Source organism: Homo sapiens, chromosome 11 (genome assembly GCF_000001405.40).
Source record: "Homo sapiens chromosome 11, GRCh38.p14 Primary Assembly".
In the NCBI taxonomy this organism is placed as follows: Eukaryota; Metazoa; Chordata; class Mammalia; order Primates; family Hominidae; genus Homo; species Homo sapiens.
In genome coordinates, this window is record NC_000011.10 from 7,183,350 (window position 1) to 7,760,065 (window position 576,716).

Consider the following 576,716-nt stretch of genomic DNA (forward strand, 5'->3'; position numbering starts at 1 on the left):
CCAAATCTGGAGAAAGATGTCAATATTCAATTATAAGAAGATCATGGAACAGCAAGCAGATTTCTCCCAAAGAAGACTACCTCAAGGCATTTAATCATTAAACTCCAAAAGGTCAAAGATAAAGAAAGGATCCTAAAAGCAACAAGAGAAAAGAAACAGGTAACATACAATGGAGCTCCTATATGTCTGGCAGCAGACTTTTCAGTGGAAACCACACAGACCAGGAGAGAGTGGCATGACATATTTAAAGTCATGCCTAGAATAGTATATCCAGTGAAAATATCCTGCAAACATGAAGGAAAATAAAGACTTTCCCAGACAAACAAAAGATGAGGGATTCCATCAGTACCAGACCTGTCCTACAAGAAATACTACAGGGGGTATTTCAGTCAGAAAGAAAAGGACATTAATGAGCAATAAAAGAATGACCTGAAGGTACAAAACTCACTGGTAATAGTAAGTACGCAGAAAAACAAAGAATATTATAACACTGTAACTGCAGTGTATAAACTACTCTTATCCTAAGTAGAAAGACTTAACTATGAAGCAATCAAAAATGATAACTACAACAACATTTCAAGACATAGTTAGTACAATAGGATATAAATAGAAACAATAAAAAGTTAAAATGCCAGGGGATGGAGTTAAGGCATAGAGTTTGTATTAGTTTTCTTTTTGTTTGTTTGTTTATGCAAATAGTGTTTTTATCAGGTTGAAATAAGTCATTATAAGATAGTATTTGCAAGCCTCATGGGAACCTCAAGCCAAAAAACACAATGGATACACAAAAAATAAAAAGCAAGACGCTAATTCATATTACCGGAGACTGTCACCTTTACCAGAGGAGGATAGGAAGGAAAGAAAGAAGGAAGACAAGACCATAAAACAACCAGAAAACAAACCATTACATGAAAGACACAGAAAGGCAGACATTACATGTTCTCACTTATTTGTGGGATCTAAAAATCAAAACAATTGAACTCATAGACATAGAGAGTAGAAAGATGGTTACCAGAGGCTGAGAAGTATAGTGGGGGACTGTGGGGGAGGTGGGGATGGTTAATGGCTACAAAGAAAAAAAAAGAAGAGAGAGAATGAGTAAGACCTACTACTTGATAGAACAACAGGGTGACTATAGTCCATAATAACTTAATTGTACATTTTTAAAGAACTTAGAGATTGTAATTGGATTGTTTGTAACACAATGGGTAAGTGTTTGAGGGGATGGATAAAATAATAATAATTAGAAATAAAGGGTCTGAACAGGAAAGGTCCTCCCTCAATATAACAAACACACAAGGCATTGGGATAAAATAACCCACAGTTTCATGAAAATAATAAAACCTGATAAATATAAATAAAAGTTTTGAGCAGATATAGCAAAGTACATTAATAGATGGGAGAATGACCATCTGCTAATTTTGACTGGAGTTCTAGGATCTAGAGCTGGAAAGAGGAAACAGGAAAGGCTAGCAAACAGTTCAATATAATAGAATCAGAGTAATAGGGAAAAAATAACACCTAACAGAGAACACAAGCTGGCAACCAGGGAAATTATCAAAAGAATGTGACCAATAATAATAATAAAGCAGTAAAGAAAAGAGAACAAAGTTCAAAGCCAAAGTTCTACTTTGAAGAGAATTCAAGCAAGCAAGGGAAGGGAGAGGAGGAGGGCAGGCGTGCATGGTGGGGTGGGTAGAACCTGGAGTTTCCTATGAATGCTGATTCAAATCCTCTTTTATATGCAGTTGGCAGTTACATCCACAGGTGTTACAGATGCCAAACTATTCAATAATAATTTTCCAATAGCTAATTTAGAAGTCACATACAATGCTGATTAACACTCCAACAAGATTTTAATCTTAGAAAGCAGCAAAATGCTTCGCAATTTCATATGAATAATGAAGATGTCACATAATCACAGAACTTACAAAGCAGCTGTGCAGGGGTCTGTCCTACCAGTGTTATAACATGGGCAGTGCTAAAATGCTGGGCTACTGAGTCTACTATAGAATAAAGAGATCACTGGAACAGAATAGAACTCTAAATGCTATATTATAAAGTAATCAGTATCACAAAAGAATTCTAAAGGCAAAACCATTCATTAAATAGCAACTTGATACCTGGATGATAATTCAAAAAAAAACAGTAATTTAAATCCAACACATGCTAAATTTAGATGTCATAAAAATGAATTTCAAAAGAATAAGTGAGTAAAAATTTAATGAAATAAAATAATAGACTACCCAGATGAAAATCATTCAGGTATTAGCATGTACAGTATCCTTTTCAAAATTTAAGTCATAAAATACAACAAGCTCAAGATACCACTTCTTATGTGGACCTTTCTGTGACTGCTCTGCCTCTGATTCTGCTCTTCCCCCTTTATGTGGTTCTTAACTGCATGCTTACTTCTCTGGACTTCTTAAAGAATTCATATAAAACACCAAATATATGTAACAATAAATATAAATATTTAAAATCAGCTGTATAGTGTTTCTATTTGTGAGGAAAACTATAAATGTGTGTGTGTGTGTGTACACCTGCCTTTATATGCATGGGAGAAAAAGGATCATACCTGAGAAATTACAATTATGTTCTTCTCTGGAGAGTGGTGTTACTCTAGAACAGTGATCCTCAATTTGTTTTTAACTCCTTTAGACCCTTAAAAATTATTGAGGACCCCAAGGAGCTTTGTTTATGTGAGTTATATCTATAGAGGTTTACTATATCAGATTTTAAAACTGAGTAACAGTACCTAACAGTCTTTAAAAAAGACTTATCTATGGTGTTTTAAAATTATTGTTATTCATTGACACAATAATAATAATATGTACATTTTTATATGGTACAGTGTGATATTTTGATATATGTATACCATGTGTAATGATCAGATAAGGGTAATTCACATATCCAGAACCTCAGATATTTCACATTTTTCTGTGGTGAGAACATTGAAAATCTGCTCTTCTAGCTATTTAAAAATACACAGTAAATTTTTTTTAGTATAGTCACCCTATAATGCTGTAGAACACTAGAACTTATTCCTCCTATCAAGCTATATTTTGGATTTGTTAACAACCCTCTGGCTATTATCCCATTCCCAGCATCTAGTAACCGCTATTCTACCCTCTACTTTTATGAGATCATCTTTTTTTAGCTTTCACATATGAGTGAAAACATGCCGTATTTATCTTTCTGTGCCTAGCTTATTTCACTTAACATAATGTCCTTTAAGCTTACTTATGTTGCCACAAATGACACAATTTCATTCTTTTCGTGGCTAATTAGTATTTCATTATGTATATATTCCACATTTCTTTTGTCCATTCATCTGTTGATGGACACTTAGGTTGATTCCATATCGTGGCTATTGTGAACTGTGCTGTGATAAACCTGAGAGTGTAGATATCTCTTCAATACACTGATTTCCTTTCCTTTGAATATATACCCAGTAGTGGGACTGTTGGATCCTATGGTAGTTCTGTTTTTAGTTTTTTGATGAACTGCCATACTGTTTTCCAAAATGCCTGTACTAATTATAGTCCCACCAACAGTGTATAAGTGTACAATTTCATTTAAAATTGCAGCAATAAATCCATTACATGTTAACATAAATAACATCTTTATGTAGTAAAATAACCATATTTTTCAAAAAAAAATTGTGAGAGGAGTTTTACATTCTCTTTAATGTGTGGATAACTAAAAATAACTGGATTTTTATATCTGCTTCTAAATACAATCTCTTGTACTCCACTTTACGCTACTAAGGGAATTAGAGTAAAAGTGGAAACTAAAGTTTTGGTGTTATTATGAAAATCGTTTTGACCCAGGCTCCTTGGACAACACTTTGAGAACTGCTGCTCTAGAAAGTAAGAGGGGGATTTTTGTTTTCACCACAGATGGTTTGTGTTTTAGAGTTCTCTAAGCCTTCTCTGTTAAATAGGGAAAATAATTTTGCTTTATAGAATCTTTGTGAGGAATGTGTATAATGTGCTTAGAAGAGAAATAATCACATTTAGGCAAGTGATAAATGATAGATGCTATTATAACACTCATTTATTATGATGGTTAAATTCAAAGACTGGATGAAAACACCTCTGAAAGTAAATGTAGTGTCCTTTTCACTGAGGCCGCAGTGTAGCTTAGAGGCTATAGACAAGGGTGCAATGGCCTAATATGCCCTTGTGGAAAACTATGGGTTTTGAGGGCAGGCAAAGTTCTGTTTGCCAGAGTGGGCGGCTAGAGTTGCAGAGAGAAATACCGAAGCCAGCCTTGGCCACTGACAGGCCTTGGGCACTGGTATTTTCAACAAAATGAAAGAAAATGGCTGCTCAGACCTTGAAGGAGAAGGGAGACCAGGGAAAATGTGAGTAGTGAAATGTAGTCAGTGCAACCAAATAATTGACTCAGGGCCTGGCCTATGATGAGCCCACAAGGGTTACACTCTGGGAAGAGCACAAAATGGGTGTTGAAGCCGGTAGCCTGAGATGTAAAGTTCGATATGATGATTTTGAAAAAGTGGAACAGGCAGGTCAGTGTACAGGTATATATTGGCCTTAGTCTTAATTAGCCATGGCAGGTGCAATGGTGTTCTCCCAAAATTTTATTTGTTTCCCTACAATCTCAATCCTCTTATGATTAAGTGGAGCCAACGTGAATGGTTTTGAACAATGGTTATAAAAAAGGATTAAAAATTTTACTTATTTTTAAATGTTAATTTAATTTTTTTTTTTTTTTTTTTTTTTTTTGAGACGGAGTCTCGCTCTGTCGCCCAGGCTGGAGTGCAGTGGCGCGATCTCGGCTCACTGCAAGCTCCGCCTCCCGGGTTCACGCCATTCTCCTGCCTCAGCCTCCCGAGTAGCTGGGACTACAGGCGCCCGCCACCACGCCCGGCTAATTTTTTGTATTTTTAGTAGAGACGGGGTTTCACCGTGTTAGCCAGGATGGTCTCGATCTCCTGACCTCGTGATCCGCCCGCCTCGGCCTCCCAAAGTGCTGGGATTACAGGCGTGAGCCACCGCGCCCGGCCGTTAATTTAATTTTTAAATTAATTTTTTCAACTTTTATTTTAGCTTGAAGAGGTACATGTGCAGTGCAGGTTTGTTACATGGGTACATTGCATGATGCTGAGGTTTGGCGTATGGATGATTCCATCACCTAGGTACTGAGCAGAATACCCAATAGTTTTTCAACTCCTGTCCATCTCTAGTAGTCCCTCGTATCTATTGTTACCATCTCCATCTTTATGCCCATAAGTACCCAATGTTTAGCTACCACTATTGAGAACTTGTGGTATTTGATTTTCTGTTCCTGCATTAATTCACTTATGATAATGGCCTCCAGCTGCAACCATATTGCTGCAAAGTACATGATTTCATTCTTTCTTATGGCTATGTAGTATTCCACGGTGTATATATGTATCACATTTGAATAAAGAACTTTAATATATACCTTGTGAAATGATGGCTAAAAGCCCTGAGGGATAGTTATTTGGTAAGAGTAAAAAAGCAATCGAATGGATAGGCCAGGCACGGTGGCTCACGCCTGTAATCCCAGCACTTTGGGAGGCTGAGGCAGGTGGATTACCTGAGATCAGGAGTTCAAGACCAGCCTGGCCAACATGGTAAAACCCCATACTAAAAATACAAAAAAATATTAGCTGGGCATGGTGGCAGGTGCCTGTAATCCCAGCGACTCGGGAGGCTGAGGCAGGAGAATCACTTGAACCTGAGAAGTGGAGGTTGCAGTGAGCTGCGATGGCGCCATTGCCCTCCAGCCTGTGTAACAAGAGTAAAACTCTGTCTCAAAACCAAACCAAACAAAACAAACAAACAAACAAAAACAATCTAATGGATAGAGTGAAAGATCATAAATATGTGAAGAGATAAAAGTAACGTTTTCAGAATCAAATAAATATACAGGTCCTCAGACTGAAAGTGCACTCCTAGAACCAAACAGAGTACTGATAATCCTCTACATCTAGACATTTCAGAGTAAATCTGCAGAACATCAAGGATGAAGATAAAAATCTTTAATATTGTTAAAGAGATAGCCAAAAATACAGACTACATATGAAGAAACAACAATTTTCTTGAAGCAGACTTCTCAGTAACAACAGATGTCAGAAGATAAAGGAATAATATTGAATAATAAACTACTGATTAAGACTAATGGCAAAATAGGAATGGTTTCATCTTTTCTTTAGTAGAACAAAAGGTTAGAGGGAAAGAATAAGAAACAAATAATTTTAAGTGCATTGTCAGAGTCTGCACTCCTGGATCCTAAAGGCATAAAATGCCAGGACACCAGGAGCATAGCTAAGCTACCAAGGGTTCTATAACCAAATCTTCCATATCCCCAGTATCACAGTGAGGCAGTAAACTAATAATTATAGGACCAGGAATAGACCAGGGGATTAGGGGCATGCATTTGCAAAACCACTAAATATGAAGAGGTAAGCATGTAGGAAAAAAAGAAAATAAAAACAAGAAAAACATCCTTATCAATCAAATAGAGCTTGTAAACCAAAATTCAAAAAACATGAAGAGACTTAATGTTAAGAAAACAGCCCACAAAAACAAGTAAATTAATTCATTACACATGATATGTTTCTACAGTAGACGGTTATAAAATCAGTGTATTTAATGTATTCAGAGGTAAATGAAGACAAATTTTCATTATAAAAATAAATTATATAGCAAATAAACAGTGATGAAAACAGGCAAAGATTTTATAAGAACAATTAAAGTATCATGGGAATGCAGAGTATGCTGACTAAGAAGCTACTACAACAATAACATAAACTCCACACTGACCACAGATGATGAAAGAATTGAATTATTTGGAAGAAATAAATTTGATGCTCACCCAAAACTCAGCTCAGAAAGATAGAGAGATTTAAAAGTATATTTATATAGGCCAGGCATGGTGGCTCATGCCTGTAATCCCAGCACTTTGGGAGGCTGAGGCGGGCAGATCACCTGAGGTCAGAAGTTCGAGACCAGCCTGGACAACATGGTGAAACTCCATCTCTACTAAAAATACAGAAATTAGCAGGGCGTGGTAGTGCATGCCTGTAGTCCCAGCTACTCGGGAGGCTGATGCAGGAAAATTGCTTAAATCTGGGAGGTAGAGGTTGCAGTGAGCAGTTGAAGATTGTGCCATTGCTCTCCAGCCTGAGCGATAGAGTTAGACCATCTCAAAAAAAAAAAAAAAAAAAAAAAAAAAGAAAGAAAAAAAATTTAACCATTTCTAATCAACCTTGTGCTCAAGGATCTAGCCAGAGCAATTTGGCAAGAAAAAGAAGTAAAAGCCATGCAGATTGAAAAGGAAATAAAACTATCTCTATTCACAGATGGTATGATCTGGTATATAAAAATTCCTGAAGAACTCACACACATAGAAAACTATTAGCGCTAATAAACAAGTTGAGCAAGGTTGTAAGATACAATATACAAAAATTTATATTTCTATAAACTAGTAATAAACAATCTGATTTCATTTATAATAGCATCAAAAAAGAAAAAATACTTAGGAATAAAATATAACAAACCAAGTGTAAGACTTTTACACTGAAAACTATGTAACATAAGATTGTGTGCCACTGGTGTACAATAAAAATGTAAATTAATAGAATAGAATTGAAAGTACAGATATAAAACCATATATCTATAGTCAATTTATTTTCAAGAAGGGTATCAAAACCATTCAATGGGGAAAAATAGTATTTTCAACAAAGGCGCTTAGACAACTGGATAGACACTGCAACAGGATGAATCTGGATCCCTGCCTCATACCATATACAAAAAAAAAAAAAAAAGAGAGAGAAAAAATCCTCAAAATCAATTAAAGACCTACATGTAAGCACTAAATTGGTAAAACACTTAGAAGAAAACAGCAGTAAATTTTTGGTACCTTGAATTAGACAGTGTTTTCTTAGGACACCAAATGCACAAGCAATCAAAACCAAAATAGACAAATTGAAATTAAAAACTTTTTATGTTTCAAAGGACAATATGAAAAAGTGAAATGACAGCCCACAAAGTGGGAGACAATAATTGCAAATCATATGTATGATAAGAGCCTATTATCTGGGTAATATACAAATGAATGAGAATAAAACTTATATTGGATTTTTCATCAGCATCATTGAATATAAGACAGAAGCATTTAATTTGATATAAGAACAAAAGAAATTGTGTATGTTTTCATAAAGAGAAAAATTCACTCTAAATTAATCAGTGAATTGAATGCAATTTCATTAAAAATAACTGAAGAGTACTTTTACACAACTTACTAAGCTAATTCTAAAATCCTTATGGAGAAATTAAGGGCCCCAAATAGACAAACCATGTTGCAAAAAATGACTAGGGCAAATATGTGACTTATTATCACAGTGAGATTACTTTTTGTCCAAAAAACTTTTATGCAGAAAGAAGAATAAACACTATTATTTATAACTAGTTTATTTTCCAATTTATTAATCATATGAATCTAGAATTTATTTAAATATTAATAACATTTCATTGAATACTTACAGAGCATGTACACAAACTAATAAATTTATGCACTAAACGGATTAAATTTCTTAAAACATTTAAATGTTGATTGCAAACTTAATCAAACACTTCTTAACCTTTAATTGGGATCTTTTGAATAAATCGGGGCTTCTTAAATCTCCTAAAATTTCAAAAATTCATCAAAATACACATGCAGTATAATTATTAGAAAGCTAATCAGATACCCACCAGAAAAGCTAAGTGTAAAGTGTTTGTGCTAGGATTTTAAAATTATTTCTTTTTGATTGTATATATTTAAAGTGTCCAATGTGATGTTTCCATATACCTATATGTAGTGAAATGATTACTCCAGTCAATCAAACTGAACATATCCATGGTCTCATTTAGTTACCTTTTTTAGTATGGTAAGGACACTTAAAATCTACTCTCTAGCAAATTTTCAGTGTACTAATAACAAATTATTAACTATAGTCCTCATGCTGTACATTAGATCTCTAGATTTAATCATTCTATGCAACTGTAACTTTGTACCTTTTGACCTACATCTCCTGTTCCCTGCCCCCATCCCCACACCCTGGCAACTCCTCCTCTATTCTGTTGCTATGTATACAATTTTTTTTAAGATTCCACATTTTGTTTCTGTGTCTGGCTTATTGTACTTACCATAATGTCCTCCAGGTTCATCCATGTTGTTGCAAATGGAGGATTTCCTTCTTTTTAAAGGCTGAATAATATTCCATTGTACTCTACATTTTTTTTTTTAATTGAGAAGCAGTCTCCCTCTGTTGCCCAGGCTGGAGTGCAGTGGTGCGATCTCGGCTCACCACAACCTCTGTCGCCTGGGTTCAAGAGAATCTCCTGCCTCACTCTCCCGAGTAGCTGGGACTACAGGTGCACACCACCACGCCCGGTTAATTTTTGTATTTTTTTTTTCAGTTGAAATGAGGTTTCATCATGTTGTCCAGGCTGGTCTCAAACTCCTGACCTCCAGTGATCTGCCCACCTCGGCCTCCCAAAGTGCTGGGATTACAAGCGTGAGCCACTGTGCCCGGCCTAGTCTACATTTTCTTTATCCTTTCCTCTGTTGTGGATATTTAGGTTGCTTCCATGTCCTGGCTATTGTAAATAATGCTGCAATGAACATGGGAGTGCAGATATCGCTATAATGTGCTGATTTCATTTTGGGGGAGTTTATGGCCAGAGGAGGGATTGCTGGGTCATATGGTAGGTCTATCTTTAAGTTTTGGAGGAATGCACATACTGTTTTCTATTATGGCTGCACCAGTCTACTTTTCTACCAATAGTACAAGAGTTCCCATTTCTCCACATCCTCACTAACACTTGTTATTTCATATCTTTTTGATAATAGCCATTGCAGCAGGTGTAGGATGATATCTCATTGTGATTTTGACTTGCATTTCTTACTATTATTTTACACTTTAAAATTATTTTGTTTTTATGTTGACTTTTTACGGCAGTTGCCTTCAAGATGAGGTTCAGTAATATTATTACTTTCCTACATTCCTTTTTTTTTTCAATTTTTCAGACCCCAAAGAAAAGAGGTACCATATGAGAATATCTGAGATTACTGGACTTGGATATGGGCTAACAACAGATGCTGATGAGGCTGTGGAAAAATAGGAACACGTTTACAGTGTTGATGGGAGTGTAAATTTGTTCAACCATTGTGGGGGACAGTGTGGCGATTCCTCAAGGATCTAGAACTAGAAATACCATTTGACCCAGCAATCCCATTACTGGGTATATACCCAAAGGATTATAGATCATTCTACTATAAAGACACATGTACACATATGTTTATTGCAGCACTATTTACAATAGCAAAGACTTGGAACCAACCCAAATGCTCATCAATGACAGAATGGATAAAGAAAATGTGGCACATATACATCATGGAATACTGTGCAGCCATAAAATAGAATAAGTGCATGCCATTTGCAGGGACATGGGTGAAGCTGGAAGCCATCATTCTCAGCAAACTAACACAGGAACAGAAAACTCAACACTGCATGTTCTCACTCATAAGTGGGAGTTGAACACATGGACACAGGGAGGGGAACATCACACACTGGGGCCTGTCAGGGGGTCGAGGGCAAGGGGAGGGAGAGCATTAGGACAAATAACTAACGCATGTGAGGCTTAAAACCTAGGTGACAAGTTGATAGGTGCAGCCATCCACCATGGCACATGTATACCCATGTAACAAACCTGTACATTCTGCACATGTATCCCAGAACTTAAAGTAAAAAAAAATTACATACTCAGCAGCAGTCTAAATGGACCATGTTGTTTATTGCCAAAGAATATTTGATATTTATTTATTAAGAAATTCCCTAGCTCTTTTGAGAACCCTTACATATAATTTTTATGTATGTGTATTTTTGTATGGTTAGAAATATTGATTTGAATTTTAGAAGTTGATTACTAAATCAATATACTTATTTGCTTTGGTTTCCTAAAAAAAATTCCAATTCTATACACTGTAAAACTGTGAACTCTCATTAAATGTAAAGCTTTCCTCATTCCCAAGTTGAGCTTTGTTTCAGATGTGGAAGTCTGCGTTGCTGTAGGGGCATGTTTGGTTCCTCTCTTCCTTCTCTCCTTCTCCTCTGGATTATGAAATAATATTTGTGGCCTTTCCAGAGAGTATTGAGGAGAAAGAGAGGAGTGGGAACAGATAAAGCTTAAAACTCTTAACTTGACCAGCAAAGTTACAGTTGATGTGAGTGCTTAGAGATGTAGCAGGTGTCTGAAGCTGAGACTTGCTCTCATGGGACTTTTCAGACACCACTCCTCCCACCCTTGGGAAAAAGTCTGACTGGGGTTTTCTTATTGCAGTCCCTGCTGGGCTACCTGCTTTTGTCTTCTGCTGTCAGCAACTAGGCCTTTCGCAGTCACGTTTATTTATTTTTTATAAATTAGAACTGCATGAAATAAAATTTATTGAGTTATTATATTTGTAAGGCACAAACCTGTGGCAGAATCACAAATAATGAATACAGCTATGTAAGAAGTTGTCTTTTTAACTTCCCAATCTATCAGATTTCATCTTAGTGAATCTGATGGATCTTGTCATCTGGTAGAATCAAGTAATATGACACACAATTGCAACCATCATGTGAAATGGCCTAAAGAAACATGTGTTCGCATGATTAAACTCCTACAAGTATTCCTCAATGAGTCAATGTCATCAGGATAAAAAATAATCTTTTTATACAACTAAGTAGCTCAACACAGCACAAAACTAATTTAAAAATAATTTAAATTGACTTTGTGTGTGTCTTAATTTCAGAATGATTAGGTATAATTTTTTTTAGAATAGTTGATCATTCAAAAACTCAATTATAAATGGGAAGGAAGTATCCTAGGAGGAGCCAAACAATGTAATTTGACAGAAAGAAAGCAGGCAGAAACTTCATAATTTCAGAACCGTAAACTATAATTAATAAAAAATAAATTTGAAAACCATACTAAAGGAAAGACTGTGCTATCTCCTCTATCAAAAATGATAGTAAAAAAGTCATTATCATCTGAAGAAACAATCAAAAAGCATTCAGGAAAAACGTGTAAAAAATAATTAAAGATGGATGTCAGGCTGATAATAAAAAGATTGCAAAAAAATAAATACCATATGTTTTCACTTATAAGTGGGAGCTAAGAATTGAGCACATATGGACATAAATATGGGAACAACAGACACTGTGAACTACTGGAGGAGGGGGAGAGAGGTGGGTTAAAAAACTACCTATCAGGCACTATACTTACCACCAGGGTGGTGGGATCTGTATTCCAAACCTCAGCATCACACAATACTCCCAAGTAACAAATATTCACATGTAGCCCTGTATCTAAAATAAAAGTTCAAGTTTTTAAAAAAAGATTGTATTATTCTTTTGAGAATCGTAATATTTGTGGATATTGTCAGCTTTGTAAACTTTGTAATATGTGATTTATTTTCTCATTCTAAATAAATACTGATTTTAATAAAAACTTTTGAATTTTAACTTTGTATCATTTTTCTTAAAGAGGGGCTCATATGTTGACTAGATTAAGAGCTCAAAAATCTAGGACCCACTACTCTTTTGCACAAAGTTCAAAGACACAATCTGGGAGAAAATATTACCACATAGGCAACCGACAAAAGTAATATAGAGAGCATATAAATATATCTTTATATCTTCCAAGATATAAAAGTCTAGAAAATCTGTATTATCAGGGCCATGAGAGGGTTATAATAATTAAGGCTTTTTTCTTGTATGATATATAAGTAATTAAAACAGAAAAATATCATATTTCAGGGTATTTTCATGGATGCTAAATTACTTGTACACACCATCAAAAAGTTAGCTGAATGTGTTTTTAGATAATGCAGTCTACATGAAAATAGTGACAGATTTATTCTTGGCCTTTTAGTTCTATATGAGAACCCAGAAAAACAAACATATTGCACCATTAGGCATCAAAGTGAAAAAATAGTGGTGAATGATTGATAATCCATAGTATAGTTTACCAAGTGAAAAGTACTGACATGTTAGTGCAAAAACTCTTCTTAAAAATAAAACTAGGTTAGAATCACCAAAAATGAAATCATTGCAATGTCTAAATCTTTAAAATTCCAAGCAGAAAAATGGGTGTTGACTCAGATGTGTAATAACATCAGCAGGTTTTCTCCATCATGTCCTGTGTCAAGGCAGATGTGCCCTCCAGCAAGTGCTAAGCCACAGACCTATAGCTATCCCCTGAGGGCTAATGGTAATGCTTCCAACTTGCTACTAAAAGCCTGAAATAAGCATCATCTAGTGAATACTGCTAAACTCAGTTTATTTGTTGCTAAAAAAAATCTGAGAGGTGACAGATAATATGTTTGTCATTTGCCTTTTGATTCTCTTTTTCAAATCCAGACAAAACGCCAACACCTAATTGTCAGCATTCAAGAGAACCTGAAAGTTATCAAGTGCAATATCCCATTAGTGTTTAAATCCTCCCTATGAAATGCCCACCAGGTGTTCATCAAGCTGATTGTACACCAGCATGGCAGAGATCCAGGCCTATGGTGCAGAGCAGAAGTAGTACAATAAATCAGTAGGGAGAAGATTACTTTTTATGGGAGAAGATTATTTTTATATACATCATCCATTTATTGCTATAGCTGACTTCCATGTGATAAAGGAGGAAGAGTCTTACCTTATACAAAAGATTCAAAAATAAATTACATATGGATTAAAAACAATATAAAAAATTACTCTTGGAAGAAAATCTAGAAGAATAGCTTTATGATCATGGAATAAGAAAAGATTCTTAAAGTTTATACCATTTTTTAAACGAAGAGTTATGGAGTACTTTCTATATGCCTGGCACTATTCGATTTGTTTTATAAATACTAGCTCAGTAAATCTTCATTAAAAGAACAATATAATACTATTCCTCATTAATAGGCTCTTCACTAAAAGAAGAATAGAGTACTGAAATTTGAGTATTCTTATTAACTTTATTTTAAAGATGAGTGGTGGAGCTAGAATACAAACTCAGGTAATCTAACTTTAAAGTGTATTCTCTTAACTGCACTCTGCTACCTCAAAAAGCATAACCCTTAAAAGAAAATATTGATAAACTTGACTACATAAATGTAAAATTGATGTCAAAAAAAAAAAAAAAAAAGAGACAAGCTTTGAACTGGAAAGAAGATATCTGAGACACACATCTGAGAAAGGATGTATAGCAATACAGGAAGCACAACTGTGAGCTCCCAGAGAGCAGAACTCCCATGGGCTGGAGAAGGAGAGTCTAGGCCTGAGGGGAGTCTAGGCAGTGCACCACAGTGTCTACTCCAGTGGCCTTCCAGCTGCTTCTCCAACAGAGATCATTCTACTTGAAGGTGTTTCTAGCTGCTACTCATGTGCCTGTCACACCCTTCCTCCAGGGCTTTTGCATGGTAGGCTTCTTTGTATCATTCTTGTTTCTGTCTAAACATCCTTTTCTTGAAAATATCTTCCCTGGCCAAACCCTCTAAAATAGTACTCCATACCTCTCCAACCTTTCGCATATGACCGGTTTTCCCATTAAATTTTTACAATTAAGATTTATTTCAAATCTTAATTTTAAAGGTAATGGTATAACAAAAATTTAACTAATGCTATCAGTTTGCCATATTTATGCCTGATCATACTCTTTGAATAAAGTAAAACATTACAGATGCCTCTAAAGCATCCTGAGTACAACTACCGCCAGTGCCACCTCCTTCCCTCCTTCCCTCCCCAGGGGAACTGCCATCCTGGAATTGCCATGTATCTACGCGACAGGCTGCTACTTCCAAAGCCATCTCTACTTCTTCCTTGTAAACAGAAGGCAGTTTCATTGGGGATAGTGATGTGCCCAACCATATGACATTTCCCCGACTTCCTTGCAGATAGAATTAACTATGTAATTCTGTTCTAGTCAGTGAAATGTAAGTAGACTTTGCTGAGTGAAACTCCTAAGAAAACTAAAGGTTGCCAGTTTCCATTAGAACACAACTTTTTGTCCTTTACCCTTGTCCTTCTTCCTGTCTGGGATGTCCAGATCTGGAGCAATCGTCTTGTCCCATGAGTTACTGTGGCTGAGTAAATAGATAGAAAGAGCACAAGAGTTGGGACCTTGATGTCCTTGAGGAGACACTCAACCAACCTGGGACTTCCTATGGCAAGAGAAAAGTAAACTCTGAATAAGTTTAAGCCACATTTTTTTGGTGTGTTTTAGATCCTTCATGAGTATAGGATCCTTCCTTTTCCATATATGTTTGTATCCATCAGACATATCATATTTTTTGAACATTTTAACATTGTATACTAATGAGATCTACTTATTTAGCAACTTGCTTTATTTTTATTCGATTTGATTATTTGAAAATTAAACTGAATTAATACATGCAGATCTAGATTATTCATTGAAAGCCCATTGTTTGAAAATGTTAGTTTGGTTGTTGATTTCATACATTCTCCTGTTAATAGACATTTAGATTACTTATTATGTTTTGTTTTACAGTTCTGCAATAAATATCTGACATATGTTTTCTTGTGCACATGTGCTAGAGTTTCTCCAGGATAAATACCTTAAAATGGTAGAGGGTAAACTTCTTCAACTTAGTGATATGGAACCAAGTGACACTCCAAAGTGGCCATGACAATTTATACTCCCACGAGGAGGACACAAGTTTTTTGTTCTGTCTACATTAAAGCTTGGTATTATCAATTATAAGTTTTGACAATCAGATGGGTGTGAAATTTAAATTTTTTATTTGCATTTCCCTGATTATTCTGAGGTTGAGCATCTTTAAAATGTGTATTAACCATTCAACTTTCTTCTACAAATTATTTTTACCCATTAAATATAAATTATTTAAGTATTTATGGATTGCTAATATCTCCTCCAAATATGTGGTCTTTTACCTTTGTTAATGGTTTCTTTTGTCTCAAATATGTTTTTTATTTTAATGTGTCATTTTTAATTACCTTTGAGTTTTTAATTTTGTATCATGTTCAATAAAGCTTTTCTCTCCCTGATATTAAGATATTAATTATTAAGTAATTAATTATTAGTTTCATATAAGTGGAAAGATACGTCCTTGTTTGAACATATGGAAATCTACATACATCCAAATTTAAACCAAATGTCAATGTTAATAACAACACTAGAACATTCTCATTAAAATTAGGAGTAAGACATGCATGTCAGTTGTGACTCTTGTTATTTTCTATTGTACATTAACATGATACAATTGCTAGTGTTATTGTACAAGATAGTGAAATAAGATATATGTAAATATATACCTAGAAAATCCAAGAAAACCAACAAAACTTAATAAAACTAATAAATAATGAAAAAAGAGTGAGATGACTGGTTATAAAATTAATGTACTCAAATCAATATATCTTACATGTACCAATAAGAACCAATTGGAAAATATAATAGAAATGGCATAGTTTACTATAACAACTGGAAAATATCCAGTTATTTGTAACATGAATAATGAACTTTATAAAATTATAAAACATTACCAAACATTGTAAATAAATAGGCCTGTATTGTTTTAGGATAGAAAGACTTCAAACCATAAATATATCAATATTCTATGTGTGTTTATATATTCAATGCAGTTCCATTGAATATATGGAATTTCTTTTCAACTTTACAAAACAATTCTAAAAACATACAAGTGAAAATATCAAAAATGCTGAGAAAAAAGGCAGGAGATTGGCTTGCCCTAGCAGATAGTAAAATGCCTTATGAAGTGAAATCAGTTTTTTTATATATATATAAAATGGGTGTAAATAAAGAACAATAGAAAGAATACAACTCTGGACTTAGAACTAAATGTATATAGGGGGTTTGTGTCTCATAAATATAGTGTTTTAAGTTGGTACGAAAAACAAAGATTAGTAAATGAAATTAAGACAATTAGCTAGCCATTTGAAAAAAAGTAGATCCAGATTTCTCCCTCACTTACTATACTGAAATAAATTATTGCTGAAACCATAAAATACTAACACATTAATGAATATTTTTATAGTCTTCGGTTGGGGAAGACCTTTCTAAGTTTGTCTCAGGCATCAAAAATTTAATAGGAAAGACTGGTAAAATCGACCACTTAAAAAAATGAAACTTCTGTGTAAAAATAAACACAATAAAAGGTTGAAAGGTAGAAGGCTAATTGGAAAATTATTTGCAGTAAAATGAGACAAAGAATTAATATCCTAGATAAATAGTGAGCTCTTAAAAATCAATAGGGAAAATATTTAATGTTTTAATTGAAAAATGGGCAAAATACTCTGAGGCAATCCACCAAAGAAACACAAAAACATCTGAAAAATGTGCAGCGTCAGGAATAATCAAAGAAATGCTAGTAAAATATGAATAGTCTTTTTCCCCCTATCAAGATGGCAAAGATGAAAATTATTGACATACTTTGTGAGGGGCAGCAAGTCTTCCCATGCAGTATCGTTGAAAGAATAAAACAGTCATATCACCTTAGGAAAGTAGCACAGCAGTATCTATTACACTGTAAAATACTTAATTATGCAACACACTTCTGGGAATTTACCCTAAGGAGATGTATACACATTACTGCCTATTTACAGTATTGAAAACATGAAACAACCTTTGTGTCCATCAATAATAGACTAGTAAATTATGATGTAGGAATTTCATACAGCTCTTAAAAATGGACACTATATTTATTTACTGGAAAGATCTTGTTGAATAAAAAATGAAGGTTTCAGAATATAGGCTTTGTAAAATTGTAATAATAGGTTTTATGTCTATTTATAAATACAGAGATGCTTGAAAGGCTATCCACTCTCTCCCTCACCCCAAGAAAAGTAATTTTAAAAATGTGCATTTCATGTTTAAGAAAATCAGATGATACAGAAATATCAAAAGTAAAAGGTGAAAATCTAAGTGCTCCTCTCACTGACTTCCAACACCTGTCTCCAGAGATAAGCATTGTTAATTTGATTTCCAATTTTTTTTTTTTTTTGAGACAGAGTCTCACTGTGTTGCCCAGGCTGGAATGCAGTGATGCAATCTCTGCTCACTGCAGCCTCCACCTCCCGGGTTCAAGCAATTCTCCTGTCTCAGCCTCCGGAGTAACTGGGACTACAGGCATGCAGCAGCATGCCTGGCTAATTTTTGCCTTTTTGGTAGAAACAGGGTTTCATGATATTGGTCAGGCTGGTCTCGAACTCCTAACCTCAGGTGATCCACCTGCCTCAGCCTCCTAAAGTGCTGGGATTACAGGCGTGAGCCACCGCACCCAGACTGATTTCTAATCTTAAGCCCTTCAGATTCTTGTCTACCCTTTCACTAACGTGGATGGATATAGAGATATATTACTATTTAGAAATATATATTATTCTTCTACTTTAAAAATATTTTATGAAAGCATTGCTCACATCTATAAAAATGCACATACTACAATAGTACATCTCAATGAGTTTTCACAAAATGAACACACTTGGGTACCCAGTTCCAAGATGAAAACAACCACCACAACAAAAATAACCCAGGACACTACCAGCACCCCAGAAAATCTCCCTGTACCGCTTTGCAGTCACTGCTTTGACTGCAGATTTCTAGAGGGAGTGATTAGTTTGGCTAGTTTTATGTTTTAAATGAATGTAATAATCACAACTTCAGCAATAATAAAGTATTCTGCTTTTGTGTCTGGCTTCTTTTACTCAATGTCATGTATCTGAGATGCATCTGTGTGTTGCTACCTGTAGTTGTAAATTGTTTATTCTCATTGATGTCTGGTATTCCATTGTGTGACTACACCTCAATGTATTTCTCCAGTGCACTTTAGAAGGCTTTGAAGTAGTTTTCAGTTTGGAGTTCTCATGTATAGTGCTGATGTGAACATTCTTGTGCATATCTTTTGGGAATCATGCATGTGCATTTCTGTTGACTATAAGACAAAGGATGAGATTACTCAGTCGTGGACTTTTATAATATTCAGCTTTGGTCTACATTTCAAAGACATTTTCCAAACACCATTTATACTCCTTGTAATGGTTAATTTTATGTGTCAACTTTGCTATGGCAGGGTACCTAGATATTTCATCAAATATTACTCTCGGTGTTTCTGTGAAGTTATATTTTAGATGAGATTGACATTTAAATCAGGACTTTGAGTAAAGTAGATTATTCTTCACAATGTGGGTGGGCCTCATATAATCAGTTGAAGGCCCTACCTGCCTGGAGGAAGTGAGAATTCTGTCAGCAGACAGACTTCATACTCTTCTCTGAGTCCCCAGCCTGCCAGCTTACTCTGCAGAATTTGGACTTGCCAGCCTCCACAACTGTACGAGCGAAATTTCTTAAACCTCTTCTTACACATACACATTCTATTGATCCTTTTTCTCTGGAGAACCCTGACTAATACACCCCTACCAGCCAGTGTTTGAGAGGTACTTTTCGTCCTCCACATTCTGCATAAACTTGATATTTTCTGTCTCTCATTTTAGCAGTCTGCTGGGTGTAGTGTCACTTGTTTTAGCAGCGTACTATAGACAACATAAGACATTTGGCTTTCATTTGACTTTAAGAGCTGTAGATTTTCTATTTTATGTGTATAGAAACTTTTATGTAATTGTCTTCTAATAATGGACATTTAGATTATATCTAGTTTTTCATTATTATAAATAATGCTGCACTGAAAATATTGCACATAAATATTTTAAAATCTTGTGTTTCTCTATGCTACATTTCTAACACTGAAAATTTGGGCCATAAATATACCTATGTAAAATGATGGTCAATATTTCCAAAGTGTTCTCTGCATATATACCAGTGGCAAATAATAATGCCTAACTCTCCACACCATTACCAAGTAATATGTATTTTAAAAACCCACCTATTTTTTATTTTAATTTCATTTGCATTTCTTCAGTTACTTGCCAGTTTGACTTCTTCAAATGAGTAGTGGTCATGAATATTTCTTTTATTAATTTTCTGTTTATATCTTTTACCTACTGGTTCTATCGAGTTAGTTTGTCCCTTTCCAAATCATGGCAAGAATTCTGTATGCATTATAGATATTACTGAATAAATCTTTTATGATGCAAATATTATTCTAGTTTTTTGTATGTTAAGGAGGCAATGCAGTGTACAGGTTAAGTATATAGGTTTTGGAATCAACGTTTGATTATAAGACTTAGCTTTGTCACTTACTAGCTGGGTAACATTGGTGAAGTTATTTAACCCCCTCAAAACCTCAGTTTTCACAAGTGTAAAGTACAGATAATAGTAGTTTCCCCCATAACGGAGTAATTGTAAGAATTGTGTTGCACGTAAAGCACCTAGCCATTATCTATCTTAGAAAACTGCTTATTATTATAACTATTTCTCTTGTAACTTTGTATGATTTCTTAGGCAGCTGAGAAAATTTTAGTTTTTATATAAATTAGTCAATCTTCCTCATGACTTCTCATTCTTATGCCATCCCCTAAGATAATAAAATATCGCTCTTTGGTTTCTTCTAGTATTTACACAACTTTAAGTTCTTCCTTTAGATTATCAAGCCATATGAAATTTATTTTTATATGCTATAGAGATTTACATTCATCTTCCACCAGATAGAGAGCCAAATACTCAAAAGTCATTTTTCTAATAATCAGTCATTCCCTCACAGACTTTAAATGTCACCACTTTAATTCTAAAATAATATTTGTACTTTGATCTGTTTCTGGACTCTTTCTTTTGTTCCCATTGATATAATTCCTCATTTTTACACTGGCACCTTACTTTTGTAAGTTTTAAAAATGGCAATTTTTAAACATCTGCTAGGCAACTCTTTTATTATTCTTTACAGTAGATTCTCAATTATTATTCCAAATGTACACTTTCAAGTAAAATAATCAGCTGGCAGTCAATCTTCTTATTGATTTTTAGTTCATTTTGATCTTTTAATCTCTTCAATGATGTTTTGATTTGAAGACTATATGTCCTCTAATTTATCTGGAATGCAGAGGTTTTGATTTCAAGATTTTCTTTTTTGTAGTTTCTATGAATATGTTTCATATTCTCTCCTTTCTGGTTCTCATTAATCTATAATAGGGGAGCAGGGCTGCTACCTGTAGCTGCACAGGTTATGTACTGTACAACTCTGTGGAGCATCGTTTATGGAGATGCAGCACAAATCTTGCAAAACTGTTAGGCAGCAGGCTAAGGATCTGTTGTATGGGATCTTTTATTTACTGAAGAGTTGGCATGGAGTAATTCTCCTTGATTTTCACCTATGGATACCTGGACACTATTTCAATTGCGGCATAATAAACTGAACTAGAGAATCATTTGTCTTAGCTTATAATCTTTGTATAGTCCTTCAGTTATTGTCAAGAGACGGGATACAAGGATTGTAGCAACCAGTACACTGGGCAACCTTAATTCGGAGACATTGTTTCACAGTGCTGTGGCAGAAATTTCAAACTGTTCTCCAAACGGATTTCCTCTCTTGTCTGAGCACACACTTACGCTATGCTGCCCAGCCCCCATTGCAGTTATGTGTGGACACACAACAAGTTCTCACCAGGGGAATGTGAGCTGAATCATGTGTCATTTCCAGGATGAAGTGGTTAGCAGGCAGACAAGCCTTTTCCACTGTGCTATGATGAAAAAATACATTTGGTCTTTGTCCTGGGTTCCTGGCACACCAGCTTTTAAAACCTTTGGCGTCTTGTAAGTGATAAATGTCTTTTGTATGCTAATGAGATAACTGGGAGAGTGGGGACCATACATAGTTTCTGGATGGGATTTGGTTGCCAGAAAGGCCAAGCCATGATTAAAAGATTAGAACTTTCAACCCCACTCCCTGATCTCTGGGGAGGAGAGAGGGAGATTGAGTCAATCACCAATGCCCAGTGATTTAACCAACCATGTTTATGTAATGAAACCTCCATAAAAAATTCTAAATGATGGGGTTCAGAGACCTTCTGGGTTGGTGAACACATTGAGGTACTGGAGGGTGGTGTGCACAGGAGGTCATGGAGGCTCCACATACCTCCTCCCATACCTGGCCCTACGCGTCTCTTGCATTTGGCTGTTCCTGGGCTGTATCCTTTATAATAAATGGGGAATAGTAAGCAAAGCACTTCCGTGAGTTCTGTGAGTCATTCTAGTAAATTTAGTAAATTATTAAACTTGAGGAGTGGGTTTTGGGAACCCCTGATTTATAGCCAGTCAGGCAGAAGTACAGGAGGCAACCTGAAACTTATTATTGAGTCTGAAGTGGGGCAGTCTTGTGAGACTGAGCCCTTAACCTATGGGATCTGTCATAGCTCTGGATAGTTAGTGTCAGAATTGAATTGTATTGCTGGACACCCAGTTAGTTTTGGAGAATTGGAGAGGTGGTGTCAAAGGACACCACATCTACCCTTTAGCTTTCTATCTTCTGGGTAAATACAGAGGACTCCGAGGCCCCAGAGGAAGGTGAAACCACAAGACAGCCGGAACCTGTGGCCCTAAATAAGGTAGATAATAAACACCTACCAAGAATATTTGCATTAGACTGTTATGTGAGGAAGAAATTGTTTTTTGTTGTGTTAAACCACACAGATTGGGTGTTTGTTATGGGACATGCTGCCAAGTAAAATGTAGAATCAACTAGTCAAATCAACATGTGCCATGATCTCTCCCACTTTTCCTTACTGGGTTTTAGTGTCTTTTTTGTCTGTTACTCTCTTTATTGATGTTTTGAGTCACATATTACATGCCCTCTTTAACTTTCCTGAAAATGTAAAGAAGTTTTTATTTCAACTTAGGATAAAACCATAGGATATTATTAGCAATATCCTAATTAATATTAACAGTTGCCACCAAATATAACAAGTTTTAACCGGTGTCATAATTCTCCTCATTTTTTACCCTCCTTTAAGCCAAGTAGATAATTAATGGTTCAGTATGAAGCTCTTGGCTCACAATTAGTCCCATTAACTCATAAATCTTTTTTTAGTGAGGTAGCTTTAATTTTTTTGTTCATTTGTTTTCATATCTGCTCAGTTAATTTTAGTCAATTGATGCCAAACTAATCTGATGGCTAAGCTAACCTTCTTCTAGGAATTGAATGTTTGTATTTCATCCTTATTTTCCTTATCTCCTGCTACTTTCCCCAGTGTAGTCCTCCAAATATATCCTGCATGATTTCTTGTCCTTACCTTTGCTCCTGCTATGACTTAGTCTGGAACAATTTCCTTTGCCTTTACCATCCCTGAAAAGCTTAACTAATCCTTGCATAGTCAGCTGAAACCCCACTTTCTCCAAGAGAATGTTATTAAACTTTTCCTTTCTCACATTTCTTCATGGCTTCTATCATATTACTTTCTTAATATTGCATTATAGCTATTTACATGTTTATCTCCACCTCTAAATTATCTCCTGGAGAGTAGGAAATATGTCTTACTTGTTGTATTTTCTTCATGCCTGCCGTGGAGCCTAGAACAGAGCACACATTATGAGATAGGCATTGATTCAATAGTCCTGCCAATTAATGTGTTCAATAAATATCATTTGGCCATTTACTATCCACCAGACATCTAATAGAAAGGATTGTATTTCAAAGTTACTTTTATGAGTGAAGAGCAGCCCTAGTGCCTGACCCACAGTATATTCTCAATAGGTATTTCATTATTGAATGTGGTGATTAGAGGGGGGATTTGCAAACAGCCTGACTTGATAAATCAACCATAAATTCTCCTACTCGGCCACTTCCCAACACAGAAAATGTAGAAAATGTGAAATTTTCTTTGCTACGACCACTCTGATCAAAACATATCCCAAATACATAGGCTCAGTAACTCATCAAAAATTAGTGAGATTGCTGACATGGATGCCAGACGTGGGGTCAGGCAAGGAGAGTGTTTATGTAGAGAAGCAGCATGGAATGGGGCGTCAGTTCCACAGCAGGGTGTAAAGTGTGTTGACATGGAAGGGCAGCCTGGTATGAAATGTCAGAGACCAAGTGGCAGGAGGGCGATCCACACAGAGGGACTCCCTGGCATGGGATTCTGGAACCAACCAAGGAGAGCATGCATATAGGGAGAAGGGTAGAAAGAGGGATGGGAGATGTATTACACCACGGAGCTGATAAAATAAGAAAATATAGTAAGGATAATAGAAAAAAGGCTTCTCACTCTCACAGAAAAGAGTTCAAAATATGGAAAGGGAGAAAACCAGGATGAACCCATGGTGTTAGACTGGATTTTTGACATATTGGTGTGAAATTATGGACTTCTACAAATGTAGATGGATTTTGAAAATGTAGATGTGTGTGGATACATGTATATAACTCTGTTGACTGAGGGGTTTGGAGGCCTCACTTCAATAGCAGTGAGAACATGTAGTACCTGTATCTTGGCTTCTTAATACCAGAAAGGAAAGAAGTGCCCCCCAAATGATGAGATGTTAAAGGGATGCAGAAACTACCTTGAAGGCCATCAGATTTAAGCATCAAAATAAATCATGAGAGTAATGTATTATAATCCACTGAATAACGTAGGAAACCATAGATCATTCTGATATAAAAAGAAAGTTTGATGAGCAATGAGGTATTTACGTAGTTTCAAAGAACCGTTTCACAAAAGTTACTGATTTCAAAGGAAAAAAATGTAACCTCCTATTAAAGAAGTGTAGCATAAAATATCTTAAATAAATGATTTAAGTAAATATTAGTAGTAATGAGACAAATTAAAATCTTGGGTCACCTGATAGGATGCAATGACAAGGACACGACATTATTCTGTAATACATCTGTCAAATTGCATAACCTGAGCCTGGCCATGAGGAAATATCAGATATACCAACATGGAGAGACCTAATGCAAAACGACAACCTGCAATCTTTTTTGTTTTTTTCTTTCAGACAGGGTTTCACTCTCACTCAGGCTGGAGTGCAGTAGCACGATCATGGCTCACTGCAGCCTTGTCTTCCCTAGCTCAGGTGATCCTCCCCAGAAGCTGGGATTACAGACATGTGCCACCACACCCAGCTAATTTTCATATTTTTTCGTAGAGACGGGGTTTCACCATGTTGCCCAGGCTGGTGTCGAACTCCTGGGTACAAGCGATCCACCCACCTTGGCCTCCCAAAGTGTTAGGATTACAGGCGTGAGCCACCATGGCTGGCCACAACCTATCATCTTTAAAAGTCACGAACGTCAAGGACTTGGCACTGTTCCAGGTTAAAGGAGACTAAGGAGACATGATACCTAAAAAGGTAACACATAATTCTAAGCTGAATCCTTCTGCTAGAAAGGGCATTTAGGAAAACTTAAATGGGATCTGAGGCCTAGATGATACTGATGTACCACATTAGTTTCCTGATTTTGTTATTTGTATTATGGTTATTAAGAAAATATCCTCACTTGTTGGAAACACACACCAAAGTATTCAGGGGCTGATGGGTGTCAAGTCAGTAATTTACTCTCGAAGGTTTCTGTGCTGTAGTCACTAGTTTTCTGTACACTTGAGATTGTTTGAAAATAGAAAATGTATGCCAAAAAAAAAAGAATAAAACAGTCTGTGGAATTTTCTATCATCTTAAATTATCAACTTCCATATTCAGTCCCAAGTATGCTTTTTCCACAGGGCTTGCTTACCTCCACCACCTTGAGTGAATTCTTTTATGGCACTTGGTCACACTGGGCACTCTGGTCTCCTCTTCATTACCGTTCACTAGACTGGTTTTACTTAGATGTGCTTATTTTTACAACCTGCATTTTAACCACCAGAATAGAGGCATAAATGCCATAGGCACATTTCAGCACATCCATTGTTCATGCTGACAGAAATGTGAGGTCAGGTTATCGGAACCCTTAGTAGATGTGATAGTATAATTTGTTTTGTTTGTCCCATTGCATTATGTTGATTATTATAAAAGCTTCTATTTGTTATACAAACCAAGTGATAATACATTAGCATATATTTTCTCATAGCCTACACTCTAAAGTCTACACACATAAAATATATTTTATCTTATTTTGAAAATTAAAACATTTCAAAATTATCAATCATTTCTTTAAATATTGCAAATATATTTAGCCGTGAGAAGTGAAAGACAAATATTGTGATGTATTCGTATAAACACAGTATACTCTATGTAGGAAACCAAATTATCTGTTAGGGAAAACACAGTATGTTTATTGCCATCTGCCTAGATAAGTAAAAAATATATAAATCAAGTAACTGAAGGAGAAATGAAAACCAAAGATATTCTTTATATGTATTAGGGAAAGAAATATTATTGCTCAACTATTTGGGTGCTTCCTTTGGAATGGAAGAACTTTTAATATAAGTATGCACCTTATAACTCAGCTTGAACTACTATTATTATTAACTAATAATGCAATATTATTGGCACTTCTTTGGTCATTTACTATAGGAGCTAGAGGCATACATTACTGGAACATAAAATGGGAAATTTGTTTGGCTAGCTTATCTGACAGTTGCCTACATGCCTGAAGCCCATAAACGCTATGACTGTCCAGGATGTATCAGCCTGCTCACACCATGACAACCCAGGTGACATTAAAGCAGCACATGTTTGTCTACAGGTACCATAATGGACCGTATCAATCCAATGTGTGTTAGTGTGTATGTGCCATGCCAGTCCATTATGCTGTGACAGCCACATGTATCAATCTCCATGCACAACTAATTAAATACATGACAGCACAGCACATGTCAGCCTTGTTGCACTTTGACAGCCATTTTACACTGTGGGGGACCAGTGTGTGTCAGGTGTCAATCTCACACACCATGACAGACTCCTATATGTAGTAATATATTATATATTATATATACATAATATAATATATATAATATATATATATATATATATATATATATATATATATATATATATTCTGCATGTGCTTTGAAAGTTCAGTATATACCATGAGAGCCTTGCATGAACCATAGTAGCCATTTTACAGGAGCAGGGGGTTGAGTGGGGGAGCATTCTGTGACATTCTACATGCACCACGACAGTCCAGTGGATGTTAAACATCTTAGCAGACCAGAATGCAATGTGACAGCTCAGCATGTGGCATCCTGCTTGTATTCTAACAGTCTATGTACACTGTGGTAGCCCAGAGTTTATCAGCCTGCATGCTCCATCACAGCCACCACATACTATAACAGCCCCCCAGGAGCCATTCAGCATGTGCAATGACAAGTATAGACTGTAATCACCCAGTTGGTGGAAGTCTGCATGTACCAGGACCATCAATACATATTGTTAGAGTTTATAATATATCAAGCCCTTCATTCTAGCAATGCAATGGTGTGGTATCTTTTTGTGTGTGCATATATGTGTATGCTTAACTTACCTCGATTGATTTTAGCTGCATTTCTTTCCATTGCCTATGTTTTAAGTTCCTTGCTTTCTGTTCCCATTTGCTTTAAGTGTTTATGTCTTCTTTCCTATAATCTATCTCAGCATTTGCCGTTCTCATTCCCAGAGGCTGCAACAGCCTATTGACCAGCTATCTCTTAAATTCTTTTTTTGAACTAAGGTGCAGAATGTATAAGTAAATAAACAAGGTCATTTTGGAGGCTGACAGATTTTATAGTCTAGCCTCCCATCCTCTTTTTTAAATACCTACAATTATAATCACACACACTCACACACACACACAATGGCACACATATCACATGTTTTAAGACCCTTAAGGTTTCCCATTGCTATAGAAACAGCTTAACATCACTGCCATTGTCTTCCAAGTTTTTCCCAATTTTTCTCTGTAACTCATTTTGTATTATACTTTTTCCCATTCCATGAACAAAGCCCTGAACTTTCCTACCCCTGGACCTTGGTTTGCCCTCTGCCCTTTGGGTAAAATGTACATCTCTATTCTCTTTCAAAGTTTGATATATCTCTAACTGTTACTGTTAATTTTCCTTTTCCATTGCCTCAAATATCTGGATATCTGACAGTCAGAGGAGTCGTATTTCACTAGGGGGATAGAGCTCATATTAAGTATTTGGTCCTACATGTGCCCTCACATGTGCCCTCACATTTTAGAGGTATATTAGTCCAGGACAATATCTTCTAACAAGTGACACCTCCTTTTAACCTTCAGTTTCAAAAGAGAAGATTTCTCTACCCAAATATACCTGTTAACCAGCAACACTGCAAAAGACATGTATAATTTACTAAGATTATTTTATTAATTTGTAATATGAGGAAACTGAGTGGTCTCATCTACTTCAAATCACTGGAATAAGTTTTTTACCACCTCCCTATTCCTTGGAAGAAATCATTACTATTCACAAGTTTTGTATTGTATAACCAATATTTTCTTAAGGTTATGAGAAAAATTTCTGTCTATTACAATCAAAGGCTCATATTTTAATGAAGTTCAGACTCTATTAGTCATTTTTAGTGTTTTATTCAGCCTACTAATACATTTGAATTTGAGCCCCACCACTTAGTATCTCTTTGAATGTGGGGCAGGTCTGAGCCTCAGTTTCTTAATTTGAAACATAGGGAAGTTGATAAAACCTACCTCATAGCGTTGTGAGAGTTAAATTATATTATTCATGCTCTCAACAAATATTTATTGAGTACCTGCTACAAGCCAGTAAGTATTAAGTGCATCGGACATACTTATGGACAAAATAAGAAAAAGAATTTCCTGTCCTCCAGAAACTTGTAATTCTAGTAGATAGTAATCATTACAGTGTAACGTAAGCGTTATGGTGGCATAGAGCAAGTTAAGAGGGTCTGTGAGTTCTGGGATGAGGGTGGGGAGGCTGCCACTGAGAAAGTGGCATTTCAACAATCTCGAAAAAGGTACTGACTAAACAGACAAACACCTGGGAGAAAAAGAGTGCTGTAGGCATGGGGAACAGCTAGCAGAAAAACCTAAATTTTCAAGAAACTTTAACCTTGTTCATGGAATGACAAGGAGTCCAATGTGGCTGGAGTAGAGTAACTACGAGGAAAGGTAAAAGATAAAATCAGAGGGTGGCAGAGACCCAGATCACGTGAGGTGTTATTGGTCATTGCAATAACCATGGTGTTACTCTCAGTGAGATAAAATACCACTGGAGAGTTTTGAGCAAGGGGAGGACATGATCTCATGTAAATTCAAAGGATTTGCATTGACCACTGTGGCTGTGTTGAGATTGAATAGCAGAGAGACAAGGGTGAAAGCCTAAAGGCCAGTTAGAAAGCTAATCCAAGTGGGAGATGATCATCAAAGTGAATGTGGAGAAAAGTAGTCAGATTCTAGATATATGCTGAACACAGATATTAAAGGATTGATTTACTGATGGATCAATGTGAGCTATGAGAGAGGGCAGTCAATGACGACTGCAAGGCTTGAGCATGAGCGATGGGAAAGATGCCCTTAGCTGGATGGTCTAGAGCACAGGTGGAGCAGAGAGGGCTGGGCAGGAGAGGAGGCTCAGTTTTGGGCATGATAAATTTGAGGTGCCTATTTGACATTCAAGAAAAGAGGTTGAAAATGTAGTTGGATATGTGAGTCAGGAGTTCAGGGGAGATGTCTAAACTGGAGAGATAAATTTAGGAGTTTTTCTTTTATAGGTGATATTTAAAGCCATGAGAGACAAGTCCCCAAGGGATAGAGAATAAGCAAAGCAAAGTCCATGGCCTGAGCCCTGAGGTGCTACAGCATTAAGAAATCAGGAGAGGAGGAAGTGCCAACACAGGATGCTGAGGAATGGTAAGGAGGATGGAGGGAATCCAAGAGAGGGAAGCCAAGTGTCCAATCCTACGGACTAGATGTGAAATTAAATACTGGTTCAAAAGGAATTAAATATGGAATTAAACATTGAGTTATTAGATTTAGCAATCATGAGGTCATTACTGATCTTAAAAAGTGTTTTTGGGGACTGATGAAAGCAGTCTGACTGAATTTGAGAGAAAATCAAAGAGAATTATATACGGCAAGTATACACAACTATTTCAAAAAGTTTTGCTGAAAGCTGAGCAGAAAAAATGGCACAGTAACTGGAGACAGAAAGTAGGTTTGATTTTTTTTGTTTTTTTGTTTTTTTTTCAATAGGAGAAATGATACTATGTTCATAGGCTGATAAGGGAGCTCCAGTAGAGAGGGAAATTATTATTTCAGGAGCAAGAGGGAAGAATTGCTAAAACAATGTTCTTGGGTGACAAAAAAGGGGTGGGATCTAGCACATCTACTGGTGTTCTTGAGCCCCACTCACACAGGCTCCCAAGAGTGGGTCATTAGCATCTCTTACCAACTCCATGTTCAGTGACATCATGTTGTCAGCTTGTAAGAGGCCGAGGTTGGACTATTTACACCACATACATTGGCAAATACTGCAAATATGGACTTTTTTATCCTAAAAGAGTAGGGTGTTAAACATTTATGAGGATACCACTGAGTCCATCAGTGAGAGCCCTGGCCTTAGATAGACACAGGAGATATCCATCCATAGGAGAGAAAGAAGAGAAAGAATAAAGATGCAGGTTCTGATAGATGGAGAGATAGATGATAACATGTTGCTTGTCCCAGTGGCTGGCACACAGTCAGTGATTAATTATTATGTTTACCATCTCATTCAATCATACCACATTACCTCTAGCTGCAGCAAGGCTTCCAGGCACAGGACTAAGACTTTAGATGCAATGACTCATTAATTTATTAATTCAATAAACATTTATTGAGTATTTCTCTTGGATGCTTAAAATTATATTGTAGATTCAAGCAAATAAATTCAATAAATATTTGGTAAGAAATGGCAATAAACAAAGTATTTTAGTGGGTGTCACAAAGGATCAAAGATGAATCTCAAAAAAAAGATTAAATTTATATATCATTTCTAAAATAAATAAGTATATATTATGTGGTATAAACCAAAATAACAGTCAAAATGATTATAGCAGAACTAAATCTATTATATATGATTTTGTGAAATTTAGGCTTATGACAAACATCACATATAAGTATGCATTTTTTCCCCAGTAATTCACTAAGAATCAAATTTTATCCAGTTTGAAAATGAGAACTATGGAAGAAATCTAGGAGTCAGAAGAAAATTTGATACCAATTGTTCTCTAATCCTCATCTCACTGGAATTGTCTTTAAGATTAGGAAACATTGTTATTCCATTTTTGAAGTTCATTGAGTTCATTTCTCTAATCACATCATATTTTCGTTCTTCTATATCATTGACCTCTACTTTGAAGAAATAGAGAATCTTCTCCCTCTGCCCATGTTATTTCAGGTTTCCCAAGACTCTGGTCTTTTTTGACCTCTTCTTTCTGCACAATATTCCTGGGTAATCACATCTATGCAATTGCAGTTTCGAGTATCACTTATATGCAGACAAATAATAGCGATGTCTTCCACTTTATAAATCTCCTGTGTGCTAGAGCTGTACATCCCAACCAGCCATTCAATCTCTCCCTCATGATGTCTCATAGGTATCTTCAATTTAACAGGTTCACCTCCTAGAAACCAAGGAATTATCCGAGTTCTTCCTTTCTCTCCCGACTACATCTGCTCTGACATCCATTATATCAGTTCTTCCTTCAATAGTCATTGACACAAACAGTTTCTGAGTGCAGCAATTACAGTTTTTACCTGGGTTATTGCTAATAGTCTCCTGTTTGGTCTTTCTGTTTCCAATTCTTTTTCCCTGTCATTGAAACTGTATTTCTAATATACAGATCTGATTAAGTTACATTTCTTCTTAAAATTCTTCAAGTGTACCTATCCTGAGGATATACTGAAATACTTAATGGAAACATTAATGCACATACAAAGATGTTAATCATAGTATAATATTAGTGAAAAATGGAAATGACATAAATTTTCAACAGTAAGGGAATAGTTATGTTCACAATAATGTATCCATTCACTGGAATATCCTGCAGCCAACAGTAATAATTTTCCAGGAAACTAAAGTGGGCTTATTCTAAGGGATGCATATTGGAGCTAGCACAAATTTATGTTCTCATTTCTATAACCCACACAGACCTTCTCTAACTTAACACACCAAGAAAATTGCTTCATGTTTATGGTGATCATATGTAATTTCAATAGGCCTCAGAAACTCTGTCTATCTTATCCCAATTTAAATATAAGTAGTCACATATGGCAATCACCAACCTTTTAGTGCCTGTTGCTCTTGCTTTCATCATCCCAGATTTTTGTCTCCTGCATCCATACCCCAAATTTAGGACAGCGACTCTAGCTCTCTGCAGAGTTCCCACCTGCGCCTTGTGTATGCCTTTGGTTTTGGTACCCTCTGCCTCCTACATTTTTGAGCAAAGATTTCTTTGCTCCAGTTCCTAGTCCTATGTACAATGCATCTTCAATGCATCTTCAGAACTTACACCTAGAATTCTGAATTTCCAGGCTTCCCACACTCACTTGAGGCAATGGATGAGAAATGGCCACTGTCCTATTACTGCAGTGGGGAATGCAGCACAATCAAATGAGAATGTGAAGTTACATGATCTGGAAACTGTTGTCACTACACAACTGATAACTATGGAGTTTGAATCTATGACATTCACAAGGATTACCAAGAAAGATATTCCCTTACCCAGTCTCCTTCCTAAGATTGATTTCAGGTGAATGGGCTGAAGAGAGGGGGAGAAGTCTTCCTAAGAAATGCCCAGGCTTTCTCCTGCATAGGTGACTTGCAGTTTGCAGGAGCCCGGAAAGACTTCTCTTTCTGTCTGCTTATCTAAGGAGAGTGGGTGATCGACAGCCCTAGTAAAATAAAGGAGTCCCTTTTACTGAGATGCACGGGATTTGGAGACGCAAGTAATATATTCGACAGTCCTATATGCCAGGACATAGTGAATACTGATAAAAATAATAAATAAATGTTTCTTTCTGAGAGGGTAAAAAAAAGAAGTTGGAGGCTTCTTATATTCTGGCATTCATCTTGTTAATTTAATATTTGGAAGGAAACTTCTCTCTGTTGTAGGTTGAGGAAAATACTTCATTTTCCCATAACTATAGACCTTAATACCCAGTGAGGGCAGAGAAGGTGTGTTCTACCCACCATAGCCCAGAGTCTAGCACAGCCTCTGGCACATAGGTGACAGTAGATATTTGTGGAATGAACTAAATAATGACTGCCTATTTGCCTCATGGCCTAATCCTGTCCGTAGAATGCCATTTCATGTGTGAGGGTTTATTCCTCAGCAGAGACAGATACACTCTTCCCTGACTGTAGCATTTGTCAGGCAGGATGATTCATTTTGGCCATCTGACTCTCCATGTGGCCAGGGCATCAGTCACCTCTTTAGTCTGCAATGATCAGGCTTGCTCTAAGTTGCCAATGGTCTCTTCATGGCCAAATCTAACTATATTATCATACCTTTCAGGCACACATCACACTAATCCTCTTTCTTGAAATCCTCCCATGCTTTCATTTAAAAAATTATATGTCCCTAGCCTAGATCTCCCTCAGATTGAGTTCCATATATCCACTCAATTGTCTAAGAAGTATCTCAAATTCGTGGTGTCCAAATTGAGTTTATATTCATTCCCAAAAAAGCTCCTTGTACTGTATTTGTCATCTCAGTTAATTAGCTGGATTAATCAAGTTGTCTTTGTTCCCTTCTCTTCAATTGAATTCAAATTTCTATAAACTTTCTAGTTTTCTACCAGTTTACTTGATTTAAATGGACATTTGGAACCTATATTGTTTTCTAGCAGTGTTAAGGATTAGATAGTGTTTGTTTCTGTCCCTTCAATGACATAATAAAAGTAATAGCAAGAAACAGAGCAAGAAAACAAAGAGATAGATATTATCATTCTATGATAATAGATGGTGTTTGTTAAGTACTTACTATATGCTAAGCATTCTAAACTATATATGTATAATATATATTATATACATATATAAATTTATTTATTCTTCAAAACATCTCTATGAAGCAGATGCTATTATCATTCTCATTATACTAAGAAGGAAACTAAGGCACAAGAGGTTACTTAATTTGTCTTTGATTATAACAGCTAGAAAGTGATAGAAATATCAGTTAACCTTGAGAACCTGCATTCTTACATTGCTATTCACATTTTAACTCAATGTTAACTCTTACATTGTTATTCACATTTTTCTTACATTGTGTCCCTTCTATTTAAACAATTCTTTCTTAATAATTCCTACATATATTTCAGGACCATAGTACCCACTGTTACTTAAATTAAATTACCACTAGTCGCATCGATTGCTACTGTTTCTTGTATGTTAAAATTTTGCCATCTTGAGATCTTTATGCTAATGCAACCTTCATTTGGCTAGAGTACTTTGATGAGTTTCTTTTTCTTATCAGAAAGGAAGCATGCATGTGATACTTTCTGAGAGCTTGCATATCTAAAAATACAAATTTCTTGCTCTCATGAATGAACAAAATTTGATTGGGTATGGTAATGCATGATCACCATCTCTTTTCCTAAAAAATCCACAGATATTGCTTCATTGTTACTGTATTTCCAATATCATAAATGAAAATATTGGTACCAATCTGAGTCTCCTCCTTTTTAGGTAATTGCTCTTTTCTATATGGAAGCTTTTATGACTTTATTTTTTGATTCCAGAATGTCACCACGATGTGTATAAATGTATGTAGATATTTTTCAATGATCTTGCCAAGTATTTAGGTTTTCAGCTCAGATAAATTCTCCTCCAGTTCAATTTTCATTGTTATTTCTTATCCATGAGCTACTTCTTTCCTTTTAACTTACCATTGTTTAGAAATTAGAACACTTGGGTTTGTCTACATGAGTTTTCTCATAATTTCTATCTCTTTGTTTTCTTGTTCTGTACTCATGGAGAGTTATTTGTTTCAATTATTAAATTGCTTAATTCAGTTTTTGGTAGCATACATTCTTGTTTATCACCTCTATTGATTCTTTTTTATTTTGGCAAATATAATTTTTTATTGAAACACACTTTCTTATTGTCAATTTTTTCTTTATTATGGCAGCTGGCTATGTCTTATCAATGCAATATCCCATTAACAGATGACAGAATTTAGAATTCTTTAAAGATTTTTACTATTCGCTGTATCAATTCTTTTTTAAAAAAAATGGCCCATTTGCCCTGATTTCTCAGTGTAATACTCTATTTTGAAGTGCCAATTTTAAAAATTTGCTCCATGATATTTTTTTTTACCCTTGAAGAGCTACATATATATTTTTTCATTGGGATGGGCTCCTTCAAATCTTATATAACTTTGGCATCTGTAGACCTAGAAAAATAGCAGTTGGATTTGTTTTCTGAAAAGATCATAGATGACAGGTGGCAAACCCTCTCATGCATGGCAGATAGGCACATACATGTTCACCCAAAGTGGGTCTCTTCTAAAAGATAAATGACTACAAGATCCCTCTTATATGATAAAAGTGGCTATGGGAGTCTCATCTAATCATCATATTAATTCCTTGAAAGACTATAAGGGAGGGAGGGCCAGAAATATGACTACCAAGCAGGCCCTTTGACTTGGGCAACCACCTATGGATAGTCTTGGCTCATACCTTTGTCTATTTCTAGGAAACAGGGCGGCACAGACTTGCTTAAGCCAAGAGAGCTGCCACTTGACTATCTTCTACCTGCATTTAGCAACTAATGGCAAACAATGGGCATGTGCTTGTCCTTTAATCCATCCTCCTTTTAACATCTTTTTATGAACCCAGAGTTGCAGTTATGTTCGTTTGGTCCCTCTCTAACAAGGGACTTTTCCAATGATGATAATTTAGCTGTAATTTTCCTTCAGTATTTACTGGATTGCCTCAGTAGCAAATTCAACTTAGGTTTCTATCCTTTCAGAATTCTAAGTATCTTATATGTTTTATTTTCTATTATTTCCATTTTGAAATAATGAAAGTACATTTCTTCATCCCTAAGAATTAACCATTGTCTACATTCATCTTCCCCTCTATGGGCCACAGGTTATTCATGTAAAGCTTACCAACTGGCCATCACCCCTATAGATTGTTTCCTTGGACAATACAGTCAGATGAGAAATGCTATGAAAACATAACTCAGTTCTGAAAAACAGCTTCTCTATGAGGGAAAGGATGTTCCAAATAGATCAGCAGGAGCAAGACTTGGTGGTATGAGAAAGATGATAGATTCTGGAATGTACAAAATATCTGGTATGTCTGCAATGAAGCATGGCAAAAGATAAAGCTAGAGACCTGGGCAAGGGCCAGATCATGAGATCTTTAATACCATGGCAAGGAGTTTGAATGTTATCCAGAAAGCAATCAGAAGTTGAAGGCTTTTAAGGAAAGAGCAATAAGATTAGATGTGTGTTGTAAGCAAATCATTCTGGTAGCAGTGTGGGAAATGAATTGGAGGAGGGGAGAATGCAGTGAAGAAACCCATTAGGAAGCTATTAAACAGGTTTAGGTGAGAATTTATGAGACTTCTACTAGAATCAGTAGCAATGTAGAGAATAGTGAAGAGATTTGAAATTACTTAGTAAGTAGAGCAAACAGATTTGCTGTTAGATTACACAAGGGAATAGAAGAAGCAGCCAGAGCCTAGAATGGCTTGTTAATGGGTGTGCCTGGTGGTGCCATTACCTGAATCAGGGAAATGGGAGAGGAATTGAGTGAAGGAAAAAGAGACCATACTGTGCCTACCTTATCTAAGACATTTCAGGGCAAATGTCCAAAGATGTCCAATATCTACAACCATAGATCACACATATATAGCAAAATTATTCAGTAAAGACATATAAGCCAGATCTATACATATGAATATTAATAGCATATTGTTGATATGTAAAAAAGGATAATAAAACTAAATACGATTTTTGTGTTATTAGTGTGGTCTAGATATTATACTGATGTCTTAAGGAATAGACAGAAGAGAAGAGCCTAGAATCTAAGGGACAAGAGTCAGAGAGGTAAACAGAATATGAGGAGACTGTGAGGTCCAAAAACAGTGGGAAAAGGAGAGGAGGGAGCGTAGAAGTGTAGAATAAAGATGTCCAATATTCTAGAGATGTCCTGTTCTAGAGATGTCCGATAAGTTGAAGACTAAAAAATGTCCTTTGACTTTGACAATTAGGAAGTTACTAAAATTCTCATTAAAGAAAAGGACAGACAAAGGGAATGTAAGAGTTCCAATCTCTTTCCTGAGAATTGCATTTGACTTCAGTTAGTCACCCCTTGAACAAGTTTTAGAGGAAGTATCTGAAATTAGACCAAAGTCTCAGAAAAAAAAAGTGTGGTTGGTTATTGTTGGAAGTGAATAGAGCTATATTCTGGAAAGAATAGGGGAAAGGATAAACAAATCCTGTCCCTACAGAGCAGGTTGAGGCAAATGAGGAAATGAGGAGGCCACCACACTTATGCATAAGAAAAGATGGTCGAGGCTGAGGTACCAGGATGTGCTTGAGTAAGATGACTTAGAGGGAGGAAGAATGAATGTACTGGATGCCGGGATGTGTCATCTGGATCCCCCTTCCAGGAACGAGGCACTCATTCTTCCAGCTGCCAGGAAGGTTGGATACTGGTTGCTAAAGGCTGAGTCCCTCCCAGAAATTGTCCCTGTCAAGGGTTTTTCTCCCTACCCATTGGCAACCTGTATTTAATGACTGGTTGATGCAAAGGTATCAGGACCCAGTCTCCTTGCCTCTGTTCAAGACATCTCCAAAGGGCCATTTCAGCTTCAGAATTCCCATGAGACTGGCTGAAACTTCAGTGCCACTGCATCTCACTTTAAGCATTCTCTCAGCAAAATCCAGTTTCCTTCTTACTCCTTTGTATGGATTATTCCCAAGAACAGTCTTCAACAAAACTCCTGCATCAAATCTTGATTGCAAAGTCTGTTTCTGGGGAACTTAACCTGAGGGAGTATGCATATTATAATCACCTTTATGCCTCTCATATTTGGATCTAGCTACAGGAACAGTCTTGATTTCATCATTTAGAGGACTTATCAAAAGACTCCAAATGAGAAGTTAATATGACATAATTTTAAGGCAGTAGTTCTCAACTAGAAGCAGGAGTTGGAGATAAGGAAAGTATATTCTATAGCTGTACCTACTTGTATCCACCTTTGATACTTTTCTTCCCCAAATTCTGACACCTCACGTAACCCCACCACCTCCTTGAGAAACACTATTCTAAATACTATTGAACTCTCTGCCTATTGGCGTGGACCTGTTTTGAGGGGTCACTGTAGATAGAATGGCATATTACTGACACTAGGTAGTTGCTAGAGGTGAGAGGAAAGGCACTGAAGAGCTAAGCTTTATGGGTTTTTTTTTGAGGAAACACTTCAGTATATTTATATTCTGAATGGAAAATATCAGTGGAGAGAAAGAGGAGTTATGAATTCTAGAGAAAGAAGAAATAGTTAATAGAAGAAATAAGATAATAATAAAATAAGAATAATTAATAATTAATTTACAGGGCTTGGTTGGTATAGGGTCTTGTCATATTCCAACTAAGCCCTATAAATTAGTCTCCAATAGACTTACCTCCACAATCATTGAGCTGGACTCATATTAAGCATCTTTAGAATTAGAGTTCCCATACCTAAACCCTCTAACCTCTAAGACCAAAGTTTGATGATATTTGACAGAGGTTTCCAATGCTCTTCTGACGCACTTCTAAATGTCTTGGTTGCCCTGGATCTTAACTGCTGTGGATGATCAGGAGGGCAAGTTTCAACCTATTTGGGGAATCCTTATAGCTCTGTATACCTCTTGCCTATAGCTTTCCTGATGGTTTGGGTAGTTTTATAGTTGCTATCATTCTTTTTAAATAGAAATCCAAAGATTAATATGTGCTTTCATATCTAACAGATAAATATGAGCTATAATTATGATGAAACAAAACTGGAAGTCAAGATAAATGTTCTCATCAGTGAAGGAAGAAAATGCTCAGGAATGGTCATGCAGTAAAGTTTCACTGCAATTAGAAATCACTCCTGGATGTTGACACTTACTTCTGATTTCCAATGGGAGAATAAATTGACTAAAAGGAAGGGACAGAATATGAAAGAGGAGGGGAAAAAGAAAAACAGGGGTGTTACAGGCTGCAGTTTGAAGGTTAATTTTTTTTTTTTTTTTGATAATGCTTTGAGGGAGGAAAGCAAATGGCCCTGTTAAGAAATGATTGCTTTACTGCTTGGGGGCTATTAACAAGATATGATCTGAGATGCAATGCTCCTCGTGGGTCATAAAGATGACTATATACAAGAGCTGATCATTAGAAAAATGATTAAGGCTATTATTAACGCATTACTCAATTACTTATTAATTACTTTAAAATGTGGCTAGAAATGAGGCAATTAGGAGTTCACAGTCCTAATTGGTATTTGACATCACAGAGTGTGAATTGATGAGCACCAGCTGCTCTGACATTTTGCCTGGTGATCAGCTACTGAGGAAGCAGGCTGTAAAGCGATACTCTATCATCTCTCTTTTCACAGCATGGCCAAGCTCAGGGAGGACAGATGTTTCCCGTGGACGAATAAAAAAGCACTCACACTTCCATCTGACTAGAGAGCTGTGAAGTCAGTAGAAAGTAAGAGGGAAGCTGTATGTTGGTCTTTCCCATGGTGGACACTGGAACTAAAGCTGCAACCAAAAACATGGGGTGATTTCAGGTATGGCTGCATTCAAAATTAAACTTTTTAAATTTTAGGTAGTGGGTTATTAGCCAACCAGGCACAGAACAAATACTGATACTACAGCCTTCCAGTTCCTCTTGCCTGTAGAGCAAGGCACTCAAGACACCCTCCATTCAGGTCTGCAGACGGCATTTTGGGGTCTTTTGATTGTGTGTCTGTCAGCTTTGTTAAAAAGTAAAGATGTTCAAGGAAGTGACCTCTTCCCATGCATTTCTCCGGGCTTTTCACTTCCAAATAGATACCTTTATATTTGTGTGAATATATTCTAACCTATTAGATGTCTTCTCACATTGCTATGTATGTCTTTTTATCTTTCCTCCTTGGTGCCTTCAATCATAGCCTTTGAAACAGGAGGAACAACTCTCATCACATTACAGACATAGAGAGTCTTCTCATGTTCAGTAGTCGGCAAAAATAATGACTATCTTTCCCAGAACATCTAGAGTTGGCTGTTTTATCAAAAATGACTTTGGATCTTACAGGAAAATAGAGAAGATGAAAAGAAGTGTGTCTAAAAGGAGAGGAAGTAAGCATGGGAGGTAGAGGGGAATGAAAAAAGGAATCGAGAAAAGAGGCAAACGAAGCAGAGGGGAGTGCAGGGAGAGCAAAGCAGTATAAAGCTTATGAGGTGTGTGAGCTGTAAATTTTAGGCATGTAAGAAAAAGCAGGGCTGTCTCCTTGTCCCCATCCCAAGGCATTTTCCTCTCTAAACATTTGAGGGAAGGAGAAATTTGCCTTGTATCCACTTCTGGGCCAGTTCATGCTGAAGCCTTCTCTGTTATCATCTAATTTCTCATACCTACTTTCACGTATGCCTTAAGATGTCTTTGCTCTGAGACGATCACCTGGAGCTTTGGAGCTGCCATCTCCATCACTTTGGCGTTGCTGCCACCATGCTGACCTCCATGGAAGAATGATTCAGAGAATGAATGCCCTTTTCCTTCGAAGTTCCACCTTAATTCACCAGAGAATCACTAATGGGAGGAAGTTCAAGTAACTGAAGTTTAGGAATAACTAGAGGGAATTTTTTGTGGATGTGTAGTACCAGTTAGTTTTGTTGCCCAGCATCTCTTCCTCTTGTCTGGTAATGGCATCTCTCTTCCACTTGGGAAAATGCCCCGCCCCCATTCCACTTGGTCTGGTAGAATATCATCACAGCGCCTTCTCCTCCTGGCAACACACCCCATGTGTTTCAAGTAGACACGTGACCCAAACAAGGAACTCAGAATCCTTTCTTGAGATTGATATATGGGAAAAAGCATCTATCCTTTTCCTGAAGTTACTAAGCTCAGATAGTATAAACGTGGAGCTTCTGGCAACCATTTTCCCTAACTGCCTAAAAAAAGTCCATCTACACTTGGATAAAATGAGACCAAGTAGCAGACTAAAAAGTTGGGAGGAGGAGGAAGAAGAGGAAGATAAGAAGGGAGTGGGGGAGAAAGGGGGAAAGAGAGGGAGAGAGAGAATCTAATAAAGAAAGAGAGGCAGAGACAGAGACAGAGAGAGGGAATCTAATAAAAAGAGAAAGAGAGAAAGAATCTAGTAAAGAGAGAGGAGGACAGAGACAAGGAGACAGACAGAGAGAGAGAGAGAGAGAGAAAGAGAGAGAGAGAGAGAGAGAATCTAATAAAATTACTTAAGCCCCAAGGGTCCAGCCCGGGGAAGCCCCAGGAAGCCAGTAACCCATGGACTTTCCTTTGTTTTTGTGTTTTCTTTTCCCCAAGACAAAAGTTCTAATATGATCAGAGTCTGAAGGGTACAAGCAGGTCACATTAACTCACAAGAAATAGGTGCAGGAATTTTCAAAGACAAACTTGGGGCTTTACAAACAAACAGGATGACTTCAGTGCATATGATGGCATTAAAAACAGGGGACAAGTTGAAATGGACATTTTGTCCCTAATGATTTTCTTTTTTCCTCTAGATTTCTATTTGTAAGCTTCACATACTCTTCCCTTCTCAGACTATTCTACCTAAAGTATGACTACCTACTACAGATGCAACTGTAGTGATATGAATGTCAGTTGGCTGACTTAACTGTACAAGAAATATGTTCATTTTTTGATAACTCAATCTAATTTCTGAGCCTTCATTCCTTCAGTGTAGCAGAAATTTATCTCTGTCATTTTGGAGAATTCCCCCACCCTTCCCAGTGTTGCACCTAATTTCTGGAGGATGTTCCCAGCAACAAGAGATGGGGCACAGGAGTATAGGGTTTGAGTCTGGTCTCTGGTCATCATTTTTCCATGCATGTCTAGGGCATCCAGTGTGACGGCCAACACTGGGAACACACAAGAAAACCCCACCCCTCTAGATCCCCCGGGGCCCACCCTCTCAATATCCATCTCCTGGATGCACCTCAAAAATCATTTCTCTTCCTGGCTATTCTTGCTCTTTCTCTTTGTTCTAAGAATCCACAGACCTGTCCAAAATTTGAGTAATCTCTCCTTCCCATCTGACACTTGAATGGGTGAGGGAGAAGGGGAGGTAACCCACGTTTTATTCACTGTAAAGTATTTCATTACACAACTATAAACATCAAGTTTTATTTACCTATTCTCTTTGTAGTAGACATTTCTGTTGCTGTCAGCTTTATATTATCTTATTTATATTAAACAATATATTTAATTATTGTTTATTATATTTTAATAATTATATTATTTATATTAAACAATAGGTTAATTACTTTCATTAACCATGTTTTGTGGTACATACACGTGAGAATTTTTTTAGTTTGCACATCTAGAAGTGGACTGTTAGCTCATAAAGTTTGCATAGTCATAATTTTGCTAACAACTATCAATTTATCTCTGAAATTGTTATGATAATTTATGCTCCTACCAGTAATGTGTGAGAATTCTGTTTTCCCCAAATCCTTGCAAATAATTGATATCATTAGAAGTCTCAATATTTGTCTACTTGATGAGAGGAAAAATGGCATTGTGTTGTTGCTTTAGTTTGCGTTTCACAAAATCCAAATGAGATTGAACATCTTTTTGCAGTTTGTTGCTCCTTTGAATTTCTTTTTCTATGAACCTTATAACCTGTAGCTATTTTTTAAATGTTTATTCTTAGTGACTTATGGGAGTTCTTTACATACTCTGTGTGTGAATCCTTTGGCAAGGTTGTGGTTGTAGCATTTAGACTTTGACTCAATCTGCCTATGTTTATTTTTATTTTAAAAAATTATTTTTAATTGACATAATAATTGTACATATTTATAGGAGAGAGTATGATATTTTGATACATATATACAATGTGTAATGATCAAATCGGTATAATTAGCATATCCATTACCTCAAACATTTATCATTTCTTTGTGTTGGAAATATTCAAAATTCTCTCTTCTAGGTATTTGAAAATATACAATAAATTATTGTTTATTATGGTCATCCTGAAGTGCTATAGAACACTAGAAATTATTCTGGTTTATTAGTAAATAGCATGTTTCTAACCTTTTCCTATAAAAAGGATTTAGATAAGTGCGTGGTAACTTCTTTGTTTGAGACGGAGTCTCGCTCTGTCGCCCAGGCTGGAGTTCAGTGGCGCGATCTCGGCTCACTGCAAGCTCCGCCTCCCGGGTTCACGCCATTCTCCTGCCTCAGCCTCCTGAGTAGCTGGGACTACAGGCGCCCGCCACCACGCCCGGCTAATTTTTTCTATTTTTTAGTAGAGATGGGGTTTCACCGTGTTAGCCAGGATGGTCTCGATCTCCTGACCTCGTGATCCGCCCACTTCGGCCTCCCAAAGTGCTGGGATGGCAGGCGTGAGTCACCGTGTCCGGCCGGTAACTTCTTAGAATGTAGGGAGAGTAGAGGGAAATACAATGAGAAAAACATAAAGAACTCACATTCTTCCCAACTCTTTCACAGAAGCAGAAACAAGACAACCATCATTAGGTCAACAAATTACCCTGGTATACACTTTATGGTGTTCTTGCAGGGTTCCTTAACTTTTCACATGCTCCTTCTTGTCCGTTCTCATTTTGCGTGCCATTCAAACTTCTACACATCTTTGCAAATTTAGCACAAAAAACATATTTTAAAAGAATTTATTAAGTAAACTCTCCTTTGCCTCCTAAAGCTTCTGAAACATGGTCCTTAGCTCACAGTATTGTAATATTCTCTGCATCTCTGCTCAACCCTCTAAGGGCATTGAGGGTAAAGACTATGCCTCATTCATCTCAATATTCCCAGTGGCTAGGATCATTAGAAGGGATTCTCACTACATGTTGAATGACTGGCTGACAGAAGCTGTTTCGACTGCAGGAAAAATAATGTTTTAAAATTCTTGCCCAGAGAATCAGTAATTAAAAGGGCAATGGGGAAGGTTAATTTTGGAATCATTTGGTAAACATATCTTTCATAAATTGTAAAGTTTCATTTGGGAAATCTAGTACACATATATAATATGTATATAGCACCTGTGCACTAATGCATCACACGCAGACACACACTATATTGTAGAAATAACAACAAAATCTTGGAGTGGGGGGAAGTAGCTTACTATAGCTCTTCCTAGAATCCATCTTAGAGCTTATTTAAAAGAAACAATTCCGGAGCCTGCAGTAAGCCGAGATCGCGCCACTGCACTCCAGCCTGGGCGACAGCGAGACTCCGTCTAAAAAAAAAAAAAAGAAAAAGAAAAAAAGAAACAATTCATTCTTTTCCAGGCCTCAGCACAGATTTCTGCTAACTTGAGCTCCTGGGCTGCTAACACATCAGAGAGAAAGGAAGGTGTCATTTAGTAATGTGGCTGCTACTGATGACACAATCATCTTTCATGAAAAAAGTTAGCTCCAGGGGAGGGCTGCCTATTATAGCAAAAAGATGGGAAGTTAAGAGAATTGGTTGCTAGGTTTTCTTTGTGGGGAAGCAAGCTAAATTTTTTTGCTGAGTATGACAAAAATGCAAGCTATTTATTCTGATTGAGATAATATTAGAAAAGAAGAGGTTGAAAACCAGAAATACAAATCTTGAGAGGTACAAGGACTGTAAAGTCACAAGGGAAAGGCACCTGATTGTTTTGCTGACCCTTTATATACTGGGGACCTAACACAACGCCTGGTACTGGTAGATGCTTGTTATATTTGTTGGATGACTACATAAACAAATATCTCCTGTATTCTACTAGTATCCCCTTAGCTTTCTTCAACAATTCTGTAATTATTATAAAAATACAATATTATTTTCAATTTATTATTTTCAAATTATTTCAATAGTATTTTCAAAATTGCAAAAAAGAGAATAAATGAAAAGCCATCCATAATTCATTCATTAAGATAAAATTAGGTTTTAAGTATTTTCCTCTAGTTATTTTTCTGTATACACATGCATTGGTATTTGTAGGTGTGTGTGCATAGATACACAGAAATATGATTATGTAACATAAATAATTTTTCATTTACATTTTGAATATTTTTGAGGTTATTAAATAATTTATTTGAGAATATGATTTATAATTGTGGTAAAAATACAATATTATTTATCTGCATTTAATCTATCAACATTTAACTTTATTATTATTAATCTATCAACATTTAACTATTCTTCCCTATTGTTAGACAATGAAACTTTTCAAATAGCTGCTATTTTATTTGATTTTTTAATTCTAGAGACAAAGTCTTGCTCTGTCGCCCAGGCTGGAGTGCAGTGGCACGTCTGTAGCTCACTGCAGACTTGAATGCCTGGCATCAAGTGATCCTCCTGCCTCAGCCTCCTGAGTAGCTGGGACTACAGGCGCAAGCCACAATAGCTGCTATTTTAAGAACATAAGAATTATTTAAGTCAAAGGATATTAATATATAACTACTTCCTTTGGCATATATTTCCAAAATTATTTTCCAGACAAGATTGTATCTAGTACTAGTATAATCCTCACTGAGTATTATAGCTTTTCTTTTTTTTATATTTAAATTCAGGAAACATTTTAATTGTTATTCTAACCCACATGTTTCATGACTAAAAAGGTCAAACTTTTTTTTCTGTATTTTTTGGAAAAGCTTCTTATGCTTCCTCTTTGGTGAATTATCCATCCATGTCCTTTATTCACTATTTTCTACTGAGATAGTACTGTGTCTCTTTATAATTTGAAAGCAATTTTTAAAAATATTTAAAGAAGATTAGCCCTTTGTCTACAAATAATTCCCCAGTTTGTCAAATATTTAGAATTTATTTTCATAATAACTCTTGAGAAACAGGTTTTAGATTTTTAAGAAGTTAAAGCTACTGGTTTTGTTTTGTTTATTATTTTTGCTTTGTGATTTCTTCCATATATTCATCCTTAGAAACAATTTCTCCTTCCTGGAGCCTAAAAAATGCCCATTTATAGTTTATTCTAGTTTCATTACTAGAATAGTGTACTTTGATTTAGTTTGATTTTGTCTTAATTTTAAGCATAGCACTGAGTCATTTTGATTTCTCTTTGTTTTTCCCCAAGTACATAATCAATTGTTCCAGCATTATTTATTGAATACTCTTCTTTTTACATACTGATTTATGATGGAAATTTAACTGTATATTAAATTCTTGCATGTATGAAAGTCAGTTTCTAAATGTTTATATTGATCAATTCTTGCCCAAGATACATACCATCTTGATAGCTGAAAGTTTATTGTATGTTTTGCTATCTTGTAAGACAAATCTCTCTTTACTGCCCTTTCCAACTTACTTTATATTATCTTTTTGAAACTTTTTCACTATTCAAAACTATATATTTTTTAAAATGAGCTATGTTTTCACTTTGTCAAGTAAGAATAATCTTAATAAAATCTTTGAGTCACATTAAACCTTTAAATTATTTCAGAGGAATTAAATAATTTCTTTTATAATATTTAGCATTCCCATTCATAAACATGGTATATCTCTACATTTATGATGCTATTATATCTCCCCATATGTTTTCTAATTATTTTCATATAGATGACACACAGTTCTCTAAGTTGTTTTTCACAGAGTTATTTATAAATTTGCCTAATTATTTATGATGGCATTAATAAAATAATTTCACCATCATAATTTTGACTGAATTATTGATTTCACCAACAACTATTAATATTTTATATTTGTTCTTGCATCTGAACATTTTCCTATCTTCTTTTATTAGCTCTAATAATTTTTTAAAAAAATATCTTGGGACTTCTAGATCAGTAAATTAATGATTTGTAAAATATTTTTCTGCTTACTTTAATAGCTTTAGCTCTTTTATTGCATTGCACATTTACAAGGTAATGTTGAATAATGAAGACATTAAGGATAATTTTTTTGTCTCTGAATTTTAAGTGAAGTTTTTCTGATATTTCAATTTTCAGAATGTTGCCTCTACATTTTGATATTCATCCTAATGTTAAGGAAATTTCCTTTCTTGCTTATTTTTTCAGACTTTTCCCAGGAATGGATATTAAATTTTATGAGATGATTTTAGAGCATCTGCCGGATGATTATGTTGTTTTTTTCTTTGACCTATTACTGATGGACAATATTAATAAATGTGCTACTAATAAGTGAATATTATATTCCAAGAATAAAATCTGCACAATATAGTCTAAACATTATCTTGTAATATACTACTGTATGATTTTCATTGGTTTAGTAAAGACTTTTATATCTATCTCTAAAATGTCATTCTGGGAATTATAACTTGGACATCAAGTTCCTTACACTCTGGTTGCCCTTTATTGGTTATCCTTCTTTTTTCTTTTTAATGGGCCAATCAAGCACACTATGTAACTAAGATGAAAGCTCTTTAAGAGCACAGGTCTTTGTTTTATTTGCTGATTTATTTACTAAGATCCTAGAAGTATGCCTGATACATTATTCGTATTCAATAAATACTTTTTGATTGGTTAATGAATTCTCTCTTATATTGATATTTATGTTCTTTAATAATTTTATACTCTGAATTATATATTTTTTATTCTTTGTGTCTTTATCTGGTTAGCTGAAATAAGACATAGGAGTGCATATACAAAAATTTTCTTCCATCTGAATATGAGGGTGGTATACCGGCTGAACCATTGAATATCTGAGAATTTATTTCCGTTGCCATCAGGTGTGGAAAAACAGCTGAAGACAAAATTCTTCCCATAAGCTTTTCCCATCAAAACTGTGATATATTGTTCCATTATTTTCTAGTACTTGGCATTGCTGAAGAGTATTTTGAAGCTGGCCTTTGTTTCTTTGTTCATGATCTTTCTTTTTCTTTAATGCCAGGATGCTTTATTCTTAAATTTTGACGACAATGACAAAAAATAATACATTTTATTGTTTAAAATATACAGATATGTGTACTATATAAAGCAGAAATCTGTCTCACTACATAGTTCTTCTATGACCCCGCCTATAGGGCTTCTTCTAAATAAACTCACTTCTCAGATGGAATTACTCTAACAGTTGGTTGTGTCTCGCTTCTAAGTTTGTTTCCTTATATTTCTATAAATAGTGGAGTTTCTTCTTTCTAAATAAGATCATACTCTTATAACTGAGTGCCTGAAAAAAGAGAGCCTTAAAAATGTTTAGAAAGAGAAGCTTCCAAATGTGCCTTTGTCTAGATGGACAAAGAAATTCACATTGAAGCACATTCTCTTAACCAACACTTGAATGGTCCTACTTGATTATGTAAATATTAGGTGAGTAGGCACCCATCACTCTGAAGAAAAGGCATGGCAGGGACTGTGTGTCTTTGCCAAGGTTGCCTTTTCTCATTGTCCCTAAGTATGTAGGCATATCTGGTCTTTGAGTAGAAAGTGGAAAAGGTTTACACTGAAGCCATGCTCAGAAAACAGACGGATGGTCCCAGGCAGTGAGAAATTTCTAATTGTGGGGAAGGACAAGTACATTTCAAGGAATAGTGATATCTTCTATTAAATTTGAGGGTGTTTCCTTTATTGACTATAATTACTTCCTATCATCTCCAAGCCTTCGGGGGAAATCTGTTAACTAAAATGACCTAGTGTTATTTGTGAAAGTCCCACAAAGGAAGAGGAAAAGAGTCCACAGCAAGAGGTAACATAGAACCAGAAGCAAAGAAAACCTATCAGGAGCAGGTTACAGGGGTGAAGCAGGATTCAGGAGAAACTCATAGGAACGTAAGCCCTCCCTGGAAATCTAAAGTACTACACCAGTGGTAGAGGTAGGTGTGCTCCACACAGTGTGCGGTGTGGCTGCTTGAACCATCTTATTTGCATATTATGCAAAGGATAAGACTTGAAAGAGGGGGAGTTTGGGGAGTACTAGATTATAAATGCTTGAATATCAATAATCCCCACAGTTGGGATGACTGTTCTAACTGGATGTGGTGGGCAGCCTCTAAGATGGCACCCAAAGAGCCCCACTTCCAGATATCCATGCCTTCGTGTAAACACTTCCCCTTGGTTATGGGCTAGATTTAATGATTCAATTTTAGCAAATAGAATACAGCAGAGGTGATGGGATGTCACTTCCAAGATTAGATTACAAAAATACTATGGATGCCATCTCTCTTGACATCTGGGGCATTCTCTTACTTGCTCGGACATAGGAAAGCCAGGTGCCATGTTGCGAGCTTCCCAGTGTAGAGGCCCACTTGACTTGGAACTGGAAAAGGTCTCCAATGGCCTGCTAGAGAAGGTCTCCATCCAATAGCCTGCTAGAGAAGCTCTCCAGCCAATGGCCCAATTCAACAGCCTGTGAGGAATGGAAACATCCAAGCAATCACATAAATGAGCTTGGAAGGGAAATTCTCCCCTAGACAAGCCTTCAGATGAGACCACAGCCCTGGCTTATAGCTCATCTACAACTTCCTAAGAAACTTTGAACCAAAAGTACCCAGCTAAGCCACACTTGGATTCCTGATCTACAGACACTGTGAGAAAATAAATATTTGTTATTTTAAGTTGATAAGTTTTGGGATAATTTCTTATGCAACAGTAGATAATTGATTCAATGGGAAAAATAATCAAGTATATGTTGCAGATAATTGACAACTTTGGGCAAAGACTATGTTTGGGATTCTAAATGGAATAAAACATTTAATAGAGTCAGAGTGTAAGAAATACAATGATATATGTTCAAGGATGCATCACAGTATAAAGCAACATGCCACAGGATACTATAGCAAAACATTCATTTTCATGATTTCACTTATTTCTTAAGGTACATATGCAATATGTCTTAGAAGAGACAACACAGAAGCTCAGCAGAGCCTCACTAGAAAACTCTGACTTGCCTTCCCTCACTTCCCAATGACCTAACATGAAAACGCAAAAAGTTACATAGGAATATTGGTTAAAAAGTCTGGTAGATTTCTTTTTTTTTTTTTTTTTTTTTTAACTCATTTTTATCAAAATTTGTGCAGTTGTAAAAATTTTTTTTTTTTTATTATACTCTAAGTTTTAGGGTACATGTGCACATTGTGCAGGTTAGTTACATATGTATACATGTGCCATGCTGGTGCGCTGCACCCACTAACGTGTCATCTAACATTAGGTATATCTCCCAATGCTATCCCTCCCCCGACCCCACCACAGTCCCCAGAGTGTGATATTCCCCTTCCTGTGTCCATGTGATCTCATTGTTCAATTCCCACCTATGCGTGAGAATATGCGGTGTTTGGTTTTTTGTTCTTGCGATAGTTTACTGAGAGTGATGGTTTCCAATTTCATCCATGTCCCTACAAAGGACATGAACTCATCATTTTTTATGGCTGCATAGTATTCCATGGTGTATATGTGCCACATTTTCTTAATCCAGTCTATCATTGTTGGACATTTGGGTTGGTTCCAAGTCTTTGCTATTGTGAATAGTGCCGCAATAAACATACGTGTGCATGTGTCTTTATAGCAGCATGATTTATAGTCCTTTGGGTATATACCCAGTAATGGGATGGCTGGGTCAAATGGTATTTCTAGTTCTAGATCCCTGAGGAATCGCCACACTGACTTCCACAATGGTTGAACTAGTTTACAGTCCCACCAACAGTGTAAAAGTGTTCCTATTTCTCCACATCCTCTCCAGCACCTGTTGTTTCCTGACTTTTTAATGATTGCCATTCTAACTGGTGTGAGATGATATCTCATAGTGGTTTTGATTTGCATTTCTCTGATGGCCAGTGATGATGAGCATTTCTTCATGTGTTTTTTGGCTGCATAAATGTCTTCTTTGTCACCACCAGGCCTGCCCTAAAAGAGCTCCTGAAGGTAGATTTCAAGTAAAATCACTAACAAAGGATGCTACGCGGTCCAGGGCTTTCACCTACCAGAGGATACAGAGGAGTCACTCTCCCCTCCAACCACACAAAACAGACTACAGAGGTCTTTTTATGTATGCTTTTAAGGAATTCCATTCCTGGGATTCAACATAGCTGAGGCATATATGGACAGATGGTGGAGCATTGTATCCAGAGATATCAAGATGAGAGGATAAAAGAAGAGAAATCGTTGAAGTTTCCTTGCTCTTATTAGTACATTTAAAAAAATCATAGTCCATGGGCTGTTACAACAAGTTCTCAATGTTTTCCATTTTTATATTTGCCTTGTTATAATCCTTAAAATTAATTAATCTTAAAATACATAATTGCCAAAGTTTTGTTCTATTTAAAACTGTGATTTTATTTAATATTGACATTACAAGTCCATTTCTGGAATCTGCCTGCCACAGAGGTTTGGTCCATCAGATAGTGTGGTTTCACAGTTAATAGAGTCTCTAGGCAGACTGCCTGGGTTTGAAACCTGGCTCTCCTAATTATTGGCTGTTTCACCTTGGGTAAGTGCTTCCATGCTTCAGTTTCCTTACTGGTAAGATGGATGTAGTAATAGCACCTACCTTATAGAATTATTTTGAGGAATCAATGAGTTATTATTTGTAAAGTGCTTAGAACAGCAACAGCTCCACAAATGGTCTCCTTCCCACTAATTCTGTAATAAAACAGCAAGTGCTGGGGGAAGGTGGGGGTGATGGGGGGCAAGAAAAGGAACCTGAAGCTTCTCCAGTGCATAGAAGTTTCTTTTGCCTCAGGAGTCATCCTGACCCAGAAACGGTGTTAGTGGTGTAACATTGGGCTACTTTGTGTTCGCTGGAAATCCCAGACTAATATTAATATTCATGGGATAGTCTCTGGAAGCCTAGACTTGGACCCACTTATACCTTAGTGCTTAAATTGTACAGACACTCAGACAGGTATGAATTAAACTTGGGTGGGGGGCAGCTTATTCGGCCATCAATTTTTATTTTATAGTTCTATGTGTGTGTGTGTTTTGAAAAACAAATGGTTCATTTTCTTGCTCCTGTGGGAGCAAAGCAAGTCATAAACTTAAAGCAAGTGTCTGCAAAAAACTTTCCAGGCACCAGTCTTTCTGACAGACAGAACATCATCTATTCAGTAGAAAAAGTCAAACTTGCTTGCTATCTTTTAATACTCAAAAACAAAAACAAAAACAAAACCCAACAACACTGAGACTGGTAGCTTTTCCATGGTTATCTCCATCTAAACCTTCATGAATAGATTCCTTCCTCCAGGAATAAGGAATGAAGACCTAGGACTGACAAGCAAGAAACATGAGCTCCATCCATGTTTGTTCTCTGGCGTAAACTCTGTAACTTGGAGGAAGGCTTTTGGTTTCTGAGGTTGGGCTGGGAATTCTGCAGGGCATAGACAACTTGCTCTCAATGGAGAAAACACACAAGCACACACTCAGAGAGACTCAGACAACTTGCATGCATACACACACAAAATTCTCACATGTAGACACACCTTCAAGATACACATTTACATTAATGTTCACAGGTCTAAGGTGTTAAGACTCAGGGAGGATCATGGAGGGGTGAGGGGCTTAGATCAGTTCAGAAGAGGAAACTTTTCAGATAGATTTCTGTCAAAGTAAAATTGAGGTGCAGAGCCCTCTTCGAGCCCTTCATCAAGATTCACAAAAATAAGGCATTAGGCTAGAAATAGCTCTCTGCAGGCATTTATATATACCTTTAAACTCCATTGTTTGAAGCCTATCAATTTGGAGTGCTGAATTCTACTAGATTCTAAGATATTAGAGTAAGATAGAAAGATGAATTTTAGTCAACCAATCAATGTGCACTCAATGGATGCCTACTACAGTCACAGGCAGTGCCCTCTGGGCCCTGGGATAGAGAGATGATTGAGATATTATCCCTACCCGATGATAGTCTAGTAGGGAAGATGAGACTAATACATATGAAACCAGCTAATCTAACTTCAACGTTAGACTATTAGAGCCCAAAAAGTGTCCTGCCTTGTCAAACATGCTATTTTGCCATTGAAATACTGCTATCCAGACATAGTAAGTAAATTTCTTATGGCCACATGATCAAATAATAGACCAGTTCTTCTAGAGAGAATTACTCTCTCCATCCCTTTGCATTGTTTTATAATTTTATAAAAAACTTTTACATGGCTCTGTGCTTTAACTAGGCATCTGCCTGTCTGTCCTTCCTTCAGGGATGTGATGCCCCACAGGTAAGAACCTGACCTTATACATTTAAGGAGCGCACAGTGACTGATAAGGCCATATTTAGCCAGGAGGTGCTCAACTCATCAGCCTTAAGTGATCGGAAAGGATCAAAGACAACAGTCCAGGGAATTCCTCTTGGCCAAGGTCGCCATTCATTACACCAGATAGCACAGGTAGTAAAGACCTAAATCTTGGATACAAATTCGAGGTAAGATATTTTAAACTTGGCGTAAAATTATAGACCTGTTTCTAAGCCCTTCTGTCTTCTTCTCCATTTTAAACTCAGTTGCTTTATAATTTTACATAAAAGGGTAATGCATTTTCATTTCAGCCAGCAGGAAAAGGTTAGGCTCCTCAGGTGCTTTTGAATCTTCATGTTTGCAGACAAAATCATTGAAAGGTTTTGATATATTTCTCCTAAGGGTTTTTCTTGAAATTACACCAGGTCACTCAATCATCAGACAAGCATTTTTAAAAACAAAACAAAACAAAACTGCTCTTTGTCAAATACTGGGCAAGTTGTTGTCTACAAACTTGCTTGGCTGAATTACTGAGCAACTACTTTATGCCCAGAGAAAAGAAAAGAGCAGCATGGTTCTTACATGTTTGCTAAGCTCTTGACCCATGCTCTCATGAGTACCCTATCCCATCTGGATCTGAGTGTTGCCCTTCACTATCCACCTTCTTTCATTTAACAGTTATTCACTGGACACCTCCTATGTGTCAGGCACTGTCTTAGATGCTGGATTCTTGGTGATGAACATGGCAGACAAGGTCCCTAGCCTCAGGGAGTGAACATACTAGTTGTCAGAGGGAATGGGGGATGGGAGTAAGCAAAAACAAAAACAAAAACAAATAAACAAAAAAAACCAATAAGCAAACAGATACTCAGAACCCTGAACTGTTTCTGACATATAGCAGGTGTTCAATAAATATTTGTGATTTAATGGAATGAGCAAGATAGTTTCTGATAGTGATAAGGGATATGAAGGATATTGATGTGAAATAGAGCATTTAGACAGGGTCAACATGGAAGGCTCTGTGAAAAGGTGATGTATAGGCCAATATGCAAAGGAAAGGAAGGAGCCTGCAGAAAAGGTGTCCCTAAAGTTGAGGAAGAAGCAAGTGAAACATCAGGGAGTTAGTAACAAACTGATTGCATTTGAGGACAGAGAGAGAACAATGTGACTGAGACAAACTGAGCAAGAGGGAGAGTAGCACAAACTGATGTCAGAAAGGTAGAGGGAGCTCAGCTATGCTGGCACTATGGATCAAACAAAGGAGTTTGGGCTTAATTTCCAGTGTTATTGGAAGCATTTGGGGTTGAAGCAGTAAGTCAATGTGATTAAACTCATGAATTGAAAGATCGCCATGGCTGCTCTGAGGGGAAAGAATTGGTAGGAGGCAATATTGGAAGAAGGAAGTGCGTCAGTTAGGATGTTTTAGCACATCAACAGGTTATAGGTGTGAAAGATATTGTTCCCCTCTGCCCTTGGTGTAACCAGGAGAGAATGAGTTTGGCCAAAGCTGTGGGGCGGTTCTGGCCATAGGAGGATTCATCCTTTAACCAGAGAATGCTGAAAAATTAGCACCATCTTCCGTGTCTGTCACAATGTAAAAAATATTGGAAAGCCCTGCTTCAATACATATTTTTCATGCTTTCTGGCCATCGGGCTTCTTTAATACACTCTTTCTATGTTTGGAGAAATTTCCCACTTGAAAACCAGCCTCCAAGATAACTGCTAGTGATCCCCACGTCCTAGCATTTGCTCCCTTGAGTGGTTCCCTCCCACACAGCACCAGGGTTAGTGTGTGTAACCAATAGAACACAGCAGAAGTGATGGCATATCACTTCTAAGATTAGGTTATAAAAGACAGTGGCTTATGTCTTGAGCTTCCTCTCTTGCTTTTTTCTTTTTTTCTCTCTCTCATCACTCACTCTGGAATAGTCAGCTATTTCTTAAGAATACCCCAGTATCCTTGTGGAGAGGGCTGCATGATGAGAAACTGAGACTTCCAGCCAGTAGCCAAGCAGTAGGCATTATTGAAAGCAGCCCCAGTCAAGACTTCAGATGATGCAGCTCTGGCCAGCAAGTTGACTAGAATCTCATGGCAGACCCTGAACCAGAACCACCCACCTAAACTGCTTCTGGATTTCTGACACTTAGATATTGTGAAATGATAAATGTGTGCTGTTTTAAGTTGTTCATTGTGGGGGTAATTTGTTACATAATAATAGATGATGAGTGCATCCCCTTTGTGAACCCTGCTACCACACTCAGCCTCTCTTGCAGTCCTGAGCTTTGTCAACATGATCCTCCTGCCTGAGACTTCAATTTGGGAAAGAATGATATGAAGAAGCCAGTAATGCAGAGAACAAATGCTGGCGAAGGTGGTGGAGGGAGATTTAGCTTTCAAAGGAGGCAGAGGTAAAGTTGCTAGTGGGGAATCTTGTGCCCATCTCTGTCCCTGTGGATGGCTGTGCCTGCACCCAGAAGTGGTGGGAGTGGTAGAGTCAGCATTGGAGCTGTCTGCTGACAGAACATGGATATTGTTTCTGGCTACCTGACACCCAAGCCTGATTTACTCCAGGATATTCTTTCATACATTTTGTTTAAACTATCTAGTGAGCTCTCTTATTGGCAACTAGGAACCCAGACTGACATAAAAACCTTTGAAGGCAAGTAACAGAAAACACTGCCTCAAAGTAGCTTAAATAATATGGAATGAAGTAGCTCCCCTAACAGGAAGTGCAGAAGAAGGGGACTGCAGGGGTGAACCGCCAAGATTCTGGCTCCACTGTTCTAGAGCACTCAAGCCTGGGTCTTTCCCTGGGTGTTTCATCATCCTTTCTGGCTGGTGGCAGTTTGACTACAGCAGTCTTTTTGTAACAGTGAGGCACCTTATTCAGTAGCCCTCTATAGACTTTCCTTCATGTCTCATTAGCCCTAATTATGTCAGATGCTCCATCCCAAACCTAACACTGGAAAGAAGAATGGTTTTACCACAACTGCCTTGGACTAATTAGTTTTGACCTCCAGGATCCGGGAAAAAAGTCATACTCCCTCAAAGCACCTGGAAGAAGGTGGCTACATTAAAAAATATAGGGCTTTTCTGTAGACTAATAGATACTGAGTAAGCAACCAATACAGTCTGCTTTAGACAGTTATTACAGGGTCCAGGCAGAGGGTGATGGTGGTTCGTATTAGGGTAATGGAGTAGGGGCGGAGAGAAGGACACACCTAAAAGCAACAAGATTTGCTGGTGGATTGGATTAGGAGGGAGAAGGGAAAAAACAAGACAGAAGGAATGATGCATTAGTTTAGACCTGAGCAATTAAATCAATAATTTACTTAGATAAGAAATGTTGGGTAGAAACAGGTTGAGATGAAGGTGAAGTTACACATTTGAATAGTTGCACATAGACAGATTAATACATGAATTTGAAGCTAAGAGGGAGATCATGGCTGATTATATGAACTGGAGAGTCATCAGCATATAGAAGGAATTTAAAACCACGGAACTGAGTGAAATCCTTACGGACAAGGGTAGCAAGGGAGGAATGCAGGTCTGAGAACAAAGCTCTGTGGCATGCCGACAGTTAGAGGTCAGGTAGAAGAGGGGAAGCCAGTGAAAGACAAAGAAAGAGAGTAGTCCGTGAGAAAAGAAGAAAACCAAGGCACATCTCAGAGGTCCAAGTGGTGAGCTGTTGTCCAGCCTCCCGAGTCCCAATTCCTCCCTACCCTCATCTCACCCCATTCCATTCCTGGCTGTCTATATTTGAAGGTAATGACCAGATTCCACATTTTAACTTGCGTCTGTGTTTGAAGTTTCATATAGCAGATTAAGTGAGTTTCACTGTCAATTGAGCCTAACCACCGCTAGATACTGAAGAAAAATAGGGACAGAATTGAAACAAAAACAAAAACAAAAAACTCCAATCCTTTATAAAACCTGTCTACTGTTTTTTTCTTGAATAATATATGCAAGACATTTTCCTCATAAATGTCATAGTAAATGGCTGAAAACCAGCCTCCACAAACAAGCTTTGAATACGTCTTCTAGCATTCCTAAAATTTTAAAACATGAAGTGAATACCGTCTCTTACTATTTGATTCAAGTAGTATCCTTAAAGAAATTCACAAATAACATTATATTGCTTTAAACGAACTACTACTTCAAATAGGACAAATGATATATAATGAGCTTTTTTATATCTTAAAAATTAAGATGTACTTTTGTTTTAATCAATGGAGGTTAAAGTTATAGTTTAAAAGGTATACCTCTTCTAATTAAGATATACCTCTTCTTCTAATTAAACCCTCCAAGTCAGGCAGCCATCTACAGTGCATTAAAGTTCAGATTTTGCATAAAAACTCATTATCTAAACTTGATGGGTTTTCCTTCCTTTCAATACACCACACCCTCAGAAGGGGTCTAAACCAACAAGACCCTTTAAGAAATGCAAAATAAGACCTCACCTTGGCTCACTGCTGTTCACTGACAAACCTGAGGAATTCTAATTCTACTTGGAAAGAAATAGTCTTCTATGGGGAATAAAACATTTTAAAAGAAAAAAACTATATTTTTTGTTATATCCACATGCATCTTGAGACACTGTTTTATATTGCAACAGATAGAGTCCATTACTTCCTCTACTGGCCAAGCCTAGAAAAAGAGTTACTCTATTCCCAACAAGAAGGAAGAGGTGTTATTTAAAACACACACACACACACACACACACACACACGCACACACTCACCCCCCCCACACACAGCACATATCTTAGAGATCTATATGAAAAGGAGTGAAAAATGATAACAGAGAAACTTACTGAGGTACTACCCAGATGGAAGGAGAGAAAAAATATTTGTGTGGTAATAAACAGCAATTATTTTGCAGTTATTGAATAGAAAGAAAATGTATGTTCAGTTATTAGAAAATTTCCATGCAAAATATGAACTTTGGTGAGTTGCAGATAGAGAAATTGAAGTCTCTGTGTTGAAGGAAGGTAACTCTAATGCACATGGATATGAGAAGCTGAAGTGCAGAAGAGAAGTAGCTAAGGACCAGGAAAAAGCCAGTTGGAAGGATTCAGACCACAGTGGAATTGCCGATTGATTAATTAGGATCATGGATTGATTGATTAGTCAAGTGGGACTGGATTAGAAGAATAACAACAGCACAGAGTGTTTTGCTTATAGTCTGTAGTAAATCACCTGGGCTTTAATCAATTCTTTAGTAAGCTGTGTATAATTCATTTCGATGTGTGGATTTGGTTTTCCTGCATTTGTCCAGGGGGATCGTAAGAGTCTGAAAGACTGTATATCAAATTTGAAAAATCCTGCCAGATAATTCTAATAGGAGACTGATGAGGAGACATATTGTATGGTGGTTACATTTCAGTCTCTGGAGTCTCCCAAACATGGGTTCCCATTTCTATTCCATTGGCTACTAGCTATGTGACTTTGGGCAGGTGAATTAGACTTCAGAGTTTCAATGTTTCCTTCTATAAAGTCCAGATGCTAATTACAATAACTATTTCAAATGCTTATGGAAATGATTAAATTAAAAACACATAAAGCACAGCACACAGTATGTGATGCAGAGCAACTGCTTAATAAATGTCTGCTGTAAATGGATGCATAGGCCAGTCTGGAAAGACCACATGGGGCTCTAATGTGCGTTGGTCAGACCCTGCCCATCCTCAGAAGTAGAAAACAAAATGAAGGCATAGATCTGACTGCAGAGTTGGTGAAGGCATAAGGCCAGTGCTGCCCTTATTGGCTATTTGGGACTATTCAGCTTCATGATGTGAGCTCTGTGCTTTTCCCTGGACCCATCTGGGGTGGTTAAGAGCAGGGCTCAGGAGTCATACTGCCCATCTCTCCAGCTGATCAGCTGTGTGAATTTGGGCAGGATACCTAGTTTCTGTGCTTACATTTCTTCAGTAGAAAAGTGGTGATAATTAAGAACACCACCCTCTGCATAGGGTTGTTATAGAGATTATATGAGCTAATATATTTAGGGCATTTTTGTTGTGTCTGGCACATAGCATGAGTTCAAAAAACAGTAAAAATAATTTTAATATAACACTGATAATTTTAACTTTGAAATAGACCTCTAGGATTCTAAATTCCACTTTGTTTCCCAATAAGAGCTTTGCAGAATGAATTTATGGAGAGAATGAGAAAGAATAAAGTTAGGAGTAGGTAGATTAGAGGTGGGAAAAAAAGGTCAAGAAAATTTGTAATGGAGATAATTGAAAGTATAACCAGGCTGGGTGAGGTGGCTTACACCTGTAATCCCAGCACTTTGGAGGCTAAGGCGTGAGAATCACCTGAGGTCAGGAGTTCAAGAGCACCCTGACCAACATGGTGAAACCCTGTCTCTGCTAATAATACAAAAATTAGCTAGGCATGATGGTGGGTGCCTGTAATCCCAGCTCCTCGGCAGGCTGAGGCGGGAGAATTGCTTGAACCCGGGAGGCGGAGGTTGCAGTGAGCTGAGATTGTACCATTGCACTCCAACCTGGGTGATGAGAGTGAAATTCTGTCTCAATAAATAAATAAATAAATAAATATAAAGTATTACCAATATGAACAGGATAACATTTCTGAAAGAACATTTCTGAAAAGTAGAGAACATAAAATATATATAGAGAAAAAATATTTGTGTGACAAGACAGCAATAATTTTGCAGTTACAATTAATGAATGAATGATATAAGCAGAGAAGGAAAGCTTAAATATGGAAATTAAGAACCAACATGAAAGTTGTATCAAATATCTTTGCATTTATTGTTCACTAAATAAACTTTTAATTAATTGATTGGTTTTTGATTAATGTGATTAAGCACTAAACTCGGCAGATAACCTGAAGCCTGGTTCTTTGCACAGAGTAGGGCTGAGACAAACGTATGGTTTTTCTATGGTCTCTGAATAAGGCCAGAGGCAATATAGTGGATCTCTCCCTCTTTCTCCCCCTTCTGCCTCCTCCTCCCCTTCTTACTTCCTTCCTCTCTTTCTGTGTACACAGAGATTTTTGTCAAAGCTTTGTTACTAAGTAAAGGATCAAGAAAGGGATTACTAAAACTCTTCTTTAAGTGCTCACTACCCATATTCTCACCCATAAAAGTGCACATTTACTTCCTTTTTTCCTAAGCAGGCAGCTGAGTGTCAGTCGACCTGCTCCAGATTCATTTTCATCACTGGGGATGGGGGAGGTTTGCTGTGGGCAATGAGGAAAGGGGTTGGTTCATTGGAATTCTTTTTTCTGGCATCTTTTTGGCTAGTTGGATAGTCTACAACCACTTGTGACACTCTCTAACCAATTTTGGATTTCATCATCCTCTTCTCTCTTTGGAGCATCCAGAGTGACTGCAGCAGTTGCCCAGACCTGCCCAGGATGAGAGTCGTCAGCCACTTTGAAAGACAGCTCTAGGGATGCAGAAAGCATTTTTTTTTTTTTAAATTCATCTGTTGGTGGAGGGTACTGAGGTCCAGGTTTTTCTCAGTCTCAGTTAAGCAGAAATCTGACCTCTGCTCTCCCTTCTGGCCTTGTTCTGAAACGATGAACAAATGTAAAACCACGAGAATCTACTAAGAGACGGCAGAGGAGTGCCAGGCCCTCCGACCTGGAACATGGCCCTCTGTTCCTTTCAGTATATTTCGTATATGGTGTATCTTTTTAAATTCTAAAGCCAACAAATCTCTATTTTCTTTAAAGTGAAAGAAATGGACTTACAACTTTATAATTGTCCATCATAAAACTGGAAAGAAATCCACACAGTCCAGGAGAGAGGAATACAGATTTTGAACATACCAGAACAACTGCTACTGGAATAATGGTGCAACGATAACACACACATGGGCAAAATAGAGCTGCTCAATTCCAAATTTGCTTTTATTTCATCTCTCAAGAAAATTCACTCGAAACAGGAAAGAATAAAGCTCACAGATTAAAGGCTATTGATGCCCAAGATGACAGTGATAGTCACAGAACATGAACTCTAAGTCAGTGCTAGTCTCTTGGTCCAGATAAATTATGTATACTTCAGGGTCTAAAGCAAATGTTAGAATGAATACCTTTTTTGGATAATTAGGAAGTTTTTGAGCATTTGATGGGAGTGCTAATCACTAGGAGGTAGCATGGGTTCACTGAGAACCAGTCATGCTAATCAAATCTTATTTTCTTTTGTTAAAGGCAACTATCTGGCAAGTAACTGAATAAAACAAAATGACAATTAATAGAAAGTTTTGCTGTTAAGAATCCCACACCATTTCCCAAAGTACGGAATCTAGCTCACAGGAACAGGGGTAAGGATGTGGTCTAAGAGCAGCATGAAAGATTTATGGGATTTCATCCATGGCATGTTGAGATGCTGTAACCCAAGCAGCAACTCAGAAGCCTGAGGCACAGAGAGAGCAGGAAGTTGATGCTAAAGGGTGAAGGAGTGCTGGGCTCAGCTCAGGAACTCTATTTCAGAAAGGATTTTGACCAATTGCAGCACACGTAGAAGACAGATAAGATGATGAGAGAACCTGAGCAATGTCACACAAAAAGTGGATAAAGATACCGGATATTTGTGTTCTGGACGTGACTTGGAGCAGCAGTGTGGCATGGAAAACACAGGCTCTGGAGCCAGACAAATTTGAATTTGAATGCTGGCTGTCTCCAATAAGCTGGAGAAGTTCCATGGAGAAGTTACTAAACTTCTCTGTTCTTGTTTCCTCATCTGTAAATGTAAAATGGAAACATAATGTGTGCCTTGCTGGGTGGCCAGGATTAAATGCAACAACATATATCAAGTGCATGATGGTATATAACAAATGCTTAATAATGATTAGTTATAATCATTAATGTATATCATTCAGGGACATTGTAGGTGACTTCAAAGATCTTTTTCCAAAGGCCTTTTTCTTTTCTTTTCTCTCTTTTTTTTTTGTTTTTGTTTTTGTTTTTTGAGTCAGGGTTCTATTCCGTCACCCACCAAAGGCTTTTTTCGTCAGCATATAAACTGGAGGTTCTCAAATTTCATTGTTCAGAAGCATTACCCAGTGTCTTATTCTGTTTGTACTGCTGTAACAGGATACCTGAGATTAGGTAATTTAAAAAGAAAAAACATTTATTGTCTTATAATTCTGGAGTCTGGGAAGTCTAAGATCAAGGCACTGGCATCTGGCAAGGGCCTTCTTACTGTATCATCACATCGTAGATGGTGGAAGGGCAAAGAGACAAAAGGGGGCCAAACTCACCCTTTTATAACAGCATAATTCTACCCATGCAAGTGGAGCCCTCATGGCCTAATCATCTCATCAACATTCTACCTTTTAATACTGTTAAAATGGCAATTAAATTTCAACATGTATTTTTGTCCAACCATAGCATCTGGGATGCTCTTTACGAAATAATTGTGTAGGTCTGAGTGAATCCGAGGAACCAGCATTTTCATAAGAAATCCAGGCAATTTCAGAAAAGAAGGCAAGTGAACCTTACTTTGGGAAACATTGATAAAAACATTCTGAAGTCGCTCCTATCTTCAAACAGCTTTTCTTCTATGCACTTTTTTTTTTCAGTTACCATCTTCTCTTTGTCCTTCTCTCAAAAGATTTACTTTTACTTCTACTTGGTAGGTCTAAACAGCAAAACTTCCTAACCAGGGCACCAGGGAAGCTTGATGTGCCACAGAATGGGTAATACCTGGGCTGAGACTTTGATTCCTTCTGCCACAGTCCCTGCTGGCCACCAGTGGCCTAGTCCCTTACCCCCATGTGCTGTAAAAAGTTCACTTTCTATCTATGCCACGACAAGTACAAGACTGAGAAGCACTGCCTTAGAGAGCAAGGATCATTGTTTATTTCTCTATATATTACCCAGGACCTGGAAGGCTTCCTGAGTCACAGGGGACTTCCTCTGTCATGCTTTCTGAATCATAGAAGAATACATATTTGTTCAATGAATGAAAGAACAAATAGTTGGGGAAAGGTAACATATTTCAGCTAACTCTACTTCTTCAATTTCCATGTACTTTTTAATCCTGTGTTCAGCTGGTTCCACCCTCACCACTCTACTATAATTGCAGAAGAACAGAGGCTTTGGAGCCACAAAGATGTGGATTCCAGTCCTGTTTCTATCATTTACCAGTTTTTTGCCTATTTCAGATGTCTACTGCTGCATTAAAAGGTTGCTCCCAAACTCTATGACTTAAAACAACCACCATTTTATTGCTCATGATTTTGTGGGTGAGAAATTTGGTAAATGGGGATGGTTCACCTCTGCTTCACTTATTGTCTGCTGTGCTCATTTGTGGGCTGGAAGGTCCAAGTTCGAGAGGTCCATGGCCTCACTCACATGTGTGAGGTCTTGGGCTGGCTGTTGACTGAGGCATCTATTTTAGTCTTCCAGGGCTACTGTAACAAAATAGCATATACTGGGTGGCTTAAACAATAGAAATTTATTTTCTCACAGTCAGAAGTCTGGGAAGTCCAAGCTCAAGGTTGCAGCCAATTCCATTTCTAGTGAGGGCTTTCTTCCTGGCTTGCAGAGAGCTGCCTTCTCACTGTGTCCTCACATGGCAGAGAGAAAGCAAACTCTTTGATGACTCTTTTTAAAAATTATTTTTTATTTCTATAGGTTATTGGGGAACAGGTGGTGTTTGGTTACATGATTAAATTCTTTAGAGATGATTTGTGAGATATTGGTGCATCCATCACCCAAGCACTATACGCTGCACCCTATTTGAAGTCTTTTATCTCCTGCCCCCTTCCCACCCTTTCCCCTGAGTCCCCAAAGTCCATTGTGTCATTCTTATGTCTTTGCATCCTCACAGCTTAGCTCTGCTTGTGAGTGAGAACATAAGATGTTTGGTTTTCCATTCCTGAGTTACTCCACTTAGAATAATAGCCTCCAGTCTCATCCAGGTCACTATGAATGCCGTTAATTCATTCCTTTTTATGGCTGAGTAGTATTCCATCATATATATATACATATATATATACACACACATATATATACACATATATACATATATACACACATATATACATATATATACACGTATACATGTATATACACATATATACACATATACATATATATGTGTATATATACGTATATATACATATATACGTGTATATATACGTGTATATATACGTGATATATATATATACATATGTATATATACGTATATATGTGTGTATATATATATATATATCACAGTTTCTTTATCCACTCATTGATTGATGGACATTTGGGTCGGTTCTGTGTTTTTGCAATTGTGAATTGTGCTGCTATATACATACATGTGCAAGTATCTTTTTCGTATAATGACCTCTTTTGCTCTGGGTAGATACCCAGTAGTGGGACAGCTGCATCAAATGGTAGTTCTACTTTTAGTTCTTTAAGGCATCTCCACACTGTTTTCCATAGTGGTTGTACCAGTTTACATTCCCATCAGCAATGTAGAATTGTTCCTTGTTCACTGCATCCACACCAACATCTACTGTTTTTTGATTTTTTGATTATGGTCATTCTTGCAGGAGTAAGGTGGTATCGCATTGTGCTTTTGATTTCAATTTCCCTGTTCATTAGTATGTTGACCATTTTTTCATGTTTGTTGGCCATTTGTATATCTTCTTTTGAGAATTGTCTATCCATGTCCTTATCCCACTTTTTGATGGGATTGTTTGTTTTTTTCGTGTTGATTTGTTTGAGTTCGTTGTAGATTCTGGATATTAGTCCTTTGTCAGATGTATAGATTGTGAAGATTTTTCTCCCACTCTGTGAGTTGTCTGTTTACTCTGCTGTTTTTTTTTTCCTGTGCAAAAGCTCTTTAGTTTAATTAAGTCCCAGAAATGTATCTATCTTTGTTTTTATTGCATTTGTTTTTGGGTTCTTGGTCACGAAATCCTTGCCTAAGCCAATGTCTAGAAGAGTTTTTACAATGTTATCTTCCAGAATTTTTATAGTTTCAGCTCTTAGATTTAAGTCCTTAATCCATCTTGAGTTGATTTTTGTATAAGGTGAGAGATGAGGATCCAGTTTCATTCTCCTACATGTGGCTAGCCAATTATTGCAGCACCATTTGTTGAAAAGGGTGTCCTTTCCAAATAAAATACTTAGGAATATACCTAAACAAGGAGGTGAAAGACCTCTACAAGGAAGACTGCAAAACACTGCTGAAAGAGATCAGAGATGACACAAACAAATGGAAACATGTCCCATGCTCACAGATGGATAGAATTAATATTGTGAAAATGACTATACTGCCAAAAGCAATCTACAAATTCAACACAATTCCCATCAAAATACCACCATCATTCTTCATAAAATTACAAAAAACAATTCTAAAATTCATATGGAACCAAAAAAGAGCCCACATAGCCAAAGCAAGACTAAGCAAAAAGAGCAAATCTGGAGGCATCACATTACCTGATTTCAAACTATACTATAAGACCATAGTCACCAAAACAGCATGGTAGTTGTATAAAAATAGGTATACAGACCAATGGAACAGAATAGAGAACCCAGAAATAAACCCAAATACTTACAGCCAGCTGGTTTGATGATTCTTATAAGGAAACTAATCCTATTGGATCAGGGCTCTACCTTTATGACCTCATTTACTCTTAATTAAGTCCTATCTCCAAATACAGTGACATCGGGAATTAGGGCTTCAACATAAGAATTTACAGTTCACTCTATAGCAGTATCTCACTTCCCTTCTGTATGATATTCTTTCTCCACATTGTTTCTCATTCTTCTGGACCCCTCTCCAGCAAGATATCCTGTAAAAGTTGCAAGATCTTTTCAAGTCTAGACTCAGCTCAGAATTTCACTTCTACACATTCTGTTGAATAAAGTGAGTCACAAGGCAGGCCCAAATTCAAGCAGAGGGGAACAGACTTGACTTCTTGATGGGAAGAGTGGTAAAATCACACTCCAAAAGGACACATGGAATTGGAGGGATAGCTATGGCTGTCTTTGGAAACAGTCTACCAATTTGTCCTTGAACAAATTGTTTAACCACCTGATTTTACTTTCTTTGCCTGTAAAATAGGAAATATAGCATCAACCACTTTGGGATGTTGTAAGTAATAGATTAAGAAAGTGTGTTTAGCACCTCGTACATTGTAGTAGAAACATAACAGAAACAGCAAAAACACATATTGGTTGAGCCCATACTATGTGGCAGCACTATTACAAGCACTTAAATATATTGCTTTATGTAATCTTTGTAACAGCCCAAAGATACACGTTATCTTTGAGATAAGATGAGAAACCCTAGGCACAAAAATGTTAACTTGCACAAGGTTGGTTGCATAGTAACTAGTCTGTCTAAATCTTGAATGTCTTACTGTCTACTTTATCCAAAGGACACTTTTTAGTTTTTTCTCTTTAAACTATATTTGAAAGTTTACAGTTGATGTTGCTCGCTCCTCTACCAAACACTCCTCCTCCCGTGATCCCTATGACTCCCCTCTGTACAATCTTTCCTCCTGTTCTCATTGCTACCTTCCAATCTCCTCTTTCATTTCTTCAACTCTTCTTTCTTGAAGGAACCATCCCATGTGGCAACTCAGTTTCTACCTTTCCAATGATGATTGCCAGTCTTCACTCTCTCCTAAACTCTAGGCTTGCATTTCTAAGTGTTATTAGGGTGTGAGCACATATGACCCAGGTAACGTTTTGAAACGTTTGTGCCTTTCACTTCTTTCTTATTCCATTGGTTGCAATCTTGTCACTTAATACTTGAAATGTTTTTCAAATTTGGATGTTTCTAGCAATCAGCTAATGCCTTTGGCCTGGTTTAGGCCTTCATCATCTCTTGCCTGGTTTATCAAAGTCATTTTTTAACTGAACTTGTTGCTTTCAGTTCCTCTCTGACATGATGGCATTAGGGTAATATTTCCATGTGCTTCAACACACATACCTTCTCACCATTACTATATGTCCCCCCCGCCACCCCCCCCCAGCATCACACTATCTCTGGTGTCACCTTCTCTGTTCATGGCCTTTTTCTTCTTCTCTAGGGGTTCCCCCCTTTGAAGAAACAGCATCTGCTCAACCTCCCCTACAGGCTCCCTTAAAGCTGGTTTCTCCTCCCTCTGTTTGTCTCTTTGCAACTCTCTGGAGGCATCTTTACCTTTACAACTTTGCATTTTCTCTGCTATTCCCATGTAAGTTCCCTGAAACCCTAGTACCATTCACAGCAGGATTTCAAAGGTTGCCTGTTGCGTGAGCATTCTATAGGATCCCAAATTATCTTTCTGTGCAAATATGAATTGTTGTGATATGTCCGTAGAGACGGCACAACCTCATGGCTAAGAATGATAGTTACCAGTTCTAGAGATCCTACTCTAATTGCTCTAGAGTGGGGGCCTGAACACCAGTATTACAAAAAAGACAAAAGAAAAAGAAGGAAAAAAGAAAAAAGAAAGAGAGAAAATCAAAGCTACCTTCATCATGTATGAATTTGAGCAAGTAACACCTTTGTGAGTCCCCAGGCCCCAGTTTCTCATTGGTAAAATGAGGATAACAATTACACAGACCTTGTTGGGCTATGTACAGAATTAAATGAGATTATGTACCTAAAAGGCTTGTGGCACAGTGACACACACACACACACACACACACACACACACACCCAGAGTACTTCGTGGTTATTTCTAGGCTTTACTGCTTGAAAGGCTGAAAAGATGGGTGGATGAGAGGTGCCCTGAGGTTCCTTCCAACTCTCCAAGATTCTGTGATACTCCTCCTTGGGTGCTGAAGACACTTTGGCAATGTTTGGATTTCCAAACGGTTGCTTAGAAAACTAAGGGACCCACGAAGCCCAGGTAAGCCTCAGGGTCTTTCCCAGGAATCGTTTATTTATTTGATCTTAGTTCTGACCTAGAGCCTCCACCTTCTCCATCCAAATCACCACAGTGGTCGAAAAGGGCCTGTGCTTGGGAAATCCTTCCTTTGTTGGCGAATCTTGGACCCAAACCCTGCATTTGGGCATCTGACACCCATAGGCCCATGGTTCAAACCCAGGCGGCTCTTTCCAAGTTCGAAGCAGGGACTCGGTTCTGCGCATCTGGCGGGTGTGCCCAGATTGTAACCTTCGCACTAGGCATCCAAGAACGTGCTTTGGACACACTCGGCGGTGGGAGCGGGTGCTTGGTTTGCATCAGGGATGAGGGGTGGAGTAGCGAAAGCGCCCGGAGCGCGCACTCACTCACACTCCCCAAGCCAGGGCGCGGCCGCTCTGGGCGCGAGGTCCCAAGCCAAGTCTCGCGCTCGGCCAGGAGCCGGGGAGTACCCCAGGTCCCCGGTCTGGGGCCGCCGCTATCCTACCCTGCGGCGCGCACTCCTGACCTGGCCCCGCCCCCCGGCGGCCGCGAGTAGCGGGCGGAGCGCAAGCAGAGAGGCGCTCTGGGCTGTGCGGCACCGCCTCTCCTCGGTGTCTGGGGAGGGACGGAGGGACCGGGCGGGAGAGAGAGAAAGCCTGACCGACCGGCTGGCGAAGAGCTGCATGCAACCGGTGGGAGGCCGGGCCGGCTGGGTCTGGGGCTCGGGCTCAGGCTCGCACCGTTTCTCGGCAGGTCCCTGGCGGTGAGCGCGGACGGCCCGGAGGCGGCGGCTCTGAGCTGGCAGGCGGAGGGCTGTCTCCTGCGCCCGCCTGCCCGGCGCGGTCCGAGGATGCGGGGGGGCGATGCCCGGGGCCAGGGACGCGCTCTGTCACCAGGCGCTGCAGCTGCTGGCCGAGCTCTGTGCCCGTGGGGCCCTGGAGCACGACAGCTGCCAGGATTTCATTTACCACCTGCGGGACCGTGCCAGACCCCGGCTCCGCGACCCAGGTGAGTGCCGCCACCGCCGCCTGGAGGGACCTAAGGGCCCTGGGCTGGGACTTGGGGCCGCACCGGGGCCTGAGGCAGAACAGCGACGCGGACTGGGAGAGGGCGGGGGGCGGCCACCGAGCCAGGAGAGTGATCAAGAACCAGCGCACTGTGGCCTGATGCTGTAACCAGGCGGGGACCCGGGCGGTGGCTACTGCACGGAGGCCGACTCCGGGTCGGCTAGGGCAGGGTTGGAGGGACCACGCCCGCCACCTGCGCTCCCATCGCCAAGGCTCCTGGGGGCGGCTCCCTAGCTCCGAGCTACGCTCTCCACTTCCCGGGCTATCTGCACTCAGAGCGAGGGGAGGCCGCGGCGGCCTCGGAGCCGTGGGAAGGGGGACGAGGCCGAAGGAAACTCTGGGAAGTTGGGAGTTGGGGACGGCCCCGGGTTGGGGCCGAATCCCACCGGGTGCTGCTCATCCTTTCTCCCAAGCGTCTAGTTCCTTTCCTTGGTATGGGGTGAGAAGGGCGGGACGCGATCCGGCGTTGGGCCGGGGACAGGGTGCTTCTGGCCTTGGGCAGACGGGCCTGAACCCGTTCCCGGCGGGTCGCACGGCATGGAGGTGGCCTGGGCCTGGGCGCTAGGCTCGACCAGCGACTACCGCCGGCCACGATGGGGTTCGTAGACTCGTCGGTCCTGGCTTGTGCACCTGTAGTTACTCCTAGTGAAAGTTGCAAAGCTCTTAACTTTGGAAAGTTCATTTATTTTGGCATTTGACCAATTAAGGTTGGAGGAGGGAGTTTTAGTGGAGCCATTTGCTTTTCCTGAGGTCCCTGGGTCTCCCAGGTCGTCTCATCCGTTACTGGCTACTGGAAAATGCATTCCTTCCAATGTTTGCTTGAGATGTTTCTCACCTGGAGAAATAGTTTTCTCGAATATTCTCCCAACCTAAGTACTTACCAAAACAGCATATTGTGGTTGGATTGTTAAAAATGGGATGAGAAAATGGCCTTTCTCTTGATATTGCTATGTATAAATATTGGAAATGAGCTATTGCCTTGCAAATTATGATGTACGAATTGAAAACAATTTATTATATAAAAATCCATTTATCCAAAAGATAAATTAAAGAATTATTTGATTTATAAAGAGTGTCACACTGAGCCAGACTTAAATAGCATATCCTTGATATATTCAAGATGGTCGTGTGGGGTGAAGTCATCTGCTAAAATTTTAAAGTTTATATCAGATTTTCCCTACCAGAGGCTTTTTTTTCCTATTGAAAAAGAAAAAAATATTGTTTTCCATTGCCGGTGGTTATATTAACTAAGTTTATTGAATGATCATTGATATATTACTTCAAAGTGGATAATTGGGTAGAGAAATACTGATCCCAGTGGTTTCCAGGGAGGTTTAATGTCCAGCCTATGTGCATCTCATTGCTGGATGTGATGTGCTGAATAAACCACAGTCCCTTATCTCACAAGCTGGAGTCCCAGGAAGATGTCTTAAGTCGGGGAAGTTCGTCCTTAAGCAGCAGAAGCAAGACAATTATTTTGCATGCTTTGCCCAAAGCAAGTATTAGTATTGAAACATCTCACTTCCTTGCCTGTGACCAGACCACGAGTTCTCCTTGTTATCCCACATAAGCAGTTGTCTTTGGCTTTACAAGAGAAGATGGATGAGGCCTATCTCTGAATCACATCTTTTTGGCCAGTTTTCTGCTTCTACTCCTTTTAATCCGGGAGCTGGATCCTGTGTTCTCAGATTCTCTTCAGCCCCTACACCAGGCAACCCCTGAGAAAGAGTCACTAAGTAGGCTTCTTACAAGAGGAAATCTGATTCCTTGGCGGAGGAATAGCTAGAGATAGGAGTCGACCTTGCTGCTCTGAGTTCCTGATAGCAGTGCTCTGCTTTCTTAAACTAGGACACAAGGGTTTTGAAGTAGCCCCATGCCCCTGTGGCTCTTTGGTTTTTGTTGGAAAGTAGCCAGCTCATGAGGACAGGGGTGGGGGTTTTCGAGTGCAAGGTGAGAGGAAATGAGGCCAAAGATTACATCCAAAGTGCACCCTCTCCTTCAGGACACTTCTCCCTTCATTTCCAAATCTCCCTTCATTTCCCTCCTTCCTTGCCTTGCCGACATTAATTCTTACATCAGATGCATTTGTCTTCATCCCTCTGAAGCAAGAGTGTCTTTAATCTCGGAACCCTAAAAGCTGAGTAGTAGAAAAGCTGCACCACACAACGCCGTGTGAATAATGTCCCTGCTGTTGATAGTGTGAACCAGAACAACCATGCACAGCAGCCCTGAGACATGGGTTCCTAGAGAGAGTCATCTCGGTAAATGGATGACTTCTTTTTCTGGAAAGGAATCCACCTGAATGCCATGTCCCAGCTTTCTCTGTTATTGTCCATTCACGGCCACCCTGTGATAGCTAGGTTTTCTCAAGCTGAACTAAGGACTTTGGTTATAAAAGGAGAAAAAAGATATAATTTCCTGTGGACAGCAAAGTGACCCTGCATCTAGGAAATTTACTCATTTTTTCAGAGGTGTGGAAAGACTAGGGCACAGACCAGCGGGCCTGAGCCATCAGAAAGGTTCTTTTTTGTCCAGGTAGTTATAGTGCCCTGTTGGGGGAGTACCGCACCCAGATTTCCCTGACTTGGTGTTCACAGAGGACTTGATGCAATTGTGGTTTAAAAAAATAAGCCTAAGTCACAGTTGGAACTGAAGTGCCTCACCCAGTCTGTCATCTGTACCAACTTGTGGAAAGGAAAGTGCTGAGTGTGAGCACTTTTGTCCATAGAAAGCAATTAGAATGCTCTGTTGGTTGCCTTTATGGTGTTTTATATGTTAATGATGTGGGACATAAACTTGCAGGCCTCAGAGACTAGCCTTTAAGGCAGAGGGAACAGCAAGCGCAAAGGCCCTGAAGTGGTAGCATTATTGATATGATTCTAGAAATGGTGACTTCAGAGGTGGCTGGAGAGGTGTGAAACAGATGGAGAGTGATAAGACGTGTATGGTCAAGAGTTAGAGAGGGTGGATCATGCAGAGTCTTGTAAACCATTATAAAGACTTTGGTTTTTACTCTGAATGAGATAGGAAGCCATTAGAAGGTGCTGAGCAGAGAAGTGACAACACTTTGACTGCTATGTTGAAGAGCAAAGGTGAAGTCAGAGAAACCACTTAGGAAGCTATTTCAGAAATCCAGACAGAGGTGATAGTGACTTCAACAGGGATAGTGGTAATGGAGGTGATGAGAAGTAATTGGATTATGAATGCAATTTGCAGGTACAGCCGCAAGTATTTATTGAAGGAAGAGATGTGAAAGGTGAGAGAAGGGCAATTAAGGATGCTTCAAAGGCTTTTTGACCTAAAAAATTCCATGTACAAGTAGAAGTCTTCAGGAAGAAGGTAGGGGTGAGGAGGGAAATCATGAGGTTTATTTTTTATTTTATTTTAACTTTTTGTAACACATTAAGTGTGTGATGCCTCTTTAGATAGCCAAGCTGTTTTACAGTTGAACAGTGACCTGAGGTATGACTATCCTCTTTAATGTCAATTGCTCTATGCTCGTATTTTTTAACTGGAGACTTCGCTGTCAAGAAGATTAATTGGTTATAGAACAGTATGTATTGTTAGAAGGTTTTCCTTGTAGGGAATTAAAAGGTCTCTTAAATTTCTACCCATGGATCTTGATTATACTTTTTTTGGTCAAAAAGCATTAGTCTTATCTCTCTTCTCCATCATACACCTTTGGCTATTAGGAGGTAAACTAGCCTAACTTATCTAGATCCACTCTTTCCAAGGAACAGAAAGGAGGATTGGATCATGTAATGACTAGGTCTTAAACATGTTTTTATCATTTTCTTTTTAAGTCTTTTCTTCTGTAGGGTGCCAACCATGTCTGTGCCAAGCACTTTATGTAGGTCATTTCACTAGTCCTCACAAGTCTTTTAAGCACTTATCTGTGTTCCAGCAGCAGCAGCAGCTGCTGGGAGCTTGTTAGAATTGGAGATCTCAGTTATGTCCCAGACCCACTGAATATGAATCTGTATATTAACAGGATCCTCAGGTGAGAGTTGTAGGCACATTAAAGTTCAAGAACCATGGCTAAAAGTGATTGATATATATGAGTAAACTGAAGTCCAGAGAAGTAAACTAGCCCAGGGCCATGGAGTCCATTTAAAAGAAGAATTGGGTCTAAGTGAAAGTAGCTTCTTAGGTAGTCACATCACATGTACTGAAAACTGAGGAGTTATTGTCAATGAAAATTTTCTAGGTGTTTTTCATAAGAGCCACCCTTAGACCTACTTTCTCTCTTCTGTACTTGTATGATGGATTTAATCCCTAAGTGTAGGTCACATTCTATGTAGTTGTAAAGATTCAGCTTAGTATTTTTGATTATGAATTCTGTTATCCAGGATACTGGTTTTCCATTCATGTTCCAACTCCATATTCTGGAGATTTTTCTGCATGTTCTCTGTGTCTGTACCCAATGTTTAGAAAAGGTTCAGCAGGTCAGAGTATGAAGCAGAGCCTTAAGACTCATGATTAGTGATTCTTCTCTCCATGTAAATATTACTCTATTCAAGAAAAGCTTTTTCTAGGTCATGGTTTTCAACTTTGGCTGCACATTAGGAATACTTAGGGAGCTGGAACAAACAAACAAAGAAAAAACAAACAACAGCAACAACAAAAACTACCAATGACTGGGCTGCACCCTAGACCAGTTTTAAATCACAGTCTCTGGGAAATGGGCCTGGTATCAGTATTTTTAAAGTTCATCTATTGATTCTAATGTGCAGCCAAGTAGAGAACAACCTTTGAGACCATTGGGCAAAGAATGCATCCGCCTAACCCTTCTCAGCTCAGCTCACATTTGTTTCTTGCAAAATTAGGAAAGATAGTATCAAAAACTAGGAACCTTGACTGTTACCCTGTACAGCTAGTGCCCATATCAACTGATTCTTAACTTTCTTTTCCCAACGTTATCCTACATTTTTCTTTTAAGGGCTCATTGAACATATCATAAGGCTCTATTATGTCCACCAATCTGAGAGGGGAAAAAACAAACAAATCAAGAAAAATCTTGTCTAAATAGTGTGTCATTAAAAGGTCAGAATATAGAACCTTCACAAATGTCACCCTATGTTAAATTATAATGAAGTCACTTATTAGAAAATGTACATGTAAAATAATAATTAAATATAGTTTCTATGAAAAAAATCTCCAAAATAATCATCAAGATTAAATATTAGCCTTGATTCAAATTTTTCTAAGGTAGTCAAAAGAGAATCAGTCTTGAAACACTGGATGTTTATGAATAGACCTTGGTGTGATTATGCACAATGGGATTAATTTTTTTAAATTAATGTTAATTGCAATCAGGAAAAAGAGTCTTCTAAGGAATGAGTGGCATATTGGATGCACAATATGTGAAGATCTAATTTGCATTTACTTCGGTGACATTTCAGGGCTCCTTCATAAATATTTTATTTAAACAAGTGTGTTTTCATCTCTGCGGGACTCCTCTACATGGACCAGTGAGTGGTTTAGTCATGAGGTAATTATCAAGAGGGGAAAACAAAAGCAAATTGTAGTAAAGGCATCACAGGCAGCCCTATGGCCAGCTGCCTCTTTCAAAATAAACAATCAAAAGCACAAACTTTTTGATGTGGGATAAACTCTCAAGGAAAAATTAAACTGACACCTAAAGGAAATCATCCTCAAATTTTCTATTATGTATAGAGCATAGATGTTGCTTTCACTGAAGTAGCATTGAGGCACTTTTATGTTTGTGCTGCAAGTGCAATTTCCCATATGGTTGGCTTAAAAACATTCATAATCTCTTCCTAACAGGTTGACTTGAGGGAACTAACAAGTTCACACTCCAAAGTGTATAGAGAAAGTGGAGGAGCTTAGTGAGAGGCATAAATGGGGGAGCAATCTCACTTTTAAAAGGACAAGTATGGAGTATGTATTTCTATTTTCTGAATGAAGTTTGAATAAAATCACCATTTGTGGAGAAGTTTTCAGTTTTCACTGCAATCTTGGAGCAATAAATGTGCATCACGACTTCCTTTTCTTTCAAATGTTTATTTGGTGGGCTCTAGGAAGGGCTTTAGACCACATCAAATCCTGAGGACCAGGCTTTGCAGATCTCTTTGAAATCTTCATATGGCCTTGCACATGTATTTTATCACACAAAAACTTTAAATCAACATTGATAGAACTGCACTTGAAAGAAAAAAAAATCTTCTAGGACATCAAGATGACAAAGTGGAATAAGCAAGGACTTTGGAGTTAGAATCTGACTGCACTTACTACCTTAGTGACCTTGAGTAAAATATTTAACTCTTCATTTTATTCATCTATAAAATGGGAGTGGAAGATTGCTGTAACATTGTGCCCAGAGTAAATGCTCAAATAAATGATCAATAAATTGATGTTGTTGGTAGTATCACCTGCCCATGTTTCCTTTCAGCCGTGGTCCACAAACATGTATATGTTTTACCATTTGTAATTATTTGTAGGCTAAATTTACTTTCTACTTTTTTGTAAACTTAGCATTTTATTACCTCTTATTAGCTGTGTGTTCCTGGACAAGTTATTTAACCTCTGTGTCCTCATTTTCTCATCAGTAAAATGTATTACTAGTATCTGGGTTACTAGTTACCCAGATAAAATACAGGCTGCCAGTTCAATTTGAATTTCAGATAAACGACAGGGAATATTGCATGGCACATAATTATACAAAACAATCATCTGTTGTTTATCTGAAATTGAAGTAGAACTGGGCATCCTATATTTTTATTTGTGATGCTGACAACCCTATACTAGTACCTATCTCGCAATGCATGCGAAATACCATAGTACCTGGTATATGCTCATAGTAATTACACGTAGTAAATGCTCAATAAATACTAGCCATTATTTCTATTATTATAATTTTCCCATTGTTAACACTTATTAGTACGTAATTATTATTGTTGTGATGACTATGTATATTCCAAGAATGGGTATACCTTTTTTATTTAACCATTCTTTTGAGGCTATTCTAGCTTGTAATTTTTTTTTAGTGTGAATAATGTCTTGTATTTATAGTCCCCTGTTTCCTTTTGGGAAAATTTTTTCATGATAAATTATAAACAGTGAGCCCTAATTGCTTTCTGGTAGATCTATGTTAGTTAGTCCTGCTACATGTCAACAGTAAATCCGCTAGCATTAGGTGTATAATGTGAACAAAAGGTTGCTAATTTAACATGGTTTAAACAGCTGCTTAGTTGTTTCAATTTGTGTTTTTTTTGTTGGTAAGACTGAATATTTTTTGTTTTGAACCTTCTTATATTTACTCTTAAGTGAATTTTTTGTGTTCTCTACCACATTCTCTATCATGTACCAGTTTATTTTTTGAGAATCTTAATGTTTTTTTCTACCAATTTCCATTAATTAGAATGTAAATATTCTGTCAAATTAGCTCACAGAAGGAATATTGTATAGTGAATGAGCTCAGGTTGTCTGACTATAATCAACCCATTATATTAAAGTGTCTTTTGAAATTTCAGGGGTGGTTCAATAAATAGGGATTCGTTGTAACACTCTTTTCCAATGCAAAATGCTGCATTTATTTATATGAAATATGAAAAAGTTGTTATAATTTGAATCTCTTTTTCTTTATGTTTTCTTTCCCACTCCAACCTACCCCACCCTACCCTTGTGCAGCTGTTACTTAACCACGTTGAATTGATCAATCTTTTCTAGTTATAATTAAGTTAAATTCCAAAAACATTTATTGAGGGCCCCTTAAGTGCTATGTACAAGGTTGGGCATCTGTCATTCAAAGATACATTAGACATGCTTACTGCCTCTATGGAATTGACATAAAACAATAATGGCAATTAATAAAATCAAGAAGGGAGATATCTACTGGATACAGTACAGAAAAAAGAGGAGAGAAGTAATTAGCTGACTTGAGTGGATCTGCAGAGGCTTCCTACAGAAGTCTATTCTTGGGCAGAAGAGTTTGTCTGGAACTAGTTGGTGGGAAGAGCATTCTAGGAATTTACAAAGGTCCTAACACAGAAGAGGATGGATCCTGGGTAACAGTAAGTTGAGTGTGTGTTGGCAATGTTGAGAGATGGATCTGCTCTAGTAAACAATGGTCAAATCAGATCACGAAAGCCCCTGTATGCCATTGCCAAAAACCCACTGAGGACTAACTGGAGCACTCTGACACAGAAATCTTGAAAGAAGTACAATTTATATCATAAGCCCAAAGCAAAGCACACCAGGAGATTTCAGTTCCATGAATGCAGCTTCTGAAGTCTTCCTGGTTCCTTATGGAAAATATACTCAGGTTACTGGCAAATATGTTCTTTCTGTCCAAGGTAAGGTCCTAACAGATTGGAATCAATGAATGGAAGTTTACCCATTTTAGATCCCCAACATATCACCCTGAAACCCAACTGTAATTACCTTGAATAGTTGTAAATACTGCCTTTAGCAAGTTTAGTCATCTGGTTCAAACATCTGGATTCCAGATATAATTCCTGACTATGCCAACAGTGACATCTTGCTTCCTTGCCTGGTTATTTAGTAATGAAAAAGCAGTGTGTTCAGCTGCATTGTAACTATCCAGTCTGTGGATGTGCACAGTCTGTTTTCTCTGAAGTTATAGGGCCCAAGAGGGAATACGCATGGCAGGCCTGCCTAGTGCCCACCAAGCCACGCTGTAGAGATAGTTCTTTATTGTGTGTACAGGGTCTGCCAATTAACAGGCATAATTTTAAAAAATAATTGAATTGAATGCCCTTAAGTGGGTCACAGGCTGTCCATTTCTAATATCTGCCTCCTCGTCCCCACCACATACATGTACACTTTGCTTATCACATTTTTGGGACATGCCTGCCTATTGAAGACATCTTAGTTTGTATCAGCTGTAGCACTGCAGAACCATTAAAAGAGTTTACGCTGAAAATTCAGGTGAGTTTTATCCCTTAATTAGGTATTCTGGAGACAGGATAAACATTGATTGGAGAGGTTATAGTAGGGGATGCCAGTTATTTGCTCACCATATATTTATTGAGCATCTACTAAGTACCAGGCTCTATCCTAGGTATGTACAAATGTAGATACCTAGACACAGTATTGTACATACAGTAGGGAATGAAACAGAAAATTAAAAGTTTGCCCTCATGAAACTTACATTTTGGGAAAATGATAATAGGTACATAAATTATATTGTATGTTAGATAGTAGTAAGTGCTAAGGGAAAAAACAAGGCATGGAAAGAGATCAAGACATAAAGACTAAACTGGCACCACTGAGAAGTTGACAAATGAGTAAAGGTCAGAAGGAAATGTGGGAGCAAGATACACACGTAGCAGGGGGAAGAGCGTTCCAGGCAGGAGAGCGGCGGGTACAAAGGTCTCAAGGCAGGAGCATGCTTGACGTGTTCAGATATTAGCCAAGGGTTAGTATGACTGTAGTGAGGTTGGCAAAAAGAGAGTAGTAGTAGATGAGGTCAGAGAGGTGATGGCAGACTGATTGTAGGCCTCTATAAGCCATTTTAAAAAAGTGACTTTTACTTGCAGTAAGATAGGAAGCCATTAGCAAGTTTTAACAGAAGAGAGATAACATCTGACTTAGGAAGAGAAAGGATCACTCTGACCAGCACATAGAAAACAGACTATAGGAGGGGAAGGTTGAAGTTAGGGAGAGGAGTTATAAAGCTGTTGTAATCATGTAGGTGAAAGATGGTGGTGGCTTGGACCAGAGTGATAGCAGTGGAGATAGTAGGAGGTGGTCAGATTCTGGGTAGCTGGAAGGTGGAGATGACAACATTTACTAATAGATGGATATTGAGTGTGAAAGACAGAGAGGAGTCAAGACTAAGACTGTGGCCTGAGCAGCTAGGAGAATAGAGTTGTAGGAGAAGTAATTTTGAGGGGAATGACCAGCAGCTCAGTTCTTGATGTGGGATATTGGAAATGCTTATTAGTGAGCCCAGTGGGGATACAGACTAGCCGTCTGGATATATGAGCCTGGAGTTTGGGAAAGATGGCTAGGCTGAAGGTATAAACATGGGAGTCATCAGCATGTATGTGATATGGGTCTGGCTGAAATTATCTAGGAAGGCACAGTGAATGGGAGAGTGAAGGGGACCCGCACTAAGTTCTGGAACTGTCCAACGGTAAGAGGCTAGAGAGAACTTGAGGAACTACAAAGGAAGATTAATGAAGAGAGACTAGAAATGAAAGAGAAAATCCAAGCAAGAGTGTTGACCTGGAACCCAGGATGAAGAAGAAGGTGATCAAATAAGAAGGAATAAGCAGCTGTGTCAAGTGCTACTGTTAGGTCAAGCAGAATGAAGACTGGGCACTCACCATTGCAGGTAGTGATGCAGGGGTCATTGGAAGTAATGTTGACAAGCATTTTTGATAGAGAGGTGGGAACAAGAGCCTGATTGGCATGGCTGTAAAAGAGATTGAAGGGAGAGGAATTGGGGCAGTAAAGACAGAATAGTCTTTTAAGTTTTTCTGCTGACAAGAGCAAATAAATGGCATAGTAGTTGCTAGTGAGGGAAGTGAGATCAAGGGTTGTATTTATTTATTTATTCGTAAGTTAGGAGACTTAACAGCACCAAGGTGAAGGGAATGACTAGTACAGAACAAAAAATCATGATATAGGATAAAGAGGGGAGGATTGCTAGAATGATATCCTTGGTTGAGAAGTTGGGTACATTTCCCGAAAGTTCAGTGTAGGCATTTAGGCACCAAAGGCACATAGATGATATTTAAAACCAAAAAATCTAGATGAGCTTACTGTCTTAGTCCATTTGCACTGCCCTAGCAAAACTACCATAAGCTGGGTAGCTTATGAACAACAGACATTTATTTCTCACAGTTCTGGAGGCTAGAAAGTCCAAGAGCAAGGAGCTGGCAGATGCTGTGTCAGGTGAGGGCGTGTTCCTCATAGACAGCACCTTCTCTCTGTGTCCTCACATGGTGGAAGGGGTTTCTTTCATAAGGGCATTAATCCCATTCATGGGGGCTCTGCTCTCATAGTCTAGTCACTTCCCCAAAGGCCCCAACTCTTAGCATTATCATACTAGGGATTAGGTTTCAACATACAAATTTGGGGAGGACACAAACATTCAGATCTTCACACTTACCAAGGGGTGAATAAAAATAGAAAAGAAGTCAAACAACTGGTTAGAAGTCAGAGAAATGTGCAGGAACCAATAAGGAGACTGAGAGGGACCAGAAAGTAACGTGGAGAAAAATCAAGAACATGATGGCTTGGAAATTAAGAAAGTATTCCTAGGTGGAAGGAAGGATCCCCTGAGTTAAATGCCCCTGATAGGTCAAGTAAGATGACAACCAAGAACTGACCATTGCATTTAATAACATGAAGGCTAATTGGTGACCTTGAACTGAATGATTTTGGGAGTGGTGCCTCAGTGGAACTGGTGAAAGTCTAACTAGAGTCTTTCTAAAAGAGAATGAGAGGAGAGAAATTGAGAGAAAAGAGTATAAGCCATTTTTTGGAATTATTTTGTGAAGGGAGAGGAGAGGAGAAACTGATTCAAAGGATGGCTTTTAAAGGAAAGACAAAATAACTGTATGTTTGTATGCTGGAGAGAGGGAAAAATGATGTAGAGGATTAAACTGCTGGAGTGATGTGCTGAGTAGGTTGAGTAGGTGGGTTTTTCAACAACAGTTTGTTTATTGTCATGAAGTCAGGGCAGAATATATGGGCACAGGTGGGCAGATGTGGTTTGGGAATCTTGCAGAAGTTTGCCTTCTGATTGCTCTTGTATTCTTGGTGAAATAGGAAGCAGCAAGGTTATAAGCTGAGAGTGAGGATGGTTAGGAAGTAATGGCAATTTGAAAATAAGAGAGTTATAAATGTTTAGGAGAGTGGAAGAGCAAATGGATTAGGGAAGGAAGTGTAATTGCCAGGCAATACTAAGCACCTGCTTGAAGTTGGCGATCATGAATTTAAAGTAATTTCCATCAGCATAGGTGTGTGTGTTTCTTCCATGTTCAGCTCTTTTTTTTGCAGGCATGGAAGAGAGGGAAGTTTGTGTTTAAGCCGGGGTTGTGTGTATGAGAACAAGGAAAGAGTAGCAAAAGAGTTGAGGGTATGTAGAATAGATTGGAATGATTGATTCTGAAATTTCATTGGAGTAAGGAGAGAAAAGCGGATATGTAAAAGGATTAGGGATAGTGAAGACGTGGTAGGATTAATGGATTGTAGGTCCTGGAGGGGTGGAATGCTTGTTGAGAATGCAGTGAGGAGAAGGGGGCCAGAGAATGAGATGTTTGAAATCAAGATTCTGGAGGAGCTGCAACTGTTGACATGACCACGTCCAGGACATGATCATGAGAGGCATGATGGGGAGAGGGGGACAAATGATTGAAGACAGGAGCTCAAAGAACTACAGGCCCAGGGTTTTGGAAGTGTTATCGACATGGATATTGGCTTTGCTGAGAATTATGACAAAAGTAGTTTTGGAGAGAGTGACAGTAAGCGAGCAACTGGGCTCTCCCAGGAATGTGGGGGAAGCGACCTGAGGAATGATAGATGTCTGCAACAAGGATGGGCAGTTGTGGTGTAGTGGTGTGTTCAGACAATATGAGATTTAAAGCTGGGTGTTTTTTAAAGAAAACAGCAGCAGGCAGTAAACTATTAATTTTTACTTAAGCAGAAGTGTTGAAGGAATATTTTAAGTCAGTAGAGATGCCTTAAGAGATATTTAAGAGATAAAATAATTAGTACAATGATATGAAATAGAGAGAGATCCTGATTCCCAATTTTTTTTGCATATGTGCCTGGAAAGATGTGCTTATAACTTATTAGGTTTACCACAGGAAGTCAAGCACATTTTGTGGGAAAATAATGAGATTGATTTTAAACACATTAAGTTTGGGATGTGTATGACATCTCATGCAGATGTCCAGGGCAGTTGACTGGTGGAAAACTGGGAAGAAGTTACTGGAAATAAGGAGGGTGAAAAGCGATTGAATGTCAAGGCCCCTTGCAACTCAAAGATTTTTGTAAAGTGGTTCCCAGTTCCAGGTATGCATCAAAATCAGTTAAGGAACTTTTGAAGACACAACTGCCCTGTCCCAAGATTGACTAAGTCAGCCTTCAGGGGTGACACCTAAAATACCTCTACACAGCTAGGGTTGCAAATGACATGCACTTACGGCCTTCGTGGTTTACAATTACTTTTTACAGCCCCTTGGTCAAAATAAATGCTCAAACTGTCTATGTAAAACTTTTATAAAATATTAGGCAAGGAAACCCAAACTCGAAAATGTGTTTACTATCTATCATGGATTCTTTTTTTTTTTTTTTGTAGCCACAGTGAATTATCTCAAATTATTTGTAAGTACAGCTACTATTGGCACAATTACTAATAAATTCTGTAGAAAATTTAGCTGTAGGATGTAACTGTAGTGTCCTAGCCCTAAGTAAAATCATGGTCTTCTTTATCGCTAGGCAAGTAATATGATTATCATTTGTTCTTATTTTAGGATAACCATACGGTACATAAACCCTGTGAAAACTCTAACTAGGCCATGAGGTTAGAGAATAACATGGTTGCTTGATTCCTGTAGGCTATAAATCATCCTAGCCAATATGCTCACTTCTTGTCAGAAAAACCTGTGAAACAGAGAAAGAAGCTGGACAAGAATGAGGAGGCCACATTAGAATCACTTTTAACTTGGGATTCAGAGGATCCCAAGTTAAACATATTTCCATTCTTATTTTTTTAGATAATATGGATGTCAATTGTTGGCATAGCTGAGCTAGCTCTGAAGGCTTCCCAAATTATTTCAGAGGGAATGAGAAAACAGTGCTGCTTGCTCTTCTTTAATCTGTTCCACCGTGACTGCTACTTTAGATTTAATATAACTGTAATATCCCGAATTTATAGGTCATCCTTCTTCTGGGGCTTTTAAAGTACTTTGTGTGTATTACTTTAATTTTGAGGGAACTCAGATTCATCATCTTATGGAATCTATTTCAGAGGGAATCTACAAAGAGAACTAGAAAGTCCCCCAAAGTGTTTCTTTTTTTTCTTCCAGATGCCTTTGGTAGGAACATTCATTGATTCTAACTCCACACTGCTTTAGAGGCCATTTATGTGTGGATTACTGTAGGCTGCTCTGGGGGAAAATCTAATCCCCACAGGTTCAGTTAGAGAGGATCCACTCTGCACGCTGATAAAGATTAAAACTGCAGCTCTTTTCGATTGCATTGTCTTCTTTTTTTATCTTTTAATTTTTGTATTATCTTATGCTTCAGTAATTCAATCACATCTGCCTTCCCAGTGCCTCAGTATGTGGAAACTGGGAAGTTAAATTGGGCAGAGTAACAAAACAGGAGCTCTACTTCATATGCCTTTGTTGTAAAATGTGATGTCTTAGGGTTTGCAGTGGTGTCCCATAGTGCTACAGACAATCATCAGATTTGACCCAGGGAAACTCCTGGAGAAAAGTGAGTAGTAAATAGTGGCCTTAATGATGCAATCAGAACATGGGGGATTGTCAGAAGAGGATCAGAGTTAGCTTTGTAGTACTTGATTCCTTAAATGTTTAGGAAGTAGTTTCATTAAATATAGTAAAACATTTGTCTACTGATTTATATAGTTTTTAATCTTCTCTTTTTCCAAAACCTCATGCTAATTAAATTAACATTCCTATAAAAAACATACTGAATACAATATATATCATTAAGTGAGACTTATTTTAGGTTCATAAATAGTACAATAAACTGTAAAGACTTAGAAGTCATAAACTTTTACTTTTCATTAATGAAGCAATATGTGAATATATAAAACCAAGTTTGTTATAACTTTATAAATTAGAAAAATTAGAATTATGTTGGAGACTACAATACTTCACTGATAGAATACATCAACTAGACTAAATACATAGAGGATAGAAGTTATAGAGTTAAAATAATAAAGAAAAATCATGTTCACGAAACATTTAAAAAATTAATCAGCACATGATTAATTTTTTAGACATGACAATAAAAAGGAAAAGTTAAATCCAACAGGTAAAAATCGCATGGGCCACATTTACTGACCATAAAATAATCAGTGAGAGATTAAGAAGTAACAATAACAATGCCAAAACTCTAAACACTTAAAAATTGAACTCTTTCAGAGATCTCTTGAGTTAAAAAAAATCAGAAATGGACACTGAAATTATAGACATTGAGAATACAATGGAGTATAACCAAAGCTATATCTAGATGACAATTTCTAATTCTCAGTTGTTAATAGCAAATAAATACAGCAATAGAAAAAAAAATGCATTGAAGTTAAGAGCCTAAAAATAGAAAGGTAAAGCAAATCAAAAGAGAAAAAAAAATAAGAGCAAAGCATCAATAAAACCAAAAGAAGAAATTACTGAATTAGAAAGTGAAAAATCCCAAAGAAGCAGTGTTAATAAATAAAACCCAGGTGTGTCTTTCTGAAATAAAAAATAAATAAATATTGTGCTATTCTGATCAAGGAAAAAATGAGAAAACACAAATATAAAGCAAAAAGAATAAGAAAGAGGATTTAATAACAGATACAGAAGACAATAGAAAGCACAAGAAAATGGCATACATGCCAATGATGTAGAAATACAAATTGAGTGGAAGTCATAAACATCTCAGAGTGAGTATAAAAATATTTAGAAGAAATTGAAAGGTAGTCAAAGAACTTTCTGTGTAAAAAGGTATAGGCCTAAATATTTTTATAGGTTAAGTTTAACAAAATATTAAGTACTACATCAGCCCTCTTATTTGTCGGAACCACAAATAGTCATTACAAATTTGTTTTAAGTTGTCATTGCAACAAAAGTTTTCAGTGAGCACAAGAATTAAAGGTCATCAGCACTTCCATTAACAATTACTGTTAATACTTTTACCAGAAGTGGAATTGCTAGGCTTATGCACGTTAAATATTTTGATATAAAATTATCAAATTGTCCTCTAGAAAGGTTTAACAATTCATATACTGTAAAAACTATACTGTGGCATAGAAAAAATATGGAAGGCATCCTAATTTACTTTGTGAGGCTAGTATCACACTAATATCAAATCTGACAAAGACAATAGTAAAAAAATCTTGATACCAATCTCAGTTAAGCATATAAATATATTGTAAATAATAGAAAACAAATACAGCTTTGTATTAAAAATACTGATGTACTGTAACCTGGTAGGGGTTTAAGACTACAGGAATGGTAAAGCACTAGGAAGCCTAGTATTACAGTAATAGGTTTTTTGGTTGTTGTTTTATATATATAATTATTTTAACTTTTGACGATGTATGCAACATAAGTCACAAACTTGACACATTTTTCTCTATCTCCAGTCATTCTCTGGTTTTAAAAATATAACTTTATCGAGACGTGTTTTACATATTGTAGAGTTCACTCTGAAAGTGTACAATGGAATTATTTTTTAGTAAATGTATGAAGTTGTGCAAGCATCACTATAAATCAGTTTTAGAACCTTTTCAACATTCCAGGAAGTTTCCTCATATCCATTCTCTGTTAATCCCTGCCTCAGGAGACTACTAATCTACTTTCTGTCTCTATTAATGTGTCTGTTCTAGACATTTCATATAAATGGAATCATACAATATGTGATGTCTTCTGTGACTGGGTTCCTTCACTTAGCATAATGTTTTTGAGGCCTGGCTATATCATAGCACGTGTCATTAGTTCTTTCCTTTTTATTACTGATTAGTATTCCATTAGATGGATGTATTTCATTTTATTTATTCATTTACCAGCTGATGGACATTTGGCTTTTTTCCAATTTTGTGCTATTGTGACATGGCAATATAGTATCTGGTAAAGACAGCATTTCAAATCAGTTGGGGGGGTGGGAAATGGGCTATTCAGCAAATGGGGTTGAGATAATTGAGTAACTATTTGGGAAAAAACATTATATGCCTGCTCCTGAAATTTTTCATGTGGTTTAAATTTTACAAATATAACTGCTAAAATTCCAAAGGAAATTATGTGATAATCATTTTATCATCAGAATACTGTATAGATGACAGCAAAACAATAACAGCAGGTTAGACACAGAGGTAAATTTTTAAAATTCTTTCATGTAAAGAGACCTAGGAGTAGTCTGCCCAGGTCTGAGAGTCTCTAGGTAGTCTTAAGATTCAGGTTCTTTCTGTCTTTCTATGTTTGCCTTCTTTAGTGCATTACTTCAAATTCAAAGTCACATCATGGGCTAATATGGCTGCTGGAATTCCAGCACTTACATTTACATCCCTGAGAGAGACAAAAACCTCACTTTCGACCTGAGTCTACTCTTCTAGAGTAACCTTTCTCGAAGTCCCACTCTATACTTGTGCTTTCATCTCATTGATCAGAATTTAGTCATATTGCCATCCCTAGCTACAAGAAGGTTGAGAAATGTAGTCTTTTAGCTTGATAAATTGTCACTTCAAATGCAATTTAAGTTGTTATTTTGGAAAAGGGGAAAAACAGATATGGGGTGGCAACTACCAGTGTCTGTGATCTTTGTAGTAGGTGAAGCCTTCCTTAGCGTGACCCTAAAGCCAAAAACCATAAAAGACAAGGTTGACAGATTCTGAGAAGCACAACAGCAGGAACATTTTTATTTTGCAAAGTTCATTATCAGCAAGACAAACCAAAAATGGGACAAAATAATAACAATGAATGATAGAGAATTAACATTCTTAAAGTGTACTGCTGAAATACATTAATTAGTAAGACATTTGACTGTCTGTGCCTTTTGGAGAGAGTGTATCAATTCTTTGGTAACTCCTTAAATGTACAATAATACCATATTGACAATGTTTATTCTTATTATATAAATATATATTTTAAACCATGTTGACCTTTTAGCAAGAAGGTACATTTTTTTGTATGGGGCATTATTATTTTAATTCTCTCCCCTCAAGGGCACATTTTAGGCTCATCTGTTAAATGCAGCTCATAAACGCTGTTATAGGCTGTTTGATTTAGGACAGATTCAGCTAGATTACCTGAATACTCAATTAACTGCCACAGTGAGAATCGTTTGCTTTCAGATCGATAAGAAGATCAAATCAGTAGCCATTCTCAGTTCAGTGCTTCATCAGGAAGTGAATTAAAGCAAACCCATTAGTGGTCATTTTTCTAAATGCTAATCAGTGAATTTCAAATTCTAGAAAAAAAATTGCATGTTTTTAGTGGTTATTATAGATGAGTATCTTGAACTGAGTTCAGGACTTCAGGACATTGAAAGGGGGCCTGGTTTCTAGCCATATTACTTAGACAACAATAATTCTTCACAGCTTTCTGTTAATATCTTCTGATTTAACAGGCAAGTTGGAGCCAAGTGGCCTTTGGCTATTTGGTATCCTTGGTAACCACTGTTAGATGATGAATTGAATTAGTTAAAATTAATTTCTTGTGAAAAGCTGCTTCCATGAGAGGATACTGACTTTGATGTTTAGATGCACAAGACACAGACACACACACACACACACACACACACACACACACACACACATAATGTGGAGAGAGTGTCATCAGGTGTGGAGAGTTTTTGCAGGTAACTGCAAAGCCTAATAAATGTAAAAGTGAGAAAGACGAAGGAAGACTGCAAAGGGCTCTGCCTCTAAGAACTGTGCTTCTGCTTGGAGAGGGAAGACTTATATAAATAAAGGAATCTGAAGCATAATAGTCACTATTATTTGGCTGGTGAAGTAGCCTTTCTTTTCTCACATCTGCGAATGTTAACTGTCATGACAAAGCTATTTTATTGTTATAGAAGTTTGGGAAAAGATGGAGAACACATTTTTTCAATATAAAATAATATAATATATATTTTGGCTCCAAGCCCACTTTTGATGTCAATTTAGGTAGCATTTTTCTTTCATCCTGATAGGTGCCTAACCTGAGGACCATATCTGCTACAAACTCTGCACTCCCAGAAGTTAACATTTTTAGGGTTATTGCTAGAACATGCACAGCCCAGTGCTGGACTGTGTACAATGGATTGCTATTTGCTTCAAAAGCAACACTCCTATATCCTGTTGGGTCTGTAGCAAGAGCAATCCATTGTACCAAGATGTGTCCCAGGTCCCTGGCCCAGGCCCGCCAGTCATGCATTTCCCTGGAGGGGCAAGGGAGAAATGGATGCCCCTGATTTCAGTCCTACATAGAATTTTAACTACTGCTGACTTCAGAATATTCTGCTTGTTTTTTTGTTTTGTTTTGTTTTGTTTTTTGAGATGGAGTCTTGCTCTGTCACCCAGGTTGGAGTGCAGTGGCACTATCTCCGCTCACTGCAAGCTCCACCTCCTGGGTTCATGCCATTCTCCTGCCTCAGCCTCCCAAGTAGCTGGGACTACAGGCACGTGCCACCATACCTGACTAATTTTTTGTATTTTTAGTAGAGGTGGGGTTTCGCCGTGTTAGCCAGGAGGGTCTCAATCTCCTGACCTCATGATCTGCCCGCCTCGGCCTCCCAAAGTGCTGGGATTATAGGCATGAGCCACCGCACCTGGCCTGTGCTTGGTCTTGGATGAACTATAAGGTATAGATATTTAGAGAAAAAATGCAGAAGCTGAGCTGTAAGAAGGTAAATCAGAGCTTCATGTATAAATTGGACTCTTAGAGTCTTTTACCATTGAATCTGCTTTTGTTCTACATTTAAATACTTCCTAAATAAACAAGAGCAGCACATATCCTGGGCAGTCCATGTAAACTGAATTCAAAGACTGCCTCACCACTTAATAGTTGTATAATCTGGGGAGAATTACCTAACTTCTTGGTGTCTTAATTTTCTTATCTGCAAAATGAGGATAATAATGCTTATAGGGGAACTGAGGGCGTGAGTAAGGTCATGACTTTGGGACACAGCATGCCGTTTAGAGATCAATTAGTGTTAGTTCTATTATTAATCCCCTCAGTGGAAGCCTTTTTAATGTTTCACAAAAATCGGCATAACTGACTTCTGTCCCATTCTTTATTTTTGCTTTCTTTTACTTCCTCCATTAATCTCTTTTCTTTTCCTCCACCCACCTTCTAGTGCCCTTATCCATTATTGTTTTCTCTCCTCTTTTTTCATCTTATCCCCTCTTACTTCATTTTATCCTCCAGACTTTTTATTGGTGTTTTTTTTTCCTTCTGCATACCTTAAGTGACAATGTAATGCAATCTAGCTATTCACTCATCACGTTTAACAGGAACTTACCATGGACTGGTCACTGTCCTTGGTGCTGGGGTTGTGAAAAAGAAAGACATGATCCTTGTCCTCAAGGAGATTACCTTTTCGTGGAGGATACAGACAAGTAAACAGGCAATTGAAACTCAGTGCAATAAGGGAAAGTGTGGTTTGATCTGGGAGCACATAGGAGGGGCACCTATCCCAAACTTGGAGGAAGTGGTGTCAAGAAAGGCTTCTCCAGAGAAGAAATAAATAAGCTCTGAAGTGTCATGGGAATGAGTGTTCCAGTAAAGCATTTGGAGGAAGAGTTTCTAGTAAACAACATGTGCAAAGGTTTAAATGCTTGAAGTGGCATGTGACCTTAGGGACCCTCAATGAGTTAGGATTGGTGGAGTTGAATTTGGAAGTTAGAGTGGGGGGTTGTTGATGTAATGACAGTTAAAGTCAGAGAGGTAAATAAGGGTCTTGTGGGTCATGTTAAGAATTTACATTTTATCCTAATCTTAATAGTTATCTATCTTATGATAGAATCTATAGAACATGAAATGCAGTAGGAGAGTGGTATAAAGGAAATCTAAGGTTTCTGATTTAGGCAGCTGGGTCATATAAAATGCAGAAGTAAGAGCAGGTAGAGGGAATGAGAAAGAGAGACTGAATTGGGTTTTAGAAATGTGTATTTAAGGTATGTAGTACCTGTAGTTGTAAATATGGGCCTGAAATGAAAAAAAGAGTTTCAAATCTTATTTTGAAATTTGATAGTGATTGCATTCATTATTCTATACTGAGGTTTTTTTCTTTTGTTAGTGTTTTTGTTTTTTGTTTGTTTGTTTTTTGACTGGTTCTTCTGAATGTCCTTACATTTTGATGGGCATAGTTAAGGAATTATGGCCCAACTATATGTAGCCAAGAGAGCAAAGTTTAAGAAGAACATAGTTAAAGTGCGAGAGAGAACCCAGTATTTATTTCTTCTGAAGGCAATTAGGAAAAAATCAGGAGTGTTTACCCTCTGATATCACAAGAGTTGCTTAAAAGAACTTGAAGATTGCTGCTAAGTGAGTCCCATGGCCAGGACATGGCCTAATGGTAGTCTGAGGGAAGTGTATGAATGAGGTTTTGGGGTGAGTGATAAGTAAGAGCTTGTCCTACATAAACTCAATCTCCAGTATTAGAGAGGTCTCCAAAGCACCTAATTTCATTGAATAAAATAAAATTATTACTGGATTTATTTTAAAATCTTTGGAGTTTACAGCAAACTAACACAGGAACAGAAAACCAAACACTGCATGTTCTCACTCATAAGTGGGAGTTGAACAATGAGAACACATGGACACAGGGAGGGGAGCATCACACACCAGGGCCTGTCAGGGGGTGGGGGACAAGGGGAGGGAGAGCATTAGGACAAATACCTAATGTATGTAGGGCTTAAAACCTAGATGACAGGTTGATAGGTGCAGCAAACCACCATGGCACATGTATACCTATGTAACAAATCTGCACGTTCTGCACATGTATCCCAGAACTTAAAGTAAAACAAACAAAAAATGTTTAGAGTTTATATTTATTTCTGGCTTGTATGCTGTTTGAGATAAAGTCTTGTGACAAGTTTATTACCTGCTGTGCTATGTAGAACTGCCTTTGATTAGTCAGAGCCTGACTTTTCTTTTCCTTCCAGTGGAGCCCCCTCATTAAGGCATTTCAAGCTTAGTTGACTAAATTCATGTTTCTGTAATACACATCAGTCATGATTCTACACTCTTTCCTTATATCTGTGTGAAGTTCATCTTTTTTTTTTTTTTTTTTTTGACAGAGTCTTACTCTGTTGCCTAGGCTGCAGTGCAGTGGCACGATCTTGGCTCACTGCAACCTCTGCCTCCGGGTTCAAGCGATTCTCCTGCCTCAGCCTCCCGAGTAGCTGGGATTACAGGTGTGCACCACCATGCCCAGCTAATTTTTTGTATTTTCAGTAGAGATGGGGTTTCGCCATGTTGGCCAGGCTGGTCTCAAACTCCTGACCTCACGTGATCCACCCACCTCAGCCTCAGGAAGTGTTGGGATTATAGGCATGAGCCACTGTGCCTGGCCAAGTTCATGTTTTAATGATGTTAGTTTATTTAGTTAGTTTCTTCCTATACAGCTGGGCCCTTCTCTTCATCACTATGCAGGTCTTCCTTTTCTTCACTTCTCACCCAACCTGATGCATAGAAATGGACCTCAGCTTGAACTTTTGGAACTGATGCTGTATAGTATAGATGGAAGAATGAGGAGTTTTCCCTTACAGGATGCAGCAGCCACACATAAGGCCATCTGCTCAGAAAACCTAGCAGTGGGTCCCCAACCTCTTCCTCATGGCCACGTTCCTCAGTCAACAAGCATTATTTGAAGTTTTGGTTACAATGTTTTCCATCACACCTGATTCTTCACACAGATTTTGGGAGAGCTTCCTGGAAGCCACAACCCACTGGAGTGAGGAATGCTAGGTGATCTAGTATCTCCATCCTGGCCTTGTAAAGTTTGGGTTGTTGGTTGGAATTAGTTCTTGCACACCAAGACTGCACAGAGCCAGCTAGCAGAGTGTGCAGGGCCTCTGAGCCAGTTCTGGGTGTGCTCCTTGTCCACCAGCCCTGCTCCAGCAGATTCTCCCTGACTAGCCAGCTATGAACTTTGCCAGTGTAGTTATTCTCTCTACTACCTCTCCCCTCTCCAAATGGTGTCTTCCTCTTCACAGCCACACTGCTCATAAAATAGATTTCCTCCCCCACCTTCTCCAAACCACCTTAGTCCAATTCCCACACCCACCACTTCTCTGAGGCTGCTGTAACTACAGCCATCAATGACCTGCTAATTGCTAATCCCAGTGGACACATTTCAGTGGTTGGAATCCTGCTGTGTTTGAAACAGTGATTACTGCTTCCTGTTCTCTTGAATTTGCAACACCAAATCCCATTCTATTTTCTTTCATGGGTTTCTTTTCTTCTACTTGCCCCTTAAATGTTGGCATTTTTTATATTACTGTGACCCATTTCTTCTGTCACTTATGCATTTTTCCCAAGTTGTCCTCTCCAATCCTAGAACATACCAGCCTTCAATATACTGATAATTCAAGATTCATATTCCAGCCCAGACTGCTGAAGTTCAGACCTGTATATCTAGCCACCTCCTGGACATCTCCATTTGCATAGATGAAGGAGCCTCTAAATCAATGTGTCCACAACCCAAGTTCATTCTGGCCTTTCCACTTGCTGCTGTTCCTCCACCTGAAATGTTTTTCTCACAGGCCCCGCGTGGCTCACTGCTCACTTCATTTATCCTCTCTGTTCAGTCAGCACCTTCCCCAAAAGTCCCCATATGTGCCTTTTCCTTCCCTGGCTTTATTTCTCTTCAGATCATATGTGTCTGAATCTATATAATATTTGTTACTTGTTTATTGTTTGCGCCTCACCCCCAACTAGAATGTAAGCTCTATTTATCTGTCTTGTTCACTATTATGTTTGAGCCAATTTCTGGTGTCCAAATATTAAGTGAGTGAATACACCATCCCCCACCCCCAGACTGATTTCTGTATGTTTTATCTTCATGGGTGACACCAGTCCCACCCTCAGTCACTCAGGTTGGAAATTTGGAGTTATACTAGAAACTTCTTTTACCATCACCACATCCTCACTTTCCCATATCCAACAGTCACCAGTTCCCGCCAGTTTTATCTCGTAATAATTTCTCAGATCTGTCTTCTATCTCTGTCCCTATGATCACCTTATTTCCAGCCATCAGACCTCTCTTCTGTCTTATTGCACCTCTTAATGTGCTTCCTGCCTCAGTTTTTAACCACCCAAATCCAGCCTCAATGGAAGCCAGAGTGGTCTTTCTAAAAAGCAGATGTGACCCTGCTGTTTTCCTATGTGAAACTCTTCAGTGGGCCCATTCAACTATGGGATCAAGTCTAAGCTCTTTAGCATGACACGTGAGAATATGGTGGAATAAGGTGGAATGAATCTGGTGGAATAAGGTGCACCCCTTGCGTTAGACTAACTGCAGGGTGTGCCCCACAGTTTCCTGCCTCCATTCTTAAGCTGTCCCCTCAGCCTAAAATGATTGTCTTTCCCCTCTGCCTTCCCCCTCCTGGTGGATTCTCCCTCATCATTCTTTTAAGCATCAGTTTTGGGGTCACCTAAACTCCCTGTGCTCTTTTGCATTTTCCTTAGCACTGTACCTATACTTAAAACATTATCTGCCAGCCAGGCACAGTGGCACATGCCTATAATCCCAGCAATTTGGGAAGCCAAGGCGGGTGGATCACGAGGTCAGGTGTTCGAGACCAGCCTGGCCAACATAGCGAAACCTCATCTCTACTAAAAATACGAAAAAAAAAAAAATAGCTGGGTGTGGTGGCAGGCGCCTGTAATCCCAGCTACTCGGGAGGCTGAGGAAGGAGAATTGCTTGAACCTGGGAAGTGGAGGTTGCAGTGAGCCGAGATCGCGCCACTGCACTCCAGCCCAGGTGACAGTACGAGACTCTATCTCAAAAAACAAAAAACAAACAAACAAACAAACAAACATTATCTGCCATGTGTCTGCCTCCTTCATTAGATCAGATTGGAACTCACTGAGGGAAAGGACTGTGTATTATTTATCTTTTTATTCTCTTCATCTAACTCCATGACTGAAACATAGTGAGGATTTGATAAACGTTTGAATAAATGAAAGAATAATGAATGACCCATCGAGATAGATTTCTGGCTGAATTCTGGTCATTGTCATCAAGTTATGGCATAAAATTACATTTCCAAAATCTGAAAAATATTAGTGTAATCTGCAAAATGTGAATTCATTATGTGCTGTGTGTTACTGAACATTGCATTGTTGCTTTTCAGCAAGTGCTCATGTCTTACTTTCCCTGTTGTCCTATTAAGTTCAAAAGTCGACTTAACAAAATCTAAACAGAAAAAAGAGAATGGGGGAATAGGAACAAGAGAAGATTACATCCATTTTTTTTTGTCTTATGAATTTGAAGCATTTTCTCAAATGTGAAGAAAAGGGCACTTTTTCAGCAGTAAAGTAATTGTGTTTTTATTATAAAGTGTATTATGTTAGGCATGTGGGCAATATGACTCAATGAATAGTTCTTCAGGATTAGTGTATGCCTAGTTGAAACTTAATGCTCTTTCCCTCAGCATGCATGTAGGATCTGAATTTTCACTGTGAAAGCAAATGCTCCTGTTGGAGACCTTTATCATCAACTTGTTGGAATTCATGCCTAGAATATTTTAAGTTGAACAATTCTATCACAGTGGCATGCATAGATTGCTGAGAAAGGCACAGTGCTAATGATGCTGTAGACATCTTAAAAGCTAGGAATGCTCCATGTAATGTAGATGGCAGAGAAAATGAAGTGTGCCAGTCTGTTTTCTGTTGCTTATAACAAAATATCTGAAACTGAGTAATTTCTAAAGAAAAGGAATTTATTTTTTACAGTTATAGAGGCTGGAAAGTCCAAGGTTGAGAGGTCACATATGATGAGAATCTTCTTGCCAGTGGGAACTTTCTGAAGAGTCCCAAGGTGGTGTAAGGACCCAGAAATTTCTGATCTTCTTCTACATCTAATTGCCCTGGGTCGAGGCAGGGTATCACAGGGCAAGGGGGCTGAGCATGCTAATGTGTTAGCTCAGGCCTCTCTTCTTCTTATAAAGCAATCACTTCCCCTCCCATGATAACCTATTAATCCATTAGCCCATTAATCCATAAATAACAAATTCATTCATGAAGACAGAGCCCATATCATCCAATCACCTCTTTTAAAGGCCCCCACCTCTCAATACTACCAGATTGGTGATTAAGTTTCAACATGAGTTTTGGAGGAGACATTCAAACCATAGCAACCAATCCCAAACTGAGGTAAGTGAAGCTGCACAGTGGTTTTAAAACTGTTTTACTGAGCCCTAAGATTCTGCAACATTGTCTTGGGGCCACCTACAGGTGGACTTAAGAAGTGAAACTGAAGCTGCCCCTCATTCCCACTGCAAAGAGCAGTAACTCTGGTACCTGGTTTAAAGAGGGTGGTTCTTTATTACATTTTACTTGATATTTGACTTGATTTAGTTGAATATAACTGTTGTTGTGTTCTATAATACGGAGAAAATTTTGAATGAATAAAACTAGGTATAGTTTTAAGTAGCAAGATTCCGAGTAGCTTAAGAGGATTAAAAAACAAGGAAGATATTTTAGATTCTCACATTCTAATTCTTACAAGTGGAGAAGAAGGGGAGACTGCGTTAACTTGGAAACTAATACTGATGAGCACAAATGTAAAGGGTTATGAGCACACAAATGAAGGGTCCATGCACTACACCTAGGAACTTTAAGGAGGCATATTCTGTGAAGATATTTTCAGGAGTGCTGATACCCAGAAAGAATTGGTGTTTTGGAAACATCTAGAGAATAGTCAAAAATGTATGTTAATTTATGTTTGAATCAGGAAGGAAGATATCTCTCTGCCTAGGGAGAGGGAGTAATGATAACAGATGCCAGAAAACATCCAACAGAGGCAGGAGCAATGCCAGCAGATAAAGTTGGGGAGCTGGCCCAGTTCTCAACAGTGGAGGGTATGTGGACCCTAGAAACTCAAGGCTTGTGAGCTTGGTGTCCATCTCTGGCAAAGTCCTAAGCCAATTTAGCAGATGGTTTGAGAGCACTAAGGAAAGATGCTGGAGAGTTAGCTTAGTAAAACAAAGTCTTGGTAAACTTCCATGCTTCTCTTATTGATAGAGTCTGTCTTGACTTCAGCAATATTTTTATTGGGCAGTTTATGATAACCAATATGTCTTTTTTTCCGTTGAGAACAAAAAAACTGACTCAAGGAAAGAATAGGAGGGGTGAAGCTCATGCCAGAGAAGCAGGAAGATACTTCCTTATGGGCAGCTTGATGGAGCCACATAGAATCTGCTTAAGGCAGCGGGAAGCTTAGATAATCTACCAGCTCTAGGTGCAGAGTGTCCCCTAATACTGCATTTCCCCAACTGAGAACCATGACCACCTCCCGCCTTCAGAGATACTTTGGGGTATTTATTTAAAATGCCCCATCCAGAATCATGATCTCTGGAGGCATAGCCCAGGAATCTATACTTTTAACAAGCTTCCCAAATACTTACCAAGCACATATAAATTTTAGAACCGTTGCTTCAAAGATAAGATTATTTGCTGTGAGGAAAGCTACCCAGTTAGAGAAACAGAGAAAGTCTTTAGTTGTTTCATAAGCAGGTTCATTTTTTATATATGATTGTGACCCAGAAATTTCTGATCTTCCTCTACATCTAATTGCCCTGGGTCAAGCCCAACCCAAATGCCATCTGGTGACAGCCACTTATGCTGCAAAAGCAGAGCTGATGAGGCAAATCTTTTGAGCAGTAAAATGGGATTTTGCATCAGGTAAAGACCTTAGGTGAAGAGCAATGAGGCATACTGAAAGAAACTTAGTTCTACACAATTCCTTGAGAAACTCAGTCTCCATGCTGCCTGGATTGGGGGCAGGGATGTATCAGTACATCTGTAAACAACTAATTCTCCAGAATAGAAAAGGTATGCATAAATATACACGCATACGTTTATTTTAAGTGTTACTCATATAAATGCTGTGCGGTGCACAATTCATAATAAAATACACATTGCATTTTATTGATTACATTACAATTGATTCTCACAGAATGCTTTTCTTGATTTTTGTCAAACTCCTGTATCCATAGCAACCTTAGGTTGCAGCTGACAAATGAGTGTAGGCCCAACAAGCCTGTTGGTTGATAGCTTCATTTATATGAACAAGTAAGAGGAAAGTAAAACAATGACACATGTCAGAACTTCACTTATTCATCAATAATCTGAGCAACTTCTTGAATCAGATAATAGTTTTTTAATATTGGAAGAATATGTCCTCAATATTTTGTGCTGTTTACAAAGTAATGTCTACAGACAAGACACACTTTTCATCTGTTATTTACATTTTCTCCAGCACTATCGTAAGACTTTCATAAAACGTCACTTTCAGAAGACCTTAACAAAATAATAAATAAAACCTTGGTTTGTGGTGTTTGCAAGTTTTGTGGTATAAGTGCTCCCAGCCTGGCTGTTTTCAAGCTACCAATAAGATATTGCTGACCGTGGAGCTGGGAAGAGATGTGCAGTAGTGCATCAATATCTGGTATTTCCAGGTGGAGAAGAAGGGATACTATAGATGTAAGTACTATAGATGTAAGTAAGATACTATAGACGTAAGTGGAGAAGAAGAAGATACTAGAGATGTAAGTAACACTGAGAGCATAGACAATAAATTGTAGTTAAATGAGTAGGAAATGATAACTTTTGAGAATCATCTTTGAATATCACCTTTGACTTTTGAATATTACCTTTGTTTTCAGCATAGTTTATTGAATTTTACATTTATATAATTTAGTTTTTCATGGTGGCTGTGTTTAATAATCAGCTCTCAAAATTCCTGAAAATTTAAGTTGATTCTTATGAGCTTCTGTGAGCTGAGTCTAATTCACTACTGAATGGGCAGATTTTCTGAACTCACAGATATGTGACGGGGTTATATCCCTGCTTTTATGCAGGAGCATATGTATGATACTCAGGCACATTTCTATATTTGCATACAAATGCAGCTCCTCTAAACCAGAGCATAACAGTATCATGTCTGACAAATGTGTCCTGCCCCTGGGCATCACAATGAGAGGAATTCCTAAACAGATGAGATCAGATCCAATAGAACAGGTTTCCTCTGTCATGTCTGGGAAACTATTTATGACTCATACTCTTTGCCAGCTCTGTGTTTTGCATCAGTAGATATTCTGACATGTAAAGGTACCCCTCTCATGTTGCATCCTACTGATTTCAGCAAAACTGTTTTTGATACCTTGACACTTTCTACAAGCCCTTCAGAATACAGTGATGTTATGATATTACTGCTTTTTACATTTCCACTTCCTTTCTTCTACACCTGTTCTGTAAAAGGGTATTCAGTTTGCAATTAAAATTCGATGGCAGCCTAGCTGTGGCCATGAGAGTAGATTTTTGGAGCCATTTACACAAAGCCAGATATAGAATTTATTTGATGTGTAAAAATTTTTGGAGCTGAAAGTTTGAGACTATCTGCCACATAGAAAGATATGAGGATTTGAGCCACCACTTTTGTGTAAATTCTTATTAAAAACAGACAGTGCTGTGCAAGGTTGTTTCTTGGATAGAATTTTTGGATGGTAATAGAATAAGCTATATACTTCTAGTGCACAATTATTTTCTCTCTTCCTGTTTTCTCGCTGTTATGCTTGTAAGCAAATTGTTAAATAAGTTCATTCTGCTCCCCAAGAGCATTTCCAGAAGTGTCTTGGAACTTCCCACTGTAGGTACCTGGGCTCTATCAGTATTTTCTGTACTGACCTTTGTAATTATGACACAGGGGATACTTAAACAGGACTTTGCTTGCCAAACAAATATAAACACAAAATTGCTTTAAGTTGCTAACTGTTCTTCCTGCTGTGGACATTGGCCATGACCCAGCAACTTGGCTGCTATTTCAGCCATAAGAGATTTTCTGTAGGTCCTCAAATACTATCTCAAGTAAAAATTCTTATGGAGTCCACTCATTCCAGGTTAGGGTAAGAAAACTTTTCTCCTAATAATGTAATAAAATTTTACTTTATAAAATGAAAATAAGCAACATTCTTTCATATTATAAAGAACATAACATAAAACCAAATAATCTTTTGGCTGAGAGGAAATGCCAAACCCATTTCAGAACATTTATGTTATTTTTCCATGCTCTCTTCAAGCCAAGTTGATTGCATACAAATCTCCTAAGGGGATGTGCAACTGATTCCATGGTCCTGGCTCAGGGCAAAAAAAATGGAACCATGACTGAGGGGTTTTATAAAATATCCTTTGCCCAGGTAAATATGGAGGTGTGAGTTCACAGAGACAGTCAGGTAGACAGATGTCAGGTTAGGAACTCCAGGCTCCAAGGTGCTGATGACCAGCAGTACCTAATTACAGCTCCTCTAGTGTGCACCTCTCTGAGTACTGTGTGCACGCTTGCCAGCCTAGAGGTGTCTTCAGTGGCCATCGGGGTCCTCCAACCTGGAGTAGCCTGTAGGCAGCATGGTGGGAAGTCCCTGAGAGGAGAAACATTCTTAGGTGCTGTCCTGTGCTTTCTGGCAGTTGTTTCCCTTGAGACACAGCCCCTTTTGATCCCTTTATGGATCCCTGTGAGTCAGAATTTGGAATGTTTCAGCCTCCTAATTTAAAGCATGTTTTCTTTAAATTACATTTAACTTCTCTACATTTTATAATTTTTAATAATAATTATCCAAGTAATATATGCACCGTGTTAAAACACACACACACACACGCACACACACACACACACATTACCAAAGGAGAGAGAGAAACAGAGATTGAGAGAGAGAGAGAGAAAGCTTTAATTTAGAATGGACCTGTGGGTCCACTCCCAGAGGCAACCATTTTTATTTACCCTTTTCTAGTTTTAGGTTTCTGATAATTCCCACTATTCTGTAAATAATGTACTTTAATTTTTGGTTTACCAACTTTAGATTATATATGTATGTGTGTGTATATATATATATATATACACACACACACACACACAGCCTAACATATATATTTATATATATGTTATATATGTTAAGCTGAATACTTACTAAGAAGCAGCTATTTTTGCTCCCAAACTGAATCAAATGCTTTGTAAGACTCAGTGAAGTTATTTTTAAAAATGCTGGTAAATTAGGATGGAGAAAAACTGTGAAAGATTGAAGACAGTGGTAAAAACCTAGAAGGATTTTCTTCTCAGATTGCTCCACAAATATTTTTAATTTCTTATTCTACTTTAAGGAAATGCAAGTTGAACACACAGACAAAACTGCATTATGGGTATTTTTTTATGTAAAAAGCCAACACAAAAATATAATCAGAGGACCCATATTCAAAGAAAAGAACATTACCCTTTGTCAAAAGCTCAGTTAATGTTTTCAGTAAAAATAAAATATTTACATTAAAATAAAATAAGGTTTAAGCGGAGGCAGTTTTTGGTTTAACTGACTTTTTCAATTAACTGATCCCAATCGCATTAGCCAAGAAGACTTTTTAATATTAGAGTACAGTGGTTAAGAGTAGCCTTCAGCAAATTATTTCACCTTTCTGTGCCTAGATTCTTTATCTGTTAATTTGTAGTAATCATGGGTTTTCATGATAATCAATGAATTGCCTTATCACATCATTGACACTTGTTAGGAACTCGAATGTGGAGCTATTGTTATTGCTATTACAATATTGTAATTTTGTAAAAAAATTAGTAACTACCCAGCCTTGAAGTGTGATTGGACCCTCCAAAAAGGCAACACAGTTTTATGCTAATCTCTTGCCACTTGAAGATTTCTGTTCCTTGCATCTAAAGTCTTCACTTATCTCCATCAATTATTCAAAATCTTGTCATGTTCTAATTGACTTGGTATTTGGCTATTAACTTTCCTTTATGGTATTATGTGTTTCTTAGGCTATTTTATAAGATTTTGTATCATAAAATACTTAGGATATTTCATAAACAAGGAAAGCATCTTTTAAATAAAAGCGTATTTCTTCACTATATTGTTAAGTATATCCAGCCTCTTGATCATACATTTTGCATTGAGAAGCCAACTTTCTTATTTTTGACAGTATTCTTCTAGAAAGATACTCTTTAAACCTGCACAGAGCTGAGCCTCAAGTTACTGCCACTTGAAGGTTAGGTACATTAGTTTCCCTACTTTCTCTTTCTTGAATTCCTTTTTCCTTAATTAGTTGGAGTACATTCTCAAGTAAATTTTTCAAAAGAGAAACATGGTATGTAAATGTTGAGCCCTTTACATTTCTAAAAATGCTCTTATTTTGTCCTGATATTAAATAGTGATTTGGCTAAGCATACATTCTACAATGAAAATCATGTTCTCTTAGTATATTAAAGGGATTGTTTCATAGGCTTCTAGCATTCTAGATTCCTTAAGAGAAGTCTGAAGGCAGTCTGCTTCTAGATCTCTTTATAGTCTTCTCTCTCACCTTGAAGTTCTGATATTTCATAGCAGTGTGTCTGGGTGTGCTCTCTTTTTCATTCATCTTTCTCAGCATTTCCTAGGACAGTTAATAAAAACAAGATGTCTTTCATTCTGGGAAATGTTATTTTTTTTGCCAATTTCTTCCCCTCCATTGTCTGTTTTCTCTTCAGGGAGCCTTCTAGGTTAGTCTTCTATGTTTACTTGCTCCTTTATTGCTTTATCTCTCTTTGCTTCATATTCTTAGTGTCTTCAAAGACAAAAGTTTACCTCAGAGTACTTTAGTATGGGTGAACCTTTTGCTCCCTCCCCTACTTCTCCATAATTTTTTCTCTTTACAAGACACATTCACCATTATTTTTCACCCACTCTATCACCTAACTATGGAGTTTGGGCATTGAGAAACAAACAAACAAAAACTCAGCATGAGTTTACCTGGACCATTGGGCTTTATTTCCACCTCCCTAAGACACCGAGCTATCCCTAGTACCTATTTCATAGGAATTTGGGAGCTAAAGATGAGGCAGGATTCTTTCTCCTTTCCATGACTGTATTAGTCTGTTCTCATGCTGCTGTGAAGAAATACCCAAGACTGGGTTATTTATAAGGGGAAGAAGTTTAATTGACTCACAGTTCCACAGGGCTGGGGAGGCCTCAGGAAACTTACAATCATGGCAGAAAGGGAAGCAAACGTGTCCTTCTTCACATGGAAGCAGCAAGAAGAAGTGCAGAGTAAAGCAAGAGAAAAGTCCTTTATAAAACCATCAGATCTTCTGAGAACCCACTATCATGAGAACAGCATGGAGGTAACTGCCCCATAATTCAATTACCTCCCACCAGTCCCTCCCATGACACATGGGGATTATGGGAACTATGATTCAAGATGAGATTTGGGTGGGGACACAGAGCCAAACCATATCATTCCAACCCTGGCCCCTCCCAAATCTCATGGCCTCATATTTCAAAACACAATCATGCCCTTCCAACAGTTCCCTAAAATCTTAACTCATTCCAGCATTAACCCAAAAGTCCAAGTCCAAATCTCATCTGAGACAAAGCAAGTCCCTTCTGCCTTTGAGCCTGTAAAATCTAAAGCAAGTTAGTGACTTGCTAGATACAATGGGGTCCAGGCATTGGGAAAATACACCCATTTCAAATGGGAGAAATTGGCCAAAACAAAGGGGCTACAGGCCCTATGCAAGTCTGAAATCCAACAGGGCTGTCATTAAACCTTAAAGTTCCAAAATGATCTTATTTAACTCCATATTTCACAGGTCATGCTGATGCAAGAGGTGGATTCCCACAGCCTTGGGAGCTCCACCCCTGTGGCTTTGCAGGGGACAGCCCCCTTCCTAGCTGCTTTCACGGGCAGGTGTTTAGTGCCTGTGGCTTTTCCAGGCACATGGTGCAAGCCATCAGAGGAGCTATCCTTCTGGGGTCTGGAGGATGGTGGCCCTCTTCTCACAGATCCACTAGGCAGTGTCCCAGTGGGGACTCTGTGTGAGGGCTTTAACCCCACATTTCCCTTCTGTACTTCCCTAGCAGAGGTTCTCCATGAGGGCTCCACCCCTGAAGCAAACTTCTGCCTGGACATGCAGACATTTCCATATATCCTCTGAAATCCCATGTCTTCTGCACACCCATAGGACCAACACCACATGGAAGCTGCCAAGGCTTGGGGCTGGCACCCTCTGAAGCAATGTCCTGAGCTATACCTTGGCCTCTTTTAGCCATGGCTGGAGCAGCTGAGATGCAGGGCACCAAGTCCTGAGGCTGCACACAGCAGGGGGGGCCCAGGACCTGGCCCAGGAAACCATTTTTCCCTCCCAGGCCTCAAGGCCTGTGATGGAAGGGACTGCCATAAAGGTCTCTGACATGCCTTGGAGACATTTTCCTCATTGTGTTCATGATTAACATTTGGCTTCTTGTTACTTACGCAAATTTCTGCAGCCAGCTTGAATTTCTCCCCAGAAAATGGCTTTTTCTTTTCTATCATATTGTCAGGCTGCAAATTTTCCAAACTTTTATGCTCTGCTTCCTCTTGAACACTTCGCCACTTAGATGTTTATTCCACCAGATACCCTAAATTATCTCTTTCTAGTTCAAAGTTCCAGAGCTTTCTGGGGCAGGGGCAAAATGCTGCCAGTCTCTTTGCATAGCAAGAGTGATCTTTACTCCAGTTTCCAACAAGTTCCCCGTCTCTATCTAAGACCACCTCAGCCTGGACTTCATTGTCCACATCACTATCAGCATTTTGGTCAAAACCATTCAACAAGTCTCCAGGAAGTTCCAAACTTTCCCACATCTTCCTGTCTTCTTCTGAGCCCTCCAAACTCTTCCAACTGCTGCCTGTTACCCAGTTCCAAAGTCGCTTTTATATTTTCACATATCTTTATAGCAGCACCTCACTCTCTGCGGTACCAATTTACCGTGATAGTCCATTCTCATGCTGCCATGAAGAAATACCCAAGACTGGGTAATTTATAAAGGAAAGAGGTTTAATTGACCCACAGTTCTGCAGGGCTGGGGAGGCCTCAGCAAACTTACAATCATGGCAGAAGGGGAAGCAACCACGCCTTTCTTCACATGGCAGCAGCAAGAAGTGCAGAGTGAAGGGGGGAAAAGCCCCTTATAAAACCATCGGATCTCTTGAGAACTCACTCTCTATCACAAGAACAGCATGGAGGTAACCACCCCCATGATTCAATTACTTCCCACTGGGTCACTCCCATGATATGTGGGGATTATGGGAACTACAATTCAACATAAGATTTGGGTGGGGACACAGAGCCAAACCATATCAATGCCCATATTAAATTAGTGGCTATTTTTATAAGTCCTTGAGTGAAAAGTTCAGAACCCTGACCAACATCAGTCTCAGCAATGTCTACTTCTTCTCAAGACAACATTAAGTAATAATTGGATATTATCACCCACACTGGTTTCTCAGCTCACTAGTGGTTGTGGTCTCTATCCTTAGTTATTCAAAGGCCACAGTAAAAATTGAGTTACTCACTATCTTAGAAGGCGAGAAGGCATTCTCTCATGCTGAAGTTTCTTACTCATAACCTGGCTATTGCGTCTTCCTCTTGAGATAATCTTCATCCCTTTTTTATGACATGATAAATAATGATGACTTTTAACTGCAACTTTTTCTTTCTTATTTTGGGACAATGAGATAATGGCTCTCTTCTAGCTTGTAACAAATTATGCAGCAGCAAACATCTAGGAATTCCCAAGACAATATGGAATTTATGAAAAGACAACCAAACACCTTATGTTTTTATTGTTTCCTTATTATATATTTATAAGTTTGCTGAAGGAAGTGGCATTATTTAAGCCCTGTGCACCATGTTTTCCAAGTGATAAATAGCAAGCTATGTGTTCCCAGTAGAGAGAAGCATCATAACGTCATGGCAGATGGCAGAGATGCTCCCTACACTTAGCTTTATAGGATTATCCAAGGGTCTTCTGACACAGACTCCTAGAGGCACAATAGTGGGAAATAAGTATGTAACTGTCAGGGGCCTGGGAAACCCTGGGAGGGACCCCAGACTCTTGAGGTGGAGGGGCAGTACTCCATAGAAGTACTTTGACAGAAGGGTTTGAAAGGGACTATGTACCTGGCTATTGTTGGTATTTGGTAAAACTATGGCATTATATGTATTTGTAAAAAAAAAAAAACTCTTCATCTACCTTCCCCTTCCTTAGTTGATTTTCTTCTCTTATATTTTTATGATAATGTCTCATCCTTTCTAATACCTCTTATTTCTGTTCCATTTATTATTATCTAACCCAAATATCTTTCAGAACATCACCCAAATGTCTTCCAGAACTTCATGCCCTTTTGGGCCTGATACATTAGCACTGGATATCTAGGCCTACTGGATCATTACCCCTTATCTGTCCACAGATAGGAAGGACCTCTGTCCTACTACTTCTTTTGTTTTCCTGTGAGTCCCCCATTGGGGATATGGTGGAGAATAACATCTTACATAAAATGAGCCATTTTTTTTGGCTTTGCTGTCTTTCATCTGAGCCTACTGCATTTGTCCTCCTTCTCATTTATACTTGTTCTTACTATTTCTGTCTCCTGATGCTGCTCCTGTTTTCTTTGCCTTGTTGTCTGCTAACCTCTGTTCTGTCCATAGACCACTGTCTGATCTCCCACTAGTGATGCAGCCTCAATTTCTTCCACTCTTTCAGGTGTGAGAACCCTGCTCTCTCTATGGCTGCTCTTTGGAGTCTTCATTATTCCTGTCTCCAGTGCTCACATTTCTGGTATTTAGGGAGGCACTTCTATCTCAAGCCCAGCTTTTTATAGAGAGTGTCTCATGGCAATGCTGCTTGGACCCCTGGTGATACAGGATGCTGATGGATGCCCAGAAAAGTGTGAAAAGTTCTGTGCATCCTCAGGAGAGCAAATTTCCATCTAGGGCCAGAGGATCTGGAAAATGTTAGTAAAACACCTATTTGTAGCCCTCTTTCCTGCCTCAGTCTCCAGAGCATCATTTGAGATGTGCTGCAGACTCCCCTCTTTCCTCAGTATTTGTTCAGGAGCTGCCTGAGCGCTCTGGCTCCTGTTCTTCCATATGTACCTTTGCAAGGCAAAGATCCTATCTAGGGACCAGATTTCAGTAAAATGAGACAACTTGGTTTATCATAGAAACAGAAAATAGACCAGTGGTTACCAGGGTCTGGAGGAGGGAGTTAGTATTTAATAGGTACAGAGTTTCAGCATGGGATGGTGAAAATGTTCTGGAGATGGATAGTGGATCACCACTACCACAGCACAACAGGATAAATGTAGTTAATTACCACTGAACTATACTTTAAAATGGTTAAAATGGTAAATTTGATGTTATGTATATTTTGCTACAATTTTTAAAAACATGAATAAAAAACTCTACTTGGTTTAAAGAGAAGTGAAGATTACAGAAATGTCTTAGGAAAAACAACACTGCCTGCTCATAGCTATAGCTCGGTCCACTGCCTGTTATGCAGAATTTCTGTAACTCAGAGAGGGCAGGCCTGAGGAGAACATTTTTGAAAAGAATTGGTATTCTTTGTATCTTCTAGTTTGATTTAAGAGTAAACTGTGTTGTAATCTTAAGTATTATTTTTCTTTATTGATCAATGATTTTTAGAACAATTACTACATTTCTTGGTCATATGGCATTGTTAATAATCACTCTAATGAGTAAATGCCAATTGCTATGCATGACTACTGATAAAAATTAACAATTTAGAAGAAGCCATCTTATTTTAGTAGCATGAATTATTTGCTAAAAGGAAATTGACTTCAAATCATATTATTTGTAGAAAGCTGACAGTTGAATACAAAGACACAATAGCTTATGCTTTTAACCAAATACTAATAGTCGAAACCTGACCATGCTTTCAGCACAGACAGATCCGTGATCTGGGGTGTAGAGGTGGGTTTCAGGTATAACAGTACAAGTAGTAAGGAGTTTTACATTGGAACAAAGTCTGTGCTTTTAACCACAGACAAGGGTTCAAGACAGACAAATGAGGAAAAAAATAGGGAAAATTTTGAACCAGGAGTCCACTCTCTATTCTGACACTAGGCAACCTTGTAGCTTGGAAGTATTTCTCAGGAGAGACTCTTTTAAAGTTAATATTGACCATAGAAGCAAGACTATTTGGAACTATCATCAGGCACTAAGAACTTCTGAAGATTCATTTCCCTGAAACAGTCTGGATGGGCCACTCCAGCCCCAGTTATATAATACCTCGATGAGCAGCAGCTCAATACAACATGTTGTGAGGTTAATTTAATACATGATGCTTGTCCCAGAACCAATGCTCCTTCTACTATACTGCTCTGCCTGCGTGGAGTCTTAAATGTTTAGAGAAGCATGAAACACTGTATCATTTTCAATCATGATGAAAATGTAATCTTAATGCCTATTGTATATGTATATATACTTAAACACACAGCTTCTTTGCCAATTCTTTTTCCTAAATCACATTTTTAGTGGAGTAAGGAATAGTTATAAAATAGAAATGTTATGTAGCTTAGAATTTTGTAACTCATTAAATTTGAGTTCCTCTGGTGTGGCAGGTATCTTGCTAAGTTGTAGGAGACACTTTAGAGATAGATTTTCTCACACAATTTGAGAATATGAGATCTGGAAGCCCCTTAATATATAAAAGCTCATCTCATTTTGTATGTTAGGAAACAACTCAGTCTACAGTGAATCATTCTGAGTCCCAGTGGAAACGGGTGATAGTCAAACTAGGTAATTTGAGGAGAGTTTAGTACAGGAACATATAACAAAGATATGGTCAGGATTCAAGGAAAGGATCAAAGGATAGTGCAATACTCCAGGGCTAGTAATAGTAGGGAGCCATTGCTATCCACAGGCCTGAAAGAACCCAAAAAAAAGAGCTGTGGCTTTTAGTAGAGGGACACATGCAATGGGGTGACTTAGCGGGAAGAAAGTTGGAGGAATAAATGCTATAACTTCACTCATCTGCCACCCTCCAATATCCCTCTAGGGCCTCCTTTTGGTTGAACTCAACAGAATCCAAATGCAAAGGAATCCCTTATTATAGTCCATGTAGGTCAGCCTCACAGAGCCCAAAGCTGGGAAGAGAGTGGAGGAGAGTAGATTTGCAATGGTAAATGGAACTTCCATAGTTCCCTACTGAAAGACTTAAAATGCAAATGTTAGGACATGGTTTCAGTATTCATCAGATGTTGGAAGAGAGTCTTTGACTCTAAAGGGCAGCACATATAAATGCTGTGTTATTTGAGTACAGGATATTTTAAGTTTCTAATTTGAAAGAGAAAATATTGTTTTACAATCATAGAATTATAAACTGAAATGCCGAGAACCTGAGCAGCCTGCAGATACTCACACACAAAATACATTGGCCCATTGCTCCCAACAGCTCACCAGGACTCACCAGGGGCTCTGCTCCTTCTTTCAAGAACTATGAGAAGGCTCTAGGGAGTGTCTCACATGTGTTTAAAAACAAGTCTGCACCCAATCTCCAAGTCATTTTCTCATATATCCTGTGTCTTGCTCAACTGCTGTGCTCTGGGGAAAAAAAAAAAAATCTCCTCGTGTAACTCTCTTCATGCCAACAGAAGCCTGGAAGTCTTCTGCCCATACCAACATAAGTACAGCTAGCAGACAGCATGTATGCAGTTCTGCTCTCTAAACACATGCATGGCCATGTGTTTAAGGATCAAGGCCTTGTCCTGAAGGTGTCCAGCTATACCTGAGGAAGGCCAGGAAGGGAAGTGTGCCTAATCCTGGGGTTTGGAGCAAGGACAAACATCCCAATATTGCACCATGCCTTGTGTAGGAAGGTGAAGGTCAAATAGAAGGGAGAGGCAAGACTGAGTGTGGCTTTCCAATCAATCAAAAAACTCACTTCTTGGAATGGAGAAGTGAGGGGTGAGAGAAGTGAGCAGGAGCATTTAGGGAAAAGTCACTTCTCATGGAAGGCAAAAATGGGAAGAAACTTTCCCACATTATATATTGCTTTATGAGATTTTTCTAAATGCTCATTCACAAAGGTGATTATAAGCAGCCTTTTGGTCTTGTTCCACAGGGTAGATGAGAGGTTAAAACATGAATTTGATCAAAGCAAGACAAGATCTGGCCAAGGAAATGACATCCACTGAAGAAGTGTGGAAAAGGGTCCTGTGGGAAGTGTAAAGATTTGAGCCAATACAGTAGTGCCAAGCTTAAAAAGAATTTCAGCCAACACTATGAAAGCACTGTGACAGGTTTTATACAGATGCAAGTGCATAGCCAGGCTAGGAGGAATCTCTTCCCCCATTGTAAAGGTGAGAAATGGCCCAGGAGAGGGTGCAGGCGGCCCAAAGTCTCACAGCAGGCCACAAAGCTGGTCTCCATTTCCTGAATCCCATTCCCCTCCAACTCCACACAGCCCTACAGGGCAGGTTGGGATCCCACTTCCTGTGGACACACCAGAGGGTTGTTGACCTCTTTGGCCTGTCCCCAGTCCCTACATGTTTTTGAGTTTCGTTTCACAGTTCTTTTCAGCAAAAAGTCTCAATGGTCTAAAACTCTGCACATCAGATTTTCTGTAATTTCACAAGAATCCTAGCACATCTGAGTGTTTCCATTTACACTGCACAGGCCAGAATCCAATGGTGTAGAAAACATTGTAGATTTTGCAAGCACTTCCAATTATGTGGGTGTAAAATATTTTTAAGTAGATTTTCCCCCAATTAAATAATTTCTGGAGCAATCGAGTAAAAAGAAAGCAGAAACCCAGTAGCAAACCTAATAATGATTCCTGAACCTTCCTGTTAGGCAGCAAGTGGGGACTCAGGTGCAACAGGGTTATGGACACAAGAACTTAAATCTGGCTCTTAGGGTATATGGCTCCAGGCTGTCAGTGTCTAGCTTCAGCACCCCTGCCCCATCCGGGCAATGCAGGGGTGGTGATGCCAGTGTGAAGAGGAACTGGTCACGCTGATGAGACAGCACTTTGCAAATAGAAGGTATAACAGAAAGTGTTCTCTCAATGCTAATTTTAGGCCAGCTCCTTAGTTAACATAGGCAGAATCATCTGGGCAGCCTTCTGAGGAAGGAATCAGAGAGCCAGAAACAGTCATATTTCAGATGTTCTTCCCTCTGTGTCAGTCACAAAAAAAAATTGCATTTAATGCCATTTGCCAATTTCCATGTTCCAATTCATTTTACTAGCCCTCAAACTTCTTATATTTAAGGCAGCAGAGTGCTCTGTTTACCTGGCTCAGTGTCTTAAAAATGGTATGGCCCTGCAGACCCAAGTTAATGCTCCTTAATCCTTGCAATTTTCACCATGAATCAGAGCTAAGAGAGCCACATACATGTCTGCTGCAAGAATGAAAAGCAGGAATGGCCCTAAGTTTTAGCCTTCAGTTAATTAGTACTCACTGACTTATGGTCACTAATGAGAAGTATTATAGTGGTTTTCGTCTTAGATACAGACATTGTTGTGTACTGCAAGTCATATGGCAGTTTCAGAAGAACCACATAATATGAGAGCTATGCCCAAACCTGTTGTGATAGAGGAAGATCACTGAGGGGCAGTGACCCAAGGTCACAAAATATAAATGATGGCAAAGCTGGTCTTAGGTCACTTGGAATATACAAGCTGTTTCCCAGGGACACCATGTAAAGCTCAGCAAGTTGTGCCCTGTGCAACTTGCATGGCCATAGAAAGAAGCCCTCACTTTCTCTTTCTCCTGCTGAAGTCTTTTGGCCCCATGACAGATGACCTGGGTTTTATATTTGTATAAGAGAAGTAGTAATAAGTAGGATTTGGCTCACTCCTCATCTATGGTGTCTAAGTCTATTTGGGCTACTATAACAGAATGCAATGGACTAGATGGCTTATAAACAGTAGAAAATTATTTCTCACAGTTCTGGAGACTGGAAAATTCAAAACCAAGGCACCAGCATATTTTCTGTGTCCTCATATGGTGGAAGGAGTGAGGGAACTCTCTTAAGTCTCTTTTATAAGGATGCTTATCCCATTCATGAGGGCTTCACCTTCATTACTTAATCATCTCCCAAAGGCTCCACCTCCTAATACCATTATATTGGATGTTGGGATCTCAACATATGAATTTGGGGGGGACACAAGCATTAAATCTATATCATTCCACTGCTAGCCACCCAAAATCTATGTCCTTCTTAACTGCAAACTACATTCATTACATCCCTAAAGCCCCAAAAGTTTTACCTCATTCCAGCATTAACTCTAAAGTCTAAAATCCAGTCTCATCTAAATATTATCTAAATTAAATATGGATGAGACTTAAAATATGATTTATCCTGAGGCAAATTGCTCTTCCAGCTGTGAACCTGTGAAACCAAACAAGTTATGTGCTTCCAAATACAATGGTGAAAAGGCATAGGATGGACATTTCCATTCCAAAATGGAGAAACAGAAAAGAAGAAAGAGGTAACAGGTCCTGGGTAAGTCCAAAGTATAAGGCAAACTCCATGAGGTCCTAAGGCTCAAAAATAATCCTCTTTGGCTTAATATTCTGCCCCCCAGGCTCACTGGGACTGAGGGCCTGCCTGGGGCTGTGGCTCTGCCCCAGCTGCTTTGCCACATGGCCCACACACCCACACATCTGGGCAGCCCTTTCCCCATGGTTCTCAGTTCAGTGGGGCCATTTGGCCTATTGAAAGGAAGACAATTGCCATCCCTTTTGAAACCAAGGAGGCAGCCCTGATGATCTGTGAGTCTTCTTCAGGATTCTTGATAAATAGTGAATGTTCTCAGCTGAATAGCATTGTGGTCCCATCCTGTAAAATCCAAATCTGACAGCCTTCCTTCGTTCCTTCTCTTTTCCTTCCCCTTTGGTTCAAATTGGCAGTTTCTCTGCTGGGGTGGATGATTAAGTTTGTGGTTCATACCTATACTAATCTCTTAAATAGTCAGTTGGCCACACTGTTAGTGTTCTCTTCCAAACGTGGGTTCTCATTTTTTGCAATGTGGATAGACTGAGAATTTTCTAAATCTACAAGTTCTCATTCTGTTTTGCTTAACAATTCTGTCTTTAAGTCATTCTGTCTTTCATTTTACTATAAGCAGCTAGGAGGAGCCAAGCTGCACCTTCAAAACTTTGGTTAGAAATAGCTTCAGCTAAATATCCCGTTTCATTGCTCCCAACTAAATATCCTGTTTCATTGCTCCCAAGTTCTACCTTACACAAAACAGCAGAACATAAACACAATTCAGCAAAGTTATTTGCCTTTTTATAACAAGGATCACCTTTCTTCCAGTTTCTAATAATATGTTCTTCATTCCTCTCTGAGACTTTATCAGAATGGTCTTTACTGTTCATATACTACCAACATTCTGGTCATGGGCACATAAGTATTCTGCAAGAAGCTTGAGGCTTTCTCTACAGCTCTCCTCTTTTCTTTCTGAGCCTGCACCAGAATTGCTCTTAATGGTCCATTCATGGCAGTGTAAGCTTTTTCAAGCATGCACCTCAAAATTCTTCCAGTTTCTACCCATTACATAATTTCAAAACTGCTTTCATATTTTAGGTATTTATTTGTTTCAACAGCACCCCCATTTCTTGGTATCAATTTCTGTGTCTTATGAAAAGGCCTCTCTGAACTCCATGTATTGGTTTATGTATGCCTGACTTCTAGGCTATAGTAGTACTCTATAAATTGCAACTAGCACTCTTGAAATTTTCTTGATTAGTAGTTCCTTGAGGGCAAGGATTCGTTTTATTTATTTTATATCCCTAATTCAATACTTAGCAAATATCAGGTACTCAATAGGAGCTCCTTCTCTTGTCCTCAGTAATTCAGTTCAATAAGCACCTTTTGAGCACCTGACATTGGTTTGATGCCAGGCCATTTTTTAAAGCTGCAGGAAGCCTCAGTATTTAGTAACCAAGGTGATTATTTATTTGCAATAAGTCTGATATGGAGCAGCCAAATCCTGAGATACCTCATGAAAAAAACAGAAACAATAACTTACATTCAGTGAGCACTTCTACCTTCCTAAATATTCACTAAACCCCTAAGAGATAGGTACTATTATTATCCCAATGTTACTTTGACAAGACAAGATACAGAAAATTTATCTATGGTTACACAATGTTAAAATGCATATCTTGACTGTATAATTCTATAACCTGTGTTTACAGCTACTGTGCTATGGTGCCTGAAGTATAATTAAATAACAATGTTTTGGCAATATTGCATTTCCCAGACAACTTAAGTTCAATCATTTAAACAAAAAGTATCTGATTTAAACTAGAATCTATTACATGCTTCTTATTCAAGATGTTGCAGGATCACCACTCAGGATGCCCTCTGGCCTGTTGAGGTGTGTATGGATCTAAGTTCTCCTTCACTGGATAATTCCAGAATGTTATGATGCTTGAACTCAACAATTTCTCCTCCTTCCTCTCCTCTTCTTCCTCCTTCTTCTTCCTGTGTCTCTTTCTTTTTATTTAAATATACTTTAATTTTTAGAGAAGTTTTAGTTTCACAGGAATATTATCTTTTTAAATTGCAAAAGAGAGACACATTCATTTTATAAAGTTTAAAAATACAGAAAATAAGATATTAAATAAAGGCTTTGTATTTACGTGAAAGGGATATTGATGAGGTAATTGTGGCATGAATTGTTCTGGATTATCAGTAAGATTTCATTGTGTTCATTCTTAATACAATGTTTCCTCATTGGTTCAGCAAAATCTGAAACACTTAACATCAGAGCTGTCTGGTCCCACCTGTTTCCACTCTCTAATTACATTACCACCTTCCCTACAAAGCACCATTGATATCCTCAAGTTCTCCATGGGCTGATTTTCTAACTAAATTTCCCAGTATTATATTTATTAGCCCTCCCCCTGACACACACACAATCATCTGAGGATCAGGAAAATGTCTTGTATTCTGAACCACGGTGTGTGTGTGTGTGTGTGTGTGTGTGAGAGAGAGAGAGAGACAGAGAGAGAGAGAGAGAGAGAGAGATCAGATTTATTCAGAGTTGAGATGCTTGCTAAAAATGGAGACTCTGGACCTCACCCAAGACATATTAAATAAGAATATCTAAGATTGAAGTCAGAGATTCTGCCTACCAAAATATGTTTTATTTTTACTTTCCATCAGGAAATTGACAAGCATATTTAAAAGTAGAGAGGTTAATATAATAAACTCCATGTACTCAAAACTCAGTTTCAACAATTATCAATTCATAGTCAATGTTATTTTACCTATAATGTGAAGCAAATTGTGACATATCATTTGACTATTTCTGTATGTATTTAGAACACATAACCACAATACAATTATCATACCTAAAATAATTAACAATAATCTCTAATATTATTACATTTTTAGTTCAAAACATTTCTTGTTTTGTCAATGTGTCTTAGTTGTATGGTGTTTTAAACCCAATCACGTAGCTGGTCCAGGCCGGACTGGCCCCTCTCTAGGCCTGTTGCTCAGCTCGCATGCTGGGACTTCCTTCCACCAGTCTTCCAACTTCAGTACAGTTTCTCATGTACACTGTGTTTTCTGCCTCATTTTAATCTCCTACATTCATCCTCAAGTAACTTGCTATGATAAATACATTGAAAATAATTTTTCTGACTTGTTTTGAAAGATGACTTTTTCAGCCCTCATGCTTTATTGATATCATGTTTGGGTATAGAATTCTAGTTTGAATGTAATTTTTTCTCAGAAGTTTGCAGGCATTATTCAATTATCTATGGTTTCTGGTGAAAATTCTGATGCCACTATGGTTCTAATTTCTTTGTTATTTTTTCAAATTCATTTTGTCTCTTAAGTTTTGTGACTTTCTCTAATCTTCATGTTTTGAAATTTCACAATAATGCAATTAAGGTAGTGATATTTTATTATAGATGCTCAGCGGACCCCTATCAAGTTGTCCTTCGGTTCTAGGGGACTTTGTTTTTTTCTTTGATGACTCTCACCTTCATTCTCTCATTCTCTCTGTCCTCACTTCTGGAAAATTTAAATATTAGACCTCCTGGATAAATACTCTACATATCATATCTTTCATTTAAATTTCCCAAGTCTCTGTTTTGTTTGGTTTTGTTTTTCTCGGTCTACGTTCAGGTACCTGTTCCTTGACTTTGCTTTCTATTTAATTTTTCTTTTATTTCACCAATCACATTATTTTACTTCTAGATCAGATTGGATCTCAAGGGTGTCTTTTTCTGGTTACTGCTGCAGTCACAATTCTCACCCTTGGTTGCTGTTTTATAAATCTCGGTACATGAATTAATTTGCCTCTTGCATTACTGTAATTCCTTTCATGTCAGGGGCCATTTATTCTGATGGCTCAGCTTGGTTACCTCTTTTGAGGTGTTGATTTGCCCATTTCTTCCATGGTTTTTCTTTTTTTGTCTGTTTATGTGTTCTTCCTGGCCCTTCACAGTTTAGGAAGACAACCAATTTTTCTCATCCATGTGAGTATGTGGGCTTAAATTTTTTACTTGTTGGCCAGTAATCACCGTCACTCTAATACAGGTCCACTTTTTTTTTAATGCTTGCAGGAATCCTCTAGTATTACAGGTGTCCAGCTGGAATGTCTGCTGGGTCTAAGGTGTCATGGGTGTCTTCTATCTGGTGTGCTAGGGATGTTGCTACAATGCATCACGTCTTATGGCTAGAGCTAATAGCCAGTAGAAGAGGTTTCTGACAAACAGGCGTGATTACAGGGCATCTATGCCACATCTTCCCTGGGAAGAATACACTCCATGCAGCTCTGGGTATAGTTTTATGCACGGTCACCCCCAAAACAGCAATACTTCTAGGGATTTGGATCAGAACTGGTTTGCCATTTGCCTCTTTTCTTCCTTGAGGGACTATCTGGCTATTACCTCAACTCTTGGATAAAAGCACTAATTATGCTATTCCTGTTCTTTAGAAAAATTATGTCACGACTATTTTTAATGTCATATATTTTTCAATTTTTAAAATGAGATATACCATAAATGACAATAATATATCTCATGAACACATGTAAAAATTAATAATAAAACAAATGGTCATGTTTCTACCACCTAACTTAAGAAATAACATCTTGTGATTCTAAGCTGATGCTCCCTCTCCATTTTTGGAGGTCATGGGTCTGAGGTGGGAAGTATGGCCTTAGTGATTCCAAAGTAGCTTTCTAGCACCTCTTTCTGAAAAAAACAAGAGAAAGGTAGAAATGTACTATCTAGAAGGCATACTCAGCTATTTCTAAACAGAAGTCTAGACAATTATGCTTGGTGTCTGGTGTGGCTGTGTAGGTCACTATTGGTGTTTCCTATAGGCATTTCTCTCTGGACCACTGCTAACTCACACAGCACCTTTGTGTAAATCAGAAAAAAAGCCACTCCTGCCATTTGCTACAATTTAAAAAATAACAATATGCACAACAATCTGTAATGACTATGACTGTAACTGGTGCCCCCTAGAGTTTACAGGCCACAACCCGCACAACCATAATTCAAGGTAGACGTAGCAGATAGTACAGGCCTCCTCAGATGGGCTTCATCACTTACTGAATGCCTATTGTGTGCCAGGAACTCTTTTAGATTCTTGGCAGTCAGTGTTGAGATGGACAAGATCTCTGCTCTTCTGGATCCCCCACGACTGGACTTCTGAGCAGGCTGTTTTGTGAGTGCATGAGCTGTAGTCAACTAACAGGCTGGAGTTGTTCTTAAACTGGGTCAGGGGTCCTATGGTTACTAGTTAAAGTGAGGCAGAACTTCAATTTACTTAGCATGCTATCTATGCCAAGTGAATCCTGAGAGGTCACGTTGTACTAAGCTGATGAGTTCAGAGGTCACATGGGGTTCTTAAGTTTATGATGACCCTACATCCTAATTTTCCCTGGACAATCCTAGGTTAAGTATCTTATCCCCATGTAATTATTAATATAACCCCTTTTCTCTCCTAAAAGTGTCCTAGCTTTGGACAGTAAATTATATGATCACACAAATTACCTTTTTTTTTTTTTCTGTGCCAACATCCCTTCAAAATCCTAGTGACTTAATACACTAAATATTTAGTTTTTGCTAATGGATCTGTGGATCAGCTGTAGCTTTGCCCCAGGTTGTCAGTCAAGTTTAAGTTTACTCCTTATTTTGGACTTTGGGCTAATGCCACAAGTCTTCTCATTATGGCAGTCAGGCTGGAAGATCAGCTCTTATCTGAGAGCTCTTTTCTCATGCAGAATGTGGGAGCACAAGGGACCTTTGCTTCAAGGTGGCATGGGCCATATTCACTCGTATTTCATTGGCCAGAGCAAGTCATATGCCCAAGACCAACACTGGGGATTGGGATTTATGCTTCTCCCTTGGAGAGGAGCCCTGTGATAGGGCAGAGTGACTAATAACACAGTTATCTCATCACATTCCTAAATCCTACGGCCTCCCAGTGTGCCCCTTCTCCAGCCTTTGCTGGTGGTGGTCTCCTAGCAGTGTCTGTGTCAGGACAGAGCTGAAGTGATTAACAGAATGTAGAGAAGAAGTTTTGTCTCCATTTAGACTACAGAATGTATTAAGAGATTTCACTGCTATGTGGAGCCTATTTTGTGTTGGAGAGGGCGGGGATTGATGTTTGCAGCCTGATTACCTGGGACAGGGTTTCCTCCTTCGTGGTCCCCCAGCACTATCACCCATCACAGAAGTCTGCACCAGCATATTGTCTACTCTCCTGTGTGAGCGGTCAGAACCAGGTGGACTCCGGGGTCAATCCATGCCCTCCCCACCTCATGTTGGGCTCTTTGAGGTATAGTTCCTAGCCCCTTTTACTTTGACCCCACTGACTCCACTCCCTATCCCCCATCCCTGCCTGTTGCTCTGCACCTGGGATTTTTAATTTTTATTTTCTCTCAGTCTCCCTTCATTTGCCTGTGTTAAATGTTCAACAGTAATTGGCTTTTCTTTTAAAACAATTCCAGATATTCCTCAAAGTTCCTGGTTAACTGATGAATTGATGATGCCCTTTCTTATTTTCCATTGCTTATCCCATTTCTGCGGGATTTGAGGAGACAAAAGTGAAAAAGATTTGCAGAGTTACCCATATTGAAACTTCAACCCCAGTATTTTCAAACAGAGATATAATATTGTTTCAGTAGAAGGTGAAGATTGATTGGGCGGCAAAGAGGAAGTATGTTAAATCCATCAACAGTCCTGGCAGCTGGCTTTCTTTTAAGAGCAATTTTTGATAAACAGTTTTATCAATTCACAAGAATGACCAAGTACCTTCAGAGTCATATTAAAAAGCAGGTGGGTGGTAGTTGTTCAGCTTGACTCAGTAGGTAAGTGACTTGCAGGAGGGGTTCCCATGCATGCTTCAGCAGAAATACAGCTTTGTCACAGATCATAGTATGTTGGCAGTGCTGTGCATAGTTGAAATTGTGAGTACTATTTAGAACTCACAATTAGTCATTTACTAATTTCTAATTTTCTCCTTCGTTAGAATATGAATCTGTGAAGACATGGCGTGCGCCTATCATGTTCCTCATTATATCTCTAGAGCTTAGCGTAGCACTTGGCATGTAGTAGGCATTCAGAAAACTTTGGTTGAAGCAATGCAAATATTAATGATGGGCAGTAGAGGCAAACCCTGGGGAGAATCCTTGGGGCTCCAGAGTGTAATGAAGCACTGTAATGACAGGCAGGGTTGTCCTTTAAAATAAGGATTTTACAGCCACCATAATGCCAGAAATGCATTCAGATTGATGCTCAGCCTCCTTGGTTCTACTGTAGCCTGGGGCAGAAGCCTGGAGGGGGTGAAATGTTTTGAACCTTAGGGGCATAGTCACTGGATACTGAACTGCCAAGACTTGCTGATGCCATGGGGCTGTGGTCCATGATCCATGTAGCAGATGCTGTCATTACCTGCCATGTCCCCTTACCACTTCATTGTGTGCCTGTTGACCTCCAGTGCAGCCTCTGCATTGATTTCAGTGTGGGATTTTCCTGGCCACTGAAGCTTACTTTGTTCATCTGGGCTGCAGGTTTCAAATGATGGGAATTTAATGCCCTTTGAGAAATGCCCTCTAATTAATAACTAAAGAGAGCTAATGTGTAATACCTTGGATCCCTTGCCACTTAGGTGGGGTATATCTGAGGTGTATTAAGCCTCCATAGCAGGTTTAACCTTTACTCCCTCACTGTAGGAACTGGCTTGATAATGTACCTTTTATTGGCTTCCTTTTCTGGATCACTTCTCCTGTGTTTCCTTCTCCTTCTAAATAATGCTTTTCCCTTTAATACTTGTTTTAGGGTATGCTACTGGGGAAACCCAAACTACAATATTCTATCCTGCGTCCTGAGGACTTATCACTGAGTGGGGGTTGTTCTTGAAGCTGCAAAATTCACAGAAGATTTGAGCTTCATTTTGCTTAGAACCTTAAAAGTTAATAGGAAAAATAGAACCAAAAAAGCACTCTAGTTTCTCGTATTTTAAAAAGTTATGACTTACACAATTCCCCAATTATATTATACAGCTCTCTGAGATGACAGAATAATTGTTAAGGACATTTGAAACTGCCCTGCTCAAAAAACATTAATGATTGGTGCTGCCTGTAGGATAGAGTCTCATTTAACTTGAAGGGCATTCTAGTCCCCATGAATATATCCATTTTCTTGCCATAGCAGGCTGTTTATTGTTTCTAAACATGGCTTGCATGCTATGGTACCTCCTCTGTGTTTCTGCTCACTGGTCCTCTGGTTTGTGTATGAATTCTCATTGTCACCGTCCCAGAATTAAGTAACCCAGCCATGCGCCCCAGCATGGCCTTCCGCAGTCGGCTCCCAAGGGATGAGTGGATGAGAGGGTCATTCTGCCCACGCTGTGCAATGGGTGGGCTTGAGGGGAATGACCACACTGACCTTTGATCTTTGCTTCTTTGCAGATATCTCAGTGAGCCTGCTGACCCTTGTGGTCACTGCCTGTGGTCTCGCTCTCTTTGGCGTGTCTCTCTTCGTATCTTGGAAACTCTGCTGGGTTCCGTGGCGAGAACGAGGCCTGCCCTCTGGTAGCAAAGACAACAACCAGGAGCCCCTTAACTACATGGACACAGAGACCAATGAGCAGGAGAACAGTGAGGACTTCCTAGATCCTCCCACGCCCTGCCCTGACTCCTCCATGAAGATCAGCCACACCTCCCCTGACATTCCCCTCTCCACCCAGACGGGGATCCAGGAGAACTGTGCCCATGGCGTCCGCGTGCAGCGCCAAGTCACAGAGCCAACCTCGTCGGCCCGGTCAGTAATGCCTTCTCCTTTCTGAATGCAAGGAAGGACCACCCCATTCCCCTCTCTGGCAACAATAGCACTGATAGGTCAAGGAGCCTGTAACCTTTTAGATTTCTGTTCTGTATCAGAGACATGAATATGGGAAAACTCCATGCTTCCTACGCCCTCCTTGGTCTCTACTTAGTTCATAAAAATAATAGTTAACATCATTAAGACAGCATGTGTGAAGTACTCTATAAGAACTTTATATTCATATTTTATTATAGCTCACAACTTAGCATGAAATGTATACTATTATCATTCTTATTTTACAGCAGAAGAAACTTAAGTCAAGGCGATTAAATTTTTTAAAAAGCTGTATATGTAAATACCCAGGTCAGGATTTGAACCCTGGCTCAACCAACACAAGAATCTGAGCTCTTAACCACCCTTCCCTGCTGCCCTCCTACTGCTTTAGAATTTATTCCCTGTGCATCTGACCTATCCTAACAGTCACACACAGGCTCTCTTCAGACTCCGCCGTGTGGCTGGAGGTCTTTGTCCGTCTCCAGCCTTTGGAAGGCTTACAGAGTACCGATACCTAGGTCACTCTCTTTTCATTGTCTGGATGCTTTATGCTCTTCAGCAGTAGAGAAATAATATAATGCAGTGAAAAAAGATGCGGTCTCTCAAGTCAAATGAATTGGCTTTACTTACATGTGTGACATTGAACAAATTACTTAAACTCCGTATCTGTCCATTTCCTCTTCTTCAAAAGAGGAGTAGATAGTACTGATTTGTAGGTGGTTTTAAGAATGAAATGATGACATGTGCTTGCACAGGTCTGGCACCTGGTAAATGTTCCAAAATGTGAGCTGCCATTTTGCTGTTAGTATTGCTATTATGGCCTCTCCCAAGGCTCAGATGTTGCACAAAAGTGTGTTTGAGGCTAAGCAGCCAGTTCTAAATCACTGGATATAAAAACTCATTTTTGATAAGATATTTCAGGAAAAGAGACTCAGGAAGCAGCTTTCTTTAGAATGAAAATATTGGCCTGAGTGATGGCCAGAGAAATAGCATGTGCTGTTATTTGGAAGGTATAAACACAATTTGGAGGTATTTTTTAAAAATATTTGCTGTTTGTTCTCCAGAAACAGAAATAAGACTTTACCCTTTTTATGTTAATCGAGTTTATCCTAGAGGCTCCACTCATTCTCATTAAGTGGGATGGAATATGCCAGTTTCTAATTTGATTGTTTCAGAAACTTATTTTAGCATCATTTTCAATTCTGAATCAAAGAGCCAAATCTAAAATATGCCTCTGTGAGGAGATGGGTAGTTGTCTGCCGTTTGATTTAGAAGAAATCCTCAGATTTTATCACTAGGATTTATCTTCAGATTTAAAACTTAAATATAACTAGAGCTCTATTTGATGCTGTCATAGAGTTCATGCAATGTGCAGACTTATAATAAAATCCTTTCAGTATTTCAATAGCTAAAGCCTTTTAGATAGAGTCTCCATTGAAATTTCCATTGAAATTGCCCCCTATTTGGTTCTACTCTGCATGTAACTTTTCTGGTCTGAGTTCCTCCAATATATGGTGGTAGTACTGTGATCTTGCTAGATTTGATCTGGGGACTCTGCCATAATTCTAACAAACTGATAGCAATGATGCCACTATAATTATCACAATATTTATACTGGGAAAGTATATAAATATACTGCATAGCAATAAGGATTTGCTTAAAAAATAACTGTTATCACTACTGATTTGTAGAAATTGGGTAGAAGGAAAAAAATTAAAAGGGAGAGTGAAGGAATTATCCCTGTAAAATGCACTTTGTGTTCAGATTTATTTTAGTTTTGAAGGCATGCAATTACATTATCTTTTCTGATGGCAAAAATCAAGTTTAGCAATATCTGAACTACTATAAGAAAACTACTCTTTTCTAGCTGCATTTGACCTAATACTGACAATTTGCATTTTTATGCATTTAAAACATTCATACCTAAGTTACTACTGACCTAGTTTTATGGGGTCTGTCTGGAAATATATATCCTTGTCTCAGGATCTCACCACAATAAGAGCAGTACATGGTCTTCTAATTCTTTGAGGATTGTGTTGCATCATGAGAAAATGCACACACACATACACACTTTTTGCTAACAAAAAGGAAAAAGAGAATGAAATTTCCTTTATGCCTCAAAGCATTTTTAACATTCTTCTTTAACATTTTCGATACCCATATTTGGGGAGGGGAAAGGTAAGCTTTGCTGAGAAAGCTCTAAACAGTCTGCTTTTCCAGTTACTGTTTCTTCTCTTTTCTTTCTCATTATGTTCTTTACTTTCTCCCTGCCGACACCGTCTTACTGCTTCCATCCTGCAGCCATTATCACCGTCTCAGGACAGCCATGATCACAGTCTCAGGGTTCCCAGTGCACGAAAGACACAGCCTCCATTTAAAGGTGTCTTCAGGATCCTTGTGATTGGCACAGTTTCTGTCACACCATTGACATCAAAAATCTCAACCTCACCTGGCCTCTTCGGCTTGGATGTGTTCTTGGATATGTTTGGCTGACACAGTGCCTTTTTGAAATGTCCTAAAGATGGGCTTTGTTTTATCTTCTAAGAATGTTTCTGGTCAGAATGACTTTCTGTTGTTCTTTCAAGATCAAGCATGTTCGGTGTCTAGTTTCTTCAGTGACTATTAGTACCATCCAAAATTCCTGTCAATTCTTTTTGATTTGAATGAAGTCCCTTTTGTACAGTGACTCAATATGCTGGAAATGTGGATGTTTCAATTTTCTCAGAATTTTTTAATTCCAGAGCTTTATAAAGTTCTCTACTCCAAATGTATGAAAATCCCTGGATCCCCAAAATAGAAGGAACCTTGAAAGGCCATCTAATCCATTTCCTGATTCATGTCCTAAGATGAAAGTTCATCCTATTTTTCTCAAGCCTTCTCAAATGTCTTATGTAACACTTCAGTTTTTCAAAAATTTCAATTACCACACCACAAACCCCTTATCAGGTCTATTAAGGCCCTGCATTTTAATACTGCCACAGTCTGCTTCCAACAGCCTCACCTTATGGCCAAGGCCACCATGTTGCAGAACCCTAGGGGACTATTTTAACATGAACTCAATAGGAGACTGCCTGGAAGAAGCTTGTTGTACTGCAGCTGCACTAGCCTCTCTCTTAGTTCCTTCAGCATCCCAAGCCCCTTCCTGCCTTGAGGTCTTCACACGTTGTTCCCTCAGCCAGGAATGCTTTTCCTTTTTTTGTCCTTCTTGGGACCTTTACTTCCCTTACACCCTAGCTGAAACATCACCTTCTCAGAAAGTTCTCCCCGGCCACTCCATCTGAAGTCTGTGTTCTGTCCCCCACTCCTTCCCACTTTAATTCTCCCTCGCATTGCCTTGTTTTCATGCCTTCACAGGATTAAATTATTTTAAGTGATTCTTTATTGCTTGTACTCCCCTCTAGACTGAGTTCTGTGAGCTCAGAGACCACATCTGTTTTGTTTCTTCCTGTCTATCCAGCCCCTAGCACCACCTGGCACATGGAGGACTTTTTTCCATGAATGACTGACAGAATACATTGGTCAATATCAGGCCACTTTTCTCATGCTCTTCTGACAAGAATGACAAAGGGCCAGAAGTATAAACTGAGCAGAGCCTGTAATAATGGTGTGAGGCTGGCGGAAGGCCATTTGTCCCAGGTCTCACATTCATTAAGAGCCCCACATTAGGTTTTTGACCTTACCTCTGAATTAAGCAATCCGTAGAGTTACAGAAATATGCTGACAGAATTGAAAGAGGAAGATAACCATCACACTCTAAATTTAGGTCCCATGACTGGCCACAACTCAAGTAAATAGTACACAAAAATTGAATGTAATTATACTATGAGTAGCACATTTCTATTAAGTTATATTTTTGTGTGGTGAGAACATTGGTTCAATGTAAACATCTAAAACATAATTTTTGAATTATAGTTATTTCTTCAGATTTAAATTAACTGCTTCAAAAGTGGAAGTTGCCTAGACCTATCTCAACTTCCACGAGACCCCGAAATGATATGTAAATGAGTGTTTTCTCTACTGGGATTAAATTATCAGAAACTATTATATCCATAGCATTTCTATATTTACTCTAGACACAGATATCAAGCATTTGCTATGGCAAAATTCAATATTAGGTGGTGGCAATAAAGAGAGAAAAAATATATAACCATGCCCACAAAAGACCCACAGCAAGAGCACCAATTATACACACTGAAGTGCTCAATTTGTTCTTTAGAAGATTAATCTGGAAAGAATGCATAAGATGCATGGGACAGTGGTGAAGATTGGATGTATACAGGGGCCTGTCTGAGGGCCTGAACTCAGCTAGGATCAATGGGAATGAAAAGAGACATAAGACGTGAGCTACTGTAGAGAAAGTTTTGGTGAACAAAGGCTCATCTTAGTTATGGAGGATAAAGTATTCAAGGTTTCAAATCCGTTTAACTTTGGAGGGAGTGGGAGGAAGCAGGTCTTGCCTCAGTGTATCCACCTACCCTTGACAACACACCTCCACTGGCCCCAAGGCCTGATGCCTGTCTCGTCATTATCTCACTTATGCTGGAAACCCTTGAATCTTCAGCCCAAGAAAGCCTCAGATTTTCACTTCCTCCTGCCCTTGTAGTCTACTAACTGTGTCTGTCCCTATCCAGGATTTCCCCTTCTTCTGTGTCTGCCTGTGGTTCAGGAAAACCTAACTCTCTCTTCTTCATCACCAGGGGAGTTTTGAAGAAAAACATCCTGTCTCCACCATTTCCATAATTCCCTGCCTTGACTTGAACATAGGAAAGAAACCAGTAACATTTCTGAAACCACAATTTGCTTCTCTCTTTTTTCTCCTTGGATCCTGAAGCCTTGTAGACACTGGTGCCCGAGAACCAGGGAAAGGACAGGTCAGGTTTCACCTCTGAGGTGGGCCACTGCAGTGAAGGAACATATATTAGGGTGCACTTGTTCATGGCTTCACATGAAAGCCCGCGATGGAAGGGGTGTTGGGGATATGAGTGCTGGCTTGTACAGAGCCTGGACTCAGAGATGCAGTGGGTGTATATGAGGGACTCTAGAAAAAGCTGCTGGGGCAGAAGAGCTGAAAGTCCCATTCTGCTAGAGAGGTAGGACCAAGATGCAAATGGATTTAATGTCCTTATTGACGTCTACAGCATCCGCTTGAGGTGGCTAAGAATGAGGCCAAGTTAAGTAGGCAAGCCCAGCTCAAGTATCATCTCCTTCATAAAAGTTTCCTCAGCCAGAGGCCTTTCTCCCTCTCATCTTCTGGTGGGGGAACCATCTCATCACCCGCCTGGACAGCCATTTTCTTCAAGATGGTGACTACATTTTGCCTCTCTGCACCTTCCACCCCATTTGACACTGCTTTGCAAATTCGAATTTGTTGAATTGCCATTACGTCCTGTCTCTTAAGATCTGATCGACATAGTTGGCTTTTCGGGTGATAGTTTAGGGACTAACCTAGAGCTGGGACTAGTTAATTCACATCTGAGGAAAGGAAAGGAGGAGAAAACCTTGTACCTCTGGGATTCTGGCCTTTCCTGAACTATGGCTGCAACTCAGCACAAGACTCAGGTTTCTCCAGGCGTGAAAGTATGTTTTTGAGTTTGTTTTGGGAAATCTACTTTGCACATTTTGTTAATTATCTTTGAACTCAAGCTTTCCACAGGTTCAACTGCTATTCTTCCCACTTAGGTCTGGGGTAGCCAAGTCTAATCTTTATTTTCTCTTTGTTGTTTCTTCCATGAGAGGAAAACAGCTTTTGCCCACCCAGAGAGAGAATGGGAGGTGGATGAAGCTGAGAGTTCCAACCCCAGCAGCCAGCTTCTCTACGACAGCATTAGGGTGTGGCTTATTAGTAGAGGAGATCATCTCTCAACTTTCCTTCTGACCCACTGTCGTTGGGGTCCACTTTTTTTCATTCACTGTGCACATTAAGTCCTGAGAACACCAAAATACGGGACTCCCCAGACCTACTCAGAGGACTGTCTGCTTCAGTCACAGATCTCTCTTTGCCAAATTCCTACACTCCCTCAATGTCATTGTCCTTGTCAGTCAGTGGCTTTGAAATTCTAGACCCTTGCCCTGGGAGCCTCGCATTTACTGCACTCAAAACCACCTCCATTAACCATTTAGAGCCACCTCACCTGGGGTGGGGGAGGCTCAGGTAATGGCTCTATATTCCGTATCTTTCCTACCTCTTGCTTTGGGCTTGCGTTTTCTTCCCACCTCTGTTTGAGTAGCCTATGAGAACTATAGAATATTGATTTTCCATTTCCTCCACCCCCTCTTCTCCTTTACGCCCCTGGGGCAGTCTCCCTGCTCCACTTCCTTATTTTCAGCCCCCAGACCTCCAGAGGTTATACAGGGAGGTTATGAGTTACCCTGGTTCTCTGGCTCTTCTAAGCTTCTCTCTTCTTCCGTGCCTCTCCCCGAACTCCAGTAAACTCTAACTCTCTTCTGAATGGAAATTGAAAGAGATTGAAAGGGAGCCCCAGGAGTGAGAACCTGTCATGCCCAGTTACAGTCTTCGCTGTCTGCTTTAAGCCACTACCTTACAGTTAGATTCAACTGATTTCCCAAGAGTAAGTGTGATTCTGAATGGAGGGGAAAGTGTTGGGAATGAAATTATCATGTAAAATGTTTCAGTAGATAATAGTATTCATATCTGTGACTGGTTTTTTGTTTGCTTGTTTGGTTTTTGGTTTTTGAGTTTTTTTGAGATGGAGTCTTTCTCTGTTGCCCAGACTGGAGTGTAGTGGCGTGATCTCCACTCACTGCAACCTCTGCCACCTGGGTTTAAGCGATTCTCCTGCCTCAGCCTCCCAAGTAGCTGGGACTACAGGTGTGTGCCACTATGCCTGGCTAATTTTTGTATCTCTAGTAGAGACAGGGTTTTACTATGTTGGCCAGGCTGGTCTCGAACTCCTGACCTCAAGTGATCCACCCACCTTGGCCTCCCAAAATGCTGAGATTACAGGTGTGAGCCATTGTGCCTAGCCCATAACTGTGATTTTTTTTTTTTTTTTTTTTGAGACGGAGTCTCACCCTGTCGCCCAGGCTGGAGTACAGTGGCACAATCTCTACTCACTGCAAGCTCCGGCTCCCAGGTTCACGCTGTTCTCCTGCCTCAGCCTCCCAAGTAGCTGGGACTACAGGTGCCTGCCACCACGCCTGGCTACTTTTTTGTATTTTTAGCAGAGATGGGGTTTCACTGTGTTAGCCAGGATGGTGTCGATCTCCTGACCTCGTGATCCGCCCACCTTGGCTTCCCAAAGTGCTGGGATTACAGGCATGAGCCACTGCACCCGGCTTGTGATTGGTTTTTAAGAGGTCAGCTGTATTGGGAATTTTTGGAGGGATTCCTGTGCAATTGGGTTCTCAGGGAATGGGATCTTTCTTCAGTCTTTGAACTACATCAACAACCCCCGCCTCCCTGCTGGCAATCCACTTTGGTTAGGAAGAGCTGAGCATGTGGGACAATTTATCTTCAGATTTCATGTCTAAGAAAATGTACATGTAGAACAGAATATGTCACACTACTAAGTAGCCAAATCCATGTATTTTAAATTAAAATTAAAACTATGGTGGCCAGGCACAGTGGCTAACGCCTGTAATCCCAGCACTTTGGGAGGCTAAGTTGGGTGGATCACCTGAGGTTGGGAGTTCGAGACCAGCCTGACCAACATGGAGAAACCCTGTCTCTACTAAAAATACAAAATTAGCCAGGTGTGGTGGCGCATGCCTGTAATCCCAGCTATTTGGGAGGCTGAGGTAGGAGAATTGCTTCAACCCGGGAGGTGGAGGTTGCAGGGAGCCGAGATCGCGCCATTGCACTTCAGCCCCAGTTGACAACAGTGACACTTCATCTAAAAAACTAAAAAACAAACAAACAAAAAGCAAAACCACTATGGTAGATTTAGTCCTACAGACAAGGGTGAAGACAAAATGTTGCTGTGATGAATCGAATGCCAGTACTAAGAAAATTCAAAGGGAAATTGTAATGCACAGTCTGCCCAGCAACCATCTGCGGAGCAGCAGAGTGACAGGGCCTAGGGCTGACATGAGATTATTGTCTGGGACTGGATTGTGTAGACACAGAATTGTTGGTCCACCACAGACTCATCTGGAGGAGGAGCATCCAGTGGATATTGAGGATGCACTTTTATCATGTAAACAGCACCACTTACTAGACAGTACCCAGAAGGGTGGGAACTGATGCAGGACCCAATTATGGACATTTTTTGAAGAAAAAATGTTTCTTTTGTAAAGAAAACTCAATAGCAGAGGGAAATAGGGCTGGCACCAGCCTATTCTGACCTCTGCATATGGCAGGTTACTTTCTGCTGCCTCCCAGTCCTTTCTGCCCACAGAGTCCAGTAAAGTGAGACTCAAGCTCTATTCTAGCACTACATTGGTTCCACTTCTGGACAAGGGAGTGATCTGGCTGCACTAGCTCAGAAAGCCAGTTTTAGATGCTTAACAGCAACTCCTGCCTTCCCTCCCCCGCCCACCCACATCATAAAATACAGAGAAACCTTAAGAGTGTGGATTTCTCTAAAAGAGATTAAAATCTCCCTTCAGCAACTCTCAGATCACAAAGTTTTTGTGCATGTGGGAATGTATGTGACTGGGCTATGTCTGCTTGCTATGGACTGTGTTAGATGTGACAGGTACCAGTGACAGCTCTGTGACGGTACTCTTGTCATACCAGGTGGGTGATTAGTGATTAGGAGGCTATTTTAGGATAAAGAGGAATGCTCAGCATAACAATATCTGTGGTGACAAGGGAGAATACTTTCAAATGTGTCTGGGGGTCCCTTAATTCCATTTTTACGTCTTTATTTCATTGTCTGAAGAAAGGAAGAGAAGGGCAAATTCAAATGTTTACTCTGCCTCTCCAACTGTTTACCAATCCCTAAGAGACATCCCAGCTGTTCTCTTTCACCTTCTAGTAAAGAGGCTATTTTAATTAAGGTTGTTGAGCGAATGCATACAATACAATATAATGACTCTAAACTCTGAGCTAAAAACAACAAAAGTAACCTTAAAAACAACCTTGTATGTGATAACTACTTCTCTCAACTTGGGAAGACACACACAGATCAGACAGGCTTTAAAGAGAATTTTAGGGAAACTTCTAACCCAAACCAATACACTTACAGGGTGAAGAAGACTATACTACAGTTGCAAATATTTAGTTTGGAGTATCAGTATCCAGCCATCTCCAGTTGAATCCCTACATGCATTTATAGTAGCTCATCTTTAATTTTTGAGCCATTAGTGTTTATTTCAGAAATAAAACCTGTCCTCTTGATCACTAATCACCCATGTGTACAGCAAAAGCACAATCCCAATTATGTCACTTCTACCTGTCAGAGCCACCACAATCCACTGCATGCAGACACATCCCAGTCATATACATTTTTGCATGAGCAAAAGCTGTGTTCTTGTGATGAAATGATTTGATTTGAACCAGTAAGAATTTATATCCTTATAAAGCTATAAGCCAGTGGCAAGAAATTCTGTGTAATTTAGAGAAAGATTCATTCTTCTTAAGGCAACACTTGGCTATTTCAATTTCAGAATTATATTATATATAAAGTTGAATAATTTTATTTTTAAAGCAGTTTGTACAAATCTTTACATTCCACCAGAGGAATAAGCTTCTTTAATGGCATATTAGACAGTTTAGGAACTATATTAAACCTTTAAAGCTCTGAGGTCACATGTTACTAGGTTCATTTCCTGATACCAAGCCTCAGTTGTGAGCTTCAAGCCTTACGGAGCAGCTTACTCACACTGATGAGCATTTTGAATTTAGGCCACACACACACAAAAAAGGCCCACAGATCTAAGCTCCTGACAAAATATAACAGTCTACCTACATCCCAGGCAAAAGTTTCTGAGAGACCCATAGCTAATAAGGTTATAACTTTGTTCTGTGTTGCTCTTCATTCAAGGCATAATTCAATCCGAAGACAACTCAACTTGTCAAACCCGGACTTCAATATCCAGCAGCTTCAAAAACAGGAACAGTTGACTGGAATTGGTAGAATTAAACCAGAGTTATATAAGCAGAGGTCATTGGATAATGATGACGGGAGACGGAGTAACAGCAAGGCTTGTGGGAAACTGAACTTCATTTTAAAATATGACTGTGACTTAGAGCAGCTCATAGTGAAGATTCACAAAGCTGTCAATTTGCCCGCCAAGGACTTTTCTGGGACTTCAGATCCTTATGTCAAGATCTATTTGCTTCCTGATCGGAAAACAAAACACCAGACTAAAGTTCACAGAAAGACCCTGAACCCTGTGTTTGATGAAGTGTTTTTATTTCCGGTTCCCTACAATGACCTTGAAGCACGGAAGCTTCACTTCTCTGTGTACGACTTTGACAGGTTCTCTCGTCATGACTTAATCGGCCAAGTGGTGGTGGATCACTTCCTAGACTTGGCTGATTTCCCCAGGGAGTGCATCCTTTGGAAGGATATCGAATATGTCACCAATGTGAGTCCAGCATTTCTTCATTTTTGTGGTGGGGGGCATCTTGGTTAGCAAGGAAACAGATTACTTACACATTATCTTGAGGACAAAGTGTAAAATTCCTGTCAATGTACATGTAGCAGTTATTTCAGAACCTCCTTGTACCTTTTCAGAAACAGGGTTTTAACAATATTGATTTTGAAGTTTCCAAGCATTATTCCATGAAAACAATATTAAAGAATAACATTCTCTCTTTTCTACTTTCAGATTCTTAGCTAGCCCCTAAGAGACAGCAGGTGTTATCTGTCCTCCGTACCACATTTTCTTTAGAGCTTTTTCAGGTTGTTTGTGCTGAATGGAACCTGGCATTCTATTAACTGTAGTCTGCAGCTAAGAGACCATTACCTGACTCTGACAGCAGTAGGTACTTACCTGTCTTCTGAGGTTGGCTCAAGAGCATTTCCCATGATTGGATCCTCAGCTTCAACCCTACCAGTGGGAGTGGTTGAGAAGAGTTGGCAACACATTTTTAAATGTAAAACTCACAAAATCCAAGTTACAAGGAGGGAAGTCTGAAAAGAAACTATAGATAATGGCAAAACTAATCTATCGACAGTCACATCCAATTTAGGGCTCAGGAGAGAAGTCAAAGGTGCTATGTAGTGGTACCATACGTCTATGTCTACATTTTAAACACAAGATTTCAGAGGTGATATTTCTACTCCATTTATATCCTTTTCATTATCCTGCAGAGGTGTGTTGGCATTCCAGAAATAGAAAGGAAAATTGAACATTCTTAGGTAACTCTGATATTTTAAAGCCACTTGTTTCTTTCACCTGTCCAAATTCCCTGAGATAACTTTGTTAGCTCCTCTTCCTGGATATGAGCTATTCTGAGGCCAGCGTAGCTCTCTTTCTCTGCCATGGCATCCAAATGGACCAAGCACCACCGTCTTTATTCAGCTCAGACACTGATTCAGCTTGAGTCTGGAGCCTATTTAGTGAAAGACTAATCTCTGCCTAATGACCAAATACCTGCACCAGTACCCTCTTATCCTCAGCCACTTTTATGAACTAGGGACTCACCCATGCTCTGATTGCCCTGTGGGACACCTTCTCTCCACATGCCACAGGGTTCCAGTGCCAACTTTGTGCTGCTATCCAAATAAACAAAATGTAGCATGGGAGTCTGCTGGCCTTTATCATAATCATGAGGAAAGAAAGAAAGGAGTTGGAGCTGGATAAGGTGCAGAGAATAGCAGTTGATGAAACCAAGGTGATTTGGGATACTGGGGAAGGAATAGGTCTCTTTATCTTAAAAGATAATAATACACATAAACCCAACAATGGATGCTGGGGAAAGCAAGGCTTGTCTCCCAAATCCCAACTGACAAAATCAGGAAGCAACATGAGAAGGTTTAAAGAAACAAAATGGGAAGGCTGCTTATACAAAGATACGAATGGCTCAGGCATCACCCCCCACTGGGGTATTTACTAAGTCTCCCTGGTTATGGGAGCTGAGACACTGCCAGCTGCAGTGAGGTGCCTTGAACTTAAGTCTCATCTCAGGTATGGTAGGGAGGTGTTGGTCACACCATCTAATGAGACATCAATTTATACTTTTTGACAAATGGATTCCATAAAATAGCTGGAGAGGTTATTAGAAAGTTCAACGAGGATCTTGCTGAGAGTTGCCTTTAGAGACTTTGTGGTGAGAGCAACGTTGACTGCGCAGTGGCTGATACAAATCTGGATAAGGCTGATGATCCCTGGTGGGAACGACTCCTAGGACAGGTTCCTGTGGAACAAGAATATGGAGTGGCAGGTGATGGAGACCTTCTGGCCCTGAGATCACTGCCATTTCAGCATTCTCTTGGGAGTAAGAGTTTCTTTTCCATTGTTGGAAAATCCTGGATTTCCATAGGGTTAAGGAGAATGTGAAATTATTTATCAGGGAGGAAAACCAATAAAGCTACAGGCTTCAGATTTCTCAGTTGTTTCCTCAGGCAAACAATAAATCTTCTGAGCATTGATCTAAGCCTTTGGATGGCCACGGGAGAGGGTAGGTCCTGTCAATGGAATTACAGGCTATTTCATAGTCTGCCATATTATTACATTCCATTTTAAAAAATGTTATTTGGGGTTGTGGGGTTTTTTTTTGTATAGAGACTGAACATAAAGAGCTGAGATTTGCCATGATTCTCTTTTTATAATATAGAATGTATATAATATAGTAAATATAATAAATGGATTAATGAAGGAAAAATTAAATGAACAGGCCTGAACCCACCATTTAGTTGAAGAATAGAACATTACTTCTATTGACCCTTGAATTGTCCTCTATTGCATTCCCTCTCAGTCCAGTCCTGCCAAGAGAAAACCACTATCTTTAATTTTACTTATATCATCATATAAAAAATATATATGCATATACATATGACAATATGGGTTTGGGTTTTGTCTATTTTGGCATTTTATTGCTCTTCTTTGACTAGCTTTTTTTCTTTGGTCAACATTGATTATGGCATTTAGTAATAGAAATAAGCAGAGCAGCTGTGGCTTATGTATCTTCATTGCTATATAATATTCCATTGTATTAATATTAATATATGACAAATTTGCATTCTTGTACTGATGACATTCAGGATGTTAGTTTTTCTGTGATTCTGAATAATATCGCAGAGATTTTGTACACATCTTTTGGTTCACATATGCAATCATTTCTCTAGAGTTTATCCCTGATAGAGGTAAGGTATACATGTGTTCAGCTTTTCTAGATAATGACAGTCTTTTTCAGTCATTTGCACGTATCACAAATTGATCCTTCCACTGTTGAAATGTGATGATCCCTAGTGTTCCACTTTCTCTCCAACTCTTGCAGTTGCCACACTGATCAATGTATGTGTGTGCATGTATGCAAAATGATATATTATTGGCATTTCTTCAGTTGTCCGGTTTGACCATCTCTTGATATGTTTATTGGTCATTCATGTTTTCTTTCTTGTGAAAATTCTTGTTCAGCACTTATTCTTTTGTTTTCCTTTCCTTGTTGATTCACATAGGCTTTTTAAGCAGTTGGGATGCAAATCCCTTGTTGGTTATGTGTTTTACAAACATCATCTCTCAGTTTATGGCTGTCTTTGTATTCACTTTATGGTGTCTTTGATAAATAGAGGTTATGTTTGGTGTAATAAAATGTATCAGGATTTTCTGTTGTAAATTAGCGCATTTGTGTCCTACTTAAGAAGTACTTCCTTACCCTATGTCAGGAAAGATATTTCTCCTATGCTTTCTATTAGAAGTGTTAAGGTTTTGTCTTCCTCAATTATGATTTTAATCCATCTAGAATGGAAATGTTTACATAGTGTTATATAGGCATCATATATCAGTCAACTTGGGCTGCCATAACAAAATACCATAAACTGGGCAACTTAAACAATAGATATTTATTTCTTAGAGTTCTGGAGCCTGGGATATCCAAGACCAAGTTTCAGCAGACTCCATTCCTGGTGAGGCTCTCTTCCTGGCTCACCTTCTCACTGTGCCCTCATGTGACAGAGAGAGGGAGAGAGCTCTGGTTCTAGTCTCTCTTCCTCTTCTTATAAGGACACTAATCCTACAATGGGGGCCCCACCCTCATGACCTCATGTAAACCTGATTACCTCCCAAAAGCTTCATTTCCAAATACTGTCACAATCACACTGGGGATTAGGGTTTCAATATATAAATTGGGAGGGACAAAAACATTCAGTCCATAACATATCCATATTTATTTTTCTATATGGGCAAAAAATTTTCTGGCATATTTTCCCAATAATATGCACTGTATGCTCTGTCCTATGTAGATTTCTGTATATGCACAACCTGTTTCTGGATTCTCTTTTCTATCCACTGGGATGTTTAACTATCTCTATGAATAGCACAATTTGCAAATTACTATTGTTCTATGATAAGCCTTAACATCTGGAAGGGCAAATCATCCAGCCTACCTCTATCTTAGTTCAACCTTGGCTGGTACTTGACTTTTCTCACACATTTTAGAATCACATTGCCAAGTTAAACACCCTCTCTGGTATTTGGATTTGTATGAAGTCTATTGATTAATTCATGAAAATTTTATATCTTTTGTGATATTGAGTCTTTCTACACGTGACCATAGTATATCTCTCCATTTACTTATTCTTTTACTTATTTCTTCTTTAAAGTTTTTTATTCAAAGCCTATAATTTTCTACGTTAAGATCTTGCATGTCTCTTGTTAGATTTATTGCTAGGTACATTACTTTTTGTTCTTTTAAATGTTATCTTCTCTAAAATTTCATTTTCTAACTATTGCTAGTGTATAGTTAAAATTCTTTATGTTAATATATCTTCTATTTGGCAGTCTTGTAGAACTCATTAATGCCTTTTTTTTTTTATGGCATTTTGCTCTTGTCACCCAGGCTGGAGTGCAATGGCGCAATCAAGGCTCACTGCAACCTCTGCCTTCAGGGTTCAAGTGATTCTCCTGCCTCGGCCTCCTGAGTAGCTGGAATTACGGGCGCCCACTACCACGTCTGGCTAATTTTTGTATTTTTAGTGGAGACGGGGTTTCACCATGTTGGCCAGGCTGGTCTCAAACTCCTAACCTCAGTGGATCTGCCGGCCTTGGCTTCCCAAAGTGCTGGGATTTCAGTCATGAGCCACCGCGCCCAGCCTTAGCTATGTATATTTTGTGGATATATTCATATTAAGAATGTTTTACTCTATTCAGAGTTGAGTAAGCCTTTTTATCACACGTAATTGTTTTATCGTATGCTATAATCCAGTGAGGTTTTTTTTACTCCTTTAATCTGCTATTTTGGTCAATTACATTGATTGATTTTCTAATTTTGAGCCAATCTTATATTCCTAGAATGATCCACACTGATCTTGATATAGTACATTTTCTTTACACTGCTGAGTTCAGTTTGATAATATTTCATTTAGCATTTTATTTCTTCTGTGCTCATGAGTGATGCATGTAATATGCTGTCTTGTACTGTCCTTGTCTGGCTTGGAATCGAGGTAATTCTTGCTTTATAAAGTTAGTTTGGGGCATTATTTTGGATGCCTGCTATTTGTTCCTGCTCAGTGTCCCTGAAGGCTTTGGGGTTTTTGTGTATCTTTCTTCAAACTGGAAGAATGCCCCTAGTTTCTGACTTCTCCTTAGGTTCAGACAATGAGAAAGGGAGGAGAGTGGGGTCAGGATATTCATTCCCCTATTTCTTCTTTTTTTTTTTCTTTTCTTCTTTTTCTTTTTTTTTTTTTTTTTTTTTTGAGACTGAGTCTTGCTTTGTCGCCCAGGGCTATTTCTTGAGGTATCTGTAGGCTGGCAATAACTTTCAACTGAAAGCCACAACTCTGGAATATGCCTTTATTTTGCTTTTATTCTTAAAAGATTGTCTGGGAATAACAATTTGGGAGCACAAAACTGAGTTACTTTGATTTTGCCATTATAAAACTATCATTTCATTGTCTTCTGACCTCCAATTGTTTTTGAGAAGTTGACATTTGGTCTAATATATATTCCTTTGTATAGGAATAAAACCGTAATTACCACAGACCCCATAACACTAGCTCAGTGGTAATTTGGGTATGAATGTTTTAAATGCATAACAATGCGAATTGTCAGTATTAAGTCAAATGCAGCTAGAAACAGTAGTTTTCTTATGGTAGTGCAAGTTTGTATTAATGGTTAGAAACTGGCTGAGGGGACTTTTGTTTCTTTTTTACACAAAGCAAGTCTAAGACAGGCATGATGTTGGGGATAATATCTGTTTAATAAGCAGGGGAGAAGTTCTGTGTTGTTTATCCTTTAACGATGTGACTCTCAGGCTCTGCAGTCCTCTGAATGCCAGAAGCTAAGCCACCAGAGACTCACATTTACCTCCATTCAAGCTCCAGCTGCAGAGTTTACTTACCTCTGTGGATTAATGCTTTCTTGTTGTTTCTGTCCACTGAAAAATTCTCTTTCTGGTCCGTCAGCTCTGCTACACATTAAGAAGAATTTTTTAATCTAGTATTTTTACCTGAAGGAGTTTCTGTGAGTATTCAAACCTATTGCAAGAAACACTGCTATATGGCTCAAAGCTTATTTTTAAAAAGCCATTTTGCTTATACTAACTGAGTAGTAATCTGTGTATTATATATTTGTCTTTCAATTGAGTAGAACTTTAGAGGTCCTTCAATCTAGCAGATAAAGCTGAGATGAATGGCCATTAGGACATTCAGCTGAGGTTACATAGCTGAATAATAGCCAAATCAAAATTAAGACCAAGTTTTTTAAATAATCATTTCAGTCTGTGCAGGAAAAGGTGGCTCAAAATGATCATATACACTGGTTTACTTCTCCTTCCCCTCTTTACCTGGCTAACTCCCACTAAGCTCTTAAATCCCAGCTTATGTGCCATTTCCTCAGAGAACTCTTTTTCTGAGCCCTGGACTAGTGTAGGTTTTTCTGGCATTTGTTTCCATGACACTCTGTATTTCTATCATTACTCATGCTTCTTTTGTGTATTTGTTCAATTTTCTTTCTATAAGTGCAAAACCCACATTTGGTTTGCTTCCTGCTGGGTGCTCAACCTCTAGAATGGTGTCTGAAAGTTAGATATTTAATAAGCACTTGCTGCATAAAGTGAAACTCCTTATGAGGGACTAATTTGTTGAGTCTCTAGGGACTGCTTGAGTTGGAGGCTGTTATGCAGAACTGAACTCATAAACTAATCTTTTTTAAAAAATTCTTTGTTTCTCCAAGGAGAGTGTGAGTTTTATAAATGTTGGCACTCAAATAAAAATTAATCCTCATGCTTTCCTATGAAAGAACAAAACGGCAATTATTGAGTGTAAAAATGATGGTGTAATTAAACCTCTCAACTACTGAAGCCAGATCAATAATAGTACAATACATCTTTGTGAGGATTTTATCAGTCAGCAAGAGAGAAGACAGCATCAAGGGGGAAGGTCAAAATTTCGGAGACTATGAGTCCAGTGTTCTGGGTTAATGTTGTCTGTCAGGACGATCCTCTTGGCATTTTTAGTATACCCCACTTACTAGTGGCTTTCTGAAAAAGTAGGCATTAAGCACTTCAGGAATCTCTTTCTTGGTGGTTGGCTTAGAAACTGGTTCGGAGACTGTCTCTGGGAGCTATGATCACCTCAGTTAGACTCTGATTTGGAGAAGATGCCACAGTTCTCATGTAATGACAGTAGAAGTAATGAATTTCCCTCTATGCCAATACAGATTCCAGTTCAGAAGAGGCAAGGACACAGTTTACAACAGCATAGACTTTCTTTTAATGTTAAGAACTTAAAACTCTTATTTCAGCAAGGTTTGTTATTTTGTAGTGACTGATTTGGAGACTTTCCTGTTCTGTCTCCCAAAGGCCTGAGGCCACTCGCAGACCTGATGGAGGTGGACACCTGGAACCACCCAGGCAGGGGGAATATAAGTATTCAGGGAAGTCCAGAGTGCTTGCTCTTCATAGTCGAATACAAATGGGGCAGGCAGGCTCTGTGATTGAAGATATTTATTAATTTGAATCCCTTTTCATTTCATTGTACCATAAGTCATATGTGATTATTATATTGATGCAACACAAGTGAGCCCCAAAACTGGGGCTTAGCCCAGGAGAGTTCTTGGCTTCACCCAGGAAATAATTCAAGGGCAACTCAGTAATGTTTGACAGCAGTCTTTTATTGAACAGTACTGCTCCATGCAGAGCAGGGGTAACTCATAGGCAGTGTGCCCAGAGTCAGCAATGTATGAGCTGTTGGCAACTGAATATATACCCAGTTATACCCACTTCCAATTACATACAAATTAAAGGGCGGGTTAATGCAAATAGAGGGGTGGGTTATTTAGGACTTTCTAGGAAAGGGTCAGTAACTTCTGAGTCATTGCCATGGAAAGGTGGTAACTTCTGGGTTGTTGCCATGGCATTTGTAAACTGTCATGGTGCTGGTAGGAGTGTATGATGTAAATGAGCAATGAGGGCAACTAGGGATCACTTTCCTTGCTATCTGCTGGCTCTTGCTGGTTCCTTCACTTCATCCCAGTGGGAAATAAGTCCTGCTTGTGTCCTACCTCCGTATGATTTTAAGGTTGTGTTACATTCGGTGGTGTCCTGGTAGATGCTTAACAACTCGTTGTGGGGCAGGGATGGGGGAAGGAAGGGGACCTGATTTTAGCATTTGGTGATTCCTGGGTTGTAAATACTCCCAGCAGGGCTGATTTCAAGTTGCCAATGTGACATCACTGAAAGCAGAGTTGGCAAGAGATGCTCACCCACAATTGACTCCCCAGGCTGCTGCCAGCTTATAGGAGCCAGCTCCAGGACACCACTACACGTAGTGCTGAAAATGCAAAAAGGACCGGCTGCTTAACTGATCCTAAGGGACAAGCAACTCGAAAAACACCACAGAAAGCCATGGTTTCCAGCTGCCAAGAGGGAAGCCAGGTTCCTTCTATAATGTGGGTGAAGTCTGGATACCACTAGGGTCTACTGAGCTGTATCTTTATGAGAGTCCACTGAATCTCACCCTATCATTTTTCCCACTTGTGATCCCTCAGACATGTTATCCCCTTGATGTCTAGATTATTCAGAGGGAGTGAAAAGTGGCAGCACTGTAGAACAGCACAACTGAAGGAAGGGATTGATGAAGCTACAGGTCTCTGACGAAGAGACTTTAATAGCTTTTATTCTAGTGAGGGTGCCAGGACAAAGTGTTTGGTTTTTTTAATAAAATATATACCATCAAGATATGAACCACCAATATATTAGCCAATATGTAAACATCAGTCAGTCCAGAATTTAGCTGAAGAAAGAGAACATTATCAGTCTCTTTGAAGCTTCCTATGTGCCGCTCCTCCAAATCCCCCTAAGAGATTATCTGTATACTGAATTTTATATGTATAATTCCCTGTTTTTAAAAATCATTTTACCACTTAAGAATAGGCTATTCAGTTTTGCCTATTGTTGAAATTTATGTGAAAGATACTATATTGTGTTTGTTCTTCTGCAAACTGTTATGTTCAATATTATGTGTATTAAAATAATTTATGTTCATGTACATAACTAGTTCTTTTTTGTTGTTTTGCAGCATGATTTTAGCATTCCATATTATATGGTCTACAACAATTTATCTTTCTTCTGTCAATGGTTATTTGAATTAATTTTAAGTTTTTTTCTATTTCAGAAAATGCTGCTATTAATCTTTCTTGTATGTGTCTCCTGGTAAATACATGCAGGAATTTCTGTAAAGTATATACCTAGGAATGGAGTTGCTAGGTTGAAGTAAATTGTATCTCTAAGAAGTTTGACCACTTACAATCCCACTAGCAGTATTTGAGACCATCTTAGACTATGTTCTCTCTAACACTTGGACTTGCTATACACTATAATTCTAATAATTTGACCACAGATTCTTTTGAGTTTTGTACATTCACAATAATACTATGCATGAATAAGGACAATTTTGTTTCTTCTTTCTTTTTTAATTATTTTGCTTGCTCTCCCTACCTCATCTTTTTTGCTTGTTTTATTACATTTATTACAATCACCAATACAAATGCCAGTGGAGTAAACCTTGGTTTGTTTCTGTTCTTGAAAAAAATGCTTTGATTATTCATCACTAAGTAGGACATTGGCTATAGACTTTTTGAAAACCTGAATGGATATTGAATTTTATCAGTTGATTTTCTGTATCTATTGAGAGAATCATGTGTTTTGTTCCTTTTATCTTTTAAAGTAATAAATTATATTGCTATATTTTATACTTTTTATGAAAACTTGTATTTCTGAGATAAATCCAACTTGTTCACAATGTGTTGCTTTTTTATATACATGGATATACATGAATGTGTGTGTGTATGCGTGTGTGTGTTCAGCTATTTGGTTTGCTAATATTTTAAAAATTTTGTGACTAAACTTGTGAGTGAGATCAAACTGTGATTTTTTTTTCTCTCTTAATCTGCATTTTATTATTAAAGGTGTACAAGCCTTAAAAATGAGTTATGGCACATTATCTCTTTTCCTAGTCTCTTAAAGATTTTGTGTCATTTTGTGTATGATTGAAATAATCTTTTCTGTCAATGTTTAGTAGAACTTTCTAGTATAACTTTCTGGGTCAGATATTTACTTTAGGGGAAATTAATTCAATTTATTTGATGATTATAATACCAAATTATTTTTTATTTCATTGAGAATTGATTTTGGTGATTTAGATTTTTCTAGAAATTTGCTTATTTCATCTATGTTTTGAATGTATTGTCTTAAAGTTCTTCATAATTTTTTCTTCTTATTTCTGCCTTATTTCTGGTTATGTCCTTATTCTCATTTCTAATATAGATTATTTATCCCTGTTCACTTTCTCATTGATCAGTGTCACTGGAGTTTATCAGTCTTATTGGCCTTTTCAAATAACCAACTTTTAATTCTATTAATTCTATTTAATTTTTGTTTTCCATTATTTTTCCTGTATGATTTTCTTTCTTTTTTCTTTAGTCTATTCAGTTGATATTTTTAATAATTACTTATATCTTTAGGTTAGTAATTTGCAGTCTTTTAAAAACTTTTTTAAAATATGCATTTAAGACTATAAATTTCCCTTGAAGTAGTGCTTTAGCTTTATGTTTGCAAATTTTGATATTTAGTGTTTTCATTTTTATTTTTATCTAAGCATCTTCTAGCATCAAATATGAGTTTTTCTTTGGTCTATATATTGTTTAAAGGTGTGTTTTTAAAATTTCATATTGCATAGTTTTTTTAAGCATTATTTCTGTAACTTAATTAAAAATGTGATTGGATAATATGGAGTGTATTTTATAGATTATTTGATATCTGTTCAAATTTGCTTTATGTTCTCTTACACATCAGTTTTTATAAATGTGCTAGGTGCTCTTGAAAAGATTATGTCTCACTCATATCTACATCTTGAATAATATTTTTCCTCAGTCTAATATATCAGTTATTGATAAAATGTGTTTTTCATCTCCTACTATGATGGTGGATTTTCAATTTCATCTTTAGTTCTATCAAAATTTCTGCTTAATGTATATATGTAAAAATATGATATTAGTACTTTTTATATATGTCTGGTCTTTTCAACATTTTGTTATTATTTAGTGTCTCTATATAGAGAAATGCTTTTTAGGCCTTCAAGTGTTCTTTGGCATTTATAAAGTTTAAAAATTTTTCTTCCAATTCTGTGAAGAAAGTCATTGGTAGCTTGATGGGGATGGCATTGAATCTGTAAATTACCTTGGGCAGTATGGCCATTTTCACGATATTGATTCTTCCTACCCATGAGCATGGAATGTTCTTCCATTTGTTTGTATCCTCTTTTATTTCCTTGAGCAGTGGTTTGTAGTTCTCCTTGAAGAGGTCCTTCACATCCCTTGTAAGTTGGATTCCTAGGTATTTTATTCTCTTTGAAGCAATTGTGAATGGGAGTTCACTCATGATTTGGCTCTCTGTTTGTCTGTTGTTGGTGTATAGGAATGCTTGTGATTTTTGTATATTGATTTTGTATCCTGAGACTTTGCTGAAGTTGCTTATCAGCTTAAGGAGATTTTGGGCTGAGACGATGGGGTTTTCTAGATATACAATCATGTCGTCTGCAAACAGGGACAATTTGACTTCCTCTTTTCCTAATTGAATACCCTTTATTTCCTTCTCCTGCCTGATTGCCCTGGCCAGAACTTCCAACACTATGTTGAATAGGAGCGGTGAGAGAGGGCATCTCTGTCTTGTGCCAGTTTTCAAAGGGAATGCTTCCAGTTTTTGCCCATTCAGTATGATATTGGCTGTGGGTTTGTCATAGATAGCTCTTATTATTTTGAAATACGTCCCATCAATACCTAATTTATTGAGAGTTTTTAGCATGAAGGGTTGTTGAATTTTGTCAAAGGCTTTTTCTGCATCTATTGAGATAATCATGTGGTTTTTGTCCTTGGCTCTGTTTATATGCTGGATTACATTTATTGATTTGTGTATATTGAACCAGCCTTGCATCCCAGGGATGAAGCCCACTTGATCATGGTGGATAAGCTTTTTGATGTGCTGCTGGATTCATTTTGCCAGTATTTTATTGAGGATTTTTGCATCAATGTTCATCAAGGATATTGGTCTAAAATTCTCTTTTTTGGTTGTGTCTCTGCCCGGCTTTGGTATCAGAATGATGCTGGCCTCATAAAATGAGTTAGGGAGGATTCCCTCTTTTTCTATTGATTGGAATAGTTTCAGAAGGAATGGTACCAGTTCCTCCTTGTACCTTTGATAGAATTCGGCTGTGAATCCATCTGGTCCTGGACTCTTTTTGGTTGGTAAACTATTGATTATTGCCACAATTTCAGCTCCTGTTATTGGTCTATTCAGAGATTCAACTTCTTCCTGGTTTAGTCTTGGGAGAGTGTATGTGTTGAGGAATGTATCCATTTTTTCTAGATTTTCTAGTTTATTTGCGTAGAGGTGTTTGTAGTATTCTCTGATGGTAGTTTGTATTTCTGTGGGATCGGTGGTGATATCCCCTTTATCATTTTTTATTGTGCCTATTTGATTCTTCTCTCTTTTTTTCTTTATTAGTCTTGCTAGCGGTCTATCAATTTTGTTGATCCTTTGAATTGGAAAAAACTACTTTAAAGTTCATATGGAACCAAAAAAGAGCCCGCATCGCCAAGTCAATCCTAAGCCAAAAGAACAAAGCTGGAGGCATCACACTACCTGACTTCAAACTATACTACAAGGCTACAGTAACCAAAACAGCATGGTACTGGTACCAAAACAGAGATATAGATCAATGGAACAGAACAGAGCCCTCAGAAATAACGCCACATACCTACAACTATCTGATCTTTGACAAACCTGACAAAAACAAGCAATGGGGAAAGGATTCCCTATTTAATAAATGGTGCTGGGAAAACTGGCTAGCCATATGTAGAAAGCTGAAACTGGATCCCTTCCTTACACCTTATACAAAAATCAATTCAAGATGGATTAAAGATTTAAACGTTAGACCTAAAACCATAAAAACCCTAGAAGAAAACCTAGGCATTACCATTCAGGACATAGGCGTGGGCAAGGACTTCATGTCCAAAACACCAAAAGCAATGGCAACCAAAGCCAAAATTGACAAATGGGATCTAATTAAACTAAAGAGCTTCTGCACAGCAAAAGAAACTACCATCAGAGTGAACAGGCAACCTACAACATGGGAGAAAATTTTCGCAACCTACTCATCTGACAAAGGGCTAATATCCAGAATCTACAATGAACTCAAACAAATTTACAAGAAAAAAACAAACAACCCCATCCAAAAGTGGGTGAAGGACATGAACAGACACTTCTCAAAAGAAGACATTTATGCAGCCAAAAAACACATGAAAAAATGCTCATCATCACTGGCCATCAGAGAAATGCAAATCAAAACCACTATGAGATATCATCTCACACCAGTTAGAATGGCAATCATTAAAAAGTCAGGAAACAACAGGTGCTGGAGAGGATGTGGAGAAATAGGAACACTTTTACACTGTTGGTGGGACTGTAAACTAGTTCAACCATTGTGGAAGTCAGTGTGGCGATTCCTCAGGGATCTAGAACTAGAAATACCATTTGACCCAGCCATCCCATTACTGGGTATATACCCAAAGGACTATAAATCATGCTGCTATAAAGACACATGCACACGTATGTTTATTGCGGCATTATTCACAATAGCAAAGACTTGGAACCAACCCAAATGTCCAACAATGATAGACTGGATTAAGAAAATGTGGCACATATACACCATGGAATACTATGCAGCCATAAAAAATGATGAGTTCATGTCCTTTGTAGGGACATGGATGAAATTGGAAACCATCATTCTCAGTAAACTATCGCAAGAACAAAAAACCAAACACCGCATATTCTCACTCATAGGTGGGAATTGAACAATGAGATCACATGGACACAGGAAGGGGAATATCACACTCTGGGGACTGTGGTGGGGAGGGGGGAGGGGGGAGGGATAGCATTGGGAGATATACCTAATGCTAGATGACGAGTTAGTGGGTGCAGCGCACCAGCATGGCACATGTATACATATGTAACTAACCTGCACAATGTGCACATGTACCCTAAAACTTAAAGTATAATTAAAAATAATAATAATAATAATAATAATTTTAAAAAAAATTTTTCTTTTAGTTTTGTCTTGTATATTTCTATTTTTTTAACTTACAAATTTCCTACATCCTTATATTTTAAGTGTAAATGTTGTAAGCAAAGTATAGCTGGATTTTTTTTAAATCCATTCTGAAAATCATTGACTTCTAACAAGTGAGATTAGTATATTTATGTCATTGTGATTATAAATACATGTGGATTTATTTCTACCATTTTACATCATTTAAATTCTAATTTTTAAATATTTTTCTTCTTTTAAATTGTTTTGACCCCATTTTACTTTCTCCCTTCTACCAACTTATAAGATACAACCTCTGTTTTTACTTGTTTAGTACTTTCCTAGAAATTACAATATGCGTTGTTAATTTAATAAAGTAAAAAGTTAATCAGTGTATTAAACCTCCGTCAAAACTATATTTTTACTTTGGGACCTTTGACTCCAGTTACCTCCATTCCAGATGACATAACTATTATTTTCTGATATTTTACTCCTATCTTGCCGTGGTTTTCTACACTCAGCAATTTGACATTATAATTAATGTTTTATAAAGCCAATGATTGTTTAAATTTACCACATATTTACCACTTCTCTTGGTTTACTATTTCTTCAGACTTTCCTTCTAGATTATTTTTTATGTTTAGTACATTTTTGAGAAATTCCTTCAGTTAAAGATCTGTTGATGTTAGCCCTCTCAGTTTTTACTTGTTTGGAAATGTTACCATTTCACATTAATAACTGAAAAAAACATAGGTATGCAAATCTTGTGTGGATAATTTTTTTTCTCAGTATCTATTCTTTTAGAATCTTGCCTCCAAACTCCTGGTTTTGAGAAATCAACCGCTCTCTATGTGTAACACTCTTTTCTCTGTGCCATACTTCGAGACTTCTCTGAAATTTGATTATAGTATGAATGGTGTTGAATTTTTAAAAATTATTGTTTATCTTTCTTAGGATTCATAGGGTGTCAGGAATCTGATGTGTCTCATCAATTCTGAAAATTCACAGCCATGATCTCTTTGCATATTGTCTCTCCCTGATGCTTTCTATCTTTTCCTCCTGGAAATCTCTTTAGATATTTTAGACCTATTCACTCTATCTTCCATGTTTGTTTGTTTATTCTTTTTCCTATTGATAGTGCAGCTGGGTAATTTCTTTACATCTGTTTTTGAGTACGCTAATTCTTTCTTTAGCAGTTTCCAATTAGTACTTAATAATTTCTTGAATTTCTCATTTAAATTGATGTAATTTTCATTCCTAGAAGCTTTGACTCTTAAAACTTTGTTCATTTGTATAATTATTTGATCCATTTTCATACTTTTGACATCTTTTTAGTTCTTTAAACTTCTCTGCTCATATAGTATTTTCAGTCAGATAATTATAAAATATATGACTCGACGTCACTTCTGCATTTGAGACAAAAGGAAAGTGGCAAGGAAAGAAGGCAGTGATAAGTACCTCTAGGGACTCTTTTTCATCTGGAAAAAGAAAGCAGTCCTAAAAGTCATCCCAATGTCTCCGCTTATTTCTTATTGGACAAAGCTCTGTCACAAAACCATCCTCACACTCAAGAAAAGTAATGAAAGCATATTTTTAGCTTTTTCAGCCTGTATGCTGGAAAGTGGCCAGATGAAGGGGTTAGAAATGTAATTTAAGTTAGCTGTGGCATTTGCCCCAGTAGCACAGAAGGAGATGCTCAGGAACCTTTTATTGAATCTGAGTCTGAAATGCACCATCTCATTTAGTCACACTGGGTCCACAAAAGGGAGGACAGGGAAGAAAGCTGAGAAAGCATGCCAGCTCTGTTGGGATTCCTGTGAACATGTGTGGAGGTGATTCCACAGCTCAAAGAAGATAACAGGGGATAGCGATATTTTTCTCTATAAAAATCTATCCTTGTTTTCCTTATTTTGGGTGGAATTTGAAAAAGGGTAAATTTATAAGAGAAATTAAAACATGCTTATTTAAAAAAAAACTCTCCATGAACCTATATGTGAATGTTCATAGCAGCTTTACTCATAATTGACAAAAACTGGAAACAACCTAAATGTCCTCCAATGGGTAAAACAATAAACTATTACATACATACAATGGAATGCTACTCAGCAATGAAAGGAATACTCAATGTGTGCATAATATACACACAATAGCATGGATGGATATCAGGGGTATAATGCTAAGTGAAAAAAAGCAAGACTCAAAAATCTACGTACTGCATATTTTCCTTATATGAAAGAGGCAAAATTATAGGGATGGAGAACAAATCAACATTTGCCAGGGCTTGGGGATGGGGAGATGCGTTGATGACAAAGGGGCAATATGAGGGAATTGAGGGGTTGGGAGGAGGTGAAACTGCAAATCAAAGATAAATAAAAATTTAAAAATCACTTTTTGAGGAGGAAAATAAAGAATTAAATGAGAAAAATCTAATGAAAAGAGTGACCGTCGAGTTTGAAGATACAGGAATATATAAAATATTTCTGTCTATCTAGGAAGATATAGAATAGATAAGAATAATCAATAGAGCAAGTTCTCTGAGAAGTTAGCCAACAGGATCTAAACTATAGGTGTAGAGGTTGACTTTAGATAAACAAGGGGACAATATTTTCTTTTGAGATGGAGTTTCCCTCTTGTTCCCCAGGCTGGAGGGCAGTGGTGTGATCTTGGCTCACTGCAACCTTTGCCTCCCGGGTTCAAGCGATTCTCCTGCCTCAGCCTCCTGAGTAGCTGGGAATACAGGTGCCCACCACTACACCTGGCTAATTTTTGTATTTTTAGTAGAGACAGGGTTTCACCATGTTGGCCAGGCTGGTCTTGAACTCCTGACCTCAAGCAATACAGGTGTCCACCACCATGCCCAGCTAATTTTTGTATTTTTAGTAGAGATGGGGTTTCATCATGTTGGCCAGGCTGGTCTCGAACTCCTGACTCAAGTGATCCACTCTCCTCAGCCTCCCAAAGTACTGGGATTACAGGCGTGAGCCACAGCACCCAGCTGGGGACAATATTTTCTTTGTTATAGGAATTAATAGGAAAAAGATGAGAGCAAATTCAGGTAAATTTGTAGATTTGGAGAAGTGTAAAGATAAAACATTAAAAAATGTGCAAAAGGGATAGCAGGGATTTTTTATATTGAGGACCAATACCAGTCAACTGGTGGTAGCTGACTAATGTATTGTGTTAGGAAGGATTTACAAGCAATATCAAGGATCAGGAAATGAGAAGACTAGGATCTAGTGGCAATGTCTGCCACAAGTTTTAGACAACCAATTACCTTCTATTATTTCAGCTAATTCTCTCTAATTGTATGTATTGTAAGAAATCACACACACATTCTCTACCTATAATAACCTTACTTTTCCACTTCTCTTTGTTTAACTAAAGGCTATTCACAAGCCGAGGAATTTGAGACTAGCCTGGGCAACATGGTGAAACCCCGTTTCTACCAAAAAAAAATATGTAATAGTACAAAAATTAGCCAGACATGGTGGCGGGTGCCTATAGTCCCACCTACTTGGAGGGCTGAGGTGGGAGCATCACCTAAGCCCAGGGAGGTCAAGGCTGCAATGAACCATGATTGTGCCACTGCGCTCCAGCCTGGGGGACAGAGTGACACCCTGTCTGAAATAAAAGCTATTTACATTAGGAGTCCTCATTAAGCAACCCCTCTATATATGCACCCGGAATAGATGAGATGCTTCTTGTGTGCTCTTCAAGCATCCTATATGTCCCTCTTCACCACAGTTACCACATTAGATTGTAAGTATCTATGTATCTCTGCCTACCACACTAGAATAGTTGATCCTTGAAGAGGAAGTCTGTAACTATATTCCTATTATTTAACCTAAGAGGTGGATAGTAAAATTATTTTTGAGTGCACAGGTGAATGAAGGAAACTAAAATAGCTCCAATATGGCGTGTGAATCTTAATTTGGAATTCCTGGAAGCAGAAGCTGAGAGGGATTCTCGTGCAAGTGACTTAGTGAAGGACTGCCCTCAAGTGAAACCCATAAAGAAGAAAGGGAGGCAGGTGGGTGAAGGGAGAGAGCGAGGCAAAGGTGTATCAGCTAAAGCCTTTCCTGAGCCTGATGCCACAAGGAGCTCTGGAGCGTGAAGAGCACCACTGAGGTATCCCACCCTGAGACGAGGGGGCCGCCGTTTTACCCTGTGCTAGTCTTTCATGGGCTGTAGGACTCCTCTGGGAAAGGGTATAACTTGCCTGTCATTTTCAAGATGGTTCCCATCAGCTGAGGAGAATTTTCCCAAGAAATATAGAGCCATGAACTGTTCGCAGCCAATGCTCATAGCCGCTAAGGAATGGATGCACTGGCTTTGTCAAAGGGGATGTAGGCAGGGAACAATAGGGTCTATTGCAGTGTGACAGGACAATGGGAAAGGGGTTATGGGAACATAGGTGGGACCCTGACTCCCATGACCTCTGAGATATAGGAAAAGGAAGGAGAAAGAGAAGAGGGATCCTCTTCCCCTCACCTCCCACCCCACATACTCCTTTCCTAGGTGAGAGTTGGCTTGCTGCCTTGGCGTTGTGGCTACCAAAGACAGGTGTCTGCACAGCAGGCTGGATGCTCCTGAGAGGCAGGTTGGCTTTGCAGAGAGCTGAGGTGGACTTTTGCTGCATCCCCTTCACACAGTTAAATTATTCCATGGCTGAACACATGGGGAGGGTTGAGCTAGATGAAAAAAACAAATCTTCTACAAACCTGGAACAGCTGTAAAAGAAATAGAGTTGTCAAGGTCAGCAATTTCATCTCTGAAGAAAGGTGAGACCAGTAAGGGAGAACATTCCCCTGGGACTACATTTAATGGTCTTCTACCTATGGAAGTATTACTATCCAAAATAGTGATCCAGTTTCCTGACAGAAAGCCTTGTCCCATGGATTGGCATTTGCTTGCTTGGAAAATGAGTTTTCAACCTTTCGAGAATCGAAACAGTTTGTGGTATTTACAATACAGCCTTACTGTCCAGTAGCTAAGTGTAGTCTAATTCTAACAGATGGCTCTCCAGGGAAATTTTCCTTCAGATTGGATTATGCTTCCAGGCTGAAATTCACTAATTAAGGGGAGTCTAAATAAACATAGTGGGGGAGTGAGAGGGAGGGGAAGGTAGGCTGTTTCTTAGGAAGCTGTTTTGGAAAGTGGCCATATTTGCAATCTTTATCTTTCCAGCTCCACACACTCAGCTATGTGGAGAATCTAGGCCACTGCTTTGCTAAAGACATGGTAGTGCTGGATCAAGGGTCAGTCTGCCTTCAGCAAGGAGCTATGACTTCGTTTTCTATAAGGCCCTGGCTCTCTAACCTGGTTTTCTCCTATGTTACCTGTCTTGAAATGTAGCTTCCAGAATAAATGTATCTTTAAGATGAGCATGACTGACTTTAAAAACTGAACAGATCTATGAATTTGGCTCTGGTAAACATTGCTAACCTTCTTTTATAAAAAGTCTAATACTTTGGTTTTGAAGTCTTTAATATGTAAAGATACTCCTCTATTACACATTTCTTAATGCTTACCAGTTTGAGACCTAAATAGCTATAGGACAAGTACATATGGCTATCAGATATGGAAGGATGAATTTTGCATGAGTGGGCTGAGAAAAATCCAATTTGCAAGTCAGGAAGTGAGTTCTGGGTCAGGAAGTTAGTTGCAGTTTTGTCTCCATCATCATTCAACAAATGTTTTTGAATACTCACTGTCTGCCAGGCAATGTATTGGACATCAAGCACATAATGGCCCTTACCCTCTTGGGGCTTTTGGTTTTGGGAGATGGAAATGTGGGAAGAAGGGACAGATAGTGAAACATAACATTGCACAGATAATTACTCACATGTGTTATTGGTGCTGCAGAGGAAACGTAGGCAAGCGCTTCCTGTGGCACCTAACCTGGCCTGGTATATTAAAGAAGGATGCTTGGAGGAAATAACATTGAAGCTGAGACAAAAGGATAGTTAGGCATTTGCCTGAAGAAGGGCAGAGTCCCACGCAAAAGGAACAGGAATGTGGAAAGGCCCCAAGACAGGAACAGTTTTGGCAAGTTCAGGGGACAAAAAGTGCAGGGTGGTTAAAGATAGGGAAATAAAATGGAAGAGAGACCAGAACTCAGGAAGGAGCAAGAATAATTAAGATTTTTAAGACAAGAATAAGTCTTTGAGTCTTTATGAGTAATTTTGGGCAGTGAATTGACACATAGAAATTTACTTTTTTAAAAAATCACTCTGGCTGCAGTGAGGAATGGACAGGAGGGGAGAGTGAGGGGATGGTCAATCTATTATAGAAGGCCACTCGCGTGTGGTTAATAGACATGGAGAAAAGTAGCAGATTCCAGAAATTATTTAAGCAGTTTCACTGAGGAATAATTGTATGTAATTAACTGCATATGTTTAAAGCACACAATTTGACAGTATTTGACATATATATACATTTGTGAAACCATTTACCATAGTCAATCAAAATAATGAACGTATCTGTCACCTCAAAACCTTGCCTGTACCCCTTTGTAACCTCTCCTGCCTCCACTCCCTGCCACCCATCCCCCCAATCCCCAGGCAGGTGTTGATCTGTTTTGTCACACTACATTAGTTTAGATTTTCTAGGATTTTATAGAAATAAGCATCATACAGAAGGTACTCCGCTTTTACTTCTTTCAATCAGAATAATTATTTTTGAGATTAATTCATGTTGTATGTATTAATAATTCAATCTTTTTATTGCTGAGTACTATTCCATTGCATAGATATGCCACTTTTTGTTTATCCCTTGCCTATTAATGAACATTTGGGTTATTTTCAGTTTGAGATATTACAAGTAAAGCTGCCATGAACATTCATGTGCTTTGTATGGACATATGCTTTTACTTCTCTCACATAATGACCTAGGAATAGACTGCTGGATTAGATGGTAGGTGTATGTCTACCTTTTGATGAAATTGCTAAACTGTTTACCAAAATGATTGTATCATTTTACATTTACACCAGCTATGAACTGTGAAAGTTCTAGTTGCTCTACATTCTCACCAGCACTTGGTAGAGTTGGTCTTTCATTTTAGACATTCTAAGAGGTATGAAATAGAATCTCATTGTGATTTTTACATTTCCCTAATAACAAATGAAATTGAGCATCATTTCATGTGCTTATCTACCATCTATTTATCTTTTTTGATAAACTGTACAAAATCTTTGGTCAATTTTTAATAGTGTTCTTTAACTTTCATTTTAGGTTTAGTGGTACATCTGTAGGTTTGCTATATAGGTAAACACATGTCATAGGAGTTCGTTGTACAGATTATTTCTTCACCTGGGTACTAGGCCTAGTACCCAATAATTATTTTTTCTGATCCTTTCCCTCCTCCCACCCTCCACCCCCAGAAGGTTCCAGTGTTTGCTGTTCCCCTCTTTGTGTCCATGTGTTCTCATCATTTAGCTCCTACTTGTAAGTGAGAACATGTGGTATTTGGTTTTCTGTTCCTGTGTTAGTTTGCAAAGGATAATGACCTTTAGCTCCATTCATGTTCCTCCAGAGAACATGATCTCATTCTTTTTTATGGATGCATAGTAGTCCATGGAATATTTTTTATGGCTGCATAGTATTCTGTGGTATATATGTACCACATTTTCTTTATCCAATCTGCCGTTGATGGGCATTTAGGTTGATTCCATGTCTTGCTATTGTGAATAGTGCTGCAACGAATATACACATGCATGTGTCTTTATGCTAGAACAATTTATATTCCTCTGGGTATACACCCAGTAATGAGATTGCTAGGTCAAATGGTAGTTCTGTTTTTAGCTCATTATCGCCACACTGCTTTCCACGATGGTTGAACTAATTTACACTCCCACCAACAGCATATAAGCATTCTCTTTTCTCCATAACCTTGCCAGCGTCTGTTATTTTTTGACTTTTTAGTAGTAGCCATTCTGACTGGCATGAGATGGTATCTCATTGGCGTTTTCATTTGCATTTCTCTAATGATCACTGATACTGAGCTCTTTTTCATATTTTTGTTGGTCACGTATCTGTCTTCAGAAAAATGTCTATTCATGTCCCTTGCCCACTTTTTAATAGGGTTGTTTGTTTTTCTCTTGAAAATTTGTTTACATTCCTTATAAATGCTGGATATTAGACCTTTGTTAGATGCATAGTTTGCAAGGATTTTCTCCTGTTCTGTAGTTTGTTTGTTTACTCTGTTGATAGTTTCTTTTGTTGTGCAGAAGCTCTTAAGTTTATTTAGATCCCATTTGTCAATTTTAGCTTTAGTTGCAGTTGCTTTTGGCATCTTCATCATTAAATATTTGCCATTTCTATGTCCAGAATGGTATTGCCTAGGTTGTATTCCAGGATTTTTATAGTTTTGGGGTTTACATTTAAATCTTTAATCCATCTTGAGTTAATTTTTGTATATGGTGTAAGGAAGGGGTCTAGTTTCGATCATCTTCATATGGCTAGCAAGTTATCCCAGCACCATTTATTGAATAGGCAGTCTTTTCCCCATTGCTTGTTTTTTCTCAGCTTTGTCAAAAATCAGATAGTTATAGGTATGTGGCCTTATTTCTGGGCTCTCTATTCTATTCCACAGGTCTATGCATCTGTTTTTGTACCAGTATCATGCTGTTTCAATTACTGTAGCCCTGTAGTAACAGGGTAACATGTTGAGGTTGGGGAATGTGATACCTCCAGCTTTGTTCTTTTTGCTTAGAATTGCCCTGGCTATTCGAGCTCTTTTTGGTTCCATATGAATTTTAAAATAGTTTCTGCTAGTTATGTAAAGAATGTCATTGGTAGTTTAATAGGAATAGCATTGGATCTTTAAATTGCTTTGGGCAGTGTGGCCATTGTAATATTGATTCTTCTGATCCATGAGCACGGAATGTTTTTCCATTTGTTTGTGTCATCTCTGATTTCTTTGAGCAGTATTTTGTAATTCTCACTGTAGACATCTTTACCTCCCTGGTTAGCTGTATCCCTAGGTATTTTATTCTTTTTGTGACAATTGTGAATGGGATTGCATTCCTGATTTGGCTCTCGGCTTGGCTGTTGCTGGTGTGTAGGAATGTTAGTGATTTTTATATGTTGATTTTTGTATCCTGAAAATTTGCTGAAGTTGTTTCTCAGCTTAAGGAGCTTTGGGGCCAAAAAGATGGATTTTTTTAGGTATAGGTTCATGTTGTCTGCAACCCGAGATAGTCTGACTTCCTCTCTTCCTATTTGGATGTGCTTTATTTCTTTCTCTGCCTGATTGCTCTTTCTCTGCTTGATTGCTCTGATCAGGACTACCAATGCTATGTTGAATAGAAGTGGTGAGAAAGGGTATTCATGTCTTGTGCCAGTTTTCAAGGGAATGCTTCCAGTTTTTATCCATTCAGTATTATGTTGCCTGTGGGTTTGTCATAGATGGATCTTATTATTTTGAAGTATGTTCCTTCAAGGCCTAGTTTATTAAGAATTTTTAACATAAAGAGGTATTGAATTTTATCAAAAGCCTTTTCTGCATCTATTGAGATAATCATGTGGCTTTTGTCTTTAATTCTGTTTATGTGATTAATCACATTTATTGATTTGTGTATGTTGAACCAACCTTGCATCCCAGGGATAAAGCCTACTTGATTGTGGTGGATTAACTTTTTGATGTGCTGCTGGATTTGGTTTGCTAGCATTTTGTTGAGGATTTTTGCATCAGTGTTCATCAAGGATATTGGCCTGAGGTTTTCTTATTTTGTGTGTCTGCCAGGCTTTGATATCAGGATGATGCTGGCATCACAGAATAAGCTGGGGAGGATTCCCTCCTCCACAGTTTTTTAGAATAGCTTCAGTAGGAATTGCACCAGCTCTTCTTTGTACATCTGGTAGAATTCGGCTATGAATCTCTCTGTCCCTGCACTTGTTTTGGTTGGTAGGTTATTTATTCTTGTTTCAATTTCAGAGCTTGTTACTGGCCTGTTAAGGGATTCTGTTTCTTCCTGGTTCAGTCTTGGGAGGATGTATGTGTCCAGGGACTTATCTATCTCTTCTAGGTTTTTAAATGTGTGTGCGTAGAGGTGTTTGTAGTAGTCTCTGATGGTTGTTTGTATTTCTGTGGCATCTGTGGTTACATCTCCTTTGTCATTTCTAATTGATATTGTCTCTTTTCTTCTTTATTAATCTAACTAGTGACCTATCTATTATTATTAGCTTTTTCAAAGAACAAGCTCCTGGATTCATTGATCTTTTGAATGATTTTTCATGTCTCAATATTCTTCAGTTCAGCTCTGATTTTCATTTCTTGTCTTCTGCTAGTTTAGAGTTGCTTCACTCTTGCTTCTATAGTTCTTTTAGTTGTGATGTTGGGTTGTTAATTTGATACCTTTCTAGCTTTTTGATGTGTGTGTTTAGTGCTGTGTATTTCCCTCTTAACACTACCTTAACTATGTACCAGAAATTCTGTTATGTTGTGTCTTTGTTCTCATTAGTATCAAAGAACTTCTTGATTTCTGCCTTAATTTCATTATTTACCCCAAAGTCATTCAGGAGCAGGTGGTTTAATTTCCATGTAATTGCATGGTTTTGGGTGATTTTTTGTCTCGATTTCTATTTTTATTGTGCTATGATCTGAGAGTGTGTTTAGTATGATTTTGGTTGTTTTGCATTTGCTAAGGATTGTTTTATGTCTGATCGTGTGCTCGATTTGAGTATGTGCCATGTAGTGATGAGAAGAATATATATTCTGTTTTTGAGTGGAGAGTTCTGTAGATGTATATCAGGTCCATTTGGTCCAATATTGAGTTCAGGTTCTGAATATCTTTGTTAATTTCCTGCCTCAGTGATCTGTTGAATAATGGCAGTGGGGTGTTTAAGTCTCCCACTATTATTGTGTGAGAGTATAAGTATTTTTGTAGGTCTCTTAAGAATTTGCTTTATGAATCTGGGTGCTCCTGTGTTGGATGCATATATATTTAGAATAATTAGGTCTTGTTAAATTGAACTCTTTACCAATATGTAATGACCTTCTTTGGGCTTTTTTTGTTTGTTTGATCTTTGTTGTTTTAAAGTCTGTTTTTATCTGAAGTTAGGATTGCAACTCCTGCTTTTTTCTGATTTCCATTTTCTAGGTAGATTTTCCTCCATCCCTTTATTTTGAGGCTATAGGTCTCATTGCATGTGGAATGGGTCTCTTGAAGACAGCATGTCCTTGGGTCATGCTTTTTTTATCCAGCGTGCCATTCTGTGCCTTTTAAATGGGGCACGTAATCCATTTACATTCAAGGTTAATATTGATATATGTGCATTTGATCCTGTCATTGTGTTGATAGCTGGTTGTTACGCCAGCTTGTTTGTGTGGTTGCATTTTAGTGTCCCTGGTCTGTGTACTTAAGTATGTTTTTGCACTGACTGCTAACAGCCTTTCCTTTCTATATTTAGTGTTCCTTTCAAGATCTTTTGTAAGGCAGGTCTGGTGATAACAGACTCCCTTAGCATTTGCTTGTCGGAAAAGGATCTTATTTCTCCTTTACTAGGGAAGCTTAGTTTGGTTGGATATGAAATTCCTGGTTGAAGATTTTTTTTTCCTTAAGAACTTTGAATATAGGCCCCCTAATCTCTTCTGGTTCGTAGAGTTTCTGCTGAGAAGTCTGTTGTTAGTCTGATGGTGTTCCCTTTGTAGGTGACCAGTCCTTTCTCTCTAGCTGCCTTTAGCATTCTTTCTTTCATTTCAACCTTGGAAAATCTGATGATTATGCATCTTGGAGATGATCTTCTTGCGTAGAATCTTGCAGGGATTTTCTGTGTTTTCTGAATTTGACTGTTGGCCTCTCTAAGAAGGTTGGGGAAGTTTTCATGGACAATATCCTGAAATATGTTTTCCAAGTTGTTTGCTTTCTCCTCATACCTTTCAGGAATGACAATGATTAATAGATTTGGCCTGTTTACATAATCCCATATTTCTCAGAGGTTTTGTTTGTTCCTTTTCATTGTTTTTTTCTTTATTTTTGTCTGACTGCCTTATTTCAAAAAGCCAGTCTAAAAGTTCTGAGATTCCTTCCTTAGCTTGGTCTGTTCTGCTGTTAATACTTGCAATTGTATTGTGAAATTCTTGTAATGTGTTTTGCAGCTCTATCAGGTCAGTTAGGTTCTCTTTTATATTGGCTATTTTTTCTATCAGCTCCTGAATAATTATATTGTGATTCTTAGTTTTCTTGAGATGAGTTTGCCATTCTCCTAAATTTTAACAATCCTTGTTCCTATCCATATTCTGAATTCTATTTCTGTCATTTCAGACAACTAAGCTTTGTAACAAACCCTTGTTAAAGAACTAGTGCAGACATTTGGAGGATATAAGACACTCTGACTATTGGAGTTGTTGGAGTTCTTGTGCTGGTTCTTTCTCATCTCTGCATGTGGGTATTCTTTTAACTGCTGGGCTGCTTCTGATTGAAGTGGTCAGGCAGGAGCAGGGTTATTGTGCTAGAGTCTGAGATCAGGCAGCCCTAACCAGTGAGGATAAGTGAGGACCAGGACCTGTATGGAGAACAATCCAGTCACTTTTCTGTGAGGTAGGTGTTCTGTACTGGAGGTCTGGACAAGCCCCTGGTGCCTGCAGACTCTCTAGAGCCTGGAGACAGCAAGGGTGATGGCTGCAAGACAGCAAAGATGGTAATCCACCCTTCCCACTGGGAGTTCTGTCCCAGGCAATTGCAGAGCTATTACTGGCTCAGTAGCCCCAGTGGGGAATAGTGGAGTCTTAGGCCAGGAGGCCACATCCAGTGAGGAGATACAGGATTAGGGAGCCACATAACAAACACTCTGGCTACTTTTTCACAGGGCTGCTGCAGTGTGCTGGGGGTCTGCTCCAGTTCCTACTCACCTTGGATTTTCTAGCACCTGAAAGTATCAACAGTGAAGGTTGTGAAACAGCAAAGATGATGGTCTGTCCCTACCTCTGGGAGCTCTGTCTCAGGGAAGTTTGAAGCTGTTACTAGCTGGAAAACACCAGCAGAGGTGCTTGTAGACCTTGGCTGGGAGATTCTACCCAGTGAAGAGAAATGGGATCCAGGACCTGCATGAAAATGCAGTCTTCCTGCTTCTTCAGAGAGCTGCTGTGCTGTACTGGAGGACTGCTCCAGTCTCTACACACCTCGGACTCCTTTGAGTTGGAAAACATTAATCTTGTGTTTAGGCACAGGATGTAAGGGCTACTGGAAGATGCTTCTGATATGCGTTGGCTGTGTCCCCACCTAAATCTCATCTTGAAATGTAGCTCCCACAATCCCCATGTGTTGTGGGAGGAACCTGGTGGGAGGTAATTGAATCATAAGGGTGGATTTTTCCCATGCTGTTCTCATGATAGTGAATAAGTCTCATGAGATCTAATGGTTTTATAAAGGGCAGTTCCCCTGCACACGTTCTCTTACCTGCTGCCATGTAAGACATGCTTTTGCTCCTCTTTCACCTTCTGCCATGATTGTGAGGCCTCCTCAGCCATATGGAACTGAATCCATTAAACCTCTTTTTCTTTATAAATTACCCAGTCTTAGATATTTCTTCATAGCAGTATGAAAATGGACTAAGACAGCGGCCATGAGACTGAGTTGGTTTTATGAAGCAGAGGAGTCAAGTTTAAATCACATATATGATTACATATGTGTAATCATACTGTGTGTAATCATACTGATATGACTCACATCTCAGTCATATTTGCAAGAAGCAGTCAGTCTTTGTATTATTTCATTTTCATGCTGCTGATAAAGACATACCCAAGACTGGGTAATTTATAAAGAAAATGGTTTAATGGACTCATAGTTCCACGTGGTTGGCAAGACCTCACAATCATGGTGGAAGGCAAAAGGCATGGCTTTATGGCAAGAGGGAATGAGAGCCAAGTGAAAGGGGAAACCCCTTATAAAAACATCAGATCTCATGCAACTTATTCACTGCCATGAGAACAGTATAAGGAAAACTGCCCCCATGATTCAATTATCTCCCACCAGGTCCCTCCCCCAGCATGTGGAAATTATGGGAGCGACAATTCAAGATGAGATTTGAGAGGGGACACAGAGCCAAATCATATCATTCCACCCCTGGGCCTCTCCCAAATCTCATGTCCTCACATTTCAAAACCAATCATGCCTTCCCCAAAGTCCCCCAAAGTCTTAAATCATTTTAGCATTAACTCAAAAGTTCATAGTCCAAAGACTCATCTGAGACAAGGCAAGTCCCTTCCACCTATGAGCCTGTAAAATCAAAAGCAAGTTAGTTACTTCCTAGATACAATGGAGGTACAGGCATTGGATAAATACACGCATTCCAAATGGGAGAAATTGGCCAAAACAAAGGGGCTAAAGACCCCATGGGAGTCTGAAATCCAGCAGAGCAGTCAAATCTTAAAGCTCCAATATGATATCCTGTCTCATATCCATGTCTCATATCCAGGTCACACTAATGCAAGAGGTAGGTTCCCATGGTCTTGGGCAGCTCTGCCCCTGTGGCTTTGCAGGGTACAGCCTCCCTCCCGGCTGCTTTCGTGGGCTGGCATTAAGTGTCTGCAGCCTTTCCAGGTGCACAGTGCAAGCTGTAGGTGGATCTACCATTCTGGGGTCTCGAGGACAGTGACCCTCTTCTCACAGCTCCAGTAGGCAGTGCCCCAGTGGGGACTCTGTGTGGGGGCTTCAACACCACATTTCCCTTCCACACTGCCCTAGCAGAGGTTCTCCATGAGGGCCCTGCCCCTGCAGCACAATCTGCCTGGACATCCAGGCATTTCCATACAACCTCTGAAATCTAGACAGAGGTTCCCAAATCTCAATTCTTTACTTCTGTGCACCCACAGGCTCAACACTATGTGGAAGTTGCCAAGGCTTGGGGATTGCACTCTTTAAAGCCACAGCCCAAGCTGTACCTTGACCCCTTTTAGCCATGGCTAGTGCATCTGGGATGTAGGGCACCAAGTCTTTAGGCTGCACATGGTAGGGGTACACTGGACCTAGCCCACAGACCCATTTTTTATCCTAGGCCTCTAGGCCTGTGATGGGAGGGGCTGCTGCAAGGGTCTCTGACATGTCCTGGAGACATTTTCCCCATTCTTTTGGTGATTAACATTTGGCTCCTTGTGACTTATGCAAATTTCTACAGCAGGCTTGAATTTCTCCTTAGAAAATGGGTTTTTCTTTTCTATTGCATGGTCAGGCTGCAAATTTTCCAAACTTTTATGCTGTGTTTCCCTTTTAAAACTGAATACTTTTAGCAGCACCCGAGTCACCTCTTGAATGCTTTGCTGCTTAGTAATTTTTTCTGCCAGATACCCTAAATCATCTCCCTTAAGTTCAAAGTTCCATAAATCTCTAAAATGGGGGAAAATGTTGCCAGTCTCTTTGCTAAAACATAGCAAAAGTCACTTTTACTTCAGTTCCCAACAAATTCCTCATCTTCATCTGAGACCACCTCAGCCTGGATTTAATGGTCCATTATCAGCATTTTGGTCAAAGCCATTCAACAAATCTCTAGGAAGTTCCAACTTTCCCACATTTTCCTGTCTTCTTTGAGCCCTCCAAACTGTTCCAACCTCTGCCCGTTACCCAGTTCCAAAGTCACTTCCACATTTTCATGTATTATTACAGCAGTGCCCCACTCCCAGTACCAATTTACTGTATTAGTTCGTTTTCACACTGTTGATAAAGACATATCCAAGACTGGGTAATTCATAAAGAAAAAGAGGTTTAATGGACTCACAGTTCCACATGGCTGGGGAGGCCTCACAATCATGGTGGAAGGTAAAAGGCATGTCTTACATGGTGGCAGGCAAGACAGAATGAGAGCCAAGCGAAAGGGGAAACCCATTATAAAAACGTCATATCTCATGAGACTTATTCACTACCACAAGAACAGTATGCTGGAAACTGCCCTCATGATTCAATTATCTCCCACCAGGTCCCTCTCACAACACATGGGAATTATGGGAGCTACAATTCAAGATGAGATTTGGGTGGGGCACAGCCAAACCACATCAGTCTTTATGGCAGAAGAGGGGAAGAGAAGCTTTCCATTGTGAACACTTCCACACTTGATTATTTCCTTCTTCTTTGGCACATTCCTCATTAATTTCCACCAGGAGGAGGCATGCAGCCCAGTTCCCCTAGTCTCTCTTCCTAAATCCCCCATCTTTTTTTTTCGTTTTTATTATTGAGTTGTGAGAGCTTTTAAAATATTCTGGATGCCAGTCCTTTATCAAATATATGGTATGTGAATATTTTCTCCCAAGCTATGGCTTTTTATTCTCTTAACACTTTCTTTTGAAAGAGAGACATTCTTAATTCTGCTCAAGTCCATTTACTCAATTTCATCTTTTATAGGGTATGTTTTCAGTGGCGTGTCAAAGAAGTCCTGGCCTAATCCAAATTTATACAGTATTTTTTTTTACTGTTTTACTCTAGAAGTTCTATCATTTTAGCTCTTGCATTTATAACTACAATCCATTTTGAGTTAATTTTTATGTATAGTATGATATGGTTTGAAGTTCTTTCTTGTGAATGCATATGTGTGTGTATACTATAAAGTTGTTCCAGCACCATTTGTTGAAAAGTCTATATTTTATCCACACAATTGTCTTTTGCACCTTTGAAGAAAATAATTGATCATATATATGAGTCTATTCTGGACTCTCTATTCTTTTCCATCGCTCTATTTGTCTAGCTTTACTCCAATATCACAGTGTCTTGATTGCAGATTTATAAATCTTGAAATCAAATAGTGTAAGTGCTGCAACTTTACCCTACTTTGTCAAAGTTGTTTTAGTTATCTAGGTCTTTTGCATTTCCATATGAATTTTATAATCAGCTCATTATTTTACACACACACACACACACACACACACACACACACTTGAATTTTTATTGGGGTTGCATTAAATATAGAATCACTTTCTATTATTTGGAAATAATAGGAATCTTAAAAATAGTGAGTCTTCCCATCACAAACAGTGTATCTCTCTCCATTTAGTACATCGTCTTTACCTTCCCTCAGCAATATTTTCTAAGACAGGTCTCTCGAGCTCTCTCATTGTTTATCGTTCTCTTCTCTGGTACTCTACCCTGCAAATTCTAGGGGGGATGGCCTCTCCAGACTCCCAAGTCCGTTTCCTCAACTGAGGGAGCCCACTAGGCTCTGCCTGGGTTTTCACCTGTCTGTACTGTGTCTCTGAAACTTTCTCCAGGTGGTGACATGGGCAGTTTTAGTTCTTGCCTCATTTGTTTCCTGTCACTCAAGGATCACATATCTTCATTACCTGATGTCCAATCATTGTTTCATATATTTTGTCCAGATTTTTAGTTGTTTAAAATGTGAGAGTAAATTCATTTCCTGCCTCTCTGTCATTGTCAGAAGTGATTGATTTTATGTGAGAATTGAAGAAAGAGAGTGGTCAAAGATGGATGATTTTCTGGTTTTCAGCATGAGCAAACTCCAGATGTTGGTATTTACTGAGATGGGAAATATTAGGTGAAGAATAGGCTGTATTCTGGTATAAGTAAGATCATGTGTTCCATTTTTAACATATTCAGTTTGTGCTACCTGTGAGACATTCAAGTATAAAAAAATCAAAAAACAGTTGTATAGACTAGGCTGGAGCTCAGAAGCAGGGCCTGAGTTGGAAATATGAATTAACAAATTGTCAACATATCCTGTTTATGGTATTTGAAAAATAGATGTTGACAAAGGTCTTTACTAGCAGAATGTAGAGTGATAAAAGAGGAGGACAGAGGTCCAGTTTTTGAAGAATACTAATGTTTAGACTTCAGATGGAAAAGAAGACCTTAATCTGAGCAGAGAGAGCCAAAGAGGTAAAAGGAAAACTGGTTGATTGTATCATGGAAGTCACTAGAAGAATGTTTCAAGGAACCAAGAGTGGTCAGAGTCACTCTGACTGAGAGAGTGACAAAGCTACATTGAAGTTGATGAAGAAAGGACTGAAAAGAACCCACTGGATTATGTGACGGCAAAGTCATTGGTGGCTTTAGTAAGGGAACTTTCCATAGAGCAGTAAGGACCAAAGCCAGAACAGAGTAGACTGGAAAGCAAATGACAGGAACAGGAGGCAGCATGTTTAAATAGCTCCGTGGCACATTTGGCTGCAAAAGGGAAGAGGAGGACTGAAATTGGGAAGGAATTTTTCAAAATGGGAGAAAACAGATTATTTAAATACTGACAGCTAAGAGCCAGTAGTGGGGAAGCCTGGAGATGCAAGAAAGAGAGGATGAGCAGCAGAGGGGGTTCCTGTGGCTGAGACCCCATCGGATGGCACGAATGGATGGGACCCAGAACAGAGTTGGCGGATTTGCTTTTGATAAAACTCTTCTTCCCATGTTGCAGTGGGAGGGAGAGGCCAATGCAAGTGCAAATACATTTATGAATCCAAAGGTAAGAAGTCAAGTGTAGCCCTTCTGATGTCTCTGTCTTCTCTGGGAGGGAAGAAACAGGGCTGTGTACTGAGCATATGGAAGAGCCTCTGCCTTCAGGGAGCTTGTGGTCTTTTGGCGTGTACTGCTCTGATGATTTCTTTTATAGTAACTACAAAATCAGTCTCACTTCAACTTGCGTCCCTTTTAAATTTTAAAATGTTTTACTTTTCAAAAATAATTTGCTGGATTTTCCTTGATTATGTAATCTGTCTGCTCAATACAGAAAACTTGAATGAAAACAGAAGAGTAGATAATTCTGATACAAAGTCACCTATAGTCCCTCTGCCCTAAAGTAACCACTGTTAAAGTTTGATATATCTTTCCTGTATAATCTCTGTCCATGGTTCTTCACTTGCAATTTTTATATGGTTGTGACACTATTTTGCCTGCTTCTTTGCTGTAATTTGTTTAAGTAAGGAAACTAAACACAAAGTTTTGTCTCAAAGGACCATTTCTGCAGGTGGGTGGGGCCCCTGTTCCTGAACAGGGCTTCATTCCCTTTGTCCATGTTTGCTGAGATCAGGGCTTCCCTGCTAGCCAGGCATCCCTGAACAAGCCAAAATGCAGAGCACAGCCTTCAAAGGAAGCTTGTCTGTCTTCTCTCTTTGGAGGCTGAGGGGTCACAGTCAGCGTACCCAGAAGAGAAGCTGGGACTTATCAATTAACCAATACTGCTTTCAAACCGTTTTCATCAAAATATTTTTTTTTTTTGAGATGAAGTCTCACGCTTGTCCCCCAGGCTGGAGTGCGATGGCACGATCTCAGCTCACTGCAACCTCTGCCTCCCAGGTTCAAGCGACTCTCTTGCCTCAGCCTCCCAAGTAGCTGGGATTATGGGCAACTGCCACTGTACCCGGCTAATTTTTTTTGTATTTTTAGTGGAGACGGGGTTCTACCATGTTGGCCAGGCTGGTCTCGAACTCCTGACCTCAGGCGATCCACCCACCTCAGCCTCCCAAAGTGCTGGGATTAGAGATGTGAGCCACTGCGCCCAGCCGAACTATTTCCATCAAAGCATGGGGAAGTTTCATATGCAGCTTCAGGGATCTTGGGGCTGGCAGCTGTCAAATAAGCATGCTGTGGGAACTGGGGAGTCAGGAAGATTGTGGATATGTGCTTCTACTTGTGCCTAGAGGAAAAGGTTTCCTCTTGTTTCACAACAGCCTTGGCCAGCAGCTTTTTGAGGGAGTGGGAAGCAGGACAAGGAATTTTGGTGTCTGCCAGATTGAGACAGGGATCAAGAACTGAGTGAGGACAGAGCGTGAAAGAGTGGTCTCAGGCCTCCTGAAGCATTTGTTCTTTCAACAGACAGGCTCCGTGCTAGCACTAGAATGCCCATGGAAACTGAAGGAGGAAACCACAGGCTGGCAGAAGGCTAAGTCTGTGGCATCAGAGCAGGAAGCAATTCCGTGAAACAGCGACTCTGCTCTAGCTACATTTATTTCCCTCTGTTCCTGGAGGAGTGAGGGGAAGGGGGAGACATCCTTTTCTAACAAGGGACTTTCCTGAATACTTGGATTTTATATTAATTCATGCTTTCAGAATTTAAAGGAACTCTTTCTGCACAGAGGGAGTCCCCCATCAGGTCATGCAATGTTTAACAATTATGGTTTGGCCACATTCTCCTAGAAAAACTACAGGACCTCCCCCTTCAAAGACATATACAACTCCAGGAAGCCACCTGAAAATCTTGTGTTGGTCCCTGTACCAACTCTACCCCCCTCCTCAGTCTCTATTAATCTGTTCCCAAAAAGAAATGTCACCAGATGGCCCTGCAAATGTCACCTGGCCATCAGCATGGCTTCACTCAAAACAGGGAGGCATTAGAGAATCTAATCCATCGTTCATTTCCATCATTTCGGGTCAGTTTGCATCCTTTACTGGGCATATAGTGCTTTCTTAACACACTGGGTTGGACAGTAAGATCTGTAATCCTGCTGATATTAAAGAATATTGCTTCACGTTTAATGGAGGAAGGTCCCAGTGACTCACAGATACTGAACATTCTGTAAGAACTCCTCTCTTGTTAGCATTTAATACCAGATTTTACTGCCCTCAGCTTCATGAACTGAGCACTCCCTCAGCATTCTCAATGCCTCAGGCTATCTTTAGCATTTAATCCCTTCCAGGTATCAGAGCCATCAGACCTCCTTTTTTTTTTTTTTTTTTTTTTTTTTTTTGTATTTTCAAAGTGCGGATGGGTGGATTTTAGGAATTGAGCTGATCCCTTTTTAAAATGGGTTTTTCTTTTACTGTCTCTTAGATTTCATATCCAGTCATGGGCATCAGACCCGTATCCTGTCTCTGCTCTGTGTATTTCTCCATTCTAGCAGTTACAGAAATAGCTGAGGGAGGTGTGACTGGTTCTGGAGAAAGAAAAGAAAGCTGAACTCCTCACGCTGAGGAGGTTGCAGGGCCACAGCTAGGCGGGCTGGGGGTGGGAAGATGGCTGTACTGCTGGGCTGTCAGGCAGAGGGGCCACACATCCAGATGTGCTTTTGAGCTCCCCGCAGCTTTTAGGGAGTGGCTTCCAAATGAGTCATAAAACTCAGAGGTAGGTTTGGAATAGGAGATTTCAAGTGGGCTCCTGCTCACTGTCAGAGCCACTTACTCTCTTTACTGGGGATTAAAGAACTCCACGAGCATTGCCGGGGACTGGGGGGAGGGGAAATTGTTTAATGGATACAGAGTGTCTAGTTGGGGTGATGCCAGCATTCTGGAATAGACAGTAGAGATGGTTGCACAACACTGTGAATGTACTTAATAGCCACTGAACTGTATACTTACACATGGTTAAAATGATAAATTTTATGATGTACATTTTACCACAATAAAAAATATACAAACACACACACACACACACACACACACCATGAAAACTCTCTACCAGAGTGCAAATAAGACTTGGAGACAACAGAGAAAGGCGCAGGCCCAAATGCACAGAGTTGCCCCTGCCTCCAGCCAGTTGAGGTGGGCTGCGGGCAGGGGTCATGTTCCTACAGGGGCCACCTACTCATCTTAGCAGAGACTCCATACAGCAAGGGCTGGGTTTCCCTCAGCTTCCCAGAGCCCAGGCCTATCACCCTACCAACGTCTGTCCCAACAAATCCATGCACATTGCCTATATGCCAGACCCCAGTTCTAGTGTGTTTTCCACTTAATTTTCACAGAAGTGAAATAGCTATTATGCCCATATGACAGAATAGGAAAATGAGGTATAGAAGGGTTCATTACTCGCCTAAGGCCACACAAGTGATAAAGGTGAGATAGCATTTAAATGTAAGTCTATTTGAAGCCTGTGTTCCAAAACTCAGTTTTCCCGATTATACTACACTTCAAAATATCCATCTTGGTAAAAAAATAGGTCCTGAACAATGCTTCCATCAACTCTAGAATAAAAATGAGTTTGTATCATGATTTGAATCCAGTACACTTCAGAGACACTGGCATTCTGCTGCTTTCATCACACTCCACCCTGTGAGTCACTCATGCCAGGGGGGGACCCACCGAGGATGCCTCATGGGTCAATATAGTTTTTGCTGAATAGATGATACATCAGAGGCTGAATAAGGATCAGGCTGGCCGGACAGATTTCCAGAGAACTAATCAATAAAGGGTACTAAAACATTGAGGTGGAGGAACCTATTAATCTGTATAACTTTCTAGAAGAACATTACATATGGTTGGAAATAATACCTGAAGAAGTGATGACATTCCCAAATAGCTCAAGTTGCAGTAGATGCTCACTAATATGTCTTCTGAAGGTGTAGGTCCAGGCAAATGCAGGCTTCAGGCTTGAGCTATTTGGGTGGTAAAGGAAAGACTAGCACTGTCTCCAACAACCCTCTTTGTCTACCCATCAGAGCAGCCAACTTCTCATAAACACTGAACAGATATTTAAATAACATCAGTTTGAAGAATGGCCAAAGTCACCTCCTACCTGAGCTGCCTACGTGCATTGATCTGTCCTGCAGGCCACAAGTTTTTATCCCCTCTTTCCTATGTCTCAGCCTACTTCTGCCTCATAGATACACACCTCAAAATGCAGCCCTGGGGCCTGGGCTCACTTTCCTTCATCTTCCATATCTCAAGGCTTATGTTAGAGCTCATTCTCTTTTCTTTCAGGTCCAATCTCTTCTCCTCTCAATGCCCACTGCCACAGCTCCTTCTTTGGTGACTGGCATTGCTATTGCCACCACCACCAACTTTCAACCTGAGAGCATGATTTTTCCAGAAGACGTGATGTAGAAAGAGAGAGAAAATAAATGCTACTTGCATTTTGACACTATCTAAAAGCAAACAGATAAATGTTTAGCTTTAAAAACATTTCTAAATGTGTAAAACAATTATTTATAGTGGATTCTTGACCCTGATCCCATTGCTCACTCTCAACCTATGTGTGAGGGATGGTCACTTATGGAGTGAGATTAGGCGTGAAGTAAGTATCAGGGTAACAAAACCAGTGATTTTTTAAATGATGTCATGATTTTGTCTTAAAAAAAGTCAAGATCAAAGCGGCCAGCTAATAAAGTCCTGGTCCTACATAAATAACTAGGGTTTTAAAAAATTATCTTTAATGATTTTTTTAACCTCCTTGAAAAAGATGAAGTGGTATATATTGCCTGTTTCTTAATGGTTAAGTATCATGAACTTTGGTGGGGAAAGAAACTGAAAGCCCAGTAATTCCCTCGGTCTTTATATAAGAAGAGTATTATCTGAATGTCGTTTGGGGCAGTGGTTATATTTTTAAGCATCTGTCATTCATGCTAATTGACCAGGGATGTGGCTAGCCAGGGTCAAGCTCCCACAGTCAGTGCAAGAGGGCCCTGAGGCTTTGGGCAGCCTGTCCGATGGCAGCCACCTAATGTAGGATGCAGTGGCAGTGCTGGCCCACTTTTGAGAGCAGCCGCTGAGTTACGGACTCCTTGTGTGGGAGCTGTATGTCGGACTGGAGCTCCAGACTGCTCATTCCCTGCCCAGAGCCTTACCCTGTCATCATTGATTTTATGGGGAAAGAAAGCATCTCCTTTTGTAAACACCACACCAGCATCTTCAATAAGATGATGCAATGGGATTAATGATGCACTTTCCAGCATCCTCATCGATTCTGAAGATGGAAGTAGAAACTTGAGATGAGACTAAGCCATGTTTTGTCAACATTTTGCTTCTCTAGCAAGCAAAATATCCTCAAATTGTGAGTTTACTTGAAAGATATGCTGGTATTTGAATCCCCAGGGCTGGGAAGATTCTATTTTACAGACATCACCAGGAGTGTGACACTCAGGCCTGAGAGTAAGGAGAAAGGAAGGAAAAATTAATGAGTAACCAACCACTCTATTTCAGAGTCTGTTGTATGGGTGAGCTGGTGGTGATTGGCTTGCAAATGTGTTTTCCAGGAAAAAAAACTCTACAGGAGTGGTGGGAACAGGATGGGAGTGGGAGGGCACAGAGGGACCAACAGACCTTCCTTTTCTTTGCAGGTCTAGGTCTGAGGATGGCCCAGATGGTGAGCAATTGTGTGGCTATTTAGTCAAATCCCAACTAGCTCAGCAGATAACTGAACATCCCTGAGGGGCTTGGGAAATATATGTGTTTGTGAAGTGCTGTGAGAATTTACCCAGTGTAGCTCAATCTGCCTCAGACTGACTTCTGACATAAATGAATTTTAAGAAAGTAGGCGTTTTCCTTCTTGAAGAAGCATAAACTCATATTAGGTTAGAATCTCAGGAGTTTGTATTCAGTTGATGTCTAGGCACATCAGAGATGGAGAGGAGATAAATGTCTCTCCAGCAAAGCCGCTGGGTTTGCACACCTGTCCCCAATATCTACACTGGGCTTGACAGAGGGTTTATGTAGACTAGTCAGAAAGTTGTGCAGCAGATATTCAATACTGAAATCAACGAATGCACTTTATTACTCACTTGCCTACTATCCCTGGATGACAATAAGACCTAGATCTACAGTTTAAAGTTCAGAAATATATGATGCTTCTCGATGGTTATGATCTGAATAACAGAAGTGAAGCGTTAAGGTAAATATTGATGTTATTTAAGAATACTCAGTGAACTAACAGGTCTCTGATGACTGTGTAATTTATGCCTAGCCCCGTGAAGAATAGTACAAAATAATATGACATGTGCTCCCCTGCACTTGTTATGGAAGATGAGACACACCTATGAAAAGCTGAAGTAGCAACACAGAGCAGGATGCATACAAACATGTGAAATACACAGAGATTACTGTGAGCTAGGAAGACGAGAAAGGCATCAAAGAGTAAGCCATTTGGTACTGGTCCCTGAAGGTCTTGACTGCGTGCAGTGATCTTAAAAGTGGGGTGTGAGATGACATACACTAGGGTGCAAGAATAAAATAGTAGGACTTCTATTTATATTTTCTCATCTTTGTTATTTCTCTTTTGTATGTTTATTACACACATAATGTTAGAATTCTATACACGTATAAAACTTGTAAGTAAGTAAATATACATATATGGGGTATGTGCCCCCCAATTTTTTGATGTGCATGTGCCAGTTACAAAGTTATTTTCTTTCAGCTTCAAATTCACCCTTCATTTTCTGCTCTGGAAAAGTCAAGTTGGGACCTTTAAATATATTTCCTTTTACCACCCAGAACAATGTTAAGCTCTGTCAGCAGAGGGCACAGGAGAGGCATTGCAAGAGGAACGGGGTTTTTTTCTTCCTAGCTCTGGTGTCCTCCCCTGAGGCTTCTGCAGGGAGGCACACTTCCTCCAGCCCCCAGGAACCACTTTCCTGCAATATGGGCAGCAGCTTCAGTGCAAGGCTCCACAACACCCATGGCCTCTCCGGCACTCAGCCCCTGCAGCATATAGCAATCAGCAGCACCCAGTGGGCAGCAGCTTCCCCAGGAACCCCCTTGGCGAGACACCTTCCCATGAACAGCTTTTCCTAGCACCTAGATGGCAGATTTCCGGTAAGTTCTACTGGTGCAGTACCACATTGACTTCTCTGCCATTCAGTGAGTGATGGCTGTGCCCTCTCCAACAAGGTCTGTGTTTCAGCCTTGAGGGCAGGGAGGATCTCTTCCTTGAGTGCTCTGCTCCTCATATCTGCTAATCCTATAGTTTTTAGAGTTCATTGTACTTCTTGCTAGCCAATCCTTCATTAGTTCGATCCTCTGTTATAGTATTTATTTATATTAAGCTTTCCCTGTTTGAATTACTGGATGGTTTCTCTCCTGAATGGGTCCGGACTGATTCACTGCACTTCTATTCATAAAAAATTTTGAGCATGCACTGACTGCCAGTATATGTATATTTTCTTGTTTATCAATTATATTCATGTATTATTTGACTAGTTTTCATGAACACATTAAAAACATACACAAAATTTTACTAAGATAAAGATGAAATATTGTATATTTGAAATATTGTCTTTGAACTATCTTGATTGTAATGGCTTTATACTACAATTAGCAAATATCTGAAGTAACAATATGAACCAAATATGGTGAATCATTAATAGTAATGATTGAAATTTAAATTACATTTCAAATAATGATTTGATTGGAATTAAAAGAGGGTACCTGTGTCCATCTTTATGTTCACTTTGAGTAGACTTTATTTTATTTTTAAAATAACAAACTTCAGAGCACCACATTGCACACCTCTGGGGCATATGAATCCTCTTTGGACACAACTGATCTAAGCTACCCCCTTGTCTCCTTTCTGGTCCATCACCTATACTCCAGCCATAGTGATCCACATAAAAATCACATCACTCACTTGCTTAGAGCACTTCATTGGCTCACCATCAGTCTTATGATAAAGTATGAAACTTATCTATAGACAATTCTGAGTGGGCTTAGGCCATGGTGAATGTGATGGTCCAAATCCTGGCAGAACCAACATCTGTTTTTTTCTCTAGTCTTGTCACCTACCCTCGCTTGCCTCACAAACAGGCCTGAGGTAGGGAACATACACTGAGGGATGCTGCACCAGGGCTTTTCCTGTTGAAACCCAGGCCCTGAGGCTTGGACTTCCTTCCTTTAATCTGACATGTGACCCCTCCTCAGTTCTGAAAAGCTCCTAAGTAGATTGAGTAATTCCAGGTTCTACTTTCCCATGCTGTCTGCTGATTGTGTGCTTCTCTGTTCTTTCTACAGCATAATGCACTGCTACTTCATTGCAAGAAGCTTCTTATGTACTGGGCCCAACTTGATGCTTTACAGTTTGTTCTTAGGCTGGAAGTGTCAGCTTTTGGAGTGCAGGGGCAGTTGAAATATATCTGTCATCTAACTTGGCACTATCACCTTCCCAAGCACAGTGATATTGCCTTTCACACAGTGATGGCATTGCCTCTCAGGAATACTCTCCCAGGCTACCCCTCCACAGATGCTATGGTACCATTTCTCCCTATGCCTCAGTTTCTCCTAAAGATATTAACACCTGAATTTACCTATGAAGTTGTTAAAAAAAATGAATTATGGCTTGGACTAGTACCTGTAATAGAGAAGGGATTTTCGATACACATTAATTATTATTTCTTCAAGGTCGACAACCAAGATAAAAGTACGTTTCCATAGGTTTTCTCCCTGCAACTCTTCTCACACACTTCTACACCTGACTCCACCAGAAATCTGAAAAAGGCAGAATGCTCTTTCCTGCTATCGGACTCCTAGATGGGAGTTTCCCAGCAGGCACAAGTGCCAGCTGCAGGACACAGGTGTGCCACTAATGACCTACAGGTATGCTGAGATACAAATTTCCCCTCAGCTTTGTGGGAGGCCAGGTGGGCTCTCTTTACCCCCTAGCCTTACCTTCTCACCTGGTGGGGTTACCCCAGTGTGCACCAGATGTGGCTTCCTGTGTTTACCACAACACAAAATATTAGGGAAATGCTGTTGGAATTACCTTAACACTCTTCTCCTAGTATCTCTTCTGTTGATCTTTCTGGCCTCAACTCAAATCTCACCTTCTCCTTAAATCCTTTCCTGCCTTCCTCAGCTAGAAGGAACAAAAGCATGTATGTGATGCAGGTTACCCCACCTTCTTCCATAAGCTTCTACTGCAGTTATTGTCTGATCCATTGAGTAGACAGTTAAACAAATACTCAGCTACTGTCCTTGAGACATCACTTATATGCTATTGCGAAGTGAAAGAGAAGGATTGGCAGTGGGATTGATGGAACTCACCTTAGAGATCATCTGGTCAAATGATATATAGACAGAAAGGAAGTCTTATCAAGGTTAAGTGGAACTTGTTCAATGTCACCTGGAGCTGGAATTGGAGGTCCACGATTCTAATAACTGATCCACAGTTGTACTGCTTGCATTTCTCATGCTGTGTCTTTGCTCCCAAATATACCAGGAGCTCATTGGTGGCCCAGTCCCTTCCTGATTGTCTTGTGTCTACCACAGTGAGCCTGGCCCAGGGCCTTGCACAAAGTTGGAGCTCATGAGATGTTTCCTATATGAATCTAATTGGTCACACTCAAGCATTTTCCTTTGCTTTCATTTGGGAATCAATCCTAAATCATTCCAAAGGGATGATAGTTTCTTTTCTGCTCATGATCTGTTTCAGGTCTAGGATGATACAACTGATAATGTATTTGAGCCTGTCCAGGAGCTGAGATTGGTCACTGTAGTTACAGTCAAAAAACGGTGATGATCCCATCAAAGGATGGAAGAAGCAGTTCCAAGAAGCTAATTGGAAAGACTGATGAGTCTACCATTTGTGCTTTCAAACTTGAGTCGTTTTACTAGTTCTCAAAATTTAATTTCAATACCTTCTTTGAAATGCGGACATTCAGCATCCACATTGTCCCTTGGGTGAAATGACTACTCCTGTATTTCAGTGTTCTAAATTATGAGCAATTAACATCAAGGCTGTAGCCTTAGCAACCTGTGCCTGGCTTGGGGGCTTTGCCCCTTCTGCTGGTTCTGTTTTCTTCCTCCCAACCTTCCTTTGACTCCCTGCAGTGCGAGCCCTCCAGGGAGGGAAGAAGGAGGAGAAGACACCCTGCTGCACATTACTTTTCTGTACTCCACTGATGCTCCTTTCCTTTTGTGATTTAATAACTTAAACATCTGACTTGAGAACATTGGAGATAGTAACAAAAGCCACTTTTTGAACCTTATGAGTCCTTTGGAGACAACTGTCACATTTTACAGTAGATGCAATTAAAAGTAATTTTGATCATCAGTAATAGAAGCTTCACTTACAGGTTCTATTATTTGGAATATAGTTATTTTTTATTTCACTTTTTTCTAGTCATATTGTAACATTAAACATGCAAATTTATGCATTCTACAATTCTACACTAAACTGTTACTGTGTGCCAGGCACTGCACTGCTATGTTCCAGGTTCCCTACCTTCATGGTGTTTCAGCTAGGAGAATGGTGGACCGTAAGCAAATGATTACACAGATTGTTATTTAATTAAAATAGTGAGAAGTAATGCAAGAAAAAATACAAGATACTCAAGGAACCTGAACCAAAGGGGTAAAATCTGGTATGAAGAGTCAGGGAAAGTTTTCCCAAAGAACTAGCATTTATGGTGAGGCTAAGGTGTGAATAGAAAGTACCAGAAGAAGAGGATCAAAGAGAAGTTGTTCAAAGAGAATTTCGTGATGAAAAATCAAGCCATGTTAAGTATTTGAGATTTTTTTCCCCTAAACCACCATGGAAACCTACCGAAGGATTTTTAGGAGGAAAGTGATATGATCCTATTTGCATCTAAAAAATAACCCTTTACCTATTATGTAAAAAAGACAGTGTCTTGGGAAATTGTCAAGGACTATGTTAATATCATCTTACCTTGATAGAATAGCAAAAGAGAGCCAATATCTGGTGTTTGGAAAAATATAATACAAATAAAGCATAAGACAAAAATAATATTAATTTTACACTGGTCTTCAAAACCAGTGTGGGTATTACTAAATGTCTCCTCAAAGATGGTAATGCAGATGAACCGATAGTAATTGGGCCCCAGCTTCTCTGAGAGAATCCTAAAGATAGCAAAGCAGTGTGAAGTAAGCTTCCATATATGCATTTGTTTTTCTCTGGGCATTCTTTTTTGTTCCATCAGTTTATATTCCATCAATTGCATCAATATAATACTAATTATATTAGTAATTGTTGAACCTGCTACCATGAATCACCTCTCACTCAACTCCCAGCACAAATTTCCTACTCAACTTTCCTCTCCTCCCTCTTACATGGATTGATTATTCTTAGCCCTTCATTATTCCCTTAGAATTTTAGAATCAGGTTATCCAGCTCTATGAAAACCAATGTAACCATTTTTATTTTAAAAACTGCATTGCATTTATATATTAATTCGACTAGAATTTACATCTTTATAATATTGACTTTATCTATAGACATAATTTATTTCTCCATTGATTTAAGTGCTCATTAAGTCATTCAAAAATATTTATTGAGCCATAATATGTGCCAGAAATTATTCTAGAAACTGTTAAGCAGCGGAGAATAAAAGCAGAAAAAACACTGGCTTTTAGGACTTTATACTCTAAAAAAGTATAAAAGTGGGAGAAACAAATAATTACAAAAAATATACATGTTAAGAGGTGATGAGTACTGCGAAGACGAAAATGGTATAGAAAGGGTTAAAGAACGACGAATACTGTTTTATAGAGGGGTCATAATAATGGTCTTCTTAAAATCATAAGTTTTTTTAGATTTATTTATCAGTACAATATAGTTTTAGATGCTAGCATAGACATTGTCTTCTTTTAAAGTTATGGTTTTTTTGGCTGGTGAATAAAAATGCTATTGGTTTTTGAAAATTGATTTTATATCCAGGAAATTTTTATATTTGGTTATTAAATTAGTTTGCAGATTCTCATAACGATTGTCATTTTCAACGTAACACAATTTTTCTTCCTTTTTAATCTTCCAGCTGATTATTATTTTTCTTAAGTAGGGCACTGTTAGGTCCTCCTGTACAATATTCTACAGAAATGGGGCAAGCAAGTATTCTTGTCTTGTTCTTAAAGGGATGGTTCTAGTGTTTCATCATTAAGAATGATGTCTTTGGTGAATGTTTGATGGACATATTTTATCAGATTAAAGATTCATAGCTTGCAAAATATATTTCTCATGAATGAGTGTTAAATTTTCATGTTTTTAGAAAACCTAATGAGAAGATAATATTGTTTTACATTTTCCATTTCCATCATGCTATGTGGTGGAATACATTATTAGATTGTCTAATGTTAAGTCATCCTTGAATGCTGGTAATAAACCCTACTTTGTCATGATTTATTATTTTTTTCCATATATTGCTTCATTTTCCCTGCTTCTAATTTCTTCAGATTTTTTTTTATTATACTTTGAGTTTTAGGGTACATGTGCACAATGTGCAGGTTAATTACATATGTATACATGTGCTATGCTGGTGCGCTGCACCCACTAACTTGTCATCTAGCATTAGGTATATCTCCCAATGCTATTCCTCCCCCCTCCCCTCACCCCACAACAGTCCCCAGAGTGTGATGTTCCCCTTCCTGTGTCCATATGTTCTCATTGTTCAATTCCCACCTATGAGTGAGAATATGCAGTGTTTGGTTTTTTGTTCTTGCGATAGTTTACTGAGAATGATGATTTCCAATTTCATCCATGTCCCTACAAAGGACATGAACTCATCATTTTTTATGGCTGCATAGTATTCCATGGTGTATATGTGCCACATTTTCTTAATCCAGTCTATCATTGTTGGACATTTGGGTTGGTTCCAAGTCTTTGCTATTGTGAATAGTGCCGCAATAAACATACGTGTGCATGTGTCTTTATAGCAGCATGATTTATAGTCATTTGGGTATATACCCAGTAATGGGATGGCTGGGTCAAATGGTATTTCTAGTTCTAGATCCCTGAGGAATCGCCACACTGACTTCCACAATGGTTGAACTAGTTTACAGTCCCACCAACAGTGTAAAAGTGTTCCTATTTCTCCACATCCTCTCCAGCACCTGTTGTTTCCTGACTTTTTAATGATTGCCATTCTAACTGGTGTGAGATGGTATCTCATAGTGGTTTTGATTTGCATTTCTCTGATGGCCAGTGATGGTGAGCATTTTTTCATGTGTTTTTTGGCTGCATAAATGTCTTCTTTTGAGAAGTGTCTGTTCACGTCCTTCACCCACTTTTGGATGGGGTTGTTTGTTTTTTTCTTGTAAATTTGTTTGAGTTCATTGTAGATTCTGGATATTAGCCCTTTGTCAGATGAGTAGGTTGCGAAAATTTTCTCCCATTTTGTAGGTTGCCTGTTCACTCTGATGGTAGTTTCTTTTGCTGTGCAGAAGCTCTTTAGTTTAATTAGATCTGATTTGTCAATTTTGGCTTTTGTTACCATTGCTTTTGGTGTTTTAGACATGAAGTCCTTGCCCATGCCTATGTCCTGAATGGTAATGCCTAGGTTTTCTTCTAGGGTTTTTATGGTTTTAGGTCTAACATGTAAGTCTTTAATCCATCTTGAATTGATTTTTGTATAAGGTGTAAGGAAGGGATCCAGTTTCAGCTTTTTACATATGGCTAGCCAGTTTTCCCAGCACCATTTATTAAATAGGGAATCCTTTCCCCATTGCTTGTTTTTGTCAGGTTTGTCAAAGATCAGATAGTTGTAGGTATGTGGCGTTATTTCTGAGGGCTCTGTTCTGCTCCATTGATCTATGTCTCTGTTTTGGTACCAGTACCATGCTGTTTTGGTTACTGTAGACTTGTAGTATAGTTTGAAGTCAGGTAGTGTGATGCCTCCAGCTTTGTTCTTTTGGCTTAGGATTGACTTGGCATTGCGGGCTCTTTTTTGGTTCCATAAGAACTTTAAAGTAGTTTTTTCCAATTCTGGGAAGAAAGTCATTGGTAGCTTGATGGGGATGGCATTGAATGTATAAATTACCTTGGGCAGTATGGCCATTTTCACGATATTGATTCTTCCTACTCATGAGCATGGAATGTTCTTCCATTTGTTTGTATCCTCTTTAATTTCATTGAGCAGTGGTTTGTAGTTCTCCTTGAAGAGGTCCTTCACGTCCCTTGTAAGGTGGATTCCTAGGTATTTTATTCTCTTTGAAGCAATTGTGAATGGGAGTTCACTCATGATTTGGCTCTCATTTCTTCAGATTTTTATAGCTTTATTCATAAAGGCAATTGGCCTATAATTTTCCTCTCTCCTACTGTTCATGTTGTTATGATATCAAAGTTACACTAGCTTCATAAAATGAATTGGAAAAATTCCTTTTTAAAATCTTTCCTCTGGAAAATTTGTATAAGATATTGTCTCCTTGAAGATTATCTTAGAGGGCTTTTTGAGGTGGGTTTTAAATAACTGATTTGATTGATCTAATAGTTATAATTTTTTCAAGTTATCTATTCTTGATTCTGACGTTGGTAACTGGTTTTTTTCTAGTCAATTTTCCATTTCATTAAGTTTTCAAATTTCTTGGCATAAAGTTGGTCATAGTATTCTCTAACATTTCTAAAAGTTCCTAAAATACACATAGTTATGGCTTTTCATTTCTAACATTTTTTATCTCTTTTTTCTTGATTCTTTTTATCAAGGAAATAACTAATTTTAAAATCAGCTTTTGGTATTATATTTTTTCTTTATTTTTTCTATTTCCTCCCTTACTTCTATTTTGTTTTGACTTTTGCTTTTTGTTGCAGTTTGTCTTTTTTCCAACTTTTTGATGTGGTCTTTCATTGCATCTTGTGGGTCATCAGTTCTGAGTAGCTTCTAATTCTCATAATAATCACTGTTTTAACTGTTATTTAAAAGTGTGTTTTTGAACTTCCAAATCTGTGGACTTGTTTGACATTTTGTCTTTGACTTATAGTGAATTTTGGTCGTAGAACATTGTCTGAAGAATACCAGTTATTTGGATTAACAGAGACTTACTTTGTAGCCTTGTATATAGTCAACTTTTATAACTATTCCATGATTCCTTAAAAAAATTATTCTCTCCTGTTGTTGAATTCATGGTTCCATATGTGTTCCCTAGATCAAACCCTTTTGTTAATTGTGTTGTTCAAATAATCGATATTATTATATATTTTGTCTGCTTGGGTTATCATTTACAGAAGTGTGTTTTACTTTCCCTCTATGATTGTGAATTTGTTGATTGCTCTTTCTGGCAAATATATGCTGGTTCAGGGTCATTATATCTTCCTGGCAAATTGTTCCTTATATTATTATGTTGGCTGGAAATGAGATCAGCTGCATGTTGTGGAAAATCAACTAGAGTGGCTTAGTAAAAGAATTACATTTTTCTCAAGAAATAAGAAATTTAGTAGTAGCTCAGGACTGGTCATGCTCTTCAAGTTAGTTTTCAAAGACTCATATCCTTCTAATTTCCTATTCCACCACTCTTGCAATTTCATTTTCAAATTTATGGTCACTGAAAAGCTCCTCTTCCTCCAGTATCAACTTGGCATTACACATAAGAAGGTGGTAGAAGGTTGAAGGGCAAAAGCCCTATGCTAGCTAAAACTATCAGGAAATAATTACATCAGGAAAATAATAGCTTTCCCCAAAGTACCATCCAGTAGTTTTCTTTTCTTCTCTTTTTTTCTTTTTCTTTCTTTCTTTCTTTTTTATTTTATTTTATTTTTTTTTTATTTTTTTTTGAGATGGAGTCTCCCTCTGTCACCCAGGCTGGAGTGCGGTGGTGTGATCTCGGCTTACTGCAACCTCCACCTCCTGGGTTCAAGTGATTCTCCTGCCTCAGCCTCCTGAGAAGCTGGGGCTACAGGCCTGCACCACCATGCCTGGCTAATTTTTGTATTTTTAGGTTTCACAATGTTGGCCAGACTGATCTCAAACTCCTGGCCTCAAGTGATCCTTCTGCATTGGCCTCCCAAAGGGCTGGGATTGCAGGCCTGAACCACCGTGACCAGCCCCAGTAGTTTTCCACCTATATATTTGTGTCCAGAAATGGTCACTGATCATCCTTGATGCAAAAGAGTCTAGAAAAATGAATATTTTTAACTGGGCCCATGGGTGCCCCAAACCCAATTGAAATTCCATTAGTCAGGAAGAAGGGAAATTGAAGAATGTTAGGCTGAAAAATTGGTAGGGTATGCCATAGTTGCTTTAACCTGAATAATGTTTTTCACCTTGAAGACCATGCTTTCCAACATTATATGAACTTTTGGTTAGTACTTATCGCATATATATATATTTCATTGCTTTCAACATTAATGTGTTATATCTTAGAAGTGTCTGTTGTAAATAACATAGAACTAGATTTTAAAATCCAATCAGTTTCATCTTTTAATTGAAGATGTAACCATTTACATATATCGCCATGACTGATATATATGGATTTATTTCTCCCATTTTATGATTTTTTGCTTTCTAGTTAATATGTTAAATTTTTGTCTCTTTTATCTTTCTTCTTGCCATTTATTGGCCTTTTTTTTTTTTTTTTTTTTTTTTTTTTGGCCATCGTGTCTTTCTTTCATCAGTTATGTCAGGAACTTGGGACAGCTCCATTATACCTTTCTTTTGCTCTTCTCAAACATTCCATGAGTCACCAGTGTCTGTAAATCTCATTTTGCACATTTACCTTGAATCTCCACTAGTACTATCTGGGCCCAAGATACTATCATTTCTCTGCTAATTTTTTTTTCATAACTTTCTTATTGGTGTCCTGGAATCTACTCTTGCTGCTACTACAGAATGACTTCACTGGACTAGCTAGAGAAGTTAGTGGGAAAACAACTAGCCTACATTTTCCTCAACTTACCCACATTGTCCAATTAAATTGAGTACTTTTAACACCAAGACCTCATGAAAGGAAAATGATGTGCTCAGCTTTCTGACATTAGCATCTAGGTAAATGGCAATACTAGTACCGAAATGTAGAATACCAGAAATGAAACATATTTAGAGTGGAACATCATGAATTCAGTTTTGTGCATAGTGAATGTAAGGTGTCTGTACACTATCCAAGGAGTGACGCTGGTATAGGCTGTTAGATAAATGGGCTTGAAACTTAAAGATAAATCTTTACATTGAACATATTGAAGGCTTGGGAAAGGATCCTTTTAGATGGGTGAAGAGAAAGCAGTGCCTGGTCCCAAGCCCTGAAAACTTCTTACATTTAAAGGTCCAATGAAGTAGAAGCTTCCGCAAAGGAAATTGAAAAGATAAAGTCAAAAAGGAGAGGCAAGAGAATCTAACATCATGGAATCCAGGAGTAATGAGTGTTTTCACAAGGAGGGAGTGATCATTTATAACAGATACCACTGAGAAGATGAGAATGGAGAGGTGTCTGTTCAGCAACATAGGGGCACATTGGTGACAGCAATTTAGGTAGAGCCCTTGGTGCCTGTCCCAGATAGAAGTGAGCTGAGGAACAAGTCAAAGATATGGAATTAGAGTTATTTCTTTTAAATAGGCTTTTAGAGAAATTTGGCCAGATAAGCTAAGAAAATGACAAGCAGTAGCTGGGAGAGGGCCATGCTTTCAAGGAAGAGGTTTATTTAAAAATATAGAGTATATGTTTAAATATTAATACAGAGAATTCAGTGGGAAAGAAAAGACTGAAGAATGAGGACAGCAAAGATAATCCACTGAGTTTCTGAGAAAGCTTAGTGGGGTGGGGTATTCATCCTACTTGATAGGATGAGAAGCAACATTGAAAGAGGCATAAAGATGCAAAAAAGAATCTCCCAACATTGGAAGAAGGATAAAGATGCAAACCTCTTTGTAGTGATGTTGGCAGCGAGTTAAGGCAGTTTCTGTCTAATGATTTTTGTTTTCTACATGAAGTCAGAAGCAAAGTCATTTTCTGATGATGAATAAAGGTCAGAGCTTTAAGAAGAAATAGTAGGCCTGGTCAATCAATACATAGCTACATTTTGTTAAATTTCTAGTGTTAGGGACATATTTCTAATGCCCACCAAAAAATCCAATAATGTGATTATTTTCATTCTATAGATAAAGAAACAAATGTTAAATAACTTACCCAAACTCATATGGCTGGGGTGTATGCCATGCAGATGGCAGAGCTGGGACTGAACCCCAGATTTGTTTGACTTTAAAACTGACACTAATTTGAAAAATTAAAAGAGTATGACAAAGACAAATTATCTCCTCCAGTTTTTCACTGGCTAGTTGGAAATTCTCTGCTGTCTCTTCATTGGCCTTATTACAGTTCATGTGGATATTTAAGATCGTTTTGTGACCCAGTTGAAAACTCTAACCTGCCTGAGCAGAATTAGTTGTCTTCAATGGTTGCATTTATTTCTGATAAATGCAAAGCATCACTAGGACTAAAATAGAATTTGGGGTCAGATTCCTTCATGGCTGGGGAGCTCTGCAGCTGTGACAGATGGATGAGGGAGCAAATGCTAGAGGGAAAAAGGAAAGAAAAAAGAATCTGTCCTAAACTGAACCTTTGTTCAGACAGTTAAGACTTGCCTCCCAGACAGGTTTTATGGATTGCTAGGGGTCTCAATTTGTGCCCTGATGTGTCTGAGTGAGTGTGATTTTCAGGCATCCAGACCCCTCCTCCCAGGCCCACCCCGCACATATTCTGCCTTCACTTCCTTGCACAGTGAAACGCTCCATTGACTGCAAGGCTTATGAAATGAAAGGCTCTGATAATGGAGTGTAAGCATTTTTGTCTTCATGATTGTGGAAAAAAAAAAGCGATGAAATTACTAAGAAATCCTCAAGATGGGGTGGGGAAATGGGAACAAATGATTCGTTGGGAAAATAAATGCTTCAGTCTAAAAAAATCCAAGATGGAATAAAAGATGTATTCCCCTCCCAATTTATAGAGGAGAGCAATTTTTTGGTATTTTCTCAGCCGAAAGGAAGAAAACCTTAAATTTCTTCTTTTCTGTCTTTATGAGTCTAAACTATTTTTAAGACTTTAGAGTACATCAGGTTCTGATATCGTGTGCATTTTGTTTCTTTAACTGTAGTTGGTATTTTATATGGACTTCTGAGCAAACTGAATTGGAATTCTGCAAGGTCAGGGGACTGTTTCGTTTGTCTTTGCTCACCACGAAGCCTAACACCTCCTGCCATGCCTGACATTGTATAGGTGACAATTTTTAAAAAAATAAATGAATGAATTAGCGAATTAAACTTTCTTCTCAGAGTATTTTCACCAACAGTTTTCACTGGCCTCTGGTTCTCATTACTTTCTCTTTACTGGCATTTTCAGGGGATTTCATACCTGTTTTAATTTTGCTTTTTCTAGTTGCTGTAGTTATTGTTTTAGTTACCAAAAATGACTTAAAATTGTGAAATATGTGAGCAGGATCGGGTCGTATTTACTGTTGAAATGTATCAGGCTTCTCCCTTCCAATCCTGCTCTAGCCACAATCTGTAAGGTCAGTACTATGCCACACTGGTGGCCCTTGGGCCTCTAATTTGGGACACTGATACTGATCTCTGACCCCTGTTCTGCTGATGTACCCTATAGCCTTGTAATTGCCCTTGAAGAAAGTCCTACTTGCTTTGGTTACTTACCCTTCAAGGTACTGAAATGTGACTGTGGCCCAGCTGTCCTCCAGGTGCTCCCATCTGACCACATGACTCTCCAATCCTGGCTCCCATGATTCGTTGCTGCTCAGTCATGAGGACATGTTGACACCTCATCTTGGTCTCTCTATGGCTAGCAATTTCTCTAAGCTCTGACATACCTGGGTTTTGGGCCTTCTTCTGCAAATGGATCACTCTCTCATACAGACTATTATTCTAACCTCCCGAATTCCCAGGTCCTGGCCCCTTTCTACCTATGCAGTCTTAATCTAACAATCTGCTAATATGTTGGTGTATGTACTTGAGGATTTTTTTCAATACTTAGACATAAACATAACTATGCACACTTATTTTCGATAAACCTGAGGTCACTCTATGCATACTTCTTTGTAATCTGATGTTTTTCTCTTAATAAAACTCTTAATAGAGTTAATTAATAGACATCCACACTAATTAATGGACATCCACATCTATTATAGACATCCATATTAATTAATAGACATCCACATTAATTAATAGACATCCACATCTTCATTTTAACTCATAATCCTCCTGGTTATTATTATTCCATTTCATGTTTATTACTATTACATATTTTAACCAATCCTCTGGTGATTAATAATTGAGTTGCTACAGTTTTTGGCTTTATGCTGTGATATAAATCCACATATATATATTTTTTACATTGTCCAATTATTTCCTCAAGTCCTAGAAATAGAAATTTGGGGCCAAATGTTATATATATTTTATAGCTTCTGATCATATATTGATACAACTGGTCTAGGTTTACTATTGTATAGTTCCACAAATTGTGTTCAAGTGCCAGATTCAATTCTCCCTCATAAACATTTATTATTATTATTGAATTAGCTTTAATATATTATAAATTTTTGTGAATAAATATACACATAGTAAACTTATGACTTATAGATATTATACCTGATTCTCGTGGATATTCCATGCTCTGGTGTATACGAAGGTATAAAGAAGACAGCAAATGCCCTCTTATCATTACCCTTCTTTCCAGGAGACCATCTTTTTTTTTTTTTTTTTTTTTTTTTTCGAGACGGAGCCTCGCTCTGTCACCCAGGCTGGAGTGCAGTGGCGCAATCTCGGCTCACTGCAAGCTCCGCCTCCCGGGTTCACGCCATTCTCCTGCCTCAGCCTCCCGAGTAGCTGGAACTACAGGCGCCCGCCACTACGCCCGGCTAATTTTTTTTTTTTTTTTTGGTATTTTTAGTAGAGACGGGGTTTCACCGTGGTCTCGATCTCCTGACCTCGTGATCCGCCCTCCTCGGCCTCCCAGAGTGCTGGGATTAGAGGCGTGAGCCACCGCGCCCGGCCTTCCAGGAGACCATCTTTATAGCTGCTTTCATTTTTGCTTTAGTTGTTATAGTTATCCTGTTATTTAGTGTAGACCTCCAAGGTTTTTTTCTGTTATCATAATTTCATTGCTTGCTAATGTAATAGACGAAATATGGCATGGTGATTTTGACATGATTTGTGTTTATTATAACATTAATGCAGTTAAACATCTTTTTGTAAGTTTATTTAAGCCATTTCCTTTTCTTCTTTTGTGACTTGCCTGCTTCTTTTTTACTCATTTTTGTATTGGGGTTTATGTTTTTTCTTAGTAATTTTTAAGATCTCTTTGAAATTAAAGGTGTCAGGTTTTGTTTGCTTTTTGATATTGCTGTGTTTATTCAGATACAAAATGTTTTTCCACTGGAATTTCTGCATTTGGATTTAGGCTTAGAATGCTCCTCCAACCCACACCCTCATTCCTGAGTTTATAAAAACTGCCTATATTAACAATAACAACAACATTAAGAACTAACATTTCCTAAGTTAACACTAACCATTTGCCAGGCCCTTCTAAGAGCCTTGTATATGATCTCCTTTATTCATCACAAAAACCCCATGAGGCACATACTGTTATAACTCATTTTACAAAAGAAGAAACTGAAACACAAATGTTTAAGTGACTTAGTCACATAGAGAGTGGCAGACCCTGCAATCTAACCTAGGTAGTCTGACTCCAGAGGCCACACTCTAAATTGTGATATCTGCTTTAAAACTTGAATCCATTTGGAATTAATTTGGTAAAAGTATAAGCTAATGATTTTAACTAATTTTTCCCAAATACTAAGTTATCTCAATCCATCTGAATAAAGTAACATTTCCTAAACTACCAATATTAGTGTATTACCCATACTCATATTTTTAGTTTTTTGTCAGTCTGCACATTTAAGCTTTATATATCACTAAACTGCTTTTTAATAGCCAGATCTGACATTTGGATAATGGGGTTTTGTTGTTGTTGTTGTTTTACTTTAAGTTCTGGGATACATGTGCAGAATGTGCAGGTCTGTTACTTAGGTATACATGTGCTGTGGTGGTTTGCTGCATCTGTCAACCCATCATCTAGGTTTTAAGCCCCACATGCATTAGGTATTTGTCCTAATGCTCTCCCTCCCCTTGCCCCCATCCCCTGACAGGCCCTGGTGTGTGATATTCCCCTCCCTGTGTCCATGTGTTCTCATTGTTCAACTCCCAATTATGAGTGAGAACATGCAGTGTTTGGTTTTCTGTTCCTGTGTTAGTTTTCTGAGAATGATGGCTTCCAGCTTCACCCATGTCCCTGCAAAGGACACGAACTCATCTTTTTTATGGCTGTGTAGTATTCCATGGTGTATATGTGCCACATTTTCTTTATTCAGTCTATCATTGATGGGCATTTGGGTTGGTTCCAAGTCTTTGCTATTGTGAATATTGCTGCAATGAACATACGTGTGCATGTGTCTATATATAAAGAAATGTGCCACATTTTTTTATCCAGTCTGTCATTGATGGGCATTTGGGTGGTTCTAAGTCTTTGCCATGGTGAATAGTGCTGCAACAAACATATGTGTGCATGTGTCTTTCTAGTAGAGTGATTTATAATCCTTTGGGTATATATCCAGTAATGGGATTGCAAGATCAAATGGTATTTGTGGTTCTAAAACCTTGAGGAATTGCCACCCTGTCTTCCACAATGGTTGAACTAATTTACACTCCCATCAACAGTGTAAAAGCATTCCTATTTCTCCACATCCTCTCCAGCATCTGTTGTTTCCTGACTTTTTAATAACCAACATTCTAACTGGCGTGAGATGGTATCTCACTGTGGTTTTAATTTGCATTTCTCTAATGATGATGAGCTTTTTTTCCACATTTATTGGCAGCATAAATGTCTTCTTTTGAGAAGTGTCTGTTCGTATTATTTGCCCACTTTTTGATGGTGTTGTTTGTTTTTTTTTTCTTGTAAATTTGTTTAAGTTCCTTGTAGATTCTAGATATTAGACCTTTGTCAGATAGGTAGATTGCAAAAAATTTCTCCCATTCTGTAGGTTGCCTATTCACTCTGATGATAGTTTCTTTGGCTGTGTAAAAGCTCTTTAGTTTAATTATATTCCATTTGTCAGTTTTGGCTTTTGTTACAATTGCTTTTGGTGTTTTAGTCATGAAGTCTTTGCCCATGCCTATGTCCCGAATGGTATTGTCTACGTTTTCTTCTGGGGTTTTTATGGTTTTGGGTTTTACATTTGTCTTTAATCCATCTAAGTTAATTTTTGTGTAAGGTGTAAGGAAGTGATCCAGTTTCTGTTTTCTGCATATGGCTAGCCAGTTCTCCGGATAATGGGTTTTTTTTTAAGGATATATAGGCTTGTTAACTTGTTAACTTTATTTCTACATACACACCACACACACACACACAAACACACACACACACACACACACACACACAAAGACATCACATAAATTCAACACATAAATTTTAAAAATTTGCAGTTCTTTTTTTCTCTTTTTATTCTCAAATTTTCTTTATTTTATTTTTCCATAAGTTTTTGGGGTACAGGTGATATCTGGTTACATGAGTAAGTTGTTTAACGGTGATTTGTGAGATTTTGGTGCACTCATCACACATGCAGTATACACGGCACCATATTTTTAGTCTTCTATCGCTCACCCCACTCCCACTCTTCCCCCCAAGTCCCCAAAGTCCGTTGTATCATTCTTATGCCTTTACGTCCTCATAGCTTAGCTCCCACATATCAGTGAGAACATCTGATGCTTGGCTTTCCATTCCTGAGTTACTTTACTTAGAATGATAGTCTCCAGTCTCATCCAGGTCTCTGCAAATGTTAAGTGATGCATCTGCTGATAAAGCTCTTGAAAAGTATTTCATAGTGGCATTGCTGAAACAAGTCACTTCTAGCAGTATTTTCGTCTTCATCTGATTTGTGTCATTTATAAGATTTTTTTAAAGACTGTTTCCTTTTGCCCCTATTTTGAAGCCAGATACAACAGAGTATGCAATGTATAGGGATTTAAAGTAGATTAGTGGTTAGGACTAGGGATGGGAATAGAGAGTGACTGTAAATGGGCATGAAGTTCCTTTCTAAGGTGATGGTAATGTTTCAAAATTAGACTGTGATGATGGTTGGAAAATTCGGTGAGCATACTAAAATTTATGATATTTTACACCTAAAATAGGTAGATTTTATGGGATATAAATTATGTCTCAACAAACCAATGTTTTATAAAAGCAACCCTATGCTCACTCAAAAGAAAACACATGCACAAGGAAGGTGGGATATTGAAAAGTGCTGATATTAACCATGAAGAATAAGCCTCAAAAATGTTGTCAAGTTGGGATAAATATGGAGATAATTAGAATTTGAGAGCTATTCACTGTTGTCCTCAAACAGACATTATCTTACAATAAGCATGTTGACTATGGGATCTATTGTGAATGAAAGGAAATGTTGGGAATGTATTGTTAAAAAATATGTTACTAAAGTCATATGTGATTGGGGTTTGAATAGAATTTTTAGTTGTTAGAGAATAGAAATCCCTTTGTAACATCTAAGTATGTTTCCAGTTTCTGTGCATTTGTATTCCATATTTTTGAGATACTTATGTACCAACATAGTAGATTTTACTGTATACTTTGATAGACTTTTGTACTTTGTGTTTTTCCATTGATCTTCACTTTTCTGATAGCAGTAGGCTGATATTATCATTAAAGCCGCTTAATAATACACTTTACTATCCAGTAAGATAAATTCCTCATCTTATTCTTATAAATGTTAAAGAGATTGGTTGTTTCATTCATTTGATCTTGCAAATAAACCTTTAAATCAATTAGAAAATATATTTAAAATAAATAGTGGTCTTGCTCTGGAATTTACTTATATATAATTTTGATATGAATGAACATCTTTACAACATGAAATGTTTCCTTCCAGGAGCATAGACTATCTCCACTTACTCTATTCTTTTAAAATAATCATCTAATAAAATTTTGTAAACTTTAAAAATCTAGATTCATAATTTTTAAGATTTTTTCTATGTACATTATATTTTTGCTGCCATTGAGAGTGGGATTTTTTTATTTCTTAAATCTCTTATATATAGAAAAAAAGCTGTCTTTATATTGAGGTATAGTTTACATTTAATAAAATGCATACATCTTAAGTGCTCAGTTTAATGAGTTTTGACATTTGCGTTCACACATATAACCACCATCTAAAACAAGGCCACCATCTAAAACAAGGTATAGAGCATTTTCATCACCCTAGAAAGTTTTCTCATGCCCTGTTCCAGTCAGTACCCCCAAAACAGCCACTTTCTGACTTCTATCACTGTGATTTCCTCTTCTTGCACTTCATATTTTAATGTGTGTGGAGGATTCTTTTGTTCAGCGTAATGCCTTTGATGTTCATCTATGCTGTGAGTGTATCAGTAGTTTGTTCCTTTTTCGTTGTTAAATAATATTACCCTGTATGAATATAGCAGAATTTGTTTATCCATTTCTTTGCTCTTTAACATTTGGGTTGTTTCAAATTTTTTGTTTGTTTTCTTGCTAATATGAATACAGCTGCTATGATGATTCTTGTATAAGTCTATGTGTGGACTTATGTTTCTATTTCTCTTGGGTAAATACCTAGGAGTAGAATTCCTTGATCATAGGATATATCTATGTTTGTAAGAAACACAAATATCTTTTCAAAGTGGTTGTTATTATATTACATTCCTACCAGCAGTGATGTGAGTTCCAGTTGCTTCACATCTCTGCCAACATTTGATGTTGTCATCTTTTTTATTTCAACCATTCTGATGATGGCATTTCGTTGTGGCTTTTCTGTATGACTAATGATGAGCACCATATTGTGTATCTTCTTTTATTAAATTTATGTGGGGTTTTTTTGCTCATTTCTTTTCTCTCTCTCGCTCTGTGTGTTTGTTTTTTGAGATTAGATCTCACATGTCACCCAGGCTGAAGTGCAGTGGCACAATCTCAGCTTGCTGTAACCTCCACATCCCAGGCTTAAGTGATCCTCCTATCTCAGCCTCCAGAGTAGCTGGAACTACAGTCATGCACCACAATCCTTAGCTAATTTTAAAATTTTTTATGAAGATGAGGTCTCATTACATTGCCCAGGCAGGTGATTTCTTAAAATTCTTTTGTAGAGGGGGGAATCTCTCTATGTTGCCCAGACTGGTCTTGAATTCTTGGCTTCAAGCACTCCTTTTTTCCCCATTTTTAGTTGTGTTGTTTATCTTTGGATTTGTGATTTGTAGGAATTCTTTATTTTTATATACTTATTCTTAGCCACTGGTCTCATTAGTTTCAATAGTTCTTCACTTGGTTATATTGGATTTCCAGCTAAGCAATTATATGCTCTTTGAAAAATTATATATTTGCTTCTCTTTTGCTGTAATTTTACCTTTTACGTGTTTTATTATTTTATGGCATAAGCTGGAACCTCCCAAACTGTTGAGTAATTGTGGTGACAGCCGATACTGATCCTGAATATAATGATAATGTTATTAGTGTTACAGTATTAGGTTTTATATTTATTTTTATTAGGAATGGATGCTAAATATTCCCCAATATTTTTCTATTGAGATGTTTGCATAATTTTTCTCCTTCAGTTCATTAATATGATTTATTATATTCCTAGTTTACTAATTTTGAAATATCCATGCCTCTGGGATAAATCCTACTTGGCCGACGTGTATTCTTAATACTGATAGATTTTATTCATTAATACATTATATAGTATTTTAAAATTATATTCACATAAGAATTGACCTATAGTTTTGTTTGCATCCTTTGTTGTTATTGTTTTGATGGATATGCTTCCTTGTTTTGTGCATCTTTGTCTGATACTGGTTTCAGGGTTATACTAAACTTAATAGAAGAGTTGGAGCATTGTTATTATTTTCTCCTCTGGAATGTATTTTTTAATACATCAGCTACACGTGTTATTTTATCATTCCCATTCCCCTATTTCACCCTTGAGAGATTTTTCCCTACCTCACCTCTCCTCTTCCTATATTGTTATACTGGCATATGTCGAGCTCTGGAGGTTCCTAAGGCTCCCTGTTTTACCTGCTCTGGAAACTGCTCTTGGTTCCCCTGCTGCCAAGCATAGGCTTTGTCTCTGTTCCAGAGGCCCTGAGTTGTTCAGATTTGTATTTTATTTTGGAATAAGCCCTCATGAACTAAGCTGCAGGGTGTACCTAGGGCAGCAATAAACACAGTTCTACTGGCCCTGAGCCATGTAATAGGTTGAACATATGAAACTCCCCATATCCCACCAGTTTCAACCTACAAAAATGGCAGTTTCACATAACTCAGAATAATGCCTGGACTCCCTCCTCCAGATGTTTGGAAGCACCTGGAGGGTGGGAAAGCCTTAAATTTTCTCTGTTAGAGACCTTGGAAGGAGATGCCTGCAATTGTTGTAATTGGGACACTTCGTTTGGGGGAAAGGCTTCCTGATGAACATGTCCAACATTCTTTTTACATTTTTCTAGATTGTCCTAGAGAGTTCTTTTATTATTATTATTATACTTTAAGTTTTGGGGTACATGTGCAGAACATGCAGGTTTGTTACATAGGTATACATTTGCCATGGTGGTTTCCTGCACCCATCAACCCATCATCTACATTAGGTATTTCTCCCAATGCTATCCCTCCCCTTGCTCCACACCCCCAACAGGCCCTGGTGTGTGATGTTCCCCTCCCTGTGCCCATATGTTCTCATTGTTCAACTCCCACTTATGAGTGAGAATATGCCGTGTTTGGTTTTCTGTTCCTTTGTTAGTTTGCTGAGAATGATGGTTTCCAGCTTCATCCCTGTCCCTGCAAAGGACATGAACTCATTCTTTTTTATGGATATGTGACATTCCATGGTGTATATGTGCCACATTTTCTTTATTCAGTCTATCATTATGGGCATTTGGTTGTTTCCAAGTCTTTGCTATTGTGGATAGTGCTGCAACAAACATACGTGTGCATGTGTCTTTCTAGTAGAATGATTTATAATCCACTGGGTATATACCCAGTAATGGGATTTAAAGATCAAATGGTATTTCTAGTTCTAGATCCTTGAGGAATTGCCACACTGTCTTCCACAATGGTTGAACTAATTTACATTCCCACCAACAGAGTAAAAGCGTTCCTATTTCTCCACATCCTCTCCACCATCTGTTGCTTCCTGACTTTTTAATGATTGCCATTCTAACTGGCACAAGATGGTATCTCATTGTGGTTTTGATTTTCTTTTCTCGAATGACCAATGATGATGCGCTTTTTGCCATATGTTTCTTGGCCACATAAATGTCTTCTTTTGAGAAGTGTCTGTTCATATCCTTCACCCACTTTTCGATGGGGTTGATTGTTTTTTTCTTGTAAATTTGTTTAAGTTCCTTGTAGATTCTGGATATTAGCCCTTTGTCAGATGGATAGATTGCAAAAATTTTCTCCCATTCTGTAGGTTGCCTGTTCACTCTGATGATAGTTTCTTTCCCTGTGCAGAATCTCTTTAGTTTAATTAGATTTGATTTGTCAAGTTTAGCTTTTGTTGCCATTGCTTTCGGTGTTTTAGTCATGAAGTCTTTGCCCATGCCTATGTCCTGAATTATTGCCTAGGTTTCCTTTTAGGGTTTTTATGGTTTTAGGTCTTACGTTTAAGTCTTTAATCCATCTTGAGTTAATTTTTGTATAAGGTGTAAGGAAGGGGTCCAGTCTCAGTTTTCTGCATATGGCTAGCCAGTTTTGCCAACACCATTTATTAAATAGGGAATCCTTTCCCCATTACTTGCTTTTGTCAGATTTGTCAAAGATCAGATGGTTGTAGATGTGTGGTGTTATTTCTGAGGCCTCTGTTCTGTTCTATTGGTCTATGTATCTTTTGGTACCAGTACCATGCTGTTTTGGTTACTATAGCCTTGTGATGTAGTTTGAAATCAGGTAGCGTGATGCCTCCAGCTTTGTTCTTTTTGTTTAGGATTGTCTTGGCTATATGGGCTCTTTTTTAGTGCCATATGAAATTTAAAGTAGTTTTTCTAATCCTGTGAAGAAAGTCAATAGTAGCTTGATGGGGATGGCATTGAATCTCTAAATTACTTTGGGCAGTATGGCCATTTTCATGATATTGATTCTTCATATCCATGAGCATAGAATGTTTTTCCATTTGTTTGTGTCCTCTCTTATTTCCTTGAGCAGTGGTTTGTAGTTCTCCCTGAAGAGGTCCTTCACATCCCTTGTAAGTTGGATTCCTAGGTATTTTGTTCTCTTTGTAGCAATTGTGAATGGGAGTTCACTCATGATTTGGCTCTGTTTGTCTATTATTGGTGTATATGAATGCTTGTGATTTTTGCACATTGATTTTGTATCCTGAGACTTTGCTGAAGTTTCTTATCAGCTTAAGGAGTTTTGGGGCTGAGATGATGGGGTTTCTCCACTCTAGCCACACTAGCCTCCATGCTGTTGCTCAGGGTTGTTTTCCCTGCCTGAACCACTTCCCCCTAGATATTCACATGGCCTGCTCCCTCACTTCCTTCAGGTCTCCTCTTAGATCTTCGAGGTCTTCCCTGACCATCCTGCTTAAAATTTTATTTCTTTCTGCTGGGTGCTGTCTCCCTTTTCTAAAAGTAACAGTTTTCACCATTTAATATACAATATAGTTTACTTATTTAATATGTTAACTGTCTGAGTTCTAGAATGGCAACTTGCATGACAACTCTACTATGTCACACATTCTTATTCACCTCTGCTTTGTATTCCCAGCACCTAGTATAATGCATGGTACATGGTAGATATTCAACAAATATATTTAATAAATGAATGAAAAATTTTAAAGTGAAAACCTACCTGTTTCTCTTTCTCTCTCTCTCCCTCTTCTCTTTCTCTCTTTTTCTCTTTATCTCTTCCTTTCTCTCTCTCTATCTCTCTTTCTCTCTCCCTCTTTCTTTCCTTCCTTCCTTCCTTCCTTCCTCCTCCCCTCCCCTCTCCTCTCCTCTCCTCTCCTTTCTTCAGCATGTCCAGATTCTCCCCAACCTCCTACAAAGCTGCCTTAGCTTGTATTCCCAGTAAATGAGAGCAATGCCTTTGTGGAAAGAAGAGCAGATTCCTACACACCATAGACTAAGTCATGGAATTTCCCAAGTCATCAGGGCTACTCTGGTGCCCTAGTTTGTCAGCCAAACCATCTCAGCACATGGAATGACCTTGGGCTGTTACCAAGAAGTGGATTCCCTGTAGCAGTTGGCTTACTCTTTCTAGAAAGGCCTGTTAGTCTCTAATATAGCATTGGGTAGAGCAAACTGCAGACCTCTGCTACATCCCGGGAATTGAAATGGGAGGCTTGTTCTAAAATTCTCATAGGAATTTTTAACACACTCTAAAAATGTCCACCTTTGAATGAAGATTTAGGGTCAGAGAGAGCATACAGGGATGGAAAGTATCTTCCAGACTGATTTTTGACACTGGTGAACTTTGTGACCATGGGCAAGCTGTTCAACCTCTCTGATGATATGTGATCATTCCCTGCAGCCCAAAGCCATTCCATTTAAAAAGGATATCTTATTTGTTTTCTTTCCAGTGTAATTATGTCCACAACATAGAAAATGCCTCTAGCATGTTTGTATCTCCTTTATCTAGTATGTAGATAACAACATAAGAGTATCTTTGAATGAGAGTTGAGTGGTGGAGAGAAGTCCCTGATGTCAACTGTCCCTGATCAACCTATTGTTCCCTTCCTGTAGAGACTACTGCTATTCATCCATTGATGTACTGAGTTCATGAATTATGGACCCACTCTATGCCAGGCACTGTTCTAGGAGGTGAGGGTACAACCCAGAGAATTAGTTAACATATGTATTTCAGACACTGTGCTAAACACTTTACATATATCAGTTTATTTAACTAGAAAGAGAGTGAGAGAGAATTATTATTGTCTCTATTTGAAGCACATCTGAGAAGTCTTGATTATTCCTAAGCTACCTTTTATTGGAACAAAGCCTTTTGTTTCCCTCAAGAGTTTTAGGAAATTGCACTGGACCCAGAGGGAAGTGTTCTTCAATGCCTGTGCTTGGAGGAAAGGCAGATCCTCTTTTACTAAAGCATCATTTGCCCTATTTCACAAGCAGGATTCAGTCAAGGTAGCTTCTCTTTCTTTATTTTTTTTTCTTTTTCCCACCAGCTTCAAACGCAAAAATAAGTTCCTGCTGATAAAAGGTGAGAGGCAAGGCCATCTCTTGGCCCTTCCACAAGGGTGGAAACATTGCATGGAAAAGGGAAGAATCTGGAGACACTTAATTCCCAGTCCAGCTCCTCCAGTTTCCCTCATATCTCCGCCACACAAGAGAAGAGAATATGGCCACTTCCCTCTTTACTAGCCACTAAGAGCTTCTTAGTCTATGCATGGGCTCCCCACTTGGGAATGGTATAGGCTCTGTAGTCAGACTGCCTGGTTGGGGCATGGCTTCAGCACTAACTAGCTATGTGAGCTTGGACAAGTTAATTAACCTCTGACTCTGGATTCTTCTCTATAAAAAGGCCATAGCCCAAGGTAAAAGTGCCAAAAGGAAGAAGATATAGCTCCTGCCTTCAGCATCTCAGAGTGGCAAATATATCAAATTCCATGTGGTAATAGGAACATAGGCAGAGAATTACCAAAGCAGAGAGCACAGGCTAGGAGAGGCCCTGAAGATTGCACAGAGAGGTCTGGGTCTTCAAAGATACAAAAAAAAAAAAAATTACCAGCAGAGAAGTGAGCAGGAGTTATTCAGGAAGAAACAGCACACAAAGAAATGAAAGAGAAGGTTTGCGATGAGTCAGAAGGTGGGTGTGGGGGTTAAGAATAGTTTAGCCTGATTGGAGAATTGAGTATGTTAGGAGAAAGAACTGCTGGAAAAGTCATTTTTTATATAATATGCTAAGGAATTTGGAATTTAACCTAAGAGCACCCAATATCCATGGAACGATTTAAGCTAGGAGTGAAATAATCAGATCTGTGTTTACACAGAGGATGCATTGGAAGAGGTAAATTGCTCCTGAGTAATCTTTCAGAGACTGAAGGAAAAGAGTTGTAATCAGCACACATTTTACAGTTAGAATGAACATGACTTGGTGACCCAAGTACTAAGCTCTAAGAGTTACATGGTAATTGTGATGGAGGAACAGTTGATGGAGATGGAAGAGGGATGAGGGAGGTGCATAGTGCTCCTCTCCAGGGAAACATTTAAAAAAAAAAAAGAAAAAAAATCCTATGTCCTATGAGTATCCATGGAGCAAGTCTCCACCCATGGTAGAATAAAATATTGCCTTTTTCTTTATGATTGTTCATACTACTGAGAATGTTGGCTTAATTCACTTGCTGCCATGCTTCTCTTTAGAAGGCATCTTTACTAGAGAATCTCATCATCCCGTCTCCCATAAACTGCAGGAATTCTTAGTTTTGATGGGAAATTTCAGGATGACGAAGATGCTGAGAATGCAAGGTCAATTCAAAATTATTTCCAGCTCATCTTAATGTGTTCTTTTCTTCAAAAGCCGATAAAACACACTGTGGCAGTCAGAGCTAGCAAACAACACTCAGTTCTAAGGATGCTTTGATATTCCCACAGCTTTTAAATAAAAAACAATTTTTCATCTCCAGTTACTTTTGGGTTTTTTCTTATTGAGTATTGGTAGATTTGTAAAAAAATGAAAATAAAAAAGTCTTTTCAGAATAGGTTCTTAACATCAAATTAAATGCTAAAGCCTTTCTGTAGCCCTTTAACTTTGAAAACTGCTGTCTTTGTTTTAGCCAAGGACTCTCCTTGACTAGACATGCTCCCTGGGGAAATAGGCAGAGTTTTAAAAATCATGTTTGAATTTCAAAGTATCTATTAAGAAAGCATGTTAGAAAAAATAAGAGGTTTCCAGTACCCCAAATTCCTGTGTCAGGTGCACCAAGGATTGAAAGGCTTCACCTCCTTTTTCCCATATCCCCTTTTAAAGTACATGTGTTCCTAGGATGCTGAATTAAGCATTATTATTCAACAGCCCTCATCATTTCTGGTCTCTCAGTCTCCGTATCTTCCCCTCAGATACAATGCATACTCCAAACAGATTGTGGTTTTAGACTGTGATAGAGAAGAATATTCTAAATCTTCTTGTGTCTTCTCCTTGTTGGTCTTCGTTCTAATCATTGGAATCATGAAGAAGTTTAGTTTCTCTTCTGTGTGACTGACACCCCTCCAAATTTGTGCTGACAGGAATCTTGTGTTTCTTTAATGTTTAATTTAAATCTTAATAGTTCCTCATTACTCCTTATGTAATCCTGACCCTCTCTCATGGTGGTTACTCAACTGTCTTTCATCTGCTTACATATCTCTAAAATTGAGATTACCATCCAAAAGGCAGGCAATAACAAATGCTGGCAAGGATGTGGAGAAAAGGGAATGCTTGTGCACTGTTGATGGGAATGTAAGTTAGTATAACCACTATGGAGAGCAGTTTGGAGGTTCTTCAAAAAGCTAAAAATTGAGCTACCATATGATCCAGCAGTCCCACTGCTGGGTATATACCCAAAAGAAAGTAACTCAAAATATTAAAGAGATATCTGCACTCTTATGTTTGTTGCAGCACTGTTTATAATAGCTAAGATTTGGAAACAACCTAAGTGTCTATCGAGAGATGAATGGATAAAGAAAATGTGGTACATATACACAATGGAGTACTACTCAGCCATAAAAAGGAATGAGATCCTGTCATTTGCAACAACACAGATGGAACTGGGGATCATTATGTTCAGTGAATTAAGCCAGGCACAGAAAGACAAACATCATATGTTCTTATTTGTGGGATCTAAAAATCAAAATACTTGAACTCATGGAGATAGAAAGTGGAAGGGTGGAAAGGTGGGAAGGGTAGTGAGGGGCTGGGGGAGTGTGGGGATGGGTAATGGGCACAAAAAAATTAGAATGAATAAGACCTACTATTCGATAGCACCATAGGGTGACTATAGTCAATAACTTAATGTACATTTTTAAATAACTTAAAAAGTATAATTGGATTATTTGTGACTCAAAGGATAAGGGGATGGATACCTTATTTGAGGGGATGGATACCTCATTTTCCATGATGTGCTTATTTCACATTGCATTCCTGTATCAAAACCTCTCAGGCACCCCATAAGAATATATACCTACTTTGCACCCACCAAAATTTACAAAAATAAAAAATATATAAGTAGCACAGCAAAAAATAAAAACAGAAAATAAAAAAATAAAATTAAGATATTCAGAAAAGAATTAATGTCTCTAGTGGGTTATGGCTGGTGCACATCCCTTTCTGTCCAGACTATACCTCTACTGATACAGCCTAAAGCAAAATGAGTTTCTGGTAGCCATATCGCATTTTGATTCAAAATAAGACTAAACCATAAAGCCTTTTATTTTCACATGCATTAGGTTGCATCTACTTCAGATGTTGTATCATTGACTTTTTAGGCCCTCAGATAATTTATCTTGATACATTTATATTGTTAGGCCTTATTGATCTTACCTATCTGTCAGAATCTTTATGGATCTTGATTCTGTACTCCAGTGTACTTATTATGCCTAGTGTGCCATACCGAAATTCTATTTCTCCTTCTAAACAATTGATAAAATTACAGAACTGGATAATACTTAGGTTGTTGAATCATTCGTGGCATGCTTTAGCTATGGTTGTCAAACTAGATTATAAATTCACCTCATTTTACTATCATCTGGTCTAAATCTATCCAGATCATCCATAAGGGTATCAGGAGAGAGCTTACCAGATGTTGTGTCAAGGTCCACATTTACTGTGCCTACAACAGCTCCCTAATATGTGAGTCCAATAGCCTAAGTTAAAAAAAAGGAGGTGATATTGGTCTGGTATCATCTGCTTTTAATGAATCTATTGGGACACAATGATTTTTAGGGGTTCAGAAACCATACTTTTTAATCAATCCCAGTAGCATGCATGAGATGAGCACTGAGCTTACTTTTCCAAGAAAAGGACTGAGCTCTTTACATTTACCTATATGGTTTCCCTCTCTGCCAGTTAGGGTCCTTGGCCACTGCCCTGTGGTGAAGCTCTGCCCTGTCATCCTAGACAGTGGGCCCCTATGGAGCAGAAAGAAGCCAGTTGCCTCTAGTACTGAGAAAAGCAGAGTACCTGGTAAGCCCTCAGTGAGATATTGTTGGCTAAGTTTGTCACAGAAGAGAGTGTCTGCCAAATGTACCACACCTTCCCTGACTGTTTGGGACGTGTTTTGAAATGTGAAAGACTCAAATCCCAGCAGTGCAAAGCTGGACATCATGTCATTCAAGACAAGCTAGAGCTGTCTCTTTTTTTACAGGAAGGCACAGAGGTTACTGAGATTGAGCAATTATTACACTTACTGTCATTAAATTCTTCTTTGTGTTATTGTTATTATCAATCCCATCTGCCACTGCAGCTCTAGGATACAAGCAGCTTCCTACGTGGTGGATATGAGATAGGAGCCTTCCAGCCACTGGTACTCCAGAAGCCTTTGGAGGAGGGGAATCCCAATCATGTGGGGAAGGAAGGAACTATAATGTCTCATCATCTCCACAAGCAGAACCAAGCCTTTTCTGAAGCCTTTTGTGGGCACTCACCTGTGTGTCAGTGCATCAGCCCAGACTGGGAAGCCCAGACTCAGAGTCATGTTGCAGTGTAGGCATGAGGATATGTAAACAAGCAACTGAGGCTCCCTTCTATGCTGTGCAACTCGTGTATGACATAGGATCCTATGATATTAGCTTGTCATAGCAGCCATCCTGCCCAATGGTCTCACTTCTCCTTTTGCCTTCATTGTTCTACAGTAGCGCATGTGAGAGAGATGGTGGTATCTTAAGATAGGGTAGCACTATGGAAAAGGAGAAAATTGGACAAATTCTAGATATTTTTGGAAGTATAAATGTCATGACTTGCAGATGTGGGAAGCTGAGAGAAGAGGGGCAATAGAGATATGATGACTACCAGATTTTTAGCTTTAGCCACTGAGAGGAATTTTTTTTTTCCAAACTGAGATTCATCTTGCCTTCAGGCAACTTAGGTAGGAAGGCTGTGAGCAAGGGAGGAAAAATTAGCTCCATTTTCAAAATATTAATAGTGAGTTGCTTATTTGATCACTAAATAAGAAAACACTTGTATATATGAGTCTATGGTGCATGGAAGAGATATAAATGTTGGAGTCATTCACATATAAATGGCATGTTAAACCAGGGAACTGGAGAAGATCAGATATGATGGCGATGTGAATGCTTTTCGTTGACCGTAAGGAGCTTTGCACATAATGTGATGTTGTTATCTTGTCCATTCCTAGCTGAACATATCATTGGCCAAAGAAAATTATTTTCAAATTGGGGCTAGTCCTAGGTAATTAGACCTGGAAGCATTTGAGGGAGTAATTCAGAAAGAGAAAAGGAGTGGGCTGATCCCAGACCCTTCCCATCCCATGGCCCTGTGAGGCTGCGGAGCTTGCCGGAGCCCCAGCACCAGCTCAGAAATTGTCATCCTCCAGGCACACTTCCAATTCAATTAATCATGTTAATATCTATAAGTAAAGTGCAGTCAACAGTTACTTTAACAGTGAATGCTAATTATTAGTAGGATCCATCGCTTAAGAAGGACTTTTTGCCAATCTTGTCATGTCTGGGGAAAATATCAGGAATAGAGTTGGCATTTCTGAGAAAATAGGATGATCAAACTATTAACGTCGTCCATGTTATAGGTGGACCCGGCTTGGACCATCAGTGTGATTATTACAGGTGAAGATTAAGGACACTTGAGAGAAATGTTACAATTAAGATTTCCTCTCCCCTTGCTAAATAAATGGTTTCTTGCTGTTGCCTCTCACAATGGTTTTTGCTTTAGAAAGAGGCTCTGTAAGTACAGGATTTCTCAGTTAGCCAGTAGTACTAGGAAATATGGTGGCTGGGAAGGAGGGAAGGGAAACCAGATGTCCCCAGAGAGCCCGGTGGCTCACTGGACATTTGATCCAAAGACCCCAGGAAGCTGGGCTACTGAGGGTGCAACACATATCCAAGGACCCTCGAAACTTTCCTTCATTTGCACATCAATTCATTAGTGAAAGAAACAGGGACTGGGCCACTCCTAAGTTGCAGTCACTGGGGAGAGGTGGGTAAGTGGGCCTTCCCCTTGAAAAGTACCCAGACTGGTGGAAGTGACAAATGTGTAATCAAGTGTAATAACAGCTACGTCATGTTCAGTATTTACTGCATAAAGACATTTTCTCATTTAGCCTTTTTATCAACCTTATGCTGTAGATATTAGTTTCCTTTTCCAAAGGAGGAGAATGCGAACAGAAAATTGAGAAACTGAGAAATTACATAGTTTATTTCACGTTGCAGAATGATTAAATGAGGGGTCAAGACTTGAATTCAGCTTCAGTCCCTTGCACTATATGTCTAGGCTGCACGAGTTTTTAAATACAAGTGAAGTCATCTTTTGGGTTAGACTTCTAACCTCAATTCCCTGTCTTCAGAAATACTTTCAGCTACTTTGTTTCTTTTTAAATATGCTTCCATATTTTATATAAAATGTTAGATTTGACTTGATTTTTAATTTTATATTTCTATTGAATTTTATTATGGAAGATGAAGATTTAGCTCTTAAATTCACTAGCCACACACACACACACACACACACACACACACCCTCACACCTTACTTCCCTCTCCCATTTTCTCAAAATCGTTATACACTTGTGGAGATAATTATTCATGTTTGTATCATTATTGTTATGTAAACATGATGTATAGCTGAACCATGTATGTCTCTGTGGTTACATTCTTTTTTCCTCCCAGGAGTTGGTAATTTGTATCTCTAACCTGAATCTTCCCCTGATTTCCATTCTCTTATATCTAATTGGCTACTCAGCATCTGCATTTGGATGTCTAATAGGCATCTCACAATTAATGTATGTGAAACTGAGTTCTTGATCTCTCCCATAGTCCAGTACTTCTCCCCCTCCACTTGGAAATGGGTGTTAATGGCAATTCCATCTCTCCACTTGCTCAGGCAAAAAATTCTGGAATTGTCCTTGACTCTTCTCTATCACTTCTTCCATTAGAAAATCCTATTGCTTTATCTTCAAAATGTGATGACCTCTCACCACCTGCACTGCTTTCTTTGGAACAAGCCATGTCACCTCTCACCAGGTTCACTGAAGTAACCTTCTAACTGATGGCCCTGATCTCCCCAGACTATTCTTAACACTGCTGTGGGCTATCCTGTAATAGTGCTACTTGAGCTGTGTTGTGCTACTTTTCTACTTCAATCTTTGTAATGAATTCCATTCCCACTCAGAGCACAAGCAAAAATCCTTTCATAGTTTACATGATCTGATCCACCACAGCCTCTCTGACCTCATCATTTTCAATCTCTTTGTTTCTCACTATACTCCAGCTACACCTGCCTTGCCCTTCCTCAAATGCAGAAGGCTACTCTCTCACCTCAGGGCATCTGTGCTTGCTCCTCTGTTTGGAATTTTCCCCAATTAACTGCATGGCTTGCTTCCTTACCTCATTTCTCCAGGTCCTTATTCAAAAGTCACTCTCTCATAATGCCTTTCCTGACCTCCCTATTTAATATATTATTTAACTCCCCACTACTTAACTCCCTTTCCTGCTTATTTCTTCCCATTGCATTACATATGTGTATTATATGTATACTTCTGTATATGTGTGTATATGTGTGCATGTGTGTATAATTTATTTTGCTCATTGTCTGTCTTCACACACAAGAAATATAAGCTCCATGAGAGTAAATAATTTTTGCCTGTTTGGTTCACTGACAGATTCCCAGAACCCAGAGTACCAGGTACTCTGGTACAAATAATTGCTTTCTGTAAATGTTTGTTGAATGAAGAATAGAGGAATGAACTATATTGTTTTTGTTTGCTCTGTGTGTGTGTGTGTGTGTGTGTGTGTGTGCGTGTGTGTCCATGCAGCTAATTCATCCCAAACTCTGTCAGACATTTAAGTCTCTTAGTGAATACATCAGGTTTCATTTCTTTCTATAGAGGACAACATTTTAGGACAAAGAGCATGCCTGGCAGTGGTGTAGGAAGGCAAATGAAAAGAATCAGATTGAAAAACTGCCTGCTGGGTACTATGCCTATTACCTGGGTGACAAGATAATCTGTATACCAAATCCCCATGATACACAATTTACCTATATAACAAACCTGCACATGTACCCCTGAACCTTAAAAAAAGTTTAAAAAAATCAATACATAAAGCAAATATCTATATGCATGAGTCAGTTTCTGGGCTCTCTGTGCAGCTCCACTGGTTTATTTACCCTGCACAAATGCTACACTAGTCCAGTCCATCCTGGACACTAGTTCAGTTGCATTCTCATAAGTTTTCCTATCCAGGAGAGCAAATGTTTCTACTTTGCTTTTTATCAAAAGAATTTTGGTTATTCTTGGCACTTTGCATGTCCAAGTAAAAATTAGAATCAGTCTGTCAAGTTGGAATCTGACCGTAATTATATTTAGCCTGTAGATAAGTCTGGGAAATATCTTCACAATATTGAGTCTTCCAACTCATAAACATGGAGTATTGCTCTATTTATTTAGACTTTCCTTAACTTTGCTCAATAATATTTTTATCTTTTTCTGCAGAAAACTATTGGACTTTTTGGTAAGTGTATTACAAGGTATTTCATATTTTTAAGGCAGGTGTGAGGTTTTTTCTATTTTTATTTGTTTAACCTGTTTTTTTTCTGGTATATAAAAAAGCAATTTAAACCCTGGAAGAAAACCTAGGCAATGCCATTCAGTACATAGGCATGGGCAGGGACTTCATGTCTAAAACACCAAAAGAAATGGCAACAAAAGCCAAAATTGACAAATAGGATCTAATTAAACTAAAGAGCTTCTGCACAGCAAAAGAAACTACCATCAGAGTGAACAGTCAACCTACAGAATGGGAGAAAATTTTTGCAATCTACTCATCTGACAAAGGGCTAATATCCAGAATCTACAATGAACTCGAACAAATTTACAAGAAAAAAAAAAACAACCCCATCAAAAAGTGGGTGAAGGATATGAACAGACACTTCTCAAAAGAAGACATTTATGCAGCCAAAAGACACATGAAAATATGCTCATCATCACTGGCCATCACAGAAATGCAAATCAAAACCACTATGAGATACCAGCTCACACCAGTTAGAATGGCGATCATTAAAATGTCAGGAAACAACAGGTGCTGGAGAGGATGTGGAGAAATAGGAACACTTTTACACTGTTGGTGGGACTGTAAACTAGTTCAACCATTGTGGAAGTCAGTGTGGCGATTCCTTAGGGATCTTGAACTAGAAATACCATTTGACCCAGCAATCCCATTACTGGGTATATACCCAAAGGATTATAAATCATGCTGCTGTAAAGACACATGTACACGTATGTTTATTGCGGCACTATTCACAATAGCAAAGACTTGGAACCAATCCACATGTCCAACAATGATAGACTGGATTAAGAAAATGTGGCACATATACACCATGGAATACTATGCAGCCATAAAAAATGATGAGTTCATGTCCTTTGTAGGGACATGGATGAAGCTGTAAACCATCATTCTCAGCAAACTATCGCAAGGACAAAAAACCAAACACTGCGTGTTCTCACTCATAGGTTGGAATTGAACAATGAGAACACATGGACACAAGAAGGGGAACATCACACACCAGGGCCTGTTGTGGGGTGTGGTGGGGGGATAGAAGCGGGGAGGGATAGCATTAGGAGATATACCTAATGTTAAATGACGAGTTAATGGGTGCAGCATACCAACATGGTACAAGTATGCATATGTAACTAACCTGCCCATTGTGCACATGTACCCTAAAACTTAAAGTATAATAAAAAAAAAGAACTATGAGGAATAACCCTAAACAAAAATAATAAAATAAAATGTGCTTCTTGAAAATAAAATAAAAAAGGCAATTTATTTTTGTTTCCTGAGCTTGTATCCACTCTATTAATCATCATCAGTAAACATGCTTATAAATTTTAATAATTTATCTGTAGTTGTCGGAATTTATTTTGCATATCATGTCGTCTAACGATAATGACAGAATGAATTCTTTGTGCCAAAACTTTGTACCTTTTCCTTCTTTTTCATTCCTTATTTCACTAAGACCTCAAATACAATGTTCAATAGAAGAGATGATGTACCTTATTCCTAACATTAATTAAAAAGCTTTCAACATTTCACTATTAAATACACCATTGCTGTAGTCTTGTTTTTAGATGCTCTCTTTAAGAAAATTCCCTTTCCATATCTGGTTTGGATGCCTGATTTCATCACATTTTCTACATTCATTTAGATCAACTATAAGTTATCTCTTTATTCTCTTATGGGCAGTTAAGTTGTTTAAATTTCATATGTTTAATCAACCATGTAAACGTGAAAACATGTATGTTTGTAATTCATTGTATTTTTCTGGATTCAGTTTTACATTTTGTCTAATTTATTAAAATCTCAAGTCATAACTGAGATTGAACTGTAATTTTGCCTTTCTTGTAATGGCCTTTTCAGCTTTTAGTACCCAAAATATTATGTCTAAAAACTATGAATTGGGGAATATTCCCTCCTTGTGTATTTTTGGAAATATTTGCACATATTGCGTTTACTTCTTCCCTAAATGTTTAATAGAATTCACCAGTGAACCCAACTGCACCTGAAATTTTCTTTATGGTAAGGTTTTTAATTACGGATTCAGTTTACTTAATGAGACATAGACATTCAGAGTCAGTATTTCTCATATCTAGTTTATGAGTTTTGTGTTTTAAAGAACTAGTCCATTTAATCCAAATTTTAAAATCTATGGGTATAAAGTTGTTTGTAAAATTCTTTTATCTTTCAATGCCTTTAGGATGTGAAGTGGTGTTGTATTTTCAACCATGACATGGTTATTCGTGCCTTTTTTTCTCTCCTGCCCCTTTCCTTTTTCTGTCTTGAAAGAGGGCTATTTTTATTTGCCTTTCAAAAGCTAACTTTTGGCTCGTTAATCTTCCCTAAATATACTTATTTTCTATTCATTATTTTCTGTTCTTGTATTTATTTCCTTCATTCTACTTAATTTGTTGTTATGTTCTAGTTCTTTAGATAAATGATTTGATCACTGATAATTGGCCTTATTTTGGGCTATTTTATGCATTTAAAGCTAAAATATTTCTCAATATAATTTTTTAGCATTTTAAATGTTTTGAAATTTATTATTTTTATTATCATAGAGTCCAATGTATATCTGTTTTTCATCCTGTTATTTATTTTGACCCATGTTTTATTTAGAAATATTTTCAAATGTATGGAAACATTCTAGTTATCTTTTCATTATAGATTTCGAGTTTAATTGCGTTATGATCATTCCTCATCTGATCTAACATCTTTGCCAGCCCTACTGTTAACTAACCTCCTTCCAGAATGTTTTTCATGACATCAGCTTTGGTCTCCGGGTGAAAATGTGTGGTGGTTGGGTTCACAAGCATATGGACCACAACCACATCTCCCCTTCCCAGTCCAGGAAAATATGTGTGAAAAGGAAATTGAAGTGAGGACATTGTGTGGTTGTTTAATAAAGGGTTAAGTCACTAGGCTTGGTGTGCTTGAACCTGCACATTCTAAAGAAAGTACCAGCTCTTTACTGGTTCCTGAGAGATAATTTCTAAACCCTTAGAATATTCTGCCTAAGAGTTCTTTATATGACAGAACTTGGGCCAATACAGAAAACTGTAACTCTGAATATAACAGCATTTCTGGGTCCTGTGAGTCCTTCTAGTGAATTATTGAACCTGAGGATGGTACTGGGGACCCCTGACACAATGGTACTAAAAAAATATTGAGGAGACTGGGGTATCAAAAGTGTATTAATTTCTTGCCCACCTTGTGTGACCTTCTGTAAAGCCAATATTTAATAAGTTTGCTGATATAAATATACAAGTAGTATTAAAGAATAATTCACGAGGACTTCCAGTTAAATCCATCAGGTGAAAAACATAAGATGCTACCCCCATTATCTCTTGAGAACTCCCCCATAAAATGAGAGTAGATGAACTACAAAAGGAATAAGCAATAGAAGACTTTTTGCTTTAACCATTCAGTTATAAATGCAATTAATTTATATTGTAGGACATTATGAATGTCCTACAATCTTAGGCAAACCAACATCACAAAAGACAAGGTACAAAATAAAAATATATATCAACTCATCACTGAATAAAAAGAGACTAAAGCGAGAAGAAAGTATTCTAATTAACATCTATCACTAAGGACCAAGCGAGATCAGTGAAAACAAGTTATCCAGATAACTTTTGGAGAAATTTCAGAAGGCATAAGTACAAAGTAAAAGTATGAAAAGACAATCTTAAAACCTGCTTGGGAGGAAAAAAAAACCTACATAAGAATGGCATCAAACATTTCAACTGAAACATGAAATACAAGAAGACTTTGTGATGTAAAATGATTCTGAAATACAATAATTTTAACCTAAACTCTATGCCCAGCCAACTTTCTGTTAAGAATTAGAGCACAATAAATACTAATTTTTATTATACTTTAAGTTCTAGGATACATGTGCACAACGTGCAGGTTTGTTACACAGGTATACGTGTGCCATGTGGGTTTGCCGCACCCATCAACTCGTCATTTACATTAGGTATTTCTCCTACTGCTATCCCTCCCCCAGCTCCCCACCTCCCAACAGGCCCCAGTGTGTGATGTTCCCCACCCTGTATCCATGTGTTCTCATTGTTCAACTCCCACTTATGAGTGAGAACATGCGGTGTTTGGTTTTCTGTCCTTGCAATAGTGGTGGTTTCCAGCTTCATCCATGTCCCTGAAAAGGACATGAACTCATCCTTTTTTACAGCTGCATAGTATTCCACTGTGTATAAATATTATTTTAACTACCTGTGAAACTCACTGGAATTTTTTAGAAGCCCTTAATGACATACTCAAGCAAAATGAGCCATGTGTCATGGTTTTCATTTTGGAAGGATAGATGATGGTTTTAAGAAACGGTAGCAGTTACAGAAATGAGAACATTTTAAACATGGTTTAAATGTTTATTAATAATTTGGCTGTGAAACATAATGGAATAGTAAGAAACCATATGTAAAATAAAGAAGCATAATAAATTCTAGAGGAAGATTTGGAAATAAAGTTAACAAGCTTCATTTAATTGACAAATAGAAATTTGTCCCCTATGAATAAAGCATACATTGTTTCCAAGTGCATTTGAGCACAAATAATAGAATAGAATGGAATTTAAAAGTGGTTGAAACCATCAGGGCATATTCTCTGAACTCAAGGCAATAAAGCTACAAGACAAAGATATAGTCCTTTGCAAAAATCCATCTTCTCAAAAATTTTTTAATTTCCGTTTTTAGTTTGGATATCGGGGGTACATGTGCAGGTTTGTTACGAGGGTGTGTTGTCTGATGCTGAGGTTTGGGCTTCTATTGGTCCTGTCATGGAGATAGTGCACATAGTGTCCAATAGGAAGCTTTTCGGCCCTTGCACCCCTCCCTTCCTCCCTCCGTTTGGAGTCCGTAGTATCTCTTGTCCCCATGTCTATGTCCATGTGCACCCAAAATTTAGCCACCACTTATAAGTGAGAATACATAATATTGGTTTTCTGTTTCTGCATTAATTCAGTTAGAATAATGACCTCCAACGGCATTTGTGTTTCTGTAAGGACATGATTTTGTTCTATTCCATGATGTATATGTACCATATTTTCTTTATCCTGTCCACCACTGATGGGCACCTAGGTTGATTCCATGTCTTTATTATTGTGAAGTGTTGCAGTGAACATACAAGTGCACCCCTCTTTTTGGTAGAATGATGTATTTTCCTTTGGGTATATACCCATAAGTGAGATTGCCAGGTCAGATGGTAGTTCTATTTTTAGTTCTTTGAGAAATCATCAAACTGCTTTCTACACTGGCTGAACTAATTTAGATTGCAACCAACAGTGTATAAGCATTCCCTTTTCTCTGCAGCCTTACCAACATCTGCTATTTTTTGACTTTTTAATAAAAGTAATTCTGATTAGTGTGAGAGAGTATCTCATTGTGGTTTTCATTTGCATTGTGGTTTTCATTGAGCATTTTTAATTATGTTTATTGAATGCTTATATGTCTTATTTTGAGAAGTATCTGTTCATAGGCCAGGCATGGTGGTGCATGCCTGTAATCCCAGCACTTTCGAAGGCCAAGGTAGTCAGGTGACTTGAGCCCAGGAGTTTGAGACCAGCATGGACAACATGGTAAAACCCCATCTCTAAAAAAAAAAAAAAAAAAAAAAAAAAAAAACCTAGCTAGGCGTGGTGGCATACGCCTGTAGTCCCAGCTACTCGGGAACCTGAGGTGGGAGGATCACTTGAGCCCAGGAGGTCGAGGCTGCAGTGAGCTATGATTATGCCATTGAACTCCAGCCTGGGTGACAGAGTGAGACTCTGTCTCAAAAAATAATAATGTCTGTTCATGTCCTTTGTCCACTTTCTAATGAGGTTTTTTTTTCTTGTTGATTTGCTTAATTTCCTTATAGATTCTGTATATTAGTCCTTAATTTAGATGCATAATTTCTGAATATTTTCTCTCATTCTGTATGTTATTTACTGATAGTTTCTTTTGCTGTACAGAAGCTGTTTATTTTAATTTGGTTCTACTTGTCAATTTTTGCTTTTCTTGCAATTGCTTTTGAGGACTTAGTCATACATTATTTGCTTAGGCTGATATCCACAATGGTATTTCCTAAGTTTTCTTCTAAGATTTTTATAGTTTGAGGCCTTACATTAAATCTTTAATATATTTTGAGTTAATTTTTGTATATTATGATAGATAGGGGTCCACTTTTTTTCTTCTGCATATGGTTGTCAAGTTATTCTGACAGCATTTATTCAATAAGGAATCTTTTTGCCATTGCTTATTTTTGTCAGTATTGTAGATCAGTTGGTTGTAGCTGTGTGGCTTTATTTACTGGTTCTCTAATCTGTTGCAATGGTCTGTATGTCTATTGTTCTACCAGTACCATATTCTTTTGGTTACTGTAGCTTTGTAGTATAGTTTAAAGTAAAGTGATGCCTCTGGCTTTGCTCTTTGCTTAGGATTGCTTTTGCTATTCAGGCTGTTTTTTTTATTTTTTGTTTCATATGAATTTTAGAATAGCTTTTTCTAATTCTGTGAAAAATGACATTGCTAGTTTGATAAGAAGAGCACTGAATCTATAGATTGCTTTGGGCCATATGGACATTTTAACAATAGTGATTCCTCCAATCCATGAGCATGGAATATTTTTTCATTTGTACTGCCTATGATTTCTTTCAGTAGTTTTTTGTAGTTCTTCTTGCAGAGATTTTTCATTTCCTTCATTAGATGTATCCCTAGGTATTTTTTGTGTGTGTGTGTATTACAAATGGGATTACATTATTGATTCCATGCTCAGCTTGAACATTATTGTTGTACAGAAATGCTACTAACTTAAATATGTTGATTTTTTATCCTGAAACTTTACTGAAGTTGTTTATCAGGTCTAGGAGACTTTGGTGGAGACTTAAGGGTTTTCTAGGTATAGAATCATACTGTCAGCAAAGAGAGATAATTTGACTTCCTCTTTTCCTATTTAGATGTCTTTTATTTATTTCTCTTGTCTGATCACTCTGGCTAGAACTTCCAGTATTATGCTGAATAGAAGTGGTGAGAGTAGGCATCCTTATCTTGTTCCAGTTCTTAAGGGGAATGCTACCAGCTTTTGTTCATTCAGTATTATGTTGGCTGTGGATTTGTCATAGATGGCTCTTTCTATTTTGAGGTATGTTCCTTCAATGCCTAGTTTGTTGAGGTTTTTTTTTTTTTTTATCATGAAGTAATGTTGAATTTTATCTAAAGCTTTCTCTGTGTATATTGAGATGATCTTTTTTTTTAATAATTCTGCTTATATGGCCAATCACATTTATTCATTTGCATATGTTGAGCCAACCTTATTCTGTGTAATAAAGCCTACTTGATCATAGTGAATTAACATTTTGATGTGCTGCTGAATTAAGTTTGCTGGTATTTTGTTGAGGATTTTTGTTCTATGTTCATTAGGGATATTGACCTGTAATTTTCTTTTTTGTTGTTTTGTCTTTGCCAGATTTTGGTGTCAGGATGATACTGGTTTTCTAGAATGAGCCTCCTTCTCAATTTTTGGAATAGTTTCTGAAGGACTGCCTCCAGCTCTTCTTTCTATGCCTGATATAATTCAGCTGTGAATCCATCTTGTCCAGAGCTTTTTCTCACTGATAGGTTTTTTTTTATTACTGATTCAATTTCTGAGCTCATTACTGATCTGTTCAGGTTTTCAATTTCTTCCTGATTCAGTCTTGGGAGGTTGTGTGTTTCCAGGAATTTATCCATTTCCTCTAGATTATCTAGTTTGTGTGCATAGAGTTGTTCATAATAATCTCTGATGATCTTTTGTATTCCTGTGGGATTGGTTGTAATGTCACCATTGTCATTTCTTTTTCTTTTTTTTTTTTTAATATACTTTAAGTTTTAGGGTACATGTGCACAACGTGCAGGCTTGTTACATATGTATAGATGTGCCATGTTTGTGTGCTGCACCCATTAACTCATCATTTAACATTAGGTATATCTCCTAATGCTATCCCTCCCCCCTTCCCCCACCCCACAACAGGCCCCAGTGTGTGATGTTCCCCTTCCTGTGTCCATGTGTTCTCATTGTTCAATTCCCACCTATGAGTGAGAACATGTGGTATTTGGTTTTTTGTCCTTGTGATAGTTTGCTGAGAATGATGGTTTCCAGCTTCATCCATGTCCCTACAAAGGACATGAACTCATCATTTTTTATAGGTGCATAGTATTCCATGGTGTATATGTGCCACATTTTCTTAATCTAGTCTATCATTGTTGGACATTTGGGTTGGTTCCAAGTCTTTGCTATTGTGAATAGTGCCGTGATAAACATACGTGTGCATGTGTCTTTATAGCAGCATGTTTTGTAATCCTTTGGGTATATACCCAGTAATGGGATGGCTGGGTCAAATGGTATTTCTAGTTCTAGATCCCTGAGGAATAGCCACACTGACTTGATTGTGCTTGTTTAGATCCCTCTTTTTCTTTGTTAATCTAGCTAGTAGTCGATTAATCTTGTTTATCCTTTCAGAGAACAAACTTTTCATTTCATTGATCATCTGTATGTTTTTTGGCAGTCTCAAGTTTTTTTTAGTTCTGCTATGATTTTAGCCATTTCTTTTCCTCTGCCAGCTCTGGGATTAGTTTGTTCTTGTTTTTCTAATTCCTTTAGGTACAAGTCAGATTATTAATTTGAGATTTTTCTATCTTCTTGATGTAGGTGTATATCCCTGTAAACTTTACTCTTAACACTGCTTTTGCTCTCAGAGATTTGGGTATGTTGTTTCTCCGTTTTCATTTGTTTCAAAGAATTTTCAAATTTCTGCCCTAATTTCAATGTTTACCCAAAAGACATTCAGGAGCAAGTTGTTTAATTTACATGTAAAATATGTGGTTTTGAGAGTTCTTCTGGGCATTTCTATTTTTTTTTTAATTTTTATTTCCATAGGTTTTGGGGGAACAGGTGGTATTTGGTTACATCAGTAGGTTCTTTAGTGGTGATTTGTGAGATTTTGGTGTACCCATCACCCGAGCGGTATATACTGAACCCAATTTGCAGTCTCTTATCCCTCACCCACCTCCCACTATTTTCCCCATTTTATTCCACTGTGGTCTGAAAAAATGCTTAGTATGATTCAGTTTTTTGGGATTTATTGAGACTTGCCTTATGGCCAAACATGTGGTCAATTTCAGATTATGTTCTGTGTGCAGATGAGAAGAATGTACATTCTATGATTGTTGAGGGGAGTATTCTTAAAATGTCTGTTAGGTCCAATCTGTCAAGTGTCTAATTTAAATCTATAATTTGTTTGTTAGTTTTCTACAAAGAGAGAATCTGTCTAATGCTTCTTGGTGGGATGTTGAAGTTTCCCACTATTATTGTGTGACTGTCTAAGTCTTTTCCTGGGTCTATAAGTACTTGTTTATGAATCCCAATGTGGGATACATTTAGATTCAGGATAGTTAAGTCTTCTTGTTGAATTGAACCCTTTATCATTATGTAATGACTTTCTTTGTCCGTTTTTATTATTGTTGGTTTAATGTATGTTTTACCTGATGGAAGAATAGCTACCCCTGTTCTTTTTTGCTTCCTGTTTGCGTAATAGATTTTTCTCCATCCATTTACTTTGAGCCTATAAGTGTCATTGCATGTAAGATGGGTCTCTTGAAGACAGCAAAAAGTGGCTTTTGTTTTTTTTATTCATCCTGTCACTCTATGTCATTTAAGTGTTTAGACCATTTACATTCATGGTTAATATTGATATGTGAGGTTTTGTTTCTGTTATGATGTTGTTAGCAGGTTTCTTTGTAGTCTGATTGCATAGTTGCTTTATAGAGTCTTTGGCTTATGTACTTATATGTGTTTTTGTGGTAACAGATTTTGTTCTTTCATTTCTATGTTTGGAACTTTCTTAAGCATCTCTTATAAGGCTAGTCTAGTGGTAACAAATTCCCTTAGTGATTGCTTGTCCTCAGAACTATTTTAGTCCCTTTATTAGTATTTAGTTTACATATAATAAAATTAACCAATTTTAAGCATATAAGTTTTGTCCCATACTTATAATCATGTAAACATTGTCATGATCACAACATAGACTATTTCTATCTTCAAAGATTATGCCCTCTGCAATCAATCTTTTCCTCCTACTCCTGGTCTCCTGCATCCGCCAATCACTTTATCTCGCTGTATTTTTGCTTTTCCTAGAATTTGATGTAAGTATCATATAGTGATACGAGTGATGTATGATGTGTATGATGTGAGTATCATATAGTACATTGTCTTTTGTGTCTGGCTTCTTTCATTCAACATAGTGCTTTTGAGATTTATACATGTTGTTTCTTGTATCAGTAGCTTGTTCCATTTGGTTGCTGGTTAATATGCCATTGTATGAATATACCACACTTTGTTTATTCATTCCCCAGTTGATAGACATCTAGGCTTCTTTTCAGTTTGGGTCAGAACAATGACGTACAAGTCTTTGCATGACTCCATGATGTTATTTCACTTGGGTAAATAACTAAGTGTGGGATTACTGGGTCATTTGACAAGAGAATGTGTAATTGTAAGGGAAACTGCCACATTTGCCTTTCAAACAGCAGCTTATGAGATGGTCAGTTCCTCCACATCCTACACAACAATTCATATTGTCACTCTTTCATTTTAGTTAGACTAAATAATTAGACTAGTGGTTGTGTAGCAATATCTCACTATGGTTCCATTTAATTTTGATAAAGTAAGTAGATTTAGATCTTTTGCCCATATTTTTGTCAGATTGTCTGAAATATATGACTTCTATATATTTATACATACAGTCTTTTATTGGCTTTATATTTTACAAATATCATTCAGCATGTGGCCTGCCCTTCCCCTTTTCCACAATATGTTTTGAAGAGCAAAAGTTTTTTACTTTAATGAAGTACAGTTTATCCATTTTTTTGTATTTGGCTTTGGGCTTTTTGTGTCCATCTAAGGATTTGTTGTCTAATCCAAATCGTGGACATTTTCTCCTATGTTTTCTTGTAGAAGATTCATAGTTTTACTTTTTACATTTAGATCTATTGTCCATTTCCATTAAAATCCTTCATACAAAGTGAACAAAACATCATGGTTCTTTTTTTGTTTCTTTGTTTGCAAATAGATATCCAATTATTCAGCACCATTTGTTAAAAAGAGTATCCTTTATTAAATTATGCAGCACCCTTCTAGAAAAATCATGAACATTTAATGAGGGTCTGTTGACCATATAAATGAGGGTTTAGGTATAGCCTCTTCATTTTGTTCCATTGAGTGCTATGTCTGTCCTTTTGCCAGTACCTCACTATTTTGATTAATGTAGTTTTATTCTAAATCTCATAATCCAGTAGTGTTAAGTCTTCCCATTTTTTGCTTTTTCAAAATAAGTTTGAATGTTCTAGGTTCTTTGCATTTTCATATTAATTTTAGAATCAGTATTTCAACATCTATGAAATATATATTGGGATTTTGATTGGAATGGCACTAAATTTATAGATCAATGGGAATGAATTGATATCTTAGCTATGTTGAGTATCCCAATCCATGAGCATGGAAACTCTTCATATATTTATATCTTATCTAATTTCTCTCATCAATGTTGGTAGTTTTCAGCATATAGGTCTTGCACATAATTTGTTAAATGCACCCCTAACTATACATGTAAATGCATTGTTAAATTTTACTCCTCAATTATTTCATTGCTAATATATAAAAATCATATTGCTTTTGTACTGGCTTTGTTGACTTTGCTAAACTTATTTGTTTTAGTAGCATTATTTATATTTCTAAGGATTTTCTGCATAAGTAAGCATTGCATTGGAAGTTAAGATGATTTTGCTTCTTTTTAATGTATATGTCTTTTATTTCTATCTTATTTCATTGACTGAAACTTCCAGTACAATATTGAACAGAAGAGATGAGAGCAGACATCCTCCCAATGCTCCTCTAGGGAGAAATTTTCAGTCTTTCTTCATGAGTATAATGTTAGCCGTAGCTTTTTACAGATCCCCATCCTAAGAGAAGGAAGTCTCCTTCTATTCCAAGTTTGCTGGAGCTTCTATCCTGAATAAATATTGACTTTTATCAAATGATCATTTTGCCTCTATTCATGTTTTTTTTAGTCTATGATTTGGTGATTTACCTTGATTATGATGTTCAAATGTTAAGCCAACCTTACATTCCCAGAATAAATCTTACTTTTTCAGAATACATGTCCTTTTTAACATTTATATGAGTTTAGTTTGCTAAAATGTTACTAAGGTTAATTATATCTGTGTCCATGAGGATACTGATCTACAGTTTTCTTTTCTTTTTTTTTTTTTTTGAGACAGAGTCTCACCCTGTCGCCCAGGCTGGAGTGCAGTGGCATGATCTCGGCTCACTGCAAACTCCACCTCCCAGGTTCACGCCATTCTCCTGCCTCAGCCTCCCCAGTAGCTGGGACTACAGGCACCTGCCACCACGCCCAGCTAATTTTTTTGTATTTTTAGTAGAGATGGGGTTTCACCATGTTAGCCAGGACAGTCTCGATTACAGTTTTCTTATAGTGTTTTGTCTAGTTTTAGCATCAGTATATTACTATTCTCGTGTACGGGTTAAGCATCCCTATTCCAAAACTATGAAATCTGCAAGGCTTCAAAATTGAAAACATGTTGAGTGCCAACAAATGGAAAATTCCACACCTGACCTCATGTGACAGCTTGTAGTCAAAACATACAGCACACAATTTTCAGCCTTCCCAAGGATAAAAGGACCCCCCAGCCCTGTTTAGCTGTGATGTGTCTTCTCCATGGACACTCATGCAATTATTTCCACAAAGGACAATACAGTATCATGTGTGCAGGCTAGACACACCAAACAGCAGGTTCTCCCATGATGCTCCATATAGGGCCAAGACATATGTTTTACTCATTGTGGTTTTTTGCTTATTCTCTGCAATGTGGTATAAAAATATTATGGAAAATGTCAAAAAGGCCTGCAGACACCCCTATGGTAACAGTGATAAGAATAAGAGGAAGCATTTATGTTTGTCTGTTGCACAGAAATTCAAGTTATTTGGAGAAACTGGATGATCATATAAGTATGAAATGCCTTACAGAAGAGTATGGTGTTGGAATGAACACCATATATGACCTGAAGAAACAGAAGGATAAACTGCTGAAGTTCTGTGCTGAAAATGATGAGCAGAAGTTAATTTAAAAAATTGAAAAACACTGAACCAAACTAAAAATGGAGATCTCAATCATGTATTGAAAGAGTGCATCCATCAGCATTACCGTGAACACATGCCACTTAATGGTATGCTGATTATTAAACAAGCAAAGATCTATCATGATTCAATGAAAATTGAGGGGAATTATGAATATTTATTAGGCTACTTGCAGAAACTTAAGAAAATACACAGCACTGAATTTTAAAAGATTTTTGGTAATAAAGCATATGCTGACCATGAGGCAGCAGAGAAATTTATTGACAAGTTTGCCAAAGTTTCCACTGATGAAAATCTGACACTGGAAGTCCATAAAGTTGTTGACACATCACTGTTTTGGTGTTATTGCCCCAGCAAGACACTGACTACAGCTGATGAGACATCCTCTATAGGAACAAAGGATGCCAAGTGCAGAATTGTTGCATTGGGATGTGCTAATGCATAAGACACACATAAATGTAAACTTGCCGTCACAGGCAAAAGCTTGCATCCTCACTGTTTTCAAGGAGTGATTTTCTTACCAGTCCATTATTATGCTAACAAAAAATGCATGGATCATCAGGGACATCTTTTTTCTGATTGATTTCACAAACATTTTATACCAGTAGCTTTTGCCCACGGCAGGGAAGCTGGACTGGATGATGACTGCAAGATTTTGTTATTTCTTGACAGCTGTTCTGCTCATCCTCCAGCTGAAATTTTCATCAAAAATAATGTTTATGCCACGTACTTACCCCAAATGTGACTTACTGAGTTCAGCCATGTGGTCAGGGTATGCTTAGATCAGTGAAGAGTAAATATAAAAACACTTTCTTGCACAGCATGCTAGCAGCAGTGAGCAGAGGCATGGATGTGGAGTGTTTTCAAAAGAAGTTTAGCATGAATGATGCCATATATGCTGTTGCCAGTGCTTGGAACACAGCAACTAAATACACAGTTATACAGGCCTGACACAACTTCTGTCCTGTAACTATGTCCACTCATCATGATGAAAAAAGTGATCACTTTGAAGTATTCCATATGTCAAGTGAGGGAAGAAAATGCCTGACCTTACATATGCAAAAAATATACCTTCAGAGTCTGTCAGTCAGCTGGAAGAAGTAGATATTAAGAAGTTTCTAAAATCAGTAATTAAACTCCAGTTGTTCCTTCATTAACCAAACAATGGTGAAATAGTCAAACAGTTCTGAAACAAGGTGATTGTAATAATAATGACATTGAAGATAATATTGGTAATACTTCAGAAAAAGTGCCCATAGATGACATCATGAAAATGTGTGATAGGTTTATTGAAGCACTCACTAGAGCAGCATGCATTTATAAGACAACTAGAAATTATGTCAGTTTATAAAATCAAAGAGAGACTTCTAAGACAAAAATCAGTGTCAAAGCAGATAACTCTGGAGAAGATATTTTTAAAAGCCATTCTAGCAGAATGCCTCCTCATCCCGAGAGAAGCCACCTCCTAGTCCCTCAACTGCTTCTGATGTTCCTTCTCACCTAAATAAAAAACAGTGTACAGTAACCTTTTAATCAAAACATGTGTATAATATGTAATATATATAATAATGTAGGTGGAGACTGAAAGCCTGCTGCTATCTGTTGTTTAACAGCTGATACAGGTATTCTGGTGATGCTAGTGTGCTATTTGGTTACCCTGAATACATTATTTTTTCACTGTATTAATGGCATGTCATTATTTTACTATTATTTATTTGTGAATAAATATGAGAAAGTGATTATCAGTAACGTAAATTTATAGTCAAGAATGATGGTGATGCCAAACCACCACAGATTTTCCACAGGAATATCTGAGGTAATGACATCTTTGCTTTCTCATGGTTCAATGTACACAAACTGTTTTACACACAAAATTACTAAACAACTTTTTTTTGTAAAATTACCTTCAGTCTATGCGTGTAAGATATATCTGAAATATAAATGAATTTCAGGCTTAGGCATTATCCTGTCCCCAAGACATTTCATTATATTTTGTATATATATAATACATATATATCATATATAATGCAAATATATATATGCAAATATTTCAAAATCCAAAAATACCTGAAATCTGAAGCACTTCTGGTTCCAAGCATTTTGGATAAGGAATATTCAACCTGTAATTAGTTGGGAAGTGTTCTCACCTCTTTTGTTTTCTGGAAAAGCTGTGTAGAACTGATATTTTTTCCTTAACGATCTGGAGTATTCTTTGTTGGAAGGTTTTTAGCAATGACTTTAATTTCTTTAGTAGATATAAGACTACTCAAGCTATCTATTTTTTCTTTAGTGTGGTGTGATTGTTTTTATCTTTTAAGTAATTTTTTTATTTTATATAAGGTGTCAAATTTCTTGTCATAAAATTATTCATAAAATTTCCTTATTATTTTAATGTCTATGGTATCTATACAGATTTACAGACTTCCATTTTTATGTTGATAATTAATATTTTCTCATTTTCTTTTCTGATCCAGTGTCACTAGGATGTTGTTTTTATTGATTTTTCTCTAGTTCTTTTATGTTTTATTGGTTTTGCCCTTTATTTATTATTTCTTTCCTTATATCTCCTTTTTGTTTCATTTTCTCTTGTTTTTCATGTTCCTTAAGTTGAAACTTAAATCATTATTTTGAAATGATACTTTTTTTTGAACATAAGCATTTACCGCTATAGATTTCCTCATAAGCACTACTTTGTTTGTGTCCTACAGATTTTGATATTTGTGTTTTTATTTCCAGTTCATTCTAAAATAATTTTAATATCCCTGTTATTTTTCTTTAATTTGTGGATAATTTGGAAAGATATTATTTAATTTCTAAATATCTGGAGATTTTCCAGATGTCTATGAGTAAATTTTAATTTCATTTCATTCTTGACAAAAAATATACTTCATTATAATGTTAGTCTTCTTGAGTTTAAGGGCCAAGAATATGGTTTATCTTGGTGGATGTTCAGTATACACTTGAAAAGAATGTGCATTTTGCTGTTGTAGGATGGAGTATTGATGGGTGGAGTGAATATCAGTTAGGTCATGTTGATTGATAACATTGTTCACGTCTTTTATATTCTTACTTCTTCTCTTTTCGTATGTTCAGTCAATTACTACTAATAGAGCAGTGTTTAAATCTCTAACTCTACTTGTGGATTTGACTGTTTCTACTCTTGATTATATCAGATTTGTTTAGTGTATTTTGAAAGTCTGTTATTAGATGCATACACATTTATAATTGTTATGTCTGTTTGATGATTTGAGGACCCTTTATCAATGAAATGTCTGTTTCCTCCATGGAAATGTTCCTTAGTCTGGAATCTTCTTTGAGATTAATACAGTCACTTCAGCTTTCTTTTGACTAGTATTTACATGGCCTAATTTGTTTTTTATCCTTTAAAAATCTTTTTTTGTGTTGATATTTTAAGTAGGTTTTTTGTAGACAGCATATAGTTGAGTCATGCTTTGTTATCCAATCTGACCATTTCTCTTCTTTCAACTGAAGTTATTAAGTATACACATTGAATGTAATTGTCAATGTTTAAATCTGCCTTTTCTAATTCTAATTGTTTCATCCATACTTTTGTTCTTATTTTTCTCTTGGATTGAGCACTTTTATTATTCCATTTTATCTGTAATAATGGCAGACTATATATACTGATTAGCTTTTTAGTGGCTATTTTAGTATTTGAAATTATACCTCTTTATCTTATCTAATCTTAATTATTTCCTTTCTTCTGCTTACTTTAATTTGTTCTTATTTTTCTGGATTTTTAGAACAGAAGCTGAGGTTATTGACATGAAATTTTTGTCCTTGTCAAATAGATATTTAGTGCTGTAAATTTCCCTGTAAATACTGCTTTGGCTGCATTCCACAAATTTTAATATGTGTGTTTTCATTTTAATTCAGGTCAAAATACTTTCTAGTTTTCCTTTGGATTTCTTCTTTGACCTATGGATTATTTAGAAATGTGTTGAGGCCAGGCACAGTGGCTCATGCCTGTAATCCCAGCACTTTGGGAGGCTGAGGTATTGAGCTCAGGAGTTCAAGACCAGCCTGGCCAATATAGCAAGACTCCATCTCTACAAAAAAATTTAAAAATATATCCAGGCATGGTGACATGTGCCTGTAGTCACAGCTACTCGTAAGGTTAAGGTGGGAGGATCTCTTGAGCCTAGGAGATTGAGGCTGCAGTGAGCTGTGATTGTGCTACTGCACTCCAGTCTGGGCAACAAAGCAAGACCTTGTCTCAAAATAAATAAACAGAGAGAGAGAGAGAGACACACACATGTATTAGTTTCCAAATACACTGATATTTTTTAGATTCCTTTTCATTATTTATTTCTAATTTATTTCCATTGTGGTAAGAAAATATACTTTGTATGATTGAAATTCTCAAATTTAAATGAAACCTGTTTTATAATTCAAATATAATCTGTCCTGTATAGTGTTCTTGGTGCACCTAAAAAAAAAAGAATGTATATTCTATTACTGTTTGGTAAACGGCTCTTTATAAAATGCCATTAGTTAGGCCAAGTGAGCTGATAGTGTTATTTAGGTATTCAAATCTCTGACTATAATTAGGGATGTGTCTGTATATTTATCCTCACAGTTCTTTTAGTTTTTGCTTCATGTATTTTGAGAGTGTGCTGTGAGGTGTGTAAACATTTAGAATTTTTATACATTTTTAATGAGTTGAGGCCTTTATCATAATGTAATAGCTCTATTTGTCCCTGGTAATATTTATTGCTTTGACATATAATTTGTCTGATATTAATTTAGCCACTCCAGATATATTTTTATTAGTATTAGTATGGCATTTATTTTTATTAGTGTTAATTATTTTTATTAGTTAATTCTTTTACTTTTTATCTATTTGTATCTGTACATTTAAGGTAGATTTCTTGAAGGCAGCATATAATTGAGTCTTGCCATTTATTGAATCAGGCAATTGTTGCCTTTATTTAGAGGTTCAGACCATTCACATTTAAGTAATTATTGGGATAGTTTAGTTTAAATTTACTACCTTACTATCTGATTTCTATTTCTATCAAAATTTGTCTCTTCTAATCTTTTTCTCTTTTCCTTTTCGCTGCCTTTTTTGGATTAACTGAATATTTTTAATCATTGATTTCGTCTCCTTTTTTGGTTTATTAGCTATAACTCCTTGTTTTATTTTAGCCAATTCTTTCAGGTTTAGAGTATATATCTTTAACTTATACTGGCTAACTTGAAGTGATATTATGCCATTTATACTATATATAGTATAAGAAACTTACAACAGTTTCAACAATTCTAGCTGGGGTTATTTGGGTTAATAAAATAAACATTTATGCATCTCAATATCGATTTTTCAACCCCAGAGAGGACTCTAAGTGGTCCTGTTTGGATTATGTGCATATCCCTAAACAAACAACAGTGGACAAGGGCATGAATGCTTTGGTCAACCTGAATTCCCGCAGAAATTTCTGAAGGAAATTCATAAAGGTGGGAAGGAGTTCACCAAACAACCTAAGAAAAGGAATGCAAAAGTGCACGGATTAGACAAAAACTACAGTGATCAAAGGCCACTACAACCATACAGATCACAGAAAGAGTTTATAGATCGACAGATAGAGAATTCACATCAGCTTGCTATAAATTCCCAATATATCTTTCTAACAATACCATATTTAGCCACACAAAGCAGGGGTAAATGAAGCTTTCTTTGTATGGTGTTTTTCTTCCCCTTGTGCTTTCCAGGGTACCCAGCTGTCAGTAACACTTCTTCACATCTGATACCTGTCAAGGTTAAAAAAAAAAAAAAAAAAGCCAAATACTCTGCCACCCTTTATATTTGACTTTTATTATCATTCCAGAAAACTTTTAGTAAGAATCTAAGCATTTCTGTGTAAATCAGAGTTCCTCAACCTTAGCACTATTGACCTTTTGGACTAGATAATTTTTTGTATTGAGTGGCTTCCCTCTGCATCATCCCTGAGCTCTACCCACTAGATATCAGTAACACACCCTCCTCCACAGTTGTGACGAGCAAAAATTCCTCCAGATAGTGTCAAATGTCTCGTTGGGGAGCAAAATTACTCCCGGTTGAGAACCACTGATTGAAGGGAATGTTTACAAACATCAAGAGCTACAGCTTCTTGACAACAAATCAGCATCAGCTCATGGGGAGAAAGCAGAATTAGCATCAGATGCCAATGAACTCTTGTTCCATATCCCAGCAAGCCCATATCTCCTCAAAACATAGTGTCTGTTGTTTACCACTGATGATTTAGCTCCCAGCATCTGGAAAAAACAATGCTCAAATACCACAACCACAACAAATGCTAAAAGAATAGGTGAATGGATGAATAAATTAATGGATGGATGAATGAGTGAAAATTTAAAAATCTGGATGATTATTCACACTGTTGCTCTTGGGAAATGAATGACATAGGCTAGTATATGTATGAGAAAATGGGATATTTTACTATTTTACTTGAAAATTTCTATATTGGAATTTTGTCATTTTAATTTTATAATTTAGAAAACTTTAAAGGATTTATTTTACAAGCACTTGAAAATAAAATCAAGCATTTTCTCCTTGAGAACTTTTTTAAAAATTTGCTTGTTTTCATTAGAAGAGTCAACTAATATTTATTGAGCATCTTTTATTGTTGAACTAGGGGCTGTTCTAGGCAGCTGGGATGCAACAAGACAGAGAAAGTTTCTGTTCTTATAGAGCTTACATTCCTTTTTTTGATACAAAATATTATAGATATATATGGGGTACATATGAATATTTATTACATGCATAGAATGTGTCTTCGTCAAGTCAGAGTTTTTGGAGGATCCATTATCTTGAGTATTTATCATTCCTATGTGTTGGTAACATTTCAAGTCCTCTCTTCTAGCTACTTTGTAATATAAAATATATTGTTGCTACTATAGTCACTCTACTCTGCTATCAAATATTGGAGCCTATTCTTCTATCAAACTGTATGTTTATATCTACTAACCAACTTCCCTATATCCCACCTGCCACCCACACACCCTTCCTACCCTCTGGTATCTACTATTCTAGTCTCTATCTCCATGAGATTAACTTGTTTAGCTCCCACATATGAGTGAGAACATGTATCTGTCTTTCTGTGCCTGACTTATTTCACTTAACGTAATGACCTCCATTTCCATTCCTGTTGCTGCAAATGACATGATTTCATTCTTTTTTATGGCTGAATAATGTTCAATTGCGCATATATATATATATATATATATATATATATATAGCACATTTTCTTTATTAATTTGTCCGTCGATGGACACTTAGATTGATTCCATGTCTTTGCTGTTAAGAATGCCCCTGAAGTAAACATGCAAGTGCAGGTATCCCTCTGATACACGGATTTCCTTTCCTTTGGTTAAATACCTGGTAGTGGCATTGCTGGATCATATGGTAGTTCTATTTTTAGTTTTTGGAGAAGACTCCATGTTGTTTTCCATAGTGGTTGTACTAATTTACATTCACACCAACAGTATATAAGAATTCCCTTTTCTCCACATTGTTGCTAGCATGTTATTTTTTGTCTTTTTAATAATAGCCATTCTAACTGGGATAAGATGATATCTCAATGTGGTTTTATTTTGCATTTCCCTAATTACTAGTGATGCTGAGCATTTTTTCATAAACTTCTTGGCCATTTGTATGTATGTCTTTTCTTGATAAATATCTATTCATGTCTTTTGCCCACTTTTAATGATATTATTTGGGTTTTTAAAAATTTTTTAGTTGTTTGAGTTCCTTTTATATCCTGCATACTAGTCCCTCATAGGATGAGTAGTTTGCAAGTATTTTCTCATTCAACACATTTTCTCCTCACTCTGTTGATTGTTTCCTTTGCTGTGCATGAGCTTTTAAATTTAATAAATTTAATATAATCCCATTTGTTTATTTTTTGTTTTATTGTCTGCTCTTCAGGCAGGCCTTAGCCATGAAATATTTGCCCAGAATGATGTCTTGAAATGTTTTCTCCATTTTTTTAGTAGTTTTACAGTCTCAGGTCTTATGTTTAAGTCTATAATTTTTTTTTTTTTTTTTTTTTTTTTTTTTTTGAGACGGAGTCTCGCTCTGTCGCCCAGGCCGGACTGCGGACTGCAGTGGCGCAATCTCGGCTCACTGCAAGCTCCGCTTCCCGGGTTCACGCCATTCTCCTGCCTCAGCCTCCCCAGTAGCTGGGACTACAGGCGCCCGCCACCGCGCCCGGCTAATTTTTTGTATTTTTAGTAGAGACGGGGTTTCACCTTGTTAGCCAGGATGGTCTCGATCTCCTGACCTCATGATCCACCCGCCTCGGCCTCCCAAAGTGCTGGGATTACAGGCGTGAGCCACCGCGCCCGGCCTTAAGTCTATAATTTATCTTCTGTTTATTTTTGTACATGAGAAGCCATAGGTATCCAGTTTCCTTTTTCTGTATGTGGATCTCCAATTTTCCCAGCACCATTTATTGAAGAATGTATTCTTTCTCCTTGGTGCCTTCATCAAAAATCAGTTGGCTGTAAATACATGGATTCATTTCTGTACTATCTATCCTGTTCCATTTGCCTATAAGGCTGTTTTTATACCAATACTATGTTGTTTTGGTTACTGTAGCCTTTTGGTACATTTTGAAGTCAGGTAGTGTGATGCCTCCAGCATTGTCGTTTTTGTTCAGAATTGCTTTGGCTATTCAGGCTCTCTTTTGGTATTATACACATTGTAGGATTGTTTTATTAATTCTGTGAAAAATTACATTGGTTTTTTGATAGAGATTGCATTAAGTCTATAGTTGCTTTAGGTAGTATGATTTTGTTTTTTTGTTTGTTTGTTTGAGATGGAGTCTCGCTCTGTTGCCCAGGCTGGAGTGCAATGGCATGATCTCTGCTTACCGCAACCTCCACCTCCCGGGTTCAAGCAATTCTCCTGCCTCAGCCTCCTGAGTAGCTGGGATTACAAGCATGTGCCACCATGCCCGGCTAATTTTGTATTTTTAGTAGAGATGGGGTTTCTCTATGTTGGTCAGGCTGGTTTCCAACTCCTGACCTCAGGTGATCCACTCGCCTCAGCCTCCCAAAGTGCTGGGATTACAGGCGTGAGCCACCATGCCCAGCCAGTAGTATGGTCATTTTAACATTATTAATTCTTCTGATCCATGAGCATGGGATGTCTTTCCATTTGTTTTGTCCTCTTCAATTTCTTCATTAGTGTTTTGTAGTTTTTCTTATAGAGATCTTTCAACGCCTTAGTTAAATTTGTTCTTAGGTATTTTTTGTAGCTATTGTAAATTGGATTACCTTCTTGATTTCTTTCTTGGCTAGTTCATTATCAGTATATAGAAATGCTACTGATTTTTGTATGTTGATTTGCATTCTGAAACTTTACTAAATTTATCAAATCTAAGAGTTTTTTGGTGGAGTCTAGGTTTTTCCATAAGATCATATCATCAGCAAAGAAATGGTTGACTTCCTCTTTTCCAATTTGGATGCCTTTTATTTTATTATTTCATTTTTTTTAATTTGTTTTCCTCAGAGATCCTTGTTCTGAATGATGCCTTTTATTTCTTTGTCTTGCATGATTGCTCTGGCTAAGATTTCCAGTACCATGTTGAATAAGAGTGGTGAAAGTGGGTATTTGTGTTGAGTTACAGATCTGAGAAGAAAGGCTTTCATCTTTTCAGTAGTAGTGTTCATACTAACATTCAGTATGATGTTATCTGTGGGTTTGTCATAGATGACCTTTATTATTTTGAGACATGTTCCTTCTGCACTTGGTTTATTGAGAGTTTTTATCATGAAGGGATGGTGTATTTTATCAAATGCTTTTTCTGCATCTATTGAGATGATCATATGATTTTTGTCCTTGATTTTGTTTATGTGATGTATCACATTTATTGATTTGCATATGTTGAGCCATCAGTGCATCCCTGGTATAAATCCCATTTGGTCATGGTATATTATCTTTTTGATGTGTGTTGGATTTGACTTGCTAGTAGTTTGTTGAGGATTTATGTAGTTTTCTTTTTTGTTGTGTCCTTGTCAGGTTTTGTCACTGGGATAATGTTGGTCTCATATAATGACTTGAGGAGAGGTCTTTCCACTTTCGTTTTCTGAAATGGTTTTAGGAGGATTTGTATTAGTTCTTCTTTATATGTTTGGTAAATTTCAGCTGTTCATCCATCCAGTAGTTGGGTTTTCTTTCTTGGGAGACTTTGTATTACTGATTCAATCTTGCTACTCGTTATTGGTCTGTTTAGGTTTTCTATTTTTTCCTTATTCAATCTTGGTAGCTTGTATATTTCCAGAAATTTATCCATTCTCCTAGGTTTTCTGGTTTGTTAGTGTACAGTTATTCATAATCGTGTGTGATGATCTTTTGTATTTCTGTGGTATCAGTTGTAATATCTCCCTTTTCATTTCTTGTTTTGTATTCTGTGTTCTTGGTTAGTCTAGCTAGTGGTTTATCAATTTTGTTTATCTTTTTTTTGAAGAATCAACTTTTCATTTCATTTATTCTGTGTATTTTTTAGTCTATCTCATTTAGTTCAGCTCTTTATTATTTCTTTTCTTCTAATTTTGACTTTGGTTTATTCTTGCTTTTGTGGTTCCTTGAGATGCATCATTGGGTTGTTTGTTTGAAATCTTTCTACTTTTTTGATGTAGGCATTTATTGCCTATGTCAAACTTCCTCTTAACACTGCTTTCACTCTATCCCATTGGTTTTGGCACATGTCTTATTTACATTTGTTTCAAGAAATTTTTTGCTTTTCATCTTAATTTCTTAATTGACCCAGTGGTCATTCAGAAGCATGTTTTTTAATTTCCATGTATCTGTAGGTACCAGAGTTCCTCCTAGTATTGATTTATTGTTTTATTCCATTGTGACCTGAAGATACTTGATATGATTTTGATTTTTAAAACTGTTGAGAATCGTTTTGTGACCTAACATATGCTGTATCCTGGAGAATGTTTCATCTGCTTAGAAGAATGTATATTTTACAGTTGTTGAATAAAATGTTCTGTAAGTGTGTGTTAGTTCCACTTGGTCTAAAGTGTAGTTTAAATCCAATTTTTTGTTGTTGTTGATTTTCTGTCTAGATGATTTGACTAATGCTGAAAGTGGGGTGTTGAATTTCCCCAATATTATTTTATGGGAGTCTGTCTCTCTCTTTAGCTCTAGTTATATTTGCTTTATGAATCTGGGCACTCCAGGGTTGGATGCATAAATATTCAGAATTGTTGTATCATACCTCTTGCTGGATTGATCCCTTTATCATTATATAATGACCATCTTTGTCTTTGTCATTTTTACTGTTTTTGACCTAAAGTCTGTTTGATCTGATCTAAGTATAGCTACTTCTGCTGACTTTGGGTTTCTGTTTGAGTGGAATTTTTTTGCATCCCTTTACTTTGGGTGTATATGTATCTTGACAGGTAAAGTGTATTTGTTGTAGGCAGCATATAGTTGGATAATGTTTTCTTATATATTCAACCAGTCTATATATTTTAAGCAGATTATTTAATCTATTTCCATTCAATATCTCTTTTTTTTTTCTTTTTGAGACAGAGTTTTGCTCTTGTCACCCAGGCTGGAGCGCAATGGCGCAGTCCCAGCTCACTGCAACCTCTGCCTCCCAGGTTCAAGTGATTCTCCTGCCTCAGCCTCCCAAGTAGTTTGGATTACAGGCACCTGGCACCACGCCTGGCTAATTTTTGTATTTTTAGGAAAGACGGGGTTTCACCATGTTGGCCAGGCTGGTCTCAAACTCCTGACCTCAGGTGATTCACCTGCCTCGGCATCCCAAAATGCTAGGATTGCAGGTGTGAGCCACCATGCCCGGCCTCAAGATTGCTTTTAATATGCAAGGCTTTGTTCCTGCCATGCTCTTAATTGTTTTCTGATCGTTTTGTATGTTCTTTATTCCTCTCTTTTTTTCTAATTGTCATTTTGGTTTGGTTGTTTTCTGTAGTTGTACCATTTGAATTCTTTCTCTTCCTCATTTGTGTGTTTGGTGTACCAGTGAGTTTTATACTTTGATGTGTTTTCATGATGGTAAATGTTATCTTTTTTATTCCGGGTTTAGGACTTCTTTGGATATTTCTTCTAGGGCCAGTCTAGTGGTGATAAATTCCCTCAGCATTTTCTTCTCTGGGAAGGACTTTTTTTGTGAAGGATAATTTTGCTACATAGTATATACTTAAGTGGCTTTTTTTCTTCACCACTTTGAATATGTCTCTCTTGCCCTGTATTGTTTCTGCTGAGAAATACTTTCTTAGCCTGATGGGGTTTCCTTTATAGGTGACTAGACACTTTTGTCTTGCTGTTGTTGGAATCCCCTCTTTATCTTTGACTTTAAGTAGTTTGACTATAATACGCTGCAGAGAAGACCTTCTTGCTCTGTATTTGTGTGGGGTTCTCTGAGCCCCCTATATGAGTCTTTTCTAGATTGGGGAAGTTTTCATCTATTATTTCATTAAATAGATTTTCTAATCCTTTCATTCTCTCTTTGCCCTTGGGGACACTGATAATTAGAATATTGAGTCACTATGTTGTCCCATAGGTCACAAAGCCTTTCTCATTCTTTTTTATTCTTTTTATTTATTTTTGTCTGACTGGATTATTTCAAAAGATTTCAAGTTCTGAGATTCTTTCTTCTGCTTAATCTAATCTATTGTTGGAGGTTTTGACTGTATTTTGTATTTTATTCAATGAATTCTTCAGTTCCGGAATTTATGTTTGGTTCTTTTAAAAAAAATGTGTATCTCTTTGATGAATTCTTTTCCAATTTTCTGTATTGTTTTTCAAAATTATCTTGTTTGCTGAGCTTCTTTAAAATCAGTAATTTGAATTATTTACCCATGATTTCATTGATTTTTTATTGGTATCTGTTGCTGTAGAATTATTGTGTTCCTTTGAAGGTGTCATATTTCCTTGCTTTTTCATGTTTCCTGTGTCCTTATGTTAATATCTGCACATCTGATGTAACAATCACTTATTCCATGTTTTTTAAATTTGCTTTTGTAGAGAGGACTCTTCTCTGAAGATTATCTATGATGTTGGTTGAGTAGGGCACTTTGGCTTTGATTTTGGATGCAAGCAATAGCGTAGTTTCTGTATGATCTCCTTGGCTATAAATAGTATCAGTGGTATCTGTGATTTATTTCCTTGATAGCTTAGGGTGTGGTTATTAGTGGAGGCTGTGGTAAAGTTTTCTGGGAACTAGGTTATTAGGTAGGCCAGTGGTACAGCAGTGGTCTGAAGATGCCTGTCTTTGAGCCCCAGAGTGATGTATGCTGGCTCTGGTATTAGTGGGTCCAAGTGGGCCAATTACTGGGCTTCCAGGTGGCTTGCTGAAATGCTAGTAGTGGCAGCAGTGGGCCTGGCATGTGGACTGGTTCTCTTGCCCTTGGTCAGCAGACTTGATGTGGGCAATGGCAATAGCAGTGATTGGGCCACTCACTGAAATCCAAGTTGGTCTGAGCTGTAATGGGTTGGATGGGCCAGTCTCATGGTGCTTGCAAGTGAGTGCCAATTGTGGTGGTTATCAGGGGGTTGAGTTGCCCGCACCTCAGACCCTGGGAAGAGTGCACATGTGCCAACAGTAGTGGACTAGGCTGGGTGATTTCCAAGCCCCTGGATGGCATGCTCAAGTACTGAGAAGACAGGACTAGGTTGGCAGAATTGAGACTTGTCCTCAGGTCCCCTGGTAATATGTTCAGGCATGGCTATGATAGGTAGGAACAAGGTGGTCCCCAGGCAGTCAGCAGAATGCTCAGGTGAGGGCACTGGTGGCTTCAGTTCAGGGCTGCCACTGGGGAGGGCACAGACACTCTCATTGGGAGCAGCATAGGTAGGTAGTTGTGCAGCATGTGATTTGCTCATGCCTCAGTCCCCCAGCAGCTTGCAGCTCTAGTGACAGCGGGATTTATCCTTAGGGTACACAAAAGTATCTGGCCTCATCTCCTCCCTGGCCTGGTGGTAGCATCAGTGGCATCAAAACCAGGGCAAGACATAGTCCTTTAGGGGCTCGGCTTTCAGAATGTCACTGTGCTGCTCAGGGCTTACAGGCCTGTGGGTCACAGCATGAGCTCCCTCTTTGAAGCAATACCACTGTGCAATTTCTAGGCAGCTCTCTGTGTTAGTCTCTAGGCCTGTGAGGATCGAGGGGCTCTCCTGTCAGTAAGATAGTATGTGGTGGGAATGTGGACCCTGGGAGGTCTCTCACTTACCCTTTCCCTGTGTTAGGGAGCTTCTCCCAGCTCCCAGCCAAACCCCCCGAGCAGGCTACATTGCTTCCATTTCCTCTGTTACCTTTGGTGCTTCCTGTCACTTTTTTGTGGAATTCCAGTGTTCTCTCTTAGATGATCTATTCCAAGTGTGAATATCTACTTGCTATTTTGGTTCTTTTCCATGGTAGAGGCACATAGCTGCCTGTTGTTTGTTTGTTCCTTTTTTTTTTTTCTTTTTAAGAGACAGCATCTTGCTAGATTGCCTAAGCTGTACTTGTACTCCTGGGCCCAAGTGATCCTCCTGCCTTAGCCTCCAGAGTAGCTAGGATTGTAGGCACGAGCCACTGCACCCAGCTAATTTGCTATTTTGTAAAGTACAAATATGGACTTTTGCCTGGTTTACATTCTGAATATACCATCAAGTCTGAGGTTTGATTTTTTTCTCTTTTAACTTATGAGCAAATAGCCATATTGTATAAATATTTTTGAATGGGCTTATGTCGGAGGAAAACAAACAAACCACCATACCTAGCATGGAAGTAATCTGACACATCACATTTAATTATGTGCCTCAGCCTTGAGGGCAGAGATTAGACGGCATGCATTTTCACATCCCGAACCTTACAAAGTGTGTGCACAGTGCGGGCCCTCAGGAAATGTATGTTGAAAGAATTGATTAGGAAGTTTCATAGGCATAGTTTTGGTTAATTCTGTATTTACTTTGCCAAACCAAGATTTTCTGAGAAGGATGAGGGGAGAGGAGAGAGCTAGGTGCCGTGAAAAGCCTTTTAAAGGAAGAACAGAAGTTGAAGAGCAAAGTGGGCCAGGGAGTCAGGAAACAAAAGGGTGATGTGTGGGGACAGCTGTGGTCTCTCTTTCCTTTCTGCCACCAGCAGGAGGCTGGGTCAATCCTTCCCTCTTCAGTAAGGGCAGACACTGCTCCTGCAATGGGGAACCCAGCACTGCAGAACAAGCCAGAGTCTGCTGTGTGTAAAACCTCCAGTCGTATAGAATTCTAGTCCCCAAGCCCCCATATCTCCCAAAAGGGGAATGCCCAGTCACATGGGTCCCTTGAGGTCATGGCTCCAGGAACCAGCAAAGCCTAGCTTGCAAGGAGAGGTCATTTATTTACACTGGGCAAGCAATGCATGATGCAAGAAGACACAGAGTCTGCCTTAGTGACCAAAGAGATCCCTTTGCCTCATTCTCCTGTGGAAGCAATCAAGAAAGGGAGGTTGGGCGAGGTGACCTTCCAGAGCCGAATCTGTGCTTCTAAAAATAGAAGCATCCTTGGAGAACTGAGAAGGGGAGGGAAAGCTTTGGACATTGAGGGCAAGAACCTGAATCCCCAGAGCATTGTCAGTAGGAAACTGTATTAATTAGACACAGGCACCTCAGCTCGATAACCTCAGGTATCTCTCAGAAATTGAAACGAAATGAAATGGCTTTTTTTCCCTCCTTTCTGGTTATACTGTCCCTGAGCTAAAAAGGAGAAAGAGAATTGTGTCTTCTGACCTATCTGAATGGCTGCACAGTGCCTGAGATATCTTCCCCAGTGGAGGGAAATGGGGAGTCTTTAGAGGCACGCCAGCAAAAGAAAAGAGCTGCTGCAAAGTGGAACTGTGAAAGGCAGGCAGCAGGGCCACCTGGGGGTCTGGGTCTCTGTTCTCTCCCTGCAAGGAGGCTGTGCGGGACTAGGCGAGTACTTGGCTGTGTCCAGGGCTCTGAATGTGTGGGCTCGCAGGGTGCCACTCTCAGGCTCATGCAGTGTCCTTGTTTGGAGCTATGCGATAGACTGTAAGTTTCCAGGGTCCAGTGGAGCCGTGTGCTGGTCTGCACAGATCGTATGCAGCCAGGGTGTGTGCTGAGCTCTGTGGCATGGGGATCGCGTGTGGGAGATTGGAGGTATGCAGGAGTACACAGGGAGGATATGGTCGCAAGTTTGAGGGGGCTGTGTACGGGAGTGTGTGGGGTGGTGTGGAAACCTGTTGAGAGGCTTCATGATGCTGCATAGGGCTGTGTGCAGAGCTACCCTGGGCCGTGGGTGGGGCACTACAGTACTGGAGGGCACCTGTTTGTGTAACTTTGACTTAGAGGCTCTGTGTGCATTGTAGTAGTGATATGAGTGGAGCCACATAGGGGAGTCTGTGGAGGATTTGTTAAGGCTGTGAGACTTATGCACTGGAGGATGTGTTCTGGGCTACCTGGACACATGAGTCTGTACAGGGCTGCCGGTGACTGGATACATGGTGGCAGAGGCCTGAACAGGGTTACAGCTTTGCCATCCAAAGATAGGCTGTGCCTCCTCAGGGTGAGGTGCTCCCAAAGTGCAGGGATTTATTATTCTCCCTGTGACTGACATGAACGGAAGAGATACCAGGGATTCTACAAGCTGAGCAAAAGGGGCAGTGTGTTCCCTTTCAGTGTGGCCTGAAGCTGAGCCTCTTGCACACCAGGCTGGAGACACTTTCTAATACTTTAGTTTGTGCTTTCTCAACAGGACAACGTGGATCTGGGAGAGCTGATGTTTTCCCTGTGCTATCTTCCAACGGCTGGCAGGCTGACCATTACCATTATAAAAGCAAGGAATTTAAAGGCAATGGACATAACAGGAGCATCAGGTGGGGCATTTTCAAATTCAGACTTCCTCATGCACTTCTACTGTAGTAAGTACCTTATAAAGTTTTAGTATGGTAATAAAGCACATTGACTCTGGAACCAGACTGCCTAGGCTTAGCCCTAGTCCTAACACCTGTGTGACCTTGGGCAAGTCATTTTACCTCTCTGAGCTTTGGATTCCCATCGGTAAGATGAGAGTAATTATAGCGTCTGGCTCACCGGGCTGTTGTAAAACTGAATTCATAAATATAAAGCCATGAGAACAGTGCTAGCATATATTAAGTGCTACATATTGTTAATTATTGTTATTATTACATTTAGCCTTCTATATCCACCAGTTCCACATCTGTAGATTCAACCAACGATGGATTAAAAATACTCAGGAAAAAAGTAATACAACAATAAAAATAATACAGTTTTTTAAACAATACAGTATAACAACTATTTACACAGCATTTATGCCTGATTAGGTATTGTAAGCAATCTAGAGATGATTTAAAGTATACGGGAGAATGTGCGTAGGTTATATGCAAATACGATGCCATTTTATATAAGGGACCTGAGCATCCTTGGATTTTCCTATCTGTGAAGGGTCCTGAAACCAATTCCTTGTGGATAACAAGGGACAATAGTACTCTCTTGGGTCTCCCTCACCATAATTGTGAATTGGACCTACCATTTACACACACTGATAAAGCTTATCTAATTGGGTCTTTCCTCAAATATCATCATCCCAGGCTCATTGAAGACTGAGAACAATCCTATGTCCTTATTAAAGGGAACTATGAATTTTAGATTTTTCCAGTAAACCAAGCATTAAATTCTGAACTCTAACAAGAAAAAAAAAATGCCTCTATATGCATTGCTAACTGTGCAAATTCACAAGCAACCTCTGCAGGTGTTTCCCAAATGTGGTCACAAAACACCCAGTACACCCTGGCTTACATCCTCTGAAATCAAAGAACATCAGATGCAATATATTCTGCATCCTATATCCCAGTGTTTTTGTTTTTTTAAGCAGAAAGAAAAAAAAGCTGTGGTCCCTCTGGTCATCTAAGTCCCTACTGGACTGCATATAGGAGTCAGAGCAATGCATGGTTATGCAGGTGAAAATAGAACAAGGACTTCCCAATAAACAGAAGAAGAGTGAGATAGCTGTTAGGACCAGAAGAGCCCTATCTGGAGCAGAGGCCAGCCTTGCCACCTGTTACCCCATCACAGTGTTGCACCCCAAGGAAGCCTGTGGCCTTTCTCTCCCTGATATGCTGAGCTGCTTCTCCTTTTGCAACCCAAGGGCAGGCCACTCTAGGGGCTCAAGGTCTCTATACTTAAGGAATTCCACTCCCAGATGTTCTCTGTCCTCTAGGAATTCAGAAATTCAGAGTCTAGGAATTCCCTTTCTTAAAGACCTGAAAAGATTCCCTGAGGTGGCTCAGAGCTGGGGGGCCTGTTTTCAGCCTTGGAAATGCTGGTGCATTTCTCTTGCTATCCTGGCCAGGCCAGTCTTGAGTTCTAGCTGGAATGTCTCCTAATTCCTTAACAGATGTTTTCAAACTATTTTTAAATTACACACATTTTCAGGAGACAGTATCCTGTGCTTTTTCTTGAATGAGTGACTTAATTATCCTAACTAGTTGCTCCCCAGATATCATATTAATGACAGTCCTCCAACTCCAGTCCACAGGCAGGTAAAGGAGTTCAGCATACCATAGTCCATGAAAACTCACAGTGATATAACTGCCCACCTAAATCTATACGTATCCTCACAGTACTCCTGCTTCTCATGGTCTGTCCAGATCCCTATGTGAAAGTCTCGCTGATGTGTGATGGCAGACGACTGAAGAAGAGGAAAACATCCACCAAGAGGAACACCTTGAATCCTGTTTACAACGAAGCCATAGTCTTTGATGTCCCTCCCGAGAACATTGACCAAATCCACTTGTCCATAGCAGTCATGGACTATGACCGGTGAGATACCTGGAACTCTTTTCCAGTGCAAGTTCACTGTGCCCAGGACTGGGAAGGCAGAGGGGGAGCAGCAGCCACAGATTCTTACCTGGTGTCCCAGGCTGCAGGAAATGAGTCAACTAGCAGTGCATGGGAAGCACATTGACAGGAGTCACCTCTAAACCATGCTGTAGAGTCAGACTACCAAAGTGTCTCTCAGCACTCCCATTCTTTTCTGCCCCGTTCTCATTTTTTTTCCTATTCCTACATCCTCCCCCAACCTCCACCTCTTCCCCTTTTCATCTTTGCACAACTCCTAGAATCTCAGCTTGGAGAGCTGTGGCCCCACAGGTTTTATCTTCTGTCAGGCAGTGCTAACTGCCCTTCATTGGAAGGATTCCACTCAAAATGGCAGAATGATTACTTTCGCCAGACCATCAACATTTCCAAATACATAACTTCAATCTTTTTCCTTCTCACAAGTATTTAATAAAGATTGTTTCCTTCTACTTAAGTCTGAAAACAAACACAGAAATGTTCTCCTGAAAGTGCTAGAATCAGTATGGATGACAAGGTACATTAAAATGTATAAGATGCTCAACTTTTTAATTAATACAGCACAGAAGAGATATTTATAGCCTGCATTGTAGCCAATTGTGTATTTAAAGGACAGATTTGAAAAACAGTCATTTTAATATGCAAAGGAAGTACCAACAGGGAATTATACATGTTAAACCAGTCATTAGACTAAAATGCAAAGTCTCTCTTTAATTGGAAACCTCCCACGTGGTCTGGACACAATTATTAAAAAAAATATTCTGACTTCTAATATTATTTGTGACTAAGAATTTTCCCACATACCTCTGAAATATCAGGAAGGCAGCTTCAGTGACCTGAACACTCTTTCCAGCAGATGCCTGCGTGAAGCATGACAGTCTTCCAACCCAAGGAGCACGTGGGTTGGCTCAGCTGCCCATGAGTGTGACAGCCCATGCTGAGCAGTAGACCTTGTCCCATCTCCTGTGGGCAAGAAACAACACCAACAGTGTCAGGCCCCAGTAGGGGACATTGCCCACCAACTGTGGAAGCCTAGGCCAGCAATTTTTAAGCTATTGCCAAGTTTCCTGCATGGACAAATCTGATTATGTGAGCTCTGCCTTAATTTAATTCTCAGTAAACTCATGAATCTGGCCTGGAAAAATTCATGGCAGAATTCATGGGGCTTCTGCATGCATTTGATTTTAATGGGCAGAGACTCAAATATCCTTCACGTGACCTCCCCACCCTCATCTCACCTTTATGCTCCATACACAAATAGGAGAAAAATCACTCATCTTTGCAGGAGGGAAAAAAAAAAGAGAAAGTATGTGAGTTTGGATCCCATAGAATTAAAGAATTGGCCATATCAGTCCAGTTATACCAGGGACTTTTTAAAAAACTGCTAGAGAAAACAAAAATGTCTCAAGGCGGGGACCTACCTAGGGAGAGTTTCAGAAATATTAGCCTTGGCCGGGCATGGTATCTCACACCTGTAATCCCAGCACTTTGGGAGGCTGAGGCAGGTGGATCACTTGAGGTTAGGAGTTCGAGACCAGCCTGGCCAACGTGGTGAAACCCCGCCTCAACTAAAAATACAAAAATTGGCCAGGCATGGTGGCATGCACCTGTAATCCCAGCTACTTGGAAGCTGAGACAGGAAAATTGCTTGAACCCGGGAGCTGGAGGTTGCAGTGAGCCGAGATCATGCCACTGCACTCCAGCGTGGGTGACAGAGTGAGACTCCATTTCAAAAAAAAAGAAATATTAGCCTCAAGGTCAAAGGAGCTATGTATCTTTCTATAGTTGGGAAACTAACTGGGCCAAAGAAGCTGAACTTAGAAGAAAGGAGGGACAAGTATAAGACAATAACAGTATTCTCTAAAGAGAGGAAGCAGGAAGATCCATAAGCCTCCTTCACTTACCTTAGTTTGTGGGCTGAAGACCCATGGCTGCCAGACACAAAACTGCTCCCTCACCCATGCTTGGTTGCCTCTTGTGGGAATTAGAGCAGCCATTATTGCAAGAAACTCATTTCAGATGACTCCCTCTTTATTACATGGAGGCCAGCCTAGATCCAGGACGAGAGGTGGCATCCTTAGCACAAATCGTGGGGTTCTTTGAACAAGGTTCTTGGAAACAAGTTGACCCATGTCAGTTTTAGGACAGCCAGGGTATACGTTAGATCCCAAGTCCTATTGGCCGTGAAGCTTAGCCTGTAGTTTTAAGTGAGGAAATGAAAAAACAAACAAACAAACAAACAAAAAACCACATCCCCAATTCCTTCATCAGTTTAATTGAGTAGCTATTGATCTTACATACCAAAATTTTAAGAAAAAACTATTGTGGGCCATTTTCACAGTGTAGGTCACAATGAGATCATCGGCGTGTGTCAAGTAGGCAACGAGGCTGAGAGGCTGGGCAGAGACCACTGGAGTGAAATGTTGTCATATCCTCGGAAGCCCATTGCACACTGGCATTCCCTGGTGGAGGTAAGACCCTAATCCACATGCTCCACTTTGCATAAGAGTAAATGCTTTACTGTTGAAATGCAGGAGCTGCCAAACATATGAGTGCACCAGGATCTATGGTCATAGACGGGTTTTCCTGGTTGCATTTCCTGGGGCTGTTGGGACTTGCATTCAATTTGAGGCTGAATCTGTGCTTCCCACCAGTCTGGTAGGTTTTGAGTATTGATCAGAGATCATCCCTCATTTTGATTGTATTTTTAAAAGATCAAGATTCTCTGCTTCTGTGTTAAGGCTTTGGGTTGGTACTTGGAGGGCATCTGCAAGGTGTGGGTGAGTGGGGACTTTCAGGCCTTCGTACAGTGACTTGAGACTGACTTTGGAAAAAACATAAGGCCTTGATTCTAAGACCAGCTCTGGCACCAACCTGTGATTCTGGGCAAGTGGGTTAGTATCAGGTTCAACTACATATAATAAAAACCAAAACAACCAATTATAAATTAAAAACAAATGAAATGAGAATTTATTTCTCTCTCTTATATACAAAAAGTCTAGAGGAAGGCAGTCTGGAGTATCTTAGCAGCTCCATGATCAACAAGAGACCTAGACTTCTGTCTTTCTGCCTCACAGTCCCAGTGTGGCTTTGTTCCTTGAAGTCCCCTCATTATACAATATGGCTGCTAAGCTCCAACCATTGCATATTTTCTAGGCCACAAAAATGTGCAAAAGGGCAAGAGCCAAAAGGGCACACATTCCCTTTTTGATTCTCTTTGAATTCTCATGCAAGACTGCTATTTACATTTAATTTAGTCACAAAACTTAGTCACGTGGACATGTCAAGTTGCAGGGGATAGTTGGAAATGTAACCTTTTTGTTGGGTGTCAATGTGTCCAACTAAAAACCAGGGTTCTGTTTGCAGAGAAGAGGAAAGTGAAAACCTGGAGTCAACCGGCCATCATTCTGCCACTCACATCCTCATTCATTCACTCCCTCCCCCTTTACTTCTCATTCATTCTTCCCCTACTTATCTTTGCTCATTGATTCACTCTCTTATTTATTCACTAACTTGTTCTCTCAAAAATAATTTGCACTCCCTAAGTAACATGTCTGAGGGTCCAATGCTATAATAGCTACAGAAAATACAGATATGAATAAGAAACAGTCCTTTCCCTTGTAGAACTTACAGACTGTAAAATAAACAAAAGATGACATGTAAACTAATCTTCGAGAGGCACAAATACAAGCATTTCCATCCATATAAAGTGCTACAAAAGCGCAAAGGAGAGAGATGTTTACTGTGCTTAGAGGAGATTGTGAAGCATCTCTCCTTCATGCTCTCAATAAGTAAAGAGAACTGAGCCCCCGGGAACTGGAAAGCCAGGAGGGCAGCAGCAGTTATTTACTGAGGATGCGTGGGTTCCAGGCAGAGAGCTTTCCTCTGTTCTCCTGGTGCAGGAAGCTCTCTTCCATGCAAAGCCATCTGAGAGGCCAAGACTAGAGCCTCACCCAGTGTGGGCACCCCTGCCATTGATAGTCAGGTGAGTCTGGTTGAAGTGAACACAGGGCGGCTGTGGAGAGGCAGAGAGGCAGAGAGGCCCCAAACCCAGACAGGGGAACCAAGGGACATCTTTGTTGGAAGTGGGGCAGGAAGGAGAAGGCAGGACAGGGTTTATGGATTCTAACCATCAGGGCACCCAGATGTATTCAAGAAGAGCCTAGGACCCCCTAATTTGCGGGTTCTTAAGGATAGTTCTGCCCGTGGGCCATAGGAGCAAAATTGATCCCTAAGGGAGACCCACAGGATCTATGAGCCACTTGAGAAGGAGCTGGAGACTGGTGCTCACTGAACTATACCTCACTTCTTCAGCTCCTGGTGGAATTCTCAAAGGAGTCCATCTGTGGGCTCATTAGATTTTGGGGGCCTGTCACTAGCAGTGGCATTTAGAAGAGTTGTAATAGACTTTTTGCACCCTTATGAGCCATTGCTGACTTTAATTCTTATTGGTAATTAGGAGTATCAGAGAGTGTTAAAGCTCTGTGCTTCTCAGGAAACAAGAAATGAGAAAGGAGTAAGGATGAGGTGTGTGGTGTAGGGCTGAGAGGTGAGCCCTGATTCATGCACAAGCAGTTTTTTTTCAGTGACCTGGGCAGGGGAGTAGTCCTGGGTGGAGTGTTGCACACGGGTCCCTGAGTGGCAGTATATGCACGTGTTACACAAAGGAGAGTGCAGGGAGCAGGCCTTGGAGGCCTTTTCCTTCACTGTGGAGAAAAAGTGTGATATAAATTCATTCACCTGAGAGATATTCCTCAAACCCCAAACACTCAGCTTTTTGGAAATCTGTGCTCCACAGTTATGTAACTGAAAAGTAAATGCCATTAGGGTTAAACCACTGAAACTTAGAAGTCATTTGTTACAGCGGCTAAAATTACTTTGGCCAATACAATGGTCATTTCTGAACTGTTACAGCAGAACTAAGGAAATGAAATGCCTGTGGGGCTTATATGAAGGGCAAGCCTTCATATAAGCAGGGGGAGGGCAAACCTTCCTATAAGCAGAGGCAGAGGGAGGCTGCCTCTTCCCCGTTGCTTCCTGTCTCTTTGAAGTACACGTCTGGGACTCCAGATCCATCCTGAGAGAGGAAGTGATGCTTTTTCTTTTAAAAATGAACATTGAGCTGGCAGAATTGGGGCAATGGTACCAGATGAGATGAAAAACAGTATTGGAGAGGTTGGCCATGCTTCGTTAGCAGCTGTAAGGATGGAGGAGGCAACAGGCAGACTGGCCAGAAACATTCACTTTGGAGTTGGAAGGACCTATATTCGAATTGCTGTCCTGCCACTCACTAGATGTTTGTTTTTCCCCTTCTGAACCTCAGTGTTCTCATCTGTAAAGTGGCCATAACAGTGCTTGTCTCACAAGAGGGATGGTGAGGATTAAACAATCTATTTATATGAAATGCAGCATTGTAGCTGATATATAATAAACACTCAGTAAAGTTTTCAGTTATAGTTGTTATTATGTATGCCCCACATTCTGAGGGGCTGCTGTGTGTCCTTATGGGCCTATGTCCTGTGAAGAAATATCATCCATGTGTGTCATGGAGAATAAGAGAAAGGCCGGGAATCCACCACTCCTGCACCCCAGTGAGCCATCATCTCAGAGTGGGGGGAAGGGGTCATCCAGTACTTGGCTAAACACAGATGCACATATTTAAGTTTTGTTTCTTTCCTCTTTTCCTTGGCCTTAAAGACAGGCTGCTGTTATGCTCTCTAAGAACCTTTTAAATGTCTTCTTTAAAACAAAAACCAGCAATTAAATCTCAGTGCTCATGATAACAGAGTATGTGAGTGTGCACTCATGAGCATGTGTGTATGGAAGACAGAGAGAGAGGGAGAGAGAACGAAGATGGGGGCCCTGGGATTTAGCATGGAGGGAGGCTGGCCTGGCAGAAGCTCTTCACTGCTGAGGAATTGGTTAGGTCTAAACTCTGAGCCCTGCAGAGATCTGGCAGCCTGCTCAGGGTTGCATCCAATACACCCTGACCTTGCCAGGGCAGGTGGCAGATGGAATCTTCAAAGCCAGTGAGTTCAAAAATCCGTTTCTCTCGCAGGAATTCTGGATGAATTCACTGCACACTCAAAGGTCAGCCAGTAGGGCTCCCTTTACTCCCCATGATGCCAAAGGTTTGGAAAGCTGTGAAAACTCCCCCAAGCAGACTGCCTAGGGCTTAGGAATCGGAGCACCCCCTCCATAGGGCCTCAGATGACAGAGCTCTAAGAGCTCCCTTAGCACGGCACCCTCCTCCACCAATTCAAGAGAAGATGGTTTCGGCCTGGCCATATCACAACACCTTTCCTGCCTCCTGTATGTCAAGATGACCAACATCATAAGCCTCATGGAGAATAATAGGAAATAGTTCCAAGTTTTCATCGCTTCCCTGTGTAGTGCCATGTAACATCTGTTGTATGAATAAGTACTAATCTTGGTTTGGTGGGAAGACGAGACACAGACACTATCTGGTTAAATGAAATTTCACTTTTCTAAAAGAAGAAAGAGAATCCGATCAGAATATATAGTCAAGATCAGCACTATTATCCTATAGGCATAGGTGTAGGATTCCAAACACCAAAGTTCTACTCAAGGCGTGCCCCATTTTGGATGTCTGCCTCACTCCAAGCTCAACCTTTGTGCATACACGTACATACAGCTACAAAAGTTCTGCATGTCTGACTGTCTGCTGGGACCAGCTCATTGAGCCTCCTGCCCCTCTTCAACTCAGAATTACATAATGCCAAGTATAACCAGAAGGCAGTTATGGTACAATATGCCCAGACATAAACAGAGCCCTCATTTATCACCCTCAGCCTCTAGAAGGGTATAAACTTAGAGTCAAAGGACTACAGCAACTGTCAGTTACCCAGACTTGTAGTTACACAAGCAGCCCGTGTAAACCATCTCTAGATATTATCTGTCAAGTGTCCAGCAGGGCCTATCTGGAGTCTTGGAGATCCACATATTCCCAGGAGAATGTATCTGATTGCCCAAGATTTGATTAGGTGTCCATCCCGGTGCAATTTGCTGTAGGTCTGGGGTCATGAAAATGTGACCTGGACCTACCTCAGCAGGAGTTTTGGGAGTAGACTTCTTGAGAAGAGTCCGCACAGGACAGGGAAATTGTCTAAAATGAACATGAATGACTGTTTCCCAAAGGAATTTAAAGTGAGGAGTGAGAGGCTTTAGCACTGTGGCCAAATTGTTATTCACAACAGATTTAGGAAAGGAGCAATTCACCAGGAAAGATGGGAGTGGGGAGAGCATGGGGTGACTGGGAAAAGCCACGTAGGAAATCAGGTTCCCATCAAGGGGATTTGGGTGTGTTGCAGGGCTTGGGTCTTGTTGAGAACCAGACTAGCAGGGAAGAACACTGAGACAAGACAAAAAGAAAAGCATGGACTGAAACGTACAATAGGGAAAGTCCTAGAAAGTGCTGCTACTCAGCAAGCATTAAGGCCCCCAAGACTGCAGGTCTTTGGAAACACCTGAATTCCAGACCCCTGTCAGTTGGTGGGGAACCAAGGCTGCCAATTCCATGCATTGCCCTCTGAAGGAGTGGCTTATGGGCTAGATAAATGAACATAGCAAAAGCCTAATACGTGTGTTAGGGGATGGCGAAAGAGAAGTGAGCAGTCAGGACGTGGAGGGCTACATGCTGCTGCAATATCTTGCCCATATGATGAGGTGCTCCCCCCCAATATAGTCCAGCATCGTGTCTCATGTCTCAGTGTCTCTGAGAACAAAATTTTTGTTATGAATGAAAACAGAAAAAACAAGAAACATTTAAATCACATTAAAATAGGGCAAGAAAACATAAATTTATTTATTATCTGAAAGGATACATACCATCTTGGTAAGAAACAGGAAGAGGTAAATGAACTTTATCTTGCTAATTAGTAGTTCTCGGTCTTTTCCAGGTTATGTCAGTCTCTTTGGGATAATTATTTTCTCCTCTTCCTAGGAGTCTCCTCTCTCCTTCCTTCCTCCCTCCCAGCTAGGTATAGGGAAGTACAAAGGCTACCTCGTGGCATTGGCTGGAACTGTGCATATTGTTCTGCTTGTCTTTGGGCATCAGACTTCATCATCACTACCTCTGCTGCTGAGGATCATGGCTGGTGTAACTGTGGGCTATAGTCTCAGCATAGAAACTTGGCCACCTTGAGGCTGATGAGACCCCACATCAGCTGTTGAAGTCCCTGTGGATCCCTGAGGGCAGGTAGCACCTCCCACTCAATGCTTGGCCTGGGAGCTTTTCTTTGCAGCCCTTAATACAGAGTCATTCCCCACTTGGTGGAATTCCCTGAAATTCTAACAACCAATACTCTCACATCCTTCAGGCATTTGGGCACACAAGGGAGCCACAGGAGACTCAGTGCCATCACAGGCATCTTCTTCATGCCTATAAAGTTACATGGTCATTTCTACATTGTTCCTCTAGCCTGTGTTGGCCCAGGGGTCATGTTTGCCTTAAGCTTCCCCCTCAATCCATCTAAACTTGGGGTTTCAAGCCTGAACGGTAAAGCCAGAACCTCTCCTCCTCTCTTCTCTGTATCTCTTCTGCCAAAGGGTCTCTGCTTCCTCTACCTGTCTGGTGGAAACAATATATATCTTAGCATGATTTCCCTCTACCTATGACTCACGCTCAGACCTCCAAGGTTTCCTCTCAGCATGTAAGGAAACATTTGGAATTTGGATCCCCTTTTTCTCAATAAGGCCTGGCTTTAAGATAAAGTTGCATGGTCATTTCTACATGTAACATGAAATAAGATACTTATTTCATAGGAGACTAGCTGATCATTTACCTTGAGTTATCAGCCCTCAGCTTCCAAGAATATATGGCGTTTATTCAATGCATGCATTTTCTGATTTACAGACAATAAGAACATTATCTCTGTTACGTAGGTATTGAGTTAGCATTTGGTGAACAAATGAAAAAAAAATGAATGAATGAGATATATATAGAATGAATTGAGTTCCCTTCGTTCTAAAGTTCCAGAATTCCCATGCAGTGGAGTACACAGTAGAAGTCAGTTCAGACAAGGTGTAAAAAGGTATTGAGAATGGATTTGTATTAGGCTGTTCAAATAGAGATGGCCCTTATTAAGCTCCAAGTTTTAATTACCTTTTCTCTATTTAGGAGAAGAACATGAAAAGGGACCAATTCCTCCCTTGGTTCCAATAAACTGCCACGTAATGACAATGGCTTTGCATTTTTGAATAATGAGAAATATTCAGAACTGAGGCCCCTTAGTGAATCATGAGGGTCCCCCTCTACTTGATGTAGGCAGCCAAGTCCTAGAGCGCTCAATATGTCCTTTCATAAGAGAGAAGAAACACACAGAGATCCCAATGGTGAATGGCAGACTGCTGTGCCCTAAGTGAAAACTGATCAGGAGGTGACAAGGACTTTAGCCCACAAGTTGACCTTTCTCACTAGGAATATATTTTAGCAGCAGTTTTACACAAGGTAATGCTTTGCCCCATCTACCTGTGAAGATAAAGAAGAGAAAAATAATAGGAATGGGGTATTTTTTGACAAAATGAAGAAATTATTCTTCAGATTTTGTTGTAAAAAATAAACTATTTTGAATGGTGAGATTTAGCATGCCAGCACGCATAAACACCTGCAGGGCCGCTGAAGCAAAACTGATTGCAGAGAACATAAAAATCTACTACAAGTTTAGGATCTGAAAAACATTAACAGACCTGTTAGAATTTGTGTCAATTGCTGTAAGTGGCCAGAATGCTGTTTGGACAAGCAGGCACTGTTAGTATTAGTGGGGCATTGTGTTTCCAGCTGGTAGAGGTTATGGTTAACAAACAAAGCTAGGGCCATTCAGACCTTCCCAAGCAAATCTTCTTTCTTGTATTGAATTATCTGTAGAAAAAAAGAGAGAGAGACGGTAGGCATTTTCTCATCTTTGTCAGGGATGGGTGACTTTTGTGACTTTTCTGAAGGTTTGTAGAGATAGTAATCATACAAAACATAGGAGTACTTAGGGTAAACACTAGAGGTATAAAAGATAATGACAATGTGGTAGAAAATAACATTTCTGCCTGAACAGAAAGTCAACTGCATCTTGACTCTCCTGTCATTACAGATGACCTTGCTCCAGTAGTCACTGCCTTGGAGCATCCCTGCTGCACACTTGAATAGCTATTAAATAGGAAGGTGGATGACAATGGGCTTGAGCCATCAGCTGTCTCCATCTCCAGGGATGGCATTCAGAGGTGATTGCTAACATGATAGGCCAGTTCTTTCCCCGCAGATGAAATGAACCAGAGTGGTTTATGCCACTCTCTGAAAGAAACACACTCCCTCCTGATAGTGTGGTGGGAGGAAGACTGTTCCCTCCTGGGGAATGGGGCCTGGGGCAAAGGCGGAGCACCCTGGCAGAGGACACTCAGGAAGCCCACTGCTCCTGGATATGAATCTTTCAGAAGACGCACTTGTCAAATGCTGTCTTCCAAACATCACCAGAACAACCTATTGATAAGACAAAGCTGAGTTTATTGCTTTCCCAGGTAATGGAAGGGGAAGGGCAGAGTCTCATTTGTTGAGACTTTGAAGTGTGGTTTAAGGTGGGTCTCTCCATGTGACGAGGGAGATGAAGTGGGGAGGTGGGGACCTTGGTTAGGTTTGGATCAGTGTCATGATATAATAGCTGAGGTGGAACAGCAAGTTGAGGATTTTGAGCCTGGGATTCAAAGAGTCTTGGGGTGTAAACTGTTGATGCTTTCTAAGGAATAGAAATTGGGAAGTCCCATGAGTGAATACTTAAGTTGTAGTAATGAAGACAATAGAATAGTACAGCCAAATTAATGGAGGGTCTGTGTTGGAATAGGTGGTTTTAGTACTCACACTCCAGCAACAAAAAGCAGAAGGGAACCTCACAAAAGATCCTGCCCAGTCCTGTGGGCACCCATACACCGACAGAGTGAATATTTATTAGTTGCCTCTCCAGCATCAAGCCCCTTTTCTGATGGCCCTGATTTCTGATTAATGATTCTAGGGAGCCTGGCTCCATCCTTGTCTCTGGTGATGGTACATATGACAGTTCCAGGCTAAACCTGTCAAGCTAACCATAAGGATTACCACTGCATACGCTGATTCAGTCCAAGAGTATTATAAAACATTTGGTGTGAATGTTTGGACAAAGATGCTCTCTCTTTCTTGTTGGATATAAACAAAGCACTATATACCCTGGGAGCAGCTGTGGCTTCTTTGGATCTCTATAGAAGATCCAGGTTTAGGGAGAAACCAAGCCCATAGATACAAAGAAACCAGATTCTCAGTCATGTGGTTGAGCTCCTAAATCAAACCTCTCCCAAACATAGTGTTACCTCTGGCCTTTATAAGTATGTAAACGTATATATTCCCTTGGTTGTGTAAGCAATATTAAGCAGAATTTATTTTATTTGAAATGAAAAACATCTTATTTAGGATACAGGTGAACACTCACACTGCCCCAGTTGGTGTTCTTTGGGAGTGAAGAGAACCATTCCCAAAGCTGTCGCGAGATCAGCTCTTCTGCCTGGCTCACTGCGGTATGTCCAATACCTAACAAAGTGTGTGGCCCACAGTAGACTCCCATTAAAGTTTTCCTAATGGAGCAAATTATTAATGTTCAGATAATTAACTTGTGTGTTAAAACAAGCATGGTGAAAAGAGGGACACTTGACTCTCAGTGACATACAAATATTATATAAGGTTAAGAAAAAAACTATTTTCCTTTTGCATTTATATGTTATTCAAATTCTACATGGAGTCTCAGGGCCTGTGGGAAGCTCTTCATTTTATGATCACTCCCTTGAGCTGATAAAGGCACAGTTCCTCAGGAGTGAAGATCAGTCACATAGCTGTCCTTTCCCTTCAATGTCTTATGTGATGTACTGCAATTCATTTATTTACAGCAAAAATGAAGATCTACACTCTTTTAACACAATAATTTTAGCAATTCTAGTATTATTTTTATTTCTACGTTATCTATTTTTATGTAAAACTCAAATGTATATTTAAAGTCTTCAGTCATTGGTGGTAGAATTACATATTTTTTTCGCACCTTAGATAAAATTCAGGATGTAAAATGTGATGATATTGATAATCAAAATGCTTGAAATAAAGAAAAGAGGGTTTCTATAAAGCAAGGGGAACTTTACCATTCATTGAGAAATTATATAATGCAATTGTAACTTTTAGGTATATGGTACACTATGATGAGTTATACTCAAATTGTCAGAAACAGAAGCAGTTATGAATAAGGCAGGAAAACAATAGGGTGATTTTTTCCTTCATAGCTTAGGATCTGAATGGTGTGTGCTTAGATGCTTTACATATTAATAGTAAGTGTTCATATTAGTAAAGTTTACTAAAGAGCGGTCATAAAACCAATTAATATGGTTTAAATATTTGTCCCTGCCCAAACCTCATGTTGAATTGTAATCCCCAATGTTGGAGGTGGGGCCTGATGGGAGGTGCTTGGGTCATATCCATCATGGCTTGGTGCGGTCCTCTTGATAGTGAGTTCTTGCAAGATCTGGTCATTTAAAAGTGTGTGGCACCTTCCACCCTGCCTTGCTTCTGCTCTGCCAAGTGAGATGCTGGCTCCTCCTTTGCCTTCTGCCATGAGTAAAAACTTCCTGAGGCCCCACCAGAAACCAAGCAGATGTCAGTACCATGCTTTTGGTACAGCCTGAAGAACTATAAGCCAATTAAACCTCCTTTCTTTATAAATTGCCCAGTCCCAGGTATTTCTTTATAGCAATGCAAGAAAAGCAGTACCAGAAGTGAAGTGGGGTATTGCAATAAAGATACTTGAAAATGTGGGAGCAGCTTTGGAATTGGGTAATGGACAAAGGTTGGAAGAGTTTGGAGGGCTTACAAGAAGACAGAAAGATGAGAGAAAGTTTGGAACTCTCTTAGGGACTGGTTAAATGGTTGTGACCAATATGCTGATAGTAATATGGACAGTGAAGTCCAGACTGATGAGACCTCAGATGGAAATGAGGCTCTTATTGGGAACAAGAGCAAAGGTCATCTTTGTTATGCTTTAGCAAAGAACTCGGTTGTATTGTGTCCATACCTTAGGGATTTGTGGGAGTTTGCACATGAGAGTGATGATCTAGAGTATCTGGCAGAAGAAATTTCTAAGCAGCAAAGCATTCCAGATGTGGCCTGGCTGCTTCTGACAGCCTAAGAAATGACTTAAAGTTGGAACTTATATTTAAACAAGAAGCAGAGTGTAAAAGTTTGGAAAATTTGCAGCCTACCGTGTGGCAGTAAAAGAAAAAGCTTTTCAAGACAGAAATTCAAGCAAGCTGTGGAGGAACCACTTGCTAGAGATATTGGCATAACTAAAAGGGAGCCAGGTGCTAACATCCAAGACAATGGGAAAAAGACCTCAAAGGCATTTCGGAGACCTTGGCAGCAGCCCCTCTCATTACAGGTTCAGAGGCCTAAGAGTGATGAATGGTTTTGTGGGCCAGGACCAGGGCCCCACGGCCCTGTGCAGCCTCAGGACACTGCTCCCCACATCCCTACTGCTCCAGCTCTAGCCATGGCTCAAAGGGGCCCAGGTCCACCTCCAGCTGCTACTTAAGAGAATGCAAGCCATAAGCTTGGGCAGCTTCCATGTGGCATTAAGCCTGCAGGTGCTTAACTGTGGGTACCAGAGTGAAGGTTTAGCAGCTTCTGCCTGGATTTCAGAGGGTGTATGAGAAAGCCTGAGTGCCCAGGAAGAAGCCTGCTGCAGGGGTTGAGCCCTCCCAGAGAACCTCTACTAGGGCAGTGCTAAGGGAAAATGTGGGATTGGAGGTCCCACACAGAGTCCCCACAGGGGCAGTGTCTAAGGGAACTATGAGAAGGGGGCCACCAGCCCCCAGACCTCAGAATGGTAGATCCACTGACAGCTTGCACCCTGTGCCTGGAAAAGCCACAGGTATTCAACCCTAGCTCACGAGAGCATCCCTGGGGGCCAACCCTGCAAAACCATAGGGGCAGAGCTGCCCAAGGCCTTGGGGGCCCACCCTTTGCACCAGTGTGTCCTGGATATGGGACATAGAGTCAAGGATTATTTTGGAGCTTTAAGATTTAACAACAATCGGGCATGGTGGCTCACGCCTGTAATCCCAGCACTTTGGGAGGCCAAGGCAGGTGGATCAGTTGAGGTCAGGAGTTCGAGACCAGCCTGGACAACATGGTGAAACCCTGTCTCTACTAAAAATACAAAAATTAGCTGGGCATGGTGGCAGGTGCCTTCAATCCCAGCTACTCGGGAGGCTGAGGCAGGAGAATAGCTTGAACGTGGGAGGCAGAGGCTGCAGTGAGCTGAGATTGTGCCATTGCACTCCACCCTGGGCAACAAGAGTGAGACTCCATCTCAAAAAAAAAAAAAAAAAAAAAAAAAAAAAAAAAAAATATATATACATATATATATATATATATATATATATATATATATATATATATATATTTAATGACTGCCCTGCAGGGTTTAAAACTTGCATGGAGCCTCTAGCCCCTTTCTTTTGGTCAATTTCTCCCTTTTGGAGTGGGAATGTTTATCCAATGCTTGTACCTCTATTGTATCTTAGAAGTAAATGACTTGATTTTTTATATTACAGGCTCATGGGTAGAAGGCACTTACCTTGTCTCAGATGAGACTTTGGACTTTGAACTTCTGAATTAATGCTGGAATGACCTAAGACTTTGGGGGATTATTGGGAACACATGGTTGTATTTTGCAATATGGGAAGAACATGAGATTTGGGAGGGGCTGGGGTGGAATTATATAGTTTAAATATTTGTCCCTGCCCAAATCTCATGTTGAATTGTGAACCCTAATGTTGGAGGCAGGACCTGGTGAGAAGTGTTTGGATAATATCCCTCATGGCTTGGTGCTACCCTCATGCTAGTGAGGGAGTTCTTGCAAGATCTGGTTTAAAGTGTGTGGCACCTCCACCCCCCTTGCTCCTGCTCTGCCATTTGCCACACTGGCTCCCTATTTGCCTTCTGCCATAAGTAAAAGCTTCCTGAGACCTCCCCAGAAGCCAAGCAGATGTCAGTGCCATGCTTCCTGTATAGCCTGCAGAACTGTGAACCAATTAATCTGCTTTTCTTTATAAATTATCCAGTCTTGGATATTTCTTTATACCAATGCAAGAATGGACTAATACACCAATCAAGAAAGTAAATACCATCCAAAGGGATTAAGATTGACTATAAATTTTAAAATATGAACATTCTGAATTTTTCTTCCTGTTATTAATGCTTAATGAAGTCCTGGAAATGGGAACGGAGAAGTGGATCCAAATACATCCACATCTGCGTGTGCTTTTTGCTGGGGCTTTATCTGCATTCTCTCTCTGCTATGGTCTGAGTGCTTGCATCCTCCCAAAATTCATATGTTGAAACCTAATCCCCAATGTGCTGGTATTAAGAGATGGGAAACAATTAGGTTATGAGGGCTCTGCCTTCATGAATGGGATTAGTGCCCTTATAAAAGAGGCCCAAGGAAACTTGTTTGCCCCTTCTACCATACGAGGACACAGAATGATGGCCCCATCCATGAGGCAGAGAGCTAGCACTCACCAGACACCAAATCAGCTAGCACCTTATCTTGGACTTTCCAGCCTCAAGGACTGTGAGCAATAAATTTCTGTCATTTATAAATTATCCAATCTAAGATATTTTGTTATAGTAGCCCAAAAGGACTAAGACATCCCCCTTAATGACTGGAGTCAGAATCACATCAAAAAATAAGGCTGAGTTGGAGCCAGCAACATTTATTCACAAGAGAAAGACAGGAATTGGACTGGCTGCAGAGAGGCCCACAGAGTCAGAGACCATCCACCTCAGCTACAGCACAGGGCTCAGCACTGTATTTCTGGTGTTAGTGCTATTCTCAATTCTGTCCCTAGTTCCTGCTACTGAGGAACTCCATACACAGCAGGACAGTCTTCTGCTGTGCCATGAATTCAAACACAATCTGTAAAGACAGTGAAGGAAGCTACGTCTGTGCTTAGGTGCTTTAGAGAATTATCGGCTTGCAGTAATAAGAGAAATGTCTGGGCTGGGTAGTCCTCAAAGACTCCCATGTGGTTCAAGATAACAAAATATAAAGGCTGAGCATCTCGTGCTCCCAACCTAGTTCTAAGGCGTCTATGGAGGGATAGTGAGTGGGGCTCTCTATGGCAGTGATTGCCTCTAATGAAGGAACCAAAAGCCAGGCAGGGATTAGGGTGGGCTTCTGGTTTTAGAAAACATGATGGTAGAGCTCTTCATAGGAAGTTTTTAAGATCAAGGTAGGATCCTGCTTGGAGGATCGTAGCCTGGCAGTCTGGATCAGCCTGGTGGTGGAGGTGAAGGGTGTGGAAGCTGGACTCACTTTGGCACACAAAGTTCAGGAATGAGTTGACAACCAAGGCCCCGTGGCTATGGAAGATCGTATCACATGACCCCAAAGTATGGCAGGGCAGCCAGCGGAGCAGTTCTACCTCTCTACCTTGGGCCTGCAGGGTGACATCAACATTGATAACATTGAAGGCATGATGTTGTCAATATTTATTATAAGCACACTTATAATCTTAAATTTGCACTTTATCCTAGCCTCCGTGGTGCCTATTGTATTTATGGGTGAGTAGTTGGAGGTGACAGAATATAATCTTTCAGTTGCATTTAAAGTTTTATGTTTCTTAAAGTTACAGAAAGTTCGTTCCCAGGACTGGGGCTAATGGCTCTTCTCCTGCTCCTTACAGATAATGTGGCACTTCCATTGCCTAGTATGGAACCAATATATCACATGAATGTGCACTTACCTAGAACTAGTCTTATATCAGGAATGAGGATCCAGGGATCCTTGCAAAGAAAGAAATAATAATTCAGAGAAACCCTACACTCTCAGGATAAGAAGGGGGAAAATCAAGGTTCCCGCCATCAACCAAATGGTTTGAGTCCAGGCAGAATCTAAACCATCACTCACAGTGCGCCATCTGCTCCAGCACCAGCCCTCCTGATTCTTTTGCAGGTCAGCAGGCATGAAAGAGTTAATAGCAAAGGCCATGAGAAACTTGCTCGCTGTTATAGAGAAATCACTTTTAGTTCCAGTTGCTGCTGCCAGAGGAGATGCTTGAGAGCAAGATAGGAAATAATAAGGAAGAAAAGGACTTTTGAATCACATGAGAGTCTTCGAGGACTACTCAGCCCAGATGTTCCTCTTATTGCTTCAAGCCAATAATTCTCTAAAGCCCCCATGCACAGATGTAGCTTCCTTCACTGTCTTTACAGATTGTGTTTGAATTCATGGCAGACCAGGAGACTGTCCTGCTGAGTATGGACTTCCTCAGTAGCAGGAACTAGGGACAGAATTAAGAATAATATAACATATATGAAATAACTGTATTCCATAACTGGAAATACAGTGCTGAGCCCTGTGCTATAGCTGAGGTGGATAGTCTCTGCACTTTAAAAGAGAGTCTTTGAGCAACTGCAGACAAAGACTGATATAACTTCTTGATTAGAAAATCAGCTGAAAGGCCGGGCGCAGTGGCTCACGCCTGTAATCCCAGCACTTTGGGAGGCTGCGGGGAGTGGATCACTTGAGGTCAGGAGTTCAAGATCAGCCCGACTAACATAGTGAAACCCTGTTTGTACTAAAAATACAAAAATTAGCTGGGCATGGTGGTGCATGTCTGTAATCCCAGCTACTTGGGAAGCTGAGGCAGGAGAATTGCATGAACCCAGGAGGCAGAGGTTGCAGTGAGCCGAGACTGTGCCATTGCACTCCAGCCTGGGCAACAGAGCCAGACTTCATCTAGAAAAAGAAAAAAAAAAATCAGCTGAAAAGACCAGAAGAGAACTCCATGAGACAGGGAATAATGGTGAGCCAGGACTATTATAGGAGAAACAGATCTGGGCCAGATTCAGGACTTCACCCATTCCAATTTTAGAGAGGAGGGCTTGGAATTTAAGGACTGAGCCCTTCCACCATCACTATCCACTCCATGCTAAGAGAACATTAGGTGGCCTCTGTTTTTAAGGCTCTGTGCTGCTGAGCAGGACATGCTTGCTATTGAGGTGGGTAGGATAGTAGGTTACCTATAAGGTTCCTTCCAGGCAGTAAAGAAACTGAAGAAAGAGCAGGTTAGGAAAAGGGAGAGAAGTGTTGGTGCAGCAGCCAGCCACAGGGAAAGGAATTTGGTGGCCTTGGAGGGAGGGAAAGTGGGGACAGTATCTTCAGTAGGATTAACATGGATTTGCATTTGAATTGTAAAATGAGAAGTTGCTTAGTCGGATCTCAGACTGAGGGTCCATGGTGCTCCTATATGTTTCTAGATTATTTGTAATATGCTGTTTATATGCATGTATATGTACAAATGTAAGAGCTCTTAGCAAACTTAAGCATACACACAAAGACTTAAATTACTTGTTTAATACAGTGGTGTCCAGTTGGTTTTTTTGTTTGTTTGTTTGTTTGTTTTTGGCCAAATTCTTTGATGAAGTCAAATCTAATTTGAAAGTTGAAGGTCTAAAACAGATAAATGCAAGAGCTACTGTGATCGAAGCAGACAAATTGAGGAGAGCAAAATCATTTAATCAAAGAGGAAGACGTGACCCAGCTCAACTTCCTGGTGGACGACCTCAGCTGTGCTGTTGTTACTAGTGTCTAACAGGAAGAGGAACCTAATTACAGCTCAGCCACTTCGAGCTGCTGAGCTTGAGCAAATTATCTCATCTCTCTGAGGATTCATTTCCTCTTCTGTAAAATGGGGATATCAGTAGCTAGTTTTAGATAACTGTGTGAGGATGATTAAATGATACAACATACCTGAAAGCACCTAGCATAATATCTGGTGAAAGCAGTGAAAGACGCTGGACAAGTGTTTGTTTCCTTTCTGCAGCCAATTAAGATTCTGGGAAACTGTAACTCTACCCAGGCTTTCCAGTAGCTTATTTTTTATTGTTCTATTGTAGTGCTTAAATAAGGATAACTTTTCCAGAGATAGCCTAAGTTTCTCATTTCTCTGGCTCTTGGAATTTCCAGTGCTTCACAAAGACTTTAGTGTTAAGAATGTAAGGTGTAGCACAGTATTTCAATAAGTCCCCAGTTCTACATGGAAGGGAGCAGTGTGCCACAAATGTTCTTGGCATTGATTCACATTTAGATATACATTTCAGTCATGACATGGACATAGATATAAAACTGAAACAAAAGTTTCACGAAATTAATAAACATAACGTGATGCACTTTTTAATTTTTTTTCATTAAAAATAGACTACTGGTCACAATCATTAAATTAATTTCACAAACCCATAATGGGCCACTGCCCATTATGGATTCAATAAACACTGTGTGATATGCACTTTGAAAACGACCACTGTATTTGGATCCAGTGTGGGAGTGATAAGAAGGAATATGGACTCATCACCAACTGCCCATATTTTTAGGACCCTCTAGAGTGATTTTTTTTTTTTCTGAAAAGCCAGAATTCTAAGATTGTCATCACATATTTTCACCGGAAATTAATGTCATTCCTTGGTTTTAGCTTCTCTGCATAGAACACTACATGCCTGAGTTTGTGTTGCCACATTTGCATGGGCACAAATAAGTTATTTTTACCACAAATATTTAACCTTCCAGTTTGAAGCTGTGCTGTGCTTAGCCTAAACAGCATAGAGAGACCAACTGTGTTTATAATTAAAGAAAAATGCTGTGCAAAGCCACAGAAGGAAGGAAGAGGCAATTCTTGTTGGAGGTATGTGTCACTGCTTTCAAGGGGTTCCCTGAGGTGCTTGACTCCACACGGACTCTTTCATTCCTGCTAGGTTGCGAATACTACACCAAGTGCTGTGGACAGAGAGATGTAGATGAAGCACCGGCCTGTAAAGAGTCTGGTGGGGGAGTCTGACAGGAAATTGTTCCAGTGTAATAGTGTCAATCATATAATTGGTGGTTTCAAATTTTGTATAGATGGGAGAGTTGTCAGCCTTCCACAGGGGAGAGGGTGGTGACCAGAGACACATGCTGACCCCACTTGAGCAGGCTCTTGGAAATACGGAAATCCTTCCCAATAGGAAAGGAAAGGTTGAAGATACAAGAGAGGGAGGGGATAACTGCTGTGCGGGCTTTGACCTGGAGATACGTGGCCCAGCTCTTCTCACAGAGCACACAGGATGCTCTGCCCTCCTATAACAGGCACATCAGGGCCCCATCTCATCTTTGTGGCATATGGAAGCAAATGTTACTCCATGGGCAGGATTCAGAGGCAGCCATGTGCTGCTCTTAGTACAAGGGCAGAGGACCCAGCATTAATGCAGTGCTTTCTATCACCTTTCCCAACTACCAGAACTTTGGCCCACCCATCTGCCTCCTCTCTCCCAGGTCTCTTGGTGCCCAGGTTTTCTCTGCATACTTGCTGCACTCTCTGGTGTCCTGGAAGCAGCTCTGCCCTCTTCCAACCTGGCTCAGCCTTGAAAGGGCCCCTTTTTTCACATTGGTGCAGGTAGGTCTTTTGCCACCATCCAAGCCTTGTTCCTATTCTTCTATCAACTTCCATCAGCTTGTATGGAACAACACATCCCCTCCCCAGTGCTCTGCTGTGCACATTGAAACTGCCCTTCTCAGATCAGAGCCCCGCCCCTGTCATCCCATGCACCTCCTACATCCCGCCCCTGACTCTTGGATGTCGCACTTCTGTTCAGACTTCATCTCTGATTTCAGCATTAGATACAGAAGCTTTTTCCTGCTAAGTCCTCTCCTCCCAGATCTAATTCACAGCCAGCAAATCCAGCTGTGGGCAGTCTTTGAGCATTTACTCTAAAGCTCTAAAGGACCCAAAGGTGATGCAAGAGCCACCTCCCTCCACTCAGAAAGGAAACACTCACTGTGTCCATTTGGCTTCAATCAGACAAACCCAAGACATTCAGAGGGATGAACCGACCTGAAAAATATCCCTAAAAACCTACTTTAACAGAAAGCACAAAGTTTCAGGAAAGAATGGAAGAAATTATAGAAACTGGAATTATACAAACTAGTAGGGGCATGGAGGCATGCACACAGCTTAGAAGAGAAGGAAGTCACTCTATCTGCTTCAGTGTCATGATGGTGTGAGACCTTGACCAAGAATGTAAATTTAAACCTTCTGGGAAACTTTGCTGTGCTCCAGCAGACAAAGAAAAGGAGGCTGAGGAAAGTGTCAGAGCCAAGGTGGACTGATAGGAGGGAGGAGCGTGTCTAATCTCAAGCAGCCTGCTCTGGTGCAAGGACACAGCCAGGAACACTGGAACTCAGGAACACTGGGACACACCTGCCAAGGCTGCCAGAGAAGCATTTCATGGGAGTGGACCCCAAGGCCAAGTCACAGGAATTGCAGTCAAGCAACATCAAGTCAAAAGACAGGCTGCAAGGTAGGAGGTGAAGACATGAGCAGAAGGCTGGAGAGATTGAGCAGAGACTTCAAAGCTGGAAATCAGACTTTAGCAAATGAGAGGTCAGGACAAGGAAGCAGGGGTATGTTACAGAGCAGACAAGAGGCAGAGCCCACCCTGGAACATGTTATTCACGGTGCCTACCATCTCAGCCTCCCCTGCATGCATGTACAACTTCACCCCTAATATCTGTTGAACAAGCAGCCCTAACCACCGAGGTTTGTAAAATGTCCTGGCCACAGGTGATTGGATCAAGATGGGGACATGCTCCCAGAAAGCTGTTTATGGGCTGTCCAGTGACTTATGACATGGCCTGGCACCCCAAGGTGGGTTGGGTCAATTAGATTATGCCACCAAACTTAGAAATGTCAGGGAAATGAGGCAATCATAGTTCCTTCTCTTGGGCTTCTCTAAGAATCCATTTCTATTATTGTTCCATAAGTACTTTATTATAGAACACCATAAGCACTCCCATCTAGACTCTCACTGAACTGCCTTGATTCAGCCTCTGTTCCCGTACAACCTGAAGACTCACCAGAACACGTATGGACTTGCAGCTGTCCAGAAGCACAGTGATGAATGGTGTGTTTGGCCACTCCATTTGTTTTCACATAGTTTCCCACAGTTTAGAAGTGCTGAAGATGAGACCTTAAAAGAGTTGGAACCCCCCTGAGTAGAAAAGAAGCTGGAATTAGCAAAATAACACAAATAGGCATGAGATTCATCCTACTGGGAGGAAGTCACCCTTACAAGAAGAGAAGCACAAATGAGGAGGACCCCCGCTCACTTAAGTGTAAAAAAAATGCTGTGTTTAGAAGCTCAGTAAGATCACAGTTAGTGACTTTTCCCAGAGGGGGTATAAGAAGTTTCATGGAGACCCAAAAGGTCTGATGGCAAGATACCTTCCCAATGTTGAGTAAGGCGCCATAGTCTGCCAAAACTCTTCAAAGCCACTGCTTCTCATGGACATAAACGTTCCACCAGAAGTGAACATGGTGGTATTTTTTGAGTGGAACAATGAAAGATGTGAGAATACAGGTGGTATTTTCATTGCTTCTTCCTACTGCCCTTTGGAACTCTGGAAGACTGAAGAATATCTAAAGATGATCAGTAGTGGACTTACAAGAATAGGTTGATATTTAGAATGAGGTTCTGAAACACAGCTTAAGATACCAGAATAAATCATTCTAGCCATGAGTGCAGAGAATCTTACAAAGACATGGGGGACTATGTTGCTTAGCGACTGATCAGCTGATCTCATCAAGAGGATTTAAAAACTGATACCAGGAGGAAGAGTAAGACAACACAATAAAATAGACAACCCACAAGACCAGTTGCTATGAATGACATCCAGTGGGATGTGGAAAAAAAGGGTTCCAGGACAGGAGGTTTCCAGTGATTCACAGGAGATAAGATTGAATCCTAGATGTAAGTGATGGCCATGGCCTTGGGTGTCCTAATGCATCCTGCAGAGAGAACAAACAGAATAACCCAGGACAATGATCACAGCCTTGTAGATATAACTGGCACCCAAACATGTCAACAGACCACTTAGAAGCAGACAGATTAATGTGCTATACATGCCTGAAGAGCTGTGTACCTAACGTTGAAAGCTCATTGATACACATATTGTGGGCATTAGCAGAAATGAGCCTGCCAGGGAAATATGACAGGTGGAGAGGTGAGACTCCTAAAACAAATCAAAGCACTAGTACAGAGATAAAAATCCAGTGGTGAGGGAGAAACCCACTGAGGAGATGTTTCCTGGAAGTCTTCTTTGGTTAAAGACAAAGTGAAAACTTCTCCAGTTGCTTTGCTACAAGTATTAGAATACTTTTGATGTAATGAACAGAAATCCTGACACAAACTAGATTGAACAAAGAAACTGTAGCATCTGGACAAAGGGTCTAGAGATAGGATTGTAGATTCCATGGTTAAGGATGGGGGGTTCCGGGATTGTAGATTCTGTGGTTAATGATGGTATCAGGAACACCAGTTCTTCCCAGGCTATTGGGCCATCCTTCCTTCCTTTCTGTTCATCTTCAGGTTGGTCGCAAGATGGATGCAGGTCTAGGCATTGCATCCAGACATGAAAGTAGCCACAGGAAAACGCACTTCTTGTAGCTCTCTGTTAAGAGCAAGGAAAAAATTATTCAAGTGCCCAGCAAACTGGCTCCTTACACATCATGGCCAGAAGTATGCCAATTTTTGAAGCAGTCACTGGCAAAAGGAATGGGACTGTGTGGGCCCAACAGGTTCAGCCCTGGAGATGGATCCCTTCTTCTGGGACACCAAGAAAAACACCATCCCCTTCTCCCCTGGCAATACCCAGCCAACCTTCCAGCTATGACTCTCCCCCACAGGCACCCTGTTTCTTCTCATGACAACTCTGCACTCCATTATCCACCTCCTGGGAGCAAACCATTTTGTAGCCTATTCCAAAAAGCTCAAGCCAGCACAGACACCACAGGGCAGCAAACGAAATCTGAATCTCAAAGCTTGCCAGACCAGCAGCGCCCACTGAGAAACTCTCCAGATAAGAGATGATCCCAGGAACCCCACCGCCTCCTGCCATGTCTCTGCACATGCCATCAACGCTCTGCTCTCAGTGAAAATGGCTGAGGGGAGGAGCTTTTCCTCTACAGACCCAACGCTGCCATTTCCCACCCCTGTGGTGGGACTCGAAGAGGGGCTGGAGAACACGTCTCCACACACATACAGCTGTGGCCTGCTTTTGGCTCTCTCCTCCCACTCTTCTGCAGCGCAAACCAGGGTGGAGGATGGTGTCAGACCCGTCTTTCGGAACACTTGTCATTTCAAGAACCAGAGAGGCAAAGCCCTTCAGGCATGTTTGGAGTCCCAGAGAGCTCAGCACAGGACTCGTGCTGCCAACACTGTGACTCTAGACTATCTTGCTGGGAATCGGGATTTCAGCTCCTCTTTCCACACACCTTCACCCCCAGCACTGGGCACCCACTTCTGCAGCTCCCCACTCAAATTGGTCCCCCTCCTTTATGACACTGGGCTTCTCTGGATTCCTGTCAGCCGTTTTCTCCAGTCCTGGGGCTCTCAATATCTCCAAATACTCACATGGGTAATGGGTTCCTTGACCCAATGACAAGCATCTGTCTCTCAAAGAGCAGTAGGCCTTTCCTAGGGCCTCTGCCATCAGCTCTGCTGCCCTTTGCTGCCCTCCCCTGGCCATTGACATCACTGCAGGTAACTCTTCAGGACTCTGATGGGTTCATTGATACATCCATTCAAAAAAAAAGTATTTAGGGGCCCTGTGTACCACGCGATGTCCAGACACTGAGGATTCAGTGATAAAAACACATGGCGCCTGCCTTCCAGGAGTACACAGTCTAGTGAGGAAAATGAGAGAGAGGGAGAAAAGCAGAGAGAGAGAGAGATAATGAATGAATGAGAATGAGAATGAAAGAAGGAATGAGAATGAGAGAGAGGACTTTTTGAATGGGAATGAGTGGATTCTGGTGTGCCCTTGTGGAAGTCTAGATTTGCTCATTGTTCTGCAGACCCGACTGCCTAACATGTTCACCTGAAAAGGAATCCCCTGGCCTCCCCTTTGGAAGTGGAGTTGGAGAATTTATTTTAAACCGAATATTTCTGAGCAAGTGCAAAGCACCCTACCTGGCACTGAGGTATAATGGGGAAATGCTGGTCCCATCCCCCACAGAATTTACAATCTGGCTGAGGAAATAGACATAAGAAAATAATTAGATTGTTTAATAACAGTTATGGTGTTACCTGGTACTGTATTCTGTCTTAGTCATACCTAGCAAGAGCTCCACACAGCAAGGATAGGGCATGGGGTCCATGTTTTAGGGGGTAGAAGGAGTGAACCACAGAGAGCACAGCCCGTGCACATGGTAGGCACCTCAGGAAGTGCTGAATGCATGAAAGAGGCTGCGCAGCAGACAAGGCTCCTGGGAGCCAAGGCCAGTGTCTCCAGCCAGCTCAGCTGAAATCAGCAGCTCATGTGCTCCGTTCTTCACCTTCAGCATGCCCACTTCATCCTGAAACTCTCTTCTACCCACCACCTCATCTCCAGATGCAGATCCTAATGTCCCAGACAGGACTGTTGGCAGGTTCCAAGTCAAGTGAAGGATAATTCAAGAGCCACAGTCCAATAGTGCAGGAGCCATATCTGCTCTATTTGCCATTGTATACCCAATCCTTCACATAGTACCTGGCACATAGGAGGTACTCCATAATTCTGTGACGGTTGTTGAATGAATGCATGGATTTTGCATAACTATTCAGGCAAGAGCTTAGCTTCTATAGAGAATTTGGTCATGATTGGATTCATTTGATCAGTGGAAGCAGCCATTCCAGTTTACTATAGAAGTAACATTCCAGTTACTATAGAAGTAGATTTAGAACCTAATTTGGCCTATTGGCTACAAAAAGGGTACAGACTCTGAGTTGTAGTGAGACTGCCAGTCTACCTGCAGGTCGATGAGGGCTCCTCCATCCTCCCTGGGCTGAGATTTAATAGTGCCTCTTTTTGCTCAGCCTGCTCTCTAATCCTCAGGGTGAGAGATCAGTATGAACTGACAGGTCTGAGAAATCTTCCTAGGGGAGGAAGAAGGGTTTCCAGCTGCAAGGAGAGAGCAGCGTGCAGTGACAGTGAGGCACCAGGATGTAGAACAATGCTGCCAGAACATATTCCCTGAGGTTTGGGAATGAACTTCTTCAAGGGCTGTGCTCCCTTTTTGATGGGTCCTAGTGGGCCTCTGTGCTGGTCGTGACCGACTTTTCTTCAATGATCCAGTGGAGGCTGCAATGTATTTTGCTTAAAACTACAGCTGGTTTATAATTTTGGCCTCAGACAGTAATTACAGCTGCTGGGGCTCCTTGGAGAGATAATTACGGAAAGAATTCAGCATATTCATTTTATCTACACACTTAACCATCAATTAAATCATTACCATCTAATCCTATTCCAGAGTCTAGAAATGTTCTGTGAATATATAATTTTGAAGGCACTGAAGTTTGTTTTCAGATGGTTTTAAGTGAAAAATTGCCCAATTTCCATAGCCAATGGAGGCTTTCTCTATGAAAGCAGAGCCGAGAGTATCTCCTGGCTTGTGGTTGCTGCCTCCCTGGGGGCCTGCACCACATAAAGGGCCAAGCAGGAATGGATTGATAGGCGGGAGCTGGGACTTTGCCTTTGATCTCCCATGGAGTTTGTGATTTTCCAAAGCAGGATTAGCACTGGGACTTAGAGGTCAGTGGCTGGAGACAGACAAGAGGGTGGCTTGTTTTGCCAAGGAGCTTCCAGGAGAGTCTTCCCCTGCTGGGATTCTGCTAGGGCCCTGGGCTGTCATCCACTTATCAAAGTCAGGATGGGGTCTTTTCACTTTGGGAACCCAGGAGAGAGTGTGGTATTTAAAAGCATGAGTGCTGGAGCTGGCTTCACTTTCTGGCTTTGCCATTTTTGAGTTGTGTGTCCTTGAGCAAGTTTCTAAATTCCTCTAAACCTCAGGTTATTCCACTCTTTAGCAACACAACAATAGATCCTACCTCACAGAGCTGTGTGAGACTTAAATGAAAAAATGAATGTAACATGTTTAACACAGCATCTGGAACTTAATGGATGCTAGGTAAACTTTGATAATTGATATTATTCAACATACATGTATGTACAAGAAAAGGAGAGAGGCAGAAGGGAGAAATCAAATGTCCAAAAATGTGCTTCAGCGGGAACCAGGGCCTCTGAAAGCATATGTGGCATGGGCTGGGACTGCCCCTGGGCTTCACTGTCCAGCCTTGGACTCCACGGCTGCTCTCTGCTCTCTCTGACCTTGACTTCCCTTGGGGATGGTCGCCTGGGAACCTCTGACTGCAGTCCCCCTCTGTACCCCTCCTCCCTGACCCTACCCTCTCATGGCTCCAGCCTGGTGCTCCTCCAAAAACCTTGCTGCACTGCTGGTACCCTGAATATGCCTGTTCTCCTCCTACACTTCCAACCATCCTTTTCTCTCTTTCTCATGGGCTTTCGCTGGCTGACGGTGGGATATAGTCATGCCTCAAGTTTCTGACCTAAGTCACTTTTTGTTTTTTTCTACACCACACAAAGCAGCATCTGGGAAGACGGCCCACAGGGATGCAACTGCTTCCTGGCCTCTTTCAGCCAGGGAGGCAATTTTTCTAATAGACAGGAGTCTTGGGCTGAATCCTCTTCAGACTGTTCCTAACACTGGAATCCCAGAGGCACTGTCTATACAGTGGGGCCCTGAGGAAGTCTCCTCTTTGTGAGCTGACTCTTCCAGATGGCTGCACTAGTCCTCTGGCCAGTGTTTGGGCTCAGACAATCCTACCCTACTGTACACGGTACGTGGCTCCTGTGCTGAAGTTACTAAAAAGCCCAGCTCTTGTAGCTGGCATAGAACTGGTCACAAGGCTGGCTTTTGCCCTGGCATAAGCCGCGTCTATGTGGGAGCCCCAAGCTGGGAACCAGCCCCAGGCACAGCATCAAGTCCACGTGGCAGACTTGCCTGAAAAACACCCACTTGACCTTATAGTTGTGCCTATCACCGAGCCAAGGGCTGCAAAGGAAATGAAAAGCTCCCAACTGCTGAAATCATGGAGCTGGAATATCAAGTCTCTATGTTCAAGGATAATCATGGTTATCGTTGGAAGGACTGTACAGTGAAGATTAATTTTTAACCTCCTCTGAGAGTTGTAAGAATTAAATAAGTTAATAAATGCAGAACACTTACAAGAGTGCCTAGTACCTAATGTGTGCTCAATGGATATTAGCTATTATTAGTATCATTATTATTAAAGGAGAAACCAGGCTTCATGAGGTTTATGGAGTCTTGGCCAGAAACACTGATTCTCCTGCTTTGAGAACTCTCAGGAGGGCTTACTCTTGGGCTGGTCCTCCTGTCCAGTGATCTCCAGAGCCAGTGACAACATGACAACTTCCTGATCCCAAACATTAGCATGTGGTATACCACAGGTACCACAGGATGGTCTTTTAGGAACGTAGATCCTAGCACTTCCCAGAGCAAGGGAAGAAAAAGCCCTCCCTGGCCATCCCCCCCAGCCTCTCTGCCTTGATTCCCTCAAGGGGAAGCAGGAGGGGATGCCCACAAGCTCCCTCTCCAGAGGCGGAAGACCAATACCCTCATTTCTCCTTGCTTCTCCTCCCCTCCTCCTGGAGAATGTGGGTAGGTGGTTCCTGCCCTGCCCTTTCTGTCTGTGAGCCCACTTTGGTCCCTGGTCAGCTCCGCAGGCCTCCTGCAATCACTGCTGAATCATGAATGATCCACTGGGCAGTGAGGACCCAATCCCTGAGGGGAGCTTGGGAGAGAAGCATGGGACACATCAGCATCGCCAGGGCTGTCCACCTCAGGGCCCAGAGGCATACATCCTGGTGCCCTTTTGCTTCACTATTTGCAGTTTGGCAACATGGAAGTGTGTGTGTCTGCAGAGCTGGTGAGGTCACTCTGTCTGATGCACCACTAAAGCTTTCCAATGTTCTGGAAGTGTCTGATTCGGGGTCTGATCAATCTTGCCCTCATATCGCTGATTCTCTGAGCAGGGACAGATGTGGCCACCTTCCTGTACCATAGTGAATACCTCAGGGAACTGCCTGCCCCCTTCATGACTCACCCTGGTACCTCACCCCAATTCTCCATCTTTCTCTCTGGCTCTCCGTGGCTTCCTTTTATAGGTTAGAACCCAAGTTCCTTAGAGGGCACACAGAGGCCTTCACAACCTGACCCCTCTCTATCTGGAGGCACAGCCCATCACTGCTTTTGAACATTTTATGCCCCGGCCCCAGCACACAGGCCACTTCTAGTACCCTGGCAACACTGCTCTGTGGTGCCACTTTGCTTTTGCTCATGCTGTTCTCTTTGTCTGCGATAGCTACACAAAGCTCCCTCACAAACATTCACTTCCTTCGAACTCAACATACAGATAAACTTTTCTCTGTATATATATCTTTGTGATAGCTCCCACAATCCTATTTTGTAATTTTGTGTTGGTTTTACTGAATCAACTATGAGTTCCCTGAGAACAGATACTGTATCTCATTCATCTCTGAATCCTGAGGCCATACAGATAACCTTTTCTCTGTATATATATCTTTGTGATAGCTCCCATAATGCTATTTTGTAATTTTGTGTTGGTTTTCCTGAATCAACTATGAGTTCCCTGAGAACAGATACTGTATCTCATTCATCTCTGAATCCTGAGGCCATTGTGTAGGCCCCAGCGTACAACTAGGTGCCCAGTGTTGGCTGAATGAGAGCAAGAGGGTGGGTTCAGCTTCTCATTTGCTCAGCATGAAGTGTGCAAATTCCTTCCTGACTCAGAAATTAGGGATCCTTCATTGACAGTCATTGTATGGTTTCAGAAGATTGCACGTTCAAATGTCTACACTCGAAAAAGCTGAATGAAAAACACCCTCACCAACAGCATCTCATGTTTTGCCTAACAGCATGAGCTCTGCCTCTCTGTAGGGGCTTTAAGCAAAGCCTTGACAGTCTGCAAGGAGAGAATAGCCATGGGGCTCGGGGTCCCGTGAACTTTGGGATATTTCACAAATATCCTAAATATTGTTGAGACAGTCTAGTGACTTTGTGAAACTGAGGAGAAATGGGGAGGCCTTCTCTCCGAAGGGCTTCAGAGCCATCTGGTTCTATCTGGGATTTATTCTGAATGCAGCCTTTACAGTGAGAGGGCGCCACACTCAGGTGCAGGGATCTGGCTTGAGACTTGGGGAAAACATCATTGCCTTTGATGGCGCCTGCTAAAAGCAGTGTGGACACAGACACCTCATGCACATCTTCTCCGTTCAGGGCTCCAAATCCCTGCTGCGGCTCGCCTCAAGGCGGAACGGGGTAGCAGCACACACCTCCTGTTCCAAGGAAGACAGCATCTGCTGTGAGTGTGCCGCTTTAGCAAGATGACTGTGCTTTATTGATTGCAATTTCATGCTGCGATTATGCACGTCAATCTACGCTGAAAATGGCAACTGTGCCCCCTGCATCTCCGATGTTGTGTGGTGTGTGGTTCTGTTTTCCAGACATACTGAAATAGTTTGAAAAAGTGGCAAAACCTGCTCTACAGAGCAAAAAGAATTATCTTAAAATAACTCACTTTTCATAGGCCTTCAAACGTCATTCTTTAGCAGGGCCCAATGAGTGAGGGGCAGGGTCTCTACAGCTTCCCCAGAGACCTGAACCCCTCTTTTCAGTCGTGGCTTCACGGTGGATGGGTCATCACTAAGGATGAGAAGGCTGCCAGGCCCAGTTGACTGGGGTGGGGCAGATTCAGGGCTTGAGGTGGAAAGGAAAACTGGGAGCAGCAGGGGCTTAGTCTTCACAGAATGAAGGAGGGTGGCCAAGGGTGTTGCTGATGGAACCAGGGAGGAGAAGCCAAGACTCAGAGGGTTATAAGAAAGTGGAGGAGCAAAGGCATCAAGGAGCAAAAGAGGTCAGGCATGGTGGCTCACACCTGTAATCCCAGCGCTTTGGGAGGCCAAGGTGGGCGGATCACTTGAAATCAGGAGTTTGAGACCAGCCTAGACAACATGGCAAAACCCTGTCTCTACTAAAAATACAAAAATTAACCGGGCATGGTGGTGGATGCCTATAATCCCAGCTACTCAGGAGGCTGAGGCACGAGAATTGCTTGAACCCAGGAGGCAACAGTTGCAGTGAGCCAGCCTGGGCAACAGAGTGAGACTCCACCTCAAAAAAAAAAAAAAAAAAAAAAAAAAAATGGAGCAAAAGCGACAACCTTGCCAGGCCACCCTGAGGTGCATAGATGCATGGAATGTGAGGGACTAAGTGGCCTCTTGAGAGTGCTACAAAGAAAGTGTTGTGACTTCAAAAGAGAACCAGGATTCAGTTGAAGTGAGAAAGTGGATAGAAAGTTTACATGAAGGATTAAGGATGTAGGGGAGGTAGGTGTGGAGCACCAGAGGAAGGCTGGAGACAGTGGAAGTGGGGGCTGGTTTGGAGAAGGGGAAGTACAGGGCAGGATATGATGACAGTAGGGACAAGAAAAGCAACTGGACTGGGGGTGTGGAAAGCACAGCCTGCCAGGTTTGATCTCAAGGGGCAAAGTCTGCTTCACCCACAGGAAGCAAGGTGACCAGGCTATCCTAGAAAATAAAGCCACAGCCATCCTCAGACCAGCTGTTCTCCTAGAGTTGTTTGAGAGAGGGCCTGAACTGTCTCTCCTCATGTACCCATTTATTCGTCCATTCCCCAGTGTTTGTGAGCATTGGGTCTGGTGGGCCCCTGCTCTTCCCACCACCTTAAACCCTCTCCTGCCTGCCCAACTACCACCCCCTCCCCTGTGCCCAGCTAACTTCTCAACTCCTGTCTGCCTTCTCCCCGATGCCAGTCATTGCCCGCCTCCCAAGCAGGCATGCTTTGCCTGTAATATGATCCCTCCGATGAATAATAATCCAATGTTACATTTTCTACTCTATCCAGACCACTGTGCTCAGTGCTGTACAGGCATCCCCAGTTTAACTCTCACCCTGTGAAGTAAACAGTTTTGTCTCCCCAGATAAAAGAAGCTGAGGCTTAACTAATTTATCCAACATCATGAGGCAAATAACTGGCCGAGCTATCAGATTAAGGTAGATGGTATTATTTCTTCATGGTTATATGCCCCAGCACACTCTTGTCAGGGTCTTGACTCCAATGACTTAGGACTCGGGCCTGGGATTTGCTTCAATCAATAGAATATGAAAGGATGACAACATGCCAGTTCCACATGTTTCTACTCACCCCCTTGAACTTTTAGCATCTGTCATGGGAATAACATGCGCTGGAAGACGGGGGCTTCTTCAGCTCGGTCCTGGAACAAGAAGACGCAGAAGTAGATTTCTACCTGTCTGGCAGAGCTGCAGCCAACCACAAACTCATCAGCAAGAAATTAGTGTGTATTGTTGTAAGCAACTAAGATTTGGAGTTGTTATTGTAAGAAAAGCTGACAAAATACAGATTTAAACTCACAGTGTTCCTCCATCTCTGCCTGTTGGACATAGCTACCAAGCTTATTTGGGTCCAAATGCGGACTTACTTCTCTCCACCTGTTAGGAAAGGCTTTCTCTCTTCATTATTTTATCATCAAGATGAATCTCACAACCTACTGGAATTCCAGTTTAACTTTTCTTTTCCTTCTCTTGCCCTCTCCCTGGAAAAAGTTTTACACATGCCGACACATGTCAGCAAACCTCTCAACCTCACATCTGTGCTGGTCAAGCGGCTTTGAAGACACAGCTATACCAGTCAGAGCACAATCAGTTTCTGACATGGTCAGTGTCGGGATCACACAGTAATGCTGGTTTTAAAAGACTTTTCTTTCTCAGCTGTTATTATTCAGCTCACTTAACAATTAAAACTAGAACAATGCCTTAGAATTTTTAAGAAAATTCTTTTGTTTCCATCCTGCTGGCACCGATTCATCATCCTTTATGACTTCACATTCCCAAATGATTTGTGATGTAGGTTTTTTGCTAATGTACTTTCAGTTGTTTTGCTTCTGATGTTTCCTCCCCACCTAATCAAATGCTTCAAAATAACCATAATTTCTAAACCCAGTAGGACATAGGACATGCACTGAATAATATGCACTAAAATTTATTAACAGAAAGCCCTTTGTTTTTAAAACTCTGAAAGCTAATGGAATACTCTTTTTTACTTTAGAAGGCATGCTGTGTTCTGTGTGGTTTTCCCACAGATGTGTTTTTAAATGTTGCATTCTGTTAAGACTAAATGTTGTATTTGCAAAGATTTTACTCCCCCAAAGCAGAACATAATTTCCCTCGCTATCTTAGCTTGAAAAGGCCTGAAGTGAAAATGTATGACTTTGCTTATGCAGCTTTTCTTCTCCTCTTCAGATAAAAGAACCACATTTTCCTTTGAGGACTCACCCCTCTTCCCCCTCTAACCATGTGGTTTGGGTAGAGGCATCCACATCCTCAGCTCCAGGAATGTCTTTGCATCTCCCCAGGCTTAAGCCCAATCATCACATTCAGGGATTGGTTCGGGGTGAGTGTGTGACCCAATTTAGGCCCAGGAATTTTGTTGGAACTATCCGGAAAAGTCACATCTTTCCACTGGACTTGAAGCTGTGAGGATGCAAATGTGGGGTTGTTGGCTGCTATCTCACCATCAAAATAATAGAGTGCACTCCGGGATGGAGTGAAACAAAAGAAAGCATACTTGAGAAGTAGAGAAGGTGATAATGAGTCCTGATGACACTGTCTGAACCTCTGGATCCAGCTGTGCCTGAAACTGTTCCTTGCAAGGGACTAGCATGTACCTCATGACCGACAACAACAAATCTGACATTGCTGCTGGTTGGATTCCAACTCTAGAGAAAGAGATAGCTAGAAAATTAGTCTGCACACACAAAAGCAGAGAAAAAATACACAAAATACCCAGTGGTTAATTTTAAAATGTGAATGAGCAATCAAGGGTCACTAAGTAAGACAGAACTGACAGCATTAATAGAGGTTTATATTTAAAACACACACACACACACACACACACACACACTGAGGAAAAACAAACAATGATAAGAAATCAAATTCAAGTGTAAAATAAATCAAAAGTATAGTAATCTTAAGTAATTAACATGTAGAAAATCTACTCACAAGCACTTCTGCTTGTTGCCACATTGGCCTCAAGTATTAGATAAGAATGTCCTGGCTCCCAGAGGCCTTCTCACTCCTGATTCTGTTCCCTGCAGTTCTCCTCACTCAGAAAAGCTGCTCTCTGACTCTGTCCACTGCTTCTTTCCCACAGAGGTGTAGGTACGTAAGTTGGGGCCATTTCAAAGGCAATCTTCTCTCATCCTCTTGTGCAATGTCTTGAGAGGCTGCTCTGAAGAAGTTCTAATTTTTGACAAAGTTTTGCTTCTATACGGTCAAAATGATCTCACTGGGGTTTCCACATGTTGCTCCTGGTCTGTCCATTAGGACAGCTCTGAACGTCCCCTTCCCTTCCAGAGTGCTTTTGTTTTTATTTTTGCCTTACCCATACTCCTTTCAGAGAGACTGGTCCTTAGAGCAGAACATAAATTCCATACAAGATAGCAATGGAGCCAGTTGCCCAGAGAGCTTTGAACGGGACAGTTATCACACCCTGAGTCAAGTAGAATGCTTTGGGCTTCTAGGAACAGAAAACCTAACCCAAACTCCTTTTTATGAGGTGAGGTTTTGCTCTTGTTGCGTAGGCTGGAGTGCAATGATGCGATCTCGGCTCACCACAACCTCCGCCTCCTGGGTTCAAATGATTCTCCTGCCTCAGCCTCCCGAGTAGCTGGGATTACAGTCATGCACCACCACGCCCAGCTAATTTTGTATTTTTAGTAGAGACGGGGTTTCTTCATGTTGGTCAGGCTGCTCCCGAACTCCCGACCTGAGATGATCCCCCTGCCTCGGCCTCCCAAAGTGCTGGGATTACAGGTGTGAGCCACCGCGCCCGGCCCTGAAACTCCTTTAAAGAATAAAATGAGGCCGGGCACCGTGGCTCATGCCTGTAATCCCAGCACTTTGGGTGCCTAAGGCGGATGGATTGCTTGAGCTCAGGAGTTCTAGACCAGCCTGGGAGACATACTGAGACCTCCGTCTTTACAAATATAACAAAAATTAGCCAGGCATGGTGGCGTGCCCACTATGGGGAGGAGTGGGTACTGTCAGTACAAGCTGGGAAGATACTCCAAAGTGTTTCTGTAACCCCTAGGAGCCAGCCATTGGCTTATCTATCATCAGTTCCCATGACCATCTTCAGTTGTCCTGGTCTCTAGCATGCACACATTCATTCAGCCAGTGTTTACTGAGCCCCGCCATATGCCACATGCTATTCCCAACACTGGGAATAAGGTGTTGAGCAAGGCAGTGAGTGGGGACCCCTGTGCCGTGGAGGTTGCATTCTGGTGGAGGGAGACAGGCAAATTGCATACAGTTGAACAGAAAATAGGTCATCACAAGCTGGACGATGCAAATACAAAGGCAAGATGTGACAGCAGTGATGGGGCACTCCTTTGTGCTGGGTGGCTGGGGAAGGCCCTGAGAAAATGACACTTTCCCTGACTGACCAGAAGCAGACAGCCAAGCAGAGGCCTGAGAAGTGCATTTCCATCACAGAGCAGATGGCCAGCATGCATCTCTGGAGCAAGGACCAGCGTGGCCTGTCCAGAAGTAGAGAGGAGGCAGGTGTGGCCAGGACCATGAGCAACGAGAGGTAGAGTTGTAGGAGAGGAGGCCGAAAGGGAGTCAGGCCAGGGCGCAGAGGGCATGGCCCCTAAGTTCAGATCTCAGTCGCCCTCCTCAGGAGCACCAGGGAAGAGGCCTTAAGCCCAGTCTCCTTCAGCAGGCACCCTCTGTGGTCTCCTCTTGTTTGACAGGCCAGAGGCTCCCAGCTGGCCAAGAGGGCTCAGCTTCCCCACAGGGCAGGATACCAATCCCTAAGTCCAGGTGAGTCGCCCCTTTTCTGACATTGCTGCTCCCCAGTCACTTTTCTTTCCTTTCCTTGCTACCTACCTGATTTCCAGCCCTTGATGAGAGTCCAAGCCTCCAGCTCCCAGAATCACCCTTCATTTTAATACTCAAATACCCTGAGTCCCCACCCTTTCTCTCTAGCCCTTAGTTGATGTCTTCCTCCCATTTGTCTCTGCAGTGGCCTGAGGAATGGTCTTTTTTGCATCTCATGATTCCAGATGATGCTTACCATTTCCGCTCTCTGCTGCACTCCAGGCTTCTCTACAGCCATCTTTAGAGGCCTTCAGCTGCTTCTCCCAGCCACCATCTTCTCCCTGCCCTATCCCCACATCCTATCCCAAGCACGGACACAGTCCCTTTCCCCATTCCCCCAAAGCATGCAAATGCCAGACTATAGCATTTAATGAAGATTTCCTAAGGGCTGGGGATAACACGAGTGAAGACAATGCGAGTAACTGAAATTAAAAATTCTATAGCCAGGGAAAGAAACATCCATCTAATATCATAATTGTCTCTGCCAATAGGAAACTGCCTACGGGGAACACATTTTACATTGTTATGCAGAATAACACAGCCTCTCATTCTGAGATTGGACCTGGGCATTACCTTTAATAACCTAAGGCCCCTGATACCTCCCCAAAGAGCTGTTTCCCCAGCACCCCAACACACTGTCTTGCAGGTGGTTTCTTCACTAGGGTGCCAGGATGAGGAGATGTGTGAAGCTAAAGTCAGCTCAAAGTCAGCTTTCTCTCCACTCACCAAGTGGTGAGTTTGCCTGGAGGAGGCTTCTGTTTCTAAGTCACACAAAGGCCCAATGCTAACAGCATGGCTGAGAGATACATGCCGTGGCCTACTATCAGCCACAGTGTATAGAGGACAGCAGATACACAGATGAGAGAAAACGAATTCAGCTAATAGGTTTTATTTGTTTTGACATTGTGAGTATCTTTGAGATGAAAAGCTAATAGTTGGAATAGTGCCAAAAATCTTAATATTATTAATAACATATCAATAAAAGCCTCTAAACCTTTAAGGATAAAAGAAAGTTTCTTATCTTGTATCCTCTTTTCAAACACATTTAAGGGCCTTTGTTTCTGTCTCTTTCACTGAGAAAAAAAAAGCAAGCTGCAAGACAATACATTTTCTAAAATTAGCACACATTTAATTGACTTTTCAAAATGAAGTTCTATTCAACCTATTAGATGTGTATATTCCATACAACATTCCAATGTTTAAGCTATTTTTTTTTTTTTTTTTGAGACAGATTCTTGCTCTGTCATCCAGGCTGGACTGCAGTGGCGCCATCTCGGCTCACTGCAGCCTCTGCCTCCTGGGCTCAAGCGATTCTCCTACCTCAGCCTCCCAAGTAGCTGGGACTACAGGCACCCGCCACCACGCCTGGTTAATTTTTGTATTTTTTTTTTTTGTAGAGATGGGGTTTTACCATGTTGCCCAGGCTGGTCCTGTACTCCTGGATCCAAGTGATCCACCCACCTCGGCCTCCCAAAGTTCTGGGATTTAGACATGAGCCATTGTCCCTGGCTCATTTAAGCTAATTCTGAGACTTTTTCCCAAATACAGAAAAACACATCTGTAAATCACCATTGGAGAAAGAAAGGAGAACGTGAAGGTCCTGGGAAAGGGGTGAAGGCCCCTGCTTGAGGACTTCATGGGGTTGGTACTTAGTCCCTCATGGTATCACAATAGGCTATGCATTCTACAGCTGCTCTTTGTGACCTGTGTAAATTCTGGGCAAAAATGGCCTTTCCCTGGGTCATGTCTGCTAAAGCAAGTATCACCATCCAGTCAGATGGGGCTGATCCCAGCAGGTGCCCAAGAAGGAAGTCACCCACTGTCTAAAAGTCCTACATAATCCTCAGGGTTCATTTTAGGTGCCACCTCCTCCATGAAGTTTCTAGTGAGCAATGCCCCATTTGGAATGAAGTACTCCCTTAATAGTTTGATTGTATTTAGATTGTATTTGATTATACATTTACCACTTACCACCTCTCATTTTTATTTTGTAGTTAGTTGGATACATCTGTCTTCTCTCCTGATGTGAACTCTTTAGGTCTGGGGCATAGGGTCTGTCAGTACCCACTAAATTGACTATTTTTAGTTGATTTGGACTTACTGCAGACCTTTTACTAAACATGGCAATTGAGCTTTTGCTCTCTGATCATGGAGAAGTTTCCAGTATGCAATAGTCAGGAGGCAGGAGGGGGCTGGTCAGTGTGTAAGTACTCAAGGGAGGATTAAAACAAGGTACAGTCTGCACACAGCTCCTCACAGTGGGTGGAGGCACCCAGAGGAGAGAGGCAAGCTGCCTGCACATGCAGCAGGCTGGTTACACCTCCCTCCAGTGTCTTCCCCATGTCAGGCAAATGAGAGCTAGAGGACCTTGGGATCTTGCTCTTTAGCCAGAAAATGGCCACCCTCCATAAGTGGTAATGGTGATATCCTGAAATCAAGTTCACAGGTGAACAGATCTAATGTCCATTTTATTGTTCACTAAAGTTTAGGGTCAGTTGAGAGTGGGTGATAAATATATGACTCTTCATTCATTATCTCTTTGGTATTTATATTTTTGACTTATTTTTTCAGAACTCCATTGGTCCCTATTCAGGAAATGCTAAATTTAAACAGCCCCGTCCTGTTTTGGGACCAGCCACCTAGAGTTCTCAAGTGCTAAAGGCAACGACCTCCTTCCCATCCTCACTCACCAGTAATTCCACAGGGCCAGGCTCAGTGAGATCTGTCAAGGCAAGAGGGGTGCTTCAGCTGATCCCATACTATCACTCAATTCTGGTTTTCTGACTCTCTTATTTGTTTTCAATCCAACCTCTACACTCCTTCAAGTACTAAAGTACAAATCTGAGCATGTAACTCTCCCACTTAAAAATCCTTCAATAACTGCCCTTCATTCTGAACAAGATCAAGATCGAGTTCCCTACCTTGGCATTCAAGGTCCTCTGCGACCCTGCCTCCATCTCCTCCTTATACTTTATGTTGGGGCCACACCTAATGGCTGGTGGTTCACACAGTGCTTTCTATTCACCCCCATGCCCTTGCTTCTGCTTTAACTTTTTCTTGTGCTGTCCTTTCAACCCCTCTTTTCCTGCCTAGATCCAGCCTGTCTTTTTAGCATCTAATCAGTTGTCAGCTTCTTCAGGAAGCATTCTGAAGATCCTGTGGTATGAGCTAAATGCTTCTCGTCTGTGCTATCCTCTCCTAGCACCCTGTGCCTGCCCCTGACATAGCATTTGGTGCCACTTGATATTATCTGTGTGTGTGTCATCCCCAGCACCTCCCACTGCTCCTTGAGAATGGGCCTAAGTGTTATTCATCATTGTATAACAAGCACCTGGCAAAATGCCTGGCACAAAGTCAGCATTGAATAAGTTCTTGTTGGACAGAATTTCAATTTCTTCTATCTTACAACTTGTAAAATGATTTTTACAAGTTTTACTTACTGATTTCTTAGATAAATTCTCCATGTCAATTTTTCTTCAAATCTACAGGCATAGTGGTTCTATTAATGCACCAAAGCAACTGAGAGCTAGCTCTGAATGCCAAAGAGCCAGGCAACACCCATGAGAATGAAGACAGTGGCAGTGAAGGTCCCAGTCATCATCTCAGATGGATTTGCAGTGTCATGAGGGCTCAAACAGTTCTCATAAAGGTCTTTATAAGAGACTTACCTTAGTTTAAAAGGCAGGTTGGGAAACCCATGACCATTTCCTCCAGAAAGCACAGAATTCCTGCAAGCCTGGGGTCACTATTTTGGCTGCCATGCTGTCAGCTTATCCCAGCAATCTTTCAAGGTGCTTCACTGTATGGCATCATTTGCTGTATTGTAAGAATTCTGTTCAAGTAAGAATCAATCAAGCTTCCTTTGAAACAATCACTTTGCATAAGGAAATGGGAGTTTCAAGGATGTATTTATTTGTTCAACAAATATTGATTGAATACCTACTATAGGTGCTGAAGATACATTTTTAGGGACAAAATAGTCAAAAATCTTTGCTCTAGTGAAACTTGACTAGTGGGAGACACAGATGTATTATGTTATAGTGAAGGTAAATGCTATGAAGAATAAAATAGGGCCGGGTGCGGTGGCGCACACCTGTAATCCCAGCGCTTTGGGAGGCTGTGATGGGCGGATCACCTGAGGTCAGGAGTTCGAGACTAGACTGACCAACATGGCAAAACCCCTTCTCTACTAAAAGTACAAAAATTAGCCGGGCATGGTGGCGGTCGCCTGTAATCCCAGCCACTCAAAAGGCTGAGGCAGGAGAGTCACTTGAACCTGGGAGGCAGAGGTTGCAGTGAGCCGAGATCATGCTACTGCACTCCAGCCTGGGCAACAAGAGTGAGACTCCATCTCAAAAAAATTAATTAATTAATTTAATTTAATAGAGCAAGCAATGGGGATCAGAAGTGTGACATAGATTGTTTACTTTTTACAGGGGGTTAATTTTAATGGAGGTAATTGTAGGGCTCACAAACAATTGCAATATTTGAGCAAACACTTGAAGGAGGTGAGGGAGCAAGCCCTGTGGCCATGCAGAAATACACGCTAAGGGAACGGCCAATACAAAGGCCTTAAGGAGGTTCACACGAGGATAGTGAGGAGAGTAATGTGGGGGATGCAGGAGAGAAAAAAGAGAGAGAAGTAGGGGATGAGATCAGAAAGGTAACAGCGGGCAGAGCTCAGGTAACTGGAACCCAGTAGAGCTTCAAAAGTACTTTGGCTCATTCGCCAACATGGCAATTTTTAAGAGAGATGTGACATGATCCAAAGTTATCACTGATCTCTCTGCTGCTGTGTTGAGAATAGACTAGATAATGACAAGGTTGGACGTGAGAATACCCATTAGGAGTCTACTGCTATAATCTAGATGGCAATAACAGAGGCTTGGACAGTGTAGAAGCAAGGAACATGGTGAGAAATGGTTACATTCTGGGTATATTTTGAAGGGAGACCCAATAGGGTTTTCTGTAGGGTATGAGAGAGAAAAGTAAAGGATGATTCCAAGGTTGACCGTGGAAAGATAGAGCTGCCATTAAGTGAGCTCAGGAAGACTGCAGGTAGAGCACCTATGTGGGATGATCAGGAGTTAGACCTAATAGGTTTGAAGCAACTATTGGATATCCATAGGAAAACATAAAATAGCAGTTAGATGCAGGAATCTAGAGTTCCAGAGAAAGATCAGGCTGTAAAAATGGATGAGATGTAAATGGTAAAGAGAAGAGGTCCCAGGACTAAGAACTGGGACATTCTATTTAAAGGTAAAGAAAAGAAGAGAAACCGATAGACTGAGAAGGAGCAAGTCATTGAAGTAGTAAGAAAACCAAGAGGGTTTGGTATCCTAGAAGGCAAGAAAGAAATTGTTTCCAGGAAGAGGGAATGCCCAGATGTGACAAATAAGATGTAAATAAAATGAAGATTAAGAACTGACATTGGGTTTACCAATGTGCTGGATATTGGTGGGGTACTGGTTTGAATAGTGTCCTCCCAAAATTTACATCTACCTAGAACCTCAGAATGTCACCTTATTTGGAAATAAGGTCTTTGCAGGCATGTTAAGATGAGCTTATGCTGGATCAGGGTAGGCACCAAATCCCATGACTAGTGTCCTTATAGGAAAGCCATATAAAGACCTAGAGGGACATACAGGAGACTGCCATGTGACAATGGAGGCAGGAATTGGAGTGATGCAGCTATAAGCGAAGGATTGCTGGCAACCACTAAGAGCTAGGAAGAGGCAGGGAAGACTTCTCCCCAAGAGCTTTCAGAGAAAGCATGGGCCCACTGGTACCTTGACTTCAGACTTCTAGCCTCTAGAACTGTGAGACAATAAAGTTCTGTTATTTTCAGCCATCCAGTTTGTGATACGTCATTATGGCAACCCTAAGAAACTAACACACTTGACGAAGCAGTCACTAACTTGTCTGTACCTTGATTTTCTCATCTGTAGAACAGGAATAAAAGTACCTGCCTCAGAGGATTGTGGTAAGGATTAATAATATATCTAATATTCTTATAATAGTACATACCAAATTCTACATAATGTTAACTGTTATAATGATTATAGATCTAATAATTCTGTTTTGAAATAAAAACACTTTTTTCACTTGTTCTTTGCTAAATTCTCATTAGCTTATTAATTTGACAGATTAAATTTTCCTAAACTTTTAAACACCAATTTTACGTTTAATCAAATTCTCTTAAATATTTTTAAATGAGAAAAAAGATATAAATCTAGTGAGTAAAATTCTCCTAAATTTTTAAGCATTGTTTAAGCAATTGATTAACTACATTTCTGTGAATATTTCAAGCTAAAATCACAAATTTAAAATGTGATTATATTAAACACTCCAAACATCTAATGCAGGTGTTAAACAAAATTGTTCTCAATCATGTAACTCTTATAATGCTAACAAATAAAATCTTATACATTTAGGTGAAATGATGTTAAGCATTTCAATATCTTAAAAATAAGCTTTATAAATGTAGTATAATAGATTTTCCTAAGCATTTAAATGGTGACTATAAATTTAACTAGTTAAGTTATTCTAAATATGTCCATTAAAATCATGAATCTTATAATTTTCTAGTGTATCAGATTGTTAAGCATTTAGCTTAAAAACAAAAATTGGGATAACAACATGTGTATTGCACTTGAATAAATAAAGTTTACACAAAAGCATCATTTATAATTCTTATTTGTTAACCCTTTCTGTGTCACAGTTACTCTTCTAATTACTAGGAACACAATGATCAGTTTAGGAGCTCTTTCTAGGAATTGAAATTACAGAGATGACCAGAGATTTGAGTCCCAAATTGCAGAGGTAGAATAACCGTGCACAGACATGGGATGGGGCATTGGTTGCCTCACAGGGGAATTTTACCAGAGCTATGAATTAATAAGGCAAGTTTCTTCTTCTGGTTGGCTTCTGCTTGCTGTACTGTCAGTGGGAGACAATCCTAGGCTTTTTAATGGAATTTTATTTTATAACCCAGTGCATCACATATATCCTAGGAATCTTTCCAATTTCACCCTTATCGAATTTTTGTTATAACTTTTATCATTCCTATTCCGTGATTTGGGTAGATGGAATTATGGACACACACACTCACACATAGTAGTCACAGAGCTTCCTGCTGAGACGTCCTTTTATTCTGTGTTCCTTCTCTTCATCCTTGATTCTATAGTCTTCTTTTGACCACACTGAGCCCTTCAAGAATAGAATGTGCATTATTTATCTTTGTGTTTTGTTTGTTTGTTTTTTGAGAGGGAGTCTGGCTCTGTCACCCAGGCTGGAGGGCAGTGGCATGATCTCGGCTCACAGCAACCTCCACCTCCCAGGTTCAAGTGATTCTCCTGCCTCAGCCTCCCAAGTAGCTGGGACTACAGGCACCCACCACTACACCCAGCTAATTTTTGTATTTTTAGTAGAGACGAGGTTTCACCATGTTGACCAGGCTGGTCTCGAACTCCTAACCTCAGGTGATCCATCCGCCTTGGCCTTCCAAAGTGCTGGGATTACAGGCGTGAGCCACAGCGCTGAGCATAACTTTGTTTTCTTAGGGCTCAGCACAAATGCCCGGTGCTCAATAAATGTTTGTTGAATGATGAATACATGTAATGAATATTAATTTGAAGTAACAGACTCCAAACATCCTCCACTTTACTTCATCAGGTAGAGTAATTTTGGCCCTATAGTAATTTCCTATCTTGCCACCTCATCGAAAAATATGACAGTCCTTGTCTTACCTTCTGAATGGTGCCTTCACTGTAGCCTTTGCTTCTTGATTGTTTCTAATGAGCCCCTCTCAGTAAATAACAATCTACATGTCACACATGCCACGCACCATTTGCCACCTTTCCCCTCAAGGTCTACTTGACGGTGAATCTTAACACACTCTCCTGTGAAGTCTGGACTGTTCAGAATTCATTTCTGGACTAAGAATCCTTTCTAGAAAGGTGCTGTAGTGGAGTTACCATTCAAAGCACAATAATTTACCATTCTGGGCATAGCACTTAAGAGCATACATTTTAATCCATAAAAGCATGGTGGCAGATTCTGGCTCTGCCATTTACTACCTTTATTATTTGGCCTTTTTCAGACTCAGTTACCTCACTGTGAAACTGTAATTGTAATATCTATCACAGAGGGTTAAGGTGAGGCATGAATGAGATAAGGTATGCAAAGCTCTTAGGATAGAGCTAGTGCTTAAGCACTCAATAAATAGTAGTTGTTGCCCAAATGGACCCTTTCATTTTTCCATGCTACTGGCCCAATCTCCTGAAAGGCAGTATAGTCACATTCATACTGCTTTATTTCTTTAACATACTTGTTCTTAAAGCCGAGAGAGGAAGTAAAAAAAAAATAGAATGTCCTCTTTACAGAAAGAAGCTAATCAGATTGTAAACTGGCAGCGCGTGATAATTTTTCATATATTTGTAAAGCTGTGCTAAGCAACAGTCAACAAAATCAGATTCTAAACCAGCAGAGCATGATGAATCTTCATATATTTGCAAAGCTGTGGTAAGCAATAAATAGTCAACAAAATCCTGAGATTTTTGTGCTTTTTAAATAAAATTTTAAATGTAAATTTAACAATATTAAGTACATAATAAGATTAAATCATGTAATAAGAATCACTTCCATTTTTGACAAGCTTCTTAGTTCAGAGCCCTTAGGTACTTCCTGTAATAAAGTCCCATTTTCAGATTCACAGAGAGATATTATCTAATGTTTCACTCTGTCTTTTCATGTTCTTAATTTGGGGTCTGTTTCAATGGCCTGTCTCATATCAGCTGTCATTTTTGTGATCGAAATGTCACTTCACATTACAGTTTTCATTAGGACAGTTCTCATCTTTGGTTTCAATTCAATTTAATTCAAATTAGATCCTTATGTCTCAGGACAATTGAATTCACTTACAATCTTCTCTGTTCAGATAGGATTGTAACCACTACTTCCTGTTGATACTACTGGAGTTGTTGGTACCTTCTAAACCCCTGGTACTGCCTGGGAGCCCACCAGGTCTCATAACAAGGACACTGCTGCTTCTGCCCATGGAAATGGGGCTGGCACCAGCACTGGAACCAGCCAAGCTAGCATTATGCTCAACAGTTATTAAACCACCGTTACTGTCTCCGGTGTTGATGACTGAGTCTCTACCACCTTCCTCTCAACAAAATCCCACTGGGTCAATGCTTTTCTGAATTATGGAAAAATCTTTCTTTTCTCACATTTTGTTTTATACAATTTTTGGCTGAAAAACAGCTCACTAGGTTATAGGAGTTTGGAAAGGTGTAATTTGCTTATTTTGTTTGATTTGGTTGAGATTTTCTAGTCTTCCCCCAACAGAAGCCAGACAAAAGGGGGCTGAACAACAACAGCAAAATTTACTCATGTCTTCTCCTGAGACAACTTTTTCAGAACTGACTTGTATGCTTGACTTTCCCTAGAATAAGTTTGTTTTCAAGAGGCTTTTCTTGCAATATTGCTGGTAGCAATGACCCTATCACGACACCAGATGTATTGAAACTCCTTAATCCTGTCATCTTGTGGGCTTGGTCCCAGCTCACAAGCATTCTAGGACCTTAGTGGCGCTGTCCAGAAGAGGAAAAGATTCAGAGCCCAGAAAACTCACCCAAGTGAAGGGCTGCACCTTAAGAAGGGGGAGACCAGTAGGCTGCACCGCCGTATTTCCAGAGGCTGACCTTGATTCTGGCTAATTACACACACAAGGAAATTCACCAAATGAGCAAAACCCAGCTATGGAGTTCAGGTGGGAGCTGTGCTATGACTTGGCCATTGGCAACAATGCCAATGCTAGTGGTATCCCTGGGTATGGGGACTGGTAAAAAAAATTGGCTAAGGTTGCAGCCTAGCCCTCTAAGCAGGCTTTAGACAGGCCATAAGAAATCAGGTACAGAGGTGGTCCCTAAGGCTGGGTACTTTGGGAGAGCTAAACCCAAAGCATTCTGAAGGAACTGCTTAAATGAAGAGGTAAAATTAGGTCATAATAGGGAAAAATGAGGTTGTGCACAGAACTGTGGGGGCAAACAAGATACATATGCATGTCACTAGCTGGGGGAATCCAGAGAAATGGGATAAGCAGCTAGGAAACCATAAGTGGGATGTGGCACCTGCTGTATGCTACTAGTTTGGACTAGGGTTCTTAAAGGAAGCTCATCTGGCTAGATTTAGGGAGTCTAGAAAGCCAAGGCAGATAAAGTACTTTTAATACATCAGAAATGTAGACTGGACCTACAGAGGGAATTGACATAATTGCTAAAGCTTGGACTTTGAAATTGGAAGTCTTGGGTTTAAATCTCAGCTCTGACACTTAGTCACAGTGTGGCCTTGTGCAAATTAGTGTCTCTACAACGCTGCATCCTCCATTAAAGAACCCCACGGGGTCTTTTAAGAACTTGTAAAGTCCATATCCCAGTGCCTGGCATACAATAAGTACCCAAAAATGAAGGAATATGGGCTGATACCATCACAACTAATTCCAGACCACATTCATTGGTGACACTGAGCCTGTTAACAATTTGCTTTCTCTGATGGGAAGGAACTCAGGAATTGGCAAACTGATATGGGTATGGGTTTCACAGTTGAAAGAGCGGCTAGGGAACCACGGGCCTGATGTAGATGGTGGCTTAGAAAGTAGAGCTATTCGGGGCCAGGCGCGGTGGCTCACGCCTGTAATCCCAGTACTTTGGGAGGCCGAGGCGGGCGGATCACGAGGTCAGGAGATCAAGACCATCATGGCTAACACAGTGAAACCCCGTCTCTACTAAAAATACAAAAAAAAAAAATTAGCCGGGCGTGGTGGCGGGCGCCTGTAGTCCCAGCTACTCAGGAGGCTGAGGCAGGAGAATGGCATGAACCCGGGAGGTGGAGCTTGCAGTGAGTCGAGATTGCGCCACTGCACTCCAGCCTGGGGACAGAGCAAGACTCCATCTCAAAAAAAACGAAAGTAGAGCTATTTGGATGGTGCTCCAGGGTAGCAGCTGATCTGGCAAACTGATATTTGAACCACAATATTAAGACAAATATCATTCAGTCTTTCTTCCTAGACACAGAAACAAAGACCCCTTTCCCAGAGATGTGTGTGTGTGCCCACACACATGCACACACTTCAAAGCCACGGGTCACAATCAAACGTGGTTTCCCTTTGCAGTGAACACACTGGCTTTTAATACTTTCCTTAAGTAAGTTATAGCCTCACATGTGAACTTTTGATCTCTGAAATGAAGTCCATAAATTTCATTGTCAGAATGGTTGCTACTCTTTTATAGTTTACGTGTAAATTTTGTTATTCCTATATCCATAGAAGTCACTTCAGTTTTTTCTCTCTATGGCCACAGTATTACTACATTTAATCTGTGCTGGAAGGTGCCCTGAGTTTAAATTAAGTTGAATGCTGGGCTGAGTGTGAAACACAAGAGATACTGCTAGTCTAAGTCTGGGGCTTCCTTAAGAGAGCCCCTCCTTCACATCTCGGAAACAAGGAATGATGTTGCACCACTCAGACCTCATCTTTCCATCCCAGCTGTATTAGTCCATTTTCACGCTGCTGACAAAGACATATCCGAGAGTGGGAAGAAAAAGAGGTTTAACTGGACTTACAGTTCCACATGGCTGGGGAGGCCTCAGAATCATGGCAGGAGGCAAAAGGCACTTCTTACATGGCAGCAGCAAGAGAAAATGAGGAAGAAGCAAAAGCAGAAACCCCTGATAAACCCATCAGATCTCGTGAGACTTATTCACTATCACAAGAACAGCACGGGGAAGACCGGCCCCCATGATTCAATTACCTCCCCTGCCGGGTCCCTTCCCACAACACGTGGGAAGTCTGGGAGGTACAACTCAAGTTGAGATTTGGGTGGGGGCACAACTAAATCATATCACCAGCCTTACCTCCGACCACTTCATTCCTCACACTACAGTCCAGTCACACCAAATTGTGATGATTCCTTCAATGCACCATGCCCTTTATTGCATTCTGCCTTTGCACAGTCTCTTTCCTCTACCCCAAGTGACCCTTCTTCTTTCCAGAGGGATTCCTCTTCAGCCTAAATGGCTTAGCTCAAGACTCATCAATCAGAATGCTCTCTATAGACCTCCTCAATCCCTTTGAAGTTACTTTCTCCCTTCCCATTGCCCCTGCAGTATTCTATGCAGCTTCTCACATCATAATATCTCCATCTGTGAGCCCTTTGAAAGCAGGGGGAGTGTCCTACTTATGGGCTTAGTATCCCCAGCATCTATTACCATGCCTGGCACTTGTTTGGTGCACATTAAAAATGTATGAATGGGCCAGGCACAGTGACTCACGCCTGTAATCCCACCACTTTGGGAGGCCGAGGCAGGCAGATCACAAGGTCAGGAGTTCGAGCCCAGCCTGGCCAACATGGTGACACCCTGTCTCTACTAAAAATACAAAAATTAGCCAGGTGTGGCGGCGGGCACCTGTAATCCCAGCTACTTGGGAGGCTGAGGCAGGAGAATTGCTTGAACCCAGGAGGCGGAGGTTGCAGTGAGCCAAGATCGCGCCACTGCACTCCAGCCTGGGTGACAGAGCAAGACTCTGTCTCAAAAAAAAAAAAAAAAGAAAAAAAATGTATGAATGAAAGCCAAATTATTTTTTTGTTTTTTCTTCCTGCAGAAACGATGACCATGGGTAAGAGGACTGCTTGTGCCAAGGACAAAATAGGACAACCATCTCACAAAGATCTTAAGTAACTTTTTCCATCCAGCAACATCCAGACGATTTCAGTGACCAAATGCTCAGCTGTAACCACAGCACTAACTGGCCTTCTTTCCAGATTGGGTTTGGTGAACCTGAATGGTCCAGCCACCTTCTGCAGGTGGCCCAAGGTGATGTGCTGCAGGGAAGCATGTCTCTCATGCCAAGAACCAAGATCGGACTATGAACAAAAACAAATGATAGATATAGTGACAGTACCAAGAGTACCAGGACTCAATGTTTCATATGAAGCCCTTGGTGATGAGGACATAGCATCTGCCCTGGAAATCGTTATTCCAACATAATATTATTTTCTAGAATGCCCTGGAAGGACAGAATATTTAAAAATATATCCAGGTGCTAAATAGGCAGCAGATCTCAATTCACACATGACTACCTTTGAGCTAATGACTGTCTCCAGAAAATAACTGTGCCCCAAGAAGTGCTCCAGATTTGCAAGGAATAGCCCCAAGAGAATACCAAGACAAGCAGGCTGTTCCCTGGAAAAAATCTAATGCAAGGAGGGCTAGTTCACAGCAAATTCACTGCCTCCTCCCATGCACGTGGTAGAGAGTACCAGTATCAACATGGCCCTGTTTTCTGCTAAAACCAGATTTTGAGGAATCAGAGACCCCCAACACTACTCACTCAGTAGCTAGCAGCCCCTTCCTTTCAACTGGGAGTGTTATTAGAATGAAAAGTAATTAGTTAGAAGGGCATACATCTCAGTGGCATGAGCATTGTGGAATATCCTTTCCTAGGCACATTCGTCCACTAAGGGAACAGCCTCAGAAACTGGTACAGCAATGGGTGAGATGAGATCATGGAGAGAGAACACAGCCATCCCCTATAGAAAGGCACAGCTTTTGGGCTTCTCTGGCCTGAATGCCTTCTGGGGTATTTCCATATGCAACAGCCCAGAGTCATAGCCTTGGGCAACCACACATAGAGGTTTCCTTCTCACTTCAGACACATACATCACTTTCACACCACTTGGGGATGGAAATACCTACAAGAGTGAAGGTCAAGGGCCCTCCCCAGGCATCTCATTCATTACTCAGCTTCCTTCCTGACCAAGTCTGCCAACCAATGGCCAGCTATGCGCCTCATCCTCATTGCTTCTGCCTCCACGTAAATGAAACCAAAGGCCTCAGCATATCCTGGGAGGACTGGGGGCTGTTACCTAATGGTCCTCTCTGTCCCATTATAGGTGCAAGGCACCCCATCCACACATTTGCACCACTACTCCAAGATAGTATTTTTCTTTTCACACAATCTCTTTACAGCAGAATCCAGAGTTGGATTGTAGTTTACCTTCCTGGAAAGCTCATTATCTCTGTTTGAATTAACATTTCAGCATGGAACTAACTGGGCGGAGGAAGGATCGTTATACGTCTTCAGAAAGTTCTCATTGCCCCAGCTGCCTAGTACTATACAAGAAGCTCTACTTTGATGGCAGATCTAAGAAGGCTATAGGCCTTTGTTTGTAGGAAGCAGTGTCATTACATTCAAGCTTCACTTCTCTGATTGGCTTCCAACCACTGGGATTCAAAGAGAATCCAAGGTTCTGCCTATGTCTGATGACATAAGGAAAACTTGGCTTCCTCTGCTCAAGGTTCCCCTCTGCTCATCCCTCCTCATTCAGACATCCTCCACCATACCAGTGTTTAGAAGCAAAACATGAAGGGCTAGCGCCACCAGGATAGTTAGCAGAAATATTGTCTGTAAAGCTAGGCAGATGAGCCCAGAAGAATGGTCCCAGAGAAAGCAGACTGGCTCCAATAGATATCAGGCAGCAATCCCAATAAATTCTGACATGTCCTTGGCAATGGAAGCCTGGGTTGGAGATCCTGAGGCAGCTGTGCCTACTGTTCCCCACCTCAGAAGCTTCCTGCCCAGAGAGCCAGCAGCCTTGGGATACTAATGAGGATGCAACTGGCTTATTGGTATGAAATAGAAGGTGGCTTTGTAGGGGCAAGCAGGCAAAGAGTACTATCCACATGGCAGGCAGGTGGCTTTGTGTCTGGAAAGCTTTGCCTAGCCAGTACAGCTGTGAGCAGAGGCTGGTTATAAATTTGAACTCCCTCAGCCCATTTGCAACTCTGCCTCTGTTCTCTTGCATTCTGTTTGGTTGCCCTTTAGTTTCCTAGTAAATGCTCCTTTTGAAAAACTCCAACCTTGTCTTATTTAACTTGGGGGAAGGGGATTCTCCAATGTCTTTTCCAGGATAAAGAAGGAAATTAAAATACCATGAAAAAATGGACATGGCAGTAGAAAGGAAACATTCTGATCAGACCTTGGGAAAAGCTGGTGCCGAGAGAGGGAGAGGCCAGGTGTCCCCCCACCCAACTGGCACTGATTCTCAGCCCCTTCCTCTTACTTCTGTTGGCTTCAAGGAGACCTGCCCTTGATGTGTGTTGCTGCTGAAGCACCCTCCCAGCCAGTGAGTTGGACATATGCAGCAGGCACTTTGATGTCCAGGAAGTACACTGGTACATGACAGGAGCAAGGGTCAGGGAGGGGAGGGGAAAGGTTTCTACAATGCAGATGTTTTCAAAATTCTCCAACAATCATGACTCTAAATGGTATGATTTAGGGCTGGGTGCAGTGACTCACACCTGTAATCTCAGCACTTTGGGAGGCCAAGGCGGGAGGATCACTTGATACCAGAAGTTCAAGACCAGTCTGGCAACATGGAGAGACCACCATCTAATTTCAAAAGAGACCCCCCGCCCCCCCGGCTAATTTTTAAAAAATTAGCAATGTACCTGTAGTCCCAGCTACTTAGGAAGCTGAGATAGGAGAATCGCCTGAGTCCAAGAGCTTGAGGCTACAGCGAGCCAAGATTGCAACACTGCATTTCAGCCTGGGTGACAGAGCAAGGCCCTGTCTCTCTAAAAAAGAAAAAAAAAAGGTATTGTTTAGTTCACATGGCCATCAGTAGAACTACATTTCATATGATGAGAAGAAAATAATTATTTATTTTACACTTGAGTCAGGGAGACTGACAAAGGATAGGTATGGAAAATGGCTTGCTATTTTCATGGCCACCCTGTCCTGCAATGCGGGGGGTGGGAGGGGGGACATTCCAATGACTTACTGCTGCATGACAAAGCACCAAAACATAGTGGCTTAAATAGAAATATATTGTCTCTCATGATTATCTGAGTTGACTGAGCTTAGTTGATGCTCTCCCCTGCAGTCTCATGGTTGCTCTCAGATGGCATCTGGGGCTGGCATCATCTGAATGCCTGCCTCGGATGGATGTCCATAATGGCTTCTTCACTCACATCTGGCTCTGGAATTGAGATAACTGGAACAGCTGCAGAATGGCTGGACATCTCTCTCCACATAGTCTCTCCATATGGTTAGTTCGGGCTTCCTCACCACAGGGACATCTCAAGATAGTGTTCTGATAAAGTGACTGGCTTCCTCCAGAGCTAGCATTGCAAGTGGTCCAGCTAGATGCTACAAGGTTCTGTTAAGTAAGTTCTAAAGGAACCTAGAGTCATTTCTGCCACATACTAGGGTCAAGAGCAAGTCATAATCTTGAATCAGCCCAGATTCAACGGGAAAGAAATTACACAAGAATGGAATACGAGAAGGTGTGGCTCATCAGGGCCATCTTTGGAGAAAGTGGGGATGGGAGTGGGAGTGGGGAGGTTAATGAGTTAAAGGGCTTCCTAGGTAGCTGTCATTTTAAAAGCACATCGAATGCTCAACACACATGGAGAATGCAATGAGTAATAAGGGGTAGAGAAGAAGGGAAGAGCTAAACTGGACAGTTAAACAGTATAAGCTAAAGAAAAGCAACCGATTCTGACTGATACAGTGCTTATGAACTTTCAATGAAAACAATTTTATGCAAAGTAATTTAATGAACTGAGAAAAGGACACTAATATGGATGTGAATATAGCCAAAAACAATGTCTACTGCCTGTATGTGGCTCCTGATAATTCTGCAGGCCACTTAGCTGCCCCTGGCCACCCACTTCACTGATAGCCACCTGGGACTATTGAGGGTGTCTAGCTTAGGAGTGCCCAGCCTCTGGTATTGCCATTCAAACTCAACCCAGAGAAGAAGGCTCACCTGTTGCTTACTGTGCCCTTCCACATCCTTACAAAGAGTATCTCTCTCACACAGGAGTCCTGAGTTGGTTGCTGGCACAGACCACAACCAGAGGCTGAGTGGCCAGTGAAACTCCTCTGAGACTCAGGTTTTCTCTCTAATGGGAATTCCTGACTCTTCCTTCTTCAGTCCTCTCTCGGGACCAAAGAGGAAGGACACCCCTCAGTATCCTTTGGCAATCACCGTGGACACTTCCGCAGCTATAGAGGTGTTGCTTTGGGATCATCTAAGACAGAGTCAAGCCTTTGGCAATGTTCAGGAAATGCTGGTATGTCTCTGAGATCAGCTTTCAAGAGGAGAGGCATGTTATGAATGGGGCCTTTCTGGGATAGCATACACTATTCTTTGTTCGTTCTTTCTTTCTTTCTTTTTTTTTTTTTTTTTTTTTTGAGATGGATTTTCGCTCCACTTCAGGCTGGAGTGCAGTGGCACAATCTCGGCTCACTGCAACCTCCGCCTCCCAGGTTCAAGCAATTCTCCTGCCTCAGCCTCCTGAATAGCTGGGATTACAGGCGCCCACCACCACACCCAGCTAATTTTTGTGTATTTTTAGTAGAGACAGGGTTTTGCCATGTTGGCCAGGCTGGCTTCGAACTCCTGACCTCAGGTGATCCACCCGCCTTGGCCTTCCCAAGTGTTGGGATTACAGGCATGAGCCACCACGCCCAGCCCCACTATTCTACTTTCTATCAAGTGCATTCCAAGATAGGCTGACCTTCATGGAAGAAGTGAAATAGAAAACTGAGGAAAAGAAAATAATTGGAAAAAAAGTCCCACAAGTCAAGAAAGTACCCCAAGGAAGACTTACAGGACAACTTCCAAGGCAAATGGGAAAAGAGAACATTGGCAATCTAGGAGCTGCAGGAGAGAGCCCTGGTCTTCATCCCTAAGCCCAGGATGAATGTGAGGCAAAAATAGTCTCTGTTCTTTTGGAGGAAGAAAAAGCGAGTGAGCAAGCAAGCAAGAGAGAGAGAAAGAGATAGAGAAAGAAAGAAAAAGAGGGAGGGAGGAAGGGAAGGAAGGGAAGGAAGGGAAGGAAGGGAAGGAAGGAAGGAAGGAAGGAAGGAAGGAAGGAAGGAAGGAAGGAAGGAAGGAAGGAAGGAGCAAGCTCTGAGCAGTGCCACAGACCTGCTTCCAGTGTCCCTGATATAAAGCTCTCTTTGCTCAGTCTCCCAAGAGAACAGATCAAGCTTCTCCCAAGGACTATGGCAGGAACCCACTTCCTTCTTCCACTCAAAAGACTTGTCACTTGCTGCTGGGATCCCTGGGCATATGGGCTGCAAAATTCAACTAGCTGCGTGATCACCTCTGTCACCTCACTCCCTGGTGTCTTCCCACTTGTGTCCAGGAGCTCTGGGCCTGGGAAGGATTAACAACAAAGATTAAAGATGGCCCACAAGGCCTCAGAGGATCAGGAGCCAGCCCTGAAGTCCAGAAATTTTGACTAAGCCTCTGTCATTAGGGTCTCCCAGCTCATCCATAGGCTAATGCCAAACTTTCACAACAGCTAGTGGTTCTCATGACACCTCCTCCTGGTAGAAAGGAAAGAATAAGTCAAAAGGACCTGGGCCACAGATTCTGTCCTCTTGAGTCATTGATTTTGCCTCCCTAAACTATATCTTAAGATAGATTACTCTGTGAAAGCTGGATGACCATTGCCAGACAATTTAAAAAGTATATATATCAATATGAAATGGATTGATGATAATATTGCATATTATAGTTTATAGCACATGGATGGTATTGCTTTTATCCATTTTCTTTATTTTTTGAAAATTGAATTTGTGATTTTAAACATTAAAGATAATAGAAAAATTAATTTTTTGGCTCAATACTAGATTTATTATAGCTATTATTCCAATAATTTATTCATTGAATTAAAGTTATTTCAAAACCATTTGACATAGGAATATTGATAGTTTTTTTTTCTACCAAGTGAACATCATCTTCAAGACATTCACACAATTTAGATAAAATTCCTTTTGCACAGCAGCTGTATCCAGAGGCTTGATCTTGGATTTAGATTTAAATTTATCAAAGAAAGGCAGTTTTTAAAATTTGCCTAATTCAAAGCTCAAAGACTAATGAAATCCTTTCTTCAAATACCTGAAGACATTTGTATTCAGGGCTCTAGAGATGAGCTTATGAACTCTATAAACAACTGGTAAGTAAACCTTCCAGAAACAAGTTTTACCTTTATAGCAGTACCCTTCTCTGCTGGTACCAATTATCCCTCCTAAAGGACTACTTCTATGTGTGAAGCCTCAGTGGGACCCATTGCCCCTCAGTGGGCCTTTTCTGGCTTTGAAAAGAAAAGACCCCAGCATGGTCCTCAAGTCTTCTGATGTTTATATAAAGACGGCAGGTCCTTGTAGAAGTGTTTATATAAATTAGGAAAGATTCCCCCACCTACCTTCAACTTATGACCTTCTTTGACTCCAGGGAACAAGGAAAAATCACTAGTTTGGGAAAGGTAGCTTTCAGTCTTGAAGCTGTAATTATACAGGGGTTAATGACTGGGAAGGAAGATTAAACTTTTACTCACTACTTGAAATTATTCTAGTGCATGATCTCACTTCTTTGGGTTCTAATCCTAAATTATTTGCCCTATTCTGGTAGTTGGACATAGTGGTGGAGACCAGCTGGCTCCTAGAAAGTACAAAGGGAACTCCACCCAGTTACCACCAAGCACAGTGCAGGTTGGAGACAGCCTTTTCCTGAGGTGGGGCTGAGGACCTGCTCTGCCACTGACCAATCCTGTGATTTCCAGGCCTCACCTTCCTAGACACTCTCTGCTGTCAGGGATCCTGCCAGACACTTGTCAGCCCCTGGTGCAGCCAGGTCACGGCCATATCTGAGGGATAAACAGCACTGCACCTGTGACTATACTTGGCTTCTACCCTTCTGGGCTTAAGAGGACTTTGGCAATCCCCAAAGGACTCAGACACAGCATGACCATGGGAAACCCCTGCCTAGAACTTCCTGCCTTGGCCCAGCCCATCACTGGTTTTTACATAATGGTGCTTGGCATTTCTAGGCCACTGTACACATATACACACACAAGCACAAATGCAATTATTGTGCAGGAACAGCTGCAAAGAGGCTGGTGCAGGGCTCCATGTCCTTCCTGAAAGTGGCTGAGGGGAGCATGGTCCTACCACAGCTGGGAGACTTGACTTTGTGCATCCCTTTATAGAAAGAAGCTCTCTGACTCTTACAGAAGTTGCTGCATGGGAATGCCAGAGATAAGGCACCTGCCTACCTAACACAGTAGTTTAGTCTTCTGAGAAGCCTCCTGTCTCCTTTGATACCTGTGACCCTCAGTCATGGCAGCTCCTCCATCAATTTATCCAATGTGAGGATGGATGACACTCACCTCCATAACCCAGTCTGCAGCCAGGAAAGTGTCAGTAGAGGTGACCCCACCTTTCCAGGCCCATCATATGTGGGTCAAGAAAGGATCATGTCCAAGACCACAGCATTAATGTTTAATAAGGCTTCCATTTCTATTGAAAAGTTGTCCTTCACCTGCAGTGTTTGCAACTGATTGCTAGCCTGAGGAACACTGGGCAAGACCAAGATGCATCATAGTGTGGTGGACAGAGCCATGAGCTGGGGCTGGGTCCCAGAGCTCTGCTCCTGCCGCTGAGGCTGAAACCACCCCTGCTGGTCACAGTTTCTTCTCACATGAGGAAGGGTTGGCCTACTATGTTCTATGCTCTTCCACCTCTGGTGTCTGTGTGTCTGTGAATCTAGGGAACTGCTTGTGCCCAGCACTGAGGAAACCGGGCACCTGGGGTGGGATCTATGCAATCCTAGACACACGCTGCCAGAAATCCAAGCACAGGCTAACTCTGGAGGGTAGGTTTTGGTGATTTCCACAGACATCAGCCGTCTCTTTACCCCCTCCATTGTTTCTTAGTTTCCCCTTCAATGGGTTTTCATTTTTAATAAATGGAAAGGAATTTGACTTTGAGATTGTCCTGAAAGCCCTTGTAATGACCAGTGATGTCTAGCATGGATTATAAAATGACAACTGGCCCACTAAACAGAGGAAATTCCATTTTGAGTTAAATACCAAAATAAGTTCTTTCAATATACCCTAAAGAGTTCACCACAGTCCTACAGGTAAGCCAGATGGATGAGAGGAGGGCAGCAGAAAGGAGAGCCTCCTGGATGGGGAGCTTGTGCACAGAGAAGCAGGTATTAGATGAAGAAAAGACAGAAAGACAATCTGTGTGGTTGGTTCACATTTGGGGCAGGAAACTGGGACCCACAGGGAGGGTGCTGGGCCCCTCCTGCCCTAGCCTACTTCTTTAAGAACCAACCTGTGATCCCTCCCCTAGGGCAGTGATAGAAATCTTCATCCTAGGAAGCTCATGCCTCTGTCCCCAGTTCATGCCACTCTGTGCTTCTGAGAACATCAAGACAGAGGTGTCTGGAGTATCAAAAGCAAAAACCTTCCTTCTCCACACTGCATGGCTCACACAAGCCAGTGCTGTCCACCCACCAGGCCTGTGTGTGCACCAGACTGAGACGTGGATTTCCAGGGCCCTGACGCTCTATTGACTGCAAGAACCATCATGCTTGTATCTCAGCCTATGTTTTTGAAAATCAAACTACCCATTCCATTATCCATTTAGCAAGAATATCAATCAGACTTATTGGGTGAGGAGGGGAGAAGGGAGAAGGTTTGTGGGCAGTACTTTTTCTAGATGGAATACGTTCTCATTCAAGTCTAAAAAGGAAAAGGACTAGTACCTTGGTCATAGTCAGATGACTACCTGAAAAGCCTCTGGCCTTTAGTAGCTAAAGGCTCTGAAACCAATAGTTTGCACAAACATTGACCCAATATTGGATCTAGGACACTGAACAAAAATCACCCAAGGAGGAACTCTCTGGGAACAGCAGGTAACCCCTCAGCTTTATGTCCTAGGGCTCCGTTCCCACCAGAAAAAAAATGTTTATAGAACCCCAGAGACCTAACTTGGGAACCTGTGCAGCACAGACCAAGGGTATGTCCTATCCTGGGGAGACACAGAGCCCAGAGAAGACCCAGCCTTCCCACCCATGCCAGCCAGCCCTGGCCCTGGGGTGTACTTCCCTTCACCTGCAGGGAAGAAGCCAGGTGACCATCAAGCAACATGACATCATTTCCTGGCCAGCAAGCCTTCTCCAGCTGCAGCCACACCTTCCATACCTCTGGATTCACTAATCCACATCCCACCCCCATCAGCAGCTCTCAGTAATCAATCAGTCCCCTTCCCTGTAACCTTCCCACTATTCACTCCCAGGGCCTCCCCAAGCTGTGTGGATGTAAACAAGATTTCAGAAGCCCTTGGCAGAGATATGGTTACCAGGTGCTGAAGAAACAGAGACTCAGAGTAGGCCACCTGAGCCCACCCAGCCACACCTGGCATACCCAGCATTTGGCTAGTGCCAGTTAGGACCAGATACTCAGCCTCCAGGGAGAATAAGTTCATAGGAAACTTCCCAAGTGAGTTCAAAAGCCAAACCAGAATGATCACAGTGAGAGGTGTGAGCATTCTAGGGACCCCGGCGCACATGGTTATTTTAAAGAGCAGAGTGAGGCCATTCCACCAAGTGCATGTGGGGCAGGCAGCTGTCCCATCCTGGGGGCTGTGGGAAGGCAGGACCAGGCTCTTCACTTCAGGCAGAGAATGCACCACTGCTAATCACTGAGAGATTTCGGACCACAGGGCATTTCCAGTAAAGCATAGGGAGTTGAGGGAGAATGTTCAGAACTGAGAAGACTAGACTGTGCTCTGAGTAGACTGAGGCTAAGAGTGAGCAAAAAGGGTAAGAAGAGGTGAATGGCTAGGTGCAGTAGCAGATGCCTGTTGTCCTGGCTACTCCTGGAGGTTGAGGTGGGAGGATTGCTTGAGCCCACGAGTTCAAGGCTGCAGTGTGCTATAACAGCACTTGGGAGGAGCCACTGCATTCAAACCTGGGCAACATAGTGAGGCTCCACATTGAAGAAGAAGGAAGAAGAAGAAGGAGGGAAGAGGAGGAGGAGGAGGAAGGAGAAGGAGAAGAGGAAGAAGAGATTGGAGGAGGAGGAAGGAGGAGGAGGAAGAGGGAATGGGGGAAAAGGTTGCATTTTGGGGAACTTCTCACTTATGTCAAATCATAGGAAGCAGAATAGACTAGAACCCCCTCTCTCTCCACCATGTGAGAATATAGTCAGAAGTCTGCCATCTGAAAGCCAGGACAAAGGTCCTCACCAAATCTGCCAGCACCTTCATCTTGGTCTTCCCAGCCTCCAGAACAGTCAGAAATAAACATTTGTTGTTTAAGCCACCCAGTCTATGGTATTTCGTTATAGTAGTCTGGACAGACTACGTTGGTGACACAGCAAACTGTGTGTGGAGATAGAAGGTAACTAAATGTATATCTGACAAGAATTGGAGATATCACAAGTATTTACTTATGACTGTCATTTTTGACCGTCAATGTAAACAATGTTATCAGCCCCTAGTTTTACGGGGCCTTCTAGAGGGCTCTCTCCTGACTCCCTAACACAATTAATTGAAGATTTTTAAATGATTCCCCAAATATATATCATTATCCACTAGAAAAATGTTCACTTGCTTCAACATCCTCTTGCCCAAAACTTCTCAGTCAGAAAACTGTTCTTAATATCGAATTTAAACTCCTTCTTCAATACATCTATTCCTTTTATTCCAACCTGAAGCAGAATTTAGTCATGAAATTCCACAGATTGCTCCCTATAACTCCACTCTCACATCTTTCTCTTTTACATAACCCAAAGATTTGGAAAGACAAGAGTAGACAATAAGCAAATGAATATATCTGGGAGAACATTATAGTACTTAAGAAAGAACACTGCTTCATGCCCACTCAGCACCTCTCACTCATGTGACCTCACAACTGGATTCTCTTACACTATTTTCTGAGTGTGTGTGTGTTCTAGTAATTGTAAGTTCCTGAAAGGCAGAGCCATGTCTTCTAATTTTCATAGCACTTTGGCTCAAGAAGTCAATAAAGACATGTAGCCATAAGTTGGCACACTTATTAAAACCATTCTTATTCTTTACTTTCAATAAAACCAGACTCCTAAGGACCCTAGCTCTGATTTTCATACAGACTGACAGATACTAACTCTGAAATTTGTAACAATTAATTTGGTATTTGAGGCCTGCCCTTCTTCATTCAGTGCCCTCTCCCTCACCCCAAGTGGTCTGCATTTGGGAGGTGTGATGGTCCTTACCAAGGTCTCCCTGGACAGTCACCATGGAGTCTAGAGGGTTTAGGTTCATCTTTTACTGTCTCTGTGTGATGGGGGAAGGTGGAAAGAAGATGATTTCCTCTTAAATGGTGGAAGGGCCTCTCAGATTTCATGTGGATTATAATATGATTTTGATAGTCGGGAAAAAAAAACTCTTTACGGACTAAGAAGAAACAAGATGATCCTCATACCCTGAAAAGTCCTTTCCAACCTTCTCTGTCAAACTTCTGTTCTTCCCTTGGATGCAAATGCATGACAGAGCTTGCAGTGAGCTGCAGAAAGTGTTGGGAAAAACCCAGAGATGAAGAGAATAGAGACTTCCAAGAGAGCGTGTAGTCAAACATCCACCCCTGCCTATCCCAGTGGGTCCCACAGGTCTCTACTGGAGTCATGAGGTGGTGTGTCCCCTACTCATTGCTAAGACCCATGAACTTGGAGGAGACAGTCCAGGGGCCATGATCTGGAAGGGGCTGAAGTGAAGCAGAATAACAAACCCACATCCAGTTCTAGATCCTGCTACACAGGAGAGCCAAGGCAAGTCATGGAAACAGGTTATGATCCCAGGAGAGAGACAGAGAGCAGCTGAGTGAGCAAAATAGGGGGCAGCCTCAAATGATTTCTGAAGCATAAGTCTAAACCTAATGCCAAACAGGGCTTTTTCATCTGCTCAGAGTCTTAGCATGAGAATTAGCTTCCTTTATTTACAAAGATTGGACAGAGACAGGGAAAGGGAGACAGAAAATATAACAACAGACACAGGAACTCAAAATCCCTAGTTTTCCTTAGCCAGTAAGTACCAAGGCAGACATTTCTATATACTTAATAATCTCTGAAAGGTCCCTATACATGATACAATAGCTGATATCCATATGGTCATCTTACGACATTAAGAAATGACTTTGAAAAAGTAAGTTTGAAACACGCTTGGGAAGATTTCCATTAAAATATTTAAAGTTAAAAAATGTTTTGGCATCACTTTTTGACCTTTTGGCTAAAGTCAAGTATAAAAAATGTTTTGGCATTTTCCCAAGGGAAAAGGAATCTCATGTTTTCTGAAAATTTATTTATGAGGACTGTCTCATAGAGAAATGAGATGACACATCCACAGTATCGCATGGTTTGTAAATATAACATTACCAAGAGCCTTGTCTTCACAGGTATGTGGGATAGGCTGAACTAGAGAAATCACCTCAAATCTCTCCAGTTTGCTAAGGGCTAGAGACAATTGAGCCCCTCAAAAATATATGATTTGGGGTCTGTACTAAAATCTATTAAGTGGGCCCCAATAATAGGGCTGAGGAACTTACGTGCATCCATGCAAACTTCCAGGTGTCTTTCAAAGAGGCCATCAGGTAATACAACCTGGTTGCAAGGTGGGGGAGGGATGAATTATATAAAGGGCCAGTTCTGGAGGCAGACATAAGCCCAGGCCAAGAAGAAAAGTACCGTTGGTTCAGGTGTTAGTCTAGGCAAGGGCGATCAAACAGGGCTGCAAAACTGAGTAGGAGATACATTGCAAAAAAAGCAGGCGGCCGAGATTGGAACTGGAAGAGGCAATGCTCAATGTTCAATGCTTACAGGGAGCCTCGCTGGTCAGAGCTACTTTTTTTGTTTGTTTTGTTTTTTTGTTTTTGTTGAGATAGGGTCTCACTCTTTCTCCCAGGCTGGAGTGCAGTGGTGCGAACACAGTCCACTGTAGCTTCTACCTCCCCAGCTCAAGCAATCCTCCTATCTCAGCTTCCCAAAGTAGCTGGGACCACAGGCTCATGCCACCATGCCCAGCTAATTTTGTGATTTTTCATAGTGATGGGGTCTCACTTTGTTGCTCAGGATGATATCAAACTCCTGGGCTCAATCAATCCTCCTGCCTCGGCCTCAGAGCAACCTTTAAAGGGCTGTCTGTGTGTGTCTCCCTCCATAAGGAATGTAACACATACTCCCTCCTCCTTTGCCTATTGATTACTCACGTTATAGATCTTAGCTTAGATGTAGTTGCAAAGACTTCCCTGAGCCTGAGAAATCTACATGTTCTTGGGAAGGAATTGGCAGACAATCAAGGCTCCTAAGCAGGGAAATTACACAATGAGGTTTGCATACTGGCTCCCTCACTCTGGCTACAATGCTGACACTAGACTTGAAGGGGTCAGAAGGGAGCCTGTTGTAAACAACACAGGATCTGGCCATCAACCTGACTCCCTCTCTTGCCTCTCATTCAATCACTAACCAAGCTCTGGCAATTCTACATTCTAAATATTTCTCAGAGGCAACCAGTTAGCTCTCTCTCCACTGTCACAACTCTAGTTCTGGCCCTCATCATTCTCTTTTCAGATTATTCTCACAGCCTCCTAATCCATCTCCCACCTTGAATTTAGTCTTGCCCTCCAATCCGTCCTTCACCTGGCCTCAAGAGAGACCTCTGTAAACACACATCTATTTATGTGTTATTCACTTGAAACTCTAATTGCTGTCTCACTGTTCTTACCATACACCTAAAATGTTTGGCATGTCCTACAAACTTGGCAAGGTCTGGCTTCTGCCTAACCTACTGAAGTAGACACTGATGCATCTCCCAAATTTACTCTTTAGGAGGACATTCATTTCCCAGCTGTGCAAACTATTAACAACTCACAGCTGAGTCCCTTTCCAGGAATTGCCCTCATCCAAAGAAAAGTGCCTCACTCAAGATTATCTACTCTCCCTCCTTGGGCACAGCTTTCATCCAATGACTGCTTGATGCGGGAGTGCCAAGGTCTGGTTTCCTTGCCTCAATTTGGGACATATCCGATGGGCCCTCCTATCTCCAGAGCCCCTCATGGGATCAGTTGAGGCCTGTGTTGCAACTGCATGGCAGTTTAACTTCTCTCTTTGCCCAGTCATGCATCCTTCACTCCCCACAGGTGTTCCAGACAGCACACCTGAAGAAACATCATGCATGTAAATTGGTCTCAGACTCTGTTTCCTGGAGAGTCTGACCTACAGTACTCTCCCAGCAACATTACTCGGACATAGAAAATTCATATGGAACTTTAACAGTTCCTCAAGTCCGCTGAGCTCTCTCTGCTGTATGGGTTTTTGCACAAGCTATTTCTTTTTCCCTAGAGCATTTCCTACCTTTTTCCTATTCACCTTCAAGTCTCAGCTAAGATGTCACCTCCTTTAGGAAGTCCTCCTGATTCACCAAGCTCAGGTGCTCTGCCTTTATGTTGTCATGACATTTAGTACTACCTCATCAATGCTTAATTAGACAAATTATAATGCATTCTATTTATGTATCCATGTGTTATCTCCCCTGCTAGACTACATCTTTTTTTTTTTTTTTGAGACAGAGTCTCTCTCTATCGCCAGGCTGGAGTGCAGCGGTGCAATCTTGGCTCACTGCAATCTCCACCTCCTGGGTTCAAGCCATTCCCCTGCCTCAGCCTCCCAAGTAGCTAGGACTACAGGTGTGCGCCACCACGCCCAGCTAATTTTTGTATTTTTAGTAGAGATGGGGTTTCACCATGTTGGCCAGAATGGTCTCAATCTCTTGACCTCATGATCCGCCCGCCTCGGCCTCCCAAAGTGCTGGGATTACAGGCGTGAGCCACCACGCCCAGCCTAGACTACATCTTCTAAGGGTGTAAGAAATATGTCTATTGTGTCCATCATTGTAACCCTAGTGCCTAGCCCAGTTCCTGGAACACACTAGGGATATAATATGTATTAGTTTGCTTGGGCTGCCATAACAAAATACCACAGACTAGAAGCTTAAACAACAGAATTTTACTTTCTCATGGTTCTGAAAGCCAGAAGTCCCAGATCACGGTGTGGGCAGGTTTCATTTCTTATGTGCTCTCTCTCCTTGGCTAGCAGATGATCACATTCTTGCTGTGTCCTCATATGGGCTTTTCTCTGTGCACTAACATTCCTGGTCCAAATTTCCTCTTTGTATAAGGGCACCAGTCACATTAAAGTCCACCCTGATTGTCTCATTTTAACTAAAACACCTTTTTGAAGACCCTAACTCCAAATATAATTACATTTTGAAGTCATGGGGGTTAGGGCTCTACCATATGAATCTGGGGGCAACACACTTCAGCCCCTAATAGTTCTATGTTTCTTCTCTTTCCCCTTCCACAGTGCTGTCTGTCCCAGAGGCAGCAAGCCCACAGCTCTCACCAAGCACCAATGCCCAGATTAGCCTTCCCCTCAAATTTCCAAGATTCAGGATTCAACATGTTACAGGTATTATTCTGCCTGGAATGGGGTCAAATAGGTGGCAGGAGGACTTGAAGAATTCACTAGTTACAAAGGGGAGAGACCTTTCAGGCTGAGGAAACTGCATAAGCAAAGATACCACATGTTAAATTTCATGGGGAGCTTGGAGACAATTAGATGTGGCTGTTGTGGAGGATGAATGTGGTAGATGCCAATTGTTGAAGGAAGAAAGGTTGACCGAGGTTATACGGTAAAAAGCTTTCATTTTGGCATAAAATCAGCCAACACTTTATCTAAAGAGATGAAGATAGGGAATTAGAGGCTGTTCCAATCACTCATGCAGGAAACAATGCAATTAACTTGGTAAAAGGTTGGAAGATTTGAAGATGACTTACAGCAAATAACTATCAGGAAGGGGGAAGCAGGAGAGGTATGACAAGCAAAAGATAAAGGGAAAAATAGAGGCAAAGAGAAAAAAAAACAGAAGGAGGAGGCATCCTGTTCATATCTAAATGACGAATTCCAATATCCCAGAAGGGATTCTGTTGACTGGGGTTCTGCATCCTCAAAAAGGCAAAGTCTCCTCCAGACTTTGCTGGAGTTGACTAGCATCTCTCAGCAAAGTGAGGGAGTACTGGAAGCAGAGAAGGCTCTAGATATCAGAAGGTCGGTTAACGTGGAGGCACAGCAGCAAATGGAGCCAAGAGGGATGAAGGCAGCAAAAATTTCCAAAAGGAACTGGAGATCTGGATGTGATCAGCTTCAGGGGGCTAACTGGGATGAGAGAATTGATATATCCGGCTCCTTCTCATTTAGAGAAAACAGTCAGCTCAGGCCTGGCTTATAGATTAAGGACCAGTCACCTGGATCCAACCACACAGAGGAAATAGTGGTGGATATAAAGGAGCTTATTTCCCCTCTCAGGATACCGGGGTAGAAAAGCGGAAGGATCAGACACTTGCAGAGGAGAAAAGAGAAGTCACTGTGCTTGTCCACTGTCCTGGCTAGTAATAGCAACGGTCAAGGCCAGAGGTTACGTGTAATGAAGACAGTGGAGCTAACTGATTTCGTCCAGCTGCAGGTCTAGGTGCGGCAGGCCATCTTTTTCACCCTTATCCACCCGGCACCCACTGAGGAGGGACTGTTCTAATAAAGATGGCTTCAGTAGGCCACTGCGAGTCAAGGCTGGGTCTGTCTCCAAAGTGAGTTTGGTTTTTCTTTATGAAACCTCTGGTCACGAGAATATGAGAGTTTCCACTCTGGTTCTGAACTATGGGTCATCAATCCTAATGGGTTATGGGTTCCAGCTGTGAGATTTGCTGTCCCTGTTTGGGATTACAAAAAGTAAATGAAGCTCTCCAGTTAAGACCAGGTGTGGGCAGTCAGAGCTGAGAGGCCAGGAGTGTCCCTCTGAAGAAGGTGGTGACCGCAGAGAAAGTGGTGCTGGGCCTGAATCACTGGTGGGCAGAGATGGTGCCTGCCAGTCCTGAGCCAACCTCTTTGGAGCCCACTCCACAGAGATAAGAGCAACAGCAGCCCTGAAAGCACCTCAAGGACTTCTGCTGCAACCGAGGCTTCCCACTGCATTTCCCCCTTACAGACTCTCCAGTAATTCTTTAGACTCTGTAAGTATGGCATGTGTATTTCATTGAAAAAGTAATGTAAGCATGCTCTAGAAAACCCAGGAAAGAACTACCCACACCACCACCACCGAAAAGTTAATTAGATACAATCAGAGTTTTCCTCCACTGGACCTTATCCATCTTAGTTCACAGTCTCAGAGTTAGGACTTGAGGCATTTGTGGAAGTAAATCAACTAGAGCACCCTTAAGACTTTATTCAAAAATGCTAGGCATGAGTAATTTCAGAGAGAATATTCTCACTTGGAGAAGCAGCGTGAGCCAGACAGAATTTTTAATAAGGATTTAGGAGGCAGGGTCAGCTGAAGTTCAACTGGTTTAGGGAATAGTGCAAAGATGGTTCTAAGAAATATGAGGAATTGTTTCTAAGGATGATGAACTACTGTTTGGGATTTTTACCGAGAGGGTGAGGAGGAATAGTTAGGAGCTGTGGCCATATGGAAGAAGGGTGGGGAGAAATATTACCGGGCATAAGGAAGTTTAAGGACCACCAGTGGAAAATTCTCAGTCTATGTGTCTCTTTTAAAAAAATTTTGTGGATACATAGTAGGTGTTTATGGGGTACGTGAAATGTTTTGATAAAGGTATCTATTAGCGTCTCTTGTGAGGACCAAATGGAAACACAGGCCTTCTGACTCCTGGAGAGCATTCTTTTCACATTCCATAGATGCCCCAGCCTTTCTCAGTTTGGCAGGTGATTGAGAAAGAACCCCAAGGCGTCCTGGCCTTTCCCATGGAAAGGCAGGTTGAGATAAGAAGAGGGCTGGACTGCACAGACAAATTCAAAGATTTTACCACCTTGTCCTAGGGTTATAATTTATCTTCAATTGGACCAGGGCCTGCAGGAGTTTAGTCCTACATATTTCTGGCCTGCAGCTACATGAAGGGAATTCTGCCTCCAGTGATTGAGAAAACTCAAGGATTTCCTTACAAAGGCGTTTCACTTTTTGATGGCTTGACCCTGGAAGCATCACTGTATCAATGATTGTTGTTGTTCCTCTTAATCAAATTATTCTCAGCTCCATCCTGAGATGTTTCAGCTGACAGCCTGGATGGCCAGGCCTGTAGCCCATTGTACCTTTCTGCCCAAGGGGCGATGTAGCCCTGTGCACTGGCTGTTCAGAGATAGTGGTAGATCCATGTTTATTTTTCCTGGCTGTGCCTTTAAGAGCTGCAGGAATGTGAAGGGAGTCTGGATGAGGGGTGGGGTCTCCCAATAGGACTTCTGGAAAAGGATCCTGGGAATTTTTGCCAGAAACTAAACTGAGAGTCCAACTTTAAAAAGTTGGGGGTGGTTTGTGTTGGGGAAGGCCTGCGATTGGACTGCAGAATCCACTAGGGAGGAGGAAAGCAAAAGTAAAAAGGAAATAGCTGGGGGAAGGGAACGGGGGGAAGCCATCTTCACCCCCCACCCCAATGCACACACAATTAAGCCAGGAAGCAGCTTGCAACCACTAGCCTGGGGAGGGTCCGCATGTGTCAAGGGTGAGGGCAACAGATGCTGGACCCAGGGAGCTCTCTGCCACAGGTCAGTCTACAAGGCCTCAGGGACCAACTTGCCAACAGCTGGACTTGATCACTAGCTGGCAAACTGAGCTCACGTATCGGGTGGAATAACAAGCGGACTTTGCTCTCTGCTGTGCAAAACGCTGTTTTTAGAGGATTTGCCACAGCAGCGGATAGAGCAGGAGAGCACCACCGGAGCCCTTGAGACATCCTTGAGAAGAGCCACAGCATAAGAGACTGCCCTGCTTGGTGTTTTGCAGGATGATGGTGGCCCTTCGAGGAGCTTCTGCATTGCTGGTTCTGTTCCTTGCAGCTTTTCTGCCCCCGCCGCAGTGTACCCAGGACCCAGCCATGGTGCATTACATCTACCAGCGCTTTCGAGTCTTGGAGGTAGGTGGCATCTGTACACCTTGGATAAGTAACAGGCTTCCCAGAAGTACCTTATTTTTACCCATGCTTCTCTATCTACTGGGTTGTATTTTTCCCAGATAGCAAATGACACATTGCCAAAGTTACACTTTAAAATGCTCATAGTCTGGCAGTTTAGAGCCGAACTCCAGAGTCCAGTGTGCTACTTCCAGACCTTAAGCACAGTTGCACTTTGTGCTCTGATTTGGCAGTTTGTCTCATCTGTAAAATGGGGATAATAGTAGAATTTATGTTGTAAGGCTATCCTGAAGATTTAATCCATAGCTAAAATACTGCCTGGCATAATGGTATGTATCTAAAATGTTATTATTCACCATAGTTCATTTTTTAAAATATGAAACTTAAAAATGTTGGTTACTTTTTCTTCATGTTTTAGTGTTTCAGGCTGATAATGGATTTCAGCTTTTCGTTTTGTCTTTTATGATAAACCATTAGGTCACTGTAAAAAGTCATGATATCAATGTACTGAGAAGTCTTAGTTTCTTTTGCTGAACTGGATTTAGACTTAGAAGTGAGCAGATTTCAGCCAAGTTAAACAGAAAGAATGCATTTGGGCTGCCACCTCATTAAAATGTGCAAAACCCAACATTTTGGCAGCCTGGACAGGCTCCCAGGGACAAATGTAACCCTCCACCCTAGCCTTTGCCACACCCTGGCATTGATTATTCATACTTAATGGCTTGCTTTTGTACAAGCTAAATTGATAAATTATTTATCTTCTTTCAAAGACCCTCTTATTGCTAATAATTATTTTATACATTTTCCTGAAAAATCTTCATGTCCAAATTATATGTTCTTCTAGTTATAGTCAGGGTAAAGTAATTCCACATAGCAGGCCGAATGCATTTCCTAAGGGCGTCCAGCCAACAGGCTGGGGCCTGGAGGCAGTGGATGAAGTGTTCCCAGACGAGCGGCCTCTTGCGCTTCTTCACTTGCTCCCTCCTGAGCCTCACCTCCTTAGAAGTGCCAGAATGATGCTCAGTCAGGATCCCTCTGCATTTAGCACCGACTTGCCTTGGGAGTAAAGCCAGCCAAATCCCTGCAAATTGTCTTTCACTACCTTAAGAACTTGTCAAGGGTATGAAGTACAGACTGATCCTTTTATAGCTATGAATGTGGATTTGAAAAAGACAAGGATATGATCTGTATAGATCTTCCCACCCCAGTCCTGACCTGAGGTGAAGCCAAGTCGCAGGTGGCAGTCACTGTTGGCCAGCGCAGACACTTAACAATACAGTGATAGCATTCCCAGCCTGAGAAGCCAGTGTCGGAGGGGTAGGAAAAAAGAGGGTAGGGATTTAGGGAATTATTTTGGGTCTCTCTTTCTGTCTTTCTCCCTTCAAAATAAACAGCCTTACGTATTGTTGTTTGGAGCATACATTTTTACATTTGTGGATAGAATTTTGATAAACCATGCCAAATGAGCTTTAAGTAGACATTCTCTTTGACCAAGCAATCCCATTTCCATTCATTTATTCTTTTGTTCAGCAAATATTTATTGAATAGTATTATGTGCTTGGCCCTGTGCCAAGTGCTAGGGACGGATATTCTGGAAATCTACCTTAAAATAATCTGATGAAGATGTAAATACAAAGGTTTTTTTTTCCCTTAATAATCTGATGAAGATGTAAATAAAAAGTTTTTTTCTCAGCATTGTTTGAATGACAAAAAATTAAAAACTATGTAAATGTACCTCAAAAAGAGTCTAACAGAATAAATAATGGGATATCAATTAAATGGAATGCTCTCATTAAAGTTATGGTATAGGTATACTTTAATTAGTATCAAAGTATGTTCACAATATATCTGCAAGTGAAAAAGATGATACAAAACATATAGTAAAATCACATTTTAAAAATATATATTTACATATGTATGACTAAATGCTTGGGAAAACTTTTAAAAACTGATATACTCAAGTATCAATACTACCTTTGAATTTAGGAATTATGGGAGATTTCAATTTTTCCCCTATTTGATGATGTGTAATTTTCTAATCCTTTTCTATAAATGATAGGTATTTATATTATTTGGGTAATTTAAATAACAAGCAATAATTTGCAAATTTATTTTCTGACTGAAGCAAGGGCTGGAAAAATGTACCCAAGCAACGAGGGCATACATTCAAGAATTCCAAGAGTTCTCAAAAAATATATCTGTCATGCTGGGAAGATGTCAGACCTACACAAGTGAGTACAAGAGTGCAGTGGGTAACTTGGCACTGAGAGTTGAACGTGCCCAACGGGAGATTGACTACATACAATACCTTCGAGAGGCTGACGAGTGCATCGAATCAGAGGACAAGACACTGGCAGAAATGTTGCTCCAAGAAGCTGAAGAAGAGAAAAAGATCCGGACTCTGCTGAATGCAAGTAAGAAAACTGCATCTTTTCCTAGCCCTTCTAGGGACTATTATGCTCAGAAACACACAGACTCAGAGCAGTCAGGGAGCATCATAGAGTAATGAGAGTAAGAATTGGAGGTGTGCTTTTGTGTGCATTGCTGAGAGAGAAAGCTATACAGAGAACAGGTGTCCAAAGAGAAATCCATTCTCGCAAAGCCATTCTTTCTTTCACACACAGTGCCTAAAGCCTCCATAGATGGTGAAGGCTATAGTGCCAAAAGTCAGCCCAAAGAGACTACCTCCTGATAAATCTTGGTTTGGTGGAGATGTGTGGTCCCAGATTTTTTCAGGGAAAGTAGCAGTTTGGTGGATTCTACATCCAGTACCCAGGCTGTAGATAGCATCTGCAAATGTACCAAGAAACAGTCTTAAATTGGAAATGGCAACAGCCAACCCTCAGGGATGGGAACTGCAGTGAATCACTATTGTGTGTGCTGTCTGAGATGGTGATATGCATGGGATGTGGTCTAATCTTGTGATCCATCAGAATCACTTCCAAGCCATTAAGAATAATGTGTAGCAGCTCAAATTATAATAAACAGTATCAGGCAATAAACACACAAATGACAAAGAAAAATTTTCTGTGCCCGAGTCTATTTCATTAAAACAATGAGGGAGACAAATCTCCCACTTCAGGGTTTGTATTCTGAGATGTTTTCATTGCAAATAGGAAGACTTTATTTACATGCTAATTACGTCTGTTCCAATTCAAGAACCTCCATCAGGGAAATGACATATAAGCTGAGTGCCATCATTGTGCTAAAAGTTTCACATACCTTCTCAATGTAATCCTTCTAAGAACTTCATGGTCACTATAAGGAAAAGGGTCTTCCTAAATGAGGTGACACTTGGTCTCAGTTTTGAACAAAGAAGTTAGAAACGAATGAGTAGAGGGTACTTCAAGTCAGGGCACAATATACCAAAGGCATGAGGGTACTGTAGCACCTTGACATGTAGACCCGCAAATATGGCTGAGTGAAAGCTTTTTAGAGAGGTGACAGTAGGGAAACTAGGTTGAAGAGCTCAGCAGGACCCAGTTAATGAGAGACCTTGCATGCTAGATGAAGGAAGTTGAAGCTCACTGGAGAAACTATAGAGAACCATTGAGCAATTTTAAACAAGGGCATGATACGAAGGAAGAGGCTAAGACTAGAGAGAGGAGACCAGTCAGGGAATGCTGCAATGATTTGGGCAACAAGTAATAGTGTTGGCATTAAGTGTCATGGGACAGAGAACAGGTGGATTTGAGAGCCATTGAGAATTGGAATCCACATGGCTTTCTGACTGCTAATTAAAACTAAATGATGAGTGAGAGAGATGAGTCCAGGATGTTTCCCAGGTTTTGGGCTTAGGTCATCGAATGGTTGGTATGAAATATGCTGAGATGGAAAACTCAAAAGGAGTTTGGGAGCACTTATTACTCTATAATTTTTTTCAGACCATTTATAATTTTGAAACCATTTAGTTCATTTATTGGCTCATAGGTTATTTCCTACCTCCCTATCTGTAATGTCAGCTCTATGAGAGCTTGGAACCCCAGTTTCATGTTCAATGCTGTGTCTCCAGTGCCTAGAATGGGGTCTATTCAATAAATAGTTTTCAGTGAGTAATTAAACAATTAAAACAAATAAATGAGTAGATGTAGGGATTGTCAACACAGGCAGAGGGGTTAGTTAGGCTTTGGTGGGGGGGGGGGCGGGGAACCAAAAAACATCTTATCCCTGAGTCAGAAGAAAGAGAGGAGGGTGCCCTGCCTATAATATGAAGCAATGGGTCAAGTAAGCAATCCTTTTTGGCCCTGACATTGTCCTGAGATGAATCATCCTCAAAGAGGGAGAAGCTGGCGGTAAGCACAGAGTGAGGGAAGGAAATGGGTCAAAAGAGGATGAACAGGGGCTTCCTAAAAAGCTGATGGAGAGGACTGGGTGCTAATGTGGCCTGAGCTAGAATGTGTCCGAACTCTCACACTGGGGGTTCAGGCAGGACGCTAAGTCTGAATAGTGGTGCTGAATTGGATCCCTGAGCTGTTTCTGGTCCCTGGATACTCTCAGCCCACCAGGTGTTGAGACTACCCTTTCCCATTCCAGCTAGAGCTCAGTGGAGGTCCTGAGACTGGACTTGCTTTTTCAACCCCCATCCTCTGCCCCTCAGATCTGGTAGTTCTGAAATATCCCCTCTCCTAGCTCTGTGGTATATGAAAACTTATTTCTGAACCTATCAGAGATTGCTACATCCATGTCTGTTGCCTCTGGAGCTCACATTTGATGCTGTGTTGGTTTGTAAATCAGCCAATACTTGTTGCCTCCCACTACTGGATGGGCCCTGTGCTGCACTGCAGGGATGGAGGACTGAGTAGGACATGTCTGCATCCTGCTGTAGCTTCCTTACCACTTCTCTTGCCTCCCACAGTCTGCCTCCTGTCATGCAGACCTTCCACAACACAAAATAGATCATAATTCTCCTCTGTGTAGAATGTATTTTCGTCATTTACCATCAATTATCAACAACAAAAAAATCCATTCAAATCTCCTAGCTTTCTTTTACATAAGAAAGGCCCTTTACAAAGTGATGCAAGTTGATCTCCAGCTCCTTCTCCCATAACTTACCCAAATGCAGTTTAAATATACATATACATATTTTTATGTATGTGTGTATATATGTATTAAAATATATATTATATATAATTAATATATATTTATATATTTTTTCCTAGCAATCCTTTATGACTCAAAAATGCTGTGAATTCTTTGTGAAGACCTATGAGGGTGAGGATAGAGGTGAGGGGGCTGCCAGGCAGATTGGCCTATAATGCTCCTGGAGCAATTCATTCAGTCCTCCCAGGGAGCATCTCACATATCCGACCACACAAGTCTGTATGTATTCAACTCCTCAGTCATTCCACAAACATACTGACATCTTCTTTTCTGCATTCACAGAGCCTAGGTCATGTCCTCCCATGGAGAAGGCCACAGAAATTGTTTACAGAAGAAATAACAATGGCAGAGGCCCCTGCAGAGCTTAGTTTAGGGGAAGACAAACCTAGAAACAATCACAACGGTGTGATTAGTGTCTCCTCGATTTATTATTTTTAGAGGTTCTCTATCTAGGAGTAGACTTTGGAATGTCAATTTATTCCCGTTAGGCACTGTTTTGTATTGTATATATTATGCACACTCCTGCTTTTTTGCCATTTCTGTTAGTAACTATGCCTATATCAGTTCTCATGCTATACAACAAATTACCATAGATTTAGCATCTTAAAACTACACATTTACTACCTCAGAGTTTCTGTGGGTCAGGAGTCCATGCATGGCTTAGCTGGGTCCTCTGCTGGTACTTGTAGGGCTGGGACCCTCAGCTCCTACAGCCTCTCCTTGCCATAGGCACTGCACAACACAGCTATTGCTCCTTCAAGTAGATGGAGAGTGCTTCTCTTTAGGAAGCGCCTAGTCCCTCTTTTCAGGGCTTTTATGTGATTCAGCCAGCCCACCCATAATTTCCTATTGATAACTTCAAAATCAACTGATTTGGAAACTTATCTGTATATGCAAAATTCCTTCACCTTTGTCTTACAATGTAATGCAATCACAGAGTGCTGTCCTGTCATACACTCACAGGTCCTGCCCACACTCAAGGGAAGGGAATTACACTGGGCATGTACACCAGGGGGTAAAAATCCTGGGGATTGTTTAAGAAATCTGCCTATCACAATGCTTTAGTCTGATAGGCTCAGCTGGTGCTACTAATTACCTGCACCCACCTTCTTCCTGGAAGACTCTGATCTTCCTGTCTTCCAACCATGGCCTCTAGAGACTGTGCCAGTTACAGACCTTCCATTAAAATCCTGAAGACTCAAGTTAGCACCTTTCTGTGGGCAAAAACCATGGGATTATGGGCTAGGAAGGCATTGCCAGAGGTCAGATCAGAGGGTTTCATTCATATGTACGCATTGTCTTGGAGAGTTTGTAAACCCCTACAGAATAGATGATGCAACTTCCTTGGAAAATTTAACCTTGTATCTCAGGAGACTTCCAGGAAATTCTAGTACTAATCTTAATGGTTCTCACTTATTTTAGGAATATTATTCAGGCAACTACTAAGGGCCAAGTACTGAGAATAATAAGATAAAATTGTTCTATAACTAAGCCATTCCCTAGAGAGCTGCTCTTGTATCTTCAGCCTTTATTCAGAGATTATCCCCAAATGACGTCCACATGAGGGTTTCAACTCAGGGATGTTTTGCGGGTAGGTACAATCTTAGAATCTTAACTCTGTCTCTCCCACTTTCCCACTCTCCTTCCCTCTCTTCTTCTCTCATTTACACACATACACAATGTAGGATGCAAAGGAGTGAACACTATTTGAATATAATCTAACTTATATTTTAAAATTATTCCAAGTCTTTGGAACTATAACTATTATTAAAATAAAATTTTGCATTGCACTTGATAATTTATGACAAAGAATCATTCCCTCAGACACCAAGATTAAGTGGTGTCTTAATCTTGGTGTCTGATACTCTTTGGAAGATTTATCCAACTGATACTCTTTGGAAGATTCCACAGGCAGCATTCTTGTATGGATACGAGTATTAACTTCTTTTTAACTTGTAAATAGTTTGTAAAGAAAAATTCTCAAGGCAGTCAAAACAAGCCATTATAGCAGATTTTATTTTATTTCCTGTTGTCGTCCAGTTCCTTTTATTGCAAGGGTGCACAAAAAGTTACCTCAAGTAACCTTCACCCTGCCGAATTAAATAACTCATATCTTTTGTTAGATCACGTTTCAAATAAGAAAGTCTGTTGCAGCATATTTGAAGCCTCTGGGATCTGTCCAGGTTTTATAAGTGTGCATGACCCATATTCAAAACCATTAAAAGCAAGACAACTAAACAAAAATCCCCACTATTAACCAAATAAAATGTATCTGTTTGCCAACTCTCAAGGTCCATTAGTTTGTCATGAGTGGAACAAAATATTAAAAGAGGTATAACTAATTTGCAACAGATGTGTTTACCACAAAAGAAGGGATTCAAAGTATAAATGCAGGTGTAAGTACAGGTGTGTGTGTGCACGTGTGTGTACGTGTGCCTGCGTGCACCCAGCTATTTCGGTATTCAGGGGGATGGCAACATTGGAGGCGCATGTAGAGTACAGCTTAACCTGTGCTTTCCCTTGGAAAGGTAATACCCATGGGTCACTGTGCTGGGTTCAGAAAGGCCCACGTACATAGCACTTCTTTTGTTTATCCATCTGAAAGGTCTGTGGGCTATGAGGATACCTTCAGTCCCATCACTACGGATTCTCACAGAGGGTTAACTGTGGCTCCAGGTGCCCTGAACATCCATTCATTCTTGCTATAACTTATTTATTTATTCAACAAATGTCCAACTGAATTCTAGAAATATGTTGGCATTGTGCCAGGCATTAGAGATAGAATGTTGGACAGGGTAACATTCTTGTCCTCAAAAAGCTTATGGCCAAGGGGAGAAGCTGTCCAGACAAATCTGGAATGATGATGGCTCTGATGGAGGGATGCATAGGGTGTCACAAAAGCACAGGGGGCAGGCATTAAGTAGATATGGTCAGGGTTGCCATGTAGATGGGGGGATTATGGAATCTGGAAAGTAGCCCTCAAGCTGAGTTTTAATCATGGAAAAGAGCTAATTAAGTGGAGAATAAAGTAATAGGCATTTCAAGAAAATGAAACAGCATGTGGCAGCACAAAGGCATAATTGGGCTCAGTGTGTTTGTGGAGCAAGTTGTTCAATGGAGCTCAGGTGAAGGAGGAAGTTGTAGAGAGGTGATGAAAGAACCAGACATGAGCTAAGCTCCTTTGTGTTAAACTAGTTCACACTTGCAAGCTGTAGGGAATCAGAATAATGTGAACAATGGCAATTAATATTACTGAATGCGTATTATGTACCACACATAATCCTTAAGCATTTTACCTATCTCACTGGACTATGTCATGCAATACTCACGATAACCCTGTGAGATAGGTACTGTATATTATCTCCCGTTTTATAGATGAGAAAACAAAGACACTGAAAGGATAGGTTATTTGTCCAAGGTCACACAACTAATAGATGGCAGAGCTGCACTTTGACCCAGACAGGCTGGGTCCTGCACACCCTCACCTCTCCCATTGTGCTGTCTGCGGAGCAGTGATAAGCATGGGAGTGTCGGGGCTCAGAGGAGGTGCATTCTGGCCACAGGGTGCAGAGCAGAATGGCAGTAGGGGAGGCTGAGGGGGCACAGAAGAGACAGGCTGAACTCAGTGAAGCCATCTCCAGGACTGCCAGGGAGGCACATGAGGTAGGAGCCTTCTGTTGAGAGTAGGTGCCTGGGCCCAGAAGTTCTAGCTGTTCCTGATCTTATCATGGGTCACAGTATGAAGACCATGTTAGTTTTCTATTTGATGATGATTCCTACTTACAAACAGGCTGGTTTTAGATTCTTAAACTCTGGCCAAGAAGGTCCAATTTTCTTTCCCTACCCTCCTGTTTTTTAGTTCCCTGCCATTTCTTCATTGACTTTCAAACAATAAAACTCCTGTGTTTTCCCCACTTTTTGCTCAGTTAACAGAATAGTCACACACACACTTTCCTGGGCTAGAAATCTTCCCTTTGGCCCTCGTCTGACAGGTCACTATATCCAGTAGATTTTTTCTTGTGAATCTCTCTCAAGTGTACTCTTTCCACCTGCACTGCTCTCTCACCATCTCTAGTCTTGATTCCTATGAAAGCCTCCTCGCTGACCTTCCTGCCTCCCATTTCTCCCTGTTTCAGGGCTTTATCCTATATTGCCACAGAGTAATCTTGCCAGAGTTACCACATCACTGCTTTATCCCCTTCCATGGCAACTGAAACCTGTAGGGTAAAGCAACCCCCCCAAAAATAACATATAAAGAAAGTCCTTTACAACCTGACCCCCGCCAGCCTAGCTCTCTTTGGTTTAAGTATGAAAGTAATACTCACGAATTAAATAAAAACTATGAATATGGTATCCGCTATATGTGTTGTGCTTACTTTTATCATAAAAGTGGATAAGAAGCCAACAATTGAACACAGCAACTTTGAGTATCCCTCAGCATCTCGTGCCGCTGCTGCCTATCCCTATCTGTCTGGTGCTCTGTCCATCTCACCTGCTATTCTGAAAACATAAAATATACCTCATGCATGCCTGAGTCATTTATGCTGTGCCTGGAACAGAGTAGAGAATCAATCTTTTCTGACCTGAAGGAATCGTTTATTTGAAAATGGAGGGAACTATTTGCCAGAGATAGCATTCAGCCCTTAAATCTGATGTCTTGTCTGATGACCACAACAACCAACAAGCTAGGTCGACACTATTACAGCTCCTTTTCAGATGAAGAACCTGTGGCTTAGAGAGTTCCACACAGCCCATCTCTTCTCCTCACATTCCTGTCACATACAGAAGTATGCACCACCCCAGACATGCTAGATTCATCTCTGCCTCTGTGTCTACTCACAGTCTCCACCCTGCCCTGTATCAGTTATCTGTTGCCACAATAATGCTACATAGCAAACCACGCCTAAACTTAGTGGGTTCAAACAACAATCGTTTATCATTTCTCAGGGGTCCATAGGGTGGCTGGGTAGGCTCACTTGTGCACCTGCAGTCAGTGGCACGTTGCCTAGGAACAGCTGGGTGAGGATGACTTCAGCTGGGGTGACTGGGTTGTCCTCTGCATGGCCTCTGCTCCTGCAGGAGGCTAACCTGGCCTGGCCTCATGACGGAGGCAGATGTCTAAGAGAGAAAGCAGAAGTACACAAGGTCCCTAGGAACTTAGCCTGGTCACTTTAACACTTTGGTGTTCCAAGTCTGGCTCTGAAGCTCACCCCTCTACTATGACCTCTAGTTATACCCATATAAGGCTTTTCATCTCAATGCTCATGGAAACAGGCAGCAATCAAGACTGATTTTAAAATATGCAAATGTCTACATGAAAGCAGTGAGTCAGGCATTGGTGTGATTAACAGTTTTGAGGAAGTATCACCAAAGAACCAGTGAGAAGTCTGCTGCAAAGTTCAGGTCCAGGAAGCAGGCCCTAGACCATCACATGTTGAGAAAGGATAAAAAGAACAGGATGAAATGAGATGTACTTCACAGGAAGAATCCATGGGGAAACATCAAAATGACTTTGTGTTTTCTAACTATACACAGGCAAATGGCAGTACCACAGCTAGAAATTGAGAGCATTTCCATCCTTTTCAGTTTGGAATATTACAGGAAAAAAAAAACACTATGCAAAAAACCAGCTCAGTCTTTAAATGAGAAATAAATAAAAATGAGAAGTTCGTAATTATAACCTTGGAATGGTTACAATGTTGTTGCAGTCAGATAATTGGTGGAAAGTGGAAACCGATCAGAAATTCCCCAGAGCAGCCTGGGCAACAAAGCAAGACACCATCTCTATAAAACATAAAAAAAAATTATCTGGGCATGGTGGCATGTGCCTGTAGTCCCAGCTACACTGTAGCTGGAAGGTCTAGGCTGCAGTGAGCCTTGATCATGCCATTGTACTCCAGCCTGGGTGATAGAGAAAGACCCTGTCTCAAAAAAATAAATTCCCCAGAGGATGGCCCATTTTCATGCTTTACGTGAGTGTTGACGAGCCTGGATGCTCTAGGACAGTTCTCAAACTTTCAGGTTCAGAAACCCTTTACAGTCATAAAAATTATTCAGGCCTCCAAATAGGTTTTGTTGAGGTTGGTTATAACTATTGATATTTACCATGTACATAATTAAAATGGAGAAATTGTAATAATATGTACCAGATGATATTCCAGGATAAGACATGCATCTGTGAAAAAAAACAGATAAGACAAAGCCCCTGCTTTTATTTTTCTTTCATTTTTTAGAGCTGACGTTCTTTTGAGGGAGGCCAAACAATAAATATGTTAGCAGATAAATGTATAATATGCAGACAGAATATAATAAGTACTATAGAGGGAAATGAACTAAGGGAAGGGATTATGGAGACCTGGCCTCTTCCAGAAGGAGGCACTGGAAGGAAGTTGTCTATGTTGCCTGTGTTGGACTCCAGCTGTAGGGACCCCATCGTGGAGCCAGGCTGGACTCACACTCATACCTCACACATCTTCCCAGCTTCCACACCCTCCACTGAAGTTCTCAACTTGATGTCTTTGGGCAACATACATCTATGCACGTGAAAAGCCATGTGTCAAGTCTGTTTCTTTTTCATAATTTATTGCTATTATCAATAAAGTTGTTAGGGTTCAGGACAGGGTGCCATGGAATACTCTGAATTTAGTGCTGGAAAGCTAGAAAAACCTATGATACGGATTTAATAAAGGATTATGTGTAATTCACTAAAACCAACATATAAAGCACTTATTGTATGCCGGGCCCTGTTTAAGCCCTAACCCTGGGTTCATAGCCCTTCTGCAATGCCAAATTGCCCCATGGCTCACTGAATTTTATACAGTTCCTGTTTTCCTGCTACCCATCCACTGAAGCACTCAGCAAAATATCACCTGCTAATCTATTTGATTTCTAGGTTGACACAGTATGAATTGGGATAGCAAGTTTGGAAACTGACAAATTCTGCACAATCTGAATCTAATTGGTTTCTGAGTTTGGAGAGTAAGCAGTAAGTTGACTAGTGAGGGCGATATATACTGTGTCCCAGGCACTTAGGATAAATAGAGTCTAAAGTGCTTGCAAGGAAACAAAGTGAATAATCAATTCTAGTTCAGCATAATAACTGCCCTAGAAGGGGTTGCACAGAATGCTTTAGGCAGATGAGAATGACCATCTAACTGCTCTGCAGGAGCAGAGGATTTTGTTTTGAATAATGAGCAGGTGTATCCCGAGTTAGCAAAGGAGAGCTAAGGAAGTCTGAGCAAAGTCTAAAACTTGCGGGAAGCCATGGCAGGTTTGGTGACTAGTGACTAGTGTGATGAGGAAGCGACAAGAGAGGAAGTTGATCAAGCACTCTGCATGCTATGCTGAGATATCGGAAACTTATTCCATGGGCAGTATCATGAAATACCCCTAATTTTTAGAATAAGTCCATGCTGACAATTTTATAATAATAGCATGATATTTTATAACTGACTACAAGTCTGAGAGCCATCATCTTTGTCATCTCAGTGCCTACCGTCCTACCTATCATCTGATTAGTATTGATAAATGTTTATGAACATGAATACAATCCAGATGGTTGAAAAAGTCAAGTTTTATAACACCATTTCAGGAAGCAGTCAAAATACTCAGGGTTTTAAGATAATTCTCTTCTCTTTAATGAATTCATCACTCTTCCCAAGCCAACCTGCTTTTCCTTCTCTGCTGCTATCTCATGTACCCTATCACCCCATTTTTGAGTCTGATTTGGTATCAGCTGGTTCCCTCAATTGAATCAGTTATTAAGACGTGACTTCTCCTTTTCTAGCTGCTTATATCCATCACTATTTGGATAGCTCTCATCTGGATCATACTTACAAACTCATTACCTGGTTTCCCTCTGTCCTTCCCCATCCCCAAGCCATTCTCCACCAGCAGCCAGACCAATGTTTCGGATCCTTAACTCAGATTGAGTGACTCCCATACAAAGGAATAAGTCTCACCAGATTTGGAGAGTGTTGCTATTAAATCAGGGGAAAAGTATTTAAAAGATTCAATTAAGTGATACTTATGTATGAATTTACAAGTTATATGAAAAGATTCAAATAAGTGATACTTGTGTATGAATTTACTGTGAGGCCTTGCGCCAAATTCTATCCTAATTGCTTGTCTGCAATTCTGCCTGAGGGGGAAACCCAGATTCTCATTCTCTGGTTTGCCAGGGAAACCTTGCATGTCATTGCCTCTGTTAAAAAAATTTGCATCTTGGCTGGACCCAAAGGTTTTAAATTTATTTCCCATCCTTCCTCAACCTTTTCTTCCTGCTAATTATCTCTTCTCAAGAGAAGCACAGCAGGGAGTTTTAACTTACCCTTTTACTTGAACACTGTAAATATATTATCCTCAAACTCCAAAAGAAAAGGAATTTATAAAACTTACAGAGTATCAGCCCTGAAAACTATGTAGAGAGCATCCAACCTAAACCTCTTGTTTTACAGCTGGGAAAAACAAGGTTGGGTTGACAAAGGGACTTTTGGGGAGACACATAGAGCCAAAGGCTGAGTTTAGACCACTCACATCTCTGACTCCAAGTGCTGGGTTTCATCTACAAAGGAAGGAATAGGAGAAGCAGAAGGAACATGGGGGGAATTCTGTTTCTTTTTTTCCAGAACTATGTTTCCCTGACCAAAACCATATATCCACTCTTGTGTTATTTCTCCAAGGGTTCTGCATTAGAAAAGAAGAGTAGAGGGAGAAAGAAGCATGTCTGTGTTGGTTTCTGCTGTATTTTATTTTATTGACTGATTTATTGTTTTGTTTTGTTTTGCTTTGTTGTTGTTGTTTGTTTTGAGACAGGGTCTCCCTCTGTTGCCCAGGCTAGAGTATAGCGATGCACTCTCAGCTTACTATAGCCTCAACCTCCCAGGCTCAAGTGATCCTCCCAACCTCAGCCTCCCACGTAGCTGGGACTGCAGGGGATGTGCCACCAAGCCCAACTAATTTTTGTATTTTTTGTGGAGACGAGGTCTCACTATGTTGCGCACATTGGTCTTGAACTCCTGGGCTCAAGGGATCCTCCCACCTCAGCCTTCCAAAGTGCTGGGATTACAGGCATGAGCCGCTGTGCCCAGCCATTTCTGCTGTATTTTAAATGAACATTTTCTTACGGATGAGACATTAATATGCCTTGCTCTTAGACATAGTCCCTCTGTAGCTGGGCTGCAAGCCTGCTGGCTTTTCTTCAGGCAAGAAGGATGGGCAGGCTGGGGGCTTCCTAGTCAAGTCCCATAGTCTGTGACTAGGTCCCAGAGAGCCCATTGCCCTCATCCACCCTTCTGCACACCCAGATCCTCTTCATTCTTTCCCGCCACACACATACATACACGTCACCATGCCCTTGGGGCTGGCTGGAGGGGTCCTGACTGGCTGCCTCCCAGCTCAGACTGAGCTCAGAGGACCCCATCCCCACGCTTTATGGCTGTGTGACCTTTCCAAGTAACTTATACAAGCCTTAATGTTTCCTCATTTGGAAAATGGGGATTAAAATATCTACCACTTAAACTTATTATGAGTTCTACATTTTAGAAATATATTAAAATATCATAGTATCCCCCACCAATATATATAATTATTTATCAATTAAAAATAAAATGTTTAAGAAGGTTTTTTTTTTTTTAAAAAGAATTATACGGGGCTGGGCATGGTAGCTCACGCCTGTAATAACAGCACTTTGGGAGGCCAAGGCCAGGAGGATTGGTTGAGGCCAGGAGTTTGAGACCAGCCTGGTGAATGGAGCAAGACTCTGTCTCTAAAATAATAAAATAAAAAATTTTAAAAAAACTTAAAAAAAGAATTATATGAGTTAATGTAAAGTGCCTAGCCCAGTATGAAGCATACTATATGTCAGATGTATCTGTCAGATATTTATTAACTTCTCTAGCCCTTGTGCTTGTTCCTTAATAGAAATAGCTTCTGGCCTTTTCTCACAGCCAATGGACCTTCCCTCTTACCCCATAAAAGTCCTCTATGGTCACTCACAGGCTTAAACCCTTACTCGTCCTCTATGATCAGCATAGAACCAGGGAAGAGCAGAGGCTTCACAAGAGACAGGTTAGGCTTGGGAAACTGAAGAAAGGTCTCTCGGGCTCAGGTGGAGGGGTGGCCCTGGCAAACAGGGCAGATCATTCCCCATCCTACACTGCAGCCTATGGCCCCCAGTAGCTCAGTATGGCAGGGGGTCCTTCTGTTAGCGGCTCCTGCAATGCATAAGGTTCCCTGTTGTCCCAGACTTCTCCACATTCCCCAGGGCTTTCGCTTCCTATAACCGAGGCTGACCCAGAACAATGTTGACCCAGAGGCCACAGGAAAGCAACCCCTCAGGCTGATGAAGCATGTCAGCAGGGGAGCATGGGGGCAGCTGATGGCTGAGAGACTTCTACAGCTTGCCTCCAAGTCTGGCTCTGGCCACAGTGTGAGACAGGTAAGGCCACTGTGTCCCTGGGAGCAGCCAGTGATGTCATGACCACTGAAAGGACTGACTTGCTGAGACTCAGCTCTTCCCAGCTAGGGTTGCTCCCACCCCCACTTCTGCCATGTGTTCCCTTCATGAAAACCTTGGGTCAGATTTTTTAATGGAATAATGGGTTTGAAAGTATCTTAAAAGCTTTAAAGTACTTTACAAGTTATTATTTACTTAAGATAGGCCTGCAGTCAGAACTCTGGAAGTGCAGTAATATTTAGACTTTAGAAAAATATCTGCTTAAATGAGACTATTTTTTTAATTCATTCAACAGATATTTATGAACCCCCAACTCACTGAGTTAGGCATTGGGACACAACACTATCCATGAAGTTGAAGGAGTAGAGACTAGAAGCCTAGGAGCGGGAGAGAAGGACGATGAGCTAGTAAATAAAACAGATGAAATAATTAAGAATATGATAAGTGATCTCAAGGAAATAAGAAAAGGGCTAGAGTAGATAATTTTCGGGTGGACATATTTACATAGTGTGGTCACAGGAAGCCTCTTCAAGACATAATATTGAAAGTGAGACTTGAAGGCTAAATAGGAGCTAACTGTGGGAAGATCAAGAAAAAGAGCACTCCAGGCAGAAAATTACAAGTGCAAGAGCCCCGAGGCAGAAACACACTTGACATCCTGGCAGGATCTGAAGACAACCAATGTAATCACAACACAGTGAGGAAGGGGAGAAAGGTAGCAGGGAAAGTCACAGAGAAAGGCAGGGGCCACATTATGTAGATTCCTTAGGCCAAGGGTTTAGGATTTTATTTTAAATATGATAGAAAGGGTTTAGCCAGGCTAGTCACATAATTTATGTTTTCAAACAGATCACTCATACCGCTTTATGGAGAACATACTAACTATAGGTAAGTAAGAAAAAATCAGGGAGACAAAGTAGAGACTATTGCAGTGGTCTGGGCAAAAAGTGATGATGAATGGATTCCAGGGAAAAAAGAGGTAGTAGGTTGAAAGTGAGATGTATATTTGAGCATTTTCATGTAACATTATAATTTTTCTTTTTCTTTTTTTTGCTTTTTTTTTTTCTGGGACAGAGTCTCGCTCTGTATCCAGGATGGAGTGCAGTGGCGCGATCTCGGCTTACTGCAACCTCTGCCTCCCAGATTCAAGCAATTCTCCTGCCTTAGCCTCCCAAGTAGCTGCGATTACAGGAATGCACCACCATGCCTGGCTAATTTTTGTATTTTAAGTAGAGATGGGGTTTCACCATGTTGGCCAGGCTGGTCTTGAACCCCTGACCTTAGGTGATCTGCCCACCTTGGCCTCCCAAAGTGCTAGGATTATAGGCGTGAGCCACTGCTCCTGGCCTTATGTAACATTATAATTTAAAGAGAAGTTATACTATCAGGATTTGCTGGTGTTGGAGAATAGAAAGAAAGAAGGATTTCTAAGTAAGAAACTTGGTTTATGGATCTTGCCTGAAATGGGAAAAGTAGGCAGAAAGAGAGTTTGGAGGGTAAAAGTAAGAGTTCTGCTTTGGACAGGTTAAGTTTGAAGACATCCAAGTAGGGACATTGAGTAAGCAGGTAGATAAATGGGTTTGGGACTAAGTAGATATCCAGATAGGGGCTGAAGATACAAAGTTGGTAGTCATCATTATTTAGAACTTCCATGGTCTCAGAGATAGAATGGGATGATTCAGAAAGTGATTGTAGACAAAGAAAAGAGGAGGCCTGAGGATAAGAGTATTTAAAAGAGGGAGATGAGGAGAAACTGGCAATGGACACCAAGAAAAAACAATCCAGAAAGATGGGAGGACAAACGTGAGGGGGATATCCCAGAATCAAGAAGAGAAAGAGTTTTGAGGGAAAGTACTGATCAAATAATCAAATTTGGCTGTAAAGTTGATAAGGATGAATCCTGAGAATTGACCCTTGGATTTGCCAACATGGAGGCTGCCGGTGACCTTGACAGAAACTGATTCAGAAAAATGGGCAGTGGAGTTTAGACCAGTGGAGAACTGAAGTCTGATTAGAATGGCTTAGAGGATCACTGGAAGTGAGGAAATGCCTCTTTCAAGGAGTTTTAATATAAAGTGGAAGAGAGAAATGGGGCCCTGCTAGTAGGTTTTTCCAGGATGGATGATTTACTGAATGATCCAATAGGGAGGAAGAGACTACTGAGGTAGGAAAGGGAAGATAATTTCAGGTGATAAGTTCTTGAGTAGGTGAAAGGGGAAGAGGTCCACTGCAAAAGTAAAGGACACGGGAAGGATGGCAGAGAATGTAGGGTTGGGAGCAGTTTGTTGATGGATTTGGTTGTTGAAAATTCATTATTCATTCAGAAAATATGGAACTACTATGTGCCAGATGCTATTCTAGGAACAAGGCATACAGTAGTGAATGAAACAGATAAGACAAAGCTTATACCCTCATGGAGTTTATATTTTATTGAGGGGAATTAAGCAATAATATGCTAATAACAAATGTATGTCAGACAAAAGATAATAAGCACTATGGAGAAAAATGATCTAGGGTAAAGGAGTCCCTGGAGAGCTGGAGAAGAGGGTTGCCTTTTTTATAGGGTGACGGGAAAAGGTCTAAATGACCAAGGACCATTTGAGAACAGGCATAAAGGCAGCAAGGGAGGAAGTCATGTAGATATTTGTTTCCAAGCAGAGGGAACGAAAAGTGCCAAGTCCCCAAGGCAGGAGTGTGTTTGGTACAATCTGAGAAATAGCAGAAGTCAGTGTGATAGAACAAAACGAACAAGGTGGAGAAGTTGTAGGGGACAAGGAGAGGGAGAACAAAGAGAGAAGCAGTAGGAGAACAGCTTATATGTGGCTTTGGAGGTAAAGGCCTGAGCTTTATCCATTTCACTCTGAGTGAAATGAGAAGCCAATGGAGGGTTTCAAGCAGACACAGGACATGATGTGACTTACATTTTAAAAGCACGCCTTTGGCTGCTGTGGGAATTGGACTATGGGAGGCAAGTATGGAGGCATGAACACCATGTAGGAGACTGCTACAGTAGTCCAGGCAGGAGATGATGTAGTTCTCCTAGGATTGCTTCTACTTTCTCACGGAGTAAGTGGGAAGATCTCCATGCGAGGGTATGACAGAGGCTTGCAGGGAGATGAGAAAGTGTGATAGTCATATGGAAAGCATGATAGGACTGCTGCCCACACAGCTGGCATATAGCAAACAGTTTGCTAACATGCTTGCTTACCTCCGAACCTCTGGAACCCATCTCACTATGCATCTCTCTTCCTCCTGTCCAGTCTTCTTTCCTTCATCCTGTTTCTTGTCCTCTGACTCCAGTTGACCTTCAGTGGGCTTTAAGAACCCAAGCACTGATTAGGAAAATGACAACCTGCTGCTGACACATCCAGCATTTTTTTTTTTTTTTTAGACAGGGTCTGGCTCTCTCACTCAGGCTGGAAAGCAGTGGCACAATCTGAGCTCACTGCAATCTCCACCTCCTGAGTGCATGTGACCCTCCTACCTCAGCCTCCTGAGTAGCTGGGACTACAGGTACACGCCCCCACACCTAGCTAATTATTGTATTTTTTTTTTTTTTAGAGATGGGGTCTCACTCTGTTGCCCAGGCTGGTCTTGAACTCCTGAGATCAAGTGATTTGTCTGCCTTGGCCTTCCACAGTGCTGGGCTTACAGGTGTGAGCCACGGTGCCTGGTCCACATCCAGCTTCTTATACCAAACCCTTTCAAAGGATTTGAAGGAGCTCCTCAGAGTGCTCAGTTGTCCTTTAAAGACTCTATCTAACTATCATTCCACTACCTCACACCCAGAAGTCAATGAGGGAGGCCCAGCATTCCTATGCTCTTATTAAGACTACTCTTTCCTACCCATAATAGAAACCTCAGCAGGATTTGAGGTAGACCTGCAAGTTTCCTCATGCTCCTAGCAAGACCACCACTCCCTGCTTCCATGACACTACTCATCTCACAACGGATGGCCTGACAAGGCAGTCCCAACAAGAAGTCCACAACTGGATTGGAGTGGTGTCTCATGCCTATAATCCTAGCACTTTGGGAGGCCAAGGCAGTAGGACCACTTGAGTCCTAGAGTTTGAGACTAGCCTGGGCAACATAGTAGACCTCATCATTGCAAAAAATAAACAAAATTAGCTGGACCTGGTGGTATGCATCTTTAGTACCAGCTACTCAGGAGGAGAAGGTGGGGGGATTGCTTGAGCTCGGGAAGTTGAGGCTACAGTGAGCCACGATCATGCCACTGCACTCTAGCCTGTCTAATAGAGTAAAAACCTGTCTCACCTGTCTTAAAAAAAATGTCCAAAATTAGAACTGATGACCGACTTATCTTGAAATGACCAGTAGAGCTGATCTTATCCTGATTCATATCAATCTTCAAGGAGGAAGAACTGACCATGCTCCAGAAAGATCAAGTAAAATATGGACACAAAAGGTCTATTTGAGTTTTCAGTTATAAGGTTCCTGGTAACATTATAAAGAATAATTTCTATGGAGTTATGGTGAAGTAAAAGAATGGGAGGTGAAGATGTAGATACAGAGTATAGCCTACTCTGTAGGAGAAGCTGGCTATAAAATGATGGAAAGAGAAATGAAGCAACTAGAAAAAGGTGCCTAGTTGAAGGTGAATTGTTGTTGTTGTTTTAATATAGGCTAGATGCTTATAAGCTAAGAATCTAGTAACAAAGGAGAAATTAAAGATAACAGAAAAGGGATAATTCATCAAGGAAGTCTAGAAGAAGCCAGGAAAGGATGAGATCACAGTACAAGTGAATATATTAGTCTTGGACAGGAGAAATGACACAGTTTCTTCTAAGATGTGTGTGAGGGTAGCGACAGGGGAACAACTAAAGAAAAGTTTATAAGTGAGGAGAGGAAGTGAAAAGAGTTCATGTCTAATGGTATTTGTTTTTTCAAAGGAGTTAATCTGCTGTTGGTGAAGGGACTGGCCAGGGCGGGGTGTGTGGGGCAGTGTGGGGAAGATATAAGATAGCTATTGTGTGAAGATGGTGGGCTAACCATGAAGACCAGTATGGTATTTAGGGCTCAGCTGACATCGGAGACCCCTTATGTGTAGTGGCACCAACATACACCACTGTGAGATTTTCTCCTCCATCAACACTCAACTCCGGGACAAGGCAGATGTTTGAACTCATCCTAGGCCAGGGACTTGTGTTGGGTGGATATGGTGGCATAACTAGGGGTTGATGGGTGAGAATGCTGGTGAGAGAGCTATTACAGTGGTTTAGGCTGCATAGGAAAGAAAGCAAGATGAAGAGAGGGCTGATGACCTGGGAGAAAGTAGAGGCCAAGGGACTGGAAGGCATGAGCAAAGGAGTGAGCAATGGAAGAATAACTGTGGTGAGTGGGATATTGGAGTTTTCGATTTCAGATACGGAATAGTTGTGGGGAATGGGAGATTCAGAGTATAACCCCTGGAGGAGGATACTAATATGGTTTAAAAGTAAGTTTCCATGGAATTGAAGAGGTGGGCATGCTCCATGCATATAGGGTAGTGTCCTGGAGAATTGCCAATGATTTAGACTGGGAGGAGTTGACAGCACGAGACACAAAGCATGAATACTAAAAAGGAAGAGTTTTTGCTGTAGGTGGGAAGAATAGTAGCCTGAAGTGGCACTAAGGAGCTAGAAAACTGTAACTCCTTCGTTTTACTTCATTTTTCTCCTTTCTTCCAGTTTAGATCCTTTATCATCCCATTTGGATTAAAGAAATATTCTACTAATTGATTTCCCTGATTTTGGTCTCACTCTAAGTGTCCATCATACACAGGACTTCTAGCTTGACCTTGTAGAACAGTCTTGACAGCCTTTACTTCACTCCTGCTCGCAAACTTCAGTATCTCTCTGTGGAATAAAATCCAAATTTCTTAGCCTGGCCCTTAAGGTTCCAGGCATAGAGATGGCTTCAATCTACTACAATTGACCCTTGGATAATACAGTTGCTAAGGTTGCTGACCCTTGTGCGTTGAAAATTTATGTGTAACTTTTTTTTTTTTTTTGAGATGGAGTCTCGTTCTGTTGCCAGGCTGGAGTGCAGTGGCATGATCTTGGCTCACTGCAATGTCCGCCTCCTGGGTTCAAGTGATTCTCCTGCCTCAGCTTGCCGGGTAGCTGGGACTACCGGCATGTGCTACCACACCCAGCTAATTTTTGTATTTTTAGCAGAGACAGGGTTTCACCATGTTGGCTAGGATGGTCTCGATCTCCTGACCTTGTGATACACCTGCCTTGGCCACCCAAAGTGCTGGGATTACAGGTGTGAGCCACCACGCCCAGCCTATGTGTAACTTTTAACTCCTCCAAAACTTAATTACTGATAGTCTGCTGTTGACCAGAAGACTGACTGATAACTTAAACATCAATTAACACATATTGTGAATGTTATCTGGTCCTTTCTTATTTACAAATCCAGACAAAGAGAAAGCTGCCTCTGAAGTAATGCATTACAGCTGGAAGAAAGAGCCCTGTGGCTTTGTTCTTAAAATAAAGTAAGCTAGGAAAAGAAAATGTCATTAAGAAAATCATAAGGAAAAGAAAATAGATATACGGTTCATTAAGTGGAAGTGGATCATCATAAAGGTCTTCATCCGCATCATCCTCTTCACAATGAGTAGGCTGAGAAGGAGGAAAAGAAGGGGTTGGCCTTGCTATCTCAGGGGTGGCAGAGGCAGAAGAGAATCCACATTTTAATAAGACCGGCACAGTTAAAGCTCATGTTCAAAGGTCAACTGTACTTTGCTTTATATATCTAGTTTGAAGCAATATCAAACATTAGCTTGTATTGGTCTAAACTCTACACTTCTTTACCTAATCTTAGAGTACTTTCCTGAAAGTGGTTTTGTTTGCTGTCTGGAATGCTTCTCCACTCCTCTGAATATTCAACTCCATTTATCCTTCAAGGACCAAATCAAATACAGATTCTTCCCTGCATCAAAGGACATTTCCTTTCCCTATTCTTCTTAAAATTCCACTTTACTCCCTATATTCTAGTTAGTCCTGTACCTAATAAGAAAGAACCATGCCCAATTTATGCTCATAACCCCAGCTCATAATACTTCGCTCATTATCTTGCTCCTTGTAGGTATCCAGTGTCTGCTAACTAAATGCATTCATACATTCATGAATAAATAAATAGAGCTCTTATAACGTTGCAGTCGTGTTAAGGGTCAGAATCCTTCACTAGAAGATAATCTCGAGGTTTAGGGTTGATATTATATTTTTTATCCTCAATACTTAGCACCATTCTGGAAACATTGTAACCTAAGTACACAGTACAATAAAATCTTGGTAAATGGAATTGAATTAGTGTCTTCACACCTAAGTCATTCTCACTGTGTCAATCCCAAGTGCTCTAGAGAGTGAACACGGTCTCTGAAACAGCAAATAGCTGTTAATATCCTGAAGTGAGTAAAATGCTGCCTCTTAGAACTGGATAGCAAGTCTCTTAACAGAGACTATTTATTTATTCTTTCATTCGTTGAGTCATACCATGAATTGCAATTGATCTATATCCAATAACTATTATAGACACTAAGGAGAAAACAATCTGTGAAAATAAGGAGGTGAAAGAATGGGCTTGGCTTCTTGCTGGGATTTAAATGCCCTTTTTCTTAAGGAAACAAAATGCATGCCTATGTTGCATTTTCGCTCTAGGATTTTCCAAGGGAAACCCTTCTTCTAAGGACGGTCATGTCACAGTAGAACTGAAAATATTCCCCATCAGTATTAGACCTGAAAGGAAACAAGATTTACCAAGCATGGGGAGCCTTCCAGAAAGCAGACAGCTCATGTTTATAAAGTAATCTCTCCTTTTTCTCCTGTTTGGCCAGGCTGTGACAACATGCTGATGGGCATAAAGTCTTTGAAAATAGTGAAGAAGATGATGGACACACATGGCTCTTGGATGAAAGATGCTGTCTATAACTCTCCAAAGGTGTACTTATTAATTGGATCCAGAAACAACACTGTTTGGGAATTTGCAAACATACGGGCATTCATGGAGGATAACACCAAGCCAGCTCCCCGGAAGCAAATCCTAACACTTTCCTGGCAGGGAACAGGCCAAGTGATCTACAAAGGTTTTCTATTTTTTCATAACCAAGCAACTTCTAATGAGATAATCAAATATAACCTGCAGAAGAGGACTGTGGAAGATCGAATGCTGCTCCCAGGAGGGGTAGGCCGAGCATTGGTTTACCAGCACTCCCCCTCAACTTACATTGACCTGGCTGTGGATGAGCATGGGCTCTGGGCCATCCACTCTGGGCCAGGCACCCATAGCCATTTGGTTCTCACAAAGATTGAGCCGGGCACACTGGGAGTGGAGCATTCATGGGATACCCCATGCAGAAGCCAGGATGCTGAAGCCTCATTCCTCTTGTGTGGGGTTCTCTATGTGGTCTACAGTACTGGGGGCCAGGGCCCTCATCGCATCACCTGCATCTATGATCCACTGGGCACTATCAGTGAGGAGGACTTGCCCAACTTGTTCTTCCCCAAGAGACCAAGAAGTCACTCCATGATCCATTACAACCCCAGAGATAAGCAGCTCTATGCCTGGAATGAAGGAAACCAGATCATTTACAAACTCCAGACAAAGAGAAAGCTGCCTCTGAAGTAATGCATTACAGCTGTGAGAAAGAGCACTGTGGCTTTGGCAGCTGTTCTACAGGACAGTGAGGCTATAGCCCCTTCACAATATAGTATCCCTCTAATCACACACAGGAAGAGTGTGTAGAAGTGGAAATACGTATGCCTCCTTTCCCAAATGTCACTGCCTTAGGTATCTTCCAAGAGCTTAGATGAGAGCATATCATCAGGAAAGTTTCAACAATGTCCATTACTCCCCCAAACCTCCTGGCTCTCAAGGATGACCACATTCTGATACAGCCTACTTCAAGCCTTTTGTTTTACTGCTCCCCAGCATTTACTGTAACTCTGCCATCTTCCCTCCCACAATTAGAGTTGTATGCCAGCCCCTAATATTCACCACTGGCTTTTCTCTCCCCTGGCCTTTGCTGAAGCTCTTCCCTCTTTTTCAAATGTCTATTGATATTCTCCCATTTTCACTGCCCAACTAAAATACTATTAATATTTCTTTCTTTTCTTTTCTTTTTTTTGAGACAAGGTCTCACTATGTTGCCCAGGCTGGTCTCAAACTCCAGAGCTCAAGAGATCCTCCTGCCTCAGCCTCCTAAGTACCTGGGATTACAGGCATGTGCCACCACACCTGGCTTAAAATACTATTTCTTATTGAGGTTTAACCTCTATTTCCCCTAGCCCTGTCCTTCCACTAAGCTTGGTAGATGTAATAATAAAGTGAAAATATTAACATTTGAATATCGCTTTCCAGGTGTGGAGTGTTTGCACATCATTTAATTCTCGTTTCACCTTTGTGAAACATGCACAAGTCTTTACAGCTGTCATTCTAGAGTTTAGGTGAGTAACACAATTACAAAGTGAAAGATACAGCTAGAAAATACTACAAATCCCATAGTTTTTCCATTGCCCAAGGAAGCATCAAATACGTATGTTTGTTCACCTACTCTTATAGTCAATGCGTTCATCGTTTCAGCCTAAAAATAATAGTCTGTCCCTTTAGCCAGTTTTCATGTCTGCACAAGACCTTTCAATAGGCCTTTCAAATGATAATTCCTCCAGAAAACCAGTCTAAGGGTGAGGACCCCAACTCTAGCCTCCTCTTGTCTTGCTGTCCTCTGTTTCTCTCTTTCTGCTTTAAATTCAATAAAAGTGACACTGAGCAAATAACCTCATCAGGTTATATTTGCCCACATACCCTAAGCACAAAAGCTTTCTGGGAGTGCTGCTTGTGTTAGGTTTACTGTGAATGATTCCCAACACACTGAGGCCCTGGTAAATATTCTGGAATCTGGACAGAAGCCATACAGCAGGCAAGCGACTCTGCCACAGCAGGCATGCCCTGTGGCACCGAGGGCAGCATGCCTCTTGACAGGGGCTTCCTCAGTGTTTCCCACGTGTTTGTCCAATTCAGCTAAGTTCGAGTCACAAGTGCAGGCTGTGGTGCCAGTCTGTGTCACGTGCTGAAGCCTCTGTCTTTCCAGGTTGGTCACATGAGAAGGTTTGCTTTGTGTGCTTGCAGCTGTTTTCCTGTCTTTGCCAAGCCCAGGCTGGGACCATAGGCAGTGAAGAGAAAATGTTTTTTTCCATAGCATTTGAGTAGATATTTGGCAGAAGGGAATTACTCAACCCATGGATACAGTGTAATTACCCACAGTTCTAACAGAATGGTACAGAGAGGCCAAATCCTTTGTGGAATGAGACAGGTATGAATAAATAAATGTGATATTACCTGCCCTATTACCTACCTATTTCACAGATAGAAGGAATGTGGGCTGCCTCACAGAGGATAGTGGGGTAGATTTATCAATAGGAGTGAGTCCTGCAACCATAGTTCCTTTGGAGGCACAGAGGGGAGGTTGCCTGAAATGTGCTGTCTAGATTCCACCTGGGATATGATTTGATTGACAGCTCTGCAGGGCACATCTGCCCCAAACAACTCACCTTGGTACCTACCTTAAATCCCTGCAGCTCGAATCACTCTTTTAGGTCAAGACATTTTCTCCAGGAAGCCCCTGTTAAGGGACCACTTTGCTTCTTGTGAGCCAGCGCAGGTCAGTATGCAGGCCTGGGAATGGGGTTTCTTTCAGGTGAACGTTTTAGCTCTGGGGTCTTGTTGGATTTAAGTGAAGACTGACATCGACATGGCCTACATCAGTGGTTCTTAAACTTTGTTGCACATAAGAATCACCTGCGGAGTTTTAACAGTCCTCATGCCGTGGCCATATCCCCAAGACCATTAAATCAGAACCTCTGGGGATGGATCGAGATATCAGTATTTTTAAAGTTCCTTCCCGCAAGTTGGTTCCAAAGTGCAAAGAAGCTCCAGAGCCGGTGACTTAGAACATTTAAAAAGGTAACTGTATCAATTTAAGAACAGGCTAGCAGTTTCTGGGGGCGGAGGTAAGGGGAGTGGCTCCGCTAGGGCAATAAAGGGTGGGATTCGGAAACAGCCATGACCTTGTGTGAACTGTGGCAGCCTGCGTCTACAAAAGTCGCTCTGCTGCTATTTTAAGGAAGTGAAAGAGAACTGAAGGGTGTCCTGTTGTAACACAACTCTTGCGGGCCCCAGCCTTCCCCTGCTGGCTGTGCTTTGGTCTGCTGCTGGCCAGGTTCCCGCAGTGACCACACGTCTCATATTTGCCAGGGTGGGTTAGGTTCTGTTCACATGTAAAATTCTCCTGGGCCTACTGGTCATTTCAGACCGCGAGGGTAAATTTGGTTTGAAAAAGTTGTGTCCTGTGGAGTTTGTCGACACTCCAGCCTGTAGAGAACTAAAGGCTAGGGCTGTGGTGACTCCTGCCAGAGCTGGGGACTATGCCGAGTCCCTGGTGTCGCTGCCATCTGAGGCCTACAGGGATTTTAAACAGCTTAACAGCAGCCAGTCCTTGGAGGCCTGGGCAGGGCCACAACATAGCAGTACAACCAAAACGGGTTCAGGCCACACGCTGGAGGTAGGGGCTGGACCAGATCTCCAGCTTCAGTCCTCCCCAGTTCGAGAACCCATTCCTGTGGTCAGACATTGCCAACGCTTTTCTTGGACCTAAGGTCCCAGACCTTGGCGCTGGGCACAGGGAAATGCTTCCTGACCTCGGCTCTTCATAAGACAGAACTTTTGTTTGGTGCCAACCACTAGAGGGACCTCCACCCCAGGTTGCGAGTGCAGCGCGGCGGGACCTGGGATGATTCGGGGGCTTTCCGACCTGCTTAGGGAGGGCGGCTCAGAGACAACCTCAATTTTGCCTGGATTGCACGCGGGCCGAGGAAGTCGGGATGCTCCGAAGGGTTTCTGCTCTGGGAGTGCCTCTAATGTGGGTTTTCTATGCTTTCTCTCTTCGCAATTCTCGACACCGTTTCCTTCTTCCTCGCTTTCATTCCCTGTGACCGGAGAACGGCGCTGAAGGACTGGAGAAGCCCAGGAGACTGGGAGCCGGAGCGCCGGGTACCCACCCGGGCCTCCCCGCAACCGGAGCTGTGCGGAGGAGGAGGCGCGGCGAACGGGGCGGGGCTCCCGGAAGGGGGCGCGGTCCGCCGAGAGAGGCGGGGCTGGGGCCCGGACGCGCGGCCCAGGGGGTGGGGACGAGGCAGGTTCGAAGGGGCGGGGCTGACCAGGCCGGTCCCCCGGGAACAGGAACCCTGGTGGACGGGTCCCAGCAGGCTTCTTCGGTGCCCGAGAGGGAGCGGGTGCCCAAGGGGGTGGTCCCTGTGGCAGGTCCCGGGGTGGGGGCGCGGCGCTCCGGGAAGAGCCTTCCGCAGGTCCCCGCCCCGTCACGTGGGCGCCGGCCCCGGCCGCTGCGGTCGGTCCGCTGGTTGGTCGGGCGCTTGGTCCGGCAGTTGGTCGGTGGGCCAGTGGCCCGTCGCTCGCTTCTGGGCTCTCATGTTTGAAGGTGGGAGGGACACGGGAGCGGCCCGCACACCTGAGCCGCCCGGAGAGGAGCCTCGGCCCCGTACCCAGGTCAGTGGGCTCTCCCCACACCCCGGGCTTGCCGCGCGGTCGGGGTTGGGATCCCCGTCGGGAGCATTACCTAGGGAGTGGAGCGCCCCCAGAGCTACGAACCACGGGGACGTGTGGGTCAGTGTCTCTGTGAGCCCCGGAGCGTGTCCCAGGCTCGAGGACGGGGACCCTTCTCCAACTCCACTGGCCAGAAGCCTGGGAGGAGGGCAGAACTCCTGTGGGTTGGCTGCGAATCTCCACCCAACCCTGCCTGGGATCCGCGGACAGTCCGCACTCCTGCAGGTGCCAGCGTGGCCCTGGAGATGCGCAGGGAGGTGGGGTCCCTGAGTTCTGTGCGGCGCGTCCCAGCCCTGCTCAGCCCGGGGAGCAGCGGCGTGGACTAGGGAGCCTAAGGAGGTTGCGGAAGCTTTAGGTCTGTCAGCCCAGGCAATTCTCTGGTGGACACAGCGTGTGTCTAGATGCAGGGCCTCGGCTAAAGCCAGTTCTGTAGTGTAAGTGCAAAAATACAGCACACTTTTTAAAATCTAAAGCCGCCGCGTCCCAGTAGACTGCAGGATGGGGACGGTCCTATTTAAAAGTGGGCTCCCTCCTCACCTCATCACATCAGATTCCAGACCCGCAGTTTTTCCTCGGATGAAAATAAGATTATGTAACAAGAGAACAGAACTTCCAGCGTTTGGATAGGATTAAGACAGGCATTCTTGCCAGTGTTTAATCTTCTTAAAAAACGAATCTAATTATATTTTTACTTTTAGAGCAGCCAGATATTTGGTATAGATCCGTGTCCCTTTTCTATATTTTGGTCTACTTCCTGTCTTTCTCTTCGTCTCTCTCCTTTCTCAACCCCTCCTTAATTGATTGTAATACAAATCTGAAGTGTTTTCAAATTTGTAGTGTATTATGTGAAGTTAAATGGTCAACTACAGAAAAGTAGTTGGTTTTCGACATAATTCATCTTCAGCATATTCAGTCTTTCATTATTATAGGTGTATGGAAAGCTGTAAGTGTTATCTAATTTAGAAATTATTTCTCTTTGGCTTAAGAGAGGCAACCCATTTGTACTTTGCTTAAATTCATAGCTAAATAAATTTGAAGTGGGAGATGGGGATGATTGATGAGGTTTTCACTGATTGCATTTATCCATGTTTTATTTAACATATTTCAATTATTAGTAATACTATTTTAAGATTTGGTGATGTGACAGTTGTTAGCTTATTGCTACTGGAGAGATAAGCTGCTTACCATGATGCCTTCTTTACTGGGTAGCTAAGGGAGATGCGCTTTGACTTTAAAAGAGTAAGTGGAATGAGATCAATGACATGAAGGCGGTAGGAACAAAGTTATGGGAATTCCTGTCTTTCATCTGAGCAGGGAAATCTGGGATAATTTTAAGAAAGGGTGATGTGATGGACCTCAAAGGATCCCTCCTGGGGTTTTTGAGGCAGAGAAGGGTAGAGTGTGGCCTGGGCTGTGACAACTGTGTGGGCAGGCAGGCATGGACTCACCATGAGAAGTGGCCAGTGGTCCAGCTTGGCTCTTATGTCAAGTGCTAGTCAGGAAAGCTGGTGACAAGGCTGGAAAATAGTCCCAGCTGTCCAGTACAGAAGTCTGGACTTGGTCTGAAGGCACAGCAGGGGACTGACTGATGGTTCTGTGAACTTCTCAAAGTCAAAGACCTTGGTCCTTGACCCTCCCAATTCCTAGCCTGATACAGAGAAAATCCAGTAAATATTTGTGGAGTGCATGGTCTGACAACACTGTAGAGCAGAGCTTCTCAAAGTTGAGAATCCTGTGGGGATCTTGTTCAAATGCAAATTATGATTCCATAGGTCAGGGGTGGGACTTGACATTCTGTGTTTCTAACAGATTCCCAGGAGCTTGCTGATCATTTCCCTATGTGTAGCAAGGATTTAGAGTAGCAGTTTGCAAACCTGGCTATGCCTCATAATCGCCTGGGGAGTTTTGTAAAACGTTCAGATTAAGTAGTCTGGGATGTTTTTACCAAGTTCCCCCAGGTGATTCTGTTGACAAACCCGAAGGCAACTGCTGCAATGGCAAAGTTCTGGGAGTGTGGTGGGAAGCAAACTCCAAGGGAAAAAGACAGTGGGGGCGGCGAGGCCGGATAGGAAACCGGGAGGCTGATCCAGGGTCAAAGGGATGAGGCCTTATTTTGGGCCTGAGAGAGTGATGAGGTGGGGACAGGTAGGGAGACTTCGGAGAGATAGAATCTGTAGGACAGAGGACTAGGGAATGGGACAGTCTCTAGACTGATTAGATGCAATGAGAAGTGAGGAGGGAGAAACAATGCTGGGAAGATTCAGCTTTGGGCCTGAGGAATGGTATGGCCTTTAGACTGTAATGTTTAAGGTAAAGTTTATGAAAGGTTCTTGTATTGGTTCGAACCCCGAGAGCCTGCCAACAGACAACATGAGGCGGTGTGGGGCAACGTGCTGTTTTAACGAGCGCCTGGGTGCAGGTGGGCTGAGGCCTAAAATGGCGTCAGCACCAAGTGAGGACGAGGCAGGGGTTTTATAGTTTCCTGTAAACAAGAAGTGTCTCAGTCTGATGTAACTTCTGCACAGTACCCAGACGGCCCCTCTCTCTGTCTTCAAGGGGTACGTGTCTTCCAGCCAGGGTAGGTGTCTTCTGGCCGGCTGTCTTCCTGCTTCTGCTGTCTTGCTGATGCACACTGCTGGCGCAACTGGCCTTGCACCTTGGGACTGGGCCTGAGAAGGGAGGAGTTACTCATCTCTTCAAGCTTTCAGACCCCGGGGAGAATCTTTCATTCCTGTCTATTTGGTTATAGTAAAAAGGGAAAAGGGGTGACTTTCTCAATAACTACTTCAGGCGTGACTTAGGGGTGGTGTGGGCTCCTTGGAAAAAGAAAAACTTAATTTTTAGGGTATTCTTGAGAGATGTGTTGGTATCCATCGTGTCGTTGTAGCAGGAGCATAGTCTGAATTGTCTGGTGGCTAACTGTAGTTTCAATAAGAGTTTTAGTGGCTTTTATTATTAGTGGGATAACACAGGGGAGAAAAAGTGATGAAGATTACTGTCCCTACCAGGGTTTTAAATCCTCCTAAATTAGAGAACTGTTGTCCGGCTGCTAGAGTGAGAGCTCGAGTGAGGGTGATGAGTTCAGCTTTTTGGGAGGTGGTGCCTGGGAGGAGCAGATTGGCTTCAATAGTGTGGGGTCTTTAAGGGTAATGTGGACAGGGGTGTGGTGTTTTGCAACTGAGGGTGTGGAAATATCCCTAACAGCGGGGTTAACTACAGATAGGGGTAAGGAAAGGTTGCATGTTTTAGGGTGGGAGGTTGGAGGAGCAGAAGAAAGCTAGAAGCCTCGGAGGGGTCTGGGTTGATGCGTTGGGTACTACGGGGAATGTGGAAGTGGAGAGTAGTGTGGAGTTTTGAAAGGATGTCCCTGCCTAGGAGCAGAGTTGGGAATGAGACCAGGTTTGGGGTGAAAAAGTGAGTGAAGGAAAAGGTGTGCAGGAAGCAGAAAAGTGGAGGGGTGGCTCGGGGTTAGGAGACTTGTCCATCAATTCCCACAACAGAGACTTAGGAGGACTGGGTGGGTCCTGAAAAATTAGGTAAAGCAGAGTAGGTCACCCATGTTGATTAAAACCATCAGGGTTACCCTTGGCTCGGATGAAGTGATGGTAGTTGCCGGGGCATCCATTCCAGGGCACCATCAGTCTTCAGCGGCAAGGCAAATGAGATCCGAGTAGGAGGTTTTGGCCTGCTCAGGAAGGGATGGGGGGCGGTCCCTGCAGGGGCCGCTCATAGTCCGACTTCCAGTGGGGTCCTCCGCAGAGGGGGCACGGCCTGGTGGGCTTACCTGGGTATGGGCATTGTCTGGACCAGTGGCTTTCATTGCCGTACTTGAAACAGGCGCCAGGTGGAGGTGGATTGCTAGGAGGCTTCTGTGTGGAGCTGTGGCCCCGTGGGCCTGCAGGGCCCCTGATGGCGGAGGCAGGCATTTGAAACTCTGCCTGTTTTTGCCTTTTACTTTCCTCATCATGATTGTTAAAGACTTTGAAGGCTAAATTAAGAAGGTCTTGTTGTGGGGTTTGAGGGCCGTCGTCAAGCTTCTGAAGCTTGCACCGAATATCGGGAATGGATTGGGAGATGAACCGAAGGTTTAAGATAGTGGTTCCTTCTGGGTTGGCTGGGTCTAGGTTGGTATATTTTCTCATGGCTTCAGTTACATGAGAGAGAAAAAGGGCTGGGTTTTTGTCAGGACTTTGGGTGATTTCTGGAAGTTTTTCATAGTTTACCACTTTATGGGCACCCTTTTTGAGTTCTGCAAGGAAACACATAATCGTGTGGTCTCGATGGCAGCATCTAGAGGCCCTGTCTTGATAATCTCAGTGGGAGTCCTGGTTGGGGACTGCCTCTGCACCAGTAGGCTTGGCAGGAGCTTGTTGATGAATTGTGTCAGCATGCACCTGAGCTAGGGTCCAGACACAGTCCTGGTCTTCTGGGGTGAGGGTGGAAGAGGGGATAACGTAGAGGTCATGCCAAGTTAGTTCATAAGACTGGGTAAGGTACTGAAACTCCCTGATATAAGAGGTAGGGTCGTCTGGAAATGAACCGAGTCTTTTGTTAATTTGAGAGAGATCAGTGAGGGAGAAGGGAACATGAACTCTTAACAATACCTTCAGCTCTTGCTACTTCCCAAAGGGGACACTCTAGCACTGGCGCTGAAGTGAGGGTGGGGCATGAGCCAAAGATGGCGCTCGAGCGAGTATGGGCGGGAGAGAAGGAAGAAGTCAGAAGTCGTTCCTGCTGAGGGTTTGAAGGGGAAAGGGGGTTTGAGTTGATAAGCAGTGGAGGACAGATAGGGGCGTAAGGTGGCGGGATGGGTTTACAGGCTTCAGGAGAGGGCAGTGAGGAAGGAGAATGAGTACAGGCAGTGCTAGAGTTGTCCTCAGGAGAGGACAGTGTAGGAAAAGAAGTGGGTACTGCTGACTGGGAAGATGGTGGCTGGGAAGATGGCAGCTGAGAAGATGGCGACTGGGAAGATGGCAGCTGAGAAGATTGCGGCTGAGAAGATAAAGAGGAGGCTTGCGGGGTTAAAGAAGATGGTTGAGAGGGAGAGGTAGAGTCTGGGAGGAATGGACAGCAGTCTGCTGGATCTAACGGGGAAAAAGAGGTATGGTCGGGAGGAGAAAGGCGATCAGGGCTGCGAGAATGGAGGAGAAGGATTTGAACAGGTGAGCAAGAATTGCAGAGGTCGGGTTGTGATCTGAGTGCCAAAAGGCCTGGAAATAAGGAATTTCTTCCTATTTCTTCGGTCGTTGGCAATACTTGCTTAAATCAGTTAAAACTGTAAAGTCGAATGTTTCATTTGCCGGCCATTTGGACCGTTATCTAATTTGTACTGTGGCCAGACTGAATTGCAAAAAAAGAAAAGGCGCTTAGGGCGGATATCTTGCCTGAGGCCTAAGGTTTGCAGGTTTTTTATGAGGCAGCCTAGAGGGCTGTTTTTTAGAATGGAGGGCCGGGAGTTTCCCATAATGAAGGGTAGGCACAGGAGAACAGGGAAAAAGGAGACAGTCCTGGACAGCCGGACGGAGACGATAAAAGGAGCGATCGTCACCACTGCCTTTTTCATTCCTGGAACGGGATCAAATGGCTTAGAGGTGTCCCCCTAAGACCAGATGATCAGCGAGTGCCTGGCACACGCTGGAGCCTTTTTGGACCAACGTTGGATTTTCGGACCAGAGAAACCAAAAGAGGCCGAGCACGTTTTTCCCTGTTAACCAGGTTCCCGGGGAAGCTTACCAGTAGGTGAGATCAGTGACTGATCTGCATGCACAGAGAGGCGACTGGAGGCTAAGGAGCTTCCTTTGTCCAGCTGCTGTGGCCTGCTTTCCAGCATAGAGGGGTAGGTCCACGGGGGACACAGACCCGAGCCTCTCCCAGGTTTCGGCACCAGATGAAAAGTTCTTGTATTGGTTCAAACCCTGAGAGCGCTCCAACAGACAACACGAGGCGGTATGGCGCAACATGCTGTTTTAATGAGCGCCTGGGTGCAGGCAGGCTGAGGCCTAAAATGGCATCAGCACCAAATGAGGACAGGGCAGGGGTTTTACAGTCTCCTGTAAACAAGAAGTGTCTCAGTTTGAGGTAGCTGCTACGTGGTACCCAGACGGCCTCCCTTTTGGTTTTCAGGGGGTACGTGTCTTCCGGTTGGGGTGGGTATTTTCCGGCTGGCTCTTTTCCTGCTTTTGCTGTTTTGCCGACGCACGCTGCTAGCACAACTGGCCTTGCACCTTGGGACTGGGCCTGAGAAGAGAGGAGTTACTCATCTCTTCAACCTTTCAGACCCCAGGGAGAATTTTTCAGTTTAGAAGTGGTTTTTTACTTGGCCATAAGATTTTTTTTTTTTTTTTCCTGAAATGCAAATCTGTTCATGATGCTGTCGTGTTTGAAATCCTCTGGTGGATATCCTAATGCAAAATATAAGAAGGAAGCACTAATATAAACACAACTGATAACACTTGTTCCATTCTACAGCCTGTTCATCCCCATTCAAGATGTGACATTCAGTCCCCATTTGGTGTGGGCACAACTAGGCTGAAACTTTTGGCAGCTTTGTTTATTCCTGAGTCACTATTTTCCCTGCGTCCTTCTTCTTCAGAGGAGCTCCACCTCCCTTGGACTTTATGTTTCTTAGTATCATTTTTTGGTTCCAATGCTTGATGGCACCTATGTGTCTCTGTCTTCATGGAATCTATGTAGTTCTAGGAAAGGTGGGCTTTATCCTTTATACACCCTTAAAGCCAAGTCTTGTTTGACTGTGGATCTTCACAAGCTTCATTCTTATCTCTCACTCATCTGGTAAATAAGCCTCTAAAAGAGGCTGTCCTAGAATAATCTGTTTAGCTTTAGGCCCAGATCTCCTTAGTGCCTCAAGTTCCAGGGGACTGCTGACTCCGAGCTTTGTCTTCAGCAAATGTATGATTTCTGTTTGCCTTAAGGTCGTTGGCTTGGTTCTCCCTGGTTATTCTTACTTTCACTTCCTCTCTCTGTCATGTTCATATGTACACATTTATGCACACTGAAAGCTGAGCATTCATTGTGCTTGATGCTTTTAATCACCCTGTTCTATGTTGCATAGTAATCATGATCCCTAACATACCTGTAGATGGGAGGCCTAGACACAGAAGGAATAGGACTGTCTCTCTGATAGGATAAAATACACCATCCTTGTATGGCATTCAAATCTCTACAGTGGTGGGCCCTACTTTAGCTCTCCAGCTGCCTCTCCACTGTTCCCCAAACTGAGAAGCTGAGTAATTTCTATTCTTTTGTGCCTATCTGCATTTGCATACACTATTTTATCTTCCTGGAAAGCCCTTTTGTCTCTATTCTGCAAGATTATTAATCCTTCAGGATATAGATCAAATTCTTAAAGCTCCCTTGCCCCTAAGTCGTTTTTACTCTTCTGTTACATACATATCACATCAAACAAAGATCTGCTATGCTATTTCATCACTTTATGTCTATGTCTCTGTCCATATTCCTCCAAACTCTGAGCTGCTTTAGGGCTGTATCAGCTCTTGTGCGTGGCCCCACACTTAGCAGATGTCCAGGAGGAGTCTGTGGTAGATATGGGCCTTAAGCTGGCTGGCTTTGCAATGTTTACCTCAGTAAAGAGGGAAAGGGGCTGGTTATTTCGTATGGTAGACGAGAGAAGGAAGAGGAGCAGAAGCTGAAAGACTGGGAGGAAGGACAGGCCCAGTGAAGAGTGGGCCCATATGGCTAGAGTCAGGGGGTTGGGTGGACACTGGGAGAGGTGAAGATGGAGTCCCAGGCTGGGAAGAGATCATGGAAGGCCTTGAAAGTTGGAGCTATATAATTTAAATTTTATTCTGATGACATTAAAGTTTCCATACTCAAGTATGGAAAAGACGTGGTAAAACTGTTCAGGATGATTGTGGCTGGGAAGGGCAGGTTGGAGGGACAGGGAGGAACTTCTTATGAGCACAGGCTGTTAGAATAACCCACTGAGGTAGCTCAGGACCTAAATCAAGGCAATGGCAGTAGGAATAGAGAGAAGGGAGCAGAGGCAAGTGACCATGCCAAGAAATCCGGCAGGATTTGGTGACTGATTGTATTTGAGGGAAAGAGAAAAGCGTCAAACTGGATACTGACGTGTGTTAGTTTGCTGGGAGAAGAATGAGGCAACTGTTAGTAGCATGAAAGCATGGAGGAACTTAGTGGAAGGGGGAAGGGAAATGAAAGTGGTTGATTCTTTTGGAATCAGAAGGGAGCCTCGGGTAGTTTCTTGCTTGCCCTTTATATGTTTACCCATAAGAGGATGGTGAAGCCCAGAGAAACCTACCCAAGATCACTTAGCTCTTGATTGTAGAACCCAGGTCTACTGGCATTATGGCCTGGGCTTCTATCTTCTGTAGCACATGAGTTTAGCCAGAGGAGAGCTGCCAGAAGGTCGAGATGGAGATTCCATTAGGCAATGAAAAATGGGAATGAGACCAGGTTTGGGGTGAATTCAGCCTGCAGAACAGCTAAGGCTGGAGTCTTATAGGTCAAGCACCCAGATGGGAAATGTCTGCTAGTTGCCAATGCCATGGGGGCCCGAAGGCTCATGAGGCCTCCTTTTTGCCCTGTGGCCTAGCTGTATGTGGGGCTGATGGGAGATATGAAGTACTTTTAGGGTATCAGCGCTCTTATACTTATTATGCTCAATGTGGGCACGTGTATTAATTTTCTTCTGGGAATGTAACCACCAATCAATTTATCAATTCCATGGGAAGTTGTATTCCAAGGCCCAAACACCTCCTCTACCCAGACTTCAGGGCACATCCAGCCAGTTCATGAGAAGTTGCCTCTTATAGTGTTGGAGTGGGGATGGGGGTACAGGGAACAGCTAGCTAGGGAAGGCAACCAGCCATGAGGACCTCATCCAAGCAGGGTCCGGTGTAGAGTCAGGATCGGGGACTCAGATGGCTGGATGAGGGCTACAGCTGTCCGATGAGGAGTGAGGATCTTATCTGGAATCTGCACTGCTGTCGGGAGACTCAGTGGCCCTGAGGCTGGAGTTCTTCAATCCTCCTCACCCCTCCCTTCCACACACCTTTGCCCAGCCAGGCTCCTCAGCCTCCAGCCTCCCAGGATGGAGTCTTGTCTTTGTCATGGACGCTGACACAGTGGTCACTTCTGTTTCTTGAGGAAGAGCCAGGTTTATGAATGTGAAACATTTGAATTATTGTCTGAGTTGTGGTAGTTGCCAAATAAAAACATATACACAAAGAATACTGGGAGCCAACGTTGAAGGAAAACTTGTCAAACTTCCCTTTCTCTTTTGAGCTTTGTAGTGGGGTCTTGCCAGTTTATACCTCATCTTGTTCTGAAGGTTTTTTGTTTCTGTTTTTCATATTAAGGCCAAAATATGTGCACGAGCCTGCTCACCCATGGTAAAGTGTCAGGGACAGCCACAAATTGCACAGATTACAGACGTAGATTTGCACTTCCCATTTCTTAGGAAGTAGGTGGGTGGAGGAACCACTAATGCATCTCCAGGAAGGGATTTGTTAGCTCAAGGGAGGCTATGGGGACTAGATCCTACATTGCCTCTTCCCAGGCTTATGGTCGCTGTGGTGTTCCCAGGTGGCTCTGCTTCAGGTATGTCTCTTTCCTCCTGGGAATAGGGAAGGAGGTGATCCAGATCTCAGGATTTCTCTGCCTGCTTAGGGATGCCAGTGAGGTGTGTTTAGTGGGGATACTCTTGTCCCTGCCCTCCAGGGTAAAGTTACACTTCCACAGTAACTTGTGTGCATGGTTGAAATGCAGCCATCACATGCAGCTGGGCCTCTCACTCTGACCTGGAGGGCCACTCCTGTGACTGCACTGATTATCCCAAGAGGCCTTCTTAGCAAACTTCTCCAAGTTGCTTCTGGCGAAAGGTTCAGAGAACTCTGCCAAAAGGAACTACTTGGTTGACAACTCTGTGTGTGTGTCTGTGTGTGTCTGTGCGTGTGTGTGTGTGAGAGAGAGAGAGAGAGTTGTGTAGGAATCAAGAGGTTTGTAATAGGGACAAGGGGGACAGAGAGGGGGTAGAGCCACAGCTCAAGCTTAGGAAGATCAAAAATGGGTTACCTCTTTCTTGCCTGCTTAGGCAAGAAAGCCTCTATCTTCAGGGGCAACAGTTTCCTTCTCCCAACACACAAGTCCATGTTCCCTCCAAATCAAAGAGGTTTTTACACAAATAACTAGCTCAATGCTGGACTGCTTCATGGAGGCAGTGGAGGTGTAGACTGGCCCCACAGAAAGTTTCTTCCACAGGAAAGGATAGAGCAGAACTTCCAACTTTGGTGGATTTGACAAATGGCTTGTTTCATGAGGTCAGGGTAGTGTTATTCCCATTTTATGGGAAACAGGTGCCAGAGAAGTAAAGACACTTTTGAAGGTTCCAGAGTATTAGATTTAATGTAATTTATTGTCCGAACTGAACACTTTTGAAAGTGAAAGTAGGCACATAAATGCTAAACTGGGTGGGGACTGGGGAAGATCAGGATCAGGCACATTGGGATGTGTGGTTTCAAATTCAGTGTTCAAAACTCCAAATTCTATGAGCAATGGGGGCAGAAAAGGGAAGGGGTGGGGTGGGAGAGTGGATTGGCCTGAGGGGGTGGAGATCGATTTGGGATAGGAATAGCAGATTCTTCTAATTCAACATTTCACCAAGGCAGAGGAATAGTTCTTGACTCTGACACCTGACCTTGACTGGATGTCATGAAAAAGTTTCATTACATAAGCTCTTCCTGCGACCAACCAGCCAAGACATCTGGTTCTTGGATGCATGTGCTCACCTGGTAACAACAACAGCCTTGTGTGTCTGTCTGGGTTTTCACTGTGCCTGCTCACTGGTGCGGCACAATGCCCCGGGCAGGGATTATTGTTCTGCTTGTGGAAATGAGGAAGCTGACTCCTCTTGCCTGTCCTGCCCCCTCATTCTATCATGGCAGGCAGGAGGTTTTCTCCAGCATGAGGACTTGGCCTCCCTAACTCCTGTGGGCCCTGGTAGCTCTAGAGTGGAGGGTTTGAATCAGACAGTCCTCGATTAAAATAGCTCTACACCAATTCGCTATTGCTCCGTACCTCTTTGAGCTTTACATTCCTCATCTGTTTAATGGGAACAATAATAGGCCAATTCATTTGGTGGTTGTGAAAATTAAATGAGATGAAATGTTGACTCCAGTGCTTGGCACATCATAGGTAGTCAGTAAATCCTTTTATTCCCGTCTCAGGAAGCTTGAGAGAAATCATTTATCAAGAGATATTTAGATCATCCAGAGGGCTTATCCTGAAATTTCAGGTGGGAAGTTGCATGCTCTGGGCTTCCAGGTATGACACAGAAAGGGCAACCATGGTGGCGGTGAGCAGAAATTCCAGGAGGCAGAAGTCCATGACAAGGTAGAGAACAGCCCGGAATCAGGTGGCTGGTCACCCACGTACAGGACAAAAGCAGCAAACAGCGCAGAGTCCAAACCAGCTGGATGAGATGTGGCAGGGTTAAGTGCAAAGTCCTGCCCTTAGGCCCTGAAAATCAATTGTGTGAGTGTCCTACCCATCTATGTGGAAAAGCCCAATACATTGGCTTAGCCTGGCTACATTAATTGAAGTCCTGGGTTTAGACCTTGGTAGAGGATCTTTTCCCTGCATTGGCTGAGACTGGCCACACCTGGAGTGTGCAAAGCCGGTATCCCTGTCTTACAAGCTTTGGAGGGGCCCAAGGACAGTCAGGAAGATATAGGGGAATGACTGCTATTTTCAGGTGGGCAAGGTGGGCAGCATGTTCTTTGTTGCTCAGAGGGCAGAGATGAAGGCCTATGGTAGTGATGTCAAAGAAAACTAAAGACGGAGCAGATTCTACTTTGACATAATGTAAGAAATTTTAAAGAACTCAGGCTTGTCTCTAGGGCCAAACCGCTGTTTTAGAGCAGATATTGGAGTCTACCTGCAAAGGGTATTGTTCAAGCAGTATTGACTAGAGAGGAGTTTATGAAATAACAGGGAGGAAGGTATACTGAAAGGTTATAGATCTAACTAAAGTGCTGTAAGATTTTGGCAAAGGGAAGGCTTTGTGGATCAACCAACTGGGGTGGGATCCTGGGGAGCTGGGAAGAAAAGGCTCTCTGGGGATCCCTGGTCAGTCAAGTGAGTAAAAGGCATAGAAGCCCAAGTGAGTGAAGTGGGATCGAGAAATAATAAGGAAACCAGCTTAGCTAGACTCTTCCCATTATTAAAAGTCAAAGAAAGAAGTTGGGACTCTAAGGGAAAAGGAACTTGAATGCCAAACTAAGAAGCTGGACTTTACCCTGTCGGTAGTGGGGAATAATTGGTGGCTTCTGAGCAGAAATGACTTGCAGCAGATGTAGGCTGGAGTGAGGGTGGGAGGCTGGGGAAAGAGCAGCCTTAAAGCTGTGCAGAAGCGGCCGGGTGCGGTGGCTCACGCCTGTAATCCCAGCACTTTGGGAGGCCGAGGGTGGGCAGATCACGAGGTCAGGAGATTGAGACCATCCTGGCTAACACGGTGAAACCCCATCTCTACTAAAATACAAAAAATTAGCCCGGCGTGACTATGCGGAAGCTTCTCTATCCCAAGTCGCAGGCTGAACATCCCACTTAGTGACAAGGGCTGGGAGAGGGGAAAGGCTCTGAGCAAATGTCTTTGTGGGCTGAAAATGAGACTATGATCCCAAGAAGTGACTGGACTGTGTATATTCTTTGCTGATGCCTACCTTGGCCCAACCATCTGAAAGCTGTTTTAGACTCACTTGCCACCCCTTGAAGATTTTGAGAACACACCATCCTGAGACCTGGAGAACCAGGGTATGTGGTGTGAGACAGCTGGGTTCACAGCATCCTAGAGGGCATAGCAGGTATAGAAGGGAGTGATCCAGGAGGACACTGGTCACAAGAATGTCCTCCTGGATCACTCCCTTCTATACCTACCATACCCTAGGAAGTCTGACTGTCTGCACCTTGGGCCATAGAGTGAGCAAGGTTCCATCCCTGGGAGGGGAGGCAAGGAAGGGATGTGGGTACCAGGGCCTCATTCAAGTAGGCTGAGGTTTTGGGTGGGGTGTGGTGTATGGGAGGAGAGAGTTGCTGTGGTTAGGCAACGTGGATGTCTGAGCAGTGTGATATCTTGGTCTGGGTGGCAGGGAAGGAGTCTGGCAAGAATGGTAGGAAGAGTGGCCATGGAACCCCAAGGTCAGAACTGGCCCATTGGATCTGGGGAAACCTACCCTTTAGCAGCAGAGGTAGAGCATACTTCTCAGGTACTGTGGAATCAGTAGGATTGTGACAGTATTTATTATTTCAGCCTCTAAATAATTTTTGAACCATTGTCTATGCTGAGAATGGTGATGATGGGACCACAAGATGAACAGACATGTCCCCTGACTGAATGGAACTTAAGAAATGTACCCCCTTACTCAAACAGATAGTAGTAACTGCTGAGAAAATACAGTTAATATTCAGAGAAAGATGTTGGGGGGGCCTGGCTTGCTGAGGAGGTGGCATTTGAGGTGTGTCCTGAAGGAAAGACAGGGACCAGAGTTGCCCGTTTCTATGGGGCTGAAGGGAATTGCTGGCAGAGGGAACAGCAGTGCACAAAGGAAGGCATGAGTAATGCCAATTAAGGGGCACCTGTGGAAAACAACTGGCGGCATGATTTGGCTGGAACTGAAGAGTAAACGAAGTTAAATAGGGCACCAGGGATTGGAAATTACCGTCTATGAAGTACCCATCATGCATCAGGCATTGAGCACAGAGTCTGTGCTCACTTAAATTTCAAAGCAGCCTTTCAGGGCTTTAACTGAGGAGGAAATGGGCTTCAAGAAGATACCTGATCATCTCAAGTTTCCCTAGGTGGTGAGTGGCCAAAATAAAATTGATGTCCAGGCTGCCTGACCCCAAACTCTGTTCTTTCCACTTAATCTTGCCACTATGTTTAGAGTCCAGATTATGCAGTCTTAAATTTACAGTGAAGACCTGTTCTTACCGTATTTAGGCAGGAAGATGGTCAGATGGCACATGGCAAACCACATTAACCTTTGAGAGGCACTTAGTGGACATGGCCAGATAGTCACAAAGCATATCTGAGTTCTAATACATATATATGCATGCATACACATATATATTTAGGAAGTTAATCTCTAACTTCCTAAATGCAGTTTTCACATTACAATAGAAACTGTTACTCCCAGACCACTATAGGCAATTTCTGAATTGCTGGCTGAATTCCAGTATTTTCTCATCCCTTCAATAAAGTATATTAGAATGGGGCAAGATAAGCCTGAATCTTCTCTAATTTATACAAAAAGCTTCTATCATTAGTAACAAGTTACCTACAACCAACCTTACCTGTTTAGGATACCAAGGTGTCAGCCCTAAGAGATGTTTAGCAAGAGTGGTACTCCAAGAGGTTTGGAAGCGTGGGATGAGGGTAAGAGTCAGAGAAATGTGGGCAGTAACCCAGGTGGGGCTGTAGGGGTTGAGAGGAGGGACCGATACAGTTCAGTAAGCATTTGCTGAGAGCCTGCCCATGCAGGGGTGTAGAGTGGGTGCTGGGATACCTGCATGAAAGGACAACATTGTTTTCACAGATCACATGTTCAAGCTCTGAGCAGGTGGGTGTTGGTGAGGACTGCCTGCTCAAGTTGGGGTTCTTATGCGTATATCTAGTACAGTCAGCCAGTCTTTGTTGCTGAGCAGGTCTGCCCAGGGCCCAGTTCTCCATCCAGTTTGGCCTTCCTCCTGGAGCTCAGAACTCAGATCTAGCCCTGGTGGCCACGCCTTGCTTCTGTCCTCAGGGTGGACCCAGGGTCCTTCAGACTTCCTAATGGGAGGCTTTTCCTCAGCCTGGAGAGAAAAGTTGAGACCACCTGCGAGGCAATAGTAACCACTGAGAAGACAGAGGAAATATTCAGAGGAAGAAGTTGGGGGAGCATCTGGGCTGCAGTGACGCAGGATTTCATGTTAACAGGAGACAATGTGGGAGGAAGCTCTACCTCCTTGTCCTACCACTTAATAAGGTACACTGTGAGAACCCGTTAAAGGCTCTTCCAGGGTCACAAATCCAGTCCTCAAATGTTATGATTTATATTTAAAAGAGAATTTTAGATAAGCCAAGTGACAGCTGAATGGGAAATGGAGTTAATGAGACAGATCTTATCGGCTCCATGAAAAATGCATCTCATTACATCACTGTTACACATCGTATATGGAAACCTTCCCTCAGTAATTCCTGGAGTGATTGCCTGTCTGGCTATCGGTGTCCCCAAAGAGTGTGGTGTCCACTGAGAATAACCGGGAGGCCTTTCTCAGATACCAGTACGGCTCAGCCATCTTCTCTCAAGGCCATCTCTAGAGTTATTATGGGCTCTCTTGATGCCAGTGCATGGAGCCAGGGACTGCTGCACCGAGGACAAAGCCAGCCAGCCATGAACGTGGTCAAGACTTGGCCCTTCCCCTCCCTAACCCTACAGAGCCCAGTTCAGCTTTAGCCTCCATGTTTGAGGCCTCCCAAAATCCATTTCCCCAGCGGTGTCTTCTCTGTCAGGTACCTGCCCCTGGGATGGCCCCTGAGCCTCATAACTCGGCCTGTTCACTGTTCCTAAGCAGGTCACCTTGTGACCCTCGTGGAATGGCTGAGGAAGGAACCGAGGGGCTGTAAGAGTGGCCGTGTGATCCCTAGGAAACCTTCAGCTCTGGAAGGCCCTGTGGCCCTAACCTTGCCCTGTTTTGTCAGGTACTGCTAGAGAGACGCAGAAAACCTGGAGCATGTGTGCTGTTTGAGCTGCTGTATCCCAGGGTCTGCCACTTTGGGGGCTACCTGCAAGAGATTTGGCAACTTCTCAAAGGAACTCAACATCATGGTTGTTGTTTTTTTAACCCTGATCCCAACATTTAGGCCCTGATGAAGGGTCTTGGCCAAATCCATCTTCTGGAATAGTACAGTTGGGAACATGTTCTCTGATGTGGAGAGGCAGAGTGTTACATACTTACTGGGCCAGGCACTGAGGTGGGTAGTTTATTCTGTCCTCTTTCTTAACCCTCTGACTAACCCTGTGTAAGGCAGATATTATATCCATTACATAGTAACCTGAGAGGTTAATGTCCATATTACCCAAGGCAAAAAACGAATCCAGCTCATAAGTAGTGGAGCAAGGATTTAAGCCCAAATCTGTCTGACTTTGCTATGGTCTGAATGTTTATGTCTCCTAAAAATTCATATGTTGCAATATAATCCCCAAAGTGATGGTATTAGGAGGTGGGGCCTTGGGAGGTGATTAGGTCATGAGAGTGGAGCCCTCATGCTTGAGATTGGTTCCTTTATAAAGAGGCCCCAGAGAACTAGCTGGTTTCTTCCACCATGTGAGGACATAGCTGGAAGGCACCATCTGTGAACCAAGAAGCAATCCTGCTCCAGACACTGACTCTGCTGGTGCCTTGATCCTGGGCTTCCCAGCCTCCATAGCTGTGAGAAATACATTTCCATTGTTTGTGAGCTACCTTCCCAATTTATGGTAATTTTGTTAAAACAGCCTGGACAGACTAAGACAAAGCTTGGGCTCTTTCTGCTGCATGCTGCTCCTCTCTTTCTTCAGGGGAAGAAGCACCTCACTTGGGAAGAAAGGAGCCTCAGAAGGCTTGAGGCTGGGGGTATGGGGACCCAGCGTCTATACTACCCCTTCTGTGGCCATTTGGAGTCACATAGACCTCTGTAATTTTCACTTTTTCCTTTGATTCTGAGGAACTGTTTGGGTATCTTCTATAGGGGAATAAAGACTCTGCTTTATGGAAAGGAAGAGCTGAGAAAGATGGGAGAGAGGTCCCAGGAGATCATTAGACCTTCCCACTCCCCTGGAGTCCAGCTAACAAACTTCCAGGAGCAAAACCACTTGGGCCTGCAGGGAAGGGGCTACCTAGTACAGTGTCATTCTCCAGCAGGCCTGTCTTTGGCCTGCAGGAACACTTGTGCAAGTGGGGGATTCCTAGATCACTTTTCTTGGGAAAGTCCCTAAACCACTTTCTGGCCTCTGAACTCTTAGGGGAGGGAAGTGATCCAAGTGGCAAATATCTTGTGACTGGCAAGCCAAGGTTAGGGACCAACCCTTCCCCTGCCTCCCCACATGCTGGAGCTTTTGAACTGAGTTGAAGATAGCTGGGCCCAGGGCTCTTGGCCCTTGAATGCAGCTTGACATCTGGTCAGGCTGCAGGATCTTAGGGTTTCCTCTTTGTAGCATCCTAAAATCTGGCCTCACTAAATGGTCTCGGTCCAGAGGTGGGATTCGACTTAGAGCTGACTTACAAAGAATACAGATAAAGGAATATTGGGAACTGTGCTTACCTTGATGTGGTTTAAGGTCTGAGGATGTGAAGAAAGTCTCTCCTGGATTAAGAGGGAAGGGGAACACCAGTGGGTCAGGATAGAGGCCGACAGCCCTGGAGAGGAGGCTGCCTTCTTCCCATAACTTTCCCAGCTGCGTGTGTAGGATCAAATGGGGGTGTGTGTTAGTTTGCTTGGGCTGCCATAACAAAGTACTGGGGGGCTTACACAACAGAAATTTATTTTCTCACAATTATGGAGGCCAGAACTCTAAGATCAGGGTGTTGGCAGGGTTGGTTTCTTTTGGGGCCTCTCCTTGACTTTTATTTATTTTTTATTAATTTTTTTTTTCTTTTTGGAGATGGAGTCTCACTGTGTTGCCCATGCTGGAGCGCAGTGGCACGATCTTGGCTCACAGCATCCTCCACCTCCTGGGTTCAAGTGAATCTCCTGCTTCAACCTCCTGAGGAGCTGGGATTATAGGCATGTACTACCACACTTGGCTAGTTTTTGTGTGTGTGTTTTTAGTAGAGATGGGGTTTCACCATGTTGTCCAGGCTGGTCTTGAACTCTTGGCCTCAAGTGATCCACTCACCTCGGCCTCCCAAAGTGCTGGGATTATAGGCATTAGCCACCATGCCCAGCCTCTCCTTGACTTTTAGATGGCTGTCTTCTCCCTTTGTCTTCACATGGTCTTTCCTCTGTACCCATGTGTCCTAATCTGCTCTGCTTTTAAGTACACCACCTATTGGATTAGGGCCCACCCTAATTATCTCATTGGAATGTAATTACCTCTTTCAAGACCTTATTTCCAAATATAGTCACATTCTGAGGTACTGGGGGTTAGGACTTCAACATAAGAATTTTGAGGGTGTGGGTACAATTCAGCTCATAACAGGGTGTTTCCAAAATCCTCATTGAACAAGGCTCAGTGTCATGGTGAAGCATGGAGAGGCACTTACTACTGATCCTGCCAACCTTGGGACCAGGAGAGGATGGTGGACCCAGCTAGCTAGTGGAGGAAGCCTGACTGGCCTCGTCCAAAGGCTCAGCTCCAGGCCGAGCTGTTTACTTGTAGTCAGGCTCTCTGGCAGCAGTAGTTTCTGTGCAGTGTCTTCATCTGGCTCCCGTGTGGCCCTCGGAACTCCAGTGAACACAGAGCTGCTAATACCCTCCAGCCCAGGCCTTCGGGGGAAGCCTCCTTCTCCTCTGATGGAGGCAGAGGCCAGGCTGTTGTTGACAGTGCACACAGGCCTGTCTTTAAAGAAATTCTTTGGTCTTCTACTGACTTAACTTTTTTTATTGCAAGGGGAAAAGCATTGCATTGAATCAAAATTAAACTGTTCAACAAATGTTGAAATGAAGGCTCAAATTACAGAATACATTTTGATTAATTCAATTAGTGTTTACCTCCAGCCTGCCAAATTCTGGGGCCTATTCCTCAGCAGGCAGCCAGGGAGGCTCGTAGGAGGGAGTTGGCTATAGGCAAAAGTTACGCACGCTCCAGCTAATAGAGAAAACTTACCAATTCATATCTGTTTTTTTTTGTTGTTGTTGCTTAGCATTCTAAAATAATGGAATAGGGAGAAGTGCCTGGTTTTATTATCTATTAGGGGAAGTGACATCCTTTTTTCTCATTGGTCCTTCAGGAATACAATTGCATCCATCAGTTATGTCTCTCACTCATGCCAGGCCCAAGCGTAAGTTCCCCTTATGGTAGAGACGCTTTCACCTCTGAATATCTGGCTGTAAGAGAGAAGGGACCCCAGGTGTGGAGAAAGTTCGATGAGAGAGGCTGTCATGGATAGCCCCCAATCCTTCTTTCAGAGTGCTGGCCAAGGTTACATGCCCAGCCTCCCTTCACTTTCCACTCAGGTACACAAACACTTAACATTTTGTGTCAACAAACATTTACTGAAGGTCCTGTGCCAGGTTCTTTGCTGGGCTCTGAGGATAGAAAGGTGAATGGAGCATACTCCTTGCTCTCTAGCAGTTAATCTAGACAGGGAGGCAGACACATTGAGAAATAATACAAATTATTATCATCTTCATAAATAATATAGACAGCTCTGACGATAAAGGTGTGTACCAGATATGACAGGAGCAGAGCTGAGGCATCCAGCACCTTCAGGGATGAGGGGTAATGGTGTTAGGAAAGGTTTTCTGGCAGTGGTCATTTGGATAAGGCCTTAGCATGGGTGGGATTTGAAAGTAGAGATGGAGAAAAGCACCCACGTAGAGGAAGTACAGAAAATGGGGTATTTCTGTATGCGAGGGTAGGACGTGGTCCAGTGAAGCTGGAACTCAGAGTGGTGAGGACTATAGCGGGGAAGGTTAACTGTATTAGAGGACTTTGGCAGAGCTGCAAAATGCAGCTTCTCTCCTGAAAGCACTGTGAAGCCGAGGAATGTTTGAGAGCAGAGGAGCATGTCATGAGCTCCATGGAACATGTCTTGCCTGCACAGGGAAAGAAAGACAGATTGCAGGGAAGTTGGCTAGAGGTAGAAAGCCCAGAGGAAGCAGCTTTTGCAATCTGGCTGAGAGATGATGAGGTTCTAAACTGTGGTGAGGTGAGAGGTAAGGAGAGTTTGGTGGAATGTTAGGACCTATTCAGGGAGTTTGAATGGCACTGTAGAAAGAGCACCAAATGAGTCATCAGGAACTTAGGTTCAAATCTCAGTTCTGCTGGAAGGGAAAGTAGAATTCTCTGCCCCCTGCCCTGAAAAGTCCACATCCCCAGGTGGTGGTTTGGTTTTTTGTGTTAGCCTGTTACTATAAAAAGAATTCAAATGTACACAGAAATAGAAATAGTAAAATGCATCCTCTTACCCATCATTTAGCTTAACCTCTTGCTTGTATTATTTTTTAGGGGGGCAATTTTTGAGATGAAGCTTTTTGGAAATATTCACTTTGAGGTTGCATTTGAAGCATTTCTCTGAATCTGTTTATGATCTGGTTGAGGCAATGAAATAATTTCACGTCCATTTGTTCCTCCCTGGAGGTAAATTGTGTGTATGCATGTGTGTTCTTTGCTGTAAGAAGGAAAATGAGGGTAGCTTCCCTTGAAGGGTAAGTTCTGGGGCTGAGGAGGCACATTGCCAACCGGGTCCTGTCAGGGGCATGAGGCTCTCTGTCTGCTGTGGGGGCAGGTGTGGTGTGGACAGGGGAGAGAATGGAGGTAAGGACTACCACAGGTCAGACACCCTTATCCATTCACTGGGAGGGGCTTGTTGCCCAGAGCTTAATTCACACTGACCAACCTGACAAGGCTGGTCCATAAGCCAGACACCAATTTAATTTACTCTGGCAGGCATTGTGCAGTGGCCACAACGCAAATGCCTGCTTTCCCAGACCGCCTTCCTGGCCTTACCCCACCTGGCAAAATGAATTACAGCATCATCCGCAGGTTGCTGGGGAGCCATGCTCTCAAATAGAAGGCACCATGTGCATTGCAGGTGCATCACTACAGGCCCTGATGGGACCTCATAGGCTCTTTCTGGTGCAGGCCACTTCCTTTGCCAAGGTGGCTCTAGGGAGAGGGGAGGATGGGCTGAGCTGCACATGCTCAGTTCCTTCTTTCATTTCCACCATCAGATACTGAGCTGTTTCCCAGGGGAGGAAATCCTGGAAAGAGAGGAAGTTAGTATCCTCCCATTGGGTCTTGCCCATGACAACATGAAGCAGAAACTAAATGGAGGTGGGAGCCCATGTCTCAGCCAAGATTCATTTCAACAGGCAGGGGTGGGGATGCTGTCATAGAGAAAACTTGCCTGAGCATTGAAAAATTAGTTTTGATGGACAGAGATTGGGGAAGGGGCCTTTAGTTGAGGAAACAGCATGACAAAGGCACAGTGGCATAAGGATGCTCTCTTGCGGCTGGGGTATCAGGAACCCAGGAGCAGGTCAGGCTCAGTGAGGAAGTGCGTCCAGCGTAGTGGTTAGGAACATAACCTTGGAGTTGGACTGCCTGAATTCAAATCTTATCTTTACTGCTTCCTGGATGTGTGATTTGACCAAGTCACTTAACCTCTCCAAGCTTCAGTTTCCTTATCTGTAGAATCGGGATAATAATAGTTATAAATATTGAGATATGAGATAAACATAAGAACTTAGCTCAGTGTAGAAGTGAGTGTTTAATAAATGGCAGCCATTATAACTACCATCATGAGAACAGGACATTTTCGGGCCGGCTCCAATTTGGATGCCAGCTCATGCGTTCAGACTGCTGTGGGAGAGGCCAGGTGTTACTCAGGTGAGAGGAGGTTCTCCAGTGCCCTGGTTCTGAATACCTGAACACAGTCTGGGCAGTAGGAGTGGAAAGGATGAGATGGAGAAGAGCATCCCTGCAAGGGGAGACCACAGAGACCTGGTGGCTCACACGGGAGGGGAGTAGGGTGGGGAAGCATGACAGGTGAATGCAGGCTGCATAGTTCAATGAGGGACCCGGAGAGCGCTTCTCCCAAATGCCAGAGGAGGAGAGTGTCACCACTGATGAGATGCCAAAGAAGGCACTAGAGCAAACGCTGACTGATGGCGAGTCTAAGCGCTTTACTCTGTTAACATTTAACCTTCACAACCACCCTTTCAGGTAGGCAGTTTTATTATTATCCTCATCTTAAAGATGAGAAACCCGAGGCACAGAGGTTAAGTGTCTTGCCCTGGGACATATAGTTTCTGAATCAGGGCTGTCACCGAGGCAGTCCAACCCCAGCCTGGGCTTTTAACCCCACCCTAGACCGCCTCTTAAGGAAATGGGAACACAAGCGGCTGGCTGGATGAGAGCATGGCACGGGTGCACACGGATGAGTGACGTCCCACCACTGGGGGTGTCAGAGAGCACGGGAGGTAGGCAGTGGGGCTCTGAGGCAAAGGGGAAACATGGAATAATAACAGTAGGGTGCAGGGTCAAAGGACATGTTCTAGAATAGCAGAGGAAGGAGCAGAAGAGGGAGAGAGTGCAGATTCAGTTTGGAGGGGGAATAATTGAGAGGTTGGATCTCAGTGATGATCGAAGATTAGGGGTCACAGGGAGGAGGGGCAACTCTTAGACAGCATGTGAAGAGAGGGTAAGAGATGAGAGAAGGGGAATCAAGTGGTTTTGTTTCTCATTAAAGAAAGATGCATGGTAGTTTGCAGAGGGAGTCTGACACGAAGAAACATGAGATTAGAGATCCCAGGCGCATGAATGTCTGATGGAGCCGTATGTGTTGTGTAGCATCCCGGGAGCAGAAGGAAGAAGAGACATGTGAACCTGGTTCCCCAGGCAGAGGGAGAGTGAGCGTAAGTTGTGACCAGAGAGGTAGAATGAGCTGAGGAGCACGTTCAAGCTGGAGAGAGGTGAGGACTCTACACTCTGATGAACAGAGCCAGGGAGAGAGCCTCCACGTTGTCCAGAATAGGGCTATGGTGAAAGAGGAAATGGAGTCAAGGAAGTGTGGGAAGGGAGGGAATAGGTGGGGACCTGAAGTGGGCAGGTAGAAGGGACAGGCTGGCAGACCATGGTTATACTTGGGGAGGGGAATCCAGAGAGATCCTTGAGCTCCTTGAGAAGGATCCTTCCTTCAGGTCCCCGCCTCCTCCTCCTACGTTATTGCTGGGAAGAGTGGGTGGCTTCTAGGTGGCTCCCTCAGTGGTTGTCATTGCCTAATGGCTACAGGCCATGTTCTAGGGGTGACAGGTGAGAGACCCTTCTCAAGCTGGGGCAGCTTCATTCGCTGTCACTATTCCCCTGCTCTCTGGCCACTGAGCTACATCTTTGTAAAACAGGGCTGATAATTGTACTATATCCCTCACAGGACCCCCTTGAAGATTAAATGAGAAAACAAAAATGAGGACACTTTTTTTCCCCCCCACAGAGGCAGCAGCTTCTCAAAGGAGACAGGAAACCTGTGAACTCCCAGAGCAGGTGGTTTTTACACACAGGTGGATATTGCACAGGCTCGAAATAATTCACCATCATCTTGATCTATTGTGAATGGCTGTGTGGCCAGGGCAGGCAGCCAAATCTTAGAACGTGTGAGTTATCTGTTGCCTAGTCCTGGCTCTTCACATCTTAGCCTTGAAAGATAGACTCTCATTTACGTTTACTTCTTAGACCCACTCTTTCTGAGCGGTTCAGAAGGAAGGGAAAGAGCCTCCTCTCCGAAAGTTCTCTAAGTGGCTACGGTGGGCCCTATCCCCATGAGGGCACTGATATACTTGTCTTACAGTATTGAAGGGCACACTGATGGGGTTTGGTGATGCTCTGCTCCCTGGATGCTGTCTGGCTCCCCATCTCAATTCTTCCCAAAGGCACAGATCCCTGCCTCGCTTCCCTGCCCTCCCCGCTCCCCACTCCCCAATCCCTCTCCTTGTTGGAGTACCTGCACTGTTTGACCTTTGGCATCTCCCCAAACCATTCTCTGACAGACCTGGCATTAAGGCATGGCCTTGGTTGTGGCTGGTTTACCCTAATCAGTGCTTGAGTTGGGAAAAGGATCAGCTTGGAGAGAGAGGGGAACAAAGGCAGAATATCGAGAGCAGAAATAGGTGAGAAGAGTCAGAGGAGGGTGAAGCGAGCATTCAACAACATCAAGCAAATACGGTGAAGGAAACTTGACATCAGCTTCTTAGTGTTCCTGAAGCCCAGAAGGTCAGATGTGCTTTTGGGTGTGAGCCATCAGAACCTCAGACTCACACCCGTTTCCTGGCCAGACCCTGCGCTCCTCCTTGTGGGCTGGGCTCGTGGTGTCTCATTCTCATGTCTTTGGGGTGGTGTTTCTCTTAAAAAGCTTGCCATTTCCAGTAGGAGGAGGATGTCGCTGCTGAGACTGTGGGACAGCTAGGCTCAGAGGGAGTCTGACTTCGGGGCACCCGGAGGTGAGGTCTCAGTGCCTGTTGCTGCTCTTTGCCTTCTTTAGAGGACAGTGTGCAGCTTTCTGACTGAATGCCCTGCTGTTGTGATATGTTGCTGGAAATGCTGTTTGGGGTCATGGAGCCTTGCTTAAAGGGCTGTGGTTTGGTGAGAAGGGCTCGAGCTTTTTGGGAATGCTTAAGTGGAAGCATCTGGGCTTGGCTCTGCCAAAGGAGGCTGGTGGTGGAGCAGGGACATGTGACAGGACTTGGGCTGTGTCTTCAGTGGAAGGACCAGAAAGCAAAAGGAATCCTTCCAGTGGGTTCAGCAGAACTAGGCTCCAGCACAAATGTTCTTAAGGATATCCTGGACCTCGCCTGACAGGGAGTGGCTGGGAATACCCGGTGCATAAAACTCACTAACCTGGTATAGCGGGAAAAAGACGCTAAGCAAGAAATATTGCATTCATCCCCTGCCACCACCCAGCACTGCCAGCCTGTGTCTAGATTCAGGGCCCTTTCTGCAGTTCTGATAGATCTCAGCCCCCACTGGCCTGAGCTTAACTGACTAATCAGAACAGCCTGATCTAGGATGTTTAGGTTGAAACAAGGAACCTTGTATGCGCCAAATATTTTTGTTGCTGTAAAGCTTTGAACAAATGTTTGCTCTTAGGAGTTACTGATACTATGATTAGATGGGGACCAGTTAAGCATGCTTGTTCACCTTCAGTGGCATTCTTCTATTTTCTCCTCTTCAGCTTCTTTTAGGCTACTTAAGCTTCTATTCATTGACAAAACAAAACAAAGCTCTGCCTCTTCACTTTTATTAGACTCCGATATTCACTGAAGGCATTCAGCAACTCTGATAGCAACGTTCTCAGCAGCCTGGCCCCTCTGTCCTGCTATGGCTCCTCTTTGTCCTGACAGGATATCTCGCTGTGTTGGGCTCCTCTGTCCTGAGGGAAATTTAGCACAATGGCCTTGTCCCTCATTGTGATATAAAGCCAGTGTCTGTGGGCTCTGCCATTGCTCTGAGGAGCTGTCTTCGCAGGCCAGGTGTGCGGCTTCTCCTCTCCACTGTCAGATCTGATCCTGTGGGGGTCGTGACCTCTGGATGTTATAGGACCTGTGGAGGACAGGTACAGCTTGTGGCCCTGGGCAGAAGGTGGGGACAACTTGAACTGCTACGCTGAGAGCCTTGCCAGTGTAGACCGGTGACCTCTTTATTTCCTTTCATTTTCTCCCTTTTAGAATGGGAGCTGAGCTCCGGGGTCAGAGATATGGCCCTGCCTGTGAGGGCCTTACCACTTAGACAAAAGTGCCCTGGAGAAGTCTGTCCTGGGAGTGGCGAGGGGGACCCAGTCAGAAGTAGTCACTTCCATCTGGGGGATGGATGGGAGAGGATCCTTGGAGATAATGATGATGGAATTTGGCCTCAAAACAGGAGTGGGAGTTGAGCAGGTAGAACGAAGGACTTCAGCTAAAACACTGAAGAAGCCCCAAAAGCAGAAGCAAGCTGGGGACAATAGCTTGGCTGTTGCTCAGGGCAGGAGCCAGATATGGCCAGGAGAATTAAAACTGCTGGGGTTGTGAACTCCCACCCAGTTTTGAATCTCTACAGTCCCACAATGTGTCTCTTTTCACCTGAATTTTATAAATAGGTAAAATGAGGTTCATTAATGTTAAAGAGCTTGTCGGGGCACAGCTCATGAAGGAAAGAACTTGGATCTACATGCAGGTCTGACTACAGAACCCACTCTCCTAACTGCTCTGTGGGTCCTTAACTTCGTCTCCAGGTCCCCAAGCACCCCTTTGTTGCCTGAGTGATAGAAAGCTGGTGAAGCGTTGTGAATGCTGGGAAGCCTTGGTAAGATTTGTGAAATAGACCCACCCTCCTGGCAGCAGTGTGGAGGATGAGGGGTGTGGGGGGGCGGTGAGGCTGGAGGCAGAGAAACTGGTTAGGAAGCCAGTGCAGCCACTCTGATGGGAGATGACGGCAGGGCAGGTGAAGATGAGGGGACAGATCTGAAAGAGAGGGAGGAGATTTTACCGGATCTGGTGCCCAGTTGGATGTGGGTAACAAAAGGGAAGGTCCAAGGCTGACTCCCAGGTTTTTATCTTGGTGACCATGGGGGCATCACCAAGGTGGGATGGGAAGCATTTGGGTCCCACCCATTGTGAGAATATAGAGAGGGAGGTGGGTGCTCAGGATGGGAAGAGTTTGGGGCTGTTGTAGGGGAACATGCTGCAACCTCACTCCAGTCCCCACTATCTCCCAGGCTTTAGCTTCCCATGGACAATGAATTGGTTATTTTATCAATAAATCTGTAAACACTTATCCAGTGCTTACAGAATGGGGGACCCCACAGGGACCCAGACACGTGGCACAGTTTTCAGGGAGATGGCTGTGCACAGCTGCTGTCATTCCTTTCCTTCAGGATGAAAAAAGATGATCAGGGAGATCCCATTTAGGTAGTCAGAATTAAGTATGATTACCTGGAAGAGCTGGCTTGATGGGAATTTAGCAGGGACAGCTGTAGGCATGGGCATAAAAGCTGGAAAGCAGTGCAGACAGCCAATTAACTAACAATTAGGATCAGATGCCTTAGTGATAAGGCATCTGGTGAGGATGGGGCAGAGGTCTGCCAAAAGGTATGTATGGTAAAAGTTAAAGCCGTGACCAAGTAGGTTGAGTCCATATGATGATAGACCATGATTTCTACTGTGTGGCTGGTGGCCAGCCCCTGAGGCTGTCTAAGCAAAAGGGTGCCTGGTGCAGGGCTGTGTTTGCATTCCATCAGTTCCTCAACTTTGGTCAGAATCAGAATCACCCGAATGGCTAGATCAGCCATAAAGGTCAGGCTCTCTACTTACAGGAGGCTGGGCCTCTTGCTTGATTAGTTCTCAGGGTGGTTCTGATTAACAGCAAAGTTTGAGGACCACGAGATAGGTGAATCTTCAGTGCAGAGTGAATGGGGAGGGCTGTTCGGAGGAGGGTAACCGGTTAGGAGGCTATTGTAGTCATCTAGGGTGAGGTAATACAGGGACAGGTGAGGCTGTGTGAGCAGATGAGATCACCAGTAGCGTGAGTTTGGAGAGAAGTGCTCTGGTCTTATTCAGCAGCATTTGGTGCACCTGACTGCGCCCTCTATCCAGAAACCCTTTGGTTCGCTTATGGGTGCCACTCTCACTTCTGGCTGCTCCTCCTGTCTCCTTTGTCCATTCCTCTTCTCCCCGGTGGCTGCATGGTGGAGTGTTTCAGGGAGTCCTGGGGCTTCCTCTGTTTTTATACCACTTCTTAAGTCACTTCATGCAATTGCTTAAATACATCTTTATGAAGATGCCTCCCAAATTGACATCTCCATCCCAGACTTCTCTGTAAACATCAGACTCCTATTTCCAAATGGCTACTCAGCGTAACTTCCTAGGTGTCTATAGGCCTCTTAAGCTGAACATTTCTAAAACCAATCTCCTGATTTCACCCCCAGACACCCCACATTGTTGCTCCTGCAGGCCTCCACATTCTCTAGGTACTCAGGGCAAAAACCGTGTAGGCACACTTGACTCTGCTCTCTCATGCCCATGTCCAGTTTATCAGTAAATCTTATGGGCTTTGTCCCCAAGGTATATCAGGAATTAGAACATCTAATTCATTACGGTCTGAGTCACTTCATCTCTTGCCGGGTTTCCTGTGTTCACTGCTGCGTCCCCTGCAGTCTATTTTCCAAGAAGCAGCCAGAGTAATCCTTTTAAAAGGTTAAGTCAGATCATGTCAACTCTATCCTCAGAACCCTCCAAATGGGTTTCTGTCTCAGGAAAGTGGAAGAACAGGAGGAAAAATGGTGTGCATCCTCAGGCAAATTGCCTAATCTGTTTTCTCATCTGTAACAGGGGGAGAATAATTCCTAACTGGTATGGGGATTAAGTGAGATAATGTTGGATAAACCCTTAGCAAATAGCTAACAGTTATCTGCCCAATATATGGTAACTAAAGAGGAGACAGATGCCGCATTAATTTAATCTTGGCACTGTGCCTGCCATGCCACATGTATTATTTCTTTTAATCTTTTTTATTTCTTTTAATCTTAATCACCACTATATATCCACACAATTTAAAGACTCAAATAATTGTATGTAATTTGTTAAAACAGCCACCTCTTCACCTCCCCACCCCATTGTTCTTCCTCAGATGCAGCTGCTTAATTTTTTTAGTCATGTATTTTTATCCGTATCTCTAGAAAAATGCTTGTTCTGCTGCTTTATTATTTTCCCCCCATTTGTCATTATCTGTTCTTATTGAATTAAACAAAGTCTTCACCAATTATGTAAGTCTGTTAAGATGTTCAGATGCACCAGGTGTTCTGTCAATTTCATATGACTGAGGAAGTCTCTCCCAGAGCTTTTGAACTGGCTGACCTTGCAGGCTTGCTACAGAACTGTACCCTAGCATCTCCCTTATGGCCATGACCTTGTGTCCTTTTGAGTTTATGTCTCTCTTGTTAAATGAGCAGTTAAATTAAATGTTTAGGTTCAGCCTGCAATGTTTACCTGAGTTCTGTCTTGTTTACATTTGCCCAAAACAATGAAATTGATTTTATACTGATTTTACAGATGAGACAATTGAGGCTAAAAGAGGTTAAAAGACTCACAGCCATTATGCAGCAGAGCCCATGTTTTCACTCAAGTCTGTCTGTATATAAAAGCTGTACTCTCTCTCCTTTGCCCTTTAGGAAGAAAGTAGTTGTTGGTTAATATGGGATGTGATTGAGAATTTAGCGCTGCCATCAAATTCCTTCATATCTGTCTTTGTCCTTTTTATTTTTGGATGCTCCAAATGGCTTCTTGCTCCACTCTACCAAAGAGGTTTCTTAGATCCTTTAAAGAGGCTTTCTCTTAAGCTTAGGGATAGCAAAAGGTATTTCTTAAAATAACCATTTAAGAGCAGCTATGGCTTATGGGAGGCCTGTAAATTATTGGGAAAAGACTCCAATTTCTTGTAATATAGTGACACTTCTTTATCATCTGTTTGCCACTTGGGGAAGGGAGAGGTAGGAAAGGAGTTAGGTTCTGTGGTTGTGGTGGGGTTCTTGGCTGAGGCCTCCTTCCCCAGGCCTTGATTTCCAGGCAGAGACACTGGCCCCTGTCTAGTGGCAGCTGCTAAGGAGTCAGGTCTTGGCTCTGGCTCAACTGTGTCCAAGGCTCAGAATATCCTGGAGGCACAGGGAATAGCAGTGACTTCCAGATCTGTTCCTAGTTCATTTCAGCATCCAGGGCTATGTGAGCCTGCTCCAAACATCAATTACAACCTAACCATTTTTATTGAGAGAAAAGAAGCTTAGAAATGGAATTCAGCGTGGGTGGAGTAAACAAAGGTTTACTTGCTTCCGACTTACCTTCATCAGTGGTTGCTGCCTACTTCAAATTTTCTTTTGCCAAACATGAAAGGAGTTAACACAGTATATAAATCACTGTTTGCCTCAGAACATACCAGATGATGGGGTTCAATTGTGACTCACTTTCTAAATTTTAGAACACATACAGATCTTGCTCCCTAATCAACTTCCAGGTGCCAAACTGGCCTTTGTGTGGTGCAGTTCATGTGGCTGTGGCATGTCATCATACCTTGCCATTCTAAAACATGGCTTTTCCTCACTGGCTGCATTTACAGCTAAGGGGTGTGGGATCGTTTTCTCCCTCACTGGTAGCGAAGAGAAGGGTTAAGTCCTGTAATGAGCAGGACCCCCAGCCTCAGATGCTGTCCCAGATAGGAAGATGACAGCACACACATAGGCCTGTGAGTGAAGGAAGGATGAATTGTGGATGGACTGCATTTTTTCTTAAACAACATACCCTGCCTTATCTTTATGGCCAGGGATGAGACAGTGTCTCAGTATCAGAAGCCAGCCTGCTCATTAGGGTCAAAATGCCAGCTATGTTAAGTGTCCAGAGAGAATGAAAAGTGCTTTGGTCCCATGTAACAACTGTCTCTGTATTGTGTGTGCTAAGAGCAATATCCTTCTCTGTGTCCACTTCTTTCTTTCCTGGGCGGTTGGGTGCCCCTCGTACAGTCCCCATGGCACATTGTTGATTCCTCTGTTGTCCATGCTGTGTAAGGCCCTTGGGTAGCTGCTGTAGCTCTCCTCTCATTGCTGGGGAGCATGATTTAAATTCTACATCCCGGTTCACGCCTGTATTCCCAGCACTTTGGGAGGCCAAGGTGGGTGGATCACGAGGTCAGGAGATCGAGACCATCCTGGCTAACACGGTGAAACCCCATCTCTACTAAAAATACAGAAAATTAGCCAGGCGTGGTGGCGGGCACCTGTAGTCCTAGCTACTCGGGAGGCTGAGTGAGGAGAATGGCATGAACCCGGGAGGCGGAGGTTGCAGTGAGCTGAGATTGCACCACTGCACTCCAGCCTGGGCAACAGGGTGAGACTCCATCTAAAAAAAAAAAAAAAAAAAAAAAAAATCTACTTCCCACCATCTGCTTAGCTGTCACCCTGATTTTTCACATGTCGCTTGGGATTTTGGCTTGGGTTCTGGCTCTCTCTGTCTTCTCCCTGGTGTGTTGCTTCTGGAGCTTGGTGCACTTAAGCCCCATATCCCTGAGGAGCCCTGGCTCCCTAGGAGATGCTGTGTCCCTGTGGGAGGAACCGATGTGGAAGACACTGAACGCACTGCATGTCATCAGACAGCATGTTTACCTCTGAGACCTGTGATACTATGATATACAGTAGCCCCCTCTTACCCATGGTTTTGCTTTCCTGGGATTCAGTTACCCAAGGTACCGTCCAGTAAGGTATTTTGAAAGAGACAGGGCCAGGCATGGTGGCTCACGCCTGTAATCCCAGCACTTTGGGAGGCCGAGGTGGGTAGATCACTTGAGGCCAGGAGTTCAAGACCAGCCTGGCCAACATGGTGAAATCCTGTCTTCTACCCAAAATACAAAAATTAGCTGGGCGTGGTGGTACACACCCATAATCCCAGCTGCTTAGGAGGATGAGGCACAAGAATCGCTTGAGCCTGGAAGGTGCAGGTTGCAGTGAGCCGAGATCATGCCACTGTACTCTAGCCTAGGTGACAGAGTGAGACCCTGTCTCAAACAAAAACAAAAACAAAACAAAACAAAAAATCACATTCACATAATGTTTTTACAGTGTATTATAATTGTTCTATGTTATTACTAATTATTGTTAATCTCTTACTGTGCCGTGCCTAATTTATAAATTAAACTTCATCAGAGGTCTGTAGATACAGGAAACATCGTATTCTATATATAGGGCTTGGTACCATCCACTGTTTCAGGCATTCACTGGGGCTCTTGGAGCGTGTCCTCCAAGGATAAGGGGGGACTACTATAATAAAAAAAGTATATATTTGGTCTCCTTCCAGTTTGCTAGCACAGAAAAGGGGCAACTTTTGTTATTCATAATAAGCGCCTTTCAACCTTACTCAGCTTTATGCTAATGAGGCCACTCCTGCAGGATGGGCTGGTTACCAGAGAAACCAACCTGGTGATTAGAGGGTTAGAACTTTCAGCCCCACTCCCAATCCTCCCGACTCCTACCTTGGGGAGGAGAGTGGGGCTGAAGCTTGAGTTCAATCACCAAGGACTGAGCGACCCATGATTGGATTAATCATATCTATGGAATGGAACTTCTATAAGAAACCCTAAATGAAGGAAGGGGTTTGGAGAACTTCCAGGTTGGTGAACGCGTGGAAGTGCTGCTGGGTAGCAGCCCTGGAGAGGCTATGGAAGCTCCATGCATCCCTCCCCACTCCTCAGTCCCTTGCCCTATGTATCTCTTCCATTTGGCTGCTTCTGTGTTGTCAGAAACTACACATCAGCTCCTAGGATTCTTATGAAAGCACATTGTATGATAATGGATTTAAGTGGTTTTGTGGTCTTGTATGCATATGTGGAACCCTCTGTAATGTTTCCTTGTTTTGTATTTGAATTTTCAGGAAGAGGAAAATAGGCTGGCAAAAAGAGTCATGGCTTCTGATGCTAGTCATGCACTGTGAATAGGATACACCTTGAATCATGTTTCACTTCAGGCCAGCTCCCACAGGTCCACCCAGCTTGCTGTTTGCCAAGTACAAACTCATCGCTGGGCAGAGGGCCCATGGGTCTTGTTTTATGGCCCTTCTGTTGCGGGGGCACATAGCCTGGGCCCTCTGGGTTTGACACCCTGTCATGTTTACATCTGAGGCCACCTGATTTGTTAGGCATTGGCATCCAGGCCCCTGATGCTGTGGGTGTGATTCCCAGGCTCCTCTCATGCATTGCCCTTGTACTGCATATGTGAATTCCATGGAAGGCTTTGACTCATCTTGAGCAGCTGGGTGCTCCTGCGTAATCTCATCAACCATTTTGGCCTTTGCCAACTACATCCTGCCCTTACATGCTTCCCTGGCTTTCCTGTGCACCACACTCTCTGCCTGGAACAGCATTCTCCTCCTCATCTTCTGAGAAAGCTTCTATCATCCTTCAAGACCCAGGGAACTTGCACACCTGCCTCTATCAACATACCTTGCACTGTGTCATAATTATTTGTTCATACTTCCGTCTCTTCCACTAGATTGTGTGGTTCATGGGGGCAGATACTAGGTCTGATTTATCAGTATCCTTCTAGGGCCTAGCACAATGCTGGCTGCATGGATCTGTCCATTTATTCATAAGTATCTATCTGTTACACAGTGGGAACCTGGGAGTAAACAAGGCAGACAGGGTCCCTCTGCCTCTGTGGGAAGGTGGCCAGTTAGCAAGGAAACAAATACATAGAACAAGATACTGTGGATTTGTTGTGCTTTGAAGGGGCTGCTTTACGTGGTGCCGGGGGGCGGTGTGGGGAAGCCCTCTCTGATACTTTGGATCTGAGACCTGAAGGATGAGAATAAATCAGCTGTGCAGACAACTAGGAAGTGAGCTCAGGGTAGGGGGATGGCAGGCGTATTGCAGAGGAGGGAAGGTCTTGGAGGGCTCGGGAGCAGACAGGAGACCAGTGCTGCTGAAGCATGAGCCATGTGGGGAGAGATGTGAGCATGGCCTGGCCTGATCCTGAAACCTGCTTCATAGGCCACAGTAAGGAGTTTGGAATTTTCCCCTTAGAGAAAGAGCAGTGGGAAGGATTTGGAGGGATTATTTCAAACTTTTAATATCCCTTATGCTGAACAGGTGAGAGTCTGCAGATTGTTTCCTTCCTCCTGCTTCCCCCCTTTTCCCTGCTACCTCTTCTTTTATCCTGGCCAAAGCTGGCCTCCATTCAGGCCCCAGGATTTCCACACCGTATTCGCTCTGTAGCGGCCTGGCTGCTCCTCTCACCTCGGAGCAGCTCTGTTCCTTGTTGCAGCCTTTTCTGGCTCCTGCCAGGGCCCTGAGGTGCCACTGAAGTTCCCCGACACCCTGTGAGCTCCCATTCTCATTCCCTCTAAGCTAACTGTGCAGTGGTTCTTGACCCCCGAGGCTGAATGCCTGCTTCTGAACCTTCCTTGGCCTTAGCACCTGTAAATCCCTGCCCTCTCCCCCTCCACAAGCATGGTTGCTTATCTTCCTTCCCCATGCCTGCCGCCTCCAAACGAACCAGCCTCCTGAGTTTATCTGGTTCTCCCTCCCTGCACCTACCTATTTTTGTTTAAAGTTTCCTCTGAGCTGGCAAAAATATGTCCTGATGTTATATCCTCACTTAAAAAAAAAGCTAACATATTGAACACTTTGTGCAAAGGAATGTGCTTAGTGCTCTCTACATAATTTTAATCATGACATCTATGAGTTAGATGCTGTTATCCCCATTTTACAGATGAGGAAACTGAGGCTCAGAGATCACACAGTACATAGCAGAGCTGGGTCTGAACTCAAGCTATCTGACTTTGGAGCCTGTGGATTTAACTATTATTTCCTAGTGCAGTCCGGTGTGGTTCCTTGGTCTTGAGATCCTTATCCACACCATCTCTGAAGCCATTCCTGGGTGGTGCCCATTTTCCTGTCTTCACTCTAAATGTCCCACTTCACAGGAAAAACTGGCGGAGAGCCTCAGAACCACCTGTTTCCTCTGCTGCACCATGCTTGAGTGTGGAAGCCGTGCCCCTGTTCTCCACAGCGTGTATGGCCATTCGGCACATGTGTAGATTTGCTGAATGAGCAAACAGCAACTCCTCCAGTTTACAGACGTGAGCTAATTCTCTTGGGATTACAAGTGCTATTGTAAATCCCTCCTTGCTACCCAGGGAGAGGGTGGGGAACAAGAAAAATGAGAGGAGGCTGCAGGAAGAGGGTTTAAACTAAAGACCTTCCTTGAGGTAGAGTTGTCCAGAGATGGAAGCAATTGCCTGAGGGACAGGGGAGGGGCATTGGGCAGTTCCCCTTTGCTATAGCTAGGGGATACAGCATTAAGGTAGTGGCCGGACTGTGTATCCTTGGAGGTGTTCATCTGCCCTGAAAAGATGGGATTCTGAACCTCAAATCGTGCTGGGTAGAGTGGATCTAAGATGGTCAGTTATGGTGCTCCTGGGTGCTGTCTCTACATCCTTGTGGCCTGTAGACTTCCTAGGCAGTGCACCCTTTCCCAATTGGAGGAGTGGAAGTGGCATTTGAGCCCTCTCAGCCTGGCTCACACCCACCCAAGGAAAGCACTGCAGGCCTAGGGCAAATGCAGATGTAAGACAGTTAAATGCCTGCAGGGATTGTCCCAGGCCCTGCCCTTGTGCTGCATTGCCTTGTACGCCCTGACAGTGTCCCTGTTAGGTGTGCTGCTCTCCTACGCCACTTAGTGGCGCCTTTCACAGTGGGGTCGGAGCTTCTGGAACCTGGGACTCCAATTGTTACACCTGGTGAGGTGTTAACAATTGCCGTCTTGCTGCCACAGGTGACTCTGGAGAGCCCTGGTGGTTTTTCATTACAGAAGTGAATGGGATTGTGTGCTAAAGATTCATGGAAAAAGCACTCATGCCAAGAGGGAAAAGGCCATGGAGATGCAGAAACTACATGTCGGCTACTATGATTCTTATGAAAACACGTTGTGTGATGATGGAATGAAAGATTTTTGCGATCTTGTGTGCGTAACATGGAACTCTCTGTAATTTTTCCTTTGTTCTGTATTTGAATTTTCAGTAAGAAGAGGAGGAGGCCAGGCAGGCAAAAGGAGTCATGGCTTCTGATGCTAGTCATGCGCTGGAAGCTGCCCTGGAGCAAATGGACGGGATCATTGCAGGTACGCCCAGGGAACCCCAGCAACCAAGGTCTCATCCTCCACATTCCAGGAACTGCTTCTCTCCTTTTACTTTTTTTTTTTTTTTTGGCATAGAGAAAATCCCCTTTTGTTATATTTATTTTTCAGTGGTGTTATTGTGTATGTAATCTCTTTTTTTTCTTTGATACGAACTTATACAACTCTCTGATGTCTGGTGTGATCGTTCTGGTCTCTGCTGAGACAGTGTGGATGTACCTACCATCTACCGTCTCAGTTTGGATTCTGGCTGTGAGGCAGTTTGGGTTCAGTGAGACTGATTCTAATGTAAAATTTTCAGAGCTTTTCATGGCTTATTATAGCTGATCTGAAACTTGAAATCTAGCAGACTTTGCCACCTAATGCAGGTGTCAGCGTCCTCAGATGGTCTCCAGTGTGTTTCAGAGATGAAAGGCAGTTTTGTATTGATTCAATTAATGATTCAAATTTTCTTTATGCCATATTGTTTTTTATCCCTCTCAACTGTTTGGTTTTAATATTTGCATTAGCCAGTAGGGGACTTTTTCTTAGAAAAGATCTAGCAAAGCTGTGGTTAATTTGAAAGGACTATCAATTAGCTGTTCCAGCTGATTCCTTTCTTCATGGGAGCAACCAGAAGCCTATATTGATTAGACCAAACGTTTTGTTGGAAATCTTTCCAGAAGGTCCTAAGTCTTCTGACTTTACCTGATACACTTCAGTGGCCTCATTGGTAGATTGGATGTGCTTCTTTGGAACTTTGCTCTTCATTGTTTGAGCTGTGGCTGGAAGAGAGCGTGGAGGAAGGTATTGGGCCAAGTGTGGCTAGACCCCAGGAAGTACACAGAGTACCTGACACTGCCCTTTCTCAGGCATTTGCTTTTCCTTCCCATTGGAGGGTTTCATCTGACTTACAGAGGGCTCTTGGTGTTTGAGCCTGAAGTGGGAGAGTATGCCTGTGTCTTGCAGCTTCTTCAGGTTATTGTTGGTAATGTGATGTATTCTAGCTATCATCTGTCTGCTTCTCAATTTCTCAGTTGATAGAGGGCCCTTGAGAAGCCATGACTAATGTCCTGCTTTTCAGAGAATCCATAGACTGGGATGTCGTGATGTTTAATACTGAGTGTCAACTTGATTGAATTGAAGGATGCAGCAAAGTATTGATCCCGGGTGTGTCTGTGAGAGTGTTGCCAAAGGAGATTAACATTTGAGTCAGTGGACTGGGGAAGGCAGACTCACCCTTAATCTGGGTAGGCACCATCTAATAAGCTGCCAACTAATATAAAACAGGCAGAAAAACATGAAAAGTCTAGACTAGCTTAGCCTCCCAGCCTACATCCTTCTCCCGTGCTGGATGCTTCCTGCCCCCAAACATCAGACTTCAAGTTCTTCAGCTTTAGGACTCAGACTGGCTTCCCTGCTCCTCAGTTTGCAGACGGCCTATTGTGGGACCTTGTGGTCGTGTGAGTTAATAGTACTTAATAAACTCCCCTTTATATCTATATCTATAGATATAGATATCTATAGATATCTATCTCCTATTAGTTCTGTCCCTCTGGAATACAGATGTCCTGTTCTAGGTTAGGGTCTCTGATGCCTTATTGAGGAGAAAGAGTCAAGAAAGTGGATTTCCTAGCAATCCTTTTAGAGATACTGACCTGTGAGCTCCTCGGGGTCTCACGTGCATTGGGATAATAGCTACAGGATCATTCCCTGAGAATGCCTGAGGCAGTCATCACTTCAGAGCCTTCAGCCAAAGAGCAAAGGGGAGACTGAGCGAGTCCCTGGCAGACCTCTTTGATGGTTGTCAGGGAGGGATGAAAATACTATCTTTTCTCTACGTATTATCTCTGCTGCTTTGTCAAAGGTCATTTGATTATATTTTTGTGATATATATTCAGGTCTATTTCTGAACTCTGTATTCTGTTTCATGGATTTATTTTTTCTTTCACCAATACCACACTGTGTTGATTACTGTAGCTTTAGTAAGTCTTGAAGTTGGGTACTGTCAGTCCTCCAACTTTGTTCTTCAGTGTTGTGTTGGCTACCTTTTGCCTCTTCGTATAAAATTTAGAGTCAGTTTTTTGATCACAAAGTAACTTTCTGGGATTTTGATTGCAATTGCATTTAACTTAGATCATGTTGGGAAGAACTGACACTTTCACAATATTGAATTTTTGAGAGATGAATCAGACTTCTAAAGAAAAGTAGCCTTGTGTGGGGTCAGTACCTCTTTCTGACTCCTGATTTCTCCATACAGGCATTCCTGAAATGACAGAGCCTCTGGCAAAATTCATTTTGTCTCTGAGAGACATTATGTGGCTGGATCCTTAAGGCCTTGCCTTGACCCAGGATCTGCAGTTGAGAATCTGGGATGTGTGTGGAGAGAGGGGCCCTAAGTGTGGGTTGTGTGAAACCCAGGAGACCTAATCTTCTGATCTTCCAGTACAAACTGCTCTATCCTTCCATTTCCTTAGTCCTCCATCTTGGAAGGTTCTATCTAGAAGGGCTCCTGGGCTTTTCTGTCTGGAACAGGTATGAGAGTTTTGTAGAGAGAAGGCATTCTTTGCAAATTGGTTCTTTGCAGATTGGTAGGGAGGAATACCTGTAGCCAGACTACTTGTTTGAAAACCTAGCTCTACAACAAGTTACTTACATGGTCTGTGCCTCAGTTTCCTCATATTAGAAATGAGAATAGTAATACCCATCTTAGAGAGTTGCCTGTGTTGACATGCGTAAGGTGCTTAGAACAGTGCCTGGCACATAGTAAGCACTATAAAATGTTAGCTCTTGATAGATTAATGAGGGACTAAAAATAATCTTCATCATGTTGAATCTTTTCTGGGGACGGGGTAGTATTCTATTTATTAAAGCTCTTATTTCTCCCATCTGAGTTTTGTGGTTTTCATTGTATAAGGCTTGTGCATCCATTGCTGGATTTGCCCAGGGTCTGCAGATTTAATACGTGGTCTTCTGATTGCTCTCTGCATCTGTTCTTGCTCCCTTATAGACTGTTTCCCACAGAGCTGTAGAGTAAACCTGAAAATGTAAATTAAGTCATATCACTCCTCTCTCCAAAACTCCTCAATGGCTTCCCATCTCAGGATAAAGTTTAAAGCCCTTACCACGGCCAGCAAGGTCTTAGCATGGCTTGGCTTTCGTGGCCCTTTATGCATCCCTTTTACGTTCCCAGGGTGTATCTCACTTTAACCATGAGCTTGCCCCCCCCTCTCCTGGAATGCCCTCCTCCAGATCTAGGCTTATGCTGAAATGTTACCGTACCGGAAGGCCTTCCCTGACTGTGTCTATCATGCATTCCCACATAACTCTGTTCTTGTATCTTGTTTATACTTCTTTATAGCACTTATCACCTGACCTATCACATTCATATTTGCCTCTTTGTTTATTGTCTGCCTCCTGCACCAGCATGTAAGTTTCTTAAGGACAGAGGCTCTGCCACTGTATCTCCAGTGCCATAATTGGTGGTTTTAGGCATTTTAGTTAATAAGCATTTAATACATGCTAGATGTTTTTTTTTCATTTGCTTTTGTGACTAGGATCTCCTTTTCATTGGTTAGGAGGTATACATATAGGTTTCTGTATACATCTTCTATCTGGCTGCATACTGAACTTCATTTATTTTCTCTATTTTCACCCTTGTTTCACTGATTCTTTTGGAATAACAAATTATTATTATTTTTTTTGAAGACTAGTAGTTTGTATGTCCCATGAACCATCCCTGAAGTAGTAACTGGCTCACACAGATATTTGACAGGAGCTATTTGACAGATTATTCAACACTGAGGTTACTAGTGAGTATCTGGAGGGCATGTTTTCTATGCTATTCTTGATAAAAAGAATGATCATTCTTTTGAATGCCTTGTTCAGGTTACTTTTTCTCAAGATTGCTGAGGACACTTTTCCTCATTTTTATGATGGCATTAGGATGGCTGAACCAAATTGGGCCAAAGAGGTTAAGAATTTTTGTGGTTATTAACATGGACTACAGAGTTGGACTGTAGGGGTTTGAATCCCAGCTCAGCCATTTAGTGCTGGCTGTGGGATCTTTGGACAAATTGCTTAATTCTTCTGAGCCTCAATTTACTTATCGATAAAATAGCAGTAATAATAGTACCTGTCTCATATTATTGTGAGGGTTGAATTAATGCAGATAAGGCACCTAGAAAGTGCTTAATTGATGTAAGTTATTTGTTTTATTGATATTAGTATTAAATTATTTTTACCCCCCAAGATCATAGTGCTGAGATTTGATTCCAGGGCCATCTGAGTCTCTTCCAGGCTCCTTTTATTCCTGGGCTGGTTTTTATGTTGATGCATGGGGCTGTCTGTAGGAGAAAAGAATTAACTGAGGGAAGGATACTTTTCTGCTCTTGCTCACAATCCCTAAGCCAGAGTGGTTTTGTTCTTGTCTCTCTTACGTTATTTCTTCTAAGCAAGGGTTCCTTTGCTTAAGGGTGGCACAGCTAAAGAAGTTTGAAAACTGGCACCACACCACAGATCTTGCAGAAATGACATTTTTGTGTGAACATTTAAATCTTCCTCTCTTTATTTATGTTCTCTTATTAATTTTAGATTGCATGATGTCAAGTAGTGCCACCACCACTGCCAAAACACAACTGCTTTTCCATCAAAGTACTCAAGTACCCAAAGAATGTATTTTCTCACAGTTACCACGTATTTCAACGGAAAAAACCTTTATGGGCTTCCTGGACCTCCCAAATAGTAACCACTTACACAGAAACAACACAGATTCCTACTAAAATGGATGTACTGTATTCAGTGATCACTAGTAATCATATACTATGTAACAAGGAATTGCCTCTTACTAATTACAGTAGGCTGGGTTACTGTTTACTTTCCAAAACTCCTTCTAAAAAGAGTGCACTTTGGGCATGTGATATCAATGTTTATGTAATTAAGCTTTTAGTGCAAAAAAAAGTCTGTCTCCTCCTGCATCAACTAAAACAGTGCAAACAGTGCGGGATGATTATCACTCCTGTAAACAATCAGACCAGGAGTACTCTGAGAGGACATCCTAATGCGCAAGTGGTAAATATGCCCCTCCAGAGCCACGGTGCGATGGCCTTTGTCTCAGGTGGTCAATGTTGGGAGGTGTGAGAGAGAGAAATTGGTTCTTGTAAATGCAAAAAGAAATGCCTTGTAAGCAGGACTATTAAATGAAACTCCTTGTAAAGTTGAATTCTTGAAATCTGAATGGCTGAATCCCAGGTGACTAGACTAGACTAGACTAGACTAGACTAGATTGGGTCTATACTAGATTGGGACCTCAGTATTTTATATCAGAAAGTTGGGAAAGGGTGGCTGTTAAAGACTCTAGGATCTTTGTCAATAATGACTTGGTTCTAATATGAAAGACCATTATTATAGTTTCCAGTAGGATGTTAACCTTTGATCTAGTCTTCCTCCTGATTAGTCCCTGTGATTCTGCTTGCAAATTCACTGTAATTGAATTACACTGTTGACAATTGAAATTGAACTCTATATTGCTTAATTACCTCCCTCTGGATGGCCTAGAGCAACTGCCACAGACACTAATTTTGCATGGAGCTTAATTTGTGAACTGACAGGTTCAGTGGCTACTTTGTCAGGCCACTTCTGGCAGGGGACCAGAGAGCCACGTGGTCAGGACACAGAAGGCCACTTACTCCTCTTGGCTCTGCATGAGGTTACTCATGCAGTTATGTACAAGCAGTACTCACTGAGGAGGAATAGTTAAGAGGAGTCTGTTTTATGACAGTTAAAGAAGTTGCCCTGTCAGCTGGGGCCTTTCTGCCAACTCTGATTAGCGTCTGGGTTTGTAAAAAGAAAACAACAAAAGATTGTGCAGGGGCAGAGAAAGTTCTGATCAAGACCGAGATTGTTCACGTTGGCTTGTGAATGAAGTCAGCTGTGGTGCTGAGGACTGTTGAGTCCATACTCTGAACAGTCCTTGACTGATCTTGTCCCCGGCTTCTCTGAGGTGCAGCAGCATATAGCATTCATCAGTATCGGACTCGCTGTTTCCCATTGCAGGTTGTGAGAGCCCTGCTAGGACTTTGTTCAGAAGAGTTGGAGTGGGGGTCTTAGGAGTGTCTAAGGGGCAGAGCTATCAAAGACTGCCCTTTGTATGAAGAGGTCAAAACAGCTACTGGGGCACCCGCTGTTTGACAGCCCTCATTCCATTTTTCCCTCACTGGTAGACCCCATCTCCCAGTCCTTTATGGAACTGTGCCTCGTTTTCCATTCTCTGAAAGAGTTTGGATAAGGCTGGAACTATGTGTTCCTTAAATATTTACTATAGTTGTAGGTATAGGAACTGAGCTGCAAAACTGTGTGGGCCTCGTGTATTCTTGTTTGAAGATTTTTTTCTTTTAATGGTGTGGACAGGTTTTAATTTTTTAATTGAGTCTTGGCAAGTTAAGTTTTTCTAGAAATGTGTCCATTTTACTGAGGCTTTCCATTTTGTTATCATCAAGTTGGCCATTATATTTTATCTAAAGTACTTTGTTAGATTAGAATTATTCTTTAATGTTTGATAGAATTAACATATAAAAGCATTTGGCCTGGTGTGTTCTGTGTGGAAAAAAATTTAAACTACGATTAAATTTCTTTATAAGACGGCCAGGTGCAGTGGCTAACGCTTGTAATCCCAGCACTTTGGGAGGCCGAGGCGGGCGAATCACGAGGTCAGGAGATTGAGACCATCCTGGCTAACACAGTGAAACCCCGTCTCTACTAAAAGTACAAAAAATTAGCCGGGTGTGGTGGCGGGCACTTGTAGTCCCAGCTACTCGGGAGGCTGAGGCAGGAGAATGGCATGAACCCAGGAGGTGGAGCTTGCAATGATCGTGCCACTGCACTCCAGCCTGGGTGACAGAGCCAGACTCTGTCTCAAAAAATAAAATAAATAATACTTGACTCTTAGAATGCTTTAATTCTCATCACTGCCCCATCTTCCACATTATTTTCGTTCAGTATTCTAGTATCTTTGTATTCTCCAAATTATTGTTTTTTCAGTTGATAGCATTTTGTTTAACAGTTTTAACAACCTCTCCAGTCATAGTTGATTCTTTCATCCTGCTTTTTTTGCATGATAGTTTTCTTCCTTAAAATTTGATAGTCTGTCAGTAATAGATTGTATTAGTCGTCATTTGAAAAATGTCCTTAAATGTTCATAATCTTGAATGATAGTTTATCTTGTACAGGCTTGTAGGTTGGTCACTATCCATAGGTATTATTTTGTGGTCACAGGGATTTATTGCTAATGAGAAGTCTGGCAATCTGTATCTGTCTTCTGTCTCTGGTTGTTTTTAAACTTCTTATTTATCTTTGGTGTTCTTCAGTTTCACTGTGTTGTTTCTTGGGTGGATTTGTTTTGATGTATCATTCTTGGGACTCAGTGAGTGTCTTTAAGCTGAGAGGACTCAAGTTTTCCATTCTGAAAAATTCATAGCCATTTTCTTTGTTGTCTCTGCTTCATCCTCTGTATTCTTCTGGAATTCCTGAAGAATTGTGTTGGACCTTGTCCTCCTTTTTTAATTCCATGCTTCCTAACTCCTCTTTTATATTTTTCACTTGTGTCTCTGTTTGCAGCATTCTTCAAATCTATCTTCCTCTCCAATAATTCTCTCATCTGCTATTTAACCTGTTCACTTAATTAATTTGCTTGGCTGCATTCTTTATTTTGGTTTGTATTTTTTTTTTCAGATTTTCCTATTTTTTAAAATCATGCTTTCCTTTTCTTTAAGGTTTTTATTTCTTCCTTTTCTCCTTTAATTATGTAAAACATATGACATATGCCCAAATATTCCCAAATAGACAAAATATTTACTCATATTAGTGTATTGATTTAGTTACGTGTTTAAGCACTAAGTAAAAGGCTTTCAATAATTCAAAATAATATGTTAATTTATGAACTTCTTGTCTCATTGGCACTTTTTTTTTTTTTTTTTTTTGAGACAGAGTCTTGCTCTGTTGCCCAGGCTGGAGTACAGTGGCATAATCTTGGCTCACTGAAACCTCCATCTCCTGGGTTCAAGCAATTCTCAGCCTCCTGAGTAATTGGGATTACAGGTGCCCACCACCATTCCCATCACTGGCACATCTGATGAAATAATTTTATTCAAGCTTTTTATATTTATCTTTGTTTCTATCATTTTGAGCGCTCTTTTTGAATAATCCTAGCATTCTAGAGCAGTTGTAGAGCATTTGGGGATGCAGATTCATATTTGTAGGTCTGGGATGGGATCCGAGACTGTATTTCTAATGAACTCTCAGGTTTTGCTATTGCTACTCCTGTGGACCCCTCTTTTAAGTGGCAAGGTTTTAGAACATGCCATCCTTACTTGGAATTTGTTTTAAATACAACACTTTAAAAATTCACATATGATGCTGTCATCAGCTATTTCATCTCATGCCAAAGAACTCCATTTACGTGGTAAAAGGTTAGACTTTAAAAGTTTATCTTGTCTATATGTCTTAATTGTACAAAATATATATTTTGCATGAATGAAGATAGGCTAAGTTATATTGCAGTGAGAAACTACTCAAATGTCAGTAGTTTGAAACACAAAGGTTTATTTCTTGTACACATTGCAAGTTCCCTGAGATCTGCCAAGAGCTCTGGTCCTTGTCATCTTCACTTGAACACAGACTGATTGAGTCTCCACTATTGCCAGAAGTCAGGGCAGGTGGAAGAGATATGAGGAATTGTGTACTGGCTCTTAGACTTTCTCCCACAGTGATACACATGGTTTCTGTTTATTGGCCAAAGGAAGTTATGTGACCATGAGTGACTTCAAGGGACAGAACTGTGAGCCTACTATGAATGCAAGTAGAGGAGAACAAAATATCTGAACAACCCCAGTCACTACCACAGACATCCCTATGTGCTTTCGAAAGCGATCATTAAAAGGCTTTCAGCTGGCTGCGGTGGCTCACGCCTATATCCCAGCACTTTGGGAGGCTGAGGCAGGCAGATCACGAGGTCAGGAGTTCGAGACCAGCCTGGGCAATATGGCAAAACCCCGTCTCTACTAAAAAAATACAAAAATTAGCCAGGCGTGGTGGCGCGTGCCTGTACTCCCACCTACTCGGGAGGCTGAGGCAGGAGAATTGCTGGAACCTGGGAGGCGGAGGTTGCAGTGAGCTGAGATCACGCCACTGCACTCCAGCCTGGGTAACAGAGCAACTCTGTCTCAAAAAAAAAAAAAGAAAGAAAAAAAGGCTTTCAATGAAATCCTATAACACTTGCATTGTATGTGGTCTTATCCTCAAAAATAATTATTAAATCTTCATTAAATTTTGGTTTTGCTCCTTAAAATAAAAATTCTCAGGTGACCTCTATAACCATCAAAGCTAGACTTCATTGAGGTGATCTGCTAGTGCCATGGTTTCAGCTTAAGCATCATTTTAGTATCACCTGGGAAACTTTTTATTACCCCAGGTCACACCTCAGACCAATTAAATTAGAATCCCTGGAGGAGGGCCCAGGCATCTGGAGTTTGTAAAACCGCTCAGGTGACTTCAATGTGCATTGAAAGTTGAAAATATTTGTGCTACTCTAAATACTGCTTTGTTGCTCAAAATGAAATAAATAGAATTCCCCAAAGAGAAACTTTAGGCTTGACTGTAAGTTGAATTACCCTTTTCTGAGAAATCTGGGGGGCAAATCTTGCCTTATATTTAGGCATATCCAGCATTAGTGGTTTATGGTGTCTTCTAAATTTTCCTGTTAATTCCAGGTTTTAGGGCACACATTTTTTTTATTTGTTTTCTATTTTGATTTGTTTCCCACTGTGGTTGTAATTTTTTTACAGGAGGTAATTGTGGGAAATGTGTGTGGAGTGTGGAAATGAGCCTCCTGGGAGATTTTGCAATTGCTAATGCTGGGCTTTAGGTGTTGCACTATTCTGGACCATTTTGTGTGCATGTGTGTTGATTTCTGGTTTGGGATTTCGGTAGTCAGTGCATAGTAGAAATTTGGCACTATACCAGTGGTATGCAGAGGCCTGTAGGCTTGATGTCTCACTGGGGGGTGAGGGAGGGTGTATATGTGTGGTATTATAAACACCTAGGGGGTTACTTAGCATACTGCAAGCTTCCCTGCCGTTGGGTGAATTTTCTCAGATCCATTTATGAAATAGGCAATACTTTGGGGTACTTTCTTTCTATAGGGGTCTCACTTTCAACTTACTGCTTTCACTGGAGGCATTAAAACCTCAAGCCCCAATCTCGGTTCCTCCCTATATCTGGGTATTTTGCCCCTGGGCTACTCTAGAGTCAGCTTGAATTAATTTCACTGTTGAGTTCACTCTTTGTTTCTGGTACCCAAGGTTTTTACTGTCTTTCAAGCTTGGCTCCATGTTAAAAAATAAAATAAAATAAGAGTGTTATCTTTTTCAGCTTTTCTGTTTGTTCATTGTGGGTAAGGGGGACTCCTGGCAGTTGAGTATGTCCTGTTTCCAGAAGGTTCCCCCTTAAGCAGCACATGGCTAGCTTACCAAGAGGCCTGCTCTGAGATTTTCTGAAATGATTGTTCTGTGAAAATACTACCAGGTTTTTCCCCCTTTCACTAATGCAATTATAGAGCGAGGGAAAGCTAATCAACAGCACAAGGAAGAAACCTGTCTGGGTTTACTCACTTAATTTCCTGCCCAAATAAAGGCCTGAATTCTTCCATATTGTCTAGCATCCTGTGGGGACTTTGAAAGAACAAGAGAACCTAGAGTCCCTGTGCAAACTAAATGTCAAACTTGAATCTCTCACTTAGAGTCAACAAATTTAAAGTTTAAAACAAATTGTTATAAAAGTAATGAAAATTAATATTGTCAACATTTGGGTATTTCTCTGTATATATATATACCATATACATATAATTGTTTTACTGAATAAGGCAAGTATTTCCCCATGTTACTGAGTCTTTAGATAATTGTTTTTTATACAGCTATATGAATCATATTCTTTCTTTCAGAAGTTATTTAAACATTCACCAATTTGGGGGGATTTTTCCCCTACTTTTTGAAAATTAAGATGCTGCTGAGATTATTCTTATATATTAATCTTTGACTACGTGTCTGGTTATATTTCCTTAGCTTAACTTTCTAGAATTGGACTTGCTAGGTCAAAAGGCATGAATATTTTTCCTGTATCTTGCCAAATTGCTTTTCAGAAAGATTAGGCCAGTCTTTGTGTCTATTAACAGTGTATGAGGGTACCCTTATGAACAGCATATGAGCTTGCCAACATTAATTATCATTGCATTTGCATTTTCAACAATTTACGTAGGTGAAAATTGAATATCATTTTTAAATGTTCTATTTACCAATGCAAAAACATTTTCTTTCCATATTTTTAAATTTTACTTCTGTTTTTTAATTCCAGAACTGCCCATATAAGAACCTTGTGCCTATTTTGTGTGTGAGAAGTGGCTTGGGGACTTTTTCTTATTGATAGATAAGGTCTCTTTTTGTATGAAGGCTATACTGAGCTTTTGTTGTAATTGATACGAGTAGGTTTGTTTGTTTGTTTTGAGACAGAGTTTTGTTCTTGTTGCCCAGGCTGGAGTGCAATGGCACAATCTCAGCTCACTGCAACCTCTGCCTCCCAGGTTCAAGCGATTTTTCTGCCTCAGCCTTAAGTAGCTGGGGTTACAGGGGCCTGCCACCATGCTTGGCTAATTTTTGTATTTTTAGTAGAGAAGGGGTTTTGCCATGTTGGCCAGGCCGGTCTCGAACTCCTGACCTCGGGTGGTCTGCCTGCCTCGGCCTCCCAAAGTACTAGGATTACAGGCGTGAGCCACCATGCCTGGCCTACAAGTAGGTTTTTCAGGCTATAATTTGTCTTTTAATTTTGTTTTTAATATTCCAGAAGTTAATTTTATGTAGTCAGGTTTATTGTTCTTTTATGTCTTGCTCAATTGCTCTTGTGCCTATAAAATCTTCCTCTCACTCAGTTTTGACCTATCTTCTCTTTGTATTTCTAGTTCAGTTTTTTAAGTGTGTAATCTTTGTCTGTCTAAATTTTATTTTTGTGTATGGTGTATAATAAAGATCTTATTTTTTTCTGTGAGGGTAATTCTAGCCACATATTTTAGCAGTGTATGGCAAGTGCCTCTTGATTGTACTTCTCAGAATATTCTCAGCTATTTTTATTGGTTAGTTATTTTACTGTGTAACATAAATTACCCCAAACATAACATCATACAATAATAAACATTTATCATCTGTTTCTATCTGCCAGGAATTCAGGAGCGGTTTAGTTGGGTGGTTCTGGCTTAGGTCTCTTAAAGAGTTATAGTTAAGATATTAGCTGGGGCTACAGTCATCTGAAGGCTTTTCTGGGGCTGGAGCAGCAGTCCCTAACCTTTTTGGCACCAGGGAACAGTTTTGTCGAAGACAGTTTTTCCATGGACCTGGGGAGTCGGGGGAAAGTTTCAGGATGAAACTGTTCTACCTCAGATCACCAGGCATTTGTTAGATTCTGATAAGGAGTGAGCAACCTAGATCCCTCGCATGCACAGTTCACAATAGGGTTCACACACCTATGAGAATCTAACGCCACCAGTGATCTGACAGGAGGCGGAGCTCAGGCGTAATGCTCATTGGCCCACTGCTCACCTCCTGCTGTGCAGCCCAGTTCCTAACAGGCCATGGACTGGTACCAGTCTGTGGCTAGGGCTGGGAACACCTGGGCTGGAGGATCCCTTCCACAGTGGCTCACTCATATGGCCATTGGTAGAAGGGCTTAGTTCCTTGATGTCTGCTGACAGGTAGCCATATTTCCTCACTATATGGACTTTTCCATAGGGATGATTGAGTGTCCTTATAACATGGCAGCAGCCTTCCCCCAGAGTGAGTGGCCTGATACAATAAAGCAGAAGGAGTCACAGTGCTCTTTATAACCTAGCCTTGGAAGTGACATTCCTGTCATATCCTATCATTTCTGTCATATTCTACTGGTGACACAGAGCAACCGTGATATAATATCCACAAATTACGAATATTAAGAGGAATGGGTCACTGACGGCTTCTTGGAGGCTGGTTATCAAACTCTTCCTCTGAGAGGAAATTTAGAATTGTATCTCCCTTTGTATAGATGTTTATTCAATATCATTTTGTCATTTACATCCCAAAGCCCCATGGTGGCATCTGGAAGTTTCTTCTTCCCTTAGTTTTCTGCCCTGTAACCTTATCTGATTCTTAAATTTAAAGTCAAGTGGCGTTTGTCATCTGAGGCTTTTCTGTCACTGTCATTACAACTAGCTCAGGGACAAAATATTTATCTTTTCACTTCCCTCATCTAGTATTTATTGACTATTGGTTTTGTTAAAGTAATAAAAGAAATATAAGTTTCAAAGAAATAGAAATTAAAGTTTTATATATATATATATATATATATATATATATATATATATATATATATACACGCACACACACATATGCCTGTAAAACTTGGCACAGATATACATGTACTCACATACATGTACACACGCATACTCTGAATAGTAGGAAAGAATCCCAAAGCTTTAGGGCAGAGAGGGTCACAGAGAAAGGAAGAGACTTTTCCAAGGCCACACAGTGATATAAAGTTAATGAAAACCCAGATCTTCCATCCACCTTTTAGCCTGACTCACTCTTCCCACATTTATGAAATACTTAAACTGGATGGCTACGTGTTTAAAATTCATGTGTACAGAATGGAGAGGGATTACTTAGCAATGGTTTGGAGATTGGAGGTCTTGCTCTGCTTCTGTCCGTTTTCTTCCCTGAAGTTTGGCTGTGGCTGTTCTAAGTCCACTCTTAATTGGATTTGTAGGAGCCAGAAAGTGCTGAGCACACATCACAGTGGTGGGTAATTGGGCAGTTTCCTGGCTCCCCAGAGCCTCTGACTTGTTTGTGGATGGTGATCCATGATTCCCTGTATCATGCATTTTCAGAAAGCAAACTGGCAATCAAATGGTAATTGTTTCCATCTGTGTGGATTTCTGCCTGGCAAGGAGGAGGTTGGCTCTGAGAAGAGTAAAGGGACCTGGAATTGGATGTCAGGCCTGCAGCATACCATGGATGCGGTGGCCCCAAGCTCACATTTTCCAGTAGAGTCCTAATTTCAAATCTTTCATCTGGTTGGCCTTATAAATAATGCAAATGCCCTAGAAATTCCACCACCTAAACCATATTTTCTAAAGTGTTTCTTACTGCTGAAAGGAGCACAGACTTCCTTTGTTAGACTGTTGCCCCAGTTTTGATTTGAAAAATGTATCACTGAACTTACGGAAAGGAGACTTTTGCTGCTGCTGCTGTTGTTAAATAGGTGTAAGAATGGTGGAACAGGCCAGGCGCAGTGGCTCACGCCTGTAATCCCAGCACTTTGGTAGGCCAATTTGGGTGGATCATGAGGTCAGGAGATTGAGACCATCCTGGCTAACACAGTGAAACCCCATCTCTACTAAAAAATACAAAAAATTAGCCAGGCGTGGTGGCGGGCACCTGCAGTCCCAGCTACTCGGGAGGCTGAGGCAGGAGAATGGCATGAACCTGGGAGGCGGAGCTTGCAGTGAGCCGAGATTGCACCACTGCACTCCAGCCTGGGTGACAGAGCAAGACTCCGTCTCAAAAAAAAAAAAAGAATAGTGGAACAGTTGAATTTGGGGCATATCAAATTAGAAAGAGCTGACCCAATATACCAGATCTCTGAGGACATTGAAGCACTCTCTCTCTAGATACTCATTCAGGTATATGTGCGGGCATTTTGTCAGATTCCTTTTCAGTGTCTACTGGGTAGAGTGCATGATGCTGGGAACTCAGTTAAATGTAATATGGACTCTCTCTCAGACTCCACAGCCCACAATAAGGAGATGAGGTATGGATATACATAATAATAATGCAAATTTAAGAGCATATAGAGATATATAGGGGATATAAAGATCTTCTAACTGGGAAGATCCAGAAAGATTCCAGTTCACTAAACCCTCACCAAAATGAATACAGTAATTGTCATCTAGTGCTGTGGGATAAGCCAACCCAAACATAGTGGCTTAAAACTACCATCGTTTCTTTGTAATTTCATGATTTGAGTAGCACTCTGCAGGTGTGTCTCCTCCCTGTTCCACTTGGTGTCAGTCGGGGTGGCTCATGGGGGCTTGGAAGATCCCAGATGGCTTCATTCACATGTCTGTCACCACAGCTGGGAGGGCCAAGAAAGGTGGGGCTGTCTTTCTAGCCAGGTAACTGGGCTTTGTTACATGGCAGTTTAGGGTCAAAGAGAGAAAGAGTGGAACCTGTTAGACCTCTTAAGGCCCAGGCCCAGAGCTGGTACAGAGTCACTTCCACTGCTTTCTGTTGATCAGAGAAAGTCACCAGGCCAGCCCAGAGTCAAGATCCATCCCTTTATCAGAGGAGTGGAATGCACACACAGGAATGGAAGAATCTCTGGTGGCCAACTGTGTAATCTATGACTTTAATATAAAGAAAAAAATTCTAAAAGCTGAAGAATGAGATCTTACTGTCTAAACGTAGTTTATGGTCCCTAGTGAGGACTGGCTGTGCTTTCCCAGTTGTCTAAGTGTGTGAGCTTCATACATCAGTCCCAAAGGGTACAGTCATCCACCTCTGTATGCCTATTTTTACACTGTCCAGCCCGAGATTAGATAAAGATGATTTCTGGAAAGTTTACATTGTGAGTGATTCAGCTGGGGTCCAGGTGGCCTTCCAGGTTTCTTTATTTAAAGATGGGGTCTCACTCTGTTGCCCAGGCTGGAGAGTAGTGACTATTCGCAAGCCAGATATTGTGCACTACAGCCTGGAACTCCTAGACTCAAGTGATCCTCCCGCTTCAGCCTCCCAAGTAGCTGAGACTACAGGCGTGCACCGCCATGCCCAGCTCACCCCCAGCTTCTTATCTGTCCCTTTCACCGTTTCTTCACCACCTTTGCTCTTTACTAGTACCTTGCTCAGGGTGTCCACCCTTCTTACTGAGTTTTCACCTCTCTCTCATTGCAGGCACTAAAACAGGTGCAGATCTTAGTGATGGTACTTGTGAGCCTGGACTGGCTTCCCCGGCCTCCTACATGAACCCCTTCCCGGTGCTCCATCTCATCGAGGACTTGAGGCTGGCCTTGGAGATGCTGGAGCTTCCTCAGGAGAGAGCAGCCCTCCTGAGCCAGATCCCTGGCCCAACAGCTGCCTACATAAAGGAATGGTTTGAAGAGAGCTTGGTGAGTAGTCCCGTGGCCTGATTGGGAACCACTGGGGAATGTAATGGTGCAGCCCATGGAGTGCCACTGCTGACTGGGGCTGTTGAGTCATCTGTATACCTTCCAGCCTTTTCTTCCATCCCACTTTGGCCAACGCTGCAGGGTGGCCCTTCTTATCAAGGAGTATAGAGCCCAGTCAAGCGACTTAAGCTATGCCCTCTGCCCTTCCATGGTCCACAGTTGGCCTCTCCTGAGGAAATCCAGGGCCAGAGAAGGGCAAACATTTAAGATTTCACACACACACACACACACCCTCGAATTACATGTACTGCTTATTGAGTTCTAATCCCTGGCTGGTGTCTCTACCCTCGGCTAGATCCCACTACCCCTTGTTTCTTACCACAAACAAAAGACTGGTTACCTCATTGATTTAAAAAAAAGCTTGACAAATTTCTTAGGAGGCAATGTTTTCTTATTTTTGCATTTCTTTGGTAAAAAGGCTAAACTTTTGAAAATTAGTTTATTCGTATTCCTCTGTATGGTCTCTAAACTTTTGATTCTATATCCTGTATCTGGACAAAGAATGCATTTCCCATATACATATTCACATGCAGCATTTTATTTTTGAGACAGGGTCTTGCTCTGTCACCCAGGCTGGAGTGCAGTGTGGCTTGATCATGGCTCACTGCAGCCTCGACCTCCCAGGCTCAAGGGAATTCTCCCAACTCTTGCTCCCAGAAGTGTACCACCTCTGCAGAAGTGCGAGCCACACCTGGCTAATTAAAAAAAAAATTTTGTGTGTGTGGAGATGGGGTTTCCCTATGTTGTCCAGGTTGGTCTTGAAATCTTGGCTCAAACAATCCACCCACCTCGGCCTCCCAAAAGTGCTAGGATTATAAGCGTGAGCCACTGCACCTGGCCAGTATTTCACTAATATACCTAAATTATAAAAATACCACAAAACAGAATTTTAAAGTTTTTTATTTGTACAAATTGTGGGGTACATGTGAAATTTCCTTACATGTATATAACACATAGTGATCAAGTCAGTCAGGGTATTTAGGGTATCCACTGTTCACCAAAATAGAGTTTTAAAGGATAGGTTAAAAAATAGTTCCCATATTTTTCCCTGTACACCCAGAAATCACCTTGAGCCTCTTGGATGCACCTCTCCCACTCTAGTCTATTCGTAGTCTATGCTGTTGTTTTCTATTAGGATTTTAGTGTTTTTCTTATCTATTTGAATGACCTTTTATTAGCCGTTTGCTTTATTTGTAGCATATATTTTCCTCACTCTGTTTTTAAATAACGTTTAGGTGCTTTCTGAGACACAGAATTTTAAACAACTGTACTTGACTCTATCAGTCTTTCCTATTTTGGTTTCTTGTTTTCCTTTTGGCCCTAGCAACGCCTTTCCCAACCTCAGAACAGATAACTGTTCACCTGTATCTTCCTCTAGTAAGTTTATGGTTTGATTTTTATTTTATGGTTAACTCCAATCCATCAACAATATTTTTTAGCATTTGGTATAAACAATGAATCTAACTTTTAAAACAGTTTTTGGAAATTTATTAAAAATATTTTTGATCCAAAGGCAGTTGACATTGTTGTTGGTTTTTTCAAGATGCATTGGTAGAAAACAGCTTGCATTCAGATTTGCAGTTTTGTCTTGGGGTTATTTACAATGGTTTAGGGAATGCCTTCCTTTGAAGAGATTTCCCTAAAAGTGATTGCATTCATAAATCTTCTAGAGTAATTATGGCCATCACTAACCTATGCATGGCGAAGCAAGTACTTTTAGGGGGTCAGAAGTTCATATAAACATTCCAAGTTGTAAGGGCTGCATGTTAAGGTTTTTATTCTGGACAGAGATAGCCTGTCTGTGTTTTAGATCTTGCAGACCTAAAGTCATTTTATGATCAGCACATCCACATTCCACACAAGGTCTTAATCTGTATGGGAATAGAATTCAGACTGGTGAGCAAACTCATCAAGTGCTTTAGATTGACACTTTTAGTTAGAAGTTGTTGCTGCTCAAATTTTGGTCTGTGGCTCAGCAGCTTTCTTATCCCCTCGTAGCTTGTGAAAAATGCAGACTATGGGCTCCCATCTCACACTTGCTGAACCATCTCCAGGTGACTCGTAAGCACATTAAAGTTTAAGAAGCGCTGCGTTCAACCCTGGAGACTCAGTTGAATTATTTTTTTAAAGTCCCATGTGGGTTAGGATTGGAGTTGGAACTAGTAAGATGGTTTGAAGGATTAGGCAGCACTGCCCAGCGCCTTCTCATGCATGATGTCTGTGCATCCCTTGCATATTTGCTCCCTTCTCCTCTGTAGACACATTGGCATTGTTCACACCTAGAATTCCTGCTTGGCCATGACACTGGCCTGACATGGTCCAACTCTGCCTCGTGACACCTATATCAGTTGGGATACTTTTTCCAGTAAAATGATGTAAACAATAACAAGATAGACCACTAACAAGATGTCCAGAAGACAGACAGTCCCAGGGTTAAATAAGTGGCTCTGAGTGACCTCATGGGTACTGGTTCTTCCCATCTTTTTTCTTTGCCATCCTCAAGGGGTGGTTTTTGCTCAGGCACATCCCATAACAGTTGCAAGATGGCCACTAGAACTGCAGGCAACATGTCCTTACAAGACACAACTATACAACTGTGTGCAGAGGTAGAGAATCATTTCTTTAGTATGTTTTTGTTGTTTTTAATCAGGAGGGAAACTCTCTGCAACCCCCTAGCAGACTTCCCATTTAGCTGCAGTGGCCAGAATTTGTTCACCTGTGCATACCCTAGCTGCAAGGGAGGCTGGGAAAGCAAGTATTGGCACTTCCACCTGCCATAGAGGGAGGTGGCCTCTGTCAGAAAAGAATGATGATAGAGTGGGGGAAAGTGGCCCTCAGGAAGACAGCTCAGAGTGACTGCCACAGACTTCTGTTAGGTTTGAGTTTACTCTTGTTGGCTGACAAATTCTTTCCATGTTTTCTCAATATGTTTTCTTTTTAAACTCAAGTTTCTAAGGAAAAGGATCTGATTGACCCAGTTAATTATTTTTGAGCGAAGTCCTCCAGATCAATGAAGAAGCGTTAAGTGTAAAAGAAATAGACATTAAAGACTTTTAATTTATTCACAAGCTATGGATGCACACCTTAGGTCCAGTGTCTACCCCAGAGTGAATCAACTGTTAGCAGAGGGGAGGGATTACATAGTGGGAAATGTATCTTGTACTGCTGCTGCTCATCTGGGACTGCAGATCTTCTGGCACTGGAGCATCTGTGGTCCATCAGAAGAATGGGCTGCTGAGAAGCAGGGGTAGATGTGGAGGAGTGGTCCATAGTTAGAATAGGACAAATAGCAGACTAGTCCTGGGCTCTCTATGTCTTACATGAAAAGGGCACTCCTAGTCCTAGTGCCTCCTATTGGGTAGCTGTTTCTTTGTGGTAGGGCTGGTTCCTCTTCTTCTGGGTCCTGGCAGAGCTAAAGCACAGCTGGGCCAGCACAGTTGGCAGAAGTAGGAGTGCTGTTGGCCAGGACTTTGCCTGGAGATGGGTATAAAACAGAGGCGACTAGTTCTAAAGCCCAAGTGGAGCAGACCTGCCCAGGAGTCAGTGGCACTGGGTTAAGTGAGTTTCCCATGCTCTGGAGTCTAAACTAGCATCCTGCTCCTTGGTAAGTATAATGAGGAGAAGTGGGCTCTGGGCCTAGAAGGGCATGTGCAAGGCTTTCTTAATGGGGATACCCTCTGGGGCCTCAGTGGGGCAAGGAACAAAGGGCTTGGATTCCCTTGGTCTAGGAGCAGTATTTCCTCTGGAAAGTTGGTGAATGAGGACCTTGTATAGAGGGTGTCTTGGGGTCTAAGATGGGCTGGGACCTGGCCTGCAGAGGAAGCATCAGGGAGGCTGTCCTGCCTGTGGTGCAGCAGAGCAGTGTTACCCTCAGGAGATGGGAAGGTAGTCCTTTACAACTGGAAGACACAGCCAAGCTCAGGGTCAGTGCTCATGGAGGATGAAGCTGAGGCCCTGGCTGGAAGGCTGAGGCAGCTCTTTTGTGATGGGAACAGAGCTGAGTTCTAGAAAAGGGGCAGCCTCCTCCTTCTCTGTTTACTATGGTGAAATGTAGGATGATGCCCTCGGGAGGGTGTGGTTATTTCAGTTCAGGAGCCCCAGAACCCCACAGGTGGTCCTGAAGCCCAGAAAGGGAAGCAGTGCTCATCAGTGGCCCTGGCATATGCTGGCATGTAATCATCAGTGGCCCTGGCATGTGGTACCTGGCCCAGGCAAGAAGGACCCGGTACAACTGTGACCACTTCCAGGATTTTGGCTGTGCCTTGAGTGGGGCTTTCCCATGGTCTGAAAGGGGTGTCTCTACCCCTCCACACCTGCTTGGCTTGGCTGGTGGTTAGTGGCATAGATCTTTGGCTAGGTTGGGTGGTGGAAACCTTAGACAGGATAGCCAGTCAGATTCAGATGGGCTCTACAGGGCTGGGGATAGCCAGTTAGCTGGGAGGAGTAGACCTAGGCTGATACACAGTGTTGATTCGTGTCCCAGGTCTTTGGGTGACGCCCAGAAGATACCAGAGCCAGCAGAGTCTCCATATGAAGTAGCCATGGGTGCTTCTCTAACAGTATGTTATGTACACCCTTCATCTCCTACCAGCCAGCCAGTCTGTTCTGCTGTTTAATACATTGGGTATGGGCCAAGGAGATTCTTGGTGAAGTTTCAAGATGAAGCCAGAGAAAGGGCAGGCAAACCCAGCAGCAAAGTGAAGGCAAGTCAAGGAAGAGCTCAGGCTCCAGGGTGAGGGGTGGTGCTTGGCAGAGAACCCACAGAAGGGCTGTATGTACTCTAGGCCCTGTTTGGAACTGGGGTACATGGAGTAGGCTTGGCCATCCAATAGGAACCCAGGCTTTTCTTTGCAAGGTCTCAAGAGTCCTGGTCAGTGTGCTTGAGCAGGTGAAAGCAGATTGAACCAGGGTGAGGGAGTATGGAAGGTAGGAAGGAGTTAAAAGGCCAGGGTTCTACCCTGGCTCTACCACTCATGAGCCTCTTCTTCACTTCTGTGGGACTCAGTTTCCCTACTGGAAATGACAGCTGAGTTTGAAAGTGTCTGCAAGATCTGGCCAAGCATTCCAATTCTGCAGTTTGTTCTGGGGGCTATATGGAGTGGTCTCTTTGTAAGCACCAGCCTTTGCCTCCCTCAGTCTTGACCTCTTGGGTTCCAAAGTGTGGAGACAGGTTAGGAACCTCTCAGTTTACTGCTGCCCTTATGTTAGAGCTTGATGGAGGCCCACATCTCAACAGTGGAGAGGCAAATCTGTTTACCATATTGAAAAACCTGAAGAGTTGCTCTCCTGAATGAGCAGCCTCTGCTGGCCCCAGCTGGGATAAGTGCTCACCTCTGATAGCCCAGCAGTCAGTTCAGGTGCCCTCAGTTACCTTTTTAACTAGTTTCCCAAGAAACAAAGAAACCCAGACCCAGGCTGGGGAGCACAGCCACCCCCCCTTCTCAGCTCCAAACCACCTTGTCACAGATGGCGGTTTCTTCAGCTCCCAGCTCCTCAAACAAAGCCCATACATTCCTGCCAGATTCAGCTTGCAATCTTTCATTCTGTCCAAGAAGCAAATCTGTTTACCATATTGAAAAGCTAGAGGAGTTGCAAAAAAAAAAGTGGAGAGAAAAAGCTGTTTTATGAATTATAAAATGTGAGCTTGAATTTTTTTACCATGGGATTCATTTCTGTATCTCCAGAATGGAAAACAAAAGATAGTCAGGATACGTGTGTGTTGAACATTTCAATTTTGAAAAGTTACAGAAGGAGTTTTGTAGGTAAACCTTTTCCTCTGGATCTTAGAGGAGGGAAAATTTGGTGCTTATTTTTCAAGAAAAAAAGTAGAGCCTGTGTGAGCCGATTTCCAGCATGTTTTCTTACCTCCCCTGTGACAGGTGTGAACTTGAGTGAGAGATGAGAAAGGAGTAGGTGTGTCCGTGCTTTCTTTCTGCGCTCAGCTCCCAAGGGGCTCCTGGGCCGGGCTCAGGTGGCATCAGTGGTGGTTCTTTGTCCCTGTGCAGTGCTGGAAGAAGCCACTAGGTGGGAGTCAGGGACAAATGCTGGGAAGTGAAATCCCAAAGAATGAGGTCAGCATGGGCTTCATATGAGAAAACAGCTTTTAATTTTTCTTTTTCAGACAAAGATAACATAAGCACCTCTCATTATTGAAACTGCTTAACTGCACCTGGGTCAGCTGGCAAAGATAATTCTTTGCCATTTTCCTTAGAAACAGTGGACAAAGGGCAGTCAAGAGAGGGCTCCACTGTTTAGGGTGGGGGAGAAGAGACAGGGCTGGTCCTGGGATCATAGACCTGACCTTCCCCTGTGGATGTGGGGAGACCTCTCCAGACTTCTTGACTGCAGTGCCTTCTGCTGGGGTGCTAGTAGGTTGGCCCCTTCCATTCCTGCAGGCATTTCCTAGCCCACAGTTTATGTCACGCCCTGCCCTAGAGAAGCTTCCTGTCCCCTGGGGGATTTTGAATGCCCTTTTCCTGACACAGCAGCCAAGACTGGGGGCCTTCAGCCACTGCAAATTTAGCAGTTTCAATTTTCCTGGATCTTGATCCCTGCCCCCCAAAGTAAATTTACCCTACTAAATTCTAGCAATCCGGCTCCTTTCAGACCTGACCTAAAGAGACTATTTCAGCCTCTAAGAACCAATGTTTATAAATGACCAAGAATGTGCAAACACTGGTGAAAGAGCAAATAAATCCTTCCCCACTATATTTCCTGCTTCAGGCCCAGGGGCCGTGGTGGACAGTGTTGCCAGGTTAGCATAACTTGAGGTCTGAGCACGTAGACACCCACTTACCCTCCACCTACAAAAGAAAATCCTGCCAGAGATACACTACCAAGAGCCTTCTGCCCTTTCAGATACCTGCTAGTGGGCAGGCAGGCTCCAGGGAATTTATGCTTCTAGGCAAGTTTGTTTAGTAATCTATGTTTCGAAGAATGTTTTGTTTGTTTTGTTTTGTTTTGTTTTTTGAGACGGAGTTTTACTCTTATTGCCCAGGCTGGAGTGCAATAGTGTGATATTGGCTCACTGCAATCTCCACCTCCCAGGTTCAAGCAATTCTCCTGCCCCAGCCTCCCGATTAGCTGGGATTGCAGTTGTGCACCACCACACCCGGCTAATTTTTGTATTTTTCGTAGAGACGGTGTTTCACCAGGTTGACGAGGCTGATCTTGAACTCCTGACCTCAGGTGATCTGCCCACCTCAGCCTCCGAAAGTGCTGGGAATACAGGCATGAGCCACCATACCTGGCCTTGAGGAACTTTTGAAAGCGGTTTCCTAACTTCTTACTCCTCCAAGTGTTGTCCTGGGACCAGTAGTACGAGCATCACCTGGGAGCTTGTCAGCAGTGCACAACAGCAGGCCCCATACCCAATCTACTGAACCAGAATCTGCATTTTTACTAGAACCCCCTCAGGTCCAGGCAGTTCATTCTGGATGGGGAAGCACTGTCCTAACCCAGGGATTAGCAAACCATGGCCCACAGTTAGCCCACTGCATATTTCTTACACTCATCAGCTAAGAATGATTTTTACATTTTTCAAGACTGAAGAAAAATCACAAGAATGTTTTGAGATGGGAAAATAATATAAAATTCACATTTTGGTGTCCATAAATAAAGTTTTACTAGTACACAGCCACACACTGGTTTAGGTATTGGCTGTGGCTGCTTTTGCACTGCAAATAGGAGAGTTGAGTATGAGATAGACTACATGGCCCACCAAACCCAAATATTTGCCATCTGGCGCTTTACAGGAAAAGTCTGCCGACCTTTGTACTGATCTATTTTGGAGGTGCATTCTCCATGCATGTGTTCTGTGGAGGCTTGAGCTGCAGTGGCCAGGACTTCCTCCACAGCACTCTTCACTCCCTTCCCCCGCCTCCCCTTCTCAGCGGGCCCACTGTGCACCATGTCTGTTGAAGGACACAAGTTTACATCTGACTTATGAGGATTTATGAGGGAGTGTCCTGGCAGCTGCCACCTATGGCCCAGAGGTGAAGGCTCAGGGCTGAGCGGAGCCCAGGATGCCTGTAGGTGATAGGTCAGTGGAACAGCACGTGACCATGAGATTCCTCTCAGTTTACAGTTCTGCCTGATAAGATGCTGCTGATTTCTGGTAGGCAGCAGGAGTAACACCTCAGGGGGCCTCAGCTCCTTTTTCAGCCATTCCCTCAAGTACTTGGAATTCCAGCCAGGTAGGTGGCAATCCTGGGGTTCTCTTCTAGACCCTAGGACAGGGGTGGAGCAAGCTACAGTGACTTTCCCCGGCAAACCTGACCACCCTGGCCTCTTAGCTGTGTTTTTACTCCCAGAATGCTCAGCCTCACAGTCTCCTGCCCTTTTCCCACAGCTGGCTGCTGCATGTTGCAGGCAGTAATGAATCTGTTTGTAGATGAGCAAAGTACTTCCAGGAAGGCCTTCGGGACTGTTAGGTCACTGTAGTGACCCGTATTTGTGTACCCTTTGTGCTTCCTGAGGACTTCTGTCTTCAGAGAGGGGTCCAGTGAGTCTGAGACACCACCTCACAGGAGCAGTATAATGGGAGCAGCAAGCCCAGGCCCCCGAGCTCCCAATAACAAGGGGAGCCTAGACCTTTGGGAGTAACTACCTCGGCCAATTAAAAGCTGGGCTTCTAGCCTTTTGGGAGTCATGGACTGTTCTGATAATCTGACAACTCTTTTTCAGATAAAGATTTATGAATACAAATAGTAGTACTTTCTATATATTTGACGAACATATTTAGGGGCTCATCTGATCCCTGGAATCCCATCTGTAAATCAAGTGAGGTGCCCTGGACAGGATGGACTTCTAGGGCAGTGGTGCAGCCATGGGTTTGCCTTGCCAGGCCAGTGTGATGAGGGAGCCACGACAGGGACCCAGCTGCCCCTGGGGGTGGGGTGAGTGAGCGAGGAGGTGCCTTAGCTTCTGAATCCATCCCATTTCACTCAGCCCTTCCCCTTTCCCTCCTGCCAACCTGCTCCTAGGTCTTTTGGGGTGTTAATTTGTGATTTTTGAGTTGAATTACAACGTAAGTAAAATGTACTTGGTGTTTAAGGAAAAACAAGGCTGAGATAAGACTTGCTACTTGAGAATGCCATAAAAATGTCAAGAATTTAGCTGCAGTTTATCTGGATTCTTCCCTCCCTTCCTCCCTTTTCTGTCCCTTTCTCTCCCCTACCCTGCACCCCCCACCTTTGTTCATCACACATTGAGTTGAGCTAACAGAGGAAATGGGCCCCGTCTTTTCCTTTTTGTGTCGAACATCTTTACCCTGGAGAAACGGACCTTCAAGTCTCTTTCCTTCACATAGAATTTTAGTCTTACTTTACCAGTCTTATCATTTGAGCCTTATTCTTTCATCCAAAAAATGTTTAAATTCGTACTGTGTGCTAAGAATTGTAGGCATGGAAGTAGGAGAAGTGAGTTGGAAATCAGACACACTTCTGACAGTCTGGTGCAATAGGAGTGGTCCAGTGTGACAAGGTCAGTGATGAAGTAGAGAGGGGAATTTAGGTGCTCAGGAAGGGATAGAAGAGGGACACCTGAGCCACAGCTCTATGTAAGCTGGGAGTGAGCAAGGCTGATGAGAGCAGCCACATTGGCCACCTTTCTCTTTTCTCTTTTCTCCTCTCTTGTACCAGAACCTAAGGAAGAGCACTGCACTCCTCCCAGGAGAGGGGAGAATTTTCCACCATCCTGTAGAGGCTGGAACCTTGCGCCACCTCTCCCTGTCCAGCTCCCAAATCAGCTTGTCTACCTCCTCTTCCTTGGAGTCCCAGATATACCTTTATTGCATACCATATGATAATTCTTAACCCAGGGCATGAAGTTTTTCATTTGCCTTGGATGCGGGGAAAATGTGTATTGACTGGATGAATTTCTTCATTTGACTTGTTCAGGCTTTTAGACAGAGAAAAACCAACCTACTGACCCCTGTACCTTTAGAGATGTTCTTCCTTGGCAACATCCTGCCATAGCACGGGCAGGGAACCTGGGCTGGGTGGGTCACACTGTGCTGTGGAGCAGGGCCAGAGGTGAGGAGCAAGGGGCTAGAGCTCAGCGCATGGGCAGCAAAGCCTGCTTTTCCTTTCTGGCCTCTGTCTGGGTGTGTCTCCAGGAATTTACTCCTCCCCTTATGCCAGCTGCTGGCTAGAGCTCTCCTCCTTGCCGCCTCTGTGATCTCTGTGGGCTGGCCCAGCCTGCCGGGGACTGTGCTGCCAGGCATTGTTTCTCCCCTTTTGGGCCCTGCTTCTGGCCCTGGTGGACATTGAAGCCATGCTGAGGGGCATGCGGCATGAGGGGCATGAAGGACTGCTCTTCAGACTGGGAGTTCCAGGAAACCCCGGAGGTGACCCCCAAGGGAACTGGGAAGGCCCAGGCAGTCACAAGCTGTGCATCTGCAAGTCCTTTGCCACAGCAGAGCTCGGGGCCTTGCGTGTAACCACAGTTCCCACCGTGTAACCACAGTTCCCACCGCACCCACATCAAAGGTCACTTTGATAATCAGCCATAGCCAAAGGCCACACATTAAGGGCTGGGGAAGGGAGAAAAGCTGTTTTTAGTGGGGAGCTCTCAAAGGAGATGGGAATAGGAGGAGGTGGGGGGTGGCATCTAGGGAGTGCTGGAGGGGCCACCTGGAGAGCCTGCATGTGACCTGCCCTGAAAGGAGGAAAACAGCTGCAGCTCCAGGTCTCCGCCAGCCTTTCCAAGGCCCCTGTCTACCCAGCACTGCTCCCTGAGTCTCATGGAAATGCACGTGAAGCAGCCTCAACCTTTCCACCTCCTTGGTTTGTAAAGCAGGTAGCCCAGAGTGGGGGACAGCCAGAGAGGCAGGACCCTCCAGCCCTGGCCCCTGTTCAGAATGTGGCCCCCAGGGTGCCCTGGCTGGTGGCCAACAGTCCAGGGCCAGACTCCCCTGAGTTTGCGGCAGTTGGTCTCTAATGGATGGTACCACCAGTGCCAAGGACAGCAAACGCTCTGTGCTGGGCCCGTCGCACAGCAGGACCAAGAACCCAGACTGGAGCTGCTTTTTTTTGGAAACAACAGGCTTTCCTCAGGGCACAGCCCGTCACTCGCCTGGAAAATGGGTGGGCGTGGGCTTCAGGGCGGGGGTCAGGCTGTGTGTGGGAACCAGTGAGCTCCTCCAAGAGCAGCACTTATTTTTAGTCTTCTCCCCAGTCCCAAATAAACTGAGAGCAGCTGGGAGCCCTGGGTAAATGCAGAGTGAAGCAGAGACAGGAAATCGGGGCTCTCAGTAATGAGTTCCAGCCACTCCAGAAGGGGGAAGCCAGACAAGGAATTTTCTTCAGGACTGTTTCCCTCTGGCAGGCTCCGGTATTATCACTGAGAATGGTCCCGTGTGTGTGTGCGTGTGTGTCATGTTTACAACTTCTGTCCAAGTCTTCTTTCTTTTTTCTCTACCTTTGTGTGACATTTGATTTCTCCGCAGGGCTCTGAATCCCAGTCCTGGTGCGTGTGCGTGCATGTATGTGCGTGTGTGTGTGTGTGTGTGTGTGTGTGTGTGTTTGTTGGGGTGGTCGGGGAGGACACTGAAGCAGCACGGTCTGCTCTGTGTCGCTGTGTGTCTGAAACTGTCTAGGGAGAGGCTGAAGGACGCAGGCCAGGGAAGTGGGGAAATTTGAACACAGCTTGGAGTTCTTGAGGGGGGAGGGGGCAGAGGCAAGGAAGAGGAGAGAACTGGTCTCCAGCCAGGAAAAGGGCTTTTTCCACCAAGGCATCTAACTGCTGACATGGGTGCCCAGCATGGATGGGGACATTGATGTTTACAAGCATTTCTCGTGGCTGAAGAGGGTAAGTGACTGGCTGCTTTGTCTGGGTCTCCGTGGAGATAAGTGAGGGGGAGACGCTTTGGGGTGTTTTGGGGTGTGTGTGCCTGTGTGTGGTAGGGGGAGGTATTGTCCAGCAAAGCCCTGCTGTGGCCAAGTTCTTCATGAGAATCTAATTATAGACACCAGGGAGAAAACAGTCAGCTGTCTTTGTTTCTCCACTGACATTCTAGTGAATGAGCCTCTGTACAGAAAGGCAAGAATGGAGTGAGGAAAGTTGGTTATTTTAACTTTGGCACCTAAACAGTCAGAGGCTCCAAACACCGTGACCAGAAGAATGTGCCCACCGCTTTTCAGTTTGAGGACACAGGGAGGAAGCTGCTGCCTTTTTAAATGCATTGGATTCGGAAGTTGTTTAACTCGTTCTCACTCTGATGTTATCCGGTGGAGCACACATCTGCTGTCAGCAGAATGAGCTTCTGCATTTCCGGAGGAAAGCTTTCAGGGAGTTCTCTTTGAATGCTCTGAAGCTGAGGGTTTATGTTGCAAGTTGTTCATGCCCTTTCTTTAGAGGATAAACCTGAGTGTGTGGTATGAGCAAGGAATGAACGGACGTTGGGGGCTGGAGTAGCATCATACTCCTAGAATTCAGGCTGTTTCCTCTTTTGTGGCTGCCTTTAAATTGGCTAAGATAGGTATGAATTTATTTTCACACGAAGGGATTTTAGGCTGAGTGTTTTTCAGAGGCAGGAAGGGCAAAAGCAGCTGACAGGTTAGAGATTTGACATTGTAACTGCAGAAGGACAGAAGAACCAGGAAGTGTCCAGCTTGGAAGGGGCATGCAGATGCCCGGACCCCGACTCCCGGACACTGAGCTGGCTGGCTTTTGTGTGAGTGCAGCAGCACTCATTCAGCAAATCTGTACTGAGTTTGGGTACTGGGTGTATAGTAGTGAGCAAAATAGAACCAGCCTCTTGTGGATCTTCTACCTAATACTGGAGATGTAGGTGAAACAGTCCCAGGAAATAAACCTCAGATTACAAACAATAAGTGTGCCTGGAGGAAGAACAGAAGACACGGGACTGCTGTTTTGATGGAGAAGGGGGTTGGGGCGGTCAGGGAGTTTGAGGAAATTATACTTCGCTGAAAACTGAAAGAGCAGTAAGAATGAGTCAGGTGAAGAATGGGGTGAAGAACATTCCAGGCAAATGGGGCATAGGGGATGATGTATATACAAAGGTCCTAAAGCAAGATGGAGTCTGCTGATTGTCCAGATTGAGAGAGAGCCCATGTGGCTGAGCACAGTGATGGCAGACAGAGGCGGGCAGAGGCTGGGATCACGCAGGACAGTGAAGGCCACGGTAAGGCTTTTGGGCAACCTGGTTTGTGTGCTGGGGGACTTGTAGCAGGGAAGTGACATGGGATACATTGGGGGGGGTCTAGTTTGTATTTTAAGAAAATTACTCTAGCTGTGATGTGGTATATGGTAAGCTATGTTGGGAAAAGTGAGGCAACTGAACACAATTATAGGGCTGGAGGGCTTGGAGGGATGGGATAGTACAAACCCCTCATTTAACAAAGCCCAAGAGGGGCTAAGAACCTCATGGTATTAGTGTCATAGCTATTAGTGGTGCAGCCTGGTCTTGAACCCTGTTCTCTATCTCCCAGTCTAGTTCTCTTTATTCATTTTCTCTGCCAAATATGTATAAAATTATTGCTTTAGAACCCAGCAGAAATCCTGTCTGTGCCCAGCCCCTAGGGCATCACAGTCACCAGAAAGCATGCTGAGATGACCAGACGTTTTGGCAAAGGTTTGCATCATCTTAGGTTTTTTTTTTAAGCCCCACTGGGGAGATACTGAAAGGAAATATGTAAGAAATGCACTGACCATCACTTGGTCCTTCTTTCCCTGTATCCCAAATGAAGCTTTTAATCAAGAAATCCTTTCAGCCAACATGTGCCTGGGATTGTCAGAGCCTTGTCCCAGCCCCTGGGGCAGATACTGTAACTCTGCCTGCTACAGGAGAAGTTATGTGTGTGGAGGAACTAATTTTGCATGTGATGCAATGTAAGAAGGCCCTTCTTGTCCCAAGACCCAGGGTATGCTGGCTCCTGTGGACAGTTGGAAGTTTGCTTAGGGAAACTTTAAGCAAGGAGACTTTAGAAACCCCCAGGATGACTCATAGCAAAACAGATATTTTTCTTCTACTTTTAGAATTTTAAAGAGCATTTTACAAAAGCAAAACTCAAAGTGTAGACATGTCATTGGCAGTGTGATAAGAGTATTTTCACTATTCTCTACCCTAAACACTACTGCCAGATTTTTAAAATCTTCTTAAAAAAAAAAACAAAAAAAACAAATTCCCTTTCGTCCTGTGACCCCAGTGATGAGCCCCCCTGGACTCACCCTTAATCTGGAAGAAAAATCAGGCCCTTCGGCTTGCTTGGCCTTTGAGACCATTAGCAGCCCAACCTCAACTTACCTTTTTAGTTTTATCTTTTATATCTACCCTGATGAGCTCCCAAGTGTATTTCTTCCCTTTTCTGAGCTTTTACCACAGATGACCACCTCCTCTCTAACTCTCATCCACTTCAACTGACTCCATCCAGGCTGTCTTTTCCCAGGAAACCTCTGCTGGCCCTCCCTCCCCACCTCCTGTAGCCCAGGTCTGCAGCACTTCCCATCTGCATGGCTCACCCACCCTTTCTCCTGTGCTTCAGCTGAGGTGGTGTGGAGAGCTGGTTTCTCTGAACTCATGCTTTTGAAGGTAGAAACACTATCGTCTTCATTCTCCTTTACAGAGGGCATAGATTCTGGAAGAAGAGGTTCCTGGTGCCAGAGCAGGAGCCCTTGCCCTTTGAGCAGTCCAAGGTGGTGGTGTCTCAGGGCAAAGGGGAGATACTTATGTTCAGAGAGGCATGGAGCTGGAGGGGAAATATTTGCTCAGAAAAGAAATCTTGCTCCAGGGCCTGTGTGGGATGGGATAGTATATACTATTAATATTACAGTTAAGAACATGGAGTCTGGAGTGAGGCCTGAATTAGAATCCTGGCATTGCCACGTTTACCAGCTGTGTGATCCAAGGTAAATTATCTCAAAAGTCTGGATTTCTTTAACTATAAAATAAGGGAGATAATAGTACCTACCACATACAGGCTTTATGAGGACTCAGTAAGATAGTACGATTAGTGCAGTATCATGCATGTAGGAAATACTCAATAACATGCTTGCTATTAACTGCTATTGGTGATTATCAGGAAGGGAGAAGTTGAAAGAGGAACAGATGGAACCAGGTTCTCTCCTAGAATTGCCTCTCAGGCCATTCAGTGCTTCAGCTTTATGACCCTTCCCATACTCCAGATCAAGGTCTCAAACCAAGCATATTGAAGACCTAGAAAAGGCAGCTGCAACCTGGGCCACCATAGGTGACCAGAGGCCTCATTGGCTGCTGGATCTGGCCAGCTTGGCTGTGGTTGCTGAGTGAAGGCTGATCAGGGCTGATGCTCTAGTTCATTCTCCTAACAGACAAAGCCTAGGGATAAGGTAGTCTCTTGCCACAAGTATCCAGAGGGACTCAGTCACAAACAGCTCACACCTGTTCTACATTGAGTCCAGTGGATCCAACCCACACAACCATGAACACACCTCTAAAAATAGCTCCGAGCAGGGTCTGTGGGACCCACCCACTGCTCTTTCGGCAAGAGTTCATTTTCCCAGGAACAGAAATCCCAGACTGTCAGCATCTTCACACTGCTTCCTGGCTTCCAGCACTCTCAGTGCTTAAGCAAATTCCAACTGTAGGTCACAAAGAAAATGGAATCACTACAGGTCCCCCATGCAGTTGGCTCAGGTTCTGCAGTAAAAAGTGGAATTAACTCAAGCTGCTAATGTGAGACTTTATTCTGTGTCATCTGGTGCTCAAATGGTTGATCTAGTAGCCTGGCCACTTGGGCCAGAAGAGCTGCAAAGGCAGACACGGAGGTCTCCTCACTCCAGACACTGACTTGCCTTGCATTCATGTTGGACTGCAGTGAAAGTTACAGAAATAGGCAGCAGCTTCTGTGAAGGCTGTTCCTACTAGTTAAGAGCATGGATCCTGGATCTAGATTCCTTGGGCTCATATCTCACCTCTGTGTAGACTTGGGCAATTTATTTAACCTTCCTAGAATTCAATTTCCTTGATTATATATATGGATAAACAATTCTATAGATAGATAGATAGATAGATTTTTTTTTTTTTGAGACAGAGTCTAGGTCTGTCACCCAGGCTGGAGTGCAGTGGCACAATCTTGGCTCACTTCAACCTCCTTCTCCTAGCTTCAAGCGATTCTCCTGCCTCAGCCTCCCGAGTAGCTGGGATTACAGGCATACACCGCCATGCCCAGCTAATTTTTTGTATTTTTAGTAGAGATGGGGTTTTGCCATGTTAGCCAGTCTGGTCTCGAACTCCTGATCTCAGATGATGCGCCCGCCTCAGCCTCCCAAAGTGCTGGGATTACAGGCGTGAGCCACCGTGCCCAGCCAATTCAATGTATGTTAAGTGCTTAGGAAGCACTTTATAAGTGTTAGAGTTATGGGGAGGATGACATCGATCAGAACTGACAACCTCTGGTTACTCGGGAGCCAGGTACCCAACCTTGATTCTGAAAAGAGAGGTTTTTCAATCCTATGGGAAAGGCAACAGTGGATATGGTCACCCAAGGGCACTAGCTTCCTCAATTTCCTATGATACCTCCTATTTCTGGCCAACACACCCGAGATGCCTGTACATTATGTTTCCTGGTATAATTTAGAAGCTAGAATTCTGCCATCTCTGACATCCAGCACCTGTAACTCCTGCCAGCTCCTTGAAGAGAGGCCTCTTTTACCCAGTGGGATTTAACAAACTGGCATCACACCAGGGTCATTTGCTGAACAACTTGTGGGCACTACAGAGCAGCACAGCCATTGTTGGTTTTGTGGACTGGCAGCAGCACTTAGGGATCCTTTGACTCATCCCTGCTTTTCTCTGTCCCTTCCTCCATAGCAGCTCTTTCACACTTTTCCATTAGTCTTCAACCTTATACTCCCCTTTCAACTGATGTCACTACCAATGTCATAGGAAAAAAAAAAAAAAACCAGCCAAACTGAGATGAGTCTCTTCACCCTCCCTCCCTTTCACCGCAAAATGTAACTGTATTTCAGCATCCTGTTTCATGGGCCAGGAGTCCCTTCTCTCAGCCAAGGCTATCCCAGTATCCTGTCCTTGACCCAATCCTGTTCCAGCTCCTCTTGTTGCTCTGATTGTTTCTTCTCTCAGCTCCTCCCTGCCTATCTGTCCCTTGCCCTTGGTGGAAAATGCTTCTCCTCAATTCTCAGGGAAAAAACAAATCAAAACTATCTTTGACCCTGTGCTTGTCTCTTCATGCTGCCTTATAACTTACCTTCCTTTCACTGTTAAGATTCTTGGTGAGTTGTTAGCCTGCTCGTTCATCTCTACTCCCTCCTGGTCACTCCTGAAGCCAGTGAGCACTAACTTTGTTCCTATAGTCATCTTTTAAATTCCTTCTGTAATGTTATTTTTGCTGCCTCTAGTTCCCAGGCAATCTTCCCCATACATTTTCCTTTGTATTCATTTCCATTTGGAAATCTTGTAGGATTAATGGCATTCTTGTGACCCGAGGAGCAGCTCCTTACTTTGGCTCTTGCCTAATTCTGTGTTCTCAAACTTTGGATCTTTCATGCCGAAGAGACACCAGGCTCTAAAGCCTCCAGGGGAGCTAAGACAGTCACAGCGCCCACTCCACCCTAACTGTAGCACCCAGTCCTGCTGCACTGTCTCTGAAGGTGTTTTCAGTAATAATGACTCAGTGCATCTATTGGAGTTGGCAAGGTGAGGACAGTCTTCAAAGAGTCTTCTCTTTTTACTCTCCTCCTGGCTTTCACATCCTCTCATTACAGGATACCAGCACACATACAAATGCTATTTCTGCAGCCCAGTGCTGTAAGCTTTTTATGTGTCCAGCTACCAGATAAAGAGAATTTAGCAGTGACCAAGCTCAGCCAAGGTTATAATTTTGGGGAAAAAAAAAATCTTGGTAAATGTGTTTCTCTACAAATCTAGCTCCCCAGGAAGATCAGTTAGGAGCTTCATCCCAGCCCCTTGGTTGGAGAGCTGATGGCCAGTTTATCTTCAGGGTGTCCTGTGTTTGCTATGTTAGTTCTGGAAGACCAGAATATCTGAAGGGTAGTGATTGTCATAGCTTCATGGGTAGCATGTCTGTATTGGGAAGGCTATTTCCAAAGCTGCTGTTCTCACATTCTCCTAGGGGTATTCCTTTAAAGCCTTCAGACTCAATCATTCAAATGGTGCCTCCACTGTAAAGCCTCTTCTCTCTTTTGAAGGTGAAATGTTTTTGTCTCTCCTCTATGCCCCTGCCATTCATGTGCATACAACTCTTTATGATAGTACTTATTACATCCTGCTGCAAAGGTTGATTTCTTTTTTCCTTCTGTCCTTATTCCCTGTAATACTACAGAGCTTTTTAAGGGCAGGGACTAAATCATTGTTTAGCACAGAAAGTGGCACCTAGTGGGTGCTCAGGATTATTCAAGTCATTTCATAAATACATTCATGACGTGTGATGATGTGAACATTGGTCAACCAAGAAGCTATTTATTTGCTGTTTATGAACTCTGCTTTGTTCTTCCTTAAAAGAGGACATTTAGATCATTGGATGATAGCCTCATCAGCAATACTTAACCTCCCCTTATATATAATTGAGGGGAGGAGGGAATAAGGGTCAAGGTCAGGATAGGCTTTCTCTTGTTGGACTCCTGGTAGCCGAGGATCTGACTGCACTCTATTCACATTGCATTTGGAAGAAATTTCTTTAACACTGTGACAAAGATGGTAGATTGGCTTGACCGTTCTTCACCTAGAAAAAGCAGAACTGGTCCTGGGAATACTCAGGTTTATAATAAATGCCAGAAAGCCCTAAAACTCCTTAATAAAAAAATCTAGGGGAAGTTTTCTTTTTTATAAGAACCTGCCTACACTCATACTACTGGGTTCCCTTGGTGTTGGGTAACCAGAGTCCTGTAACAGGAATTGACTGTAGCTTTTGTGATCCAATCATTTTTGTTTATTTATTTATTTTGGTCCCCTTACTTTTAAGGTTTATGTCTTCTAAGTTTCTAAAAGGGGTTGCATGTGAGTGGTGCTTCTGAGCTTAAGATATAGCCTTAGTAACTTTGATATCTCCCCTGATGCCCTGTGCCTGGCAGCTATGGTTCACTTGTAACTAGTTTTCTGGATTTTGATAAGATCCTCTTGACTAGGCAGCCTGGAAACACTACACATTTTCTTTTGTTTTCTTATTCAGCTAAAAATACATGTCATCTAAATGGCTAAATAAGGAAGAACCATTTTAAGGCTTATCCAGGACAAGGCTTACCCAACGTGCTGTGTTCAAAATCTCAGCGTATTTACAGGCAAAGAGCCATCATATAATTTAACATGCTCTGACCAGTTGGGACAGTGTATGTACTGTGGCCAAGATCCTGAAGGCACTGGAATTTATAGCTTATTAGAAGCACTGAAGGAAATGTAACTCTTTACCTGGCCAAGATGACAACTATTGATATCAAAAAAAGGAAGGCAGATGCATTTTGAGGATCCCAAGGCAAGAGCTCTGAGAAGCAACTGTTGGCTTCAAAAACCAACATGATGCTAGAGCTGTCACACTGGGGAGCCGACTGTTTTAGGTTTTCCCACACTCCTTACTTGTATACCAATGACACCCCTGTTGTGATCTAGCCCTTGCCCCATTTGACTACTCTGGAACCAACTCCTTCCCCTAGTTCAATGAAGTACAGTGCCAGCAGGAAGTCTCCTGGGTCATGCCAGTTGGGGAGTGCTACAGAACTGCCCTCATCCAGCATCCCTGAGGTGTACCAGAGCACATGTGAAGAGTGTGTTCTCCTTGCAAATGGCCAGCCAGGCCATAAAGCAGTCATGCTGCCCACCACAAATCTGCAGGACCCCAGCCATGGCATCAAGCACTCACCCTGTCTAGAGCTCCAAGGAGAGACTAACATGGCTATCCCTTGGCCAAGCTACAGTGGAAGGGCTAGGCCAGGAGAGAGCATTGTCATAGATCTGAACAGCCACTGCAGTCAGAGGGTGATGTCTTTGAGGAGGCCGCTGGGGGTTAACTTGGCTGAAAAGTTCATGTTTAACCCAAATTTGAACTAACCTCTAGATTGGAACAGAAATAAAAACCCAAGTGTTTATGATTGGTTATTACTAGCTATAAAAATTCCCAGTGTACTCATTATAAACATGTATGTAGCACATAATACTTAGAGTACACAATAAAACACTTGTACGAAAGAAAAATATGTGGCCATGAATGTATGACTCAAAAATGTGAGCACTTGTTCAGGGATAGTGGAGAAGTGAACTCATCTTTGGCAATGTGGCCCAAAGACATGATCCCAGGGCTATTAGCTAATGGTGGGTTCTGCGTTGTCACTGTCACAGAGGCTTTCTTTTTGTTTTGTTTTTTCATTTCAAGCCTGAAAGTATTTTGGTTATTGTTCCCTTGGGTTGTTTGTACAGATCTTCATAGATATTTCTTAGGCATCCTGATCAGAAATATTGCCCCTGTTGTTCTCTTACACAAAAAGAGTGAATTAATTAAAACTTTTTGTAGAAGGCATTAAATGATGCCTTCTAACTCATGCTTCTAACTGAATGTTGGTCTTTTAGATTAAACAAAGCTAAATCATTTATAAGTTAGCTAAATTCATTTGTTAAATTATAATTTAAAAATCATTTCCATATTCCTATGATTATTCAAAAACTGTTTATATCACACAGGAATTTTTAGAGCACCCTACTATAAAGAGCACTCTGTAGTTTTAGTGCCACACGTTTTCAGGTATGCTGACCTAACTTGACCCTTTCTGTTGCTCCGTGAAGCATGATTTTTTCTATTGAAAGGATGGAAAGCCTGAGATGAGGTAACCTACTTGAGATTACACATGGTTAGGTGCAGCCCCAGCCTCCTAATTATTCTTGGTTTGTCCTCTTTCTGCAGAGAAGGTGGTCCCTTGGGGAGGAGGATGCAATAGGAATTCTGTAAATGAATATGGAAGCACCACAAGAAAGTCCCCAGGGATCCCCTGACTTGAAGTTCAGCTGGGCCAAATGAGGGGAACAGGGAACCCAGAGCTCTCAGCCTCCCAGCGCCCAGACCTGGCATTTGTACAGCTGTGTCTGACATGTAATTCTTTCGACATAACTTCTTAAACAGTTGTTAGATCTATTTCTGTTATTTACCCTTCATTTATTCATTTTCTGATTCATTTTCTGATAATATCTTTTAGACTTTAGCTCCTGTTTATTTCTTGTTTTGTTTGAACTTACTTTTTCATATCACACATCCTGCTCCCCACCTCCACCAACCCCGGTTGATGCCCATGGGCCTGTTGCATCTTGTATTCATTCCCTGTCTTAACCTTTTTGCTCTACATGGGAAATAAGAATGGAAGCAAACAGGTGGTGGATAGAAAGCCATCTATTCCACACACAAAGGACACTGAGTGCCCTTTTTATCCTAGTACATCCCACACAGACACTCCCTGTGCCACAAAGTAGATCTCAATTAGCCCCTGATGATAATCCTGGTTTGAACTATAGTTGGCTTAGGACTGACAGCCCTGTCTTAAAAATTGCCACTTTAAGCAAATCAAGCAATAGTGGCAGAATTCCTTTGCAATTCAGAACTATATCCAAATAGCAGGAATTCTTTCCTACAAGTCTGTTTCCAAAGGAGTAAATTTTAGTCAGTTGATCACCTTTTGAGACAAATGTATTAACCAGAACTTTTGGTTGCAAATAACAGAAACTCAGTTTGAACTAGGCCAAGAGGGAACCAACAGGAAGGGCTGGAATATATCTCTGCCTTTAGGCAGCGTGCACCGGGGATGAGAATGCCTCCAGTCTTTTTCTTGGCTTTTGTTTGCTTTTCTGTGCACACTGGGTTCATAGCTGTCTCTTGCTGCAAACCAGCTTTTTCCACGTGGAGCAGGACATGGCCACTGACAACCTCAGAACTGTGGCACCACCACTACCATGCTCTGTTCCCAAGTTTAAAAATTCAGAGGAAGGATTTCAACAAGTCAAGCCTGGATCAAGTGGCAGGGAGATGAGGATCTTTCTAAGAAGATGGCAGCCCTCATTTATACCACATAATTACAGTAAAGGCGATGATCTCAGCCTAGTCTACACAAACAATAGATTCCATTAAAGCAGGGTGCTGATTCTCTGCCAAGACTGATACAAGTCTTCTCTGTTTCTTTTCCTTAGCAAGAAAACAAGGGGAACAATTTGGCTGATCTAGGGTTCGCCACAATTCATGGTGAAGTTTCTTTTTTGGACCTGACATATCCCCTGAAAAATCTCATCCCTAAAATGCAATGTTCTCCAAGGTGCAGAAATCTTGATTTCTTTGAGTATGCCAGCAACCAGCTCTCTGTGCATGAGGAACTTATCAAGAGTAAATTTCTTACTCAGTGACCAAGGGGAGGGATGGGAGAGGTAGGGACAGGACCTGGTTTAGGTTAGGCTAGTATCATTGTACGGTCCAAACTGCCCCTTATGTGGGGACTTAACTATCCCTGCTGGAATCTTGCTGGTCAGTCAGTCCTCTCCCTCCTGGCTACTCACAGTTCTCTCTCTGTCCTCTCCCTGCTGAGGCTGATTGACTATCATGATCAACTCCAGGATCCCAACCATAGAATACCCTGCACAGCTGATACATTTTCCTGAGGCCCCTCTCAGTTAGGGATGGCTTAGAAAATACCCACACCTTAGGCTGTTAATTGCTCAAGCTGCACATTAGGCTTGCCCAGCCACGGCAGTGGTAGCAGTTTGGGTCTTACAGAAACAGACCCTAGGATAACCTGTAAGAATCAAGGAGGTGTGTTGTCACTGTTTCTGAAGACACTCTGGAATATTACTCCCAAGGCCTAGGGAAGACCTTGATATGACAACTCTGTGCTGTGTTTTATATTTGCCTCCGCGAGGTCTGAATTTTAGAGGATGAATTCCTTGTGTCCAAGACTTTTTTCAGCCTCTTGAGAGCAACACTTGATAGACACAAAGGTGGCTTGGCTTCAATGATCTTGACTAAGGGTGCTGAGTTCTTAAAAATATCCATTCGAGAAGCCCTTGTCTTGATTCAGTTCCGTGATATAGGAGAGGTAGTATGTTTCACTGTGGCATTCTTTAGTCAAAATTGAAGAGGATGTGGAAATGTCTGGAGTTAACAGTTCTCCACAGGGCACACAGATCACATGGTTCTCACTATATTTTTAGGTAACTAACCTGAATTACAGTATCAGAAATAGCTCTGACCATTTGAATGAATGGTCTGAAAATTTGAATGAGAAGATTGACTTTTCCCTGTCACATTTGTAGCAATAACCATCAGAACAGAGGGGGAGGAAGTTTGATCAAATATATGTAACACAGCTTACCATTGGCAGGTCTAGCCTAGTGGCTAATGTCATTGGTTGAGTAAAAATTAGCTCTTTCTTATATTCATCTGTGGATTGAGCATCCTTAACAAGTATAACGGGGGTGGATGATACTCTCCTTTATAGTCACTTGCCATCCCACAGTGGGGAACAATAGAAAATTAGCATGTAGGCCAGGCACGGTGGCTCATGCCTGTAATCTCAGCACTTTGGGAGGCCAAGGTGGGCAGATCACAAGGTCAAGAGATTGAGACTATCCTGGCCAACGTGGTGAAACCCCATCTCTACCAAAAATACAAAAAATTAGCTGGGCATGGTGGTGCATGCCTGTAGACCCAGCTACTCAAGAGGCTGAGGCAGGAGGATCGCTTGAACCCAGGAGGCAGAGGTTGCAGTGAGCCTAGATCGCACCACTGCACTCCAGCCTGGTGACAGAACAAGACTCTGTCTCAAAAAGAACAACCCCCTCCCAAAAAAAAAAAAACCTCAGAAAATTAGCACGTAGCATCCTTCAGAATTTGATTGGACTTTCTTCTCTGTGAAATGTGGGCATGGTTTTTGCAACCTGACTTCATGCGTGGAGAGCTGGGCAACTGCTCTATCGCTGACTTACCTAATCAGGAACATGGACAAGACTTTTCAGAGACACCTCAAACCTGGAATCATGCAGGGATCCACTATCCATCCAAGCCTTCTATTTGCAATTCCACTATTAAAGAAGCAGGTATACTTGTTGACCAAGCAAGCTGTCTTTAAAGTAGAGCAAAACAGAGATGTGTCCTAACTCAGTCTTTTAAAATATTTTTCTCAATAAATTGGAATCCCATTTTGATAACCACAAAGCTTATTATGCCTTGATGATGTAGTCATTTTATAATGCAAGAATGATACCAGAACGTGATTGAACCTGTTGCCAGGTTATAAGAATACAGAATATACAGATTCACCCAAAGGCAAATCCTTACCTTAGGCTGATGAGTATTAGCATTCAGCAAGACAATCCTCTTCTTGGCCCTGTTCTCAGATGCTTTCCAAGTTTTTCTCCAGGCAGAGGTGGCATTTGATCCTGGCCTATGCCCTTCTGAAGAACGCAGTTTTTTTTAACATCCTAGTCCTATATAGATCATGAAAACACATGGCTCTGACTTCATCAAAAGCAAAGGATAGTGATACTGTGGGTTTCCATCTGGAACATTATCTTTCACTGCTGTTTACCTTTAAAAAGCTTGCTGGAGAACGGTGATTTTGAAGGACCTGTAGAAGAGGAAGATGCACTGTTCCTCTAGAACAGTGATTGGGGTGGGGGAGGGACCTGTCTGCCATGCACACCACTGCTGTATGGACCAGTATGCCTGCTAGGAAAGGAGTTGGCTCCTCGAATCTGTTATAGGAGGGGCAAATATGAGGAACCACTGTTCTAGGTCCTCTAACAGTGCTTCTAGATTTTCAAATATATTTTAATTACTCAATAGAAACATTTTGTAAGAAACTCAAACATTATGTCAAAGTGCTCTGAACAGTGCCTGGCACATGTTGAGCACAAGGTGCTTGCTGTGTATTTACAGCACTGTGCCTGGACCATATTATATTAGTCTCCATGGAATTGCTTTCACCTTTGGCCCATATTGTCCACTAGCCTCTGAACTATTCTGAGAACATCACACAAAAGTAATGAGTTCTACTGGGCTCTGTTTACTATAAGGGTGTCATGGATATTGCTGATCCCATCACACAAAATCTGTCTATGAAAACGTGAAGTTTCTCCCTTGCTCCGGAATAATTATGCTTCTCCTAGGCAATTGATTTGATTTTACCATACTGATCTGCGGATCCTGTTAACTGATTGTGCCTCTCTTTTTTTACTGGCTGCTAGCGTGGATCTAGATTTTTGATCCCCCTTCTAGCATGTGCTATAGAATCTAGGTCATACATTTTATTAACTGAATTTATGATTTCAACTTTCTTACTCTTTTTTTTGTCAACTAGTAAAAATAGTTACCTCTCTGGGTGATTGTATGGGTAGACCTTTTATTATAATGAAGAATATACTGCACACCATTTGAATAAGGCATAGTTGGTACAGTGGCTTGCTGGAGTCTCTGGAAGAAGTCTTGCCTTTGGTCTTCTCTCCTTCATTTCCTGCCAGAGAATGGGCGGCTGCCAGTGCTAGGTGGCTCCGTGTCCATGTGGACTTCGGCACTGGGGTTCTACCTGCAGAGCTTCACTTGGACACCTGGGTCCTGTTTAATTCTCTGTCCACTGGAAATCACCATCATGTGAGTTCTTTGACAGAGAAGAAGTTGACCTGCTATTAAGAATTATTCTCCTACCTTTTCTTCTCTGGTTCTGAGAAAATATAGATTATAATATATTCTTGGATTCTAGTCAGAGAATTTGATCATGTGAGAACCGGAATATTAATTTAACAACAATAAACTGCCATTAACAAAGAAGTCAGTTGTGATTGTTAAGGTTCTTTGTCTGTGGCATGAAAGAGCTTCCATAACAATGAACAAGACATAGGCTCCAGAGGGGCTGGAGCAGAAGACAGTGGTGTGGCAGCAGGTGCTGCCTGGCACAGCTGGCCTGGGGAGTGGCCCCTGGGCCTGTCCTCTGGCTGCACCTTCAACAAACAATCAATGAATCTTTCACTAGTGCGCATCCAGGGTTTGAATGCGGTATGCTTGGTCCACATTTCTGTTCTAGGACTGGGCATGGCTCTGTTGCCTCCCTCACCTATGCAGTGCATTGGGAAGGGGTGGGATGAGGGGAGGAAGGAGGTGCCTTTTCTCATGGAGGGTGGTGGGAGAGCCCATGCTAAAAGTTGAAATGTGGGGAAATGGCCTAGGACAAGGTGGCCCAACTCTGGGTCTCTCACATCTGCCTCTTTGCACAATTAAGACTTTCCTCTAGGGTGGTAGACACCTCCCTCGTGAATATTGAAGTGCTGATTTCACTGGACCAGCTCAGATTGTATAATACTCAGTTCCACATTTAGCAATCAGATCTACTTTTTCAAACTGCCAAGCCTCTGGGTGGCCTATTGCAGACCAGTCTGATTTCAGTCTTCCATTTGCATGGAGGAAGGAGGTGTTGGGGCCAGCTTGGTGACATTAGCTCCTTCTCTCCTGTCTGCCCACAACCAGGTCAGACACACCCAAGAAAGTGACACCTCCTTTCTCTGCTTGGGACATTTGTAAGATTCTGCCTCTCCTCTGACATTTCACATCCTCTCCCTTTCCTCTCTTTTCTATAGTTTCTGGCTACCTGTAATTTCCTTAGCTTTTGCTCTGGCATCCCTCTGGCTATTATTTAAGTTCTTCTCAAGATGTTTTGTCTTAGCTTGCTTCTCTCAGCTCTAGCACTGGGGAAATGTGATCTGCCAGCCTGGCTACCAAAGCTCTTATTGGAGGGTGGGATTGGGGTGGGAAGGGACGTGTGAATGAAGGGCCTTGTAGTTGACATCCTCCATCCTTCATGCTCACTGTGATGTTCAGGATGGGCCTCCATGCAGCAAGGTGTGCCTTGGCTTCAGGGGACCCTGGCATGAGAATTAGGAGATACCAAGATCTGTGCAGAAGCTGTTCCCATGTAGTCCCTTGGAGAACGGTGCCAGCTCTCCAATCTCCTCAAAGAGCAGACCCTCATTGTCGCCATGCCTCTGGAGGCTGTGCCTCTGGCTAACCCAGACCCAGCATGTCAAGTCAAGCACTGCTGGGCCTAGAGTTTCACAGAGGCCCTCCTGGCCAGGAGTGAGGTCATCCAGGAGGTGGTTGTGCCAACTTCCAGGGCGCACTTTTCAGTGGCATGTGATCTGGTTCTCCTCATGGTAGTTTTGAAATCTTGTGGTTTCCTGTTTTGATGATTGGTTTTGTACATATAATCAGTGAAACTATCCTCACAAATTACATGCATCCCTTATTTCATTTAGAAGTTGGTAAGATGTTTTTCCAACCTTTTAAGTGTATTCTTTTTTTTCTGTCCTCTTTAGTCCCAGGTAAACCACCACAGTGCTGCTAGTAATGAAACCTACCAGGAACGCTTGGCACGTCTAGAAGGGGATAAGGAGTCCCTCATATTGCAGGTGGGTACTTTTTGGTGAGAATCGGCTTATCCTGTTACCTCCTACTATGTAGCTTCCCCTAAGTGGAAGGGAAGCCCAAGAGATTTTCTCTGTTGGAATTTTTCTCCTTCCAATGCCTATGTTTTTAGAAAAGACTTTTCCTGAAATAAAACATTAAGTAACTGAGGGGACAATTTAACTCTAGACTTGGCTTAGGGGGGCTGTGAATTCAGTCATTCATTTATCATGCACTCCCAAGCACCCGCTTCTATACACTGGCAGCCCCATGACCAGGCTGATTTCCAGGTGCTAAGAATGAACAAAATGGGCCCTGTCCCCCAGAAGCTCCTGAGTCTTGCGAGGGAGGGGAGATATATCCTCATGCCACTAATAAAACAGAGCTGTGGGTGATACAGGCCTAAGGGTGAATGCTAATGAATCAAGTCCAAATTGTCTGAAGCTGGATCTAGACTGATCCCTTTAATGCCAAATCCCCTGGAGCTGGTAACAGGGGCTAAGCCTTTGATAGCTGTCTTGCTTGAAAGAGAGGAGCTCCAAAACCTTTTACGGAGAAAGATCATCAAGGGAGCTTTTTCGCTGTTGAAAGTTTGTGTGCCTTGGTAGGACATAGAGTTAGGTATTCTCATAAGAAGGCTGTTGAAGAAGCAGGCCCAGCACTTTGCTGTGTTAGCTCTTGAAAATATAAATTGATTAAGCAAGCATTTACTCAAGGTCTGGTATGCATCAGATATTAATTAGTGATTTGGAAAATATAAAGGCTAGTATCCTAATCCCAGCTCCTTAAAAGCTTAAAGGGTGATGAGTTAGACTGGTGGTAGAATGAAGGGAGGGGTTGAGCGGGGCCTGGAACCCACCCCAGGCTATGGGCTTTAGCTTGGAGCACTAAGGTTATGAGGTGGCAGTGTGTTTGTTTTTTCTCTTTTTACCTTACTTATTTTACTCTTTCATTGTATTTTATGAACATAAGGGTAATGAATGATTTTAAAAACCTTTAAAATTCTAAAAATGTGAAGAAGCAGGTTAACACTTCGGCCTTTTTTCCAGTGTTGTTGGTTTTTTTTCTTTTGCCTCTATTGTAAATAACTGAGCTCATACCAAATATATAGTTTTACATTCCAGTTTTGTATTTTTCTTCACTTCATTGATTTCTTCATTATAAAATAATTGGGTATCTACAACTTGTGAGATGCTGGTTTTAGATGCTGGGATAAAGCAGTGAAAGAAGCAGACTAAATTCCCATTCTTGTGGATCTTCCATTTGAAAGAGAGAGAGTGGGCCAGGTGCAGTGGCTCATGCCTGTAATCCCAGCACTTTGGGAGGCTGAGGCAGGTGAATCACCTGAGGTTAGGAGTTGGAGACCAGCTTGACCAGCATGGTGAAACCCTGTCTCTACTGAAAATACAAAAATAAGCCAGGCATGGTGATGGGTGCCTGTAATCCCAGCACTTTGGGAGGCTGAGGCAGGTGAATCACCTGAGGTTAGGAGTTGGAGACCAGCTTGACCAGCATGGTGAAACCCTGTCTCTACTGAAAATACAAAAATAAGCCAGGCATGGTGATGGGTGCCTGTAATCCCAGCTACTCGGAAGGCTGACGTAGGAGAATTGATTGAACCCAGGAGGTGGAGGTTGCAGTGAGCCAACATCGCATCACTGTGCTCCAGCCTGGGCAACAGAGCGAGACTCCATCTCAAAAAAAAAAAAAAAAAAAAAGAAAAAGGAGAGTGTGAATTGACAATAAGCCAATACATTAACTATTTCAGGTGCTGGTAAGAACGCTGGAAAAAAGTAAAGCAGGATGAGGATTGTGTAGTAAAAGGAAGATCTCCTTTACAGGAGGAAGCCAAGGAGGGAGCCATGCAGATACCTGGAGAAGTGCATTCCAGGCAGAGCAGGCAGTCAGTCCAGCCCACACACTGAGGCAAGAGTGTGCTTGGGGTGTGGGAAGAACAGCAAGTGGCCATTGTGCCTGCAGTCTGTGCTCAAAAGGGTGGTGCGAGCTGCCTTTAGAAAGGTAGCAAGGGCCAGATTGAATAGCACATTGTAGCACAGATGTTTGAGGGATGTGTAATTTGAAACTCTTATCCCAATGACATGATTAATGAAAGAGTATCCAATGTAAGATTTTGCAGCAAACAGTATGAAATTGCAAACTTTTGAACCAGGACCCTTCATGATTGAAATAGCACATTCCTATTTACAGAGGATTACAATTTAATTTTTCAAAGTCCTGTGTAATAATGCTCCCTTTCACATTCATAGTTTTCTAAAATTCCAAATTCTTGAATAATCCCCATTTAAATAATCCTAACACAATTGGGAAGCTGCTTGCCAGTAAAGTCAGAAGTTGACCCTAGTAGTTTCTACTCTACTGGGAGCTTATGGGCAGACTCCAGGAGTGTCTGTTAAGTGATCACTGCTGTTCTGCAGTGGAGCTGGTTAGGCAGATTCTCAGCAGGGTAGAGCCTCTTGCTTAATGCACACAGCAGCTTAGCCAGACTGAATTAATTTAGAGTCCTTGGCCCAGAAAGTTTTCCTGGTTCTACTCATAGAACAAGGCAAATCACACATAACAAAATACTTTGTTTCTAGGATTAGTTAAAAACAAAACCAGAATCTCTTGTATCTTCATTATAATGTAACTCCTTAGGAAAAGGATTTTTATCCTTTTTTTTTTTTTTTAACTTCTGTATCCTCCAGTACCTAAAATTATGCCTAGCATCTATTAGGGTCTCAAAAATAGTTGTTTTTAGTGAACAAAGGTCACATTTTATGACCTTTATGTATTTTGTCTGGATTTCCTACATCCCTTCATTTGTAATACTTAGAATCAGCGTTGAGGTTCAGAAAGCCCCTGGAGCTGAACAATTAGCTATAGAATGCTAGAGATCCTATGATTCCTTGAGTATCACCAACACATGGCCTCAAGGCATGGTATAGACCATAGAAATGTTTAACCCTCATAATAAGATTAACCAGAAAACATCCTTCACAAACAGAAACTCTGGATTCCAGTGAGCAAAGCCCACCCCCAGAGTCCTGCCCTTTTGAAAGTAGAGTTAGTTCAGGATGGCTGAGAGTGTTGGGCCACAGGGATTAATAAACACCCACCCACAAAGGTTTGCGTGTAAGGTGGACCAAGTTGATAGAAAGAGCCCGTTCTTGTTTTTTTTTTTTTTTTTAACATTTTTTTTGGTTAAAAGTGGAATGTTAACCATGTGTCAACTCCAGGAATATGTTTCAATAATTCATTAATCATTTGGGAAAATAAAAATGGAGATCTTAAAGTAGGCATATTAATTTAGATTAGTTCCTTTTTAAACAGGCGCTTTATAATTCAGAAAGTTTATCTAAACACTCATAAATGAATTCACATCAACTCATGCACCATCTATTATTCCATTTCAGACTGAGAAATAATTCTGGATAATCTATATGTAAATGGCAACAACTCTAACCAAAAAGGTCTAAAGGATCTCAGTTTATCAACTGCTAATTTCTTCACTTTGGGGAGGACACTCATTCTCTCTCTTCTTGCTTTGAACCATCTCTTAATAAAGAAAAAGGATCCTGGGGCCGTTTGCTAATAGAGAAGGCTATGAAAACCATTGTTAATATATAGTTAGTGCATAATTTGAATGACTTCCTGTAAATGAGTTTTTACTAATTAATATTTTTAATAGGGATTCTCAGCGTTCTTCAGAAAGATGACTTTTTTTCTGCCACCGTATGTGTAATGTGGCTTCTCTATATTTATGACTTAGAGTCATGTTTTGGCCTGTGAAGCACAATAACCTTTCTGGAGCCAAGTTTTGTCAGTGCTAATACATGCCCTTTACAGCCCACATTCCTTAATTGCATCAAAACACTCACCTGATAGGTGAGCAGTCCTCACACCCTTATGAGAGAGGTAAGGTCATTGGTTAGTTTCCATGAAGTTTGGACCGCTCTTCCACACGAGGTTGCAGAAGTGCTGGCAAGCCAGCTGAGATGTGCCTTGAGGTCGGGGCTGTTCTGGAAGAGGAATAAGGAGCAGGAGTCCAGCCCAGAGGCAGCTCCTGTGGCTGTTGGGTGTTTTACTCTTGAGTCTATCAAGAGCAGTAAACGTGACCCATGTCATCAGAGCAGTGGCCGAGACTCCCTGGTAAGGTAAGAATCTAACTGCAGCTGCCTTCGTTCAGGACACTTCCTCCACCTGCCACTCAGCAAAAATCAAAATCGTTCACTGTGTGTAAGAGTCAGTGGTGAGATTTAACGGCTCCCCTGAGGTGGGGAGGCTTTCCTGCACCATGTCAAATCCCTGGTCCTCCACCATTGCTTTATTTCCTGGAACAGGTGAGTGTCCTCACAGACCAAGTAGAAGCCCAGGGAGAAAAGATTCGAGACCTGGAAGTGTGTCTGGAAGGACACCAGGTGAAACTCAATGCTGCTGAAGAGATGCTTCAACAGGTAAGGGCGGGTGCACTGAAGGCCCTTGGGTGCCGAAGCAGCTCATGTGCTGAAGCCCCTTTGTGTGCCCAGGCTACAGCCCTCGCTGTCTGCTTTCCCATCCTGCCTGGGGGCGGGATTGGCTGCTCAGTTGTACGGTGTTTATACAGCAGGTGAAACCAACCTGAACGTTGAGAGTGGCAGAGGGGGTAGGGAAGGGAAGGGCTGCCCTGAGATGAATAACCTGCTGAGCTGGTTAGACAGATTCCCAGACAGCACTTTCTCCAGACCTGGTGCAGTGAGGGAGCGCTCGGCTGGGGGCCTCACCCTCATCCTGTGGGTGCCATCTGGAGTTTTAGAAAGTCAATTCTCAGCTGATTCTATGCCCCTTTCCCATCTCGCTCTGCCTCTTCCTACTGTATATAGTTTTTAAAATAAAAATATTATATAAATAACCTTTTAGTATAATTTAATAGATATCAAAATGGAAAAAGATATTTAACTGTTCCCTACCATTCAAATAATGTCTTCTCCTTGTTTTCTTTTTGTCCTTGTTATGTGTACATGTACTTTCCAAATCTGTAATCACAAGAGATATGCAATTTAGTCCTCAGATTTTGTATGCTTAATATTATATTTTTCCCATTTAAAATTTTTGCTGTATTGTCATCTTTACTATCACCTATAATAGATTTTCTTAGTAAAAGTATCAGAATTGACTTAACTTTTTTTCAATTCCTAAATATTTTTACTGTATTATAAATAATGAGCTACAATTTTTTAGGAAGGGGTGTTGAATTTTTATTGTATCAAAACTTCAGAATTTGTTGAGAAGCGAATTAGGTTTTTAAATGAAATGTATTAATATATCTAATCTTAAATTTTCCTTAAGTCATTCTTACATTTTAAGTTATCTTGAAAATTAAACAATGACTGAAGTTTATGTGTGTATGCCTTATAACTCCTGGCATAGTACTTGGCACATAAAAGGTACTCACAATTACTTAAAGAACAAAAGTTTGTTCCTTAAAATGAGTGGATTCAATTAGAGGACTACTTATAATCTTTCCTCCAAAAGCGCTAGCATTTTTTTTTTAATTGTCATGATCAGCATAAGACTCAGATTGTTTCTTGACAGCATACTGGTGAACACAGGCTTTGCATTTTACCTTTGGTCTCATGACAAATGTCATGAGAATTAATCTGGTGTTTGTTAGTTTTGTTTGAGTGCCTTTGAAGAACTTTATACAAATGTAAGTCAGTGTTTTTATATATATGTCTTCATAAAAACCCGTTTCAATGATTCAGGAACTTTTGTTTGTTATCTTTTCATTGCTGATTAATAAATTACCACATTCTTGGCGCCATTTGATTTTCTACTTAGGTTGTGTGCCATTTCTCTTGTTCATAATATTTCCTAAAAATCTGACTAGCAAAAGGAATTGAGGCTTTTTTTTTTTAATTGAATCTTTCTTTTGAAGACCCAGGAAAGAAAATAGCCTGATGGAAAAAAATCTCAAATGATGAAAGTATTTTCACAAAGAGTGCAGAAAACAACCTACTAGATTGTGTTTTCAAGTCTGCACAAGGTGTGTTTTTGAGGTGAGAAGGATAAGGGAAGAAGATGATGGAATGGTGTAAACAATCCAGAAAGAGAGCAAGAACATTTGAATACGGAAGGGAACGTGTCAGAAGGTTGATGTTTCAGGAAGGCTATGCTGGGAGAGTAACCACATAATCAGAGGTCAACAGAATGCTGCATTGTAGTGCCTGAGTTATCTGACTGCCTGTGCTGGCTTCTCTGAGCCTTCTCTACATAGCTCTCTATGACAGTGTTTCTGCTCCATTGTCAAAGTCTCTGTGTCAAGGAGTCTGATTGTGATGCCCAGCACCACCTGGGGAGAGGCTGTCTAGTTCCTCTAAACATCATCCCATGGATGGCATTTTAGACTTTTTTAAAGTCATAAACTCAATTACTTTTTTTTTTTTTTTTTTTGAGACGGAGTCTTTCTCAGTTGCCCAGGCTGGAGTGCGGTGGCGCGATCTCGGCTCACTGCAACCTCCGCCTCCTGGGTTCACGCCATTCTCCTGCCTTAGCCTCCCAAGTAGCTGGGACTACAGGTGCCTGCCACCACGCCCGGCTAATTTTTTTTTTTTTTTTTTTTGTAGTTTTAGTAGAGACGGGGTTTCACCATGTTAGCCAGGATGGTCTCAATCTCCTGACCTCATGATCCACCCGCCTTGGCCTCCCAAAGTGCTGGGATTACAGGTGTGAGCCACTGCGCCCGGCCTCAATTACCTTTTTTAGCCCGTTTATTCTAAACCCTCTTTCCTGTGTGCTGTGGGTTTGGTATTGGGCGTGTGGTACCATGTGCCATAGAGGGTAGATGTCTTAACCTGGCATATTTTGGAGTATGGTAGCCACTTCTGAGTTTCAAAGATTCCTGAACTTGACCAAGTTATTTTTCTGCCCATAAGCTTTCATTGTATTCTCTCAAACTGTCAAGGGTCAAATGATAGCAGTGTGCAGTGCTCCTTTCTTAACAAATTGAGTTCAAGCCATAGGACACATCTGAGCCTCATCTTCCACTCATGTGTTCGCTGGGCTGGGTGGCACCAGAGCTTGAGATCTTTTGAGTTCCCAGATCTAAATCCAAAGTTGAATGTTCGGCCGCACATGCTATTGCTTTCCTGAAGTCTGTTTGATGCTGTTTGTGAAGACACTTGATTCTTGCACCACAGTGCTGATGCAATATCTCTGGCTTGGAGTATGTGTGTATTCTCTGAGCTAGGGACAGGCAAACACTTGCCTGATTTGACTGAGATATCCTGGGCTGCAGGGCCCTTGGCTTCTGGTGGTAGGAGCAAGAATGACTCATGGCCTAGAGGCAGAGAATGGAGGCAAACAATTGCCTCTTTCTGCCAGCCTCAGAAACCATTCCTGCCTGGAGCCAAGGCGAGCCTGCTGCTCAAAGCCTCTGAAGGAAATCCTTTCACTGTCTCAGTGTGCGCCCTTCTAACTGCCTGTAGATAAGGTGCTTCCTCGGGGTTTGCTGCTCCTGATAACCCTGCATGCTGGAGACATCCTGTCTGAAGGCAGCAGCTGCTGTTCTACTCCAGTTGACTGCCCATGTAGGCCTGGTAATGCTAGATATTCTCATTTTTCACAAGAGACTCAAAATCCAGATCTAAAGAGTTAAGGATCTCTGCTTTTAAAATATTAGCAGCTAATTTAAGTTTTTTAAAATGCTGTGTGAATCATACAGTACATACCTATAGGTCAAGCCTGGCCTGCAGGCCTCCAATCTGCAACCTCTGCTCTAGACTTGGCCCCTTCTACAGGCTGGAATAACTCCAGGGGGACTTGGGGAAAGCCAAATCAATGAGGATAGCCCAAACCTTGTGCTTAAAGGGGCTCCAAGAACCCCATTGAGCTGTCTCTCTCCATGCTGCTCTCCTGACCAATGTCAACCTTCCTCCAGGAGCACAAGAGGTGAGGAGTTAGTTCCTTACCTAGTTCATGAACAATATACTCACTGTATCCCCAACCACAACATCCTCAGTCTGTCGCTGCTCAGGGCTGACCTCCCAACTCCCATCTGTTTTTGTCTACACATGAACTCATCCAGCCTCCAGAAAGAGCAAGAAGACCTCTCTTGGGGTTAGACAGGCAAATCAGAACCAACCAGAGCCAGCAAAGGGGCAGGTCCACATGAGCCCACCTAGATTATGAACACTTTTCAGGGCAAAATAATGTTTCTGTTTTGCAGCCCACGGCAGGATGTGGGATGGGAAGGGAACATGATAGCTACAAGCATCTCTCAGGACTGCTACAAGCAGACAGCTACAAGCATCTCATAGCTGTCGACATACACATATAGACATACCTTGTAGCTGTCTACATAGACAGCTACAAGCATCTCTCAGGACTGCCTATGGAAGCACCTAGTCAGATGTGGTCTTAGACTCACTGAGCATGTCTGGATTGCCCAGGAAACTTTCCCCATTAAGAAGAGTTATTTCTCGGCCAGGCGCTGTGGCTCATGCCTGTAATCCCAGCACTTTGGGAGGCCGAGGTGGACGGATAACCTGAGGTCAGGAGTTCGAGAACAGCCTGACCAACATGGTGAAACCCCGTCTCTACTAAAAATACAAAATTAGACAGGTGTGGTGGTACATAACTGTAATCCCAGCACTTTGGGAGGCCGAGGTGGATGGATAACCCGAGGTCAGGAGTTCGAGAACAGCCTGACCAACATGGTGAAACCCCGTCTCTACTAAAAATACAAAATTAGACAGGTGTGGTGGTACATACCTGTAATCCCAGCTACTTGGGAGGCTGAGTCAGGAGAATCGCTGGAACCCGAGAGACGGAGGTTGCAGTGAGCCAAGATCACGCCATTGCACTCCAGCCTGGGCAACAAGAATGAAACTCAAAAAAAAAAAAAAAAAAAAAAAAGAAGAGTCATTTCTCAAAAGGATCTTTAAGGGAGGGACAGTCTGAGTCAGTTTTCACTGGTCTGGTATTGTCTGAGCCTGAAAATAGAACTCACAGTGCTGGGCTCTGCCTCTTTGGTCCTTAAGCAGATCAAGGCATTGCTCAGCTGCACAGTGAGGCTATCAGAGGCCAGGGCCCAGAATTGTACACTAGGGTTTCCGGCATGGACCAGCGATGTTCTTGTGACTGCCTCAAACTATGCTGGCAACAAAAATCTCTGTATCATGGGGAGGGTTTCCCTGGTCTGTGATATAATCGAGGCCTGTGGTGGCATTTTCTAAAGTAGCCACTGTGAGCTCACTGGGGTCTAGTAGGTTCCTGCACAATAAGCTCCTCTGCCTCTGATCACTGACCCTTCTCTAGAGGAGGAAGAAGCTGATGCTACTCGGTGGATAAGAGGTTTTACATGGAGCTGGTGGTCAAATGGAGCATTTTCCAGAGACTGGCCATTTACAGATATAATCAATGTAAACAGAAACAATGTTCAATGTCAAAACAACACAGGGAAAGGGAGGACTGTGGGGAGCAAGTAAGGGCATAATCCTGCTTTTGGGAAACCTTGGACAACACCAGCCTCTATTTCTATCCTCCCTACCGACCCAGAGCTTCAGGGTTTAGGCAACTTCATTTTTTTTACTTTTAGGTGAGGTTGGGGAGTGACAAATATAGGGGATTAAGAGTTCATGGATATGGGTTTCTATAGATTTGCTATTTGCTATTGATCTGGGAAAGTCAGTGTACCTGTTTCCTTATTAGTAGAGAATGAGGATGACAATATGGACTCTGTATTGCCTACCTCTTACTTCTCAGAGTTATAGTAAAGTTATTCCACTGTTATTAAGCATGAGCTATCACACAGTGAGTCAAGACACTGAGCCTAAGACACAGGCCTAGTAGATGGCTGGTAAACTTCCCAGGAGAGCCTTTAAGCAGGTATTTCTATCTCAAAGAGAATATTAAACAGAGCTGTGTACATGTTCCGGTGGGAACACAAATCTGTCTGAGGTGGGTAAGACAGTGATTCAGAAGTGAAGAAAACAGGAATTTTTCAAATATTCCCCAAAATTCCCTCTGGGGATCTATGAGCTAATGAGTTTCTTCATGCTTATCCCATGTGATGTTGGGAATCCAGACTACAGGGCAAAGTAGATACTTTAACTCCATTTTACAGATAAGAGTGAGGTTCAGAGAGATGATTGAGTTAGTGAGGACTGAGCCTGGCCTCAAACTCGAGTTGACTACAAGCACCTCTTCTCTGCACAGTGTTACTCATGAAAGAGACTTCCCTGCAAGACCTGGGCCTTTTACTTCAAAGGGCAAAGAGACTTATTTTTCCTTTCATGCCTTTCCATGGCCCACTCTTTCATTCTGGTTTCAGGTTGCCAGTCTGGCTGCAGTCCTCTGTCATTGGTCGGTAACACCCTGGGTCATATTCCACACTTAAAGATGGAGGTAATTGCTTCAAGATGTGGCCCTTTAAGGAGAGAATAGGTTGAAAGGCAAATTCTTTTTTTCAGCTTTAGTCAGAGCCTGAGTTTTGGAAAAAGGAAATGATGAGTTGCTCCGAGATATAAACTTTCTTTCATCTCTTAGAAGAAGTATTTGTCCTTCTGAAAAGGTTAGTGGCAGTTTTGTCCATTGATTTTTTTTCTAAACCTTTATTACCCAGTTTCATGGTCCATCACAGTAAGTAAAACAAACCACCCTCCCCCAGACCACCTCCCTCCTTATTTGCACAGGGAACCTTCAAACAATTGGGAGCAGAAGCAGAATGATGCCTGTGAAGCCTTTGCCCCTTATCCTCAGCTCGCTGCCTCCCCTCAACTCCCTCCCCATATACTGCGGTAGCTGCATGACTCCAGCAGGATTCCACCATGAAGGTCAGGAAGCCTTCAGCAGGGGGCAAGCATTGCCTGGCGAGGATGTGGGTGCTCCAGACAGCCTGGATCAGAGTTGACTCCAGTCTTGGGTGAGAATGAGATTAAGGGCTCCAAGAATGTTTTCCTTACAGGATTGACAGAATAAAGGCAGCCAGCAAAGAAAATGGAGAAGAAAAAAGAAAGGTCAGGAAAACCGAGAGCAAGGAAGATTGGGGTGGCTAGGAGTACCTTACATTGAGTGGATAAAGGGCGAGACAGTTAAGATCTGAGAAATGCAAGCTGCATCTCAAAGTTTGTACATTGGTTCCAGGACTATTTCTGTGCCCTAGTTGGTGAAGGCAGAAGCCAGGTTCAGGCAGGCAGAAATCTTGTTGAGGAGTGACACACACATACACACACATGCACCCACACACACCCACCTACTCACCCACCCATACACGCACACACACCCCCCCATACCTACTCACCCACCCATACACACAGACACACCCTCCACACACCTACTCACCCAGCCATACACACACACACCCCACACACACACCTACTCACCCACCCATCCACACACACACACCCCCACACCCATGCATTTGTCCAGCAAGAGGACATGGGAGTTGACGGTGTTAGCTTTGAGGGCAAGGTCAAGACGGAAGTTTCTTTAGAATGTCAGAAATTTGATCATGTTTATAGCCTGAGGATTGGGAGCTGATGGTGAGGGAGAGATTAAATGCCTGCCAGAGTAGATGATTGATGGCCCTAACCTAGAGTAGCACAGAGCTTGGTGGGAACTTACTCAAAGGCAGTACAGAAGTGAGGGAGAGTCCAGGACCATGTGAGCAGGAGCCATTCTGAGTTACCAGCTGGAGGGAGAAACAGGACCAGAACTCAGAGAACAGAGCCAAAGGCTGCTGGTTGACCAGGAAGTTACCGTAAGGTTTATCAAGTTGTATGGGAATGTATGAAGAGTCAGGAGACTGAGAAATAGCCAGAAATGGGAAGGTCAGTCAGGGGCAATTCAGGAGCAAATTCTGGAAGCATTGTATCCTTTGATGGGTACTTTTTATGTGCACCTGGAAGTATTCTGAACTAGGGAACAGTTTTCAAAGGTGAAAGAACCCTGCAGAAAAGATGGCAATGTACAATTGTCGCAGTTTATCCTTGGAAAGGAACTATGGGCTTGCTGTTTCTAAGACAGGGATTTAAGATATATGAATGAGAGATGATGCTAGGAAACTTTGAAATAGAACTTACATTCAGTGAACAGATGCATTTTATCTTTTCAGCAAATACGAGGAGAGATTATTTGAGGAGAAGAGGGAGACATGGTAGGGGTTTAGGGCTTGAGCAGAACAGAAAAGACTTGGAACAGTTCCTGAAAGGAGTCAGCCAGAGACAAACACAAGTTTTGCCAGGCAGTATTGGAAGATCAGCTGTAATTAGATAGCACAAATTTGTACAGAAACCAACTGGCATCATTAATTGCCTTTCACTAGCAATTTTTAAGCTGTGGAGAGTGGAATCACGACAAAAGACTAACAAATGCACATGAGGCCTGTTACAGGGATGAGATCCCATGAGGATTTTCTGCTGTGGTATGAATACAATTGGAATGACTCACCTCAAGGTACAGAGTTGATAAGGAGAACAATGTTGCTTCAAGGAAGTTGATAAACCAGGAAAATAGAGTTACTAAGTAACTAGTGGCCGCAGAAGAAATTAGAGGTTGAGTGAGCAAGTGGGACAGATGAAAGGTCAGAAGATTGTGGCCAGAGGAGAGAATTTCAGAGCTGAAGATTTTAGAAGCAAAGCAAACACATTCTGGATACACGTGAGATCCAAGTGGTGACTGTGCTACTGAGAAGCTGAACGAAATGGAAAGCAAAGCCTGTTGGAGCTGAGGTCAAAGAATGTGAAGCCAGAGTGGATACTGAATGGGAAAGTTAATAACAAGGATGTGGAAGCTATTGAGGAGACGGAGTGCGCCTAAAGTAGGTAGAAAAGCTGTTGATCAAGTCAAAAGCCTGAAGGAAGTAGGTTGGTTCCTTCGGTTTGGGGAGAATGTGGTATAAGTGAAGAGCACTGTCTTAGAATAGCAGGATAGATGCAGATGGTCGGGGGGCAAAATACTGGCTTGGAAGCAGCCCTGGAATAGGGAGCACAGTGTTCTATAAGTTGGGTTGGTGGAAGCTGAGTGGTCTCCAATTGAAATGACGGGGAAGAATGTGTAATATTGTTGAAAAAACATGATTCACTTTATGTTGGAAGTAGAAGGAGCAATTGAGGATGTAGGATAAGTTAACTCCTATTAAAGCACACATTTTAGAGATCACAGTTCATAATAGTGGCTACGGGCCTTGCTGGATCTGGAGATGGGGAAGTAGAGCTGGACTGGGATAAGTTTGTTGAAGGCTGATTTTGAGTTTAGGGACCAAAACAGTAATCATGACAGGGGCAAGGGGAAGATGATCATGAAAGGTAGAAGCACATGCTAATAGATATAAGCTAGAAGAGAATAAGTAAATGTTCTGTTATTAGTGAACTATATGAAATTAAGCAACCTCAGGTTTCTAATTAAAATGTTAGTGTGTCCAATTGTGAATGTCTGTTTGGAATGTTAGTGTGGCTAATTCAAACACTGGCATGACCAATTGGAATGGCTGTTGGAACTAGTGAAAATATTGTCTTCATCAGCTGGAACCATTGGTATGACTAATCACAACCTGGTAGTTAAAATAGGGATTTTGGCAATGATGGAAGCAGAGTAGACTCTTAGCTTTCAAAAGAGATACATTATGAAACTTTAAAAAATCACATCAAAGCAGTATTTTGAATGCTGATCAGAAGACAAAACTGCATGAATTTTTTTTTTTTTTTTTTTTTTTTTTTTTTTTTTTTTTTTTTGAGACAGAGTCTCACTGTGTCGCCCAGGCTGGAGTGCAGTGGCACGATCTCGGCTAACTGCAAGCTCTGCCTCCCAGGTTCACGCCATTCTCCTGCCTCAGCCTCCCCAGTAGCTGGGACTACAGGTGCCCACCACCACACCTGGCTAATTTTTTGTATTTTTAGTAGAGACGGGGTTTCACCATGTTCGTCAGGATGGTCTCAATCTCCTGACCTCGTGATCCGCCCGCCTCGGCCTCCCAAAGTGCTGGGATTACAGGCGTGAGCCACCGCGCCCGGCCTTTTTTTTTTTTTTTTTTAAGACAGGGTCTCACTGTCGCCTAGGCTGGAGCACTGTGGCATGATCACAGCTCACTGCAGCCTCAACCTCCCAGGTTCAATCAATCCTCCCACCTCAGCCTCTCAAGTAGCTGGAACTACTTGAGGCCCATGCCACCACGGGTGCTAATTTTTTTTTTGCGTATGTATTTTTTGTAGAGGCAGGGTTCCACTATGTTGTCTAGGCTGATCTCAAACTCCTGGGGCTCAAATGATCCACCCACCTCAGCCTCCCAAAGTGCTAGGCATGAGCCACTGTGCCCAGGCTGAGCATCACCTTAAGGTGTTCAAGTACTCAATAGTGGCTTTGTTTTATTAGTAATTGTCATGTATCTAGGCACTGGCATCTGGTAGGTATTTAAAAACATATTTGTTGAATAAAAGAATGAAGTCTCTTGGGGGATTTTTTTTTTTCCCTGAGATCTCAGTAGTCTGAAGACATTTTCTTGTGGACCTTGACCTGTGCACTTGTTCCTTTTCCCCTTTGCATTGGCAGCTGGGAAGCTCACATGTACATTATAGTCCATCTCTAGCTGTTTATAGAAGTTTATGGCATAGATTTTCTACTAACTCTGACTTTAACTTATTTTCCTACCTGCTTTAATTTTTATGATTTATTTTTTAATTTGAAATATCTATTTTGCAAACTGCCTAAACACATTTTGGGAATAAGGTAGGTAGGCAGAAGGATGGAGAACTAGAGAATGAGGTAATAAAGAAAGAGAGGGAGGTAGGGAAAGGAAAGAAGGGTAAGAGAGTAGGTGGTGTGGGGGATGATTACATCTTAAGATACTCACGTACTCAAGACTCAGAGACTCAGATAACTTATTTTATGTGCCCTCACACTCAGGGAAGAACTGCTTAAGGCCCTTTGTGGCCTGCATAGCCTTAGCACTGGGTCCTGATAGGTAGTATGTGCTCAATGAAATCTTGGCAATTTGAGTGGGCATTTCCTGGGCTCATTGAATATTTGTTGATTGCCTATTTTAGCATGTTTTTTTAAATGTCTCTTAAAATGCTTGGACTTCTTTCTCTGTTTGGGAAACTGTGATACAATAGACTAAAATGAGTTCTGGAGTCAAACAGACTTTTGTTTGAACACTAACTCTGCTTGCTGGGTGTGGTGGTTGACGCCTATAATCCCAGCACTTTGGGAGACTGAGGTGGGTGAATTACTGGAGATCAGGAGTTCAAGACCAGCCTGGCCAACATGGTGAAACCCCGTCTCTACTAAAAATACAAAATCCGCTGGGCGTGGTGGCATGCGCCTGTAATCCCGGCTACTCGGGAGGCTGAGGCAGGAGAATCGCTTGAACCTGGGAGGTGGAGGTTGTGGTGAGCCGAGATCGTGCCATTGCACTCCAGCCTGGGCAAAAAGAGCGAAACGCTGTCTCAAAAAAACAAACAAACAAACAAACAAAAATAACTCTGCTGCTGATTGGCTTGTGTCCTTGGCCAAAAGATTTATGTACTCTCTCTTGGCCTGTTTCCTCATCTGTCAAATTGGGATAATATTTATTGCCAACTCATTTGGAGGGTTTATTAAGAAGATGTATACAAAAGCACCAGCAGTCTCTGGTACAGAGGAGGCACTCAACAAATTTCAGTTCTCCATTGCATTGGACGCACTCATCTGGCTGACTCCTAGTGGCCAAGTAGCCTGTGCTCTGGCTGCAGTGCTCCACCTCTGCCTTGTGAGCCAGCTTCCAGTCTGGCTGGCCCAGGAAGAGCTGGCCTCCTTACCCCAGAGCTCGGGGAGCTCATTATGCTGAGTTGCTGGGCTTCAAGAGAGATACCCATCCCCTCAGACTAGCAGATGAACAGTTTGTTGCCTACCTTTCCCAGGTAGGCTGTTGCCCAGCCTGTTGGCCTGGGGAATCATGTATTCCAAGTCAAAAATTTCTGTCCCGTGTGGTTTGATTCATAATCTGAGGACGGTTCCAAATCTGTGACCTCATAGTGTTTGAGTCAGAGTGTTGAGATTGCCATTCTTGTGCTGAGCTTGGGTTGCCCAAGATGATACAAAATGTTCAGACCATGGCAGGATATCGTATATTTTCCTTCTGTTCATTTGGCCCATTGCTTTCCTGGTTGCTGTGTCTATTCTCCTTGCCACAACCTTTGTAGCCAGTGTCTACCATGTGCCGGGATTTTGGACCTCATAGGACATTGCCCTTTGCCAATGGAAAAATATGTTTCCCTGGACTTTAGGAAATGCTCCTGATTTTTGAGGTCCTTTATAATTCATATTACTTCTAAGTGGGTGTCTTGCCTATCATCTTTATTTTTTACCTTGTTTATGCTTATGAAGTGTTTTTATTAGTGACAGGTTTGTTGTCAAAGCCCTGGGTTATTTGGTTATAGTCTGCTACTGTTCTAGTGATGGCAGGACTAGTAATAACCTCCCTGGTCTGTCTTCACAATTGGGAAAGAACAATCTTCTTATTTACATTCCAGAGTGGCCAGATTGTAATTTTGGAACAGCCCAGGAAAGATCCATCTCACATAAGATTCCTATGTAATCATTCAACACTCTTTGCACATCTACTTTGTGTTCTAGCTCCTGTCTAGGTTCATTGCAGTGAAGTCTTGTATTGGAACATGTTGAAAACTGGGCTGAGCATTGGTTGAGCCCAGAAAGTGATCTAGAAATTTTGGCTTTGAAAAAAATATATTGTTAACTTAAGCGAGGACCTACTGCTTTGTCTTTTAAAAAATTGAGAAATTTCGTTCTTTGAAAGTATCCATTCACTTTTCTCTACATGGAAATAATGAATAATGGTCTCTATGGGCAAACACATTTGAGAAATGTAGCTCACCTTGTCTATCAAAGCACAGTGGGTGGTATTGGGGGTGCGCTATCCCTGAGTAGCCCAGCATCAGCCCAGGCCCATCCATAATAGGCCTGTGACTCTCATGTAGCAGTCTCAATTCTGTGTTGTTGAACACACAACTTAGGTGTTGCCTTATGTGCTGTAAATGAAGCCAGAGCTGTTCTTATTGCCATAGTGGTTTCTGATTTCGAGATCTGTTTTTGCTTGCAGGAGCTGCTAAGCCGCACATCTCTTGAGACCCAGAAGCTCGATCTGATGACTGAAGTGTCTGAGCTGAAGCTCAAGCTGGTTGGCATGGAGAAGGAGCAGAGAGAGCAGGAGGAGAAGCAGAGAAAAGCAGAGGTAAGGGTGAGTGTGTACTGTCCTAAGCTCAGACCTGGGAAGGCTGTCATAATGTGAATTTAGGCCATCTGGTCAACTCCCAGCCTGGAAGCTATTGGGTGCCAGAAATATCTATACACTAGAGATGCAGTGATCTGTTAATACCAAGTTATCAGGTTTTGCTGTGGCTGCAAATTTCAGCAATATCCAAACCAGCCAGTTTTGGCTCTAAGGCTTTATCTGCCCTCAAACTGCTGACAAGGATGGAAAGAGAAGCAATAGTTGGGGAAGAATAAGACAAAATGTGGAGGGACACAAGATGTCTTCTGTGAGAACCAAGGAAATGACGACGTACCGGAATGAAGTCAGCCTCCCAATAGGCCATTGACACTGGATCCAAGGAGTCTGGAAACGTTTCTTGACGTGCGTTTCACTGACCCAGATGGAACCTCGGGTGATGTGTTTCTCTTTTCCTGATGGGTCTTATGGAGCATGCCATGTGCAGGCCTTCTCTTAGAGAATGTTTTCCTAATTTTGTTTTTCAGTCTTTGTATGCCATTGGCTGGAACATGCCAGACTCTTTTTTAAATAAATGTTTAGAGAATTTTACACTCAGAGCTCCTTTGAGAGCAGGCAGCCTGTTTTAACCTTAGATAACCGTCTTCCTGTGCCTCTACCTTTAAGTTCTTCTTATATTCACACCTAGCAATGAGAGATATGAAAGAAGATAGGTTTTAGGTTTAGAAACACCTCGCTCATTTACTGACCTAACTGCTTAATAGTTCTATGAACTTCAAGCTGGCTACTTAATCTTTCTGAACTTCAATTTCTTTATCTGGTTAAAATGGATAACTGTGTGGTAAAGTCCAAATAAAATCGTGAAAGTTAAGTACCTGTCATAGTATTTGGCATTTTGTGAGCACCTGGTATGTCTTCATCTCCTTCCTTCATTTAGGCTAAAGATGGATATTGTTCCCTTCTGATAAGTGCCAGCATTAGTGCATACTGACATCTGCCATGTTTGCTGAGTAAACACACTGGTGATTAGAATATTTCTAATGTGTGAGCATGTTCCTTGCATTGCTTTTGAGAACATGTTCATTAATTAGAAGTACAGTTGCCAAAAGAAGATATCCCCAATAAGCTGAGAACAGTAGCTTGTATTGACTAAGAGTCCAGGCTGATGAATCAGATCTCCTGGCTTTAAACTGAGCTCAGTGGCTTTGTGACCTTGGTCACGTAATTTAACTTCCCAGACCTGTTTCTTCTGTAAGATGGAGGTAGTAATACTTCCAATTTCTTTGGTTATTCTGAGGAGTGAATGAGACAATGTATGTGGAACCCTTAGCATAGTAATAGTTAGCTTTTATTGATCACTTACTGATAGTATTGTTAAGCATGTTGGAAATGAAAATGTAGACATAGATACATTATTTACATATTGCAAAGTTTATACAGCCTGAAAGCTAATCTGTGTGAAGTGCTAGTTGAATTAAATGTTGAGGGAGAAGTAACTGAATTTTCTTCTGGTTTGAAGTATTTTACCAATGTTTCAACCTGCACAATTGTATGTGAACATACATTAGGACTTTGGGGGCAGAATTCCATAAACTCTGTGAGAAGGCTTAAAGTGGCAGACACTCAACTCAAAGTCACTTAAGAGAAAAAGGGAGGAGAGAGACCTATGTCACATAACTTGAAAAGTCTAGTGTTTGAAAGAATACAATATGACTAGATCCGGGTAATCTCACAGTGTCACTAGAAATTAGTCTCAGTTGTATCACCTGGTTCTGCTTTAGCCTTATTCTCAAGAAGGTTCTCCCCAGGTGGTGACAGAGATAGCCATCAGTAGCTCCGGAATGATATCCTGCCAGCCAGGCAACTTCTGCAGTCAAAGAGGTGCTTTCTCAAAGGTTCCAGCAAAAGCCTCAAGATTGCATCTCATTGGGCCACTTTGGGTCATATACCTGGTTCTACACCAGTCACCGCAGGGATCTGTGCATGAGGGGTGGGAGGTGCGAATATGAAAGTCAGCCCGTGTGTGGAAGTATACAGAGTTAGCACCAAGCTAGGATAATGCAGTCCCTTTACAGGGACATCAGAAAGGAAGGAGAGCTCCCACTTCTGGGACAAGAAGCACTAATGCAGTCATTTTACTGTTTGCTTTTTTCTTTCTTTTCTGAAGGACTATTTTTAAATCTGAATTTTTTGTTTTTGTTTTTCATCAGTCTGTTCATACATAAGGCGACGTAGACCCTGAGTGTCTGGCCTCAGTCCTACCAGATAACAGCCCTTCCCAGTTGCTAGTACAAATATTAGGTTTCCACGTGGAGGAATTCTGTAGGCTGTTCAAACCTGTGATAATCAGTGAGCAGCCACATGGCCTGAAACAAATTCCTCGTTCTTGTAATTGCACATAATCTTTGCTGGTATGCACAGAACTTCTACCTCTATTTGTGAGTGTCTGGAGCAACCAGGGGTTTAAAACCACAGGGTACTGCTTAAGCTGCACTATTGTCATGTGCATGGAGATGTTTATTTTGAGTGAGACATTTTGCTAAGGTCACCAGAGGTTGTAATTGCATGAATAAAGGGAACGCTGCTTCCCATACTATACTGCTGCTGTTTTTTCCAGTGAGTGTATTTAGCCTAAGGGCTCATTGTGTGTGGTTTGGAACAGGCAGGATTCTTTTTTTTTTCCCCCTCAGGTGTGAGATAGCCAGATCTGAAATACAGTTTCTCAGCTTAGCTCAGGCTTTATCCTCAAATTCTGTTTTATGTTTTAATGAAAAGAAGAGAATGCTTGTGGCAAGAGCATTGCCACCACAATGTCACTAGAAATTAGTCTCAGTTGTATCACTTGGTTTTAGTTCTAGTTCTAATTTTAGTTCACACTGCTCCTTCTCTGATTCTGATCATAGCCCAAGCCAGCATCTTGCTGCTTGTTTTAAGTTGTGGAAATGATTACCGACAGTCATTCTGTAAGACCTAGGGACTTGCAGGCGCAGGTTCCTTGATGGCCAGCCTTGCTCAAGAGTGAGTAGTGGCCCAGATGAGATGTGGGTGAATACTAGGTTTCCTGTTTACCTTTTCTCATCAGCCTTTTGCAATGATTCAGGGTCATATGAGGGTACTGAAGATTGGGTGAATTAGACGTATTCCTGAAAAGTAGGACTACAGAAGAGTGATTGACGTGGAAAGTAAATACCAAAATCAAGAGGATGAAGCATGAAAGAAAGAGATCCAGAGGTAAAGGAAAACCTCTGTGTGGACACAGATCAAAGCATTGCAAAGGCGTGTTGCTCAGATGGGCCTTCCCCAAGAAAGAAATCTGGCTTCTCCATGCTGTGGAGGTGCCAGCAACCTGCAGTTGGACCCCACTGTGGCAACTAGAGGGTTCTGTGAATAGCTATCAGAGCAGCCTGTTAAGAAGGGAGCAGGGACCCCAGATATGCTAGGAAGGGGAGTCAGCCCAACTGATCAGGGGTACACGTGAGCAAGAAGAGAACAGGGAAGAATCTTTAGGATTTCCTGCAGAAAATGGAAACATCTCACAGCACAAGTGATGATGCCATCATTTCTTCTTCCTTGTGGTTAGGACCCTGGGAGAAAGGGATTCTGATTTCTGAACTGAGGCAACAGAGTGATGGACTTGGAACACAGAGTGAGATCTGGGAAGATTGTGTTTGCTCAGAGATGAGCTGGCCTAATAGGAGAGTTTTTTTATTCTTGTTTTTATTTTCTTTATTTACTCATTTGCATCAGTGTAGGAAATATACTCCCACAATTCAAAAATCAAGTGTTCAAAAGGGTATATAGCAAAAGGTCTCTTTCAACACCTGTCCTCCAGTCAGCAGTCAGGAAGCAGTGCCATCAGTTTGTATCCGTCCAGAGTTATATTATGTGTGGACAAGTACATTCATGTGGATACACACAGACACACACACTTTCCCTCATTTTTATACAAATGTACACTATTCTAGACCTTTCTTTTTAAATTTAGCAGTCTTGGAGTTCTTTTTACACCAAGTATGTTTTTTAAAACTTCCTCATTCATATCTATGTCTGCATATTGTTCTACCATCCAACAATAGCCTAATTTATTTAATCAGTCGTCTCTCAGTGGACATTTAGGTGGTTTCCAAGTTTCTGCTATTACAAATAATGCTGTAGTGAATAATCTTGTATATATGTAAAGATATTGATGTGGAATTTATGGGTCAAGGAGTACATGAACTTGAAATTTTGACAGATATTTCCAAATTGCCCTCTCTAGAACATAGAGGTTATATTCCCATGAGCAATGTAATGTATATAAACTGAGCCTGAAAAAAGAAAGAACTAAGTAAAATTGTGTACAAGATTAACAGGTAAGATGGAATTGGAAACAACTGTGATTATGGGAGGTGCCCAGTAGTTTCACATAGAAAAGAACCATAAAGAAGAACTTTAATGGTTGGCAAAGTGTGATTAAAAAACAAAGTGAGCTGAGGTTAAAACACAGGACAGCAATTATAACCTCATAAATGCCACCTAGACATCATGATGTGGAACCCAGAATGGAACAGAGCTACAAAAGGGTCTGCTTTATGGGAGGGAAACAGACCTGTTAGGAGGTGGGCCAGCCCTGGAGATAAAGAATTATGAAGCTAGGCCAGGTGTGGTGGCTCATGCCTGTAATCCCAGTACTTTGGGAGGCTGAGGAGACTGGATCACTTGAGGTCAGGAGTTTGAGGTCAGCCTGGCCAACATAGTGAAACCCCATCTCTACTAAAACATACAAAAATTAGCCAGGCATGGTGGTACACACTTGTAGTCCAGCTACTTGGGAGACTGAGACATGAGAATTGCTTGAACCTGGGAGGTGGAGGTTGCAGTGAGCCGAGATCGTGCCACTGCACTCCAGCCTGGGAGACAGAGTGAGACTCCGTCTCAAAAAAAAAAAAAAAAAAGAATTATAAAGCTAAGTTGAAATGCCAAGCCTGTGGACAGACATACCAGAAAACAATGACAACACATGGCTCAGGAGAATTAAGGCAGAGTAGCCCAGAAGTTTTGGGTACACCACACACTGAGCAGAGGGATGAAAATAGATGTGTTCCTGATGCAGGTCTCCAAACTGACTGATGCACACAAGGGGCAGTAATGGAGGGAGGGGAGTAGCAACCTATTTGTTAGCTCCTAAATATCTCCCAGCTGAATTCTGAAGCATTTGAATGTTTACTTGTTTGTTTTTCTCACTTGCTTTCACTCTACTCAGAGGGTAGAAGACAAAACTAGGAAAACTGCCTTTCTAGCTCCAACATTGAAGCAAAAGGAGAAACTGGTTTATGAAGTAAAAGTGATAGGTACCTTGAGAGAAAGTGGTCATTGTTATTTGAATGTTCACGAGAGTGAGCATGGAAAAACTAGGCATAAACAGACATGCACTGTAGACTTGGGTAAATCATAACTCTGACAATTTAAAAATAAAATGGATGGGGAACTGTCGAATAGAGGAAGACCCAAGAATATTGAACTACTTAAATATAATTCTGACTGTGCAATCTCACAGATAATACCAATAAAAAGGAAGAGTTTAGAGGTCTCTTGAAAGGAAGTAGTTTTCAGAGGGGCTTCTACAAAAGGCAGAAAGGACATATGCTAAAGACAAAAGTGCACCTGCATGACCAGTGTCAGGAAGGGGACATCCGAAACTAAAGGACAATGCTGAGGACAACACAAAGCCATACACACACATACACACGCACACACAAACACCCACACACAGTTATGTTCTTAAAAAGAAAAAATGGACTTGATTCCATGGATGCCTCTGACAGATACAAAAAATTTAGGACAATAGTCCCCCAAAGTGCTTGCTATAAGTTAATTTTAAGGAATCAGGAAAATCAAATGAGTTGCTAGAAAACTGGAAATGAACCATTTCCTTCTTGATTTTCAAAATGGCAAAAGTTTGATAGATTCAGTAAATTTTAGTCTGTTGAGTTTGGGGCCAACTCTATGATGGTTTGCAAGAAGGGAGGAGACAAAGTAGGGATCCGTGTCCTCAAGGAGTGAGTCTCGTCAGATTGGCCTTATCGGTTTGGCCGGGAATGTGTCGTGTGGTAGACCAGGTAAATCCACATTTCAGTGAAGTGTTGCAAAAACGTTGCTTGAGATAATCTTGTAGACAGGATGGAGGAATAGAAGATGAATATACTGAAATAGGCATATTGATGCCTGAGTTCAGGGTTTGGGTACATATTGTCATGGATAAGTGTGATGTGTGCCATATGTCCCCTGTGCATAGGTGCTGACACGTTGGGTGTTTGGGTAAGGGGAGTCGGTGTGTGTATCATGCATATGTGGAGAGAGGACGTGTTTGTGTGTGTGCCCCAGTGTGCACCCATCTCTGCTATTGCTTCTGCTTGGATGAAGAGTTTCTTCTAGACTCCATGCCTCGGTGTTGACACAACAATATGGCACAAAGGAGCTGTTGGGGATTTGTTCGAACTGCAAGACAGGCATCTGGATGGGGCAGGCCTGAGGAAAAATGCCATGTCTTTTGGTTCTGTTGTGGAAAGTGGAGGGCCGTCGACAGTGACCACTGAGTGCCACCTGCTCCCTGCCCCATGCACACTTCCTCTGTGCTGTTCTCTTAAGGAGTTCTGCGTCTGAGAGCTGTCTGACCTGGAGTGCTTTTCTCTTCTTTCTTTTCCTTCCTACAGTCGGTTCTGAATGTGATCAGTGAGCTGCAGGAGCAGATGTGTAGGCTGCAGCTGGACATCCACAGGCAGATTCAAGAGCGCCTGTTACTCAGTAGGGACCACCCTGAGGAGGTGGCGGCCAGCGACGGTGTGGCCGAGCCCCAGCCCTGCAGCCAGGACTGTGCCTGTTGGGAGGGGTCACCTGTAGGAACCACACTTAAGTATATCAGAGCATGCGTGTGTGGGGCATTTCACTGGTGGAGGGGCTGGGGTTTCTCCTAACCAGAACAGAGTGCAGTGGCTTGGCATGGATCTGTTGTTACCTCTGGGCAGAGCTTGGACTCACTCAATCCTCTTGGGATGTGAGGTGAGCTCAGTGACCCTCACTGAGCAGGGTCTGAGCAGGTGAGGCCAACCCTCAAACAGGTGGCACTCATCTCCTTTAGGGCTGGGAATGAGGTGCACCAGGTGCTCCGAGTGATGGGGCATTTGTGCCACAGGAAGCCTCATGATTCCCCTTCTCAGGTATGTGACTCAGATACTGATTCCTCTTCCCAGGCTGGGAGATTAAACAAACTTTTGTTTCACATGATTTTTTTTTTAAGGAAAAGAAGTATTATGAAAAAGAATCCTTTCAAGTTTATGTTCAAAGAGGTTTACCCCCAGTGAAAAAATAAAATACAAGTTTTCATATGCTGTGAATAATTAAGTCATCATCTGAATTTCCAGGAAAAATCCCCCCCACATAATCACATCAGGGTGATTTTATAACAACAGGGCCATGTGGGGCTCTATCTGACTGGGATTCTGGACTTGGCTCTCCACACGGGGGTAACCTGGTCCTCTGTGACTTTGCTGATGGCAGGTGATGGCAGCTTCAGCAGAGATAACCCTATGCCTCGAAGGAGGCCTCCTGTTGAAGAGGACTTGGAAGCCCCCCAAGAAAAGACCGAGGTCACAGCAGCCATGAGTACTACAGAGGATACCCTGGCTCTGTAGGAAGTTACTATGGTCCATACTCAATTAGGGAGCCTGTTGAAAATCTAGACATAGGTGTTGCGGGAAGGGATTTGGTTGGAAAGATTTCCTGCTGCATTAAAGGACAGCGGGGAAATAGGAAAGTCAAGATGTAAATGTAGACTTGGATAGAGAAGCCTTGAGAGGGTGTTGGCGCATGACCTATGTTGAGTAGGTTACTCCAGCAAGACTTTTAAAGGAAGGAAAAACGTGTGTGTACTAATGTTGGTAGTCAATGATGGACAACAAGTAACATAGAAGGAAGAGGATGTTCCAGAGGTCACGGAGCCTGGAGAGGATGATTTCTGTATACCCACAGTGGCAGCCCCTCAGGCAGTAGGAACCTGTACACTTCTGATTCTGATATCAGCTGGCCTGACACCCTCTCCAACAAACTGAGTAACCTGGCTAGGATACAAGGCTGAGCAGAAGAACCCTCAACTTGTGGGCATTGGAGCCTCTCAGGCAGGGCCAATAATGTCCTCAGAGAATGATTCTGGGTCTGCTGCAAGTCAAAGCAGGTATCTGAGGCCTTGACATCCAGTGATGCAGATCATGGATGCAATAACCTTAGCTGAGAAGTTTTCTTTTTCTTTTTTTTTTAGCTGGGATTACAGGCACTTGCCACCACGCCCGGCTAACTTTTGTATTTTTAGTAGAGATAGGGTTTCACCATGTTAGCCAGGCTGGTTTCGAACTCCTCATCTCAAGTGATCCACCCACCTCGGCTTCCCAAAGTGCTGGGATTACAGGCGTGAGCCACCATGCCATCCAGAAGTTTTTTTTTTTTTTTTTTTGTCTTGTTTTTAACGGGCATCAGCATATGCTCACCTCAACTAGAAGGCAATCTTAAAAAATGACCCTACAAAATTCAAGGGTAAGCAATGTCAACTTTGTGGTGGATTATCTCAGAAGGCCAAGACCTCCAGGCCAGTTAAATAATGACTTAAGTTTCATGTGTGCATTCATTGACAAATAGTATACACCTACTATGTGCCAGGCACTGCAGGATAATCAGAGGTTAGCAAATACCTCATGGAGTTTACAGTTTAGTAGGAGAGCTAGCTATTAGCTGTCATACAAATAAATATTTAATTGCAAATTATGTAGGAGGTACACAGAGTACAACAAGAGAATATAGCAGAGGGGCCTGATATAGTAGGGAGGTCAGGATAGCTTTACTCAGGGAGACCTGAAGGATGGGCAGGAGTTAACCTGGCAGAAAATTCCAGACAGAGGGAATGTTGTCTGCGAAGACCTAAGTTGGAGAGAGGAACTGAAAATTATCCATGTGGCTAGAGCATAACTAGGGAGAAAGAGTGATCCAAGAGGCAGGCAGGGAGCTGTCAGGTCACGGGTTGAAGTTTATGAGCTTTGAGAAGCATGGGAGTGCCATGATCTGATGTATGGTTTGATCATATCACTCCCCCAGATGCCATGGGGTCAGTTGCTTTGAGAGGAGCAAGACAACAGAGGAGCAACCAATGAATTGACTGTCCAGGCTGTCAGTGCTAATTGCTAGACCAGAGTGGTGGTGCCTGAGTGGGAAAGAAATGAGACATTCAAGTTGTTTTCCTGGAAGTAGAATTAATAAAGCTTGGGGACGAATTGCATACATAGAGGAGGAAGGACAGGGAGATGCAGAGGATAGATCCTATGTTTCTGGATAGGCCGTTAGATAGATGGATATGGCATTTAGTGAGATGAGAGTAACTAGGAGGGGAGTTGAGCATTCCACTTGGCACCTGACAGTCCGGAGGTGCCTATGCAGCATCCATGTGATGTTAAGTAGGAAGTTTGTTGTGTGAGACTGCAGTTCAGAAAGCCTATGGAAGTAATTATCTTTATGCCAGTTCTTCTGATGGGAGCTAGTCAGCAGGACCAATTGTCTGTTAAGGAAATCTTGGTTCAAGATAACAGTGCTTAGTGGAGTCATCTTTATAGAAGGAGTAGTTTCACAAACAAGGGTCCTAGAGTCAGAATATATGGGCTTGAATTCCAGCTCCACCACTTACTAGCTAAATGAGTAAGAGAAAATTGTTTGTGTCACTTCCCCACTCAGCAACCTTCAGTGACTCCCTACTGCCCAAAGAATGGCATCGGAACTCATCATGTGTATTCTCATCCTCAAGCCTTTACCTTAGGGCCTCACCTTAACTTCCCAGCCTCATCTTCCACTGTGTGCCTACACCCTCAGCTCTAGCCGCATGAGTTATCTCCCTTTCTGTCTCCTATCTTTACTCCTCCCTGGATGCCTTCTCCCTCCCTTCTTTCTTCAAATCAATCTCTTCCTCTGAACTGGAACACCCATTTTGGCATCTATATTTGGCCCTTAACATTTGTTCCCTTAGGGTTCCTCTATGAGGCCTTTCAGGATCACAGGCCCCCTCTTCTATCTTCCTTCACTCCCAGCACAGAGAGATGCTCCCAATTAGCCTGCTTTCTACTACTTTGCATCACAGGGAAGAAGCTGCCTCATTTCAGCATCTCTATTCTTCCCACTCCGAAGCCTCGCCTGCCTGCCTATACTCATGTGTGTGATGTTGGCATACCCCACAGAGGACATAGATGTCAGAGAAAGGGGCAGGCAGAACAGGTTCTAAAACTAAAAGGAAAGTTTTCACTTTCTTATGTCTGGAACTCCCTGGCCTTTGTTTTTTAACGGCCATACAGCTTTCCTGAAACAAGGGACGTGTTTAAAGATTAAAGCTGTTATGTGGAGCTTGATGTGGTTGCTGCACCCCATATGCATGAGCTTAACCAGGTTGGTAAATCAAGAGCACATCTTTTAACCATCAGAACTTTGTCTTTCTCCCTCATCCCCTAGGAGTTACTGCAAGAGCTCAGGCACCTCAAAATCAAAGTGGAAGAGTTGGAAAATGAAAGGAATCAGTATGAATGGAAGCTAAAGGCCACTAAGGTAAACGGCACTCCTGATGCTTATGGAGAGAGTATGAGGGCCTTGTGGGGAGGGTCTGCATTCCAACTTGGGGGTTTCCAGTAGCCTAAGTTTGAAAATGCAAATCAACCCTCCAGTGTGGACACACAGCAGTGCCCAGATGGTGCAGTAGACAGACTTGATCCAGGAAAGATCCTCATGGAGAATGCCCGTGAGATTATGAATTGGTCAATTGTAGTAACCCAGTCTGCTTCCTCTCCCTGCACCCCATAGCACCTGGCTGAAGCTGGGCCAAGAAGGGGCTAGGAGTGGGGAGAGCAGGTGAGTGGCAGGCAGTGAATCATGCGTCCTAAAGCAGATCTTGGATGCATCATTTTAAATTCAGTAGTCCCTTCTAGAATCAGTTTTTCAAAAAAATAGGCATGCTTTATATTTGGCACAAAATATATTCCTAAAAATGGCATAAACTTCGAATTATTTCTTCAATCAAATCATGTTTCTCTTAAACTAGGGAGCCTGCAATTTAAAGGACACCAATAATAAATTCTATTGTGAAATAAATTTCTTCCCTGTCCCCTTTGTTTCTTCCTTCTTTTCCTATACTAAAGTGCAGAGATCAAAACTAGTGGGTTACATTCAGCCCATGAATTTTTTTGGCCTGCACATTGGATTTTAAAACGTTAAATTGTTATTTAAATTTCAGGAAGTTTACATTAGGCTACAGTTAGGTTTCCTTTGGGAGTATGGGGAGGTGGGAGGCTCACACCTGCCTTCCCCTACTGTGTCTGCAGTGCCACCCAAGGGCATTACTGGATGTTTTTATTAGAGTTTTCTTAACTTCTAGTTTGTATTTTTATTTTTTGTGCAAGTTAGTTGCTAATTATTATAAAAACAATAACACACACTATAGAGAATTTTCAAACCATAAAAAATTAAAGGAATAAAAAGCACTCATACCACCCAGGCACTACCATTGCTAATATTTCCTTCCGTGTATTATTCTCTTCTGTTTTAGGTCTGTGTTAGGCCATTCTTGCATTGCTACAGGTAAATAGCTTAGACTAGGTAATTTATAAAGAAGAGGTTTAATTGGCTCAGGGTACTGCAGGTTTTACAGGAAGCATGGTGGTCACATCTGCTCAGCTTCTAGTGAAGCCTCAGGGAGTTTTCAATCATGGCAGAAGGAAAAAGCAGGAGCAAGTGAGAGAAAGGAGAGGAGGTGCCACAAACTTTTAAACCACCAGATCTCGTGAGAACTCACTCACAGTTGCGAGGACAGCACCAAGAGGGTGGTGCCACCATTCATGAGAAATCTATCCCCATGATCCATTCACCTCCTACCAGGGCCCACCTCCAATATCGGGGATTACAATTCAACATGAGATTTGGCAGGAACAAATATTCAAACATCAGGGTCTCTCTATCTCAGTGTCTCTGTCTCTTAATTTTTATTGTTGATAATTTACATGCAATTTTATAACATGCTGTTACTTAAAATTTTATGACTTCTCATGTTATCAAAAGAAAGCACTGAACATATATAAATATTTATGTAATCTAGTGTATAAATATAAAATCATTTGATTAACCATTTTACAGATAATGAAATGGATGTACAGAGAGATTAACTTTCCCAAGATTTTACAGCTATTTGGTACCAAGCCTGGGCAGTCAGACCCATCTGTGTCCTGGCCTGTGTGTATCTGAGTGTAGTTTTGTATGTGTATGCTTCACAGGCACCAGCTCTAGGGGCACTGGTTTTGTCCAGTAGCTCAGAACCTTCCATCACAACACCCCACTCAAACAAGCCCTGTCTTGGGGAAACCTTTGAAGTTGTACATACCGCCCTCTGTCATAAAACCAAATAACACTTTTCTTTTTAACACCCCAGCTCTTTGTCTTGGCATGTAGACCTTTGAGATGCTAAGGGTTATTTAATAACTACCAGGTGTGGAGCACTTCCTATGTGCCAGAATGTACCAAGCTATTTGCACACATTTTATCATCCATAAAATCACCCAGTGAGGTATATGTTTTTTTATTCTCACTTGACTGGGAAGGAAACAGAGGCTCAGCGTGGCCAAGCTGAGGTTCACATCTGGGTCTCTGTCATTCCCGTGCCTTCATGCTGTTTCCAACATCATCCTGATTCCCTGCAGAGAAAACCAGCACTGTTTTTGGAAGTTTTTCACTTTTCTGCTTCAGGCCTCTCAGTCTCTGAAGGGGATTCATCTCCCAGTGCAATGGCAGTAGGGCATGGTCCCTGGGTTTAATGAGGCACAGCACTTGCAGGGACCCAGAGCATCCGTCTCTGCCCAACTGCCTGTCTGCATAGCTATCTCAGACCTTGTGCCACACAGCCCTAGCCATGGTGACTGTGGCCATAGGAACAGTGGCAGTAGCATACACAGTCAAGTAGAAGGTCTCTGGACTGTTCTTGGCCTTCCCAACTGCGGAGACAGAGATCGCTCAAAGGATAACAGAGCACCTATAGTTTCTGGCCTATTTCTGTGGAAATTGGCACAAGGCAGGTTGGGCCCAGTCACTTGGTCTGTAGGGTCCATGGTATATACCTACAGGACCTCCCATAGAGGCAGGGCTCAGGAAGGAGAGCCCTCATAGTGCCACGTGCTAGATTCTCTCTTGATCGGTCCACATTGCTGAATTCCCAACTGTGGGGCCAGCAGACAAGCATCAGGTATCCAGATTTCTAACAGAGACGAGTGCCCATCCTGTCCACAAAGAAAGGGAGAAATGGGCATGGAGAGGTGCAAGAAAAGTTAAAGGAATATCTTTCAAGAATCATCTGGCCTTTGTAGAAATGGAGGTTGAGAGTCCCAAAGCTAATATCTTCAGAAGCCATTGTCACCATGAGTCATAAGCCCATGGGCATCTTTGCCCTGAGTGAGCTCTGATAAACTGCTCCATAGCTGCATGTCTCAGAAAGTGGGTTACACAGCAGGACCCAGCTCTTGGCCTCTGTGAGTGGAGCCCAGAGTGGAGGGACAGTGCTTCATTATGAACTTTGGAATAAGGAAACCCTACCCCTTGTCATCTCTTTATATGGTCATCCCTGTCCCATTTGGGGGATGTTAGGGAAGGTTATTCAGAAACCCTTGCGGTGGGCTGAGGGAGCCCAAGCCTGGTAAGAGTGGCCTTCATCTGTCCTGTTAACTCAGAAGCAGACACACGGTGGTGGGTGGAGCCCTGACATTGGAGCAGGCAGGCCAGGGTTTGCATCCTGGCCTGGTCACCAAGTAGCTCTGTGACTGACACAGAATCTTGTACTACTCCCGTTTTCTCCCTGATGACTTACGGAGATATTGTTTCCTCGGGTGGTTGCTTGTGAGGATTTGATGTAAGAAAGCAGTGAGCACGGGGGCTGATCAGGGTGCGTGCTCAGTCCATGCGCTGAAACTGAACACAAGGCCTGTCCAGCAACAGAGTTGCCAACAGGGCCAGTACTCATTTAATTACTTGGGGTTGGTCAGATATTAACTTGGGCCTTTGTGGAATTGAACAGCCCATACTATAACCTTGAGGACCAAAGTGGGACATGATTGGGCCAACACATGGGGAAGGGGTGGCCAGAGGAGAAGCCTTTGCTGTCTTTTATTGACCGGCTCCACGGTCGATGCTCATCCCTTTTCTTACCTGGTTTGATGCTGAGAGAATTGAACCGATTATCCACAAAGAAAAGAATAGGATGAGAGGAGCAAATAGCAGTAGCATTTATTGAGCACTTAGTATATACTAAATATTGGACTAGGTTGTTGATAACCATTATCTTAAACCTAATTGCAGTCCCATGAAGTAGGTGTAGTTTTTCCCATTTTATAGATGAGCTGAGACTCAGAAAGGTTAACTTACTTGCTCAAGGTCACCCAACTAGGAAATGAGAGAATCAAGGTTTGTTTGACTCCAAAATCCAGGTACCTCTTCGGACAGGACCTATACAATTCTGATCTCCTGATGAGTATGGGAAAGCATGAACAACCACACCTAGTGTTGTGTGTGGATTTAACCTGCACTACTTAATGGCGACATGGGAACCATCTAGTGCAGCTGCCTGTTTGTGTGCAAATATGAATGTATGTGTGTACTTATGAGCTGTGTATACAATGTTTTTTTTTGCAAAAGTATGTAAATGAAGCACTCCTGAATGCTTGTACATCTGTATATGAGTGAGCGTGCACACATGCCTGGAGGTTGGGCAGAGGCAGTGACTGTACCCAAAGGGTAGGAGCGTGTGGAGGGAGGGAGCCCTTGGCTTACCTTTTCTTCAGCAGTGGTGATTTGGCTTCCGCTGCATTTTCTCTGTGGGTTGGAAAGATGAAAACTGCATGCACTTGTTATAGTGGTGTCTCTAAATGTTACTGTATGAGTGAGTATCTTGGGAGAAGAAAGACCATGTCCAGAATATCCTCCTCTGCACCAAGGACAGCCCTCCCATTGCACACAATCCCAGCTCCTCATCACAATCCTAATCCTCACAGTGCAGGGGAGAGAAACTGGTCAGGTAGGAAGATGCAGGGGAAGAAGCACATTGATGGCCAGAGCCGTGGGGAGGGCCAGGATGGCCTAGAAGAGTGAGTTCACTCAGCAGAGTTCCACCTGTGGAGAGGGCAGTGAGCCCCTGCTCCTGCTCACCTCTTCTCCTAACTCCTGATGCACCCTGGTGCCTGATGGGGTCTGGACTCTGACGGGAGGCACTTCATCATGATTTGGCAGTCCTTCTGACCTGGTAGGGATCCTCTGTTGCTCTTCCAGGCTGAAGTCGCCCAGCTGCAAGAACAGGTGGCCCTGAAAGATGCAGAAATTGAGCGTCTGCACAGCCAGCTCTCCCGGACAGCAGCTCTCCACAGTGAGAGTCACACAGAGAGAGGTGACTAGCTTGACTCTGACAAAATGCAGTTGTCTGGGTCCCTGGGTCTACTCTTATAAGTGAGCATGTGTTTCTATAAATGAGTGTGCATATGTGCTTGTGTGTGTAGCCATGCTAATGGACATGCATGTATGTGTGCAAGCGTGGCCAAGTGAATGGATGCACCAGTTTGTGTGTTTGTGTGTGTCCCTATAATGCAGCGCTCTTGTGGAATCATTCCCATGGAACCCTCCCCTAACTAGAAGGTTTTTCTCAGATGCACAGAAGTTCTGTGCAGCCACCTCTGGAGCTTTTACTGAAAATGTAGGAAATACCTAACTCTTTCATTTGACTGAAAGGCCTTACTTTTGTGTCATCACCAAAGGGGAGGCTTTAGAAATTTACTCAGTCATTTCATGGATACCTGCCTGATGCCTGTATAAGGCCCTGAGACTACAGAAACAAGTCAGTTCTTTTTCATTCTTGAGATTTCAAATCTTACTTCTCAGAAAGACCTTTCTTGGCCACCCTAACTCAAATAGGTGCTCCCAGTCCTATTATTCTCTAATTCATCATCCTTCCTTTTTCCTGCCTAGCACTTATTATAACTTACCAGTGTTGTGTGTTATCCCCACTCAGGGGTAAGGACTATATTTTTCTTGTTTAAGAGCATATCTACAAAGCCCAGCACAATATTTGGCCCATTGTAGGATCCTAAGAAATACTTCTTGAATAAGTGAAAGGATGGTGAATGGTCCCTGAGGAGTTCAAGTCTTGCTGATCAAAAATAGAGGATAAATCCTCAACTACTGTAATGAACACATAAATCTTTATGGCTGTTTGCCATGTATACAAAGTGATCATACACCTTTCAACTTGTCCACTGACTACCAGGCTGCAGAGCAATGCCGAAGATCATATAGTCCTACGGATTGGTGCCACTACCTAGTCACATCCTGGCCTCAGCACTGCAAGCTTAGCTTGGATCCCCAGCTGGGGTGTGGAAGCCATGCAACAATGGCTTAGGCTGGAGAAGGAAATTAGTGATCAATGTGCTCGTCCCTCTCCGAGCTTTTCTCAGTGTCCGCCCAAGCCACTGGGTGTGTTGCCTACCTGCCAAGGCCTGCTTGTAGAGGCTGGGTTCTACTAAGACACCCTGGACTATCTCTGATGCTAAGCCTGGACAGAGAGTGCCCCATGCCACAACTTCTAGGCCAGGCAGCCTTCCCAGTCTACCCCTCCTCTTCCCACAGTCTAAGCCTCCCAGGCCCTACCCCACTCCATTACTGGGTACTTTCTAGAGCTGGTCCTTGGGTCATTTGCTGCCGAAGGTAGGTTCTGACCAGTGGATCAGGGTTGGCAGTCTTCATCTAGAGCTTACTGCCCTCCCCAGCAAAGTGAGCTGCAGAGCTGATGTTAGCTACCTAGAGCCTAAATAATGAGCAAGCAATTCTCCACTTTATTCTGAAAATGAATCTCCACAACTATTTACACAAAGTCCATAGATCTACTGTTGCTATTCTTGTTAGATACAACAAGCATCCCAAAAGAAAATGGGAGGCCTATATATTTGTTCCCTTGTACTTTTTTTTTTTTATATAGACATCCCTATTCCCATTTAGGAAGAGGCATAGATCCTTCTTTGAACAATCTAGCTATGTGCCAATTCCTAGAGTATCTGGCAAATGACCTCCAGCTTCCTTAGGCTCTTCAAAACAGTTAAGGAATCAACAGAGTCCCTCTTGGGTCCAAACTGAGAGAAGGCCTTGGATTTTCCACCACAGACCAACAGAGATTTCTCAGCCCATAGGGAAATTCTGGTTTATGATGAAATAAGATTGTTTATCCTCAACCCAGCATTTGCATATATGTATATATCCCAATACATCTAAACATTTGTTAGTCAATTTTGACTATATCATTTTAAATTAAGCCAAGTACCAACTCTTTTACATAATTTTTATTTCCCAGTCTTCACTCAACTGTAGATTTTTTTAAATGTTAAATTCTCCTCTTCCTACAATTTGTCAGACTGTATGATTTTCTTCAAAGCCAGTCAGAAGCCCAGGTGCATGCCTACTCAAGTTGTAAAGGATAAAAATGTCTATATTCTTAGGAGATGTTGGTTTTGAAAGATTTTTGGCTTCCTCTGTCCTCTCGAGTACATGGGCATTTTGATTTTGCCCATAAATGTCTATAAAGAGAAGACAGAGTACTAGCTTCCTTCATTTAGTAGTCTAGCAAATATTTAAGGAGGCCGATTCTGTAGCAGACACCATCCCGGCCTCTTTAAAGAACTAAAGGAGCCATGTTCACATGGCAAGTCTTCATTTGAACTTGGGGGACATCATAGCAAGTGCGGATAGCTGTCTGTATTTATATAAATAATTATTTCTATACCTGAATTCTTTTAGACCAAGAAATTCAACGTCTGAAAATGGGGATGGAAACTTTGCTGCTTGCCAATGAAGATAAGGTAAGATGGTCATTGGGTAGCCCTGTCTTTTCCATGCTTACATCCCTGGCTGTGTTTGGTCCCTGCTGGTCTCTGATATTCTGGACAGGACCATGCTTATCATGCCATTGACATAGGGATATGTCAGGAGAATGACTTGTGCCTTCTAGAGACTTGGCCTCAGCCACCTGTTTTTGGCTTTGATAACTGGAAAGTTTGTCTAAATGGAATCTCCTAAAGGCAGATTATAGCCCTGCCTGTTCCTGCTGGTGTGGGGGGAAAAAAATACTGCTGTGATCACTGCCAATATCATAGCTCCTGCTGGAACTCCTAGCACAACAGCCCACCAGTCTCCCATGTGCATGACCTGACAATAGAACCATCATAGAGACACTTGGCAGTATGCAGTGCCTCAGTTTACCCTGCCATCTTATATCCTTCGCATCTAATTTCGGCACAGTCATAAATAGCCACCTCTATAAATAAAGAGTGCCTGGCTGGTATAAACATCATCTCTGAGGATCACAACCCTGCATTTTACAGATGAGGAAACAGACTCAGAGTGCTTAAGTAATTTGGCCCAAGGTCAGGTAACTAGTAAATAGCACAGCCAGCTTTCACACCCAAGTTTGTCTATGACCTGTGTGGTCTCCCAAGTTCCTTTCAAGGCCTTTGCCTTGAAAGAAACGATCTTCTCTGGGAATTTCCTCTGTAGTATGAGGTATCTCAGACTCCTAGGGAACAAATGAGTATATTGAGATAAATATGACAGCTTTATTTTAGTCTTTTTTTGTGTCGCTCCAGAGGGCAACACTAGGACCAGAAGGCAGATTTCAATGGCCACTTCAGGAAGGTAGGGAGACAGTGAGTTTCGTGCTTCTGAAAATGTTTAAGCCCTGTGAAGGGTGTCTCAGATGACTCACAGTCTTCAGGTAGAGCGTGAATGCCTGCAGATGCCTATGAGGCAGACCACTGAAATCCCAGCTCTGTGGAATGGGGCCTGGACACTCTTTTCCTTTGGTTCCACGTGGGATTTCTTCTCCTTGTGCCAAGAACATAGCGTGGGTTCCAAAATGAAATCATCTGAGATGCCAGCATAGCATTAATCTAAATCTCTACTTGCACTATGGCAGGACCGTCGGATAGAGGAGCTTACGGGGCTGTTAAACCAGTACCGGAAGGTAAAGGAGATTGTGATGGTCACTCAAGGTAAGAGCAAGGGCGATCCTACCGTTGTCTCTGAAAGATATTCCATCAGCTGTGTTAAAGCCAGGGGCAGTTCTGCTAGCAGCTGTTTCACCTCTGTTTCAGAGAAGACTCCCTACTGGAGAACAGAGCTGTTTAGACTTTTCTGCATGATGAGAACTTAGCAGTTGTTGATTTCCAGAAATACTACCAAATGGAAGTCAGCTTAGGGCCTTCAGGGACTATCCAGATCACCAAGAATATAAAGCTTGTGAATTCCCCACCCTTGGAAGGTCTCTTATGCATCTTCCCAGGACACGCCTTAGAGGCAGCAAGTGCAGTTAAACCTGGATCAAAAATCAACTCAGTGCCATCATTGGGGATTAGAGCTCATCCACCTCCTAGAAAATCTAAAGTTCCGCAGCAGACTCAGAGGGCCCTCTGGGAGCCTTCCTCGAGTTGCTGGGCCTGAGTTGCTATAGGAAGTCACAGGACAGAGAGAGCTGCTGTGTTTTATATTTGCTGCCCAGACTGAATGCAACATGCAAGCAGCATCAGGGTTCTTATGGGCATAGTGGTGCATGTGCCGGGCTGCCTTCATTGTTCATGCCATTGACCTGGGCTCCCATCATAGATCCTGAGGAAGCAGCTGTTTCACAGCACAGGGCTGCTTTGAAGGATATTCAGGAACCTCTGATTCTGGCTGAGCTTCTGCTGCTTCTTGGGAAGAAGCCAAGCCTCTGCCAGGATGTGACTGACTGGTCACTGGCCAGGGCCTCTGCCAGCCCTCACACACAGCCCTCTTTTTTTTCTCTTTTTGAGATGGAGTGTTACTCTGTCACCCAGGTTGGAGTGCAGTGGCACAATCTCAGCTCACCGTAACCTCTGCCTCCCAAGTTTAAGCAATTCTTGTGCCTCAGCCTCCTGAGTAGCCGGGATTACAGGCACTGGCCACTATACCTGGCTAATTTTTGTATTTTTAGTGGAGATGGGGTTTCAACATGTTGACCAGGCTAGACTCGAACTCCTGACCTTAAGTGATCCGCCTGCCTCAGCCTCCCAAAGTGCTGAGATTACAGGCGTGAGCCAAAGCACCTGGCCTCACAGCCATCTTTTTAAGATCATGGGTCAAGTCACTCTCAGGGCCTTGATTGCCTATAGCTAAGGAGTGAGAGGTTTGGAGGCAGGGGTACATTACCTCTGTTCTGCAGATAAACTTTGACCTTGAAATGATCCTGATGCCAGCCCTTGCTCAGATGCCCTGAAGAATCTTCAGAATCACACTCTTACTGTCCCTTTATATATTTCTTAGTCCTTCTTAATGAAGGAGAAACAATGTTAGAATTTTGTGGTACGATTATAGGTTTCTGAACATGAATTCAACAATTCAGTCTTACTACCTTAATGCTTGCAGGGCCTTCGGAGAGAACTCTCTCAATCAATGAAGAAGAACCGGAGGGAGGTTTCAGCAAGTGGAACGCTACAAATAAGGACCCTGAAGAATTATTTAAACAAGAGGTACTGTGTTTCCATCCATGACGTAGGGTTTCAGCAGGTCCTCCGAGCTTGCCCTGAGCTTGAGGGAGGATCTAGTCAGACACGTGTCAGGTGCACATCTTGGCAGGTGAATACTTAAATTAATATAGTGCCCCTCAGGCTGTGATGGGGATGGGCGAGCAAGAGGCTGAGGCTCTGGCCTGTGCTCTGGTTGGAGGCAGCATGGTGGATACTGGAACTTTCAAGGATAGGAGTTCTCCTTTTTAATCAGGCTCCTAGTTTATTTTTATCTTTTTTTTCTCTGGAATGTAAGCATAGACCAAAGGTGATGTTTGATTTATCTACCACCCTTTCTCCAAGGTCTGCAGTAATGCCCGATACCCAGTAGAATTCAACAAATATTTGTTGAATGAACGAACATGTCTTGCTCATTTAGAGGAATTAACTGCAACCTCTGAAATGCCGCATTCCTGCTTGACAGATACGCCCTTCAGCCCCTATAGCCAGGACACAGATTTTCCTTCTCATCTATTTCGTTTGTTTAAAATCTGGTCCTATTGTATGAATCTCTCTAGACTTAAGCTAGATACAAATAAACAAATAAACAAGACCTCAGGTGAAGGAGGGGCTTCAGCCTAGGGTCCAAAAGATTCCTGAAAACGTCACACTATCAAATTGAAAAGAATCTTAGTGCTTCAGTTCAACCTTTTTAATTAAGGAGCAAAAGCATCATCCAGTGAGCCAGTTATTGACTCAGAACAAGCACCCCAGATTGCTGGCAATTACAGAATAGCGGTGTCCAAGTCTTACCAAGTCTTACTGGATACCTCCACGTGGTCACTGTGATGAACATTGTATCTGGCAGAATATGGACTTGAACCCAGGTCTGACCACAATGCCCAGGTATTTAAAACTATACTATAATGCCAGCGTTGTTGTTATAGTAGACCAAGAGGATGCTAGGATCTAGAGAAAAGAGGCAGTACTGGAGACATGGGACTGTCTTCTTTCATAACCTCCATTAGCTCAAGGTGGCTCCGCCTGTGATGCTAGGTGCACTGCTGAAGGCACAGTGTTGTGGTAGGTACAATACTGAAGACACGGGACTGTATTATTTCATACCATCATTAGCTCATGGTCTTTCCCCCTGTAATGTTCTTTCCTTTCTTGCCTTAACCAGTTCTCATTTCTCAAAATTCAGCTCAGCTTTTCTCCTCTCTAAAGCTTTCTCAGCCTTCCCTCTGGTGAGAGGGAGCCCCTCTCTCCCACTGTTCCCATATTGTGTTACAGGTGTTGGAGCCATAAGAGCATTGCACATTATTCTGTTATCCTAGTGTACTTGTCTGTCTCCCAGATGTGGGGAGTGCTTGCTCCAGACCTGGCACAGGGCCTGGCAGGGAGTAGATGTTGCTGATGTTTGTCGGGTGACCATATCAAATGGGATTTTCTCATTGAAAGCAACAAAATTTGGCTCTGGCTAACCTAAGCCAAAAAGAATGTTTTTAAAAGAGTCTGCAGTGGCTCGCTGAATGAAAGGAAAAGCTGAAGAACCAAGATCAGAAAGGGAAGGAGCAGAAAAAGCCCAAGAACCCAGGTCTCAGGACTGTACTACTGGGATATGAACATGATCTAAGCTCTAGGGTCCAGGAAGGAGAGGCAAGCTGGCCCAGATGGACTGATAAGCCTACCACACCCCCTTGCATCTTGAAAGAGCAAGGCATCTATAATGATGTATCCACCATGGCTGCACCCAGGGAGGAAATGTCTCCCTAAAAGGAATCATGTGAAGCAGGGGGAAAGATGGTGGGTGGTCCCCAAACAGACTGTCCTCTACCGTGACTCTTCTGTCTCTGGTGCAGATGCCTCCAAGATGTAGCTCTCCTACAGTGGGGCCACCTCCATTGCCACAGAAATCACTGGAAACCAGGTAAGAGGCCTGGGCATTTCCCCACAGCCACTGTGCTCTCAGGCTTGCCTTGGGGCTGCCGAAGTAGATGGTGATGACCGTGAATGGTGAGCATGGCCACTGAGTCCTAGGTGCACCTGCCCCTCTGTTGTTAGGGCAGTTACAAACCAGGCCTACCTCTTTTGGCCACAGAAGGGCTTCTCATCCTTCAGGCTGAGGGTGTGGATCATTGTCACTGAGAAAGGATCTGGCCAAGGATTAGAGCCTCAGAGGAGAGGTGGCTGCAACTCATCTGTGTCTTATAGCAGCTCCTCAGAGCTGAGAGCATCCCGTGATGTGTGTTCCTTTTGTCAGCCTCTGCCTCCTGCTCTTAGAGTGAATTTAGCCCTTTGACAGTCGAAGCTTTCTAGGGAAGGCCATGTCTTCTCATAGCAATTGGTCTAATTGCTTTAAGGATGCTTCACAACAATGAACTAATAATGGGCTCGCCTCTGAGGTCATTTGACTGCCATCTGTCTTGTTCCCTCTAAAATAAACCTAAATCTAGTTCCCTATGTCCGTACTTCAGCACACATTTTGAAATTGAGCCCCATGTAAGGGAGACATGGAGGCTTCACTACCAAGGTACTGGCAACCACTACCAGGCTGCCTTTCAGCTAAGGTGTTGGGGCAGATGACCACAAGCATCACAGAAACTCCCCAGAATGGTGCTGAGTCTCCAGAGCCTGCACTCTGAGTCCACTTTCCAGAAAGCAGTTGTTCCCTTGAGCCTTTAGCCCAGAGGAAAATGGTAATGTTAGAGAAGTTGATCAGGCAGTCCTTAGTTTTGGAGAATAAGAATTGTGGTTTATGAGTTCACTGAGGGAAAGGTCAACACCAAGGAACTCGGACTGACCAGATTTACAAGAGACTAATATTTTTTAAAATGATGACTTACTCGTATAATCTGAGAAATATGACTGCCAAGGAGACTTGGCACAGGTTACCCTTGTGACCACTGGTGGCATTGCCTCTTGACACATTTGGTGCCTTTCTCTGCAAAATAGACCCTGAGAGAGCCAGATGAGTCTGAGCAGACTAGATGGGCATGCAGATCCAGAGCAGAGTGTGGCAGGGTCCTAGCAAGTGATGTTCTGGAGCCATGGCTGGTTAATGTGTTCATCTCTACTCTAAGGAGGCCCAGGTCCCTCCTCCCTGGATTACTCTTAGACTCAGACAAGCCCAGCATCAGCACCTTTCCCCTCTTTTGACACTGTAGACCTTGGCCTTTTATGACCGCACAATTGTCACCTCAGTGCAGCAGAATTGAGTGTATTCTGGCTTTTTGTGCAATGCCAAGAACATTTCATTTGGATTTAAGTGACCCTGTCATGCCCTTACTAACACATTATTGGACCAGTCTGTCCCCCAAGGTGGGCCAGTCTCATTTTGTATGTAAAGGCTATTATGAGAGGGTATTTTTTTTTCTTGACTTTGAACCTAAGCCCAAGACCATCGGTTAAGCATTTGAAATGTCCTCTGCATGAGTGATAACATGTACCTCCTTCTCATAACTATTTCTTTCTTTTGTGTTTTTTTCAGGGCTCAGAAAAAGCTCTCTTGTAGTCTAGAAGACTTGAGAAGTGAATCTGTGGATAAGGTCGGCTCATCAACCTATCCTTAAAGATGACTGAGTTACTTTTTTGGGCCTAGCATAGTACTGGGATATACAGGCAGGTCCTGGTCCCTACCTTGTAGAGGATTTTATAAAGTTGTAGAGGAAGCAGGAATTACATGAACATTTTGAGAAAATTAACTGGGTGTGGCCCAAAGCATCTTAGAGGAAGGACAATTCAGGAAATGTTGCCTGGAGTTGATGAGAGAAGATGTTGAGATCAGCAAAGCTTGGTTAGAGTCTGCTGAGCAATAGCAGGTTTTGGAAGATGGTGGAGAGTAGGAGGAGGTAAGGTCAGAGCCATGAGACAGATCAAGCCAGGGAAGATCTTGACTACTAGTCCTATATCCCTGGGGCACTTGGGGACATCGTATAGATTTTTTTAATGATGAATTAATGTGAATAAAGGAGATGATCCCAAGGAAAGATGTGGGATCGTCAGGATGTTGGAGAGTGAGCTGTTGTAAGAGTCTGGAAAGATGGAGGAGGGTCTTGTGGCTCCTTATATAGGAGTAGCCCTTGATCATGTGGGTGGACCTCATGCTGCAGGGGACAGTAGCAGGCTCTTGAGCTTGGTCATTAGAGACCAAGGGAGCCTGCCCTGATAGAGACCCTTCAGTGAGCCTGTGCTGCATACCATCCCTTGGTCTCCAATAATGTTCATCAGCCTCCTTGTTGATACAGTGGAGAACCATAAAGGCTGAAGTCTGCAGGAGCCCTGGGATCATTCAGTGGCTCTGCTCCCATGGTCACGTGTCTCTCGGTTGCCATGGTCATGTTGCTGGCAGCTGCCCAGGACATCTGTCCATGGAGTTGGACAGGGATCTTTCCTGCCCTGGATGGTGATTACTTGACATGAAGATGTGGAGGGAGGGGATGCGCCTTTCAGATTTAAGCAAACAGGTAGTCCTGAGTTGTTGCTGTTTGTGAATAACACAAGTCTCTTTTTCTCCACATAAACGAAATCCTCATGTTACTCCATAGTGTATGGATGGGAACCAGCCCTTCCCGGTGTTAGAACCCAAGGTACATTGACTTCGTGCCCCGTCGTCTATTTGTGGTTACACTGTTTGCTAGTATTTTAATTTAGCAAGTCATAGTTTTCATAACCTTAAAATGTGCCAACTGTAAGGAGTAAGAGGGCAAGAGGAAAGACGCAACTTTTCTCTCCCATTTTATTTTTATGTGCACTCAGCTATTTAATATGCTTTTGCTATCATTATCTGTGGGACAGGATTTATTATTATCACCTCCATTTTATAGGCTCAGAGAAATTAATCTTTAACAAAGTAATCTAGATTTAATCACTGGGAAGGGGATTGCTACGATCTCAGCACACTGAAGAACGTGACAGCTCTCATCCTTTCTGTGCTGATATGTCATGGTTAAAAAAACACAAGTGTACACTCAGTCCCGCTTTGATGAACAAGTTATGTTATAAAAATTCCATTAGGACTGATCTTCTCCAGGGAAGCCTGTTGTGGAAGAGGATTAAGTTTTTAGGCCAGTGCACAAAATGTTGAGCCCATAAAGAAATGAAGATTCATATAATTAGCATGATTTCAGCCACACCCAACCACCATTTATAACATTATATGGAAAATGTATTGTGAGGCTGATGGCATTTCCCTTCTCTGTCCCCTGCCTCCATGTCCATATGAAACATGGAGCTTCTCATTGCTTGCTGACTTCTGCCTGAGAGGGTCATTTTATATTTTCACGGTAAAATGGGGCATCTCTGCTCCTCCACATCTGCGTAAGAGAAAGATCTTTTCTGCACGTCTGCATCTATATAAGGGGCTTCTCTACTCTTCCATATTTGTAGCAGTTGGTTCTTCAAGTGGGCAGCCATTCCTTGGGCCATCTGAACTGTATAGCAAAAGTCTTCTGCCTGCTCCCCTGCCCAGGTGCTCTGCAACACAGTCCCTTGAGCCTGGGGTTGGTGTGGTCCCTTTGTGAACTGAAAGGCTTCCTATGGCGTCAGCTGTTAAATCGCTCAGCAGTCCCCCCTCCCACCTCAGCGTCACAGAGGTCATTCGCAGGTGTTTCTAAAGCACACCTGTAAGTGACCACCTGCTCCTTTGGAAACACACCCAGCTCACAGGCTCAAGGTTTAAGACGCCAATTTGATTACCAAGAAATATAAGTAACGTAGAACTATTTATAAAGAAAAAAATGCTCCAGATTAAAAGATTAATTCTTACATGGTTTTGGCCATAATCACAATCTTATACAACCTCAGTTATTCAACATGACCACCCTCCCCTCTCACCCACATACACCACCGTCCTCCCCAGAATAGCTACACAGGTGCAGAACCGCTCCACAGTCATCTTTCTGCAGCATCCCTAACTGTAGTGTCTGGCCCTTGCTTAAACTGGCTCTTGCTTTCTGTGACTGAGAGCTCATTTCATTGGAAGACATCCTTTGTATTCTTTTGCAGCTGTGTGAGCTTCTCTAAAATGTGCATCTGCTGATCCTCTCCCTCCACATCTAGCCCATGGAAAAAGTCAATCTCCCCTACTCCTGACAGCTCTGGAATTTAAGTCCCTCATGCCCTCTCTGAGTGCTCTGTTCTCTGGGCTGAACATCACCTTCTCATGTGCATGGATCACAAGCCTTTTAAGCTGCTACTTAGTCTTCTTAGGCTCAGCGCTAGTTTCTCAATGTATTCTTCAAGTTCTGCCCTGGACCAGACTTGGAGTGTGATATTCTAGATGTAGTCTGACCAGTGCCTGCCGTGGTCTAAGGACTCCTCTTCTAGATTGCTATTTCTTTAGGCCCTGGGTATGTGATATTTCCTGTGCTTCTCCTTATCCACTGTCCGCTGTGTGCTAGGCCCTGTGGATATGTTATTTCCTGGCAAACCTGAGGTAGGAATTGTTATTCTCCATTTAGAAATGACCAGAGGTCCTGAGAGGTGGAAGAGAAACAGCTCTGTCTGAGTTGGTCTGACTCAAAGCCTAGGCCCTTTCCACTCTGGCATGCTGCTTCTCTGTTGTAATTTAAAGCAGCTGGATAATCAGTTCTACACTACTCCCTTGGCTGGGGCTTCTGTTCCCCTACAGCCAGGAGGATTGTTCTTTTTGGAGACAGGAGAAACAGAACTGGAGTTGAGCATCCTTGTTTCCTCTGCGTCACGTCTTGACATTGCACTGCCTTCCACATCAGTGAGTCATTTCTTCCCAGCCCTTATTCTTGGCCTGAGCAGAGCTCAGAGAGCCCTTTCCATTGTCCTTGATTCCTTTTTGCTGTCTTTCTTACAGGTCGGGGCTGCCTTTTAAACCCCATCCTTGGGTTAGGTATGTGTTCTCCTTGCATCTCAGCTCCTCAGGGAGCTCCCCGGGTGGCCCACTTGCTTCCTTGGCTGTCTCTGCCCTGCCTTGAGGGAGCATGCGTGATGATGCAACCAGAAACACGTTTTTGAGAGCTCTTCCCCCCTCCATATGTCGTATATAATAGGGAGCTTGGAGTCATGCCCTTCAGGTCTCTAACATCTTTGAACACTACCTTCTCACAGTCAGTGGTTCCTGGGTCTGACTGCATTAGTATAATCTGAGATAATCTGAGATCCTTGTTAAAAATATAGACATCTGGGGTGTGCTTCCAGAGGGACTGAATCAGGGACTGGGCACTGGGAATTCATGTTGTTTTACAAGTGCTCCAGGTAATTATGAAGAGCAGCCGGCACATGAACTACCACTTGGAAACTGTGGGTCTTGACCGTATGTCTGATCATGTCTAATCTTCACCTCATGGGTCATCACAAACTTGAAAATCTCATAGCCTTCCTCTCTGAAGGTTCTAGTTACTTCTACTCCACCAGCCAGTTCTTTCAGAATTCAGTTTCCTCTCACTGTATCTCTCCTTTCTGAACTATTTATGGGGAGTTAATAGTCAATGTTCAATGAATGAACTGAATCTCAAACAATTTCTAGGACATATGTTTATAAGCAAATTGAATTGGAAATATATTGGATATTTGGCCTTTAGCTAAATGGAACTTCATAAGATGTCTCAGTCACAGCAGCCTTCCATTACTGTTGTGACTTGCCAGTTTGAAATCTGTTTTGTTTTTTATATTACTTTCTTCAGGATCTAATCAGGTGATCCACAGTTGATTCCTTTAGTGACATTGCTTCAATTTCTCTTTTCTTTTATTCTCACTTTCACAGCACATTCCACTGTGTTTCTCTCAGGTTTGCAGATTAAGAGAGGCCATTGTATGCCTCTTTACCAAATAAGTGCTATCTTCTTCCTCATTTAATCAACTTGTTTCTTTGGGACCTTTCCATGGCCAGGGTCCAAGCATGGAGCTGGCTGCACTGAGGCTCTACCTCGTGCAGACTATGATCCTAAGTTCCCAAAGGAGCTTTGTTGGCATGTAGTCCTCTGGCCCATTTCTTGTTGTCAGCTCCCCCAAGGGTGTGTGTGTATCTTCATGCTTGCCTTAACATGATGTTTTTTAAGAAGCCATGATCACAATATAGGGATTTTTTCTTCTTTTGCTCCACATTTAAACTATAATTTCCCTTCTGTACCATAGCCGCTCTCAGGCAAGATCCATATCATTTATGCAGTTGGTCAGGCCCTCACAGAGATCTGCCCTTTTCTGGTCTGAGTAAGGGTTCCAATTAGCAGAAGCACCTCTCTCCTCACCACAGGAAAGCAAATCTGGGGGAAACAGAGGAGCCCAGACCAGACTGAGCTCAGTTTCCTCTCTTGCAGGATTGTTATTTTACATATATATGTATGTATGTATGATAAAACACTAGGCAGCTTTTATTAGAATGCCAATTTTCATATCCAAAGAGCTTACAGAGTAATTCACGGCTGTTAATTCATTGAGTCTCTGAGCACTAGGCCAGACAGCAAAGGCCGCTTTGCAAGACAGCTTCACTTCCTGTTAGAGTCAGTTTCAGTCAGCCCCAGATTTGCACTTGACTCTGTCCCTGTCTTACTGTGTGGCCTTGGGAAAGTTTCTTCCTTCCTTGGAACTCTGGTCCCCTTTCTCGGACTAGCTAAATAATCTTTGAGGGGTGTTCAAGTCACCATATGTGAAAAATGGCTCTTGCAAAACAGGGAGTTGTTCTGTATCCAAGGATTTCCTAACTGAGGCTGACAGTTAAGTCGGTATCTCTCTCTTTCTCTCACCTTCCAATAGGACAGCCCTTTCTTGGCGGAGCACAAATATCCCACTTTACCTGGGAAGCTTTCAGGAGCCACGCCCAATGGAGAGGCTGCCAAATCTCCTCCCACCATCTGCCAGCCTGACGCCACGGGGAGCAGCCTGCTGAGGCTGAGTGAGTGTCCAGCCCTGGTGCTGGTGGCCTCTGAGCAGTGTCCTTGGCACTTTCAATGATTGTATAAGATCCCTGCACCTACCACCACAATCCACAATTGGAGAATGGTGGGGTGGGTGGCTGGAACAAGTTGTACCTTGGGGTGGTCCCACCTCCCCAGAGGCTCCCCCTGGGCGAGCTGTTTTCTAAGGTCAGCACTCTACAGTCTCAGCAAACCAGGGTGTGTGTATCCCCTACTTCTTTTCGGCTGCAGCTTTTCACCCTTATTTCCTCTCTTCTTCTCTTCCTCCTCTCGAACTCTTTCCTGTCCTTCCTAGCATTGTTTTCCCTCCTCTCAGACACCCCCTTCTACCCTTCCTGCCCCTGGTGCTTCCTTCCTCTGTCATTCTGATCTTCTCTCTCCTGTCTCCACCTTCTTCTCTGCAGCTTCCCTATTCCCCGTAGGAGGGTATCATGCACTCCAAGTGGGAGCATTTCCTTAGGCAAATGAAGTCAGTGGCCAATGGGCAAGGGTGTCGGTCTGCAGGTATCCTTTCGGTGCGTAAGACCTGAAACCACAGAGGCTTTTGCTGCTTTTCATTCAAAATAAGCCATCTTTCCCCACCAGCAGCAAAAGATTCAATGGCCCCGGAAGGGAACATTCTGGTCCTGGCAGGGTTCTTCCTGAGGCTCCTCAGCCTCAGCTCTTCCCTGAGCTGGCCCATGCATTGGCCTAGTGAAGGCCAGCTCTGCCGTTGGCTGCAGGAACTTCAGATAAACCCTTGAATGAGTGTGTTCTAGTGACACTCAAACTGGACTCACTATGGCTTCAGATTGTTCTAGTCTGAGCTGAGTGAGCCCAGGCACCTGCACAAGAGCTGCCTGTGGCCTGGAGTATTCAGCCCCTGCTGCTGTCCCTTCCTTTCCCTGGGTGTGGACACCTCAGCCTGTCACAAAGGGGCCCCAGGAACACTTGGTCCCCTCACATGAAACCTCTTCTCAGTGTCAGTCACCACTCACCCCCTCCTTCTCCATGGGATTATTTTTCTTTCTGTTTGAGTTTTTCTCTCTTGCTCGATGACACTCTTTTGTTTATTTCTTTGCTTCCCCGTAACTCTGTTGGGCTGGACTTTGGCCTCTCTTGTTTCTTCATGTGGCTTCTCTGCTTCTTGGTTCACTGGAGATCGTGGCCGGAGTGTCAGTGCCCCCGTATTAGGTACTGTACCCATTCCAGGTGAGGTGGAGAGTGAGAATGCCTTTGTTTCCCTACCCTAACCCTCCCCTTCACCAGCACTCAGCCAGGGACCCACTACTGCCTGCGTTCCTGCATCTCCCTCTGAGGAAAAAGAAGCTGCTTGTTGGAATAATCCACAAGTACTTTGGACCCCAAATCCTTAAAATTAAAGACATTAGCTCACCTAGATTTGAAATATTGAGCACACTAATTTCTCAGCAAGGAAGCCTGGAGTCCCCACTAGTCTCTGGGATCTTGGTATGGAGTTCTGCCCTGAAGGCAGAACTGGGCAGATTCTCTGGACTCCCACTGAAGGGGAGGGCCCAGGCTTGGGGAAGAAGGGTTCCAGGGGTCACATCCTTACATTCACATTCATTGCCTTCTTCCAATCTCAGGAGACACAGAAAGTGGCTGGGACGACACTGCTGTGGTCAATGACCTCTCATCCACATCATCGGGCACTGAATCAGGTCCTCAGTCTCCTCTGACACCAGATGGTAAACGGAATCCCAAAGGCATTAAGAAGTTCTGGGGAAAGTAAGTTGGTGCCGTTGATCCTAATTATATTGCTTAGAATTTTTCTTTTTGATTGGGCAAAGAGTCTATGTAAGCCCCTGGTCCAATAGACACTGAAACAGCAGTCAAAACAGAGTGTTCATGTTCAAAGAGAAGAATCTGAGATATTTTCCAGGGCCAAGAGAAGGAGAAGTATGAAAGACACCCATTGAATATATCCAGTTGCCTTTCATGTCATGCATCCTAAGCACCCACCCATTCCACACACCCTGAACATAATCTCTGCAGCTTATATTACATTGGATCTGGCACAGACACAGATGAGACTGTATTCTCCCTTCTTAGGAGTCAGTCTGTTTTAAGAAATCTTTGAAAAACCTTTGAAAGCCAAGTACTTGCTGGCCCAACTGATCCACTTTGTGACATGAGGCAGAAACTGGGGCCTCCTACAAGGCATCAAACTTTGCTTTGACTTCTATGGCAAGTGACCAAATCCCAGAGGCAGGATCCGAATTGAGGCTTGAGTCTGGCCAAGGAGCTGCGACAGGTTGTGATCCTTGATCTCTGGGAAGGTACGGAGAAGCAGTGCTGCCGAGAGTCCCTGTGCTGGCCTGCATGGCCTTGCAAAAGAGGAAGCACAGTGACTGTAGGCTTTCTGACTATTCCATGACCGTCTCCATGGATTCTTCTCCATGCAGAATCCGAAGAACTCAGTCAGGAAATTTCTACACTGACACGCTGGGGATGGCAGAGTTTCGACGAGGTGGGCTCCGGGCAACCGCAGGGCCAAGACTCTCTAGGACCAGGGACTCCAAGGGACAGAAAAGGTAAGGCTTGACCCACTTTCCTTTGATCTCCCTGCTCTGAAAAAGAAGTATCTCCCTTCAAACCTGCATGGGTGAATCTTTACTCCTGTGTTTTGCGGAAACCCCTTTCCATATTCTCTTCCCCAGTCAAGCAGTCCCTACAGTACGTCATTTCCAGCACAATATCTCCTAAGTTCTGAGTTACTCAGCCAAGATCAGTACTCCTGGAGGTCTTCCACAGGATTGGAATGTGACATTTTATATCTAACCAAAAGGCAAAAAGTAAGCTGTAACTCTCTTCAGTTTAGTCACCTCAAGATTGCCATATACCAATGCAGAGTACAGGTAATTACTGGTTATGATATGTATCATTCAGATGTCCGTTCTCAGAAATAATATAGTCTAGATTCCAATTAAGGAAGAAAAGCATTTCCCTAAATGCATCATATTGTTTGCAGACCTGCATCCCCTGCGGAAGGGAGTCTTAGCTTATTTTGCACATGGATATGATACTGCACTTCCCTGGCTTGCCAAACAGGTTTCTAGTCTTACCAGGTCCTCCTCGTGCATGAGACCTGGGACCTTTCCAGATCCATTTATTCTTCGATGAGTATCCCCAGACTCCAGGAAGCTTGAAAAGAAGCATGAGAATGTGTAGACCATTAGCTTTTAGAGGCTAGAGAATCTAAGGACATAGTCTAAGTAAGTCAGAGACCAATTCAGAGCCCTTAGAAAGTGAGCCAGGGAAAGCTTTACCTGTATATTCAATAATTAGATATTCTAATTTACTTGGCAATTTTCTCAATGTAGACATTACTGTTGTTTCTGATTTATCTGAGCTGAAAAAAAATCAAGCTATAGTAAGCTTGAATGATTGATCTTTGTTTTAATTCTGGCTAGTTCTTGAAGGATTGACTCTAGAAGGGGAATCATTGGGTCAGGGTATAAAAACTTTCCTAAGACCCCTCAGCATTGTCCCTAGAGTAGGAGAGCATGGTTAGGGAGCTATCTGTATTCTGACAGTCACTTTAGGGTATGGGGTGACCAGGGTCAGTAGCTTTCTTTGCCAAAGGAAAAAACTGCAGTTCCAGCCACAGGCTGCTTTGTTCAAATGTCTTTGTGCTTTATGAACCGTAACAGTGGATGAGAAAGGGAAGACGTATGAAGAAGTCCTGATGAGATTGTTATGTTTATCGTAATGGTGCAAAATGAATTTGCTCGTGGAAAAGAAAGGCCTTGTGACTCTTAACTAGAAATTGATATATGTTAATGTCCTCTGGTGATATTTATAATTTCTAGATATTAATATTTAGGTGTAGCTTTAAAACTGTTGTTGCTAGTATTCTTTAGGAAAAGTACTTTGATACTGAAAGCCTCCAGCCCCAACCTTTTTTTGTTCAATAAAACAATTGATTTTTTTTTAAATATGATATTTGATAACATTGTGTAGGCACTCTCTCTCAGATTATGGATGAACACATTTTATTTTCTTTCTTCTCCCAGGTAAAGTTTTACAGAGTTACATTCCAGTCAGCACTGCTGGACAGAGTGCGCCTATTACACCCACATCCTTGTCAGCATTGAGTAGTTAAATTTTTCTTTTTCAAAGTTTTCTACTTTTATGAACCTCCAAATTTCCTTTTTATTGGTAATTTAGTTTTCATGTTTGTCCTTTTAATTCTTTTGTGAATTATCTGCATTTTTGTTCATTATTATTATTGTATTTCTTATAGATTTCTAACTGTTCTCTATTAAGATATTAAGTCATGTCTAGTAATTGTGACAAAGTATTTTTAGGTTTGTAGCAGAATTTTACTTTTGCTTCTGATACTTTGATACATGGAATTTTTATGTTTATATAGAATTAGGTTCATCCACTTTGTGAATTCTTTCATCATTTTGTTTTAAATTTTTTTCTGTGATTTTTAAAAACTTTGAATAATCCATTTAGGAATTATTATAGTTTGTGAGTTTATTATGAGTTACTATTTTTGAGAAAAAGGCAGTAAAGTATAATGTTTAAGGCAAACAGGCTCTAGAGCCACATGGCTGGATCCCACCTTTGCGGAGTGTTTTTTTCCTGAGTTGATCTACTGACTGTATTGCCCTTCAGGACTCCAGCTTTAGGAGAGGTCCCCAATCCTACTGCTCCCCTACCCTGGGCCCCATTTTGTTTCCTTTTCCTACACGCATGGTGAGTCAGATTCATCATGAATGTAAAGATGCTTAAGCTTCAGGGACCCTCCTTTGTATGGAGCCCTTCCAGGGTCCAGAGAAAGTCTGATCATAGTGTTAACAGGGCCAGGTGTTTTGAAAATTTTGCCTAAAAAAGGTATTTTAGGCCGGGCGCGGTGGCTCACGCCTGTAATCCCAGCACTTTGGGAGGCCGAGGCGGGCGGATCACGAGGTCAGGAGATCGAGACCATCCCGGCTAAAACGGTGAAACCCCGTCTCTACTAAAAATACAAAAAATTAGCCGGGCGTGGTGGCGGGCGCCTGTAGTCCCAGCTACTCGGGAGGCTGAGGCAGGAGAATGGCGTGAACCCGGGAGGCGGAGCTTGCAGTGAGCCGAGATCCCGCCACTGCACTCCAGCCTGGGCGACAGAGCAAGACTCCGTCTCAAAAAAAAAAAAAAAAAAAAAAAAAAAAAAAAAGGTATTTTAAACACAACCAGTTTTAAGACTGCTGACTATTTTTACTGCAACTTTCCCTTGGTCTATACTTTTCCTTGTAACAGATGGTGTTAGGGCAGCTGTGGGGGTTTTGGAGGACTTGCTAAGGGGAAGTTGACCTGGGGATCCATGTAGTTTGGGTTTAGGGGGGTATGTGTGTGCATGTGGTTTGCAGTCACTGCATGTTTAGTTTTGTTAGGTTTAATTCACTAGCTTTCCTACTGCACAAATGGCTTCCAGGATTTCTTCTACTTCCCATTGTGCCGATTCGCTCAGTGCTCTGTACTCACTAATGAACTGTAAATTATAAATGTGCCATGTGCTCTCCCCCTACTGTGAGAAGAGCATATTTGAGAAATCTCAGCTACATCATTTGAACTGCAATTTGAAAGGATGTTTTGGAATGTGTCAACAAAACAAATGGTTTGGCTGTATATGAAGGGTATCTTCTCTGTCATCTCCAAATTATTTCCCAGCGTGTTCAGTGGTGCCCTGGCTGAGGATATGGGAGATGCTGGCACTGAGAGGAGCTGAGGAGGAGGTGCAGAAGCTGGGTCTGATTCTGTGTGAACACCTCAAGGCTTAGGAGGGAGGAGAGGATTCGCAAAACAAAAAATGGGAAGACTACTGGAGATGATGCCCAGAGCTCTAGGTGGTTTTGAAAAGGTCGATAGCACAGAGGTTTTCCAATTATGATCTCAAAAACACTTATTTCCCCTTTAGAGCTGAAATGTTAGGTTCACAAAGACTAGGCAAAAAATAAAAGTTAAAAAATTTAAAAAAGAACTGAAATGTCCCTCAGATATGTTTGTTTTTCCCACTTCCAAGAAACAAGGAAACAAATGAAATAAAAACCAAATATAATATAAAACAAAAGTGATAAAATGAGCATTGAAATTTGAGAGAAATTATTCTTTCTTACATTAAAAAACAAATTATAAACAAAAAATCCAGATCACACCAAAAGCAGTAATTTGCTAAGAGCAAGAGGTAAGGTTTAAACAAAAGGAGTGAGTAGCCCTCTAGATTGTTGTTCATATAAGATGAATGATATGAATCCATTGGGAAAAGGTTGAAATTTCTTGCTGAGTTTACATGATGTACTGACAGTGACAAAGATAACATAAAACTCATGTACTGCCGCAAGGACATAGACAACACATGAGTTAAATGAACTTTGTCAATTCAAAGAATGTTTAAGATTAGCCATAGCGTTAGAAAACTTGAATGCGTTATAGTTTTACAACTCACATATAAAAGACATTTGATAGAGGCCTTTCTAAATTTAAATGATTCTAAAAATGTACGTGACAATACCAGTTATAAATTGTGAAGATAAAACTTCTTAACTATTGTCATAGAAGATAAATATTGATCAGTCATGCTAGAAGAAAGACTAAATCAACCGTCTGTTGTCATAGAATATATTATAAAGTTGTGGACATACAAAGAAGCAGTCAAAGAGTATCCACCCAAAATACAAGAGTAAAGAAGTACTATAGCTGGATACAGTAGCTCAGACCTGTAGTCCCAGCTACTTGGGAGGCTGAGGCAGGAGGATTGCTTGAGCCCAGGAGCTCAAGGCTGTAATAAGCTGTAATTACATCACTACACTCCAGCCTGGGCAGCAAAGCCAGACCCCATCTCTAAAAATAATTAATTACTAACACCCTGTCTCTAAAATAAATACCCCATCTCTGAAATAACAAATACCCTGTCTCAAAAAAGAATCAAACTATAGAGGTACATCAAGATTTTATATAATGAAATATTTCTAGATTTTGTGATTTTTTTTTCAGTTTTGCAAAACTTGCAATTTTTTGTGGCTTGTTTTCTAATTCTAAATATTCCCTTTGTTTCTAATTGTATATTCAAATTTTATACTATTTTGAAGAGAAAGTTTGTAAGTTCCAGGCCTCGTAAAATATTTTCAGGACCCATGAAAGCCCAGGTTCCAGATTATGATTGATCAGTCCCTGCCCCAGGGTATACATTATCTCTAACATTTGATCTAAAATGGGGCATTCTTATCATGCTTATCCTTTGAGGAATTCCCTCACTTTAACAACAGCTCAACCAGGCATTTAAAAAAATATGTTTTAATCTAATATGTTAGGGGTACTTTGAAGGAATCTTTCTGGTCTTTGAAGGAATATCTACGATATTCTATAAATCCTCATTTATGAACATAAAGTTGCTCTGTCGAATCCCCCCTAAAAAAATGACTCTATTGGGATTTTTAGTGTGCTATTCACACTTTAAATGAAAAATGGATGTCTTTAAGAATTGATGGCTTTATAAAACCCAGTCATCCTGTCTAGGAACATAATCTAGCTTTTCATTTATTCATGTCCTTTTTTATCTAGCTCAGTTGACTGCTGCAGTCAATACCTCTCCCCACCCCCGCAATCCCCACACATAATCACACAAGGCCAAACATCTCTTGTTAAGGCAATTCCTAGACGTTTTATAATGTTGGTTGCTATGAGTGGGATTTTTAAATTGTTTTAACAGTAGCATTAGTATCTGTGCATTGATGGTATTAGAAAATTATTGATCTTTGTATGTAACATACGTTACATATGTTTATATGTGTATTTCGTAAGTGGCCACCTCACTGAGCTTTCTTGGGTTTTCTAAATGGGCAGTCCTGACATCTGTAAAGAATGGCTTTATTTCTGCCTAATAGCTATACTTCTTGTTCTTATTTATCTCTAATACTGGCTATGACTCTCAGACCAGTGTTGTTAGTACTGATGAAAAATATATTGTCCTTTTATTGACTTTAATGTGAATGTTCCTCCTGTTTTGTTAATAAGTAATGTGCTAGCTGTTGTTGATTGGCAAGTTTTTGCTTTTAGTTTTGGGTGTTTTGTTTTTTTTCTTTTTAATGTTAAGAGAACTGACCCTCTTAAATGCTAAGAAAAGTAGTTTTCTAAGCATTTTCCTAAAAAGATGATTCCGCCTAATGAGGCCACAGCTCTGGACTTGTGGCATGTATATGTGTGTATGCGGACCTAGGACATGTGAACATGATCTCAGGAGGGCCATACAGGCTGCCCCATTCTCTAAGTAGCCTGAGATTTGAAATTCAGATCTTGTGTTATTAAGAAAACTCTAGGGTCTACCTCCTATGAGTGTGTTGTAGTGGAATTTTGTTCAGCAGAATCCCATGATGGAGGTTGTTTGTTAAAAAACAGGTTTTTTGTTTTGTTTTTTCTTTTCTTTTCTTTTGTTTGTGAGACATGATTAGATTCAGAACCTCAGGCTCTCCCACTAACAGGAATATGCTGTTTTCCTGCTTCCCAGTGACGCCAATGCCCCCTTTGCCCAGTGGAGCACAGAGCGTGTGTGTGCATGGCTGGAGGACTTTGGCCTGGCTCAGTATGTGATCTTTGCCAGGCAGTGGGTATCTTCTGGCCACACCTTATTGACAGCCACCCCTCAGGACATGGAAAAGGTAAGGGCTCAGCTTGGGGAGAGGAGGCTCCCATTTCTCCCCAAAGCATGGGGAGGCCAGGGTCCGCCACTCCTGTCACACATACACACAGGAGGATGGATGGAGGAGGCTGAGAGTTCCTCTGTAGCTGCAGGTTGGCATCCCAGGGCACGGTGTGGAGATACACTGCCATACTCAGAGCATCTCCACCCAGACACAGCTTTCTCTGAGGGCCAAATTGCCTGCCAAAATTTCACATGTGGTCTTCATCTTTTAATTTCAGGAGCTAGGAATTAAGCACCCACTCCACAGGAAGAAGCTTGTTTTAGCAGTGAAAGCCATCAACACCAAACAGGAGGAGAAGTCTGCACTGCTAGACCACATTTGGGTGACAAGTAAGGATAGGCATATATGTATTAAGAATGTCTCTGGCAGCAACTAAGAGTAGAAAGAATTTTCCTGTTAAATGGGTACCTCAAGGACAGCTGTCTCCTTGTAAAAAGCAGAGGAATTACTAAACTTTTGGGGGAATAAAACGAACCTCAAAATATAATTTGCTCCCCTTTTTTTGGTGTCTACATTCTCTCATTCTCATGAATCCTGACACATCTGGGGTTTTTGTATTTGTAGGGTGGCTTGATGATATTGGCTTACCCCAGTACAAAGACCAGTTTCATGAATCTAGAGTTGACAGACGAATGCTGCAATACCTAACTGTGGTGAGGACTTTTTCTTTAAATATTTCAGTTGTCCCTGTGAGCACTCAGCTCACGTGTACCCATGGTGGTTATTTTAAACTTGATTCCATATATTCTTAAGGCCTTGAAATAGTATCATTTGTCACAAAAGAGGTCCCAAGTAGCAGAGTACAAACCACTGTGATAAGCTATTGGTGTCTCCACGTGCACCTTCCTGAGATGTGGTTGACTTGTCTATGCTTGGTCTGGTGAGGGACATCAGGGGTCTTTTGTCACTTTGGAAACTCTGGTTTATAAACCAAACTTTCCTCTTTCAGAACGATTTACTCTTCTTAAAAGTCACCAGCCAACTACATCATCTCAGCATCAAATGTGCCATTCACGTGCTGCATGTCAACAAGTTCAACCCCCACTGCCTGCACCGGCGGCCAGCTGATGAGGTGAGACCACAAATAGTATCTCTCCAGGTAGCCCTGAGCCAGGACCCCTGAAACATCGAGCATGAGCAAACAAGAATGACATCATAAAAGCACTGTTTTTTGCACCATGGTGCCTGGGATTCTTTTGTTTGCTTGTGCTTCCTGTTGCCCCAAACATCCGTTACCTGCACTTTGTGTCTCACAGTAGCCATAGACCTCTAAGCTCCCACCCTCCACTGGGGAGACACATGCTATAAAGTCATCATAGTGATTAAAGGAGATGAGGAGATGGTGCAAAGGAGAGGGGGAGGGAAAGACAAAATGGAAAGATGGGTGTCACAGTAGAAGAGAAGAGAAGAGACAGAGGAGGGGGAAGAGGAGCCCGTAGAAGCTAGACATTTCAGAATAGGTATCCCTACTTGTAGATCCAAAATTAACTGACTTCCAGGCCCAGGTACAGGGGATCCATGAGTAGTCTTGCTAGAGAAGAAATAGTATACGTAAATAACAGCACCCCAAGTCTTGAAGAAATAACTGATTATGTTCCATGAACTTCGGAGTTCTTGGTGGACCCCCAAACTGAAGATTGTCAGTCACATCCTATCTCCTCTGTTCCTGGGAACTAGGTCTAACCTTGCTGTAAAATTAACTCAGCTTCCTGGGCTGCTACCTTTGCTGTCTATCTCCTATTTTCTCCTTATTCAACCAACATGTTTTGAATGTCTTGTATATGTCAGGCACAGCGCTGTGCATTTTTAAGACCACAGTGCTACGTGAGAGCACTTAGGAATAAGTACCTTAAGGTGTGCTCCCCTAAAATCATTGGCCACACCAGGGAGATCTTTCATCTATAAACCACTTGGATTGTAAAATTGACAGTCATCTTTAAAGTTCTGTTGAATCACTGAAAGAATAACTATAATGTCCTCATTTATTTGTCTCAAAGTTAGCTGGAAAATGATGGAGTAACAGAATTCTGGATTCAGATATCTCAGTGTGGAAGATCTTCAAAGATTCAGTGGGAGCTCTATTTCCTAGAAACTGGGGAGGCTGGTGCTCTGGCAGATGGGGTGGGTCACTAAGCTTGAGGGCCTTCTATTGTTGTGATGCGTCTGGGGCAGGGTTACTTACCGGGGCTGACTCCACAGAGGACCATGGTGGGACCTATTAAGCCTAACTTCCTCACTCTCCTTCTCCCTCTGACAGAGTAACCTTTCTCCTTCAGAAGTTGTACAGTGGTCCAACCACAGGGTGATGGAGTGGTTACGATCTGTGGACCTGGCAGAGTATGCACCCAATCTTCGAGGGAGTGGAGTCCATGGAGGCCTCATTGTGAGTGGCTCTCTGGCCTAGCCCACCTGCCTTGGTGCAAATGGGATATTCAGAAACTTATTTATTAAGGACAAGGCACAAAAGCTAACGAAAAAAAATAGGTACTTCATCTGGAGGTCTTGCATAATTTGATGTCTCAAAGTATTTTGATAACTTGTCCTTGAGAATTAATATACCTCATGGAAGCAAGATGCCTTCTGGCAGCACCTCCTTGGCATGAGACTTGAGGATTCTAGGTCGATGGGTTGCATGGAGACCAACGCTTACAAGGCGAGGGAACAGCAGGGCTGAGGAAGGGACGGGGAAGCCGTAAAAATGCAGCTTCCCACTTGCTGCAATAGGATCCCTATCACTACTCAGATCTGTCAGTGGCAAAGCCAGAGGGGAAATGAGGAAGTGTGGTGGCTTGGATGTCATCCAGAGAAGATCCTGAGAGACAGCCTCACCAAAGAGGTCCCAGTTCTCTGCTGGTCTGTGAAAACAAGGTGGTCAGTCAGCACATGTGCTAGTATGTGCTCAGAGCCAGGCCCTGTGCCAGCCAGTGAGTGGAGTGGGACTCAGAACAAGTGACTGAGCTCCTGTCCCTCCTCTGGAGGCACCCCCAGCCCCAACAGGCCAGTCTCTCAGCATCCTCCCCCTCGAGCCATTTGTATTTGCTCCTGGCCAGGCTTGTCTCTGGTTCCTTCTTAGATCCTGGAGCCACGCTTCACTGGGGACACCCTGGCTATGCTTCTCAACATCCCCCCACAAAAGACGCTCCTCAGGCGCCACCTGACCACCAAGTTCAATGCCTTGATTGGTCCGGAGGCTGAACAGGAGAAGCGAGAGAAAATGGCCTCACCAGCTTACACACCACTGACCACCACAGCCAAAGTCCGGGTGAGTTGCAGAGCCTTTCTGGGTGGGCCCTGGGCTGCCTCCTGGCCCTCACGCAGCACAGCACCTGGCGCGATGCCCACAGCCAGAGCAGCATGCGCAGCCTGGACAAAGAGGATCTTTCAGCTTCTGCTGTGGGCTTGTGGTCTGTGAGGCCAGTCTTTGTTAAGCCAGTTCTCCACCAGTTTGGAGTCCAAGGAAGACAGTGCAGGTTTCTTTACCTAGAAAATATGTGCAGGAAGCACCTATCCTCAGGTGGCTTAGAGCTCGTCCTCTACCCCACTGCTGCTGTGACTCACCTTGCAGAGCGGAAGCGCTCCGAGTCTGGCTTTCCTTCGGTCAGGCCTGCCTGCGTGCCGCAATGCCGTGGGATCTTGGTCAAAGCTGTCCTGCTGATATAGGAAGTGCTTCCAATGGAAGCTGGTTCCATTTGTCTTGTTTCGTGAAGTGGCCAGCACACAGATACCCAGAGGTCCCCAGGTCTTTCAAGCACCAACACTACTCACTGGGGCTCCCAGAATCCCACAAAGCCCTTTAGACCTGCCTGAGCCACAGCATCCTCAGACCACATTCTTCCCAGACTACAGACCAACAGGCAACCTCTGGAGGCCAGGCTGGTCCTATCCCTGGTAGTGTTGATGCTTCATGCCCAGCTACAACTCAGGCACAGACCTCCTTCCCCAGGGGAGCAAGACAGGAAGTATGTCTGGGGGAGTCAGGCAGAAACAGTGCTGGATGACGCTAGGGCAGGGAGCAACCTGGGGCTATCCTACGCGCCTTTAGATGGTGCCAGGTGCTGAGATGGGAAAGGGTTGGGGTGCCAGCAGCTGTGCTGAGGCAAGTTCTCTGTGCTTCGCCTCAAATGCAGACCTCAAGTACATTCTAAAGGAACTCCCAGTTCATCTATGGAAATAAGAAAGTCACTTTGGTGGGGCAGCCAGGCATGAGTTTCAGGCATAGTATTGGAGGGGCAGCTCTTATTGTTCAAGATTATTTACCTATTGGCCTTTCTGCAGCATAGAAATTGCTTCCAAGAGCTCTGTTTTGTTCAGAGTCTTTCTAGGAGCAGTTTACATTATTCCTCTCCTTGAGTGCCTGCTCTTAAATTTTAAGTATATTGTCAGTCATACCTGCACACTGCCTTGATTGCCTTCTCATAATCTTGCATTTTCTGTGTTTTAGCCAAGGAAACTAGGATTTTCACACTTCGGAAACATAAGAAAAAAGAAGTTCGATGAATCGACGGACTACATTTGCCCAATGGAGCCCAGTGACGGTGTCAGTGATAGTCACAGGGTCTACAGTGGCTACCGGGGCCTCAGCCCCCTTGATGCCCCTGAACTGGATGGGCTGGACCAGGTGGGACAGATTAGCTGATGCCCTTGTCACCTGCCCTCTGTGCACCCTGAGAGCTCACAGTAACACTGTGTGTGTCACCATATAACTGCACCTCACCCCCGCACGTGTGCATGACTCGCAGAGAATATTCCAGCAATTGTGTACCCCTGGGCCAGTCTCTTTGAACCCTGAGGGTGGCCAGGATCTGGAGCTGCATCTCTAAGGGGCCAGGCTTTGGGGACCATTGCCAAAGGTGGACTCAGGAGGAAAGACACTTAAAGACACTTTTACATGTCTAGTAATTCTTGATGTTCATCTTCAGCACCAGTGGAAACACATGAACTTCGATGCAGGTCCAGAGACCATGGACACTCCCACGAGGCTCAGCTCTCAGGCACCCCCTACACTTCAGTTGAGGGAAAAGCTCAAGTGCCTTAGGCCCGTGGACCACAGTCTTGGCTGAGATCAAAGGGATGAGCAACAGGGACTTCTGCCACAGTGACAATGGAATTGTGTTGTGCCTTACTTCAGAGGTGGTCTCTTCTTTCTTGTAATAAAAGCAATATTTATGCGGAAAGCAAGCAGCTCACCATATCTTTAACTTTGTTGGGGAAAAAGAGCTGAGGGTAGCTGGAAATGGAGTCCTACGGATTGCAGAGCTGAAGAGCCGGTGGCACTGAGCCTAGTCCTCAGCCAGGTGCATGCTCAGGATTCACCAGGGGGGTAGAGCAAGGCGGGACCCCCTCCCATAGCCTTCAGAGGAGGTCCGTGGCCGCACTGCTTCAGAATTTGCTTCCCTCTGTGAAGCCGAGGGGGCTTCAAGTCTCATGCACATCCTGACCATAGGGTCCATCTGTCGTGCAGACCTCAAAGCTGAGTGCTTTCAGTGGCATGAGCCCCCCCAGTGAAGGGGATGGTGGGGAGACAAGAAGGCACCTTGCTGGAAAGACTCTCTTTCATGTGTTTTGCTGGCTTCTCTATTACTGACTTAGCTAGGCTCATAACCATGGTGGGGGCTGGTCTGTCTGCTGGCAGAACTGAAAGAGATCTGTCCCCTTGATTTAGAGGCTGACTGACTGATAATGACTGATAATGGCTCCTCCAGATGGGCCTTGTCTGGCTGGGACTGAGGTAGAGATGTGCCTTGCCAGTCTGGACTCCTGGTCAGAAGACTCTAGTTTGCCCCCAGGCAGTGCTTGGCTCCCCTCAATCCCCTGGGCCTCATCGCAGAAGAGTAACACCACGTCACCGCTGTCTGATGGCCTGGGCACGGCCTGATGACTCCATTCCATTGTAGCACTCTGATTCTGTACCAGATGGAGGCTATGCTAAGATTTGCTTCTTAAACTACCAGCAGCCTCAGGCATGGTCTGTTGCCACAGGCCACTGCCTCCTGGGAGGTGAGAGATGTGGGGACAAGCTTGCCAGCTGGCAATGCTGCTGATAGATCCTGGTACCCAGGTCCACTGGATGACAAGTGCTCATTCAGGCTGATGCCTGGCCACTGGAGTTGTAGAGCCAGTCAGGGCAGGCTTTGTCCCTTGTTTCTTATGTTGCGGTACAGGGATCTCTGCATGTGCCTGTTTTCAAAACCTGCATGGAACTGTTGTGCCACTGATTCTCTGCACCCTCAAGTAAGTCCTGTTCCCTTTGTGGGCTTGTTTTCCTACCTATAAAACAAGGGAGGGGTTACACTTGGTGCCCTCCAAATTTACAGAGGATGTTTCCAAATCTACAGTGTCTAAGTAGGTTTAGGGAAGGAGGAAGAGACCAGCATTACCTGAGAAGGAGGGGCAGGAGGGAGGCTCTTGAGTAGTGAGGAAGGATGCCCACCTATGTCAGGGCATTGGTGTCTGAGCTCCTGTTGCCTGGTAGCAGGAGTCTAGCATCCTGAAGGCCTTCATTCCTACTGCTCTCTGCTCCTGGAAATAGCTGGAACATTGAACACGTGCAGAAGGGCTGCTTCTGACAAGCTTGTGTCTTGCCTCTGTGTACCCTGAATGCCAGTTCCCAGTGGGGCCCCAGGAGAGGTATGCATGCAGTGTGGGACATTGATGCCTTTCCCCAGGAAACAGGAGCAGCATGTGCTCCACCCACCTGTCACTCCTCAGGGCCTGGCCCACTCCTTGCCTGTCCCTCCAGAGAAGCATGCCCTGGAGAAGCCAGGCTTGAGCACGACAGGACTTGCATGCCATCTCTCTGAATCACAAGCTGCATCCATGTGTGCTGACCAGGCTGCTGCCCATTTTACAGATGGCACCTTCGGAAGGTACCGTGACGCAGATAGGGCTCCTCTCCCAAGACATTCACCGCCTTACGGTAGGACTCTGACCCTCTCCCCACAGTCAGACTGGTGCCAGGGAGGCCCAGTGAGTTTGGTGTGGTGTGGTGTGGTATGCACAAGGCCTGGGGGACGGCGAAGAATGGTGCTTAGTGCTGGGGTCACAGCCTGAGCCTGAGCCAGCCACGAGGCAGAAAGCAGCCCAGGGGCCTTCTCTGTTGGCCTGTTACTGGACCTTGAGCCCCTAAGGGCAGTGGGGAGGCTCATCGGCTGTTAGCCAAAGCCAGCTAAAGCACACTAGATCTCAGGTCCTCTTCCCAGGCTTAGAGATGAGGAAACCAAGATGCTCAGCAACTCTAGATCACCTGTCTCATCAGCCTAGAGCCCAGGCTGCATCCTGTCCTAGTGGACACTTCCACCCTCTGCCCAGAGACATATGCATTTCCTATCGTGCCTCTGACTTTGTGGGTATCACAGAGTGTTGACAGGCTTGTGAGCACATCCTGGCACGCCCGAAAGGACAAACCATATCATGGGGAAGCAGTTTGGCCTCGAAAAGCAGCTTTGGAGTGAGGCTGAAGTCCCTGCTCTGACTTCACTAGCTCTGTGACCTTGGATGTCATTCTCTCCTGAGCTTTGGCTTAGTTATCTGTAAAGCAGGGCTAATGACATCCTCCTTGCCAGGCTTATAGGCAGACTAGAGCTGGCAGGAAAAGGCCAGCCACAGAGCACAGGATTTGTTTTTGAGGATCCATCACTCCCAAGGCCTTTTAGTTCTTGGACATTCCATCACTGAGCCTATTGGCTATAGTGTCTGTCCCCATCGAGGCCCCTGTCCCTGTACTTTGCTTGCTTGTCTAGCAAGGCCCATTGGGATGACAGGACAAGGACAGGGACACACGACTCTCCTTGTTTTCAAGGACAAAACAGGAAAGTCTCCCTGACTCCAAACAGGATCAGTTTTACTCAACGTTTTTATTTATTGGCCCACCCATGAAAGGAATCTGCCCACACTTGCCCTTATGATCTAGGCCTTTGGTGGCCTGAAAATAGAAAATTTATTTCTAAGATGAACAATTTATTTTTATCTTAATAGTGTTGTTTATTCTGACCCAATACTCAGGGTTTCTTGGGACACTATAAACTTATAGTGCACCTGTGTCAGATGCAGCCCTCACCCAGTGCCCTCTAGTTCCGGTGCAGCTGCCGCAGGGCAGCCTGGACCAAAACTCTATTAAACTGACCCTTCGGCTGTGTCCTTTTCAGACAATGCTGAGCCAGGACCAGCTGCTGAATGACTCTCGCCTGCCTGCCCCCAACTCTGATGACTGGAGATGACTTTCTTCGTGGCTGAGAGCGTAGGGAGGCATGTGTGGGGGCCCCGGAGCCTTTGCTTCTGTGGGGAGCGGGCACACAGCCCCCTCTGCAAGCCCAGTCCGGGCTGGCAGGGTGTCTCAGACAGGCTGCTGACAGGCATGAAGCAGAGCTGTGGGACAGGTGTCCAGGGGTGGCCCCAGGGTCCATGTGTGTCTTCAACCATGCTGCGCTCTTCACCGCAGGCTTCATACCTTTTGTACTTTTATACGTGGACTGCAGACCACTTTGTGGGAGGGCAGTGACATATCAGCACACAGACTCGATGGCTCGTGATATTCCTGGTGACAGCCTGGAGGCTCTCACACTCGAGGGGAAGAGCTGTTAGTTCATAAAACCTGCTGGAAAAAAAGTTCCGAAAAACTGTTTTGAATGTTCTGTAGAGACTGTGTTTTGTGAAATGGTCACCAGGAGGTCCCTCCGGGGCTGCTTCACAGAACGTGCTTTTTCCATTCTTGGGACTGTGGCTGGGCAAGGCAGGTGTTTAGGGTATGAGCGGGTAAAGCAACGAGGCTCCTTACCCACAGCACTGCCTGACTCTATCTCCCGTCATCTGCAAGGGGTATCTGTGCGACTCCCAGCTTGGAGCAGAGGCGTCCCCAACACGTGCACACCCTGCCTTCTGCCTCCACCCAAGCTGACACACAGCCTCCTCCCAGGCCTTGCCCTTGGAGCAGCTCAGGCGTAATGTCTGATTAAATAGCTCCCCCAAGTGGAAGGCCCTTGAGCACCTCAAGCTCCGTGTTTCCACCCCAACTCACCAACTTCCCAAACATGTCTGTTTCCTCTCCACTCTTTAGTCCTTCCTCCCTCCAGGCGTCTGCTCAGGCCCTTCCCTCACTAGGGAATGCATTTTTCTCCTAGTCCCCTTCATGAGGGAAAATCCTGTCTCTCAAGGCACGGCAAAGAGACCATCTCTCAGGAAGCCTTCCCGCATGATCCAGTTACAGGTAGCTCTCCCACAGTGCCGTGTCTGCCCTTGAGCCAGAGCACAGCTCACCTTGAAGTTTCTTGTCGTCTTACCATACCCGTCCTCACCACAAACTTGGAGCACCTGCTCTGCACTGGCTCCTGTAGACAGTCCTCCAGTTGCCAAGGAGATCTGTGCTCCTAAGTTCCTCATCCACCCACTCCTTCGCATGTGTGTGTTAAGAACCTTCCATGCCAGGGCTAGAGATACAGGCATGAATGCCAAGGTCCCTGCCTAAAGGTGCTTACAGTGTAGTGGAGTACAGACCAGTTTCAAACAAGACTCTGCCAAAGGTTACAGATGCTCCAATATTAGTTTCTGCAGCCTAAAAGAGCATGTTGTCATTTTTTTTTTATTATACTTTAAGTTTTAGGGTACATGTGCACATTGTGCAGGTTAGTTACATATGTATACATGTGCCATGCTGGTGCACTGCACCCACTAACTCGTCATCTAGCATTAGGTATATCTCCAGGTGCTATCCCTCCCCCCTCCCCCCACCCCACAACAGTCCCCAGAGTGTGATATTCCCCTTCCTGTGTCCATGTGATCTCATTGTTCAATTCCCACCTATGAGTGAGAATATGCGGTGTTTGGTTTTTTGTTCTTGCGATAGTTTACTGAGAATGATGATTTCCAATTTCATCCATGTCCCTACAAAGGACATGAACTCATCATTTTTTATGGCTGCATAGTATTCCATGGTGTATATGTGCCACATTTTCTTAATCCAGTCTATCATTGATGGACATTTGGGTTGGTTCCAAGTCTTTGCTATTGTGAATAATGCTGCAATAAACATACGTGTGCATGTGTCTTTATAGCAGCATGATTTATAGTCCTTTGGGTATATACCCAGTAATGGGATGGCTGGGTCAAATGGTATTTCCAGTTCTAGATCCCTGAGGAATCGCCACACTGACTTCCACAATGGTTGAACTAGTTTACAGTCCCACCAACAGTGTAAAAGTGTTCCTATTTCTCCACATCCTCTCCAGCACCTGTTGTTTCCTGACTTTTTAATGATTGCCATTCTAACTGGTGTGAGATGGTATCTCATTGTGGTTTTGATTTGCATTTCTCTGATGGCCAGTGATGATGAGCATTTTTTCATGTGTTTTTTGGCTGCATAAATGTCTTCTTTTGAGAAGTGTCTGTTCATGTCCTTTGCCCACTTTTTGATGGGGTTGTTTTTTTCTTGTAAATTTGTTGGAGTTCATTGTAGATTCTGGATATTAGCCCTTTGTCAGATGAGTAGGTTGCGAAAATTTTCTCCCATTTTGTAGGTTGCCTGTTCACTCTGATGGTAGTTTCCTTTTGCTGTGCAGAAGCTCTTTAGTTTAATTAGATCCCATTTGTCAATTTTGTCTTTTGTTGCCATTGCTTTTGGTGTTTTAGACATGAAGTCCTTGCCCATGCCTATGTCCTGAATGGTAATGCCTAGGTTTTCTTCTAGGGTTTTTATGGTTTTAGGTCTAACCTTTAAGTCTTTAATCCATCTTGAATTGATTTTTGTATAAGGTGTAAGGAAGGGATCCAGTTTCAGCTTTCTACATATGGCTAGCCAGTTTTCCCAGCACCATTTATTAAATAGGGAATCCTTTCCCCATTGCTTGTTTTTCTCAGGTTTGTCAAAGATCAGATAGTTGTAGATATGTGGCGTTATTTCTGAGGGCTCTGTTGTTCTGTTCCATTGATCTATATCTCTGTTTTGGTACCAGTACCATGCTGTTTTGGTTACTGTAGCCTTGTAGTATAGTTTGAAGTCAGGTAGTGTGATGCCTCCAGCTTTGTTCTTTTGGCTTAGGATTGACTTGGCAATGTGGGCTCTTTTTTGGTTCCATATGAACTTTAAAGTAGTTTTTTCCAATTCTGTGAAGAAAGGCATTGGTAGCTTGATGGGGATGGCATTGAATCTGTAAATTACCTTGGGCAGTATGGCCATTTTGACGATATTGATTCTTCCTACCCATGAGCATGGAATGTTCTTCCATTTGTTTGTATCCTCTTTTATTTCCTTGAGCAGTGGTTTGTAGTTCTCCTTGAAGAGGTCCTTCACATCCCTTGTAAGTTGGATTCCTAGGTATTTTATTCTCTTTGAAGCAATTGTGAATGGGAATTCACTCATGATTTGGCTCTCTGTTTGTCTGTTGTTGGTATATAAGAATGCTTGTGATTTTTGTACATTGATTTTGTATCCTGAGACTTTGCTGAAGTTGCTTATCAGCTGAAGGAGATTTTGGGCTGAGACAATGGGGTTTTCTAGATATACAATCATGTCATCTGCAAACAGGGACAATTTGACTTCCTCTTTTCCTAATTGAATACCTTTTATTTCCTTCTCCTGCCTAATTGCCCTGGCCAGAACTTCCAACACTGTGTTGAATAGGAGTGGTGAGAGAGGGCATCCCTGTCTTGTGCCCGTTTTCAAAGGGAATGCTTCCAGTTTTTGCCCATTCAGTATGATATTGGCTGTGGGTTTGTCATAGATAGCTCTTATTATTTTGAAATACGTCCCATCAATACCTAATTTATTGAGAGTTTTTAGCATGAAGGGTTGTTGAATTTTGTCAAAGGCTTTTTCTGCATCTATTGAGATAATCGTGGTTTTTGTCCTTGGCTCTGTTTATATGCTGGATTACATTTATTGATTTGCGTCTATTAAACCAGCCTTGCATCCCAGGGATGAAGCCCACTTGATCATGGTGAATAAGCTTTTTGATGTGCTGCTGGATTCGTTTTGCCAGTATTTTATTGAGGATTTTTGCATCAATGTTCATCAAGGATATTGGTCTAAAATTCTCTTTTTTTGTTGTGTCTCTGCCAGGTTTTGGTATCAGAATGATGCTGGCCTCATAAAATGAGTTAGGGAGGATTCCCTCTTTTTCTATTGATTGGAATAGTTTCAGAAGGAATGGTACCAGTTCCTCCTTGTACCTCTGGTAGAATTCGGCTGTGAATCCATCTGGTCCTGGACTCTTTTTGGTTGGTAAGCTATTGATTATTGCCACAATTTCAGATCCTGTTATTGGTGCATTCAGAGATTCAACTTCTTCCTGGTTTAGTGTTGGGAGAGTGTATGTGTCGAGGAATTTATCCATTTCTTCTAGATTTTCTAGTTTATTTGCGTAGAGGTGTTTGTAGTATGCTCTGATGGTAGTTTGTATTTCTGTGGGATCGGTGGTGATATCCCCTGTATCATTTTTTATTGTGTCTATTTGATTCTTCTCTCTTTTTTTCTTTATTAGTTTTGCTAGCAGTCTATCAATTTTGTTAATCCTTTCAAAAAACCAGCTCCTGGATTCATTAATTTTTTGAAGGGTTTTTTGTGTCTCTATTTCCTTCAGTTCTGCTCTGATTTTAGTTATTTCTTGCCTTCTGCTAGCTTTTGAATATGTTTGCTCTTGCTTTTCTAGTTCTTTTAATTGTGATGTCAGGGTGTCAATTTTGGATCTTTCCTGCTTTCTCTTGTGGGCATTTAGTGCTATAAATTTCCCTCTACACACTGCTTTGAATGTGTCCCAGAGATTCTGGTATGTTGTGTCTCTGTTCTCGTTGGTTTCAAAGAACATCTTTATTTCTGCCTTCATTTCGTTATGTTCCAAGTAGTCATTCAGGAGCAGGTTGTTCAGTTTCCATGCAGTCGGGTGGTTTTGAGTGAGATTCTTAATCCTGAGTTCTAGTTTGATTGCACTGTGGTCTGAGAGATAGTTTGTTATAATTTCTGTTCTTTTACATTTGCTGAGGAGAGCTTTACTTCCAACTATGTGGTCAATTTTGGAATAGGTGTGGTGTGGTGCTGAAAAATATGTATATTCTCTTGATTTGGGGTGGAGAGTTCTGTAGATGTCTATTAGGTCCACTTGGTGCAGAGCTGAGTTCAATTCCTGCGTATCCTTTGTTGACTTTGTCTCGTTTATCTGTCTAATGTTGACAGTGGGGTGTTAAAGTCTCCCATTATTAATGCGTGGGAGTCTAAGTCTCTTTGTAGGTCACTCAGGACTTGCTTTATGAATCTGGGTGCTCCTGTATTGGGTGCATATATATTTAGGATAGTTAGCTCCTCTTGTTGAATTGATCCCTTTACCATTATGTAATGGCCTTCTTTGTCTCTTTTGATCTTTGTTGGTTTAAAGTCTGTTTTATCAGAGACTAGGGTTGCAACCCCTGCCTTTTTTTGTTTTCCATTTGCTTGGTAGATCTTCCTCCATCCTTTTATTTTGAGCCTATGTGTGTCTCTGCACGTGAGATGGGTTTCCTGAATACAGCACACTGATGGGTCTTGACTCTTTATCCAGTTTGCCAGTCTGTGTCTTTTAATTGGAGCATTTAGTCCATTTACATTTAAAGTTAATATTGTTATGTGTGAATTTGATCCTGTCATTATGATGTTAGCTGGTTATTTTGCTCGTTAGTTGATGCAGTTTCTTCCTAGTCTTGATGGTCTTTACATTGTGGCATGATTTTGCAGCGACTGGTACCGGTTGTTCCTTTCCATGTTTAGCACTTCCTTCAGGAGCTCTTTTAGGGCAGGCCTAGTGGTGACAAAATCTCTCAGCATTTGCTTGTCTGTAAAGTGTTTTATTTCTCCTTCACTTATGAAGCTTAGTTTGGCTGGATGTGAAATTCTGGGTTGAAAATTCTTTTCTTTAAGAATGTTGAATATTGGCCCCCACTCTCTTCTGGCTTGTAGGGTTTCTGCTGAGAGATCCGCTGTTAGTCTGATGGGCTTCCCTTTGAGGGTAACCCGACCTTTCTCTCTGGCTGCCCTTAACATTTTTTCCTTCGTTTCAACTTTGGTGAATCTGACAATTATGTGTCTTGGAGTTGCTCTTCTCGAGGAGTATCTTTCTGGCGTTCTCTGTATTTCCTGAATCTGAACGTTGGCCTGCCTTGCTAGATTGGGGAAGTTCTCCTGGATAATATCCTGCAGAGTGTTCTCCAACTTGGTTCCATTCTCCCCATCACATTCAGGTCCACCAATCAGACATAGATTTGGTCTTTTCACATAGTCCCATATTTCTTGGAGGCTTTGTTCATTTCTTTTTATTCTTTTTTCTCTAAACTTCCCTTCTCGCTTCATTTCTTTTATTTCATCTTCCATCACTGATACCCTTTCTTCCAGTTGATCGCATCGGCTCCTGAGGCTTCTGCATTCTTCACGTAGTTCTCAAGCCTTGGTTTTCAGCTCCATCAGCTCCTTTAAGCACTTCTCTGTATTGGTTATTCTAGTTATACATTCTTCTAAATTTTTTTCAAAGTTTTCAACTTCTTTGCCTTTGGTTTGAATGTCCTCCCGTAGCTCAGAGTAATTTGATCGTCTGAAGCCTTCTTCTCTCAGCTCGTCAAAGTCATTCTCCATCCAGCTTTGTTCTGTTGTTGGTGAGGAGCTGCATTCCTTTGGAGGAGGAGAGGCGCTCTGCTTTTTAGAGTTTCCAGTTTTTCTGTTCTGTTTTTTCCCCATCTTTGTGGTTTTATCTACTTTTGGTCTTTGATGATGGTGATGTACAGATGGGTTTTTGGTGTGGATGTCCTTTCTGTTTGTTAGTTTTCCTTCTAACAGACAGGACCCTCAGCTGCAGGTCTGTTGGAATACCCTGCTGTGTGAGGTGTCGGTGTGCCCCTGCTGGGGGGTGCCTCCCAGTTAGGCTGCTCAGGGGTCAGTGGTCAGGGACCCACTTGAGGAGGCAGTCTGCCCGTTCTCAGATCTGCAGCTGCGAGCTGGGAGAACCACTGCTCTCTTCAAAGCTGTCAGACAGGGACATTTAAGTCTGTAGAAGTTACTTCTGTCTTTTTGTTTGTCTGTTCCCTGCCCCCAGAGGTGGAGCCTACAGAGGCAGGCAGGCCTCCTTGAGCTGTGGTGGGCTCCACCCAGTTCGAGCTTCCCGGCTGCTTTGTTTACCTAAGCAAGCCTGGGTAATGGCGGGCGCCCCTCCCCCAGCCTCGCTGCTGCCTTGCAGTTTGATCTCAGACTGCTGTGCTAGCAATCAGCGAGACTCCCTGGGCGTATGACCCTCCCAGCCAGGTGCGGGATATAATCTCATGGTGCGCCGTTTTTTAAGCCCGTCGGAAAAGCGCAGTATTCTGGTGGGAGTGACCCGATTTTCCAGGTGCGTCCGTCACCCCTTTCTTTGACTCGGAAAGGGAACTCCCTGACCCCTTGTGCTTCCCAAGTGAGGCAATGCCTTGCCCTGCTTCGGCTCGCACACGGTGCGCGCACCCACTGACCTACACCCACTGTCTGGCACTCCCTAGTGAGATGAACCCGGTACCTCAGATGGAAATGCAGAAATCACCGTCTTCTGCGTCGCTCACGCTGGGAGCTGTAGACCGGAGCTGTTCCTATTCGGCCGTCTTGGCTCCTCCCTTGCATGTTGTCATTCTTAATGGGGGTTTGGGGAAGGAGTCTGAATAGGTTCCATGGAAGAGATGACACTTGAATTTGGAAACATGAATCATATTTTCCCAGGTATGCCGGAGAGGAAGGGCATTCCAGGTAGACAGACTTGAAACAGCCCAGTACAACCTAGGGATTGCCAAAAGTTGGTAGGCTAGAGCAGGGTTTCCTGGCCTCTGTGCTGCTGTCACTTTGGGCTGCGTAATACTCTGTGATGGAAATACTCTGTGATGGAGGCTCTCCTGTGGGTTTTAAGATGTTTAGCAGCATCCTTGGTCTCTACCCTCTAAATGCTAATAGAGGGTAGATGCACCCCTTCTGTAGCTGACAACCAACATGTCTTTGGACTTTGTTATCTGTTCCCTGAGCAGCAAAATCACCCTCAGTTGAGAACCAGTAGGTGAGAGAATGGGGTCGGAGTTGGGGGCCCAGGGAAAGAAAAATCTGATAAAGTCGGCAGGAGCAAACCAAGAAGGGCCTTGGGAGCCAGGCCCTGGAGTGTGTCCTGGAGAGATGGGGGTGGCCAGAGTGGGGTCTCCCTTGAAAGCAGTGAAGGATCCCCAAGGAGACAGTGAACAGGGGGATGGGTGAGGTTGGCTGTCCCTCCCCCCCACCCCGACAGACCCTCGTTTGGGTTTCATGATACAAAGGATTTAAGGCAGTTTCTGGAACCTGACTTTGAAAGTTGAGAAGTTTCTGTGTGTAACCACTCCTACCATGACCCCTAGTGCCATGGAGAGATTCTTGAGAGTTGATGTGACCCCACTTGGAGTTTTTTAGGAACTGCCCCGACACTTGCCAGTTGTGACCCCCATGGGCATGCAGAAGCCAACTCACAGGCCAGGCCACGGCCTCCTGACTGCCTAGCACGTCCCCCACAGAGCCACACTTCATGGGCTGTCTGCTTTGTACTTGAGTTTATTTCACAAAACCACGGAGAAAGATACTGAAATGGAGCTCTTTCCAGCCTCCAAGCAAGGAGGCCCCAGCAGCCAGTCTCCAGCCCCTTGAGCCCTTTTTGTTAGGCCCACACCCAAAAGAGGAGAACCAGTGTGTGCGCGAAGGTACATGGCAAGGCACTTTTGAAAACATCCCAGTTTACCGTGGTGAAATTGAACTTACTCTGAAACAGATGAAAAGGGACATGCAAAATTGCTGAGCACGTGGAGGTGTTAGTAGGTGAAAATCATGTCCTGGGTATAACCCAGCTTCTCCAGGTTAGGGTGAGCCGCCGTCTGGATTAGTGGTGGCGGGCCACACACCAGGATGAGCGTGGACTTCGCTGGAGGAGGAAGGTGCTCCTTGATCATGTCGGCAGTAACGAAGCCTGAGCTGTACTTCCAGCCTGAAATGAAGGAGATGCAGGAGCAAGCTGAGCGATGCCAGGTGGAGTTCCTGATCCCAGGCCGCCTGCACACCCACCCTCAGCCAGGGAGGAGGTGACAAGCTGCTCTACAAAGGCTTAGAAGTCTGTACTACTGCTCCCTGCAAAAAGCCTCAGAACTAGTAAACAGCCCTCTGCAGCAATCACCCCAGGTCCCAGGCTCACTGCAGGGACCCTGAAGCCCTGCTGCTGTCTGTCAGCTGTCAGCATTGACGAGGAAGGAGAACACAACGAGGTATACCGAGGTGTGTGAATCAGTACAGCCAGCTGGAGTTGTCCGGCAGGGTGTGGCCTGGTGTTAGTGGAACTGCGCAGAATTGCTCAGTAGGGTAGCGCCCTCTGCCGACCAGGGACCTGTATGACAAGCAGGTACAGCCGGGAGCAGTGTGAGAGGCGCGCCTGTGGGGTGCTCTGTGCACAGTGGTTGCTGGGATGCTGTCTGGGCTGCAGCAGCTGTCTGGGGGCTCAGCATGTCCAGGTGAGGTGGGCGGTAAGGGGTGTGGTGGCCGTAAGCAGAAGGGTGAGTGGTGAAGGGGTCAGTGCCCATATTAGATGTGTATGTGATGGCTGTGTGGAATGGGTGGGTGTTCACAGTGGACAGGGGCAGTGTCCCTTTTGATGTTCAGTGCAGCGTGAGGTGCTGCTGATGTATTAGACACCTGCTCTCGATTGCCCTTAAAAGCAGGCCATCCCAAATCCTTTCTCCCTCAATTTCTCACATTTCCCATCTGGAGCCAGAGCCCCAGGCTTAACCCCCACATCTGGTCCTACAAAACTAAAACAAAACAAAGAGACAGAGACCAGTCCTCAAAGTGGTCAAGGGTTGGTGCTGACCCATGGTGAGTGAGGGCAATGGATGTCGTACCAATGGGAGGCCTGTCCAGGGTGTACCACAGGTTGAACTGGTCTGGGTGAGTCCTGGCAATTTCTTCAAGCTCTTTTCTGACCAAGATATCCTCCTCTGTCTAGAAAAGAAGCAACACTGAAAAAGCCCCTCCAGGGCCATCCTCTTGTTCCCTGGACTGACTACACCGGTCAGCATACTCCTGGCCAAAGCTGCCACCACTCCAGCTGGAGTGCTCGCTGCCAACTCCCACGGCAAACAAGAGTTCTGCTGCTGCTCCTGAAGCTCAAACCCTTTGTTTTGTGGATGAAGTTCCTCCATGTGGATGAAGAACCTCCATGGGATGTAGGTTCCCATGGAGCTGCAGTGACCGCCTCCAACTAGAAGGACCTTAGCCAAGCGCTGGCCAGGATGGCTTCACTCGGAGCTCCAGCCCTGCCTCCTACATCTACACTGAGCTCTAGCACAGCAAACCTAACTGGAACAAGCTCAGTGCAGGCCCAGGATCTTCTGGAAGAAATGTAATGGGCTCAGAAAGTCCTGTGATAGAACAGCACTGGATATGTGAAGGAGAGGAAAACAGTCTGGAGCCCCATTTGGGGGAAAGGGAACCAAAGCCAAAAATAACCTGTCACAGCCTCAAAGATAACTGCACAGAAGACCTGGATCTTAAAACTCCTCATGATTCTCATCCCAGTCATTCCACTTCTGGGATTCTGTTTTAGAAAATAATCTAAAAGTAATCAAGCGTAGGCACAATTATTCATCACCATATTATTTAGAACTGAAAACAGCCTGAATGTGGAAGTTAGTAAATTATAGTGCAACTTGATAAAAACTATGATGAAAATATTTATAAAGCATCTTAAAGAGAAGAAAATGCCTGTTGTGGTAATGCTGAGTGAAAAAAAAAAAGCATATATAAATTACAAATATATAACATATATAGAAAAAAGATTTAAAAAGTAAGTAAATATTTATATTCTGTATTTTCTGAAGTGTCCACTGAGGACATCTGTGATTTTACACTTAGCAAAAATACAGCAGTACATCTTAAGGAAAAAAGGAATGCTTAGTGCTTAGGGCTGGCTGAGGAGACACAAAAGAGTTAAATACATGCAAAAAGCAGGCCTGGACTCAGCTTCTCCAGCTGCCAGCAGCCCTGTTGATCCCACTAAGCCCTCCCACAGATGCAGGCACCCAAGCAGCATGAGCTCAGTCAATGCAGGAGAAATGAAAACAAGAGCCCAGCTCAGCAAACATTCCATCCTACCACTGCAAGCTCAGCAGGAACTGACCTGGTTGGCAAAGATGAGGGACATCCTGGTCCTGTCACTGGGGTCCTTGGTGATGTGGCGAATGAGCTGCAACATGGGTGTGATGCCTGGAACACAGTGAGCGAGCAGCCAGCTTTCTCCCTGTCTCTGAAGCCCACAGTCCCTGACCTGCAGCAAGCTTCATACCTTCCCCCAGCCCAAGTTATCCTTTTCTCACTTCTGTCCCCAAAACTCAAAGCAGGAAACAGCCCTTCATTTTGGTTTTCCTTTCTAATGCAACAGTAAGTCAGGTAGTCTTTCTCATTTTCATATGGCAAGATGGAAAGAACACTCTAAGTTCTTCAGTGTCCTCATTCATCAAACAATGACGGGTAAATGTGATCGTTTTAAGAATGCCTATTACAGTGCCTGGCACATTGTATGTCTCCTTCAAAGACTGCTCTCTTTCTTCAGGCAGTCATTTTCAAGGGATGGGGAGAGTCAGGCTTGAACTGGATCTAGGAGCCCCTGGGACAGCATGGGTGGGCCTGCCCAGCTTGCCCCCAAGCCTGACCTGAAAGGTCCCCACAAGGCTCCTGAGCAGCCACCATATTGGTTAGGGGAAGCAGGGTACACAGGGTCAGTTTCAAGACCTGTCACTGGTTCATCGTTCCCACCTTCTACAGCTGGAGGCGAAATCTCTCATGTTGTCCCTTAGAGGATCAAATGACTCCCAAGTCAGAATGGGTCTCGGGGCTCACTCTCTGGATGGAGCCCCTAGAAGCCTCTTACCTGTGCCCCCAGCAATCATTCCCAGGTGATCGGCCAGTGTTTTTTTAGGCTCACTCGTCTGGTCTGGTCTGATTCCAAGATTCCCTGGAAACACAGAGAATGCTTATGACCTCTGCAGTTCTTGCCTAAAGAGACTGCAAAAGATCACTGACATTCCTTAGGACTCCCAGGAGGCACGTCCAGCTAAGGGACTGTCTGCACCATTTTAAGCTGGAGAAGCAGGCCAGGGCAGTCTCCTCAGCTAGCCCTGGTGCTCCAGTGCACAAAGTGGGAATAGAGCCTGGGCTTGGTCGGGGAATCGCCGGGCCTTCTGTTCTGAGGAAAAAGAGGGGCAAGCTGAAGTTAACACAGAGACTCAAAGAGCATTCTCACTCACGGAGGTGAACCAGTGAGTAAACAATGGCTATGTGAGTAACCAAGGAGCATGGACTCCCTCCATCCATTTTTCAGTATTAGCAGGCACCATTTATGTATCAGGCATTGTGCTGGAGATTTTGATACAATGACGAGGAAACACCAAGTCATTCCCCTACCTTACAAAAGCTGACAACCTCATGAAGTGGGTGTGTGAATGTGTAACAAGTGTGATCATTATGCATTGTGTGTGAATGAATGAAGACTAAGGACAACCCCATGTGACTCAAATCTGAGGAGTGTACGAGAACAATGGAACCATTGCAGGAATCTTCCTCCCAGCTGGGAGCCCAAGTATTAACCCCTCCAGTACCTGGCCCATGGTAAAACAAGCGTCCCCTTGGCCCTCGAAAAAAGATGGTCTCCCCGATTTTCATGTTCTCCAAATACTGAGTCATCTTCCCACCTTCAGGATATTGGGGGTGTACATTTTTGAAGTAGATCTGAAAAGCAAGGCAGCACTGCTTTCACATTCCCAGACACAATGCCACAGCCACGTACAACTAGAAAATGCATTTACTGCTGGAAGCTTTGCAGAGAAAGTGTTCTCCTCTCTGAATTGTTGTACGCAATCCCTGAAGATGAAGCTGCCACAAGGTTAACTGTAGCTTCACTGCTGGAAAGCCCTGCCTAGGGCATATGTGCCCTCAGAGAAAAAGCACTGCCCCTCCACCCCACCACCCTCAGTAGGCTTGGAAGCACGAGCTAGCCAGATATGGTGGGCACTATTTACCTTTATAATTAGGTCCACAAAGCCTCTGTCATCATCACTGGAGACAGGGGTGTAAGCCCTGACCACCAATTCATTATCGATTTTTGCCAAGAGCTGGACATAGTTACCTATAGAAAAGGCATCAAGCACTGAGTCAAAGCATATTTAGCTTAAATAAGGCCCAGGAATAAAGGACTGAGCTTCAGTGAAGGGAGCAAATACTGGGGGCACAATGTTAAGAGGGGTGGGAAGAAGAGAGCAGGGAAGGAACCCAAATATGGGATGCCCGGATCCTAGGCCTGCCCTGCCTCCCTGTGCTACCCTAGGCAAGTCACTTCACCTCTCTGGGTTTTGGTCTCTTCATCTGTAAAATGGGGGTGATATGTCTGCCCACCTGTGATCTTAGTGTAACTGCTTTTTGGAGCAGGAAAAGATCATTAAAGTTGGAGAGTGAGTATTAAAAATTACAGAAAGGGGTCAGACATGGTAGCTCACGCCTGTAATCCCAGCCCAGAGGCGGGTGGATTGCTTGAGCTCAGGAGTTCGAGACCAGCCTGGGCAAGATGGCGAAACCCCATCTCTACAAAAAAATACAAAAAATTAGCCAGGTGTGGTGGTGCACACCCACAGTCTCAGCTACTTGGGAGGCTGAGGTGGGAGCATCACCTGAGCCCAGGAGGTCGAGGCTGCAGTGAGCTGAGACTGTGCCACTGCATTCCAGCCTGGACGACAGAATGAGACCCTGTCTCAAAAAAAAAAAAAAAATTAGAAAGGAATATTTGTCTATTCAAGAAAAATATGTGGCCTTCACAAACTCCTTTCTTCCTAAACTGGATGTATCACTGAGATCTGTGAATAAATTACAACTACTCCATCTGTATCCTGGTACTAGGCACAGAGCAGGCCTGGGCTCACAGATACTACAGGGCCCTAGGATTTGGGTACCCATGGAGCAAATGAAACAACAATATCATGTCTTCCTGGCCTATGGCCTTGTGAGGAGTAGCAGTGAAGTTTTTAACCATGTAACTCTGCCCTTCCTGGGTAGAATTCAATAAACCAGGTGTGGCCAGAGACCTATGGATCATGACTACATCCCACTGTCAGATGACACACTGGGCAGCTACGACCTGTTGGATCCAAAATGTGAGACTCAAATTACTAAGGCAATTAGTGGCAGGGACAGGAGTGCAATCAAGAGATACTAAGAGCTAGAGGCAAGAGAAAGTTTTGTAACCCTAACCCTTGACTAACTTCCTGTATGTATGTAGTCAGTTTACTCCCTCAGTTTCTACTCGCTCAGAAACTGAGTGGACTACATACGGGAAATTAGTCGAGACAAGGAAGATGGAACAGAGAGATGGATAGAAACCAAGACCTAAGGTGCAGGGAGGAGGAGGAGGCAGGAGGAGAAAAAAGCAGGCAGAGTAGGCACTAGAGGGGCTGGTCCCTGAAGCTGATTCAAGGGGATGAGCCAAGTCTTTGAGGTGCCAACACTCTGGGCTCAGAACAGGCTCAATGACTCTGGTCATGGTCCCTCTGGGCACCAGGGATAGCCAGGAGTAAGTGAGACACCTAGCTTCCTTCTGAGAACCTGAAACTGGAAACCTGGAAAGGCTCTTTCATATGCAGCCACCTAGGCCTGGCCTGAGGGTGTCCCCAGGGCAAATGGGGCTCCCTGGCTGGTCCTTCAAGCCCCATCTCTAACTTGCTTCACTTCCACTGGGCTGGGACGAAGCAGCGAACTCTGAGGCCTCATATTAGACTCTCCCAGAGGCCTCTACATTACCTTGTCCCACTAACTTTGCACGGCCTAGGCCAAGGCTGAGGAGATAGTGGGTCAAGGCAGTTTCTAAGCAATTCTCTATCTCAAAGTTTTTCATTCTTTTAGGCTTCCTGCCAACAGGACCTGCCTGACAGGCCGAGCAGGGAGCTGAGAGACGGCACGCACAACACTGAGCTCTCGTGCATAGAGATGGAGTGAGGGAACAGCAAGGAGGCTCAGGGGCCCAGCGAGCTGGCTAGAGTGTAATCTCACCACCTGATAGAGCTGAGGTCAAGGTTTTGGCCTGTGCATATAAGACAAATAGGCCACGGAGTAGGATCCACCAGGCAGGCAAGCAGCACTAGCAGATTATACAAAGCTGCTCTGAATCCCTGATTCTAGCAGTTTTCTACTGCACTAAGACTGACTCAGCTATCTAGTGGTGTTACAGATTAGAAATGGGATAACTCAACTCTAGGACTCCTAGGGCTGGAATCTGCAACTCGTAGGGCTGGTCCCTCCTTATGTGGGTCTGAGGCCCCTGCAGAGAATCTAAGTGACCTTGGGGGCAGGGCACACCTGACTCATTCCTGCCTACCCGCACATTCTGGGCCTTTCCCCGACCACTGGTTCCTCCCATCCCTCCCAGGTGCACAATACTTTGTAGTTTCTGAATTTTCATATCCATCAGTCACTCTACTTTCACAACAACCCAAGTGAGGTAGACAGGCAGGCCTGGGAAATCCCATTTCATAGACTGAGGCTCAGAGAGATTGAAGGACTTCCCTTAAGTTCCCCAGCAAGGAGCCTTCCATGAGATTTTAGGCCTTTTGGCTCTAGGTTCAGTTCTTTTCAATGCTCACTGAGGTACCACTCTCGTGTCAGCCCAATTGGAATAATGAAGAAAAGAAATTTTCTGTCCCACATCCATCCCCCTATCTATCTCCCTGAGCTCACAGGCTCAGGAGGAGCAAGAGGGCATCTTCCACACCTCAGGACGTGGGAAACCTGTGTTTCTGTTAAGAGAGGAGGGCCTAGCCCCCAGAGGCCCCAGTCCTGGTGATGACCCAAGCCCGGCTCACCTACAGGAAGCCCTAAGACATGGTCCGGCGAAGGCAGTCCAAAGCGGAACCTCCGGGTGTTGTGGCTGATTTTCTGATAAAACAAAACATAGGCAGGTTCTGTCAGCTTTCTAGAAGCCTTGCTGGGCAGCTGAGATGCCTGGGAAAGGAGGTCCGTTTGGCGCTATTCCAGCACACACACACACACACACAGGGCGGCGGGGAGTGAACTGGAGGCCATGAGATGACTGTCTGGATGCCCTGCCATCCCAGCCATCATCCACTTACTGCCTTCCACCCACAGGGCTGACCCATTACCTCTTTCTCAATCAAGGGCAGCGGGTACTTGGCTTCAGGGTCCTGTAAGGTGATTGGCTCTCTCCTCCTGGAGTTCATGCTCTTCAGGACCAACACGAGCACAGTGACCCCAGTGACGGTGATGGTCAGGAGCAGGGACGGGTCCTGGCAGACACAATGTGAACAGAGCACCTCAGGTCTTGCCCGCCCTGGACAGGGCAGCTCTCAGGCGCAGAACACCCTCCCCACACCAAAGGCACAGGAGCTGAGCTCTGCCTGCAGGAAATAGGCAAAGAGAACAGTAGTGACACAGAAGGCGGCTGGGAGAGCCTGTCGTGGACCAGAGGGTAGGGAGGGGTCAGCTGCAGGTCACACAGGAAGGATGTTTCAGGCCCCTGGAGCAGGCAGCACACATGGCCTGGGGTGCTCAGGTCACTAGGCCCCTCCTGGCTACAGCCAAAGGTTCATACACTGGAAGTCCCTTCCTTGAGGTGAAGGGGGAGGACATCACCCCTAACACACAATCCGGAATGAGGGGCCCAGTCCCTAAAGACAGAACTAGGGTGCGTAGCTCTAAGAGGTGCCCCGTGACTTAGGGCCTGGGGACTCCCCAACAGTCTCCTGGACAGGGCGAAGGGGGCCTGGGCACTCAACTGCCAGAGACTCGGGAGCCTCCCCGCATCTGTCCCTACCCTACAAGGCCGCCCTGCTCCTCTCCCAACTCAAGCCCGACAGGGAAAGTTGCCTCTCCTCCCGCCGGGTCACTGGAGTCTCAGCCTTCCGGAATCCGAGCCGGCCCGCCCCACTCCCCGCCCTTCGCGGTCCCGCCCACGACCTCTCCCCACGCCTCCCGCTCCGGCCCCCAACCTCCCGGTCGGACGTTCGTTCCCGGCTCTAGCCGGCCTCCGCGCCTCTGGCCTCTTTCCTTCCGGCCGTCCCGACGGAGATATTTCTTCAATACTCCATAAATACACCCCGCCGCGGAACCCACCCGGAGTGAGACGCCCAACACGTCGTCGAACTGGGGTTGGCCGGGGGCCGCTCCCCGCCGCGGGCCCGCAGACTCGTGGCGTCGCCCCGCAGCTCCGCCTGGCCGACGGGGAACCGGCCGAGACCCGGACACGCACGCCCGGGAGGACAAAAGCGCGGGCGGACCCCGCAGGCTGGGACCCCGGCGGCTGGCCCGCTCCCCGAGAAGGGCCGTGGTCGGGGGGCTCTCACTCACGAGCCGCTGGCTCTGGGTCAGCCCTGCCCCCAGGGCAGCGCTCCATCATGAGGCTGGCGGGGCGCTGAGCCGTGGCGTCCTCGCTCCTGCGCTGCCCCTCTGCATCCTGGCCCCTTCCCTGCACACGCAGAGCTGCCACACTGAGCGCCCCTCAGCTTACTTAAGCTCGGCAAGGCTGGAGAAGGCCGTCTGGGTGACCGGGCGGAGGGGGATGCTGGGGAAGGAAGAATTCAGGCAGCTGCAAAGAGCGCGCGAATATATTCATTCGACATACCTCATGGGCGCCTACCCTGGGCCTGGTCCGGGGCGGGTGTTTGCGGGGTGGGGCCGAAGCAGGGGCGTCGCCGAGTTGAAGACGTGTACTCCGAGCGCTCCTGCGTTCATTCATTCGCTGGGTGGAGAGAGGAAGGACAAGAGCCCCGCGCCGATCGGAGGGGAGCAGAATAGTAGGCACAGTTAGAGGGTCTTCACGGTGCGTTTCGGAACCTTGGCTGCCCGGCTCGCCCTTGATTACAGGCAAAGGCAAATTCTTGCCTCAGGACCTGTGTGAAACAGAGAAGCCCAGAAGCAGATCCCCACCTGTTTGACTCTGCTAGGGCTGCTGTAACAAAGTGCCGCAGACTGAGCGGCTTAAACAACAAAAATTTATTGTCTCGCAGGTCTGGGGGCTGGAAGTCCAAAATCAAGGTGTGGGCAGAGTGGGTTCCTTCTGAGGGCTGTGAGGGAAGGATCTGTTCCATGCCTCTCCTAGGTTTGTAGGAGAGGGGCTAGGAGAAGGGGCATCTTCTTCCTATGTCTCCACATTTTCATCCCTCTGTGTGTGTCCCTGTGTCCAAATTTCCCCTTTTATGAAGACACCAGTCATATTCAATTAGGGTCCATCCTAATGACCTTGTTTTAACTTGATTACCTATGTAAAGGCTCTACCTTCAAATAAGGTCATATCCTTAGGTACTGGGGCTTAGGGCTTCAACATAAGAATCAGGGTGAAAACAATAACCCATAACACTTTACCAACCCTTCTCCCCAAGACACACACCACCACAGGCTCAAAAATTCTTGCTGTGTGAATGAATAAACAAACTTAATTTTCTCTCTTTGACTTAATCAAATGCCTTTACTTTTGATTTACCTGCAGGTGCTTGGTTATTATAGGCAGATATTTTAATTTTTGACAATGCGATAAGTGTAAAATGATGTATCAGGAATCCAATTTGCATTACCTAATAACTGCTAATAAGTTTGAGCACCTTTCATATATTTATTTCCCATGGAGTTTCCTTTTCAGAAAAAAAAAAATGCCTGCTCATAAATTTTGCTCATTTTTCTGTTGTCTTTTTCTTACTGATTTTTAGGGGTTTTATATGTTTTAGATATCCCTTCTTTGCCAGTTACATGAATTAGTAATGTTTTCTCGTAATTTGTAACTTATTCTTTCTTTTTTCTTTCTTTCTTTTCTGTCCCACCTTTTTGTGGTGTAGTCTGATGAATAGAAATTTGAATTGCAGTATAACCAAATATACCAATCTTCAATTTTTTTGCCGTTATGGTTAGTGATTTTTGTGACTTGTCTATTTCTACCCAAGCCCTTAAAGATATTCTATATTTTCCCCAACAAGATTTAAAGATTTTCCTTTCACATTTAAGTTTTTCAACCACTTGGAATTGATTTCTGTGTAGGATGTGAGGCAGGGATACAATTTCATTTTTCCATGTGGCTAATGTGTGTTTTTCAGTAACATTTATTGAATTGCTCACATCTGGCCACTGACCTGCAACTGACCTGCTACCCCTGGCCTATATCAGTTTTCATAGGTGTGTGAGTCTAGCTCCGGCCTCCCATTTCTCTTACATTATCTAGCTGCCCAACCTTGTCGCAATACTACACTGTTTTAGTTACGGTAGTTTACAACAAGTGTTTATGTCTTTCATTCTTATACATTCTTTAGATCTCAGGTCAGATATCACTCCCTTGGAGATGCCTGCTGTGATCCCCCAACTTAAGTACATGTACATATTATAATCTGTTAAGTTTAACTTAAAGCTGCCTCCTTAATGTTTTAGTTTCACCCTAAAAGTTTCTTCGTACATAGTGAACTGTAACCTACTCTTGTATCAATCATGGAAGTTTCAGCCCATTATAGGCAGCCAACTGTTCAGACTGTGTTCAGGTAAGGCAAATCATGAGCTGTAACCAATCCCGCTGTTTCTGTACCTCACTTATGTTTTCTGTACATCACTTTCCTGTTTCTGTCCATAAGTATTATGCAACCACGTGGCAGCCCCAGAGTTGCTCTGAACCTATTCTGGTTCTTAGGGTTGCCTGATTCATAACTTGATTTTTGCTCAATTAAACTCTGTTAAATTTAGTTTTTCTTTTCGTTTAACTATTCTATTCATAGCTTTTTTTTTCTTTTTTCAGAGACAGTCTCACTCTGTTGCCCAGGCTGGAGTACAATGGCACGATCATAGATCACTACAACCTTGAACTCCCCGGCTCAAGCTAGCCTCCAGCCTCAGCCTCTGAGTAGCAAGGACTGTTGCCATCATGCCTGGGTAATTTTTGTATTTTTTGTAGAGATAAGGGTCTCACTTTGTTGCCCAGGGTGGAGAGCAATGGCTATTCAGAAGTATGATCATTGCACAGTACAGCCTGGAACTCCTAGCCTCAAGGGATCTTTCCTCCTTGGCCTCCCAAAGTCCTGAGATTTTAGGTGTGAGCTACCACACACGGCCCTATTCATAGCTTTTACTTTCGTTTGTAATTGTGCATTTGAACAGTGCGTTATTGAATGACTGACTTTCACACTAGTCTGGAAGTTCCTTTATGGCAGACACCTTGTTTTCCTAGGGTTTAGCACACTGACTGTCACAAAGAAAGCATGCAATAAATATTTAATGAACAAATGAATGAATTCATCTCTGCCTTATGTGTGCATTTAGCACACATGATAGACACTCCATAAATACTTCTTCACCTAGGAGAGGAATAATCCTTTCCATCGCACTCTGTCCCCCTTCCTTGCTTAATTTGTCTCCATAAGACATAGCACCAGATGATATATTTTTTTACCTATACAACATATTTTACTTATTTGTTACATAGAATGTAAGTGTATTAATCCATTCTCATGCTGCTATAAGGACATACCCGAGACTGGCTAATTTACAGAGGAAAAAGATTTAATTGACTCACAGTTCAGCTTGGCTGGGGAGGCCTCAGGAAACTTATAAAATCATGGCGAAAGGGGAAGTGAACACATCCTTCTTCACATGGCAGCAGGAAAGAGAAGTGCTGAGCAAAAGGGGAAAAGCCCCTTATAAAACCATCAGATCTTGTAAGAGCTCACTCACTATCACAACAGCCTGAGGGGAATTGCCCTCATGATTCATGATTCAACCACCTCCCACTGGGTCCCTCCCACAATATATGGAGATTATGGGAACTACAATTCAAGTTGAAATTCGGATGAGGACACAGCCAAACCGTATCGTAAGCTTCATGAGGATAGGAGTTACTTTGTCTGTTTTAACTACTGCTATATCCCTAGAACAGTGTCTGGCAATTGGTAGATGCTCAATAAATACTTATTGCATGTATGTATGAATGAATGAACAAACATTGTTTTCCCCCTTGGACTCTGTCAAAAGCTTTTACTTGTAGCTTTGAAATCCGGAGGCACCTCACCTTTTCCTGTGGTTTTCTTAGTAGTTTGTTTCTACCCTTCATTCTTCCCTCTCATTTTCTCTGCCTGTTCCCTCTGTGTTATTAGAGAGGCAGATAGCAAGCACATTCTCTTTATTCATTCTTGGAGCAGGATAAAAGGCATTTTTCTGGGCTCCCAGTAATCTTGAAAGGGCAGTGATTCGCCTCTCTTCTCCTAACTCGTAAACACTGTAAATGTGTCCCTCACATGCTCATGTGCTGCCTGGATTTTGGCTCATTTTCTACTAATCCCCTGAAATAAACCATGAGCACAAGTCTCATGTCTGTAAATCCCCAGCTTGATAATAGGGCCTGGCAAGGGTAGGCTCTCAACAAGCGTTTGCTGAGGAAAAAAAAACAAAACAAGATGAACCTCTGTTGTCACTGTTTGAACATCTGTGAGACTCCACCCCACAAGATTCAGCTCTTCCTGTGCAGGAACGAGGCCTCCTTCATTGCTGAGTACCTCTGGAGGGAACTGATGTCCTGCCCAAGTCATTGGTCAATGAGTGTTTGCCATATGGAAAAATGCTCCACATCACTAATCATCAGAGGAATGCAAATAAAAACCACAATGAGATACCGTCTTGCACCAATCAGAATGGCTATTATTAAAAAGTCAAAAAATAACAGATGTTGGTGAGGCTGTGGATAAAAGAGAACGCTTATACTCTGTTGGTGGGAATGTAAATTAGCTCAGCCACTGTGGAGAGCAGTTTGGAGATTTCTCAAAGAACTGAAAACAGAACTACAATTTGACCCAGCAATCCCATTACTGGATATATCCCCAAAGGCAAATAAATCACTCTACCAAAAAAACACATGCACTTACATGTTCATCAAAGCACTGTTCGGAATAGCAAAGACATGGAATCCACTTAGGTGCCCATCAGTGGTGGAATGGAAAAAGAAAATGTGGTACAGATACACCATGGAATACTACATAGCCATAAGAAACCAAAATCATATTCTTTGCAGCAATGTGGGTGCAGCTGGAGGCCATTATCCTAAGTGAATTAACACAGAAACAGAAAACTTAATGCCGCATGTTCTCACTTATAAGTGGGAGCTAAGCATTGAGCACACATGGACATAAAGATGGGAGCAGTAGCCACTGGGGACTGCTAGAAGGGAGAGGAAGGGAAGGAGGCATGGACTGAAAAACTACTTATTGGCTAATATTCTCATTACCTGGGTCACGCGATCATTTGTACTCCAAACCTCAGCATCGTGCAGTAATATGCATGGAACAAACCTGTGCATGCACCCTCTGGATCTAAAATAAAAGGCAAACATTTTTTTTAAATGAATGTTTGCTCTCAAAACAGTTTCCAGGCAGCTGTGAACTTTTCATTAAGTGTTTAATCTTGAAAATAATTTATTTCCATTTTATCCTCTATATAAATGACCATTTCTTAGGTCCTAGCTGTTAAGCCTAAATTGGGGTAGACTGAATAATGGCACCCCAGATATGCCCACAACCTATGAATGCTACCTTTTATGACAAAAGGGACTTTGTAGCTGTGCATGATATTGTGAAATATATATTTGGTCTTCCTCCCAGTTTCCTGGCATACAACAACTAAAATCCTTGGAATCTCCCAAGTGATATGGATCTTTTTGTATGATAATGAGTTGACTGATTGTTGGGGGCTCCTGAATAGCCTCCTGATGGGTGCTGGTTGCCAAGGAAACCAACCCCATGTTTAGAGGGTGATATGGTTTAGGTCTGTATCCCCACCCAAATTTCATCTTGAATTATAATCCCCATGTGTAGAGGGAAACAGGGAGGTTGGTGATTGGATTGGGGGGCAGTTTCCCCATGCTGTTCTCATAATAGTGAGTGAGTTCTCACCAGATCTGATGGTTTCATAGGTGTTTGGAAGTTCCTCCCTCATTCTCTCTCTCCTGGTGCCTTATGAAGAAGGTGCTTGCTTCCCCTTCACCCTCTGACATGATTGTAAGTTTCCTGAGGCCTCCCCAGACATGCAAAACTGTGAGTCAATTAAACCTCTTTCCTTTATAAATTATCCAGTCAGTCTCAGGGATGTTCTTTGTAGCAGTATGAAAATAGACTAATACAGAAAGTTGGATGGAACCTTCAGCATCCCACTCTCCAACCTCCAGGGAGGGGAAAGGGACTGAAAGATGAATTGCCCACCAATGGTCAATAATTTAATCAATTATGCCTCATAACAAAGCTTCCATAAATACCTCAAAGGGCTGAGTTCAGGGAGCTTCTGGATAGCTGAACACGTGGAGGTCCCTAGGGCACAGTGTGCCGGGAGAAGGCATGGGAGCTCCGTGACCCTTCCCATATGCCTTGCTCTGTGAATCTCTTCCATCTGGCTGTTCGACTGTGTTCTTCGGAATATGCTTTATTAGAAAATGATCAACATAACTAACATGATTCCCTGAATTATATGAGCAACTCCAGCAAATTAATCTAATCTGAGGAGGGAGTCATGGGAACCCCACTTCATAGCCAATCAGTCAGAAATTCTGGAAGCCCAGCCTTGAGACTGGCATCCGAGGTGGGTGGCAGTCTTAGGGACTGAGCCCTCAATGTGTGGTCTCTTAGGCTACTTCCAGTAGACAATGTCAGAAATGAATTGAATTAGAGGACAGTCAGCCAGTGTCTACTGGAGAATTGCTCACCTGGTGCGTGGGGAAAAATTTCCACAAATCTAGGGTCACAGAAGTGTTGATCATTGAGGGAAAGAACAGGACAAACACTTTTTTTTTTCTGACTCTCAAACTGCAATTAATTTAAAGATCTTGAGACAGAGAGGCTCTCCTCAATTATCCGGGTGGGCCTGATGTGATCACAAGGGTCTTTATAAGAGAGTCACAGTAGAAGAGAGTCAGAAGAGAAGGCAGTGCCATAACAGAAGCAGCGACTGATTGGCAGAATGAACTTTGAAGATGGGGGGAGGGGCCACCTGCCAAGGGATACAGGCAACCACTAGAGGCTAAAAGGCAAAGAAATGGATTTTCCCCTCAGAGCCTCCAGAAAGAATCAGCCCTGTTGACACATTGACTTTAGCCCTGTGAAACTATTTCATACTTCTTGCTTCCAGAACTGTAATAGAATAGATGTGTGTTGTTTTAAGCCACTAAATTTGTAGTAATTTGTTACAGCAGCAATAGGAAACTAATACAATAAATGAATGATTGTTTTTGTCTCAGAGGGCTTATTTATTTATACTTGAATTTACTCTATTAAAAAATTTCCTAGGGCTTGGCTCAGAAGTCCCCCAAGGGAGGAGCCCCCTGTTCTGATGTTCTCATTGCTTTGATTGTGGGCCTCTTTTCCAATGTGCCCCCTGCTACCCAGTCACATCTTCAGCTCATTGTCTCTGCCAGAGCTTGTAAGCAGACCACCCACTCCATCTCTTCCTCTTCACCCTGGCGCTGGCCCATCCTTTGTGCATTTTGCTAAAATGTCATCCTGAACAAAGAGGCTCGGAGGACTAGTACAGTTGACTGGGCTGAGCTTCATTAGGGACCACTGATGGAGCACCCAGCCCACTCAGACACTCAATGCTGACCAATGCAGAATATTTCTTAAATCAGTTTCATTAGCTTCCCTTTTCAAGGATTTTAGACTAAAATATGTTAATGCTACCTGTTCAGAATTCTCTAAGAAGCACTATAGACAGGTATAAAGCAATGGCAATATTTTGCTTTCTGGAATATCTTCAACCATTACTTATGCAACATAAATGTGCCCATGGAAAACCTTGTGCACTCCTGGCAACGTGGGGCTAACATGGGCATGATAGACTGTATAAAGGCAAGAGTCTTGAGACACCTGGAGTGGTCAGAATTTGCTAGAAATAGTGTGGTTGGGAAGAGTCAACAGAACCGCTTGCAGGGTCCTATTCCTGTAGAACCTTCCACACCCAGCTATGTGTACAGAGCTGTGTTAATGATACTAGTCAATTACTTCACCAATATTTACAGCAGTTGCTTCAACTCTTTATAAACGGCATCTGTTGTGGTAGGGGCTGGGTTAGAGCCTCCAGAAGGAATTGCTTGTGAGTTCACAGCTTGGGCTGTGGAGACAACCAGGAGTAAGTGAGGCAGTTTCCAGTGGAGAATTCCACCTGCATGGACAAGCCTGGGGATGGGCGCTTCAGATTTGTAATAGGAGAAAAGCTGGCTTCCAGGACGGGGAGAAGGGGGAAATGTCCAAAAAAAAAAAAAAAAAAAGAAAAATGAAGGGACGCATTCCAGACTCCTACTTAAACATGACCAGGACTTTGGTTTTTCACAAATTTGCCCCAGCCTCTGCTTCCTTTTCTTTTATGGGGGCAAAAACAGGAGCTTTTCAGAGAAGAGTTTTGTTTGTGATGACAATTTCTGTTTTAAAAAGCAAAACAAGTGAAAATAGAGCAAATTGGGCTAAAGTCTCCATTCTGAGCGTTATTCTAAAACCTTCATTTTCATAGAGCTATATAGTTTATAAAGCATTACAATGAAACATCATTCTGAAATTGTTATAATCTTTTTACAAACAATTTAGTTTGGAGAAGAAAAAATCTCGGAAAGATTCTCTGCCTTCTCCAACATCACATCGCTGGACAGTAGCAAAGCTGGGACATAAGCCCATGTTCCTAAATCCAGCCTAGTGTTCTTCCCCTACACCACAGCAACCTGTGGGCCAGCAAATGCATAAATAACACTTTTGTTTTAATGCCATGCAAATTTAAATTTCTGATTTCAAATTGAAAGAAGCTCCCCATTTTCAGCTGGTAAAGCTGAGGCCTGGAGATGTTAAGTGATGCTTTTGGAGGAAGGGCTATGACTGGGTCATTGGTATTGAGCTGTCAGCTTTGCACAGCCTGCAGTTTGATTAAGAGCCAGTGGAAGAAAATTGAGAAAGTATAGAGATGTAGAAAACATACATTTTTCCTCTGCATTTCCTCCAGTTACTGTTCCCACCTGACTAAATGCTCCTTTTGTGTCCTAGCTCTCTTTTCCTCTCCAATGCTCAAGAACATTGCCCCAGCAGTTTTCTCTTTGCTCCTTATGATCAGTTCCTTCTCTCCATTTGATAATTCCTATTAATAGACATATGTGCTGTAATTTCTGCCATGTTTTAAATGACAAAATACCTTCTCTTGACTTCCTTATCCCCATCTAGGTGCTAACACCCTTCCACATTCCTAGTTACGACAAGATTCCTTGAAAGAATTGTCTACACTTGCAATCTCTATTTTTTCCCATCACATTCTGTCTAAAGTCTACTCCAAAAAGCTTTTACTCTCACCACTCCTTTGAAACCACCATGTTGCAATCACCAATATCCTCACATTGCTAAATTTAATGTAATGGTCAATTCTCAGTCAATGCTCCTCATTTCCAACCCCTGGAAATGTTGGAGTGCCCCAGGGCTCAAATCACAGACACCTCCTTTGGTGATTTTGTCCTGCATCCTGGGTTCATATATCAACAATATGCTGATAGTTTTGAAGTTTTCATATCCAGGCTGGGTCAGTCCTCTGAACTCCACATTCATATATCCAACTGCCCACTTGACATATCCTTTTAAATGAATAGGCAAATCAAACTTGGCATGATCAAATACTAACTCCTGGTATCTACCGCTCCCCGCCCCGACCCCAAATTCTGATACCTTGGTCTATATCTTACTTCCAGTTGATCAGGCCAAAAGCCCCATGGTCACCTTTGACATCTCTCTTTCACACCTCATATCCAATATATCAGGGGATCCTGTTGGTTTTTTCTTGAAAATACGTCCAGAATCTGACTTACCACTTCCACTGCTAGCATTCAGATCTTAATATCTTACCTTGATTATTGCAATAGTCTCCTAACTGATCTCTCTGCTTCCTCCCTTTCCCTCTCCTGCAGTCTAATTTCAATACAATAGAAAGAGTGATCTTGTTACAATGATTTCAGGTCCTGTTACTCCATTTGATGTCATCCCATTCCACTTAGAGTAAAAGCCAATGTTTTTACCTTAGCCCATAACATCCTACACAAGCTGTCCTCCCACCTACCTTCTCTGATATCCCCATGCTCATGACTCTCCAGACATAACTGACCTCCTGGCTGGCTTTCGTATATATCAGGCATGCTCTTACCTCAGGTCTTTCGTACTTGCCTTTCATTCCTTGTGCCTGGAATTCTCTAACCCTTATTATCTGCATAGCCTTTGCCTTCAACTCCTTCAGGCCTTTTCTCAGATGTCTCTTTATCAGCTCTTCTCTGACCATACTTTTTTTTACAATTGCAATACCCTGCTCACCAGCATTCACTATCCCCTATTCCTGCTTTATTTTTCTCAGTATCATTTATTGCCATCTGGCATTTTATATATATATATGTATATAAAATATTAAAATATATATTATATATATTACTTCTTTGCTTATTATCTGCTTCCCCATCCCCACTAGACTGTTGTCTATTTTTCTTACTGCAGAATCCTTTGTCAGCAGACCTGTTCTATACCTGGATACCTGGATGAGATGTCCTTGAGGATAATGCCTGACCTTTCTTGACCATCAAAAAAGTTTGTCAGCAGAAGTTAGAAGTGGAGGTATGGATCTCATGCCACATATATTCCATTCACTGGAAAGCAATAGCCTTTCTCACACATTCACACACCAGACTTTGTGTTTGCATAGCCTCTTGTTGAGTCGGGAACTCATTTCTTGTGAGCCTCGTCCCTGTGAGCATCTTGACACAGTTGAGTTTCTGGGCCAACAGAGCTGAGGACCTGGACCCTGAAAAGCACCTTGGGACTCTCTGCCTGGGATGCCAGCTGCCTGCCCTCAAACCTATATATATATATATATACACACACATACATACATATGTGTGTGTGTGTGTGTGTGTGTGTGTGTGTGTGTGTATTACGGTTCTTAAATCCAGCTTCAGTAAGCTATATTAGAGCACATTTTTTTCGTTTTGTTCCTAGAATCTTAAGTGTAACTACAAATTAGCCCCAACAAATGAGGTGTATGGTCTATATATAAGATATAGTTAATTCTCTTGTGTGATAGGCAGTCTCAGTTTTAGTCTAAGCAGATTTCAGACATATCCAGTGATGTATGAACTGGTGGGATGGAATCAGCGAAAGTCTATTTGCCTAGTGCTGAGGAGCTTCCTGAGGAGGAACTTAGGTTGAGGGAACAGTAATCCAGGCACAGAGAGTCTGGGAAGACAATGAAATCTTAGCATCTTAAGGGGGAAATTCTGAGAACATCGTGGTGTCTGTCTCTTGCATTTGTCTCTCTCTCTTGAGCCTGCCAGACTTATCTTAAGGAAAGCAAGAGTGAGGTCCTTAAGTCAAAACTGAAAAAATAGTTTCATTAAAGTCTGCTTTAAACACTGGGACTCAAGAAATTCTCATGGAGGGTAACACAAAGCAGAGAGGCATTCTTTCTCACTTGACCAAGAAACATGAGAGTCTTGACACCCCTGGGTTTCCAGTGACTTGGTGGAGGAGCTGGTAGGAGAGTGGGGGCACACAGAGAAGTCGAGTGGCAGGGTCCCCCAGGAGGGCTGGAGGCTGAGCAGGGACATGCTGCTCCTGGTAGGCACAGAATGGGAGGGAGAAAAACCACACCGCCTATGGGAGCAGACTTGTACCGAACTACGTGAGATAACCCATGAGGGCTACAGGACATTGGAAGGGCATTTTGCAAGAGCTGAGACCCTTCATGACAGGTGGGCACATGAATAAGTGGAACTTGGGTGTTATTAAGGCAATTCTATTTCTACCCACCTGCTGAGGAGGCCCCAGGAAACTCAGGATACCTTCCACACCTAGGAAAAGTGTTTACCTTGCATAATGAGTTTCTTAAATATTAACAGATACATCCACCAAACATATTTTTAGAAAATTTTCCTTAGGTTGTCTTCCAGACCCAATCCTTCTCTCTCCAGGCAGCTTTCTCAGATAACTCTAATTTGATGTTTCCACTTGCTCTTGAATAGCTCCCACCCGGTCGGTGTCCAGCCACAGCTCCTGCCCTTGCCCATACTCTATGTTACACTATTCCCTAATTATTGCAGGATATCTTTATCTTGTGTCTTCAATGAAGCTGGGATGCCCTTGAAGGCAAGGGCACATCTCTACCTTCTCTTGTACCTATCTAGCTCAGCTAGGCATGTCACAGGTGTTCAGTAATTACTTGTTGATTACTTCTTTACTTTCCAGAACTGTTTTTCAGATTATACTCAGTGTGGATGAAGAAGGAAAACCCCAGGTATCTTGCTGGATTCTAGTGTTTTAGGAGCGGAAAACAGATCCAAAGGCCAGGTTGTCATTGAAAAAAAAAATTCTCTGGCTTGAACTGAATTTGAAATCTACCTGCTAACAGGATTTTTCAGATAGAGCTCAACTGTGGATCCTCTTTGTGTGGCTGAATCAGTCTTATATTCAGATTTATCATTTGTATATTGGAGATACTTACACCGAATATACCCACCTGAGAGGTAGCACAGCACTGTGCCGAACTCTGGTAGAAGGTTGCTGAGGTATGAAGTCCTGCTCCACCAGTTTACAAATGATCTGGCTGGGGACTATTACTGAACATTTCCAGGTCTTGGTTTCTCCATCTTTAAAATGGGTATGATGATGACGATGATTCTTACCTCTTAGGGTCATAAGATGATTTTATGAGTTAATTCATATGCAACGTTTAGAATGAAGCCCAGCATATAATGGATTGTACATTAATGCTATTATCAATCTTACATAAGTTTTGATTTAAAAATGAGTGTAGAGTACCCATAACAGTAATTATCGCTTAATGTATGTTAGCTGCCATTCTCTCATGATGAACAAGCAAGTACTACCTATTTTAAATTATTAAAAACGACAGACATTTGTTGTTAAATACACATTTTTAAAATTATTAAAAACAACAGAGAAAAAGAAGCACTCATTCTCATTCTCACAAATTAATTTGTCTATACTGAGCCTGATCCCAATCTATAAAGAATCTGCAGGAAGAAAGGAAATCAAAATCCTGAAACTAAGAAAGGAGAGCCCTTTCCCTTACTTCGTATCAGAGAGTAGAACATTTCTGAAAATTCACAGAAAGCTTTTTTTAGAACAGACCATTCAATTCTGAAAAGAAAGTTCTTAAAATTGTCTATAGTGTATCCCTGAGCATCCTGAAGATTTTAAATAAGTTGTCACAGCAGCTTCACCCAGAGGCTGTTTCATCAAACCACAAAGTGACACTCCCAGCCCCCAAGTGTCCTGTGGAGAGCAGAAAGATGGCAGCTGGAGAGCTCACCCAGCAGGAATCGTTGCCCGCATCTGCTGCACTCCTTAGAATTCCTGGAGAGAAACATACCATACTCCTGGCATGCTTCTGATGCAAAGGTGGGGATTCTAAGCTGCTATAGTTTTTTGGACTTCTTTCTACCTTAAAGGCAAGGAATCTCTGTTGTTAAGTTCATAAAGATCCACCCCCGGACCCCAACCCCGCAAAAAAAAAGAATATATTTTCAGGGGATATATTTCAGGGCATGTTATTCATACAGATGAAAAGAAAGGTGATTCCACCATGTAGCTTAAAAGGTATGTGATATTTCTGCGCAAATTGTCAAAAAAATATGATGTTACCCAAAACATTATTTATAAGAAGTGATGGCTGTGGAAATAATAATAATAATAATAATAATAATAATAATAAAGCCTAAGACATAATTTTGAGAAAATTGAAGGCTAAGGCTGAGAAATAAATTCTTACTGGGATTATGCTAGTGTATCGGAACTGCTTCTATGACTCTATGACTCCTGAAGCCTGAGAGCTTCAGGCAACAGAGGCCAGAGGCTCAGAACAACACTTGGGGACCTTTCTTTATGAAAGTGAAATCTACCTCCAGGGAGCCTCTTTCTCACCTCCCATTCACTCTCTATCTTTAGCAATCAGACTGTGGAATTCTGACTCACTGAGGTTACCTACAACATCCCAGTGGCCAAATCCAAAGGCCTCTTTTCCCATTGTTATGTTACTAGATTCTGTCCAGCATTTTTCATCATTGACACCTCTTTCCCCTGTCTTTGCTTGGGCTGATATAACAAATATACCATTGACTGGGTGATTTAAACAAGAAATTTATTTCACAAAGTTCTGGAGACTGCCAAGTCCAAGATCAGGGTATTGGCAGATCCAGTGTCTGGTGAGGGCCCCCTTCCTGGTTTGCAGATGTCTGTCTTCTTGTTTTATCCTCACAAAGGGGAGAGTAGAAAGAGAGGAAGCAAGCTCTTGTGCGTCTCTTCTTATAAAGGTACTAATCCCATCGATGAGGGCTCCACCCTCAGAACCTAATTATCTCCCCAAGGACCCACTCCAAATATCATCACAATGGAGATTAAGCTTCAACACATGAATTTGGTGGGAGCGCAAACATTCAGTCCACAGCAAAACCTAATCTCTCTCTCCACAGCTCCCATGTCTGTCCTGGTTCTCCTCCTCCCCTTATGCCTGGCTCCTTTCAGCCTTTTTCTTTGGTCTTCCCTTTTCTCTTTTTCCTCTAAAAATAGGCTTCTTTTGGGTTGCAACTCTCACCTTTATCTGCTACCTCCCAGACCACCCCATCCCAGGCTTGATTCTTAATTCCTGGACATCTGCAGCTGGATATCCCACAGGTAAATTGACAGGCACACATTAAATTCATCTTCAACCTCTCACACCCTCCTCAAATGTGCTACTGCTATGATATTCTCTTTTTTGGTCTTTGGAAATATTGTGCTTGGCAATGGCTTTGCTGAATGTACCCCCTGGTGGCCGAGAGAAGGAATCACTGCAGCCACACTTTACAAAAATTTTTCCACCCGGGGCTTCTTTGCATCATGAGGTCATTGTCAAAGAAGCCAGAACAAAGAGACCCCAACTGCTTTCATCCCTTCTTATGAAAATGAATTTTCATTCCCGACTCTCTCTATTATTCTGTGTCCTATGTGTCCGAAAATTTATAAAAATAAAAATAAAAAATAAAGGATTTGACTTTTCTCCTGATAAATCAAAATGGCAAAATGGCAAACTATAAAAGTTTCCCCACCTCATCTTCTGCCTGCTCTCCTCACCACTGTATTTTCCACATGGAACAAGATGTCACTTATATATGCCAATGGATGTCATGGACAAACAAGGAACAGGGAAAGCCCAGAACTTCTCAATGCTCATTGGCACTAGAACATAGTAGTATACTTGCTATTTTTCAGAGGTGGGATCTTGTGAATGAGACCACAATTTGGCACAGAAAGTAGTCATTGCCACTGAATTATTCACTCGAGATGAGAATTTATTCTGGTGACTGGAAATATTCCAGTGTTGCTTTGAGCAAAAGGAACAGTGACCACATCCCATGAAGCTCCATGTGATGGCTTTTTTGATATGTCAGCTTAGCTAGGTGACAATCCACAGTTATTAAATCAGACACTAATCTAATTGTTGCTGTAAAGAAATTTTGCAGCAGTAATTAAAATTCCTAATCATTTGACTCTAGGTAAAGAAGATCATCTTGAATAATCTGGGTGAACCTGACTTGATTAGTTTGAAGGCCCTTAAAAGCAGGGCTGAGGCTTCCCCAAAAGAGAGAAGAAATTCTGCCTGTGAGGAACAACTTCAGCCCATGCTGTGGATTCCGGTGTTTCTATGATTTTCCCTTTCTGAGCACCTGGCCTGTAGATTTACCTGCTTAGTCAGCCCCCACAATTGTGTAAGCCAATTCTGGTGTATCCGTTTGCTAGGGTTGCCATGACAAAGTACCACAAACTAGGTGGCTTAGAACAACAGAAATTTATTGTCTCATAGTTCTGGAGGCTAGAAGTCCAAGATCAACGTGTCAGCAGGGATGGCTCTGTCTGAGGGCTGTGACGAGGAGTCTGCCCCAAGCCTCTCCTCTAGCTTCTGGTGGTTTACTGACAGTCACTGGTGCCCCTTGGCCTGTAGATAATGTATTGCCCCAACCTCTGCCTTCATCATTACACGATATTCTCCCTGTGTGTGTATGTCTCTCTGCTTCCAATTTTCTCCTTTTAATAAGGACACTAGTCATACTGGATTAGGGCCCAGGCTAATAACCTCATTTTAACTGATTAACTCTGTAACAACCCTATCTCTAAATAAGGTCACATTCTGGGGTACTGGAGGTTAGGACTCTAGTATATTTTGGAGGAAGATGGAATTAAATCCATATCACCTGCTTCTCCGGTTGAACCCTGGATTATACTCTGTGTGTATCAATTGGTCCCCAAAACAGCTTACCAGAAACATTGGTTTCTCCATTTGGCACATCTCATGTCTCCAGAAACATTGATTCATCCTCTGATATGGAGATGTTTAAATCTGGGTATACTGGGTATAAGTATGATACAATTACTCAGTTTCCACAAAGACAGCCAGGGTTGGAGATTTATCAGAAAATGATTTATGAAGCTATTGTTAGAATTCTGGGGCACCTCAGCCAGCTAGACTCTATAGGTATTTCAAATGAGGAGTGGGGCATTTTAACTATAACCTGGCTTTGCCATCTGCAGCTGCTTAATACCTAAAAAGAATGAACAACTTGGAAAGCAGATAATTGGCTTTGTGGGGTTTGGAAAGAAGAATCATGGGTATGAGAATGTGTAAGGAAGCTGGTTAGGTAGTTCGAATGTCCAGGGCCTGGAACTGGTGAAGATATTTCATGTTTCTATGTCTCTGTTATGTACTGCACACTTGCTTGTGGCCAAGTGTATCTTATCTGATTTAATCCTCACTACATTCTTATTAGGGATGCATTGTTTTCCCTTAGTAGGGTTGAAAAAAATGAGTCTGAGGTGACTCTTAAGATTACACATCTAGTAATGATTGGCCATCAGGATTCAGACATACAGTCACTCGTTCTTTGTGAACTCCCTATACGTGAATTCACCTACTCACTAAAAATTATTTATAGCTCCAAAAGTGATACTCATGTTGTCCTCAGGATCATTCATAGGCATGTGAAGAGTGACAAAAAATACATGTTGTTAGACACACGTTTCCACACGAGGTAAAACAAGGCAATATTTTGCCTTCTTGCTTCAGCCGTCATCCTATAAACAAATGTCCTTTTCATGGTCTATTTAGTGGCACTTTTTTTTCATTTCTGTTCTTTTTATTGGTGACCTCAACCTTTAAAATGGCCCCAAGCATAGTGCTGAAGTGCCGTCTAGTGTTCCTAAGTGCAAAACTCTGTGGTGTGCCTCACATAGAAAACACACGTGTTAGATAAGCTTTGTTCAGACATGAGTCATAGTGCTGTTGGCCATGAATTTAATGGCCGTGAATTCATTGTAATGAACCAGCAATATATATTAAATAACATATCTTTAAACAGAAACACACATAAAACAAGTTTATGTACTGATCAGCTGATGAAAATGTACCTTGAAGGCACCTAACCTTGTACATTTCCTAGGAGGGATGGCTGAGTATTCTCTTATTCAGTGTCCATGGTGACTTGATAGGATGTAATTACTGCAGATAGTGAGAATCGACTGTCTCTGTGTTGGGCTCTAAAGACCTCTAATTCACATCACAAGGATTAGAACTGGGAACCAAAGAGTTGGTAACTCTATCTTCTTACCTGCTTTAGGAATGAAGGAGACTGTAGCCTGAAAGCCCCTGCAGGTCCCGTTTTCATCTGATTGGAAGCTGATGAGCATGATGCTGGAGGGGCTCAGCACAGGGGTGGGGACATCATAGCCACACAGCCGAGCTTGTTGAAGGCCAGCCCAGGCATGACATTGTCAAGCACCCAGCAGATAGCCATGGCATTGGAGAGAAGAAAAAAAGAAAATCATCCTTCAGGTAATTGTTGAGAAATACGCTTTTCACAATTCATTTTCTAAATAAAGGCAGCTCACTCCTTAATTAACCCCATGACATTTCAATTTGGTTTTCTCTCCTGAACACTCCCACACACAATGATGTTAAGGGAACTGGTTCTAGCCTCAGGACTTGTTTCAATGGAACTTTCCCTTTCTGACTCCTAGTTTCCTCATGGGCCTTTTGCATTTCTGTTTCAGTGGTTCTTTGATTCTCCCTTTTTCTCTTCCTGCCCCTAATGAAGAAGACAAAGGAGTGATGGTGAGACCACAGGGAGGGGTGGAGGTGGTGCAGGAAGATGGAGGAAGATTGATCTGTCTCCTTTTCGTTCCCATCTCAAGACTGGGTCCAAACACAAACCAGAGCGAGCTGAGGCTCAGAGGACACAAACCTATTTCCTTCTTCCTTTCTACATCGCTGTGCACTGTCACATAGTCGGAAGTGCAGTCTCCACTTTCTTCTATTTCCAGACTCTGAAATGAAAGCTGAGAAGACACGAAGTTACATCCAGAGTAAACAATCTGAATGAATTACCTGACTTTGATTCAGCAGAGAAATTTGGATTGCTCAACTTGTTCTGGAGTAAGACCTTAGATAAGAAAGTTAATGGGGTATTCAGGAGTGGGTCAGATTACCAAGGGAAGGATTCTATATCACAGGCTCTAACTTTTTGAAATAGCTACCAAATATGGCCTGAATCAAAGGGCAGGAAACTGTGCAAATATTTTAGCTTCCTAACATCTCTAAGAGATTAGGAGAGCTACCGCATGGGGATTTTTTTCCTTGGAAGCAACTAGGCACTCAACTCAACTAATTGCATATACACAAAACTGCTTCTCTGGACATCTTAGTGTTGTTCACCTGGTTCCTGATGTTTCATCTTGAACCTCTAGTTCTCCTGAATCAAGACTGAAATTTGTTGTGCCCCTTGGAGACCGTGTCTTTCTACCCAGCGGGATATAGCTGGCTCCTCTTCTCACCTGCTTTGTCCTGTTGCCACTATATTTCCATGCCTCACTGCAAAATTCTGAGAAGGCACAGATGTAAGTGAGTCTAATTGCTGATATAAAACAAAGTATCATCTGAGCTACTGAAAGCATTTGCATAAGTGGGCTCGGAGTCAAATGTAGTGAGCCTCATGAATGTGCATGAAAAAGGAAATCCTTGTATGAGTTAGAGAGAGCTGATTTTGGATACTAAGCTTAAATGTAAACCTCAGCAAAATTCTTGAGTAGATTATTAAGCTATGATGAGTAATGACCTAGAAAAGAAAGTTGATCACCTGGAATCAACCTAGGGTCACCAAGAATAAATCATGACAAACCTTTTCTCATAGTTTCTATAATTGTGATGCTTATTGGCAGCATAATATTTCATTTATCTCTATCCTTGAGACCTGTATTTTTTGCTATCTTAAAAACTTGGCAGTGAATATCTTTAGGCATTTACTTTTTTTCTTCTCTTGTATCATTCCCTGCATGGGGCACTTGTTTTGTTTCAGGAAAAGGGAGGGGAACTATCTAGATAGAAGGAACAGTGTGAAGGAGAAACAAAGAAACAATAAAGAGTGATCTTGGAGCAGTTTGGTGAGCACTAGCCAATTGAATTTGAAGTGAAGAGTGGTGGGAGAGAGGGCTGATGAAATAGGAACTCTAATTTTAACACACAGTTGATGGGGATTCAATGGGACCCAGACTCTGAGCAAGAAACAGAAAGGATTGTGTGGATAAAACAAAACTGGAGGCAAATAATTACTAATGGTAAAGGTAGGCGTGGGGAGGGGGACCTGTATCAGAAATAGGATTCATTCAAACATTTATTAAACCCTTACTGGGATACTTTCTGGGAAGGGGCCCTTTTCTCTCCAAGTCAAATGGTGAGCATATTCCTATGACTTTTAACACCAGTTTCCAAATTACTATCTTACACGAGTTCTGCAAAATGATGCTGTCACTGGCAGAGTATGAGAGCATCGCTTCACTGATGCACGACACTCAAACTTTACTTATTGAAGAGATATTTTTCAATCACTTCTGGCTCTGGCATTTTCAGATTTTCAACTAAATTTCCTCTTCTTCCTCCACCTGGAAACATGCTCACAACCTAAATTTTATCCTCCACCACTAACAAATTTTCCTTAATTCTGCTGAAATTTTTGCCCCAAATCTGTTTAGGTTTGATGAACTTTTAGAAAGAAATCTATACCAACTGCCTCTGTATCATCTTTTCCCACTCATTCATAAAACCTGTGTGATCTTGTTTCTGCCATTAACATCTGACTTCACGTGATATTTCAGATACCACCAATCCCAACTCCTCTCAATTGTTCAATTTCCCATCTAATTATTCTCCCTTTTTTATGGAGGTGTGGGGTGGGGACTGGACACCTCAGTTCTCATCTCTTTAAGTTCTAACTTAGTGTGGTATCCAAATGATTGGTCACATCTTTTTCTTTGGTTTTGTTTGTGTTTTAAGTTAAAGGCTGCATTCTCCAGGCTGTCATAAAAACACACCAATTTGGTTCTCCTCCCACATCTCAGAGTTCTTTCCATCTCTTAAGTGAGAACGCTGGTGTCTCATCATCCCTCACTCCTCTCCCCTTTATTTTCTGCTCTCTTTTCTCTCCATCGTACACTGTCTTGTTTTCAATTATTATTTTAAAAGAAAGATCTATGAGAAAATGCCTCATTCCAATCTCACCCTGACTGCAGTCCTACTTCTACCTCCCTGATGATATCTCTCTGCAGATGGTCCATTAGTGTTTAATGAACAAACAACTAACCACACACTGCTAATCAAATGTGGAATAAACTCCATTTCCAGGCGTTCAAAGGCCTCCATACAGTGACTTCCACCTTGCCTTCCACTGTCCACTCCAGGACACCTTAAGACCCTCTTAAACCAGCGATTCCCTGAGCCTGTTCTGCGCTGGTTCCTCTAGGCTTGCTCTGTCCTCTCTGCTTGAAAGGCTTGATGATTTTGGCCTGATTGACCTTGATTTTGTTATCTATAACTTACAATGTGTTTTGTGAGCAGTTTAATAAATAAGGAAGACATGCTTGTTTCTGGAATGGACTAAAAGTCACCAACACAAAGTTTTTGTTTTGTTTTGTTTTGTTTTGTGTTTTGAGAGTTTCGCTCTTGTAGCCCAGGCTGGAGTGCAGTGGCGCGATCTCGGCTCATTGCAACCTCCATCTCCCGGGTTCAAGCAATTCTCCAGCCTCCCGAGTAGCTGGGATTACAGGCGCCCGCCACCGCGCCCGGCTAATTCAATACAAAGATTAAAGCGGCACTTTTTTTTTTTTTTTTTTTTTTTAAAGTAAGGAGCACAGTGCCATCTAGTGGAAAAAATGTGTAGTTGCAGGGGAAACTGGGCGGATCCATTATTCAGCAAGTATTTATTGACAGCTTTGTGTGTCAGGTGCTGGGTTCTAGGTACTGAAAACACAGCAGTGAATAAATCAGATAAAACCTCTGACCTCATGGTGCTTATGTTAGCTATTCTGTGAATTTACCATAGCTACGTAAGGACAGCCAAAGTCAATACCTTAATTAGGTGATGTTTGGAGGCTTGAAAAATCCAGTCACAGTTAGCCTTGTCACTGTAGTTTTCAGGATAGTTTAGACTCTGTATGAGACCTTCTTCAAAAAGGACAGTTAAGTAACTGCAACCTGAATCTGAAACGTAAGAAAAAGTCCAAACAGATGGCACCATTCAAATAAAGAAGAATTCTCACTGCTCTCCCTCCTGTCTCCTGAAAATGATGCATATCAATTGCATTTTCAGACACTGCGAACAAGAAAAGACGTAGTGCATGATTCTCCAGAACTCATCAGGCCCTCTCGACTCACTTGGAGGGGCAATCACTACGAGCTAGCAGGGTGAACTCAGGGTTGAGGGGGAGACTGCCCCCTGTTCTCTAGTTGGCCTGTGCCCCTCTCCCATGTGGAGTCAGTTGGGCCTTGGGAGAGGGATCCCTGCCACTCACCTAATTCCTATGGGGCCTAAGCTTCTACAGAAGGTGGAGATAGTATGTGATTAAAAGTAAATGGTTTTACCAGGAATGTAGTTTGGTTTAAGAGCTTTATAGGTAAGATTAAACCCAGCTGCATTATCTGTGGCATCAGAGACGAATTTCAGCCTTAGAGAATTAGAGCCAATAAGAATGGATGAAGGGAGGCTTTCTCCACAAAATTTTCCTGCAGGATGAGAAAAAAGGATTCTTTGTTCAGAATCTAGAAAATAGTTCCCATTCAATGATTTAAGAAGAACTGAATTTGCCATGATATTTCAGGATTGTCCAATCCAAAGTTTCTCAGTCTTGTCACAATTGACATTTTGAGCCAGAACCTTCTTTGTGTTCTTGCCATCCTGCATCTTTTGTAGGATATTTGGTAGCATTTCTGGCCTCTACCAGTGACAATTCCTGCCCTTGTGACAACTGAAAAATGCTTCTCATTCATTGCCAAATGTGTCCTGAGGGTTGGGGGTACAAAATCACCTCCAGCTGAGAAACCACAGAAACACCATTCCATTTCTGTTTCTTGTAAGTAACCTGTCTCCTTCTCATGGTTGTCTATTTGTATTTTCCTTCTTAGCTTGATGAGGCAGGGAAAGGTCATTTTCACAGCTAGGAAAGCAGTGAGCTGTCTGGACATCCTGAGAGGCCCTGGAATATATCTAGAGTTTATTCCTCATGGACACCAGGTCTGGCAAATGGGCCTAGGAAGCCTGGTTTGATGGGAAGCAGATTTGGCAAGTAAATTGCCCTGTGACCTTGCAGCCATCACCCAGGCTCAGATTTGGTTCCTTCCCACTCCCAATTCTGAGTCTCAAAGCGGAAGTCAAGAAGTGTGGCATTTACAGATGGCTGAGTGCCAGACATAAGATAACTAGGCCTCATTAAGCCCACTTGGCACTGGTTTCCATTTGACACTGTGAAAATCCACTCACCAATGGGTCTGTCTTCTAAAGAATACATTGACAGGTAACTGTGGTGACAAGACTCAACATCTAGGTGGGAAAAACTGAGCAACACATGCATTTCCTCTGGTACCAGCAGGGTCCAGACACACCGTCTGTAGGCAGATCATGGAGAGGGCGTTATTTCTAGACAGAAAACGACTATCACAGTCCAATTGGTGGGCCCAGACCGGAGGTGGGAGTAAGGAGGAGGAGTACAAAGGGGGTTACTCACTGCTTGCTCTCATAATATAGGTGGAGGCTTTCTGGGAAGTGCAGCTTCCCCTCAGCCCCGCTGACTATGACATCCTGCTCACTGCACCAGGCTGGGAGGGAAAGCCAGGAGAGTCAGGGTTAGTTATGCCAGTTAACCACAGCAGCCCCTCCCTCCAGAAGCTGCAAACACCATAGCCTCCTGGTTCTTCTTGATGTACTCTTCGTTCTTCATGAAATCTTCTCCTGTCTTTGCTTCTATGATGCCTTTTTGGTTCCTTTTAGATCCTGCTTAACCTTGAGATTCTATGATTGGTTTTCTTTCCTTAACTCTTCTCTCTCTTTTTATTTTATTTTATTTTATCTTTGAGGCAGGGCCTCAATCTCTCACCGAGGGTGGAGTGCAGTGGCACGATCACAGCTTACTGCAACCTCAACCTCCTGGGCTCAGGCAATCCTCCTGCTTCAGCCTGTCGGGCAGCTGAGACCACAGACTCACACTGCCACACCCGGCTAATTTTTTGAAGAAATTATTTGTGAGACAGAGTCTCACTTTGTTGCCTAGGCTTGGTCTTGAACTCCTGGACTCAAGCGATCCTCCCACCTGAGCCTCCCAAATTGCTGTGATTACAGGCGTGAGCCACCTCTGGCCCTTTACTCTTCTTTTGCTGACCTCATACTTTATTCTATAAGTGCAGGTATTTCCCAGCTTCTAGCCTTCGTCCTCATCTGCTCTGTCTCTATGATCCCTTGGACCAGGTTCATTCACACCCTCCATTTCAGATGTCATCTCTACATTTCTGAACTTCAGACCTGATTTTTTATGACGGTTTCCTAGCTGTCTCCCTCAGAACTCAATATGCTATAAATAGAATTCCTTGGGTCAGCAAAACTGCACCCACTTCTGATTTTATTATTTTTGTGTGCCCTTCTCTTAGTCTCTCATGCTCAAAACTTTGGTACTATCTTCTCTTCCTCCTTCTTCGTTACAACCTTTCATCTAATTGGCTCCCAATCCTCATTTCTCGTTTCTATTCCTTCCTTTTCATTCTGTGGATATTGCCTTGGTTCAAACCTTCATTTCTTGTCTCTCAAACTAATGAAGAATTTCATACGTCCATGCATTTGTCCCCTCGCAACCCATCCCCTACATGCTGTTCTTACACTATTAAAATATAGTTCAAACCTACTTATCTAATTAATCAGCTTTCTATTACTCAATCGTATCCAAACTTTTTTGGCTAGCATTTAAAGTTTCCATAGTTTGATCTCAAGTTATGTTTCTATTCTTCTCCCTTATAAATCCTCATCACATGCCCTGTGCTTTTGTTGCTGTCTTCATCCTTAAGACCTTTCCTTTAATAAGGATGATTCCTTGAGCTGGAATATTTTTCTTTACCCATATTCCATTTCCACTTGACAAAATCCTACTCCTCCTTCCAGTTGCAGCTTCAAAGATGTCTGTGCATCAGAGCTCCCCTGTGAGTTTATTTGTTTTCAGCTAGAAGCAGCCTCTCATTCCTCTGAGCTCTCAGGGTACTATTTTTCTATATTGCTCTTTGTAGATCTTTCCACGGGTTCAAAGAACAACTAAAGATTTGAACTAAAGTGTCTTAGAGACCATCTGGCCCACACTATTTTCTTTATGGATGAGGGCCAGAGTTAGGAAAAGGCTCGCCCAAAGTCACAGAGTGAATTCATCGCAGGATCGCAATGGAACAAAGGGGATGAGACCCTATATAAGTAGGGACACTTTCAGGGCAAGGTGTGTAGCTTACTGACCACATCGGCACTGCCTTGCCCTCTTTCCTTGAGTCTCTGATTCCAAGCTAGTGTTTGGCAAAGGTTGGCTGAATTGGGACAGAGCTCTGGATTGCTAAGAAATGAAATGGGAGGGCAACTGGGGCTTCTGCTGGGCATAATGGCTGTAGGTGCTCCAGGTGGTAGTTTTAGACCTACTGAGCAGGGAGCGCTCTTGGAGAGGAAGACTTCAGGAACTGATATTCAGAAATGCTAGATGTTAATTTGTGCTCCTGATGGAGCAGCCTGCAAGGGATACCCACCTCTGGAGCTCTTTCTCCGATTACCTGGGAAAGGAAAAGAAGGATGCAATTGAAAGCCTGTGGTATCCTGAACAACGCTTCAAGAAGTTAGCATCTTCTTGGCGCACAAGAGATTTTTAAGTCAATATGCAACTAATAAAAATCTTATCTGTGGAAAGAAGGGAAGGGATAAATGGATAAAGTAGGAAAGGGCCTCTGGTGTTTTAAAATGATTTAATTCTCTTTATTAAGTGGGCTAATATGAAATGGTAATTAACTGGAGGTTTCACAGAGGAAGGGGTCATTTTACATAAGAACAGAGGCTAGAGATGGAAATAGTTTGTCCATAACTATAAAAGAGTTGCTGGGTTAAATAGGTCAAACTTTAACTGAGGGCTCAGATACCTGCCACTGTACCATACACTTGAAAACAAACTCAAATTCCTACTAAACTTAATTTAAATTAACTTGTTTAGAAAAGGATAAAAGCCTTTTTGAGGTTGGAAGCCACCAGATAAGAAAACAATTAAGTTGGATTTGGAGGAGGCAAAGAAGTTGCAATGAGCTCTCTAGTCAGTTTATCACAAGGGTGTACACTCATCCCTCAATATCTGTGGGGGATTGGTTTCAGAACCCTTGCAGATACCAAAAATCCGAGGATGCTCAAATCCTTAGATTAAACGGCATAGTATTTGCATGTAACCTAGGCATGTCTTCCCCTATGTAGCACTCTAAATTGTCTCTGGAGTGCTTGCGATACCTAAGACAAAGTAAATGCTATGTAAATAGTTGTTACACTGTATTTTTAAAAATTTGTATTGTCATTATTATTGTACTGTTATTTTTATTGTTTTTATTTTTCTCCAAATATTTTTGATCCACAGTTGGTTGAATCTGCTGACATGGAACTTGCAGATACGGAGGCCTGGCTGCATGTAGATCCTGGCTTTTGCAGACTTACTATACCTGGATCTACGCCAGGGATTCTCATTGTTGGTACTATTAACCTTTTGGGTGGGATCATTCTTTGTTGTGGGAGGCTGTCCTGTACTTTGTAGGATGTTTAGCAGCATCCAAGTCCCCTACCCACTGGACACCAGAGCCACTCCTCAGCTCTGCCAGTTGTGACAATTAAAAATGTCTTCTGATACTGTCCCTGGGGACAAAATTGCCCCTGGTTGATAACTACTGATCTGTTATAGTTTGCTGGATTTTTTTGAGAAGTAAGTGGTGCCATCGTGTAATGGTGAGCACTCTGGACTCTGAATCCAGAGAAGTAAGTGGTGAAAGCATATCATCAACTGAGATAGTTTCAATTAAAGGCCAGTTTGAGAAGGTCTAGGATGGATGGATTCATTTTTCATTGAATATCTGCATGCTGCTCCACATACCATATTTTACTCTTGTTTTATTTAGACTTGGTAAACCTCACAATCCTTGTGTGCTACACTGAGAACAGAGGTAGAGCCTGTTGGTTCAGGTGCTCTGATTTGCCAGGACTCTGCTGATGCTGTCTCTGGCCCTAGCAGAATGGCAGCTTCTTAACCTTGTGTGATGGCTTAGTTACCAGTTTGGATGTGTTCGTGGATCCAGGGAAGCACTTTACTAATGTCTGTGAAGATCCCAGGGGATCCTTGATCACTTTTCCTCACATTGTTTCTCCAGCCTCGACCACAGCCCAAACCCCAGGAAGTCACACCAGCCAGAGTCCAGGCCCCTTTCTTATTCCGGCACATGAGTGAACCTCCTGAATCTCCCTGCAGAGGGAAAAAGCCTCTATTAGCATCACTGTCAGTGTCTATGCCCCAAAATGCTCACTGTTTCCTCACAAGGATGCTGGAGGAGGATCAATGACATCTCCTCACTTCTAATAATTTAGACTCAGGGTCCTGTGTATACAGATCCCAGCACAATTCCCATATGATCCTCAACTATCACTGGAACCCAACAATCCCACCTCCCTTTTCCTCATCCATGGCTTTCATCAAAGCAGCAGACTTTCTTCTTTCTCTCCTCTCATGCTGCAGACTCAGAGAAGTCTTGGCCAGCAATGAGACTGACTTCAGGCCTTGGTTAGTAGGAAGAATGGAGGAAAAGTGTAAAGTTCCCAACATCCACAAACTGGAAAATTCTAAATAGGAAAGAGTCAGCCATCCTTCAGGAATGGGAGAACCCCGAGTTCATTCTTGGCATTATCTCTGTTATTTGGTCTTTTGGAAAAAGCAGAAGACCTCTTTTAAATCACACTTCCTGCTAAAAACAGATTGTTTCCACTGTCCCTTTATTTTGATGTAACCTCCCTTGGTACTCCTAACCCTTCTTTCCAGATTCCTGCCTTACCTGGAATCAGTCTTCCTGCAGCCCCTCACCTGATAACAGGTGAGCCTCTTAGGGAAATGGTTTGGATCTACCATTTTTCTCACACATTTAACTAACTATTTGACCCTTATAGCTTCTTCAAGACTATTCTTTATTCTACCCCTCCAATATGCTTTCTAATTAAATTAAATTTCACTGAAATTTAAGAAAACTAGAAGAAAACAAAACCAAGGGAATCCTTGCCTGGGGCCTGACAGCCCCGCAGCTCCCACCCACCTGACATGCGTCTCTCCCTCCATCAGGAAAACCTGTGCAAAGAAAGGTCTTCCCACTGATGGGCCTCTTTAGTGTTAACAGAGCTGCCACACACTCTTCCCAGGTCAAAATAGGCAGATTCACTTCCTGCAAGACTTGTGAGAGGACGCCACCTGAAAAACAGAGAGATGGAAGCCCCAGCAGGAACTCTTTCACCCTTTCTGAGTTGAAGATGCATCATTTGTGTTTGTGTCGCTTGGCAAGACTTGAATTTCTAAGTACAATGTGACATTCCCTATCTTTAGAAATGTATGCACAATCGATTTTTAAAAATGGATTAAAAATTCCATTTTCTGATTGCCCACCAGAAAGTTCTGACCTCTGCTTAAGAGGAATGGCACACAAGTTCTTACCTTCAGTTAAGCGGCCCCAGCCTGCAGTTGTACAAATAAAACCAGCCTCAAATTGCTCCCGCAGCTCTGGAAGACATATGGGCCCCACAAAGTGGCCTGAAGAAAAGAGCAAGGTAGGGCTTGTCTCATTCATGGAGGAGAGGACACTATAAGCCACTCACCACTTGGTATCCAGGTGGTCCCCTAAAGACCTCATGAGAGTTGTGATAGCTCTGCCTGGCACCTCCAGGGGTTACTTGTCAATTAAAGAAAACCTTCTCCTGACTCCATGTAATGCTATCTCCAGAACCACAAGCAAAAAGAGTTTCAGGTAGGACTCTCCAGCCTAAATTCCTATCTCAAAGTGCATGACCCAGAACGTATACTGCAGGAAATGTGCTATGGCACAGAGGTTATAGAGAACATGGGGTAGACAATTCAGTATGATCCTCAAATGTTTACCAAATTGGAAGGCTCCAGCCATCTTCAAAAGGGCAATATCATAGTCCATTGGTTTCTTGGTGGAGAAATGTGGATGTATGATGACAGTTTCAATAGTGAGAGTTTGCTCTCCTGGGTCTGTCTGGCTTAAGTCATACTCTCCAGCAGTAACATTCAAAGTAGACACAATGTTTCTATGGAAAGCAAAGAGTAAAATGAATGAATTTCATTGTGCCTCTGAGTACAGTTGCAATGGTTGACACACTAGCTTCTTTAAAATGATATGGATAAATAATATGGGGTGTGAGGCTGCTGAGCAGAGAAAGTGAGAATAATTCCAACACTGTTAGAAAAAAATGCAGAGATTCCAACTTCCAGTAGAGGACTAGTGAAGAGTGGGTTCATATATAGCCAAGGATATGATGAATTTAATACTTTGCAATGTTATTTGAAAATATCTAGAGAGGCACATACATTGTAGTTCAGGGCTCTACAGCTATAGGGGACTTTATTCAGCTACCCTGGGAGGTTGACCTGACCTAATATCAGTGAGACCCTTTGGGAATGATTTGTGATTCCCAGTAAGTATGCTACTTCAATGTCAGAGATCCTATGCTTAGTATATATTATAAGGCACAGACTGCATTATAACTAACTAATGTTCTCTGAAAGGAACTTGGTGGGATGCATTGAGATATATAAAGACTTCAGCTTGCCATCCTTTGAGACGCTTCATTCCCAGAAGTGATGCTTCTATACAAAATTGAAAAAGGCATGTTTTCTCTAGGTATACTTCCCTGACTCTTGGCCAAATTAGGTACCTAACTTAACACATAATGTCTCTCTTACCTACCACTTGCCACATTGCTGTGAGATGATCGGTTGACTCTTGTTAAAAGAAGAGTCAACTCTCTGGGGGCAGAAATCATGTCTTAGTCATTTTGGTACCTTTGGTATCTAGCACAAAGTAAACATCCAGGAAATGTTTGCAGACTTGAAATGAAAGAATGACTATATGGGAACATGATCTTGATTACAGCCTAGTATACGCCCAGAACACTGTCAATAATAGGATATTTGGATCACACAAGAAAGTGGGTAAAGGGAAGTTGTTGGGTTGAGTCCCAGAGAGGCAGGATCAATGGGAAGGAAGACAGGGAGCCTACTTTCTACTTTACTGGTCTCCCTTTGTTTTCTTTTATCCATTTCTTCAGATGCATAATGAACTAGATATTTTTTCACTGAAATTTAAGAAAACTAGAAGAAAACTTTCACAAATCCTTCTTTGTAATGCTCTTTTTTTTCTGACTTGGATGCTATTATTAACTTCCAGTTATTTTAAGTAAAAACGAATTTTACCTCTGAAAAGAATATATGTCATCTACCAAGTGCCATCTGACAATGTCACCCAGCCCCATTTGTGTCATGCAATTAGGATATTCATCTGTTAAACCAATACTCACCTATCACACAGGTCCATGTTTTAATAGGGTTATTGCTGATGATTCCAAGGGAGAAGAAATGGTGGTGTGGTCTTCACTCATGGGCTAGGCCTTTCTTACCTGTTTGCAATGCAGTGAGCCGCCGTGATCACCCACTGTGGTGAGACGATGCTTCCTCCACAAATATGCTTCTGCCTTTGTTTCAGAGATACCTAAATTGCAAATACCTTAAATGAAAGCAAGTTCATGCCCTGGGATCCCCCTAAACACGGTGATGAAGCCTATTCTCAAAACCAGACTCAGATATCACACTCGTAAATGTCAAGAATCGTGGACTGTGAAAAGATAAAGCCCAGACACTACCGCTCAGAAAGAAGAGTGGTGCTGGCAACCCTGGTCTAGATGAGAGGTAGTTAATTTGAGATGACTGGCTGTAAGTATGTGTCAACAGAGGTAGCAGTTAGAAGTGGTGAGATGTATTTACTTATTTTTATAACACAGTTGATGCAGACCTGTTGCTCTAACAATATGAACAGTGTCTGTGAATGAAGGTAAAATAGTATAAGATATTGCAGAGTCCAGCTGAAGAGGTTTGGAAGAAAGGCAAGGTGAGGGCTGGGGAGCCTTTCAACACATACTCCTATTTCTCTAAGCCTCTTAGGGAAATGGTTTGGATCTACCACTTTTCTCATACTCTTAACTATTTGACCCCTATAGCTTCTTCAAGCCTATTCTTTACCCTACCTCTCCAATATACTTTCTAATTTTTGCTTATCCTATTTGTGATACTTGATTTGATTCTAAAATGACTTACTATGTACAAGTAAATACTTTTTCTTATGACATTCATCACATGCCATGATGACTATTCTGTCTTTCAACCCAACTAGGCTGTAGGCTCCTCAAAGATATAAACTTAACCTTAAAAATATCTATATCCATAATATCTAGCACAGTTCTTGATGCATAGAAGTCCTTGAGACTCACCTGCCAGGGATAGGAACCCTTCTCCACTTGGCTTCCTCCAAGAATGCGACTGAAAATGTTAAAATAATTCCAAGGCTGTACCTTAACCAGACTCTGCCCACAACTGGGAGCTGAGAAAAAAACGAGACAAACTAAATGATTAGATAGCTTCTAGGATTGAGGTAATATCTTCTCCATTTCACCCATGAAACTGAGTCTGAGACTATGGTGTATGGTGCTCAGCACACATTCAGATATCAATAAATCTTTATTGGATTTAATTCTCTTGAGGGATGAAAAGTGACAGGTCATTTAAGGAGAGTGGAGTGAAGTGTCCTGATTCACAAGTTGGTACTCGGATAGAGGTTTGCTAGGTAATAGAAGAAAAAACTCCTCCCTCTTTATGTAAAATACTTTATCCCTGAAAAAGTTGTTTTTATTTATTTGCCCTCAATGGGTTTTCTGACTCCTCAGCAAAGAGGTAGACTAGATTAAAGATGTTTAACATCACCTGGTAACTCAAGGATGGCACATCTTCTGTCCCTCCTGGAGGTCATCCTTTTCCATATTTTGAAGGAGGATTAGAACTAGCCTTGCTTCATAATCACCATGCTTCATTGCCTACCTAAATTCTGTAATTCTTATTCCTCAGCTTGGAGATCACCTCAACCAGGAAGTCTTCCTTGATTTCCTCAAAGTGGGATTGCCTCTCCCTTGTGTTGTGTAGCACGCTTTCTTCACCCCTTTTATAGTTCTTGTCATGCAGAATTGTGATAATGAATTATTTGCCTCTATCATCGGACTATGAACTACTCAAGGGAAAAAACTTGCCTTATTCACCTCTGCATTTCTAAGGTTTAGCTTAATTCTTGGCATAAGTAAGCACTTAGAAACACTGGATGGACAAACAAATGACTTTTCTTGAGAACACATCCTTAAGAGTATAGCTATTTAGATCAACATGTTAAAATATTCAAAGCTCTTTCATACAGCTTCTCATTTAATCCCACTCTATGCCTATAAATGAAGCACTGTTATCCCCACATTGCAGATGAGAAAACTGAGAATCAAGGAGACACACAGCTGGATAATGGCAGAGCATGAATGTAACAGTAAGTGTTTTGATCCTGAACCCAGTGCCAGGATGACATTGGAACAAAAGCTTATTTTCTAACTGTTTCAGTTGAATGAGTCATAAATACTTTAAATACAAAATTTACTATTTCCCAAATTCAGTAAAGCAAAGTCAGAAAACATGTTGATTCTCAGGGTTGGCACAAGTCTGACCAAGGAGAAATCTTCCAAGAACTGTTTTCAGCTTAAGTTAGTTGAAGGGGAAAAAAGACCATTTATAATATACTACAGTGAACATGCTTCATATTTCTCAGCAAGATGATTTTGTAAAAGATTAAAAATGCTTCCAAATCCATGCTGATTTCCAGAATTTGCTCTATGAACCAAGATGGGATTATGTAATGGGTTCAAGTAAGTGAACAATCTCAGTTCACTTAGGAAAACTAAGCGAAGAAAACAGGGATTGTTTACTTAATTGGATACATTAGTTGCATTCTATAAATGTTTCACCCTGTGTCCTATGCCGATTGCAGGAGATAAGTCCAAAATAATTGTTTAAAAACAATTAGATATCCAAAATATATTTGCTTCTCCTATTTTCCCAAAGGAACATGGAGTCTCGGAGTTGTGACGTCCATTGCCAGCAAAGGTTCAGACAAAGGTAATTATAGAGTTCATTTGAAACTTACCTTTGGGGAGCGAAAGAGTTGCAGATTTACCTCGTTCAAAAAAGACTATTCCTAGTAGTAAAATCAGCTTGTTCCTGCTTATAAGCATTTTGAGACTCATAGTTTTTCCCTGAAATTTTAGAGAGACTAAAGCAAACAAAAATAGGAAGCCTTGAGAGACCAGCAATAAGCCAATTTAAAACAAGTTTATTCATTAACCAAGACGTGGTGAATCAAGCATGTCCATCTGATGTTTCTGAATGTAGTGTTTCGCAAAGATCTTTTGGAAGATGTGGAGAAACAACCACAGAAGCAGAGTCTTGATCAAGCAATATTACATATCCTATTACACCTACACCAATTAGTTGATTCCTCCAGAGTGTATCTGGCTAGCAAAGTGGTTAGCATGTAAGATTTGCATCTGCAAACATTACTTGCTCCTTTGTAGAGCTTACCACTTTTACCACTTTCTATAAGAAGATTGACTATCAATGTTGTCCTTGTTTGCAAGGGTACACTTCCCTACTTTTTTGCAAACGACCCATCCAAATGTATATAATTTTTTTGGGCAGAGATGGAGTTTCATCATGTTGCCCAGGCTGATCTCAAACTCCTGGGCTCAAGGGATCTGCCTGCCTTGCCCTCCCAAAGGTCTGGGATTACAAGTGTGAGCCACCACGCCCAGCCAATATTCTAAAATATTTTTATTTATCTTATTTTGCAAATGTAACTACATGGTTATTATAAACATATGTTGGTGAATGAGAGAAGTGGAAAGATATTTGGGTGTCACACTCAGGAAGCCCTGCTGTTAGAAAGTCATCTAGGATACTGTACATTGGGGCATTTGTGACTCTGCATTCTCCTATCATTTTTGTATTTATAGAAGGGAAACACTAAATCTCCTTTACTTCTATGCCTGGTAGATGCTTGGGAGAGTAAAGTGGCTATGATTACCTGTACATTTTCCTCTTTCCTCAACGAGTTTTGGGCACATGGTCAGTGTGTGAGAAATATTTATAGGATGGTCAATGCCATCTATGACCAGATAGAAATATAACATTTTTCTGTCAACTTTTATAAGTTACCCACTAAAAATAACAAATGTCAGCCCAAAAGCTCTTAATTTCCTTTTGGCAACTTTTGTCTTTGTACAAAAAAGTATGAAAATACAACACATACAAATAATATAAATGCAAAACAGAGAAGGTGTAAAAACTTAACATTTGTAAGCACTACATATTTAGGTACACTAATCAAGAATGTAGCCTTATGGAAAGAAGGAAACTCAAACCTCTATTGAGGCTTTATCTATAACTACTGTAATCCTGATGCCAAACATTTTTGGCTATTGGTATGGAGTGATAGCCCCAAGAGGTAATCAATCAATGTCTAAGCCCTAATCAAAGTCTCAATCTTTCTTTGACAGCAAGCTCCCTTTAAATTGCTATTGTGTTTTATCAATCACTTTTGAGAGCAACTTGACTAGGAATATGGCCTTTCTGACCCCAAATTCACTACATTCTGTCTAAAATGTGTATACTGTTAATGTCAAAAGTGCAGAAAGACCTAGTGTGGGCCTAGGATGCACTAAACTTGACAAGCCTAAAGTAGGCACATAGCATAGGACAATAAAATTTGACTCTATACTGAAAGAATGATGAGTTTTCCTTTGTAAAATGTGGGAGTGGAGCGTTTTTATTGATTGTCACACAGAAATATGATGAGCTCTTGCTTAGTGCTTAATTTCAGGAGAGGGTATTTGCTTCAAGCTCTTGCATCAGCACAACTATCAGTACACATCAACACACTCTTCACCACATGAAGCTGGTCATTAAGAGTTTGTTACTTTCATCTCTTAAGGGGCTAAAATGTGGCCCCCTTGCTGTTAAAATATTTGCTCTTCATGGGGGATGTAGCAGGTTCTAAGACACTATATTTTTGTAAGTCCAGCTATTCAACCCTCCCAGGGTCTGGATAGGAATTATAATAACTGTACATTGTAGTTACTTGCAGACAGGAATATATTAAAGTGTTGCTTGGCATGGTAGTATAAAATCAATTTTTCATTCATGAAACTATTAAACCTTTTAAAGGGGAAAAAATCTCTCTTGAGAATCTTGGACCAAAGTCTGCACCAAACATGGATTTGGAATTCAAATACATTGTTTTCCCTGTCTGTAAATCCCCAAGTTGAGAAATTAGTATCAAAATTTCTCCTGAAAGCAAAACTGTCTCTCTTCACAGATGATATGATTCTATACCTAGAAAATCTCAGGTCTACCTGTTATAACCTTCTTCTCTCTTTTTTGCAGCAATTATTTTTGTTGAAAGAATTGGTTATTTAGACCTTTAGCATTTTCTACATTCTGTATTTTGCTGATTGCAGAGCTGTGACTTTAATGTGTTCCTATAACCCTGTGATATAATCCATAGCTAATGATTATAACTTCTGTATTGTACCCTCCAATGAAAAGAGAACAACTCCAGTATGAGCAATCTCTCTCTGTCTTTTCAGATTTTTCTGTCAAAACCTTTCACCTTCTGACAGACCTCAGAACACTCCAACTTTGTTGCTGTGTCTTCCTGGGTCAATCCACACATTTGAGGTTCAATAAACCTTTATAGATTTTTTTCTGTCTTGACAGCCTCAATTTTGGTCAACAGTGCCATAAACACTCATCACCAGGAATGTTCTCAGCCACCTCCAGTGGCCCAGAGAAAGTAACAGAATGTACTGTCTGGTAGAGAGTCCCAGGAGTTGGGTTTCTGGACCTGTCTGCTTCTCATTCTCCCTGAAGTTTCCAGCCACCTGGAATTGCCCTGCCCCATGGGCCCAAATACCCCCTCACATCTCCCTCCCAGGGGAAAACACCAACTGGTTCTTACTTGGAATAAATTGGAGTGGGTCTACTCCAGAACTTTTTCAGCAGTTTTCTCCTAACAGGCATGTTAGGTTGTGGTTCTTTCCTTAATTGAATTCCATCTACTTTTTATCGTTCTAGAAATATTCATAATTTGGGGCCACTAAAAGTAGCTTTCCTTGTTCAGGTTTTCCAGCACTGCTATGAGTTCATTTGTTTAATACATCCTTCTTATCATAAATTTGGAGCAGGAGCAGGAGGACACACCGTATGGTCTCAGGCTGCCAACTTAATCCAATCGCTAAGTGGGAACCACTGAATCCTCCTTTATAAACACCTTGCATATTCCCTGTTGCAACTAAGAGATGACACTAAAGGTACATGCAAGGTAAGTTGAAGTGTAAAATAATTAAGAACAATCTGAGAATGCCTCAAGGATAATCAAAAACAATAAGGGTATTTTTAAAAATAAATTTTAAAAGGGAAGAGATGATTTGGAACTGAGGGATGATATGAATCATGCAAAGGAAGGATCACTTTGCCCCTTCTCACTGTTTGAGTCTTAGAATAGAAATGGGAGTACTCCAGAAAGTGGTTTAGTTATACCCAGGAATTTCAGCGATACTGGAGAAAGGAAGAGTGGGGAAAGTTCCTATACATACTAAGCACAGGAGATAGATAGCAAAGAAACAAACTTAGGCAAAAGTGAGCTGGCCAGAAATGAGAGGGAACAGAAGGGAAATCGTGTAGGGATTTGCCTGAGTCAGTGTTGGCAAAAGCAAAAAAATTCACACACAGGTATGAAGAAAACAGGAAAATAGGGGAAAGGAAACAGGAGTCTGTTTGGAAAAGATACAATTAGCCCCCGTATTCTTGTTGAAAACTTGATGTGTTATGCTTCAGTCTCTGTAGTTTGTCTCCAAGATACTAGCTTTTATGAAGACAAAATTTTCATGGTATGACGGAGAAAGGAAGTTAGCAGGAGATGTAGATGAGTGAGAAAGCCAGAAAAAAAGAAGTAGTTTAGGACAATAAAAAAGTTATCTCCAACAATTATGAAGTGGTGAAGGAGGCCAGTTGAGAAGATAAATCGAGCAAGTGCATCTTTCTTTCTTTTGTGTCAGTTTTGAAGCTAGTGATTGGTAGGAGCCAAAAAGAAAAAGAAAAAAAGGGATCAAGTTTCAGCTTTCCACATATGGCTAGCCAGTTTTCCCAGCACCATTTATTAAATACAGAATCCTTTCCCCATTGCTTGTTTTTCTCAGGTTTGTCAAAGATCAGATAGATGTAGATATATGGTGTTATTTGACCCAGCCATCCCATTACTGGGTATATACCCAAAGGACTATAAATCATGCTGCTATAAAGACACATGCACACGTATGTTTATTGCGGCACTATTCACAATAGCAAAGACTTGGAACCAACCCAAATGTCCAACAATGATAGACTGGATTAAGAAAATGTGGCACATATACACCATGGAATACTGTGCAGCCATAAAAAATGATGAGTTCATGTCCTTTGTAGGGACATGGATGAAATTGGAAATCATCATTCTCAGTAAACTATCGCAAGAACAAAAAAACCAAACCCCGCATATTCTCACTCATAGGTGGGAATTGAACAATGAGAACACCTGGACACAGGAAGGGGAACATCACACTCTGTGAATGTTGTGGGGTGGGGGGAGGGGGGAGGGATAGCATTGGGAGATATACCTAATGCTAGATGACGAGTTAGTGGGTGCAGCACACCAGCATGGCACATGTATACATATGTAACTAACCTGCACATTGTGCACATGTACCCTAAAACTTAAAGTATAATAATAATAAAAAAAAAAGAAAAAGAAAAAGAAAGACAAAATTGGACCAAATCCTGTGGTCTGCCAGAGAAAAACAAAAAGCACGCAGAAAAAGTGACAAGGGCTTAGATGATGTGATAGCATGATAGAAAGGGTAGGGGATCAATAATTTTTAAAAAAACATAAACTGAAATCAAGACTCCAACACATACTAATAGTGTAGCCTTGGGCAAGTCCATCAAGCCATTAGATCCTTGTATTCCTCATACGTAAAATATAGATAACAGCATATTGGGTAATTCTTTGGTAGTTAGTGGAATGATACCCATGGGGACTGTTTAGACTGTGATGTGTTACATGACTTCATAATAACACTAGAAAAATTAATCATCTTCGGAAGACGCATGGGACCAAAACTAATGACTATTCAGTAGTCTTTGGAAGGATTGATAAAGAAAAATAATCACTGGGTATGGTGGCTCATGCCTATAATCCCAGCACTTTAGGAGTCTGAGGCAGGAGGCTCACTTGAGCCCAAGAGTTCAAGACTGCAACCACTGCACTCCAGCCTGGGTGACAGAGATACTGTCTCAAAGTAAATAAATAAATAAATAAATAAATAAATAAATAAATAAATAAATAAATAAATGAAAGAAAAAAGAAAATGGAGCCAGCATTTATAGTAACCTTCCTTTCCTTTCCCTTTCCCTTTCCTTTTCCCTTTCCCTTTCCCTTTCCCTTTCCTTCCCTTCCCTTCCCTTCCTTTCCTTTCTTTTCTTTTCTTCTTTGTTTGACGGCATTTCGCTCTTGTTGTCCAGGCTAGTTTAATGATGTGATCTCGGCTCACTGAAACCTCCGCCTCCCAGGTTCAAGTGATTCTCCTGCCTCAGCCTCCCAGGTAGCTGGGATTACAGGCATGCACCACCACACCCGGCTAATTTTTGTATTTTTACTAGAGATGGGGTTTTGCCATGTTGGCCAGGCTGGTCTCGAGCTCCTGACCTCAGGTGATCCACCTGCCTCGGCCTACCGAAGTGCTGGGATTACAGGCGTGAACCACCGCACCCGGCCGGTAATTTCCTGATGATTTAACTAGCAAGGTGGGCAGTGGTAAGAGCAGGATGAGAGGTAGCTAAAGATATGCTAAGATTCTTATCTAATTTAAAGTCAGGATTTATAAACAAATTAATTATAGACATTAGTAGAAAATGTAAAAAAAAGTGTTAGAACCTTAAGAGTTATGACTACTGGAAGAATAGAAATATGATGCATAAATTCCATAAGATTAGATTATAAGTAGTGAAAAGAAGGAAAGAAGGTTGATTCAATTTAAAGGAAATAATGATAGGAAAACAAACAACAAAAACAACAGTGACAAAGAAAGCATGGTAAATAGAAAACAAAATTATGCACAATGACAACCATTAAGCTTTTTTAAAAAAACAAAATTAGTTACATTATAATAGATCATGTTATTCATTGTAAAAATGAGTAAGTTCAATACTATTAACAGTTTAAGCAGTGAATAAATTGCTTTCAGATGATTCCTGGTGGGAAGTAAATTGGCAATGTTGCTTTTAAAGGTTTTATTAAAATGAAAAGTGGCATTCACAAAGAAGTCATAGCAGTCTTAAACATTTAAATACCTAATAACACAATGTTGAAATATTTAAAGAAAAATCTGATAGGAGTATGTGAAACTGAAAAATGTACAATCATCATGCAAGAGTTTCAGAAATTGATAGGTCAAATAAGTAACAAAAAAAGCCTGATCTAATAGATTGTTAACATAAAGCACTATGAGTTAAATGGTGCTAATTTTCTTTGAGGGCAATTTGGCAGAATCTGTTATAATTTAAATTGTGCAAACCTTTTGACCCAGGAATACTTCTGAGAGAAATGCTGGTACAGTGAAGCATTGGTTGGAGTATAGTTAAGTAAATACTAATGCAATGCTTTCAAAATGCTTTCATTAAAATTGTGAAGGATATTAATGCATACATGGAATTATCTAAAAAATATTTTTGAATTATAAAAGCAATTTTAGAACAATATAAATGGTAAAAATCGCTTATTAAAAACACATGGAAATTAGGAACAAGGAAGAGAGTCTTGGGTTATCTGGAAAGACAGCACTGGATTACAGATAAATATAGAGTGGAAAAAGGATGAAGTATCTTCAATAACTGGATCTCTATCTGAAGAGTCCAAGATTTTGGGAAAAAAAGTCTACATAAGTGGAGTTGAATTGAAACATAGGTCACCTTCATGTGGGGAAAGCATTATGGCTCTTCATGCAACTAAGATGCAACTAATTATGTAAAAAAAAACAAGAAAATGCTAAAAAAAGTTCCTGGTACCTAGTCATAGCTGCTTCTCAGAGATGGTACAGATGAGTACAGCATAGCCCACAATAATTATGTTGACCCAAATCAAGTTTCAAAACTAATTAGATCTATGCAGTTATAATAACTGTATACAAATAATGAAGAGAATTAATGAAACCCCTTGGATCTTAATGAATTATCTCAGCCAGCATAATTTCCTATGAATACATAAACACGCCTAATTGTCTCAATCTTATTGGATTTTCTCCATTGGATTTTCAATAAGATGTTGACAAACCTGTGCAGGTCTGGTGTTGAGGTACTTTTGGTCTTTTATTCCAAATGGTCCCAAATCCTGCAAAAATAAACCCTGCTGCACAGAGATGATTCCTGGAGTTTGTCATTATCTTTGGCAGGCAACATTCGTTCTTTATTATTGATATATAAATGCCCTTTGCATTGCTAGTGGAAGCTAATAGTTGCAATTTTAAGTAGATTCTTATTTATGGATTACTCATTCATTGCCATCCATTGCTAGGTGTTTTAACATAAATCATTTTATTTAAAATAGTGTTCATGTGAGATAAACATTATTATTACTGCATCTCAATTTTAAAAATAAGAAAAATGAGACTCAGAGGGTTACGTAACTTTCCCAAGATCATTTAGTAAGTGGCAGAACTGAAATTTATTCATATAAATTTTGGCTGAAATCTTCTTTTCTTTCTTAATATTTTCTTTTTTTTTAAGTTTTTTTTTTAACTTTTATTTTAAGTTCAGGGCTGTATGTGCAGGTTTGTTACATAGGTAAACTTGTGTTATGGGAGTTTGTTATACAGATTATTTCATCACCCAGGTATTAAGCCTAGTATCCATTAGTTATTCTTCCTGATCCTCTCCCTCCTCCCCCATCCACCCTCCACCCTCCAATAGGCCCCAGTGTGTGTTGTTCCCCTCTGCGTGTCCATGTGTTCTTACCGTTTAGCTCCCACTTATAAATGAGAACATGCAGTATTTGGTTTTCTGTCCCTGTGTTAGTTTGCTAAGAATAATGGCCTCCAGCTCCATCCATGTCCCTGCAAAGAACAACACTGCATTCTTTTTTTATGGCTGCATAGTATTCCATGGTGTATATATACCACATTTTATTTATCCAGTGTATCACTGATGGGCATTTAGATTGATTCCATGTCTTTGCAGTTGTGAATAGCGTTGCAATGAACATATGGATATATGAATTATAAAATTATAAAGACACATGTCTGCATAAATCATTTATATTTATATATATGATTTATATTCCTTTGGATATATACTCCGTAATGGGATTGCTGGGTTGAATGTATTTCTGCCTTAGGATCTTTGAGAAATCCCCACACTGTCGTCCACAATGGTTGAACTAATTTACATTACTACCAGCAGTGTATAAGCATTCCTTGTTCTCCACAACCTCACCGGCATCTGTTATTATTTCTTTTTAATGATAGCCATTCTGACTGGTATGAGATGGTATCTGATAACAGTTTGCTTCTGTGCCCTCACCCAAATCTAACCTTGAATTGTAATAATCTCCACGTGTCAAGGGCGAAACCAGGTGGAAATAATTAAATCATGGGGGTGGTTTCTCCCATGTTCTCATGATAGTGAGTGAACTCTCACAAGATCTGGTGGTTTTATAAGGGGCTTTCCCCCTTTGCTTAGTACTTCTCCTTCCTGCCACCATGTAAAGAAGGATGTGTTTGCTTCCCCTTCCACCACGATTGTAAGTTTCCTGAGGCCTCTTCAGTCCTGTGGAAATGTGAGTCAATTAAACCTCTTTCCTTTGTAAATCACCCAGTCTTGGGCAGTTCTTTATAATAGCTTGAGAATGGACTAATACAGTATCTCATTGTGGTTTCAATTTGCATTTCTCTAATGATCAGTGATGTTGAGCTTTTTCTCATATGATTGTTGGCTGTATGTATGTCTTCTTTTGAAAAGTGTCTGCTCACATCCTTTGCCCACCTTTTAATGGGGTTGCTTGTTTTTTCCTTGTAAATTTCAGTTCCTTATAGATGCTGGATATTAGACCTTTGTCAGATGCATAGTTTGCAAAAATTTTCTTCCTTTCTGTAGGTTCCCTGTTCACTCTGTTGTTGGTTTCCTTTGCTGTGCAGAAGCTCTTTCATTTAATTAGATCACACTTGTCAATTTTTGCTCTTGTTGCGATTGCTTTTGATGTCTTCAATATGAAATCTATGCCTGTGCCTATGTCCTGAATGGTATTGCCTAGGTTGTCTTCCAGGGTTTTTATAGTTTTGGGTTTTACATTTGTCTTTTATCCATCTTGAGCTAATTTTTGTATATGGTTATAAGGAAGGGGTCCAGTTTTAATCTTCTGCACATGGCTAGCCAGTTATTCCAGCACCATTTATTGAATAGGAAATCGTTTCCCCGTTGCTTGTTTTCGTCAGGTTTGCCAAAGATCAGATTGTTGTACGTATGTGGTCTTATGTCTGGGTTCTCTATACTGTTCCATTGGTCATACCTCACATATCATACTGGTTGGTACTTATATCATGTTTTGAATTCATTTGGGTCTCTAATGTATTTTTTTACATAAATATAAGATTTTTTCCAGATTCATGTTTCTTAACCCTCTGATAGAATCCTGGGACTAATTAACGGAGTCAGAGATTTAGCATTCTTTCATTATTTTATCAAGTTAATTTATATGAAGAATTGATTAAATCACATTGATTTAAGAACTGCTTCATAGAGTATGTTTGTCATATTCAGGTTGACAAAGAATAGAGTACTGATAGTTATTCACCAGTATAATTTGTAGAGATATTTTAAATGTTAAGATCTTTCAAAAAGTAGCAAATATTTCATTTGGCCATTCAGGGGACTTACACATGAGCAATCCTTTTCCTATAGAAAGTAATGACATACCTTCTCCCTCAATGGCAGCCTTCTGATACTTGATAGTACTTCTCAAGTATTACTTGGTAAATGATAGAATTTTTTATTTGGTAGTATTTGCTAGTTCTTTTATTGTTTGACACTTGCTTTTTCAGTGGGTCTGACTTTCTCACTTGGATGCCAGGATGTTAAGATTAAACACTGTAAGTAGTTGCAGATTAACTGAGCTCATTCTCTTGAGGCTGAAATTACCTCAAAACTATAGGTAGTTGCAGATGAGCTCCCTCTCTTTTAAGAAGTTCAAAAGGATATTGAGACACAATAGAGGGTGGACACTGGACTGTGAAAACGTAGTTACTTCAATGATTGGTGCTTCCAGTGAGACCAAATACATTTTGAATGGACCTGGAGGTGATACTCAGAGTGGGGTGTTTGAAATTGATGTGATGAAGTTGGTAAACTTACTGACAATGACAAAGTCTGTTCCATGACCATATAAATGTGTGTGAAGAGTAGAAGTCTTTTCCCTCTTTATACTTCTTTGTCTCTTTACCCTTTCCCATTTATAATATAATTGTGTCTTAAAAGTTATCTCTACTTATATTGAGAACCACATCAGACAGTGTTATAATTTTGGCTATGACAATAAAAAACAATTTAGAAAACTTAAGAGGAGTAGAGAAATGTATTTATCTATATGTTTACATCTCCTGTTTTATTTTCTTCCTTCCTGCTGTTTCAAGATTCCTTCTTTGATTAGTTATTTTCTGTTTTGAGAACTTTCTTTAGCTATTCTTTTAGGGTAGGTCAGCTGGTGATAAATTCTGTTAGTTTTCCTTCATCTGAGAATGTCTCATTTCCCCTTAATCCCTGAAAGATACTAGCTAGATAGAGAATTCACACTTGACCGTTTCTTTCCTTTGCAAATAAAAAACTTTTCTTTTGACCTCTGTGATTCCAGGTGAGGAATCTGCTGTCACTTGAATGGTTTTCTGCTGGAGGTAAGGTGCCATTTCTTTTTCACTGCTTCCAATTGTTTTTCTTTGTTTCTAATTTTTAGAATTTTGATTATGATGTATTTAAGCGTGGATTTCCTTAGAATTATCCTGTTTGGTGTTTGCTGAAAATTTATTAAATGTATGGGTCTTTGCTAAATTTGAAAAATTGTAAGTCATTATTCCTTCAGCTTTCATCATTTTTCTCCTCTTTTTCTGTTGCTTTGATGACATAAATGTTAGATCCTGTATTATACAGGTTGAGTATCACTAATCCAAAAACCTAAAATCCAAAATACTACAAAATCTGAAACTTTTTCAGTGCTGACATGATACTCAGAAGAAATGCTCACTGGAGCATTTTGGATTTTAGATTTTCAGATTAGGGTTGCTCCATTGGTAAGTATGATGCAAATAGCTTTCTCTAATTCTGTGAAAAAATGACTTTGGTAGTTTGATAAGAATAGCTATGTGTAAATAGCGTTGGGCAGAATGTCAATTTTAATAATATTGATTCTTCCAATCCGAGAACATGGATTTTTTTTTTTCCATTTTGTGTCTCTAATTTCTTTCAGCAGTGTTTTGTAGTTCTGCCTATAGATATCTTTCATCTCCTTGGTTAGCTGTTTTTGCTAAATTCCTTCATCAAGAAATTAGAAAGATCTCAAGTTAACAATCTAACATTGCACCTAGAGGAACTAGAATTTTTTTAAAAGCCAGCCCCAAAGCAGAGAGAAGAAACAAAATAACTAAAATTAAAGAAGAACTGAATAGGATTAAGATGGAAAAATCCATATAAAAGGTCAATGAAACAAAAAAATGATTTTTGAAAGAATAGACAAGATTGATAGACCACAAGTTAGATTAACAAGGAAAAAAGAGAAGATCCAAATAAGTACAATCAGAAAAGACAAAGATGACGTTACAATAAATCCCACAGAAATACAAAAGATCCTCAGAGACTATTATGAACAACTCTATGCATACAAACTAGAAAATCTAGAGGGAATGGATAAATTCCTAGAAATGTATAACCTCCCAAGATTGAGCCAGTAAGTAAGTGAAAACTTGAACAATCAATAACAAGTTCCAAAATTGAGTCAGTAATAGAAAAAAAATCAGCCAAAAATGTATATTTGGTTCCATATGCAAAATTCATATGGAACCAAAAAAGAGCCCAAATAGCAAGAGCAATACTATGCAAAAAAAAAAAAAAAAAAGAATAAAATAAAATAAAAACCCAGAGGTATCAAACTGCCTGACTTCAAACTATACTACAAGGCTACAGTAACCAAAACAGCGTTGTACTGATACAAAAACAGACATATAGACCAATGGAACAGCATAGATAACCCAGAAATAAAGTCATAAACCTAAAACCATCTGACCTTTGACAAAGCCAACAAAAACAAGCAATGGGAAAAGGACTTCTATGCAATAAATGGTGCTGGGATAACTGGCTAGCTGTCTGCAGGAGAATGAACCTGGATCCTTTCCTTTTACCATATACAAGAACTAACTCAAGACAGATTAAAGACTTAAATGTAAGACCTCAAACTACAAACATCCTAGAAGAAAACCTAAGAAATAACCTCTCAATATTGCCTTTGGCAAAGAATTCATGGCTTAGTCCTCAAAAGCAATTGTAACAAAAACAAAAATGAACAAGTGAGATCTAATTAAACTAAAAAGCTTCTGCACAGCAAAAGAAACTCTTAACAGAGTATATAGACAACCTATAGAATGGGAGAAAATATTTGCAAACTATGCAAAGTGATGAGAAATAGAAGCAAATTGGACAGTGCTAAACAGTGACATAAAGTCAATCACTTTGGCCATTCTGATTCTCATCAGAGTCTCAAAAACATCATTGTTGTAAGTGTTCATTCAAAAACCTGAATTGATCAAATGATGCAAATGTGAGTGCTAACCATATTCTAAACTGAGTCACTGTTTTCTTTTCTTTCTGTCTTTATTTATTTATTATTAATATACTTAAGTTTTAGGGTACATGTGCACAATGTGCAGGTTAGTTACATATGTGTACCTGTGCCATGCTGGTGCTCTGCACCCACTAACTCGTCATCTAGCATTAGGTATATCTCCCAATGCTATCCCTCCCCCCTCCCCCCACCCCACAACAGTCCCCAAAGTGTGATGTTCCCCTTCCTGTGTCAATGTGTTCTCATTGTTCAATTCCCACCTATGAGTGAGAATATGTGGTGTTTGGTTTTTTGTCCTTGCGATAGTTTACTGAGAATGATGATTTCCAATTTCATCCATGCCCCTACAAAGGACATGAACTCATCATTTTTTATGGCTGCATAGTATTCCATGGTGTATATGTGCCACGTTTTCTTAATCTAGTCTATCATTGTTGGACATTTGGGTTGGTTCCAAGTCTTTGCTATTGTGAATAATGCCGCAATAAACATACGTGTGCATGTGTCTTTATAGCAGCATGATTTATAGTCCTTTGGGTATATACCCAGTAATGGGATGGCTGGGTCAAATGGTATTTCTAGTTCTAGATCCCTGAGGAATCGCCACACTGACTTCCACAATGGTTGAACTAGTTTACAGTCCCACCAACAGTGTAAAAGTGTTCCTATTTCTCCACATCCTCTCCAGCACCTGTTGTTTCCTGACTTTTTAATGATTGCCATTCTAACTGGTGTGAGATGGTATCTCATTGTGGTTTTGATTTGCATTTCTCTGATGGCCAGTGATGGTGAGCATTTTTTCATGTGTTTTTTGGCTGCATAAATGTCTTCTTTTGAGAAGTGTCTGTTCATGTCCTTCGCCCACTTTTTGATGGGGTTGTTTGTTTTTTTCTTGTAAATTTGTTTGAGTTCATTGTAGATTCTGGATATTAGCCCTTTGTCAGATGAGTAGGTTGCGAAAATTTTCTCCCATTTTGTAGGTTGCCTGTTCACTCTGATGGTAGTTTCTTTTGCTGTGCAGAAGCTCTTTAGTTTAATTAGATCCCATTTGTCAATTTTGTCTTTTGTTGCCATTGCTTTTGGTGTTTTAGACATGAAGTCCTTGCCCAAAAGTCTCAGGATACAAAATCAATGTACAAAAATCACAAGCATTCTTATACACCAACAACAGAAAAACAGAGAGCCAAATCATGAGTCAACTCCCATTCACAATTGCTTCAAACAGAATAAATACCTAGGAATCCAACTTACAAGGGATGTGAAGGACCTTTTCAAGGAGAACTACAAACCACTGCTCAAGGAAATAAAAGAGGATACAAACAAATGGAAGAACATTCCATGCTCATGGGTAGGTAGAATCAATATCGTGAAAATGGCCATACTGCCCAAGGTAATTTATAGATTCAGTGCCATCCCCCATCAAGCTACCAACGACTTTCTTCACAGAATTGGAAAAAACTACTTTAAAGTTCATATGGAACCAAAAAAGAGCCCCCATCGCCAAGTCAATCCTAAGCCAAAAGAACAAAGCTGGAGGCATCACACTACCTGACTTCAAACTATACTACAAGGCTACAGTAACCAAAACAGCATGGTACTGGTACCAAAACAGAGATATAGATCAATGGAACAGAACAGAGCCCTCAGAAATAACGCCACATATCTACAACTATCTGATCTTTGACAAACCTGAGAAAAACAAGCAATGGGGAAAGGATTCTCTATTTAATAAATGGTGCTGGGAAAACTGGCTAGCCATATGTAGAAAGCTGAAACTGGATCCCTTCCTTACACCTTATACAAAAATCAATTCAAGATGGATTAAAGACTTAAACGTTAGACCTAAAACCATGACTGTTTTATTTTATCTCATTTCTTTCTTTCTTTCTTTCTTTCTTTTTAGATGGAGTCTCACTGTGTTGCCCAGGCTGGAGTGCAGTGGTGTGATCTCAGCTCACTGCAACCTCTGCCTCCCAGGTTCAAGCGATTCTCCTGCCTTAGCCTCCCAAGTAGCTGGGATTACAGGCATGTACCATCACACCCAACTAATTTTTGTATTTTTAGTAGAGACAGGGTTTCACCATGTTTCTGGTTTCAAACTCCTGACCTCAAGTGATCTGCCCGCCTCAGCCTCCCAAGTGCTGGGACTACAGGCATGAACCACTGTGCCCAGCCTTTTCTCCCATTTCATTAGTTGTCTCCTTTTTCTGCTGATTTTTCCCTTTGCCATGCTGAAACTTTTTAGTTTTATGTAATTCCATTTATCTATTTTTGCTTTTGTTGTTTGTGTTTTGGGGGTCATATCCAAAAACTCATTGACCAGATCAATGTCATGGAGATTTTCTCCTATGTTTTAATCTAGTAGTTCTAGAGTTTTAGGTCTTATGTTTAAGTCTTTAATCCATTTGAGGTAATTTTTATATACAGTGTGGGATGAGGGTCTCTCCCCAGATTTGGGAAGTTTTCAGCCATAATTTCTTACAGGAAACTTTTTGCCCCATTCTCTCCCTCTTTTCCTTTTGGAACTCCCCTAATACAAAGTTAGCTCTCTTGAAGTGTTCCACATAGCCCAAAGACTTCTTCATTTTTTTATTCTTTTCCTTTTTTCTCCTCTGATAATTTCAAATGACCTGTCTGATTTTCCTGATTTTTTCTTCCTCTTGAGTGAGTCCGCTGTTGAAGAACTCTATTGCATTTTTTAATTCAGTTATTGTATTTTTAGCTCAAAATTTGTTTCTTTTAGTGTTTTCCTATCTCTTGAATTCTTATTTTTTTATTTTTTTCCTTATTTTGTTAAATTGTTTATCTGTATTCTTTTCTAGTCCCTGAATTTCATTAGAACAATTATTTCAAATTCTTTTTCAGTCAACTTGTGGATCTCCATTTTTTTGAGGACAATTACTGGAAGTTTATTGTGTTCTTTTGGTGGCGTCATGTTTTCCTGATTCTCTGTGATTCTTGTAACTTTGTGTAGGTGTCTATGCATTTGAAGAAGCAGTCATCCCCTCCAAAATTCATGAACTGACTTTTAAAAGTAAAGACCTTCACCTGCAGGGGGCTAGACCTACTGGAATGAATGAGGTACCAAATGAAGGGGCATATGGTGACTTTGGGTCTCAGTGTGTATTGTGTCTGATTGACTCATATAGCTGGGGTTGGCAACCTCGGTAACTATGTGGTCCTTGGTGATGAGAGCTGAAGAAGGGCCATGGTCACTGTGAGGTGCTCCTTCAAGTTGGTGAAGTTTCACTCCCTACCAAACATGAAAAAGACAAAAGTGGTAGAAAAGGGCCCAAAGCAGGAGTGTGACATTGCAGAATACAAAACAGACAGTGGTTCAAGATGGGAGAGGGTAGGTACTGTTGATAGTTCATTATTTTGTTTTTGTTTTTGTTGTTGTTTTGTTTTTCACTATCTTTAGTCACTAGATATACTTTATTATTTTTAAATTTTGAGTGTGTATTAAAAAGTATAAGCAGTCTTTATTCCTGTGTATTTATTAAGACTGTTTTATGGTAAGTTCTGCAAAAGCAGAACCTTACCAATTCAAATGCGTGTGATTTAGTAAAAGAGTGATCTCAGGAGAAAACTAAGAGTGAGAGAGAAGCAGGACAAAGCATGGGAATATGCCAGAGAAAGGTGTGGAGTCAGCTGAAAGTAGCTTCAGTCTGATTCCCCAGGAAGTACTGGAGCATGATTGGCACTTTGGAGTGGTTCTAGCTTGCAACAATAGGACATTTCTGCCATTGTTTTAAAATCACCATAGCATTCCATTTTTGGCTATGGGCCACCCTGGGTGTGAGGGCATGCACTCCCATCTATTTCCAGTCACTTATCTTCCTTTTGGCTAAGAGCAATTCTCAAAAGAGAGGTTTATATATGTTAGAAGCTGGCTCTCGAAGAAGCTTGGGGATGTATTTACTGCTCTGGTAAGGGAGATCCAGGAAAGTCAGTAAAATGTCTGCTTAGTTTCAACAAGTCTTATTTATTATGTACAGCTACCTACACTGTTACACTGACTCTGTTAGTATTGATATTCTGGTACCCAATGCAAGTTACCCAAAGTAAGTGCCTCCCGTTATAGAATTCCTTCTTAATGACAACAATTTCTGTCTCAGTTTTTATACATTATGCAAGCTAGGGGTTTCTTGGATGATGTGGCATTTGTTCTGAACCTTGAAGAATGAGCAAGATTTCGGTTGGGTAAAATCAAGAACAGAGATTTTTCAGACAGAAGGAACAGAAAACAGAATGAGGAAAATGCAGAATTTGATTAGAATATAGTGCATTGGTTTGCCTGAAGTATTGAGAGGATGAGAACAGATATTGGAGACAAGACTTGATAATACATTAGGTAGAAGATTGTTACAGATGGCAAAGACCCTGAGGGACAATCTGATGACAGGGGCAATTCGAAGCCACCTGTGAATATTACAGATGGCAGTGCAGTAACTGGAGGTTTGGATAATAGTGGATATTCCTTTTCAGCAAGGTCTTCTACAGCAAAGTTGTCCCATGAGAAAAAAAAATCACAGTGATCATACTGTGTGTTTGTTTTCTTCTTGCCTTCCTTCTTTTGTTTCCCCAGGCAATAGCGTCTAATGATGACCCATTCCCTTGCCCTGTGAATAAGGTTGAAAAGACCTGAAAGACCTCGCAAATTTTCAGAATCATAAAATAAATGCTATTGTGCAGGAAGTAAAATACGCCCAAAGGCATCCTCTACTTTCTAAGGTATATTTTTAACAAGTTGAATTTCAATCATTTCTACTGTTATTCAGAAGAACAGGAGCAAATATCATTGAAAAGCTCCTATGGTGTGTGAGGATTTAAGAAAACATATTTGTGAGCATCACAGAGTGATATAGAGGTCAAGACTTGTGGTATCTAAATCAGTAGTTGCAAGATAGTGGTCTCAGTGGTCCCAGGACTCTCATTAAAATCTTCATGGTTCTGAGCTCCATCTCCAAGAAATGAAGACAACACTACCTTTTATGTATAGGTGACTCTAAATTCAGAGGGGACTGATCATAGGCATTCAAGGGGAAAAGTTGCTTTAACACTTATCCTTGAATGATAAGTGAAATGACAGGAAGAACTGCAGAAAGCCGCACCTGAGTTGTGAGACTGTACATTATTCCTACAGCTTAAGTACTTCATGATTTTAAGAAACTGGAAGGTGATTCTCCTTCTTTAGAAGGTAGGAATTTTAGAGTTTGGGGTTTTTTTGTTTTACTTTTTACAATGTACATAATTTCATTCTATATGTTCTAATAATCAAGTATCTGTGGGTGTTTATAGCCTGTTAGAAATTGAAGTATTTTGAATATTCTACTATTCTTCAGTAGTATTGAAGAAACTATGAGCACAGACAGCTGGAAATTAAGAATGTTGTCTGTTTCTTATTGTTGGTAAAGACAGAACCCAGAAAACTGCATGAGGAGGGCTTTGAAGAACTAAAAACAGAGACCAGGATGGCAAACTCAAGGCAAAAGCCAGGTATAGAAAGAGGGTAAGACTTGGGCAAACCAAACAGAAAGGCTGACACAATGTTAGGGGCATCTTGTTCGCCAGAAGCTGCCAGGGTCATTGGGAAGGAAGCAGGTAATGTCATATGGACATACCTTTTGTCATTACTATACTTAAATAACGAGGAAAGCAGACTTTACCATCAACATATGTGAAAAGTATCACAAAAGTCAAATGCTCCCAACCAACATCACTGAGAAAGATTGCGCAAACTATACATATCCTGATAACCTGGAGATTTTCTCCTTGGAGATACTTGCCAATAACTTGTGGGTGTGTGTGTATGTGGAAATATATTCTTTGATAAAGCTCTCCTAGTGATTCTAATATGACCATTTATAAGTCAAGCATGATTTAATATTATAGTAAATAAGGGGAGTGTCTAGAATGTAAAAATGATAGTTTCTTTCTCCTAGGCTCTAAGAAACCACTGCTGAAGTTTTCAGAACTTGTTTGTTTGTTTTCGATGTTATTCAACGTTCATTAGTGCAATTAGGCAAGCATTTAGAAAGCACCTATTGCATTCACATTGCTAGGCGACAAGATACTTAAAATCCACTTAGAAAGCAGCCAACTATCTTTAGTGCATGTCTAAATAAAATAAATGCGAAAGAGCTCAAACAATGTATTGGGGAAGAATTAATAGATGAATTGAAGTAATAATCATGGAATAATCATGGAAGGCTTTCTGAAGAATATGAGATCCTATTTTATCCTATAGCCATTGAACTAACCTTAGTCAAAGCCAACATTGCGCTCAGCTTAGGCTGAAAGTTGGGGGAGACAAAATTTTACACAGGTCTTTGTCCTGTCTAGTATAGAAGCCAAGCTTGTAAAAAATGTCTTATTACAATAAAATGGTATCTGAATCTAAAAGGTGAATAACATAGCTAGGCTAATTTAGAGAGTCTTCTGAGAAGTGATAAATTTTCATTTTGAGAAAGCTATGTTTTTAGGAGGCAGACAAGGGCAGGAAAGACATTGCAACTTAGAGAAAATAACATGGATATAGTAGATGAGCCCCAAAAGGACATGCTGTATTTGGGAAATAGTGGGATGTTTCTTTTGTAGGAGAAGTTGGCGGTAGGAAATGAGGATAGACAGGTAAGATCGTGAAGCCATGCTAGGTGGAATTCCCCTTTGAATCAACTAGCTAAACATGTAGTCCTCTAGACTCTCACTGCCTTGCTGTAAATATGTCACGCACGTACATTACCACCTATCTCACTTTTGGCAAATCAGGTACCTCTCTGAGCCACAATTTCCTAATTGCAAATAAGGTCATTGTAATAGTACTTATATGTTAGGGTAGCTATGAGTATATACAAGACTGTGTAACCAAAACATATAATAAAGAGTATAGGTTATTAGTATCATCTAGCTTGTAGGCAAAAGGGATCCAAAAGACATCTATAATGAGGAGACATAGCATGGTCACAGGTGTGACATAAATAAGCTGGCAGTAGGTGAAGGATAGAACTGGGAGAAGGAGATACCATGCTCACCCTATGGGACAGATACAGGGCAACAGCAGAGGGGCTAAAAAGAAGGTTAAGATGTTGGAAAACAGATATCTGGAATTTTGGAAGTAACTCATTGGGGTAAAAGATGTGGAAGGAATAAGAAATGCAACCTAATGGTAACTCTCCAATGTCTGTAAATAACTCAAATAGGAAACACAGGAGGAAAACCCGATATGTAAGGGAATATGGCCAATTTTGCTCTAAACATCTGTATTCAATACTTGGAGGACATTCTGGAATTGGAGATGTCCCAGAAGAAATTGGAGATCCTTTTTTGACAGAGGCTGAAATTGGAGATCCTTTTTTGACAGAGGCTGAAATTGGAGAGTCATACAAAGTAAGTGGTTCTGAAACAATAAAAATGGGAAAGATTTTCCTTTAGAGGTAAATCATCTGAGAAACCTTCAGAGGAAAGAGTCTGTGGAGGAGTAAACTAAAAAATAAACAATATGAGTCTTGGTTGAAGAATGCTTGGGTATATTTGTTTTCCACCTAAGGGTCTTTGTGTTATCTGTGCTTTGTACCTGCAGTATTCTCCCCCTGATCATCATATATTGTTTACATATTGTCACTCTATTCTCCATTTAAGTGTTTCACCTCCTCAGAGAGGGCTTTCAAATTCCACAAACGACAGTAGTTATGCACTCTCACATCACAGAAATCCTACATGTCTGGTTCCATGTTGTGCTTCCTATGCATACAACTGCTGGACACATTATTGGCATCTAGTCAATATATATGGAATAAATTCATGGCCTTTGATAGTCGTGTAACCACTCCCTACCTTGCTTTCACATTTTGTAAAATGAAAACAAAAATTCTTCACATAGCCTTGTAAGAATTACATGAGACAGTTTTGTCTAATCCTAGCATATTGTCTAATACATTATTGGCATTGAGTAGGTGCTGGTTACCTGCCCTGACTCTTCTTGTATTCTTTGCCTGTAAATGCAATGCACATAGAAGACAACTCCTCAACTAACAATACAATTGTTTTGTCTTATTTTGTCATTAGTCTTGATGAATCTTTCAAAATAATTTCAGCCAGTATTTCTTTTTTCTCTCCCAGCCCTTCATTCTCATACCTGCTTCCTCATTTCTTTCCCTCCACCTTTAACCGTGACTGAAATTAAAATAAAAATTCTATGAAGAGTCTTCATATCACTTTTCTGCCCTCATCTCCTAAGCAGATTATATGTTGAACAATCAAAATAGAAATATTACTGGCAAAATTTATCTGAGGAACTTGATTTAGTTCTTTTCAGGCTTGTTGCAAAGCAAACTACCTAAGTACATTAGCTGGCAAATGTTCTGGAGGTTCTGCTAAAAACACAAAAATTGATCAGAATATGACATTCTGGAATGAGTCAGTATCTTCAAAATTATATTAAATCTAAGTTAGTCCATTATATTATATTAGACACTTCAAAAAATGTTCAAAGAACTTCAAAGAGATGTTAAGAACTTAAAAATTAATGGTATGTCTTAAGAACTATTGTAATAAAAAAAATTGATATTGCATGTCTCAAGCTTTAATTATTACCACATATAGAAACCCAGAAGATAAAACATGTTAAATTGATTTGTCTGCTCTAGTTGTTGACATAAATGTCACCCTCAGAACCACTACACTTTGGGGAGCACTGATGAAGATAGGATTGCATTGAAAGAAACGCGAATGTTCTTTTGGAAATATTTACTGATCTCTCAGAATTTTCTAAGTGTTTTATTAATTTTAAATGATGGAATTATTTTATTCATTCAATCAACAGTTTATTTTAAGCGCCCATGAGTGCTAGGGTACCGCTAAATCACAAAAAGCATTTGATAAATATAGCATCTCAAAATCCAGTAGGTGAGATCAAAAAACTTTCATTCATATTTTGTGTCTTCCTTGCAGATCCAGAATGGAGAAAAGAGAGATAAACAGTGCTTTTGGGGTAAAATCCAGGTATAGGTATTTGGGCCCACTCTATGTCATCTATACATATTATCATATTAGAATCATTCTTCTCTTCACTCAGGCTCCTGACCTTGACCTCTTTCCAGGTGCATTTAACTCCCTTTCCTCAGGTTCTCTAAGAGTTGCCTGACACTTGCCCAGGTCCCCTGAATAAAATACAGGTAAATCAGTGCATAAGAAGCTTTATACAGTGATCTCAGACTTGTGACCAAGAGCCCCTCTGCACCATTGATAGACAGTGGCCGTGCCCACCAGGAGGATGGGCAATCACACTGCAGTGAGCCTATTCCTTCTGTGGGGATTTTCCAGTTTTTCAGACCTGCAGAGTCTACTTTTTGTGGTGATTCTCTTCTACATGTGACCATCCTAGCTGCAAACGTGTCCATAATGGGGGCCATCAAGCTCAGCCACAACCTTCACACTCCTATGTACTTTTTCCTCTGTGGCCTGTCCTTTTCAGAAACTTGTACCACTGTGGTAGTAATCCCTCGCATGTTGGTGGACTTTCTATCAGAGAGCAAGACCATTTCTCTTCCTGAGTGTGCCACACAGATGTTTTTCTTTCTGGGCTTTGCATCCAACAACTGTTTCATCATGGCCGCTATGTCCTACGACCGCTACACGGCCATCCACAACCCACTGCAGTACCACACCCTTATGACAAGAAAGATCTGCTTGCAGATGATGATGGCTTCTTGGATGGTTGGGTTCCTGTTTTCTCTGTGCATCATCGTCACTGTATTCAACTTGTCTCTTTGCGACTTGAACACTATCCAGCACTATTTCTGTGATATCTCACCAGTGGTCTCCCTTGCTTGTAATTACACTTTCTATCATGAAATGGCTATTTTTGTGCTCTCTGCCTTTGTGTTGGTGGGCAGCTGTATTTTAATTATGATTTCCTATGTCTTCATTGTGTTCATAGTCATAAAGATGCCCTCTGCAAAGGGGAGGTCTAAGGCCTTCTCAACTTGCTCCTCCCACCTCACTGTTGTGTCCATACACTATGGATTTGCTTGCTTTGTCTATTTGAGGCCCAAGAACAGCAACTCCTTCGATGAAGACATGCTGACGGCCATGATATATACAATACTGATGCCTCTGCTTAACCCCATCGTGTACAGTCTGAGAAACAAAGAAATGCAGATAGCCCTAAGAAAAACACTAGGCAGTGTATTTGGGGTTTTCCCTCAGAAGACAAAAAAAGAGCCTGAACATTTAAAAAAATTACACAGCATTGATAAATAAAGGTGAGAAAAGTGGAGTACTTCTAATTAATATCACTTTGTGCACAAAGTGGTTAAAGTATTGTCTAATTTCCTGATATGTCCTGGCCTCACCATTTTCCTACTACAGAGAGGATGCAGTTTTAAAATGTTTTTAAATGTTATGTGTGTGTGTTTATGTGTGTGTGCATGTGTGTATGTACACATATCCATTCAGGGTACATATTGCTTTAGAACACTGTATTTTAATGATAGCAGTTGCTTTTTGGGAAGAAAGAAAATTATGATACTAAAGACAGAAAGACAGCAAGGAAGAGAGAGAGAATGTAAGGAAGGGAGGAAGGAAGGAAGGGAGGAAGGTAGGAAGGGAGGGAGGGAGGAAAGGAGGAAGGGAGGAAGGGAAGAAGGAAAAGAAAAAAATCGAGTTGACTAGTATAATTAATCCGAAAAGAGGGAGAAAGTACAAACACAAAAAGTTGAAAATGAAAATGAGGATGTGATTAAAATAGAGAAAATTAAAAGCAATTTAAGAGAATACTTTGTTCAAATTTATTCAAACAAATTTGAAAATTAGAAAAAAACATGAATGCATTTATGGAAAAAATAAGCTTACAAAATGACCCCAAAAGCAACAGACATTTTTTGACATACCAATTTCCATGGAAATTTTTGAGAAATCCGTCAAAGACATGTTTTCCTGTTCTCTCCCACAAAGCATTAGAGCAGATAGTTTAATAATTAATTTGTTTAAATACTCAAGGAACAAATAATTCAAATGCTATTTAAATTGATTTAGAGCATAAAAATAAACAGCTTCTAATTTATGAACCTCACAGTGGTGGAAAGTGCTATTACTGCTGACAGATCATGGCCCTGGTAGGGAAGTTCTGAAGTGAATTGTGGAAGATTAGATGATGTATGCTGGTGAAGGAATTTTGAGGCTACGTTGTTCACATGGTTATAGGGAGTGTGAAGCAATATATTATTCTGGGTTTGAATTATATTTTTCTAATGACAGATGACATCAAGGATCTTTTATATATTTATTAATCATTTGTATGTCTAATTTAGAGAAATACATATTCAAATTCTCTTCCCATTTTTAATTGGGGGATTTGTATTGAATTTAGATTGTTTAAATGATTCTGGATAACATCCTTGATCAGATATACTATGTGCAAATATTTCCTTCCATTCTGTAGGTTGTTTCTTCCCTTTCTTTATAGTTTCCTTTGAAGCAAAAAAGTTTTTAACTCTAATATGGTGGAATTTATCTTTCTTTTTTCTTTTTTTTTGCTCATGCTTTTGATGTCATAACTAAGAATCTATTGCTTAATCCAAGATCATGAAGAATTTCCCCTATGCTTTCTTCTAAGAGTTTTGTAGTATTAAATCTTACATTTAGGTCTTTGATCCACTTGAATTAACTTTTGTATGTGGGTTAAGATAAGGGTCCAACCTTATTCTTTTACATGGGGATATTCAAATGACCCAGCACCATTTATTGAAAGGATTATTCATTACCCCACTGAATATTCTTGACACCCTTATAGACAACCTGTTGACCATAGACACATGGGTTCATTTCTGACCTCAATTGTATTCCACTGATCTATATGCCTTTCCTTTTGCCAGTACACACTGTCTTGATTAGTGTTGCTTGTCGCTGTTGTGTGTTTTTGAGACAGGGTCTCACTCCATTGCCCAGGCTGGAGTGCAGTGGCACAATGGGTCACTGCAACCTCTGCCTCTCGGGTTCAAACAATTCGCCTGCCACAGCCTCCTGAGTAGCTGGGATTACAGGCACCTGCTACCATGCCTGGCTAATTTTTGTGTTTTTAGTCAAGATGGGGTTTCACCATGTTGGCCAGGCTGGTCTTGAACTCCTGACCTCAAGTGATCCACTCACCTTGGCCTCACAAAGTGCTGGGATTACAGGCATGAGCCACTGTGCCTGGCCTTGATTAGTGTTGTTTTATAGTAAGTATTAAAATTGGGAAGTGTGAATTCTTCAAGTTTGTTCTTGTTTTTCAAGATTGTTTTGGATATTTGGGGTCACTTGCATTTCTATATACATTTTATAATCTTGTCAATTTCTATAAAGAAACCATCTAGGACTTTGATAGGGATTTTGTCTAATCTACAGATAAATTTGGGGAGTATTTCCATCTTTATAATATTAAGACTTCCAATTCATAAGCATAGGACTTTTTCACTCATTAGGTTTTATTTCATTCCTATCAGCATTAAAAAATTGATATTACTGTAAATGGAATTGTGTTCTTAATTTCATTTTTAGATTTTGCATTGCTAGTGCAAGGAAATACCATTGACTTTTTATATTTATCCTATATCCTACAAGTTGTCTGGACTCATTTATTCATCCCTATAATTTTAATGGATTTCTATATTTTTTCTATATGTTTATGTTTTCTATATGTTTATGTTTTCTATATGTTTATGTTTTCTATGAAATCATGTCATCTGCAAATACAGTTTTACTTCTACTTTTTCAATCTGGATGCCTTTTATTTCTTGTTATTGCTAATTGCCTTACTTCCTCCACTGCAATGTTGACTAGAAGTGGCAAGAGCAGACATTCTTGTCTTGTTCCTCATATCTGGGAAAAGCATCTAGTCTTTGGCCGTTAAGTATGAAATTAGCTATGGGTCTATTCAGGATTTTGTCAGGTTTAAACTATCTCTGTTCACTGATTACATGATCTTGTAACCAGAAAACCCTAAAGATTCCTCCAAAAGACCCTAGACTTGATAAACAACTTCAGTAAAGTTTCAATACAAACTGATGTACAAAAATCAGCTGAATTTCTATATACCAATGACACTCAAGCTTAGAACCAAATCAAGAACTCAATCCCATTTACAATAGCCACAAAAGATTAAAATACCTAACAATACACCTAACCAAGGAGACAAAAGACCTCTACAAGGAGAACTACAAAACACTGATGAAGGAAATTGTAGGTGACATAAACAAATAAAAAAAATCCCATGCTCATGGATTGGAAGAACCAACATTAAAATGACCATGTTGCCCAAAGCAATCCTCAGGTTCAATGTAATTTTTATGAAATTGTCAGTGTAGTATTTCACAGAATTAGAAAAAATGCTAAAATTCATATGGGACAAAAAAAAAGCCCAAATAGCCAAATCAATACTAAGCAAAGTAATATAGCTGGAAGCATCCCATTACCTCACTTCAAAGTATACTACAAGGCTATAATAACCAAATCATCATGGTACAAAAATAGACCCATAGATCAGTGAAACAAAATAAAGAACCCATAAATAAAATCACACACATACAACCACCTGATCTTTGACAAAGTCAACAAAAATAAACAATGGGAAAAGTATACCTTAATCAATAAATGGTGCTGGGAAAAATGGCCAGCCATCTGCAGAAAGATGAAACTGGACCACTATTTCTCACTATATACAAAAATTAACTCAAGATGGATTAAATACTTAAATGTAAGACATGAAGCTGTAAAAACTCTAGAAGAAAACCTAGCAAAAACTCTTCTGGAAATTGGCCTTGGCAAAGAATTTGTAACTAAGACCACAAAAGAATATGCAACGAAAACAAAAATAGGCAAATGGGACTTAATTAAAGGGCTTCTGCACAGTAAAATAAATAATCAACAGGGTAAACAGACAACCTCAGGATGGGAGAAAATATATGCAAACTATGCATCTAACAAAGGGCTAATATCCAGAATCTGTAAGGAACTCAAATCAACAAGAAAAAAACAACTAGCCTCATTAAAAAGTGGGTGAAGGACATGAGCAGACATTCCTAAAAAGAAGACATACACATGGCCAACAAGCATATGAAAAAAGCATATGAAAAAGCATATGAAAAAATGCTCGACATCATTAATCATTAAAGAAATGCAAATCAAAAATACAATGAGACACTATCTCACTCTAGTCAGAATGGCTATAATTAAAAAGTCAAAAAATAACAGATGTTGATGAGGACGCAGAGAAGAAGGGAATGCTTATACACTGTTGATGAGGATGTAAGTTAGTAAAACTGCTAAGGGAAACAGCATGGAGATTTCTCAAAGAACTAAAAACAGAATTACCATTTGGCCCAGCAATCCCGTGACTGAGTATCTACCTAAAGGAAAATAAATCATTATAACAAAAGACCACTGAGCTTGTTTGTTTATTGCAGCACTATTCACAATAACAAAGTCATGGAATTAACCCAAGTGTCTATCAACAGTTGATTGGATTAAGAAAATGTGGTATGTATATACCATGGAATACTACCCAGCCATAAAAAATATGAAAGCACGTCTTTTGCAGCAACAAGAATGAACCTGGAGGACATTATTTTAAGTGAAATACCTCAGAAACAGAAAATCAAATAGTGCATATCCTTTATAAGTAGGAGCTAAACAAAGGGTACACACAGGCATATAGATGGAAATAATAGATACTGGGGACTCCAAAAGGTATTAGGTCTAAAAAATTATCTATTGGATACAATGTTCACTGTTTGGGTGACAAATTCACTAGAAGCCCAAACTTCACCATTATGCAATATACCCAGGTAACAAACCTGCACATGTACCCCCGAATCTAAAATAATTTTAAAAATTTTTTTAAAAGAGAGTAGGGTTGACCATACATATATCAGACTTTGGGTCAGAAACTGTTATAAGAATCAAAGGAGGTCCCTATATAATAATAAAAAGTCCAATGTATCAGGAAGATATAACAATTATAAATACATGCACACAACATCAGAGCACCTGAAATATAAATTAATACAATAACAGTAGAAGAAGACTTTAACAGCCACCTTCAATAATGGATAGAATATCTAGACAGAAAATCAACAAGGAGACAGGAGGCTTGAACAACACTATACACCAAATTTTCCTAACAGACATACAAAACATTCCAACCAACAGCATCGAAAATTCATATTTTTCTCAACTGCACATGAAACATGCTACAGGATTTATTTCATGTTTGGTCACAAAATAACTTTTAACAAATTTTAAAAGATTGATATCTTAACAAGTATCTTTTTGGATTACAATGAGATAAAACTAGAAATCAATAACAGAAGGAAAACTTAAAAATCCACACATATGAGGGAGGAGCCAAGATGGCCGAATAGGAACAGCTCCGGTCTACAGCTCCCAGCATGAGCAACGCAGAAGACGGGTGATTTCTGCATTTCCATCTGAGGTACCGGGTTCATCTCACTAGGGAGTGCCAGACAGTGGGCGCAGGCCAGTGGGCGCACGCACCGTGCGCGAGCCGAAGCAGGGCGAGGCATTGCCTCACCTGGGAAGCGCAAGGGGTCAGGGAGTTCCCTTTCCGAGTCAAAGAAAGGGGTGACGGACGCACCTGGAAAATCGGGTCACTCCTACCCGAATACTGCGCTTTTCTGACTGACTTAAAAAACGGCGCACCACGAGATTATATCCCACACCTGGCTCGGAGGGTCCTACGCCCACGGAGTCTCGCTGATTGCTAGCACAGCAGTCTGAGATCAAACTGCAAGGAGGCAGCAAGGCTGGGGGAGGGGCGCCCGCCATTGCCCAGGCTTGATTCACAGCTCAAGGAGGCCTGCCTGCCTCTGTAGGCTCCACCTCTGGGGGCAGGGCATAGACAAACAAAAAGACAGCAGTAACCTCTGCAGACTTAAATGTCCCTGTCTGACAGCTTTGAAGAGAGCAGTGGCTCTCCCAGCACGCAGCTGGAGATCTGAGAACCGGCAGACTGCCTCCTCAAATGGGTTCCTGACCCCTGACCCCCGAGCAGCCTAACTGGGAGGCACCCCCCAGCAGGAGCACACTGACACCTCACACTGCAGGGTATTCCAACAGAACTGCAGCTGAGGGTCCTGTCTGTTAGAAGGAAAACTAACAAACAGAAAGGACATCCACACCAAAAACCCATCTGTACATCACCATCATCAAAGACCAAAAGTAGATAAAACCACAAAGATGGGGAAAAAACAGAACAGAAAAACTGGAAACTCTAAAACACAGAGCGTCTCTCCTCCTCCAAAGGAACGCAGTTCCTCACCAGCAACGGAACAAAGCTGGATGGAGAATGACTTTGACGAGCTGAGAGAAGAAGGCTTCAGACGATCAAATTACTCTGAGCTACGGGAGGACATTCAAACCAAAGGCAAAGAAGTGGAAAACTTTGAAAAAAATTTAGAAGAATGTATAACTAGAATAACCAATACAGAGAAGTGCTTAAAGGAGCTGATGGAGCTGAAAACCAAGGCTCGAGAACTACGTGAAGAATGCAGAAGCCTCAGGAGCCGATGCGATCAACTGGAAGAAAGGGTATCAGCAATGGAAGATGAAATGAATGAAATGAAGCGAGAAGGGTAGTTTAGAGAAAAACGAATAAAAAGAATTGAGCAAAGCCTCCAAGAAATATGGGACTATGTGAAAAGACCAAATCTACGTCTGATTGGTGTACCTGAAAGTGATGGGGAGAATGGAACCAAGTTGGAAAACACTCTGCAGGATATTATCCAGGAGAACCTCCCCAATCTAGCAAGGCAGGCCAAAGTTCAGATTCAGGAAATACAGAGAACGCCACAAAGATACTCCTCGAGAAGAGCAACTCCAAGACACATAATTGTCAGATTCACCAAAGTTGAAACGAAGGAAAAAATGTTAAGGGCAGCCAGAGAGAAAGGTCGGGTTACCCTCAAAGGGAAGCCCATCAGACTAACAGCGGATCTCTCGGCAGAAACCCTACAAGCCAGAAGAGAGTGGGGGCCAATATTCAACATTCTTAAAGAATTTTCAACCCAGAATTTCATATCCAGCCAAACTAAGCTTCATAAGTGAAGGAGAAATAAAATACTTTACAGACAAGCAAATGCTGAGACATTTTGTCACCACCAGGCCTGCCCTAAAAGAGCTCCTGAAGGAAGCGCTAAACATGGAAAGGAACAACTGGTACCAGCCGCTGCAAAATCATGCCAAAATGTAAAGACCATCGAGACTAGGAAGAAACTGCATCAACTAACGAGCAAAATAACCAGCTAACATCATAATGACAGGATCAAATTCACACATAACAATATTAACTTTAAATGTAAATGGACTAAATGCTCCAATGAAAAGACACAGACTGGCAAATTGGATAAAGAGTCAAGACCCATCAGTGTGCTGTATTCAGGAAACCCATCTCACATTCAGAGACACACATAGGCTCAAAATAAAAGGATGGAGGAAGATCTACCAAGCAAATGGAAAACAAAAAAAGGCAGGGGTTGCAACCCTAGTCTCTGATAAAACAGACTTTAAACCAACAAAGATCAAAAGAGACAAAGAAGGCCATTACATAATGGTAAAGGGATCAATTCAACAAGAAGAACTAACTATCCTAAATATATATGCACCCAATACAGGAGCACCCAGATTCATAAAGCAAGTCCTGAGTGACCTACAAAGAGACTTAGACTCCCACGCATTAATAATGGGAGACTTTAACACCCCACCGTCAACATTAGACAGATCAACGAGACAGAAAGTCAACAAGGATACCCGGGAATTGAACTCAGCTCTGCACCAAGTGGACCTAATAGACATCTACAGAACTCTCCACCCCAAATCAACAGAATATACATATTTTTCAGCACCACACCACACCTATTCCAAAATTGACCACATAGTTGGAAGTAAAGCTCTCCTCAGCAAATGTAAAAGAACAGAAATTATAACAAACTATCTCTCAGACCACAGTGCAATCAAACTAGAACTCAGGATTAAGAATCTCACTCAAAGCCGCTCAACTACATGGAAACTGAACAACCTGCTCCTGAATGACTGACTACTTGGTACATAACGAAATGAAGGCAGAAATAAAGATGTTCTTTGAAACCAACGAGAACAAAGACACAACATACCAGAATCTCTGGGACGCATTCAAAGCAGTGTGTAGAGGGAAATTTATAGCACTAAATGCCCACAAGAGAAAGCAGGAAAGATCCAAAATTGACACCCTAACATCACAATTAAAAGAACTAGAAAAGCAAGAGCAAACATATTCAAAAGCTAGCAGAAGGCAAGAAATAACTAAAATCAGAGCAGAACTGAAGGAAATAGATACACAGAAAACCCTTCAAAAAATCAATGAATCCAGGAGCTGGTTTTTTGAAAGGATCAACAAAATTGATAGACCGCTAGCAAGACTAATAAAGAAAAAAAGAGAGAAGAATCAAATAGACACAATAAAAAATGATAAAGGGGATATCACCACCGATCCCACAGAAATACAAACTACCATCAGAGAATACTACAAATACCTCTACGCAAATAAACTAGAAAATCTAGAAGAAATGGATAAATTCCTCGACACATACACTCTCCCAAGACTAAACCAGGAAGAAGTTGCATCTCTGAATAGACCAATAACAGGAGCTGAAATTGTGGCAATAATCAATAGTTTACCAACCAAAAAGAGTCCAGGACCAGATGGATTCACAGCCGAATTCTACCAGAGGTACAAGGAAGAACTGGTACCATTCCTTCTGAAACTATTCCAATCAATAGAAAAAGGGGGAATCCTCCCTAACTCATTTTATGAGGCCAGCATCATTCTGATACCAAAGCTGGGCAGAGACACAACCAAAAAAGAGAATTTTAGACCAATATCCTTGATGAACATTGATGCAAAAATCCTCAATAAAATACTGGCAAACCGAATCCAGCAGCACATCAAAAAGCTTATCCACCATGATCAAGTGGGCTTCATCCCTGGGATGCAAGGCTGGTTCAATATACGCAAATCAATAAATGTAATCCAGCATATAAACAGAGCCAAAGACAAAAACCACATGATTATCTCAATAGATGCAGAAAAAGCCTTTGACAAAATTCAACAACCCTTCATGCTAAAACCTCTCAATAAATTAGGTATTGATGGGACGTATTTCAAAATAATAAGAGCTATCTATGACAAACCCACAGCCAATATCATACTGAATTGGCAAAAACTGGAAGCATTCCCTTTGAAAACTGGCACAAGACAGGGATGCCCTCTCTCACCACTCCTATTCAACATACTGTTGGAAGTTCTGGCCATGGCAATTAGGAAAGAGAAGGAAATAAAGGGTATCCAATTAGGAAAAGAGGAAGTCAAATTGTCCCTGTTTGCAGATGACATGATTGTATATCTAGAAAACCCCATTGTCTCAGCCCAAAATCTCCTTCAGCTGATAAGCAACTTCAGCAAAGTCTCAGGATACAAAATCAATGTACAAAAGTCACAAGCATTCTTATACACCAACAACAGACAAACAGAGAGCCAAATCATGAGTGAACTCCCATTCACAATTGCTTCAAAGAGAATAAAATACCTAGGAATCCAACTTACAAGGGATGTGAAGGACCTCTTCAAGAACTACAAACCACTGCTCAAGGAAATAAAAGAGGATACAAACAAATGGAAGAACATTCCATGCTCATGGGTAGGAAGAATCAATATCGTCAAAATGGCCATACTGCCCAAGGTAATTTACAGATTCAATGCCATCCCCATCAAGCTACCAATGACTTTCTTCACAGAATTGGAAAAAACTACTTTAAAGTTCATATGGAACCAAAAAAGAGCCCGCATCACCAAGTCAATCCTAAGCCAAAAGAACAAAGCTGGAGGCATCACGCTACCTGACTTCAAACTATACTACAAGGCTACAGTAACCAAAACAGCATGGTACTGGTACCAAAACAGAGATACAGATCAATGGAACAGAACAGAGCCCTCAGAAATAATGCCGCATACCTACAACTATCTGATCTTTGACAAACCTGAGAAAAACAAGCAATGGGGAAAGGATTCCCTATTTAATAAATGGTGTTGGGAAAACTGGCTAGCCATATGTAGGAAGCTGAAACTGGATCCCTTCCTTACACCTTATACAAAAATCAATTCAAGATGGATTAAAGATTTAAACGTTATACCTAAAACCATAAAAACCCTAGAAGAAAACCTAGGCATTACCATTCAGGACATAGGCATGGGCAAGGACTTCATGTCCAAAACACCAAAAGCAATGGCAACAAAAGACAAAATTGACAAATGGGATCTAATTAAACTAAAGAGCTTCTGCACAGCAAAAGAAACTACCATCAGAGTGAACAGGCAACCTACAAAATGGGAGAAAATTTTCGCAACCTACTCATCTGACAAAGGGCTAATATCCAGAATCTACAATGAACTCAAACAAATTTACAAGAAAAAAACAAACAACCCCATCAAAAAGTGGGCGAAGGACATGAACAGACACTTCTCAAAAGAAGACATTTATGCAGCCAAAAAACACATGAAAAAATGGTCATCATCACTGGCCATCAGAGAAATGCAAATCAAAACCACAATGAGATACCATCTCACACCAGTTAGAATGGCAATCATTAAAAAGTCAGGAAACAACAGGTGCTGGAGAGGATGTGGAGAAATAGGAACACTTTTACACTGTTGGTGGGACTGTAAACTAGTTCATCCATTGTGGAAGTCAGTGTGGCAATTCCTCAGGGATCTAGAACTAGAAATACCATTTGACCCAGCCATCCCATTACTGGGTATATACCCAAATGACTATAAATCATGCTGCTATAAAGACACATGCACACGTATGTTTATTGCGGCATTATTCACAATAGCAAAGACTTGGAACCAACCCAAATGTCCAACAATGATAGACTGGATTAAGAAAATGTGGCACATATACACCATGGAATACTATGCAGCCATAAAAAATGATGAGTTCATGTCCTTTGTAGGGACATGGATGAAATTGGAAATCATCATTCTCAGTAAACTATCGCAAGAACAAAAAACCAAACACCGCATATTCTCACTCATAGGTGGGAATTGAACAATGAGATCACATGGACACAGGAAGGGGAATATCACACTCTGGGGACTGTGGTGGGGTGGGGGGAGGGGGGAGGGATAGCATTGGGAGATATACCTAATGCTAGATGACAAGTTAGTGGGTGCAGCGCACCAGCATGGCACATGTATACATATGTAACTAACCTGCACAATGTGCACATGCTCTCTAAAACTTAAAGTATAATAAAAAAAAAAAAGAAAATACAAAAAAAAAATCCACACATATATGGAGATTAAATAGCACACTCCTGAATAACCAGTGGGTCAAAGAAGAAATCAAAAAGACAAATAAAAATTATCTTGAGACAAATGAAGACAAAACAGAATGTAGAAACTCTTGTAGGATGCAGCCAAAACAGTACTAAAAGGCAATTTTACAGAGACAAAGAAGATCTGGATTAACTTAGCTTTACACCTCAAGGAAATAGAAAAAGAAAAACAAATTAGGCCCACAGTTAGCAAAAGGAAGAAAATGACAAAGATTGGAGCGAAATATATGAAATAGAAAAAAGGAAAAAATCAACAAAACTAATAATTGGTTTTTAAAAAGGTAGACAGAACTGACAAACCTTTAGCTACACTAAGAAAAGAATGAAGGAAGTTTCAAATGAGTAAGATTAGAAATAAGGAGAAAACATTATAACTGATTCCACAGAAATAAAACAGATCCTAAGAGACTACTTTTAACACCAACTATACAATTTGCCCAAACTGAATATAAATAAGCAGAAAATCTGAATTAGTCAATAAGTAAGAAGATTACACAGTAATCAGAAACTTCCCAACCAATAAAATACCTGGGCTTTACCAAATATTTAGAGAAGAATTAACACCAATCCTTCTCAAACTCTTCTGAAAATTGAAGAGTGAATACTTCCAAATTCATTTTATGAGGTCAGCATTATCCTGATTCCAGAGCCAGACAAAAACACTGCAAGAAAATATAATTACATTCCAATGTCCCTGATGAACATAGATGCAAATATTCTCAACAAATTCCTAGCAAACTAAATTCAACAACACATTAAAAAAAAAAAGAAAGAAAAGAAAAAAAGAATTCTGGCCGGGCACAGTGACTCATGCCTGTAATCCCAGCACTTTGGAAGGCCGAGGCAGGTGGATGATTTGAGATCAGAAGTTACAGACCAGCCTGGCCAACATGGTGAAACCCCGTCTCTACTAAAAATACAAAAATTAGCTGGGTGTGGTGGCGGGCACCTGTAATCCCAGCTACTTGGGAGGCTGAGGCAAGAGAATTTCTTGAACCAGGGAGGTGGGGGTTGCAGTGAGCTGAGATCGTGCCACTGCATTCTGGCCTGGGCAACAAGAATGAAACTCTGTCTCAAAAAAAAAAAAAAAGAAATTCTATGCCATAAACAAATAGAATTTATCCCTGGCATTCAAGGCTGATTCAAAATATACAAATTGATCAATGTGATACAGCAATGTGACACAGAATAAAGCATAAAAAAAAAAACAAGTTGGGCACGTTGGCTCACACCTATGATCCCAGCACTTTGAGAATCTGAGGCAGGCAGATTGCTTGAGTCCAGAATTCAAGACCAGCCTGGGCAACATAGTGAGATCCCCCCATTTCTAGAAAAATAAAAAAATTAGTTGGGCATGGTGGCACATGCCTGTAGTCCCAGTGACTTGGGAGGCTAAGGTGGGAGGATTGCTTGAGACCAGGAGGTCGAGGCTGCAGTGACCAGTGATGGTGCCATTGCATTCAGCCTAGGGGAGAGAGTGAGACCCTGTCTCAGAAAAACAAAAAACAACAACAAAAAAACCCCAAATGAATTAAAAAGGAATCATCTCAATAGATGCGGAAAAATCATTTAACAAAATTCAACACACTTTCATGAGAAAAACTCTCAACAAATTAGCTATGGAAAAAATTTACTTCAAAGTAGTGAAGGCCATATATTATAAACTCACAACTAATATCATACTAAATGGTGAAAAACTAAAAGCATTTTCTCTAAGATTAGGAACAAGGCAAGGATGTCCATTTTTACCAGTTTTACTCAACATAGTACTGGAAATACTGAGGAATGAAGGAAGAAAAGAAATAAAGCTGTTAAAATATAAAAGGAAGGAGTAAAATTATCTCTGTAAGCCTATGACATGATCTTGTATGTAGAAGACCATTAAGATTCAACCAAAAAGCCATCAGAACTGACAAATGAATTCATTAAATTTGCAGAACACAAAATCATCACATAAATTCAATTGCTTTTCTAGACACTAACAATGAACTATCAGAAAAAGAAATTAGGAAAATAATCCCATTTCCAAAAACATCAAAAAGAGTGAAATACATAGGTTTAAATTTAACTAAGAAAGTGAAAAACTTGTAGACTGAAAATGCAAAACATTGATGAATGAAATTTTAGATGACAAAAACAAATGAAAAGACATCTTGTGTTCATGAATTGGAAGTCTTAATATTGTTAAAAATGTCCATCCTACACAAAATGATTTACATATTTAAGGCAATCCCTATCAAAATCCCAATGGAATTCTTCACAGAAATTGAAAAATTTGTCCCAAAGTTCATATGGAACCATAAAAGACCCCAAACAGCCAAAACAATCTTCAGAAAGAAGGACAAAGCTGGAGGCATCACACTTCATGATTTCAAAATACAAAGCTACAGTAATTAAAATGGTATGATACTGGCATAAAGACAGACAGAAACCAAAAGAATAGATAGGAATTCCAGATATAAACTCAGGCATATATGCTCAAATGATCTTTGTGCAGAGTGCCATGACTAGCCAATAGAGGGGAAAAAAACTCTTCAACAAATGATGCTGATAAAACTGAAAAGCTACATGCAAAATAATAAAATTAGATCCATATATGTTTGAGCTGTTAGATCCCCTTGATGTGGAGGGGCTGACGTACGGGCTCTTCAAGGACAAGACCAAAGGAACTTGGCCTTCAACCTAGAGAATATTCTGTTATGTAGCCATAGTTCAGGAACACCATGAGAGTCAGTTGTGCCATGGCAACCTCCCAGTCAATGTGGCAGCTGTGTGTGACAGGGTCACAAAAAATTTTAGTGTAAGCATCATTGTTCTATTGGAAAGCATACATATTAGTGGATTAAAGTGGGCAATGAGGAAAGGGAAGAATGTGTGTGAGAGAAATATGTGCCACCACCAAGTATCAAGTGTCCTAGAACAAGTCTATGAGATGTGGAAAGCACAAATAATTTTTAAAAAGTGTATGCTACTCATCATGCTGAAAATAATATTGCAATTCTATTCTATACACGTTTGTAAACTAAACTGGCAAACCCAGATGATTTCTAAACATAAGTGACCTTAAAACTTGGGCCACTGAATACAGCCACATTTCAGAAGTGCCACAGATTGCTGCAACCATATTAATCATGTTGATCTGAAGTGCAACTTCAATAATAGTAAAATGTTATAATTTCTTTTTTTCAAATCACTGAATTTAAAAATGCATGGAATGCTTGGGTGTGTAGAAAATACTTCATTCATAAGCCTTTATATGATCATGTGGGCAGGTTATTTCGCTGTCCCAATAGATGTGTACATATAATTTCTTTGCCCCAATGGATTCTCAATGTAATTTTCCAAAACAAGTGATTAATTTGTAATTACAGTTGAAGTAAATAATATCCCAAATGACCCAAACCTCACTTAAATATGGCCTTGATGTATGATAACAATTCCTTTGAGGCTATCCCCAGTGTTATAATAAATGTATCACGAGTTTATACTTATTTTTTAGGATTAAGGAATATTTGATTATTTTATCTGTACCAGAAACAGGTTGATTATTTCAAGCAAAAGTTTAGTAATTGAGCATCTACTTATTGTGTAAACAGTGCTTGGTGTTTTCCCACGTTGTATATTTTAACACAAGAATCATATGAAGTATGTATTATTATCTTTTTATAGGTAAGGAAACAGAAGATCATAAAGTTTTTGTAACCTGCCTGTGATTCCGTAGACTGTGAGAGGCAGAACTAAAAACTCTGATTCCAGGTTTGCATGGCTGCAAAGTCCATGGTGTCTCTGCAGGTCACTTTGTCTTCCATGCTGGCAACTGTACTCAACTTTAAAACATTTGTGTCTTTCATGCACTTATTTTCTTTAAAAATATTAAATTCATTATCTGGTTTGGGTGTTTGTACATATAAAAAAAGCCAGAATTTAATAATTCAGGCACACAATCCTAGTATTATTTCCACTAGACCATACTGTTGTCATGATTCTCATGTAATTTAGATTGAATGAAATTTGATAGAATGTGTTTGGGTAAGAGCATGGTTGCTGATATTTATGTATGTATGTTTTTTAAATTATTCTTCACATAGGCTTTCTTGAAAAAAAGCAAATTATTCTGAAGAATATGTTGGTCTTTAGATCAGAGTCATGGGAAAGAATGAATATGACTTCTCTATTCTCCCCTTTCCTTGATCATGTGCTGTATTGTGAACAAAGGGACCATCATTTTGAAATGCCAATTAATCTTCTTTTCGATATGACTTCCTACCTTTTCTATCTGGCTACTTCTTCCCCTACCTGTTTAACTTTCCCGTCCCCATCAAATACTCCCACACTTCTTATTTCTCTATAGGTGCCTGTTAGAACTGGTGGAACTAAGACGTACCTAAACATCCCCGAATAGTTCCATTCACTTTCCATTTAATCCTAGCCCATAATGATACCTAGGTTTTTCTTATTGCTTCACACAATCCCATATGTATGACAAGGTATGGTATAGGAGATAAGTCTTTGGATATTTTGCAAAATATCTAGGATGTTTAGCTTTTAACAATAATAAAAATTATTTGACCTCTTCATCTTAAATGTAGACATCATCTAGCTCTTGTTGTCAATTATTATAACTAAGGATGTTGTTTTTTTACTCTATGAAAAGGAGCAAGTCAGAAAGAAAGAGACGTCAAAATCAACTTTTAGGCCCAATTAATTGTGTAACTCGAGGCAGCATTTACTGAGATAGAGAGCACTGAGAAAGACATATTTGGGATGGGCATGGAAAATTAAGAGTTGACTTTTTTTTTTTTTTTGAGATGGTAGTCTCACTTTGTCCCCCCAGGCTGGAGTGCAGTGGCACGATCTCAGCTCACTGCAAACTCTGCCTCCCGGGTTCAAGCGATTCTCCTGCCTCAGCTGCCCGAGTTGCTGGGATTACAGGCACCCACCACCACACCTGGCTAATTTTGTGTTTTTAGTAGAGGTGGGGTTTCACCACGTTGACCAGGCTGGTCTCGAACTCCTGACCTCAAATGATCCACCCCCCCTCAGCCTCCCAAAGTGCTGGGATTACAGGCATGAGCCACTATGCCTGGTCTAGAGTTGACTTTTCTATGAACATTTATTAATATGTTAACAGTTTATGTTATTTTAATAAATGTTGTTGTAAACATTTTTATGTATCTCCTGTGCACATGGTGATTAGACTTACTCTAAAGTGTACAAATAGGGGTAAAATGGCTGGATCCCAAGAAAATTGAGTCTTCAGTTTTATTTTATGGAATCTGAAAGGAAAATTTGTGAGCAAAAAAACTCTATAAGGCAAAGTTACCATTTTAAAAATTGAATAAGATCACATTTAGGCATATACATTAACTGTGGGGTCATTTCAACCAACTTAATTTCCTCTGGTCTGGTTTTAATAGGCGCTGTTAAACGGATAGATGGAGACTGAAAACAATACAACAGTGACAGAGTTCATTATTTTGGGATTAACAGACAATCCTATGCTATGTGCCATTTTCTTCGTGTTTTTTCTAGCAGTTTATATAGTTACTATACCGGGAAATATTAGCATAATCCTCTTAATCCAAAGCAGCCCACAGCTTCACACGCTAATGTACCTTTTTCTCAGCCATTTGGCTTCTGTGGACATTGGGTATTCCATATCAGTTACGCCAATCATTCTCATCAATTTCTTAAGAGAGAAAACGACTATTCCTGTCACAGGCTGTATAGCACAGCTTGGCTCTGATGTCATGTTTGGAACCACAGAGTGCTTCCTGCTGGTCACTATGTGGCTATCTGCTCTCCCCTGCTTTACTCCATCCAAATGCCCCCAGTCGTCTGCTTCCTCCTACTGGGAGCCTCCTACCTGGGTGGATGCCTGAACGCTTCGTCTTTTACAGGCTGTTTGATGAACCTGTCCTTCTGCGGTCCAAATAAAATCAACCACTTTTTCTGTGACCTCTTCCCACTCTTGAAGCTTTCTTGTGGCCATGTTTACATTGCTGAAATATCCCCTGCCATCTCCTCTGCATCTGTCCTTATCAGCACGCTGTTTACCATAATCGTGTCCTACATCTACATCCTTCACTCCATCCTGAAGGTGTGCTCTACTGAGGGAAGGAAGAAGGCTTTCTCCACCTGCGCTTCCCACCTCACTGCAGTCACTTTGTTCTATGGGACCATTTTGTTTGTTTATGTGATGCCCAAGTCAAGCTATTCAGCGGATCAGGTCAAGGTGGCATTTGTGATCTACACGGTGGTGATTCCCATGCTGAACCCCCTCATCTACAGTCTCAGGAATAAGGAGGTGAAAGAGGCCATGAGAAAATTGATGGCAAGAACACATTGGTTTTCCTGAATTAAATCAGTATAATCCATAAATAACTAAACCAATGATTTCGGAGACATTTGTCCTTAATATTCTAATTATATTTATCATTGACTGTATCACTTATATAGTGAAGTGCTTGTATAAATATAGAAAGCCAATGCTTACTTCCATGTACAAAGTTAATTGTGTAATTTATATGGATATCTGCTGGAGTCGATTTTTTTTTTTTTTTTTTTTGAGATGGAGTTTCATTCTGTCACCCAGGCTGGAGTGCAGTGGCGCAATCTCATCTCAGCTCACTGTAACCTCCTCCTCCTGGGTTCAAGCGCTTCTCCTGCCTCAGCCTCCCTAGTAGCTGGGACTACAGGTGTGCACCACCACATCTGGCTAATTTTTGTACTTTTGGTAGACATGGCGTTTCACCATGTTGGGCAGGCTGGTCTTGAACTCCTGAGCTCAAGCAATTCACCCACCTTGGGCTTCCCAAAGTGCTAGGATTACAGCATGAACCACTGCACCCAGCCTGGAATCAAATTCAACATGGATTTGTCAAGGTAAGAATACCTCAGAAAAGAGCTTCTAATAAGATGTCCCCCAATCGCCAATTACAGAGTTCTAATTCAATAGAGACACAAAGAGACATATTTCAAAGATCAATTTTTTCTAAATCCCATCTTATAAAACGACATCTGGGAGAGGAATTTCCAATAGATGTGTAATCAGTGGTAATGTTGACAAGTCAGGCAGCTCAGGTTATTTTCTTTAAAGGTACTACTCTGCTGTGGTCCATGGATGTTTAAACTTTCCAAAATGGCAATGTGAGTGTCAAAAAGCTTCTATTTATTTTTCTTTTATGTAAGCCAGAGCAAAAATTATGATTCCTGTATTTGGCCATTAAGAGATACAAGGCACATAGCACAGAAGAAACTCTGAACAAATCTCAGCTAACTCTTTTTATAAATGAAGCCTTAACAGATGAGCAGTAGAGTTGGATTTTGAAAGCAGACATTTCTTTAGATAGTGAGACTTTCTTTGACCAATAGCTTATAGATAGAAGACATGAAATTATGATCCAGACAAAACATATATCTGCCCCATATTTTAACAGTGTCCCTCAAAAAGGTGTCCATCATCACTGTTTCTTCAACTGCCCTTTTTGTAGGGGCTCGTGACCCAGTCTGATTAAGGCAATTGTCTCTAAATTGATTCCCTGCCTCCAGTGCTTCTTCCACAACAATTTCTGATTAACATTTTAGTTAATATATTTGCATTATTAGCATAGTAATGATGTCATACAGATCCTGAGACACTAGGGAGGGACTATTCATTTTACAGTCTGACCTTCCATTTCTGGGTTCCTCACTGACCAGATCAAGGAAATCTTCTCTTCTTCTGTCTGGAAGCCATATTGTGCAATTTCTCTGTTCCTGTTTCCCTGTTTATACCTCTTTACTTGCATTAATTATAGGCCTATAATCCCCCCAATGCAATAATTCTGGGGTTAACATTAGCATAGACATGCCCCTTTCCAAAGAGAGGGCACTCAAAGGTGTGACTTCAGTCTGAGAAAGAGCCATCTTAGCATTATGGTGAGAACACTGAACTCTGGTGGTTGAAGGTTTTCATGGACTGTTTCTGGCCAGCCTCCTCTTCGTCTCACCCTCCGCACTTCACTCTTCACCAGGGTACATCCTCAGATCTCTGTCCTTATCGCCATTCCCCATGGAACCCAAGAGTGACCTCATTTTCTCCCATGGGGTCAGCTGTCCCCTATGTGGTTAACAGTATCCCTATCTCCAAATGCAACCTTCCTCGGAGGACAGATAGACTTCACTGGCCTTTTCCCTAAGACCCTCACACTCAGCGTGCTGTGACCAGATTTATCATATTTCTCCCAAAACTGTTTCTTCTCCTCTGTTTCTTTTCTTAATGTGGTCACCTCACAAATGTCACCTCTTTGTGAGGACTAGTACTCCAACAGACTTGGGGTGGCCCTCACTGTGTACCTGTCTAAATGGTCAGCCTCCCTACCTCCTTCTCCTTCTCTCAAAAGAAAGATAGGTCACATATTAATCTATCCTCATCTAAGTCTCTTTTGCCTGGAGGCTTAAGTGTTTCCCAACTGATTATGATAAGTCCATGCAGAAATTTGTCCTCTGTTCTTCAACTCTAAGGGGCTCAATTAATTCAATCACCCAGACATAGAGGGTATGGCTGCATCTGGAACTGTTACAGTCCTTTTGGGAGAGGATTGATATTTAAACTCATTTTCCCCTCCCAAGTTCTGAATCAACTGAAGAATGAAAAAAAAGAGAAAGTATATGTGAGAACAAAACATTGCCTGTAGAAATGAAAGAGTTGATATTAGAGAATGTGGTTTATGTTCATGGACACATATGTTTTTGTGTTCTGAATCCCAGAATTTGACACTCTTTCTTTCTGTCACTGAAAATATTGTCTCTGGGAAGACACTCAGGTCTTCCCAATGAGAGTCAGCCTTTACCCATCATCATACAGTATGTCCAAGGGCAGTCAAGAACATTGAGGCAAGGCTTTCTCCCAAGAGAAAGGAGGAAGAAGGGCTGGGATGCTGTTTGGGAGTGAATTGTGTTCCTCTCAAACTCATATATTGAGCTTTTAATCACCTGTATGTCGGAATGTGACTTTATTTTGGAATAGGTTTATTGTAGACATAATTTGTTAAGATGAAGCCATACTGGAGCAGGGTAGGCCCCTAATCCAATATGACTAATGTGCTTGTTGAAAGGGAAATTTTGGACTTACGCAACACATAGGGAGGACTGCATGTGAAGATAAAGACAGAGATCTGGGTGATGCTTTTACAAGCCAAGGAACACCAAAGATTGACAGAAAACCACCAGAAGCTAGGAAAAAGGCCTGGAACAGATTCTCCCTCACACCCTTCAGAAGAAACCAACCCTGTCAATACCTTGATCTTGGACTTCCAGCCTCCAGAACTATGAGAATAAATTGATGCTTTCTTATGGTAGCTCTAGAAAATGCATACAATTGCATATCTAGTTTTCCCCTAAAAATTCACCATCAGCTAATTTACTCCTTCCAGGGGAGGAGGGAGTGAAGGCTTGGAAAGATGCCAGGTGTGTTACACTAGGGGATGCCCCTCTGTGATGGCTAATATTGAGTGTCAACTTTATTGGATCAAAGGATGCAAAGTATTGTTCCTGGGTCTGTCTGTGTGGGTATTGTCAAAGGAGATTAACATTTGAGTCAGTGGACTGGGAGAGGCAGACCCACCCTCAATCTGGGTGGGCACCATCTAATTAGCTGTTAGTGCAGCTAGAATAAAGCAGGCAGCAGAAGATGGAAGAGCAGACTTTCTGAGTCTCCCGGCCTTCATCTTTCTCCCGTGCTGGATGCTTCCTGCCCTCAAACATCAAACTCCAAGTTCTTCAGCTTTTGGACTCTTTGACTTATACCAATGGTTTGCCAGGGGCTCTTGGGCCTTTGGCCACAGACTGAAGCCTGTACTGTGGGCCTCCCTACTTTTGAGGGTTTGGGACTTGGACTGATACACCACTGGCTTCATTGGTCCTCAACTGGCAGATGGCCTATCGTAGGACTTTACCTTGTGATCATGTGAATCAATTCTCCTTAATAAACTCCCTTTCATTAATGCAAAAATCCTCAATAAAATACTGGCAAACTGAATCCAGCAGCACATCAAAAAGCTTATCCACCACGATCCAGTTGGCTTCATCCCTGGGATGCAAGGCTGGTTCAACATACAAAAATCAATTAAACAGAACCAAAGGCAAAACCACATGATCATCTCAATAGATGCAGAAAAGGCCTTTGACAAAATTCAACAGCCCTTCATGCTAAAAACTCTCAATAAATTAGGTATTGATGGGACGTATCTCAAAATAATAAGAGCTATTTATGACAAACCCATAGCCAATATCATACTGAATGGGCAAAAACTGGAAGCATTCCCTTTGAAAACTGGCACAAGACACGGATGCCCTCTCTCACCACTCCTATTCAACATAGTGTTGGAAGTTCTGGCCAGGGCAATCAGGCAGGAGAAAGAAATAAAGGGTATTCAATTAGGAAAAGAGGAAGTCAAATTGTCCCTGTTTGCAGATGACATGATTGGATATTTAGAAAACCCCATTGTCTCAGCCCAAAATCTCCTTAAGCTGATAAGCAACGTCAGCAAAGTTTCAGGATACAAAACCAATGTGCAAAAATCACAAGCATTCTTATACAACAATAACAGACAAACAGAGAGCCAAATCATGAGTCAACTCCCATTCACAATTGCTTCAAAGAGAATAAAATACCTAGGAATCCAACTTACAAGGGATGTGAAGGACCTCTTCAAGGAGAACTACAAACCACTGCTCAACAAAATAAAAGAGGACACAAACAAATGGAAGAACATTCCAGGCTCATGGGTAGGAAGAATCAGTATCGTGAAAATGGCCATACTGCCCAAGGTAATTTATAGATTCAGTGCCATCCCCATCAAGTTATTTTCCCTTTTATTTTGAGAGAGAATATGTCTTTTATCTCCCCCTGGAAGCTTTTAACAGTTTCTTTTGTTTTTGGCTTTGTGTAGTCTTTTTATGATTTGTGTAAGTGTGGCTGTTTCTGCACTTATTATGTTTGGAATTTGCAGTTTCTTGAATTTGTAGCTCATGGTTTTTCATCGGTTGGGAGGTTTATCAGTGATTATTTTTTTCTACTCCATTGTCCTTATCCTGTTTTCTTGGACGTCAATTGCATATATGTTGGATATTTTCACAATTTCCTATATATCTCTTGCACTCTTTTAAACTGTTTTCTACTGACCTATCTTTCAGTTACCGATCTTCATTTCTGCTATGTCCAATCTATGATTAAGACTATCTACTGAATTCTTTATTTGTTTTTCATTTCTAATATTTCATCTTGGTTCTTTTGATATTCTTTCTCTCTCCCGTTCTTTCTTTGTTCTATATGTAGCTTTCTGTTGTGATTCTTCATAACATTCCTCTATTTTTCTTAAACATTTTTTGCAGTGTCTAAATTTTGTTTATTTGGCCCAATTTTTGGCATAGCTTTTCTAAATTGATGATGGGCAATGAAGATGAAAATTTTCGAAGCTCTAGTGAAAGTATCTTCTTCCAAAATGTATTTAATTTTCTTCCAGCAGGAAAAAACAGCATTGGATTGATCTCTTCGAGAAAATGGAAATGTCATGCCCACAGAGGTCATTCACATAGAGAAATAACTTATGTCACTGTATACATTATAACTCCTAAACTTGTATCCTAAGAGAATGGAGGTGGTGTTTCCAATGTGGGTCAGACATTGCACTTTCTTGGGGATGATATACTACTAGCTTGGTCTTATTTCCAGGTAAGGTGTAGCTCTTTAGGAGTCTCAAATAAAAGCTTGGAGTATTCTTAGTCCCCTCCATCTTAAATGGTATTTTTATCAAACTCTATCATATCAGCATTTCAAAAGGTTGAAATCTGCTCAGATCTTCAGCCTCCCACAGGCTACTTCCTGCTTAGTGTTTTGATATTCTGCCAGCCCATGTGCAGCTTAGGAGTAGTTAAACCTCTTAATGGGAAGTTACACATCACATTTCAGACTCACTTCTCTACAGTTTATTCCTCTGCAGGATCTTGGTCTGTCGAGTCTTAGCTGCCTTGACATCTTTGACCCCCAACCTCTGTGTGCCCATCCTGTCACACTGCCAAAAGCCCCAGCCTCTGGCTTTTTTCTCTGCCCTAATTCTTCATGATATCATTTGTGAGGATCAAGGAAAGTTTCACTTGCAAAATGACATTTAAGCTGAGACATGAAGAAGATAAGAGTTAACAGGCCTTTGGGAGTTGGAAGTACAGTTGTAGAAACTTTGGTGGGTGGGGAAAATAGTGATGTGGGAGGCTGACCTAATTATCCTCAGCTCAAAGCACAGTGTCTGGTACAGAGTGAGCACTCAACAAATATTTATTTGTTAAATATTAACTCTAATTCAATAAATATTTATGTAATATCTTTCATATTCCTAGCACTGGGGTATGAACTAAAGAAATGAAGTTGTATGTGTCACGTACTTTTCTTTTAAGAAGTTCACAGTAATAAAATACATGTTCCAACCAGAAATACCATTTGTCCCAGCAATCCCATTACTGGGTATATACCCAAAGGATTATAAATCAATGTACTATAAAGTCATATGCATGCGTATGTTTATTGCAGCACTATTTACAATAGTAAAGACTTGGAACCAACCCAAATGCCCATGAATGATAGATTGGATAAAGAAAATGTGGCACACATACCCTGTGGAATACTATGCAGCTGTAAAAAAAAGTATGAGTTCATGTCCTTCACAGGGATGTGGTTGAAGCTGGAAATCATCATTCTCAGCAAACTAACACAGGAAGAGGAAACCAAACACTGCACGTTCTCAATCATAAGTGGGAGTTGAACAATGAGAACATATGGACACAGGAAAGGGAACATCACACATCAGGGCCTGTCGGGGGATGGGGGGCAGGGGGGCAAGGGGAGGGAGAGCATTAGGACAAATACCTAATGCATGTGAGACTTAAAACCTAGATGATGGGTTGATAGGTGCAGCAAACCACCGTGGCACATGTATACCTATGTAACAAACCTGCATGTTCTGCACATGTATCCTAGAACTTAAAGTAAAATAAAAAAAAAATACAATGTTTTCTATTCAAATGGTGTGAACAAAGTGTTACATGTTATGTTTCTTAACAGTAGCTTCCTTGACATTTGGGCAAGAAAATGCTTTGTTGTGTGTGTGTATTGCAAATGTTTAGCATTCCTGGCTCCTGCCCATTCAAGGCTGATTGTCTTCTCCAGTCGTAGTGAAAAAAATTCTACCATTTCCAAACAAACCCCTAGGTGCGTTCAATCTCAAATTTGGAATGACTGTTAGGGGAATATACAGGAGAGGACAATATTCTACCTGATGAAATCTGGGGAAGTCTTACAGGCCTTTTGGATAATTAATATACATCTATTTGGATGTCTAATTGGTCAGATCTTTGATTACTCATAAGGTCAAAAATTATGTTCCTCTCAGGCCAGAGGATCAGGTAAATCAGCAGGTATAGGCAGTAAAGACCAGGCTTGGCAGACTGCATCATATGCAAGGTGCATGTCAGGAAAGATAACCAAGAGTTCTGTTGACCCTTTAAGCTCCAAATACCATCATCCACATAACTCTCAATAGCAAAGTTTTTTACTAAGATGTACTTCTTTGTCTAGAGAAAATGAAAATAGCAGGCTTATGACCCTCAATTGTATAGCGGATTCTCTGTTTTATGATTCTCCAGTGGGGCAGGCTTCTCCCTTACCAAGAGTCTGGAATTGTTTTTATATTCTGGGTTTAGTTTCTGGTTTTCTTTTGTATCAGCTTCCTCCATTATCTCTAAGAATGTCAACCTTTATGTTAAGCTGATGATAAAAGAAGTTTCATTCTTACCTTCTTCTAAAACCAGAAGACCATTGGCGAGGCGCGGTGGCTCACACCTGTAATCCCAGCACTTTGGGAGGCCAAGGCGGGTGGATCACGAGGTCAGGAGATCGAGACCATCCTGGCTAACATGGTGAAACCCCATCTCTACTAAAAATACAAAAAATTAGCGGGGTGTGGCGGCACACGCCTGTAGTCGGGAGGCTGAGGCAGGAGAATGGCGTGGACCCGGGAGGCGGAGGTTGCAGTGAGCTGAGATTCTGACACTGCACTCTAACTTGGGCGACAGAGCGAGACGCTGTCTCAAAAACAACAACAAAAACAAAACCAAAACAGGAAAATTATCATATGGGCTATGTACCCACAAGACGGTATGCTTCCCACATGGCCATGTCTTGGTGGCTACTAGCCTTGTCCCATTTCTGGTTTGCCGCAATCTCTAGACACTTGGGCCTTGTCTAGAGGCACACTCACTCGTCAGAAACCCCTAGATGTGTACCATTCAGGCCTAAAAGCAGCAGCCTTAATGGTCCTGACAAGAGTAGGACACAAAAGAATATCCATCTCAGCCCTGGCTTCTAGGTACAAAGAGTCTTTTACCACTTGCCTCATGTTCTTGGGTGCTACTATCATAATTTTTATGTTTGAAGTTTACATATTGAAGCTGAAATATTGAATTCACATATGACTTTATGTACAGTTATTCACCACATAACAGTGTTGTGGTCTACAATAGACCACGTATATAATGGTTTCATAAAATTATAATGGGACTAAAAAAATTCCTATCACCTAGTAATACCATAGCCATCATAATGTGGAACAGTGTGTTACCCACATGTTTGTAGTGATGCTGGTCTAAATAATATTGTGCTGCCAATCATATAAAAGTATAGCACATACAATTATGTACAATACATATACTTGATAATGATAATAAATGACTATATCACTGCTTTATATATCTACTCTACTTTACATATATATGAGAAAACTTAACTGTAAAACAGCCTTGGGCAGGTCCTTCATTGTATCATAGGAGTTGACAGCTCCATGCATGTTATTGCCCCTGAACACCTTCCAGTGGGACAAGATGTGGAGGTGGAAGACAGTGACATTGATGATCATAACTGTGTAGGTCTAGGCTAGTGTGTGTTTAGGTCTTGTTTCTAACAAAATAGTTTAAAATTAAAAAAATTAAAAATAGAAAAAAGTTTATAGAATAAGGATACAAAGAAAGAAAATATTTTTTTAAACCACTGTATGATGTATTTGTGTTTTAAGCTAAGTGTTATTACAAAAGATTCAAAAAGGCCAGGCACAGTGGCTCACACTTATAATCCTAGCACTTTGGGAGGCCAAGATGGAAGGATTACTTGAGCCCAGGAGTTTGAGACGAGCCTCAGAAACATGGTGAAACTGTCTCTACAAAAACTACAACAAAAATTAGCCAGGCATGGTGACATATGCCTGTAGACCTAGCTTCTCCGGAGGCTGAGGTAGGAGGATCACCTGAGACTGGGAAGTCAAGGCTGCAGTGAGTCATGATCGCGCCCCTGCACTGTGGCCTGGGTGACAGACCGAAAAATAAAAATAAAAATTAAGAGTCAGAAAGGTTTTAAAAATTTGGTTTATAAAGTAAAAAACTACAGTAAGCTAAGGTGTATTAGTGTAGCCTGTTATACAGGAATGTCCTAGGCCTCCATATTCACTTACCACTCACTTACTGATTCACACAGAGCAACCTCCATTCCTGCAAGCTCCATTCATAAGTGCCCTATACAAGTGTACCATTTTAAATTTTCTATACCATATTTTTACTTGACCTTTTGTATGTTGAGATATGTTTAGATACACAAATACTTACCATTTTGTTGCAATTGCCTACAGTTTTCAGTATACCAACATGCAGTACAGGTTTGGAGCCTAGGAGTAATAAGCTATACTATATAGCCTGTATGTGTAGTAGGCTATACCATCTAGGTTTGGGTAAGTACACCCTATGATGTTAGCACAATGATGAAATTGCCTAACAACTCATTTCTCAGAACATATCCCCATTGTTAAGCTATGCATGACTGTATTACAAAGTTTTATGTATCATATGTATTAAAATATGTACTTATAGATTGTAAAAGCAATTTATATATTCACACAAATGTTTAGATTTCTTTACTAACATACTTTAAGACAGAAGTTCTTCAGCAATTATTCTTTAGACTCAGCATAAAAATAATATGCTGAAGACATGGATGTATGTGTATAGATAAGCTTTCATTTTGACCTATTCATTTTTATCTATATACTTTATCACAAAAATTTTGAATGTGCAGACATTTCTAGGGCCTTTTAGTTTCACCCACTTTCTTCATAGACGTTTCCACTTTATTAGAACAAATTTCCTCTTAAAATATGCAGAGATGATAGTAACGATGGACGTTTTTAAAGAACTCAAGTATGAAATGGAGTCCCCTTAGAAGAACAGCTGAGATGTAGCTGCAGCACATTCTATATTCTTTCATAGTCTCACAAACAACTTACACATTGTTTTATGGATTTACACAGATGGATTTTTAATTACAGCTGTTTTCTCTTCTGATAGTTAATTTTGAGTTACCATTTTGCAATGCGAGGTAAGGAATATTGGGATAGTAAATATTCAGGTAGAAAGGGATATCTGTGTAGGACACGGAGTGGGAGCACTTCTTCCAGTGACCTAATGAATCATATTATGGTTGGACATTTCTACCCCTAGGTTATTTTATCCCAAGGGAATGCCTGCAACACACTTCTATAATGACTTTCCAGTACTATACCTCCTTTCCATTTGCACTTCCAATTCTGACACTACTTATTTTTTGGTGTATATAATCTTGTTGGAACTCCTATGACAGGTGCAGAAATGTTCTTCCTGCTTTTAGTCTAATATTTAGCTTTAGGACTTGAAAATATTTTAGTACTACAAAAGTAGCTCATGTTTTTATACATTTAAAAATTCATAAATACATCAGAAAATAAAGGATAGAAAAAATGTTAAATCTCAAATGTGGTGAATTTCTCTTGTTTGTCTTTCCAGGTCTATTCCTACCCATTTGCACCTTGACATAATCCAAAGAGGCTGATCCCCATGGTCTGTATCAACAGACTCCCTCTCCTGTAGCTTCTGGTTTGGCTAATCAGTGGGAGACACTGGCAGAGGAGTCTGAGGCTTGGGTACTTCCCTGGCTGTTCTTCCTCTACGTCACCTGGATTGGCTGTGACCCTCCACCAAATGCCACAGCTCCTGGCAGGTGGTCCTCTCATCACATCGCTCTAGGTTCCTGTTAATTGCCCACTCTTCTTGTTCCTTCAGATCTTGAGCTGATCACTACCCCTAGGATACAACATTACCCTCGAAGCTTTTCCTAAGCTCTGCCCACAACTTTGTAAATTGCCCTTTACTCAGTTCCTCTCAATTATCCAGTCATGTGTTTCCTTCAGATAACCAGGAAATATTCTATCTTCCACAATTTATTGCTTGCTCACACCTGTGTTAATTCTTCCTAATTTTTATTTTGTAAAATTATGTTTTGTAATTTTACAATTTTATGTAAATTTACATAATTATGTAAATTTACAAAATTGTTTTTAATTTTACAATTTTATGTAAATTTACATAATTATGTAAATTTACAAAATTATGTTTTGTAACTTTGTAAAAGTAAGTTTTGTAAAAACATACTTTTCTTTTTACAAAAGTAAAATTATACTGTAAATATATATATTTATATATAGGTATATATATTTATAAATAGGTATATATATATAAAAAAATTTTTTTACCACTGTATGATGTATTTGTGTTTTAAGCTAAGTGTTATTGCAAAAGAGTCAAAAAGACCAGGCACAGTGGCTCACACTTGTAATCCTAGCACTTTGGGAGGCCAAGGTGGAAGGATCACTTGAGCCCAGGATTTTGAGACGAGCCGCAGCAACACGGTGAAACTCTGTCTCTACAAAAACTACAACAAAAATTAGCCAGGCATGGTGACATATGCCTGTAGTCCTAGCTACTCAGGAGGCTGAGGTAGGAGGATCACCTGAGACCGGGAAGTCAAGGCTGCAGTGAGTCATGATCATGCCCCTGCACTCTGGCCTGAGTGACAGACCGAAAAATAAAAATAAAAATTAAGAGTCAGAAAGGTTTTAAAAATTTAGTTTATAAAGTAAAAAAGTTACAATAAGGTAAGGTATATTAGTGTAGCCTATGTATACTGTGTTTATAAAGTCTACAGTATTATACAGTAATATCCTAGGTCTCCATATATATATATATATATATATATATATATATATATATATACACCTATATATATAAATACATATACATATATATACCTATATATAAATATATATACCTATATATAAAAATATATATACATATATAAATATATATACACACACATATATACACCTATATATACATTTATACCTATATATACATATATATATCCACACACACACACACATATACCTGATTTTATCATCAATAAATTATCCACACCAGATGGGACTTAATGTATTCAAGTTCAAATTTTTAGTCAGACTTTTATTTATTTACTTTTAGCCATCCTGCTCACATTCATAAATGTTTAGTTAGATTTTAAAGAATTCCTTAGTATAACCATATTAGTTTTTCAGCATTATAACTCTCTATTCTCCTCCACTTACTCAATGACCCTGCAAAAGTGAGTTACTCACTGTTCCTGAAATATCCTCCCCACTTCCGGCCTCACGGCCTACCCTTTTGCTGAAATTATTTTCACCTATCAGTTCCATCTCAAGTACCTTCCCACATGGCTTCAACCCACTCTGAAACTGCTCTTGCTAAATTACCTACACCCACCCCTCTGCCAAACCTCAGAAGCATTAAACAAGTAACCACCTTCTCCTATTTTGAATCACTTTCTTTTTTTGTATTCTGCAATCTCACTTTCCCAATTTGGGTTTTTCCTTACCTCTCTTGTCCATTTGTCTTCATCTTTCCTGAAGATTGCAACTGTACCAGACCTTTAAATGTTAGACTGTCTTATAACTTATCCTATATATTCTTACATTTATAGCCACTTATTGACCTCATGCAATTTTATGATTTTTAAGACAATACCACTTGTCTTAGTCCATTTTGTGCTGCTATAACAGCATACCACAGACTGGGTAATTTATTAAAAATATGAATTTTTTGTCACAATTCTGGAGGTTGGAAGTCCAACATCAAGGCACTGGCATTTGGTGTCTAGTGAGGGCTGCATCCTCTGGAAGGAAAGAATACTGTGGTGATACATGGGGGAAGTGAGAAGGGCAAGAGGAGGTGACCTCCTTCCGTCAAGCCTTTTAAAAGGGATACTTAATTCCATTTATGAGAGATGAACCTTCGTGGCCCAATCACCTCTTAAAGGCCCCACCTTTCAATATTATCACATTGGCAGACTTGAATTTTGAAGGACATACATTCAAACCATAGCACCACTTAAATATTGTTTACTCCAAAATTTATGTATGCAACCTCAATTTCTCTATGACCTAACATGTTTCTACATTCAACAGTAATAGATGGTAAGGGTTTGAAAAATAGTAAGGAAAATATTTTTAAGAGCTTAATAAAAGAACACATTTGCTGAGTAGTGATGAAGTTTGATAATATTGCCACCT

General features: G+C 41.5%; 6 protein-coding genes, 4 long non-coding RNA genes, 1 other non-coding gene and 2 pseudogenes across 68 annotated transcripts, besides 38 other annotated features; 8 read left to right on the plus strand and 5 right to left on the minus strand.

Annotated features, from left to right (window-relative positions):
* Nucleotides 1-51,416: 51,416 nt before the first annotated feature.
* Nucleotides 51,417-51,488, plus strand: MIR302E (microRNA 302e). The gene has a single exon (NR_031683.1). It is a non-coding gene; the product is annotated as a microRNA 302e (primary transcript).
* A 3,940-nt stretch (nt 51,489-55,428) lies between these two features.
* Nucleotides 55,429-285,694, plus strand: SYT9 (synaptotagmin 9). 10 transcript variants are annotated; one of them, XM_011519901.3, is made up of 8 exons: nt 68,555-68,982; nt 119,690-120,041; nt 130,046-130,592; nt 232,693-232,813; nt 234,608-234,779; nt 237,157-237,286; nt 268,139-268,289; nt 283,443-285,694. In XM_011519901.3, exons 1-8 carry the CDS (start codon nt 68,838-68,840, stop codon nt 283,517-283,519), a joined length of 1,695 nt encoding a protein of 564 aa, XP_011518203.1. In that variant the 5' UTR covers nt 68,555-68,837; the 3' UTR covers nt 283,520-285,694. The 10 variants fall into 10 exon arrangements, with proteins under 10 accessions (XP_011518204.1, XP_047282335.1, XP_011518203.1 ...); XM_011519902.3 differs by lacking the exons at nt 68,555-68,982; nt 283,443-285,694 and adding an exon at nt 55,429-55,567 and having other exon boundaries at nt 268,139-268,375; XM_047426379.1 differs by lacking the exons at nt 68,555-68,982; nt 268,139-268,289 and adding an exon at nt 55,435-55,567.
* Nucleotides 68,448-68,587: a silencer, noted in NCBI's record as "silent region_3108". NCBI's record gives its function as "represses an Ori minimal core promoter by ATAC-STARR-seq in GM12878 lymphoblastoid cells {active_cell/tissue: GM12878}" and the evidence as "EXISTENCE:reporter gene assay evidence [ECO:0000049][PMID:35858748]".
* Nucleotides 91,687-92,188: an enhancer, noted in NCBI's record as "NANOG hESC enhancer chr11:7296267-7296768 (GRCh37/hg19 assembly coordinates)". NCBI's record gives its function as "activates a minimal SCP1, AML or CMV promoter by ChIP-STARR-seq in primed H9 embryonic stem cells {active_cell/tissue: H9 hESC(primed)}" and the evidence as "EXISTENCE:reporter gene assay evidence [ECO:0000049][PMID:30033119]".
* Nucleotides 124,493-124,642: an enhancer, noted in NCBI's record as "active region_4359". NCBI's record gives its function as "activates an Ori minimal core promoter by ATAC-STARR-seq in GM12878 lymphoblastoid cells {active_cell/tissue: GM12878}" and the evidence as "EXISTENCE:reporter gene assay evidence [ECO:0000049][PMID:35858748]".
* Nucleotides 234,350-235,549: an enhancer, noted in NCBI's record as "MED14-independent group 3 enhancer chr11:7438930-7440129 (GRCh37/hg19 assembly coordinates)". NCBI's record gives its function as "activates an origin of replication core promoter dependent on BRD2, BRD4, P300/CBP and CDK7 cofactors, and independent of MED14, by STARR-seq in HCT116 cells {active_cell/tissue: HCT116}" and the evidence as "EXISTENCE:reporter gene assay evidence [ECO:0000049][PMID:35650434]".
* Nucleotides 239,742-239,801: a silencer, noted in NCBI's record as "silent region_3109". NCBI's record gives its function as "represses an Ori minimal core promoter by ATAC-STARR-seq in GM12878 lymphoblastoid cells {active_cell/tissue: GM12878}" and the evidence as "EXISTENCE:reporter gene assay evidence [ECO:0000049][PMID:35858748]".
* Nucleotides 253,335-253,384: an enhancer, noted in NCBI's record as "active region_4360". NCBI's record gives its function as "activates an Ori minimal core promoter by ATAC-STARR-seq in GM12878 lymphoblastoid cells {active_cell/tissue: GM12878}" and the evidence as "EXISTENCE:reporter gene assay evidence [ECO:0000049][PMID:35858748]".
* Nucleotides 254,278-282,486, minus strand: SYT9-AS1 (SYT9 antisense RNA 1). Its single transcript, NR_103855.1, has 5 exons — nt 282,404-282,486; nt 277,890-277,987; nt 274,447-274,610; nt 267,024-267,093; nt 254,278-258,370 (listed from the first exon to the last, which is right to left on the minus strand). It is a non-coding gene; the product is annotated as an SYT9 antisense RNA 1 (long non-coding RNA).
* Nucleotides 259,229-259,523: a silencer, noted in NCBI's record as "tiled region #13298; K562 Repressive DNase matched - State 12:CtcfO". NCBI's record gives its function as "represses a minimal TATA promoter and a strong SV40 promoter by Sharpr-MPRA in K562 cells {active_cell/tissue: K562}" and the evidence as "EXISTENCE:reporter gene assay evidence [ECO:0000049][PMID:27701403]".
* Nucleotides 259,229-259,541: a biological region, named in NCBI's record as "Sharpr-MPRA regulatory region 13298".
* Nucleotides 259,492-259,541: an enhancer, noted in NCBI's record as "active region_4361". NCBI's record gives its function as "activates an Ori minimal core promoter by ATAC-STARR-seq in GM12878 lymphoblastoid cells {active_cell/tissue: GM12878}" and the evidence as "EXISTENCE:reporter gene assay evidence [ECO:0000049][PMID:35858748]".
* Nucleotides 268,215-268,726: an enhancer, noted in NCBI's record as "NANOG hESC enhancer chr11:7472795-7473306 (GRCh37/hg19 assembly coordinates)". NCBI's record gives its function as "activates a minimal SCP1, AML or CMV promoter by ChIP-STARR-seq in primed H9 embryonic stem cells {active_cell/tissue: H9 hESC(primed)}" and the evidence as "EXISTENCE:reporter gene assay evidence [ECO:0000049][PMID:30033119]".
* Nucleotides 284,573-284,632: an enhancer, noted in NCBI's record as "active region_4362". NCBI's record gives its function as "activates an Ori minimal core promoter by ATAC-STARR-seq in GM12878 lymphoblastoid cells {active_cell/tissue: GM12878}" and the evidence as "EXISTENCE:reporter gene assay evidence [ECO:0000049][PMID:35858748]".
* Nucleotides 290,469-290,698: an enhancer, noted in NCBI's record as "active region_4363". NCBI's record gives its function as "activates an Ori minimal core promoter by ATAC-STARR-seq in GM12878 lymphoblastoid cells {active_cell/tissue: GM12878}" and the evidence as "EXISTENCE:reporter gene assay evidence [ECO:0000049][PMID:35858748]".
* Nucleotides 301,834-302,338: an enhancer, noted in NCBI's record as "H3K27ac-H3K4me1 hESC enhancer chr11:7506414-7506918 (GRCh37/hg19 assembly coordinates)". NCBI's record gives its function as "activates a minimal SCP1, AML or CMV promoter by ChIP-STARR-seq in naive H9 embryonic stem cells {active_cell/tissue: H9 hESC(naive)}" and the evidence as "EXISTENCE:reporter gene assay evidence [ECO:0000049][PMID:30033119]".
* OLFML1 (olfactomedin like 1) lies at nt 302,157-328,028 on the plus strand. 5 transcript variants are annotated; one of them, NM_001370498.1, is made up of 4 exons: nt 302,157-302,287; nt 302,526-302,655; nt 304,778-305,066; nt 326,049-328,028. In NM_001370498.1, the coding sequence occupies exons 2-4, from the start codon at nt 302,527-302,529 to the stop codon at nt 326,837-326,839; spliced, it is 1,209 nt and encodes a 402-aa protein (NP_001357427.1). In that variant the 5' UTR covers nt 302,157-302,287; nt 302,526; the 3' UTR covers nt 326,840-328,028. The 5 variants fall into 5 exon arrangements, with proteins under 5 accessions (NP_001357427.1, NP_940876.2, NP_001357429.1 ...); NM_198474.4 differs by having other exon boundaries at nt 302,157-302,655; NM_001370500.1 differs by lacking the exon at nt 326,049-328,028 and having other exon boundaries at nt 304,778-305,675.
* Nucleotides 313,127-313,226: an enhancer, noted in NCBI's record as "active region_4364". NCBI's record gives its function as "activates an Ori minimal core promoter by ATAC-STARR-seq in GM12878 lymphoblastoid cells {active_cell/tissue: GM12878}" and the evidence as "EXISTENCE:reporter gene assay evidence [ECO:0000049][PMID:35858748]".
* On the minus strand, nt 324,670-355,190 carry LOC124902806 (leucine-rich repeat extensin-like protein 5). The gene is made up of 4 exons (XM_047428005.1): nt 354,989-355,190; nt 330,769-331,256; nt 328,774-330,691; nt 324,670-324,834 (listed from the first exon to the last, which is right to left on the minus strand). Exons 1-3 carry the CDS (start codon nt 355,188-355,190, stop codon nt 329,861-329,863), a joined length of 1,521 nt encoding a protein of 506 aa, XP_047283961.1. The 3' UTR covers nt 324,670-324,834; nt 328,774-329,860.
* Nucleotides 329,426-329,545: an enhancer, noted in NCBI's record as "active region_4365". NCBI's record gives its function as "activates an Ori minimal core promoter by ATAC-STARR-seq in GM12878 lymphoblastoid cells {active_cell/tissue: GM12878}" and the evidence as "EXISTENCE:reporter gene assay evidence [ECO:0000049][PMID:35858748]".
* Nucleotides 330,216-330,745: a silencer, noted in NCBI's record as "silent region_3110". NCBI's record gives its function as "represses an Ori minimal core promoter by ATAC-STARR-seq in GM12878 lymphoblastoid cells {active_cell/tissue: GM12878}" and the evidence as "EXISTENCE:reporter gene assay evidence [ECO:0000049][PMID:35858748]".
* PPFIBP2 (PPFIB scaffold protein 2) lies at nt 330,650-483,955 on the plus strand. 32 transcript variants are annotated; one of them, XM_011520413.3, is made up of 28 exons: nt 330,650-330,772; nt 364,995-365,150; nt 366,091-366,190; nt 382,204-382,418; nt 409,783-409,875; nt 414,211-414,324; nt 426,942-427,073; nt 437,586-437,678; nt 442,428-442,542; nt 444,936-444,997; nt 446,110-446,185; nt 447,576-447,679; nt 449,518-449,585; nt 451,146-451,203; nt 452,203-452,244; nt 456,383-456,521; nt 457,684-457,716; nt 458,130-458,271; nt 458,949-459,077; nt 465,038-465,188; nt 465,451-465,562; nt 465,798-465,886; nt 466,183-466,305; nt 467,491-467,616; nt 468,307-468,495; nt 469,675-469,851; nt 472,084-472,149; nt 473,378-474,792. In XM_011520413.3, exons 3-28 carry the CDS (start codon nt 366,127-366,129, stop codon nt 473,447-473,449), a joined length of 2,784 nt encoding a protein of 927 aa, XP_011518715.1. In that variant the 5' UTR covers nt 330,650-330,772; nt 364,995-365,150; nt 366,091-366,126; the 3' UTR covers nt 473,450-474,792. The 32 variants fall into 32 exon arrangements, 31 of the variants coding, with proteins under 31 accessions (XP_011518715.1, XP_047283706.1, XP_006718412.1 ...); XM_047427750.1 differs by lacking the exon at nt 457,684-457,716; XM_006718349.4 differs by lacking the exon at nt 364,995-365,150.
* Nucleotides 333,231-333,280: an enhancer, noted in NCBI's record as "active region_4366". NCBI's record gives its function as "activates an Ori minimal core promoter by ATAC-STARR-seq in GM12878 lymphoblastoid cells {active_cell/tissue: GM12878}" and the evidence as "EXISTENCE:reporter gene assay evidence [ECO:0000049][PMID:35858748]".
* Nucleotides 336,718-336,847: an enhancer, noted in NCBI's record as "active region_4367". NCBI's record gives its function as "activates an Ori minimal core promoter by ATAC-STARR-seq in GM12878 lymphoblastoid cells {active_cell/tissue: GM12878}" and the evidence as "EXISTENCE:reporter gene assay evidence [ECO:0000049][PMID:35858748]".
* Nucleotides 336,928-337,037: an enhancer, noted in NCBI's record as "active region_4368". NCBI's record gives its function as "activates an Ori minimal core promoter by ATAC-STARR-seq in GM12878 lymphoblastoid cells {active_cell/tissue: GM12878}" and the evidence as "EXISTENCE:reporter gene assay evidence [ECO:0000049][PMID:35858748]".
* Nucleotides 337,068-337,117: an enhancer, noted in NCBI's record as "active region_4369". NCBI's record gives its function as "activates an Ori minimal core promoter by ATAC-STARR-seq in GM12878 lymphoblastoid cells {active_cell/tissue: GM12878}" and the evidence as "EXISTENCE:reporter gene assay evidence [ECO:0000049][PMID:35858748]".
* Nucleotides 337,858-337,907: an enhancer, noted in NCBI's record as "active region_4370". NCBI's record gives its function as "activates an Ori minimal core promoter by ATAC-STARR-seq in GM12878 lymphoblastoid cells {active_cell/tissue: GM12878}" and the evidence as "EXISTENCE:reporter gene assay evidence [ECO:0000049][PMID:35858748]".
* Nucleotides 337,978-338,157: an enhancer, noted in NCBI's record as "active region_4371". NCBI's record gives its function as "activates an Ori minimal core promoter by ATAC-STARR-seq in GM12878 lymphoblastoid cells {active_cell/tissue: GM12878}" and the evidence as "EXISTENCE:reporter gene assay evidence [ECO:0000049][PMID:35858748]".
* Nucleotides 338,235-338,435: a silencer, noted in NCBI's record as "peak1190 fragment used in MPRA reporter construct". NCBI's record gives its function as "represses an SCP1 promoter by STARR-seq MPRAs in K562 erythroleukemia cells {active_cell/tissue: K562}" and the evidence as "EXISTENCE:reporter gene assay evidence [ECO:0000049][PMID:32103011]".
* Nucleotides 345,542-345,591: an enhancer, noted in NCBI's record as "active region_4372". NCBI's record gives its function as "activates an Ori minimal core promoter by ATAC-STARR-seq in GM12878 lymphoblastoid cells {active_cell/tissue: GM12878}" and the evidence as "EXISTENCE:reporter gene assay evidence [ECO:0000049][PMID:35858748]".
* Nucleotides 347,786-347,955: an enhancer, noted in NCBI's record as "active region_4373". NCBI's record gives its function as "activates an Ori minimal core promoter by ATAC-STARR-seq in GM12878 lymphoblastoid cells {active_cell/tissue: GM12878}" and the evidence as "EXISTENCE:reporter gene assay evidence [ECO:0000049][PMID:35858748]".
* Nucleotides 379,792-380,293: an enhancer, noted in NCBI's record as "OCT4-NANOG hESC enhancer chr11:7584372-7584873 (GRCh37/hg19 assembly coordinates)". NCBI's record gives its function as "activates a minimal SCP1, AML or CMV promoter by ChIP-STARR-seq in primed H9 embryonic stem cells {active_cell/tissue: H9 hESC(primed)}" and the evidence as "EXISTENCE:reporter gene assay evidence [ECO:0000049][PMID:30033119]".
* LOC105376535 (uncharacterized) lies at nt 385,516-414,332 on the minus strand. Of its 3 annotated transcripts, XR_007062579.1 has the most exons (4): nt 413,749-413,831; nt 406,757-407,045; nt 397,911-398,060; nt 385,516-388,522 (listed from the first exon to the last, which is right to left on the minus strand). It is a non-coding gene; the product is annotated as an uncharacterized LOC105376535 (long non-coding RNA). The 3 variants fall into 3 exon arrangements; XR_007062578.1 differs by lacking the exon at nt 413,749-413,831 and having other exon boundaries at nt 406,757-407,206; XR_007062577.1 differs by lacking the exon at nt 385,516-388,522 and having other exon boundaries at nt 395,595-398,060; nt 406,757-409,644; nt 413,749-414,332.
* Nucleotides 390,522-391,346: an enhancer, noted in NCBI's record as "H3K27ac-H3K4me1 hESC enhancer chr11:7595102-7595926 (GRCh37/hg19 assembly coordinates)". NCBI's record gives its function as "activates a minimal SCP1, AML or CMV promoter by ChIP-STARR-seq in primed H9 embryonic stem cells {active_cell/tissue: H9 hESC(primed)}" and the evidence as "EXISTENCE:reporter gene assay evidence [ECO:0000049][PMID:30033119]".
* Nucleotides 391,347-392,170: an enhancer, noted in NCBI's record as "H3K27ac-H3K4me1 hESC enhancer chr11:7595927-7596750 (GRCh37/hg19 assembly coordinates)". NCBI's record gives its function as "activates a minimal SCP1, AML or CMV promoter by ChIP-STARR-seq in naive H9 embryonic stem cells {active_cell/tissue: H9 hESC(naive)}" and the evidence as "EXISTENCE:reporter gene assay evidence [ECO:0000049][PMID:30033119]".
* Nucleotides 394,589-394,823: a silencer, noted in NCBI's record as "fragment chr11:7599169-7599403 (GRCh37/hg19 assembly coordinates)". NCBI's record gives its function as "represses an EF-1alpha promoter that drives an FKBP-Casp9 reporter gene in an ReSE screen in K562 erythroleukemia cells {active_cell/tissue: K562}" and the evidence as "EXISTENCE:reporter gene assay evidence [ECO:0000049][PMID:32094911]".
* Nucleotides 394,894-394,973: an enhancer, noted in NCBI's record as "active region_4374". NCBI's record gives its function as "activates an Ori minimal core promoter by ATAC-STARR-seq in GM12878 lymphoblastoid cells {active_cell/tissue: GM12878}" and the evidence as "EXISTENCE:reporter gene assay evidence [ECO:0000049][PMID:35858748]".
* Nucleotides 447,392-448,591: an enhancer, noted in NCBI's record as "BRD4-independent group 4 enhancer chr11:7651972-7653171 (GRCh37/hg19 assembly coordinates)". NCBI's record gives its function as "activates an origin of replication core promoter dependent on BRD2, P300/CBP, MED14 and CDK7 cofactors, and independent of BRD4, by STARR-seq in HCT116 cells {active_cell/tissue: HCT116}" and the evidence as "EXISTENCE:reporter gene assay evidence [ECO:0000049][PMID:35650434]".
* Nucleotides 456,055-456,184: an enhancer, noted in NCBI's record as "active region_4375". NCBI's record gives its function as "activates an Ori minimal core promoter by ATAC-STARR-seq in GM12878 lymphoblastoid cells {active_cell/tissue: GM12878}" and the evidence as "EXISTENCE:reporter gene assay evidence [ECO:0000049][PMID:35858748]".
* Nucleotides 467,524-468,723: an enhancer, noted in NCBI's record as "CDK7 strongly-dependent group 2 enhancer chr11:7672104-7673303 (GRCh37/hg19 assembly coordinates)". NCBI's record gives its function as "activates an origin of replication core promoter dependent on BRD2, BRD4, P300/CBP, MED14 and CDK7 cofactors, with strong dependence on CDK7, by STARR-seq in HCT116 cells {active_cell/tissue: HCT116}" and the evidence as "EXISTENCE:reporter gene assay evidence [ECO:0000049][PMID:35650434]".
* CYB5R2 (cytochrome b5 reductase 2) lies at nt 481,746-490,918 on the minus strand. Of its 10 annotated transcripts, NR_126508.2 has the most exons (10): nt 490,070-490,151; nt 489,399-489,542; nt 489,102-489,174; nt 486,276-486,382; nt 485,856-485,985; nt 485,129-485,212; nt 484,379-484,464; nt 483,102-483,201; nt 482,478-482,590; nt 481,755-482,197 (listed from the first exon to the last, which is right to left on the minus strand). NR_126508.2 is itself a non-coding variant. In XM_011520184.3 (9 exons), exons 2-9 carry the CDS (start codon nt 489,474-489,476, stop codon nt 482,025-482,027), a joined length of 831 nt encoding a protein of 276 aa, XP_011518486.2. In that variant the 5' UTR covers nt 489,477-489,542; nt 490,877-490,918; the 3' UTR covers nt 481,755-482,024. The 10 variants fall into 10 exon arrangements, 9 of the variants coding, with proteins under 9 accessions (NP_001289756.1, XP_011518486.2, NP_001289755.1 ...); XM_011520184.3 differs by lacking the exons at nt 482,478-482,590; nt 490,070-490,151 and adding an exon at nt 490,877-490,918; NM_001302826.2 differs by lacking the exons at nt 482,478-482,590; nt 490,070-490,151 and adding an exon at nt 490,369-490,918.
* Nucleotides 489,764-489,813: an enhancer, noted in NCBI's record as "active region_4376". NCBI's record gives its function as "activates an Ori minimal core promoter by ATAC-STARR-seq in GM12878 lymphoblastoid cells {active_cell/tissue: GM12878}" and the evidence as "EXISTENCE:reporter gene assay evidence [ECO:0000049][PMID:35858748]".
* Nucleotides 489,834-489,933: an enhancer, noted in NCBI's record as "active region_4377". NCBI's record gives its function as "activates an Ori minimal core promoter by ATAC-STARR-seq in GM12878 lymphoblastoid cells {active_cell/tissue: GM12878}" and the evidence as "EXISTENCE:reporter gene assay evidence [ECO:0000049][PMID:35858748]".
* Nucleotides 490,454-490,663: a silencer, noted in NCBI's record as "silent region_3111". NCBI's record gives its function as "represses an Ori minimal core promoter by ATAC-STARR-seq in GM12878 lymphoblastoid cells {active_cell/tissue: GM12878}" and the evidence as "EXISTENCE:reporter gene assay evidence [ECO:0000049][PMID:35858748]".
* A 2,192-nt stretch (nt 490,919-493,110) lies between the features above and the next one.
* LOC105376533 (uncharacterized) lies at nt 493,111-537,718 on the plus strand. Its single transcript, XR_007062576.1, has 11 exons — nt 493,111-493,158; nt 500,763-500,879; nt 507,929-508,143; nt 508,632-509,204; nt 516,264-516,375; nt 517,707-517,758; nt 522,246-522,306; nt 522,876-522,929; nt 526,052-526,188; nt 533,800-533,839; nt 537,680-537,718. It is a non-coding gene; the product is annotated as an uncharacterized LOC105376533 (long non-coding RNA).
* On the minus strand, nt 495,344-523,128 carry OVCH2 (ovochymase 2). Of its 3 annotated transcripts, XM_047426878.1 has the most exons (18): nt 522,958-523,128; nt 521,216-521,325; nt 520,349-520,440; nt 518,808-518,980; nt 518,367-518,462; nt 517,975-518,126; nt 516,947-517,136; nt 515,401-515,424; nt 513,360-513,450; nt 513,116-513,240; nt 512,221-512,361; nt 511,709-511,839; nt 508,553-508,646; nt 507,920-508,051; nt 506,575-506,664; nt 503,593-503,724; nt 502,777-502,944; nt 495,344-495,584 (listed from the first exon to the last, which is right to left on the minus strand). In XM_047426878.1, exons 1-15 carry the CDS (start codon nt 523,055-523,057, stop codon nt 506,606-506,608), a joined length of 1,710 nt encoding a protein of 569 aa, XP_047282834.1. In that variant the 5' UTR covers nt 523,058-523,128; the 3' UTR covers nt 495,344-495,584; nt 502,777-502,944; nt 503,593-503,724; nt 506,575-506,605. The 3 variants fall into 3 exon arrangements, with proteins under 3 accessions (XP_047282834.1, NP_937828.3, NP_001354892.1); NM_198185.7 differs by lacking the exons at nt 495,344-495,584; nt 502,777-502,944; nt 503,593-503,724 and adding an exon at nt 506,088-506,253; NM_001367963.1 differs by lacking the exons at nt 495,344-495,584; nt 502,777-502,944; nt 503,593-503,724; ... (6 more) ...; nt 513,360-513,450; nt 515,401-515,424 and having other exon boundaries at nt 515,597-517,136.
* Nucleotides 507,665-508,864: an enhancer, noted in NCBI's record as "CDK7 strongly-dependent group 2 enhancer chr11:7712245-7713444 (GRCh37/hg19 assembly coordinates)". NCBI's record gives its function as "activates an origin of replication core promoter dependent on BRD2, BRD4, P300/CBP, MED14 and CDK7 cofactors, with strong dependence on CDK7, by STARR-seq in HCT116 cells {active_cell/tissue: HCT116}" and the evidence as "EXISTENCE:reporter gene assay evidence [ECO:0000049][PMID:35650434]".
* An 894-nt stretch (nt 537,719-538,612) lies between the features above and the next one.
* On the plus strand, nt 538,613-543,489 carry LOC124902626 (uncharacterized). The gene is made up of 4 exons (XR_007062580.1): nt 538,613-538,857; nt 540,365-540,510; nt 541,194-541,275; nt 542,979-543,489. It is a non-coding gene; the product is annotated as an uncharacterized LOC124902626 (long non-coding RNA).
* OR10AB1P (olfactory receptor family 10 subfamily AB member 1 pseudogene) lies at nt 545,052-545,989 on the plus strand (annotated as a pseudogene).
* OR5P4P (olfactory receptor family 5 subfamily P member 4 pseudogene) lies at nt 562,642-563,561 on the plus strand (annotated as a pseudogene).
* Nucleotides 575,885-575,954: an enhancer, noted in NCBI's record as "active region_4378". NCBI's record gives its function as "activates an Ori minimal core promoter by ATAC-STARR-seq in GM12878 lymphoblastoid cells {active_cell/tissue: GM12878}" and the evidence as "EXISTENCE:reporter gene assay evidence [ECO:0000049][PMID:35858748]".

Coding starts and splice junctions, on each gene's coding strand:
- SYT9 (XM_011519900.3), top strand. CDS start 68,838: ATGCCCGGGGCCAGGGACGCGCTCTGTCACCAGGCGCTGCAGCTGCTG. Junction 120,042..130,045: donor GAGCCAACCTCGTCGGCCCG/GTCAGTAATGCC, acceptor TCTTCATTCAAG/GCATAATTCAATCCGAAGAC. Junction 232,814..234,607: donor GGACATAACAGGAGCATCAG/GTGGGGCATTTT, acceptor TGGTCTGTCCAG/ATCCCTATGTGAAAGTCTCG.
- OLFML1 (NM_198474.4), top strand. CDS start 302,527: ATGATGGTGGCCCTTCGAGGAGCTTCTGCATTGCTGGTTCTGTTCCTT. Junction 302,656..304,777: donor AGCGCTTTCGAGTCTTGGAG/GTAGGTGGCATC, acceptor TTCTGACTGAAG/CAAGGGCTGGAAAAATGTAC. Junction 305,067..326,048: donor CCGGACTCTGCTGAATGCAA/GTAAGAAAACTG, acceptor CTGTTTGGCCAG/GCTGTGACAACATGCTGATG.
- LOC124902806 (XM_047428005.1), bottom strand. CDS start 355,190: ATGCTTCCACTTAAGCATTCCCAAAAAGCTCGAGCCCTTCTCACCAAA. Junction 331,257..354,988: donor TCACCTCCGGGTGCCCCGAA/GTCAGACTCCCT, acceptor CTTACACTACAG/AACTGGCTTTAGCCGAGGCC. Junction 330,692..330,768: donor GGGAGAGCCCACTGACCTGG/GTACGGGGCCGA, acceptor TTCAAACATGAG/AGCCCAGAAGCGAGCGACGG.
- PPFIBP2 (NM_001351853.2), top strand. CDS start 366,127: ATGGCTTCTGATGCTAGTCATGCGCTGGAAGCTGCCCTGGAGCAAATG. Junction 427,074..437,585: donor AGAAGCAGAGAAAAGCAGAG/GTAAGGGTGAGT, acceptor CTCATCCCCTAG/GAGTTACTGCAAGAGCTCAG. Junction 449,586..451,145: donor CAGAAATCACTGGAAACCAG/GTAAGAGGCCTG, acceptor TGTTTTTTTCAG/GGCTCAGAAAAAGCTCTCTT.
- CYB5R2 (XM_011520184.3), bottom strand. CDS start 489,476: ATGAACTCCAGGAGGAGAGAGCCAATCACCTTACAGGACCCTGAAGCC. Junction 486,383..489,101: donor TGTCTTAGGGCTTCCTGTAG/GTGAGCCGGGCT, acceptor CCTTTTCTATAG/GTAACTATGTCCAGCTCTTG. Junction 485,213..485,855: donor CTTGTTTTACCATGGGCCAG/GTACTGGAGGGG, acceptor CTGTGTTTCCAG/GGAATCTTGGAATCAGACCA.
- OVCH2 (XM_047426878.1), bottom strand. CDS start 523,057: ATGAGTCTCAAAATGCTTATAAGCAGGAACAAGCTGATTTTACTACTA. Junction 518,463..518,807: donor GGCTGGAGCCTTCCAATTTG/GTAAACATTTGA, acceptor TCTTTTCTTCAG/GCCACTTTGTGGGGCCCATA. Junction 508,647..511,708: donor CCAAACATCACCTAATTAAG/GTATTGACTTTG, acceptor GTGTCTTCTCAG/CTTTCATTTCAGAGTCTGGA.